Here is a 567,021-nt window from a genome sequence, read left to right as displayed (position 1 = left end):
ACCAACGCATACCTTCGCATTTGCATGTGAGCATGAGTACACTTTAATTTTTTTAAACATTATTTATTTTATTTAATGGTTTTATTTTTACATTGTACCTTTACATTTTTTGATCATTTTTATTGCTATCCCAAGGGATGAGTAACATCTCTTGTGATAGCAAGGACCATAACAGATCCTCTTTATTGGGAGATCTCCAAAGCAGCACATCAAACCAAGTCGGTAACAGCTTGTAAAAAAAAAAAAAAAAAAAACGAAATCGGAAGTGACAAAATCCTTGTCACTTCCAGTTTCTGACGTCACACATTGGAAGCAACATCATCAGTTCCTTTTACTGTGTCCAGGGAAGCCGATGCTGCCGGTGGCTCGATCGCCTTGGAGAGCCCAGTAAGGGCAGCAGCAGGAGGAGCCGCCTATAAAAGTAATCCAGCGGCTGTATTTACAATGTGCAGAATCGCCAAATCTAAGGAACAACACTGGGATCATGACTGTAGCTGCAGTCATGATCCTGTTATAACTGCTTCAATACGAGGCTGTGTATATACGTGCGGTGGTATTGAAGCAATTAATACCACTTGAGGCTGCATGAGGAATGGAGGGATTTGGTCTCAAGAGGACAGTCCCTCCAAATGAGAGTTGAGAGCGATCTACTGTACTGTACTTATATGCTTTGTAAGTAAATTTAATGGAAACTTTGTTTTGTATCCACAGATTGTACTTTGAATTTATATGGAGGTAGCAATAATTCTTTCCTACTATTTGTGAGGCAATCGGCCAATATTTGATGGCTTGACTTGATCTAAACGTTAGCCTGTAACGAGTTCTGAGGATTTTGACAACTGTGGCCCCTTGAAGAACTGCTGGGCAAGTTATTTCAATAAATATAGCCAGCCATTGCTGTGGGAGACCTTTGCGAAAGCTAAAAAAAAATTTCAGCTGGTGTAGAGGCTTTTTCATAGAGCTTCAAACTGTAATTCCAAGATAAACCTGACTATACTCCCTCCCCCTCCTAACAACTAAGTTGACTAATCTGTGTAAGAAAGATCTGTATACTTTCCTATTTTCAGGCCGCTCTGATCCAGTCCCTGGCTCCCCTGTGTAAGCCAACAGTAGCTGCAGGGAGAGGAGCACCAACAACAAATGAGCCATAGAAAGCCTATGGATGCCATTACCTCTCTCAGGCATTGTTAGCCATTGTTGAGTGCTCCCTACTCTTCCCTGCAGCCAGTGCTGGCTGACACAGGGAGATCACATGACCAGACTGGAGTAACCTGAATATAGGAAAGTATACAGATTTATCTTACAAAGGTTAGTCATCATAGGTCTTATGCGGGGAGGGGGCATTAATAGGATGGTGTGAATGGATCTTCAAAGTCACCAGGCTTTGCATATCATTTACAATATTAAAGTGGTTCTAAAAGCTGAAGGATTTTTACCTTAATGCATTCTCTGCATAAAGGTAATAAAAAAATACCTTCTGTGTACAGCTCCCCCAGCCCCTTATACTTGCCTGATCTTGATCCAGCATTGTGCACGAGAGCAGAGAATCTCTTCCTCCTCATAGGCTCAGAGACAGGAGCAGCAGCTGCAGTCAATCACAGCCACTGAGGAGGTGGAGCCAAGCTGCGCTGTGTTTGTCTATGGACACATAGGGGTTGATTTACTAAAGGCAGACTGTGTGCTTTGCAGGGGCAGTTGCACTACTTTTCCCCAGAGCTTAGTAAATGTGGTAAAGTTCTGTTGCTTTCCATCATCCAAGCATGTCCATATTTTTGGGTATTCCTTACAAAGTGAAGCTTTTCCACATTCACTAAGCTCTGGTCTGTTTGCTTATAGGAAATCAACCCCATAGTTGGTGACCTGTGTGTTTCCATACTGGATCAATGCAGATAACATAAAAAAACCCGATAATTTTCAATTTGCTCTGTTCACATTGCAAGCTGCAGTAAAATGCAGACATGTAGCATTTCACTACAGTACACTGGAAGGCACTGCATGTCATCATAGCACAACACACTGCTGTGCAGAGAACTAAATGTTTATTTTGTGACACTTCAAATAAAATGTTTAAAAAGGTAAGCCGTGAGGTGTGCTGAAACATTCATTGCACTGCGGCCTACTGCCCCTGAACTGACAGAAGTGCTTCGTAAATTACCCCTTACGGTGTTATGGGATAAGCATGGTTTTCAGGGACAGCATACCTTGGCAATAGGGATGAAATCAAGATGTTTGGATCCCAATCTGAACCCCTGTGAGTGAGCTGTCACCTGTGCTAGGCCAATAATCTGTACCAACGGCATTCCCCACCTCACAGCCGCACCTACACGAGAAGCTGGCTCACTCACATGTGCTCATCCCTATTTGGCAGCATATTTTTTGCCATGGAATTATTTTTTCTTTTTTGTCCAACTAGGTTTGCTTATAGACAGCAGCAGCACCCCAGTCTATTTTTATTTAATCATTTCAGTTCATCGAAGGCTTTTTCTTATGGCCCCCATACACCTAGATGAAAAATTGTTAACAATCTATCATTTGGACTGTTTTTTTTTGTCCAGTTTATGGGCACAAATAGAAAATTGCTTTTGACTTTGGAAAGGCAACAGGTTGGAAAGTTTCTGTCGAACGAATGATACATTAAAAAGTTCATGTATTTCTCGCCCATTAAAAATCAAACTGATCATACTGCACATTTGTGACAAAATAAAGGAAAAACTGATTCATTTACAGTGCCTTGAAACAGTACTCATACCCCTTGAAATTTTGTCATGTTACAACCAAAAACATAAATATATTTTATTGGGATTTATAGACCAACACAAAGCGGCACATAATTGTGAAGTGACAGGAAAATGATAAATGGTTTTCAAAATTTTTTACAAATAAATATGTGAAAAGTGTGGCGTGCATTTATATTCAATCCCCCTGAGTCAATACTTTGTAGAACCACCTTTTGCTGCAATTAGAGCTGTAAGTCTTTTTTTGGCTTTGCACATTGCACACTGCACACTAGAGAGTGAAATTTTTGCCCATTTTTCTTTGCAAAATAGCTCAAGCTCTGTCAGAATAGATGGAGTGTGTCTCTGAACAGCAATTTTTAAGTCTTGACACAGATTCTCAATTGGATTTAGGCCTGGACTTTGACTGGGCCATTCTAACACATAAATATGCTTTGATCTAAATCATTCCATTGTAGCTCTGTCTGTATGTTTAGGATCGTTGTCCTGCTGGAGGTGAACCTCCGCCTTAGTCTCAAGTCTTTTGCAAACTCTAAAACAGGTTTTCCCTGACCTGTCTGGTGTGTTCCTTGTCCTTCATGATGATGTTTGATCACTAATGTTCTCTAACAAACCTCTGAGGGCTTCACGGAATAGCTGCATTTACAGTGGGGAAAATAATTATTTGATCCCCTGCAGTTTTTGTAAGTTTGGCTACTTACAAAGAAATGAAGGGACTATAATTTTTATCATAGGTGTATTTTAAATGATAGATAAAGAAAATCAACCAAAAATCCAGAAAAAACACATGATACAAATGTTATAAATTGAGTTTCAGTTCAGTGAGCAAAATAAGTATTTGATCCCCTACCAACGAAAATTAATTCTAGCTCCCACAGACTGGCTATGTGCTCATGTGGTACACAGATTAGTCCTGTGAATATAAGAAGGTGCTCCTAATGACAACTCGTTACGTGTATAAAAGACACCTGTCCACAGAATCTCTTTCTTGGGCACCATCATGGGCAAGACCAAAGGACATCAGGGACATTGTTTTAGACCTGCACAAGGCTGGAATGGGCATCAAGATTATCAGCAAGACGTTTGGTGAGAAGGAGACAACTGTTGGAGTGATTATTTACAAATGGAAGAAATACAAAACAACCATCAATCGCCCTCGGTCTGCAGCTCCATGCAAGATTTTGCCTCATGGGGTAAGGATGATCATGAGAAAAGTGAGAGATCAGCCCAGAACTACACGGAAGGAGCTTGTAAATGATCTCAAGGCACTTGGGACCACAGTCACCTAACAAACCACTGGTAACACAATACGCAGTCATGGATTGAAATCCTACAGCGCTCGCAGAGTCCCCCTCCTCAAGAAGGCACATGTACAGGCCCGTCTACAATTTGCCAATGAACATCTAAATGATTCAGAGAAGGATTAGGAGAAAGTGCTGTGGTCAGATGAGACCAAAATTGAGCTCTTTGGCATTAACTCGATTTGCCATGTTTGGAGGAAGAAAAATGCACCTCTACAGTCAAGCACAGTGGTGGAAACATGATTTCACTACTAAAAGTACAGGCCAACTTTGCCGTATTGAGGGGCGTATTGCCGTATTGAGGGGCCAATGGACGGGGCCATGTATTGTAAAATCATGGATGAGAACCTTCTTCCCTCAGCCAGAACACTGAAGATGGGTTGTGGATGTGTCTTCCAGCATGACAATGACCCAAAACATACCGTCAATGCAACAAAGGAGTGGCTCAAGAAGAAGCACATTCAAGTGTTACTAAACCCAGGATCCTGAATTCACTATATCTGGTCTCCCGCAGTACACAGAACATGGAAGTGCAATTATTTTAGTAAATATAAACTGCTAGATACCTTTTCTCAGCAGTTAGAGCAGTCTTGTGATTTCTATCAGTGTTCAGCAGAGCACTGGTTAAAGCTTGTAGGAGGGTTTTTTTTTCTGCTCTAAGAGGATGCAAAACCCCTGACCTCGGTCTGAATGGTGCTAATTGGTCCTGTGCTAATCACATGCACACTAAACTGAGCATGTGCAGAATGGTTACGGTTCAGTCTGTCTGATCAAGACATGGACATTTGAACAAGAGGAGGGGCAGAGAAAACAGGATCAAACGGCCTTTTTACACAATACAGAGGATGAACCCCTTAGGTTCCACAGTGAGTATAACAAACATGCTTTACTGCATATACAGACTGATTTTACTGTTGTGGGTTTAGTAACACTTTAAGGTCATGGAGTGGCCTAGCCAGTCTCCACACCTTTATCCTATAGAAATGTATGGAGAGAGCTGAAACTTCTAGTTGCGAAGCGACAGCCAAGAAACCTTAAGGATTTAGAGAAGATCTGTAAAGGAGGGTGGACCATCATCCATCCTGAGATGTGTGCAGACCTGGTAACCAACACAGGCGTACCTCGGTTTACGAATTTAATGCGTTCTCCGGGATGTTTCGAATTAATCCGTTCCGGAGGTCAGAAAAAAGTAAAAAAAAGTATTGTATCTGTTCAAATCTCTTTATAAAGTGCACTTTAAAAGCATAAATACTGTACAGGGACATGATTAAAAATTTCCAGAATGGCTCCAAAACTCGATGCAAAAATCTCTCCAACACCTCCACACTCGATGCCACGTGCTACTCACAGACTCCAGCATGCACGGGGCCGGTGCTATCAGCCTTCCAGGTGCAATTCATCCTGGGGAAACTTGCTTCATATTGCGAAAAAAATTTGTAAATGCATTTAAAACCAATTAATCCGTTCTGGAGGTCAGAAAAAAGTAAAAAAGAAGTCTTAGCTCTTCAAATCTCTTTATAAAGTGCACTTTAAAGGCACGGGGCTGGCACTATAAATCTCCCTGGCGCAATGCATCCTGGGGAAACTTGCTTTGTATTATGAAAATGATTTGTAAACTGAGGCATTATTTTCAATGGATTTTTCATTCGTAAACCAAAAATTATGTTAACCAAGGCATTTGTAAACTGAGGTACGCCTGTACAAGAAACGTCTTACCTCTGTGCTTGCCAACAAGGGTTTCTCCACCAAGTACTGTAATGGATATTTTGGGCCTATAATAATTTTTAACTTCATGAAAATTATTGTGAACTTTTGATAGGTATCTAAGTCTGAGTTCTAAAGAAATTCCAGGAACTGGACATTTTGAGAACTGCTGTAATAAAAGGACAAATAACTCTGTGGGGGATGCCACTTCAAAGGACTCGACTGAGGTGAGGGGGGAGGAAGGCAGCTGGGACTTCTTGTCTTTTTTAACAGCTGATGACCTAAACTTACCAGAATCTTGAGCTCCACCCATTAGCGGTTAAGATATGTGGAAGAGTGTGGCTTTACCTGGGTGGGTGAGTCTTGGAGTGGTCTTTTCAAAAAGAATATAACACAAAAGCAAGACCCCCATTTTCTCTCTTGGAGCCCAGTCATCAGGATGTCTGCGTAACGTACCATCATTATTCTTTGTTACTTTCTTTCCTGTAACTTTCTTTTCTCTAGTTGTCTGTAGTATGCATTGGTAACATTCTGTATTTACATTGTAATATCACTACATTTAAAGTTATACCAGCTACTTTTATATTTTGTTATATTTGATTAACAGCAAGCTTCTTTTATGTGTAAAATTATATTTTTTGCACAGTTGTTTTCATTTGGTATTAACATTATTGGTAATAGCCACAGCAGGATTGGCTAAATTCATATATAGACAAAAGGTTGTAATCACTTAATATATTCATCATAAAGCGAACAAGAGAGGTGGAAAACCGCCAAAACAAATGGTAACTGTGTGAAGAAATCAGAAAGTTTCAGTAAATGTTACTTCTTGTGTGGAATACAGTGCGTTATTTACATCTTTCTTTGTTTTCATGTGTGTCTGAAATACCTAGACTAGTAAGCTGTGTCGAACGTCATTTGTACCTTTTTGTCTTTACTAATATTTTAATGAGACTGATTATGAACAGTATAATTGAAATAAAATTGTACTGAGAGTGAATGAGAAAACATCTTAACTGCTCGGTTGCGCCTGTTGCAGTAGGGTGTAAGTGTGAACAAAAAGGGCTCTGACTGGACTCTTAGTGGCAGTGAAAAAGAAAACTTAGGATATGTGCCTTTGGGATTTAAATGCACCTGTGAGCCTAAATCACACAGAATGATCTTGATGTGTATGGATCTATATAACTGGGGATTGTAAGCTTGTAGTTAGAACTGTGAACAATAGTTATGTTGTTACTGCTGCAAATAGTTGTGCCTCAATTAACTGCCTGCTGTACTCGGAGCATTCAAATTTTGATTATTCAAGTTTGCTTTAATCCTTCTTGGGATAATATGAGCAATTGGAAAGAAAAAAAAATCAGAATATTTCAGAAAACTCCATGGAGGAGATTGAACTCCTGACAAGTTCAGGAAATCCTCAGGCTGTTTGAAGAGCTATAGTCAGAACAAGGAAAAATTAAAAGTTTGTTTTGACAAGTAGTGAAAAGCATCAACAGTGACAGGGGCGGTACCTGTCAACCCAATCACTGGCCAGAGATTAGCTACCTCTCCTCTGGGGGCAACCTCTTAAGGTTGGGAAATTATTCCAGGGTTCAGTATCCGTAAGGATGGGTAACAGTATCAACTCAAGGAGGGCGTCTAAGTGTGGTAAACCCCAACTGACCCCCAAGGGAAGAGATGATTGGTAAATATGGACCCTGGGTGTTAAAATATATACGTGATTGGGAGCGTTGGACTGGAATTAAGTTTTCTAAAAGAGGTACTTTTAGGTCTAAGGTTTGGTAGGGTCTCTGGTATGATCATCATAGAAAGATGACACGCCCAAATGAAAGAGATGCTTGGAGTATATGGTTGTTAGAGTCAATGAGTAGGGCAGATGCAGTGAATATTTTTGTATTTCAATGATTTTTATTAATTTTTAAACAGTTTAACACAGGAGCAACAAATCATGCCCACGCAGGGGCTATCAGTATAAAACGCAAAAAATTAAAAATAACAGTGCTCTAACACCAACAGAGCAAAAGGTGCGCCCACGCAGGGGCTATCAATGGCACTTAAATGGCAAAAACATTAGTATAACACCAACAGTAACTCAAACTAAAGGCAGCTATCCACTGCCACACCAAAAACTAAAAAAAAAAAAAAGGAAGGAGGAATACAAAAGAAAACCAAGAACGCTACTACCGAACAAAATCACATCCCCAGACTAGCCGGGGGGAGCATGGGAAAGGCATATTGCAACCATGGCTCCCATATTTTCAAGAATTTACCTTGGGAGTCATTGCAGATACTCGACATCTGTTCATTGAGCATCATAGTGATCATACGGTCCCGAACCCCCTGAAGAGGGACAAACTGGCTCTTCCAGACCTGAGCAATTGTTCTAGTGGCCGACAAAAACAAATAGGAAGCCAACTTCTGCTGATCAGCCAAGAGGCCCAGTATGGGACAATGAAGCAAAGCATACCGAGCATCCTGGCGTATGGAGAGATGGAACAAGGTGAAAAGGAGGCCAAACACACGAGACCAAAAACGAAACGGTCTCGGGCATGATCACCAGATATGCAATACATTACCACGATGGCCACAACCCCGAAAGCATCGATCACTGCAGGCAGGGTTTGCCTGGGCCAAACGAGCCGGAACCCAATACCAACAAATCAATACTTTGTATGCCGCTTCCAGCGTGGTCATATTAAATGAACATTTAGCTATAAGCGACCAGGCCCTATTCCAGTCCTCCAGATACACAACTGCCCCCAGGTCACGCTCCCACTGAACAACATATAAGAGAGAAGTATGCATTGTGTGTCTGTTCAAAACTGCATAAAGAAGGGAAATAAGGCCCGGGGCTCCTGGACGCTGTTAGCAAAGCAGTTCAAAGGCAAATTTCTGGTACAGAAAAGCGGAAGTGCCCCGCAGTGAGATCAGCCAATGCCACAATTGAAGGTAACAAAAAATTTCCGCCGGAGGGAGGGACATCCCGTGACTCCCGAAGAGAATTCCAGGTAGGGAAGGACCAAGAAGTCAAAAAGTATTGCACCTGCGAAAAACCATTAGCCACCCACCAAGAAAATGCCCTTGGTTGATCTAAACCCAGTGGGAAGAGAGGGTTGTTAGTAATTGGGAGCAAAGGCAAGAAAGATGACGTCAGGCCACTGGAGTAATGTACCGAGTCCCATACTTGTAAGCCATGGAGCAAAATCAGACTCAGTGCCATAGGGCGCAGGGCAGGGGGAAGCCAAAGAAGCGTCGATGTTGCAATAGGGGCACAATTAGGTAGTTCCAGCAGGTCCCAGAGAGGAATGTCTGAGGAAACGTTCAACATAGACAGCGGGGCAATCTGGCTCGCCTGATCATACTTCGTTACATTAAGCACCCCAAGACCACCCTGGAGTCTATGAACAAAAAGCGTATTTCTGGAGACTCTGGGGCGCTTATCGGCCCGGATAAAAAACATAAACTTCACTTGAATCAACCGAAGAAACAGAGGAGGAACCCACACTGGGATGGTGTAAAAATAGTATAACAATTTCGGCAAGATGGTCATTTTCACTGAATTAACCCATCCTATCAAAGACAGGTGCGGAAATTGCCAAGAATGCATAAGAGAGGACACAAAGCGAAGTAATGGATAATAATTTGCAGCAAACAACGAGTCATAGGTGGAGGTCAAGCTAATGCCTAGGTATTCAAGGAAGAGGAAGCCCATTTGTAAGGGAAGTGGGACTATAGGCCTGAAACCAAATCTGAGGCCAAAGTAATATTGAAAGCGACAGTCTTATCCAAATTAATACGGAGACCCAAAATCAAGGAGAAGCACTCAAGAACTTGTTGCAAATTTGGAAGCCTCATCAGGGGATTAGTGAGAGTCAAGAGGGCATCATCCGCAAAAAGATTCAACTTGAACTCCTGTTCCGCGTATGGAACTCCTGATACATTACAATTGGTCCGGAGAGCTAAAGCCAGCGGCTCAAGCGCCAGGACAAAGAGCATCGGGGACAGGGGGCAGCCCTGTCTTGTCCCTTGCCAAATAGGAAAGGGTCTGAGAAATACCCAGCGTATTTAACGGAAGCCGAAGGGGAAGAATACAAGGCTTGAATCCACGAAAGAATAGAATCCCCAAAACCCCAGTGAGACGGCACAAACCACAGATATTCCCAGGATAGAGAATCAAAGGCTTTATATATGTCTAAGGACAGTAAGAATCCCAGGATTTTCCACTGTTGTAGAAAATATATAAGATGGACCACCTTACGAATGTTATCACCTGCCTGCCTCCCAGGGACGACACCTACTTGGTCCCTGTGGACCAGACTACGCAAATATTTATTCATTCGAAGACTAAGAATCTTACCCAATATCTTCTGGTCTTCATTAAGAAGAAAAATGGGCCAGAAGGCTTGCAGTTCCTGCACATCATTGGTCATTTTAGGAATCATGGAGATATGAGCTCTAAGCTCGCCGGAGAAGGTGCAAATTTCTTATAATAGATACCGGCGAAGCCGTCGGGACTTGGGGTACCGTAGAGATTTGATAGCTTGGAACACTTCTGATACGGTGACACCGGCGTTGAGGGCCATCTGCGCTGCCTCGGATAATCCAGGAAGTCGGAGATCTTAGAAGAATGCCTCTGCCTGAGCCACAGAGAACGGATCTGGTTTAGCGTAAAGGCGTAAAAGGAAATCTGCAAAATGGGAGACAATCTGCTGGGGATTAGAAGTACAGCCACCCGCGGGAAGTCTCAATCGGATCAATTTATGGGGTTTCCCCACAGAATTGAGTTTCCTGGCCAGCATCGGATCCAGATTATTAGCACAGGAATAACATTTGTGTTTGGTCCAATGCAGGGCCCATTCCACCTCCAAAGAGGCAAGTAGGTCCAACTCTTGCGTGTTTATGGGCCGCAGATGGAAATGACTTCCAATGAGCATCTGCAGAGGCCAGTAGAGAATGAAGCTCCAAAAGTTGGCGCTCCCGAACCGCCGCCAGCTGTATAACATGACCCTGCACCGTGGCTTTATGCGCCTCCCACAGTGGCATTGCCGAAGAGACAGATCCCAAGTTTCCCGTGAAGTATGTGCGTGAGAGACTATTTGTTGGCAGGTAACCTCAGTGGTCAATAGAGAATTATTAATGCGCCAGTGAAAGGGGTGCCATACTGACCCAGAGAGGGCAAGGGGGAGTACCAGGGGATCATGGTACGACTAGGGCATGGAGGGAATAGCTATCCGCCTGACCAAGGGAAGCTGCTCGACATGCATGAATATATGGTCAATTCTACAAAAACTGTGATGAGGATTGGAATAGAATGTAAAGTCACGCTCAGTTTGGTGAAGTTCCCTCCAGATGTCCACCAGCCCCGCCCTCTGCAAGAGAGCCTATCCCCCGCCTATCCAATGTGGAATCCAAGGTAACATTTGAATCTCCCAAAAGAAGAAGAAGACCCTTGGAGTGTCGGGAAACAATAGTGCAAAGTGCAAAGATGATTTATGCTGAAAGAGATTGGTTGCGTAGTAAGAGACAAAAGTAACCTCCTGGTCCCAGAGGGTGCCCTGCAGAAGCAAATACCTGCCCGTGGGGTCCGCTTCCGAGCACAGACAAAAGGGAGATTGCGTTTGAATAGAGAAGAGAGAGAGGTGTGCCAGACTAAGTGCAGTAGGATAAAAACAGTTTATTGCACACAAGATATTAAAAACTCACAAGACGTGAGTATACATCAGGCATCAGGTATAAGAAGGAGGACGTCATCTGAACTGCACATCACAGGCGGATGGCTGCAGTGCCAGGGTGTATCCAATGGCTGGCGTTTGAAAGCTTTCAGTACACCCTGGCGTTTCTCAGGAGCCGAGGCCTTGTAAAAGGTGGGATAATGAGGCGAAAGATACTGCAGAGCGGAGGAATGAGAAAACCTGGTCTCCTGTAAACATACCAAGTCGATTTGTTGCGACTTGAAGTGTTGAAAAACTTTAGCCCGCTTCCGAGGAGCAGGCCTACAATGCGGCCATCCTAGAAGCTGCTCACGAGCGCCCCCTCGCAATGAATGTTTTTAATATGGAATTTAAGGAGAAATCATTCCAAGCAACACTTGAACGTAGACACACGCAGGAACAGTCACAAAAGTAAAAACCCCAGAATTGTGACAGTGATGAACAGGGGGACAATGAGCAATTGTCAGGACTGGGGTCTTATGCAGTTACCTAGTCCTTGTCAGTGGAATTCTCAAGCACTGATATAGACTGTCATCAGCAGCTGACAAAAAGGGAGAGCCACAAGGTAATGCCAAAAGACTCTGAGGCACAGGAACAGAAAGAGGAAAGCAGAGAAGTAAGGCAGGGAAAGGCCAGACTGAAGTTAGAAGAAGATATGAAATCAAAGCCTAGCATGAAAAGTTGCAGTAAGCGTGCTGGAAAGACTCCACTGATGTTTGCTACCTGTTGGATGGCTAAGCAATATGAACATTTAATGTTGCAAAATGAATCCCTAAAGGAAGGTCTTGCAATATACAAAAGTGACATGAGTAGTTTAAAAATTTCTGTAATTAATTCTGATGCTAGCCACCAACAGCTAACAAGAGAAAACAAAAGATTACAGGAGGAAATTGATCAGCTGGTACGAAAGTTGAAGAATGCAGAGAGTGAACTGAAGCAATTTTCTGTCGGCTGCCAGAAGCATTTCCCAGTTAGAGTAGATAGTAAAAAGACTGATTTGGGTATTTCTGAATTCAGTGGGAAATCATCCGCCCCTATTGTATGTGCCAATATCAGTAAATCTCTGGATGGTAAGAGCACTTGTAAAACTGCCCCTTCGTCTTGTAAGCAGCCAGAAAAAGTTGCTAATCAAGTGTCAGCCAATGAATGCTCTCAGTCTAAAACAAAGCATTTTGTCAATACTACGTTAGAAAAGATAAAATGTTTTGCATGTGGATTATTTGGCCACATTGCTCGATTTTGTCTATCCTCTTCTGCTGGAAAGGTAGTGAAACAAAATCCATATAGGACAATGAGATGTGATTTTGAAGTGTATTCAGCACGCTTTGGAACATGACCTAGGTATAAAAAGTATGAACAGCCTAGATCTTGGGTCCTATTCCAGCATATTAAGGTAGAGAATGCATCTCTACAGGCTGAGAATAAGCAACTGAAACGGGATGAATCGTTAAAGGAATTTCAAACTTCCAAAACAGATTTTATGGAAGTAAAAAGAAAAAGTACAGGTTATTGGAGAAAACATGCTGGTATTTGTGGTGTCTAAAGTTTGTCTTTAAGCTAACAAATTGTAAGAGTATGTTTATGGAATTTATGTTGTGTTGTCTGAAGTTACTGTAATGTTTGTTTAGAGCTTCAAAAATCAAATGTCGCCTCAGCTGCTGACAGCCCACTAATAACTGACCCCCTCCTGTATAGCCAGGTCTGTGAGTGTAAATTACTCCATTGACATGCAAATGACTGAGCTGAGTTAATCCTAAAAGGGAAAGGTAAAACATCTGTAATAGTGAATTGATATGTACAGTGAAGGAAATATTTATTTGATCCCCTGCTGATTTTGAATGTTTGCCCACTCACAAAGAAATTATCAGTTTAAAAATCGAATGGTAGGTGTATTGTAATACTGAGAGACAGAATAGCAATAAAAAATTCAAAAGAAATGCATGTCTAACAAATTATGCACTGATTTGCATGTTCATAAGGGAAATAAGTATTTGATCCCCTTCACAAAATATGACTTAGTACTTGGTGGCAAATCCCTTGTTGGCAATCACAGAGGTCAGACATTTCCTGTAGTTGGCCACCAGGAGGGATTTTAGCCCACTCCTCTTGGCAGATCCTCTCCAGGTCATTATGGTTTGGTGGCTGACGTTTGGCAACTTGAACTTTCAGCTCCCTCCACAGATTTTCAATGGGATTAAGGTCTGGAGACTGGCTAGGCCACTCCAGGACCTTAATGTGCTTCTTCTTGAGCCACTCCTTTGTTGCCTTGGCCATGTATATGTATGAATGTGACTTAGGGACCTTAGATAGTACACCCCTTGAGGGTTAGGGACTGATGTGAATGTACAATATATATGTAAAGAGCTGCGTAAAATTGATGCCGCTATATAAGTACCTGAAATAAATAAATAATGCTGGAACACCCATCCACGACCCATTTTCAATGGCCTGGCTGAGGGAAGAAGGTTCTCACCAAAGATGTGACGGTATATTGCCTCGTCCATCGTCCCTTTGGTGCGGTGCAGTTGTCCTGTCCCCTTAGCAGAAAAACACCCCCAAAGCAGAATGTTTCCACCATGTTTGACAGTTGGGATGGTGTTCTTGGGGTCATAGGCAGCATTCCTCCTCCTACAAACACGGCGTATTGAGTTGATGCCAAAGAGCTTGATTTTGGTCTCATCTGACCACAACACTTTCAACTAGTCCTTTGCATCATTCAGATGTTCAGTGGCAAACTTAACCATTAGCCGCCCGGCCAATGGCCGTTTGGCGGCCGGCAAAATCCTTCAGCGTTCCGGGTGGATGCCATATGGCATCCTTACGGGCATGTGCAGTTTGTGCGCCTGCAGAGCCACGCAGCGGTGTGATCTGTCACCGGCCGTGTACCTCAGACACAGCCGATGACAGATCTGAGTACCGGCCCTGTTGCCAGTACCATGTGACCTGCTGTGACCAATCACAGCAGGTCACATGACAGTTGTATACAATGGATGGCTTCATTCATGCCATCCATTGTATACTAGTGTCTAGCTGTGAATGGTCACAGCGATCACATGCACGTCATGTGATTAGCGGTGGCCAAATCACAGCAAAGCACAAAAAAAACAAAAACCCTGAATGAATCAATGTCATTCAGGTAAATGCTTGCTTATAGCAATGTAATTCTTTGCTATAAGCAAATTGTGAAAAAAAAAAAAAATACTGATCACTTCCCCATAGTAGTACAATGTTACTATGGTAACAGTATACTACTTTGGTCATAGTGAAATATGAAAAATCTTTTAAAAAATGTAATAAAAAATTAACAATAATAAAAAAAATATAAAAAAATGATATATATTTTTTTTTCATACTGTCACCAGTCAGTGTCCCTGATCACCACCATGCCAGTTATATGATGACGCCGTACTGCACTGGTGACAGTATGTAAAAAAAAAAATAGTGAAAATAATTTTTAAAATTTTTTTATTTTCTGAAAAATTTTGACAAAAAAATACAACTTCAAAAAACTCGCCATGCCTCTTATGAAATACGTCGGACTGTCTACTTTACAAAAAGGGGTCATTTAGGGGATATCTGTACTGTTCTGACATTCTGGGACCTCAAGAAATTAGATTGGCTGTCAGTACTTCAGGATTGATCAATATTCAGATATATACCATAGTTTGTCACTGAGGGAGGGCGGAGCCTGAACATGGCAGTGCAGGAGAGCACGTTGTGAGTGCTCTCCGGCAACCTCCATAGTTGCCCCCCCGAGAACCGTCATGGCACGGTGTGTGGAGCCGTACCTGTGTTAGGAGGTCCTCGGGCGCCATGCCTCTTATGAAATACGTCGGACTGTCTACTTTACAAAAAGGGGTCATTTAGGGGATATCTGTACTGTTCTGACATTCTTGGACCTCAAGAAATTAGATTGGCTGTCAGTACTTCAGGATTGATCAATATTCAGATATATACCATAGTTTGTCACTGAGGGAGGGCGGAACCTGAACATGGCAGCACAGGAGAGCACGTTGTGAGTGCTCTCCAGCAACCTCCATAGTTGCCCCCCCGAGAACCGTCATGGCACGGTGTGTGGAGCCCTACCTGTGTTAGGAGGTCCTCGGGCGGGAGATGCTGGTGCGGTGAGAGGGGCAGGAGAGGAAGCAGGCCCCGAGCTCCAGGAGACGATCCCCTGACGATCTGAGAAACAGCAGCGGTGTTCCCGGGGTGACGGAGCGATGCGTTGAGACCACGTGGTCAGCCGCTAAAGAGCACTGGGAAGGGGAGAAGCCGGCCAGCGTCCAGAGAGGAGAGGGAGATGCCGGTCTAATCCCTAACCCGTCGTTCAGCAGAGGCAGCGGTCGGACATCTATCTGCAGCGGACCACAAGAGACCCTGAAGGAATCCCCCTGCGACACATTCCGGGAGAGAGAAGCGGACAGCCGTAGACTGGGGCCAGCTCACAGGAGAATCTAATGAAGAAGGGTGAGTGAAGACGGCCCAGGTTAACAGTAAACCTTAAATGTATAGTGTCTTGGACTGTGGGATGTGAATTTAAAAAGCCTGTAAAAGAGAGCAGGGGGATTCCCAGGGGGATTTAAGAGTGTGGAAGAAGATAAGAGGTTTTAGCGGCTCTAGAAGAGAAGAGGAAAGGAAGTGTTAACTGATAAAGAACAGACAAATACTGGCACCCTGATATATATCCTAAAGTCTCCCTCTGGGTTGGTTAAAGAGAATAAGCAACACAGAAGAAATGAAGAATAAAAGCGCTAAAGAAAGCGGGCTTAAAGGGTCCCAAACGGGTACGATTAAAAAATATACATCCCAGGGAAATGCGACTCTAGAAAGGTCCCAAGGTGGAAGTGAAAAAGGGGAAATGGAAACTAGCCTGGAAAATAGCCCTATATTATCGTTGGGCCTGAACAGTAGTAGCCAACAAATGTCAGAAAATATAGAGAGGAAGGACTTGGAAAATGATTTACAAGTGCCGAATAAAAGAGAAATGGCAGAAATGTTTAAAAACCTGGAAAAAGCCTTAAAGCAAGAAATGACAACCATACGACAGGATTTGGGGCATTTGTTACTGAAAAAGGAAGAAACGGAGGGAAAAGTTAAAAACCATACCCAAACATCTCAGATTTAGAAAAAAAGACTACTACAATTTGGAACACTCAGAAAAAATTGCTGTATAAGATGGAAGAACAAGAAAACAGGGATAGGAGAAGCAACCTTAGGATACGAGGAATCCAAGAAATCTTTAAAGGAGGAGAACTGCTAGAAACAGTTTGTAAAATTTTTAACTCAATTATGGACAGACCTAAAACAGAGTTAGTCAAATTGGATGGAGTCTATAGAACAGGAAAGTTTCAGGAACTTTTTCAGAACAGGAAATGAGAAGGAAAAACCAAGAGATACAATTGCTCTATTGCACAAGTATGGGGATAAGGAAGAGATTTGGAGAAGGATCAAAGGAAAAACAATCATTAAGTATGGAGAAATAAACATTCAGATTTTTGCGGACTTATCGCCTGAGACTTTGCGGAGAAGGAGATCTTTGAAACCCCTGCTAGAGCAGATGAGAGAACGGAATGTACACTATAGATGGGGCAACCCAGCGTGTTTAATTGGATGGAAGAATGGTGTTACAGCTTATTTGAGATTTCCAGTGGATTTGAGAGACTTCTGTGATAGACGGGAATTACATAGAACAGTAATTATTGGGTGGGAAAAAGAGGGAGAAATAGGTGTCAGGGGAAAGGAGGATTGGCAGATTGTTAGAACGGGGAAGTAAAGAGGAGTAGAGGGGTGTTTGGTTCTTTTGGTTTTTTTTTTGTTTTTTTTTTCCCTCTCTCTCTCCCCTCTCTACTTCTTCCTCCCTATGACGTTTCCTTGGGGATCCGTTTTTTTTTTGTTTTTTTTTACTCACAGTGAAAATTAAAGATACTAGAAAAAAACAGATAGAGGGAGGGTAATTGGGGAGGTTGGAAGGAGGGAGTGCCGTTCATGGGCGGAGTTTAGCCCTAAGGTTTAAATAAATGGTGGGAATAGACCCACAAATGATTAATAGGCAAGTTAGAGGCCTAAAAATGGGTTGGGTAGCAAAGGGGGGGGGTATTGGGAGGGGGGGAGTGGGAAGGGAAAGGAGTAACACGGGAGGGTGGGTGGGAGGGAATGGGGAGGGGGTATTAAAGTTAACACTCTGTACAAGGAAGTGAAGTGCAAAGGAATTGAGGGTGGAAAAGAGGAGATTGAGGGAAAAAAAATACAAGAAGTATGGAAGAATTAAGGTTTATAACATATATAGTAAATGGGTTGAATTGTCCTGGGAAAAGATTTAAGCTATTCAAGGAGTTGCAACATAGAGTAGCTTCTGTGGTTTTTCTGCAGGAGACACATTTTGAGATTGAGTCAAATATTAAGTTGAACTCTAGAAATTATCCAATATGGTATTATGCAGATTCCCCAATTAAGAGAGCAAAGGGAGTAGCAATAGGGCTTGCAAAAAACATAAGGTGTGTGCTAGAGGAGAGAGAAATAGATCCTGAGGGGAGATTTTTGTTTTTGAAGGGTAGATTACAGGAAATTGAATGCACAATTGCGAATATTTATTGCCCAAATAAGAGACCGGAGATATATTTGAAAGGTGTTTTGAGAAAATTGATGGCCTTCAAAAAATGGCGCTTGATAGTGGCAGGGGACTTAAATTTTTGTATGGATCCACAAATGGATACAACCTCTTCTGCGCAGTGAGAGGAAGGTAGATCTCTGAGAATTTTGAAGAAGGTGATGCATGAGTGTCAACTGGTGGATATTTGGAGAATAATACATGGAAAACAGAGAGACTATACCTTCTTCTCTAATGCACATGAGATGTACTCGAGATTGGACTATATATTGGTTGATCATCAACTTATTGAGATCATTATTATTATTATTATACAGTATTTATAAAGCGCCAATAGTTCGCTCAGCGCTGTACATTACAAAGGGGGACAGAACATGTGACAGAACAATACCAATACAATGCAAAACATGAGGGGATTGAGGGCCCTGCTCTTTCGAGCTTACAATCTAGGAGGGAGGGGATGGTGGCACAGGAGGAGATAGCTGTGGGGGATGGAGTGGTAGGAAGAGTGGAGGAGGTCAGCAAGTTAGCAGGGGGTGGGGTAGGCTTCCCTGAAGAGATGGGTTTTCAGGGTGCGCCTAAAGGAGAGGAGAATAGGTGATAATCTGATGGGTTGGGGCAGGGAGTTTCAGAAGATGGGTGACACCCTGGAGAAGTCCTGGAGGTGGCATGGGAGGAGGAGACAAGGGAACTAGAGAGAAGGAGGTCTTTTGAGGAGCGGAGTGTGCGTACTGGGCGGTACTTGGATATTAGGTCAGTGATGTAGTTCGGGGCAGTATGGTGGACAGCTTTGTATGTCAGCGTTAGGAATTTGAATTTGATCCGTTGCGCAATCGGAAGCCAGTGGAGGGATTGGCAGAGGGGGGTGGCGGAGACGGAGCGGTTGGAAAGGTGAATGAGTCTGGCAGCTGTATACAGGATCGACTGAAGCGGGGATAGCCAGCGGCGAGGCAGGCCAGTGAGGAGGGAGTTGCAGTAGTCAAGTCGTGATATGATGAGGGAGTGGATGAGCTGTTTAGTGGTTTCTGGTGGTTAGGAACGTGCGTATTTTGGCGATGTTGCGGAGGTGGAGTCTGCACGAGCTTATTAAAGATTGGACTTGGGGCTGGAAGGATAGGTTGGAGTCCAGAATGACACCAAGTACTCTGGCCTGCGGGGCGGGTTTGATGGTAGCGTTGTTCAATGTGATAGAGAAGTCAATGGGGGGTGGTGTCCGGGCTGGGGGGAAGACAAGAAACTCGGTTTTGGAGAGGTTCAGTTTAAGGAAGTGGACCAACATCCAGTCTAATATGTCGCTCAGCAGGTGTGTGATTCGGGCGGAGGCCGAGGAGGTGAGGTGGGGGGTTGAGAGATAGATTTGTGTGTCGTCGGCATAGAGGTGGTAGTTGAAGCTGTGAGAGTGTATGAGTTGGCCAAGGGAGGAGGTGTAGATGGAGAAGAGAAGGGGCCCGAGGACAGAGCCTTGAGGGACCCCAACAGAGAGGGGGAGTGAGAGGGAGGTGGTAGCATTATAGGTAACGCTGAAAGAGCGTTGTGACAGGTAGGATGAGAGCCAGGAGAGAGCAGAATCTCTGAGGCCGAGGGAGTGTAGTTTTTTGAGGAGGAGGGGGTGGTCGACTGTGTCGAAGGCCGCAGAGAGGTCAAGGAGTAGGAGCACTGAATAGTGGCCATTAGCTTTGGCGGTTAGCAGGTCGTTGGAGAGTTTGAGTAAGGCAGTTTCGGTGGAGTGTAGGGGACGGAAGCTGGACTGTAGGGGATCGAGGAGGTTGTTGTCGTTGAGGTGAGAGCATAGGCGGGTTTAGACTAGGCGCTCGAGGAGTTTAGATGTAAATGGGAGCAGGAAGATGGGTCTGAGGTTGTTTGGGTCATTGGGGTCCAGGGAGGGCTTTTTAAGTATGGGGGTGATGTGTGCATGTTTCAGAGGGGAGGGGAAAGTGCCGGAGGAGAGGGAGAGATTGAAGATGTGGGTGAGGGAGCGTAGGATGGAGGGGGAGGGAGGTTGTAGGAGTTGTGAGGGGATAGGGTCGAGGAGGCAGGTGGTGAGGAGGGCATCAGAGGATCTTGGAGACTTCCTCGATGGTAGTAAGGTCAAAGGTGCGGAGTGTTGGGGGAGCTTCAGTATGAGGAATGTAGGGTGGGGTGGAAGAGGAGGTCAGATGGTGGCTAAAGTAGAAATAGAGGCAATATCTCTCTCAGACCATGCCCCTGTTACATTGAAATTAGGGTGGGGGAGGCGGTTGACAGGTGGTACAGGATGGAAGTTGAATGAGGCTCTTCTCCTGGATCAGGAGATTGATCAGAAGATTAGGGAAGAGATTGAAAGATTCTTTCAGGAGAATGAAACGGGAAGTGTCAGTAGCTACAGTATGGGAGTCCCACAAGGCCTGCATAAGAGGTATACTGATCGTGTCCGGGGCAAAAAAGAAAAGGGAAAGAAGAGAGAAACTTACTGGGCTGTTAAAGGAAATATTTGACCTAGAGCAGATACATAAAAATAGAATAACAAAAGAGATAAGACAGAAGGTAACAAAAAAGAAAGAAGAACTAGAGATACTGATGGAAGAGGAGTGGAGAAGAGTCTTTAATAAAGTGGCAAGCAGAGGTATAGATGGGGAGACAGACCAGGAAAATATTTAATGAGAGCCTTAAGGAAAAAGAAAAACAGGAATTATATAGAAAAAATAAGAAACCCCAAGGGAGAAACGGTTTATTCTACTAAAGAGATCGCTAAGGTGTTTAAGGAATATTCTAGCAAGCTGTATAATATTACCTCCCAGGACTCAATAAATAAAAGTGGAAATGCGAGCATAGAAAAAAGAAGGGTATATCTAAAAAATGCAGGACTATCAAAATTAAGTGAAGATCAACCGAATTCCCTTGATTTAGAAATTACGCAGGAGGAAATAAAAATAGCATTAACAAGTACCACGACGGGGAAAAGCCCAGGCCCAGATGGTTATACTGTGAGGTATTATAAAAAAATACAGTGAATTGTTAGTACCTAAATTGAAAAAATATATGAATGCCCTGGGTGGGGAGATGGAAATGAGGCGAGAATCCTTACAGAACCATGTGGTGCTTATTCAACAGGAAGGGAAGGATGTTTCTCAGTGCTCTAGCTATAGACCAATCTCAGTCTTGAACATAGACAGAAATTATATGCAAAGGTTTTAGCAAATAGGTTGAAAGATTTTATTATTTAAATATTTATTAATAATTTTCACAGAAATAACAATAAACATTTTCATCTCGATCATCATAAATATACGATTATTTCTTATTATTTCAATTACCCCCCTCTTAAAACCTTGACCCCCCCCCCCCCTCTGCATTTCCTTGACTTGTATCCAAAGCAAGCATATCCTACCCAATTTTTCTCTATAACGTTCTACTTTTCACTTTCTCATACTTATTACAAAATTTTCCCATTTTTCCCATTTCGCGAGATATATCTCGAGCTTATCTTCCTGTATATAATATGTCCTCTCCATCTCCCTAGTCCAGTTTACTCTCTCTATCCACTCCTCCTCTTTCGGTATTTCTTTTTTCTTCCAATATTTGGGGATCAGGCTTTTTGCTGCGTTCAAATAGTACCCTAAACCTAATTTCTTATATTTACTAACTGATATCTCTGAACTGTGTAACAGGCACATCCCAGGATCTAACCTGATGTTCATTTCAATGATGTTCTCTATTAAATATATTATTTTTTTCCAGAATATTTGAATCTTTGGACATTCCCACCAAATATGATAAACTGTCCCCACTTCCCCACACTCTCGCCAACACCACTGTGATTTCTCCGCACTTATCTTACCCTCCACACTCGGAACAATGTGCCATCTTGTCAAACATTTATAATTTAATTCTACATCCCTCAAGCTTACATTTCCGTGAACTAATCTATTTATTTTCTTCTGTTTTCCTTCATCTAATACCACCCCCATATCTCTTTCCCAATTCACAATGTGCAATGGTTTAGTGTTTGTGTCTAGATCTGTGAGAATTCCATATACTTTAGCTATTCCATGTTTCCCATCACCCCGTGAATCCAACAACCTTTCAAACAAATTCCAATCCTTTTTCGTTCTCAGGGGTTTTGGGAGATTTCCCCAAAAACGTTTTAATTGATAATAACGCCACTCATCTAGCCTAGTGAAGATATTTCCCTTTTCCTTTTCCAACTCTTTAAAGGTCTTCAGTTTCCCATCCCCCATTATATCTCTGAGTTGGACATCCTCCTTTATAAACCATCTGCCTGTTATCTCTTCTCTACCTGGTGCAAAAAATTCTGTGTTTCTTAGTGGCATAAGTATAGAATTAAATTCCCATTTCATATATTTGTGTATTTTATCCCATTCCCTTAATACATTTACAGTGTACAAACTTAAATCCTCCTTCAATCCCCTATATTGTGTCGGTAGCCATATTATTCTATTCAAATTGGTTCCACTAAGTGTATTCTCAATTTTTACCCAACTTTTCCCCTCTAAATTGAACGTCCAATCAAAAATTCTCCCTAATATTACTGCTTTATAATATCTCTTTATATCTGGAACTCCCAGACCACCCTTCTCTTTATCTCTACTTAGTATTTCGTGGGACACCCTCGGTTTTTTCTTCCTCCAGATATATCCCGTTATCATTCTTTTTATTACTTTAAAAAAAGCTTCCGGGAGTTTAATTGGTATCATTTGGAATCTGTATAAGATTTTTGGTACAATTATCATTTTTACCAGGTTTATACGTCCTAACCACGATGGGATTCCTCTCTCTAATGCTTTTAATTCCCCCTTTACTTCATTTAATAATGAAATATAGTTTAGCTTATACAAGTTTTTATATGACGCGCTGAGCCTTACTCCCAAATATTTTATATCTCTTTCTTTCCAAATAAAGGGAAATTCTTCTTGTATTTTTTCTTGTTCACTCTTTGGGATGTTTATGTTTAAGATCTCAGTTTTTGTTGGATTGATTTTTAAATTTGATAATTCTCCATATTCCTTCAGCAGTTTCATTAGATTTGGGAGTGTTATCCTGGCATTCCCCACATAAAACAGCAGATCATCAGCAAAAGCTGCCACTTTATGTTCTACACTTCCTATCTGAATTCCCCTTATATCTCCATTTTTCCTTATTGTTGATAAAAGAGGCTCTAATGACAAAACATATAATAAGGGGGACAAAGGGCAGCCCTGCCTTGTTCCATTTGACATCCCAATGGGCTCTGTTTTTTCCCCATTTACTATTACCACTGCAGAGGGTTTACTGTACAGTTTTCCAATCCATTCCCTCATTCTACCTCCAATTCCCAGGTCTTCTAAGGTGTCCATCATGAAGCCCCAGTCTACTCTATCAAAGGCTTTTTCTGCGTCAATTGAAAGGGCCACCACCGGTACCTCCCTTTTTTTACTTCTCTGTATCAGCATCAGGGATCTCAGACATTGTCCCTGCCCTCTCTTCCTGGGACAAAGCCCACCTGATCTCCATGTATCCATTCAGGCATAAACTCCTTCAACCTATTCGCTAGGACCTTTGCATATATCTTAGTGTCTAAATTCAACAGTGAGATGGGCCTATAACTCGAACATTGCGAGGCGTCTTTCCCTTCTTTATGTAACAGTACCACATGAGCCTGTAAAGATTCTCCCCTCATGTCCATCTCTCCTCCCAGGGCGTTCATATATTTTTCCAATTTGGGGTTTAATATGTCACTAAATTTTTTATAGTACCCTGCTGTATAACCATCTGGTCCTGGACTCTTCCCCATCTCCATGCTTTTTACTACTACCTTTATCTCTTCTTGTGTAATCTCTGCTTCAAGGGAATTTAGTTGGTCCTCTTTTATTTTCGGTAATCCCGCATTTTTTAGATAAATCTTCCTTTTTTCCCTTTTTTCCTTTTCCATATTATTTACTTCATCGTATGGGGTGATGTTATACAACTTCCTGTAATAATCCACAAACATCTTTGCGATCTCTTTATTTGAGTGGACCAATTCTCCCTTGGGGCTTTTTATTTTATCTATATAATTCCTATTTTTTTTTTTCCTTAAGGTTCTCATTAGATATTTTCCTGGCCTATCTCCCCATTTATAATTTTCACTTAACACTTTGTTATACACTCTCCTTCTCTCCTCTTCCATCAGAGTTTCCAGTTCCTCTTTCTTTTTTATTATCTTCTGCTTAATTTCTTTTAGCATTCTATTTTTGTGTATCTGTTCTAGCTCCGATATATCCTTTAAGAACCCACTAATTTTTTCTCTTCTTTCTCTTTTCTTTCTTGCCCCAATTGCAATCAGAATTCCTCTTATATATGACTTGTGAGCCTCCCATACTGTTGCCTTAGACACATCCTCTGTCTCATTCTCTCTAAAGAATCTCTCAATTTCCTTCCCAATCCTCTGTGCAATATCCTTGTCCATGAGAAGTGCTTCATTCAGCCTCCAACCTACCCCTTCTGTTCTCCTCTTTCCCCATCCCATCCTCAATACAACAGGGGCATGATCCGAAAGAGTCATTACTCCTATATCTGCTTTAACCATTGAGTCTATAAACCATTGAGTCTATAAAGATTCTCCATGCATCTACCAATTGGCATTCATGGATCAGTATTATAACCTTTTTGAAAAATATATAAACAAATTCAAATAAATGAATATAAATAAAATCCAAACACTTAAATATAATAATAAAATTCAAAATAAAAAATATAAATAAAAAGTCCAATGCAAAGTGTCCCAAAAATGTCCCAATATAACCAAAAATAACCAAAAATAGTGTCCAATAGGAATGGTGTCCAAAAATTGTCCAAATATCCAAATTTAATTCATCCAATCAGAAGAAATTCCCTTCCGTCCCGTAATACCTCGAAAAAACAAATTCAAAAATCTAGTGCATTACCTTAAAACATAATATATTCTCTCCGTGCAAACACAAAAACACAAAAATGTGCAAACACTATATATGTGTATCTCTTCCGTGCACATGTGAATAAACTGTGATCACTCAGTGAAAACTGCAACACTGTGTTCCACCAGCACCAATAGTATTAGATACTATTACCCTCTGTATCCATATACCAGCATCCAAATGAGATCTTCCAAATGCTCCAATGAAAATATTCCAAGGTCCTCAAAAGACAAGAAGGGTCTCAAGGCTCATATTCAGGGTATAATAAAGAGATTTATTAAGAACTTACATTAAAATTTCATTATTCCGGCTTCCAACAACCCACTAATTTTTTCTCTTCTTTCTCTTTTCTTTCTTGCCCCAATTGCAATGAGAATTCCTCTTATATATGACTTGTGAGCCTCCCATACTGTTGCCTTAGACACATCCTCTGTCTCATTCTCTCTAAAGAATCTCTCAATTTCCTTCCCAATCCTCTGTGCAATATCCTTGTCCATGAGAAGTGCTTCATTCAGCCTCCAACCTACCCCTTCTGTTCTCCTCTTTCCCCATCCCATCCTCAATACAACAGGGGCATGATCCGAAAGAGTCATTACTCCTATATCTGCTTTAACCATTGAGTCTATAAAGTGATGTTCTATCAATACATAGACCAACCTTGAGTACATCTGATGTGCATTTGAGAAGAATGTGTAGTCTCTATCTTTCATATGCAAGATTCTCCATGCATCTACCAATTGGCATTCATGGATCACCTTCTTTAATAGTCTCAAAGATCTACTCCCCTCTCGCTGCACATTAGAAGTTGTATCATTTTGTGGATCCATACAAAAATTAAAATCTCCCGCCACTATTATACACCCCTCTAAAATCCATCAACTTTTTTAACACACCCTTCAAGTACTCCTCTGGTTTTTTATTTGGACAATATATATTAGCTACTGTGCACTCCACCTCTTGTATTTTACCCTTCAAAAACAAATATCTCCCCTCTGGGTCCACTTTTCTGTCCTTCAGTTCAAATCTTATATTTTTTCTGAACCCTATTGCCACCCCTTTAGCTCTCTTAATCGGGGAATCTGCATAATACCATGTTGGGTACTCTCTAGATTTCAGCTTCACCTTAGATTCTATCTCAAGATGTGTCTCCTGCAAAAAAACCACCGAAACTGCTTGATGATGTAATTCCTTAAATAACCTAAATCTCTTCCCAGGACAATTTAACCCCTTTACATTATAAGTGATGACTTGTAAATCTTCCATCCTTTTAATATCCTTCTTTTTTCCCTTCTAACTAGAGATCACATAACTATCCTCCTTCTCTTTACCCTTGCTTTTAATACCTCTCTCTATCCTGCAGAGTATTACCCTTATCATCCATTTCCCTCCCACCCTCACCTCTCCCCAACCCCCACCCTCCCTAACCCTCCCTCCCTGCCAACTCCTCCCCCCCCTCCCTCCCGCCTCCCCACCCCCCCAGGCCTCTTATGCCTTTGGATCATATTCCACTTTTGATCCCTCTATAGGGGTTCGACTCTGCCCATGACCGCTTACCTCCCCCCCCTCCTCCCCAATGTCCCCTTATCTATTGATTCTCTATTTCCTCTTTTAACCAGCTGCCACTTTCCTGACCCACAAATGTCCAGCTCTCCCTCCTCCATTTCCCAACCAGGTATCACTTGTCTCTGCAGTCCAAATTTATCACAAAATTCTTCCATATCCTCCGGGAATCTTAAGATAGCTGTAGTTCCATCCCTCCACCCAATTAAACTTAAGTCACGGCCCCACCTGTATTTCACACTTTGTTTTTTCATCTCTTCTAGTAGGGGTTTCAGTGATCTCTTCCTTCTCAGAGTCTCTGCTGTCAAATCTGCAAAAATTTGGATATTTTTCCCTCCATATGTAATATTTGTTCTTCCTTTAATCTTTTTCCATATCTCTTCTCTATCTCCATAGTTATGAAATTTAACAATTATATCTCTTGGTTTTTCTACCCCTTTTCCTTGTTGATACTTTCCAATCCTATATACTTCGTCCAGTTTAAACATCTCCTCATCCGATTTATACATTATGAAGTTCAAGATTTTACCAGATAGCTCTTTTAGATCTTCCCCCTGTGTCAGTTCCGGAACTCCTCTTACTCTGATATTATTTCTCCTTTCTCTATTTTCTTGTTCTTCCATCCTATAGAGCAATCTCTTATGTTCTTTTCTATCTTCAATTATCCATTTCTCTAATTTTGGGATGGTCTGGGCTTGGGCTTGTACCTTCTCCTCCACCCTAGTTAACAATTGTCCCAGATCTTCCTGGATCATCCCCATCTCTTGCTTTATTGTATTTTCCAAACCTTTAAACATCTCCGCCATTTCTTTTTTATTAGGTATTTGCATATCTCTTTCCAACTCTCTCGGTTCAATACCTTCCATTTGATTATTGTATACTGGGCCCAGGGAAAGTCTCGGACTATTATCCATACTTATTTCCAAATCACTTTTTTCACTTTTTCCCTGAGTTCTTTCTGGGGTAACATTTCCTTGTGACACATACTTCTTAATCGTGCCAGTTTGGATGTTCTTAGGCCCGCTCCCTTTGATATTTTTACCTTTCATCTTCAGCTCTTCCAGGCCCTCCCCAGGGGGCCACTATTTCCTTACTTCCACTTAGCTGCTATATATATATAGTGTCTTGTTACAAACACAAGGAGATCCAATGCACAAATCCCATATATGTGAGAAGAAAGAAAAAAAAAAAACAAAGAATCCAGTAAATATATCCAGTGTATATGGAGAGTTACAGTCAGGTCCATAAATATTGGGACATCGACACAATTCTAACATTTTTGGCTCTATACTCCACCACAATGGATTTGAAATTAAATGAACAAGATGTGCTTTAACTGCAGACTGTCGGCTTTAATTTGAGGGTATTTACATCCAAATCAGGTGAACGGTGTAGGAATTACAACAGTTTGCATATGTGCCTCCCACTTGTTAGGGGGCCAAAAGTAATGGGACAATTGGCTTCTCAGCTGTTCCATGGCCAGGTGTGTGTTATTCCCTCATTATCCCAATTACAATGAGCAGATAAAAGGTCCAGAGTTCATTTCAAGTGTGCTATTTGCATTTGGAATCTGTTGCTGTCAACTCTCAAGATGAGATCCAAAGAGCTGTCACTATCAGTGAAGCAAGCCATCATTAGGCTGAAAAAACAAAACAAACCCATCAGAGAGATAGCAAAAACATTAGGCGTGGCCAAAACAACTGTTTGGAACATTCTTAAAAAGAAGGAACGCACCGGTGAGCTCAGAAACACCAAAAGAATCGAAGACCACGGAAAACAACTGTGGTGGATGACTGAAGAATTCTTTCCCTGGTGAAGAAAACACCCTTCACAACAGTTGGCCAGATCAAGAACACTCTCCAGGAGGTAGGTGTATGTGTGTCAAAGTCAACAATAAAGAGAAGACTTAACCAGAGTGAATACAGAGGGTTCACCACAAGATGGAAACCATTGGTGAGCCTCAAAAACAGGAAGGCCAGATTAGAGTTTGCCAAACAACATCTAAAAAAGCCTTCACAGTTCAGGAAAACCATCCTATGGACAGATGAGACCGAGATCAACTTGTACCAGAGTGATGGGAAGAGAAGAGTATGGAGAAGGAAAGGAACTGCTCATGATCCTAAGCATACCACCTCATCAGTGAAGCATGGTGGTGGTAGTGTCATGGCGTGGTTACGTATGGCTGCCAATGGAGCTGGTTCTCTTGTATTTATTGATGATGTGACTGCTGACAAAAGCAGCAGGATGAATTCTGAAGTGTTTTGGGCAATATTATCTGCTCATATTCAGCCAAATGCTTCAGAACTCATTGGACGCTGCTTCACAGTGCAGATGGACAATGACCCAAAGCATACTGCAAAAGCAACCAAAGAGTTTTTTAAGGGAAAGAAGTGGAATGTTATGCAATGGCCAAGTCAATCACCTGACCTGAATCCGATTGAGCATGCATTTCACTTGCTGAAGACAAAACTGAAGGGAAAATGCCCCAAGAACAAGCAGGAACTGAAGACAGTTGCAGTAGAGGCCTGGCAGAGCATCACCAGGGATGAAACCCAGCGTCTGGTGATGTCTATGCGTTCCAGACTTCAGGCTGTAATTGACTGCAAAGGATTTGCAACCAAGTATTAAAAAGTGAAAGTTTGGTTTATGATTATTATTCTGTCCCATTACTTTTGGTTCCTTAACAAGTGGGAGGCACATATGCAAACTGTTGTAATTCCTACACTGTTCACCTGATTTGGAGGTAAATATCCTGAAATTAAAGCTGACAGTCTGCAGTTAAAGCACATCTTGTTCGTTTTATTTCAAATCCATTGTGGTGGTGTATAGAGCCAAAAATGTTAGAATTGTGTCCATGTCCCAATATTTATGGACCTGACTGTATGTATAAGGAGTTTAAGGAGACCTGCAGAGAGGTCCCATTAATCACTCACCCTCCACGTTGGGGTATGCTGGCCTCTCCTATCTTCTCTTAGTGGAATTCTTATGAGAGTCTCTTTAAACCTTGTCTTCCTTTCCGTATTCTCCTGGATTATAGATGGTGATATGGTTGGAGATGGTATGGAAGTGTTGGTATGGAGGTGTTGGTATAAGAGCAATCTGAGAGTAATATGGAGGCAATATGAGGATGGTAGTATAGGTATGGAGGTAATATGGAGGCAATATAGCGATGCTGGTATAGGTATGAAGATAGTATGGAGGCAATGTGGAGACGTTGTTAAGGTATGGAGGTAGTATGTCAGCACTATGGAGACGATGGTATGGGTCTGGATATAGTATGGAGCCAGTGTGGAGTTTGTATTATAAATATGTAGACGGAATGCCGGCGTTTCCCCCTTACTTCAATCGCCCGACTGACTTGGACATCGGGACGCCGGCATTTTCCCCCACTCCCAGAGCTCCTCCGCGGTAGCCCACGTGTCTGCTCAGCTGTGCCGCCGTCTCCTAGGCAACCCTGCTCTTCGTCCGGAGCTGTCGCAGTAATCACCAGGGGATCAGGAGCTCAGACGTCTCCCTATGAGCTCGCCGCCACGCCGTCTCCGAGGCCCCTCTCCAGCTGTGCAACACTGCGCTCACTCTCCGATGCAGCCAGTCACGGTAGATGGGACATCTCAGGGTAGATGGGACATCTCAGGGAGGATACACGGGGGGAGGCTGCAAGGAGTGCTTAAACCACACTCTCCCGTGCCGCCATGCTCAGGCTCCACCCCCCCAGGTTAAAAGATTTAATGCCAGAATGGATACATGGGGACCAGTTGGGATTTGTACCAGGTGGGGAGGGCAGAGACAATGGGTTGAGAACTTTGTTGCTTATTCAGAAAGCTAGGAAGGGGAAAACCCTGGCGGTGGTGCTTTCAATTGACGCTGAAAAGACATTCGATAGAGTAGATTGGAGCTTTATGATGGACACTCTGGAGACTCTGGGATTGGGAGTTAGAATGAGAGAGTGGATAGGAAAGTTGTATAGAGAGCCCTCCACGGTTATTTTGGTTACGGAGAGAGGTTGGAACCTATTGGGATGTCAAATGGAACAAGACAGGGATGCCCACTGTCCCCATTGTTGTATGTATTGTCTTTGGAACCCTTACTGTCAACAATTATGAAAAATATGGACATAAAGGGAATACAGATATGAGGAATTGAACATAAAGTGGCTGCCTTTGCGGACGATCTGTTGTTCTATGTTGGAAACCCTAGGATAACACTCCCAAATTTAATGAAGAGCTTAAAGGATTATGGGGAGCTATCAAATTTGAAAATCAACCCAACAAAAACTGAGATTTTAAATGTAAATCTTCCAAATAGTGAAAAAGAAAAGATACAAAAAGAATTCCCTTTTATATGGAAAGATAGAGAGATAAAATATTTAGGGGTTAAACTCAGTGCTTCATATACGAATTTGTATAAGTTAAATTATATCTCACTCTTAAATGAGATTAAGGAGGAACTAAAGAAATTGGGAGGTGGTAACCTGCCTTGGATAGGTCGCATAAATCTGATAAAAATGGTAATTGTACCTAAAATCCTATATAAATTTCAGATGATCCCAATTAAACTTCTGGAGGTTTTTTTTTAAGGTAATTAAAAAGATGTTAACAAGATATATATGGAAAAATAAAAAACCTAGAATATCTTATGATTTGTTGAGTAGAAATAAAGAGAAGGGTGGATTGGGAGTGCCAGATTTCAAAAGGTATTATAGAGCAGTCGTTCTAGTGAGAATTTATGACTGGACACGCAATCCAGAGGGGAAAAGTTGTGTCAAAATTGAAAATGAACTAAGCGGAGTTAATCTGAGTAAAACCATATGGGTACCAGCACAATATAGAGGATTAAAAGATACCACGAGTGTTTATACATTAAATGTTTTAAGGGTTTGGGATAGACTGCACAAACTTATGAAGTGGGATTTTAATTCACAATTAATGTCACTGAGAAACACGGAGTATTTCCCTCCAGGAAGGGAGGAGAATACAGGAAAATGGTTTAAAAAGGAGGACATTCAATTGAGAGATATTATGGAAGGGCAGGAATTGAGAACACTTAAGGACTTGGAAAAGGACAAAAGGGAACTTTTCATTAAGATAGATGAGTGGAGATATCACCAATTAAAACACTTTGTCGGGAGTCTTCCGAAACCTTTGAGATTGAGAAAGGATTGGAATTTGTTTGAGAGGTTGTTGGAATCATGCGGAGATGGGAAATGGGGCACGGCAAAAATCTATAAGATTCTCACTGAATTAGACACACACACAAAGCCAATGTACATAGAAAATTGTGAAAGGGATTTGGGGATGGAGATAGATGAGGACAAACAGAGGAAGATATATAGGCTAATGCACGAGAACGTAAGGATGAGAGAGGTGGAGGTAAATTATAAATCTTTAATAAGATGTGTCAGGAGCTGCATGTGGCTCGGCGCAGGCGCAGTGTGCTGATTCGCACTGGCGTGCAGGCACTAGGTCCTGGGCGGCTGCGACGACAGCGGAACTCGTGCATGCGCACTCGGGACCGCGGGCGCGCACCTGGCACCAATGACAGTGCAGGGCGTGGTATTTAAATCCGCTTTGCATTGACACTGGTTGCTGTATGGTCTTATCTGATGTTCCCGCTCCGGTTACCTGTTGATTGATTGTTGCCGACCCTGATTGATCCTGACCGTGCTGTCTTCTCCTGCCCTGACCCCTGGCTTGCCTGACCTCTCTTTGGATGCCCCCCATTGGATCTGACCTCCCGTTACTGACCCGGCGAGTGACCCGACTTTTCTTTGCCTGCTGCCTTGTACCGCGCTGTCCCCACGGTTACCAACCCGGCCTGTCTGACCATGCTCCTGCTCAGCCATCCATCCATCTGTCCTGCATGGACCCATCCACCTCTTCATGTCAGGCTCTTATCCAGCAGATACCTCTGGCGGATCCCTCTACCACGGGTGGGTGTACTCAGGGGCCGCGACCTGGTCTCTGTCTGCTCCAAGTCCATCCCCACCATCAGGGGCCCTGGTGAACAAGCATACTGGGACTTAGACTCCGCGCTCTGGGGAATCCTATTCTGTGGGTTGCTAGAGGTACCGCCAGGCGGTGCATTACAAGATGGCACATTACACCGAATATTGAACACAAGATGAGTGAAGCGAATTCACTGGGCGGGGGTGTGGAAAGATAGGCACGTTATAACACATATGGTGGGAGTGCCCAAAAATTCAAGGTTTTTGGAAGACAATAGTTCACTTAATTGGAATAATTACTGAGATAAAGATGGGATTGGATCCAGAGATGTGTCTATTACATAGTACAGAACTATCAATGAACAAATATAAGGATTCGGGTATATGGTATTATTTAAATGCGGCAAAGGGTCTGATACCTAAGTTTTGGTATAGGTCAGAGGTGCCGAGCGAGGAGGACTGGGTGGAAAGAGTGAATCAGATATGTAGGATAGAGAAACTGTATTATATGCAAGAAGACAAGATAGGGTTATATTATATGAGGTGGAGAAAATGAGAAGATTTTGTGCCCAAGGTGAAATACATGAAGCAGTAGAGTGTGATATGTGAAAGTGCCCCTTGCTGAGCGAGAGATATAGTGGAGAAATGCAGAGTGGGTGGTTTTGGGGGGGGTAGGATGGAGGGTGGGTGGGGATTTAGATAGGTGGGGGGGTTATGGCAATAGTGACAAAAAGGGATATAATTGAGGGTTTTGTATGTTATATGAGAGCAATGATGGAACATGTACAGTTGTGGCCAAAATTATTCAACCCCCAATGCTGTAAAGGGGTTTAGGGACTATAGTGTACATTTGGAATTGTATTCAGAATCAAATCCTACAAGGACGTTGTAACTACCCAAATGCAACTAAAATGACATCAATTGTTTATGTAATACAGTAGTAAATGGTTCTTATGTGGTTTCTTCATTGCCACAATTATTCAACCCCTTAAAGACTACCACTCTGAAGAACAGAGGTTCATACAGGTGCTTTCCATCAGGTATTGAAAACACCTGTGGATGTCACCGAGCAGCAATCAAGCATAATAAGCACCAATTAGGCAGCTTTAAAATGACTGTGATACTCAGCTCCTTCTAGACATTTACTGGTGTGGTTACAAACATGGTGAAGGCAAGAGAATGGTCCAGGAAGACAAGAGAAGAGGTGATTTCTCTTCACAGGAAGGGCAATGGCTATAAGAAGATTGCAAAGATGTTAAACATACCAAGAGACACCTTAGGAAGCATCATTCGCAAATTCAAGGCAAAGGGCACTGTTGAAACGCTACCTGGTCGTGGCAGAAAGAAGATGCTGACTTCGACTGCTGTGCGCTACCTGAAGCGTAGAGTGGAGAGAAGTCCCCGTGTGACTGCTGAGGAACTGAGAAAAGATTTGTCAGATGTGGGTACAGAAGTTTCAGCCCAGACAATAAGACGCACACTGCGTAATGAAGGCCTCCGTGCCAGAACTCCCAGGCGTACCCCCTTGCTGTCTCCAAAGAATAAGAAGAGTCGACTGCAGTATGCCAAAAGCCATGTGGACAAACCACAAAAGTTGTGGGATAGTGTTCTGTGGACTGATGAAACAAAATTAGAACTGTTTGGGCCCATGGATCAACGCTATGTTTGGAGGAGGAAGAACAAGGCCTATGATGAAAAGAACACCTTGCCTACTGTGAAGCATGGTGGAGGGTCAATCATGCTTTGGGGCTGTTTTGCTTCTGCAGGTACAGGGAAGCTTCAGCGTGTGCAAGGTACCATGAATTCTCTTCAGTACCAGGAGATATTGGATGGAAACGTGATGCAGTCCGTCACACACCTGAGGCTTGGGAGACGTTGGACCTTTCAACAGGACAATGATCCCAAGCATACCTCCAAGTCCACTAGAGCATGGTTGCAGAGGAAAGGCTGGAACATTTTGGAGTGGCCATCGCAGTCACCAGACTTAAATCCGATTGAGAACCTCTGGTGGGACTTAAAGAAAGCAGTTGCAGTGCGCAAGCCTAAGAATGTGACTGAACTGGAGGCCTTTGCCCATGAAGAATGGGCGAAGATACCCGTAGATCGCTGCAAGACACTTGTGTCAAGCTATGCTTCACGTTTAAAAGCTGTTATAACTGTAAAAGGATGCTGTACTAAGTACTAAGATTGAATGTCACTTGGGGGTTGAATAAAACTGATAATGCTGTGAGCACAGAAAAGACATTTGTGGTTATTTCATTATAACTGTTATGTTATATTTGTCTGACCTACAAGTGCCTCTTTAATGTAAATGTAAGCAAGATGACTGAATGATCAAAAGCAATGTCAAACTGGCCAAAACACTCAATTTCAGTGGGGGTTGAATAATTTTGGCCACAACTGTATTTTATATGGAAAATGAATAAATATTTAAATAAAAAAAAAATATATACCATAGTTTGTGAACTCTATAACTTTCCTACAAACTACAAAATACATCCTAATTTGGGTTATTTTCACCCAAGACATGTAGCAGAATACATCTTGGCCTAAATTTATGAAGAACAATTATTTATTTGCAAACTTTTATAACAGAAACAAAGAAAACCGTGTTTTGTTTTTTTTTAATTTTCAGTATTTTTTTGTTAATTTAGCAAACAATAAAAACCCCAGTGTTGATTAAATACCACCAAAAGAAAGCTCTACTTGTGTGAAGAAAATGCTAAAATTTGAGTTTGGGTACAATGTTGTATGACCGCGCAATTGTCATTCAAAGTGTGAGAGTGCTGAAACCTGAAAAATGGCCTGGGCAGGAAGGGGGTAAAATTGCCCGGTATGGAAATGGTTAAGACAGGCCTGGACATGTGCTTTCTTGAGCAGAGGGACCTTGCTGGCACTGCAGTATTTCAATCCTTGCGGCGCAGTGTGTTACCAATTGTTTTCTTGGTGACTGTAGTCCCAGCTGCCTGGAGATCATTGACAAGATCCTCACGTGTAGTTCTGGGATGATTCCTCACTGTTCTCATGATTATTGACACTCCACAAGGTGAGATCTTGCATGGTGCACCAGACCTAGGGAGACTGACAGTTGTTTTGTGTTTCTTCCATTTGCGAATGATTAAATCAACTGTTGCCACCTTCTCACCAAGCTGCTTGGCGATAGTTTGGTAGCCCAGTCCAGCCTTGTGTAGGTCTACAATCTTATCCCTGACATCCTTGGACAGCTCTTTGTTCTTTGCCATAGTGGAGAGTTTGGAATCTGATTGTTTGATTGCTCCTGTGGACAGGTGTCTTTTATACAGGTAACAAAATGAGATTAGCAGCACTCCAGTTAAAAGGCTGCTTCTAATCTCAATTTGTCACCTGTATGAAAGACACCTGGTAGCTAGAAATCCTGCTGAATGAGAGGGGATCAAATACTTATTTCCCTCATGAACATGCAAATCAGTGCATAATTTGTTAGACATGCATTTCTTTTGAATTTTTTGTTGCAATTCTGTCTCTCAGTGTTACAGTACACCTACCATTCACTTTTTAGACTGATCATTTCTTTGTGAGTGGGCAAACATTCAAAATCAGCAGGGGATCAAATACTTATTTCCTTCACTGTATATTTACTATATAGAAAGACAGACAGTTTTGAAGAGTTTCGTTGGTGAAGTATAACATCTTGTATATAAATGGTAAGACTAAAATGTTTATTTCAAGCTTCTCATTTTTTTAACCATGGTGAACAATTTTATTTCTTTGGATATTAATGGTATACCATAAACAAAATCCACGTGGTAATAATTAGTTGACGTCAACAATTTTTGTATTAGGAAAAGTGCACTGTTAAAACATCTAAGAAAATGTTTACAATACTCACTGTATGCTGTGTTAAAAAGTCCCTAACCATTGGTTTATTTTTTAGGAGAAAAATTGAATGTTTATTACTAAATTTTATTGGTGTTTTATCTCACAGGTTCTGCCATTTGGCTTTCAGGGCTTTCAGAACAGAAGGCAGTCATGGCCTCCAATGACCAGAAGTGCCATTCAAAAAAATGTCTTTTTCCTGGTTTGTCTGTTTTTACATGTACATGTTTCACCCCCCCATTAGCTAGATGGTGCTTCTGTTTGAGTTTTGTCAGACAGTTTGTCTTTTGCTGTGTTTGGGTCTAGACCTTGCATGTGTTGTATGTTCTAATCTAATTTCCTTGCTGTAACTATGTGATCGCTCTTTAAAACTTTTGGACCCATATTGGTGATCCTTGGTGTGTTGGTGACATTTTCCCTTGCAGATTCTGTTTGGTTCCAGCCAACGGTCGCTGTAGCACCCACTTATACACACAGCCATTTTTAACGCAGGAACCTGTGAGTTTGGATTGTACACTTGTATGTTCTAATCTGACATGTATGGAGCTCTGGTATTAACGAGTTTCTTTGCTCCACTGATTATCAAAGGTGACTAGATAAAGCCAGCAATCCCCTATTACCAGTGACAATACGATTGGTCACCTCCACTCTTCTTTAGTTTTATAGATGGAGATTTTATTGGGACTGCATTGAATAATTGTTACTCTACCACCTATATAAGGCTAAAAAGTGTTACTGCATTTATTGTGTTTGTGAGTTGTTAAGATTTTAGATTGGGTCCAGGGGCGGACTGATCATTCGAGCACTCGGGCACTGCCCGAGGACCCGGAGTCAGTAGGGGGCCCCATGAAATGCTCCTGGTACCTTTTTTTTATAGGCTTTTTTGAGTGTGGGCAAGGACACAGGGGCCCCATGATCCCCTATTGCCTGGGGGCCCCATGAGTTGTCAGTCCACCCCTGATTGGGTCTATGTAGATGGTCCATTTCCTCTATTCCTAAGGATCAGCAGGTATGATGGTATATGTAGTTCCATGGCTTAACTTGTAAGTTTTTTCTGATCCTTGTGGGATACCACAAGACTTGTGTTCAGTACTGGTTAACCTCCTGCTGTTAATTCAATTAGCTACACCCCCAGCCAGGCTGTCTCTTTTTCAAGCTTGCCTCATTACCATAGGCTTTTCACCTTAGTGTTTCTATCAACCTGCCTGTGTGTCCCCAAGTGTCTTTCAAGCCCATTTCCTATCCAGTTTCACCGTGCACCTCTACCTGCTTCTAGAGATTCCTGTTTGTGTGTTTGCACGGCTGTTTTATTCTGGTTGTCTGATGTGTTGTTTTTTTAAAGGTATTTGTCCCGAGTATCTGTGTGTTTCCATGCACACCTGTCAGCTTGAATTGTTCCTCCTACTGTTCAGTGATCCCAGCGCCTCCGTGCTGCAAGGGATTCTAATTTGTTTATTGGCCAATTGTTGCCAATAGCAGCAATTCCTTAAACACTGCGCCTTGGCCCTTCGAAGAACCCTTTACCTTTGTTATACATGCGGGTATGCTGTAGTCTCTTCAGATAGTACCCATAGGTGTCCTTCCTGTCCTAGACTCCTAGTGTACCTCAACTAATATTACACTATGGATCTGGAGGTACTCAGAACCAAATTGGGAGGTCTGCTACATGTTTGTGAAGGGATCAGAAAATGCAACATGCTCTGCCTAGTACCCAGGTACAATCAGAGGTGTCCCAGGACCTCGAAGGAATGATTACCTCTTTCTCAGTGGGATAATTTCCACTTTGCAAAGACACAGGTAGGGTAGTATCCAAGTTTGCTATGAGTCATAAGGATTGATGAATGACTCAGTTCCATGGCTGTCAAAACCTGACTTGCACTGTCTCATCTCTGATTCCAGTTGCAGGGACTGAACATGGTGCGTATACTGCAGTCAATTTGGGTACTATCCGATCAGACTCTTCCATGTTACACCCCCGAGTCCATCATGTTTTGGTGGTTTATGAGTCCGGACATATTCAGATGATTGATACTGATGGGTGCTGGAGAAATGAGGGTGTTGTGTTACACCAAGGGAAACAGGACAGGATCATGAGACAGCAATGCTGGCACAAAGAAAGGTCATATCTAATGGATGCTGAGGAATTGTCCCAACCTTTTTTAGAATACTTGGGGCGAGGGTATTGATGCTGGTATCAAATGTCTAGTGATGCCCTATATTCTATATACGGGTTACACTGTACTCAGTGGGGTACACTACCTCAGGGAGTCTACATCGTTCCTGTCCTTGGAAAAGGTATAGTGGAGACACAGGGATATACCCCTATTACCTCAGAGAAAAGGCTTGGTCTCAAACCTGACACCCCCATACACCTACATAAACTTCCTTTGGGATTTAGGGAGGAGTTCAAAATTTTAGTTGTTAGACTTTAGGCAACAGGTTTTAGATAGCGCCAACAGTTTGTGCAGTTCGTTAATAGGAGGGCCCAACTCAAGGGGCTTATAATCTAAAGGGAGGGGGTGGTACAAAAGGCAATAGCTGGGGAGAATGATCTGATGGAGCTGGCTGAGGTATAGTTTTTAGGTGGAGGTGGATGAGGCTCTCCTGAATAAATTCGTTTTCTAGGATCACCCAGTGGTGAACAGGGTAGGAGCTGGCTGGACATACTGGGGAGGGGAGTTCCAGAGGTTCTAGGGCAGTCCTGATGTGCAGCATTGGAGGAGGTAACAAGGGGGCTGGAGATCAGGATGTCTTAGGAGGAGCGGAGTGAACAATTTAGGTGTTATCTTGGGATCAAAGTCGATAAATCCAAGTAATGCACTTATTAGAGGAAGATGCTAAGATCCTGGTGGGAGAGTTTATTCGGGTACAGTCCTAAAGCCACAGCTTTCCTATACATCTTACTCTACCCTGTTGTTCTCCTGAATTGTGTAACCCTGTTGCTATTCCTGATGCAATTAATAATGTGCATCACTATCAGGAGAATGAACGCAAAAGCTATGAGAATGTGTACCTCAACGAAGTATCTCCTCTTGGAGAGGCCAGTAACACAGAAACTACTCTCTGAAGAGCCTGTCCAACCCAGACCAGTACAAAAGAATTTGCACATTCAAGGGAGGACCCTAAAATAACATAAAGGAAAAGGAAAATCGTGATGTTCTTTGTTTTTTCTTTTTTGTTTTGCTTTCTTTTAGGTAGAAGCCCCTAAATTGGAGTAATAAAGTGCGGTCAGATTTATCTAAATTCTAAGTTTTTCAATCAACTTTCTTTACTCTTTCCATTTTTTGTGTACCTGACCTGCAAATGTATACTGTTGATTACTAGTAAGGGGGAGGAGTTACCTTTTGTCAAGTAAGTGCTACAATTGCTGCAATGTTCTTAGTTTTTGGGGATTTTTGTTTTTTTTTTAATGCAGTTAGCAATAGTTTTCAGGGCAACTATGTGTTGTTTTGTTTTTTTTTCTCCTCATTTTACATTTTATTTTTGGGTTTATGAATACAGATTGCTCTTTAACAACCTAAAGTGAAAAGTAGTAGTTTTAGCAGCATTAAATCTGTACCTCTTTTATTTTCTTAAATTTTTTTGTTTTTGCTTTTATTACTGTTCCCTCTTTCTTTTTCCTTGTTTAATACTCTTCCATTGTTTTTGCATAACTTTAAACTAGAAGTTGAATGAGCTGTGAATTATATGGCTTTAGCATTCTGGCCCGACTCAGCTTCAAGAGTCTGGTGGAGATCCATTGGCTTATAATTGCTTCCTGCGGAAATCCTTCAATCTGCCTGCTGCTTCACCCTGAGCCCCGTGAGCAGGTGGGGTGAACTCAGGGACTGAGACTTGACAACAGCATGCAGCATTGACCATCCCTACCTTCAGGGGCTCTGGTAAATACTGGCTGTTATTCAGACTCTTCATCCTGTGGGGATCCCACTTTACCTGCCCACATTAGAACCCCTAGGCTTAATAACTTTTAAAGGCGAAACCGCTTCTCCAATCATGACTTCCCCCAATAACTGCTGCATGCTTTTATATATACATTTATCATTGAGGCCTTTGAGGTTCGCTTTTCATGCTAGTCGCTCCTTGCTTTTTATCCAGGGCTCGTATTCTCCATTCTGTTGTATATTCCCCCAATAACCATACACTGACATTCTCCTTTTTTGTATCCATGTATGATTGTCTAGAGGCCTGCCCTACCACCACCTGAAGAAACAACAACAACCACCACATCATCTCTTGAGACAAAGGTGCAACAGCTAGACCTTCCTCAACTTTCTTTCACCATGCTGAACGGTGTCATTTTGCGGTCTGATCCAATCTTTGCAAACATCGCACAGTGTTCCCAAGCTACGGAACTAAAGATCTAAAGATAGCAGGATCCCGCCATCGATGTTGGAGTTCCATCCTTCCAAGGCAGAGGGGCGAGGAAACATTGCAGCACAGGCATTCATGGTCCGGATGTGAGATCTTGGAGGCACCAGGACTTCTTTGTTTGCTCAGAATCAAGTCTATCTTGATGTGTTCATTAGAACAGATAAGGAGTTCTGTTGTGCTCAAGAAAGAAGAGGAGGCCGTGGTGATGGTGGTGGTGGTGGTGGGGGGGTTTGGCCCTCTGGGCTGTCATCACAAAATCATTGCGGGAGGGCATAAGTTCACCAGTGAACTTCAGGGGGAAATGTAATGGATATTTTGGGCCTATAATAATTTTTACCTTCATGAACATTATTGTGAACTTTGGTAGGTATCTAAGTCTCAGTTCTAAAGATATTCCAGGAATTGGACATTTTGAGAACTGCTGTAATAAAAGAACAAATAACTCTGTGGGGGATGCCACTTCAAAGGACTCGATTGAGGTGAGGGAGAAGGAAGGCAGCTGGAACTTCCTGTCTTTTTTAACAGCTGGTGACCTAAACTGACCAGTATCTTGAGCTCCACCCATTAAACTGATTCAGAGTGCTTATTTGATAGCTAGAGCCGCCAACTTCTGGCATTACAATATACTCAGAGAAGTTGGTATAATGGGGGATGGCCAAAAGTAGAGCAAAGAGACTGGACATAAAACACATGCCCTGTGTACAATGATGACTTTTTTTGCGTGCGTACAGCATGCCCAAAGTCAGAAACTTGTTAAAGTGATATTACAGGCATTTTTTAAAATAACAAACATGTCATACTTACCTGCTCTGTGCAGGGGTTTTGCACAGAGCAGCCCTGATCCTCCACTTTTTGGGTCCCCTGCTGATCCCTCCCTCCTGCTGAGTGCCTCCACAACAAGCAGCTTGCCATGGAGGCAGCCAAGCAGGCTTGCCTGTGCGCCACTGCTCTGCATGTCTATTCACATACAGAGCCATGGCTTGGCCCCGCCCCCTCTTTCCTCATTGACTCACTGGCTATGACTGATAGCAGAGGGAGCCATAGTTTGTCTCAGCTAATGTGGAGAGAGAGTCTCCAGAGAGTTGATTATAAGCACTGTATTAGGGGTGCTGCACACAGAAGGTTTTTTACCTGCTTGCTTAGAATTCATGAAAGTAAAAAAAAACCTTGAGCCTTTACAACCACTTTATGCAGCAGTACATGCATTTTAACCATTAGCTGCCCGGCCTATAGCCGTTTGGCGGCATCAAAAGCGCTGTAGCTTTCCGGGTGCACGCCATTTGGAGTGCTCCCGCACATGCGCAGTTCGTGCAGTTGCAGAGCCGCGCAGCGGCGCGATCTGTCACCGGCCGTGTACCTCGGACACGGCCAATGACAGATCTGAGTACCGGCTCCTGTTGCCGGTACCATGTGACCTGCTGTGCCCAATCACAGCAGGTCACATGACAGTTGTATACAATGGATGGCTTCATTCATGCCATCCATTGTATACTAGTGCCTAGCTGTGAATGGTCACAGCAGGTCACATGCACATGTCATGTGATTAGCTGTGGCCAAATCACAGCTAAGCACAAAGAAAAAAAAAAAACCTGAATGAATCGATGTCATTCAGGTAAATGCTTGCTTATAGCAAAGTAATTCTTTGCTATAAGCAAATTGTGTAAAAAAAAAAAAAAAATACTGATCACTTCCCCAAAGTAGTACAATGTTACTATGGTAACATTGTACTACTTTGGTCATAGTAAAATATGAAAAAAAAATCTTAAAAAAAAAAATAAAAATTTAATAAAAAATTTAAAATAATAAAAAAATATATATAATATATATATATAAAATATAAATATAAATAATATAAAAATATATATATATATTTTTTCATACTTTCACCAGTCAGTGTCCCTGTTAACCGCCATGCCAGTTACATGATGATGCTGTACTGCACTGGTGACAGTATGTAAAAAAAAAAAAGTGAAAATAATTTTTTTAATTTTCCGAAAAATTATGACAAAAATAATACAACTTCAAAAAACTTGCCATTCCTCTTATGAAGTACGTCCGACTGTCTACTCTGCAAAAAGGGGTCATTTGGGGATATCTGTACTATTCTGACATTCTTGGACCTCAAGAAATTAGATTGGCCGTCAGTACTTCAGGATTGATCAATTTTCAGATCTATACCATAGTTTGTGAACTCTATAACTTTCCTACAAACTAAATAATACATCTTAATTTGGGTTATTTTCACCAAAGACATGTAGCAGAATACATCTTGGCCTAAATTTATGAAGAACAATTATTTATTTGTAAACTTTTATAACAGAAACAAAGAAAAACGTGTTTTTTTTTCAAAATTTTTGGTCTTTTTTTGTTAATTTAGCAAAAAATAAAAACCCCAGCGGTGATTAAATACCACCAAAAGAAAGCTCTAGTTGTGTGAAGAAAATTATAAAATTTTAGTTTGGGTACAATGTTGTATGACCGCGCAATTGCCATTCAAAGTGTGAGAGCGCTGAAATGTGAAAAATGGCCTGGGCAGGAAGGTGTAAAATTGCCCGGTATTGAAATGGTTAATCACGTAGCAGTAGGCCTTCTTTGATAAATAGCAGCTTCAACAGTCCTTAATGCAGAGTGGGAAGCCACGGGGAAGTGTCTCCCTAAAAAACAATTAGAGCTATATACCCTAGGTATAAAAGTAAAATGATCCAATGGCCCCACAGATTATGAACTCCATTTTTTTTTCGCAGGACTGCACTGTATCATTCTAAAAGGTGAGCGCACATAAACCAGTTCACACATTCCTCATATTCCTAATATTAGAAGTACGGCCCTGTAAGGTACAGTTTTGTAAAAATTGGTCAGCAGCAGGACAGTTTGGCCACTGTGACAGCAAGCCTAAATGCAGAGACACAAGGCATGGGCAGCATTTTTTCATCCCCAACAAACTGGTATGTTAAAATTGGCCAGTGGCAGCATAGCTTGCCAGCAGTGATAGCAGGCTTAAATGTGGAGACACGAGGGAAGATTTACTAAAATTGGTGCACCCATAGTCTGGTGCAGCTGTGCAAGGTAGCCAATCAGCTTCTAACTTCATGCATAAATAATAAAAGCGAGCTCTAAGTTATAAGAGCAGCTGTTGCACTGAGGTAAGAACCAAAAATTCCCTTGGGTATAAAATATATAAAGAAAGTGCAGCACTAAGATTATTATTAAGACAAATATGCGTATAAATATAATTGTAAACCTTAAAACGTCCACTTGTGGGAATAAAAATTAATGATAAAATTAATGAATGTTCATAAATTCTTCAGCAAAAACGCACTGTGGTTGTACCTGCGTTTATGTCATAAAATATTGGAAAATATATCAATGAATAAGCACAGTTCATCAAAAAAGGATCAGTTGATTATCTTAGAATTTCTATAATCCAATTTTATTCGCTACCATTTACATTCCTGTTATCATACCCCTTTGAATGGTTTTACTGTACAAATCTCATCACTGATCTACATATACTTTAGACCATTCTGTTCTATATTTTCTGCTGCTGTAATTTTTAATGTTATATTGGGTTGATGATCACTTCATAAAGGGATTATGTATCTTTTATATATATTTTTTATATATTTTTATATTTAGTTTCTTATGATTGGTTTTACTGATGGTGTCGCTACATTTTAGTCATCGACAACATTTCCACACCGACATCTCATTTTATTTCAATTCCATTTAATACAGACACTTTGTCCTTTTTTTCATAATATCCTTTTTATAATATCACTTTTATTCTAGTAATATTTGTTTTGTCATATATCTTCTTTTCAATTTTATGCCAATTTGTCTCATGTTTTATATTAATCCATTATGTCATTTTTATATTAATCCCTTATGTCACATTTATTTTGCACATATCTATTGTAAACAGTGATGTTGTATATTAGATACAGACCTGACATCTGTATTTTACATTTCCCCCAAGTCTTTACCTCCTTTGAGGACCTGGATCAGGGGCGGACTGACAACCCCCGGGCAATAGGGGATCATGGGGCCCCTGTGTCCTTGCCCAAACTCAAAAAAGCCTATGAAAATGGTACCAGGGGCATCTCATGGGGTCCCCTACTGACCCCGGGCCCTCCGGCAGTGCCTGAGTTTCCAAATGGTCAGTCCACCCCTGGATGGGATTACATCCTGCATATTTGTAACATTCATTTACAGTAACATTCATTTACAGGACTAGGCTACATCCTTGCAGCAGTCCCGTGTCCCTTACCAAGCAAACACAGGGAAAATGGCACCCGTGCATGCGTATTCCCCGCTGAGCTTGGGTTCCATGTTAGTTTGCCCATAGACAAACGCAAAATGGCGCCCACGCTGTTGTGCATGCTCACTAGCGCTCGGTCTCCGGCAAAATGGCGCTCGGTAATCAGAGCACACTTTACCTTGCCTACAGACCAACGCAAAATGGCGCTCCCACGCTCGCACATGCGCACTAGTGCTTTGTCTCCGGAAAAATGGCGCTCATTAATCAGAGCACATTTCACCATCCCTATATAAGGCAGAATAATGGCGTCTGGCTGCACATGGAGCACACCCCTTTTGAAAATGAATCTTTGTTCGAAATGCATCAAGGAAGGAGCCCTGCACACTGGGACGCCACGCCGCTGGATCACGGAGGTCCAGCGGCCATTTTACGATACCAGCTGGTCAGTGTTTTAATAAGTGATTTCACTGTATTGCTTATACTTCGCTTGCACTATTTACAGTGTATGTTTTACTTATGACCTTTTAATATGCATTACTATTAAAGCATTTCATCTATTAAATACTACACTATGGGAATTCCCTTTCATTCTGCTCCTCACCGAGCATTTTAACCCCCCAGCTATCCTCTGATGACCATCTCAGAGCCCTAGAGGGGAGTCCTGGCTGACCTGATTTATCCTGTAACCAAAAGGAGGGCCGATTACCCCCAGGCTGCATCCAGACCCACCCTAAGAAGGGAAACTTGGCAGACCACCTGTGTATGATACAACGCTCTTAATACATGCGCTTCTGATGAGTGCGCATTTTATCCATTTCTTGCACACCCACCTGAACATATCTAGCGTACTGGGAATAATAGTGTCATCAGGAGATCCTTTTTTGATGAACTGTGCTTATTCATTGATATATTTTCCAATATTTTATGGCATAAACGCAGGTACAACCACAGTGCGTTTTTGCTGAAGAATTTATGAACATTCATTCATTTTATTATTCAATTTTATCATTCATTTTTATTTCCACAAGTGGACATTTTAAGGTTTACAATTATATTTATATGCATATTTGTCTTATTAATAATAATCTTAAGCTGCACTTTCTTTATATAGCTTCTAACTTCAGCTTGTTCAATTAACCTTTGACAATAAAACCTGGAAACTGATTGGTTTCTCTGTAGAGCTGCACCAGATTTTGCACCATGCAGTTTGAGCCTGGGTTCTTACTTATGCAGTGCAGCATTTCGCATGTAATTCTCACAGGAACCGCACTGCATTCCTGTGCAAATCACATGCAAATTATGTGTGGTGCGATTTCAGCCATACATTTTGTATGGCTCAAATTGAACCACATCTGCACCAAAAAAAGGTGCAGGACCCATTTTTTGGTCCTCACTAGAATTGGATTGCATGGGTGTGAATCTTATTCTGCACATCGCAACGTGTTTTGCGGACCGATTTCGGGTGTATTTAACATACACACCCGCAGCGGTTCGCATGAACGGGGTGCGAGTGTGATGCGGTGCAGAATGTGCACAGAAAACGCTGCAAATTCTGCACTGCATCAATGTGAACCCAGGCTTAGTTTTAGCAAAATAACCCCCAATGTGTAGGTAGATGTATCTGGATAAAAAATATCCAGATACATCTACATATTTCTTTTGAGGGAGAACCCCAGGTCATGTAGTTCAGACCCTGGGTATCCATTTTCCTACTGACTTATACTTGAGATATATCCACCAATCCTCCACCGCTGCTGGCATGAGCAGTTTTTTAATGTTTTCTCTGTGTTTATCCCTTCCCTCCTCCCCTTTTTTATTTTCTCCCTCTCTCTTTTGTTCATCCTCTTCTCATAGTTTCCTTCCCTCTTTCCACTTCACTTATTTCTGCCAGTTGTACAGGTCCCTCTTGCATTACTAATGGGCTTCATTTTGCAGAGTATTGTGCCCTTCATTTGTCCCAATAATGGTGTATTGGTGACATGATTGAACTGGCATTTATTGTTACAGTTGTGTTCAAAATAATAGCAGTCAGACATCACTAACCTGATCAATCACTGTCTTTGGTAGAAATTATATTTTTTACATAGCAAATAATTTACTAGCAGGTGTAGTAGAGTAATAGAAATCCAACAGACCCAACAGTCATGACATGCATGCTGCTGATTCTGTGTAATTGAATCACTAATTGAAAGGGGCATGTTCAAAATAATAGCAGTGTGGAGTTCTATTAGTGAGGTCATTCATTCTTTGAAAAACAGGTGGCAATTATTGCCCTTATTTAAGGAAGGAAGGCAGCAAATGTTGTACATGCTGGTTACAGTGCATTTCTCTCTGAAATTCTGAGGAAAATGGGTCGTTCCAGACATTGTTCAGAAGAACAGCGTACCTTGATTAAAAAGTTGATTGGAGAGGGGAAAACATAAAAAAGAAGTGCAGAAAATGATAGGCTGCTCAGCTAAAATGATCGCAAATGCTTTAAAATGGCAACCAAAACCTGAAAGACGTGGAAGAAAATGAAAAACGACCATTCGAATGGATAGAAGAATAGCCAAAATGGCAAGGACTCAGCCAACAATCAGCTCTAGGAAGATCAAAGAAGGTCTAAAGTTACCTGTGAGTACTGTTACAATTAGAAGACGCCTATGTGAAGCCAAGCTATCTGCAAGAAGCCCCCGCAAAGTCCCACTGTTGAAAAAAAAACGTGCTGAAGAGGTTACAATTTGCCTAAGAGTACATTGACTGGCCTAAAGAGAAATGGCGCAACATTTTGAGGACTGATTAAAGTAAGATTGTTCTTTTTGGGTCTAGTGGCCGGAGACAGTTTGTCAGACAACCCTCAAACACTGAATTTAAGCCACAGTACACTGTGAAGACAGTGAAGCATGGTTGCGCAAGCATCATAATATGGGGATGTTTCTCATACTATGGTGTTGGGCCTATTTATCGCATACCAGGGATCATGGATCAGTTTGAATACATCAGAATACTTGAAGAGGTCATGCTGCCTTATGCTGAAGAGGAAATGCCCTTGAAATGGGTGTTCCAACAAGACAACGACCCCAAACACACCAGTAAACGTGCACCATCTTGGTTCCAGACCAATAAAGATTGACGTTATGGAGTGGCCAGCCCAATCCCCGGATCTTATTCCAATAGAAAACTTGTGGGGTGACATCAAAAATGCAGTTTCTGAGGCAAAACCAAGAAATAGAGAACTGTGGAATGTAATCCAATCATCCTGGGCTGGAATACCTGTTCACAGGTGCCAGAAGTTGGTTGACTCCATGCAACACAGATGTACAGCAGTTCTCAGAAACAGTGCTTATACAACTAAATATTCATTAAGTGATTCAAAGGAAAGCAAAATCTTCACAAATTTTTCAGTTTATATAGTGAATGTTTGAGTTTGTAAAGAAGAATACAAACACTGCTATTTTTTGAACAGTCTAATATTCACTTTTCTTCAATTTTTTTTTAGAGGAACAACACAAATTTGATATAGTTTTCTTCATGTTTTGATTTGGAATGGAATATGTAGTGTTCTCAATGCATTTGTGTGTATGGAAATAAAAGCTATTAGAAGGATTTTGAGCTTTATTCACTTTTTTCAACCCACTGCTATTATTTTGAACACAACTGTATTTGAGTGCCACATTTATGCTCCTAGGGGTCATCTGCTTATGTGATTTATGCTCTGTTTTTATGGTGAACTTCTCTACCCTGATGTACTCGTATTGCCTTTTCTCATTATTAAGGAAATGGTACCTGTCCTTCTTTCCCCCTGGGGGTAGGAAGGGGTTCCTTATAATCGTATACAGTATCTCACAGAAGTGAGTGCATCCCTCACATTTTTGTAAATATTTTATTATATCTTTTCATGTGACAACACTGAAGAAATGACACTTTGCTACAATGTAAAGTAGTGAGTGTACAGTTTGTATAACAGTGTAGATTTGCTGTCCCTTCACAATAAGAACACACAACCATTAATGTCTAAACTGCTGACAACAAAAGTGAGTACACCCCTAAGTGAAAATGTCCAAATTGGGCCCAAAGTGTCAATATTTTGTGTGGCCACCATTATTTTCCAGCACTGCCTTAACCCTCTTGGGCATGGAGTTCACCAGAGCTTCACAGGTTGCCACTGCAGTCCTCTTCCACTCCTCCATGATGAAATCACAATGCTGGTGGGCGTTAGAGACCTTGTGCTCCTCCACCTTCCGTTTGAGGATGCTTCACAGATGCTCAATAGCGTTTAGGTCTGGAGACATGCTTGGCCAGTCCATCACCTTTACCCTCAGCTTCTTTAGCAAGGCAGTGGTCGTCTTGGAGGTGTGTTTGGGTTCGTTATCATGTTGGAATAATGCCCTGCGGCCCAGTCTATGAAGGGAGGGGATCATATTCTGCTTCAGTATGTCATGGTACATGTTGGCATTCATGGTTCCCTCAATGAGCTGTAGCTCTCCAGTGCCGACAGCACTCATGCAGCCCCAGACCACGACACTCCCACCACCATGCTTGACTGTAGGCAAGGCAGGTCTTTGTACTCCTCACCTGGTTGCCGCCACACACGCTTGACACCATCTGAACCAAATAAGTTTATCTTGGTCTCATTCCAGTAATCCATGTCCTTAGTCTGCTTGTCTTCAGCAAACTGCTTGAGGGCTTTATTGTACATCATCTTAGAAAAGGCTTCCTTCTGGGACAGCAGCCTTGCAAACCAATTTGATGCAGTGTGCGGCGTATGGTCTGAGCACTGACAGGCTGACAACCCCACCCCTTCAACCTCTGCAGCAATGTCTATTTCCCAAAGACAACCTCTGGATATGACGCTGAGCACATGCACTCAACTTCTTTTGTAGACCATGGTGAGGCCTTTTCTGAGTGGAACCTGTCCTGTTAAACCACTGTGTGATCTTGGCCACTGTGCTGCAGCTCAGGTTCAGGGTCTTGGTAATCTTCTTATAGCCTAGGCCATCTTTACTGTATGTAGAGCAGCAATTCTTTTTTTTAGATCCTCAGAGTTCTTTGCCATAAGGTGCCATGTTGAACTTCCAGTGACCAGAATGAGAGAGTGAGAGTGATAACACCAAATGACACAGGGGAGGGAAAATGGCTAACTGGGCCCAATTTGGACATTTTCACTTAGGGGTGTACTCACTTTTGTTTTGCCAGCGGTTTAGACATTAATGGCTGTGTGTTGAGTTATTGGGAGGGGACAGCAAATTTACACTGTTATACAAGCTGTACACTCACTACTTTACATTGTAGCAAAGTGTAATTTCTTCAGTGTTGTCACATGAAAAGATATAATATATTAACAAAAATGTGAGGGGTGTACTCACTTCTCTGAGATACTGTATGTACATTTCCCTGTACATATTGTTTAAAACTTTTCAATAAAACCTTTATAGAATAAAAAAAAAAGTGCTTCAGTTCTAAGATACAGGTGTGTATAAATTGGCCAGCAGTTTGTATAACCTTGCCTGGTGCGTAGCATCCACTACAGCACTGACAAGTTCGGAACCATCCTTTTATTGTTATGCTCTTATTTCTCTCCCCCTCACTTTGTCAAAACCATTCCCTCCAATAATCTTTCTCTGTTTGCAGCTGTTCCTGCAGCAGGCCATAATGCAGTCCTTAAAAAATTTCAATCTCATTGTGGCCAGTTTGTAGGGTTTGGTGGCATTACTGCTGGCTGAGAAGCGGCTTGCATCAGAAACACTGGTGGAAGTCAGGCTGCTCTGAGCCTGGGAGGAGGAAGATGAAGAAAGTTTTGTGAACCAGTCAATTATCTTCTCTGTGTGATGTGGCTTGAGGCTAAGTTCACACTAGTCAGCATGCTGCAGGCTGGTTGTGGGTGCGGAAATCCAGCAGGAAAAGGTAAATGCACGTGAAAATCGGGCACAGCAGCCCTTTCAAATTAATGGGCTGCCATGCCCAGGCAAACGTGGGACACATGGCCCACACTGATGTGAACCAGTGGTTAATGGTCTGTTAGTCTGGCAAAAGAAGTAGGCGTGCTTTGCCTGTACTACATGTTGCCTTACCACCACAAGGTTGTGCTGCACTTACTTGTTGAGTTGATCCACCTTCATGGCCAGCACTGCTGGTTCTGTGTTTAAACCTGTTTTTTTTGTCTTGTCTATACTTAACTTTTATTTTTAAAATGGGGATACGGTGAGAATTGTATAAGATGGCTTTTGTATTAACAACACAAAATTCAAAACAAACTACCCACAACAATGAAAACCCCAAAAAGCTTCCCACAAATTGTATGCAGCTTTTTTATGGATGAATCAGCAGCAGAAAGTCACTGCTGCCTTCAAATCAAGATTAAGAACACATACAAAATAAGACAGCAAAGGGGGTAACTATCCTAGAACTAGCAAACAAATTACTATCAGTCCTAGTAAGGCTATTTGGATTAAAATGATAGTTTACCTTTACAGAAAAAAATGTAAAGGTGAACTAACACCAGACACCCTCCTCCCCCTCAATATCCATACCAGACCCTTATCTGAGCATGCAGCCCGGCAGGTCAGGAAAGGGGGGGGCGAGCGAGCGCCCCCCCTCCTGAACCATACCAGGCCACATGCCCTCAACATGGGGGGGTGCTTTGGGGCAGGGGGGGCTCCCCCTCCCCCCAAAGCACCTTGTCCCCATGTCGATGAGGACAAGGGCCTCTTCCCCACAACTCTGGCCAGTGGTTGCGGGGGTCTGCGGGCGGGGGGCTTATCAAAATCTGGAAGCCCCCTTTAACCCCCAGATCCTGGCCCCCCCCCCTACGTGAAGGAGTCTGCGGTACATGGTCCCGCAGACTCATTCACAAAAAAAAAGTGTGGTGTAAAAAAACACAGTACAGGGTCTTTGACAAGTCCTTTATTAAAACAATGTCCCCCGAAGTAGACCCAACGTCAATCGCGGCGGCGGCAGGGACCCGAAAAAAGAAAAAAAAAAGTTCCGCTCCCGTCCGAGGCTTCCAGCCTTGTGAAGAAAAGGCTAGATGACATTTCTTATATAGGTATGGGGCGGGGCCAGCCGGGGACATCATCCGAGTGACCCGCCCCATGTCACATGCTTGCTGTTCCCCGCTGGCCCCGCCCCATAGCTATATAAGAAATGTCAGACTTTCTCCTGCATTCAGCTAGATAGCCTCAGTGGAGAGACAGGCTGACAATTCCTACATAGGTAAGGGGCGGGGATGATGTCCCCGGCTGGCCCCGCCCCATACCTATATAAGAAATGTCAGCTAGCCTTTTCTTCACAAGTCTGGAAGCCTCGGACGGGAGCAGAACTTTTTTTTTCTTTTTTCGGGTCCCTGCCGCCGCCGCGATTGATGTTGGATCTACTTCGGGGGACATTGTTTTAATAAAGGACTTGTCAAAGACCCTGTACTGTGTTTTTTTTACACCACACTTAGTTTTTTTGTGAATGAGTCTGCGGGACCATGTACCGCAGACTCATTCACGTAGGGGGGGGGCGGGATCTGGGGGCCCCCTTGTTAAAGGGGGCTTCCAGATTCTGATAAGCCCCCCGCCCGCAGACCCCCGCAACCACTGGCCAGAGTTGTGGGGAAGAGGCCCTTGTCCTCATCGACATGGGGACAAGGTGCTTTGGGGGGAGGGGGAGCCCCCCCTGCCCCAAAGCACCCCCCCCATGTTGAGGGCATGTGGCCTGGTATGGTTCAGGAGGGGGGGCACTTGCTCGTCCCCCCCCCTTTCCTGACCTGCCGGGCTGCATGCTCCGATAAGGGTCTGGTATGGATATTGAGGGTGACCCACGCTGTTTTTTTTTTAAATTTCAGCGTGGAGTTCCCCCTTAATATCCATAGCAGACCTGAAGGGCTTGGTATGGATGAGAGGGGGGACCCCACGCAATTTTTTTAATTATTTATTTAATGCACGGAAATAATTTAAAATTCAGCTGTCAGTGGGAAACCCCGATGACAGCTGAAACATTCCTTCTGTCCCTGCAGAGAGCTCTGCTATTATATTTGACATTAAAAAGTATAAAGGTTGCAACATTGTATCTATTTGTGTCCGTTTCGGATACAGATGTTTTTATTCGGATACAAATAGATACAATGTTGCAACCTTTATACTTTTTAATGTCAAATATAATAGCACAGCTCTCTGCAGGGACAGAATTTATTACTTTGCTATTATATTTGCCGGCCGTAGATGGGGCGAAAATCGAACAATTTTTTTACCATTGGTGGTAACGTCGGCCCATTGAACAACCGATTTTTTTTTTTTTTAAACGGTCAGTTTTCGCCCCATCTATGGCCTGCATTTTTCTTTTTCTTCTTTTTCTTATTCTTTTTTTTTATTCTTCTTTTTCATTTTCGTCTTCTTTTTCTTGCAGGTCATGGCTCATGTGTAGATTTTTTTATCTGTTAAAAGATCAGCCAATTTGCCGATCATTGCAGCTAAAATCGGCCAATCTGCAAAATCGCTGCCCCAAAGCACCCCCCCATGTTCCGAAGGGCTTGGTACGGATGGGAGGGGGGACCCCGCTTTTTTTTTTTTTTACATTCAGCTGTCAGTGGGGAACCCCGCTGACAGTTGAAACATTAACACATGGCTGTCGCTCCTACAATCCCGCATGAATTATGTTATTAACTCATGCAGCGCTCATGTTTCAGCTGTCGGCAGAGTTCCCCCCAAAATCCATAACAGATACTTATCCGAGCATGCAGCCGGCAGGTCAGGAAAGGGGGGGGGGCGAGCAAGCGCCCCCCCCTCCTGAACCATACCAGGCCACATGCCCATACCAAATTATTCAAATAATTAACATGGGGACAAGGTGCTTTGGGGGGGAGCCCCCCTGCCCCAAAGCACCCCCCCATGTTGAGGGCATGTGGCCTGGTATGGTTCAGGAGGGGGGGCGCTCGCTCGCCCCCCCCTTTCCTGACCTGCCGGGCTGCATGCTCAGATAAGGGTCTGGTATGGATTTTGGGGGGATCCCCAAGCTGTTTTTTTTAATTTCAGCGTGGAGTTCCTCCTTAATATCCATACCAGATCCGAAGGGCTTGGTATGGATGGGAGGGGGGACCCCGCACTTTTTTTTATTTTACATTCAGCTGTCAGTGGGGAACCCCGCTGACAGTTGATGTAAAAGTATTGCAGGGAATTATAAACAATTTTAAAAAACCCGGCGTGGGGTCCCCCCTCCCATCCATACTAAGCCCTTCGGGTCTCGTATGGATGTTAAGGGGTAACTCCACGCTGAAATTAAATAAAAAACAGCATGGGGTACCCCCCAAAATCCATAACAGATAATTATCCGAGCATGCAGCCCGCCAGGTCAGGAAAGGGGGGGGGCGAGCGAGCGCCCCCCCCCCCTCCTGAACCATACCAGGCCACATGCCCATACCAAATTATTCAAACATTTGTAAACAGACCAATTAACTGAAATGGTTTGGCATTTGTACCCCAAATATGACGTTCCCTAAGGCGTTGGTAAACCGAGGTACGCCTGTATTAGTATTGCAATCCTTTGTATTGGGATACATAGAACCAACCTACATCTGAATTGGCAACATAGCACAACATTTGTGTCACATTGGAGATATCTGGCTAGTTACACTGACCTTGCCCAGGGACGTAGGATTGATTCACAGCACAGAAATACAGGCTGGGTTAGCAATGTAGCTCTGTGGATTAGTGGTTAGCACTACAGCCTCACAACTCTAGGGTTGTCGGTTTGAATCCCAACCACGGCAAGGAAGTAGCATGATCTCCGTGTGTGGCTGTCTTCACATACATGTTCTGGCAACATCTCTGCTTTCTGTCTAAATGATCCCTAAAATGTGAATTAGAATGAGGCCTTGTCTGTTGAAACACCTTCAAAGCTGCACCTTATGTGAATGTCATACAATGGGATAAGATAAGGGCCTGAATCACTAATAGATTTGATAATGATGGTTTACACTCCACCCACTTTTGTGAAGGATTTGGCAAGCAAAGAGCTGACAGAGAGAGAGAAGAGCGAGCCAGTGAGACGAAGAAGAGTGAGCGAGAGATACATACTGAAGAGTGATAAAGAGAGACATACAGAAGAGTGAGCGAGAGAGAAGAGCGAGCCAGTGAGACGAAGAAGAGTGAGCGAGAGATACATACTGAAGAGTGATAAAGAGAGACATACAGAAGAGAGAGAAGAGCGAGCCAGTGAGATGAAGAAGAGTGAGCGAGAGATACATACTGAAGAGTGATAAAGAGAAACATTCAGAAGAGTGAGCGAGAGAGAAGAGCGAACCAGTGAGACAAAGAAGAGTGAGCGAGAGATACATACTGAAGAGTGATAAAGAGAGACATACAGAAGAGTGAGCGAGAGAGAAAAGACTTGGTTGGTGAATCCACATATCAAACTTGTCACAAATACTGGTATGGATTTTTCCACCAAATACAAAGCAGACCCTTATCCAAGCAGGCAGGTACCGCACGCCTTCACAGATTTATTTCCTTTGTTGATTTTCCTGCTTCGCTCACACTATATGCAGTTGAAAATTACTCTTTAAGTTGCCAATTTTACTGTGTTTTCTAGAGAATTACTAACTAGTTGTGTTTTCAATTGTGTGTAGCATTGCAATTTCTGTTTGAGTCTAGATGTTAAATTGCTAATAAATGGACAAAATTTTCAAATACCTTTAAACTCTCGCTGTAACAAATGGCGTATGTTAATACACTCACATTCACATTCATTATATCCAATATCAGGTACGATGTCAATTCACAAATCGCACCTGAAATTGCACACCCTGGATGTGACTTGTCATGTGATTGGCATGGCCAGCAGCTTGCCCTTTGCATGGCAAATTGCACCCAATGTTACTGGGGGCTAACACCACTGTCACATCTAATCCGATGCGGCAATTGCCCAACATACAGTGAAGTTGCACGAGTTCACAATCCAATTTGATGTGAACAGAGCCTACAGTGGCCAATAGGGTACGACTTGGTCTACGATTTGCAAGTCGCCTGTCATGCCAATTGCATGGCAATCGCAAACAATGTTACTGGGGGCTACCCGGTCACATTAAAGCAGATTTCTAAGTGGTGTTATTGACACCACAGTCACATCATGTGACTTGCATAGAAGTTGCATGATTTCAAAATCGGGGTACATGGTGATTTCAAGTGCAATTTGCAAGACATTCGACACCGATCTCTCAGCAAATTGCATGAAAAGTAGTGTATTCATTACTCTATTATTACTTGCGGCTCCTACCAAGTTTGAACCACAACAATATGAACGCTCCAATAGCGTGCACATTGAGTGGGACTTGGCATGTGATTTGCACAACATGCAAGTTGTAAATCGTCTGCAAAGTCGCACCCTATTGTCTGCTATTAGAGCGACCACATGGGTGCGTTTCAAACACTGATTTCTTAAGTAGTACATGTACTACTTTAGTGGCAATTTGCATAGAGATCTGTGTCAGATGTCTTGAAAATTGCATTGAAATGGTCAACTTTACTGTAAGTCGCCAGATTTGTAAATCAGCTTTGCCCAGAGTGTAATGTTTGGTGATGTTTGATTTCTGGAATGTTTTGCCAATTGATGGGAAATTCACCATACTAGTCAAATCGATTTGTCATTTTCAGTATTGCATACAAGATGTGGTCATGTGACTGTCTTACCTCATGCGAGAATCTGGAGGGAATTGTGACCATAGTAGCAATAAAGGTTCCAATTGGGGTTCCCTTTCACATCCCTGCTCAATGTTCTGTTGTATGCTGCACACGTACATTTCACTGTATATTTCTTTCTGATTTGTGGGGCCTGTATACCAAGGGTTAATGCAGGTAGGAAGCGGATTCATCAGGTGAAAACACTTTCACTGACCAAATTAAGGTCAGTGGTGGGTGAGGCTTCATTGGGTGTGGGGCCTTGTTTGGCACGCTCCAAATACAACCTAGCTTATATAAAGACGTGCAGTAGTGAGTGATTTGGCCTGTTACTAGGCCGGGTGGTTTTTGACTAAGTCCTTGCTTGTAGTGGTTTGGGGAGGAAGAGATTTTGTGCTGAATTGCCCCAGACACCACTCAGGCTGTGTTTGGAAGTGGGCTGGAAATGTTTGCATATTTTTGGCCTTGTAAAGTGTGTTTGTGTGTTATTGCACAATGATTGTGTTTTTTCTCTTTGCATTGAAAGCCTCACACATGTCAATCGTTTTGTTTAAAATCTGCTCTTGTTTTAATTTTGCTTGCTTATTTAGACTCCAATGCATTTTTCTGACAATCCTGCTGACAAATGTATGTGTAGGGGATTTGTAGAGGTGGGAGGGTTTTTTTTTCACATGCTTTGTTTTCTTGATATTTTGATCTGTAGACTTTTTTTGTGAATGGATCTTTATACTAAGTGATTGTGTAAGTAAATCTTATGTGCACGAAAATGTTGCTTGATTCATCTTCCCCTTTGTTTCCTGCTATAACCTGAGCACGCACAGTTCATTAGAAGTATCTTTAGATTGTAAGCTCTTATGAGCAGGAGTGTTTTATTTTTGCCACATCCTATTTTTGTGACTCACCAAGATATTCACTGTACCTACTTGTTCCTGCTGACCAAATAAATGAAGATATATTTGATCAATAAATGTTTGACCGATGTTTTTGTGTTTATTGTATGTTCAATATATGAACAACCTTAATAGTTACTTTGTATACTTATATAATCTGCTCAAATGTAGCTTGTAAGAGCATGAATATGCAAGTGTGTGCAAACTGGCTTTTTCAAAACCAAAAAAAAAAAAAAAAAACCCGCTTGCACCACAATATTATGTACTAATGAATATGTCACATTCACTGTGCAGCCAGCTACAGGTTTTCTACAATTCGATTTACAGTAATAAAATAGTCCACACTTTGTTGATTTTTGGCCTTTGGCAACAAATATATATTAGCCAAGGTTAAAAAAACAAATCAATAAGAAACACACATTCGCGAAAGCTATCATAGCCGCGCATAGAAATGCGCGATTGCAAACAAATAAGCGCCAAACAGGTGTCCCCATGGCGCATGAACGGCTATCCTCCCGGAAGTCCGTCATCACGTGTGCGCGCACCCGGAAGTGGTTGTGGGGAGTGTAAGTGGATGAGAAGTGGTTGGAGGTTTTGTGTTGGTTGAAAATTTTGATAACTTTATTGGCATTTGGACATGGCGAGAGCACAGTTCTCAACAGAGGAGATGATCCTTATATGTAAAGTAAGTGTGGCCATTGCAAATATGTTCATAACATGTGAGGGACAGGTAATTGTAATTTTGTGGGTGGGGCCTAGCAGAATCTCACTTGGTGCACATGCTACTTATCTGTACATTAGCTCCTGGGTATTGATGGGTCAATGATATTAACCACTTGCCTACTGGGTACTCCTACCCCCTTCCTGTCCTGGCCAATTTTCATCTTTCTGCACTGTTACCCTTTGAATGACAATTGTGCGGTCATGCCACATTGTACCCATCTTAAATTTATATCAGTTTTTTCAGACAAATAGAGCTTTCTTTGGATGGTATTGACTTGCTGCTGTGAGTTTTACTTTTTGCTCGATAAACAACAAAATAGCTCATAATGAATAAAAGTCTGTTTATATTATAACATTTGGTAAACTGGTAATTTAGCAACACTGATGTGCGTTGATGAGGCAGCACTGGTGGGTGGCACTGCTGGCCACAGGTGGGCGGAACTGTTGGGTGGCACTGGTGGGCACTGATCATCGGTGCTGACCCCTGCTCTGATAACTTCTGGTTCTCGGCAGTACTTTCCACACATTCTGACAGCGTGATGAAAGTGCAGCCAAGACCCGGCAAATGCATTTCCCGGTGATCAGAGTGTCATTGGACATGGCTGATCACATGGTAAAAAGCCGCTGTGATTGGCCTTTTACCACATCACGTGATCAGCTGTGTCCTTAGGACACAGCAATCACGGAGAGCGCGTTCTGCCAGGATGTCATATGACGCCCTCCCAGAGCTGCCTGGATGTAGTGTAGCGTTTTTTCGGCTATCTGCGGTCGCGAAATAGGTAACCAGCTAGGCCTTCATGGCTAATCTTTGAATATCTGGACATGTATACTGCGTATAATGCATTACATTCTACAATGTGTTGGTGTACATGGTATTACAGTGTGCAATGCGTTGCTGGATTCTGCATGACAGTGGACAGCGTATCACAGTGTGCAATGCGTAGATCCAGCCTGCATGACAGTGTACAGTGCATTACAGTCTACAATGTGTGGGTGTACACGGTATCAGTGTGCAATGCGTAGCTCTATCCTGCATGACAGTGTACAGTGCATTAGTCTACAATGTGTGGGTGTACACGGTATCACAGTGTGCACTGCGTTGCTCCATCCTGCATGAAAGTGTACAGTGCATTAGTCTACAATGTGTGGGTGTACACGGTATCACAGTGTGCAATGCGTTGCTCCATCCTGCATGATAGCGTACAGTGCATTACAGTCTACAATGTGTGGGTGTACACGGTATCACAGTGTGCAATGCGTTGCTCCATCCTGCATGACAGTGTACAGTGCATTACAGTCTACAATTTGTGGGTGTACACGGTATCAGTGTGCAATGCGTAGCTCTATCCTGCATGATAGTGTACAGTGCATTACAGTCTACAATGTGTGGGTGTACACGGTATCAGTGTGCAATGCGTAGCTCTATCCTGCATGACAGTGTACAGTGCATTAGTCTACAATGTGTGGGTGTACACGGTATCACAGTGTGCACTGCGTTGCTCCATCCTGCATGAAAGTGTACAGTGCATTAGTCTACAATGTGTGGGTGTACACGGTATCACAGTGTGCAATGCGTTGCTCCAACCTGCATGACAGTGTACAGTGCATTAGTCTACAATGTGTGGGTGTACATGGTATCACAATGTGCAATGCGTAGCTCTATCCTGCATGATAGTGTACAGTGCATTACAGTCTACAATGTGTGGGTGTACACGGTATCACAGTGTGCAATGCGTTGCTCCATCCTGCATGACAGTGTACAGTGCATTACAGTCTACAATTTGTGGGTGTACACGGTATCAGTGTGCAATGCGTAGCTCTATCCTGCATGATAGTGTACAGTGCATTACAGTCTACAATGTGTGGGTGTACACGGTATCAGTGTGCAATGCGTAGCTCTATCCTGCATGACAGTGTACAGTGCATTAGTCTACAATGTGTGGGTGTACACGGTATCACAGTGTGCACTGCGTTGCTCCATCCTGCATGAAAGTGTACAGTGCATTAGTCTACAATGTGTGGGTGTACACGGTATCACAGTGTGCAATGCGTTGCTCCATCCTGCATGACAGTGTACAGTGCATTAGTCTACAATATGTGGGTGTACATGGTATCACAATGTGCAATGCGTAGCTCTATCCTGCATGATAGTGTACAGTGCATTACAGTCTACAATGTGTGGGTGTACACGGTATCACAGTGTGCAATGCGTTGCTCCATCCTGCATGACAGTGTACAGTGCATTACAGTCTACAATTTGTGGGTGTACACGGTATCAGTGTGCAATGCGTAGCTCTATCCTGCATGATAGTGTACAGTGCATTACAGTCTACAATGTGTGGGTGTACACGGTATCACAGTGTGCAATGCGTAGCTCTATCCTGCATGATAGTGTACAGTGCATTACAGTCTACAATGTGTGGGTGTACACGGTATCACAGTGTGCAATGCGTTGCTCCATCCTGCATGACAGTGTACAGTGCATTACAGTCTACAATTTGTGGGTGTACACGGTATCAGTGTGCAATGCGTAGCTCTATCCTGCATGATAGTGTACAGTGCATTACAGTCTACAATGTGTGGGTGTACACGGTATTACATTGTACAGTGTATTACAGTGTGCAATGCGTTGTACACTGCAGTGTGCACTAAAGCATTTTACACTCATGCACTGTACACACTAACGCATTTGACATTTCTAGTGTGCAATGCGTTAGTGTGCAATGCCTTGGACAGTACAATGCATTTGCAGTATTGGTGTATGTTTATTAAGCACAGATAATTAATCTGATTTTAGTTATCAAGGAGAAGTCTTCTCTGTCCCCCTGTTTATGAGGTGGAGGACAATTGTTTTCCGAAGAAGAGAGGAGACATTTTTTCAAGGAGATCTGTATAGATTTCCAGAGATATGTGTAGATGGTTGAGGGGCTACATGTGATCGCCGGAGATAATTGTGATTAACGATCACCTGAGTTAAACCAGTGAATGAAAAGTGTAAAAAAACATGGATTGAAAATAATCTGCACTGACCACTGTGCTTTGTCAAGCCACATATTGGCACATTCTGGTTTCACACAGATGCGATGTGAAATTTGCGGTGTTTTCTGTGCAAGCGCTGCACCGCATCACAACCGCAACCCCTTCATGCCACCTGCTGCGGCTTTCTAGGTGAAGTTAACAACACACCAAAATTGGTACACAAAGCGTATTGCGATTTGCCAAATTGGATCGCATGCCTATTCACACCCATGTGCATACCCTGAAAAAGGGTCCTGCACATTTTTGGCCCAGATGCGGTGCAATTTGAGGTGTGCAAAATGTTTGTCTCTAATTGCAACGCACACAAATTGCATGTGATTTGCCCAGGAGTGCGGTGTTCTACCACAATGCATGTATGTGAAGCCAGAATAAAAGTATGTGTATTTTGTCTACTTTTACTTGCGCATGTTAACATTATGTAAGTGCATTTTTCTTCTGTTTAACATGCTATAGAAATGCAACATGCATTTGGATGTAGTGTTTTTGTATGTGCATTTTGGAAGCATTCTAAACACACATTGACCCTAGGGCCACACCATATCTTAAGCCGCGTTTGTCAGAAATGCTGAAAAGTACATTTAAAGCGGATTTACACTCCACCTATCAAAAAATAACAGTCATCAGCTACAAAAACAGTAGCTGCTGACTTTTAAAAAGCAGCTGCTTACCACAGAGCAGCCAAAATCATTCATTTAGCTGCTCCCATGCCAGCATTCCTTGGCCCCTCTCTCCTGTCCATTGCTCCCCGAACAAGCACCTTGTTTTGGTGTGATCCCAAGAACACTCCTTCATGAGCCACGTATACCAGAGAGGCAAGCTTTTCAAGCACATCATGAAATCAGAATGGGGCTCCACTTCAAGTAAGCATTAGTGTGCCTGGGGGAGGGGGGGACCTTGGGCCTTTCCAAACACAGTAGATGCTCCAAGAATGTTTCCTTGAACTCTTGAAATGGTTAAAAAGGAAAGACACTGAGAATTGACTGTCATGATGACGTGTCAATGATTATTTGCTCTCATTTTTCAGGAGTGGTACTGCTTGCGGTTGAAGCTGGTAGAAATCCACCTTCACGTCCTCCACTCACCTTCACTTGTGGCCAGTGGATATTTTGTGGCCCCAGGCAAGAATTGGCATTGAGGACCTTCATAAAGACCCTGGCATGCCAGAGGTGGTTTGGAAGCAGCACAGCAATTTGACCATCCCTTTCCTCTATGTTAGTTTTAGGGGTGCAGAATTGCTTCTCATTCGTGAACGGACTGTCGCCGGATATCAGAGTCCCCATATTTTCAAGATATGTTTTAGCCATGTTGGCTTATTTTTATGTTGAGTCAATTAAAGACTATTTTTTGTTACCTTAAAAAAGTGTCAGATCCTCTTGATTGTATTCCCGAGACTTAAGATGGCCAGATAATATGCAATCTGAGGAAAAGTCAGTGCAATGTCCTCCACAAGTAGCTAAAGTCTGTCATAGGAGGACCTACCAGAACAATGCATTCATTTGGAGTGGGCCAGGCCCATACAGTACATCATGGAGGTTTGCTATGAAGGAACATTAATGTTTGGATACTTGAGCTCATGTGGTTTGTTTCCAAATATTTCTGCCCATTGCAGCGTATTGACTATTGCAGCTCAATAAAGATCAGGCATACAGAAAAGTGTACCTTGTCCATAGAATAGCCACTGGGAGGTCCTATCTGGGCACACAGGTCTGGCCTATGCATAATTGTGGAAAATGCCAATTCGGTCTGCTTTATAATATGAAGGGGTTAGTTCACACTTGCTTCAGGGGAAACATTTCAAAGAATTTTGTTATTTTTCATAGGAAAATGTGGCCAATCCCTAGATGCATTGAGGTACATAGCAGAGGTTCAAGATACTCCATAGAAGAACTTATTGTTCTTCCTAACTATACAGGTGGCACAGACACAAGCATACACTCAGGGCCACTGTTAGATATCACGGGGCCCCATACAGCATACCTGACAGGCCCCCACCACCAGAGAAAATATCCAAATTATATATATGGTAAAAATACACATTTTCTTCATGGACACAATCACAAATTCATGGACACAACAAATTCCTGTTCAATCCAAATGATAAACCTGTACTGAGTTAATAAGTCAAACGTTGTGTAATTGAGGGCTCATTCACATGGGTGCTGTGGCCTGTAGAGTGTGAATCAGTGTTTGGTTTTTGTGGCTGTCGCCATTAGCATGCAACCTATGTTACACTATGTGAATACTGCAGATCCTAATTTAACAAGCATATGGTTGCAGGTGTACAGCCCTGAACACACAGTGAGCATTCAGGGCCACTTCCCCACGCCTTCACACTTGTCAGATTAAAACCTGTGTTCATGGGGGGGGTGGAGCCTGAGCATGGCGGCACGGGAGAGTGTGGTTTAAGCACTCCTCGCAGCCTCCCCCCGTGTATCCTCCCTGAGATGTCCCATCTACCCTGAGATGTCCCATCTACCGTGACTGGCTGCATCGGAGAGTGAGCGCAGTGTTGCACAGCTGGAGAGGGGCCTCGGAGATGGCGTGGCGGCGAGCTCATAGGGAGACGGTTGAGCTCCTGATCCCCTGGTGATTACTGCGACAGCTCCGGACGAAGAGCAGGGTTGCCTAGGAGACGGCGGCACAGCTGAGCAGACACGTGGGCTACCGCGGAGGAGCTCTGGGAGTGGGGAAAAATGCCGGCGTCCCGGCGTCCAAGTCAGTCGGGCGATCGAAGTACATTGTCTCCACATTGCCTCCATACTATCTTCATACCTATACCAGCATCGCTATATTGCCTCCATATTACCTCCATACCTATACTACCATCCTCATATTGCCTCCATATTACTCTCAGATTGCTCTTATACCAACACCTCCATACCAACACTTCCATACCATCTCCAACCATATCACCATCTATAATCCAGGAGAATACGGAAAGGAAGACAAGGTTTAAGGAGACTCTCATAAGAATTCCACTAAGAGAAGATAGGAGAGGCCAGCATACCCCAACGTGGAGGGTGAGTGATTAATGGGACCTCTCTGCAGGTCTCCTTAACCCCTTGACGCCGACGTAACACAAATATGCGGCCTCACAGAACTGGGCTTTTTTCCGTGGGGCTGCATATTTGCATACCTGTCTTTCTGCTCGGAGCATGCCGCACAGCGCACTCCCAGCACAAAGACCACGGTGTCACTGAGAGCCCCGGGTCCCGTTCTAACGATCGGAACCCGGGACTCCTGATTCTGAGTCACATGATCGCTGTGATAGCCTCTGATTGGCTGTCACAGTGATCAGTCTCTGTACAGCCCGGCCCCCTTGTTTTTTTATCTCTGTATGAATGGAGAAGAGAGATACATTGTATCTCTCTAACTCCTGGTATAGAGAGGAAAAAAAATGTTCCAAAAAAAAAAAAAGATAAATAAATATTAAAAAATAAAATAAAAAATAAAGAAAAACTACCTAGATTAAGGTTTGATCTAGTTTAGTGCCAGGGTTAGTGTTTGGGTCAAGGTCAGGGTCAAAGGTCAAGGTCAAAAGTATGGATTTTTTAAAAAAAATTTGGTATCAGTGTCAGTTTGTGTCAATGTCAGTGTCAGTGTGTTTTAGGTAAAAAAAAAGGACAAAAACAAAATGCGCACTATTGTTTCTGGGCTGTACTACGGGTACAAACAACAAATAACATACACATATATGGTATCACTGCGATCGACAAGAGCTGGAAAATGTATTTTGGGTTGTTCTTTGGTGGTAGGTTATGGTAGTAACAAGAAAAACACAGCTAGACAAAATTAAAATATTTTTTTTTACTATTGTGGGCCAGTTTTCCTTTGATAATAAAAAAAAATCAGGAGATATCCATTACCGTTTACCACCAAAAGAAAGCCCAATTTATCCTGAAAAAAAACAAGGTAGAATTCACCTGGATGTACAAAGTAGTTGTGATGATATGTACGGTTTTACTAACACATGTGAACGTTGCAAAATTGTGCTTAGGCATTTAGATTTGTTTTACCCTTAGGCGTGAAGGGGTTAAACTCCTTAAACACAACTCTCCATATACACTGGATATATTTACTGGATTCTTTGTTTTTTTTTCTTTTCTTTCTTCTCACATATATGGGATTTGTGCATTGGATCTCCTTGTGTTTGTAACAAGACACTATATATATATAGCAGCTAAGTGGAAGTAAGGAAATAGTGGCCCCGTGGGGAGGGCCTGGAAGAGCTGAAGATGAAAGGTAAAAATATCAAAGGGAGCGGGCCTAAGAACATCCAAACTGGCACGATTAAGAAGTATGTGTCACAAGGAAATGTTACCCCAGAAAGAACTCAGGGAATATGTGAAAAAAGTGATTTGGAAATAAGTATGGATAATAGTCCAAGACTTTCCCTGGGCCCAGTATACAATAATCAAATGGAAGGTATTGAACCGAGAGAGTTGGAAAGAGATATGCAAATACCTAATAAAAAAGAAATGGCGGAGATGTTTAAAGGTTTGGAAAATTCAATAAAGCAAGAGATGGGGATGATCCGGGAAGATCTGGGACAATTGTTAACTAGGGTGGAGGAAATGGAGGAGAAGGTACAAGCCCAAGCTCAGACCATCCCAAAATTAGAGAAATGGATAATTGAAGATAGAAAAGAACATAAGAGATTGCTCTATAGGATGGAAGAACAAGAAAATAGAGAAAGGAGAAATAATATCAGAGTAAGAGGAGTTCCGGAACTGACACAGGGGGAAGATCTAAAAGAGCTATCTGGTAAAATCTTGAACTTCATAATGGATAAATCGGATGAGGAGATGTTTAAACTGGACGAAGTATATAGGATTGGAAAGTATCAACAAGGAAAAGGGGTAGAAAAACCAAGAGATATAATTGTTAAATTCCATAACTATGGAGATAGAGAAGAGATATGGAAAAAGATTAAAGGAAGAACAAATATTACATATGGAGGGAAAAATATCCAAATTTTTGCAGATTTGACAGCAGAGACTCTGAGAAGGAAGAGATCACTGAAACCCCTACTAGAAGAGATGAAAAAACAAAGTGTGAAATACAGATGGGGCCATGACTTAAGTTTAATTGGGTGGAGGGATGGAACTACAGCTATCTTAAGATTCCCGGAGGATATGGAAGAATTTTGTGATAAATTTGGACTGCAGAGACAAGTGATACCTGGTTGGGAAATGGAGGAGGGAGAGCTGGATATTTGTGGGTCAGGAAAGTGGCAGCTGGTTAAAAGAGGAAATAGAGAATCAATAGATAAGGGGACATTGGGGAGGAGAGGGGGAGGTAAGCGGTCATGGGCAGAGTCGAACCCCTATAGAGGGATCAAACGTGGAATATGATCCAAAGGCATAAGAGGCCTGGGGGGGGGGGGGTGGGGAGGCGAGAGGGAGGGGGGGAGGAGTTGGCAGGGGGGGAGGGTTAGGGAGGGTGGGGGTTGGGGAGAGGTGAGGGTGGGAGGGAAATGGATGATAAGGGTAATACTCTGCAGGATAGAGAGAGGTATTAAAAGCAAGGGTAAAGAGAAGGAGGATAGTTATGTGATCTCTAGTTAGAAGGGAAAAAAGAAGGATATTAAAAGGATGGAAGATTTACAAGTCATCACTTATAATGTAAAGGGGTTAAATTGTCCTGGGAAGAGATTTAGGTTATTTAAGGAATTACATCATCAAGCAGTTTCGGTGTTTTTTTTTGCAGGAGACACATCTTGAGATAGAATCTAAGGTGAAGCTGAAATCTAGAGATTACCCAACATGGTATTATGCAGATTCCCCGATTAAGAGAGCTAAAGGGGTGGCAATAGGGTTCAGAAAAAATATAAGATTTGAACTGAAGGACAGAAAAGTGGACCCAGAGGGGAGATATTTGTTTTTGAAGGGTAAAATACAAGAGGTGGAGTGCACAGTAGCTAATATATATTGTCCAAATAAAAAACCAGAGGAGTACTTGAAGGGTGTGTTAAAAAAGTTGATGGATTTTAAAGAGGGGTGTATAATAGTGGTGGGAGATTTTAATTTTTGTATGGATCCACAAAATGATACAACTTCTAATGTGCAGCGAGAGGGGAGTAGATCTTTGAGACTATTAAAGAAAGTGATCCATGAATGCCAATTGGTAGATGCATGGAGAATCTTGCATATGAAAGATAGAGACTACACATTCTTCTCAAATGCACATCAGATGTACTCAAGGTTGGACTATGTATTGATAGAACATCACTTTATAGACTCAATGGTTAAAGCAGATATAGGAGTAATGACTCTTTCGGATCATGCCCCTGTTGTATTGAGGATGGGATGGGGAAAGAGGAGAACAGAAGGGGTAGGTTGGAGGCTGAATGAAGCACTTCTCATGGACAAGGATATTGCACAGAGGATTGGGAAGGAAATTGAGAGATTCTTTAGAGAGAATGAGACAGAGGATGTGTCTAAGGCAACAGTATGGGAGGCTCACAAGTCATATATAAGAGGAATTCTGATTGCAATTGGTGCAAGAAAGAAAAGAGAAAGAAGAGAAAAAATTAGTGGGTTCTTAAAGGATATATCAGAGCTAGAACAGATACACAAAAATAGAATGCTAAAAGAAATTAAGCAGAAGATAATAAAAAAGAAAGAGGAACTGGAAACTCTGATGGAAGAGGAGAGAAGGAGAGTGTATAACAAAGTGTTAAGTGAAAATTATAAATGGGGAGATAGGCCAGGAAAATATCTAATGAGAACCTTAAGGAAAAAAAAAAAAAGGAATTATATAGATAAAATAAAAAGCCCCAAGGGAGAATTGGTCCACTCAAATAAAGAGATCGCAAAGATGTTTGTGGATTATTACAGGAAGTTGTATAACATCACCCCATACGATGAAGTAAATAATATGGAAAAGGAAAAAAGGGAAAAAAGGAAGATTTATCTAAAAAATGCGGGATTATCGAAAATAAAAGAGGACCAACTAAATTCCCTTGAAGCAGAGATTACACAAGAAGAGATAAAGGTAGTAGTAAAAAGCATGGAGATGGGGAAGAGTCCAGGACCAGATGGTTATACAGCAGGGTACTATAAAAAATTTAGTGAAATATTAAACCCCAAATTGGAAAAATATATGAACGCCCTAGGAGGAGAGATGGACATGAGGGGAGAATCTTTACAGGCTCATGTGGTACTGTTACATAAAGAAGGGAAAGACACCTCGCAATGTTCGAGTTATAGGCCCATCTCACTGTTGAATTTAGACACTAAGATATATGCAAAGGTCCTAGCGAATAGGTTGAAGGAGTTTATGCCTGAATGGATACATGGAGATCAGGTGGGCTTTGTCCCAGGAAGAGAGGGCAGGGACAATGGGCTGAGATCCCTGATGCTGATACAGAGAAGTAAAAAAGGGGAGGTACCGGTGGTGGCCCTTTCAATTGACGCAGAAAAGGCCTTTGATAGAGTAGACTGGGGCTTCATGATGGACACCTTAGAAGACCTGGGAATTATTATTATTATTATACAGTATTTATAAAGCGCCAATAGTTCGCTCAGCGCTGTACATTACAAAGGGGGACAGAACATGTGACAGAACAATACCAATACAATGTGATACACGAGGGGTTCGAGGGCCCTGCTCTTTCGAGCTTACAATCTAGGAGGGAGGGGGTGGTGGCACAGGAGGAGATAGCTGTGGGGGATGGGGTGGTAGGAAGAGTGGAGGAGGTCGGCAAGTTAGCAGGGGGTGGGGTAGGCTTCCCTGAAGAGATGGGTTTTCAGGGTGCGCCTAAAGGAGAGAAGAGTAGGTGATAATCTGATGGGTTGGGGCAGGGAGTTCCAGAGGATGGGTGACACCCTGGAGAAGTCCTGGAGGCGGGCATGGGAGGAGGAGACAAGGGAACTAGAGAGAAGGAGGTCTTGTGAGGAGCGGAGTGTGCGTGCTGGGCGGTACTTGGATATTAGGTCAGTGATGTAGTTCGGGGCAGTATGGTGGACAGCTTTGTACGTCAGCGTTAGGATTTTGAATTTGATCCATTGCGCAATCGGAAGCCAGTGGAGGGATTGGCAGAGGGGGGTGGCGGAGACAGAGCGGTTAGAAAGGTGAATGAGTCTGGCAGCCGTATTCAGGATGGACTGAAGCGGGGATAGCCAGCGGCGAGGCAGGCCAGTAAGGAGGGAGTTGCAGTAGTCGAGTCTTGATATGATGAGAGAGTGGATGACCTGTTTAGTGGTTTCTGGGGTTAGGAACGTGCGGATTTTGGCGATGTTGCGGAGGTGGAGTCTGCACGAGTTTGTTAAAGATTGGACTTGGGGCTGGAAGGATAGGTTGGAGTCCAGAATGACACCCAGTACTCTGGCCTGCAGGGCGGGTTTAATGGTAGCGTTGTTGGATGTGACGGAGAAATCAATGGGGGGTGGTGTCCGGGCTGGGGGGAAGACAAGAAACTCGGTTTTGGAGAGGTTCAATTTAAGGAAGTGGAGCGACATCCAGTCTGATATGTCGCTCAGTAGGTGTGTGATTCGGGCTGAGACCAAGGGGGTGAGGTGGGGGGTTGAGAGATAGATTTGTGTGTCGTCGGCATAGAGGTGGTAGTTGAAGCCGTGAGAGTGTATGAGTTGGCCAAGGGAGGAGGTATAGATGGAGAAGAGAAGGGGCCCAAGGACAGAGCCTTGAGGGACCCCAACAGAGAGGGGGAGTGAGGGGGAGGTGGTAGCATTATAGGTAACGCTGAAGGAGCGTTGTGACAGGTAGGATGAGAGCCAGGAGAGAGCAGAGTCTCTGAGGCCGAGGGAGTGTAGTTTTTTGAGGAGGAGGGGGTGGTCGACTGTGTCGAAGGCCGCAAGGAGGTCAAGGAGTAGGAGCACTGAATAGTGGCCATTCGGTTAGCAGGTCGTTGGAGAGTTTGAGTAAGGCGGTTTCGGTGGAGTGTAGGGGACGGAAGCCGGACTGTAGGCGATCGAGGAGGTTGTTGTTGAGGTGAGAGCATAGGCGGGTGTAGACTAGGCGCTCGAGGAGTTTAGATGTAAATGGGAGCAGGGAGATGGGTCTGAGGTTGTTAGGGTCATTGGGGTCCAGGGAGGGCTTTTTAAGTATGGGGGTGATGTGTGCATGTTTCAGAGGGGAGGGGAAAGTGCCTGAGGAGAGGGAGAGATTGAAGATGTGGGTGAGGGAGCGTAGGATGGAGGAGGAGGAAGGTCGTAGGAGTTGTGAGGGGATAGGGTCAAGGGGGCAGGTGGTGAGGAGGGCATCAGAGAGGATCTTGGAGACTTCCTCGATGGTAGTAAGGTCAAAGGTGCGTAGTGGGTGGTGGATTGTATGCACTGTGCAAGTGCAAAGGAGGAGGTTAGGTGGAGGAGATGGGCTGTGCCTGGGTTGTCGAGGTTGACAGGGATGTTGAAATCCCCAACATCCCCAATTTCCCCAAAAATACACAAATATATGAAATTGGGAATTGGAGGTAGAATGAGGGAATGGATTGGAAAACTGTACAGTAAACCCTCTGCAGTGGTAATAGTAAATGGGGAAAAAACAGAGCCCATTGGGATGTCAAATGGAACAAGGCAGGGCTGCCCTTTGTCCCCCTTATTATATGTTTTGTCATTAGAGCCTCTTTTATCAACAATAAGGAAAAATAGAGATATAAGGGGAATTCAGATAGGAAGTGTAGAACATAAAGTGGCAGCTTTTGCTGATGATCTGCTGTTTTATGTGGGGAATCCCAGGATAACACTCCCAAATCTAATGAAACTGCTGAAGGAATATGGAGAATTATCAAATTTAAAAATCAATCCAACAAAAACTGAGATCTTAAACATAAACATCCCAAAGAGTGAACAAGAAAAAATACAAGAAGAATTTCCCTTTATTTGGAAAGAAAGAGATATAAAATATTTGGGAGTAAGGCTCAGCGCGTCATATAAAAACTTGTATAAGCTAAACTATATTTCATTATTAAATGAAGTAAAGGGGGAATTAAAAGCATTAGAGAGAGGAATCCCATCGTGGTTAGGACGTATAAACCTGGTAAAAATGATAATTGTACCAAAAATCTTATACAGATTCCAAATGATACCAATTAAACTCCCGGAAGCTTTTTTTTAAAGTAATAAAAAGAATGATAACGGGATATATCTGGAGGAAGAAAAAACCGAGGGTGTCCCACGAAATACTAAGTAGAGATAAAGAGAAGGGTGGTCTGGGAGTTCCAGATATAAAGAGATATTATAAAGCAGTAATATTAGGGAGAATTTTTGATTGGACGTTCAATTTAGAGGGGAAAAGTTGGGTAAAAATTGAGAATACACTTAGTGGAACCAATTTGAATAGAATAATATGGCTACCGACACAATATAGAGGATTGAAGGAGGATTTAAGTTTGTAAACTGTAAATGTATTAAGGGAATGGGATAAAATACACAAATATATGAAATGGGAATTTAATTCTATACTTATGCCACTAAGAAACACAGAATTTTTTCCACCAGGTAGAGAAGAGATAACAGGCAGATGGTTTATAAAGGAGGATGTCCAACTCAGAGATATAATGGGGGATGGGAAACTGAAGACCTTTAAAGAGTTGGAAAAGGAAAAGGGAAATATCTTCACTAGGCTAGATGAGTGGCGTTATTATCAATTAAAACGTTTTTGGGGAAATCTCCCAAAACCCCTGAGAACGAAAAAGGATTGGAATTTGTTTGAAAGGTTGTTGGATTCACGGGGTGATGGGAAACATGGAATAGCTAAAGTATATGGAATTCTCACAGATCTAGACGCAAACACTAAACCATTGCACATTGTGAATTGGGAAAGAGATATGGGGGTGGTATTAGATGAAGGAAAACAGAAGAAAATAAATAGATTAGTTTACGGAAATGTAAGCTTGAGGGATGTAGAATTAAATTATAAATGTTTGACAAGATGGCACATTGTTCCGAGTGTGGAGGGTAAGATAAGTGCGGAGAAATCACAGTGGTGTTGGCGAGAGTGTGGGGAAGTGGGGACAGTTTATCATATTTGGTGGGAATGTCCAAAGATTCAAATATTCTGTAAAAAAATAATATATTTAATAGAGAACATCATTGAAATGAACATCGGGTTAGATCCTGGGATGTGCCTGTTACACAGTTCAGAGATATCAGTTAGTAAATATAAGAAATTAGGTTTAGGGTACTATTTGAACGCAGCAAAAAGCCTGATCCCCAAAAATTGGAAGAAAAAATAAATACCGAAAGAGGAGGAGTGGATAGAGAGAGTAAACTGGACTAGGGAGATGGAGAGGACATATTATATACAGGAAGATAAGCTGGAGATATATCTCGCGAAATGGGAAAAATGGGAAAATTTTGTAATAAGTATGAGAAAGTGAAAAGTAGAATGTTATAGAGAAAAATTGGGTAGGATATGCTTGCTTTGGATACAAGTCAAGGAAATGCAGAGGGGGGGGGGAGGGGTCAATGTTTTAAGAGGGGGGTAATTGAAATAATAAGAAATAATCGTATATTTATGATGATTGAGATGAAAATGTTTATTGTTATTTCTGTGAAAATTATTAATAAATATTTAAATAATAAAAAAAAAACTGTGTTCATACAGCTGCTGTGTCCCCATAGTGTAACAGGTGGTTCTAGCCACATAAACAACCCACTCATTCATGCTGTACAGGCCAGAGGACCTGTGTGAATGTGGCATTTTGTGTTTGTTATATTTATTTTTTCCCAAAGCCCATTGAATTCAATGGGCTGCTTAACATGTGGAAACATGCCAAAATACTGCAGGCATGTTATTTTCCAAGTGTGTCGCACCTAACCGCACAGTAGTGTGGTGCCATGCGTTTTTGTGGCTGTGAATGGGGCTGTTTTTAATATACGTGTGTAGGTGCAATAACGTTTTCATCATGGTACCTGCACACATCTACAGAGGGCATTGCATTTCTTTGCTGTGCTGGAAAATGTGTGTTCTTGCATGCGTTTCTGCACCACCAATGGTGTGAACAAGTCCTAAGGGCCGGTTCACACTATAGAAACAGTCTAGATGTGTTCCTGATGGGTTTTTTTCATGCCCTTTTGGCATGCATGTTTAGTGTGTTCCAGTACATTTTGGATGCGTTTTGGACATGTTTACATTGTATTTTTGTATCCCTTCCACTTATTTTTTTCTATTTTCTTTGTATTCAATGTAGTTAGGGACATGTGCGTTTTAGTACATTCAAGGACGTTTCAATGTGTTCCAGTACAGTTCTGTGCAGAAACAATGCAGCGTGGTCAACTTTGTTTACAGCACCTGCAATGCACTGAAAATGCAAGCGCTGATGTGAACTATGACATTGACAACCACATAACCTTCTTTCTGTGCGTTTCTGATGCCGAAAAAGCAACTGAAACACATGTAGTGTGAACTGGCCCTAAAGGTTATTACAGGTCAGGGAATGGGACTGACCAGGAATTGTGAATTCAATCAGACTAGTGGTGAAATACAATCAGCAATTGTATAATAATGTGAGATCTGAGCTGTAGCTGATAGAAAATGAGACACATTCACTTGATCAGTAAATAGATAGTTAAAGAGTGGGGCGGTGATCCATAGATTTGCATATGGGACAGGTGATGATGGGGTGGGGGAGGGGGTCAAGTTGTATAAGGAGACAGATTTAAAAGAGAAAAATGTTACAATGAAATATACAAATGAAACTTGCACATTTCCTAATTGGCAGAAGAACAGTACATAGGTAATATTCATCCACTTTCTAGTCATTAGGCAAAATCATAATTGATTGATCAATATTCCTGGAACTGACACAACCCAGAAAATTGATCTCCATTTTTTGGGATGTTGCCATGACTGGGATTAGAACCCATGACCCAAGTGCTGTAAGTTCTGAGCTCTAACCACTAAACCACTGTGGGAGACACAGTTTGAGCTATAATGTAGAATAGTTACATTGTTTAAAAATGATAGAGCGAGCGCTGGTCAAATGATATAGACTAGTAAAATGGTATTACACAAGATAAATATAACCACGAACAGTAGTGCATGAACTCGTGAAAGGTCATCCACCCTTGTGACAGTGTACTACACTATTGAGCACCTTTCTGGGTCCTGTGGCTGAGCTAATTCCTCCCCAGGACCATTTGGGCACCCACCCTGATGGATGGATTGAGCTGGATGACTAACCCATAGCTGCCAGCATACCGCTGCACCCCCAGATGTGTGATGTGTATAACCCATGCACATTAATACTTTTGTTCTGGTGAGTGTAGACCAGTCCCAAGGGTGGTTTACCTTTCACGAGTTCATGCACTACTGTCCGTCACGGAGAGACCACATGTGCCATTCATAGGCACTCTCTGAGTTGGTACTCTCACACGAAGGACATTCCATTATTCAGGAATGATTCTTTGAACTTATTTTAGCACCATTTACAATTTTACATCATTGTTGCAATTCTTTGCACTTTTTGGTTTTTACATGCGTTCATTATTGATCACATGCATTTATAGCGCTGCACTTGTCTTTAACAGAATAGTTACGTGATTAAAGAGAATGAAGATATATAATTATATTGGGAAATTAGAAGTATATAAATTATTTGAGATATAAGTGTGAAAATGTTTAACATTTGAATACAGAATGTATGACATTCATTAGTAAATGCATTAGTTTCCTGATCATTTTGGAGAAACAGCAAAAAAAATAAATAAAAAAAATAGGAAATTCTAATACAGGTGTACTATTTATTACATTCTAAGGATTCTCTTTTGCTATCAGAAAAACGCCAATATTAATAAAGCCCGCGCTTTATTAAAATATTCGGTATTGCACCTAAAAATGTGCCAGACGGGATACCACATTTACTAGTAGCAAAGTAGTCAGTAGACGCTCGTTAATGAGCTTGCTAGACGCTGGTCAGACGACTGATTGATTGACCTGAGTCTGTCTGAATGGTCAGTCTCTGCTAGTACACTCACATCTTAGTGAATCAAGGCCATTGGGTCGAAGGTGTCTTAACAGGGGGAGTGATGTGTATAAGCCCATGGACAAGGAAGTATATGCCAAAATACTGTGGTGATGACTGACACTCACTTAAAGCCAGCAACTAAATAATAGGATGCTGAATTGAACCTCAACTCAGGTCCTTTTAGGGCAGAAATGGTCATGATGCATCTGCGAACAACAACAGGTCATTCTTAGCTCGTCCAAAGCTATCAGGATGGTGGTAATTTCTTCTGATTTACTTCTCTACAGAAGTCTTGGGGGAAGCTTCAATAGAGGGAACACATAGATCAATGAATTTCTCATCCAGGAAGTAATCAGAACATACACTCCATCCAAAAACATTTAGAAAAAATAAAGGTGAATAAAGCACCTGAATCAGTTTTTTTTTTAATTTTTTATTTAGTTTCCACCTGGACCAGAAGGCTTATAACCAAGGGTCCTCAGAGAGCAGAGCTCTGTTATAGCTAAGCCATTGTTTCTAATTTTTAGAGACTCTTAAATTAATGGCATGGTACCACTGGATTGGTGTAAGACCAAATTGGTGCCTTTATTTAAAAATAGGTGAAATTATCAATATTTGATGCCACCAAGCATCCTTTTTTGAGAAATACAGGGATGGGGACAGATGTCCCCACTCCTATATTCTTTATACGATGACTATATGCAAATATCCATGTTTCATATTTTGTGATTACTCAATTTATCTACTTTGTGATATTGTAACTGTCAATTTAACACACCTTTGTAGCTACTATCATATTGTATTCACATTTCTTTTGGTGAACAATTTTTTAGGTTGTCTTGGAAATCTTTAATAATAAGGACAAAAGTCTTTTGCAAGTAACTGCAGACCTGTTAGTTTAACTTCTATATTTGGGAAGATAATTGAGTTTGCTAGAAAATAATATTTTAAGCAATAGTCAGCAACAGATTCACGAAAAACTGAAGTTATCAAACAAATCTTATTTCTTTTTATGAGGAAGTAAGCCAAAAAAAGGCTGTGGCCAAAGTATTCTTGTATTTTACCAAAGCGCTTGACACAGTTCCCCACACATGACTAATGTGTAAATTAAAGTCTACAGGCTTGGAAAAATTAGTTTGTAAATGGATAGAAAAATGGCTAATGGCTATTACTTTTTAACTTATTTATAAATTATATAGTTTGGGATTAAGAGTATCAATTAATGTCTACAGATGACACCAAGCTATGCATTGGAATAGCATCCTTGCGGGATGTCTCCAACTTACAAGTCAACCTCAATACACTGTTTAATTTTAAGACCGGGTAACGTACATGTACATCACCAGGTCTAAATAGTTTTAACAGTATGATGCCTGCAGCTACAGGGCCCTTAGAGGTGGTGATGCTCTTTCTTGTAAAAGATATCCCAGTGGCTAATTAGCCGCTGGATTGCTTCTACAGGCATCAAAAGGTGGCCCCCTCCCACCACCCTCTGGTGTCTCTCTGGGCTCTCTCATCATTTTTAACTTGAAAAAAGCATCTGATCACACCGATCTTGGTGTGAACAGATGCTTTTAAGGGCAGAGGAGAGATCTGGGGTCTAATAAACCCCAGATCTCTCTATAAGAGGACCTTTCACTGCTTATTGCTATCACAAGGGATGCTTACATTTCTTGTGATAGCATTAAAAGTGCTAATTTGTTGTTTTTTTTAAAAAAGTGTAAAAATAAAAAAGCAAATAAAATAAATAACAACTTTTTTTACATGTTAGGTACAGTATCTATTTACTCGGCCTAACATCATCTTTTATATTTTTCCAGAAATTGTGTTTTATATTTTGTTTTTGTGCATTAAAATTTATTAGAGTTTATTTCTTAATAAAAATTGCTTTTGAAAAACCAATGCTCAAGTACCGTGTGACATAAAAATTGCAAAGATATATAATGCTTTGGGGGTTCTAAGAAATTTCCTAGCAAAAAAATACTGATGTAAACAATCAGTGTCAGAATAAGCCTGGTCTTCAAGGGTTTAATTGGGCAACTATGAGGCACATAAGGTTTAATGTTGATAGATGTAAAAAAATATTAGAATGCAATGCCAAGCTGCAGTTTCTAAAGCTAGCAAAATATTTTATTTTTAATTTTTTTCTATTGCCATTTAATATATCTTTTTATCTTTAAAAATCCCTAAAATCTTGTAACAAATTCTTCATTTTGACCTCCTGAATTAAAACCAAATGAAGTGAAAAATACATCCAAAAAAGTCCAACATGTACAAAACATGGTATAAATATACAATGCATATATGCGTTGATGAAAAATTCCCAGTTCTGTTCACCTTGTGCATCTTCGCCCAATAGAAACCCACTCATGGGTCACAGTTGTGGCCTCCAAATTATAGGTAGGTTAAAAGAGTTTTGTTCCCAAATGGGTAAAGAGGCACTCACATCACCTCCTCCAATACCATAGTATATCCCACAATGTATATGGAAGCACCCAAACACAAAGACCCCACATAGCATAATACTGCCTTTCTTTAGATTGTATGCTCCACAAGCAGAGCCCTCACATTCCTTCTGTACTGAAATGTATTGTAATTGTACTATCTCCCTTATATTGTAAAGCGTTGCGCAAACTGTTGGCGCTATATAAATCCTGTATAATAATAATAAAAATAAATAATAATATTATTATTATTATTATTATTATTAAAAGGATACACCCACTGTCACATTAAGCAATTTATCAAACTGCATTAAGCTGCCATCATGATTTGCGGGGGGATTTGCATATTTTGATGAAGGTCTATTCTTTTGTATTATATTTATTATATTGTGGTTTCAGTAGCAGCTCTGGGAGCTGGGTATTGAGTATGAAATGTTGATTCACTGTTAGATGTCATTACTATCCCCATTATGGACTTGAGTTCCCCCTTTTTCCTTTGTATACACAGAGCTGAAGAAGGTATTTTATAAATGTGCCTTCTCTTTGTCTCAAGTTTCTTTTAGGCTTAAAAAAAATATTTTATTCATTGATTTTGTGTGAATTCGGGCAGGCCTTTGCACTACATAGTTGGTGTTTGATGTAATGAAGATTATACACAGTCAGAGTGATTAGTATGTGGTCACTTTAAGCCTAATTTCACAAAGTGTGGTGACCTAAGCATAGTGTGCTAGGCATAGTGCACTAAATTTAGAAAAACACACTTTATACTAGCAATATAAGCGGTTAGATTTCTCTCATTCAGCCCTAGGGGCTGAACATAAGAAATCAGTTAATTTCCCATTTGAGCAGTTGAGGTGAGAAATGCCACAGGACACATGTACATGTCCATTAAACAGAACAGTTCGACAAAGGTCATTCATCAAGGAGACAGCCTTTACATGCAGCTTCACAGATCTACAGCTGAATGAACGCTAATCATTTAAATGTAATTTTTTTGTAAAGGCAATAAAAATACATGTGATGTAAGAAAGCATGACAATGAATTCTTCTAAAAAAGACATTTAGCTAAAAGACATCCAATAAAACCACAAGAGGTTCACACTCTAATAAAAACAGACACTTATCAATGCATACACTCTGGGTGGACAGTAAAGAAAGGGCTGCAAATATTCATAAACCCCCTATCCCCATTAAGAAATACCTCCTAACCTTGGGGAGCTGCTAACACCTAATCATATACCATGTGACAAGTACAAATCATAAATACAATGGTGCAGCGCTAACTTAAATATAAAAATAAACTATAAACAATAGATGTGAAAATAAACATGAACTTGATCCTAGGTGGGATCTTATAGTGAATCATACGTGGTAAGTATATTGATTGACCAATAAATTCAACCAAGTCCAGATGGGACTAGAATCAAGTGTACAAAGTGTACTGATCCACCATAGGATTCAGTGTGATACCAATAGGTGCTATAAAATCAACCAGGTTCAAAGAAAGACTGAAATAAAGTGTATAACCTGAACTGATCCACTCAGGGATCCAATGTGATGTCCAAAAGGTGAAAACAACATAAAGGTAAAAGAATACTATAAATATATACAGTCCAAATAAGACTGAATAAAGGTGAAAACAGTCCAAATAGGACTGAATAAAAGGTGAAGACAATAAATAAAAAGTGTCACAAATCCCTTTCCAGCACAGAGACCGCAGTGTCACTGATAGCCCCGGGTCCCGTTTTAACGATCGGGACCCGACACTCCCGATTCCTGATCACGTGATCGCTGTGGTAGCCTCTGATTGGCTATCACAGTGATCAGTCACTGTGCAGCCTGGCCACCTTATTTTTTCTCTGTCTATGAATGGAGAAGAGAGATACATTGTATCTCTCTAACTTCTCACATAGAGAGATAAAAAAAAGTTTGTAAAAAAAAAAAAGAAAAAGATAAATAAATATATTAAAAAATAAAATAAAAAAATAAAGAAAAATACCTAGATAAAGGTTTGATCTAGTTCAGTGCCAGGGTTAGTGTGTGGGTCAAGGTCAGGGTCAAAGGTCAGGATTTAAAAAAAAATAGGTATCAGTGTCAGTTAGCATTAATGTCAGTGTGTTTTAGGTAAAAAAAAAAAAAAGACAAAAAAAAAATGCGCACTATTGTTTCTGGGCTGTACTACGGGTACAAACAACAAATAACATACATATATATGGTATCGCTGCGATCGTCAAGAGCTGGAGAATTTATTTTGTGTTGTTCTATGGAGGTAGGCTATGGTTGTAACAAGAAACACACAGCTAAATAAAAAAACAAATAGTTTTTTTACTATTTTGGGCAAATTTTCCTTTGATAATAAAAATAAATTAGGAGCCATCCATTACCATTTACCACCAAATGAAAGCCCAATTTGTCCTGAAAAAAACAAGGTATAATCCACCTGGATGTACAAATAAGGTGTGATGATATGTAATGTTTTACTAACACATGTCAATGTTGCAGAATTGTGCTTAGGCATTTAGATTTGTTTTACCTTTAGGCGTGAAGGGGTTAAAGATCAAATATGCATGATAACTGTAAAAAAGAGCAAAATATTAATTAAAAGAAACCAGGGGTGAGATGGAAGCAGTTGAATCCACACTCTAGCTGAAGGGGTGGGGCTCCAATCTTCTTGAAAGTGTGGTAGGTTGAACCCTCTCACACCTGTGTGTGTGTGATGCATATGTGCATAGGGGGTTTTGTGCAGTAGATGGGCATTAGATTGTTAAAGTTTGGGCACATCAATTGCTCTTTGGTCATGGGATCAGTATTAATAACGGGAAGGGATTAGAATAGGAAGAGGCCTGTAATTAACCACTTGCCCTCCAGAGGATTTACCCCCCTTCCGGATCAGGACATTTTTTGCAATATGGTACTGCGTTACTGTAACTGACAATTGCACAGTCATGCAACGCTGCACCCAAATGATGTTTATTTACTTTTTTGCAAAAATGGAGCTTTCTTTTGGTGGTATTTGATTGCCTCTGCGATTTTTATTGTTTGCACTATAAACAAAAAAAGACCGACAATTTTAAGAAAAAGAACAATATTTTTAACTTTTTGTTATTGAACGTGTCCAGTAAAAAATTTTTTAAAATCAAATTTTGTCAAATTTAGGCCAAAATGTATTCTGCTATGTCTTTGCTTAAAAAAAAAAATCCCAATACGTGTAAATTGGCTTGCGTGAAAGTTATAGCATCTACAAATGGCAGTATATATACTGGAATTTTTTTTTTTAATACTAGTAACAGTGGCAACTATTACTATACTATACTATACTATATTATACTATACTATACTATTATACTACTATACTATAATATAGTAATAATACTATATTATTATTACTATATACTATATTATAGTGGGACTGCAGCGGGCATTCTGACACTGGGGAACTGCCTAAGTGTCACTGACATCCCCAGTGACACTAATACAGTGATCAGTGCTAATAAAAACTACTGACACTGCACTAATGACACTGGGCAGGAAGGGGTTAACATCTGGAGCAATCAAAGGGTTAACTGTGTGCTGTTTTACTGTGTGCTGTGTGTGTGTTTTACAGTGTAAGCACACTGCTTTGTTTTGCTCTGCTATACAGAGCAATACAAAGCAGCATGCTGGAGCTGACAGGGGAGAAATCTGTATTGCTTACATACAGACCTCCCTAGTCAGTGATAATTGGTGATCGCTGGGTGCCAGTGGGGAATCTCCGGCCAGGACCCAGTTATCGACAGCTGAAGCAGCCAATGGCTCGCACGCCCCCTTACTCGGAAATGCAAAATCAAGTATATATACGGAAATGCAAAATCAAGTATATATAAGTATTTCTGCTATAGGGCGGCAGGCAAGCGGTTAGGTATACTGTGGATTAGATAAGCATATAGGTTATCTCTTTGTGGTAACAGTGTATGCTCCTGCACTTGATCTTCATGATTTTTACTGGAAAAAAATAATAGAAGTTTTCCAATATTTTACAGGTTTCTATCTACAGGGCATTCCTTTTCTGCACTGTATTTTAAATTCCGCCTTGGCACGTTTACCATTCATATTCTATTGACAAGCAAGGACATATGGAAATATTTACAGAAGGTTGTAATGCAAAGACAAGCAAAGTGGCAAGAGTTTTTCTGGCAACTGATCAACTTCCCAAATTGAGTTGGAGCAATTGATGGAAAACGCATTAGGATTCTGATGCTTCTGTTTAGAATCCACAGGATGTGCACAGTACAAGGAAAGAACAGGTGACACAAAAAGTTTAACTTGAAATATACTGTACATACAACTGATGTTTAAATTTGTAGATTGCTTTGATTGAGAGTTTAAATCATTTCAGCTAATAATTTTGTCCATTAATGAAATTACCGTATTTTTCGCTCCATATGACTGCTGACCTTTGGGGAGGGGGGGGGGAGCGGGTACCTGAATTTGACAGGTACCCGCTCTTACTTCCGCGGAGTTGTTCTTTGATCTTACCTGTTCCTCTATCCAGCGGCGCGCTGTCTTCCCGGCTTCTGCAGTGTGGGCGCTGGGCTTGACAGCCGGGTGCGAAGTGTGCATGCGCAAGAAGTGGTGCTTTTTGTGAATGGTAAGGCGGTACCTGGGACACATGACAGATCCCAGAAGCCGCCGGACCAATCACAAAGCGCAAGTGCTTCTCGCTCATGCGCACTGGGCACCCGGCTGTCATGCTGAGCGCCGACACTACAGAAGCTGGGAAGACAGCGCGCGGCTGGATAGAGGAACAGGTAAGATCAAAGAACAACTCCGTGGAAGTAAGAGACGTACCTGTCAAATTAAGGTACCCGCTCCCCCCCCTCCCCAAAGGTCAGCAGTCATCTCCTGTACTGTCCGCAGTCTCTGGTCATCTCCTGTACTGTCCGCAGTCTCTGGTCATCTCCTGTACTGTCCGCAGTCTCTGGTCATCTCCTGTACTGTCCGCAGTCTCTGGTCATCTCCTGTACTGTCCGCAGTCTCTGGTCATCCCTGTACTGTCCGCAGTCTCCGGTCATCTCCTTTACTGTGTCCGCAGTCTCCGGTCATCTCCTGTACTGTGTCCGCAGTCTCCGGTCATCTCCTGTACTGTGTTCGCAGTCTCCGGTCATCTCCTGTACTGTGTCCGCAGTCTCCGGTCATCTCCTGTACTATGTCCGCAGTCTCCGGTCATCCCTGTGCTGTCCGCAGCCTCCGGTCATCCCTGTGCTGTCCGCAGTCTCCGGTCATCCCTGTGCTGTCCGCAGTCTCCGGTCATCCCTGTGCTGTCTGCAGTCTCCGGTCATCCCTGTGCTGTCCGCAGTCTCTGGTCATCCCTGTGCTGTCCGCAGTCTCTGGTCATCCCTGTGCTGTCCGCAGCCTCTGGTCATCCCTGTGCTGTCCGCAATCTCTGGTCATCCCTGTGCTGTCCACAGTCTCTGGTCATCTCCTGTACTATGTCTGCAGTCCATTAGTTCAGAATTTTTTTTTTCCTGTTTTCTGCCTCTAAAACCTAGGTGCGTCTTATGGTCAGGTGCGTCTTATGGAGCGAAAAATACGGTACTCATAATTGTTGATTTTAATTAGAGATATTCATGCTATTGCAATGGATGCAATTTTTTAAAAGTAAATCCTTTAAAATAAGGTGCTCTATATACTAATATATAGATTGTTATATCTGACACTCAGCGATCTTTTTGCCACCACATTTGATACACTTGCTTGAGTTTTCATAAATTTGCTTGGTAAAATGATTAGGAAATGAAAAAGGGTCCCAGATTTGGTTTTCCTCAATCCTCCCTGATTGCTTGGGTGTGGGACTGACATGTAGAGAATGGTGACACATTATGTATGGGTAATTTGTACACATATACTGGGGTCAGTGTAGATAAAAGCCAGTTAGCCTGCCAGAATGTCTTTAGAGTGTGGGAGGAGACCAGAGTATACAGGTGAAATACATTAAATTGTTACTAAACCCACAACAGTAAAATCAGTCTGTATATGCAGTAAAGCATGCTTATTATACTCACTGTGGAACCTAAGGGGTTAATCCTCTGCATTGTGTAAAAACACTTTTAAATCCTAACTTCTCTGATCCTCCCCTTCTTCCAGTGTCCCCTGCTTATCTCCTGATAAGACATATTGTGTGGAGACATTCTGCAAATGCTTAGTTTGGTGTGTATTGCTAGAGAGGTTTTTTTCTTCTTGGTGGGAATGCATGTGATCAGCACAGGGCCAATCAGCACTGTTCAGACAGAGGTCAGGGGTTATGCATCCTAAAATAATTACTAAAATAATTGCATTTCCATGTTCTGTGTACTGTGGGAGATCAGATATAGTGAATGCAGGGCCCTGGGTTTAGTAACACTTTAAGTAGTCTGAACACAATTTAGATACAGAGTAGTGTATATACTGGGTAGTAGATGAGTGGTGTTCCTGTACCAACATATTACCCTTAATGGAAAAAAAAAAGCTGAATTTATCTTTTAGTGTTAGGTCAGGTCACTAGGGATCATAGATTTAACTGTTCAGAAATCTGTAATAGGCTATATGGGCATTAGTTGTGGAATGTTGGACTGACAATTTTTGGAACACACCTGCCTTGACATCAACCACAAGCATATTGGAGAAAGGAGACAAATGCTTTTGACAGCAACAACCATCTATAAAGACTTTGGCACTTACCAGCAGATGAACTGTTTGTGCAGGTTCCAAGTTCCACCTGTTATGATGGGTAAGTCCAACACAACAAACACTTTACTCCTGCGCTAGGAAAGGACTCAGTAGACCCAATAGGAATGTTCTGGAATTTTCTGGAATATGCACTGCTTGCTGCCCTCAACAGACCGGGGTGGTCCGAATACACTGGATACAAATGGAGAAACAGAAAAAGGGCGCACCGACCTAGTGCATTATCGTTTAGTGTTGGCTCTGAGGAAGAGGTTGTGTCCTCGAAACGCGTTAGCCAGTTGGTCATCCACGGTTCCATCGTATGGACTCAGATGTTGTTTGGATCATACACCTTGTTCAGTTTGACATGCCTGTGTTATGTCCATTGTGAGTATGATACCTATTTTTGTTTCTTTAATAAATAATTTTAAACAATAATGCACTAGGTTGGTGCGCCCTTTTTCTGTTTCTCCATTTGTATCCTATGATAGCTAAGTACCTGAATTGTTCTATCTGCTCTGGTGGTCAAGTACCTGATGTGGGACAAATAAACCTACTTACCTATACATCTTTGAGGGAAATGTAGCTTCTGGAATAGGCAAGCATCTCAAGTGCCCCCATTGTAGTATTTCTAAGTAAAGGCTTGTGGTGGTTAGTACATCTTGCCATGCAGTTGAATGTGCATATGCCAGTGGTCAAGACAACACGGGCATTTTATAATTTTGTTCAAGAGAGAGATGGATACAATCTGGAAGAGGGGATTCAACAGTCTGGTGCAAGCTCAAAAAACAGCCTCTAGAGCAGTGATGGCGAACCTTTTAGAGACCGAGTGCTCAAGCTGCAACCCAAAACCCACTTATTTATCACAAAGTGCCAACACAGCAATTAAACCTGAATACTGAGGTTTTAGTTTAGAAAAAACAATCCATACATTAACATCTTTTGTCTTAAAAGAAAAACACAATAACAGAGCTTCCACTGACCACCAGCACAAGGAGGCAAAATTCCACTGACCACCAGCACAAGAGGGCAAAGTTCCACTGACCTCCAGCACAAGAGGACAAAGTTCCACTGACCACCGGCACAAGGGTGCAAAGTTCCACTGACCACCAGCCCAAGGGGGAAAAGTTCCAATGACCTACAGCATAAGGGGGAAAGCTAAAATCTTGTGTTAATAAAAATGAATGTATTAAAACTCACAGCCAGTCCAATATATATATCCTTGGCAGTGCACTGACTGGCCATGTGAAAGCTTGGACAATTTGCGGCCCATGATGTAATTGCCTTGCACCCTTACTCCTTTCCGTGCTTGCAAATGGACCCTGTGTCCTGTTATCCAATGCTCGGCTGCTGGGGAGATGCTGGGGTGACTTGGCTCGCATGCCGACAGAGATGGCTCTGTGTGCCCTCTGAGGCACACATGCCATAGGTTTGCCACCACTGCTGTAGAGGATCAACACATTGCAAAACACACAAAATGGCAAACTATTTTCTTTCTCCAGTGGGTCGAGTTTCTTCTGTACCACGTAACAACTGTATTGTGCATGTAATTTCATTATCAAAATTTGATGAATAATCTCCTCAGAAAATACAATTGCAGCCTATTTATAAAAAAACCCCAAACACTTAAATCCATATCAGGGCTCCAGGTATGACCAGAGGTGTGTGGACTGACACAGGGAAACGCAGGCTTCAGGAGTGATGTATAAGAATATAATTTATTAGGAACTACACAAGTATACAACGCACAGTACAAACAAAACCAAACCTCCAACTAATGTCAGTATGTTCAGGAACACAGACAATTGTAGTCAGGCTGGAGAGGTAGAGTGGTCAGGCAGGCCGGGTCAGGAATAATCGGGCAGACAGGGTACAAATGGAGCAGGCAGGAGAAAGGTCAGGAATAGCCGAGGTCAGTGCAGGCAGAGTTCGATCAGTGTCAGAGTCAAGCAGGGGAAACAGGCAGGCAGGCAGACGACAGGGCCAGGTACAGGGGCTCATGGGAAACAACACCAAGGCACTGATTGCAGGCCTGGCCATTGCTTAAATACACCTCCTGCAATCAGCCCCAGGTGATGGCTTGATTGCAGGAGTGAGATTCTGGCTGCTGAGAGCACCCGCTGGCCAGCACTGGTACTGCAGCCCACAAGGCAGGTGAGCCCCAGCACCACCTGTGCTGAGCCCATTCCCGACAATCCAATTGCAGAATGAGGACTCCGGGTCTAAAATCAAACCTTATGAACAAAACTGACTAAAGAAATTGCATTGAAAGCAGAACTGAAGTCCACAAACAGCAATTGGATATAACTTTTTTTCCCCTCAAGATGGGTGAGAGTAGTATGAAAGATTATGGCTAGAGATGAGCGAATCGAAGTAGGCGAAGTGGAATTCGTTTCGAATATTGGAAAATTTTCGATTCCGAATCCGAAAAATAGCCTACTTCGGACGCGCGAATCGAAATTTTTCCTAAAATGGCGGCGGACATGTGCGGCGACGGAGCGGGATGTCTGGGAAGGCGCGCAGACAAGGCGCGCTGACCCATAATGCATTCCTTAATGACATGTGATCGCATTAGCCAATCAGCAGCCAGCCAGCCAGCACTGTGTAATGGTCGAGCTATAAATGGCGGCCATTTTAGAATTCTTCATTTGCCTCCAGTCATTCAAGAGAGGCAGACCGCTCTGTATTAGGGACAGAGTTAGGGCCACAGAAACGTTACTTGGGGACAGAGAAACGTTACTTAGGGACAGAGAAACGTTACTTAGGGACAGAGAAACATTACTCAGGGACACAGAATTGTTAGTGAGGGCCACAGAATCGTTACTTAGGGCCACAGAAACGTTAGTTAGGGCCACAGAATTGTTACTCAGGGACAGACAGAATTGTTAATGAGGGCCACAGAATTGTTACTTAGGGCCACAGAAACGTTACTCAGGGCCACAGAATTGTTACTGAGGGCCACAGAACTGTTACTTAGGGCCACAGAAACGTTAGTTAGGGCCACAGAATTGTTACTCAGGGACAGACACAGAATTGTTACTGAGGGCCACAGAATTGTTACTTAGTAACAATTCTGTGTCCCTGAGTAACGTTTCTGTGGCCCTAAGTAACAATTCTGTGGCCCTGAGTAACAATTCTGTGGCCCTAAGTAACAGTTCTGTGGCCCTCAGTAACAATTCTGTGTCCCTCAGTAACAATTCTGTGTCTGTCCCTGAGTAACAATTCTGTGGCCCTAACTAACGTTTCTGTGGCCCTAAGTAACAGTTCTGTGGCCCTCAGTAACAATTCTGTGTCCCTGAGTAACGTTTCTGTGGCCCTGAGGGCCACAGAACTGTTACTTAGGGCCACAGAAACGTTAGTTAGGGCCACAGAATTGTTACTCAGGGACAGACACAGAATTGTTACTGAGGGCCACAGAATTGTTATTTAGGGCCACAGAACTGTTACTTAGGGCCACAGAATTGTTACTCAGGGACAGACACAGAATTGTTACTGAGGGACACAGAATTGTTACTGAGGGCCACAGAACTGTTACTTAGGGCCACAGAATTGTTACTCAGGGACACAGAATTGTTACTGAGGGCCACAGAACCGTTACTTAGGGCCACAGAATTGTTACTCAGGGACAGACACAGAATTGTTACTCAGGGACACAGAATTGTTACTGAGGGCCACAGAACCGTTACTTAGGGCCACAGAATTGTTACTCAGGGACAGACACAGAATTGTTACTGAGGGCCACAGAATTGTTACTTAGGGCCACAGAAACGTTACTCAGGGACACAGAATTGTTATTGAGGGCCACAGAACTGTTACTTAGGGCCACAGAAACGTTAGTTAGGGCAACAGAATTGTTACTCAGGGACAGACACAGAATTGTTACTGAGGGACACAGAATTGTTACTGAGGGCCACAGAACTGTTACTTAGGGCCACAGAATTGTTACTCAGGGACACAGAATTGTTACTGAGGGCCACAGAACTGTTACTTAGGGCCACAGAATTGTTACTGAGGGACACAGAATTGTTACTGAGGGCCACAGAACCGTTACTTAGGGCCACAGAATTGTTACTCAGGGACAGACACAGAATTGTTACTGAGGGCCACAGAATTGTTACTTAGGGCCACAGAAACGTTACTCAGGGACACAGAATTGTTACTGAGGGCCACAGAACCGTTACTTAGGGCCACAGAATTGTTACTCAGGGACAGACACAGAATTGTTACTGAGGGCCACAGAATTGTTACTTAGGGCCACAGAAACGTTACTCAGGGACACAGAATTGTTACTGAGGGCCACAGAACCGTTACTTAGGGCCACAGAATTGTTACTTAGGGACAGACACAGAATTGTTACTGAGGGCCACAGAATTGTTACTTAGGGCCACAGAAACGTTACTCAGGGACACAGAATTGTTACTGAGGGCCACAGAACTGTTACTTAGGGCCACAGAAACGTTAGTTAGGGCCACAGAATTGTTACTCAGGGACAGACACAGAATTGTTACTGAGGGACACAGAATTGTTACTGAGGGCCACAGAACTGTTACTTAGGGCCACAGAATTGTTACTCAGGGACAGACACAGAATTGTTACTCAGGGACACAGAATTGTTACTGAGGGCCACAGAACCGTTACTTAGGGCCACAGAATTGTTACTCAGGGACAGACACAGAATTGTTACTCAGGGACACAGAATTGTTACTGAGGGCCACAGAACCGTTACTTAGGGCCACAGAAACGTTACTCAGGGACACAGAATTGTTACTGAGGGCCACAGAACCATTACTTAGGGCCACAGAATTGTTACTCAGGGACACAGAATTGTTACTGAGGGCCACAGAACCGTTACTTAGGGCCACAGAATTGTTACTCAGGGACAGACACAGAATTGTTACTCAGGGACACAGAATTGTTACTGAGGGCCACAGAACCGTTACTTAGGGCCACAGAATTGTTACTCAGGGACACAGAATTGTTACTGAGGGCCACAGAACCGTTACTTAGGGCCACAGAATTGTTACTCAGGGACAGACACAGAATTGTTACTCAGGGACACAGAATTGTTACTGAGGGCCACAGAACCGTTACTTAGGGCCACAGAAACGTTACTCAGGGACACAGAATTGTTACTGAGGGCCACAGAACCGTTACTTAGGGCCACAGAATTGTTACTCGGACAGACACAGAATTGTTACTCAGGGACACAGAATTGTTACTGAGGGCCACAGAACCGTTACTGAGGGCCACAGAATTGTTACTCAGGGACAGACACAGAATTGTTACTCAGGGACACAGAATTGTTACTGAGGGCCACAGAACCGTTACTTAGGGCCACAGAAACGTTACTCAGGGACACAGAATTGTTACTCAGGGACAGACACAGAATTGTTACTCAGGGACACAGAATTGTTACTCAGGGACACAGAATCGTTGAATTAAAGAGTATGTCAGACAACATGCAGAGGAGTGGCAGAGGAGGCAATGTTTTAGGAGCGAGCAGACGTGGCAGCAGAGGAAGGGGTCGAGGCAGCACTATTCGCAGCCAGAGGCCAGTGCTCCCGGTGTCATCCAGCGGTCGTGTCTCCACCGACAACCCTGCCGTCATCGATTGGTTGGCTCGGTCGTCTTCCTCTTCCCAGGTCACCTCTGACACCTACAGCCAACGGTCGGTGGGTACGTCAGACACAACCGTTAGTTGGCATGGCCCGGGACCAAGCCCACTGAAATCACGTGTCCTCTACCTGCCCCTGTCCTTTGGTGTTCCCTCACCAAGCGAAGTATCGCATGCTGTGGGCTCAGCCCCACTGTACAGTGAGGAAGAGCTAACAGAGGGCGGTCAGGAACGGGGGGAGACATCCGCCTTTTCAGCAGCCAGGCGAAGAAGTACTGGCGAGGAGAGTGGCTCGGTAGCCGGTCTAGAGACAGGTCTGTCTCCTGACCCACACGCAGCCGAGGGGGCTAGTAGTGAGGCGGATACCCTACTTGATGATGAGGAGGTTGATCGCACTTGGCAGCCTCGTCGTCATCAGGCAATTTCTTCCGCATCATCAGGAGAAGAGGGTGGCAGCTTGGCAGCGAGCGAAACAGTCGGTGGGTTGCCCAGGAGGCAGCAGGGTCGCAGCAGTGTCAGTGGAGCCAAACGGCCACGGAGTAGAGCACCAGCTTCACTGCAACCTACCACCACGGCCAGTAGTGGTGCCGGTGTGCACGGAGGAAGCAGCAGTCAGCCAGTGAGGAGTATCGGGGGCAAAGTTTCCTACTCGGCGGTGTGGCAATTTTTCGTCAAGCCGCCCGAGGAAGTAAACGTAGCCGTATGTTGACTATGTGGCCAGAAAGTCAAGCGTGGCCAGGGGGCCCATGTTGGGACTACAGCGTTGCGGCAGCATATGCAGCGTCGCCATTTGGTGGCATGGGAAAACCGTGATAAAGATACGGCGGTTCTGCCCGCCCCAGCCCCCACTCCATCACCCGCTCCGTTACTTGCTCCGTCACCCGACGTCAATCGCCCTCCATCAGCCAGTCAAGGCTCCAACACCTCTGCTGAGGGGAGTTGTCGCTCGTTGGCATCTTCCGCTCGTTCAGATGCTCCTTCTCCTGCTACTCCTCTTCACGGATTCCGTCAGCAGTCTTTCTTGGAATCCGTTTCCAAGAGACAACAGTTTGCGAGCACGCACCCGACGGTGCAAAAGCTGAACGTCCTCCTGTCCAAGTTGCTGGTGCTGCAGTCCCTCCCTTTCCAAGTGGTGGACTCAGCACCTTTCCGAGAAATGATGGCTTGTGCCGCGCCGCGGTGGAGAGTGCCAAGCCGTCATTTCTTCGCCAAAAAGGCAGTGCCAGCCCTGCATTCACATGTATAAGAGATGGTGGGCCAGTCTTTGAGCATGTCGGTCTCTGCCAAAGTGCACGGCAGCGCCGACGTGTGGAGCTGTAACTACGGTCAGGGACAGTACATGTCATTTACGGCCCACTGGGTGAACGTGGTGCCGTCACAGCCGCACCAGCAACTTGGACAGGTCACGCCGCTTTTGCCTCCACGTTTGCACGTCCTTGGTCCACAAAAGATGTCCGCCTCTACCACCTCTTCTTCCGCCGTGTCCTCAGCCGCCACCCCCGTGCCAAGTCCCATTACCCAACCGGCATATCACATGTGCAGGGCGCAACGGCGTCACGCTGTGCTGCACCTGGTATGCCTTGGCGAACGTAGTCACACAGGGGAGGAACTTCTCAGTGTAATGAACAGAGAAATCGACAGATGGCTGTCTCTGCGCAAACTGAAAATCGGAACCATGTTGACCGACAACGGAAAGAACATGGTGTCTGCTCTGCGTCAAGGAAGGTTGTGCCATGCGCCATGCATGGCTCACGTGTTCAATCTGGTTGTCAAGCGGTTCCTAAAATCCACCATCCCACTGCAAGACATCCTTAAAATGTCACGTAAACTTTGCATGCATTTCAGCCATTCCTACACCGCAAAGCACACCCTCCTTGAGCTGCAGCGGCAGAACGGAATTGCACAGCATCGCCTGATCTGCGACGTTGCAACAAGGTGGAATTCAACCCTACACATGTTAGACCGCCTTTACGAACAGCGAAAGGCCATCACCGATTTCCTGATGTTACAAGCGGATAAAGGTACTCCCCTGTGTAACTTTGATGTCAGCCATTGGCAGCTCATGCGTGACACCTGCCGCTTGCTCAGGCCCTTTGAGGAGGCCACGCTATTCGTGAGTCGGCAGGACTATGGGATGAACGACGTCATTCCTCTGTTGCACGTCCTGGAACAAATGCTGTTAACAATGGCTGGTCAGGGTGCGGTAGACGTGGCGCACAGATCTCAACGCCACATGACCCCTGTGGGGGCAGGACAGGAAGAAGAGGAGGAGGTAGAGGAGGACATTTGTGCTCAGGAATTATTGAGTGAAATGGGTGGTTTTTCCACTCAGCGGACAGGAGTGGAGGAGCAGGAGCATGTGGTAGAGGAGGAGGAGGAGGAGACAGAGGACCCAGACGCACCGTGGCAGTATGCTGTGGAGATGGAGGCAGGGAGTCCCTCGCATTCCTTGGCACAAATGGCCCATAGCATGCTCGGTTGCTTGCGTAGCGACAGCCGAATAATAACCATCAGACAGAGGGATGACTTTTGGCTGTCCACCTTGTTGGACCCTCGCTACCGTTCCAAAATGGTGGCCTTTTTCACACCTGCTGAGAGGGAGGCCAAAATAACGTACTATAAAAACCACCTATGTAGTCAGTTGGTCTCTGCCTTTGTGCGTCAACGTCCATCCTCAGACACTGTGGGCCCTGTGCGCTCGCGTTCCGCTGCCATGGCAGCAGGGGAGGGGTGGGGTGGTAGGAGCAGTGGCAGCTCCACCAGCAGAAGCTGCCTCAGTCTGCAGTCGATGATGAGTATCTTTCTTCACCAGCGCAGTGAGGAAACTACTAACCAGCCGCAGCAGCAGCAGCATCAGGTGGACCTGGAGCAGGAGCTCAAACAACAGGCTTGGGCCTACTTGGACAGCACCCTGCCAACCGAGGTAGACAATCCCCTTGACTACTGGGCAACGAAACTTGACCTTTGGCCCCAACTAGCTGAATTTGCCCTTGAAAGGCTGTCATGCCCGGCCAGTAGCGTGGCATCGGAGCGTGTGTTTAGTGCGGCTGGAGGTATTGTAACTCCGCGGAGGACACGATTGTCCACCCAAAGTGTGGAGAGACTCACGTTTGTGAAAATGAATCAGGCGTGGATTAGTCTGGATTTCAAACCACCAGTTCCTGACACAACTGACTAAATCCGCCATGAATCATGCCCCAAACATGTGCCACTTTCAGGTCTCCTCACACTGCTGGTGTGTTGAATTTTTTGACATAGGGTGCTGGCAGATTACGGGCCTCCCATAGCTGCTGCCAGGCCCCTAATCTGCCATGGGCCCCTATACCGCCTCCTCATGCTGCTGCCAAGTCCAGAGTCTGTCATGGGTCCCTGTACGGCCTCCCATTGCTGCTGTCTCCATCGCCACACTCTGCCATGTGCCACTTTCAGGTCTCCTCACACTGCTGGTGTGTTGAATTTTTTGACATAGGGTGCTGGCAGATTACGGGCCTCCTATAGCTGCTGCCAGGCCCCTAATCTGCCATGGGCACCTATACCGCCTCCTCATGCTGCTGCCAGGTCCACAGTCTCTCATGCCATGTGCCACTTTCAGGTCTCCTCACACTGCTGGTGTGTTGAATTTTTTGACATAGGGTGCTGGCAGATTACGGGCCTCCCATAGCTGCTGCCAGGCCCCTAATCTGCCATGGGCCCCTATATACCGCCTCCTCATGCTGCTGCCAGGTCCAGAGTCTCTCATGGGTCCCTGTACGGCCTCCCATTGCTGCTGTCTCCATCGCCACACTCTGCCATGTGCCACTTTCAGGTCTCCTCACACACTGCTGGTGTGTTGAATTTTTTGACATAGGGTGCTGGCAGATTACGGGCCTCCCATAGCTGCTGCCAGGCCCCTAATCTGCCATGGGCCCCTATATACCGCCTCCACATGCTGCTGCCAAGTCCAGAGTCTCTCATGGGTCCCTGTACGGCCTCCCATTGCTGCTGTCTCCATCGCCACACTCTGCCATGTGCCACTTACAGGTCTCCTCACACTGCTGGTGTGTTGAATTTTTTGACATAGGGTGCTGGCAGATTACGGGCCTCCTATAGCTGCTGCCAGGCCCCTAATCTGCCATGGGCCCCTATACCGCCTCCTCATGCTGCTGCCAGGTCCACAGTCTCTCATGCCATGTGCCACTTTCAGGTCTCCTCACACTGCTGGTGTGTTGAATTTTTTGACATAGGGTGCTCGCAGATTACGGGCCTCCCATAGCTGCTGCCAGGCCCCTAATCTGCCATGGGCCCCTATATACCGCCTCCTCATGCTGCTGCCAGGTCCCGAGTCTCTCATGGGTCCCTGTACGGCCTCCCATTGCTGCTGTCTCCATCGCCACACTCTGCCATGCGCCACTTTCAGGTCTCCTCACACTGCTGGTGTGTTGAATTTTTTGACATAGGGTGCTGGCAGATTACGGGCCTCCTATAGCTGCTGCCAGGCCCCTAATCTGCCATGGGCCCCTATACCGCCTCCTCATGCTGCTGCCAGGTCCAGAGTCTGTCATGGGTCCCTGTATGGCCTCCCATTGCTGCTGTCTCCATCGCCACACTCTGCCATGTGCCACTTTCAGGTCTCCTCACACTGCTGGTGTGTTGAATTTTTTGACATAGGGTGCTGGCAGATTACGGGCCTCCCATAGCTGCTGCCAGGCCCCTAATCTGCCATGGGCCCCTATACCGCCTCCTCATGCTGCTGCCAGGTCCACAGTCTCTCATGCCATGTGCCACTTTCAGGTCTCCTCACACTGCTGGTGTGTTGAATTTTTTGACATAGGGTGCTGGCAGATTACGGGCCTCCCATAGCTGCTGCCAGGCCCCTAATCTGCCATGGGCCCCTATATACCGCCTCCTCATGCTGCTGCCAGGTCCAGAGTCTCTCATGGGTCCCTGTACGGCCTCCCATTGCTGCTGTCTCCATCGCCACACTCTGCCATGTGCCACTTTCAGGTCTCCTCACACACTGCTGGTGTGTTGAATTTTTTGACATAGGGTGCTGGCAGATTACGGGCCTCCCATAGCTGCTGCCAGGCCCCTAATCTGCCATGGGCCCCTATATACCACCTCCTCATGCTGCTGCCAAGTCCAGAGTCTCTCATGGGTCCCTGTACGGCCTCCCATTGCTGCTGTCTCCATCGCCACACTCTGCCATGTGCCACTTTCAGGTCTCCTCACACTGCTGGTGTGTTGAATTTTTTGACATAGGGTGCTGGCAGATTACGGGCCTCCTATAGCTGCTGCCAGGCCCCTAATCTGCCATGGGCCCCTATACCGCCTCCTCATGCTGCTGCCAGGTCCACAGTGTCTCATGCCATGTGCCACTTTCAGGTCTCCTCACACTGCTGGTGTGTTGAATTTTTTGACATAGGGTGCTGGCAGATTACGGGCCTCCCATAGCTGCTGCCAGGCCCCTAATCTGCCATGGGCCCCTATATACCGCCTCCTCATGCTGCTTCCAGGTCCAGAGTCTCTCATGGGTCCCTGTACTGCCTCCCATTGCTGCTGTCTCCATCGCCACACTCTGCCATGTGCCACTTTCAGGTCTCCTCACACACTGCTGGTGTGTTGAATTTTTTGACATAGGGTGCTGGCAGATTACGGGCCTCCCATAGCTGCTGCCAGGCCCCTAATCTGCCATGGGCCCCTATATACCACCTCCTCATGCTGCTGCCAAGTCCAGAGTCTCTCATGGGTCCCTGTACGGCCTCCCATTGCTGCTGTCTCCATCGCCACACTCTGCCATGTGCCACTTTCAGGTCTCCTCACACTGCTGGTGTGTTGAATTTTTTGACATAGGGTGCTGGCAGATTACGGGCCTCCTATAGCTGCTGCCAGGCCCCTAATCTGCCATGGGCCCCTATACCGCCTCCTCATGCTGCTGCCAGGTCCACAGTGTCTCATGCCATGTGCCACTTTCAGGTCTCCTCACACTGCTGGTGTGTTGAATTTTTTGACATAGGGTGCTGGCAGATTACGGGCCTCCCATAGCTGCTGCCAGGCCCCTAATCTGCCATGGGCCCCTATATACCGCCTCCTCATGCTGCTTCCAGGTCCAGAGTCTCTCATGGGTCCCTGTACTGCCTCCCATTGCTGCTGTCTCCATCGCCACACTCTGCCATGTGCCACTTTCAGGTCTCCTCACACACTGCTGGTGTGTTGAATTTTTTGACATAGGGTGCTGGCAGATTACGGGCCTCCCATTGCTGCTGCCAGGCCTGTAATCTGCCATGGGCCCCCGTACCGACTCCTCATGCTGTGACGTTGCAACAAGGTGGAATTCAACCCTACATATGTTAGACCGCCTTTACGAACAGCAAAAGGCCATCACAGATTTCCTGATGTTAAAAGCGGATAAAGGTACTCCCTGTGTAACTTAGATGTCAGCCATTGGCAGCTCATGCGTGACACCTGCGCTTGCTCAGGCCCTTTGAGGAGGCCACGCTATTCGTGAGTCGGCAGGACTATGGGATGAACGACGTCATTCCTCTGTTGCACGTCCTGGAACAAATGCTGTTAATAATGGCTGGTCAGGGTGCGGTAGACGTGGCGCACAGATCTCAACGCCACATTACCCCTGTGGGGGCAGGACAGGAAGAAGAGGAGGAGGTAGAGGAGGACATTGGTGCTCAGGAATTATTGAGTGAAATGGGTGGTTTTTCCACTCAGCGGACAGGAGTGGAGGAGCAGGAGCATCTGGTAGAGGAGGAGGAAGAGGAGACAGAGGACCCAGACGCACCGTGGCAGTATGCTGTGGAGATGGAGGCAGGGAGTCCCTCGCATTCCTTGGCACAAATGGCCCATAGCATGCTCGCTTGCTTGCGTACCGACAGCCGAATAATAACCATCAGACAGAGGGATGACTTTTGGCTGTCCACCTTGTTGGACCCTCGCTACCGTTCCAAAATGGTGGCCTTTTTCACACCTGCTGAGAGGGAGGCCAAAATAACGTACTATAAAAACCACCTATGTAGTCAGCTGGTCTCTGCCTGTCTGCGCCAACGTCCATCCTCAGATACTGTGGGCCCTGTGCGCTCGCGTTACGCTGCCATGGCAGCAGGGGAGGGGTGGGGTGGTAGGAGCAGTGACAGCTCCACCAGCAGCAGCTGCCTCAGTCTGCAGTCGATGATGAGTAGCTTTCTTCACCAGCACAGTGAGGAAACTAATAACCAGCCGCAGCAGCAGCAGCAGCAGCAGCAGCAGCATCAGGTGGACCTGGAGCACGACCTCAAACAACAGGCTTAGGCCTACTTGGACAGCACCCTGCCAACCGAGGTAGACAATCCCCTTGACTACTGGGCAACGAAACTTGACCTTTGGCCCCAACTAGCTGAATTTGCCCTTGAAAGGCTGTCATGCCCGGCCAGTAGCGTGGCATCGGAGCGCGTGTTTAGTGCGGCAGGAGGTATTGCAACTCCGCGGAGGACACGACTTTCCACCCAAAGTGTGGAGAGACTCACGTTTGTGAAAATGAATCAGGCGTGGATTAGTCTGGATTTCAAACCACCAATTCCTGACACAACTGACTAAATCCGCCATGAATCATGCCCCAAACATGTGCCACTTTCAGGTCTCCTCACACTGCTGGTGTGTTCCATTTTTTGTCATAGGGTGCTGGCAGATTACGGGCCTCCCATAGCTGCTGCCAGGCCCCTAATCTGCCATGGGCCCCTATACCGCCTCCTCATGCTGCTGCCAAGTCCAGAGTCTGTCACGGGTCCCTGTACGGCCTCCCATTGCTGCTGTCTCCATCGCCACACTCTGCCATGTGCCACTTTCAGGTCTCCACACACTGCTGGTGTGTTCAATTTTTTGACATAGGGTGCTGGCAGATTACGGGCCTCCCATAGCTGCTGCCAGGCCCCTAATCTGCCATGGGCCCCTATACCGCCTCCTCATGCTGCTGCCAAGTCCAGAGTCTGTCATGGGTCCCTGTACGGCCTCCCATTGCTGCTGTCTCCATCGCCACACTCTGCCATGTGCCACTTTCAGGTCTCCTCACACTGCTGGTGTGTTGAATTTTTTGACATAGGGTGCTGGCAGATTACGGGCCTCCCATAGCTGCTGCCAGGCCCCTAATCTGCCATGGGCCCCTATACCGCCTCCTCATGCTGCTGCCAAGTCCAGAGTCTGTCATGGGTCCCTGTACGGCCTCCCATTGCTGCTGTCTCCATCGCCACACTCTGCCATGTGCCACTTTCAGGTCTCCTCACACTGCTGGTGTGTTGAATTTTTTGACATAGGGTGCTGGCAGATTACGGGCCTCCTATAGCTGCTGCCAGGCCCCTAATCTGCCATGGGCCCCTATACCGCCTCCTCATGCTGCTGCCAGGTCCAGAGTCTCTCATGGGTTCCTGTATGGCCTCCCATTGCTGCTGTCTCCATCGCCACACTCTGCCATGTGCCACTTTCAGGTCTCCTCACACACTGCTGGTGTGTTCAATTTTTTGTCATAGGGTGCTGGCAGATTACGGGCCTCCCATAGCTGCTGCCAGGCCCCTAATCTGCCATGGGTCCCTATACCGCCTCCTCATGCTGCTGCCAGGTCCACAGTCTCTCATGGGTCCCTGTACGGCCTCCCATTGCTGCTGTCTCCATCGCCACACTCTGCCATGTGCCACTTTCAGGTCTCCTCACACACTGCTGGTGTGTTCCATTTTTTGTCATAGGGTGCTGGCAGATTACGGGCCTCCCATTGCTGCTGCCAGGCCTGTAATCTGCCATGGGCCCCCGTACCACCTGGTCACGCTGCTGCTGGGTCCACAGTGTGACATGGGTCCCTGTACCGCCTCCCATTGCTCCCACTCTGCCATGTGCCACTTTCAGGTCTCCTCACACTCCTGCTGGTTTCCATTTTGTCATAGGTTGCTGGCAGATTACAGGCCTCCCATAGGTGCTGCCAGGCCCCAAATCTGCCATGGGCCCCCGTACCGCCTGGTCACGCTGCTGCTGGGTCCACAGTGTGACATGGGTTCCTGTACCGCCTCCCATTGCTCCCACTCTGCCATGTGCCACTTTGAGGTCTCCTCACACTCCTGCTGGTTTCCATTTTGTCATAGGTTGCTGTATGGCCTCCCATTGCTGCTGCTTCCACCGCCACACTGTGGCTCCAAACACTGGTTTTGGCCCCCGTGACTGGCTAAATGAGTGAAGTGTGCGGTGATTCTAAGATCGACGGCACTCATCTGCATGTCATACTGACTGACAGTATTATTTCTCTTCCCCAGCAGACTCCAAGGGCATTTAAATTAAAGGTACAGTGTTCTGCACTAATATTAAGTCTCTCTGAAGCCTAGAAACACCCTTTTTTAAGTTAAATTCACAGCGAATATATTCGACTCAAATCGAATATTGTCCACGAATTCGCCGAATCAGTCGAATCGAATTTTTGAATACTTCGCTCATCTCTAATTATGGCGATTACATTCTTAGTTGATCTATTCAGCCGAAATGCAAGCTGAAAGGGGTCCAACCCCACTGATATAGTTTCTTTCATATACTGCAAGATCTGTTTTTCAAAGCACCATTGATCAAATTAAAAAACAATACATGTTTTAGACACAGAGACCATTTTTGATATCGTAAACGTGTAGGAACAGCTTGCTACTGGAGTGAAATTTTTTATATCTCTATCTCAGTTGAAAATTAATTGAACAACACAACCCTTCAAAATCCATCTAAGGGTATTATCAGACCCTGCTACTTTCCTCACAGAATCTGCCTCAAGTCCCAGATGGATACTACAAAAACACCTCTCCCAGACATGGTGGCAACTTGACTGCCACATCTTTATCTACTTTATATGGTCAAAGCAGCTGTAAGAGTTAACCACTTGCCGTCCCCCTGCTGTTTATAAACGGCAGGACGGTGGCACTCCAGGGGCGGGTTGCCATTCATAAACGGCCTTTCTAGCTGTGCGCGCTCCCTGGGAGCGTGCAGCACCGCGATCCGGTGCCCGATGTGTCCTCCGGACACAGTGAAACACTGTGTTTTCACTGGACAGGAAGGGGGTAAAAGTGTCCGGACAGGAAGTGGTTAAATCATCTGGGAGAGAGGCTACACACTGTTCAACAGAATTATTTTCCTTTAAGCCTTGCCTGTATACCTTGCTACATCTTCTTTGAATTATTTGATTAAGACCCCTTTCTATTCACAGTTGGTATTTCTGCTTTGCCTCCCTAATACCACTTTTTAACCTTGTTTTAGCTATACCAAGCTTCCCTATTCCCTGATTTAAAGGCTGTGTTTTTTTCTTTTAACAGAACCCTCACCATCCTAATTCCCTATGTAGTGGATACATCCTAGGCACATTTACTAATGGATGCAGTAATCACTGATGCGTACTCCTGAAGATTAACTTGACTCCTCAAAGTGGCAGCATCCCTGAACATATTCCAGTCAGTGTATCTCAAGCAATCCTGTAAAGCTGCTATGGCTTCATCTGCCCAAAATGTCACCATTTTAATGATAGCTTAGTCCTGCTGATAGACTGTGCATATGATGGCACCAGAAAAATTTAAATATGATTCTATGCTCTGAATTGTGGATACAGATCTGTTTTAAAATCTCCAGGGACATGAGTGTACACATGAGGGTATTTTCATCTCTGTTAGGGATATGAACATGTTGATAATCCCTAGCCACAATACAAACCTCATCATGATGTTTGTCCACTTGCACACAAATCGTTTTATACACAGTCTGCAGTACATCTTTATTGATGGTATCTGGTAGAATATACTGTATACCTCAACCAGGTTGACAAAGTCCATAGCTCTTTACATGTAATGGCACATGGAGTGCTTACCTGAGGTTAGGGACATATGAGTGGCTTTGCATGCAAACTGTCTGCGTACAGGGCCAGTCATCTGTCCCTTTATAGTCTTGCTTTCGCTAGCAGCACTTCACCGCAACTGCCCTAATAAAACTCACTAATGATTTACTAACTGCTAAAACCAATGGCCACTACTCCGTACTCTTACTACTTGACTTCTCTGTAGCATTTGATACTGGTGACAATCCCCTTCTCCTCAACAAACTCCACTCTCTTGGCCTGCGAGACTCTGCTCTCTCCTGGTTCTCCACTTACCTATCACAGCGCTCCTTCAGTGTCACCTATAATTCTGTTTCCTCCTCTCCACTACTTTTTGCCGTAGGGGTCCCCCAAGGTTCTGTCCTTGGACCCCTTCTATTCTCCATCCACACCTCCTTGGCTTGCATAACTAACTTACTAATTGATATATCAGCATGGATGTCACACTTCCTCAAACTCAATCTTTATAAAACCAAGCCCTTAATATTCCCTCCAGCCTGTGCCCTCTCCCCTGACTTCTCCATCAAGATCAATAATACAACCATCAGTCCCTCCTATCATGCCAGGGTACTAGGTGTAAACCTGGACACCGATCTGTCCTTTCAGCCCCAAATCCAATCACTGTCCAAACTTCACCTCTGTAACATCTCCAAAATACGCCCCTTTTTAACCATTGAAACTAAGCAACTTATTCACTCCCTTATTATTTCTCACCTTGATTATTGTAACTCCCTCCTCATTGGCCTACCTAATCGCAGGATTTCCCCTCTTCAGTCTATCATGAATGCTGCTGCCAGACTCATCCACCTTACCAACTGTTCCATGTCTGCCATCCCTCTCTGTCAATCCCTCCACTGGCTTCCCATTGCTCAATGAATAAAATTCAAAACATTAACAATAACATGTAAAGCCATTTACAACTCTGCCCCAAATTACATCTCAATCTTGTCTATAAACATCCTCCCAAGACCTCCTGCTCTCTAGCTCACTTGTCTCCTCCTCATGCTTGTCCGCAGGACTTCTCTACAGCCTCCCCCATCCTCAGGAACAACTCTGGAACTCTCTACCCCAATCTGTCCAACTATCACCTACTCTGCCCACTTTTAGGCTATCCCTGAAAATATATCTCTTCAGGGAAACCTATCCTGCCTTCAGTTAATAACCAAATCTTCTATTTTTCCCATCAGTCAATCCCCCGCAGTTATTACCTTTTGTACCACCAGCCCCTCCCAATTAGATTATAAGCTCCCAGGAGCAGGACCCTCCTTACCCTCTTGTATTGAACTGTATTGTTGCTGTATTGTCTCTCTTTATATTTTAAAGCGCTAAGCAAACTGTTGGCGCTATATAAATCCTGTATAATCATAATATTTGCATATAATTACTTGTGTGTGACATGTGTGAATGCACTGATCTGGGCAGTGTATGACCCTGAATGACCATGTGAATGAGGCCTTAAAGCATATCTCAACCTAACAATAATCAAAAAATAATTAATATATTGCAGCTTACCAATCATTAGATGTTATGGCTACATTCCTTTTTTTTTCAAGCTTTTTTCTTTATTTTCTTTATTGCTAGGGTGACAATGCTCACTCACCCTTCTGTATCAGGAAAAGAAAAACAAGATTGGACTATGAAACCCTACCCAAAAACATGATAGGGCTATGAAACTCTCTCCCATTCTTCATAATATAAAAGGATGTGGATCTGTAACCTTCAGAAATAGTTGAGAACAATGTAATTGATAGCAGTCAGAACAGGAAGCTTTCTGGCAGTATCAACAGGAATTTTGTTAAACTTATCCAAAACATAACAAAACACATTTATTGGTATGTTTAACAGCCCAAAAATGACCTAATAAGAGAAGTTCAATTTTAGGGTTTACAAAAAGAGAAACAAATAATGGGGTTAAGTGCTTTGACTTTTGAACTAGTTGAAACTTGTAGGTATATGCACCTTTTTAAAAAAAACCCATGCAGTTTCCCTGTGGTTTCCGCACCCGTGCACTGAGATGCGTGAGGATGCCATTCAGAATAAATGGCATTCTTGCACATCTCGTAAAAGCAGCACTGTGGGTGGGTACAGGTGAGGGAACAGATACAATTCCTGCACTTGCAACCAGCCCCAATAGTGTGAACCAGGGCTCAGTAAATCAGGCCCAGTGAGTTTTGGAAAACAAAGTACAAAGAAAATGCATAGATGTCCTCCCTAGTTTTATCTTACTTCATATCCAGTAAAATTATTATAATTTTTTTTGTTTATGAAATGGTAACTTTTTATTGTTACTGTAAAGTAACAGTTTTTATTAGTTCTAATATAACTGGAAAAAAGATGTATATGATTTGCTGACAACTACATAAATCATGGAAGGTGACTATATGTATATTGTTCTACTTACACTCTAACAGTGCTAGCATCTCAGTTACCAATGAAATCAACACTGCTTAAAGGTCTTTCAGACCTTACTACTTATATCAACACCTGTGCTGATAACGGCATACGCTTAGACCTCTAAAGTTTCTTTCCTGCTTACGGATTCCTCTGCACTCTTGCACATACTCTGCATCTGTGCTTAATCCCCATACATCACACCAGGAAAAATATATAAAGAGCATTTCATTTTTGCAGGTTGTTAAGAAGTGTATGACCTTCTTAAAAGAAATCACTGCACTTCTAGCTTTTTAATGCATGTAGAAATTGTGCCTACTTAAAAGAATCTATTTTCATGAGGGTTTTAATGGCAGTTTAATTGTTTGATATCTTAAACAGACCTTTAAGGAAATTCATGGGATTCATACCTTACCATTTATGGCCACACACAGTGTAATCGCTGTGATTAATAGAAGCACAGTGAAGTCAGTCTGAATTTGGAATACCAAGTGCACTGCTCTACTTTCATGGGATGGAATTCTTTTTTTCCTGGATGTGAGTCGAAAGTGGACAAATATCTAAGACAAAAGGAAGACATTACTCCATACTGTAAGTATACTTTCATTAAATTATGCATATATAATAACTTTTTAACAAGAATGATAACTTTCATACCTCTATCTAAAGTACAAAATTTTGTGAGCAAAAAATGTTGAAGTTCCAAAATATTCAATGCAGTCTTTTCTGCTCTGTGTTACAAAACATGTAGAGTTTTTTAATGAGGCAGATCAATGTGCAGTGATAATGTATAGCCCATAACTTTTCAGTTTGATTTCAGCAGACTATTGGAAGATGAATATAGGTTGGTTACTGTAAGTATCTTGCACATCTTGTTGTTGTTGTTAATTATCTTGTAGTTTGCTTTATAGTTGTTCTTCAATTAAATCTTCTATAGTTATTACTAAAACAATTTTATAAAATAAGGTATGCTAATGGCTGCATGCAGCTAGGGGAATTTTAAAATGTTGTTTCATGTATTTTTCCCTTTCACCGCTATATGGAAAGATCCCTTAACTGGAAACGCCAAGTCCAAAATTTTGCATATAAATGATTTGTGTTTGTATATGTGCCATATTGCATTCAGCATAAAGAGTACAAATAATATGCCACATATCGAGTGATACAAAATCTCATATAAGATGCACAACATAATTTAAGTAGATACAAATATTATTAATTATTAATTAATTGTCTGTAAGTGTTATTATATGCAGTGAAGGAAATAAGTATTTGATCCCCTGCTGATTTTGAATGTTTGCCCACTCAAAAAGAAATGACCAGTCTAAAAATCAAATGGTAGGTGTATTGTAACACTGAGAGACAGAATTACAACACAAAATTCTAAAGAAATGCATGTCTAACAAATGATGCACTGATTTGCATGTTCATGAGGGAAATAAGTATTTGATCCCCTATCATTCAGCAGGATTTCTGGCTACCAGGTGTCTTTAATACAGGTAACAAGCTGAGATTAGAAGCAGTCTCTTAAAGGGAGTGCTGCTAATCTCATTATGTTACCTGTATAAAAGACACCTGTCCACAGGAGCAATCAAACAATCAGATTCCATGCTCTCCACCATGGCAAAGACCAAAGAGCTGTCCAAGGATGTCAGGGACAAGATTGTAGACCTACACAAGGCTGGACTGGGCTACCAAACTATCGCCAAGCAGCTTGGTGAGAAGGTGACAACAGTTGGTGCAATCATTCTCAAATGGAACAAACACAAAACAACTGTCAGTTTCCCTACGTCTGGTGCACCATGCAAGATCTCAACTCGTGGAGTGTCAATGATCATGAGAACAGTGAGGAATCATTCCAGAACTACAGGATCTTGTCAATGATCTCCAAGCAGCTGGGACCACAGTCATCAAGAAAACAATTGGTAACACACTACGCCGACAAAGATTGAAATTCTGCAGTGCCCGCAAGGTCCCTCTGCTCAAAAAAGCACATGTCCAGTCCTGTCTGAAGTTTGCCACTGAATATCTGAATGATGCAGAGGAGGACTGGTTGAAATTGTTGTGGTCAGATGAGACCAAAATCGAGCTCTTTGGCATCAACTCAACTCACCGTGTTTGGAGGAGGAGGAATGCTGCCTATGACCCCAAGAACACCATCCAAACTGTCAAACATGGTGGTGGAAACATTCTGCTTTGGGGGTGTTTTTCTGCTAAGGGGACAGGACAACTGCACCGCATCAAAGGGACCATGGATGGGGCAATGTACCATCAAATCTTGGGTGAGAACCTTCTTCCCTCAGCCAGGGCATTGAAAATGGGTCGTGGATGGGTGTTCCAGCATGACAATGACCCAAAACACATGGCTAAGGCAACAAAAGAGTGGCTCAAGAGGAAGCACATTAAAGGTCCTGGAGTGGCCTAGCCAGTCTCCAGACCTTAATCCCATTGAAAATCTGTGGAGGGAGCTGAAAGTTCGAGTTGCCAAACGTCAGCCACCAAACCTTAATGACTTGGAGAGGATTTGCCTAGAGGAGTGGGCCAAAATTCCTCCTGAGATGTGTGCAAGCCTGGTGGCCAACTGCAGGAAACGTCTGACCTCTGTGATTTCCAACAAGGGATTTGCCACCAAGTACTAAGTCATGTTTTGTGATACTTATTTCCCTTATGAACATGCAAATCAGTTCATAATTTGTTAGACATGCATTTCCTTTGAATTTTTTATTGCTATTCTGTCTCTCAGTGTTACAATACACCTAGCATTCGATTTGTAGACTGATCATTTCTTTGTGAGTGGGCAAACATTCAAAATCAGCAGGGGATCAAATACATATTTCCTTCACTGTGTATATATATATATATACACATATATATATATATATATATATAAAAACTATATTGCCACCCCTCCAAATCATTGGATTCAGGTGTTCCAATCACCTCCATGGCCACAGGTGTATAAAACCATGCACCTAGGCATGCAGACTGCTTCTACAAACATTTGTGAAAGAATGGGTCACTCTCAGGAGCTCAGTGAATCCAAGCGTGGTACCATGATATGTTGCTACCTGTGCAATAAGTCCATCCATGAAATTTCCTTGCTACTAAATATTCCACGGTCAATTGTTAGTGGTATTATAACAAAGTGGAAGCAACTGGGAATAACAGCAACTCAGCCACGTAAAATGACAGAGCAGGTTCTGTGCATGCTGAAGCGCACAGTGCAGAGAAGTCGCCAACTGTCTGCAGAGTCAATAGCTAAAGACCTCCAAACATCATGTGGCCTTCAGATTAGCACAATAATGCACAGAGAGCTTCATCGAATGGGTTTCCAAGGCCGAGTAGCTGCATCCAAGCCTTACATCACCAAGTGCAATGTAAAGCGTCGGATGCAGTGGTATAAAGCGCGCCGCCACTGGACTATAGAGTAATGGAGATGCGTTCTCTGGAGTGACGAATCACACTTCTCTGTCTAGCAATCCGATGGACGTGTCTGGGTTTGGTGGTTGCCAGGGAACGGTACTTCACAGACATTGCCAAGTGTAAAGTTTGGTGGAGGGGGATTATGGTGTGGGGTTGCTTTTCAGGGGTTGGGCTTGGCGCCTTAGTTCCAGTGAAGGAAACTCTTAAGGCGTCAGCATACCAAGATATTGTGGACAATTTCATGCTCCCAACTTTGTGAGAACAGTTTGGGGATGGCCCCGTCCTGTTCCAACAGGACAGAGTCCTGACCTCAACCCAATAGAACACCTTTGAGATGAATTAGAGCAGAGACTGCGAGCCAGGCCTTCTCGCCCGACATCAGTGCTTGACCTCACAAATGCACTTCTGGAAGAATGGTCAAACATTCCCATAGATACACTCCTAGACCTTGTGGACAACCTTCACATAAGAGTTGAAGCTGTTATAGCTGCACAAAGGGTGGGCCAACTCAATATTAAACCCTGAGGACTAAGACTGCGATGCCATTGAAGTTCATGTGCGTGTAAAGGCAGGCGTTCCAATACTTTTGGCAATATAGTGTGTATATATATATTTTTATATATATATATATATATATATATATAGCTCAGCATAAATGAGTACACCCCAACAGATTTATCAGGAAACCTTTACTTCCCCAAAATCAACATTTTCTATGGGACACTATACTACAAAATACTCCCACAAATGCGGGCCATTGATTGCAAACAAGATTTGTTAATTTGCACATGCAAAAAAGTATTTTTCCTAACAAATTCATTCAAGACCATGTTTCCAAAATGAATACACCCCACTGAAAGGAGCAAAGCTAAATATTACACAACAAAATCCTAATTAACAAGAATCCAACTACAGATGAGTCTAATTATTCATTAAACAGGTGTCCAGCAGACAGTTGATTATAAAAGGGCATTATTTAACAAAGAAAACTCCTTCCTCTTTCATGCTGTCAGCAATGACACCACATGGAAGAGAAATGTCACAAGGCCTGAGAAAGAAAATCATTTCTTTACACAAGAAAGATGAAGGCTACAAGAAGATCAGCAAAGCTTTACTTATTAGTCAGAATACTGTAGCAAAACTGATACAAAAATTTAACAAACATGGAACTGCAACCATCTCACAGAGACGTTCAGGCCGCCCATGGAAGTTAACACCTCGACAGGAGTGTCTTCTGATGAAAAAGGTTGAAGAAAATCGCTATGTGAGTTCACTGCAGTTAGCTAAAGAAGTAGAAAGCCAAACTTGGGTGATTGTTTCCCATGAAACATTACAGCGTACACTGCAGAAAAATAGCATGCATGGGTGACGTCCATGAAGGAAGCCTCTCCTAAAGCCCATGCACAAAAAAGCCCACCTAGAATTTGCCAGGCCCATGCTGAAAAATAAGACTACTGGGACTTTGTACTCTGGAGTGATGAGACCAAGATAAATGTTTTTGGAACTGATGGCTTCAAAACTGTATGGTGTCGTAAAGGTGGAGAGTACAAAGAAAAACACACCATGCCTACAGTGAAACATGGTGGTGGCAGTGTCCTTCTGTGAGGTTGCATAAGTGCTGTTGGTGTCAGAGAGCTGCATTACATTGATGGTATCATGAATTCACAGATGTGCTGCTCTATATTGAAAGAGAAGATGCTACCATCACTCCGTGCCCTTGGTCGTCGTACATTTTTTCAACATGACAATGATCCAAAACACATATCCAAGGTCACTGTTGCATTTCTGAAGAAGAACAGGGTGAAAGGGATTCAGTGGCCAAGTAATTCTCCTGATCTAAACCCAACCAAACACCTATGGGGAATTCTGAAGAGACAGGTTGAGCATCACTTTCCATCCAGCATCCAGGCTTTAAAAGGGGTCGTTTTTGATGAATGGAAACAGATAGATGTTGCAATATGTCGCCAACTTGTTCATTCCATGCTTAGAAGACTTGATGCTGTCCTTACAAATCATGGAGGTCATACAAAATACTAGATGTAGTAGTTTTTGTTGTGGGGTGTATTCATTTTTGGATCAACTAATTTGAGTAAAACTGAAGATGTAATCTAAGTTATATTATTAACCTTACTTTCATGTAATGAGCTAAACAAATGTTCTATCAAACTCAGTTTTGTAAAAATCTTGGAAATTGTTTTTGTGTTCATTGAGATATTGATTAACATCTTACTTTTCAAAAAGGGTGTACTGAGCACTATGTGTGTGTGTATGTATATATATGTGTATTATTATCTATTCATTAGTTGCACTGAAAACACTTCTATGCAATTCAAGTATTTACAGTACTGTTGAAAGTTTGCATATTTTATGGTACTTCAGAAACGTTAGTAGGTGAACTGACAGATCATTCAACCATTTCAGTAATAGCAATTTTAATAGTTACAAATTTTACACATAAAGTTTCCTCACTCTCATTATCAAGGTTTGAGTGATGCAAATATGGTGAATTGTAAGAGAAGTAACCTAGCATGCTAGAGTCTACAAAGTTTAGATAAATCATATAGAAATCTAATTCACACCTGTGACCAGACTATGCACACTAAAGTATTTCCATATTCTAAATAAAAAAATGAATCCTCAAAGTTCACAACAGCTCTTTCCTTTTACTTTCCGTTACAGCAGAATTTGACAGCCTGCCAGTCCTCTAATGCAAACACGTAGCAGGTGTTTCTAAGGCCTCTTGTACACTGACACTCTTATGTTTAGCTTTTCTAAGGCTCGGTTCACACTAGTGCAGGTAAAAGCTGCTGCGGGAGCCGTACTTCTTGCAGCTGCAACCACCCGCACACAAAATTGAAAACGAACTACAGATTGAAAAGGTAGCAGGACAAACCCCCCAAAATTCTTCAAATATATTAACCACTTGCCTACTGAGCACTTTTAATCCCTTTGTGCCTAGGCCAATTTTCAACTTTCAATGCTCTCACACTTTGAATGACAATTGCATGGTCATGCAATATTGTACCCATATGAAATTTTTATAATTTTTTTTCACACAAATAGAGCTTTCTTTTGGTGGTATTTATTTGCCACTGGCTGTTTTTTATTGTTTTGCACTATAAACAAAAAAAGAGCAACAAATTTGAAAAAAGAAAAGGTTTTCTTTATTTCTATTATAAAATTTTGCAATCAGGTAATTTTTCTCCTAAACTGATGTGCGTTGATGAGGCTGCACTGATAGGCAGCACTGATGGACACTAATAGGCAGCACTGATGAGGCAGCACTGGTGGGCATTGATGAGGAGGCACTAATGATGCTGCACTGATATGCAGCAATGATGGGCACTGATAGGCTGCACTGATGGGTGACACTTATGGGCAACACTAACTGGAGGCACTGCTGGGCACTGATGTGTGCAACTGCTGGGCAGCACTGATGGGTGGCACTGCTGGGCACTGGTGGGAGGTACTGCTGGGCACTGGTGGGTGGCACTGCTGGGCGGCACTACTGGGCACTGATCATCAGGGCACTGATAGTCAGTGCCCGGATGATCAGTGCAGATGTCCTCTGTGACAGTTGCCAATTATCAGCAGTACTTTAATCATGCTGTGACAGCGTGAAGAAAGTGCAGCTGATAACCAGCAACTGTATTTACTCATTGGATACAGCTGATCACGTGGTAAAAGGCCGCTGTGATTGGCCTTTTACCTTATCATGTGATCAGCTGTGTCTGTAGGACACAGTGATCACGGACAGCACCGGGTGAGCGCCGCTGGGGGCACACAGGAGAGCGCATTCTGAGAGGACGTCCTATGACGCCCTCCCAGAACTGGACAACCACACTGTAGCCATTATTCGGCTATAGCACGATTGGCAAGTGGTTAATAGTAACAAGGTCAGGTCCGAGCATGTAGGGCCTTTACAAAATCATCTAGAATGGGTGACTGGGGACAAAGAGAAGGCAAATTTAACTTGAACTGGATGTACGTTTTTCTTTTTTCAGCCAGACTAACTATGTAACAAATTGCGGGACCAGTGCGCAGGTGCCAATAATTCTAATGGAGTGCTGCCAGCACTAGAAGTCGCACCCACACTGGGAACCGCACTGTAGTGCAGTTCCCCTGTGGGTTGCGATTTGTGGAAAGATGCAGTGACCTTTTCCCTGTGTTTTGTGAGGCACGTCAGCCCATTTAAATTGGATAGGCTGCTGTGCCAGCGCACATGCGATCCTCACAACACGTGAAAGAGGCTAAGGTCTCATTCACACAGGGTGTACTACAATGTATGCCCATGCAGGCAATCCCATTGATGTCAATAGGTATGCAGTGGATGCACTGACATGGTTTCTGCTCCCAATTTGACATCTGTGCAGGTACACTGCCCTGAATGCAGACAGTGTGTGCTTATGCAACCGCTACATCCCTATTGATAGCAATGGGATTGCTTGCACTGGGATTCATGGAACACCTTTGTGAACCCCTTGTAAACAAGGCCTCAACATAGGAGAAGTTATCTGGGAGGTATAAATAACATTTATGCTTCTCAGACTTTTTTCTGCATTTAGATGCTCCTGCTTTAAAGCGTGTGTAGATGCATTTACATCCATTTGGCATTTACATCCAGGCATTTAAATACAATATGGTATATAGCTTTGTGTGTTACTGTTGCCATGGTGCCTTCTTGTGCCCTTCCTGGCATGTTCTATTGTCCTGCCCTACCTCTTATAATTGCTTCTGGTGGGAGAATGCACAGTGTAGCTCAGAGACGTGTCTGATGATACACTTCCTTCCGGACTTTGATGCAGTTCCTGTTTTTACCTTATGTTGTGATCGGGCCTTATCAAGCAGGGGAGGTACCATGATGATGGATGCAAGCTGATTCCATTTGAGCTTTATACAATGATCTGTTTAGTGTGGTGATAGAGCTTTTGCTCCAGGTACCTTATTTAATGTGTTTTTTCTGTATTGGTTTGTTTAGGTTTGTACCTGTGTATGATGCACTGTTTGCATTTTATGCACACTAGATGAGATTGTAGGCCATCTTTGAGCCATTCTGTGGGTATGGGATTGTGATTGAACATTGAAGGTTTCTGTTAGTGACATTAAGTTTTGGTTCACACTATTGCGAACTGAAAGTCTCGCGACTTACAGTGCGACTTTGCCAGGCAACTTGAGAGTGACTTTAAAGCAACTCTTAAGTAACTCTGAAGCAAGTCTATGGGCACAAGTGTGGTAGAAGTTGCCTTGAAGTAATACAGGAACCTTTTCTAAAGTCGGAGCGACTTCAGTAGTGCTAATTAGGACAGCTCTCATTGACTAACATGAGATTTGACATGTCATGGGGTCTCACAAGTCGGATCCCAAGTCGTGGCAATGTGAACCGAGCCTAAAGTGTCCTTTCTAGTTAAACATGATGTGTTGGTGGAGTGGTCTTATGCTTTGATGGTGCTATCTGCCATTTCATCACAGCACCCTCCTATGACTGGGTCTCATTGCTGTATGGAGTGCACTGGACTCCTTGTATTTGTGATTAATGCTGAAGTGAGTGTACCAATATACGTAGGACTTTTGATTCCAGCATTCACAAAGTATATTTTACAACACACAAAGTATACAGTATAAATACAGACTTTTTATTTATACATCAAAGTACTTAAAATTACTGTATGTATACATAACCCAGAGGTCATAGAGCTTTTTCAGAGCCATTAAAACAAATGGACTTATGTTACATACTGTATGTTATAGGCTGAGTGATATTTCCTCACTCTATGCACATTATGATCCAGTGATCTACATTCTGGGTCTAAGCAGTTTGCAGCATAGACAAGAAGGGAGGAGAGAGGGGAGCCAAGCAGTCATATGATGTACCAAGTTAGTTGTATTAAGTAAACAAATAATAACAATTAGTTATGCTCTTACATACATGGATAGACAAGGGCATATCTTGCAGTGCAAGTCCTAGATCTGGGTAGAGGGTGAACAAACCGCTGTATCCTCAGAAAATCTCAGCCACTGTGGGAACCGGTACAGCCACTGGTAGCAGGAGCCACGGTAGCCCCCAGGGTAGGAGACAGAAAGCTGCAAGGTATGCCACAGGAACAATGCAAATTCAGCACCAATTGATCCACCACACGCAAGGGCACCTGGGCTACGCAATTCAGGAGTCTAAAGGCCCCCTTTGTCAGTCTACCACGATAGTTAACCTTCAGGGAATACATGGTAGCCATCATAATTACAATTAACTCTTGCAATGCCAGAACTGAGTATTCATGTAACTTACACAATATATATCAGTTTCAGGAGGAGCAAGGTAAAAAAAAGTTGCAAATATGTAACAAACAAATAACCGCATGTAAAAATTAAGAGTATAAATATATAAAAAATGTGTGCCTCAATGATTAAAGAGCAAGTCTGCAACATCATGATGTTGCTAGAGGCAAAAGTACTAATCAAATATGAGTGTAAACTTAAATGAATAAAAATAATCCAATAAAAATAATCAATATACAAGAAATAAAAACAGATTCTATATAGACACTCATATATGTTTTAAATATGAACATGTGTGTTCCCTTAATAGTGTAATAAGAGACAGTACTATGGGGAACCCCTCTGTCCAGGAGTGGACAGCTAGAGACTTATGCCTTTCAACTTAGTCTTCCCCGTAAGGGGTATTGCAATGGAGGGTTAAGGGGAACCCGGAGGCTACCTGAGTAACTTTATAGAATTGTGTGTACCTCAAGTTTCTTGTTAAAGCCTCTTGGCTTGAGACTTCCCAATTTAAAAATCCAATAAGTCTCTTGAGCACTTAAATCTTTCTTCTTCTATTAAACTAGGAGATATGGTTTGAGTAGCTGTCACTTTGAGCTGAGATGGGTCACCATTATGACATAAACCTAAGTGACATGTTATACTAAATTTTGAGGCTTTATTTTCAATACCTCTTTTTGTATGTAAGGACATTATGGTACGTCCAACATAACATAGATTACATGGACAGGTGATCATGTATATGACATAGTTGGTTGAACAAGTCAAGAATTCATCTATAGTGTAAACTTTGTATCTGAAATTTGTCTTCTAACCATGTTGTACGTGTGCACAGGTAAGACACTTCTTCTTACGGCACTGGTACAGTCCTCTGATCAGGAAAAAAATAGGATAGTTGGCAGAAGAGGACTATCCTATCTCTTTCACGTTGCTCATTTTTTATGTTTCTAGGTTTCTAAAAAATTAGACTGGGTACTTCTGGAATATTATCTTTAAAGTGATACAAAAGTCTTGTTTTTTTTTTTTCTAATAACAAACATATTATGCTTAAAAGAAATGTGTGCGTATTCTTGTGAGCTGCTATATATAAACACTCTGTGATCTTAACTTGAAATAAGTAAATCTATGATAGTTAAAGTCCCAAATCCACAATCCAGTTTATAAATGCAGCTCTTTTCTTAATACCTTGTGATATTATCACTAGAAAGTGCTCCGATGCTTCACATTTCCTCCAATATATCTCCGATTTCTCCACTCCTTTCCTTTGCTAGTTAATTGAATCCTGTATTGTAGGGGAAACAGAAATCACCAAAAGATAGTGCTTATATAGTTTTAAAACACTTTCCTCTATTCCCCAATCCTCTAGAATCACACTCGCATTAAAAGGGTGCTTGAAGTGTACCACACATTTCCAGCATATAAATATTAAAATGCCAGTAGTACAAATTGGCAATTTGGTCTGATATAATTACCACTCTCAATTGCATGCAGAGCGTTGTGATGTCATGTGCCCTTCCCCTATGCGTTATGCCCCAGGGTCACGTGATTTGCTCAGGGGGATTCCCCCTGCTGCACATGCTGCTGCCTCAGCCAATCAGGAGTGAGAGCCCCTGGAGAACCGAGGCTCTGGTGGTCATCACCGGATCAAGAGGGGGCTCAGGTAAATGTTGGGGAGGCTGCTACACACAGAAGATTTTTTACCTTTATGCATAGAATGCATGAAGGTAGAAAACCTTTGAGTCTTTAGAACCACTTTAAGCTTGGGGTAATTTCAGAGAATGCCCCAATGTTTTGAGAAGGATCTGCGGATCGTCCAATGTTTGTTGTATGGTATAACAATAATGGGCCCTTCTTTTGTGGTTGAGAATTTTTGTCCTGAGTTGGGCTAGATATTGAGCATAATGACTGATATTTAGAAATAAACTGTTCAATAGACACAGTTGTATAACCCTTCTCAAGATATTTCTTTTTGAGAATATGCCTTTTGGAAATCTTCCACTGTGCTACAATTCCATTTGAGGTGACAGAATTTGCTCTAAGGAATGTTAGAAGTCCACCTTGAATGATGGCAACTGTTCCGATGGAGGTAGGAATTTCCTACTGTCAGCTTGAAGTGGGTGCAGGATCTAATTCAGCAATGGTAGTCATAATATTATTCAAGTTCCATAAAGATGAGTGGAAGGATGTGTGACCAATTGGAAGTGGATCCAGAACTGGTTTCTATTACAATATTGGAAAAATTCCCTGACTGGTATCAGAGTGACCCTGCTAGATAATAATCAAGTTGTCTATGTAACAACCATAGAAGACCAGATGGTGAGAGAAAGGGTTCTGCACCCAAATGTGAAGGTCCTCCCAGTGTTCCATAACCTGGTGCAAAACTGGCACCCATGGCGGTCTCATATATTTGAAGAAAAAATTCCTAGGAGAACTGGAAGTAATTATAGTGGAGTACGAAATCAGTGGCTTTGACCAAAATGTTTGCTTGATGGAGATTTAGGTTGTCTTCCTTGGCTAGAAAACACTTCTTAAGGACCCCCGCAAGCAGATGGTATATATGTGTTAAAAGATATCTTTGTACGAACAATTCATTTAATAGCATTACAGATCACTCCACCCTGTGCAGAACCTGATGCATACGTAGTAATTCACCAAACATGTTCCTGTAATTCCACCACTTAGTAGTTATAGTCTTATACTCACATAACTTTTTCAAACTTAAAAAAAGAGGATTGTTTTGTCCTCCAGGCTTAAATCATACCAATAACCTAAGGCACCCTCTGAATGATGTGCCAGGAGCAATGATACCATGCCACCTGGTGTCCAGTAATGGCCCTAGGGAGACTCCTCTCCACCATTTCCTCCCTCTCTTTACTTAACCCTGCTGTACCCACTTTCAGATATGTCACCTCAGGTTCATTTGTGGGGCAGTCTACTCCCCAATGCAGAGATCAGACATCAGAGAAACAAATTGCGTGCTGATTTAATTCTGCCCAATGTCCCTGCACCTGACGCGGATGCAGAGAATCTAGGGTTGGGAGTATTAAGACTGCACTGACAGCCCAGAAGCCTGCACACTTCCAGAGAGCAATCCAAATTACCATCAATCACAATCCCCACTCTTAGAGTGATAAGGGCCCAGGCTAACCTGGGCAAAAACCAATACATCCATCCTCCTTACTAAGTACAGGCACAGTAATCAAACATTTTCAAAAAGGCTTTGGGCTTACATTCTTATATTAACTATTCATTACAAAATTATTAAAATGTGCCAGTGCATGCCTGGGAGATGCCTGGTCCAATGGAATTACGAAATTAAGTGAAGAATACCTCTTACAGCAAAAATGTCATAACTTACTGTGGGCCACTGACTCCCTGGAAACTGTTCTACCCACAGTCATTCAGTATTCACTAATCAAATTTGCCCCCTCTTTGGTTCGGGTAGAATTTATCAACCACAGCAAACTGCAGGCCTTCCATTTGATAATTAGGCTTTTAGCAAAGTGTCTTACAATTGGTGAATGGAGATTCCAATTCTATATATATCGCACGTACAATTGTATATCCTCTGTCTATTCCAAATTCTAGAAGATCCTCCTGACTGATGTCAGCTTGTCAGGCTCTGGAGAAGTACTGGGCACCCTGTTGAAGCAGGGGACTTGGTTAGGGATGGAGCCTCATCTCCCAAGCTATTTCCTGGAATGTCATGTAGTTTGGCTGTCACTGCACTGATGGATCATTCTGCTGGAAGGATCTTTATTCCGGATTCAGTTGGAAAATGCTAGGACATTGACATACATTAACCATCAGGGAGGAATCAAGCATCACACCATGGCTAGACAGGTGTTCTGATCCTGTCTAGGTCAAAATGTCAAAGTCCTTCTTTTTCTGCTTAGGTGTAGACAATTTGAAGGGGGAACTTCCTCAGCCAGCATTGTCTGGACTTGGGTAGTGTTTCCTATACAAAAGGAAAAAATGCCATCATACAGGGTGTAACCACCCATCAAGGGGATCTCTCTGACTCATCCTATTTTGGGGTGTGGATTATAAACCGAATATAAGCATATTAGAATACGTTAGCAGCTAACTAGAGCGAACTGTAAAAAAGAATGGTATTTTGAATCCAATGCAGAGTAGTCAATAAACATCAATAATAGATGCTAATAATATCTTTATTTTGATACTAAGATCTTCTGAAAGGGTGGGCATATGACATGGTGAATACACAGTCAACCAAAAATGTAAAAGCAGTGAATTAAAAACAAAAAAACAAAACAACGTCCTGCATATACAGTTGCAAGAAAAAGTATGTGAACCCCTTGGGATTACGTGGAGTTTTGCATGAATTGGGCATAAAATGTGCTCTGAACGTCATCTAAGTCACAATAGAAGAACACAGTTTGCTGAACATAATACTACACAAACATTAGATGATTATATTATTGAATTAAATTTATTATTATATTATTATTTTTAATGATTATTTATTAAATTATAATTTATGAGTTCGTGTTTCATGTTTTATCCTACCCGGGATGTTTACTAGACTCTTGTCCGGACAGATTTCAGTGAGTTATTCCTAAGAATTACAGCCTACAATATAAAACGCCAAATTTCCATGCAAAATAATGGTACCACTTTCAGCACCAAAAATCTGAAATAATCATACCGCCAGGGAGGTTAATGTGTCCCCCATTGGACAAAAAAGAAAACAGGATTTTTGTACTCACCATGAGATCCTTTTCTTGAAGTCCATTGAGGAATACAAGTCCCTCCTAACCCCCTTTTTAATGATCTTCATAATACTTGGCTACAAAACTGAGGAGTAATATTTGTGGGCAAGGGTATCCTGTGGTGGCCAACAGCTTTTTATTGCCAGTATCCCTTTCTCCTGTAGGCGACAGTGTAATCTGACAATTTTAAAATTCTAAGAATTCCTGTGTTCCTCAATGAACTCCAAAAAAAGTATTTTATGGTGAGTACAAAAATCATATTTCCTTCATAGTCCAGCATTCTAGGATTGAAGTGGAGATTGTGACGGCACCACCTCTCCACCATGTCCAGTCAGAAAATGCCTTGCATTTACTTTGAAAAATGCAAGATGTTTTGTGAATGGTGAAAACAGCAGCGATCACTGTAGTTTCGGCAACTACTACAGTGGTTTACAGCCTTCACAGGGATCCCACAGGCATGGAATATTATTATTATACAGGATTTATATAGCACCAACAATTTGCTCAGCACTTTACAATAAAAGGGAAACAAGACAGCAACGATACAGTTCAATACAAGAGGAGGGCCCTGCTCCTTGGAGAATATGTATACTTAACATTGCTCCAAGCTGGAGATTTTTATTACGGTAAAAAAGAGGGTTACATCTGGATTATTTATACTACAATACAGAATATGGTGCTAGTGTTTACCCAGCAATGCACAGGTGCATTTGGCAGAGTGTTAAAGTACTTTTACTACCTGTTAAGAATTTGTAAATAATTTAATGCCCATAGGTGTACTTAAGGGTAGGATGTTTGATTCAAGACATTTTTCTATAACAGCAATAATGAATGTTCAATCTGGGCTAATTATTCTACAAATACTGGATGTGTTGCAAGTATTTAACCCAGCAATCCAGGAATATACTTATTTTATTTTAAATCACACAACATATATTTCACACTGGATTATTTTTATGCATCTCCAAGCTTTACTTAAAATGTAATCAAAATTTTAATTCATCCAAGTTATTTATCAGATCATGTTGCTATCAATTTGCATTTAAATATAGGCATATTATTAGCTAAATGCTACTTTACTGAAAAGTGTAGAAGATAGAGATTATCTTCAGAAAACAATCGACAAAGACTTTGAAAATAATTAATAATGTCTCTATGTTGGTTTTACTTTGTGATGCATACTGTAAAGTGTCCCTAAAAAGGGTTCTCAACAGGGGCGGACTGACAACTCATGGGGCCCCCGGGCAATAGGGGATCATGGGGCCCCTGTGTCCTTGCCCAAACTCAAAAAAGCCTATGAAAAAGGTACCAGGGGCATCTCATGGGGCCCCTACTGACCCCGGGCCCTTGGGCAGTGCCCGAGTTTCCAAATGGTCAGTCCACCCCTGGTTCTCAATGATCTAGGATCCAGAAAGGAAAACATGAAAACATTTCTGAGTTATTTCTAAGATTTAATTTCTAGAACCAAAAAAGTAAATATAATATCTCTGAAGCCACATTTAATAATTTGAAACTTGTCATAAAAGAAGTAAAGTTTTATTAGATAAAAATATTGATTTCATTTTTATGATAAGTTACAAATTACCTTCAGGTGAATAAATGTGGGAAAAATAGTGAGAACAGTCAATAAATGTAATTCTTCCAAGTATATCTATCAAATTAAAGATACAGAATTTTGTGTGCTCCCTACCCGGAAATACAAATCACGTGTATATATATATATATATATATATATATATATATGTGATTTTGCGCAACTGTGTTGCCGTGTAGCAATACATTTGCTATAGGGTGGTGGGCAAGTGGTTAAGGAGCTAGTCCTCTTTCTAAAGTAACACAGGACCATACTTCAGAGTTTTTAATGCTAGCATCTACTTTTTAAATACCAAAAGATGACAGAAGTCACAATTATTGTGCCTATAACCATAAAATCATGTTCCTAAAATGCAGTATTAAGATTTATGGTAAAGTCTTAGACAACAAAACAGCTTGTTACCTACTGGTCTTTTTTAATAAATTTATTTTATTAAAATAAACAAACAACAGATAAGCCCATGAAGATAATTAAGTAAATCTGACACACCACACAAAATAATAAAAAAATTATGCTTCTATCCATTGACACTAAAAACATCATAGTGAAGATGATGACTGTGCCAGTGCGGACCCTCCAGCTACACTGGATAGCCAAGGAAAGAAAGTGTAGGCCAATGGCTGGTCTTCTGAAGCTGGATCTGCAGAATAGGAACCACACTGAATCACTCTGTAAGATGTATGATCAGGAAACGCTATCATGGTCATGCTGGAATGGAAAAGACCTTGGACTTGGATCAGGAATCACCAAAGTGTTAACTGCATGCTGACCCCAGGTCAAGACTCCCCAGGTTCACCACAAACTACGAGTCAGGAAAGCACAGGAAGTAGGTTTGGTGTAGTTAGGTAAACTGCAGGTAACAGTGGAGTCACCTTGGTAATTAGGTAGTAGTCCATAGGTCAGGACTTGCAGGCCTGCAGACACATATATCTAGGATACAAGCTAGAGTTCAGGGCAGGCAGTAGACACAGATAACCAGGAGCAAACTAGAAGTCAGTGAAGCCAACTAGGTGATTAGGTAGCAGTTCATAGGTCAGGGCTTGCTGCAGATATTGATATCCAGGATACAAGTTAGAGGTTAGGGCAGGCAGTAAACAAGAAATGCCAGGAAACAAAGCCAGTGGTGGGTGCACAGGAATCAATGGACAAAGATGTAGGCTGGATAGCAGGAAGGCTAACCAGGGGCAGCAAGCAATAACGTAATTTAGGAAGTGAGCCACAAGCTGCACAAGGATTAAAAAATACCCAGGAATGCATGCAGCCATAAGGTAAGTAGTGCCAACAATCATTTGAAAGAACTGATTGGGAGTTTTTTCAAATATATTTTACTATTTTGTGGCATTCCACTACATTCTATAGATAGGTATCAGTCCTTCATTAAAAAAATCCATAACTAGGGTGTGCGGCTTGGCTGCTGAAGTACATGGGCATATAATCCTGGGGCTACACTTCAATTGTTCTCCTACCAGCAACCCAATAAAAATATAGCTTCTCAGAAGTGACAGAAACCCTTTAGGAATGTCCTCTGTACCTCTGGTAACAATGTTCTGCAAGAAGTAGAAGAAATATGCAATCCAGAAGCTCACCTCATAGACTTCATCCATGTCCCCCAGTGGGAAGAGTTCCATGATGACACCAGCAGGTCAGATATTGAAGACACCTTTACCAGAACTGAAAATAGAATGACAGAAACACCTGTGCACCAGAGATGTAACCAAGAGGCTGTCAGTTTCCCCAACAGTGTGCCATATCTCCAAAGTGCTGGTGAGTAAGAGGCGTACATCAAACAGTGCACAACAGACCAGGAATAACCATAAGGCCTATGGACCATCAGTGCATTTCCTTTCTCTTACTTTAGCACTACCCCTTAGGAGTCACTGGGTTTTGGGTCCCCCTACCGCTCTTCACATCTAAGCAACACGCATTTTTCTCCACACGTTGCATTCAGAGTCAGTAAATAGTCCTTGAACTTGGTTTTGTGACTTTTATTAAGGGGTTAATAACTGATGATGAGGGGTAAATGGGATGCCCAAGGAAACTGAAAACCTGAGGACAAACTCCTTAGCAACTATGTACAGATATGGACAAAAATAGGCTCTCCTTTAGGAGCATTCCAGCTCTCTGGTGTACCTCCTCAGACCCCAGATGAATCCTCCTCTTCACTCAGCTGTACTGAGGGTATTCCCTGGACACAAACATTGAAATAATTTTCCCAGATAGCTCAAATTTTAAAAGAAAATAAATTTCAAAGAAATGGGACTTCCCAACGAAGTTGCAAAATACCTATGTACAGCCATCACTGGCTGAACATTACCCATCTGTAAGGGATTTGCGGCAAGACGAATCGCGATTAGAAATACGCATGCTTGCAGAAATGCGCGTACGGTGAAGATTGGCACCAGACGGCCTATTTAATGAGTGTCTCTGCCCATGTTAGATACTGACTGGTCTTCAGCTCCCCCGTGTCCTGCTTGTTCCTGTGTGATTCCTTTGTTGCTGACCCAGCTTGTTCTCACCTGACTCTGATTGCTCTCCTGATTGATACTGGTTCCTGACTTCGGCTCTGCTCCTGACCTTGGGTTTCCTTCTGATTCTGTACCATGCTGCCCGACTGTTGATGACCCTGGCTATTCCCATGACACTGCTCCTGTCTTTTAACCTCACTACCTGCCTTGCTCTGGTGCATGCCTGGCAATCTACAAGACCTGCTCTGCTTGTTACTACTGTGCCTGAATCAGAAGATCATCAGTCTTCCAGAGTCATCATCTGCAAGAGCTGCAAACAACAACTACTGGCGCTCTTGTTCCCCTGGGTCCTAGACTCCCTCTGTTCCAACTCCAGTGCGGTCAGGGCTAGTGACACAAGTGAGGCCGACCTCGTCATTTCAGTCTCCCATCAGGTACGTGACACCATCAGAAGGGTTAAAGGTTCGGAACAACTGGGACTTAACTGTCAAGCTACCACAAACCTCCCTGCCGAGGTGTTAACAACAGTATTTCACATCACTAAGGATTGGTCCTAAGCTAATAACACCTGCTGACTCAGGTACAAGACTGTGCTTAATATATACAGGATCCTGAACAATTTGTAGAACCTGAAGTGTGCCTACAGGATAATCACTTTTGTACAGATTCTTATCCCCCAGATCCAAAGTGTGATATATATTTGGAAACATATGTTTATTTGTTTAAACAGTATAGGGTTGATTTACTAAAACTGGAGAGTGCAAAATTTGGTGCATCCGTGCAAGGTAGCCAATCAGCTTCTAACTTCAAATTGTTCAGTTAAGCTTTGACAAAAAAAATGGAAGCTGACTGGTTTCTATGCAGAGCTGCACCAAATGTTGCAATCTCCAGTTTTTGTTTTTTTTTATATGGTTGAACTTGATGGACATTTGTCTTTTTTCAGCCAGACTAACTATGTAACTAGGTAACCACTATACATTTCATGCAGTTCTATGTGCACCTCATCACCTTTTGGTGAGTTAATTTATGTTAGGATTCTTGATTCATGTTATGATTCTTGTCTTATATTTCTGGAAGATAGGCTGTCATATGTATCCTTTATGGTCTATTTGATAAAATTAAGTCAATGGTTCTATGTTCTTATGTGCCCACTTCTCTGAATATGAACTAGAGGTAATTCTACACATCCTGTTTACAAGATGACAAATATAATCATTTTTTTAAATGTTAAGGGAATAAAGAGTTCACACAATAGCTTTATGTTATGGAGAAAAGCTAAGAATGCTTGGGGCCAGAAAAAGAGAAAGGATAATAAGGGTAATAATAGACATAAAATATATAGTAGCCTTTCAACTACAGTCTGTCCCAAAAGTGATTATTACCAACTATAAGAGTTATATATATATATATATATATACATACATATAGTGGAGCAAAAAAGTATTTAGTCAGCCACCAATTGTGCAAGTTCTCCCACTTAAAAGGATGAGAGAGGCCTGTAATTGGCATCATAGGTAGACCTCAACTATGAGAGACAAAATGAGAAAAAAAATCCAAACAATCACATTGGCTGATTTGGAAAGAATTTATTTGCAAATTATGGTGGAAAATAAGTATTTGGTCAATATCAAAAGTTCATCTCAATACTTTGTTATATATCCTTTGTTGGCAATGACAGAGGTCAAACGTTTCCTGTAAGTCTTCACAAGGTTGGCACACACTGTTGCTGGTATGTTGGCCCATTCCTCCATGCAGATCTCCTCGAGTAGTGATGTTTTGGGGCTGTCGCTGGGCAACACGGACTTTCAACTCCCTCCAATGGTTTTCTATGGGGTTGAGATCTGGAGACTGGCTAGGCCACTCCAGGACCTTGAAATGCTTCATACGAAGCCACTCCTTCGTTGCCCGGGTGGTATGTTTGGGATCATTGTCATGTTGCAAGACCCAGCCACGTTTCATCTTCAATACCCTTGCTGATGGAAGGAGGTTTGCACTCAAAATCTCACGATACATGGCCCCATTCATTCTGTCCTGTACATGGATCAGTTGTCCTGGTCCCTTTGCGGAGAAACAGCCTCAAAGCATGATGTTGCCACCCCCATGCTTCACAGTAGGTATGGTGTTCTTTGGATGCAACTCAGCATTCTCTCTCCTCCAAACACGACGAGTTGTGTTTCTACCAAACAGTTCTATTTTGGTTTCATCTGACCATATGACATTCTCCCAATCCTCTTCTGGATCATCCAAATGCTCTCTAGCAAACTTCAGACGGGCCCGGACATGTACTGGCTTAAGCAGGGGGACATGTCTGGCACTGCAGGATCTGAGTCCCTGGCGGCCTAGTGTGTTACTGATGGTAGCCTTTGTTACGTTGGTCCCAGCTCTCTGCAGGTCATTCACTAGGTCCCCCCCCGTGTGGTCCTGGGATTTTTGCTCACCGTTCTTGTGATCATTTTGACCCCACGGGGTGAGATCTTGCGTGGAGCCCCAGATCGAGGGAGATTATCAGTGGTCTTGTATGTCTTCCATTTTCTAATTATTGCTCCCACAGTTGATTTGTTCACACCAAGCTGCTTGCCTATTGCAGATTCAGTCTTCCCAGCCTGGTGCAGGTCTCCAATTTTGTTTCTGGTGTCCTGTGACAGCTCTGTGGTCTTCACAATAGTGGAGTTTGGAGTGTGACTGTTTGAGGTTGTGGACAGGTGTCTTTTATACTGATAACAAGTTCAAACAGGTGCCATTAATACAGGTAATGAGTGCAGGACAGAGGAGCCTCTTAAAGAAGAAGGTACAGGTCTGTGAGAGCCAGGCATCTTGCTTGTTTGTAGGTGACCAAATACTTATTTTCCACCATAATTTGCAAATAAATTATTTCCAAATCAGTCAATGTGATTGTCTGGATTTTTTTTCTCATTTTGTCTCTCATAGTTGAGGTCTACCTATGATGCCAATTACAGGCCTCTCTCATCTTTTGAAGTTGGAGAACTTGCACAATTGGTGGCTGACTAAATACTTTTTTGCCCCACTGTACATAAATACATACATACATACATACATACACACATACATAAATATACACTTTAAATAAAAAACAAAAATTATTTTCATCTAATCCAGTCCATAAAATAGAAACAAAGGGGACACAAATGTCTTTGTGGAGACTTTAATGATATAATAGATATTGGACACTTTCAACAAATTAAGGAAATGCACATGCACCCTTTCCAATCAAATAAAAATGGAGGATAAATATGACATCTGGAGGTGCCTAAAGTAAGAAAAAAAAGCAAAAACAGAATTGATTACTTACAGTTCTAGTCTTTCAATGCCACCTAATTCATATTACTCAAGCAAGTCTCTGTACAGTAACCTACATGGGTGGGAAGGTGACCAAAATGTTCATACTCCTGACATTACATAGGTACATAGTTTAAAAGATTGAAAAAAAAACCCCCACAGGTCCATGCAGTTCAGTGAGTGTGTGTGTGCGCATGTCTGATTTTTCTTCTCTAACAACAAGGCTGGAGGCAATTTAAAGTACACACTAATTTTGAAAGAATGATTAACGTGGTCCTTGCGAAAGAATATTATTTTTCATCAAATTGTTATAGGTAAAGTTCTGCTTTAACTTTGAGCAATTCACCAACTTTACAAGTATGGAAAAATAATATGCTTAAACCTTTCTTACACCTAAATTGGAAGGATGTAATTTATTAGTTGATAAAAGCATCCAGCTGTTTAACGCAGTGGGAATCAGCTCACACAACAATGTTTTGATAGTACTATACTCTCCAAAAGCTGGCAGCAATGTTCCGCCTACACTCTCCTACATCTGTGGACACATTAGATTGTGTGATTACCACCAAAATAACCCTTTCTGGTGCTACACATGCCCCAAAAAACCATAATTGAAGTACATGCACCCTGTGCCGCTGCCACTCACTCCTCATCACTTGTCCTTTTTACAGTTGGGAGTGACTGAGTAAATATAAGAACTGTTAAAGCTGTTGCTGTCAAAAATGGATCATCAGCCACAGTGTTTATAAAACTTTTCAGATACGGGATAGAAGGATACAAAGTAACATTGTTACTTTTGTATCTGCTCAGTTATATTCATCTGCAGATCATACTGATGAGCCCCGATCTGCATATGATGTCACATGAAGCAACCTGACAATTATAAAAAAAGTTTTGTTTCTTTTAATAGAATGTGTTCCTATTAAAACCCTTATTAACCCTTAGCCTCCCTAATCAGCCATATTTAACTCATTCTTCACCTTCTCCCCTTAACTATTTTCCTGACTTTTTTTGGTATTTCTATTTTTCTAACCATTAACATTTACATTGTTTTTTTTTTTTACACTAATTTTGTTTATTAATTTTTAGTATTAAATTAAAAACACATGAGATGTATTACATTTTTATAATTTCTAAGCATCTAGAAAAAAGAGATGTCACATGACTCAAATAATTTCCTATAGAATGAACGGAGGTAGGCAGGTGCTACCTGCTCCAATGAATGAGGCAAGAATGTTTTTGTTTCTTGTCATTGTTGAAAAAGGTTTTGTTATATATCACATATTTTTGATAGCTCAAATATTCACATGCAACATACATTTGGCACTACTGTAGATTACCATATTATGCCGCATGACTCAGTATAACTGTATTCTGTATGTATGAAAAGGAAGTGGAGACATTTTACCACCTTCCGCCCGCCTTATAGTAAAATGACGGGCGCAAGGTGGTTCTCTCGTTCTGATAGGACGTCATATGACGTCCTATCAGACTCACTGCGCATGTGCGGCTCAGGGAGCGCGCAGCGTGACGATCGCCAGTGTGCTGTGTCCCTCGGACACAGCGGATCATGGGAAAAGCCAAAGATGTCGGCTCAGTCATGTGATCAGCTGTGTCCAATCACAGCTGATCACATGTAAACATGGAAATGCCGGTTATCGGCATTTTTCTCCTCTCGAGCTGTCACGCTGACAGCTCGAAAGGAGAGGAGAGCCGGTAATCGGCTTTCCGCGGAGGAGACATGTACACTGATTATAATCAGGGCACTGATCAGTGTGCCCTGATGATCAGTGTGGCCCCAGAAGTGCCACCTGTCAGTGCTCATCAGTGCCACATGCCAGTGCCCATCAGGGCCACGTGCCAGTGCCCATCAGTGCCACATCAATGCCACATATTAGTGCATACCAGTGCACATCAATGCCACATATCAGTGCCCATCTGAGCTGCCTTTCAATGTCACCCATCAGTGCCAGTCAGTGCCACCTATCAATGCCAACAGTGCCACCTATCAGTGCTGCCAATAAGTGCCACCTATCAGTGCCAGTCAGTGTCGCCTATCAGTGCGCATCAGTGCCAGTCAGTGCCGCCTATCAGTGCCAGTCAGTGCCGCCTAAAAGTGCCAATCAGTGCCGCCTAACAGTGCCAGTCAGTGCCGTCTATCAGTGCCAGTCAGTGTCGCCTATCAGTGCCGCTTATCAGTGCCGCCTATCAGTGTCATGTATCAGTGCTGCCTTTCAGTGCCCATCAGTGATGCCTGTCAATGCCTATCAGTGCAACCTACCAGTGCCTCCTCATCAGTGCCCATCAGTGCCACCTATCAGTGTCCATCAGTGCAGCCTGTCAGTGCCCATCACACAGTCTCATTAGCGCACATCAGTGAAGGAGAAAAATCACTTATTTACAAAATTGTAGAACAAAAACTAAGAAAAAAACTTTTTTTTTCAAAATTTTCAGTGGTTTTTGGTTTGTTTAAGAAAAAATAAAAATCCCAGAGGTGATTAAATACCACCAAAAGAAAGCTCTATCTGTCTCAAAAAAATGATAAAAATTTCATATGGGTACAGTGTTGCATGACCGCGCAATTGTCATTCAAAGTGTGAGAGCGCTGAAAGCTGGAAATTGGCCTGGGCAGGAAGGGGGTATAAGTGCCCTGTAGGCTAGTGGTTAAAGAAATTAAACTGTAACATAAAGGAAACAGAAACTCCAGACAACCCCCTAGTTCAGTTGCACTCCATGTTGGACGTACCTTTATGGACTTCTTTGGAGACAATAGATATACAGCTGGTTTCTGTATCATTCCTCATCGGGATCCCACCCTCTTTATGCCCTAAACCCTTAACTCAATTTTGGCCTATACATTGTCTGTTTGTGACTTTATAAAATACTCTGCAAAGTTGATATTGCCTTTACTTCACCTTTAAGACCTCACATTGCAGCTGTAAAACACCCATTTTATAGGTTAGATGTTTTTTTTCCTGCTCCTAAGCACTTAAGATTTTTAGATCAGTTTTGAGGCAGGAACGCTTTGGAGCAGAAATCTGAACGCACCAAAATTGAATTCAGGACAGGAACTTTTGGTCAGAGAAAGCACATGGCATGCCTAAATGTCTGTAATGCACATAAACGCTAGGCATGTTTAGCGCTTTAGTGTTTATTTTTTTCAATGGCCAGAATAAATTAATTCTGGCCAATTAAATGAATAATTGCCCAAATGCATGATGCTCCTTAATGAGTCTAAACACATTTGTAAATGTGTGTTAGGCCTTATATTGTCCTCTGTTTTCCCTGGGTATGGAAAATAGATTCACGTTCAGGTGGTGGCTAGCCCAGGGATTACCTATGATTTACTCTAATTGGTGAATCCATTTGCTTGCACAAATTCGTGGGTCTCACCAGGCCACATGTAGAGAATTATTTTGGTAAATAGTTATGACATTTAGTGGAATCTCTGTTAACCACATAAGTCCCCAGCACCACTTTAAAACAGCACTGGGATAGCAGGGGGTGTAAGATGGAACCATCAGCTGCCTGCCACAGCCAGCATCCAGTGCTATGCCCAGGAGCTGAAATGATCAGCTCCTGGGCTTCTGATGCTTTCACACAGTGCTCCAAAGAAGCTCTTTGTGAAAGCAAAAGTAAAAACTGCACTTTCATAATATATTTGCTATGGGTGTGTGATGACATCATGAGTGACATCACCACACACTCATTCACTACAGAGTGTCAGGCAGATCTGTCATAGCTCTGCCCAGTCCTTTATACAGCATCCAATCACTGCTGTAGTGATCTACTGCTGGCTCACTGATGACTATAATTAGAGATGAGCGAATCGAAGTAGGCGAAGTAGGCGAAGTGGAATTCGTTTCGAATATTGGAAAATATGGAATCCGAAAAATAGCCTACTTCGGACGCGCGAATCGAAATTTTTCCTAAAATGGCGGCGGACATGTGCGGCGACGGAGCGGGGATGTCTGGGAAGGCGCGCAGACAAGGCGCGCTGACCCATAATGCATTCCTTAATGACATGTGATCGCATTAGCCAATCAGCAGCCAGCCAGCCAGCACTGTGTAATGGTCGAGCTATAAATGGCGGCCATTTTAGAATTCTTCATTTGCCTCCAGTCATTCAAGAGAGGCAGACCGCTCTGTATTAGGGACAGAGTTAGGGCCACAGAAACGTTACTTGGGGACAGAGAAACGTTACTTAGGGACAGAGAAACGTTACTTAGGGACAGAGAAACATTACTCAGGGACACAGAATTGTTAGTGAGGGCCACAGAATCGTTACTTAGGGCCACAGAAACGCTAGTTAGGGCCACAGAATTGTTACTCAGGGACAGACAGAATTGTTACTGAGGGCCACAGAATTGTTACTTAGGGCCACAGAAACGTTACTCAGGGCCACAGAATTGTTACTGAGGGCCACAGAACTGTTACTTAGGGCCACAGAATTGTTACTCATAGACACAGAATTGTTACTGAGGGCCACAGAACCGTTACTTAGGGCCACAGAATTGTTACTCAGGGACAGACACAGAATTGTTACTGAGGGCCACAGAATTGTTACTTAGGGCCACAGAAACGTTACTCAGGGACACAGAATTGTTACTGAGGGCCACAGAACTGTTACTTAGGGCCACAGAAACGTTAGTTAGGGCCACAGAATTGTTACTCAGGGACAGACACAGAATTGTTACTGAGGGACACAGAATTGTTACTGAGGGCCACAGAACTGTTACTTAGGGCCACAGAATTGTTACTCAGGGACACAGAATTGTTACTGAGGGCCACAGAACCGTTACTTAGGGCCACAGAATTGTTACTCAGGGACAGACACAGAATTGTTACTGAGGTACACAGAATTGTTACTGAGGGCCACAGAACCGTTACTTAGGGCCACAGAATTGTTACTCAGGGACAGACACAGAATTGTTACTCAGGGACACAGAATTGTTACTGAGGGCCACAGAACCGTTACTTAGGGCCACAGAAACGTTACTCAGGGACACAGAATTGTTACTGAGGGCCACAGAACCATTACTTAGGGCCACAGAATTGTTACTCAGGGACAGACACAGAATTGTTACTCAGGGACACAGAATTGTTACTGAGGGCCACAGAACCGTTACTTAGGGCCACAGAATTGTTACTCAGGGACACAGAATTGTTACTGAGGGCCACAGAACCGTTACTTAGGGCCACAGAATTGTTACTCAGGGACAGACACAGAATTGTTACTCAGGGACACAGAATTGTTACTGAGGGCCACAGAACCGTTACTTAGGGCCACAGAAACGTTACTCAGGGACAGACACAGAATTCTTACTCAGGGACAGACACAGAATTGTTACTCAGGGACACAGAATTGTTATTGAGGGACACAGAATTGTTACTCAGGGACACAGAATTGTTACTGAGGGACACAGAATTGTTACTGAGGGACACAGAATTTTTACTGAGGGACACAGAATTGTTACTGAGGGACACAGAATTGTTACTCAGGGACAGACACAGAATTGTTACTCAGGGACAGACAGAATTGTTACTGAGGGCCACAGAAATGTTACTTAGGGCCACAGAAACGTTACTCAGGGACACAGAATTGTTACTCAGGGACAGACACAGAATTGTTACTCAGGGACAGACACAGAATTGTTACTGAGGGACACAGAATTGTTACTGAGGGACACAGAATTGTTACTGAGGGACACAGAATTGTTACTGAGGGCCACAGAACTGTTACTTAGGGCCACAGAACTGTTACTTAGGGCCACAGAAACGTTACTCAGGGACACAGAATTGTTACTGAGGGCCACAGAACCGTTACTTAGGGCCACAGAATTGTTACTCAGGGACAGACACAGAATTGTTACTGAGGGCCACAGAATTGTTACTTAGGGCCACAGAAACATTACTCAGGGACACAGAATTGTTACTGAGGGCCACAGAACCGTTACTTAGGGCCACAGAATTGTTACTCAGGGACAGACACAGAATTGTTACTCAGGGACACAGAATTGTTACTGAGGGCCACAGAACCGTTACTTAGGGCCACAGAAACGTTACTCAGGGACAGACACAGAATTCTTACTCAGGGACAGACACAGAATTGTTACTCAGGGACACAGAATTGTTACTGAGGGACACAGAATTGTTACTGAGGGACACAGAATTGTTACTCAGGGACACAGAATTGTTACTGAGGGACACAGAATTGTTACTGAGGGACACAGAATTTTTACTGAGGGACACAGAATTGTTACTGAGGGACACAGAATTGTTACTCAGGGACAGACACAGAATTGTTACTCAGGGACAGACAGAATTGTTACTGAGGGCCACAGAAATGTTACTTAGGGCCACAGAAACGTTACTCAGGCACACAGAATTGTTACTCAGGGACAGACACAAAATTGTTACTCAGGGACAGACACAGAATTGTTACTGAGGGACACAGAATTGTTACTGAGGGACACAGAATTGTTACTGAGGGCCACAGAACTGTTACTTAGGGCCACAGAACTGTTACTTAGGGCCACAGAAACGTTACTCAGGGCCACAGAATTGTTACTGAGGGCCACAGAACCGTTACTTAGGGCCACAGAATTGTTACTCAGGGACAGACACAGAATTGTTACTGAGGGCCACAGAATTGTTACTTAGGGCCACAGAAACGTTACTCAGGGACACAGAATTGTTACTGAGGGCCACAGAACCGTTACTTAGGACCACAGAATTGTTACTCAGGGACAGACACAGAATTGTTACTGAGGGCCACAGAATTGTTACTTAGGGCCACAGAAACGTTACTCAGGGACACAGAATTGTTACTGAGGGCCACAGAACCGTTACTTAGGGCCACAGAATTGTTACTCAGGGACAGACACAGAATTGTTACTGAGGGACACAGAATTGTTACTGAGGGCCACAGAACCGTTACTTAGGGCCACAGAATTGTTACTCAGGGACAGACACAGAATTGTTACTCAGGGACACAGAATTGTTACTGAGGGCCACAGAACCGTTACTTAGGGCCACAGAAACGTTACTCAGGGACACAGAATTGTTACTGAGGGCCACAGAACCGTTACTTAGGGCCACAGAATTGTTACTCAGGGACAGACACAGAATTGTTACTCAGGGACACAGAATTGTTACTGAGGGCCACAGAACCGTTACTTAGGGCCACAGAAACGTTACTCAGGGACAGACACAGAATTCTTACTCAGGGACAGACACAGAATTGTTACTCAGGGACACAGAATTGTTACTGAGGGACACAGAATTGTTACTGAGGGACACAGAATTGTTACTCAGGGACACAGAATTGTTACTGAGGGACACAGAATTGTTACTGAGGGACACAGAATTTTTACTGAGGGACACAGAGTTGTTACTCAGGGACAGACACAGAATTGTTACTCAGGGACAGACAGAATTGTTACTGAGGGCCACAGAAATGTTACTTAGGGCCACAGAAACGTTACTCAGGGACACAGAATTGTTACTCAGGGACAGACACAGAATTGTTACTCAGGGACAGACACAGAATTGTTACTGAGGGACACAGAATTGTTACTGAGGGACACAGAATTGTTACTGAGGGCCACAGAACTGTTACTTAGGGCCACAGAACTGTTACTTAGGGCCACAGAAACGTTACTCAGGGACACAGAATTGTTACTCAGGGACACAGAATCATTTAATTAAAGAGTATGTCAGACAACATGCAGAGGAGTGGCAGAGGAGGCAATGTTTTAGGAGCGAGCAGACGTGGCAGCAGAGGAAGGGGTCGAGGCAGCACTATTCGCAGCCAGAGGCTAGTGCTCCCGGTGTCATCCAGTACAGTGAGGAAGAGCAAACAGAGGGCGGTCAGGAACGGGGGGAGACATCCGCCTCTTCAGCAGCCAGGCGAAGAAGTAGTGGCGAGGAGAGTGGCTCGGTAGCCGGTCTAGAGACAGGTCTGTCTCCTGACCCACACGCAGCCGAGGGGGCTAGTAGTGAGGCGGAGACCCTAATTGATGATGATGAGGCTGATCGCACTTGGCAGCCTCGTCGTCATCAGACTATTGCTTCCGCATCATCAGGAGAAGAGGGTGGCAGCTTGGCAGCGAGCAAAACAGTCGGTGGGTTGTCTCCATCGCCACACTCTGCCATGTGTCACTTTCAGGTCTCCTCACACACTGCTGGTGTGTTCCATTTTTTGTCATAGGGTGCTGGCAGATTACGGGCCTCCCATAGCTGCTGCCAGGCCCCTAAACTGCCATGGGCCCCTATATACCGCCTCCTCATGCTGCTGCCAGGTCCAGAGTCTGTCATGGGTCCCTGTACGGCCTCCCATTGCTGCTGTCTCCATCACCACACTCTGCCATGTGCCACATTCAGGTCTCTTCACACTGCTGGTGTGTTGAATTTTTTGACATAGGGTGCTGGCAGATTACGGGCCTCCCATAGCTGCTGCCAGGCCCCTAATCTGCCATGGGCCCCTGTACCGCCTCCTCATGCTGCTGCCAGGTCCACAGTCTCTCATGCCATGTGCCACTTTCAGGTCTCCTCACACTGCTGGTGTGTTGAATTTTTTGACATAGGGTGCTGGCAGATTACGGGCCTCCTATAGCTGCTGCCAGGCCCCTAATCTGCCATGGGCCCCTGTACCGCCTCCTCATGCTGCTGCCAGGTCCACAGTGTCTCATGCCATGTGCCACTTTCAGGTCTCCTCACACTGCTGGTGTGTTGAATTTTTTGACATAGGGTGCTGGCAGATTACGGGCCTCCTATAGCTGCTGCCAGGCCCCTAATCTGCCATGGGCCCCTATACCGCCTCCTCATGCTGCTGCCAGGTCCACAGTCTCTCATGGGTCCCTGTACGGCCTCCCATTGCTGCTGTCTCCATCGCCACACTCTGCCATGTGCCACTTTCAGGTCTCCTCACACACTGCTGGTGTGTTGAATTTTTTGACATAGGGTGCTGGCAGATTACGGGCCTCCCATAGCTGCTGCCAGGCCCCTAATCTGCCATGGGCCCCTATACCGCCTCCTCATGCTGCTGCCAAGTCCAGAGTCTGTCATGGGTCCCTGTACGGCCTCCCATTGCTGCTGTCTCCATCGCCACACTCTGCCATGTGCCACTTTCAGGTCTCCTCACACACTGCTGGTGTGTTGAATTTTTTGACATAGGGTGCTGGCAGATTACGGGCCTCCCATAGCTGCTACCAGGCCCCTAATCTGCCATGGGCCCCTATACCGCCTCCTCATGCTGCTGCCAAGTCCAGAGTCTGTCATGGGTCCCTGTACGGCCTCCCATTGCTGCTGTCTCCATCGCCACACTCTGCCATGTGCCACATTCAGGTCTCTTCACACTGCTGGTGTGTTGAATTTTTTGACATAGGGTGCTGGCAGATTACGGGCCTCCCATAGCTGCTGCCAGGCCCCTAATCTGCCATGGGCCCCTGTACCGCCTCCTCATGCTGCTGCCAGGTCCACAGTCTCTCATGCCATGTGCCACTTTCAGGTCTCCTCACACTGCTGGTGTGTTGAATTTTTTGACATAGGGTGCTGGCAGATTACGGGCCTCCCATAGCTGCTGCCAGGCCCCTAATCTGCCATGGGCCCCTATACCGCCTCCTCATGCTGCTGCCAAGTCCAGAGTCTGTCATGGGTCCCTGTACGGCCTCCCATTGCTGCTGTCTCCATCGCCACACTCTGCCATGTGCCACTTTCAGGTCTCCTCACACACTGCTGGTGTGTTGAATTTTTTGACATAGGGTGCTGGCAGATTACGGGCCTCCCATAGCTGCTGCCAGGCCCCTAATCTGCCATGGGCCCCTATACCGCCTCCTCATGCTGCTGCCAAGTCCAGAGTCTGTCATGGGTCCCTGTACGGCCTCCCATTGCTGCTGTCTCCATCGCCACACTCTGCCATGTGCCACATTCAGGTCTCTTCACACTGCTGGTGTGTTGAATTTTTTGACATAGGGTGCTGGCAGATTACGGGCCTCCCATAGCTGCTGCCAGGCCCCTAATATGCCATGGGCCCCTGTACCGCCTCCTCATGCTGCTGCCAGGTCCACAGTCTCTCATGCCATGTGCCACTTTCAGGTCTCCTCACACTGCTGGTGTGTTGAATTTTTTTACAATAGGGTGCTGGCAGATTACGGGCCTCCCATAGCTGCTGCCAGGCCCCTAATCTACCATGGGCCCCTATACCGCCTCCTCATGCTGCTGCCAAGTCCAGAGTCTGTCATGGGTCCCTGTACGGCCTCCCATTGCTGCTGTCTCCATCGCCACACTCTGCCATGTGCCACTTTCAGGTCTCCTCACACACTGCTGCTGTGTTGAATTTTTTGACATAGGGTGCTGGCAGATTACGGGCCTCCCATTGCTGCTGCCAGGCCCCTAATCTGCCATGGGCCCCTATATACCGCCTCCTCATGCTGCTGCCAGGTCCAGAGTCTGTCATGGGTCCCTGTACGGCCTCCCATTGCTGCTGTCTCCATCGCCACACTCTGCCATGTGCCACTTTCAGGTCTCCTCACACACTGCTGGTGTGTTGAATTTTTTGACATAGGGTGCTGGCAGATTACGGGCCTCCCATAGCTGCTGCCAGGCCCCTAATCTGCCATGGGCCCCTATATACCGCCTCCTCATGCTGCTGCCAGGTCCAGATTCTGTCATGGGTCCCTATACGGCCTCCCATTGCTGCTGTCTCCATCGCCACACTGTGCCATGTGCCACTTTCAGGTCTCCTCACACACTGCTGGTGTGTTCAATTTTTTGACATAGGGTGCTGGCAGATTACGGGCCTCCCATAGCTGCTGCCAGGCCCCTAATCTGCCATGGGCCCCTGTACCGCCTCCTCATGCTGCTGCCAGGTCCACAGTCTCTCATGCCATGTGCCACTTTCAGGTCTCCTCACACTGCTGGTGTGTTGAATTTTTTTACAATAGGGTGCTGGCAGATTACGGGCCTCCCATAGCTGCTGCCAGGCCCCTAATCTACCATGGGCCCCTATACCGCCTCCTCATGCTGCTGCCAAGTCCAGAGTCTGTCATGGGTCCCTGTACGGCCTCCCATTGCTGCTGTCTCCATCGCCACACTCTGCCATGTGCCACTTTCAGGTCTCCTCACACACTGCTGGTGTGTTGAATTTTTTGACATAGGGTGCTGGCAGATTACGGGCCTCCCATTGCTGCTGCCAGGCCCCTAATCTGCCATGGGCCCCTATATACCGCCTCCTCATGCTGCTGCCAGGTCCAGAGTCTGTCATGGGTCCCTGTACGGCCTCCCATTGCTGCTGTCTCCATCGCCACACACTGCCATGTGCCACTTTCAGGTCTCCTCACACACTGCTGGTGTGTTGAATTTTTTGACATAGGGTGCTGGCAGATTACGGGCCTCCCATAGCTGCTGCCAGGCCCCTAATCTGCCATGGGCCCCTATATACCGCCTCCTCATGCTGCTGCCAGGTCCAGATTCTGTCATGGGTCCCTATACGGCCTCCCATTGCTGCTGTCTCCATCGCCACACTCTGCCATGTGCCACTTTCAGGTCTCCTCACACACTGCTGGTGTGTTCAATTTTTTGACATAGGGTGCTGGCAGATTACGGGCCTCCCATAGCTGCTGCCAGGCCCCTAATCTGCCATGGGCCCCTGTACCGCCTCCTCATGCTGCTGCCAGGTCCACAGTCTCTCATGCCATGTGCCACTTTCAGGTCTCCTCACACTGCTGGTGTGTTGAATTTTTTTACAATAGGGTGCTGGCAGATTACGGGCCTCCCATAGCTGCTGCCAGGCCCCTAATCTACCATGGGCCCCTATACCGCCTCCTCATGCTGCTGCCAAGTCCAGAGTCTGTCATGGGTCCCTGTACGGCCTCCCATTGCTGCGGTCTCCATCGCCACACTCTGCCATGTGCCACTTTCAGGTCTCCTCACACACTGCTGGTGTGTTGAATTTTTTGACATAGGGTGCTGGCAGATTACGGGCCTCCCATAGCTGCTGCCAGGCCCCTAATCTGCCATGGGCCCCTATATACCGCCTCCTCATGCTGCTGCCAGGTCCAGATTCTGTCATGGGTCCCTATACGGCCTCCCATTGCTGCTGTCTCCATCGCCACACTCTGCCATGTGCCACTTTCAGGTCTCCTCACACACTGCTGGTGTGTTGAATTTTTTGACATAGGGTGCTGGCAGATTACGGGCCTCCCATAGCTGCTGCCAGGCCCCTAATCTGCCATGGGCCCCTATACCGCCTCTTCATGCTGCTGCCAGGTCCAGAGTCTCTCATGGGTCCCTGTACGGCCTCCCATTGCTGCTGTCTCCATCGCCACACTCTGCCATGTGCCACTTTCAGGTCTCCTCACACACTGCTGGTGTGTTCCATTTTTTGTCATAGGGTGCTGACAGATTACGGGCCTCCCATTGCTGCTGCCAGGCCTGTAATCTGCCATGGGCCCCCGTACCGCCTGGCCACGCTGCTGCTGGGTCCACAGTGTGACATGGGTCCCTGTACCGCCTCCCATTGCTCCCACTCTGCCATGTGCCACTTTCAGGTCTCCTCACACTCCTGCTGGTTTCCATTTTGTCATAGGTTGCTGGCAGATTACAGGCCTCCCATAGGTGCTGCCAGGCCCCAAATCTGCCATGGGCCCCCGTACCGCCTCGTCCCGCTGCTGCTGGGTCCACAGTGTGACATGGGTCCCTGTACCGCCTCCCATTGCTCCCACTCTGCCATGTGCCACTTTGAGGTCTCCTCACACTCCTGCTGGTTTCCATTTTGTCATAGGTTGCTGGCAGATTACAGGCCTCCCATAGGTGCTGCCAGGCCCCAAATCTGCCATGGGCCCCTATACCGCCTCCTCATGCTGCTGCCAGGTCCAGAGTCTCTCATGGGTCCCTGTACGGCCTCCCATTGCTGCTGTCTCCATCGCCACACTCTGCCATGTGCCACTTTCAGGTCTCCTCACACACTGCTGGTGTGTTCCATTTTTTGTCATAGGGTGCTGACAGATTACGGGCCTCCCATTGCTGCTGCCAGGCCTGTAATCTGCCATGGGCCCCCGTACCGCCTGGTCACGCTGCTGCTGGGTCCACAGTGTGACATGGGTCCCTGTACCGCCTCCCATTGCTCCCACTCTGCCATGTGCCACTTTCAGGTCTCCTCACACTCCTGCTGGTTTCCATTTTGTCATAGGTTGCTGGCAGATTACAGGCCTCCCATAGGTGCTGCCAGGCCCCAAATCTGCCATGGGCCCCCGTACCGCCTCGTCCCGCTGCTGCTGGGTCCACAGTGTGACATGGGTCCCTGTACCGCCTCCCATTGCTCCCACTCTGCCATGTGCCACTTTGAGGTCTCCTCACACTCCTGCTGGTTTCCATTTTGTCATAGGTTGCTGGCAGATTACAGGCCTCCCATAGGTGCTGCCAGGCCCCAAATCTGCCATGGGCCCCTATACCGCCTCCTCATGCTGCTGCCAGGTCCAGAGTCTCTCATGGGTCCCTGTACGGCCTCCCATTGCTGCTGTCTCCATCGCCACACTCTGCCATGTGCCACTTTCAGGTCTCCTCACACACTGCTGGTGTGTTCCATTTTTTGTCATAGGGTGCTGACAGATTACGGGCCTCCCATTGCTGCTGCCAGGCCTGTAATCTGCCATGGGCCCCCGTACCGCCTGGTCACGCTGCTGCTGGGTCCACAGTGTGACATGGGTCCCTGTACCGCCTCCCATTGCTCCCACTCTGCCATGTGCCACTTTCAGGTCTCCTCACACTCCTGCTGGTTTCCATTTTGTCATAGGTTGCTGGCAGATTACAGGCCTCCCATAGGTGCTGCCAGGCCCCAAATCTGCCATGGGCCCCCGTACCGCCTCGTCCCGCTGCTGCTGGGTCCACAGTGTGACATGGGTCCCTGTACCGCCTCCCATTGCTCCCACTCTGCCATGTGCCACTTTGAGGTCTCCTCACACTCCTGCTGGTTTCCATTTTGTCATAGGTTGCTGTATGGCCTCCCATTGCTGCTGCCTCCACCGCCACACTGTGGCTCCAAACACTGGTTTTGGCCCCGTGACTGGCCAAATGAGTGAAGTGTGCGGTGATTCTAAGATCGACGGCACTCATCTGCATGTCATACTGACTGACAGTATTATTTCTCTTCCCCAGCAGACTCCAAGGGCATTTAAATTAAAGGTACAGTGTTCTGCACTAATACTAAGTCTCTCTGAAGCCTAGAAACACCCTTTTTTAAGTTAACTTCACAGCGAATATATTCGACTCGAATCGAATATTGTCCACGAATTCGCCGAATCAGTTGAATCGAATTTTTGAATACTTTGCTCATCTCTAACTATAATAGCAATGATATAGTGCTGCAAATATTCATGAGGGGTCTGGATATCCACTGAAGAAAAAAATAAAACTAAAAAAAATATTGTAAACACAGCAAATATAAAACATAATTATTAAAAACATATACATATATATATATATTTATATGTAAATATTTCCTCCACAAAATAATTCCTAAGGCATGTAGGCAGCCTTTAGAGGTGGATGCATATATAATATGTGGTACTGAAACATTGCTGAAACAGGGGTCAGCCACTTATGATCCAAATTAAATTCAAAGTTTTGCCAAAAAAACATACATGTTTGTTTTCAGCCATTGACAGTGTTGTTATTTTTCTGGGTCCTGCCATGCTCACACCAAGTGACTAAGGCAGCAATGGGCAAACTACGGCCCGGCGGACCTTTTAATCCAGCCCGCGGAGCGTGATGAAAAAAAAAACAGCCAGGGCAGGCAAACATTGGCTGTCAGGATGTGTGTAGGCGGGGCAGCGTGACGAACGTGAGGGGAGCTAGGCTCCTCTCACAGTCCGCCCTGAAGACCGGAACGCGCGGAGCAAAGGTAAGTAAATTGACACAGGGGGGACTTGGCTTACTACTTGGGGGGGAATAGTACTATGGGGGATGAAATACTATATGAGGGATGAATTAATATGGGGGATGAATTAATATGGGGAATGAATTACTATAGGGGGGATGAATTACTATAGGGGGGATGAATTACTATATGGGGGATGAATTACTATGGGGGATGAATTACTATGGGGGATGAATTACTATATGGGGGATTAATTACTATGCTTACTATGGGGGAATATTACTATGCTTACTATGGATGGCATGGTAGTGGCTGGGCCGGCCAGCAGCTAGTGGGGGGCATAAAAGTTTTGTAAAATAACTCTTTTTATGCTTTTCTACCTTAAATTAATCTAAACATTTAATGTTACAAATTTTAATTTAATTTATATTAATTCACACATACACATCATTCATCTACTCTTAGTCCGGCCCCCGGGTCCAATATATGAACCCATTGCGGCCCTCAAGTCAAAAAGTTTGCCCACCCCTGGACTAAGGCATACTTATATGGTATCTTTGTATATGGAAGAGGTAGCTGAACATATTGTTAGATGCAGTTTTCACCATGACATCACTGTGTTTGCAAAATCTGTCACTGAATTTATGCTTTTGTGGAAAACGTTGTATTTTTTCCCCTAGTTTTGCTGCCAATTTCATTTTGAAAAATTGAGAATCAAAGTCCAAGTTATACCTTTTTTATAAAAACATTGAGGGGTCTATTTTGCTAAACAGAGTTATTTTGGGGTAGTTTTAGGGGTTCTACCACTCCTGTAAACTGTAAATGCAGTTTGGTGCCACAAAACAGTCATGCGAGAATGCGCTCCCTTATTTCCGGGCCCTGCCATGTTCACTTCATGTAACTAAGGCATCTTTATATGATGTTCTCATTTATAGGAGTGGTAGTATAAATTATTTCATAACATCATTACTTACCTATATACTGTACATACAAAACTGAAATAAAAAACAAACTATTTTCAATTTATTTAATTTTTTTGCTTTAATTTCAAGTAACCCTAATATAAAAAATACTAATTACAAATGTCCAAAATATACCCAGTCAAACACTTCAGATTGTTTGCTGTACAAAATGGTGCAATTTGTGGGGTCTTTCAATATATTGTATAACCATAACCTGGAAAAAAAACAAGCAAATTGATATTGTTTGATTCCAGACAAGTTAAAAAAATATTTTAGTAAAAAACTCCCCAAAACATACACTACCTTGTCTTTTACAATTTTTTAATGAGGTCAAAAGCACCACAACATCACTTATTTCATCATTTTCACCATTTTTTCTCTTTCTAAAAAAGATGTCTAAAAAATATAAAGTATATAATTTAAAGTAAGGTAACAAACTAAAGTAATATCTGTCCCCAAAAAACATGGTCAAGATTGGCTAAGTTGACTGCAAAACAAAGCAGCAATTGTAGGACAATGTCATGTGGTCAAAACCTGAAAAAAGCCCTGGGACTCAAGGAGGTTTGCATAGGTTTAAGTTGCTGGGACCAGGGGCGGACTGACAACTCATTGGGCCCCCGGGCAATAGGGGATCATGGGGCCCCTGTGTCCTAGCCCAAACTCAAAGCACACACAAAAAAGCCTATAAAAAAGGTACCAGGGGCATTTTATGGGGCCCCCTACTGACCCCAGCCCTCGGGCAGTGCCCGAGTGCTCAAATGGTCAGTTTGCCCCTGGCTGGGACTAAACGGGTTTACCAATTCCCACTGGGCCACTGCACATATGCGACTGGGTAGGGCTAGCATCATTCTGGGAGGACACACCTGTGTGTCCTTCCACTTTTGGTGCTCGTGTTCAGAGTGATCTGTGACTGCTGTGTCTGGTGGATTACTGATCAGGGTACCAGCCATTGTGATGGTACCATGTGATCTCTGTGACCACAGCAGTCATGATGAAAAGTATTAAACAATGGCTGTTGTGCATGATGCCATTGCTTACTACTGTGATCTCTGCGTTTGGTCACAGTGATCACATGGTACAAGGCTAATCACAGCTGTAGATAATGGCATCATGAATAGATGCCAAACACAGTTAAAGACAGATTGCTTATACAGTGATCATGACTATATAAGCAATCATAGTGTAAAAAAAAATCCTGATCACTCAACCCCCCCACCCCACTGCACTGCTCTGGTGACGAAATGTAAGTAGAATTGTAAAAAATGTTTTTTTAACACACTGTCACCAGAGCAAGTGCAGTGTCACTGTGATGACATTGTATTGCTGTGGCAGTGATCATGTACAATGACTGCTCTGATATCACTGTCAGTGCTGCCAACCGTTACCTCTGATTGCAGTAAAATGTCATCAGACCAATGCCTCCAGTCAGTGTTCTTAATCACCGTCGCACCAGTCAGTGCCCCTAATCATGGATGTCCACTCACACTTGACCCTAATCACCACCACCTACTCACAGTGTCCCTTATCACCACCAAAAGTCATAATTGTCCCTAATCACTGCCACAAAATTCATATTATTCCTAATCACCATCACACCAGTTACATCGTCCCTGATCACCACCACACCAGTCATATTGTCATAGATCACCAGTTACAGTGTTCCTGATCACCTCCACTCCTGTCCAAGTGTCACCAGTCCAGTGAAGCCAACAACAGTGTTCTTTATCACTGACAAAACAGTCGCAGTGTCACCACAACAGTGTAAGCCAATGACAGTGTCTCTGACTGTCGCCCCACCATTTCCATTGTCACCAGACCAGTGCAGCCAGCAACAATGTTCCTGATCACCACCACACCAGAGCAGCATTGCCTCTGCCTGCTGCCTGTACTAACCCTGGCCTATTTATTGATCACATTTCTGCCTGCTTTCTAGACCAATCCTTTGTCTGTTTGCTGACCACTTTTCTGCCTGTGACTTCAACTGACCCATCTGCGGATCATGCTGACTACGCTCCTGCAAGACACCAGTCCCAGCCACCCCATCCAGATAACTGCACTACTGGAACCACAGGAATTCTTTTATTCTTCCTTTATTCAGCCTCCTGTACTTTCTGGCCAGTGAGCATGGCATTACTGGGGGCAGCTATGTACCAGTAGGCTAGGCTTACTTGACTTAAAGTGATACTAAATCCAAGACCCTGCATTCACTATATCTGGTCTCCCACAGTACACAGAACATGGAAATGCAATTATGTTAGTAAATATAAACGGTTAAATACCTTTTCTCATCAGTAGTTAAAGCAATCTTGTGACTTCAGCAGAGCACTGGTTAAAGCTTGTAGGATCAGTTTTCTTTCTGCTCTAGGAGGATGTGAAACCTCTGACCCTCTGTCTGGAAAGTGCTGATTGGCCCTGTGCTGATCACATGCACTCTCCCAAGGAAAAAACAACCTCTAGCAATACACACCAAACTGAGCATGTGCATGTGACCACGGATTCAGTCTGTATCAGGTGGTCATTTCAACAAGAGGAGGGGCAGAGAAGAAAGGATCAAACAGCCTTTTTACACAATGCAGAGGATTCACCCCTTAGGTTCCACAGTGAGTATAACAAGCATGCTTTACTGCATATACAGACTGATTTTACTGTTGTGGGTTTAGTAACACTTTAGAGGAACTGGGACTGCTATAGGTGACGCTACACTACACTATATTCCCTGATCACTCATACAGAGGGGACTACTGCAGTACAGTTTTGACACAATTGGTAGATTTGTGTGATACACAAGATACAATGTCTGGTATATATTCAGTCCAAACACTGAAAAAGTCCTACAATTGTGGTATTGCCATACTCAGGGGGAGTAGTATTATGTGTTTTGGTTTGTAATTCTAAGAATGCCCATGCTGTGTGTAAGAAATATCTTTTTAAATTTACAACTTTGTGTAAAAGAATTATTTTCATTTTCATTCTGCATTTTCCAAAAACTTGAAAAATTAAGTCTTCAAATGACTCACTGTGCCTCATAGAAATTACCTTGGGGTATTTTCTTTCCAAAATGTGGTCATTATGTGGGAGTTTCCAGTGTCTTGGTGCCTCTACTCCAAAAATGTTATAGGTAGGCAGGAAATTATATTTATGCCCCTGAAGGTTCCCCTTGGATTTCGGACCCCTCTATGTGGTTAGACTGTGCAAAAGTCCCACACATTTAGTAACACAATACTCAGAAGTGTGTTACTTATGATGTGTGTTGGAAATGTCTTATTTCACAACTTTGTGTAAAAAAATACATTTTAATTTTCTTTTCTGCATTTTTCAAAAATTATTTTTTTTAAAAAAGACTCACTGTGCCTCTTAGAAAATACCTTAGAGTTTTTGCTTTCCAAAATGGGGTCATTTTGTGTGTGTTTCCACTGTCCTGGTGCTCCAGGGCCTCCAACAATGTGATAGTTAGTCAGGAAATTACAATAGATTAAATTTATGCTCAATGTATGCCCCTAGAAAACCCAAAGATTCTCTTTGGATTTTAGGCCACTCTATGCATCTGCATCTAGACTGTGCAAAAGTCTCACACATGTGGTATCCCCATACTCGTGATGTGTAGCAGAATTGTTCTGATGCGTAATTATAAGTATACCTGTGCCATGTGAGAGAAATAACTTCTTAAAATGACAATTTGTATTGTCATTTGGGGGGTATTTGTACTGTCCTGGCATTTTAGGGCCTCAAGAAATGAGATATACAGTCAGTACATCAGGACTGATCAATTTTCAAATATTATTACCATAGTTAGACTCTGAGGTTCACACAGGCTAAATAATATACACTGATTTGGGTTATTTTTTTTTTTTACCAAAGAAATGTAGCATAATACATTTTGGCTTTAATTTATGAAAAAAGATTTATTTTCAAAATTAAGTAACAAACGAAATAAATTTTTTTATTAATTTTATGTAGCAAAAAATAAAAAACATGGTGGTGATTAAATACCACCAAAAGAAAACTCTCATTTTTCTAAAAAAAAAAAAAAGATAAAAATGTAATATGGTTTGCAGGACTGAGTAATGGCGTGGGCAAGAAGGGGGTGAAAGTGCCTGGTCTTCAGTTGGTTAAGGAATAATAATTCCCTCATGTCTCTCATGGCTTTTGAATCATTTTATAGAACTAATTCAACAACCAGGCAAGTACTATCACTAATATATTCATCTATTTTGGGCAATAATTATGATGATGCCCCAGTGCACTGCACCCAGTAGGAATGTGATCTGAATAAATATTTCTCGCCTGAAGACTGGACTAAAATCTGGCAAGCTGCCTCTAAAAGCTCCAGGAATGTACAAGTATCACCATACTTGGACATTCCTTGACGTACTTTCTTCCTGGTACTTTATTCCGATAAGAATAGCTAAATGTATTCCGAATTATCCAGCTTCTTGTTTCAGGGGATGAAGAAATGAGGGTAATGTGCTTTATAGATGCCTTTTATGCCTTTCCTCTTGTACCAAATTGTATTGTAACTATAATGTCTACCTTCATTCTGTGAAGTGCTGCGCAAGCTGTTGGCAATATGTAAATCATGTATAATAATATTACGAGTCTTCACAACGATAAACTCAGTACTACAAATAAAAATGGTAGTTCAGTCAAAACCTAACAAAAGCTAAACTTATTCCCACCCAGGGGTGGACTGACAACTCATGGGGCCCCCGGGCAATAGGGGATCATGGGGCCCCTGTGTCCTTGCCCAAACTCAAAAAAGGCTATGAAAAAGGTACTAGGGGCATCTCATGGGGTCCCCTACTGAGCCCGGGCCCTCGGGCAGTGCCCGAGTTTCCAAATGGTCAGTCCGCCCCTGCTCCCACCCCATTCTAAACCTATTCTATCTACCCAGTGAAAGAAAAAATGCTTATACTTACTTGATCTGAAGCTGCTCTGGTCACATGATCTCTCCAGTGGCGGCTTCAGTGTAGAGGAGAGATGACAATGGCTACAAATGCCTGTGCAGTATCTACACCCATAGGCTTACTATGGGGTTACTGTTGTTGGTTGTCCCTCCTCTACACTAAAGCTGTCACTGGAACCTAATCAGGAGACTAGACTGGAGTGGCATCAGAATAGGTAAGTATAAACATTTTCTATTTCACAGGGTAGATAGAATAGTCTGAGAATGGGGGTGAGAGTAGGTTTAGCTTTAGTTAGATTTTGACTAATCTTCCATTTTATTATCTGCAAAGACCCATGGGAAGCCCTTCTATACAGACCAGTAAATTACATTCCTCAGCGGAGCTGCATTCTTGTTACCGTCATCTTTATAGCCACCAAACAAACCATTGCTCACCCATGGAATTTTCCATCTCTTTGTCTTGAGTAGGTCTAATCCAGAATCCAGGGCACATTTGTTAATGAAAAATCAACTGCTATCCTAGGAGACAAGCATGACAATTTTTTATTGATATGGCAACCCTGGCTGGAGTACATTTTTCCCTCACAACTAACGTGCTTGCTTCAACTTTGACAGCCTGGGCAGGAGTTCACTTTCATATTTGATTTAATAGTATATGCATGGCCTCTATGGTGATTTCTTCCCCCATTTTTATTCTTCTTTTTCTCCCTCCTCCATCTTACCATCTTCTCAATTTACCTATTGCCTTTTTAACTTCCTTAGCCTCTCTATTTACAAAATCCAGCACGTTGCCAACATTCTATTTCATCCTCTATTTCCATTTTACCTCAAAATGGTGGCGAAATTGGTGGTACACCTCGTAGGCAGCCATATTTAGGCTCATGAGGCAAAATCATAGTTTACCTATGTTCATGTTAACCCCTTTCTTGGGTTAAATATTACTTCGGATTCCTGCATTATGTTTATACTGACTTTCAATGTAAATGTCTGACTGTGATTTTGATATTTATTGAATAGAAGGTCCCTAAGAGGGCTCATCTGTCATGTTATGTAATACTGTAATATCCATGTGTCACATATGCTTGCTATGTGTGTAATGTTTTTTTTCTCGTTATAGGAAAAATGTATTGATAACAAAAACATCAGGCAACAAGCACACCTGGATTCAATTATAGAGACCAGTTAGGTTCTTTAGTAAATGGTGCCTATCTTTAGGTTTAAATGATAATCACATGTTTGGAACTATTATCTTTTCCTAAGGTTATAGTGTTACTAAACCACAACAGAAAAATCAGTCGTTATATGCAGTAAAGCATGCTTGTTACACTCCCTGTGGAACCTAAGGGGTTAATCTTCTTCATTGTGTAAAAAGGCTTCTTGATCCTGTCTTCTCTGATCCTCTCCTTCTTTTACTGTCCCCAATCCATCTGATGATAGTACAGAGCCCTGGGAGGCACTCTGCACATGCTCAGTTTGGTGTGTATTGCTGGAGAGTTTTTGTTTTGGGAGGGCCCAGGGCCAATCAGCAATGTCCAGACAGAGGGTCAGAGCCTCATAGGACAGTCCAAGGAGAATGAAAACTCCTCCTGCAAGCTTTAACCAGTGCTTGGCCAGACACTGATAGAAGTCACGAGATTGCTATATAATGCTGATGATCCTCAAATCCTTAATCCTCAAACTAAACACTCATTGGAGTAACTCAGTATATGGCAAATGTTTTGTTCACAAATACACATAAGAAAAAACAACAATGAACCTTTATAGTGTTTTAGCAGTCAAATAACAACTTTCAGAACACATGTACTATTATTAGCAGAACCTCATATTTTACTAATGTGCATGACAGTGGTGGCGAATTATCTTTCTACCTCTGTTTAACTGTGTGATGTTTTAAGGCCGATTCACAGCATGAATCGTACAGGAACAGCCCCTTCAAGCTTGACCCCCTTTGTGTGAGTGTAGTATTCCCCCCCCCCCTCCTACCCTCGCTTTTGATGTATCTTATCTGTAGCCCTTTTTTTTTTTTCTTAATCCCTTCTAACATTCTGCTTAAACTTTGTGATTTGTAATAGTACTGCTTAGACCTTGAAGAAGGGGACATACCCCGAAATCTTGTCCTCAAAATTGTATGTTAGTGCAAATAAAAAAAGTATCACGGACAGTACTCAATTGTTTCAGCCCCTTCAATTGAAATTGAAACTGAAATTGTGCTGTACTACACCAAAGGTAGTGCATGCACTACTTTTAAAAACACACTGCAACCGGATCGCATGGAACCATGAAATCAGGTGCAGGCAAATGCACTGAGTTTGTGACCTGCATTTGGGGGTGTCATTAATTTCACACTGACACTTGCTGCAGATCGAAAGTGGAGTTCTTTTGAATGGTGTGCTTCCCGTACCGAATTTTGGCCCTTAATTCTCTGTTGAACATAAGCTATAAGATGTGTTATTTTTACTTACAGCCATATAGAAAACACAATTTCTCTGTAAACAGATGAAATAATTATCGCTTGATGAATTTAAGATGGGAAAGAAACTTTTCATGGCTCAAAAGCGAGGAGAGACACGAGCAGTATGCTTGGGCATTGGAATGATCATATGTTCTGTAATGATGTTTTTTCTATTGGGAGTCACCGTTCTACCCAAGTATATAAAAAGGTACATTTTACTATTACTATTTATTTTAATAAAATTTAAAGTGTATTTATATCCAAACAATGAGTTTCTCTTATTTGCTTTTCTTTTGGTTTGCTAAAGCATTTTTATATTTGTTTGAAAAGATCAAAAAAAGTACCTTCTGTCAGAAATTTTGTGCTAATCGCTGTCCTGCACATTCTGCAGTGTTATTCTACAATCTCATTAGTTTGTTAGCACTACAGAACTCCCCAACTTCTGTTATACTGAGAAGAGAAAACAGGGTGTTTTTAAAGTTGGCCTTAGATAGGTAGAATTTTGAATGAAAATACTTAGGAAAAGAATGTTCTAAGAAAGTTTGTTCGTTTTTGTAATCATTAGTGGATGAAATCTATGTTCGTTTTCTAATGCAGTGACAAGAAAGGAGCAGGATGGAAACTGTTTCTCAAAAGAACAAATTTCTAACAGTGTATGTGATTTGGTGAAGTCCATTTATTCCAAAATCAATTGTTAAAAGCAAATTAAATCTTTTGAACGACATTCAAACGTTCTGAGAATTTTCATACTAATTTTTCTAAGACTTTTCCTAATAATGTTCACTAGAAAGTCTATCCATTTATGGCCAGCTTCAATCTTGATATGCTTCTTGCCCTAGGGTGACAGTGCAGTTCCTCCATAGACACAGTACAGTAAGTGAGCTTTGCCACATTTCTTGTTATTGGGTTTAGATAAGCTTTAATTTTCGCAGCCTGTTTGTTTTACTAACCCTAAACATTTCCCTTGCTTAAAGAAAAATACAGTAATAAAAAAATTTCAGCAGCAGGGTATGTATACACAGGAGAGTAATTATGAACCACAGAAACCGGCAGCAAAATGTTGATGTCTCTCCCATGGTACCCCCTCCTCCATCCATTTCCAGTGGAATCTCCGAGGCGCCCGGGGTTATTTACTAAATCTGGAAAGTGCAAAATCTCTACATAGAAACCAATCATCTTCCAGGCTTTATTGCTAAAGCTTAATTGAACAAGCTGAAGTTAGCAGCTGATTGGCTACCATGCCCAGCTGAACCAGATTCTGAGTGCACCAGTTTTAGTACCGCCCCAGTATTTTTCACCCCAATAACAGCTGGCGGCATATAAATCTGTGCAATTTAGGACACTGGCTACTAGTGGCAATGGTGCCTTGCCACTTGTAAACAACTACATATAGTGAACACCAATATATACCTTCAACTTACAGGTACTCTGTGGTGTCCTATGCGAACTAGTTCTAGTTTCACCTCTTTTACATTGATTATCAATAGACAGCCCTCTATTAAGGTCCCTAGTGGCTAACGGAAAGGGCAAAACCCCCTAATAAAACCCCCAAACATTAGAGGTTAATGTAAATGCCCCCAGTATGTGGCAGTCAGTGATGCAGTGCACCCTTACATTGTTAGTGGAGAAAGGCCTAAGCTTTATTAGTGTTTAGTAGAAAAATCCCTTGCTATATCTATTGGTAGTCATTACCATGTCCCTGTTACGTTCACAGTAAGTGACATGTACTGGTGTACAGTGTAGAATTGCTCCAGTTGTTTTGGTGCCCTATTCCACTGGTTCTCAGTGCAAATGTGTCCCATTATAGTGGTATTGATGGTAATTGAAGTACCCTATTACATTAATGGTTAGTGAAGGGTACCTGCATTACTTTCATGATCAGTGGATCAGTGATGGTAGAAAATGCCTCCTTATGTTGTTGGCCGGTGGGAGTGGCTATGGGAGAATCCATGCTTTCTTACATTAGTGGTCAGTGGGAAGTAAAAACTTTCACTTTTACAATGGTAGTTAGAGGAAGAAAGACTAAAACAAAGCTTTAGTGCCAGGGTGGTTGCATACTTGAAAGAGGAATAGAGAAGTTGCTCCTTTGCTGTTATTGAATAGCTTCTGAAATGGAACTAGGAGACCACAACTGGGCGGGAAAGCAATCCACCCTGGATCTCTCTGAACTATGGATGCCAGGCAGGTCCTGGGGATTATTGGTCAAATAAGGAGAGCATTGCAGGTCTCTGCCACCCAAACGTTTTCCTCCACTTAGGGTACATATCAGCTTTTCAAGGCAATTTCATTATCTTAAATGGTATCAGTAATGGGGACCAAAAGGAAAGTCAGGAACTGTAGAACCTTCCCTTTTTGATGCATCAACACACATCTTATATCCCTGATATATCCTTCCATGCAGACCACCACTTAGTCATCAGATTTGCTTTCACTCCCGCAAGGCATTTCTCTGGAAATTCTTCTTCCGCACTTTCCACTTTTTTTTTTGTGAGATGCGCCACTACCTTACTGCTATCATAAATTTTCCCCTCAAAAATTGAGGCATTTTCAGGATTTTTGTAGAAAGTACACCCATGTGTATAAGATATAAGATTTTTCTAGCTTTATTGAAGATGAATTGCAGGTATAGCATTTTTTACATACTCCAGCTCGGACCACAGTTACATACTTACAAAGTTGGTCAAGTTAAAAAAAGACACATGTTCATCTATCTCAACCAATATAAAATAAAATACCGTATTTTTCGCTCCATAAGACACACCTGACCATAAGATGCACCTAGGTTTTAGAGGCAGAAAACAAGATAAAAAATATTCTGAACCAATGGACTGCAGACATAGTACAGGAGATGACCAGAGACTGCAGACATAGTACAGGAGATGACCAGAGACTGCAGAAATAGTACAGGAGATGACCAGAGACTGCAGACATAGTACAAGTGATGACCAGAGACTACGGACACAGTACAGGAGATGACCAGAGACTGCAGACACAGACACAGTACAGGAAATGACCAGAGACTGCGGACCCAGTACAGGAGGTGACCAGAGACTGCGGACCCAGTACAGGAGATGACCAGAGACTGCGGACCCAGTACAGGAGATGACCAGAGACTGCGGACCCAGTACAGGAGATGACCAGAGACTGCGGACCCAGTACAGGAGATGACCAGAGACTGCGGACCCAGTACAGGAGATAACCAGAGACTGCGGACCCCGTACAGGAGATGACCAGAGACTGCGGACCCTGTACAGGAGATGACCAGAGACTGCGGACAGTACAGGGGATGACCTAAGACTGCGGACAGTACAGGGGATGACCAGAGACTGCGGACAGTACAGGGGATGACCAGAGACTGCGGACAGTATAGGGGATGACCAAGAGACTGCGGACAGTATAGGGGATGACCAAGAGATTGCGGACAGTACAGGGGATGACCAGAGACTGCGGACAGCACAAGAGATGACCAGAGACTGCGGACAGTACAGGAGATGACCAGAGACTGCAGACAGTGCAGGGGATGACCAAGAGACTGCAGACAGTGCAGGGGATGACCAGAGACTGTGGACAGTACAGGAGATGACCAGAGACTGCAGACATAGTACAGGAGATGACCAGAGACTGCAGACATAGTACAGGGGATGACCAGAGACTGCAGACAGTACAAGAGATGACCAGAGACTGCGGACAGTGCAGGGGATGACCAAGAGACTGTGGTCATAGTACAGGAGGTGACCAGAGACTGCGGACACAGTACAGGAGATGGACACATTACAGGAGATGACCAGAGACTGCGGACAGTACAGGAGATGACCAGAGACTGCGGACATAGTACAGGAGATGACCAGAGACTGCGGACAGTGCAGGACATGAGCAGAGACTGCAGACAGTGCAGGGGATGACCAGAGACTGCGGGCAGTGCAGGGGATGACCAGAGACTGCAGACAGTGCAGGGGATGACCAAGAGACTGCAGACAGTGCAGGAGGTGACCAAGAGACTGTGGACAGTGCAGGGGATGAGCAGAGACTGCGGACAGTGCAGGACATGAGCAGAGACTGCGGACAGTGCAGGACATGAGCAGAGACTGCAGACAGTGCAGGGGAGGACCAGAGACTGCGGACAGTGCAGGGGATGACCAGAGACTGCGGGCAGTGCAGGGGATGACCAGAGACTGCGGACAGTGCAGGGGATGACCAAGAGAATGTGGACAGTGCAGGGGATGACCAGAGACTGCGGACAGTGCAGGATAGCTGCATCAGTTTATGCAAAGCAGAAGCAGTGGTTACATATAAACTGAATAATCTTGTAGCATGGAACATTGTACCATTGAATGTGTTTGAAAACAAGCTTTGGGTGCCCCATTCCTTTCTTCTGTTCATATGCGAACACAGGGCTTTTTTTCTCATAAAATAAGTGCAGGAACTCACCCATGACCACCCCAAAACCCCCTCCCCCCCACACACCCTCCAAACAGCATCACATAGTGAGTGTGATCAAATTTCACTAACAGTGGGAGGGTCTTAAAGGGGCATTAAATACCAGGAGTGCATTACGTACAGACTGCAGAGTTCAGCCTTTCAGGAGGTTACACACAGAGTGCAGAGTTCGGGGGTGTGCTACATACAAAGTGCAGAGTTCAGCCATCTTCCACACCTGCCTTCCTCTGTTTCCCCCAACCACATCCCGCTTTCACCCCTCTTCAGCTCTGATCTCTGCATGCAACCCCCCACTGCTCCTATCTTCTCCACCCTCCTTAACAGCTCCACCATCTTCCACGTGTCTGTCTTTTGTTGCTGTAGTACCTTCCCGCACACTGTAGATAGCTCCACCTCTCTCACTTTCAGGGAGATTATCTAGAGGAAGTGTCAGCATCTGCACTGCACTCTGGGAACCTTCATCTCCCTTGTCCCCATCCTGCACTCAGTGGGAGACACTCAGAAGATCTGTGGGAGCTGTTGGAAGCAAGCTGTTGCTTGTAAACATAGAAGCAAGACTTCTGTCTTTACAAGTGATAGTGGTGAGCAGAGGGCATGAGCCAGACGTGGCGGAACTGGGTGCCACCAGTTCCAACTGAAAGAAAGCCCTGCGTGAACATAAAGGGATTATGGGGAGTCCTGCCTAAATCTCACACAACAAACAAGTGTTTCCAAAATTGCACAAATTATGGCACTTAGGGCTAATATTTGATTGACCACCATAAGTGAATCTTACAGCAGATCATATTGGCCCGATTTTCTGTAAGGTCAATTTCTCATCCCTCAAGCCAATGCAAGAATTTATGTATTGATGCTGTACCAATATTTTATCTAGCACAGTTGCTGTACTTTTAGTTCCTGAGAGTTTTATAAGCATATAGAATAAGAGTCTAGCAAAGTACACTAGCCACTCAAACATATTCCCCATCACCTACTGTATGTATGCACTTATCCAATCTCACCCTGTTCCAACTGACAAATTTGGGCTTCTGGCACCCAAACCAGGACCAGCTAAAGAGCATATACTCCTGGCCAGGCCCATTGCCATGACTAGATGCATTTGTGAGGGTTGCTAGGGCAAGTCTTACGCTGGTTAAAGTAGATCTCCACAGCTAAATACACAGACGAAATACATATGGGTAAGCTGTTTAACCAACTAAGTATTATTACGCCTCTTTCCCCCCCCCCCCATTTTAAGCATACCATGACAAATGACAGAAGAAAAGTTAAGCATCGATGAAAACATTAATATTGAGGTTGATTTACTAAAACTGGAAAGTGCACAATCTGGTGCAGCTGTGCCTGGTAGCCAATCAGCTTCTAATTTCAGCTTGTACAGTTAGGCTTTGACTAAAAACCTGGAAGCTTACTGGCTTCTATGCTGAGCTGCACCAGATTTTGCACTCTCCGGTTTTAGTAAGTCAACCTCATTAAACAAGAAATAGTGATATTAACATTGGTACAATGATGTGAAGCATATTATAATAAACAAATTTAATGTAACATTTTGCCTTTGAAGCGTGTGGACTGCTGAATCTACATGTACCCTTGTACAAGCAACTTTCAAAGACAAAACGAACTGTATCCATAACAGCAATACAAAACCTGAAAGTATTTTAAAATACCCATGCTTGGAAGTGTTGGTAAATCTTAATTTTTCAGAAGACATTTTTATGCTCTATCATACTGAAGAATCTCCAGAATGGAACAACAAGGTAATGTTCACTTGCTTCGTATGTTGTATATTTTTTCTTTTTTGGCTAACTACTTGTCTAATATTTTGCAGTACAGCAAGGGAACCACCCAGTAGTACATTACTGTGCTTTTACTAATCAAGTATGCAAACTACTTAAGGTTACAGGAAAATAAGTGCTACAAATAGGCATACATACAACTGAGATACACTAAAAATCACTTACTGTATCTTATGTTATAGCTGCTTCATGAATTCCTAGAATACAAGATTTTGGTAGTAGGGGACAATAGTCCTTGGATAGTTTACACAGATGTCTCTAGAATGCTCCTCTGTGGTCCAGTCCACAGAATTACTCCTCTGTAGCAGTTCCCTGGATTTTGTCGCTTTGTACAGCTCATCCTTTGTTCTGAATATGCTATATTAGAAGGTGCAGCATTTCAGTTACATCCTCTTTGGTCCTGAGGAGCATAATATCATTTAGTGCAATACAGTGAATTTAAAATTCAGAGTGCTCGGTCTGTTATAGATAATTGATTAATGAAATTATGTTTAAAAAAGTATGGGATGGCTTTTTTTTTCAAAATCATACTTACCTAGGTGGGTGCAGCATCAGTCTCATGCAGGGGTGGACTGACAACTCATGGGGCCCCCGGGCAATAAGGGATCATGGGGCCCCTATGTCCTTGCCCAAACTCAAAAAAGCTATGAAAAACGTACCAGGGGCATCTCATGGGGCCCCCTACTGACCCTGAGCCCTCGGGCAGTGCCCGAGTTTCCAAATGGTCAGTCCGTCCCTGGTCTGATGCTGAATCTGTCCCCCCACTGGCTCTAAGTGTGAGAACTCAGCGATCTCATGACATGAGTTCTCACCACCGCTGTGAGCAGAGAGCGGTGACTGTCAGTCTACAGCTCTCTTCTCTGCACCCCCCGAACTCACTGGAGCTCTGGGCGGGAAGGGAGTGGCTCTCAGCAGATCACTGAGAGGCTGAGCCCAATGTCACTCCAGACTCTGGAGTGGATCCCGACTTTCCCCAGCTTCAGTCAGTTGCCAGCTGAAATTGGGTCACAGGAGTGCAGAACAAACTGCACTCCTGTAATCCACAGAAGAAGTACAGCTAAAGGAGCTGTCCCGACCGGTGATTACTCGCTGGCACCCGGTGATTGCCGAGCATCTCCGACCTGTTCTCCCTGTCAGCTCTTGCACACTGCTTTGCTTACAGTGAAGCACTAACACACAGCCCCAAGTAAAACAGCATACAGAACACAGCCCACAGTTAACCCTTTGATCTCCCCACATGTTAAACCCTTCCTGCCCAGTGCCATTAGTACAGTGTCAGTACTTTTTATTAGCACTGATCACTGTCTTGGTGTCACGGAGGATGTCAGTGACACCAAGTCAGTTTCCCCCAGTGTCAGAATGCCCGCCGCAGTTCCGCTATAAGTCGCTGATCATCGCCATTACTAGTTAAAAAAAAAAACTCCAGTATATATTCCACCATTTGTAAACACTATAACTTTCACGTAAACCAATTAATTTACACGTATTGGGATTTATTTTAGTAAAGACATGTTGCAGAATAGATTTTGTCCTAAATTTATGATGAAATTTGATTTCTTAAATTTTTAGTGGACATGTTTAATAGTAAAAAGTTAAAAATACTGGTTTTTTTTTCAAAATTGTCAATCTTTTTTTCTATAGCGCAAAAAATAAACGCACAGGCGATCAAATAACAATGAAAGAAAGCTCAATTCGTGGGGAAAAAAAGGACATAAATTTCATTTGGGTGCAGCATTGCATGACTGCACAATTGTCAGTTAAAGTAACGCAGTGCCGTAACGCAAAAAATGGTCTGGTCAGGAAGGGGGGTAAATCCTCTGGAGGGCAAGTGGTAAAGAAGCATGGTGAATGTGCACTGGTGGCTATCCAACACAAAGTTAAACTGGTCCTGACAATCTGGGTCTATATACACTATATTGCCAAAAGTATTGGGACGCCTGCCTTTACATGCACATGAACCTTAATCGCATCCCAGTCTTGGTCCGTAGGGTTCAATATTGAGTTGCCTCTCCCTTTGCAGCTATAACAGCTTCAACTCTTCTGGGAAGGCTGTCCACAAGGTTTAGGAGTATGTCTATGGGAATGTTTGACCATTCTTCCAGAAGAGCATTTGTAAGGTCAGGCACTGATGTCATACAAGAAAGTCTGGCTTGCAGTCTCTACTCTAATTCATCCCAAAGGTGTTCTGTGAGGTTGAGGTCAGGACACTCTGCAGGACAGTCAAGTTGATCTACCCCAAACTCGCTCATCCATGTCTTTATGGACCTTACTTTGTGCACTAGTGTGGAACAGGAAGGGGCAATCCCCAAACTGTTCCCACAAAGTTGGGAGCGTAAAATTGTTCAAAATGTCTTGGTTAGCTGATGCCTTAAGAGTTCCCTTCACTGGAATAAGGGGCCAAGCCCAGCTCCTGAAAAACAACCCCACATCATAATCCCCCTCCACCAAACTTTATACTTGGCACAATGCAGTCAGGCAAGTACCGTTCTCCTGGCAACCAGTAAACCCAGACATGTCCATTGGATTGTCAGACAGAGAAGTGTGATTCGTCACTCCAGGGAACATATCTCCACTGCTCTAGAGTCCCGTGGTGTTGTGCTTTACGACACTACATACGACGCTTTGCATTGCACTTGGTGATGTAAGACTTGGATGCAGCTGCTCGGCCATGGAAACCCATTCCATGAAGCTCTCTAAGCACTGTTGTTGTGCTAATCTGAAGACCACACAAAGTTTGGAGGTCTTTAGCTATTGACTCTGCAGACAGTTGGCGACTGCTGTGTACTGTGCACTTCAGCATCAGCTGACCCGCTCTGTCATTTTATGTGGCCTACCACTTTGTATCTGAAATGCTGTTGTTCCCAGTTGATTCCACCTTGTTATAATACCACTAACAGCTGATTGTGGAATATTTAGTAGCAAGGAAATTTCACGGATGGACTTATTGCACAGGTGGCAACCTATCGCGATACCATGCTTAAGTTCACTGAGCTCTTGAGAGGGACCCTTTCTTTCACAAATGTTTGCAGAAGCAGTCTGCATGCCTAGGTGCTTGATTTTATACAACTGTAGCCATGGAGGTGATTGGAACACCTGAATTCAATGATTTGGAGGGGTGTCCCAATACTTTTTGCAATATGGTGTATATTATATATATATATATATATATAGTGTATAAAATGGGTCCCCCCCCCCCACAACCAACAATGTAATATATTGCAGCTTACCAATCCTAAAATGTGGTGGTTGCATAATTTCCTCTCGCTTAAGGCTTTTTTTCCTTCTGTTCTCACCTAGTGATCTGGCCAATAATGCCTCTTGTATTAGAGTTACCCCACTCTGGATAAAGGAGCACAGGGGAACCTTTGGGCAGCAGCACTGTTAATCTGGGGAGAGGGGAGTATAAAATGCACTAGCAGATTTAGATACACTTAAAATTTGAAGCAAAGTCCAGCTCACACTGCAGTTACACAAGCAGTTACAGAACCAGTTTTTTTTTCTTTTGGGATAAAGGGTTTACATAAATGAATGAAAGCTGATCATTGTAAACACCTCAGTGGTAGATGGTTTGTCTCAACACTCTTAACTGCTACATTTGTAGGACAGAAATCCTACATTTGTAGGACAGAAATAAAGGAAAGAAATCCTATAAAATAAATGAAGTGATCACATCTAAGAACTGGTAAGCTGCAATATAATAAATGTTTGTTTTGGGGTTTAGGCTTAAAGGGAAAAGGCTTAATAAAACTAGAGGTTGTTTATGCACACAATTGTAATGTTTTTGTTTTTTTTGCAGTGTTCCTACATACCTGAATGCAAGCAAAACTACACAGAAATGGTAATACACATACAAGAAATTCAAAGAAAATTTAATAAATCTTCTTCATTTGTTTGCTATTTTGACCCAAAAGGAAGACATAAAAGTACTATTTTAATGAGAAAATTTGGACCCCAGAAGATGATTTCATACTTTTTTTGGCCAACATCGATGTTTGCTGTTGGACTTTGTGTGGTTATTATTGTTAAAATCAGCCAGTATTTTGCCATGGTTTCTTTGCAAGCAAACAAAGCACTTGAAATTGTCAAAGCCTAAACCTGCTACACCAAAGTTAGAACATTCTTGAATATATCTTTCTTTGTATATAAAATATATTCTGTTTTATACAAGCACAGTTTTATATTAGGAATAGTATATACAGTGGGGCAAAAAAGTATTTAGTCAGCCACCAATTGTGCAAGTTCTCCCACTTAAAAAGATGAGAGAGGCCTGTAATTGGCATCATAGGTAGACCTCAACTATGAGAGACAAAACGAGAAAAAAAATCCAGACAATCACATTGGCTGATTTGGAAAGAATTTATTTGCAAATTATGGTGGAAAATAAGTATTTGGTCAATATAAAAAGTTCATCTCAATACTTTGTTATATATCCTTTGTTGGCAATGACAGAGGTCAAACGTTTCCTGTAAGTCTTCACAAGGTTGGCACACACTATTGCTGGTATGTTGGCCCATTCCTCCATGCAGATCTCCTCTAGAGCAGTGATGTTTTGGGGCTGTCGCTGGGCAACACGGACTTTCAACTCCCTCCAAAGGTTTTCTATGGGGTTGAGATCTGGAGACTGGCTAGGCCACTCCAGGACCTTGAAATGCTTCTTACGAAGCCACTCCTTCGTTGCCCGGGCAGTATGTTTGGGATCATTGTCATGCTGGAAGACCCAGCCACGTTTCATCTTCAATGCCCTTGCTGATGGAAGGAGGTTTGCACTCAATATCTCACGATACATGGCCCCATTCATTCTGTCCTGTACATGGATCAGTCGTCCTGGTCACTTTGCGGGAAACAGCCCCAAAGCATGATGTTGCTACCCCCATGCTTCACAGTAGGTATGGTGTTCTTTGGATGCAACTCCGCATTCTCTCTCCTCCAAACACGACGAGTTGTGTTTCTACCAAACAGTTCTATTTTGGTTTCATCTGACCATATGACATTCTCCCAATCCTCTTCTGGATCCTCCAAATGCTCTCTAGCAAACTTCAGACGGGCCCGGACATGTACTGGCTTAAGCAGGGGGACACGTCTGGCACTGCAGGATCTGAGTCCCTGGCGGCGTAGTGTGTTACTGATGGTAGCCTTTGTTACTTTGGTCCCAGCTCTCTGCAGGTCATTCACTAGGTCTCCCCGTGTGGTCCTGGGATTTTTGGTCACTGTTCTCGTGATTATTTTGACCCCACGGGGTGAGATCTTGCATGGAGCCCCAGATCGAGGGAGATTATCAGTGGCCTTGTATGTCTTCCATTTTCTAATTATTGCTCCCACAGTTGATTTGTTCACATCAAGCTGCTTGCCTATTGCAGATTCAGTCTTCCCAGCCTGGTGCAGGTCTCCAATTTTGTTTCTGGTGTCCTTCGACAGCTCTTTCGTCTTCACCATAGTGGAGTTTGGAGTGTGACTATTTGAGGTTGTGGACAGTTGTCTTTTATACTGATAACAAGTTCAAACAGGTGCCATTGATACAGGTAATGAGTGCAGGACAGAGGAGCCTCTTAAAGAAGAAGGTACGGGTCTGTGAGAGCCAGAAATCTTGCTTGTTTGTAGGTGACCAAATACTTATTTTCCACCATAATTTGCAAATAAATTCTTCCAAATCAGCCAATGTGATTGTTTGGATTTTTTTCTCATTTTGTCTCTCATAGTTGAGGTCTACCTATGATGCCAATTACAGGCCTCTCTCATCTTTTTAAGTGGGAGAACTTGCACAATTGGTGGCTGACTAAATACTTTTTTGCCCCACTGTAAGTGAGTAAATAGAGAATTCTGACCAAACAAAAACAAAAAAATATGATATAAACATGTAATTGTTATTATAGGTAGGTGGCTAATGTTGATTAGTGCTTACTAAATACACATGGACAAACAGAAGCTGCCCTATATACAGTATTTATTAACATCTTAAAGTATACCTAAAACTTACTCCTCTATTTGTATTAAAAAAATGAAGGCTTGTTTTCAAAAATGTGCCACCTTACTAAGAGGAGCGGACAACTCCCTGCAAAACTCATTGTATTATTGTCATCATTGTCTGAAGAACTGACAGTTTCATGCAGTGCTTAGTGTCACTAATTGTAGAAAAAAGTAAAGTGCTGTACTGTACTTTTCATAGACAGATGTAGAAAAGTAAAATTGTTGGCGATACATTAACTGAATATATTTTGAGATGCAAAACTTAGAAAACACATGGGGGGTTATTTACTAAAATTGCAAGGTGCAAAATCTGGTGAAACTCTGCATAGAAACCAGTCAGGTTCCAGGTTTATTGCTAAAGCTCAATTGAACAAATTGAAGTTAGAAGCTGATTGGCTACCATGCACAGCTGCACTAGATTCTGAGTGCTCTAGGTAGTAAATCTCCCCCACAGGGTATAGTAACATATCAAGTGAACCCCCAATCTTTAGCACTAATTTAGTCAAAATATGCAACTTCAGAAGAGTTTATTTAGCCATATATGGCAGCAAAATGACAGTAGGGGGCTAAAGTACCATCTAGATCCTCCCATGGGAGGCAAGTTGGTAGTCATCCCCTCCCTGGTGAACTTGTTCTAGAGGTCCAAGGGTTTCCTAAAGAGTTCCACTGTGCATGCAGTGGGGATATTCCCACCAATGCCATGGTATTGCCTCCATTTGAACGAATAGCAGGGGTGCTAAAGAGTCAGTTGCCTATCAGCATCAGCACTTTGGGAGAGAGGCCCCAATTTTTTGACATTCAGTCTTACTTGGGGAAATGTGAGTAAACAATTCACTAGGTAAGTTTCTTGGTGTGACTTTCACAGACCCCTAGATTTATTTTAAGAAAAGCTCTTGTTTTATTTGGAGCTGAAATCTAATTGCAAAACATCTACTGCCAATGTCACTATTTGTAGATAGATCTGAAATCTGTTTTCTTTAATCTCTTGACATTATATTCTAACAAGGTGGTGATTATACTTTTCAAAACCCCTATTTTCTATAGGAGCTAGAAAAATTAACACCACGGTCACATCGGGATTGACTTGGCATGCGATTTGCATGCCATGCGACTTGCAAATCATATGCCAAGTCGCACCCTGTTGTCCACAATTAGAGCGGTAATATAGGTATGGTTATACTTTTGTTGCGATCTGCATAGAAATCTGTGTCAGATGTCTTGCAAATCGCATCTCAAATCGGCAAGTCACCTGACTTTGAAATCGTGCGACTTCACTGTAAGTCGCACGATTGCAAAATCGGCTTTGATGTGACCGGGGTGTAAGACTTGTTTTCTCAAAAATCATTTATCATGGGCTGGCTAAAACAGCTGATAATTTTTGCAGATTACTATGAATACCACGGTTTAAATAAACGAGATCTGTTTTCACACATGATCTTGCTATTCTAATCCAAGGTGCTGACAATTTCTTGCAATATGCAGAGAACATCCAATGTCACTCTTGCTATATAAGAGCAGAAACAGAACAGAAACGTCTTGCTTTTTCTGTCCATGGAGCTTGTGATTTTTGTTATAGTTAGCATGCAACCAATGCCACTATTTGTTGAAATACCTTTTTAGTGTACAGAACCCTCAATTTATGACAAAGCTCTACATTCTAACTAGTGTCACTATTTTTTAGAAAAAAAATAAGGTGTGTTTAAAAAGAGCCCTGGGGTTGATTTACTAAAGGCAAATAGACTGTGCACTTTGCAAAGTGCAGTTTCACTCTGCATGAGCAGTTGCTCCAGAGCTTAATAAATGAGAAGAGGCTCTGCTGACTTCCATCATCCAATCATGTGCAAGCAAAAGTGCTTTTTTTAAATTTTTCTTGCACATGATTGGGTATTCCTTGCAAAGTGAATCTTTATCTCATTTACAAGGCTCTGGATCAATTGCACTTGCAGAGTGCAACTGCACCTTGTATGGTGCACAGTCTATTTGCCTTTAGTAAATCAACCCCAAGGTGTATCAGTCCTCAGAGTGTATCATTCTAAGGTAAATGCTTGACTTCACAGAACAGATTCTATCTTTGGTATGCAGCACTACTAGGAGGTTTGAAACAACTATAAGTCTTGTACCAACACATCATTTTGATTGGCCACCTCATTGTATATTACTGTATTTGACAAAATAGAAGTTATACTTCTATATATTGTACTGTATCCATACTCCCTATTCTTAATGAACATCAAGATAAATATTTTTTTTATATAATTGACCAGCTAGCATTAAAAAAATGCAAATTATTATACTATACCTTATTGAGGTATTTAGAACATATATTGTAAATCAGTGATATAAACAAACAAAGCCCAGAAATAGACCATAGAAAAAGAAGAGAAGAAGATCTACACAAAAATTTGTAAGTATGATATTTATTTATTCTGAAAAAAGTACAATTAACCACTAGGGGACCGCCCACAATACATATACTGTGGCAAGGCGGCCCCTGTGTGCAGGATCATGTTTATAAATGTCATCCTGATTTCAGGGTAGGGGGTGCACACGAGGCGTGCGATCTCCCTACCCGAGCCACTGATCGCGGCCGCAGGTGTTAATCACTGGGTCCCAGCCGGTGATTACCCCCCGGAGCCCGGCGATTGCTGGTAGACACGGACAAGGAGTATAGCTGCATTGTTTTCAATGGAGCTCTCCTCCTTGTCAGTTTTCAGCACACTCATCTGGATGGATGAGAGCCTTCCAGGGCAGTGTGTTACAGTGAAGCACACACCCCTCGCCCCCTAGTGAAACACTCCCCTCACACTGTTAACCCTTTGATTGACTTCTAATATTAACCCCTTCCTCCCCAGTGCCATTAGTAAAGCGTCAGTGCTTTTTTTTTGCACTGATCACTGTATTGGTGTCACTGGGGATGTCAGTGACCCCAAGTCAGTTCCCCCTTAGTGTCAAAACATCCGCCACAGTCCTGCAGTCCGCCATAAGTCGCTGATCCCTGCCATAAGTCACTGATTTCTGCTATTATTAGTATAAAAAAAATCCAATATCTATACTGCCATTTGTAAATGCTATAACTTTCACGTAAACCAATTAATTTACACGTATTGGGATTTTTATTAGCAAAGACAAATTTTTTTTCAGCAAATGTCGCAGAATACATTTTGGCTGAAATTTATGGCGAAATTTGATTTTTAAAATCTTACTGACATGTTTTCTAGCAAAAAAAATATTGTTTTTTTTTCTCAAAATTTTCGGTCTTTTTTTTTATAGTGCAAAAAATAAAAAAATGCACAGGCGATCAAATACCACCGAAAGAAAGCTCAATTTGTGGGGAAAAAAAGGACATAAATTTAATTTGGGTGCAGTGTTGAATGACCGCACAATTGTCAGTCAAAGTAACGCAGCGCCATAACACAAACCGCTTATGTAACCACTTCCTGACCGCCCTATAGCAGAAATACTGCTACAGGGCGGCAAGGGTGCAGTATCACTTGGCGACATGGCGAGTCCCATAAGTGCAGTACAAGCTGGTGCAGTGGCGAGCACAAGTATTGTCCCACAACCACCAAGAATTCGCACACAGGCCCGTAGAGCCTCTAGTATCTTTCCGGATGTGCTTGCAAATCCCGATTGGCATCCCACAAATTCTGCAGCACCCATAATTCCCCCATCCATTGCCCAACCCGGAATTCAGGTGGAAACAGCAAATTTAACTACTCCCCTTCATTTTTGGAGCTGTTTTTCACAGAAGATCTGTATGCATTGATTGTGGATCAAAACAATTTATATGCCCAACAATTTATCACCGCCAACCCAAATTCAAACCTTGCCAAATCATTACGGTTTCCAAATTTAAATTTTTTTTGGACCTTACCCTCAACATGGGCATTACTAAAAAAATGAATGGTGGTTGTATTTGTCCACAGACCCGATTCATCATATGCCCATGTTCTCTGCTGCCATGGCCAGGCATAGATATGAGAGTATAATGTGTTTTATGCATTTCAACGACAATACATTGTTGTCCTCAGAGTGACCCTGAATTTGACCGGCTCCACAAAATTCAGCCCCTCGTAAATCACCTTAACCAAAAATTTGCAGATGTCTATACTACCCAGCAAAACATCTGCGTTGATGAGTCCCTCATTAATATTTATGGCTGCCTTGCATTCAAACAATTTCTCCCTAGCAAGCGTGCCAGATATGGGGTCAAGATGTAGAAGACCTGTGAGAGGGCAACAGGCTATACATATAAGTTCTGGATTTACAAGGAAAAAGATAGTCATGTAGAGCCCCCCGAACGCCCAGACTACATGGGGAGCAGTGGCAAGATAGTTTGGGACTTGGTGTCATCCTTTTTCCATATGGGGTACCACTTATACGTGGACAATTTTTATTCAAACGTGCCACTATTTAGACATTTGTACAATCTTGGAGCTGGCACATGTGGCACAGTGCGACCTAATGTGTGCCCACCATTAGAAGTGGGTGGATGCAGGGCGGTATATTCTAATGGTGGGCATACCACACACTTTTTCTGGCAGATATTTCTTCTCATTTTTTCATTCAGCCCACAGGCTGCATACAAAAAAAAAAAAAAAATAATAATGAATAGCATATATACCCAACAAAAACCAGCGACGTACTGGTACATAACTGGACTTTGGTTATACCAGGATGATGCCTACAGCTGCAGTCATCATCCTGGTATAGTGTTTTTCGGCTGGAGGTCGGCTTTTATGTAAAAGCAATCCTAGTGGCTAATTAGCTGCAGGATTGCTTTTACAAGCAGCATGAGATGATGCCCCCCCTCCCCAGCTGCCTTTCACAGTCTTCTTGGGCAGTCTCGTTCCATCGGGGGAACCTGAGAATACAGCCAGTGTTTCTGCCAGCTGACCATAGAGGTGATTGGAGACCAGAATGGTGCCAATCATCTCTATAGCCTAAGAAATCAGAAGCTACAAGCATTTCATCACTTCAGTTTTGCAGGATTTAAACATTTGTAAGCTGGGAAAGCATCTGATCACACCGATCTTGGTTTGATTAGATAATGTAAGGGCAGAGGGGAGATCTAGAGTCTGAGACCCCAGGTTTCTCAAAAAAGAATATATGACAACAATGCCCATTGAAGTTTTAGGGGATATTTGCATTCCCTGTGATAGCATTAAAAGTAATTAAAAAAAAATGAAAGGGACAGTGTAAAAATAATTAAAAAATCAAAATAACTTAAAAAAAAATCACCCTTGCCCCCCCCCCCCCGCGCTTGCACACCTGTGTTCGTGAGCGTTGCCCCTGTGGCACTATGTAAACAGCGGTTGCACCATGCATGTGAGGTATTGCCGTGAATGTCAGATCAAGGGCAGTAATTCTTACACTAGACCTCCTCTGTAAATCTAAAATGGTAGTGTGACGGAAGCTTAGGCAGGGCAGAACACACAAAGAAGACACACACACACAGAGCTTTACTGAACTATGGAAGGCACTCAATCAGGGTAGGAAGGTAGCGTCCAGGTACCCAAAAAGGGGAAGAGAGGGGAGGAGCCCAAAATAATTGTAATCCGGCCCACGATAGGGCAATCTAGGTAGCGATGGCCCGAGCGCTCGGGGGGGCAGTCCAGGTAGCTATGGTACTCCAGCCACGCAATATGCAGTCCAAGCAAGTATTAATCCTGGCACACAATAGGGGCAGTTCAGGCAGCACTGATCCGGGCACTCAATGGGGCAGTTCAGGTAGCAATAATCCAGGCCCTCAATAGGGCAGTTCAGGCAAGGGTAATCTGGGCACACAATAGAGGCAGTTCAGGCAAGGGTAATCTGGGCACACAATAGGGGCAGTTCAGGGCACTCCGCAACATGCGGCTTGTAGGGACACTCACGGTAGGCGGCTTGCAGACACTCAGCAGCAGGCGGCTTGTAGGGACACTCATGGTAGGCGGCTTGCAGACACTCAGCAGCAGGCGGCTTGTAGGGACACTTACGGTAGGCGGCTTGCAGACACTCAGCAGCAGGCGGCTTCCAGGGACACTCGATCAGCAGACAGGGGGCAGCTTTCCAGGGACAACAGCAGGCTCACGGGAACTCAGCTGGGTCTTGGCTGTGGGGTCTGACCTCAGCTCAGACCTCACACAGCTTTCCAGGGACAAAGTGGTCAGCAGACAGGGTTCAGCTTTCCAGGGACAACAGCAGGATCACGGGGACTCAGCGGGGTCTTGGCTGTGGGTTCTGACCTCAGCTCAGACCTCACACAGCTTTCCAGGGACAAAGCGGTCAGCAGACAGGGTTCAGCTTTCCAGGGACAACAGCAGGCTCACGGGGACTCAGCGGGGTCAGGGCTGTGGGGTCTGACCTCAGCTCAGACCTCACACAGCTTTCCAGGGACAAAGCGGTCAACAGACAGGGTTCAGCTTTCCAGGGGCAACAGCAGGCTCATGGGGACTCAGCTTTCCATGGACAACAGCAAGCACACGGGGACTCAGCGGGGTCTTGGCTGTGGGGTCTGACCTCGGCTCAGACCTCCCAACAGCTGTTCTCTCTCGTGCAGGGGATCAACACAGCGGTCAGCTTGTCAGGGACACAGCAGGCTTGCAGGGACTCAGCAGGGTCTTGACTGTGGGGTCTGGCCTCAGCTCAGACCCTGCACAACACCCTGTCCCGAGCGGGGGAGGAACTCGCAGCTGGGTCCCGTGCCAGCCTTCTGAAGCCAACGCAGGACGCTGCCCGGTTGCCCCGGCAACTGCCAGCCCAGCGTCGGGTTGCCGGGGCAACGAGGCACGCCCCCCTCACTTGGGCCATGCTCAGAGAGCGCGGCCTTTGACTCAGAGTGCGGGAAGCCTCGCCGGATGTTGCCTATGGATATTAACTTCTTCCTTACAGGGCACTTTTACCCCCTTCCTGCCCAGGCCATTTTTCAGAGCTCTCACACTTTGAATGACAATTGCGTGGTCATACTACATTGTACCCAAACTAAAATTTTATCATTTTCTTCACACAACTTTCTTTTGGTGGTATTTAATCACCGCTGGGGTTTTTATTTTTTGCTAAATTAACAAAAAAAGACCAAAAGTTTTGAAAAAAAAAAAACACGTTTTTCTTTGTTTCTGGTTTAAAAGTTTGCAAATAAATAATTGTTCATAAATTTAGGCCAAGATGTATTCTACTACATGTCTTTGGTGAAAATAACCCAAATTAGAATTTATTATTTAGTCTGTAGGAAAGTTATAGAGTTCACAATCTATGGGATATATCTGAATATTGATCAATCCAGAAGTACTGACGGCCAATCTAATTTCTTGAGGTCCAAGAATGTCAGAACAGTACAGATATCCCCCAAATGACCCCTATTTGCAAAGTAGACAGTCCGATGTATTTCATAACAGGCATGGCGAGTTTTTTGAAGTTGTAATTTTGTCATAATTTTTCAGAAATGAAGAAATAAAAATAATGATTTTTACTATTTTTTATTTTTGTTTTACATACTGTCACCAGTGCAGTACAGCGTCATCATATAACTGGCATGGCGGTGATCAGGGACATTGACTGGTGACAGTACAAAAAAAAACCTGATCATTTTTTTTTTTTATTACATTTTTTTCTTTTTTTTAAGATTTTTTTTTCATATTTCATATTACGACCAAAGTAGTATAATGTTACCATAGTAACATTGTACTACTTTGGGGAAGTGATCAGTATTTTTTTTTTTTTACACAATTTGCTTATAGTAAAGAATTACTTTGCTATAAGCAAGCATTTACCTGAATGAAATCGATTCATTCAGGATTTTTTTTTTTTTAACTGTGATTTGGCCACAGCTAATCACATGACACAGCTGGGCTGTGATTGGCCCAGCTTGTGCATGTGATCGCTGTGACCATTCACAGCTAACCACACTTGTATACAATGGATGGCATGAAAGGAAGCCATGATTGGATAGCATGAAAGGAAGTCATGATTGGTCACAGCAGGTCACATGGTACCGACAATGGGGCGGTACACAGATCTGTCATCGGCCTTGTTGTAGGTACATGGCAGGTGACAGATCGCGCCGCTGTGCGGCTCTGCTGACAGGCAAACTGCGCATGCCTGAAATGACGCCATATGGCGTCCACCTGGGGGATCGAGGTATTTTGCCGGCCGCCATCTGTCTATAGGCTGGGCGGGAACCTGTTAAAAACATATGCAGTTTGTCGCCATTGCACAGGTCATGCGCAGTTTTAAAGCATATCATGTTTGGTATCTATTTACTCGGCATACCATCATCTTTTATAGTTTACCAAATAATTGGGCAATATATTGTGTTTTTGTGCATTAAAAGTAAAAAAGTATATATTTTTTTAAATTGTGTTTGAAAAATTGTTGTGCGAATACTCTGTGACATAAAAAATTGCAGCACCCACCATTTTATTCACTAGGGTGTTTGCTTTAAAAAAATATATAATGTTTAATATAAAGTTAAATATATAGGGTTTAAATTAATTTCCTAGCAAAAAATACTTTTTTTCATGTGAACAAAAAATGTCAGAAAAGGCTTGATCTTCAGGTGGTTAGAAGAGTGAGTGATGTGTAGCATAAACTTCTAATGCTGGGCATAAAATGCCCCCACCCCTGAAAACGCCCCCTTTTTGGAAAGTAGACACCCCAAATTATTTGCTGAGAGGCATGTTGAATCAATAGAAGAGTTTATTTTTTTACCACAAGTTTTTGGAAAACGACAATTTTTTTTTTTTTACACAAAATTGTCACTTAAATGATTTATTGCTCACACATGCCATGAGAATATGTGGTGGAATTACTCCCCAAAATACATTCTGCTACTTCTCCCAAGTATGGGGGTACCACATGTGAGAGACGTTTTGGCAGTCTAGCCAAGTACAGGACCCCAAAATCCAATAAACACCTTCAGGCTTTTAAAGGGCATTTGAGTCCCTTTGATAAAGTGTTGTGACACGAAACGCGTTAGAGAGTTGCCCTTAATCACCAGTCACCTACCACATGACCTTATGTAAGCCTAAGCAGCCATATTGGACTTTTTGCATGTAAGTGTATGTTTTATATGTTAATTTTTTCTGCTAAATACTTCATACATATGAATTAAAATACTATACTATTGGAGCAATTTTTCTTTTGGGCTCATTATTGGCATTTTTGAGCCCCCTTCCCCTAAGGTGCTCTGTCATCTTGGATTCATGCCTGCTTGTGAGATCCCTCTGGTGGTCAAGACAGATATTGCTGGATATTGCTATACCTGGTCTGCCTGATGTGGAGATATTGGAGAGTGGTAACCTGTCCTGGATAGATTACACCTGGTGGTTAATTCCTGTCTGTTGACTTCATCCTTACACAGAGTTCCCAAATCCTGAGCACCGTGGAGTAGGTCTTATTTCCTCCAATGTACTATTACTTGTGCTATCTGGTTAGTGCAATGTACATTCATTTTCTATAAGCCACGACAGCCACGAAAGTCACTATCTTCATGCTGTATTCATCACCATTGTCACGCTGCACCTATAGATTTTTCCTAAGGACTTATTCTCCTAATGCAAGAACTTCACTACGATAATTCATGTGACCCCTCTTAGCGCCGCATCATATATTTGTTTATTGGTTTTCATATTGGAGGTATTTGAGGTTTCCTCTGGATGCTGGCTGCTTTTAACCATAATACTCAGCGCTCATATATTTTGAAGATTTTTATTTCTCTTTACACCTTGTGTTTGATTTTCTTAAAAAAAATTATACCCCATGTCACTTTAGTGGTGCTTCAAAAGCGTCTTCAAAGCCTCCGCAGAAGTCTATGACTCGCTTGCAGCACCTGCAACTTTTGACAGGCTTTTATGCAGCTTTAGCTTCGCTTTGTTTTGGAGGTATTGCAGGTACAAGATTTCAACACACACACACCAGTAATCTGCCAAGCTTCAATAAAGCTTAAAAAAAGTACCACTGAAGCATCATCGAAGCATTGTAGGATCATCAAAATTACATCAAAAAAGCATGCCGAAGAGGTAGGCCCCTTAATGTGTGTTGAAGTAAGTGTAAATGAGCCCTAAGGCTTCATGCACGCTGGGGCTTTTGTAAACACTTTACTCCTGACAGGAGGAAAGCAGCTTCAATTGTTAAAACAATCTGCGCAGTTAATAATAAAAGTCCATAAAAATAAACACATGAAAATTAAAATAAAACTAGAAAATCAGAAGTGTTTGCTGCTTACACATCAATTAGTGTTTTTCACCACACTTCAACAAAATGTATAACTTCCTCCATGATGCAGCACAATCCCATTGAATAATGTGACAATCCTTAATTCAAAACAATATAATGGTCCTTCAATATCCAATAAAGCTGTATTTCCTCCACCACAGTCATGTGATTTGTCGCTTCCTTTCTCTTTTCTCAAGCTCAGTGACGCATGCAAACACCCAGTGATAATATGTACTCACTTTGCGCAATGGACATCAATGCAGATCAAGGTCATAAAACACTTGTTGCACCGCTTTTGGCACATGTGGCTTCAGCTATTCCTCTTGCTTCTTCCTCCTCAGTATTCATCACCCCAGAAACATCACAAGCAAAAATAGAATAGGACCACAATAGTACTCTCTGAATAGTCATAATTTATTAAAAGCTCCTAAAATCAATACTTCAAAAAAGTGCATATGCCATCTTTTTTTTTTTTTAATAACTTTAAGTCCAGACACTTTCACCCCCTTCCAGTCCAGGCCAGGTTTCAGCTTTCAGCATTATCACACTTTGAGTGACAATTACTCAGTCATGCAGCACTGTACCCATGTGAAATTTTTATCCTTTTTTTTTGAGACAGAGCTTTTGTTTGTTGGCATTTGATCACCACTGGGTTTTTTTATTTTTTGCTATATAAATGAAAATATACCAAAAATTTCGGGAAATATTTTTCCTTAGTTTTTGTTATAAAGTTTTGCAAATAAATAATGTTTCTTCATAAATTTAGGCCAAAATGTATTCTGCTACATTTTGGGGGTGATAAGCCAAAACAGTTATATTATTTAGTTTATGTGAAAGCTATAGAGTCTACAAACTATGGGATATATATTTGAAAATTGATCAGTTGTGATCCTAAAATGCTGGACACTGGTATGGCATATGGCAGTGACCAGGACGCTGGTATGGCAGTAGCCAGGATGCTGTTATGAGGTATGGTGGTGATCAGGATGCTGGTATGGCTGTGATCAGGATGCTAGTATGGGTTATGGTGGTGATCAGGGTGATGGTATGGGGTATGGCGGTGATCAGGATGCTGGTATGGCATATGGGGTGATCAGGATGCTGGTATGGGGCATGGCGGTGATCAGGATGCTGGTATGGGATATAGCGGTGATCAGGGCACTGGTAGGGTGTATGGCGGTGATCAGAGTGCTGGTATGGTGTATGGCGGTGATCAGGGCACTGGTATGGTGTATGGTGGTGATCAGGATGCTGGTATGGGGTATGGAGGTGATCAGGGCGCTGGTAGGGTGTATGGCGGTGATCAGGGTGCTGGTATGGCATATGGCAGTGATCAGGGTGTTGGTTTGGGGTATGGTGGTGATCAGGACACTGCTGTGGTGGTGATCAGGACATTGGTGTGGTGTATGGGGGTGTTTTGTGTGCACTGGGACAGGTGACAGGGCCTCCATGCATTATTTATTATTGATATTGTGGGGCAGTGATCAGGGAAAAAGGGGGAACTAAACTTGGGTGGCTGGCACTGCAGTGTGTCAGTATACAAGCAGCCTGACAGGCTGCTGTACACTCACACACAGTAGCATTGCTTTTCTCTGCTTTCACACTGAGTGCAGAGAGAAACAATCTTTACTTTCAGTTTTATTGTTTACTATGTGAGTGCTATGATTGGTTACAGCAGTCACATGGTAAAACACCACATGATCGCCTGAACACAGCGGTAATGTTATCCGCTGTGTCCGGGCAACACACCAATCACCGGGCCCTGGGGTGCGCGCTCTGTGAGCCGTGCAGGAGCCATCGATTACGTACAGGAACGTTAGCCCGCATCTGCTCTGCTTCCTGTCCGCTGTCTATGTAGAATGGGTGGACGGTAAGAGGTTAACCACTTGCCTACCAGGCACTTATACCCCCTTATTTACCAGGCCAATTTTCAGCTTTCAGCGCTGCCGCAATTTGATTGACAATTGCGCGGTCATGCAACATTGTACCCATATGAAATTTTGATAATTTTTTTTCTCACAAATAGAGCTTTCTTTTGGTGGTATTTAATCGCCACTGGGCGCTTTACTTTTTGCGCTATAAATAAAAAAATGCAAAAAATTTGAAAAAAAAAAAAAAGTTTCTTTGTTTCTATTATAAAATTTTTCAAACAGGTATTTTTTCTCCTTCACTGATGTGCGTTGATGAGGCAGCACTGATGGGCACTGATAGGTGGCACTGATGGGCACTGATAGGCAGCACTAAAGGGCACTGATAGGCAGTACTAATGAGGTGGCACGGATAGGCGGCACTAATATGCAGCACTGATAGGCGGCACTGATAGGTGACACTGATGATGGGTACTGATAGATGGCACTGACTGGCATCACTGCTGGGCACTGACTGGGGCACTGACTGGCACAACCCCTGGGCACTGACTGGTGGCACTGACTGGCAGCACTGCTGGGCTGCACTGGTGGGTGGCACTGGTGGGCAGCACTGGTGGGTGGGCACAGGTGGGTGGCACTGGTGGGCACAGGTGGGTGGGCACAGGTGGGTGGCACTGCTGGGCACAGGTAGGTGGCACTTCTGGGCACAGGTGTGTGACACTGCAGAGTGGCACAGGTGGGTGCACTGCTGGGCACAGGTGGGTGCACTGCTGGGCACAGGTGGGTGATCTGCTGGGCACAGGTGGGCGGAGCTAGTGGGCGCACTGCTGGGCACAGGTGGGCGGAACTTGCGGGTGGCACTGCTGGGCACCGATCATCAGGGCACTGATCATCAGTGCCCTGATGATCGGTGCCGATCCCCGCTCTGACAACTGTCGGTTATCGGCAGTACTTTCCTCACGATCTGACAGCGTGAGGAAAGTGCAGCCGAGAACCGGCACTTGCATTTCCCTCTAATCAGCGTGTCATTGGACACCGCTGATCACGTGGTAAAAGGCCGCTGTGATTGGCCTTTTACCACATCACGTGATCAGCTGTGTCCGTAGGACACAGCGATCACGGAGATCGCCGGGTGCGCGCCCCCTGGGGCGCGCAGGAGAGCACGTTCAGGGAGGACGTCATATGACGTCCACTCAGAACTGGCCGGCCGCAGTGTAGCAGTCATTCGGCTATCTGTGGTCGGCAACTAGTTAAACACGCTTAGGAGCGTCAAGTTCTTGGGCGTTTATTTAATTGCCCAGAACATTCATTTATTCTGGCCATTGAAATGAGAAAAAAATGCTCAAGTGCCAAACGTACCTAGTGCTTAGGCTCGTTTAGATGCGTTTACACAAGTTTAGGCACATCAAGGCTTATTTCTTCAGCCAAAACGTTCCTCTCCTGAACACACAAGGGATGTTTTTTTTTTTGCTTCTAAAGTCCTGTAAACACTTATAGCATGCAAGGACACATAGGTTAACATGAAGGGGCATTTAGAGGCAAGAAATATGCCAAAAGTCTCTAAGACAGGCATTTTTGAGCTCAAGTGTGCATAAGGCTTAAAAGGGGTAAAAACTAAAAAATAAAAATCTGCTGTTACAGGAAACATCAAACAATGTTAATTGTACCTAAGCAGTAGTCTGAAAAGAATGTTTTGTCTGGAATTTCTTTAAAAATAGTGTTTCCTTTACTAGTATGAGAGTGTGCCCACAGACTCATAGCTGCTGTATATCTGCAATGTAAGATTTTAGGCACTGTTGCCTCTGATTGCTCTTCTCAGGAGATTTAGAGTGAGATTTGGTGGTTGTCATTACTGTGCTGCTTACTGTTCTCCTTTCCTGGAGGCTGTGATATGAAAGCAAAGCTCTGTCCCACCTAAGAGGAACATCTCAACACAGGGGCAGTGCAGAAAAAGCACAGTGACTCAGTAATAGGGAAAAATCAGCTGCAAGAGCCCACAGAGAATACTGGTGACTAGTCCTTTGCCCGCTCCCTGTTTCCAGATTTCAGTTTCTCTTTTAGGATTTGGCCAAATGCCAAAGGGGGAAGTCAGACAAGTATAGTAGTCAGATCAAAACTAAACAGTTAATATAAAAAATTACAGAAAGAACAGAGATTAGAGGGGTCACCAGGGAGTCACAAAGACTTAGTTATAGATAAGTAGAAAAACAAATGATCCGTCAAGTGAAAATCAAAATTGTTGGATCCGACGCCCTACCCACAAACAATTTACTTTTTACTCTACACCTCATCGAAGTTACCCCGCCTATGTCACTTTTTCATTACAGCCCCTCTTCTCCCTCTCCTAGTCTCTTCTGACATTAATCCCATCACCTGGTCTGACCATGCTTCTTTGACCCTAAACATGTTATTCCCTAATGTTATTCCAAAAACAGGCCATTGGCGCCTTAATGAGACCTTTTTATCCACGGAACATCTCCGTACAGAGCTCTCTCAAGGACTTGATATGTACTTTCAACTTAATGCAGGCTCTGTAACATCTACCTCAACCGTATGGGAAGCCCATAAGGCGGTATTTCGTGGCCTTTGTATCTCTATGGGCTCTCGTCTGAAGAGTTCCTCGGAGTTTGCCAGGATTGCTCTAGTCAGCCAGTTAACTCTGGCTGAACGTAAACTCCTTCCAAAACCGTCTATTTCCGGGCTGTATAGAGTAACTTCTCTTCGTGACCAAATTAAGGCCCTTGATGCATGTAGGTCCACGAGATCTCTCCTTTGGGTCAGGCAGAAATTCTATGAATTCTCTAACAAACCTCATCGTATGCTCGTTAATAGACTTAAAGCCCAATCCCCCTCTACGGTGCCGGATCACCTTGTCCAGCCGAATGGAAGCCCTACTTATGATCCTCATGTGATGGTTTCTCTTTTTGGCTCATATTATGAATCCTTCTATAACTGTTTGACCAAAGACCAACACCCTCCTCTTACAGAGATCTCTTCTCTTTTGATAGGTTTTTTGACCCTCTATTATTGCCTAAGCTTTCGTCTTCTGATATTGCGGCTCTTAACGCTGACATCTCGCCTGAAGAATTGTTTAAAACAGTCAAACACCTTCCCTCATGCAAAACCCTGGGACCAGATGGTCTTCTCTACTCTTATTATAAGACTTTCATTGGTACCCTGGCTCCCCACCTTCTCTCTTTTTATCACGACCTTTTTAAAGGTATTACTCCACAAACAGATTTCTCCTGCGCATACATCTCTGTAATTCCCAAACTTGACAAGGATCATTCTATCCTGGATAACTACCGTCCTATTGTCCGGGCTCCAGGGTATGACCAGAGGTATGTGAACTGACGCAGGGAAACGCAGGCTTCAGATATGTTATAAACAATATAATTTATTAACACTAACAATACATAAACGCAGTGCAATACTAAAACATAACACAGTGCAAACGAACCAAACCAAACCACCCACAGATAACAATACATACAATGCAAGCGTCATCAGGCAGGCCGGGTCAATAACAATCGGGCAGGTAGGAACAGGAGGAGCAGGCAGAGAGTAGTCAGGTCACGAGCCGGGTACAGCAACTAATGGGCAGGTAGGTACAGGGGGTCAGGCAGAGAATGGTCGGGGTCACAAGCCAGGGATCAAACAGGAGAAGTCAGCAGAGGTTCGGATCAGGCAGGGTCGGCAACGAATCAGTCAGACAGGAACAGGAACAGGAACAGGAATGCAGGTAACAAGATACAGGGGCCCATAGAAAAGCACACACCAAGGCACAGACTGCAGGTCTGGCCATCCCTTAAATACACCTGCATAATCAGCTTCAGGTGTTTGGCTGACTACAGGGTTGAGTCTCTGATTGCTGAGAGCACCCGCTGGCCAGCCCTGGTACTGCAGCCCACAAGGCAGGTGAGTCCCACCATTACTGGCAAGTCCATTCCTGACACCTATTGCTCTGCTGAATTCTGATTACAAGATTTTTACTAAGATCCTAGCCAATCGGCTGTCTAGACTCATCTCCAAACTCATACACAGAGACCAAGTAGGCTTTGTCCCAGCTAGACATGCAGCGGACAACACCAAGAGATCTATTAATCTGGTTGACTTGGTTAACCGGTCTTCTATTACCTCCATTCTATTGAGCCTGGATGCCCAAAAAGCATTCAATCGTCTCAGCTGACCTTATATGTTTATGGTTTCGGAGAAGTTTGGCTTCCGTGGACCTTTTGTGGCAGCTTTGAAAGCTCTCTATTTTCATTCTTCCTCGCAGGTCAGAATGGCCTCCTTTCTCTCGCCCCCTTTCCAGATGTTGAATGGTATGCGTCAGGGATGTCCTCTCTCTCCTCTGTTGTTTATTCTCTCTTCGGAACCACTGGCTATTGCAATCCGGTCCCATCCTGATATTTAAGGCATAACGTCTCATGGTCGTGAATACAAATTGTCCCTCTTTGCGGATGATATTCTCCTTACACTCTCGAACCCTCAAATCTCCCTCCCAACACTGCATAAACTTTTACAACAGTTCAGGGCCCTCTCGGGTTACAAGGTTAACACTTCCAAGACTGAAGCACTCCCACTCCATATCTCACCAGTTGTCCTCTTGTCCCTGCAAGAATCTTTTCCGTATTGATGGTGCACCTGCTCTCTAAAATATTTGGGTACTAACCTTACTTCCTCTTATAGTTCAATATATGGCGCCAACTTCCCCCCCCTATTCATAGCTATTTCCCGTTCCCTGAAATCTTGGGATACTCTACCCTTATCATTCTTGGGACGTATCAACGTCATAAAGATGACTGTTTTACCCAAACTTTTGTATTTATTTGCGACCCTACCTGTACCTGTCCCTATGTCAAAGCTACACTCCCTGCAGAAATCTTTTCTACATTTCATCTGGCATAATAAGCGACATAGAATTGCACATAGTGTACTGCTTTCTTTGCGTTCTAGAGGAGGCCTGAGTGCACCGGATATTGTGACCTATTTTTATGCTGCTCATCTCCGCTTCCTTACATCTTGGTCCACTCTATCCCCTTCTAATCTGTGGACCGAGATAGAATCCTTGCAATTGACCCCGACTCACCCCTGTTCTCTCCTATGGTCATCTTCGAAGGTGGACCTTTCCCCTATTCATTGTCTGTTCCTTGGCCTCATGCAATTCTCCATGAGTACATGGCGGAAATGTAAAACCAGGTTTGCACTAGCCTCCGATTGCTCCCCACTGATTAATATCCTTTTTAACCCCAACCTTCCAGATAGTCTGGCGGTGCCCCGAATGGCCCCTTGGGTCAAGGCCAGACTTTTCCAACTTCGTCACCTAGTGCATCCTGTTACTCGAAAGCTGCAACCATTCTCACATTTCCAGAATAAAGATCTGCCCTCCCTCCATTTTTATATATATCTCCAGATACGTCACTTCTTCTCCACTATATCCCCCACGCTGACTCTTGGGAGTCCTACTCCCTTTGAGCATCTCCGTATACAAGGTCCACATCAAAAGGGCATAGTTTCTAATATATATAAAATTCTTATGGATGCTGCTCCCCTCGCTAATGACACTCATCACTATATGCGTAAGTGGTCTCAGCTTTTGCAATGTGACATTGACCTTACACAATGGAAGAAAATCTGGGACAACACGTCTAAATCTTCCGTTTGTGTGGTTTATAAAGAAAACACATATAAAATTTTGATGCTATGGTACAAAACTCCCGAAGTTGTCCATGCATTTAATCCGAGTGCTTCTTCTGCTTGCTGGCGTTGTGGGAGGGACATTGGCTCCCTCTTCCATATTTTTTGGACTTATGGTTCCATTGTCCCTTTTTGGAAAGAGGTTTAATCTTTTTTACAATTGTTATTGCAGACATCTCTCCCTTTTGAGCCTCTGCACTTTTTACTGAGCCTGCCTTTTCCGGGTCTTCCCAGAATGGCCAGGAAACTCTCCACACATATTCTGACTGTGGCCAGAAGAAGCATTCCTATGTGTTGGCTATCTGCTATACATCCTTCGATGTCAATGTTGTTTAAAACTATTGCTGATGTGCGACAGATGGAGTACCTGACTGCTATACACGCCTGTTCGATTCCTGTGTTCAAGGCAGTGTGGCACCCATGGGACAATTTCTCCTCCTCCCGCCTTTCTACAGATGTTTAGTGTTGACAGCCTCCTCAGTGTAACTATATGTCATTATTATGTTTGTAACCATGCAGATCTCGCCATCGATGTGCTCCTTCTTTCTCCTGTGATTTTTTTTTTGTATGTATATATATCTTTGTGGAAAATCAATAAAAATTGTTAATATGAAAATCAAAATTGTTGTTCGATTTTTCATACGATTGTTCAGTCAATTGTTTTGGAATTTTATTTTCCTTCATCTGTGGAGTGATGCAATGTATTTTTAAGGATATTGCCTTGAAATAATACCAATATCTGGGTTTATTATGATAAATACAATAACTTTGCTTCACACACTTCCAGTCTCATCTATCTGGATTTCTTGATATTATTACAAGGCTGCAATACAGACAATATTGAATTTGCTTGACCCCTATAGCCAACTCTGGCTACAGGAAATTCTTTATTTCCTATACTAGAAAAACACACACACACACAATACTAGAAAAACACAAACACACTACACTATGGTCATCAAAATAAGATATGACAGAACTTTCGTGATAGAGAATGTTCGTTTTGCTCATATGCATTTCAGTTTTATTTTTCAAACAATAACCCTATAAACGATCAGAAAATCTTTTGTTCTTATAAAAATTTACAACATGTTCGATCTGTCATTTTCAACGGCAGCATGAAAATCTGAATGTTGCTATGGGCACACTAATGATTCAAGAATCGAACAATCGTTCTTTCAACATGAAATTTTGCTTGGACCACATGAACTAGATCAAAAAGATTGATGGGAGCAACCACACAAAAGAGAAGCAACCAGTGTGCAATGGAACAGAAGGTTGCCAAAAAAATACAGAAAAACAAAAAACAAAAAAGAATAATCTGTACAGCTTTTAGTAGAACATTTGGTTGTCAGAAGAGCAGACTAGAGCAGACTAGATAAAGGCAAGGCAAAATACTACACATAAAGAAATTTGTATTTAAGCAAAAGATGAATGGACACACCCATTTAAATAGTCAGTGGTAGTGCAAACATTTTATTGAAATGGTCTTTAGCCAGATCCTCACATTGCCTCTAGTTTCCTGAGGCACATGCAGGGCACCTAAGAAATCTCAGCCATAAGCCTTATTTCTCGCTTAGAACTCAAATTTAAAAAATAGTATTGGAGGAATAGCATGGTGTCAGGAATACAGGGGTTTAACATAAACAAGCATAGTTGATTGTTTCACAATGTCCAGCACAATTAGACCCTTCAAAATGTAGCCTTTAGAGTTCACATTTAGAACATTTGTGATGCCCAACACAATCAGAATCTTTCTAACAAAGGTTACTATATGATAAAGCCTGTAAATAAAATAGTGCAGCACTAAATTGATGATTCAAAATATAACCACAGGAGGAATAAATAAGCAATAATATATGAGCGTACTTATGAGTATTAATACGTATAGATATAGAAACATATGATGAGTATCAATCCTGAACAATATAAAATAACATTGGGCAAAGTAATCCGTAATGGTGACTAAATAGTGCTCTTAAAGTCCCCAAAGCTTCAAATGGTGCTTGTGCTTGTGATAGCAGAAGAAATGTGCACTCACCGGTCGCACAATAGTAATGCGTGTTTAAATATATTATCCTAAAGTCATCAAGGTAATTATCTGGACCAGTTGGTAGAAACAAGGGCTCCTTCTCAGGGTGGATGGGTCCTGGGACTTTAGATGTTGATGATCCAGGGGTGTCCAGAGTTCCCCTTAAGGGATATGTGGGTGCAGCTCACAAGGGTTAACAGGAGACTCCCTCTCTGGAAGCAATGGGCTGGTGCTGGGCGTCTAAAGCATTAAATGCTCCCCACAGGGGTCAAAACGGAAGAATGCCAATAGTGTAGTATGTAGTAAAACATTTATTGGTAGATGAACAGGATGCATCCAAAAACAAACACCAAAATTTGATAGGACTGACCGTCCCTGAACATATATGGCCGCCGGAGGATCCAAAGTGTGAAAAGCATGCTGGCAACAACATTTCTTGTCAACACAACAGTTAATCAGAATGTTTGTTTTATTGTCAACTCTAGAGTAAAAAAGGTCAAATTTATATTTGAAAAAAAATCTTGTTAGCACACATTTAGCATATAAGCCCCAAAATGACTTGTGCTGCAGTTTTACATTATATGAAAATATTACGAAAGGTAAACTTGATCTTGAAGCCTGAGACTTGGAGTTGACACTTGCCTGGTTCCAAAGTGGGCACTAGATGTCACTCTAGTACATCTTACAATTCAATTGATTTTTCCTGCTCAAACAGGACTCACCAATACTACTCTTGTCCAATCCTCTACCAAGACCAACTCAGGTCAGCTCTACCTGGTTTTCTCAGAAACCATCATGCAAAAATGTTTGCACTATGCATTTTCTTTTTTTCAATTGAGATCTATAGGTTGGATGCCCCCAAAGTTCAATTTGTTCTTACTTCAATTACTTTAAAGTCAATCACTACTGCCCATTACAGATTTGCTAAAAACAGAAAAATGCCAAAGAGAAACTCTTTCAAATGCACAAAAGGAATTCTGATAAGTAAATGCAAATTACTTACCCTCTAACCTTGGACCTAATATAGAGCCAGAAAAGTTCTTAATTTACATATACTGTAGCTATACACCTAATGAGCATCTCTTATGATGTAAGAAGACTAACTCCACTTTTGTTGAGAATAAAATGATCACCTCTGGGTGATCTATGTACATTGGATTGATTTTTGAAAAGTTTGTAGCAGAATCCTACATTTTGCTCTTGTGAAGAAAAAAGCTCTTTGTTTTACCATACTGATTCTGAATGAGAGGATCTGGTTTATTATAATCAGTTGGTGTTCTTTCTATGTTCCAGTGTAAAAAGCAGCAGTATCTGCATATTTTTAGTAGTATTTAACCCTTACGGAGCATCACAAGGAGACTTCCTATTGCAGGGGATGCCTAAAATTTGAGTTGTATATTATTGCAGACTTCTGAGAATATCAGAGAGCTAATCACACAAGCAGGTAATGACATTCCTGGGGCATTACCTCCAGGTTGCCATATTACATTGAATTTTACAATTAACAACAGCAGCTGCAGCTTGAAAAGGAAATAACATTAAATTACAATATGGCTTGTCAAGCAATTGTATATGTTGTATTATTTATTTTTGTTATTTTTTTTAATCAAAAATGGAGTTACCCTTTAAGTTTATAGGTTTTTCCATGGTGTTTGAAAAACATACAAAGATCCAGTCGCTCAAATGCACAAAGACGCATGTATATATTAGAGCAAAATGAACATTACTTATTATTATTATTATACAGGATTTATATAGCGCCAACAGGTTGCTCAGCGCTTTACAATATAACTGGAGACAATACAGCAACAATACAGTTCAATACAAGAGGGATTTGAGGGCCCTGCTCCTCAGAGCTTACAATCTACTTAACTACTTGCCAACCGCAGATAGCCGAATGACGGCTACACTGCGGCCGGCCAGTTCTGGGAGGGTGTCATATGACGTCCTCCCAGAACACGCTCTCCTGTGCGCCCCCGGGGGCGCGAACCGGGCGATCTCCGTGATCGCTGTGTCCTACGGACACAGCCGATCATGCGATGTGGTAAAAGGCCAATCACAGCGGCCTTTTACCACGTGATCAGCCGTGCCCAATGACACGCTGATCACCGGGAAATGCAATTGCTGGTTCTCGGCTGCACTTTCCTCATGCTGTCAGAGCATGAGGAAAGTACTGCCGAGAACCGGCAGTTGTCAAAGCAGGGATCAGCACCAGTCATCAGGGCACTGATGATCGGTGCCCAGCAGTGCCACCCACCAGTTCCGCCCACCTGTGCCCAGCAGTTCACCTACCTGTGCCCAGCAGTGCACTCACCTGTGCCACCCAGCAGTGCCACACACCTGTGTCCAGCAATACCACCCACCTGTGCCCACCCACCTGTACCCACCAGTGCAGCCCAGCAGTGCTGCCAGTCAGTACCACCAGTCAGTGCCCAGTGGTTGTGCTAGTCAGTGCCCAGCAGTTGCTCCAGTCAATGCCTAGCAGTGCCGTGACACCTCATTAGTGCTGCCTATCAGTGCCGCCTATCCGTGTCACCTCATTAGTGCTGCCTATCAGTGCCGGCTATCAGTGCCCATCAGTGCTGCCTCATCAACGCACATCAGTGAAGGAGAAAAATTACCTGTTTGAAAAATTTTATAATAGAAACAAAGAAACTTTTTTTTTTTCACATTTTTTGCACTTTTTTTGGTTATAGCGCAAAAAGTAAAGTGCCCAGCGGCGATTAACTACCACCAAAAGAAAGCTCTATTTGTGAGAAAAAAAGTATAAAAATTTCATATGGGTACAATCCTGCATGACCGCGCAATTGTCAATCAAAATGTGACAGTGCTGAAAGCTGAAAATTGGCCTGGTAAAGAAGGGGGTATAAGTGCCCGGTAGGCAAGTGGTTAATATAGTTTGTCAAATATATACCTTCCACAGAAAGAACAAATGAATACAATAAGGCAGGCATCACTAAATGGTGCTTGCAGTTTGAAACCAGACCGAGTCAGTGTCCCATTCTCACAGAGCCGACAGTGGGATGCGAGACAGCTCTGGATGAAGGGCGGGGGCTGCTCAATTTAACAAACAGGTGACTGGTTGCTGAGATGCAGGGCGGTTGTGCAGGGCTGCAGTTAGAAACCACAAGGCCCCATACAGCCAACCTGACAGCCCCCCCCCAAAAAAAAACCCACAGTTTACTATGCTTCGGTTATGAACGAACACAGTGTAGGATCAGTACCCATCACTCATTGTGTTCATCCAGGAAATGAAGGGGATGGTAATTGTGACATATTTACTGAATCCTTCCCCCACTCTTCACCCTGAAGGATCCTGTCGCTTGCACCTGCTGGTGGGAAGGAGAGGAGGGAAGCCGGCAGCACTGCAGGGTGTGGAGGCAGCAGGGGGAAATGTATGGTGCATAGGGAAGGTTATGGGTTCAGGGGAGGAAAGGGGGAGGAAAGGGGGGCAGTTACTGGAACCAATCTCCTGTATGGCTCTTTCTGAAGCTGCTGAAAGCTGGCTTCTTCTCCTCTCCCTCAGCTGCTGAAGAGAGAGCCATAGAAGGGATTGGTTCCAGTGATTGCCCCATCGTGCCGATCAAACTCCTTTCCCACATCTGATTCACCAAGCTGCCTGGGCCCCCCTGCTGGTCTGGGCACTGTACAGGACTGGTGGTGCCCCCTTATCCACAGCCCTGCTGTTATAAAACCAATCACCAGCTTGCAGCTCCCATCCTCTGTCCAAACATGCTGTGCCTCCCATCTTTCTTCCTGTCTGTGTAAGTGAGAACAGGAATGGGGGGAGGGGCTAAGAAGGGATCTAAGGACATTAATGGGGTCATTGAGAACAGTAATGGGGGAAGGGGCTCAGGATGGTTAAGGGGGAGCTTAGGACAGTAAAGAGGGGAGCTTGGGACAGTAATGGGGGAAGTTTTTAGTTTCTGGGTGGCTCCTTTCTCCTGCCACCCTTACATATAGGGCCTAGAGTTGTGTCTTCCTACACTGTGTGCATCAATAGAAACACACAGCCCCATAGCATAGGATGGCAAGGCACTCCCCTGCTCATCCGTCCATTCTCCAAGATAACTGGCTGGCTTGAGACTGTCTACTGTTAATTTTTTGTCCTAAGAAGACCAGACATTCAGAGAATCAGCACTGAGAGAATAAGCAGCATTGAAAATTGTAATCTGCAAGTGCTGAGGTAAGAATTTGAAGAAATAGTTTCCTGAGGAATATTTATTTTACTGTGCTCAATGTGTTAGGCAAACAAACGCTCAAGGTTCAGTACTATTTTAGGATGCATACATGGAGTGTACCCTTCTTCCTCAGTACTTCAGTTTTTTACATACAGTATACACACAGAAGTGTTTCCAATGTAAGTGGAAGCTGCTTATGCAATGCATGTAAAAACTGACATCATATGGTGCATAGAAACTGGAACTTGTGCTGGACCTGCAATCAGCCATCCATATTGGCATATATTAGGTATAAAACATAAAGCATTCAAGATTCCAGGATAACAAATCCCATTTATTATTATTATACAGGATTTATATAGCGCCTACAGTTTGCTCAGCGCTTTATAATATAACGGGAGAGAATAGAGCAACAATACAGTTCAATACAAGAGGGTTAGGAGGGCCCTGCTCTTTGGAGCTTACAATATAAGAGGGAGGGGCTAGTGGTACAAAAGGTAGTAACTGTGGGGGATGGACTGGTAGGAGGAGTAGAAGATTCCATTATTAGCTGAGGGCAGGATAGGCTTCCCTGAAGAGATAGGTTTTCAGAGATCACTAAAAGTGAGCAGAGTAGGCGATAGTCTGATAAATTGGGGTAGAGAGTTCCAGAGGATGGGGGAAGCTGTGGAGAAGTCCTGGAGAGGAGCATGGGAGGAGGAGACAAGGGAGCTAGAGAGCAGGAGATCATGCGAGGAACGGAGAGTTTGGTTTGGGTGATATTTGGTGATGTAATTTGGGGCAGAGTTATAAATGGCTTTATGTTATTGTTAATGTTTTGAATTTTATCCGTTGGGCAATGGGAAGCCAGTGGAGGGATTGGCAGAGAAGGGTGGCAGATATGGAATGATTAGTAAGGTGGATGAGTCTGGCAGCAGCATTCATGATAGACTGAAGAGGGGGTAGCCTGTGATGAGGTAGGCCAATGAGGAGGGAGTTACAATAGTCAAGGCGAGAGATAACAAGGGAGTGAATAAGTTGCTTAGTAGTTTCCGAGGTTAAGAACGGCGGTATCTTGGAGATGTTGCGGAGGTGAAGTTTACAAGATTTGGACAGCAAATGGATTTGGGGCTGAAAGGACAGATGGGAGTCTAGGATTACACCTAGCACCCTGGCATGAGGGGAGGGACTGTGTTATTGATCTTAAAGGATAAGTCAGGGGAGGGGGTACAGGCTGGAGGGAATAGTATGAGCTCCATTTTGGAAAAATTGAGTTTGAGGAAGTGGAGTGACATCCATGCTGATATGTCACTTAATAGGTTAGTAATGCGACAGGAGACTGAAGTAGTGAGGTGAGGAGTAGAAAGATAGATTTGTGTGTCATCAGCATAGAGATGGTACTTAAAGTCATGGGAGTTTATCAAGTGACCAAGGGAGGAGGTGTAGATGGAGAAGAGTAGGGGTCCAAGGACAGAACCTTGAGGGACCCTACAGAAAGAGGGAGTTGGGAGGAGGAGCCAGAGTTATAAGTAACGCTAAAGGAGCGCTACGATAGGTAGGAAGAGAACCAGGAGAGAGCAGAGTCTCGGATGCCAAGAGAGTGGAGTTTTTTTGAGAAGGAGGGGATGGTCAACAGTATCAAAAGCCGCGGAGAGGTCAAGTAGTAAGAGTACGGAGTAGTGGCCATTGGTTTTAGCAGTTAGTAGATCATTAGTGAGTTTTAGTAGGGCAGTTTCAGTGGAGTGTAGTAAGTGAAAGCCAGACTGTAAAGGGTCAAGAAGGTTGTTGTCAGTGAGGTAAGAGCTCAGGCGATTGTAGACTAAACATTCTAAGAGTTTAGAGGTAAACAGGAGCAGGGAGATGGGTCTTAAGTTGTTCAGGCTGGTGGGGTCCAGGGAGGGCTTTTTAAGTATGGGAGTGATGTGTGCATGTTTTAGCGGGGAGGGGAAGGTACCATTAGAGAGAGAGATTGAAGATGTGAGTGAGGGAGCATAGGATGGAAGAAGAGGGTGACCGTAGTAGTTGTGAGGGGACAGGATCCGGGGGGCAGGTAGTGAGATGGGCTTCTGAGAAAACCTTAGTGACCTCTTCTGTAGTAGCAAGGTCAAAAGAGGAAAGTGTTGAGGGAGGTTTAGTATAAGGTATGCTAAGTAGGATGGATGTCTGTGCAGTGGAGTTGCCCCTTACGAATTGCATCAATCTTGTTTTTGAAATGATTTACAACCTCGTAAGCAGTGAGTGAGGTACTGGGTGGGGGTGGAGGTAGGGAAAGTAGAGAGTTAAGAGTGGGGAAAAGAGACGATGAGGACTGGATGACATGCTATTGATGAGAGTGACAAAGTAGGCTTGTTTGGCAGCATGGAGGGAGGAATTGTCTGTTAAGAAAGTAGATTTATATAGGGTGAAAACTTGGTGAGATTTGGTTTTCTGCCACAATCGTTCCAGCGTACGACTATGTCGTTTACGATTTCTGGTGTTGTCAGTCTGCCAAGGTTGTAATGGTCGGAGCCTGATGCTTTGTGTTATTAGAGGAGCAAGTGAGTCTAGTGTGGATGATAGCAAACTGTTGTAGACAGCAGTGGCCAGGTCAAGGCAGGACAGGGGAGAGATTCTGTCATAGAGGCGGTCAGTTGCAGAGTGGAAAAGAGCAGGGTTCAAGTTGTGAAGGTTTCTGCGGGTAATTGTTTTCTGCTTGCAGGGATAGGTGTTTGAAGATGAGTACACTGTGAAGGTGATGAGATGATGATCAGAGAGAGGAAAGGGGGTGTTTGTGAGGTTGCAGGGAGTGCAATGATGGGAGAAAACAAGGTCTAAGGTATTCCCATCAGAGTGAGGGGAGGACTGTGTCCATTGCGTTAAGGCAAAAGATGAGGTTAGGTTGAAGGGTTGGGATGTAGCCGAGTTGTTCACATTAATGGGGATATTGAAATCTCCAAGAATGATAGTGGGTAGTTCAGAGGAGAGAAAGTAGGGTAGCCAGGCAGAGAAGTCATCAAGAAAGTGGGACACTGGTCCAGGAGGCCGATAGATCACTGCAATCCTCAGAGAAATGGGAGAAAACAGCCAAATGCAGTGAGTCTCCAAAGAAGAGAAGGATAGAGAGGGAGGGTTAGAGAGGACTTGAAAGGTGCTCAGTGGGGATAGAAGCAAACCAACCCCACCTCCTTTCCTACCACTGGGTCTGGGTGAGTGGGTCCAGAGAAGGTCTCCATAGGAAAGTGCTGCTGGAGAAGAAGAATCTGCTGCTTGAAGCCAGGTTTCTGTAATTGCTAGTAGGTTAAGGGAGTGGGAGACAAAAAGGTCATGGACAGAGGTGAGCTTATTACAGACAGAGCAGGCGTTCCAGAGTGCACATGAAAAATGGAGGGTGGTTTTTAGGAGCACAGGGATTGATATTAAATTGAGTGGATTGCGCCTATTCCTGGAGGAAAGAGGGTGCCTGGTGTGGGGTGAGATAGTGGAGGACCAGGGTTTGGGGAGATATCCCCAGAGGTTAGGAGGGTGAGGAAAGTAAGATGGGAGTGGGATGTGTATGAGTGCACATGCCTTCCTGTCCTGGTGTTTGGGTCAGCAGGTGAGTAAAGTATCAGCAGGAGGTGATGTGATGATTTTTGGACTCATTATTAAAGAAAATAATATTCCCCAAAAGAAAATTATCTGTCAGCCAGTTTTGTGAAACCTAAACATGACCCGTCCAGGAAGCCATTCTAAACAATGAATATTGAACGGTAAATGGCCTGTTTAAAATCCAAGTGACTTTAACCAGCCTTGGGAGCCGCAAGCAAATGATAATTGTGGGACTCTTCTTATTTACATACAGCTTTGCAAGACCTTGTAGGGTACTTGCTAGCCAAACAAACCATCAAAGATGTCACAATTGCCTATTCAGAAGAAGGTCAGCATCAATTGAAGTGAATCCGATGTCTTAGGGAAAATCAGCTGAAAGTTTATGGTGGTTAAAAGACAATGGGCTTGTTAACTGGAGACTTCCTAAGCCATATCTCCATGAACTTTGCACTCAGCTCATGAGGAAAGACTTAATTTAATATGAAAAAAAAGACTGGCATATCATTCAACTGAAATATTATTAAAACCATGGGTATATACTATCACACAGAGGTCAATTTAATAAAATTGGATACTAAAAAGGGATCAACTGAATATCATTAAGTCATAAGGACATATGAGATGGTTTGTGCTTTGGGTAAAATATATTTCAAAACAAATACACAACAACACATGTGCCTACATCGAGATGTAGAAAGAGGTGACATATATCACCTAGACTAGAATTAAACGCACAAGATTTGATTTAATACCATAACAATTGATGGAATTATTATATGGAGATCTACCATTTTCAGGACAAAGATCAGACATCAAAACACAGCTCTCATATAAGGAAGATGAGCCGCTAAATCAACTAATATATATATGGACCTTATTCAAAAGAGATATTGGGAAAAGCCATTTTCATATCTCAACAGGACACATAATTTAGCAATCGAGACATAATTCAGATGAAAGATGAGTCATCATTAACCACTTTAAGACCAGTCACTACATCAAAACGTTTGCAGGGCGGCACGGCTGCGCAAAAGCACCTTTTAAAACATGCTATTGCAAAACGGGTAGGGGGTGCGCGCGAGGACCGCCCTACCTGTGTCACCAATTGCGGCCGCGGATGTCAGTCGCCGGGTCACGGTCAGTCATTACCGGCCGTTTCCTGGCGATTAGCGGCAGTCGCTGACAGAGGGCAGGGCTGCATTGTTTACACACAGCTCTGCTCTTTGTCAGTTCCCCGTCAGCTCCTGACAAGCTGATCAGGACAGAAGAGTTTATCTGAAAGGATCGGCGTGTCTCCCTGCAGTACACACCCCCGCCCCCTAGTAAAACACTCCCCTCACACAGTTAACCCTGTGATTGAATAAAAATGTTAACCCCTTCCTCCCCAGTGCCATTAGTACAGTGTCAGTATTTTGTTTTCTGCACTGATCACTGTATTGGTGTCACTGGGGAAGTCAGTGACCCCAAGTCAGTTCCCCCCCAGTGTCAGAATTTCTGCCGCAGTCCCGCAGTCCTGCCATAAGTCGCGGATCACCGCCATAAGTCACTGATCGCCGCCATAAGTAGCTGATTGCCGCCATTATTAGTATAAATAAAAATTAAAAATCCCAGTATCTTTCCCGCCATTTGTAAATGCTATAACTTTCACGTAAACCAATTATTTTACACTTATTTTTTTTTTTAGCAGACATGTCGCAGAATGCATTTTGGCTGAAATTTATGCCGAAATTTTATTTTTAAATTTTTTTACTGGACATGTTTTATAGCAAAAAGTCCAAAATATTGTTTTTTTTTCTCAAAATTGTCAGACTTTTTTTTTTATAGCGCAAAAAATAAAAAACGCACAGGCGATCAATTACCACCGAAAGAAAGCTCAATTTGTGGGAAAAAAAGGACAAAAATGTAATTTGGGTGCAGTGTTGCATGTTGTCAGTTAAAGTAACGCAGCGCCGTAACACAAACCTCTTCTGTAACCGCTTCCTGACCACCCTATAGCAGAAATACTGCTACAGGGCAGCATGGGTGTGCAAAATCACATACAGTTGCAAGAAAAAGTATGTGAACCCCTTGGGATTACGTGGAGTTTTGCATGAATTGGGCATAAAATGTGCTCTGAACGTCATCTAAGTCACAACAATGGAAGAACACAGTCTGCTGAACATAATACTACACAAACATTAGATGTTGCCATGGTTTAATTGCACATAACATGTAAACATTCACAGTGCAGGGAGGAAAAAGTATGTGAACCTTTGGACTTAATAACTGGTTGACCTTCCTTTGGCAGCAATAACCGCAACCAAACATTTCCTGTAGTTGCAGATCAGACCTGCACAACGATCTGGAGTAATTTTGGACCACTCCTCTTCACAAAACTGTTTCAGTGTAGCAATATTCTTGGGATGTCTGGTGTGAATCGCTCTCTTAAGGTCATGCCACAGCATTTCAATTGGGTTGAGGTCAGGACTCTGACTGGGCCACTCCAGAAGGCTTATTCTGTGCTGTTGCAGCCATTGTTTTGTTGAATTACTTGTATGCTTTGGGTCATTGTGATGTTGCATCACCCATTCAGCCCCTCGCAAATCACCTTAACCAAAAATTTGCAGATGTCTATACTCCCCAGCAAAACATCTGCGTTGATGAGTCCCTCATTAATTTTTCTGGCCGCCTTGCATTCAAACAATTTCTTCCCTGCAAGTGTGCCAGATATGGGGTCAAGATGTAGAAGACCTGTGAGAGGACAAAAGGCTATACTTATAAGTTTCGGATTTACGAGGGAAAAGATAGTCACGTGGAGCCCCCCAGATGCCCAGACTACATGGGGAGCAGTGACAAGATAGTTTGGGACTTGGTGTCATCCTTTTTCCATATAGGGTACCACTTATACGTGGACAATTTTTATTCAAGTGTGCCACTATTTAGACATTTGTTCAATCTTGGAACTGGCGCTTGTGTGCACAAGCCTTGACCCTGTGTCGTTATGTAAACAGCGGTTGCACCATACATGTGAGGTATTGCCGTGAACGTCAGATCAAGGGCAGTAATTCTAACACTAGACCTCCTCTGTAAATCTAAAATGGTAGCTTTTAAAGCGTTGCCTATGGATATTAAAAATGTTTGCAGATTGTTGCCATTGCACGGGGCATGCACAGTTTTAAAGCATGTCATGTTTGGTATCTATTTACTTGGCATACCATTATCTTTTATATTTTACAAAATAATTGACCAATATATTGTGTTTTTGTGCATTAAACGTAAAAAAAGTGTATTTTTTTTTTCAATTTGCATATGTGCCTTAAAAAATTGTGGTACCCACCATTTTATTCACTAGGGTGTCTGCTTTAAAAAAATATATAATGTTTGGGGGTTTAAATTAATTTCCTAGCAAAAAATACTGATTTGTTTCATGTGAACAAAAAGGTCCTGATTTACTAAGACTTGAGTCTACCAGCAGACTCTGAACATTCAGGCAGACTCAATTAAATCAATGAAGACCTGTCAGTCTTCTGAGCGGTGTCTAGCAATCTCATTGACGAACGTCTACTTTGCTATTAGTAAATGTGGAATTGCGTCTGACACATTTTTAGGTGCAATACCGGATATGTTCGCTAGATGGTGCACAAGCGCGGGCTTTGTACCATTGGGGTATTCTTGTTAGCATAAGAGAATACTTAGAATGTAACATAAATAGTACACCTATATTATAATTTTATTTTTTTTTGCTGTTTCTCCAAAATGATCAGACAGCTAATACATTTACTAATGAATGTCATACATTCTATTTTCAAATGTTAAACATTTTCACACTTATATCTCAAATAATTTGGAATGTCTAGTTCTAGTTTCCCAATATAATGATATATCTTCATTCTCTTTAATCGCGTAACTATTCTATGTTAAAGTCAAGTGCAGCGCTATAAATGCATGTGATCAATAATGCACGCATGTAAAAACCAAAAAGTGCAAATAATTGCAATAATGATGTAAAATGGTAAATGGTGCTAAAATAAGTTCATATAATCATTCCTGAATAACGTAATGTCCTTTGTGTGAGAGTACCAACTCAGAGAGTGCCTATGAATGGCACGTGTGGTTTCTCTGTGACGGACAGTAGTGCATGAACTCGTGAAAGATAAACCACCCTTGGGACTGGTCTACACTCACCAGAACAAAAGTATTAATGCGCATGGGTTATACACATCACACATCTGGGGGTGCAGCGGTATGCTGACAGCTATGGGTTAGTCATCCAGATCCAGCCATCCATCCATCAGGGTGGGTGCCCAAATGGTCCTGGGGAGGAATTAGCTCAGCCACAGGAGCCAGAAAGGTGCTTAATAGTGTAGTACACTGTCACAAGGGTGGATGACCTTTCACGAGTTCATGCACTACTGTTCGTGGTTATATTTATATTGTGTAATACCATTTTAGTAGTCTATATAATTTGACCAGCGCTCGCTTTATCATTTTTAAACAATGTAACTATTCTACATTGTAGCTCAAACTGTGTCTCCCACAGTGGTTTAGTGGTTAGAGCTCAGAACTTACAGCACTTGGGTCATGGGTTCTAATCCCAGTCATGGCTGCATCCCAGTTCGCATGCTTTCCCTGTATGGATGTGTTTCTGCCAACACTCAAAAGGCAAGTTAGGTTCATTGGACCTAGTACATGGCTGAGTTTCTGCCCTTAGATTATAAGCTCCTTGACATTTATGAACGGTAAAAAAATAGATATCAATTTTCTGGGTTGTGTCAGTGCCAGGAATATTGATCAATCAATTATGATTTTGCCTAATGACTAGAAAGTGGATGAATGTTACCTGTGTCCTGTTCTTCTGCCAATTAGGAAATGTGCAAGTTTCATGCTGTGTATATTTCATTGTAACTTTTTTCTCTTCTTTTAAATCTGTCTCCTTATACAACTTGACCCCCTCCCCCACCCCATCATCACCTGTCCCATATGAAAATCTATGGATCACCGCCCCACTCTTTTTAACTATTTACTGATCAAGTGAATGTGTCTCATTTTCTATCAGCTACAGCTCAGATCTCACATTATTATACGATTGCTGATTGTATATCACCACTAGTCTGATTGAATTCACAATCCCTGGTCAGTCCCGTTCCGTTACCTCTAATAATCTTTAGGACCAGTTCACACTACATGTGTTTCAGTTGCTTTTTCGGCATCACAAACGCACAGAAAGAAGGTTATATGGTTGTCAATGTCATAGTTCACATCAGCGCTTGCATTTTCAGTGCATTGCAGGTGCTGTAAACAAAGTTGACCACGCTGCATTGTTTCTGCACAGAACTGTACTGGAATACATTGAAACGTCCTTGAATGTACTAAAACGCACATGTCCCTAATTAAATTGAATAAAAAGAAAGTAGAAAAAACTAACTGGAAGGGATACAAAAATGCAATGCAACGTGTTCAAAACGCATCCAAAATGTACTGGAGCACACTAAACATGCATGCCAAAAAGGCATGCAAAAACGCATCAGGAACACATCTAGACTGTTTCTATAGTGTGAACTGGCCCTTAAGACTTGTTCACACCATTGGTGGTGCAGAAACGCATGCAAGAACACACATTTTCCAGCACAACAAAGAAATGCAATGCCCTTTGCGGATGTGCGCGGTTAGGTGCAACACACTTTTAAAATAATATGCCTGCAGTATTTTTGCATGTACCCACACATTAGGCAGGCCATTGAAATTAACGAGCTGAGGAAAAAAAAAGTAAAAAATGCCCCATTCACACAGGTTCTCTGGCCTGTACAGCATAAATAAGTGGGTTGTTTATGTGGCTAAAGCCACCTGTTACACTATGGGGACACAGCAGCTGTATGAACACAGGTTTTAATCTGACAGGTGTGAAGGTGTGGGAAGTGGCCCTGAATGCTCACTGTCTGTGTTCAGGGCTGTACACCTGCACCCATATGCTTGTCAAATTATGACCTGCAGCAATTCCATAGCCACAAAAACAAACCATTGATTCCCACAATACAGGCCACAGCACCCATGAGCCCCAAAACCTCAATTACACACACAGCTTTATTTATGAACTCAGTACAGTTTTATCATTTAGATTTCACAGGAATATGGTTGGGATTATGTCCATTAAAAATGTTTTTAGTGTATTTTTACCATAAATATAATTTGGATATTTTCTCTGGCGGTGGGGGGCTGTCAGGTATGCTGTACGGGGCCCCATGATATCTAACAGTGGTCCTGGGTGTATGCTTGTGTCTGTGCCACCTGTATAGTTAGGAAGAACCTTGAACCTCTGCTATGTACCTCAATGGATCTAGGAATTGGACATGTTTTCAAATGAAAATACAACAATTATTAGTAATATTTCCCCAGCAAATGAGGATCAGCTCCTCGGTGGAGAACAGCGATCTCGCCATGTCCAGATGTGGTCTGGAATTCCACAAAAGAACAATTCACAAAACTAAAAAATAGACTTGCAAATTACCACTAAACTCTCCTAACTACACTCCCATCCACTCACACTCCCCACTTCCAGGTGTGTGCAAACATCCTTCCGCCAACATCATGACGTATTTCCTGTATGACAGCTGCTCTAGCGCCTCCTCCAATAGCACCATAGCAATTTTACATGCAGCTCCATTGTGTATATGACATTTGCAAATATATGTTTGCAGTTCTATTGTAGATTTGGCATTGGTGAATGTATGCTTGCAGCTATACTGTGTATATGACATTGGCAAATATATATTTGCCAGTAAAGGCCCAAAGTCAACATAAATTGGGGGCCCAATTTATTACTGTTAAGAGGATTGCAGAAAAAGAATAGCTAGCTGCACATTGAACATGACCTATTCATTGGTACATAACATGGTCTTGTGGTGCAATAGGGGGCTTTTGGTTTGTTATTTTGGACATACTTGCATATGTGCGCTCTAACAAGGAAGATTTGGGCATATTATATAGCTAGTAAAAATAAGTGTTAGTGGTGCTAGTACATTTCAGATACTTATATAGCGCTGTCAATTTACGCAGCGCTTTACATATAGATGTGGTAAATTCACATCAGTCCCTAACCCTCAAGGGGCGTACTAAGGGCCCTAACTTACATTCATACATATACTAGGGCCAATTTTGACAGGATCCAATTAACCTACCAGCATGTCTTTAGAGTGTGGGAGGAAACCGGAGTACCCGGAGGAAACACAGGCACAGGGAGAACATGTAAACTCCAGGCAGGAGGTGCCGTGGCTGGGATTCAAACCAACGACCCTAGTACTGCCAGGTGGAAGTGCTAACCATTTAGCCACTGTGCAACATTCAACTAGAACATGAAATAATCCCCCCAAAAAATACATAGTACAAATGTTTATTGATCAAATACACATTCCACATTTATTTGGACAGCAACAACAAGCTACATTCAATATCTTGGTGTGAAAAAAACAAAAAAAACACAGGATTGATGTTGCTAAAATAGAACGGTCCTGCTCATAAGAGCTTACAATCGAAAAGATTATACTTATAATGAACTGTGCTTTCACAGGTTACAGCAGGAAACAAACAGTTAATATCACTTGGGCTTATTCACAAAACAAGCTGCAGATCGAAATATCAATATAAAAATACATACGTGCCAAAATAAAAACACCTCCCACCTCCCCAAATCCCCCACACATACATTTCTCACCATGTTTGTCTGAAAACTGCATTTCATTCTAAATAAAGCAAACTTGGAAGAGCAGAGCAATGGACATGTGTTAGGATTACAATGCAAAGATAATAAACACAATCATTGTACAATAACACACAAACACACCTTAGAAGGAAGAACATGCAAAATATTTACAGCCCACATCAAAACACAGCATGAATGTGGCCTGTGGGCAATTCACCACAATATCTCTTCCTCCCCAAACCACCACAGACAAGGACATGCAGAAATAATGTGCCTGTACCAGGCAAAAATCAGCCACAACTGCATCTCTTTATATAAGGTAGGCCACACCCACCACTGTCATTCATTTGGTCAGAGAAAGTGTTTGCACCTGATTAATTCTCTTCCCACCTGCATTAACCCTTGGTATACAGGCCCCACAAATCAGAGTCAGAAAGAAAGCCACAGTGAAGTGTACCTGTGCAGCATACAACAGAACATTGAACAGGGATGTGAAAGGGAACCCTATTGGCAATATTTCTTGGCCCTATGAGCACAATTCACTCCAGATTATCGCATGAGTTAAGGCAGTTACATGACCACATCTCGCATGCAATACTGAAAATGTCAATTCACTCTTGCTAGTATGCGGCATTTCCCATAAATCGGAAAAACACTCAGGAAATCAAACATAAAAAGGCCTTTTACCGCGGTCACATCAAAGCCGATTTAGAAATTGTGCGACGTACAGTGAAGATGCTGATTTCCTTACGATTTGCAAGACATCTGACACAGATATCTATGCAAATCGTCACAAAAGTAGTACATGTACTACTTTAGAAATCAGTGTCGGAAACGCACCCATGTGACTGCACTAATAGCAGACAATAGAGTGCAACTTGGCATACGATTTGCAAGTCGCATGCCATGCAAATCGCATGCCAAGTCGCATCCAGGGTGCACGATTTCAGGTGCGATTTGGGAATTGAAATTATACCTGATATCTGATCTAATAAATGTGGATGTGAGTGTCTTAACGTAAGCGATTTGCTGCAGCACAATTTCAAAAGCAGTTCTCATCTAACTTTTTCAGCATTTTGTAGTGATTTCACATATAGACTACAATAGAAATCGCAATGCAAAACACAATTGAAAACGCAATAACTCATTGGTAAATCTACAGAAAACACGGTGAAATTGCCAACAAATAGCACAATTTTAAATCACATCTAGTGTGAACCAAGCAGGCAATTCAACAAAGGAAATAAATCTTTGAAGGCATGCGGTATCTGCATGCTCAGATAAGGGTCTGTTATGGATTTGGGGGGGGGGGGACTCCATGCCATTATTTTATTTATTTTTTTTAACCCATTTCTTTCGGTCACTCTTCTCATGGTTTGATAAACTTTCCCAAAAGGAGGTGGAGTGCAAACCAACATTATCCAATCAATCATTAGTCCAGGCCCTTATCTCATCTCATCGTTTGACATTCACATAAGGTGCAACTTTAAAGGTGTTTGAACAGACAAGGCCTCATTCTAATTCACATTCTAGGGATCATTTAAACAGAAAGCAAAGATGCTGCCACCAGCACATGTATGTTAGGGTAGTCACACGGAGATCATGCAAATTCATTGCTGTGGGTGGGATTCAAACCAACAACCCTAACATTGTGAGACAGTAGTGCTAACCACTAATCCACAGAGCTGTTGAATACTAATCCAGCCTGTATTTCTGTGGTGTGAATCAATCCTAGGTCCCTGGGCAAGGTCAGTGTAACTAGCCAGATACCTCAAATGCGACACAAATGTTGCGCTATGTTGCCAATTCAGATGAATGTTGGTTCTATGTATCCCAATACAAAGGATTGCAATACTAATACAGGCGTACCTCGGTTTACCAACACCTAGGTTAACGTAATTTTCGGTTTACGAATGAAAATACATTGAAAATAATGACTCGGTTTACACAATTGTTAATAATTTTTTTCCCAATACAAAGTGTATGTCGGCGCTGATTTTCAAATGCAAATGCCAGTCTTTTTTTTTCTTCACTATAGTTCACAAGTTTAGAAGTCACTTTCCCCGAAGTTACAGAAAACTTTGTATCTTTTAATAAACTCAAAGTAAACATTGTTTAATTTAGGGATATAAATTCCAAGAAAACTTTCTCTTTTAGCTGGGGGAAGTGACAGGTGAATTTCTGAGCTATAGTGAACAAAAAAAGGGGAAAATTACATTTAAAAACCAGCACCATAATAAATAAAAAACGGCATGGGGTCCCCCCTCCCATCCACACCAAGCCCTTTGGGTCTGGTATGGATATTAAGGTGTAACTCCACGCCGAAACTAAATAAAAAACAGCTTGGGGATCCCCCCAAAATCCACACCAGACCCTTATCCGAGCATGCAGCCCGGCAGGTCAGGAAAGGGGGGGGACAAGCGAGCGCCCCCCCTCCTGAACCATACCAGGCCACATGCCCTCAATGTGGGGGGGTGCTTTGGGGCAGGGGGGGCTCCCCCCCAAAGCACTTTGTCCCCATATTAATGGGGACAAGGGCCTCTTCCGTTAGTGGGATAATTGGTCGGCCATTTTTCGGGATTTTGGCATATTTTGTTTATCAGTAAAGTTGGGAATTTTTTTCCCAAATTTACTGATAAAAAAGTGCCAAAATCCCGAAAAACGGCCGACCAATTAACCCACTAGCGGCCTGAAAACCGTTCGATTTTTTTTCCGGCAGAAAAATCTACCGATTTTAGACCCATCTATGGCCTGCTTTAGATGGGTCTAAAATCGTCCGAAAAAAAAATTAATTGGTCAGCCATTTTTTGGGATTTTGCCACTTTTTTAATTTTGGATAAAAATCAGCTGATTTTGCAGATCGGCCGATTTTAGCGGCAATGATCAGCAAATTGGCTGATCTTTTTACAGATAAAAAAATCTGCGCATGAGCCATGACCTGCAAGAAAAAGAAGAAAAAGAAGAAGAAAATGAAAAAGAAGAATAAAAAAAAATAAGAAAAAAAAGAAAAAGAAAAATGCAGGCCATAGATGGGGCAAAAACTGGCCGTTTTTTTAAAAAAAAAAAAACAAAACAAAAAATCGGTTGTTCAATGGGCCGACATTACCACCAACGGTAAAAAAACATTGTCTGATTTTCTCCCCGTCTACGGCCGGCAAATATAATAGCGAAGTAATTACTTCTGTCCCTGCAGAGAGCTGCTATTATATTTGATATTAAAAAGTATAAAGATTGCAACATTGTATCTATATGTATCCAAATAAAACCATCTATATACGAAATGGATACAATTAGATACAATGTTGCAGTCTCTATACTTTTTAATGTCAAATATAATAGCGGAGCTCTGCAGGGGCAGAAGGAATGTTTCAGCTGTCATCGGGGTTTCCCACCGAGAGCTGAATTTTAAATTATTTCCGTGAATTAAATATTATAATAAAAAAAAACAGAGTGGGGTCCCCCCTCTCATCCATACCAAGCCCTCCAGGTCTGGTATGGATATTAAGGGGGAACTCCACGCCGAAATTTAAAAAAAAAAACAGCGTGGGGACCCCCTCAATATCCATATCATATGTTTTGGGGCAGGGGGGCTCCCCCCCAAAGCACCTTGTCCCCATGTCGATGGGGACAAGGGCCTCTTCCCCACAACCCTAGCCGGTGGTTGTGGGGGTCTGCAGATTCTTATCAGAATCTGGAAGCCCCCTTTAACAAGGGGGCCCCCAGATCCCGCCCCCCTTACGTGAATGAGTCTGCGGTACATGGTCCTGCGACTCATTCAGAAAAAAACAAAGTGTGGTGTAAAAAAACACAGTACAGGGTCTTTGACAAGTCCTTTATTAAAACAATGTCCCCCGAAGTAGATCCAACGTCAATCACGGCGGCGGCGAACCGAAAAAAGAACAAAAAAAGTTTCGGTCCCGTCGGAGGCTTCCAGCCTTCTGAAAAAAAGTATCGCTGACGGTTCTTAAATAGGTTAGGGGAGGGGCCAGCCGGGGACATCATCTGATTGACCCTGCCCCATGTCACATGCTTGCTGTCCCTGGCTGTCCCCGCCCCTTACCTATATCAGAACTGTCAGACTGTCTCCTGCATACAGCTAGTTAGCCTCAGTGGAGAGACAGGGTGACAGTTCTTAAATAGGTAAGGGGCGGGGCCAGCCGGGGACATCATCCGAGAAACCCCGCCCCATGTAACATCATTGATGTCAGCACCCCCCGATGTCGAGGGCATGTGGCCTGGTATGGTTCAGGAGGGGGGGGCGCTTGCTCGTCCCCCCCCTTTTCCTGACCTGCCGGCTGCATGCTTGGATAAGGCTCTGGTATGGATATTGAGGGGGTCCCTATGCTGTTTTTTTTTAAATTTCGGAGTGGGGTTCCCCCTTAATATCCATACCAGACCTGAAGGGCTTGGTATGGATGAGAGGGGGGACCCACGCTGTTTTTTTTTTTTTTTTTCATTGTGGACCTTTATTTTTACATTCAGCTGCCAAATATATATTATCTAGACCTTCGAAATAAGTAAAATCATTACAGAAATAATTATAAAGGATAAGAAACAAAAATAGAGTCACTAGAACTAAGGAAATCAAATTAGAATACATAAAGATATGCCTACTGCTGTTTGTTTAACACGGTAGACACGACCGAGTGTCGGCTGTCAGAGGACTCCACACTGAGATTTACTATTGTGCAGTGGCTAAAAAGCAAGTGCCCAGAGAGGACGTCTAAAATGTGTTCTGCACATGCGCATTCATATCGGCCAAAGACACTGCACGGGCGTCTAGTTTTTTACTGTGTTGATTTGCTTTAAAAAATGGCAGATATTGTTTAAAGTGAAGTCCTGATATTTGCAAAGCAAATTTCAAATTGATCATGTCTCTGCAGTGATTTTTCATGGTGTTAGACATACCTCCTACCAAGTCTGCTTTGTGAGTCTGATTCCGGGCGTGTGTCTCGTTAGTAAATTCGATTGGGCGTCTACTTATGGACGCTGCTCAATAGTAAATCTTGTTGCGGGGTAAAAGTAGACTGTCGCTCATAAAAATTTGACGTTCGCCCACGGATATGCGCCCAGGCACAACAGTAAATCAGGGCCAATATGCCTCTCAGTAGATAGGGTGTCTACTTTCCGAAAAAGGGTCATTTGAGAGTGTTTGTACTATCCTGGTAGAAGAAGAAATGTGATGAGCAGTCAGAAAGTAAAAGCTGTGTAAATTCCATTATCTATACTATATTTTGTAGACGCTATAACTTTCACACAAAAGCAATCAATATACACTTATTGGGAATTTTTCAATCAAAAACATGAAGCAGAATACATTTTGGCCTAAGTTTATGATGAAATTTTTGTTTTTTTGAATTTTTTTTATGACCGAAATGAGAAAATATTGTTTTTTTCAAAAAAAAATTTTTTTTCAAAAACAAATTCTGGCTATAGCACCAAAAATAAAAAGTGCACAGGTGATCAAATACCACCAAAAGAAAGCTCTATTTGTGTTAAAAAAAGGACATAAATTTTATTTATGTACTGTATTGCATGACCACGCAATTGTCCGTTAAACTAGCGCAGCGCTGTATAGCAAAAAAATGGTGTAAATTGCAGTATCTATACCATAGTTTGTATAACTTTCACACAAAGCAATCAATATACACTTATTGGGATTTTTTTTACCAAAAACATGTAGCAGAATACATTTTAGCCTAAATTTATAACTAACTCCCTCAACCTCATACATGTACCCCTCCTCCCCATATCTATCCCCCCTCTCTCGGTTGCACTCCTGAATGCTCGTTCGGTTTGCAATAAGCTTACCGCCATCCATGACCTCTTCATCTCTCGCTCCCTCAACCTCCTAGCAATCACCGAAACTTGGGTACAGGCCACCGACTCCACCTCCCCTGCGGCACTCACTCATGGAGGTCTCATCTGGACCCATTCACCAAGACTGAGCGATCGCAGAGGTGGTGGTGTCGGCTTGCTCCTGTCACCCCTTAGCACCTTCCAGGTCCTCCCTAACCCACCCTCTCTTTCCTTCCCCTCCTTTGAGGCGCACTGCATCCGACTCTTCTCACCCACCCCCCTTAGGATCGCAGTGATCTACAGGCCTCCCGGACCCATAGCCCGCTTCCTGGATGACTTCGCCGCCTGGCTTCCCTTCTTCCTCTCCTCTGAGCTCCCCACCATCATCCTCGGGGACTTCAACATCCCCATCAACGACAACACCCCGGCTACTTCCCAATTCCTCCACCTAACCTCCTCTTTCGCGCTCACACAGCACACTCAATCCTCCACCCACCTCGGAGGGAACACCCTGGACCTCGTCTTTTCCCACCTCTGTACCCTCAACCAGTTCGCGAACACCCCCTTCCCTCTCTCCGACCACCACCTCATCACCTTCTCCATCTCCCCTTCCCCCAACTCCCCCCCTCAAAAACGCCAAACCATCACCAGCCGCAACCTCCGCAACCTGAACCCGGCCCCCCTCCACTCTGCCGCCGACTGCCTACACGACAGCATCCTCTCACTGTCATGTCCTGACATAGCCACCACCTTGTACAATGACTCACTGTCAGCTGCCCTAGACTCTCTGGCACCCCTTACCACACGCATCATCAAACCCAGACCGCTTCAACCCTGGCAGACCGACAGCACTAAACGCCTCAAACGTCGCAGTCGCGCACTGGAGAGACTGTGGCGCAAAACCAGGTCCCCTCATACTTTCTCCCTCTACAAATCTGCATTTCTTATCTACACCTCCTCCCTCCACGCCGCCAAGCAGGCCTACTTTGTTAACCTAATAAACACCCTCTTCTCCTGCCCCCGCCGACTCTTCTCCACCTTCAACTCCCTGCTCTCCCCCCCCCCTCCTCCACTCAGTACCTCTCTCACCGCCCACGAAATTGCCACCCATTTTCACAACAAGATTGACGCTATCCGTAAGGACATCGTCAACTTGCAATCTACCTCCCCACCTAGCCTCCTCGCCCCCGTCACCCCTTCATCTCCCCCCTCCTCTGCCCTCACAACCGCACTGCCCCCCTCCTCTCCCAATGCCCCGCCCACCATAACCCCCCCCGCACTGCACTCCCTCAGCCCTGTCACTACTGAGGAAGTCGCCAAAGTCCTCTCAAAAGCCCGCCTCACTACCTGCCCCCTGGACCCTATCCCCTCTCAACTCCTCCGGTCACCCCCCTCTTCCCTCATCCGCTCCCTCACCCACATCTTCAATCTCTCCCTCTCTACTGGCGTATTCCCCTCCCCCCTAAAGCACGCACATATCACCCCCATCCTCAAAAAGCCCTCCCTGGATCCCGCGGACCCCAACAACCTCAGACCTATCTCCCTGCTGCCACTCACCTCCAAGCTCCTTGAACGCTTAGTCTACGATCGCCTAAGCTCCCACCTTACTGACAATAACCTCCTTGACCCTCTACAGTCCGGCTTCCGTCCCCTACACTCCACTGAAACCGCCCTCCTCAAAATCACTAACGACCTACTCAACGCCAAAGCCAAGGGCGACTACTCTGTCCTCCTTCTCCTGGACCTCTCTGCGGCCTTCGACACAGTTGACCACCCCCTCCTTCTTAATAAACTACTCTCCCTTGGCATCGGAGATGCTGCTCTCTCTTGGTTCTCATCCTACCTATCCCGACGCTCCTTCAGTGTCACCTACAATGGTGCCACCTCCCCCTCCCTCCCCCTCTCTGTTGGGGTCCCCCAAGGCTCTGTCCTTGGACCCCTTCTCTTCTCCATCTACACCTCCTCCCTGGGCAAACTCATACAATCTCACGGCTTCAACTATCACCTCTATGCTGACGACACCCAAATCTACCTCTCCACCCCTCACCTCACCCCCACTATCTCCGCCCGCATCACTCACCTCCTAAATTACATCTCAGACTGGATGTCGCTACATTTCCTCAAGATTAACCTCTCCAAAACCGAGCTTCTCGTCTTTCCCCCTGCCCACACCCCCCCCCCCATCCTATCCATCATCACCAACAACTCCACTATCACTTCCGCCCCGCAAGCCAAAGTCCTTGGCGTCATTCTTGACGCGAACCTCTCCCTCCAACCGCATGTCAAATCACTCACAAACACATGCAGGCTCCATCTTCGCAACATTGCCAAGATCCGCTCCTTCCTCACCCCAGACACCACCAAACTTCTAGTACACTCCCTCATCATCTCACGCCTTGACTACTGCAACTCCCTCCTCACTGGCCTACCCAAGTGCAGGCTCTCCCCGCTCCAGACCATCCTGAACTCAGCTGCCAGACTCATCCACCTTACCACCCGCTCCACCTCTGCCACCCCCCTCTGCCTCTCCCTCCACTGGCTCCCGATTGCCCAACGCATCAAATTTAAACTCCTTACCCTGACCTACAAAGCCGTTCACAACACTGCCCCTGACTACCTCACCAATCTGATCACCAGGTACCACCCTACCCGTACCCTTCGCTCCTCACAGGACCTCCTTCTATCCTGCTCCCTGGTCTCCTCCTCCCATGCACGACTGCAGGACTTCTCCAGGTCCTCCCCCATCCTCTGGAACTCACTGCCCCAATCCATCAGACTGTCGCCTTCTCTATTCACATTCAGGCGCTCCCTCAAAACCCATCTCTTCAGGGAAGCCTACCCCACCCTCACCTAACGGCCATCCTCCCTCATTCCTCCTACCACTTCATCCCCCCCAGCCACTTCCTACTGTACCTTTACCCCCTCCCTCCTAGATTGTAAGCTCGTAAGAGTAGGGCCCTCTTACCCCTCGTACGCTGTCTGTCTTTGTTGTACTGTGCCATGTATTGTCCCCCCCTATTGTACAGCGCTGAGCAAACCCTTTGGCGCTATATAAACTCGTAGTAATAATAATAATAATAATAATAACTTTGAGTTTACTATATATTTATAGCTGAAAGTAAAAAATATCGTTTTTGTACAAAATTTTTGGTCTTTTCTTGTTTATAGCGTGAAAGATAAAAAGCGCACAGGTGATCAAATACCACCGAAAGAAAGCTCTATTTGTGTGAAAAAAAGGACGTAAATTTAGTTTGGGTGCAGCATTGCATGACTGTGCAATTATCAGTTGAATTAGTGCAGCGCCAAGTAGCAAAAAGAGGCCTGGTCATTAAGGGGGGTAAATCCTCAGGAGCTCAAGTGGTTAAGGTCACCATTTCATTCATGGTACTTGACTGCCCCCGATGGACAGATAAAGAACTTCCAGAATAAACAGCATTTTGATCATCCAATTGTCAAATCCCATGGGAGGTCTTATAGGACAATGGACATTTACTATATATATATATATATATATATATATATATATATATGAGACTCTCAAATAAAATAACACTCTTCCTGCTGCAAAAACACTCTTCCTGCTGCTGAAAACTCTGCTGAGAACAACTTTAAAACCACTTGGAAAAGCTTGATAGAAACAGAAACCCTGCTCTACGAACGCTCTGCTATTTTAAAGAACTTATTTTTAGAAGAAGCCTTTTGCCAAAGAAGAAATTTCCTGCTGTTGATCCCAATTTTTGCTCCTGCTGACGAGAGACATTTATATAATTTGCATGGTGTACGGAGATTAATTGAGTAACAATTGAGTAACAATTGTTCTAACTTTTTGGGTACTGATATCATACTGTGTACTAACATATTTGTATTAATTATGCTGTATTAGTATTATGTAAGTAAGTATTATGCTGTGCATTTTGTTAGGAATATTTTCCTAATTCCCTTCGGCCGTGGGAATTGGAAATTATATCTTGAGCACTAATCATTTAATACTAACCCCTCTAAGAACTGTTTTAACATTGTGGAGAGATACATATATTGTGTTTTAATCTCATAGAGGGTATTGTGATATATCTTTGATTGTGTGTAAGGAAATACTCATCACCAGTAGTTTTGTTTGTATTAATATATATATATATATATAAATATTTGTACATAAATAGATTATTTATTTATCAAATTGGCAAAATTTGTGTATATGGTAAGTAATCACATTGGTGAAAAGAACTCAAGGAAAATTATAGCGTGGTTATCAAATTATTAAGGTATCCATATTATTGGATTATTAATTATTTGCAGTATTTAACGGCTGGAGGCATTGCATTATATTGTTTACGGGAGTCTGACACCGCCCAATTTATGTACAATTAATTATCTCTAAAACCACCACAGTGATGAGAGCAGTAGTAGGGAGATGATAGCAGTGAGGGTGAGATGTATAAGCTTTGGGGTGGAGCAGAGGGGTAATGAGATGAGATTTTGGGAACACAGGATAGTAATATGAAAAGGCGGAGTAGAGGCGGCATATTAAGAAGGTACATTGAGTGGCAATCAGACTTGTAGGAGATGTTTCTCAGGGTGTTGGCAGTCCACCCAGCATGCAGTAGAGTTCTTTGTTGTATCTTCCTGCTGCTTGAGTTATCCTACTTTAGTTAAACTGCTGTGTTCTACTGCAGCTTCACACTCCAGCATCAAACACACTCACTCAGAAAACTGCACCCCATCTGTGACTGTGCCCCCATGAGCTGGTCTAAATTTATAGGGAGATGGTCAAATGAGCAACTCTTCTCCACCCCAATCAGGAACTGATCAGGATCACATGAATTGGGGGGGGGGGGGATGTTTCTCAAAGACAGACCAGACACAGGCCAAAATCATAAAAGAAGTGCAAGAGGAGGTGAGAATCAATCACCACAAAATAACCAAAAGATATACACTAATTGTTCTGAGTTTTGCAGAAAGTCTATGCGTTGTCGAAGTTACAGTTTAAAGTGGAGATGAGAGCAGCATTTACCTGTGAAAAAGCAGAGAAGCCATGATTAGGGTGCTGTATTCAACTGCAGCTTCACACTCCAGCATCAAACATACTCACGCAGAAAACTGCACCCCATCTGTGATCTCCCCCATGAGTTGGTCTAAATTTATACGGAGATGGTCAAATGAGCAACTCTTCTCTGTCTCAATTAGGAACTGATAAGGATCACATGAAATGGGGGGAGGGGTGTGTTTGTCAGGGACCCTGGGCTTCGCGGCGATACGCAGGGCGGCGCATGCGCAGAACACCGACGTGCACTAGCCGGCGGGCGGCAGGACCTGGGCGACCGTGGCGGCGGCAACGGCCGCACATGCGCACTCGCGATCGCGGACACATGCCTGGCACCAATGACAGCGCAGGGCGCGCTATTTAAACAAGCTAGGTGGTATGTACATTGCCGTTTGGTCTTGATTATCTGTTCCTGTATTCTGTCTGTGAAGCTTCCCTGTTGCAGACCTCTGCTTGATCCTGACCCTGCTGACTGTCTCCTGCTCGATCCCTGGCTCGTCCTGACCACTCTCCTGCCTGCCCATTACGATTGATTTCCCGTTGCTGAACTTTGGCTTGACCTGACCATTCTCTGTCTGCTCCTCTGGTACCTCGCTGCCCGCACGTTACCGACCTGGTCTGCCTGACTACGCCATACCCCACGGTATTCCATCCATCCATCCCGAACTGATCAGTCCCTGCTGCCAGGCCTGCCAGCCTCTTCATATCAGGCTCTATTCCTCGCATACCTCTGACGGTACCCTTTACCATAGCCGGACGTACTCAGGGGTCGCGACCTGGTCTCAGTCTGCTCCAAATCCATCCCCACCATCAGGGGCTCTGGTGAACAAGCAGATTGGGACTTAGACTCCGCGCCCCGAGGAACACCGCGCTGTGGGCAGCTAGAGATACCGCCAGGCGGTGGCTGACAGTACCAAACGGCCAGATGACGGAGCCTGGAAGAGGACCATCCCCGTTGGAGGACATATGCCAACATTTGGCAGCGCTAACCCAGACGGTGAAAACACAGCAGGTGGGTTACACGCATTTGGAGGGGCGAATTCAGACACTAACCACGCCAGCCTCTGCATCCCAGGATTCGGGTCCCTCATCCTCGGCTGGAGGTCCCCCAGAATCACCTGCTGGAGTGGTAGTTTCCATGCCTCCACCTGAACCACGCGTGCCAATACCAGAACGGTTCAATGGGGATCGAGCAAAATTCAGGGCCTTCCGCAATGCCTGCCAGCTCTACTTTAACCTGCAGCCGCGGACCTTCTCTACTGAATCCATGAAGGTGGGGTTCGTTATATCCTTGCTACAAGATGAACCCCAGGCCTGGGCCCACCGACTACTCGAGGCCCATCATCCACAGCTAAGTTTAGTATCGACATTTTTTGAAGCAATGGCGTTATTATATGATGACCCACAGCGGGCAGCGTCGGCCGAATCGGCCTTACATGCACTCCGACAAGGTCGCCGGGCAGCGGAAGAGTATGCTTCTGAGTTCAGATGCTGGATGGGGGACACGCAGTGGAATGATGCGGCCCTGTGCCACCAGTTCCGCATGGGATTGTCCGAGTCGCTGAAGGACGAACTAGCCAGAGTGGGCATACCAGATACAATGGAGGACCTAATAGCTCTGGCTATCCAGATCAACCGCAGGTTGCGGGAATGCAGGATGGAAAGGTCCGGCCAGGGTCAGAGGCCTACATGGGTGTTACCCCGCGTCCCTATCCAGTCCACTTCGCTTACTGGAAATCGGTACTCGGAGACGGCCGACACGCCTGAACCCATGCAAGTGGGATTAATCCGTCCTTCATTGACCTTTGAGGAACACCAGAGATGTCGGCTGAACAATCTTTGCCTGTATTGTGGGGAAACAGGTCATGTGGTACGTTCCTTCCCAGTGAAACTAAGTAAGGTTGCCTCTGTGTTTTCTGCCGCATCTTCCACCTATCTCAATCATTCTAATTACTTAAGCAGTGCCTATTTCTTTCCAGCTCCCCGGAAGGACTGTGTCAGTGATGGCAATCGTTGATTCCGGAGCTTGTAGCTGCTTCGTAGACCTAGATTTTGCAGCACAGCAGCAGATTCCCCTACAAACCAGGGAGTGTGAGTTAAACATCTTTTTGGCCGATGGGTCCCGTATTAAGTCAGGGGTGGTAGACCGGGAGACCCCACCTCTCTGTGCTACGGTGGCTGGCCACCATCGGGAGATCCTCCGTCTGGATGCCAATCGCATCCCCTCTGTTTCCAATTATTCTGGGGCTTCTTTGGTTACGGGGACACGACCCCCAGATTAGTTGGAAAACTGGTTCAATTCAGTTCAGGTCCTCCTACTGTCAGGAGTATTTCTGTCCTCAGGCTCCCTTAGCGTTGCGTTCCCTATTGTGCATGGACACAAACGCAGAACTGACACAAGTCATTCCCCCGGCCTATCACAGCTACCTCGATGTATTCAGTAAGCGAGGAGCAGACAACCTTCCCCCACACCAGACCTATGACTGCCCCATCGACTTGCTTCCGGGCTCTGAGGTCCCTTTTGGGCGAATATTCCCTCTGTCTGAGTGGGAGCTGGGGGTACTAAGGGAATATATTGACGAAAACCTCCAGAAAGGGTTCATCCGCACTTCCACGTCACCGGCCAGGGCTGGGATTTTCTTCGTGGAAAAGAAAGATAAGTCCCTAAGGCCCTGTGTGGATTACAGGGAGTTAAATAAAATTACAGTGAAGAATCGCTACCCGCTTCCCTTGGTACCGGAGTTATTCCAAAGACTAAGGTCAGCGTCCGTCTTCACTAAGTTGGATTTAGGGGGTGCTTACAATTTAGTCCGCATTAGGGAGGGAGATGAGTGGAAGACAGCATTCCGCACCAGATTCGGGCAATTCGAGTACCTGGTAATGCCCTTCAGCCTATGCAATGCCCCAGCCACATTCCAACATTTTAGCAACGATGTGTTCAGAGACTTTTTGGACGTCTTTGTCGTCATCTACTTAGATGACATTTTGATTTTCTCCTCATCCCTGGAGGAGCATAGAGGTCATATCAAAAGCGTGTTGGGGCGACTCCGCCAACACGGGCTGTACGCAAAAGCAGACAAGTGCAGTTTCGAACAGCGTAGCATTTCCTTCTTGGGTTTAATTATCTCTACTAGGGGAGTAGCCATGGACCCCCAAAAGATCTCTGCCATTCTGGAATGGCCGGTACCCGCTGATAAAAAGGGTGTGCAGCGATTCTTTGTCTTCGCCAACTTCTATAGGGAGTTCATCAAGAACTTTTTGGGTCTCGTGTCCCCTATTACCCAACTCACCAGACAGGGGGTACGCTTTAGGTGGACACCTGAGGCACAGATGGCATTCGAGTCCTTGAAAAGGCTGTTTACCAAAGCCCCTATTTTGAGCCATCCAGATTCCTTGTTACCTTACATCCTGGAGGTGGACGCGTCCGAGAACGCGGTGGGGGCAGTGCTTTCCCAAAGGAAGGGCATCAAGGAACTGATGCACCCAGTGGCCTTTTTCTCCAGAAAACTCTGGTCGGCGGAGAAGAATTACGATATTGGGGATTGGGAACTCCTGGCAATCAAGGCAGCATTGGAGGAGTGGAGGTACCTGCTGGAAGGAGCCACACACCCGATCTTGATCTTCACAGATCACAACAACCTGGAATATCTGAGGATGGCTAAGCGCTTGAGGCCACGCCAGGCCAGATGGGCACTCTTCTTTTCACGGTTTGTGTTCCATATTACCTACAGGCCGGGATAAAAGAACACGAAGCCTGATGCGCTCTCTCGCATGTTTGAGGACCCTGAAGAGACTCACAAGCCGGACACCACCCTGTCTACAGGGAATTTCCTTGCCCTTCAGACCGAGCTACGGTCCAGACTACAGGCTGCATCCGTGGGAATGCCAAGTCCGCCCGGGGTTTCTTTGCAGAACAAGGAAGGACTTTTATGGAAGGAGGGACGGATCATGGTTCCCGAAGAAACCCGTACTGTGGTCCTGGGCTATTGCCACGATCACCCACTGGCAGGCCACTTTGGAGTGCGTAAGACCTTGGAACTGCTGCAACGCGCGTTCTGGTGGCCAAGCATGGCCAAAGATTGTGAAGCGTATGTGAAGACCTGTGCTATCTGTCAGAGGAACAAATCCACCAGGAGCAAGGCCTGGGGTCTGCTACGACCCTTACGAATACCTAACAGGCCATGGGAAATGATTTCCATTGACTTTATCGTGGAGCTCCTACCTTCCCAAGATCACGCTTCCATTTTTGTGGTTGTGGACTGCCTGTCCAAAATGGTCCATTTCCTGCCACTGAGAAACACGCCTTCGGCTCCAGAAACAGCACAAATCTTTGTGAAGGAAGTGGTAAGGCTTCATGGGGTTCCAAAGGATATTGTCTCGGACAGGGGAGTCCAGTTCACTTCGAGATTCTGGAAAGCGCTATGTGAGATCCTAGGAATCAAACTGTCCTTGTCATCGGCATATCACCCGCAGACCAACCGGCAGACGGAACAAACAAATCAAACCCTGGAGCAGTATCTCCGGTGCTACACCTCCTTTCTCCAGGATGATTGGCTGACTCTTCTGCCCTTAGCCGAATTCGCGTACAACAATGTGAATCACTCTGCTACCCGACAGTCTCCGTTCTTCACCAATTACGGGTTCCATCCCACGTTTCTGCCCGACACAATTCCAGAAAGTTCTGTGCCGGCTACACAGGATATGCTGAATTTTTTTTCTTCGAATAACAAAGTGTTACAAGAAGCAATTGCAAAGGCCCAGGAGGATAATAAAAGGGCCTTTGACAAGAGAAGGAGAGGCGAACTCATTCTGCACCCTGGGGACCAGGTCTGGCTAGCCACGACAAATTTAAAGATGTCTTGCCCATCAAGAAAACTGGGACCAAAATTCATGGGTCCATTCAGGGTGAAATGGAAAATTAATGAAGTGGCGTATGAGCTCACACTTCCCAAATCCTTTAAGATACACCCAGTCTTTCATGTATCTTTGTTAAAACCCGCAACATCGGATCCCTTCCTGGACCGTAGGTCCAGACCCCCGAAGGCCATAAATATTAACGAGGAGGAGGAATTTGAGGTTGAAGCGATCCTGGACTGTAGGAAAAGGAGAGGCCAGACTCAATTTCTCATTAAGTGGAAAGGTTATGGCCCAGAGGAGAATTCATGGGAACCAGCCCAAACCATTCATGCCTCTAGATTAATTTGGGAATTTTTCAGTAACCACTATTTAAATGAGCTAGGGGGTATGTACATTGCCGTTTGGTCTTGATTATCTGTTCCTGTATTCTGTCTGTGAAGCTTTCCTGTTGCAGACATCTGCTTAATCCTGACCCTGCTGACTATCTCCTGCTCGATCCCTGGCTTGTCCTGACCACTCTCCTGCCTGCCCCTTACGATTGATCTCCCGTTGCTGAACTTTGGCTTGACCTGACTATACTCTGTCTGCTCCTCTGGTACCTCGCTGCCCGCATGTTACCGACCTGGTCCGCCTGACTACGCCATACCCCACGGTATTCCATCCATCCATCCCGCACTGATCAGTCCCTGCTGCCAGGCCTGCCAGTCTCTTCATATCAGGCTCTATTCCTTGCATACCTCTGACGGTACCCTCTACCATAGCCGGACGTACTCAGGAGTCGCGACCTGGTCTCAGTCTGCTCCAAGTCCATCCCCACCATCAGGGGCCCTGGTGAACAAGCAGATTGCAACTTAGACTCCACACCCTGAGAAACGCTGTGCTTTGGGCAGCTAGAGATACCGCCAGGTGGTGGCTGACAGTGTTTCTCAAAGACAGACCTGCCACAGACACAGGCCAAAGTCATAAAAGAAGTGCAAGAGGAGGTGAGAATTAACCATTTGCCGCCCGCCCTATGGACGAATGGCGGCCAGCAAATGTCATCAGCTTTCTGGGTGGACGCCATATGGCGTCCTCCCGCACATGCGCAGATTGCGCTCCTGCAATCACAGCAGGTCACATGACAGTTGTATACAATGGATGGCTTCATTCATGCCATCCATTGTATACTAGTGTCTAGCTGTGAATGGTCACAGCTAATCACATGCACATGTCATGTGATTAGCTGTGGCCAAATCACAGCTAAGCACAAAAAAAAAAAAAAAAAAACCCCTGAATGAATCGATGTCATTCAGGTAAATGCTTGCTTATAGCAAAGTAATTCTTTGCTATAATCAAATTGTGTAATAAAAAAAAAAAAATACTGATCACTTCCCCAAAGTAGTACAATGTTACTATGGTCATAGTGAAATATGAAAAAAAAATCTTAAAAAAAAGAAAAAAAATTTTATAAAAAATAATCAAAAAATAAAAAAATATATATATTTTTTTTCATACTGTCACCAGTCAGTGTCCCTGATCACCGCCATGCACGTTTTATGATGACGCTGTACTGCACTGGTGACATCATGTAAAAAAAAATAGTGAAAATAATTCACAAAAAATGACAAAAAAATACAACTTAAAAAAACTCGCCATTCCTCTTATGAAGTACGTCGGACTGTCTACTTTGCAAAAAGGGGTCATTTGGGGGATATCTGTACTATTCTGACATTCTTGGACCTCAAGAAATTAGATTGGCTGTCAGTACTTCAGGATTGATCAATATTCAGATCTATACCATAGTTTGTGAACTCTATAACTTTCATACAAACTAAAAAATACATCCTAATATGGGTTATTTTCACCAAAGACATGTATCAGAATACATCTTGGCCTAAATTTATGAAGAACAATTATTAATTTGCAAACTTTTATAACAGAAACAAAGAAAAACGTGTGTTTTTTAAAAATTTTTTTGTCTTTTTTTGTTAATTTAGCAAAAAATAAAAACCCAAGCGGTGATTAAATACCACCAAAAGAAAGCTCTAGTTGTGTGAAGAAAGTGATAAAATTTTAGTTTGGGTACAATGTTGTATGACCGCGCAATTGTCATTCAAAGTGTGAGAGCGCTGAAACCTGAAAACTGGCCTGGGCAGGAAGGTGTAAAATTGCCCGGTATTGAATTGGTTAATCACCACAAACAGATCAACAGATATACACTAATTGTTCTGAGTTTTGCAGAAAGTCTATGCGTTGCTGAAGTTACAGTTTAAAGTGGAGATGAGAGCAGCATTTACCCAGAGATAGCAGAAGTCTATGCGTTGCTGAAGTTACAGTTTAAAGTGGAGATGAGAGCAGATGAGAGCAGCATTTACCTGTGAAAAAGCAGAGAAGCCATGATTAGGGTGCTGTGTTCAACTGCAGCTTCACACTCCAGCATCAAACACACTCACACAGAAAACTGCACCCCATCTGTGAATGTGCCCTCCGTCTGTCATTTAATTATGTTTTTAAGAAATATTAGTAAATATTAGTTTTAAATATTGTACAATCTGTGGTAACAAACTTTATGAAGGTTGCTTTTTTTGAGGGTTTTTTTGGGTGACTTTATGCATTTAACTGTGTAGTGACTGCTATATTTACGTATCTTCCTACTGGTAACTGGGACAAAGTAGAATACCGTTCACAGTTCATAAGGGAGGAGGTACCAGCGTACTTGTAGTTCATTGAGGTGCTGGTACATTGTGTATAATCCCTCTCCAAAGCCAGCATCCCCATTCTGAGTAGCAGAAAAAACCCAGGTGCATGAGAATAGTTTATTAGGAATATTTCATTTAACTTTGTTTAACTCAACATTTCCTCCTAAAGTGCTGCGTAAACTGTTGGCGCTATATAAATCCTGTATAGTAATAATACTATTATGTGTCTGCTGTACCATGTACTTGTTGTTAAAAACTATCTTCACTTCCTGCGTGAACTATCTGGTGATTCTGCCAGAAATTCTGAAGGAACCCCTCCACACACTGCTCTATACCCTTTCCAGCAAACTTTGCAAAAAAAAGGGATTTTTAGATCACACATATTACAATACATGTTTAAGCTGGCCAACTGTGTCAAAGTAATTCCTTTTGGCCAGTCGTACATCTGTGATCAAATCCCAATAGATGGTACATGCATATTGAGATTTATTTACGTTTGCTGGAAATTGCAGTGTGCAGAGGGTTCCTTCAGAATTTCTCGTGTTAATATGTGGTTACACCCCTTTAGCACCTGATAGATAAATGCATGTAGAAGATATTGAGATTTGAGCACAGGTATATCTTGTGTGGTGCATTATGGAACAGTAGCTAGACCTAAACCTAGTAGCTCTGCCCAACACTGATGGGCACTGATAAGCAGCACGGATGGGCACTGATGAGGTGGCACTGATAAGCAGCACTGATGCGGCGGTACAGGTGGGCACTGATGAGAAGACACTAATGAGGTGCCGTGATGGACACTGATAGGCAGCAATGATGGACACTGATAGACAGCATTGATAGGCACTGACTGGCAGCACTGATAGGCTGCACTGACGGGCACAGACAGGCAGCACTGCTGGGCACTGCTGGGCACTGAAGGACAGCACTTCGGGCACTGATAGGCAGCACTGTTGGGCACTTTTGGGGCTGCACTGATAATCAGGGCACTGATGATGATGTCTGCCTTGACATTTGCCAGTTATCAGTAGTACTTTCCTTGCGCTGTGGCAGCGTGAGGAAAGTACTGCTGATAACCAGCAAGTGTATTTACATGGTGATCAGCTGTGATTAGATGTGCACCGCCTAGGGGCGTGAACAGGGGTGGACTGACAACTCATGGGGCCCCTGGGCAATAGGGGATCATGGGGCCCCTGTGTCCTTGCTCAAACTCAAAAAAGCCTATGAAAAAGGTACCAGGGGTATCTCATGGGGCCCCCTACTGACCCCAGGCCCTTGGGCAGTGCCCAAGTTTCCAAATGGTCAGTCCGCCCCTGGGCGTGAGCTGGATGACTGAGCTGTAGCCATCATTCGGCTATAGCACGGTCAGTGACTCCCCTGAAATTACCTATAAACAGGCCAAATCATTAGGGACAGGGTGATGAGAAGCCATTTTGTGGGGGAAATCAATACTATCCCCTTTGATTCGCAACCTAATGGTACTTGGAAGTGTGGGGCTTGTAATTGGTGCTAATGGATCTTTCACAGCCAAACCCTTTACCTGCCCAATGGTAACTAGCATCGGATTAAACAACGTGTGAATTGCCAGACGACAGGCATTGTTTACATTATGTTCTGTGATTGCAGAGCATTTTACGTAGGTAAAATAAAACGCCAATTTCAATGTAGAATAATCATGTTTATTATGGTAAATTCCATAAACAATCAACACCAATTGGGAGACATTTAGGATTGGTTCATAAAAATGACACAAGCATCATTAAAGTGTTACTAAACCCAGGACCCTGCATACTTTATATCTGGTCTCCCACAATACACAGAACATGGAAGTACAATTATTTTAGTAACTATAAACTGCTAAATACCTTTTCTCAGTAGCAGTTAGAGCAGTCTTGCGACTTCTATCAGTGTCCATCCAAGCACTCGTTAAAGCTTGTAGAAGGAATTTTCATTTTTCTCTAGGAGGATACAGGACCCTGATCTCTGTCTGGGCAGTGCTGATTGACCCTGTGCTGATCACATGCACTCTCCCAAGAAAAATAAAACCTCGCTAGCAATACACACCAAACTGAGCCTGTGCAGAGTGACTCCACCTGATATGTCTTATCAGGAGATAAGAGGGGGACACTAGAAGAAGGGGAGGATCAGAGAAGTCAGGATCAAACAGCGTTTTTACACAATGCAGAGGATTAACCCCTTAGGTTTCACAGTGAGTGTAACAAGCATGCTTTACTACATATACAGACTGATTTTACTGTTGTGGGTTTAGTAACATTTACACCTAACCCTAGCTGGGGCAATTGGGAGATATTATTCTGCAACTTGAATGCAGATGGATGTATCATTTAAAATCTACATCCTCACCCAGCTTAAATGATACTTTGAGCTTTAAAACGTTCCTCTAGGTTATATGGAATCTATCTTTACCGTGCTAATAAACTTTTCAAGACTTTTTTTTATCTGATGTGTGCTTTTATACTGTGCCTATATTGCTTTCTTTTTTGTTAATGATGATTGTATTTTTTTGTATACTTATTTGAAATTATGTATGTATTTTTGTTTTGTTTCATCCTGGTGGTGACTGACAGTTGTCCTTGTGTCTATGGGTGAGCACATGTGTTATGCACACATCCTTCCTTTGGTGGATTGTGCAGCTTGATGGGTGATATGGCTTTGAACTAGCAGAATAGTATGTCTGTGTGGAGGCTCCTATATGATCCTTTGTCCTTGGCATGGGGTGTATGTAAGGTGTAGGCTATATTTGTTTATATTCTCAGGCAATGCTATATGTTGGCCCGTATTACCTATATTTACGAGAGGCACTTAAACTAAGTGGTGGTTGTCTTTTTAATATTAAGGGTGTTTGGAGGAACTGAGTAACACATGGTCCATTATATATATTTTTGTTATTTATTCATGGCCTTGCTTGGATGTCTTTTCCATCTTACCATATGGATGTTCCCTTACTATATGAGCTGATTAGTGTCCCCTACTGTTTTAGGAGCCACTTGGTTTATTCAATCTGTCTGTGTATACACAGCTTGTGTAAGTACTGTTGAATATTTTGATCATAATCTGCTGTTAATGGTATACATCTGTATTTATTGTAGCTATCTATGGCTATTTTTTAATCTTCTGAACCTCATTCTGGTGTCTTGCTCATTTTCTCCCTTTTATACAGTATATATATATAATTTATTTATATATTTATATCTATTGTTGGCTTCCAACCAGCAGGCTGGTGTTTGTTTTTCCATAGCTTACTCATTTGCTTTACAATCATAGCGAGTAAGTTCCTCCAGTCTATATGAGGTATTGGACATGGCTGTCTTTATCTGTATTGAATAGCTGTATTATGCTATTTCAGATTTTGTTATTCTTTCGCTGCCTGCCGCATGCTTTGTCTGATGGTGTTCTGGTTCTGCTGCCCCTGTGTCCACCCCCAAGGCTCCTATAGACACCCCATGACTTACTACACTGATATGAGTGTATATATATATATATATATATATATATATATATATATGTTTATTTTTGTTTAAAATGTATTTTTCTATTTTCATATATACATGTAATTGTCCTATATTGAGTACTTCCTTTCCGGTGTTGAAAATAGGGCATCTATTTTTTTTCTCTGCCAGTTTACTGGATTATCTAAGGGCATTTTTTCTTTTTCTTTTCACTTTTTAATCCAATTTAAATGTGACTAGTAAAATGTTCTATATTTTATACATATGTGTCGTCTCTCATGTTTTGGTGATAAAGTTCGGTATTTTTAAAGTTGTACTTGAAATGTTCAGTCAACTTTATTCATTTTAAGGCTACTGACCCCTGACCTCTGTATTACCCATTTGTGACTTCTGAACTCTGCATTACTTACTATTGACCCATGAACGCTTTGTTACTTACAACTGACTCCTGAACTCTTCCTTTATTCCCAGCTCCTGAAACCTTTCTTACTTTTTATTGAGTCCATTCTAGGTAATGTCTGCCTGTCCATGGTTGCCTACCCCTGTTCTATAGTATAGTATATACCCTGTCACTGTCTATTGGTCCCCCTCAGGGTTCCTTGACACATTTGGTTATTCGTGTGGTGCAGTTTCAGTGGAATGTATTTTATATGCATTATCATTCATCACTGTGGGGGTTGTGCTTAGCTGTAAACCGCACAAAAGATGTAGATACCAGTTTTTTTAGTTTCCATTGTAAACATAGCACCAAAATTCAGAGCTATGAAGGCAGCCTCCCACCCCCCAAGCAATAGATTCCATTAAGTGTAATAGAACAAATATATTGACATTATAACAATGTAATTCCTTTTTTGTTTGTAAAACTATACATTTGTTTTATAACCAGACTCAGTAAATGCTCTTATATAGTTCAGCTGCTGTAACTTGGTATTTCAAATGAGGAAGTGGTAAAGGAAATGAGCAGCCTTTTTCTGAGAACTAAGCACTTGTACCAGGGGGGATGTTGTCACTTTTTTAGAAGCTTTGTCAGCCTACAGCAGCATTATTGGATCAAACAAAATACTTTTTTATGCCAACATTAGGCACATCTGTGCCATAACAATCGACCAGGTCATCAGGAGTTTTCAGTTTTCATTTAGGTGTTCAGACCTCTGACAAAACTGTGTACTGTCAGACTGTTTTCTGTTATGAACAGAATTGTCTTGTAAACATAAAATGGATTTTCGGAAAGTTCCATCTTGCACGGAAGTGAGCACATGGAGTCCGGATGCTCTTGTAGATTATTTTAGAATGGTGAGTTATGTTTTAAAACTACCAAAATCTAAACTATTACAAAACAGCTTTATTTTAGTTTTGCATACCCCTAACGCATAGACTGGTATTGTAATAATTTATGTCATAAACTTGTTTGATGTACAATACATTGTATTCAATACCAAAGTAATATGCGTTGCAGTTTTATATATACAATATATATATATACAGACACACATATATAAAAAGATATATATAATATATAAGATTATATGATTGAGTTGAAAAACAAATTGTGGGGTGTGTCTGCCAAAAAAGGTACTTTATATTGAACAGTTTTCAATCTCTTGGGTAGCACAGTGGCTTGGTAGTTTGCATTTCTGCCTTGCAGCACTGAGCTTCTTGCTTCAAACCCCAGCCAGATACCTATCTTCATGAACTTTGCATGTTCTCCTGGGTTTCACCAAAGACATGCTGGTAGGTTTATTGGCTTCTGTCTAAATTGGCCCTAGTATGTAAGATTTATATAGGACTTGTAAATGAGACAAGGACAGATATATGCGAATAGTATGCAAAGTGCTTCATAAATTGACAGTACCATATAAATAATGTAATAAATAAATACATTTGTGGTACATATAGGGAAAAAGGTCAAGAATTTTGATCACCTCGTAATTTTTTTTTCTTCTATTGCAGTGTAACTTAAAGGACTGTGAGAAGATTGTTAAAAAACAAGGAATAAGTGGGAGAAGATTTTTGGTAAGCTTTTAATAAAAATTTATGGTTCTATGAATTTGGTGTGCTGCTCAGAGAACAAGAGCAAATGTATCTGTTAAGGCAACAAATCTAGACAGTTGCAGACTGAATAAGAGATTTGTGCCAAATAAAAATGTTATAAAAAAACTACAGACTTTTGAATCAGGTGGACTTAATTCAGTACTAAAGGAAAAAAAAACTTTTATATATTGTAGCTTACCTATGTGGTGACTGTTCTTTTTTTTAGGTTTTTCTTTCCCTTAATTTCATCTGTTGATCTGGCCAATAAATCTGTTATTTTAAACTTCCTTTAGCTGTCCAGCAAAAGTGCCGAAATGGTCAGCCTTTTCCCATTTATGTAATAAAACCTATATATGGACAGCACAGTGGCTAAGTGGTTAGCACTTCTGTCTGCCAGCACTAGGGTCATCAGTTCCAATCCCAACCTCTCTGTGCCTGAGTGGGTTTCCTCTGTGTACTCTGGTTTTCTCCCACACTCCAAAGACATGCTGGCAGGTAAATTGGCTCTAGTATGTGTATGTATGAATGTGAGTTAGGGTTCTTAGAATGTAAGCTCCTTGAGGGCAGGGACTGATGCGAATGTATAATATATATGTAAAGTGCTACATAAACTGATGACGCTATATAAGTACCTAGAATATCTATGCAGCACTAAAATAGCGCTGCATATATATTCAATGTTTTATTTGAGGATTAAGGGGTTTATCCTTCTATGCTTGCAGCTGTTTTCGTTTTTTTGTGCGCTCACTCTTATTACTTGTTTTTATATGGCTATAAAAGTACCTGTCATAAATAATATGGGGTGATTAGACTCAATGTGGTGAGCATTTTTAAATGAGTCCACATCAGTCTGAACTTGCGGTTTAAAGGCACGGGCAGCCCACTTTTGTTAAAAAGATAAGAAAGTCCACATATTGGTCTACACAAGGGTTTCAGTTTCACACAGCAGAACAGGGCCAGTTCACGTATATACGGTTTGGGGGTGTTTTGAACCACATCCAATTTTCATGACATGTGATATAAGATTAGTTTCTATTGTGCCTCTTCATATATATGCTGTGCACTGACAGAGCGAATTCAAAAAGAGTCCTGCCCGATTTCTGAACAATACAATCTGGTTCTGGTGCGGATTACAGTCTCATTGACTTCCATGGGAACAGTTTCTAAATTGCACGTCATCAGTTGTGAACAGGTTTCCAGCACAGTCTGCTCAGTCACAGAATTTGCATCTGTATCAAAATTCCTGTCCTAAACACGTTCTAAACCTGTCCTGAACTGATGATCAACTACTTTGTCAGCTCACTGTGAAAATGGAGCTTCAATTCTCACCCTACATGTGTGAATCCACACTCAGGCTCACTCAGCCATTACTCACAGCACCTTGGCCTCTGGATAGGGTCTCTAAGCATGCCAGGCTCTCCCATTTGAGACTTACAGATCCCCATCCTGGACTCTTTGCTTTCCTGACTCTCTCGGTCCTCTGCCTACCCACTGCTGCCCCCCCCCCCCAGCTCTACCAGTCCTGTGGGTAAGGGAATCTCTCCAACATGAAGTCTTGTCACCTCACCTGGCTAGAGCACATTTCTATTCTCAAACACTGGTTGTTAGTGGCTTATCATCCATTGTACTCAGGCTGAACTGAGGACAGTTCACTGTTGTAGTGTGCGGTGCACACGAGCCCTGAGAGAAGGGGGGACCACTGTGCTCTGCCACAGACCACACAATAGATGATACACTATTAGTGCATGATGGGCTGTTCCTTTCACTCTCCTTCCACCGCACAGTTCTTCTGTGGTTCCCCTGCACCTACCAACTTCTTCTCCTCTCCCCTCCCCCTGGCTTCAGGTGCTGCAAGCAGGGCCAGGAATGGGGGAGGCACTGTGTTGAGGGGAAGGGGCGCTGCCTAGTTGGACGCTCATCCCGCTCCTTACTTAGGAGTGACTGCAGTGTCATTCCTGTCAGAAGGAGCAGCGGCCAATAGCTGCAGCTGGAGGGAAGATTTGGCTTTCGCCTACCTCCAGCCTGCATGAGGTGGAAAAGAGCTGGTGCTGCAACAGAGAACTGTCCTCAGTCTCAGTGCCTGGGGAAACCAGATGCAATGGAGAACTCTACTAGGGACACCTGATGTAAAGGGGGACTGAAATAAGGACACCTGATGCCTAAAAATATCAACTATTGCCAGGATTGTACTGGGGGTCAGAGTGTTCCCCCAGTACAATCCCCCTAGGTCAGTCTGACTTGGGGATATTGTACTGGGGAGCAGACTGGCCTGGAAGGAATTATACTAGGGGACAGACTGACCTGAAGGTGATCATACTTGGGGACAGATTGATCTGGGAGAGATCATAGTGGGAGACAGACTGACCTGGTAGAGATTATACTGAGGGACAGACTGACCTGGGGGAGATTTTATCATGGGACAGACTGACCTGGGGGGATTATACTGGGGGACAGGCTGACCTTGTTTCATTTAAACACTTCCCTTAAGCCTCCCCCACTGTTGACAAAATGTGGAGACACCCACAGTTCACCATGACAAGCTGTGCGCACCACATTACTCTTCTACTTCATGTTCCCAATGGTGCTGTAGGTGTTTTACAATCCTAGCAACACTCCTGACACATTGAAAACCATGCCTACTCTTTACTATGGTGCACTGAGCACACTGCATTGTTTTTTGTTTTTTTTTTGTATCAAGCAATGGGGCCCAGCCTATGATCTTGCACACAGGCCTACTGACTTCATAAAACACTCCTGGTAAGAGAAGTATATGGATGTACAGAATGGTATATAAGAAAGGTATATGGATGACTAGGATGGTATATAAGTGAGCTATATGAAGGTAAAGGATGATATACATTTGATAGGACTGGCATCTTTGCCCCCTCGTTCTGCACTGTACATTTCCTATTTAACATTACCACATTCTGCACTATGTAAGACATCTCAGACTCTATTTAACCACACCCCCTTTAAGCCACACCCCATATTTAGCACAATTTATACCACGTTCACTTTGCGCTACACAGAGCTTGATTTTGCACACGAGATCACTGATTTCGTGATACACCCCTGCTGGTTGTGTTGTTAAATAGCAGCAACTGCAGATGCAGTAGCTATGATCAGGCTTATATTGATCCTTCAAGCCTGTGTACTCACCCAGGCTGCCATCATCTAGCAAAGTCCAGACACAGGACTGAAAGTTCCGTTCACACAAATGTGGTGCAGGAAAAGCTGTGAATCCTGTGCGTTGCACATTGCAATCGCATCACATTCATGTGATCTGGTGCAGGTGTCAATGACAAATTATTGAAACCCTGAAACAGATCGCAAACTATGTGGTTGCCAGAGATCGCATCACATGGGTAAGAATACCCATGCTATGCGATTCAGGTGCGGATTTAAAAACGGGTCCTGCACCTTTTTGATGCGGATGCAATGTGTTTTGAGCCATACAAAATGGATCAAATCGCACCACACAGACATTTGCATGTAATTTGCACAGGAATGTTGTGCGATTCCTGTGTGAATTACATGCATTGTCCAGCATAGTGTGAACCCGGGCTCAAGCTCCACATCCCTATCCAGGACTACCGAATTAGGAGAAAATTTAAAAAATAGAGGTTTCTCCTCTTATACGAGTAATACACATCCTGGAGCTTCTCAAACTGAACCTTTGAGAAACCTGTGTCATCTCGTTACCAATTTAGCCAACTCATACCGTCGCAGAGCCTCGCACTGTCACATACTGCTATGGTGTTTGATATTACCTATGAATCACTTGCCTGCTGTTAAGGGCTCTTTCACACTATACATCAAGACACTTCAAATAAAGTTAAAATAAAATAATAAATAAATAAATAATGGCAGTGTAATGCACTGTGGAACACTCATCTCACTGCTCTCTGCTGGAGATCTGTTGGAGCTTACATTGACAGCTGCCCACGTGGTAGAGCACTGCATTTTACTGTGTAAGCAGTGTAAACCTAGCCTAAAGTCTTATGTAGATTTTGCCTTTTAGACAAAAGTTGATACCTGCAGAAGACTGATCGAACGTCTACTCCCATGTGGGAGTCAGTTTGAGTAAAATTGGGCACAAACATTATATTTGGTATAATTTGAATACAAGTGAGAGTAGTATGTGTAGTCCCTCCCAGTGGGGCTTAATATGCGCCAGGTATCTACCAGGGTAAGGTTTCCTAAATTGGTGTTGATAGATTTGAGAGCTCGGCAAGACAGAAACAAGTGTCTGTTTAAAGTGTCAGTTAGAGGCTCCAGGGGTGGGTTGAAGTCCCCTCCTAAGATAAGCATACCCTGTTTGAAATCATTCAACTTGCCAAGCATAAAAAAAGCTTTTCCTTTATTGGGAAAATAAACGTTTACAATTGTGAAAGCAATTGGAATTACTTTCAGGGTTCCCTTTAGAAAAATATATCAGCCCTCAAAAATATGGACAGCAACAATCTCTTTCCTTGAAGAGCTCCAAAGACTTTTCCTAGTGTAACTCCTCAGACCCCAAATGATTCACCCAGTTGCACTGAGGGCATTTCCTGGACAAGGGGGCCCAGGAGCTGTTAATTTAAAACAGTCCCAGATGAGAAGCTAGTTGGGTCTTGCACCTGACTGCTCTTTCCTCTTATCTGGCCCAGGGGGTTTAAAAGTACTGGTTGGTGGCTGCCTTCAGGTCTTACGCTGGGCTGGCTCCTTCCCTGCTAAACAGGCTGTCCTCCTGGGAGACTTTGAGGCAGTGGGGATCCTCTTTTCCAGTGACCTGTCTGTAGAGGGGCTCCCCTCCCAGGCTCCATACTCCAGCCTGCCTCAATCCATCTTCCACCCGACACTGCACACCTCCCCCCAGGCTCTGCCACATTTGAGGGTTGCCCTGGTCACAGTGCCCAGCTTCCTGCCAGTGGATTGGCCATTGTACCTCAAACATGAAGATCCTGGCTTCCTCCCCTATTCCACCCCTCCTCCAGAAAGCTCTCATGTTTCTGCAGAGGTGGGAGGGCTCCAGAAGCCCTGACCTGTTAGAGCCTCCCAGTCTGTCCTGAGGTGAACTCCTGTTTCACTCCAGGGTGACTCAGCCCCAGACCGACTCACCCCCAGGCTGCTACTCTATCTAACAAAAAAGATCTACCTAACCTGGGGGGCATTACATACATGTTATTCATTCCTTTTAGGTTTATCCTTGCATTAAGGAATTGTGTGTGAGTTGCTGAAAGGATTGTTTATAGTGTTTGACTTGTTCTGTTTTCTAGCTGGCTGCCCCACAGATCTTTTTAACCAGTTGCTGCTCTCCTTAGGTGTCCGTTTATGAAAGCGAGAAAAGCCAAGATCCTGATGATCACAGCTGATCACTCAGATATGACAGTTTATGAAGCTGAGGAGAGGAGCGGAAAACATTTTTTTCACTTCTTATCACAGGACACACCCTTCTGTCATTCACTTTTATAGAGGTAGCCAGTTTATGAAGGTGAGATCTGAAGATGTCACTGGCCATCTCTGTAAAATATCTCCATCCTAGATTCTCCAGCCCAGAGCTGGAAAATATGGTTGAGAAACTACTGTGATGTGAGGAAGAAGGCTTCTTTCTTCCTAATATCAGCACCAGTGGGTTTAAACATTGATATAGACTATAACTGTATATGTTTATGTATACAGTATAGTTATAATGTATTGTCATTTAGGACCCACGCACAACTAAGCAATGCAGAATTGCACAATTCTTGCCATGATTCCAAATTGTGCTAAAATTGTGTTCAAATACGCAGTGGGCTTTTGGGTGCCATTCATTGTTAATGCCACCCCAAATGGTGTTAGCAAAAATGCATTTTGCCACACATTTTGTCATTTGACAAATACACTATCAATGCGCCAAAATGCATATTGAAAAAACACACAACACTCCATGCCCAAAAAGGTTCAATTTTGCTTTTTGGGCCTTTTTAATGCACATTGTGGTGCAGTTTTTTAAACAAATATTTTGCTGCTTTATTTAACACACATTTAAAAAAAAATTATGTGCATTTTGGTGCTTTTTTTAACATGTATTTTGGCTCATTTTTACCTGCGTTCTGGAAACACATGCAAAATGCATGCCATGTTTGCAGTGCCATTATTGGTTCATGGCACCCAAAGGTGGCTAGCAGATGTGCTATTTGCCAAAATGCGTATAAAAAAAAATCTAAATATTTTTTGGGGTAAAAATATCCAAAAACTCCGGTTTGCAGCGTTTTACAGCGTTTTTCCACGTTCAAGCATTTTTACAGCTAAAAAGCTCCTCTAGAAACCCACTAGTCCTGTTTTTTTTCCATCCAAAAAAACATTGATTAGTCTATGTGTGCATGGACACATAGGATAACATGCTGGGGGGTTTTACTGGCTGTAGAAAAAAACGTCAAAATCCAAAAACAGCAGCTGTAAAAATGTCAAGTGTGCATGAGGACTTAAACTCATGTGATCTGTAATCACACGATATCTCTTGAGATCACATGCAGGTGCAGCCCTCCCCCTTCTACACAGATCTCAGCTGTTCTCAGAGGAAAAACTTCTCTTCTCCTTTTGAGAAAAAATGTTCTCTGCTTCATAAACAGGGGGACAGATGAGCCTATTTTTCCCTGAGAACTGAAATGAGATAAATTATCTCTGCTTATTAAACATACACCTATTTATTCTTTTATTGCCAGTCATTTAAGAACAAGATGAAAAGTATTTTCCCCATGAGAGAATTTTGGGCCACAGCACGGACAAACTTAGACCGTTTACAAAAATTCTTAATTTACCGAGTTCTGTGCAATCAATATCCGGATATCTAAAGTTCCCCACAATAATATCATTGCCATGCTTCTTAGCCATTTTGGTCTGTGAAAACATTCCATTATAGGGGTCTGCAATTACTTGCTACCTGTTTCTCCCACATAAAGACTCTGCATTGTTACTATTCTCTTTATTAATATAATCACATTCATTTTCAGATCACTCTTGACATATAGGCATACCCCTCCATCTTTTCTACCCACCCCATCCTTCCAAAAAAAAGTGTTCACCCTTGGATATCCCCAGCCCAGTCATGTAAACTGCAATTGTGGTAATAAATAAGCGCTGTCTTTAGCGTGAAACGTGTTTACCTGCAAGTCCCCCACTGTATTTCCACTGTCTGTATTGGTTTTATCTTGGTTCAATAAAGTGGATTGTTTGGAGCGCAGCCGATTGGACGTCCTTTGTTCTCATCTATGCAGCAAACGAGATGGGCTATCACCTACAGGTGGAGTTGTGCTTGGAGATTGTGAGTCTCTCTACCTTGTGCAGTGATAAACATAAACTGTGCAGTTAGGTTTCAGATACTCCCATAAAGATAAAATCTTAAATTCCTCCATTTTGTTTCCAAGTTCAAAGCATTTGTGTACTTATCTTTTAACCACTTGCCAACCAGCAAGATGTAAATTTAATTTGGGTGCAGCATTGCATGACCACGCAATTGTCAGGTAAAATAAAGCAGAGCCGTAACACAAACCACTTCCTGACCGCCCTATAGCAGACATACTGCTACAGGGCGGCACGGGTGCACAAAATCACACACATATATATATATATATATATATATATATATATATATATATACACGTGATTCGCGCTCCCGTGGTTTTCATGCCCCTCCCAGATAGCATCAGATTGCCCGTCAGTACACCAATAATCACATTTTACCCCTTGATTGCCAGGAACACGCTCATACACAAAAAAAACTCTGGTGCTAGTATAGTGTCTGAACGGATCAATATCTTTGATCAGATCAGCACTATACCAACGTTTACATTAGTATAGTGTCCCCAAAAATGCAGCGTTAGCGGGATCAGCCCCGGCACCTGCCAGCACCTGCGTTTAGCCCCTACGCTTACCCCCCTCCTCCCCCAGCAAGTGCAGTGTCAGTAGGTCACTGTCACTTGATACATTGCACACAAAACTGGAGTGTTCGCAGAATCAGGCTTGAACTCTGCTAGCACTTGTCGGTAAATTTTGATGACTTCTATATGCAGCAGAGTGCCAGTACTAGTGCCGCGTTACCTTTTGGTGAACTGGCGAGCACCAGCGGCCTACTACATCCTGGTCTTTCACATACCAGCACTGCAGTATCACTTGGTGACGTGGCGAGTCCCATAAGTGCAGTACAAGCTGGTGCGGTGGCGAGCACAAGTACTGTCCTGCAACCACCAAGAATTCGCACACAGGCCCGTAGAGCCCATAGTATCCTTCCGGATGTGCTTGCAAATTCCGATTGGCAGCCCACAAATTCAGCAGCACCCGTAATTCCGCCATCCACTGCCCAACCCGGAATTCAGCTGGAAACAGCAAATTTAACTACTCCCCTTGATTTTTTGGAGCTGTTTTTCATGGTAGATCTGTATGCATTGATTGTAGATTAAAGCAATTTATATGCACACCATTTTATCGCTGCCAACCCAAATTCAAACCTTGCCAGACCATTCACATGGAAACCCATTACGGTTTCCGAATTTAAATTTTTTTGGGCCTAACCCTCAACATGGGCATTACTAAAAAAAAAATAAATTGCAGTTGTATTGGTCCACAGACCCGATTCATCATATGCCCATGTTCTCTGCTGCCATGGCCAGGCATAGATATGAGAGTATAATGTGTTTTATGCATTTCAATGACAATATACTCTGTCGTCCCCGAGGTGACCTTGAATTTGACCGGCTCCACAAAATTCAGCCCCTCATAAATCACCTTAACCAAAAATTTGCAGATGTCTATACTACCCAGCAAAACATCTGCGTTGATGAGTCCCTCATTAATTTTTCTAGCCACCTTGGATTTAAACAATTTCTCCCCAGCAAGCGTGCCAGATATGGGGTCAAGATGTATAAGACCTGTGAGAGGGCAACAGGCTATACTTATACGTTTTTTTGATTTATGAGGGAAAAAATAGTCACGTGGAGCCCCCCGGACACCCAAACTTCATGGGGAGTAGTGGCAAGATAGTTTGGGACTTGGCGTCATCCTTTCTCCATATGGGGTATCACTTATACGTGGACAATTTTTATTGAAGCGTGCCACTATTTAGACATTTGTACAATCTTGGAACTGACGCATGTGGCACCTTGCGACCTAATGTGTGCCCACAATTAGAAGTGGGTGGATGCAGGGCGGTATATTCTAATGGGTATACCACACACTTTTTCTGGCAGAGATTTCTTCTCTGTTTTTCATTCAGCTCATAGGCTGCATACAAAAAAAAAAAAGAACATAGCATGTATATACCCAACAAGGACCAATGACGTACGTACATCACTGGGCTTTGAATGGTTATACCAGGATGATGCCTAAAGCTGCAGGGATCATTCTGGTATCATTTTTTTCAGCCAGCGAAAAAGCAATCCAAGTGGCTAATTAGCTGCAGGATTGCCTTTACAAGCAGCAGGAGATGATGCCCTCCCCCGCTGCCTTCCACGGCCTTCTCGGGCAGTCTTGTACCATTGGGGGCACCTGAGAATGCAGCTGGTGTTTCTTCCAGCTGACCATACAGCTGATTGGAGACCAGAATGGTGGCAACCATCTTTATAGCCTAAGAAATCTGAAGCTATGAGCATTTCATCTCTTCTGTTTTGCAGGATATAAAAGCGCCATTCGTAAATTGGAAAAGCATCTGATCACACCGAACTTGGTGAGATTAGATAATGTAAGGACAGAGGAGATATCTAGAGTCCGATAGACCTCAGATTTCTCAAAAAAGAATATATGACAATGTCCATTGAAGTTTTAGGGGATATTTGCATTCCTTGTGATAGCATTAAAAGTGATCAAAAAATACAAAAAATAAAAATGTCAGTGTAAAAATCATTTAAAAAATCTAAATAAAAGCCCCCTCACCCCCCTGTGTCGGTATGTAAACAGCGGTTGCACCATGCATGTGAGGTATCACCGTGAACGTCAGATCAAGGGCAGTAATACAAATACTAGACCTCCTCTGTAAATCTAAAATGGTAGCTTGTAAAAGCTTTTAAAATGTTGCCTATGGATATTAAAAACGTATGCAGTTTGTCGCCATTGCATGGGGCATGCGCAGTTTTAAAGCATGTCATGTTTGGTATCTATTTACTCGGCATACCATCATCTTTTATATTTTACCAAATAATTGGTCAATATATTGTGTTTTTGTGCATTAAAAGTAAAAAAAGAATAAGATCAGGGCTGCTCTGTGCAAAGTGTCTTGATCTTCAGGTGGTTAGAAGAGTACATTCTGCTACTTCTCCTGAGTATGGGGGTACCACATGTGAGGGACTTTTTGGCAGTCTAGCCAAGTGCAGGACCCCAAAATCCAATAAGCACCTTCAGGCTTTTAAAGGGCTTTATTTCCTCATTACACTTCCTGACTACCTATCACAGTTTCGGAGGCCCTGAAATGCCAGGATAGCACCTAACTCACCAAATGACCCCTTTTTGGAAAATAGACATCCCAAGGAATTTGATAAGGAGCATGGTGAGCATTTTGCAGATCTCATTTGTTGTCACAAGTTTTTGGAAAATGAAGAAAAAAACAAAAAACATATTTTTCTTTTCTTTTTTTATATTTCAAAACCTTGCTAGAAAAAATTAGAACTGCAAAATACTCACCATGCCTCTTTTTAAATTCCTTGGGGTGTTTACTTTCCAGAAATAAAGTAATTTGGGGGGAAACTGTGATAGGTAGTGAGGAAGTGAAATGAGGAAGTTACGCACCTTCAGACTTTTAAAGTAGTCATTGGATTTCAGGCTCCTGTATGTGGCTAGGCTCTCAAAAAATCTCACATGTGGTATTCCCATACTCGGTAGAAGTAGAAGAATGTATTTTGGGGTGTAATTCCACATATACCCATGGCTTGTGTGAGAAATATATCATTTAAATGACAACTTTGTGTGAAAAAAAAATGTTTTTGTCAAGGATGTGAATGATCCCAGAGGTCACATGGTACAAGGCTATTCACAACAGCCTTGTACCATGTGACAAGCTGTGACCAATCACAGCTCACCCAGTATTTCTCAGTGGCTGTAAGAATGCAGACAGAGAGAAGGAGAAATGATTGCTGTTACATCCTTTATGGGTGTAAAAGCAATCACTGTAAAAAAAAATCATCACCCCCCCCACAAGTAGTACAGTGTCACCATGTCACCATGACACTGTACTGCTAGGGTGACAGTATGTAAAAAAAAACAAAACATATAATAATATAAAAAAATAAAATAAAAATATGAATTTTTTTTTAAAAATGATAATTTTTGGTTATAAACTAATTTGGCTTATTTCAGTGGTATTTGATCACCTGTGCGCTTTTTATTTTTCGAGCTATAAACAAAAAAGACCACATTTTGAAGAAAAACAATTTTTTTTACTTTTGGCTCTAAAAAATATATAGCAAACTCAAATTTAGTAATAAATTTAGGCCAAAATGTATTCTGCTACATGTTTTTGGGAAAAAAAATCCAAATAAGTGTATATTGATTGCTTTGTGTGAAAGTTATAGTGCCTACAAACTATGGTATAGATACTGCAATTTACGCAATTTGTTTGCTGTACAGTGCTGCGCTAGTTTAACTGACAATTGCACGGTCATGCAATATGGTACATAAATGAAATTTATGTCCTTTTTTTCACACAAATAGAGCTTTCTTTCGGTCATATTTGATCACGTGTGTGCTTTTTATTTTTTGGCGCTATAAACAAAAAAAGTTTTGAAAATTTTTTTTTAAAAAAACTATATTTTCTAATTTTTGTCATAGAAAATATCCAAAAAAACTAAAATGCATTCATATATTTAGGCCAAAATGTATTCTGCTACATGTTTTTGGTTAAAAAAATCCCAATAAGTGTATATTGATTGCATTGCGTGAAAGGTATAGCAACTAAAAACTATGGTATAGGTAATGGAATTTACACAGCTTTTACTTTCTGACTGCCCATCACATTTCTTAAGGTGCTAAAATACCAGGATAGTACAAACCCCCTTTTTTCGGAAAGTAGACACCCTAAGCTATCTGCTGAGAGGCATAATGAGTCCATGGAAGATTTATTTTTTTTCCACAAGTTTCTGGAAAATTACAAAAACATTTTTTTTAAATGATTTTCATTTTTTCATTTAAATGATTTATTTCTCGCACAAGCCATGGATATATGTGGAATTACACCCCAAAATACATTCAGCTACTTCTACCGAGTATGGGGATACCACGTGTGTGAGACTTTTTGGGAGCCTAGCCACATACAGGAGCCTGAAATCCAATGACCACTTTGAAAGCCTGAAGGTGCATAACTTCCTCATTACACTTTCTGACTACCTATCACAGTTTTGAAGGCCCTGACATGTGAGGATAGCACCAAACCCCCGAAATGACCCCTTCCTGGAAAGTAGACACCCCAAGGAATTTAAAAAGAGGCATGGTGAGTATTTTGCAGATCTCATTTTTTCTTACGAGGTTTTTAAATATAAAAGAATAGAAAAAATATGTTTGGTTTTTTTCTTCATTTTCCAAAAACTTGTGGCAACAAATGAGATCTGCAAAATACTTACCGTGCTTCTTATCAAATTCCTTGGGGTGTCTACTTTCCAAAAAGGGGACATTTGGGGGGGGGTTAGGTGCTATCCCTGCATTTCAGGGCCTCTGAAACTGTTATAGGTAGTCTGGAAGTGTAATGAGGAAATAAAAGCCCTTTAAAAGCCTGAAGGTGTTTATTGGATTTTGGGGTCCTGTACTTGGCTAGACTGCCAAAACGTCTCTCACATGTGGTACCCCCATACTCGGGAGAAGTAGCAGAATGTATTTTGGGGAGTAATTCCACATATACCCATGGCATGTGTGAGCAGTAAATCATTTAAGTGACAATTTTGTGTAAAAAAACATTTTTTTTTTGTCATTTTCCAAAAACTTGTGGTAAAAAAATTAATTCTATTGATTCAACATGCCTCTCAGCAAATAGTTTGGGATGTCTACTTTCCAAAAAGGGGTCATTTTGGGGGGTGGGGGCATTCTATGCCCAGCATTAGAAGTTTATGCCACACATCACTCACTCTTCTTACCACCTGAAGACCAAGCCTTTTCTGACACTTTTTGTTCTCATGAAAAAAATCTGTATTTTTTGCTAGGAAATTAATTTAAACCCCCAAACATTATTTTTTTTAAAGCAGACACCCTAGTGAATAAAATGATGGGTACTACAATTTTTGATGGCACATAGTACTCGCGCAGCGAAAAGCAAATTTAAAAAGAAAACACTTTTTTTACTTTTAATGCACAAAAATCCAATATATTGGCCAATTATGTGGTACAGTATAAAAGATAATGGTATGCCGAGTAAATAGATACCAAACATGACATGCTTTAAAACTGCACATGCCCCGTACAATGGCGACAAACTGCAAACATTTTTAATATCCATAGGCAACACTTTAATAGCCTTTAAAAGCTACCATTTTAGATTTACAGAGGAGGTCTATTGTTAGAATTACTGCCCATTATCTGACGTTCACAGCAATACCTCACATGCATGGTGCAACCGCTGTTTACATACCGACACAAGGTCAAGGCTTGTGCACACAGGTGTGCGTGCATGTGAGGGGCGATTTTTTATTTTGATTTTTTAAAAGTATTTTTACATTGTACCTTTCATTTTTTTTTTGATCACTTTTAATGCTATAACAGGGAATGCAAATATCCCCTATAACTTCAATGGGCATTGTCATATATTCTTTTTTGAGAAATCTGAGGTCTATCAGGCTCTAGATATTTCCTCTGCCCTTACATTATCTAATCAAACCAAAATCGGTGTGATCAGATGATGCCCCAATTTACGAATGGAGCTGTTTATATCCTGCGAAACTGAAGTGATGAAATGCTTGTAGCTTCCAAATTCTTAGGCTATAAAGATGGTTGCCACCATTCTGGTCTCCAATCAGCTCTATGGTCAGCTGGAAGAAAGACTAGCTGCATTCTCAGGTTCCCCCAATGGTACAAGACTGCCCGAGAAGGCCGTGGAAGGCAGCGGGGGAGGGTCGGCATCATCTCCCACTGCTTGTAAAAGGATTGCTTTTACATGAAAGCTGATTGCCGGCTGAAAAAAACGATACCAGGATGATGCCTGCAGCTTTAGGCATCATCCTGGTATAACCATTCAAAGTCCAGTGATGTACCAGTACGTCGCTGGTCCTTGTTGGGTATATATACTATGTTCTTTTCTTTTTGTATGCAGCCTGTGGACTGAATGAAAAAATTAGAAGAAATCTCTGCCAGAAAAAGTGTGTGGTATGCCCACCATTAGAATATACCACCCTGCATCCACCCACTTCTAATGGTAGGCACACATTAGGTCACACTTTGCCAAAAGCGCCAGTTCCAAGATTGTACAAATGTCTAAATAGTGGCATGCTTGAATAATACTTGTCCACATATAAGTGGTATCCCATATGGAAAAAGGATGACACCAAGTCCCAAACTAACTTGCCACTGCTCCCCATGTAGTCTGGGCATCTAGGGGGCTCCATGTGACTATCTTTTCCCTCGTAAATCCAAAACTTGTAAGTATAGCCTGTTGCCCTCTCACAGGTCTTCTACATCTTGACCCCATGTCTGGCATGCTTGCAGGGGAGAAATTGTTTGAATGCAAGGCGGCCAGAAAAATGAATGAGGGACTCATCAACGCAGATGTTTTTCTGCAAATCTGCAAATTTTTGGTTAAGGTGATTTGCGAGGGGCTGAATTTTGTGGAGCCGGTCAAATTCAGGGTTACCCCCGAGGATGACAGAGTGTATTGTCATTGAAATACATAAAACACATTATACTCTCATATCTATGCCTGGCCATGGCAGCAGAGAACACGAGCATATGATGAATCGGGTCTGCGGACCAATACAACCGCAATTCATTTCTTTTAGTAATGCCCATGTTGAGGGTTAGGCCCAAAAAAAATGTAAATTCGAAAACCGTAATGAGTTTCCATGCGAATGGTCTGGCAAGGTTTGAATTTGGGTTGGCGGCGATAAATTGTTGTGCCTAAAAATTGCTTTGATCCACAACCATTGCATACAGATATTCCGTGAAAAACAGCTCCAAAAATCAAGGAGGTATGTGAAAGACCAAGATGTACTAGACTGCTGGTACTTGCCAGTTCACCAAAAGGTAGAGCGGCACTAGTACTGGGACTCTGCTGCATATGAGAGTGCTAACAGAGATCATGCCTGATTCTGAGAACACTGCGGTTTTGTGTGAAATGTATCAAGTGACAGTGACCTACTGACACTGCACTTGCTGGGGAAGGAGGGGGGGGGTAAGCGTAGGGGCTAAACGCAGTAGCTGGCAGGTGCTGGGGCTGATCCCGCTAACGCTGCGTTTTTGGGGACACTATACTAATGTGAATGCTGGTATAGTGCTGATCTGATCAAAGATATTGACCCGTTCAGATACTATACTAGCAATGGAGGTTTATTGTGAATGAGCATGCTCCAGGCAATCAAGGAGTTAAATGTGATGACTGGTGTACTGACGGGCAATCTGATGCTATCTGGGAGGGGCGTGAAAACCACGGGAGCCTGAATCAAGTGTATATATATATATATATATATATATACAGGGCTTTTTTTCTCAGAGGAAAGGTGGTGGAACTCCCCCACCCAAACCTGGCCACGCCCCCATCAAACCCTAGGACCACCCCTTTAGAGAACAGGAATGCAAGTAAAATTTGGGAGGGGCTATAAAAGTAAATGTATGGAATTAACACCGCCCCCCCCCCCACATTAGTAAGAATAGCGAGTAACACTGCCCCCCCCCACATTAGCAAGAAAAGCGAGAAAAATTGTATCGCCGCTCCTTACCTGATGCTGACGATCCGCGCTATGGTAGGATCGACGAGCAGAGGGCGTGATGACGTCAGCGCGCACCGCCGGGTGTACTAAGATACACCTTTCCTATGGGGGTGGCCGCGCGCCCCCGATGTTTACACGCTGGCGGTAGAGGGGGGGGGGTGAAGCGTGCATGTCCCCGCTCACCGGCTGTGAGCAGCGGCAGTGACAGGTGCCGGGCACGCGCAAGCATGACATAAACAAGCCGCGTCCGGCACCTGTCACTTTCGCTGCTCTGCATAGCTTGTCAGCTCTGCAGAGGCAGTCGGTGAGCGGGGACAAGAAGAAAAAGGTGGCGGAACGCAGTACCGCCGCGTTCCCGGCAGAAAGAAAGCCCTGTATATATATATATATATATAAATATATGTGTGACTTTGCGCACCCATGCCGCCCTGTAGCAGTATTTCTGCTATAGGGCGGTCAGGAAGCGGTTACAAAAGCAGTTTGTGTTACGTCGCTGGGTTATTTTAACTGACAATTGCGCGGTCATGCAACACTGCACCCAAATTCAATTTACATCCTTTTTTTCCCACAAATTAAGCTTTCTTACGGTGGTATTTGATCGCCTGTGTGTTTTTTATTTTTTGCGCTATAAAAAAAAAAGGCTGACAATTTTGAGAAAAAAAAACAATATTTTGGACTTTTTGCTATAAAACATGTCCAGTAAAAAAATGCAAAAATCAAATTTAGTCATAAATTTCTGCCAAAATGTATTCTGCGACATGTCTTTGCTAAAAAAAAAATCCCAATACATGTAAATTATTTGGTTTACGTGAAAGTTACAGCGTCTACAAATGGCGGGAAAGATTCTGCGATTTTTTTTATTATTATACTAATAATGGCGGTGATCAGTGACTTATGGAGGTGATCAGCAATTTATGACAGTGATCAGCGACCTATGGCGGGACTGCGGTGGACATTTTGACACTGGGGGGAACTGCCTTTGGGTCACTGACATCCCCAGTGACACCAATACAGTGATCAGTGCAAAAAAAAAACACTGACACTGTACTAATGGCACTGCAGAGGAAGGGGTTAAGTTTATTATTGAGGGAAAGGGTTAACTGTGTGAGGGGAGTGTTTTACTAGGGGCGGGGGTGTGTGCTTCATGGGAACATGCTGATCTTGAGAGATAAACTCTTCTCAGGTTCAGCGTGCTCTGAACTGACAGATAGCAGAGCTGCAGTGTAAACACTGCAGCCATGCTCTCTGTCAGTGATTGCCAGTAATCACCGGGACCCGGTGATGGACACCCGCTGCCGCGATCGGTGGGACGGATAGGGTGGGCGCGCGCCCCCTACCTGTTTTGCAGGTTGTGCGCAGAGGTGCCACCCTGCCGCAGTAAAAACACTGTCGGCAACCAGTTAATGCATTCTATGCATTAAGATAAAAATCTACTGTGTGTAACTCCCCCCTCAGCCCCTCCTTTTACTTACCTGAGCCCCATCACTATCCAGCAATGTGTATGAGAGCTGCAGCTCTCTCGAGTCTCTTTCCTCATTGGCTCACACAGCAGAAGAAGCCATTGGCTCCTGCTGCTGTCAATCACTGCCAGTGAGCCAATGAGGAGAGAGTGGATGTGCACAAAATGCACAAACCCTCTGCCAAGGGCTGACATAAAATAATCTGGCCACTTCTGAGGCCAAGCAAACGTGACTACTGCAGTCCTTTATATAACATAGGTTGTATTGTTAGAGGGAGGGGGATGAAAGAGAGAAGGGGGAGGAGAAAGAGGGGATGAGAGAGAGGGGGGGATGAGAGAGAGAGGGGGATGACAGAAAGACAGAGAGAAAGAGAGAGGGGTATTATTGCTTGGTAGGAGGCTGCCATTGGTGTTGGTGTGGAATTCACAAGGCCGCTTATTGTCATTCATGAATGAAAACATATGGGAAGATTAGCAATGATGGTGGAACCCTCCTACACATAACTACCTACTTTATTTGGACATTTACATACAGGTGGTGGACTTCCATCAGGATCTATGTTTATTGATTTGTGAATTGATATTTTTTTCTTTATTGGAGTGTCACTGTGAACTAGTGGTGTCACCCTCTGAATGTTTTAAAATAATTTTTATGTATATTTATGATGTTGGGACACATCACATTTTTGGGATAATATTATGATCCTTTGTATTTGGATACATATGACCAGCACATCAAATTTAGTAACACAGCTCAACATTTGTATTCCTTTTAATTTTGCTTCAGCACTGATATTGTGTGTGGTTAGATGCTGAGCACCAAGTGCAGTTTTTCTACCGTTTAGTTAATATATCTCAAAAGTTTAAGTCCCTGGGCATGTTCAATGCACATAGAAGTACAAAAATAATTAAAACTAACATTATTTAAAAAACGAGAGACTATAAATATTGTATAAGGAGCAACCCCCCCCCCCCCAAAAAAAAAGCTAAATAAAATGTTGCTGTTTCTGTAGTTACAAGTATCGATGTATACCGGTAAATATATATATAGAAATGTTAGCCTTTTTATTAATCAAGCTTTTGCAAAAACGAGTTCACTCTGTCCAAACGACATTTCAAGACTTGACAGCAAAGGCATTTACTATAGCACTTTGCAAAAAACAACAGAATAATGGCACTTCTAAGGATTTCTAATCAGGGCATGCTCAGCCGTGTCACTACTGAGATGTTTCAGCTAGGTGAAGTTAATGCCGTTTGGTTTTTTTTTTAATATATCACTTTATACAGACACATTTAGAATTCTTTTAAAGCAGTTATTCTTTAAAATGTTCAACACATGTATAGGAAGTATAAACTGCTTGAAATCATGTCATTAAAATTGAAAATTTCCTATCAAATACTTACCACAATTTTCCTTTCCTGAACGAGTCCATGGCAGCATATGTATGGGTTAGTCCCATCCTCTTCTCTCCTATAGGACCCCACTCCCATAAATCTTTGCTCCTTACTAGAGGCTGTGTTCCATAACTAGCCTACGCATGGCATTGGGAGGGTACACCTGCTGCCATGGTGTCCATCAGGAAAGGAAAATGATGGTCCATGACAGCATATGTATGAGAATTAACTAGCCATACACACATGGGTGGGCAGTTACTCAAACACTTTTGCCGGGAAGCCACCCAGGACGTAGCCATACTTCTGGTTGAGTGTACCATCACCGTCTCCAGAGGCACCAAACCCATAGCTCTATAGTCCATTTAGATGGCAAGGACAATCCAGGCTGCGACTGACCTGGGAGAAGCCCGGTCTCCTTTACTCTTGGAAATGGATGAATAGACGGTCCAACCTATGGAAGGATGTTGTGACCTGCAAGTGCAGCTTTAAGGTCTCACCACGTCCAGGGGGTAAACGTTATTGACTCCAGAGGCTCTAAATGTTGGCAGGACAATCTCCTGGTTTTCGTGGAAGACCAAGGTCACTTTAGGATTAGAACCTAAAATAGGGATGAAGACCACTCGATCAGGGAAGAATGTAAAAAATGGTTCTTTGCAGTCAAGGTTCCTGATTTCAGAGACTCTTTTTGCTGATGTAACTGACGAACGTGGTGCCCGAACCCTGCCCTTCTAACCAACTCATGACAAAGGACCGGCCAATCTCACACTGCGGGGTCACTTGCTTAACAATGCCACTCTCAGGTGCACTCTGCACAAACATTTTCCAGCTTGTGGAACCATAATCTATATGCCAGCAGCCTGAGAGCGATAGTCACGGAGTTTAGTTCATTACGCAATTAACCCTTCAAACTCCCAACTGCCACCAGATAGCTTTGGGTCTATCAACCCTTCACAATGTTAGCAAGAACAACAAATGTGAACAATAAACGTCTGTAACACACACTGTCAACACAGACAAGTATATTCAGAGGATTAATATGTACAGTAACACTCTTCAAGAGACAGGAATTCTTTAGTTTGCATTAAAAGCTTTAGAGACAGTTACAACACTTTTCAAAACAGGGTTTATTACTAAAAATGTCAATATGGTGAAATTAAAATATTTACAGAAAGGGTTGTTACAAAAGACATAAACAGAAAAATAATGCAATGGAGAAATAAGAGAAAGGCGTTAAGAAGGCAGAATACTTGCAAAGTCCTTGATTTCGGCAAAGTACACTTGTGCAAGCAAAAATGTTGCCTTGGCTCTCAAGTCTGCTAAGATGTTCCTTGGTTGATGTTAAATGAGAGCTCATTTACTAGATCCGGTCAGTCTTTTTTCTATGATATCAAAGGGGTGTCGCCTGAGAACAACTGACCAAACACAGCGTACCTTTGTCAACCAGGAGGGAAGAGCCTGCTTTCTCCCCTTTCCTATGTGCTAACACAGTTATATATGACCTTGATTTGTTTGGTATGATATTCCCTATTCAAATATATACCTAATATTAATGTGCCCAGTTCCTGTTGAATTCTATGTGGAATGGTTACATGTGGAATAGACGTTATATGGCACGCTCTGCATTCCTAGAGCCATAATGGCTTTACAGGTCATGTGTGACTGCTTGACTAAGTTATTATTGTTTTACGATAGGTCAGAGGAAAGTGTTTTCCATGGTTCATGGAAACAGACATCCTACCAAGACTAATTAGCTGGCATCCAGGCCTAAGCTCTGGCATCTGTTGTGTTTTAATTAAGATAACAGGCTCTTTTGAAGTTGTTAAAAATTACAGCTACAAATTCCAGTTTTCAGGGCCTCGGATTACTATAGGATCCGCACATGGCCACAAACTTAGACCAGATTCTTCCATAGACCCTGTTGGTACTTGGTCTCCTGGCATTTATCAGGGTAGAAATTACCTCAACCAGACAGCCTAAGGCCTCCAGCCTCCCCTCTCAAGCACCAGACCATTAGATGAAGCCGAGCTGGGCAAAAGTGAAGAATGGCCCCCTGACTTGAAGTGAGAGGTCTGACTTGAGAGGGAGAGGAACCGGATCCCGAAAGCTGAGCTGTGCCAGTAAGGGAAACCAAGGTCTGCTTGGCCAGTACAGAATTACAGCCACTACCTCCACTGCACAGAACTCCGCTTGCAATTCCAGGACATTTGACCCCAACCTGTGGGAGGGAAAATTACATCTGCCCTGAGCCATCTCTGACTGGCATAGAGCACCCCATCTGGAGTTGCTGGCATCCATTGTGATTGTGACCTAGGAGATGGGGGCAATCAAGTGTCAATTGAGCAGATTCTTCCATTGTAGCCATCAAGGAAGGCTCTCCTTCAGGGACGGAAGGAGAGCCTTCCTTGCCCGGGTTCCACTGTTGAAGAAAGCCATTCTGTACTATGCCCATTTCATCATCGGTGCTGCGGACACCATGGTGCCAATGATTTTCAGGAGTTGGAGGGCCTGAAGTGAGGAGGACAGGGCAGGTAGTATTCGGCTCCAGATCACCGAAATCTTCTCCAAGGAAAGGGAGATGGTGGCGCTGACTGTGTCGAAATGAGCCCCGAGGAATATCAGAGACTGTGTGGGCTCCAACTGGCTCTTCTCCATGTTCAACAACCACCTGAACTCGAGAAGGGTCGAGATGACATGGGCTCTGTGCTGTAGCAGCTGTTCTCTGCCCTGGAATAGTAGAAACAGGTCATCTAGGTAATGGTGCAGGCGAATGCCTCTGGTTCTGATCAGGGCCACAACCACCACCAAGACTTTTGAAAACACATGTGGCAATGTTGAAAGCGTTGAGAAAGACAAAGACATTTGAACTGAAGATGCCATTTGGTTCACAGCAAACCGGAGGAACCTCTGAAAATCTTTTACAATGGGCACATGAAAGTAGGCATCCTTCAGATCTATAGACAGAAGCCAGTTACCTGGTTGAATTGCTTGTTGAACTGTGAACAGAGTCTCCATCTTGAATTTTGACTTCCTGATAAAGGAGCTTAGATGGGTAAGATCTATGACCAGCCTGCAAGCCCCGTTTCTTTTCTGGACCAAAAAGAACCCCGGCATCTCCCTGTGACACCCTCGTTCATGCGCGAGTGCCTCAATCTTGCCATACTGCGCATGCATGATGCGCTGTACACTGGGAAGATCACGGACTAGTAAGCGGTGGCCTGGAGCACAGCACTACACTCCAGGTGCCATGAGAGGCTGAGCACTAGCACCAAGGAAAAAAAAGGAAGAGAAAGAAGTGGAAAGGAAACAGAAACGAGGGATCACTGCCACAAGGGAGACCACCGCTTACCGATCGTGGCACTCCCACGATCGCCTGCCTTGGAGACTGCCTTGTCCATTTAGGTGCTACATGGCCACCCGCTTGTAGCAGGTTGCTGCTCACCCACCATTGGCAGACCCCACTCTTCCAGGCACTGTCTCCTGCTCATCCATTTCCACCCCGCCATTAGCTGGGGAATGCTGGAAATGAAGGGATGCATCTGCACAACTCCGCCAACATCCATCCGCCGCATCCAATACCCCACCATTATCTAGGGACCCCTAGAACTGACAAGCGGTGCGTCATCTCACATCTTCGGGAGAGGCTTGCCAGGCCTTGGTCGCGAATGCTGCCATCTGTATATGGGAACAAGGTAAGACTTGCACGTACTAGGTCCATAGGAGGAGGACAAAAAAAGAAACACAGCCTCTAGCAAGGAGCAAAGATTTATGGGAGTGGGGTCCTATAGGAGAGGAGAGGGCAGGACTAACCCATATGTATGCTGCCATGGAGTCTGTCAGGAAAAGATTTTTCTCTGCTGTTCAGCTGGTTCTAGGAGGTGAACTCATTTAGACGTTTGCTAAGTTTTGTGACCATTAGTAAATTCCGAATTGTGGCTATTTGTGCATGCATAGTATTGGTTTCAATAGACCCACTCAGTAGTAGGCTCCTTTCTGTCTATTACCTACAGTATTTTTCTTATGTTAGCATTCATCCCTATGGAAGGCCCAAGATGGCCATGTCAGGATGATGCCACTTTAAGTCCACTGAGTTCCCAGGTGACACTAACCAGCACATGGTGGTTAGGTACATCGTCTATCCCACTATAACATCACTGAATGCATAATAGGGGTCTGCATACAAAGTGCTGTTCAAATAGTAAAGTCTAATCTTCATTTATTGTTTTAACTTTGTATATAATTAGGAATAGTTAACATTTCTGTTTAAAATTTATATTTCTGTCTCTGACACAATTGTGAGGATTTCTCCTCATATTGTCCCTGTGATACCAATACAATAAACAGGAGCGCAGTCGTGGTCTATGTGTCAGCTGCTCTTAGCAGCTATTTCAGTGCTAAACATTGGTAACCCAGCAGTGTCTTGTCAGGATTTCTTAAAATGTAAGGTAATTGCTGAGTATGTTGGGGTTTTTTTTAGGCTAGGTTCACACTTATACAGGTTGATGCATTTTCCTGGTGCAATTTGCATTTTTTTTCACATGTGTTTTTGACATGTTTTTAATGCATTTTTGGGATATGTTTAATGTTGCTAGGGAGAGGTGTCTGTTGTCATGCAGGAAACTTACCAATAGACTTCCATTGAAGTCTACTACATGCAAAACGCAATCTTCTGCAGGAAAAAAAAGTCCTTGACCATTTAAAAAATCTGGCTCAAAATGCACAGATGTGAAGTAGATCCATAGGAAATCATGTTAAATGGACCGTAGTGCATTTCTACAAATTGGAAAACGTACTGAAATCTGCATAAATGTGAACCAAGGGAGTTGCTGCTAATTAACATATGCCTTATTCATACCTGTGTGTTCCAGGAATGTGCATTGTGGTGCCATTATTTCACCACCAAATTTGGCTAGCATATGCACAAGGCTCACTTTCAAAAAGCAGGTGCTACCAAGTGAATGGGCTGCCCTATGATGTTACATGACAAATGCGCAAAAAAAGTGTGAAAAAATGTGCATTAGTGTGTCCTGCAGTTATGAATGGGGCCCTTTTTCTGTGTAATATTTATTTATTTATTTTAGCATGGGAGTTGTTGAAGAGACCATAAAGTTGAAAGCAAATTTAGCTTTTTTAATAAACTGTAACCCTTTATTAAAAACTTGCTTACACCTAATTAACTTAAATTACTGTGCACCGTATTTTATGTCAGAATCATACTGGCAATTTGGTTAGCGCTTTAAACTGCAAAAATTGTAAGATGTGTTAATTTAAAAATATATTCTTTTTGTCACTAGTGCCAAAAGTCCAACAAAAAAATCCTGCAGTTGAGAATATTACTGCCCCTCTGGGCAGACCAATTAGTCTATATTGAACCAGCGCAATAATCATCTAAAAGTCCATAAAAGATCTCCTTATGCTCTCACCAGATTCATCCAGTAACAAAGCATTGCATACAAATAATAAACCTCTTTTCTGCCTCTTCTGTCCACTCCACTGCATGTAATCTGGTGAGAGCATATGGAGATCTTTTATTGCACACAGACTTTTGGATGATCATTGCGCTGGTGTAATAATGATTATTTAAAAAATTTCCCAGGAAAAAATCCATTACTTATTTACATCTTTTCAAATATATGGAATATTGAATTACTCATGTAGGACCAGGGGCGGACTGACAACTCATGGGGCCCCCGGGCAATAGGGGATCATGGGGCCCCTGTGTCCTTGCCCAAACTCAAAAAGGCCTATGAAAAAGGTACCAGGGGCATCTCATGGGGTCCCCTACTGACCCTGGGCCCTCGGGCAGTACCCGAGTTTCCAAATGGTCAGTCCGCCCCTGTGTAGGACATTATAACAAGAAAAAGCTAGGTTTATCCCCCAGAAAAAAAGACTTGGCTTCCTTTCACACGGGCATTCTGTTTTTTTTTCTTCAGTTAAGTCACGTTTTTTAAAAAAAAAAAGACGGATGAGTTTACATCCGTTTTTTCATCCGTTTACATCCATTTTTTCATCCGTTTTTAATCATCAGCTGTCAGCGGGGTTCCCCACTGACAGCTGAATGTAGAATAAAAAAAAATTGCCGGCAATTAAAAAATAATTTTAAAAATGTCGTGGGGTCCTCCCCTCCAGCCATACCAAGCCCTTCGAATCTGGTTTGGATTATGAGGGGAACTCCCATGCCAAATTTTAAAATATAATGGTGTGAGGTCCCCCCCAAGATCTATACCAGACCCTTATCCGATCATGCAGCCTGGCAGGTCAGGAAAGGGGGGGGCGAGTGAGCGCAATCGCTCCCCCTCCTGAACCACACCAGGCCACAGGCCCTCAACATGGGGGGGTGCTTTGGGGTGGGGGCTCCTCCCTCCAAAGCACCTTTTCCCCATGTTGAAGGGGACAAGGGCCTCTTCCCCACAACCCTGGCCGGGGGTTGTGGGGGTCTGCGGGCAGGGGGCTTATCGGAATCTGGAAGCCCCCTTTAGCAAGGGGGCCCCCAGATCCCAGCCCCTCCCTATGTGAATGAGTATGGGGTACATGGTACAGCTATCCATTCACAAAAAAAAGTGTAGTGTGAAAAAATACAGGAGACATTCTTTGACAAGTCCTTTATTAAAAGAAGAAAAATAAAAGAATGTCCCCTGAAGTAGATCCAACGTCAATCACGATGCCCGCCGCCACCCACAAAACAGAAAAAAAAAAAGGCTCTGCACCCGACGCTGGCTCCCACCATGTGACTGCTCCGATGGCTTGACAGTTCTTAAATATGTTAGGGGCGGGACCACCTGGTAACATCACCCGTGTGACCCGCCCCCTGTGACATCATCAACCGGGGCATGCTGGGTCAATGATGTAACATGGGGGCGGGGCACATACATGATGGCCCCGCCCCTTACATATTTAAGAACTGTCAAGCCTTTGGAACAGTCACAAGGCGGGAGCCAGCGGCGGGTGCAGAGCCTTTGTTTTTTTTTGTTTTTTTTCAGGTGGCGGTGGCGGCAGTAGGCATCGTGATTGATGTTGGATCTACTGCGTGGGACATTCTTTTAATTTTCCTTCTTTTAATAAAAGGCTTGTCAAAAAATGTCTCCTGTCTTTTTTCACACTACACTTTTTTGTGAATGCTAAAGGGGGCTTCCAGATTCCGATAAGGCACCTGCCCGCAGACTCCCACAACCACCTGCCAGGGTGTGGGGAAGAGGCCCTTGTCCCCTTCAGCATGGGGACAAGGTGCTTTGGGGAAGGGACACCCCACCCCAAAGCACCCCCCCATGTTGAGGGCATGTTGCCTGGTATGGTTCAGGAGGGGGGGCACTCGCGCTCGCCCCCCTTCCTGACCTGCCAGGCTGCATGCTCAGATAAGGGTCTGGTATGGATCTTGCGGGGGACCCTACACCATTTTTTTTTATTTTGGCGTGGGAGTTCCCCTCAAAATCCAAACCAGATCTGAAGGGCTTGGTATGGATGGAGGGGGGGACCCCACACCATTTTTTAAAATTATTTTTTAATTGGGCAATTTTTTTTTTCTACATTCAGATGTCAGTGGGGAACCCCGCTGACAGTTGATGACTAAAAACTCATCCCCTCCATGTTGAGGGCATGTGGCCTGGTATGGTTTGGGGGTGCACTCAAGCGTCCCCTCCCCTTTCCTGACCTGCCGGACTGCATACAATCCGTTGATATCCGTTTTTCATCCGTTCTGGGTTTTTTTGTGGAAGAAAAATGGGGTTTTCTTCCATTCAAAAAAACAGATGTTAATGGATGCGGACATTAACGGATGTAAAAAGATGTTCATCCGTTTACATCCGCAAGTCCATAGAAATACATGGGGGTCCATTTTTCATCTGTAAATGGACAGATGAAAAATGAACATACGGAACGCCCGTGTGAAAGAGGCCTTACTGTATGTAACACAAGCAACAACAAATATATTGCTGAATGAATATGCCCACAGCTGAAATGTGTAAGTTGCTCTGGACCTCAAAGTATTAAAGTGGACTCTTCACAAAAAAAAGTAGCAACTATATGGTAGTCCACACCTTTTTCAAAATCACTAGGTGACGAAATATTATAATGAAACTTAAAAGCCAGATAAGTATCTGTTTTTCATTTTTTTACCAAGTGATTTTGTAAGTGGGGGTGGTGGAGCATAATAATGGTCATTTAGTTTTATGTGAAAAGTCTCCTTTAACCTCCCTGGCGGTATGATCATGTCAGGAATTTTGTGCTGAAAGCGGTGCCATTTTTTTGCATGGAAATATGTAGTTTTTAATTGTAGGCTGTAATTTTTAGGAATAACTCACTGAAATCTATCCGAAAAAGAGTCTATTAAACATTCCGGATATGATAAAACTTGAAACACGAAATCATAAATTATAATTTAATAAATAATCATAAAAAATAATAATATAATAATAATAAATTTAATTCAATAATATAATCAAACCAAAAACACTGAAATTTGAAATACAGAGGCAAATTCGCACATCGCTGAGCAAAGTCGCAAAATCGTTTTCAGTGTCTGATGACGAATTTCCCCACAAATCATTATCACTCAATTCTGCAAGTGGTTCTGATTTACTATCGCTGTTCTAAAACCGCTTTCGACGTAAAGGGATGCTTTTTGGCCGCCATGGACCTTTCTAAGTTTCCAGGCAGAAAGAACAGTCAAAATGCAGGCAGGGCACAGGACAAAGCAGTGGGGACAAAATGTATGTGAAATGCAGTGAAAAAGCAATGACAGCAAAAATGTCATTTTTTAAAAATTTCAAATTTCCCGCCGGTTCCGCCGTCCGAACGTTCCGACGTCACGGGGACCGGAACACGGAAGCCAGATGCCGGCATCCGCCGGAGGAGATGGACGGGGACGCTGCAGAGGACCCATCGTGGGAGCGAAGGACAAGGTAAGTGCTGCAGGGACCCCCAGAGAACGCTGCATGGTAAGCCCGAGTGTAGCTCGGGGTTACCATTCTTGGTATAGAAATTCTACCCCGAGCTACACTCGGGAAAACCGCCAAGGAGGTTAAGAACAGTCTCTACCTGGAGCTTTTGGGGCTATCTGAAATTAAAAGATAAGTTCACCTTTTGTAACATGTTAAAAACGGGTGGAATATGTAACCTGTTCCCAAAGGTGAACTTATCCTTTAAGAGTAACCTGCTCAGTAACCACAAATCTGATTTCTAAAATCTGATGCACAAATGACAGAAATGGTCTAGTAATGTGAGACATTGGATAATTATAATGATTTTTGCTGACAATGTGGCTATGTATTTCTTTGGCCTATATAATTCACTGTATATGATCATTCCATTAAATAGTTTACGTTCCTTAACCTCCCTAGCGGTTTTCCCGAGTCTGGCTCAGGGTTAAATGTAGCTGTCAAAAGTGGTAACCCCGAGCCAGACTCGGGGTCACTGCAAAATACATACCTGGTCCTGTGATCCGTGTCCCGGGTCCTGAGCCACATGCAGCCATCCCCTCCTACCGTCCCCACTCTCCTTCCTGGCTATCTCACTCTGATCAGTGTGATCAGCGTGAGACTGCCGCGCTGTGCCGTCAGGGGGCGGGGCTTGCGGGAGGCGGAAGTTTTAAAAATAGACCTGTGTCAAAATAAAGTGTTACTCTAGTGCATACATTGTAACATTACTTTAGATATATCCTTAGTGCAATTTTTCAGTTTCTGTAACTAAAAACAGTTTTGCACTCATGGCTTCCAAAAAGCGTCTTGCTAGCGCCAAAGCGGTTTATGATGAGCTAGCAAACAGCGACAGTGAGGAGCTACTTGTATTGAGCGATAGCGACTCATGTGGAGATTTGTCTTCAGATACCAACAGTGAATACAGCGGCAAATCTGAGATTGACGTGAATGATCTGCAAACGTGGTGCACTATTGATTGCGGTACGCCAGTGTCACTAAGATTTCCATTTACCGGTGCACCTGGTATGAAAGTCCACGTTGAAGGTGACAACCCCTTGGCGTACTTAGAATTGTTTCTGACCGATGAGGTTATTGAAATAATCGTGACGGAGACAAATAGGTACGCAGCGCAACAACTAGCTGCTCCACACAGCAGGTTTTCACGAAGCATAAAGTGGGAACCTGTAGCCAAAGAGGACATTTGGCTGTTTCTCAGCCTAATTATTCTACAAGGAGTGGTGGGGAAACCACTGCAGAAGTTGTACTGGACCACCAACAAAATGCTTGCCACGCCATTCTTTGGCACAGTCATGTCGGAGTACAGCTTTTCACTTATTACATTTTTGCACTTCGCAAACAATGAGGATTTTGATGAAACAACTCATCCGGCTCCCAAGCTAAAAAAGATTTGGGAAGTCTCCCAAATAATTGTCAGAAATTTCCAGCAGAGCTATGTGCCAGAGAGATACATTAGTATAAACAAAAGTCTAATGGCCTACAAAGGAAGGCTCAGCTGGATACAATATATCGCATCCAAGAGAGCACGATTTAGTGTCAAATCCTACCTGCTGTGCGAATCCTGTAACGGCTACATATGGAACACAATTATATACAGTTGCAAGAAAAAGTATGTGAACCCCTTGGGATTACGTGGAGTTTTGCATGAATTGGGCATAAAATGTGCTCTGAACATCATCTAAGTCACAACAATAGAAGAACACAGTCTGCTGAACATAATACTACACAAACATTAGCTGTTGCCATGGTTTAATTGCACATAACATGTAAACATTCACAGTGCAGGGAGGAAAAAGTATGTGAACCTTTGGACTTAATAACTGGTTGACCCTCCTTTGGCAGCAATAACCTCAACCAAATGTTTCCTGTAGTTGCAGATCAGATCTGCACAACGATCTGGAGTAATTTTGGACCACTCCTCTTCACAAAACTGTTTCAGGGTAGCAATATTCTTGGGATGTCTGGTGTGAATCGCTCTCTTAAGGTCATGCCACAGCATTTCCATCGGATTGAGGTCAGGACTCTGACTGGGCCACTCCAGAAGGCGTATTTTGTGCTGTTGCAGCCATTGTTTTGTTGAATTACTTGTATGCTTTGGGTCATTGTCCTGTTGCATCACCCATCCTCTGCGGAGCTTCAGTTGGCGGACAGATGGTCATACATTTTCCTGCAAAATGTCTTGATAAACTCTGCAATTCATTTTCCCATCAATGACAACAATCCATCTAGGCCTTGAGGCAGCAAAGCAGCCCCAAACCATGATGCTCCCTCCGCCATGTTTTACAGTGGGGATGAGATTTTGATGTTGGTGTACTGTGTCTTATTTTCTCCACACATAGTGTTGTGTGTTCTTCCCAAACAACTCAATCTTGGTTTCATCTGTCCACAGTATATTTTGCCAGTAGTGCTGTGGAACATCCAGGTGCTCTTTTGCAAACTTCAAACGTGCTGCAATATTCTTTTTGGACAGCAATGGCTTCCTCCGTGGTGTCCTCCCATGTACTCCATTCTTGTTTCATGTTTTCCTTATTGTAGATGTGTCAACAAAAATGTTAGCATGTGCCAGAGATTTCTGTAGGTCTTTAGCTGACACTCTGGGATTCTTCTTTACCTCATGCAGCATTCTGCGCTGTGCTCTTGCAGTCATTTTTACAGGACGACCTAGGGAAAGTAGCAACAGTGCTAAACTTTCTCCATTTGTAGACAGTCTGTCTTACTGTGGGCACATGAACATCAAGGCTTTTGGAGATACTTTTGTAACCCTTTCCAGCTTCACGCAAGTCAACAATTCTTGATCGTAGGTCTTTTGAGAGCTCTTTTCTGCGAGGCATGGATAACATCAGACAATGCTTCTTAAAACCAGTAAACTCAAAACAGGTGTGTGTTTTTTAAGGGCAGGACAGCTGTCAGCAACACATCCAATATCATCACACTGATTGGAGTCAAGGTTGGCTCACTCCTGGCTCCAATTAGCTCTGGGAGAAGTCATTAAGCTAGGGCCTCACATACTTTTTCCTCCCTGCACTGTGAATGTTTACATGTTATGTGCAATAAAACCATAGCAACATCTAATGTTTGTGTAGTATTATGTTCAGCAGACTGTGTTCTTCTATTGTTGTGACTTAGATGATGTTCAAAGCACATTTTATGCCCAATTCATGCAAAACTCCACGTAATCCCAAGAGGTTCACATACTTTTTCTTGCAACTGTACATCGGCAAAGGAACAAAATTTTATCCCAAGTACAGCAAATATGGAATGGCAACATCATCCGTCCTGCTAAACCTCTGCTAAACCAAGGCTACTGTGTAACAACGGACAATTTCTACACCTCTCCAGAACTTTACGAGGTTCTTCTGCAGCACAAAACGGATGCCTATGGAACCGTTCGGGCTAACCGGCACAACCTACCATAAATATTTGGAAAAACCAAACTGAAGCCTGGAGAAATAGTTGCTTGGCAGAAAAGCAAAATGATGGCACTGAGATGGCAGGACAAGAAGGATGTGTGCCTAATGAGTACCATTCACAATGCCTCCACAGTGATGGTACAATCAAAAAGTGGGAAAAACATTCCATTCAGGTTGTTATTGACTACAATAGCACCATGGGAGGTGTCGACAGAGCTGACCAAGCTATGACTTTCTATCCAGCAATGAGAAAGCAGCAGAGGAAATATTGCAAAAACATTTCCCGGCATCTTCTGGAACAGTGCTTGTGGAATGCCTACATTCTGTTCCGCAAAAACAGTGACAAGCCTTTGCTTCATGAGGACTTTATCTGGTAAGTTGCGGAATCCATTTTCCTCAAACATCAAACACCATCAGTGTCTGTGGGTAGATCCGGACAAAGTGCTGTCGGAGTTGTCAACCCAGAATTCCTGACTGGACGTCACTTTATGGACCACATCCCACCAACGCAAAAAAGGCAGCACCTACACGGATGTGCGTGGTATGTTGCTCTCTGTGAGATGAGAATGGAAACAAAATCTGCAAGAAAATGAGGTTCCACTGTCCTGATTGCGATGTCGGACTTTGCGCAGTCCCATGTATCAAAATATACCACACCTGTGATGTTTTCTAGAATATGCAGTGTCTATATAATATTGTTTGGACAGAGTTCCGTGTGTTTGATTTGATTACATTATTTAATTTATTATTATATTATTATTTTTTATTATATTATAATTTATGATTTAATGTATTAAACTTTATTGCACCAAGGATGTCTACTAGACTCTTGTTTAAACAGATTTCAGTGAGTTATTCCTAAGAATTACAGGCCTACAATAAAAAAACAACATATTTCCATTGAAAACAATGAACCGCTTTCAGCACAGAAATACTGACATAATCATACCACTAGGGAGGTTAATGACCATTTGAAAGATAAGCATATAAGGGAAAAGGCAGCTACAAAATTAATTTGTGCTCAGTAGCTAAGGGGAAACGTTTCCAACGGAGACTGCAGTGATACAAGACCACTGAGTATAAACCATAGAAAATGCTAGGTCTGCTTACCTTTTAGATGCCAAATGTATACATAGTTAAATAGAAAAAAAATTCAAATATAAAAGAGAAAAAAACTTTACACCCCATCTTTTGCTCACTGTACCTCTAAGAGGAACATCACTAGGTTTACGATGAGATCTTGGGAAAGCTGAGGATCCCGAAACCTATGAGAAGATGCTCTAACATTACACAAGAGTGTCAACATGTATATGTATTATTCTCACCTAGGTGTTTGTGGTGGAAGCAGAGGTGTAAGGAAAACATATATATTATTTATTTTTCTATTTTTTTGTATTTGTGAAATTTTACATGTTGGGTTGGGGGTCTAAAAGTTAAGCGGACATTGCATTTTCATGTACAGTTTGATTTAAAGTAAAACTAAAGGCTCATAAATAAAACGGCACAGCAAGCAGTACTATGGGTGTTAGTAAGCAAGGGGCAACTGCCATTTACCTGAGAATAAATGTTTCCTGTCTTGTATAGGATTACGTTGAAAAGCTGATTGAGCACATGCTTGTGCACAACACTTTTCAGCCTTCGTTTGACTTTACATGCTCCACAACACATTGCACACATGTGTCTAAATGTCCAAGCCTCTCTCTGAAAGCACCACTGTCAGAAAGAAAATTGGGCGGTTCAAAGGAAGGAAAGATGCTGGTAGTGTGTTGGCACTTGCAGTTGCTTGAATTCGCTCTCTGAGGCAACAGAGCTTAAAAAAAATGAACTTCTGCTTCCACTGTCAGCAAAATCACTGGTAGCAAACAACTTCTTTCCCAAGCAGCTAAAAATATTCTGTATAAATATTTTTTAAATGGTTTGAATACACTTTAAGAATCATCCCACTGGATTAACATGGAATTTCTTATTATATAAGCATATATTTGGTACGCTCTCTAATAATTTTTATTACTAATGTTCAAGAGTGTCTCTGTATTCTATAACTGCGTCCCGGCTTGGACATCTGTCCTGGAACCGCAGCTAAATGCTCTGTGTGTTTACATTTCCTGAGCTGCTTATGCTAATTGTATAGCCCAGTCATTCCTGTAGAAAAAACCTGCAGGTTTTCTGACAACTTCAGTTCTACGTTTCAGTTTCTAAGCTGCTTCCTTCCAACCAACACAGGGCAAATGGGTCTCACGTATAGTATTTATCCCTTCCATAACTAAGAATGGGTGGTGCAAGCCCAGAAAAGGAGCTCTGCCTCAAAAGTCCCTGGTTAGTTTGTAGACTGTGCCACGTTTGCCATGCTCTATCACACCTTATATAACATAAGGAGTTTAATTGATACCAAATATCTTATAAATGGTGATATGTTCTATTTTTACTGAATTGATTTATCCACAATAGCAGTTTTACTTGCAGAAAATGTAATATTGTGGCTACATGTTCAGCAGGTATAGGTTTGGGCAGAAATCACACAGTGGAACTGAAAATCACTTCAAAAGCTGTATCTATTTTCCATTGACCATTGAAAGGTACTGTAACCTAAGCACTGGTGTGTCCCTAATGTGTGCAATGCACATGTGCCCCCCAGGGCGAGGGCACTCACTGTGCACAATAGGGCTACAATCCAGGAAGAATCGCTTGTAATTTTGAGCTGCAGACGCATCTTTCACTTTTAGCTGCAGCTTAAAGGATATCTACAGTATCTCACAGAAGTGAGTACACCCCTCACATTTGTGTAAATATTTTATTCTATATTTTCATGTAACAACACTGAACAAATGACACTTTGCTACAATATAAAGTAGTGAGTGTACAGCTTGTATAACAGTGTAAATTTGCTTTCCCCTCAAAATAACTCAACACACAGCCATTAATGTTTAAACCACTGGCAAAACAAAAGTGAGTACACCCCTAAGTGAAAATGTCCAAATTGGACCCAATTAGCCATTTTCCCTCCCCTGCGTCATGTGACTCATTATTGTTACAAGGTCTCAGGTCTGAATGTGGAGCACGTAAGTTAAATTTGATGTTATCACTCTCACTCTCTCATACTGGTCACTGGAAGTTCAACATAGCACCTCATGGCAAAGAACTTTCTGAAGATCTGAAAAAAAGAATTGTTGCCCTACATAAAGATGGTCTAGGCTAAAGGAGATTGCCAAGACCTGAAACCTAGCTGCAACACGGTAGCCAACACCATACAGTGGTTTAACAGGACAGGTTCCACTTAGAACAGGCCTCGCCATGGTCGACCAAAGAAGTTGAGTGCACGTGCTCAGCGTCATATACAGAGGTTGTCTTTGGGAAATAGACGTATGAGTGCTGCCAGCATTGTTGCAGAGGTTGAAGGGGTGGGGGGGTCAGCCTGTCAGTGCTCAGACCATATGCCGCACACTGCATCAAATTGGTCTGCATGGCTGTCATCCCAGAAGGAAGCCTCTTGTCAGGGTTCTGTCCACAGCAGAAGTTCTAGGAGACCTGGCACTCCTGCCAGTACCATGCATGGCCGCAGAAGTGCACGTTGGCGAAGATCCATGCGCATTGGGGCACGGACGCGAGCCGGAGCAAGCATGCGCACTGACGCATAGTTGCACACGCATTGGCTCAGTTTGGCGACAGACAGCCTGTATAAGGAGGCTCATCACTCCCTCAAGTTGCTGGTTGATCTCTGGCTCCCCAGTACCATTGTCTGTGTTCCTTGCTATAGTGATTTCCTGTTACTGACCCGGCTTGCTCTTGGACCTGTCTTCGCTACCTGACTCCTGACCTGACCCTGGATTGGCTAATGGATATTCTCTCCTGCTCCTCTGTGTATGACCCCGGCTACTCTACTGATTATGTCTGCTCCAATCTCCACCTGGCACTTGACCTTGGCTTTGAACCAACTATTCTGTGGTCCTCTGTTTCCCTGAAGGCTTGGATACCTCTCACAGGCGCCACCTGTTTGCAGACTCCATTCCAGTGCATCAGCTGTGCTCTTGGGTGTACCTCTGACCAGCACTCCTACAGGTGACCTGTGCTACTTTGGGCCCGACTCCTGCTGTCCCATATCCAGGAGAGTCTGGAACTTAGCCGCAAGGGAAGCCCTCTACCCATTGGCCTCCATCACCAGGTACGTGATACCTCTTCTAAATATTATGCACAAGAAAGCCCACAAACAGTTTGCTGAAGACAAGCAGACTAAGGATATGGATTACTGGAACCATGTCCTGTGGTCTGATGAGACCAAGATAAACTGATTTGGTTCAGATGGTGTCAAGCGTGTGTGGCGGCAACCAGGTGAGGAGTACAAAAACAAGTGTGTCTTGCCTACAGTCCAGCATGGTGGTGGGAGTGTCATGATCTGGGGCTGCATGAGTGCTGCCAGCACTGGGGAGCTACAGTTCATTGAGGGAACCATGAATGCCAACATGTACTGTGACATACTGAAGCCGAGCATGATCCCCTCTCCCAAACACACCTCCAAGACAACCACTGCCTTGCTAAAGAAGCTGAGGGTAAAAGTGATGGACTGGCCAAGCATGTCTCCAGACCTAAACCCTATTGAGCATCTGTGGGGCATCCTCAAACGGAAGGTGGATGTCACGTACCTGGTTGGGGAGCTTGACGTGGAGAGGAGGCGTCCTCTTACTACTCCCGCTCGGCGCCCCTGATAGTGGGAACAGAGGATGCAGAGCCAGGAGTGGCACGAGTACCAAGTAGGTATGGAGCTGGTGGCAGGTAGATGAAGACCCAGGAGATCTGGATGCAGGCCAGATAAGGATGCAGGAATGTAGGTGCAGCAGCAGGCAGGTATGGCGGCAATCAGGATGCAGACTGGGAATGGACACAGAAGCAAGGATGAGGCAGCAGGCAGGTATGGCTGTGACCAGGATGCAGGTCGGGTGCAGGACCGTGGGTGCAGCAGTAGGTAAGTATGGCGGTGACCAGGATGCAGGCTAGGTGCAGATACAGGTAAGCAGGTGCAGTAGAGTCAGACAAGCCGGGTCAGGATCAAACGATCAAATCAAGTACAAGGGAGCAGGCAAGCGGATAGTCAGGGATAAGATAGGGTCGGAGCAGGCGGAGTTCTTTCTTAGTCAGGTCAGATCAGGATACAGGCAACAGAATCAGGTTATGGAGTGCAGAACGTTATAGACCAGAAGGCATTGATTACACTGTATTGCGGGTTTAAATAGCCTGCCTTGTGGTGACGTGTACGCTACTGCGCATGCACAGACTCGCACGCTTCTGCACATACGCGCCCACACCGCCGTAGCCCAAGGGGAGCCGTCACACGGCTGCACAGAGGGATCCCTGACAGTGCCCCCTCCCTAAGGGCAGCCTCCGGATGCCCAACTGGGCCATCTTCTCTGGATGCCTGCGCTTGAATGCCACCATTAAATCTTTAGCGTGGATGTTAGACTCCGGTTCCCATGAATTGTCTTCAGGTCCATTACCTTTCCATTTAATTAAATATTGGAGTTGGTTCCTCCTTTTCCTACAGTCCACATTAGTTTCTACCTCATATTCCTCTTTGCCCTCGATAATCACTGGTTCAGGTGGCCCCAATTCCCGACCTGGAAAGGGGTTAGAGACTGCAGTCTTGAGCAACGATATGTGGAATACGGGATGGACTTTTAGTGATTCTGGTAGTGTGAGCTCGCATGCTACATCATTAATTCTCCTTTTTACTGGAAAAGGTCCCACGAATTTGGGGTCTAACCTCTTTGAGGGACAGGTTAACCTTAGATTGGCTGTTGACAACCATACCTCTTCGCCAGGTTCCAGGACCATGTCCCCTTTTCTTTTTCTGTCAAAGAATTTCTTATTTTCTAACTGAGCCTTTAAGATTGTCTCCTGTAGCATCTTGTTGTTTTGTTGAAGGAATTCAAAGGTATCTTGGACTGCTGGGATTGCTGATTCAGGCACTAGATTGGATATGAATGCAGGGTGAAATCCATAGTTAGAGAAGAAGAGAGAGTGTTTTGTGGCTGGGTGTTTTGAATTATTATATGCAAATTCAGCCAAGGGTAAAAGTGATACCCAGTCATCTTGGGTAAAAGACGTAAAACAACGAATGTACTGCTCCAAGTTCTGGTTGGTTCTTTCTGTTTGGTCATTGGTCTGAGGGTGATAAGCAGAAGAGAGAGAGAGTCCAACTTTCAACTTCTCGCAAAGCGCTTTTCAGAACTTCGAGGTAAATTGCACCCCTCGATCCTAGACAATGTTCCCTGGGACACCATGAAGCCTCACCACCTCTCTTATAAAGATTTGGGCCATTTCTGCTGCAGCCGGTACTCCCTTCATGGCAATAAAGTGGGCCATTTTAGAAAACCGATCCACTATAACAAAAATAGCCGAACATCCTTCTGATGGTGGCAGTTCTACAACGAAGTTCATCGATATCATTCTCCATGGATGGTCAGGAACTGGTAGAGGCATTAATAATCCCCAGGTCTCGCTTCTGTTACCCTTGTTCCGTATACAGGTGGGACAGGAATTTACGTAAGCCTTGCAGTCCTTCTCCCTCTCAGGCCACTAGAACAGGTGCTGCACTAGGTCTAAAGTCTTGTGGACCCCGAAATGTCCTGCCAGCAGATGGTCATGAAAAAGCCCTAAAATTGCCAGTCGGGTAGTTTCCGGTGCAAAGATTCTGTTCCCTGACCATAGTAACCCTTCTCTAGGGGACAGAGTTATTCCTGGAGGGGATGGAGCCCCAAAAGATGCCTGCTGGATCTGCAAAAAAAGATCTGGTTGAAAAAGGCAGAAGTCGTCTGTTGAGAGCACTGTATCAGGGGTAGGAGGATCCTTCGGGTCATCAAACATCCTAGACAGGGCATCGGGTTTGATATTCTTAGAGCCTGGTCTATAGGTAATGGGGAAGCTGAATCTGGAAAAGAAGAGTGCCCACCTGGCTTATCGGGGTTTTAGACGTTTCACAGTCTTCAGGTACTCCAGATTTTTGTGATCGGTGTAGATCAGAATGGGATGTGCTGCTCCCTGTAAAAAGGTATCTCCATTCCTCCAAGGCTGATTTGATGGCCCTACATCGTAGTTTTTGTCCGCCGGGGATAGCTTCCGGGAAAAGAAAGCAACAGGATGAAGCAGGAGTTTCAGACTTTGCCACTGCGATAGGACATCCCCAACAGCACTTTCCGAGGCATCTACTTCTACCACAAAGGGTAGTGCTGGATCTGGATGGCTTAATATGGGTGCTGAGGTAAAACTTCCCTTTAATGCGTCAAAAGCGTTTTGGGCCAACAGATTTGGATTCCTTGCTTGGTCAATTGATTAATAGGAGTGATGATGGCAGAGAACCCCTTCATGAACCTCCTGTAAACGTTGGTGAAGCCTATCAAGCGCTGTACTCCCTTTTTATCAGATGGTGCAGGCCATTCCAGGATGGCGGAGACTTTCTGGGAAACCATCTTGAAGCTCTCAGTGGATATAATCAATCCTAAGAATTGAATGCTCTGGCGTTCAAACTCACACTTTTCTGGTTTTGCGTAAAGTCCGTGTAGTCGGAGGCGACCCAGGACCTTCTGCACATGACCCCGGTGAAGCTCGATGGATGCAGAAAAGATCAGGATGTTGTCAAGATATACAATCACGAAGATGTCTAAGAAGTCCCTGAAAGTGTCATTCACTAAGTGCTGGAAAGTTGCAGGGGCATTTCACAGTCTGAAGGGAATAACTAAGTACACGTAGTGCCCAAACCTGGTAAGGAAGGCTGTCTTCCACTCATCTCCTTCTCTGATCCTTACGAGATCGTATGCCCCTCTTAAATCTAGTTTTGTAAATATTGTCACAGACCTGAGCCTCTGGAATAGTTCTGGGACTAGCGGCAGTGGATATCTGTTCTTCACCGTGATGTTATTTAATTTGCGGTAGTCCACACATGGACGGAAGGAGTGATCTTTTTTTTCCACAAAGAAGATCCCTGCACCTGCTGGTGAGATGGAGGGGCGGATGAACCCCTTTTTGAGATTATCTTCAATGTAATCTTTTAATGCCTGCAGCTCCCGCTCTGACAGTGGAAAGATCCGACCGAAAGGGAATCTCAGCTCCAGGTAGAAGTTCGATCGGGCAGTCGTAGGGCCTGTGAGGCTGTCTGCACCACGTTTCTGAAGACGTACAGAAAATTATGGTATGCTGCCGGAACCATTTGGCTTACTTCGGTATCATTTTCCATGTATAACAGGGTCCCGGATTGAGCAGGACCTTGGGGTAAGCAGTGCTCATGGCAGTAGGCCGATTGAAAGTCCACTTCACCAGATACCCAGTTTACACTGGGGTTGTGGGACTGCAGCCATGGGATCCCCAAGATGACTGGAAACAGTAGTGATGCAATAACATCCAGGTATAGTAGTTCCTTGTGGCCAGAAGGAGATATTACCACAGGAAGTGGGATCGTTTCCTGTGTGACTGCCCCAGACTTAATGTTAGATCCATCGGGCAGATATACAGTCAATCTCTGAGTCTTGGCTTTTAGGTGTATCTGGTGTTGCTGAGCGAAGGTTGCGTTGATAAAGCAACTGCAGGCCCCAGAATCAATGATAGCGGGTACGGGCAGGTTTCTTCCCAAAAGCTGGAATGAGATGGAAATGGTAAGGTGAGCAGGGTTGAGAGTTGGTAGTTTACCAGGCAGAATGGTCAGAGACTTGCCTAGATTTGCAGGGCAGTTCTGTACATTCTCCGCAATAGAGGCATAGGTTGCCCTGTCAGCGGCTTTGACGTTCCTCCGAGGTAAGAGAGGTTCGTAGCAACCCTATTTGCAAGGGTTCAGATTCATCAGAATTGGGTGTAGCAGGTCTGGTTGGTGCCATGCTCGCTGGAAGTGGTACCCTGGGTAGCATCCACTTGGGACGAACAGATTTTGCATTCTCTAGTTTTAGTAAATCAACACCTTAATGTATACATACACTTGGCCCATCCTCATAGTCAGACTCATGTCAGTGGGTGCACAGGACAGCCTTTTCTCCTGTCTTGGAAATTCGCTTTAACAAATTTCTCCTTACCGTGAGTACTCGCAGTTGGATGCGCAGAAATCCCCCATAAAGCTGTGCGAATCTCGCTTACCACGACTGCAGCTAAACTACACGATTCCTGCCCATCCAAATGGGTTAGCTTCTGTTGAAATGTGGGGGATGGAGCTCCGTTACCCTAGAATCATCACACGACACTCTAAGGCTAGTGTTGCAATTCACATAAAGCCGGCTTCAGACTCAGCCCTCGGTTTTATTACAAGCACACACATGCCCCCCACATGAATAAAGTCAATCCCCTCCCACCGAACAATGCATGGGGAGTGCCTATACACAGGATGTACATTCCGATTGAAGCATAGTCTTTCCTATTATCTATCACTGGTCCTCCCCCATGAGCCTTCTGAGGTCAGCAGACTTCCTCCCCTTCCCCCCCATGAGCCCTCTATGGAGAGCATATTTCCCAGCTCCTAGCAGTATGTCCATTCTCTGTACAAGCATCCCCTAGGAACATCAGTCTGTACCTGGATGGGCTCGATACGATCTTTATTAAAACACATCCATCCAAGATACAGTTCAGGTCGGTAATGGGTTGTAAGATATGCATAAGCCTACACGCGGAGTTCGTACCGTTTGGCGCCTTGCGGCACGGAGTCCATGTGGTACTATGCTGCTGATATGTGGATACAGGCCCGCGGTCTACTGCCAGCGGCATTCGCATCGAATGCCGTGGTGGTATACACGCCGGTCTATAAGCGCAGATCTGCCATCTCATCCATTACCGAGCTGAGTACTGTAATACATACATTGTACATGCGCATGGCCCAATTGCAGCCTTCAGAGCTTTAATTAAGCCACACGAGAGACCTATGAATAACACGAATATATGACACATTTAAAGTTCGACCAACAATACAAAATTTCCATGACATTCCCTCCTGTTTTATCATATTCTCCTCGTGTCCCTTCTTGATCTTCTTCAGCTTGATGGGTGTAGTCTCAAAACCTCAAAGAGTTCCTGTAGTTGTCCCTGAGAATAAAGCTCCACGGGGTACCTGAAACAACAAGACCCGACGCAGACTCGACGCAAACAGGCTTGATTGAAGCGATGATCCTCAAGAGCGTTGGAACCTTCACTACAGGAAGGCTCTTGCAAAAACCACAAACAGACTTGTGGTATGAATAAGGCTTGTGATCCCACGGTGGTCTGGGGAGATCCAGCAGCAGATTCTCAAATTGCCCCTGCAGACGGGGCCACACAAGGCTGGTCTCGACCCAGACAGTTTTCCAAATCGCAGACACAAACCATGATGAGGCTTGAAGCTTGCTTGGAGGTCTTGGAGAATGTGGTCTTCAGGGAGATAAATTAGAGGGAAGCCAGGACGTAATCTGTAGAGAAGGTGGTTGGTTGGTGAGGTCTTCCTCCGATCAGTGGTTGGAGTGGAATCCCGGGAGCGGGCATGGAGATGTGGTCGTCTGCCCGAGCTTGGCTTACACGGTCGATGAGGCAACAGGAACATCTCACCGTGGCATATAAGAGGCAGAGGAAAAAGAGAAGCATCAGGACATACACTTCCACTTCCTTCAACCAAGATCCGATGGAGAACAAGAAATCTCCCAATCCTCCCAAACCCTTGAACGGATTCCAACCCTCACTAGCTATAGCTCTAGCTTTTCCCTGTAGTTCACTAACTTTGTCCATATGGGCCTGGACCTTGTCATCGGTGTCTTCTATCCAAGTACAACAATCCTCTCCGATGAACTCACAGAACCCCCCTTTGGCGGCTAAAAGATAATCAAGGGCCATCTTCTCCTGAAGCACTAAAATTCCCATCTGCCGTTGTTCTTGGGCAATTTCTCTGACAGCCTCTACGGTCTCGTTAAACATACTATCCACGATGACAGAAAAATTGTTCAGGCGCTTCATAAGTTCTATTCCCCAACCTGTCCATGAGGGGAACCAAGCCCATGCCTGGTCGCGCTCAGAGAACAGCTCCCTGCGAACTCTCCCTGCCATCCTTACCTTCTTGTGGACCATCAACTCTTCATGATCCATCACTACATAGGATGCTGGGACTAGCTTTATGAGGGCACACGAACCTTTCGCGTTCTGGGGAAATGTTCTATAGGCTGCCGAATCACACAGAAAATAGTATGGACCTGTCAGAGCAGAGCAGGAGGAGTTCCTCGTTCGGCCTCTGGCACTGAGCAACAGTTGTACAGACTGGGGGATTGCTCCCTCAGTCTGCACATCATATCCGTCCTTCCAACACACGTGGTCTGATCGGTCAGTGTGGTTACTCAGAAGGGAAGTCTGGTTAGTCATATTGACAGTTATACCTCCCTCACAGGTGGTAGTCCCAACAAACTTGTTACCTGTGCCAAAGCTGATGTTAAAGCACACCTGAGGGCTGCCTAGCTGTCCAGTTACCCATAATGGACTGACGAGGGCCCTACAGGAGCTAGAGCTAATATTGGTGCTAAAACTGATGTTACCTGCTAAAAATGTGTCATTAAGTTCTACCGACAAATGTCTACATGGGGGCTGACCAGGGGTCCCTTGCTTTTTCATGCCGACGCGGATGTCATATAGGGCATGAACAGCGGCCATTGCGGACATGTGATGACTGGGTGGGGGCTTAGAGCATACCCAACAGTTGGTTTTGTTGGTGGTTCTGGCTAAACGCAGATGCATTTTACACATAAAAGGTTGGGGTATCTGCCGTCTTTTCCTCCGTTCACACACATGTAAGACATACAAACAAAAAGAAAAAGGAAAATGACACCCCTCATTCTCTGGTGTAGCTGAAAAGCTTCTTGCAGTGGCTTGCGTGCACCCAGTTGTCTCGTCCCTCGAGCTTGAGTGAGGTAGGTGTCGTCAGCTGGACTTGGTATGGTCCGGTGAACCGTGGCTCAAGTCCGGTTCTTTGATGTTTCTTTAGGACGACCCAATCACCTGGCTCAATAGAAAGAACACCTGTTATTGCATTTGGATCGGGGAGCGATTTGCGAACCCGATGGTGTATCCTCTGCAGCTCCCGTTGCAGAGATTGCACGTAACCTGTAAGCTGTGAATGCAAAGACGACAACTGTTGAGGAAAGTACAACCCTGTTTTGGGAGGTCCCCCAAACAACACCTCGTAGGGTGACAGCCCATGTGGTTGCCGAGGGGCATTCCGGATGGAATAGGGGGCAATGGGGAGACACTCAGCCAAGGTTTTTGGGTATCGGCCATGATGTTGGAGATCCTGTTTTTAAGGATTCCGTTAAGACGTTCAACCTTACCGCTACTCTCGGGGTGATATGGGGTGTGTCGCCGCTGACTCCAGTTCCACCAAAGAAATGCAGTCGTGTCCTTTGTAAGAGAGGTTAGTAGTGGACAAATAAGACATGTTAGCAGAAGAGGTGTTAGTATTGTTAGTCGTGTTGCAAAATTCAGCACTGTCATTGCTGTCCTCCCCCCCCCCTTCTCATCTTCCAACACAGGAAGAAGAGAAGCTGGGTTAAGAATAGTGCATCGTTTGATAGTGAGGTTAGTAGGGGTTAGGAGGGCTTTACCCTGAGAGGGGTACCTTGCCTTGGATGTCCTGTTTTTGCAAGACCGTTCTTGCTGCACTGGTGTCGGTGAGGCAAGGGAGGGGATATTTTAATTCCTCTAGAAAAAGATGGATCTGGGCCGACACCGATTTGTCAACTTCCTATGAGAATTCATAGGAGTTACTTACCATGGTGGTCACAGGGGCGGAGGACTCATCAGGAATGAACTGCCACCGACCTTTAGGTAATTGGGGACAGCTCCTCCTCATGTGCCCTGTTTGGTGGCACTGGAAGCACCTGGGTGGGGGCCTATCCTTCCTGTGACCCAGATCCCTTGGTTTTTCGTGTGGGGTCTGGGACATAAGAACTTTGGCCTTGTCCTGTTTTCTTCTATCCATTTCCCTCTCTATTGCCGCAAGAGTGGAAAGGATAGCAGGGATAGACATCTCATTATATTCGGGTCGGGCCAGAACCAGCCTTTCCCGAATTTTAGTATCGATGCCTTCCAAAAATTTGGCCCGCAACAGAATGTGCGTCGCGGTCACCTTTACCCCTTCAGTTGGAGCATCAGGTCCAACTTCCAGATCCGCATCCAGTGCCGTCTGTTTGAGACGGTGCCAGAAGCAGGCACTTTCCTCATTAGGACCCTGGGTGAGCTTCATCATGTCCGTAGTAGAGGTAGCACCATACATTTCTGGAAGCTTTGCCTTTAGCTGTGTACAGAACTCTTTGCCCCCTGAAGTCATCTCCTCATGAGTGGTTATAGAGCACCCTGCAATCACTGTACTGGCTACTTCCATGCCCATCTTCGCCCGCAGGATCTGTGCACAATCTGACCCACTCATACCATAGCTGAACTGGTTTTGTCCAAACATTCGAGCAAATCCTCTCGGATTGACTCGATAGTCCGGGAGCTCAGCCAGAATAGTGCGGATCTCTGCCGGGGTGAAGGGGACATGCCAAACTACCCGTTCCCCTAAAGTCCGTTCCCCCCTGTGCATTAGGAGGACCTTCAAATTGCTGCACCCTGACTGGATAGGCCTCGGTCCGGGAAGAGTGCAAGGGCTGGCCCAGCTTCATCGGTGGGCTTAGATTAACCACCTCGCCTACTGCACCTTCAGGTTTGAGGTCCCTCAGATCAGGGTATAGCTGGGGGGCAGGGGTCTGATCAGTGGTTCATAGCGCTTTGATGCAATCCGCCCTGTTTCTTAACCGGGTGTCTATTCCCCTTGATTCACAGATAGTCTGCAAATCGGTTGTTGAGAAGGCTTCATAGTTGGAAACAGAAGGAGCTGGGGTGAAGCAGGGAAAAGGGAGAGGTAGAGGTAGAGGCTGAGGCATAGATACAGAAGACACGGAAGGTACGTCAAGAGTGACGTCACTAGCAGAAGAGACAGGTGCAGTTATACTTATCTCAGCCACTGTTGGTTGTTCGGGAACCCCAGCAGACCCTGATCCTGCCTGCCTTAGTAGAGTCAGCGCTGAAAGAGCTTCCTCCACCTCTGACACTGGATCCTTCTGTTTTATTCCCTCTGGAGGCCAGGTATACATCACCTGGTTCTTCCGGACAGACACCAGTTTATGTATGCCCTGCTTCCCTAATCGGATTGACCTGTGAAGCCATAGCTGTGTGATCTCTAGTTCTGACGCCTGCATCCGTGGTTCAAATTCAGAGATGAATTTTTCCCACCTCCATGCATCAAATGTACCTTCCCGGGGAATTTCCCATCTGGTACCCTTCGACCATTTATTCCACCTTTTGAGGGGTTCTGTAGACTTCCCCCCCAAACTCACCTTCATCAGTTGTGCAGCTGTTCTTACCCTGAAGAGGGCTGGTTCCCCCTCTCTCTTCATGGACTGACTACTGCCCATCGTGACTAGTCACTGGTATATATCCCGCGTCCGGGTACCTGTTTACCCCCTGGAGCACTCGGTGGGATCCTACCGAGAGGCCTGATTCCACCACTTTCCCAGCACAGCGTAATTTATGTGATTCTTATCGATCACCCGAAGCGCATCAAGTGGCGGTCAGACTGAGAGCACACCTCTCACTCCCACAGCGCAATTTATGTGATCCTGACCACCCGCAGTGTTTGTGGTAACCAGGCTAAGCGTTACACTTCCCTGGACCGCCCACTCGCACAGCGTAATTTATGTGGTTCTCATCACCCACTGTGTTTGGCAGGCCACACCGCACAATGATGAAAGTGAAAGTGGCTTTTCTCTCCCTGCACACAGTAGCTAACACAAGTCAAAACAAAAAGAGGGTTCTTGGGTGTTACTTAGGGGTCACTGGTTGTCCGGAAACCTGCTAACTGACCTTTAGGAAATTTGTGTAAAGAAAAAACTTTCCTAATACACACAGGAAAACCCCTTTTCAACCTGAAAAACCGTTAAAAAGGACAAAGTGTATCCTTATGAAAAACACGGGACATTTCGCAGTAAAACAATTACACGGAGGTGAACCGAAAAACTGCTCCAAGAATAACCCGTTGCTGACGCAAAAATCACTCATACCAGCACCACTAAACGATCCACATTACACACGCAATCTTCGCTGCAACCACCTAAAACCGTTTACACAAAAAGTCTGCTGGACGTGAAACACGCAACGCAGCAGCTTAAAACAAACCCGTTTTACAATAAGGAACTACTTTTAACAGGAAAAACACAAGAAAAACGTAATCACTATACAAGAAATCTATGTGCAAAAACCCAGACTTCGCCGCGCTCACTAAATGTGGAACACGTGAGGGGAAAACTCGCTTAACACACTTTAAATTGGCCGGCAATACGCAAATTTAAAGCTAAAAGCAAACAACTTAAACTGTAAAAATTTGGATTAAAAACACAAAATGGGTCAAATGCATATAGGAAACTTCATGCACATTGCATAGAGATTACTGCACATGTGGTAGTCAACAAAATGGCCACCAACAGGGAACACATGTGGTAGTCAACAAAATGGCCACCAACAGGTAAAGCACATGGTAGTCAACAAAATGGCCACCAACAGGTAACACATGTGGTAGTCAACAAAATGGCCACCAACAGGTAAAGCACATGGTAGTCAACAAAATGGCCACCAACAGGGGAAGCACATGGGAACACTAGCCTCATAAATTGCCTCTAACCTCTTACATAAAACAGACTTTTGGACAGAACATACACTGGACAATTACACAACAATATACAGCACACATACAACACAATTTGGTACAATCACAGAACAGACATAAAGCACCAACATATCACACTAACATGCACATGTAACTGCTGGGAGCAGTAGTACCACAAAACACTGCACAGACTACATACACACAAAGATCTTACAACAGTTATCAATTAACCTAAACCTTTCAGCACTGTAATAATTACCTCACGTGGAGGGGGGTAAAGCAATCACCACAGTACCTACAACCCACAAATACTTACCTAACACTATGCAACAACTTTTACCACTAAAACATATACCCGTTTAATTTTTGGTTGGAAGATTTTTAAACTTGACCAAATCCAGCCAACCAAACCCACCCCTCTGCTGCTCTCCGCAGAGACAAACCCTTGTCTTTCACCCACAAATCAAGATTTTAGGACAAAACTAGGTCCTTGCTAAGCGGTAATTCTTGTTAGCTAACAGAGAGCGAAATCAGCCACACGAACGCGCAAAAAGCGATCCTCTTAATGGCAGAGAGACCTGAAATGTGCCGGCATACTTTTTGCTAGTTCATGATGGCTCATTCCCCCCTCGTGCTCGGTTAGCTATCCCAGAATACGCGTTAGTATCCACCAGGCTCGCCAAACTGTCTTGGAAATTCGCTTTAACGAATTTCTCCTTACCGTGAGTACTCGCAGTTGGATGCGCAGAAATCCCCCATAAAGCTGTGCGAATCTCGCTTACCACGACTGCAGCTAAACTACACGATTCCTGCCCATCCAAATGGGTTAGCTTCTGTTGAAATGTGGGGGATGGAGCTCTGTTACCCTAGAATCATCACACGACGCTCTAAGGCTAGTGTTGCAATTCACATAAAGCCGGCTTCAGACTCAGCCCTCGGTTTTATTACAAGCACACACATGCCCCCCACATGAATAAAGTCAATTCCCTCCCACCGAACAATGCATGGGGAGTGCCTATACACAGGATGTACATTCCGATTGGAGCATAGTCTTTCCTATTATCTATCACTGGTCCTCCCCCATGAGCCTTCTGAGGTCAGCAGACTTCCTCCCCTTCCCCCCCATGAGCCCTCTATGGAGAGCATATTTCCCAGCTCCTAGCAGTATGTCCATTCTCTGTACAAGCATCCCCTAGGAACATCAGTCTGTACCTGGATGGGCCCGATACGATCTTTATTAAAACACATCCATCCAAGATACAGTTCAGGTCGGTAATGGGTTGTAAGATATGCATAAGCCTACACGCGGAGTTCGTACCGTTTGGCGCCTTGCGGCACGGAGTCCATGTGGTACTATGCTGCTGATATGTGGATACAGGCCCGCGGTCTACTGCCAGCGGCATTCGCATCGAATGCCGTGGTGGTATACACGCCGGTCTATAAGCGCAGATCTGCCATCTCATCCATTACCGAGCTGAGTACTGTAATACATACATTGTACATGCGCATGGCCCAATTGCAGCCTTCAGAGCTTTAATTAAGCCACACGAGAGACATATGAATAACACGAATATATGACACATTTAAAGTTCGACCAACAATACAAAATTTCCATGACACTCCTAAAAGAGAAATTTAGTTGTTTTTTTTAGAAATCATACTTACCTAGGTGGATGCAGACTTATTGAGATGCAGAATTTATCCCCCAATGGCTCTAAGTTTAGGAACTGAATGATCAAAGACTGATTGCTCAGTTCTCCCTGCTGCTCTGATTGTCAATCACTGTTCTGCCCCCACCCCATGCTTACTGGAGCCTGGGACTGTGGAAAGGGAGGGAGTGGCTGTCTCAGTGGATCGCTGAAAGGCTAAGCCAGCTGTTGTTTCAGACATCTGGGCGGATCCCGGCTTCAAAGTTTGGATATTTCTCCAGCCTGGACCAGCTGAGTGACATCAGCAGCCCGCTGTCAACTGAAAATGGGTCACAGGAGTGCAGAACGAACTGCACTCCTGTGATCCACAGGAGAAGTATAGTCAAACAAGCTTTACTGTACTTCTTCTTTAACTACTTCAGCTCTGCCCCATAGCAGAAATACTGCTACAGGGCTGCAGCTGTGCGCAAAATCACGTATATATACGTGATTTTGCATTTCCAGGTAGGGGGCGCGCGTTGCCGATCGTGGCAGCAGCTGTCAATCATCGGGTCCCAGCCGGTGATTATTCGCTGGTGCCCAGTGATTGCCAAACATCTCCGACAGGGGGGAGAACTGTTAGTAAACAAAACAGTTCTCCTCCCTCTCAGCTCTGGCACACTGCTTTGCATGCTTGTGCACAGCACAGCCATGCAAAGCAGTGTGATTGCAGTGAAGCACAAACACAGAACATTGTTAAAAACAGCACACAGTTAACCCTTTGATCTCCCCAGATGTTAACCCCTTCATGCCCAGTGCCATTACTATAGTGAGCAGTGCTTTTTATTAGCACTGATCACTGTATTGGTGTCACTGGGGATGTCAGTGACACCAAGTCAGTTCCCCCCAGTGTCAGATTGCCCGCCGCAGTCCCGTTATAAGTCGCTGATTGCCGCCATTACTAGTAAAAAAAAAAAAGGCTAAAAAAATTTGTAAACGCTATAACTTTCATGTAAACCAATTAATTTACCATTTTTTTTAGCAAGACATACATTTTGGCCTAAATTTATGAGGGAACTTGATTTTTATAATTTTTTTACTGGACATGTTTAATAGCAAAAAGTAAAAAATATTGTTTTTTTTCTCAAAATTGTCAGTCTTTTTTTTTTGTAGGACAAAAAATTTAAACTCACACACGATCAAATACCACGGAAAGAAAGCTCTATTTGTGGGAAAAAAAGGACGTAAATTTCATTTGGGTGCAGCGTTGCATGACCACGCAATTCTTTGTTGTATAGCTTGTAAGCCCTGGTTCACATAGTATATGTGGCCATGCGAGATATGTTTTGCGCGGGCACGAGAGCCCATTCATTTGAATGGACTCCCATGCTGTGTGACAATCAGGGAAGAAGTCCCTTCACTTCTCCTAAAAACGCAGCCCGCACGGGAACCACGGTTCCCAGTACGATTGCGTTTTCCAGTGCGGGCGGTGTGTCATTACAAGTAATGGCACAAGTAACGGGTCCGCATTGCTCTGTGCGGGTGGTGCGGCTGCACGGATTTTCGTGCGGATCCGCATCGGCACCACCCGCACATATGGGAACCAAGCCTTAATGTATGGTGATACCAGCCTGGTGTGCTGAGTTCTTAAAGGAAATGGAACACAATTTTTTATTAAATGAACGAAAAAATTACCATAGCCGATGGGTCTGTTTTACATGAACTTCAGCTTGTATAAGAGCAGTGTGCACAGCAAGTCTTTACAATGAAATGGAATGGAAGCACCGATTACTAATTTAAGCTAGATTCACACTTATGCAGGTTGCGGTTGATGCATTTTCTGCAGCGTTTTTAATTTTTTCACATTTTTTTTTACATGTTTTAATGCATTCTTTTTGAGTTTTGCTTTTTTTTGGTATGTGTTTAATGTTACTTGGAGGAGATGTTTGCTGTCATGCAGAAAACACACCAAAAACACATGCACTTGCATTTTGCATACATTTTTGATGCAGTTACACTGAAGTCTATTGAACCAAAAATGCAATCTGCTGAGGGAAAAATGTCCCTGAACCTTTACAAAAACTGCACTGGCTCAAAACTCTCAGACTTGAACCATGTTATATAGCTGTATTGTGTTTCTGCAAACCAAAAAACACACTGAAAACCACATAAGTGTAAACCTAGACTTAAACAAGCTGCAAGCAGGCGTTAGCACAACTTGAAGCTCCTTGACAGCTTGCCAAAGCCAACTAGCAGCTTGTTCAAAAAGACAGTCAGTTGTCATTAAGCGCGGGTTCACACTATGCGGTGCAGGGCACCACATGTCATTTTCACAGGAATCGCATTGCATTCCTGTGCAAATTACTTGCAAATGTCTGTGTGGTGCAATTTGAGCCATACATTTTGTATGGCTCAGAGTGCATTGCATCCGCACCAAGGTTCAGGACCCTTTTTTATACCTGCACATGAATCACACTGCATGGGTATTCTCACCCATGTGATGCGATTTCTGGCAATCACATCGTGTTTTGCAATCTGTTTCGGGGTGTCATTAATTTATCATTGACACTCATACCAGATCACATGAACGCGATGCGATTGCAATGCAGTGCGGGAAACACACAGGATTCACAGCGTTTCCCACACTGCATTGATGTGAACCTGGGCTCCATAATATTCAACGAAAATACAGTTGATCTTATGATTGTATATGTAATATGTTTGTTGCCCAAAACATGTATTTTCCTGATGCCTATTTGACCTGCTTTGTTCCCATATATGTTGAAAAAAATATAAAGAATTAAAAAAAATTACAATCAGCCCTCCGGTTAAGATCTGTGTATAGCATTCCCAAACAGGAGCTAAGGGATGCTTTAAAGCCTTAGAGAAAGCCACCCAAAGCTTGTAGAAAGCTTGGCAAAATCTTACTGAAAGTTTCATTAAAGCCTGCTGTTCACACTGTTTTTATACTAGCTGAAGCCTGTGTGAAACAGGCTTTATTGTGAAGGTTTGGCTGGGGATCATTGTCTTGCTGGAAGACTTTTCCCAAGGTTTAAACTAAAACCAAAGGCAAAATTTTACTTTTAGATTTGATTAGAGTGGATTTTGAACTCTGTGGGACTGGGTTCACATATATGCAGTGCAGTATATTGCATGTGGTTTGCACAGGAACTGCACCGCATTTGTGTGCGGTGCAATTGGAGCCATACAAAATGTATGGCTCCAATCATACCACACCCGCACCAAAAAGGTGCAGGACCCTTTTTTGGGTCCACACTAGAATGGATATTCACACCTATGCAATCTGATACTGCACATCGCACCACGTTTTGCAGACCGCTTTTGGGGTGTTGTTCTCATGAACGGGGAGCGATTCTGATGCGGTGCGGAATTCGCACTGAAAGCACTGCAAATTCCGCACCGCATCAGTGTAAGTCAGGACTCGGGATTTATTGCTGTTGGTGTCCCTGTTAAGGGGATTCTCTCTCTCTAACTGTCCTGTCACGAATGTCACCAGGAATGAAAATGAGGGTAAAGCTGGCCATAGATGGATAGAAATTCGACCGGTTCAGCAGGGACCAGCTGAATTTCGATCCATCTATGTCAGTTCCCATTCATGAGAAGTCAGTCTATTGATTGACTTCTCATAAACTGGCTTATTAGAAAAATTTGCTTCAATCAGTGCATGCAGTCAATTGGCCGTAGCACTGATCTGTGTGTTCTGATAGCAGAGGAGTCCCAATGTCAGAATACAATAGTGCAGCAGGAAGATGCCCTCATCCACCTTGATTTTGCGGATGAGGGATTTGGTAAGTTTTTTTTTTGTTCAGCTCACTGGCTGAACAAAAGAAATTGAGCCTTGTATGGCCAGCTTAAGCCCAAAATTTTCAGTTACCACCAGACTAAGAATAGAGGGGAAATATTTCAACAGGGACATTTGCTCTCATAACAAATAATAACAAGTCTACAGTACAGTTTGGGCTTTGGATATAACTTCTGCAGACTGCATCAAGTCTTTCTACAAGATGATCCTGTTTGTTTTTTTGCTTGCATTTATTCTTTCTCCACAAACCCATGATTCAGCGGCACAGAAACAACCCGTCAGCATGATACTGTAACCACCACTGGGTACAGTGTTTATTATGATCTGCAGTGTTTGGATTACTCCAAACACATGGTTTAGTCTGTTGGTTTAACTGCTCAATTTTTGTCTCATCAGATCATAGAATCTTTTTTTCTAATACTTTTTGATGCACCCATATGCATTTCGGCAAACTATACGGGAGATGTCCTTTGAGTTTTTCTTGACAGTGGCTTTCTTTTAGCTACTTTCCCCAAAAAGGTATGATTGGTAAAACACTTATTCAGCAGTTCTTGTTTGCATAAGGGTTCTTTTCTTAAAGTGAACCCCAACAATTAACTTCTTTTGTTTGCTCCCTTTTGGTCTGTGATGTGTACCATTTGGTTGTATCTGTTGTGTAATCTCTGTTAATCCTTCCAGAAATCCTGTGTGTTGATACATTTCTATGTTCTCTGCCTCTGCAGGCTATTATCATTTAGCATTATTCCAAGTTCTCTCTGAAATTGAACACCCTCTGTAAGCTGTAACTCACTTTCTATGAGGGTGACAATGCCATTTCCCATAGGTAGAGTATGGTGAGTGAATGGTCACCCTAGGACAGAAAGTATGTTATTATTAGGATCCCCAGGTGAAAAATAAAGAAGCATGTAGAATAAAAACTAATGCAGCCACCACATCTAATAACTGGTAAGATTCAATTTTACATAGTTATTCTGGCCGAAAAAAGACAAAAGTCCATCCAGTTGAAACATAAAAAAAAAAAAAAAGTTATGATCCTACACTCAGATCCAGAGGAAGGCAAAAAACCCAGCAAAACATGATCCAATTTGCTCCTGCAGAGGAAAAAAATTCCTTCCTGATCCCCTGAAAGTCCCTGGATCAACTATGCCTACAAATGTTAGTAACCAGTTATATTCTGTGTATCCAAGAAAGAATCCAGGCCTTTTTTAAAGCAATCCACTGAGCTGGCCAGAACCAACTCTTGAGGGAGTCTATTCCACATTTTCAGAGATCTTACTATGAAGAAACCTTTCCGTGTTTGGAGATTAAATTTCTTTTCCTTCAGATGTAAGGAGTGCCCCCTTGTCCTCTGTGATGACCTCAGGGTGAATAGCTCTACACTGAGTTCACTATATGAACCACTGATGTATTTATACATGTTGATCATATCCCCCTTTAATCTCCTGTTCTCAAGAGTAATCTTTCCTCATAGCTGAGCTCCTCCATGCCTCTTATCAGTTTGATTGCCCTTCTCTGTACTTTCTCCAGTTCCCCAATGTTCTTTTTGTGAATTGATGCCCAAAATTGAACTGCATATTCCAGATGAGGTGTTACTAATGATTTGTACAGGGGTAAAATGATATCTCTCTCTTTCTGCAGTCTATACCTCTTTTAATACAAGAGATGATTTTGCTCACTTTAGAAACCTCATCTTGGCATTGCATGCCATTATTAAGCTTGTGATCTACCAGAACTCCCAGATCCTTCTCCACCATTGATTCCCCCAGTTGTACTCCCCCTAGTATGTATGATGCATGCATATTCTTAGTCCCCAAGTGCATAACCTTACATTTATCAACATTAAACTTCATTTGCCACATAGCGGCCCAATTAACCCCCCTGGTGGTATTCCTGAGTGTAGCTCGGGATTAACTTTCAGTACCAGAAGCGGTAACCCCGAGCTACATGTGGGATTACACTGCAGCATTGCTCTGGGATCACTCGAGCACCTACCTTGTCCTGCGGTGCTGCGATGCCCCCCCTGCAGTGTCCCCGGCCATGTCCTCTGGCCGATGCTGGTATCCGTCTTCCGGTTTCCGTTCCCTGCAAACATCTGGACATACGGGGGACAGAACCGGCGGGAATTTAAAAAATGTAAAAATCTGACATTCACTCAATACACTAAAATTTGATAGTATTACATTGCTGTATCAAACCATTTCACATACAGTACATTTTGTCCCTAGTGCTTTGTCCTGTGCCCTGCCTGCATTTTTACCGTTTTTTTGCCTGGAAACTGAGAAATGTCCATGGCATCCAAAAAGCGTCCCTTTAGATCAAAATCGGTTTTAGACCAGCTAGAGAACAGCGAAAGTAAATTAGAACTACTTGCAGAATTGAGTGATAATGATTTGTGGGGAAATTCGTCATCAGACACTGAAAACGATTTTGCGACTAAGCTCAGTGATGTGTGAACTTGGCGCTCTATTTCAAATTTCAGTGTTTTTGGTTTGATTACATTATTGAATTCAATTTATTATTATATTATTTTTTATGATTATTTATTATATTATAATTTATGATTTTGTGTTTCAAATTTTATCGTACCCGAGATGTTTACTAGACTCTTGTTCGGACAGATTTCAGTGAGTTATTCCTAAGAATTACAAGCCTACAGTAAAAAAACAACATATTTCCATTGAAAACAGTGTACCGCTTTGAGCACAGAAATTGTGACATAATCAGACTGCTAGGGAGGTTAAAGAGTGCATTGAGGTTGGAAGTTGGAGACATCCTGTAAGGACATTAATCCACTGCACAGCTTGGTGTCATCTGCAAAGACAAAAGTAGTATTTTTAATCCCAGACCCTATATTGTTTATAAATATATCAAAAAGTAAGGGTCCCAACACTGAACCTTGTGGTACACCATTGACAACCCTAGACCATTCAGAGTATGAATCATTAACCACTACTCTCTGAATACAATCTTTAGCCAGTTTTCTATCCATTTACACACAGATTTTTCCAAGCCTGTAGACTTTACCTTACACATTAGCTGTGTGTGGAAAACTGTGTCAAACACTTCTGCAAAACCCAAGTATACCACGTCCACCGCCACCCCTCTGTCCAAGGTTTTGCTCACCTCCTCATAAAAAGAAATCAGATTTGTTTGACAACTTCTGTCTTTCATGAATCCATGCTGTCCATTGCTTAAAATATTTTTTTCCAGCAAGAAATCATCTATGTGGTCTTTTATTAAACTCTTCAGTATCTTCTCAACTATAGAAGTTAAACTAACGGGTCTATAATTACTTGGTAAAGATTTTGACCCCTTGTTAAATATTGGCACCACATTGGCCTTACGCTAATGCAGTGGTACTATGCCTGTCATTAAAGAGTCCCTAAAAATAATAAACAATGGCTTTGAAATGAAAGAGCTCAATTCTTTAAGTACCTGTGAGTGTATGCCATCCAGTCCAGGTGTTTTATTCCCCTTTATTCTGTCTAAATATTTCTGGATCATATCAATTGTGAGCCAATGTGGATCATCTGGAGCTGTGTCAATGCCATGTCCTTTGTGGACAAGAGCTCCCCCATGCTCCTTTGTATACACAGACCTGAAGAATGTATTTAATAAATTTGCCTTCTCTTTGTCCCCACTCTAGATTATTTTGTAAAGGGACTACATGCTTGGACCTGATCTTTTTACTATTAATATATATTTGAAGAATTTTTTGGGGGTTTGTCCTGCTATCTTTTGCAATCTGACGTTCATTTAAAATTTTGTGGCCTTGATTTCCTTTTTTCATATTCTGTTATATTCTTTGTAACAGAATATATTTTTATATTTAATAAAAGCTTTTTTCTTATTATCTATAACTTTTTTAACTTTGTCCGTAAGCCACATAGGTTTGATTTTTAGCTTTTTTTTGTTTTTTTATTTAAATATTTATTAATTTTCCGTGAAAAAAATTACATTTTCTTTCATTATTCTCATATACATACAAAACCTTCAAATGTATCTCTTTCAATCTTTACTCCCTTACCCATCTCAAAACTAATATCCCCACCACCCAACCCCAAAAAATATAAAACCACCCACTCTGCATTTCTACATTTCTTTTCTTTTCTCTTTCTTTTCTTTCTTTCTTCCCTCTCCTTCCCCTCTTCCTTCCTTTCTTTTCTTTTTCTCCCTCCTTCTTCTTTCCCTTTTTCCTAAAGTAAGGGGTATTTTCACATGTCTCTCTTTACTGTTTCAAACGTTTCTCCTAGACATAAAATCTTCCCATTTTCCCCACCTACTGAGATATAGTAGCATCTTGTCTTCCTGCGTGTGATACAATTTCTCCATCCTACATAACTGGTTGACTCTTTCTATCCAATCTTCTTCTTTGGGCACATCTAACCTATGCCAAAACTTAGGTATAAGACCCTTTGCCGCATTCAGATAGTACCATATTCCTGATTCTTTATATTTGTTCACTGATAATTCTGAACTTGAATGTAACAAACAGAGCTCTGGGTCCATTCCTATCCTTATCCCAGAAATTATCTCAATTAAGTGGGTTATTGTCTCCCAAAATCCTCGAATCTTTGGGCACTCCCACCAAATGTGATACAATGTACCCGTCCCTCCACACCCCCGCCAACACACCGGTGAATTTTCCCCCCTCATCTTAGATTCAATATTCGGTGCAATGTGCCATCTTATCAAACACTTATAATTTACCTCAACCTCTCTTATGCTTACATTCTCGTGTGTTAATCTATATATTTTTCTCTGTCTATCCTCATCTATCTCTATTCCCATCTCTCTTTCCCATTTATCTATATACATTGGCCTCGTGTGTGTGTCTAACTCTGTAAGAATCTTATAAACTTTTGCCGTGCCCCTTTTCCCATCTCCCCGTGATTCCAATAATTTCTCAAACAAGTTCCAATCTTTCTTCAATCTCACAGGTTTTGGAAGGCTTGCAACAAAGTGTTTTAATTGATAATATCTCCACTCATCTATCTTAATGAAAAGTTCCCTTTTATCCCTTTTCAACTCCTCAAGTGTTCTCACTTCCTGCCCCTTCATTATGTCCCTCAATTGAATATCCTTCTTTTTAAACCATTTTCCTGTGCTCACCTCCCTACCTGGAGGAAAATAATCCATGTTCCTCAGTGGCAATAATTGTGAATTAAAACCCCATTTCATAGACTTATGCAATTTATCCCAGACCTTTAAAACATTTAATGTATAAACACTCATGGTATCTTTTAATCCTCTATATTGTGCTGGTGCCCATACTATTTCACTCAAGTTAACCCCACTTAATTCCTTTTCGATCTTGACCCACCTTTTTCCTTCTGGGTTGTGTGTCCAATCATAGATTCTTGCTAGGACTACCGCTCTATAGTACCTTTTAAAATCTGGCACTCCCAAACCTCCCTTCTCTTCATTTCTACTCAACAGTTCATACGATGTTCTAGGTTTTTTATTTTTCCATATATATCTTGTTAACATCTTCTTAATTACCTTAAAAAAGACCTCCGGGAGTTTAATTGGGATCATCTGGAATTTATATAAGATTTTAGGCACTATTACCATTTTTATCAGGTTTATACGTCCTATCCACGACGGGTTACCTCCTCCCAATTTCTTTAGTTCCTCCTTAATCTCATTTAAAAGTGGGATATAATTTTATTTATACAGATTCATATATGAAGCAGTAAGTTTAACCCCTAAATATTTTTTCTCTCTATCTTTCCATGTGAATGGGAATTCTTTTTGTAACTTTTCTTTTTCACTCTTTGGAAGATTCACATTTAAAATCTCAGTTTTTATTGGGTTAATTTTCAAATTTGATAATTCTCCATAATCCTTTAGGCTCTTCATTAGATTTGGAAGTGTTATCCTTGGGTTTCCCACATAGAACAACAGGTCATCCGCAAAGGCTGCCACTTTATGTTCAGTTCCTCCTATTTTTATTCCTTTTATATCCCCATTATTCCTAATAGTTGCTAGTAAAGGTTCCAGTGACAATATATATAGCAATGGGGATAGTGGGCATCCCTGTCTTGTTCCATTTGACATCCCTATAGGTTCCGACTTCTCTCCATTCACCAGAATAACCGCAGAGGGTTCTCTATACAATTCATTTATCCACTCTCTCATTTTAACTCCCAATCCTAAGGTCTCCAATGTATCCATCATAAAGTTCCAATCTACTCTGTCAAACGCCTTTTCAGCATCGATTGACAGCACTACCGCCGGAGTTTTCCCCTTCTTGGCTTTCTGGATAAGCAACAAAGTTCTCAACCCATTATCTCTGCCCTCTCTCCCCGGAAAGAATCCCCCCTGATCTCCCTGAATCCATTCTGGCATTAAATCTTTCAGCCTATTTGCCAAGACCTTTGCATATAGTTTAGTGTCTATGTTCAGGAGTGCGATTGGTCTATAGCTAGAGCACTGAGAAGCATCTTTCCCTTCTTTTTGAATAAGTACTACATGGGCCTGTACCGATTCTCTCCTCATCTCCATGTTCCCTCCCAGCGCATTCATATAATCCCTCAATTTAGGTATTAATAATTCCCTACATTTTTTATAGTATCTCGCAGTGTAACCATCTGGGCCTGGGCTTTTCCCTGTCTTAGTGTCTTTCAATGCTATTTCTATTTCTTCCTGCGTAATTTCTAACTCAAGGGAATTCAACTGATCTTCGCTTAGCTTTGTTAGTCTTGCATTTTTTAAATATACCTCTCTTTTTTTTTTCCTACTTACATTCCCATCTTTATTTACTGAATCCTGTCTAGTAATATTATACAGCTTGCTATAATATTCCTTGAACACCTTGGCAATCTCTGTAGTAGAATAAACTATTTCTCCCTTAGGGTTTCTTATTTTTTCTATATAGTTCCTGTTTTTCTTTTTCCTCAAAGCTCTCATCAAATATTTTCCTGGCCTGTCTCCCCACCTATATCTCTCGCTGGCTACTTTATTGAATGCTCTTCTCTTTTCCTCTTCCATCAATATTTCAAGTTCTTCTTTCTTTTTTTATTACCTTCTGTCTTATCTCTTTTATTATTCTATTCTTATGTAACTGTTCAAGATCAAAAAGTTTCTCTCTTCTTTCCCTTTTCTTTTTTGCCCCAGACGCAATCAAAATGCCTCTTATATAGGCTTTATGGGACTCCCATACTGTAGCCTTCGATACCTCTCCTGTGTCATTCTCCTGAAAGAATCTTTCTATCTCTTCCCTAATCTTCTGATCTATTTCCTGATCCATAAGAAGGGCCTCGTTCAACTTCCATCCCATACCTCCCATCAATCGTCTCCTCCATCCTATTTTCATTACAACAGGGGTATGATCCGATAGGGACATTGCCTCTATCTCCACTTTGGCTACCCTCTCAATAGCCACATAGGTTTGATTTTTAGCCTTTTAAACTTGTTGCCCATGGGAATATATTTTGCAATGTGTTCCCATACAGTCTTTTTGAAGAACTCATGTTATGGTCACTGTTACCCGGATGTTCTTTTATATGGATATTCGTAATAAGCTCTCCATGGTTTGGATTACCAGGTCCAGCAGAGCATCATTCCTAGTAGGGACCTCTATGAACTATACCATAAAATTGTCCTGTAGTAGGTTTATGCATTTTTGTACTTTAACTGTTCCTGCAGTACCATTACTCCAGTCAATTTCTAGGCAATTAAAATCCCCCATTATTATCATTGTCCCAGCCCTTGCAGCACTTTTGATCTGTGCAAAGAGCTGAGTCTCCACTTCCTCATTAACACTGGGAGGCCTATAACAAACTCCAAAGATTACCTTTGTAGTATGCAACCCCATGTGCAGTTCCACTTCAGCCTCATCACACTCTCCATCGACTAGGTCCTCTTTCATACTCACTCTGAGATCACTTCTCACATAGAGATAGACATCACCACCTTTCCTTTTTACCCTGTCTCTCCAAAAGAGAACATAGCCAGGAATATTAATGGCCCAGTCATGTGAAGAATGAAGCCAAGATTCAGCAATACCAATTAAATCATAGTTCTCTTCATGCCCCAAAGCTTCCAACTCACCTATTTTGCTTAGCAGACTTCTGGCATTGGGGAACAAATACTTTGGTTCACTGACACCTTGTGCACACGTATTGATTTTTTTCTTGGGTTTAAATAACATTTTAATAATTGATTTAATTGTAAAGGTATTTACTTTGGTTTGAAATTAGAAACATGTTATACTTACCTGCTCTTTGTAATGGTTTTGCACAGAGCAGCCCAAATCCTCTTTTTCTAGGGTCCTTCATCAAAGCTCTGGACCCCTTCCCCCCGCCAAGAGTGGGGCTTGGCCCGCCCCCTGCTCCCTCAGAGTCACTGGCTCTGATTAACAGCAGTGGGAGCCAATGTGTTGCTGCATCGAATTTGGTCTCTAGTATGTTTTCGGGGGGGGGGGGATATGCATTCAGAAGGTTTTTTTTTACCATACTGCATAGAATACAAAAAAAAAGTCTGCCTTTACAACTACCTTAATTGTACTTCAAGGGACATATTTAGTGACTTGGAATTTAGTTTTTTCCATCTTGTCTTGTGTTTTCCATGGAGTGGCTTGGAGTGTTCTTTTGTCTTCATGGCACAGTCTATAATATGACATTGACTCACTGGCTCACTGAAAACAGGACCTTATAGAAGATACATGTGTATTTATACTACAGTCGCTTGAAACCTATAAACATAGAAAGGTAATTTCCATTTCACTAATTACATGACAATGGAAAAGAACTGGCTGCACCAATGTGTCATATCAAAGGGGTGTATACAATCAGTTATTTTGTATGTTTTAATTGTAATGTATTTAAATTATTTTGCAGAGATTTGTTATCACGTTGACAATAAAGACCATGTCTGTTGATCAGTAAAAAAAAAAAAAAGAATACTGTAGTATATACATATATACTGCTCAAAAAATTAAAGGAACACTTTGAAAACAAATCATATCTCAACGGGGAAAAATATCATGCTGGATATCTATACTGATATGGACTGGGTAATGTGTTAGGAATGTAAGGATTTCCCATCGTGTGATGGAAATTAAAATTATCAACCTTCAGAGAACTGGATTCAAAGACACCCCGAAAATCATATGACGTATAGGACACCCCGAAAAAATATGATGTAGTAGGCTAGTTCATTTTGCTGAAATTTCATTGCAGCAACTCAAAATGGTACTCAGTAGTTTGTATGGCCCCCATGTGCTTGTATGCATGCCTGACAATGTTGGGGCATGCTCCTAATGAGACAACAAATGGTGTCCTGGGGTATTTCTTCCCAGATCTGGACCAGGGCATCACTGAGCTCCTGGACAGTCTGGGGTGCAACCTGGCAGCGTTGGATGGACTGAAACATGATATCCTAGAAGTGTTCTATTGGATTTAGGGCAGGTGAGCGTGGGGGCCATTCAATGGTATCAATTACTTTATCCTCCAGGAACTGCCTGCATACTATCGCCACATGAGGCCAGGCATTGTCGTGTACCAGAAGGAATCCAGGACCCACTGCACCAGCGTAGGGTCTGACAATGGGCCCAAGGATTTCATCCTGATAACTAATCATAGTCAGGGTGCCATTGTCTAGCCTGTAGAGGTCTGGTTTCCATGGATATGCCTCTCCAGACCATCACTGACCCACCACCAAAACGGTCATGCTGAACAATGTTACAGGGAGCATAACCTTCTCCACAGCTTCTCCAGACCCTTTCACATTTGTCACATGTGCTCAGGGTGAACCTGCACTTATCTTTGAATAGCACAGGGTGGCAGTGGCGGACCTGCCAATTCTGGTGCCGGGCAGTGAGCACAGGGCCCACTAGAGGACGTTGGGCCCTCAGGCTACCCTAATGAAGTCTGTATGTTTGTTTGGTCAGAGACATTCACACCAGTAGCCTGCTGGAGGTCATTCTGTAGAGCTCTGGCAGTGCTCATCCTGTTCCTACTTGCACAAAGAATACCGGTTAAGAACCTTCTACAGCACTGTCCAGCTCTCCTAGAGTAACTGCCTGTCGCTTGCAATCTCCTCTTTGCTCTTGAGACTGTGCTGGGAGACACAGCAAACCTTCTGGCAATGGCACGTATTGATGTGCCATCCTGGAGGAGTTGGACCGGCTGTGCAACCTCTGTAGGGTCAAGGTATCGCCTCAAGCTACCAGTAGTGACACTGACCCTAGCCATATGCAAAACTAGTGAAAAACAGTCAGAACTGTTGGGCAGGGAAAAAAATGTCAGTGTCCTCCACCTGTAAAACCATTCCTGTTTTGGGGGTTGTATCATTGTTGCCCATCTAGTTCAGGTGATGTTGATTTCATTAACACTAAAGCAGCCAAAACTGATTGACAACCCCCTCTGTTACTTAACTGACCAGATCAATAGCCCAGGAGTTTAATTGACTTGATGCTATATTCTGATTAAAAAGTGTTACTTTAATTTTTTTGAGCAGTACACCTTGCTAGTACCAGGTTGGACCCCCTTTTGCCTTCACAACTGGCTTAAATCTTTGTGGCATAGATTCAACAAGGTGTTGGAAATATTCCTCAGAGATTTTGGTCCATATTGCCTTGATAGCATCTGCTGCTGCAGATTTGTCAGCTGTACATCCATGAACCGTTGATGCAAGGCATGATGGATCCATGCTTCTACATACATTGGTTGTGATGAGTAGTTATTTGAGTTATTGTTGCCTTTCTATCATCTTGAACCAGTCTTCCCATTCTCCTCTGACATCAACAAAGCATTTTTGTCCACACAACTTCCGCTCACTGGATATTTTCTTTTTTTCGGACCATTCTTTGTAAATCCTAAAGATTTTATTGCATGAAAATCCCAGTAGATCAGCAGTTTTTTAAATACTAAGACCAGTCGTCTGGTACCAACAACCATGCAAAGTTTGAACTTCAGTAAGTCATCTTCACCACGTCTAGATGCCTAAATACATTAGGTTCCAGTCATGTGATTGATTGGCAATTTGTGTTACCAAGCAATTGAACAGGTGTACCTAATAAAGTGGCCAGAGAGTGTAGATACACTTAAGGTTCCATGCACACTGGGCGTTTTAATAACGCTGGTAACGTTAGTTGTGTAAAGTCACATATTTTTCAGCGGTTTTTAGACTTTTGCATTGGTGTTTAGCATTTTTTTTAACCAAAATAAAAAAACTTTTTTGATAAAAAAACGCTGGTTTGCTGTGTTTCTCAGCGTTTTTCAGTGATATAGTGTTTTTACAGCTAAACAACTCTAGAAACCCACTAGTTCTGGGTTCTTTTTCCAGCCCAAAAATGCCCCTGCCAAAAAATGCTGATTACAGTCTGTGTACATGGACACATAGGATAACATGCTGGGCAGTTTACTGGCTGTAGAAAAAAATGCCAAAAGCCAAAATCAGCAGCCGTAAAAACATCCAGTGTACATGAGGACTGATTCTCATAGCAAGTATTTCTACTGTGGCAGTTTCTTTTATTTGAAACATTTAATTGTTGTAAGCCTTAATTTCTCTTTGGCTTCATTCACATTGCTATAAAAATACATGTGTACAAGTGTTTTTTTTATTACAGATATAAATGCATCTCAAATGAGCCACTCACTTAGGTGCATAAACTTGAGCTGTTTTCAGATCCTTAGCACAAAATCCAAAAATCTGCGTTTTAGAACATGTGCCCTTCCCATTTACGCATATAAACTCATGTATACACTTATGTATGCATGTACATTAATTGTAAACAAAAGGGAAAAATAAATTATCATAAGAACAGCTTATGTACACCTACACATCTTCACGCATTTAAACACATCTGTACACAAATATTTTACTGATCATTATGCAGGAACTTTTCTCCTAGAAAACACGTGTAATACCATACGTTAGATTTTTACAGTTGTGTGAATGAAGCCTAATTTGTTTTTGCTTAAACATCAAGTGATCTTTTGATAACATAAAGCAATATATATATATATATATATATTATAGTCATTTTAATGTAATAAATAATTCTTCTATTTTTGCTACAGGAGATGACTGAAAATGACATGCAGAAGTTTCCCAAAGTAAGAGTACCGTAAGTATACACCTACATATTTTAAAATCACAAGGGAAAATTTCACAAGATGTGAAACTTTGTTCTTTTTGATTACTCAGACAATATTATTATGTGAATTACTTAGTGTAGGAGTCTTTGCAGATAGTACTGCATCTTTCAAATTCATATTTATAAAGGAGGGAGAATAAGAAAACACAGAAGTTCAACTAATTTTCTATGTTCTGATTCCTCAGTGAGGCAGCTGGCATTTTCTTAATAAAGGGAAACCATAACCTTGTTAGTGGCAACACAATCAATTTAATGGATAAAATATGCTACTGCAAAAAATGCTAGTCAATTCTAATAGGAACTGACACCCAAAATCTTACAAGTCTGCATGAATAAATTCTTTATGCACAAAGACAGTGCTGGCTTCTGGAAATAAAAGCAAATAAAGGTATTGTTAAGAGAGTAATATAATTTTAGCTAGAATTAATAAATACTTGCATTTTAACTAGTATACATGCACTTAGCGTGTGCAGTGCTACCCCCAAAGGGGCAGCTTGATAATGCTTACCCCCAGTGGTTGCCCTGACCTTGCAAGCCTCCCGATACCTCAGAATCTCTGGATTCAGACATATTTCAACAGTATAGGATATTAATGCAAGAGACGCAATTCGTTAGTAGCACCTCTATATTAGACTTGTTCAAAAGAGTAGATCACAGGAATAATGGGTTTAAGATATACAACCTCTGTTACTGCATAAAAACAGAACGCTAGTAAAATAGAAATAATCAATTAGCAATGTTTAACAAATTATAAAGTCATGAGTAGTAAGCTTCAACTATTAAATTGCAACACCAGCAGTAAGGGGGGGGGGGCTTGTTGACAGATCAGCTTCTCCTAGGCCACCAGTGCCACGATGGTGGATGCAGAGAATTATGTAAATGTATACTCCAGCATAAATAGATGTAAGTATCTTATCTTGAATAACAATTGCCTTAAAAGAGAACAGGTCTCCTTAACTAGAGATTGAAACTTGGACCCTGTGATGTTTAATGATCCTGATATGGTGGTATCCGTTGTCTTCTGTTAGCAATGGTAGGGCCCATAAACATTAGTGAATAATGGTAATTCAATGAAGTTAAACAGATAAGTTGTGGTACTGCTCAAAGCAAAGATCCACTGATACTGAGGTGTAAAGGTGTCTGCATGCTGTGTCTCTAGAGTGATGACAGAAAGAGGTTGGGCATTCACCCACTCACGAATCTCCTGGATAGCACGGACTCCTAGGAACAAGAGTTCCTGCACATGCTCTTGGCTGTTTGCAGGGATGTGCAGAAATGCCGTGTGATGGCTTGTCAGTATAGTGTGCAGATATGTGTGTGTGAAGACCGGACAGTGACAGTGCCAATGCAGAGAGTTGATGTGTTGGAACAGAGCTGAACACCAGAGGAGATCAGTAGTCCCCCCGTGTTCAGCTCTGAATCCTGCACCAAGAGAGCGAGCCAGTCCCTTGCTGTAGAATATATCTACTCTCCCAGCATTCTTCTCGTTCTCATTCTCTCTGGTAGCTGTAGTTCCATCAGCATTCAGGAATGTATGTATTGGATATGGGACTATTGGGCAGTACAGTGACTAAATGGTTAGCACTTCTGCCTGGCAGTATTAGGGTTGTTGGTTCGAATGCCAAACACGGCACCACCTGCCTGGAGTTTGCATGTTCTCCCTGTGCCTGCGGGAGTTTCCTCCGGGTACTCTGGTTTCCTCCCATGCTCCAAAGACATGCTGGTAGGTTAGTTGGTCTAAATTTGCCCTAGGATGTGTATGTATGTGTAAAGCAATGATGGACACAACAACCAAAAGCAAGTCATATACAGGTGAAACTCGAAAATATAGAATATCGTGCAAAAGTTCATTTATTTCAGTAATGCAACTTAAAAGGTGAAACTGATATATGAGATAGTAGAAGCCACGATTTGTCATAATTGTGATGATTATGGCTTACAGCTCATGAAAACCGCAAATCCACAATCTCAGAAAATGAGAATATTATCTGCAATCAATAAAACAAGGATTGTACATAGAACAATATCGGACCTCTGAAAAGTATAAGCATGCATATGTACTCAGTACTTGGTTTGGGCGCCTTTTGCAGCAATTACTGCCTCAATGCGGCGTGGCATGGAAGCTATCAGCCTGTGGCACTGCTGAGGTGTTATGGAAGACCAGGATGCTTCAATAACGGCCTTCAGCTCTTCTGCATTGTTTGGTCTCATGTCTCATCTTTCTCTTGGAAATGCCCCATAGATTTTCTATGGGGTTCAGGTCAGGCGAGTTTGCTGGCCAATCAAGCACAGTAATGGGGGCAGGTGCCAAGTCCTGCTGGAAAATGAAGTCAGCATCCCACATAAAGTTCATCTGCGGAAGGAAGCATGAAGTGCTCCAAAATCTCCTGGTAGATGGCTGCGTTGACCCTGGACTTAATGAAGCACAGTGGACCAACACCAGCAGATGACATGGCTCCCCAAATCAACACGGACTGTGGAAACTTCACACTGGACTTCAAGCATCTTGCAGTGTGTGCCTCTCCATTCTTCCGCCATACTCTGGGTCCTTGGTTTCCAAATGAGATGCAAAAGTTGCTCTCATCAGAAAAGAGGACTTTGGACCACTGAGCAACAGACCAGGTCTGTTTTTCTTTAGCCCAGGTAAGATGCTTCTGACGTTGTTTGTTGTTCAGGAGCGGCTTGACGAGGAATATGACATTTGAAGCCCATGTCCAGGATCCATCTGTGTGTGGTGGCTCTTGATGCACTGATTCCAGCCTCAGTCCACTCCTTGTGAAAGTCCCCAACACTTTTGAAAGGCCTTTTCCTGACAATCCTCTCCAGGCTGCCGTCATCCCTGCTGCTTGTGCACCTTTTTCTTCCACACTTTTCCCTTCCACATAACTTTCTATTAATGTGCTTTGATACAGCACTTTGGGAACGTCCAACTTCTTTTGCAGTTACCTTTTGAGGCTTTCCCTCCTTATGGAAGGTGTCAATAATGGTTTTCTGCACAACTGTCAGGTCAGCAGTCTTTCCCATGATTGTGATTCCTACGGAACCAGACTGAGAGACCATTTAAAGGCTCAGGAACCCTTTGCAGGTGTTATGGCTTAATTAGCTGATTAGAGTGGGACACTTTGTGCCTAGAATATTGCACCTTTTCACAATATTCTAATTTTCTGAGATTGTGGATTTGGGGTTTTCATGAGCTGTAAGCCATAATCATCACAATTATGACAAATCACGGCTTGAACTATCTTGCTTTGCATGTAATGAGTCTATCTCATATATTAGTTTCACCTTTTAAGTTGCATTACTGAAATAAATTAACTTTTGCACAATATTCTAATTTTTCGAGTTTCACCTGTACACACAATACACAGGTAGACACACACACACACACACACACACACACACACACACACACACACACACACAATACACAGGTACATTTAACCAGCATTTACACCATTATTCTAAGCATGTGAGAGACCCACTACCAAATGAACACCTGCCCTGGCACATCATAGCATTCACTCGGCACGCCAAGAAATAACAGAATCCAACTGCAATATTCTTGCACTGTCAAAATCTCCACTTTTATTATCACACGACACACAGGAGGATATATCTTATAATCAATCACAATCTGTATAATAACACACACCAATAATAATGTGAGCATTACAGCATGAAATAGACACATCTTTTGACAACGTCACAGCATAGAATTAATATATTACCAAAGCTATGGGAGGATGGGAAGGAACAGACCCCATCGGAACCATAATGCTCAGGGGGTCGCGGAAAAGCCTTAAACGCGACCAATCAATGAGCCCATATAGCCTTGGCAAGAGTCCCAGCGTCAGAGTGTCCCCTTTCGCATAGGAAGGCTCCCCCCTGACCATGTTCAGGCTCCCCATTATATGCCCTGTTTCTGACAACTTTCCCGAATTGAGCGGGTGCCATGCCCACTCCTGGAGGAGTTAGCAGAAAGGTTCCAGAGTCAGAGGTGAGGATTCCAGAGTCACGCCTAGCCACTATACTGAACAAACAACATTATTTAGCAATATCACACTTTTGCTTCAAATCAGCTTCTTATCTACCCTTAAACTTAAAGATTTCTAACTTCTCAAACAAGTAAACATCTTTAAATGCACAAACAAGTTATCTAATTTAAGCAGTCTAATGTAACATTTCTAGATGTCACAAACACGTTCAATCCCACAAACACTTCTTATCTGCTTTAAGCAGTCTAATGTCTGGTGTAATTTCTTGTGCTTCTGGCAACAATGCTTTATTGTAAAAATTCCCCAAGAAACAAAGGGTCCAAGATCAACACATTTCAAAGACATTATAGTATGAATGTAAGTTAGGGAAATTAGATTGTATGCCCCTTGAGGGGTAGGGACTGATGTGAATATACAATATATATATAAGCATTACCCTCTGACACACAGCGGGGTGGTCCTCCCCAGGCGGCCCCTGACCCTCTCCACCGTCTCCAGGGCCACAGCAGCCTGACGCAAGGTGTCAACAACCACCCCACCAAAGATCAGCCTTGCAAGGACCACCAAGCTGACAGCAGCCCAGGACCACCCCAGGATACCTGCACGGCAGCACCACCAGAACGGGTAAGCTGCCACCACCGATCCCCACCGACCTGCCAGCCTCCGCAGGGCCCTCCTCCCTAGCCCTGTGTCCATCCCTGACCACCAGGAACCAGCTCAGGCCCACTGATCGCTGCTCCGCTGGCCAGCCCATACATCGGTTCTGGGCCCACCCCTGGACACCCTGCACCCAGCTACCAGGCACCCAGCTACCACCCCTGGACACCCAGCACCTAGCTACTGGGCACCCAGCTACCACCCCTGGACACCCAGCACCCAGCTACCGGGCACCCAGCTACCGGGCACCCAGCTACCACCCCTGGACACCCAGCACCCAGCTACCGGGCACCCAGCTACCACCTCTGGACACCCAACACCTGGACCACCCAGCGAATCGAGACGTCACCCAGCGAATCTCCCGGACCCGGACCACCCAGCGAATCTCCAGTCACCGAGCCGCCAGCATCACCAGACGCCGTGCCTACCAACACCCCCAGACATCGTACCCTACGACCCCTCCACTCGCCGATCCACCGGACCCACTGAAGACCCCTCGGACGCCAGCATACTGCACCCACAGATTGCAGCCAGCCAGCTGCTGCCCTTTACTCCCACTCTCCCCCTACAGAAGGACTCTAGTGGACTCCTCCATGGTGATACAGACTCTCCACATTGCCTCGCCCTGACCCGTATCCCTTCACCTCCCCTGACCCGAACAGCACTGCACTCACCCCAGCATGCCACCTGCACTTCTCCTCCTCGTTTTCCTCTCCTCCATTCCAAAAATCGCCTCCCTCTACCCGCCCACCCCCCAAAACAGCTCTACATTGCCCCTTCACTTCTGCCCTCTCCCCACTACGGCACTCACCACCTCCTCCTGGTACTCCACTCCCCGGTCGACCCACGTGCCACCACTACCAGACCCACACGCTCCTGCACCTCCCATTCCCATGCCACCCTCCTCACCCTTCTCCTTCTCCTATCCGCTGGGGACATCTCCCCGAACCCTGGCCCCTCACCACCTCACCCCCCCTCCAGGAACCCCCCCTCCAGGGACCCCCCTGCTCCCGCCAGCCGCCGCAACCCTCTCAACCTCATACCTGTGCACCTCCTCCCCGCACCCATCCCCCCTCTCTCGGTTGCACTTATGAACGCCCGTTCGGTCTGCAACAAACTAACTGCCATCCATGACCTCTTTATCTCCCGCTCCCTCAACCTCCTAGCCATCACCGAAACCTGGGTTCAGGCCACTGACTCTACCTCCCCTGCGGCACTCTCCCATGGAGGTCTCGTCTGGTCCCATTCACCAAGACTGAGCGGTCACAAAGGTGGTGGTGTCGGCCTGCTCCTATCACCGCTGAGCACCTTCCAGGTCCTCCCTAACCCCCCCTCCCTAACCTTCTCCTCCTTCGAGGCTCACTGCATCCGGCTCTTCTCACCCACCCCCCTAAGGATCGCAGTGATCTACAGGCCCCCCGGATCCATAGCCCACTTCCTGGATGACTTCGCCGCCTGGCTTCCCTTCTTCCTCTCCTCTGAGCTACCGACCATCATCCTCGGGGACTTCAACATCCTCATCAACGACAACAACCCAGCTACCTCCCAACTCCTCCACCTAACCTCCTCCTTCGCGCTCACACAATACACTCAATCCTCCACCCACATCAATGGGAACACCCTGGACCTCGTCTTCTCCCACCTCTGTACCCTTAACCACTTCACTAACACCCCCTTCCCTCTCTCCGACCACCAACTCCTCACGTTCTCCATCTCCCCTTCCCCTAACTCCCCCCCCCCAGTGCGCCAAACCATCACCAGCCGCAACCTCCGCAACCTGCACCCGGCCCCCCTCCACTCGGCTGCCGACTGCTTACACGACAGCATCCTTCCACTGTCATGTCCTGACCTAGCCACCACCGCGTACAACGACTCACTATCAGCTACCCTAGACTCTCTGGCACCCCTAACCACACGCAACATCAAACCCAGACCGCTCCAACCATGGCAGAACGACCACACTAAATGCCTCAAACGTCGCAGTCGTGCGCTGGAGAGACTATGGCGCAAAACCAGGTCCCCTCATGCATTCTCCCTCTAAAAATCTGCCTTCCTCACCTACACCTCCTCCCTCCACGCCGCCAAGCAGGCCTACTTCGTTAACCTGATCAACACCCTCTCCACCTGCCCTCGCCAACTCTTCTCCACCTTCAACTCCCTGCTCTTTCCCCCCCCCCTCCTCCACTCAGTACCTCACTTACCGCCCACGAGATTGCCACTTATCTCCACAACAAGATTGACGCAATCCGCAAGGACATAGTCAACTTGCAATCTACCTCCCCGTCTAGCCTCCCCCCTTCCATCACCCCCTCATCTCTCCCCTCCTCTGACCTCGCAACGGCACTGCCCCCCACCACACCCAAGGCCCTGCCTACCGTAACCCCCCCATCACTGCATTCCTTCAGCCCTACTACCACTGAGGAAGTCACCAGAGTCTTCTCAGAAGCCCGCCTCACTACCTGCCCCCTGGACCCTATCCCCTCTCAGCTCCTCCGGTCACCCCCCTCTTCCCTCATCCACTCCCTTACCCACATCTTCAATCTCTCCCTCTCTACTGGTGTCTTCCACTCCCCCCTAAAACATGCGCACATCACCCCCATACTCAATAGCCCTCCCTGGACCCCACTGACCTCAACAACCTCAGACCAATTTCCCTACTGCCACTCACTTCCAAGCTCCTTGAGCGCTTGGTCTACGATCGCCTAAGCGCCCACCTAACTGACAGCAACCTCCTTGACCCACTACAGTCCGGCTTCCGTCCCCTACACTCCACCGAAACTGCCCTCCTCAAAATCACCAACGATCTACTAACCGCCAAAGCCAAAGGCAACTACTCTGTCCTCCTTCTCCTAGACCTCTCCGCTGCCTTTGACACTGTCGACCACCCCCTCCTCCTTAATAAACTACTCTCCCTTGGCATCAGAGACACTGCTCTCTCTTGGTTCTCGTCCTATCTATCCCAACGCTCCTTCAGCGTTTCCTACAACGGTGCCACCTCCCCTTCCCTCCCCCTCTCTGTTGGGGTCCCCCAGGGCTCTGTCCTTGGACCCCTTCTCTTCTCCATCTACACCTCCTCCCTTGGCAAACTCATACACTCCCACGGCTTCAATTACCACCTCTACGCTGATGATACTCAAATCTACCTATCCACCCCTCACCTCACCCCCACATTCTCCGCCCGCATCACTCACCTCCTAAACGACATCTCTGATTGGATGTCGCTCCATTTCCTCAAGCTCAACCTCTCCAAAACCGAGCTTCTCGTCTTTCCCCCTTCCCGCGCCCCCCCCCATCCTTTCCATCATTACCAACAACACCACCATCAATCCCGCCTAGCAAGCCAAGGTCCTTGGCGTCATTCTGGACTCAAACCTTTCCTTTCACCCTCATGTCAAATCACTTACAAACACATGCAGGCTCCACCTCCGGAACATCGCCAAGATACGCTCCTTCCTTACCCCAGACACCACTAAACTACTCGTACACTCCTTGATTATCTCACGCCTTGACTACTGCAACTCCCTCCTCACCGGCCTACCCCAGTGCAAACTCTCCCCGCTTCAGACCATCCTGAACTCAGCGGCCAGACTCATCCACCTCACCAGCCGCTCCACCTCTGCCACCCCCCTCTGCCTCTCCCTCCACTGGCTCCCCATTGCCCAACGCATTAAATTCAAACTGCTCACTCTGACCTATAAGGCCCCTAACTACCTCACCGACCTGATTCCCAGGTACCACCCTACCCGTACCCTTCGCTCTTCACAGGACCTCCTTCTATCTTGCTCCCTGGTCTCCTCCTCCCACGCACGACTGCAAGACTTCTCCAGGTCCTCCCCCATCCTCTGGAACTCACTACCCCAATCCATCAAATTGTCACCTTCCCTCCTCACCTTCAGGCGCTCCCTGAAAACCCACCTCTTCAGGGAAGCCTACCCCACCCTCACCTAACAGCCACTGCCATTCCCTCCTCCTACCACTTCATCTCCCACAGCCATTTCCTCCTGTACCTCTACCCCCTCCCTCCTAGATTGTAAGCTCAAAAGAGTAGGGCCCTCTTACCCCTTGTGTGCTGTTTATAGTTGCTGTACTGTTTCATGTATTGTCCCCCCCTCTATTGTACAGCGCTGAGCAAACCCTTTGGCGCTATATAAACTTGATAAATAAATAAATAAATAAAAATATGTAAATCACTGCTTAAATTGACTGCGCTATATAAGTACCTGTAATAATAATAATATTAGGACTACAGGTACCAAAATCCTCTGCTGTCAGAAGAACTGAATCTACTCTGCTGACAGGAAGTGATGTAGCAGTCCCAGTACTAGGTACTGGGGGAAAATGATTAATCATAGTCTCATCTGTAAATGTTCATGAATGGCATAATGTTATATCCAGCACCTGGCTACACATGAAAAATACAATATATCTCACACTAGGTCCAAATTTAATGTATGTACTATATTCACTAATATGGTCATGTTTGCAAAGTAACTTTAAAGCTTGGCCATTAGAGCAGTGCTTTCATCCCTGTAGCTCTCACAAGTCATGTATTCCAGACTTCTAGACACTTCATATTTCCGTTAAGCCAGCCATAGATTAATCAAATTTCAGCCGGTTCAGCAAGATTCAATCCATCTATGGGAAGGCAGGTAGTGCTGAATTCGATCCATCGATCTTCTTTAGTACAGCTAGCCTTTTGGATTTTGTTTCATGCGATCACTGTTGGTGGCTACAGCCATCAACAGTGATCATTGTGTCCATTGGGAAGGCTCTCCACCAGCAAAATAGTGCTGCAAGAGGGATTCTACCCTTTGTGGAAGGAAAGAATATTACATAATCTATGGGCTGCTTTACTTCATCACAGCTTAAGAGAAGTGCTCAGACCACTAGACTTATAATTAAATTTCAATACAATGAAAACAAGATCTGTTTGTGCTCTGTGAGGACAGAATTGAAAACTCTACATTGGACATAAGTTAACAAAAAAAATAAATAAATCTTGTCTCTAGCCTTTTTGATGTGGCCAATCCATGATTTGTGATCTTTAAAAGTATGGGATTTTACAAGCTTAAAGAAGAGCAAAACATTTACAAAAATACTTAGTTTTATAGTGCAATGTAAGTAAAATAGAATCACATTATTTTTTGTGAAAAAAAAACGTTTTTCCCATACTTAATCATGCTGTGGATGTATGCGTGTTCCCATTGGTGCACTGAAGTGAGAATGGCAAAACATGCCAGTGCACTGTACATTGGCATAACTGCTTGTAGCACAACTCAGAAATGTATGGTAAAGGATAACAACACTGCAACTATGTAAATGTTGTAGCTCCAGAAAAGGAAATGCATAATGAGCCACCTTGCATTTAGGATTACTAGGTTTATTTGAGCTAAAAGCAGGAAATATGAAAAGAGAATTAAAACTTGACAACATGCTTAATTTATAGCACAACTGAGACGGAAGGAAGAGAAGGTCAATGTGGATGTACTTGGCATACTTGCACGTTTTGGCAAACTACAGCATCTGAGTTTACCTTCCAATGATAATAGTACTGTGTTCTCTGTTACCGTTCCATCACCAATACTATCTTTTTTTTTTTAACAAAAGTTTTTGACAAATGGCATACAGAGATACAGAGCCAAATAACAAAAACATCAGAAAAATGTATATATTGTAGTACAAAGTACAGCAGCAAGTCATGACAAAATATTAGAAGCAACATTATACAAGTGGCGGTTGAAAAGGACCGAAACCGAATGTGAAAAATGGTTTTCTGACTTCTTTTCAAATTCAAGCATAAAAACCAGTAACAGCTAAAGATAATTGAAGTAGAACCTAAGAGCAACAAGCCCTACCATACAAGAAAAGAATAACATCTCACAGAGTTACTGTGCTTATTTGACCATAAAGCCAATATAACGGTGAGAAGCCAAGACAAATAAATACTTTGTAGTAAAGAAGATTCAGCAAAAAAAATTAGAAAAGAACCAGAAAAGAGAAGAAAGGGAAAGAGAGAATAATGTAAAAGAAGAAGGGTCATCCATACCCTGGTTGAAAGTTCCAATTATTTCCTAGTTACATCACAAGAATTATGCTAGGGTAGGTAGAGTTCATAAACAGGAGAGGCACGACAACCCCAAGAACAGTCATCAAGAGAAATGGAAAGGAAAAGAAAAAGAAGAATAGTCTCGAGGGGTAACGTGTTCAAGAAATCACAATGTTAATAATGTATGATCAAAACGTATATATATACATATGAAATCCAGGGTTGCCAAACGCACAGGAACCGGTCGTGAGAATTGGAAAGAATAGATGTCAATTTCTCGCTGACCATGATATCATTCATGCGATGTTTTACTGCTTCAAAACTGAGAGCAGGAGCTTTCCAAGCTTTCGCTACTGTAAGCTTTGCAGCATTAAAAAAATGCGTTGTTAACTCGAGTTCTGCCTGGAAAAGTGATTCGATGGGTTTAAAAAGGAGGACCTCACAAGGGTTCCTTTTTATGTTTGAGTTAAATATAGTAGGTAAGAGTGCATAAAGCCGGATCCATAGTCTCATCGCCTTAGGGCAAGACCACCATATATGGACCATTCTCCCCAGCTTAGGGCATCCACTAAATCAGGTCGGTGGATATTGTGGAATGATTTTGGCCAACTGAGCTGGTGTGTAGTACCAGAAATACATAACCTTATAGGCATTTTCCAGTTTGGAAATATTTTTGGAGCATCTGGAGGCCGTTTGGAGCATCATCTGCCAGCCCTCAGGTGTCAGGGTCACTGACAATTCACGTTCCCAATGTTGTTGAAAAGAACATAATGGAGGCTTCTTAGAGGAGACGATATAAGAATATATTGGAGAGATTATACCTGTTCAGCACGGGTGTGACCTGCAAATGCTTTCAAACCTGATAGGAGATAGGAAGCTTGGTGAGGTCTAATCAAGTTGTGAATGAAGTGATGAACTTGAAGGTAGCAAAAGTGTTACCGTAAAGATCGTAAAGATATCTGAGATGAGCGAAGCGTGTCAAAGGTAACAATCCTGGTCGGGGCAAGCAGGGAGTGGATTTCTAAAAACCCATGTTCCATCCACCAGGAAAATAGGCATGATCGGTCTAATCCAGGAGGAAATAGTGGACAGCAAAAAAGGAGGAGAGGAAAATGAGGTGAAATCAATCCAGCGGAATATTTGATTGAGTCCCAGAGCCTGAGTGTGTGCAACAAGGAAGGACCTATACCTGAGGGGTGGTGAACGGGAGGAAGCCACGGCGGAGAAGGCAAGGAAGTTGGGTAAGAGTCAACCATATCGATTGTGGCCCCTAGGGGCAAATGATGAGTCTCATGTAAAGAGGGAATAGAAGCAAGATTGGCTGCAAGATAGTAAGCGTGAAGATTAGGGACCGAGAGGCCGACTTGAGCCTTGCGGGTGAACATTAATCGCTTATTAAGACGAGGCTGGGAAGAACCCCAAATAAAACGAAGAATTTTCTGCTGTTGGATCTGAAGAATATGGGGGGTATAGGGATCAGAAGAACTCTGAAAAAGTATAACAACTTAGGCAGGTATGTCATTCGGATTGCATTAATTCTGCTGAACCAGGATAATGGAAGATGGTTCCTTGAGGCTAACAAATCCAACAACACTTTAAACAACAGGGGAAGTTGGCCTGGTATAGGCCTTCATAAGTAGGAAAGAGACAGATACCTAAATACGCCTGTGAGACAAGCCATTGGAATGGAAAGGTTTGATGGATAGCGTGTAATGTTTGTGGCACAAGGGACACCAAAAGAGCTTTTGATTTTCCTGGATTAATATGGAGACCTGAGATTAGAGCAAAACAAAAAAATCCAAAGTATTCATAAGATTGGGTAGAGAAAGGTGGGAAGACGTTAATGATAATATATGTCGTCAGCAAACAGAGATCTTGTGGGAAGAACCCGCAACGTCCACTCCCATCACATCAGGATTGCTCCAAATCACCTCAGGGAAGGTTCAATGGCCAGAACGAACAAGAGCAGCGAGAGAGTGGCTATACAAGGCATCTATCTAGTGCAGAAAATACGGGCCAAAGCCATAATGCCGAAGAACCTTAGTCAAATAAGGCCAAGAAAGAGTGTCAAAGGCTTTAGTGCTATCCAATGATAGGAGCATCATTTCCAAAGAGCAACGTTTAACAATATGAAGCAATTGTAAAACTCGTCGGATAGTGTCTCCCACTTGGCGTTTAGGGACATAGCCCACTTGATCTTTCTTAATAAGTCTAGCTAAAAGGAATTGAGCCTATTGGTCAAAATCTTTGTGAGAAGCTTTAGATCTATTTTGATCAAAGAAATTGGATGATAATTTCCCCAATGGTGGGGATCTTTGTCAGGCTTAGGGATCATAACAATATTTGCAGTCAGATGAGAGGGGGAGAAAATGCCACCTTCTTGGATAGCATTATACACGGCTGCTAAATGGGGAGAAAGAACGTCCACAAATTTTTTATAGAATAGTGCTGAATTTCTGTAACGTAAAATTGGCCAATCCATGAGTGCCCTATGAGCCGGTGTAAGTCTCTGGAGGGATAAGCCCTCCAGAATGAGGGCCATATCCTGGTCATGTGTTCGTGTAGGTGCAACGTATAGAGATGTAAGGTGGTGCCAGAAATCCTCTAGTATCTTAATAGGATTGCTAGTAAGGACACTGTCTTGTTCGCAAGGTAATCGGGGAATGTTTCGGAGCAAAGGTACAAAGTCGTTTTTCCAGCATCATGTCAGGTTTATTAACCCTCGCATACAATTTTCTTTTTTACGTTTATACACTATCTGAAAATTATGTCCCCGAAGTACCGTCTTATAAGCTTCCCACAATGTTACTGGAGAGAAAACTGACCCCACATTAAGCTTGTAATATTCTTGATAATTTTGTAGAAGGACCATCCGGATCTCTGAAATGGAAATCAGGGAGTCATTCATGACCCAAGGGGCATATTTTTTGAGAGCAAGGAGCTGTAAGAAACTAGAATTGGGTCATGATCTGATCATTATGGTAGCCGAAAGGACCATGGGAAGGTTATTACAGTGCATAAAGACATGGTCAATCCTAGACTGAGAGTTATGAAGAAGCGAATAATGCGTATAGTCTTTCGCTAAAGGATGGAGTTGCCTCCAAAGATCTACCAGTCCATGGTCATTAAGGAGTTGATGAATGCAACCCACAGAGGTTGACGGAGTGGAGTCATCAACTGGGTATTTATCCAACTTGGGGTTCAGGACTAGATTGGAGTCATCCGCCAGGTGGATGTGCCCACCAGGTGTGTTGCCAAGAGCGAACAAATGTGAGAAAGAAAGGGACCCGGGTTTACATTAGGAGCATAATAGGTCAATATTGTGACCTCTGGTCAGCTAGTTGTTTCTTACAGATAAAAGGGGGGGATTTGTTGAATGCAATCAACACTCCCCTCTGTTTCAAGGGGCCATTAGCCTGAAATACAGAAGGGTAGCAGGCATCAAAATATTTAGGATTTGAGGTAGCTGAAAAATGGATTTCCTGTAGACAAGCTACATGAACTCCGTGTTTCTGAAGATAGCAGAAAACCTTCACTTGTTTCTGTGGAGAATTAAAACCCTGGACTTTAAGAAATAACCAATTAAGTGCCATTGCCAGGATGGAGGACCAATAGCTTGCGTGTCACCCTCCGAGACCAGAAAGAAGAAAAAGGAAAGGGCATGAAAAAGAAGAAAAAGAAAAGTAAGAACAAGTCAAGGATAAGCCTAATACGGCTTATATCACATATAGTAAGCACAAGTGTGACGAAAAGTGAGCAGGGAAGCCCACAAAATGGCTCGCTATTTGAGAGGACAGTTGTCGTTACCAAATGCTGGGTGTGGGGGTGCAGGTATCCACCTGAACAGCGCAGCAATTTAAGTAGTAGTACATATTAAACAGAAGAATATACAAACATGGGCTCAATAGTCAGGAGCAAAACGTAAACAAATGGTACCATCAGTCATGGTCACATCTGCTCAGAAGGACCAGACCATGATAAAGGCCTGGAAATGCTTGTCAGATAATGCATGGAAAAACCAATGTGGTGCATTGACCATGCTCCAGGACACAGGAGCTTAGGATAGAGTTCGGAGCAGGTGACGCCAGAATACTAATACTCTCAAGTACAGATAAGGGTTAAAAAAAAATACAACATGGTAGCGTTAACAGTTTGAAGCACAGGTAAAACAGCCTGGCAAGGGGCCTAAAAATAGGCCACTAGAAAAAAATAGGAAAAAAAAGGCACACGGGCAACTTCTGTAAAACGTTGAGCTTGCAAGGTGTGTAGAGCCTTGGAGCTTCGAAGAGAGGATTTGGATAATTTGAGTTGAGTGCAGCCTGAGATTGTCGGGGTTGTGATGATCGGGAAGGCTTAGTTGATGAAGAAGATAATTCTTGAGATGGAGGAAGATCAAATTGGAGATCTTGAAAGTGACGGCGAAGCTCCTCCGGGTTTGCTGCGTGGTATTGGCGTTGCTGGTAGAAGAAGGAGAGCTTAAATGGGAATCCCCATTTGTATTTAATGCCCTGAGATCGCAAAGCTTGCAGATATGGTTTTAAAGTCCTCCTTTTAGCAAAAGTGATTGGTGAAATATCAGCAAATAATTGGAACGAGGTACCTTGAAAGGAGAGATTTTGATGACCATGAGCCGCCTGCAGCAGGCTCTCTTTTGTACGATAATAGTGGAACTTCATGATAACATGCTGTGGGGGACCATCTGGGCGCCTTGTTGCCAGGGCACGATGTATGAGATCCAATTCCAGGCATTCTAATGGGATCTTAGGTGCCAATTCCTAAAAAAAAGGCAGTAGCTGTGCCCTGTAGGTCAGTGATCATTTCCGGTAGGACATGTAGTCACAGATTGTCTCTCCGGGCTCGATTTTCAGCATCCTCCAATATATCACGAACCTGATTTAAAGCAGCCTCATGGTTATCCACTTCCAGCTCAAGAACAGTGGTAGCCAGATCCATGCAGCTCTCTAACTGATTAGTGCAATGCCCCAATTCCCAGAGACCTTTAGCATGGTCTGAGGAGAGTTTGCGTGATGCCGCTGCAATCTCTTCCCTGAATATGGAGTGGAATTTCTGCAGCATATCTTCAGAGGAGGGCTCAGCGGGGCTTACCAGTTCTGAGGGAAACTGTTGTAGGCTATCCTCCTGTGAGTCAGGGTCACCTGTGGAGAGCCGCATGGTTTCATCAGATGCCAGAGGATCTGGGGCCATCTTGGCCAGGCGGGCCGGGATGGAGAGCTTTGGCTGAGGCCGTGGCTTGGCCTTCTGTTTTTGGCCTCTGTGCATCCCCGCTGGGAGTACAAGTGTATGGAGAGCTCCAGAGGGTGAGGGGAACACAGTCAAAGAGGTAGGGAGTTCGCAAGGACGTGTGGGATGTTCAGGTGGTATGGAGCAGGAGGATCAGGTGGCCATCTTCTGAGGCCCCACTATTATCTTTTTTAATGCTTCTACCACACCTGGCATCTTCATTCTTCGGCCATTGCATGGACAGTGATCATGCAATTGCCTTCACATGCACACAGCACTCAGACTAGCTTTTTAGCATCTTACAATTGCATTGAGAGTACACTGCACTGTGTAAAGGCCACGGGCAAAGGATATAAAAGAAGCTATAAAAAACTACATTTTTTTTTGGCACACACGGCACACACGGCATACGGAGTGTCTACCACAAAACTCTACTTAGTAGGATTTTTTCTTCTAACTTCAGTTCAGTTTAAGTGTTTGGGTTTAGATACTTTAAGCCAGCATTCACACTTTAGCGTGGGTGTTTTCAACCAATTTTGGCATGTTTTTGTGTGGTCTTCAAGTGTTTTCAGACATAAACATTTTTGTTTTAACCAATGGAAAGTGAGGTACACTGGAGGAGGAGAGGCAACAACTTTTGTGAAAAATGCATGGTAAGTGCATTTTCAGGCATTTCAGGTGCTCCCATTGAGGGCTATAGGAGCTAAAAATCAAGACTCTGCCCCAAAAAAGCTCATGTATATTTTTGAGCTTCAAGCAACAAGCAGCACAACATTCACTGGTGTGAATGGGCACCCCTGGATATAATAGGAATATTGATATGGAGTATTGAAGTACTTTGGGAAATGTGCTTCAGATTACTCTAGTATGAACTGGGTCTTAAGAATATTTTTATTTGGAGAAGCATTACTTGAAGCAGGGTCAAAAGCAGTAAGATGGACTAGGGCATGCTGATTATATTTTTTTTTTTGCTACAATCAGATACACTATATTTCCAAAAGTATTGGGACACCCCTCCAAATTATTGGATTCAGGTGTTCCAATCACCTCCATGGCCACAGGTGTATAAAATCAAGCACCTAGGCATGCAGGATAATTCTACAAATATTTGTGAAAGAATGGGTCGCTGTCAGGAGCTCAGTGAATTCAAGCGTTGGTACCATGATAGGTTGCCACCTGTGCAATAAGTCCATCTGTGAAATTTACTTAATACTAAACATTCCATGGTCAAGTGTTAGTGGTGGAAGCAACTGGGAACAACAGCAACTCGGCCATGTAAAATGACAGAGCAGGGTCAGCGCACAGAAGTCGCCAACTGTCTGCAAAGTCAATAGCTAAAGACCCCCAAAATTCATGTGGTCTTCAGATTAGCACAATAGTGCATAGAGAGCTTCATGGAATGGGTTTCCATGGCCGAGCAGCTGCATCCCAGCCTTACATCACCAAGTGCAATGCAAAGCGTCAGATGCAGTGGTGTAAAGCATGCCGCCACTAGACTCTAGAGCAGTGCAGATGTGTTCTCTGAAGTGATGAATTATGCTTCTCTGTCTGGTAGTCCGATGGAGGTGTCTAGGTTTGGTGGTTGCCAGGAGAACGGTAAGTGTAAAGTTTGGTGGAGTGGGGATAATGGTGTGGGGTTGTTTTTCAGGGGTTGGGCTTGGCCCCTTAGTTCCAGTGAAGGGAACTCTTAAGGTTTCGGCAAAAGACATTTTGAACAATTTCATGCTCCCAACTTTGTGAGAACAGTTTGGGGATGACCCCTTCCTGTTCCAACATGACTGCACACCAGTGCACAAAGCAAGGTCCATAAAGACACGGATGAGCGGGTTTGGGGTGGAGGATCTTGACTGGCCTGCACAGAGTCCTGACCTCAACCCGATAGAACAACTTTGGGATGAATAGAGCGGAGTCTGAGAGCCAGGCCTTCTCATCCGACATCAGTGCCTAACCTCACAAATGCGTTTCTAGAAAAATGGTCAAACATTTCCATAGACACTCTCCTAATCCTTGTGGACAACCTTCCCAGAAGAGTTGAAGCTATTCTAGCTGCAAAGGGTGGGCCAACTCAATATTCAACCCTACACATGAAGGCTGAGATGCCATTGAAGTTCATGTTTTTGGCAATATAGTGTATGTTGCTATTTTCTTTAAAGGATAAGTTTACCTTTTTAACAAAAAATAATAAATGCACTTTTTTTGCAGGTAAAAAAATGTGACATTATAATTATGGAGCCTCTAAAGCATTGCAGCAGCAGCATACCATGCAGGTCTCCCCCTGATCTATCAGTATATCTGCTTGCTCATACATCCTGTACAGACAAGCAGATACTTACTGACAGGAAAGCTCAATGAACTACCACGGCGCTGTGGAGCGTCATGGTACTTCATTGAAAACCCACAAGCCGGCAGCAGCAAAGGTTTTCCCATTTAATGAATGCTGTAAATGAATGACGCAGTCAGGCGGGCAGAGCCCCGCATGGCCACAGTTTTTTTAAATTGTGACAGCTAGCGAGGGGGGAGAAGATCACCCTCTAGCTGTCACAGCGGGAATAAGGGGGGTGCAGGGGCTGGTCAGATTGTAACATGTTACACCCTGAATATGGGTGTAACATGTTACGAAAGGTGAACTTATCCTTTAAATATTTGGTATTCATGGTTAATTTGTTTGTCTTTGATGCAACCTGATGCAAAAAATAGCAAGTACAAAAAAAAATAATATAGCATTTACAATTGCGACACAAGTTATATTATAATTGAATGTTATAAAAATTACCTTTTCTTTTCAGTCTGCAGTTCTGTAATTTTCTGTAAAATGCACTGCAATATAGCTACCTCTAGGTGTTCTGTACACAAATGGTGTACAGATCACCCCCCAGAAACATCTATTCTTGCTTGTGTGATTGGCTCACTGATTTTCACAGAAGTCTGCACTAAGAAACAAGTCAGATTTTGAGCATCCCCTGCAAATGTCATTTTTGGTGAGTTTTTCCAAATAGGAAATTACATTTAAAGAGATGCAAACCCTGCAAGTACAGCAGAGGATTGATAATTATGAAACCACTCCCGTTAGATTCACTTTCCACATGGACACAGACAAACAGCTATAGACACAGACAAACAGAATAACACAAGGTAGGAATCTGCAACAAAGTTTGTTAAAATCTTTGCAATGTACTGTACATACAGTAGATATAAAAAGTCTACACACCCCTGTTAAAATGACAAGTTTCTGTGATGTAAAAAAATGAGACAAAGATAAATCATTTCAGAATTTTTTCCACCTTTAATGTAACCTATAAACTGTACAACTCAGTTGAACAACAAACTGAAATCTTTTAGGTGGAGGAAAGTAAAAATAAAAAAACTAGGATAATATGTTTGCATAAGTGTGCACTCCCTTAAACTAATACTTTGTTGAAGCACCTTTTGATTTTTATTACAGCACTCAGTATTTTTGGGTATGAGTCTATCAGCATGGCACATCTTGACTTGGCAATATTTGCCCACTCTTCCTTGCAAAAACACTCCAAATCTGTCAGATTGCGAGGGCATCTCCTGTGCACAGCCCTCTTCAGATCACCCCAAGATTTTTGATCAGATTCAGGTCTGGGCTCTGGCTGGGCTATTCCCAAACTTTAATATTCTTCTGGTGAAGTCATTCCTTTTTTGATTTGGATGTATGCTTTGGGTCATTGTCATGCTGAAAGATGAAGTTTCTCTTCATGTTAAGCTTTCTAACAGAAGCCTGAAGGTTTTGTGCCAATACTGACTGGTATTTGGAACTGTTCATAATTTTTTTTGAAACATTCTTTTTAGGTTTAACAAGAATAATACACAGAGACACATTAAAATACATTAAACTGGCTTAGCCAGTAAGAACAAAAATAAAAACAACAAAACTGTCGCCACCCCCCATCCCTAACAACAGTGCAATGCTTTCAGTATAACAAGTCAAAAGTCAAAGTATGGGTACTCCAACATTACAAAGTAGTGACTTCACATGTAACATACCCAGAGAACCACAAGCAAAGTAATATTAGACCATGAATGTACACGATCCACTCTTCAACAGATACCAAGGACCAAATACAGTAGCAGGCAAACATCTTTAATCCTCCCTATATATTTCATGCTAGAGTAGAGGAAGCAGAAACCCAACAATGCTAGACCTTACCAAATTTTTTGGGGGAACCTCTGCTCAAGTAGGTCGCCTTATATAGTGGTAACATCTTGTTAATCAGGAACATCCAATAGGAGATAGTGGGAGCTGCAGGTTTTTTCCAATGGAGCAAGATAGCCTTACAAATATAGAACAGGGTCACTGAAAGGAGGGCATGCAGTGCTCATAGAGGTGCTAACTCCTCCACCAGCCCAGGAGGCATACAGGTACAGTTTGCGGAAATTGCAATGTGGTGGGATCGGCCAGAGACCAGACCACCTCACACCAAAAGTCTTCAATCACTGGACAGTACCAAAAAATATGGTCAAAGTCCACTGAAGAAGATGTACAATGCCAGCAGTCCGTGAGTCTGAGGCATATACAGTCAGGTCCATAAATATTGGGACATCGACACAATTCTAACATTTTTGGCTCTATACACCACCACAATGGATTTGAAATGAAACGAACAAGATGTGCTTTAACTGCAGACTGCCAGCTTTAATTTGAGGGTATTTACTAGAGATGAGCGAATTTCTCAAAAATTCGATTCGGCTGATTCGGCGAATTCCAGTGTGAAATTCGATTCGATGCGAATTTCTTCGCTACGAAGATGACTTATAAAAAGGGTTTCTAGGCTTCAGAGAGCCTTTAAATTAGTGCAGAACACTGTACCTTTAATTTAAATGCCCTTGGAGATGAGGAAAGAGAAGGAGAAGGAGAAGGAGAAGGATGAGAAGAAGGAGAAGGAGAAGGATGAGAAGAAGGAGAAGGAGAAGGATGAGAAGAAGGAGAAGGAGAAGGATGAGAAGAAGGAGAAGGAGAAGGATGAGAAGAAGGAGAAGGAGAAGGATGAGAAGAAGGAGAAGGAGAAGGATGAGGAGAAGGAGAAGGATGAGAAGAAGGAGAAGGATGAGAAGAAGGAGAAGGAGAAGGATGAGAAGAAGGAGAAGAATGAGAAGAAGGAGAAGGAGAAGGATGAGAAGATGGAGAAGGAGAAGGATGAGAAGAAGGAGAAGGAGAAGGATGAGAAGAAGGAGAAGGAGAAGGATGAGAAGAAGGAGAAGGAGAAGGATGAGAAGAAGGAGAAGGATGAGAAGAAGGAGAAGGAGAAGGATGAGAAGAAGGAGAAGGAGAAGGATGAGAAGAAGGAGAAGGATGAGAAGAAGGAGAAGGAGAAGGATGAGAAGAAGGAGAAGGAGAAGGATGAGAAGAAGGAGAAGGATGAGAAGAAGAAGGAGAAGGATGAGAAGAAGGATGAGAAGAAGGATGAGAAGAAGGATGAGAAGAAGGAGAAGGATGAGAAGAAGGACAGTTCTGTGACAGTTTCTGTCTATTTCTGACAGTTCTGGGACATTCACTCCATACAGCTGTTTCAACCGCTGTATGGAGGGAATGTCATGGAACTGTCAGAGTCCCAGAACTGTCATTAATAGTCTATTTCTGACAGTTCCATGACATTCCCTCCATACAGCGGTTGAAACAGCTGTATGGAGTGATTGTCCCAGAACTGTCAGAAATAGTCTATTTCTGACAGTTCTGGGACATTCACTCCATACAGCTGTTTCAACCGCTGTATGGAGGGAATGTCATGGAACTGTCAGAGTCCCAGAACTGTCATTAATAGTCTATTTCTGACAGTTCCATGACATTCCCTCCATACAGCGGTTGAAACAGCTGTATGGAGTGAATGTCCCAGAACTGTCAGAAATAGACTATTTATGACAGTTCTGGGACATTCACTCCATACAGCGGTTGAAACATTGTATCTATTTTTTTCCATAAATGACATTCTGCAGATACACTTAGAGGAGCGCTGCAGATACACTTTTTGCCGGCTTGGAATTATTCTTATTTTCATCCTACTTCTTCTTTTTCTTCTTATGAGGATGAGGATGAGGATGAAGAAGAAGAAGTAGGATGAAAATAAGATTAATTCCAAGCCGGCAAAAAGTGTATCTGCAGCGCTCCTCTAAGTGTATTTGCAGAATGTCATTTATGGAAAAAAATAGATACAATGTTTCAACCGCTGTATGGAAGGACAGTCCCAGAACTGTCAGAAATAGTCTATTTCTGACAGTTCTGGGACATTCACTCCATACAGCTGTTTCAGAAATAGACTATTAATGACAGTTCTGGGACTGTCCTTCCATACAGCGGTTGAAACATTGTATCTATTTGTTTCCATAAATGGATCCATTTATGGAAACAAATAGATACAATGTTTCAACCGCTGTATGGAAGGACAGTCCCAGAACTGTCATTAATAGTCTATTTCTGACAGTTCTATGACATTCCCTCCATACAGCGGTTGAAACAGCTGTATGGAGTGAATGTCCCAGAACTGTCAGAAATAGACTATTTATGACAGTTCTGGGACTGTCCTTCCATACAGCGGTTGAAACATTGTATGTATTTGTTTCCATAAATGGATCCATTTATGGAAACAAATACATACAATGTTTCAACCGCTGTATGGAAGGACAGTCCCAGAACTGTCATTAATAGTCTATTTCTGACAGTTCCATGACATTCCCTCCATACAGCGGTTGAAACAGCTGTATGGAGTGATTGTCCCAGAACTGTCAGAAATAGTCTATTTCTGACAGTTCTGGGACATTCACTCCATACAGCTGTTTCAACCGCTGTATGGAGGGAATGTCATGGAACTGTCAGAAATAGACTATTAATGACAGTTCTGGGACTGTCCTTCCATACAGCGGTTGAAACATTGTATGTATTTGTTTCCATAAATGGATCCATTTATGGAAACAAATACATACAATGTTTCAACCGCTGTATGGAAGGACAGTCCCAGAACTGTCATTAATAGTCTATTTCTGACAGTTCTATGACATTCCCTCCATACAGCGGTTGAAACAGCTGTATGGAGTGATTGTCCCAGAACTGTCAGAAATAGTCTATTTCTGACAGTTCTGGGACATTCACTCCATACAGCTGTTTCAACCGCTGTATGGAGGGAATGTCATGGAACTGTCAGAAATAGACTATTAATGACAGTTCTGGGACTGTCCTTCCATACAGCGGTTGAAACATTGTATGTATTTGTTTCCATAAATGGATCCATTTATGGAAACAAATACATACAATGTTTCAACCGCTGTATGGAAGGACAGTCCCAGAACTGTCATTAATAGTCTATTTCTGACAGTTCTATGACATTCCCTCCATACAGCGGTTGAAACAGCTGTATGGAGTGAATGTCCCAGAACTGTCAGAAATAGACTATTTATGACAGTTCTGGGACATTCACTCCATACAGCGGTTGAAACATTGTATCTATTTTTTTCCATAAATGACATTCTGCAGATACACTTAGAGGAGCGCTGCAGATACACTTTTTGCCGGCTTGGAATTATTCTTATTTTCATCCTACTTCTTCTTTTTCTTCTTATGAGGATGAGGATGAAGAAGAAGAAGTAGGATGAAAATAAGATTAATTCCAAGCCGGCAAAAAGTGTATCTGCAGCGCTCCTCTAAGTGTATTTGCAGAATGTCATTTATGGAAAAAAATAGATACAATGTTTCAACCGCTGTATGGAAGGACAGTCCCAGAACTGTCAGAAATAGTCTATTTCTGACAGTTCTGGGACATTCACTCCATACAGCTGTTTCAACCGCTGTATGGAGGGAATGTCATAGAACTGTCAGAAATAGACTATTAATGACAGTTCTGGGACTGTCCTTCCATACAGTGGTTGAAACATTGTATGTATTTGTTTCCATAAATGGATCCATTTATGGAAACAAATACATACAATGTTTCAACCGCTGTATGGAAGGACAGTCCCAGAACTGTCAGAAATAGACTATTTCTGACAGTTCTGGGACTGTCCTTCCATACAGCGGTTGAAACATTGTATCTATTTTTTTCCATAAATGACATTCTGCAAATACACTTAGAGGAGCGCTGCAGATACACTTTTTGCCGGCTTGGAATTAATCTTATTTTCATCCTACTTCTTCTTCTTCATCCTCATCCTCATAAGAAGAAAAAGAAGAAGTAGGATGAAAATAAGAATAATTCCAAGCCGGCAAAAAGTGTATCTGCAGCGCTCCTCTAAGTGTATCTGCAGAATGTCATTTATGGAAAAAAATAGATACAATGTTTCAACCGCTGTATGGAGTGAATGTCCCAGAACTGTCATAAATAGTCTATTTCTGACAGTTCTGGGACATTCACTCCATACAGCTGTTTCAACCGCTGTATGGAGGGAATGTCATAGAACTGTCAGAAATAGACTATTAATGACAGTTCTGGGACTGTCCTTCCATACAGCGGTTGAAACATTGTATCTATTTGTTTCCATAAATGGATCCATTTCTATGACAGTTCTATGACATTCCCTCCATACAGCGGTTGAAACAGCTGTATGGAGTGAATGTCCTAGAACTGTCAGAAATAGACTATTTCTGACAGTTCTGGGACTGTCCTTCCATACAGCGGTTGAAACATTGTATGTATTTGTTTCCATAAATGGATCCATTTATGGAAACAAATACATACAATGTTTCAACCGCTGTATGGAAGGACAGTCCCAGAACTGTCATTAATAGTCTATTTCTGACAGTTCCATGACATTCCCTCCATACAGCGGTTGAAACAGCTGTATGGAGTGATTGTCCCAGAACTGTCAGAAATAGTCTATTTCTGACAGTTCTGGGACATTCACTCCATACAGCTGTTTCAACCGCTGTATGACATTCCCTCCATACAGCGGTTGAAACAGCTGTATGGAGTGATTGTCCCAGAACTGTCAGAAATAGTCTATTTCTGACAGTTCTGGGACATTCACTCCATACAGCTGTTTCAACCGCTGTATGGAGGGAATGTCATAGAACTGTCAGAAATAGACTATTAATGACAGTTCTGGGACTGTCCTTCCATACAGCGGTTGAAACATTGTATGTATTTGTTTCCATAAATGGATCCATTTATGGAAACAAATACATACAATGTTTCAACCGCTGTATGGAAGGACAGTCCCAGAACTGTCATTAATAGTCTATTTCTGACAGTTCCATGACATTCCCTCCATACAGCGGTTGAAACAGCTGTATGGAGTGAATGTCCCAGAACTGTCAGAAATAGACTATTTCTGACAGTTCTGGGACAATCACTCCATACAGCTGTTTCAACCGCTGTATGGAGGGAATGTCATGGAACTGTCAGAAATAGAATATTAATGACAGTTCTGGGACTGTCCTTCCATACAGCGGTTGAAACATTGTATGTATTTGTTTCCATAAATGGATCCATTTATGGAAACAAATACATACAATGTTTCAACCGCTGTATGGAAGGACAGTCCCAGAACTGTCATAAATAGTCTATTTCTGACAGTTCTGGGACATTCACTCCATACAGCTGTTTCAACCGCTGTATGGAGGGAATGTCATAGAACTGTCAGAAATAGACTATTAATGACAGTTCTGGGACTGTCCTTCCATACAGCGGTTGAAACATTGTATCTATTTGTTTCCATAAATGGATCCATTTATGGAAACAAATAGATACAATGTTTCAACCGCTGTATGGAAGGACAGTCCCAGAACTGTCATTAATAGTCTATTTCTGAAACAGCTGTATGGAGTGAATGTCCCAGAACTGTCAGAAATAGACTATTTCTGACAGTTCTGGGACTGTCCTTCCATACAGCGGTTGAAACATTGTATCTATTTTTTTCCATAAATGACATTCTGCAAATACACTTAGAGGAGCGCTGCAGATACACTTTTTGCCGGCTTGGAATTAATCTTATTTTCATCCTACTTCTTCTTCTTCATCCTCATCCTCATAAGAAGAAAAAGAAGAAGTAGGATGAAAATAAGAATAATTCCAAGCCGGCAAAAAGTGTATCTGCAGCGCTCCTCTAAGTGTATCTGCAGAATGTCATTTATGGAAAAAAATAGATACAATGTTTCAACCGCTGTATGGAGTGAATGTCCCAGAACTGTCAGAAATAGTCTATTTCTGACAGTTCTGGGACATTCACTCCATACAGCTGTTTCAACCGCTGTATGGAGGGAATGTCATAGAACTGTCAGAAATAGACTATTAATGACAGTTCTGGGACTGTCCTTCCATACAGCGGTTGAAACATTGTATCTATTTGTTTCCATAAATGGATCCATTTATGGAAACAAATAGATACAATGTTTCAACCGCTGTATGGAAGGACAGTCCCAGTACTGTCATTAATAGTCTATTTCTGACAGTTCTATGACATTCCCTCCATACAGCGGTTGAAACAGCTGTATGGAGTGAATGTCCCAGAACTGTCAGAAATAGACTATTTCTGACAGTTCTGGGACATTCCCTCCATACAGCGGTTTCCGGCAAAAAGTGTATGTGCAGAGTTCCTCTATTCTGCAGATACACTTAGAGGAGCTCTGCAGATACACTTAGAGGAGCTCTGCACATACACTTTTTGCCGGCTTGGAATTATTCTTATTTTCATCCTACTTCTTCTTCTTCTTCTTCTTCTTCATCCTCATCCTCATCCTCTTCTTCTTCTTCTGAGGATGAGGATGAGGATGAAGAAGAAGAAGAAGAAGTAAGATGAAAATAAGATTAATTCCAAGCCGGCAAAAAGTGTATGTGCAGAGCTCCTCTAAGTGTATCTGCAGAATAGAGGAACTCTGCACATACACTTTTTGCCGGCTTGCAATTATTCTTATTTTCATCCTACTTCTTCTTCTTCTTCTTCTTCTTCTTCTTCATCCTCTTCTTCTTCTTCTGAGGATGAGGATAAAGAAGAAGAAGAAGAAGAAGAAGAAGAAGAAGTAGGATGAAAATAAGATTAATTCCAAACAGGCAAAAAGTGTATGTGCAGAGCTCCTCTAAGTGTATCTGCAGAATAGAGGAACTCTGCACATACACTTTTTGCCGGCTTGGAATTATTCTTATTTTCATCCTACTGCTTCTTCTTCATCCTCATCCTCATCCTCAGAAGAAGAGGATGAGGATGAGGATGAAGAAGAAGAAGAAGAAGTAGGATGAAAAGAAGAATAATTCCAAGCCGGCAAAAAGTGTATGTGCAGAGTTCCTCTATTTCTGACAGTTCTCTCACAGCTTCTTCACATGAACAGTGGTTGAAACATCTGTATCCTAAATATAAACTAATAGATACAATGTTTCAACCGCTAAACATGTGTTCCTTCTGTCAGAGAACTGTCAGAAATAGCGGAGCTCACTGCAGGGACACTTTTGCCGGCTGATCGGGAAATGTTCGATTCGCGCACCCGAAGTAGGCAAAATTTCGGTTTCGCCGCGAATCGAATATTTCCTGAAATTCGACTCGAATTCCGGTTCGCCTGGTTCGATTCGCTCATCTCTAGTATTTACATTCAAATCAGGTGAACAGTGTAGGAATTACAACAGTTTGCATATGTGCCTCCCACTTGTTAAGGGACCAAAAGTAATGGGACAGAATAATAATAATAAATTAAACTTTCACTTTTTAATACTTGGTTACAAATCCTTTGCAGTCAATTACAGCCTGAAGTCTGGAACGCATAGACATCACCAGACGCTGGGTTTCATCCCTGGTGATGCTCTGCCAGGCCTCTACTGCAACGGTCTTCAGTCCCTGCTTGTTCTTGGGGCATTTTCCCTTCCGTTTTGTCTTCAGCAAGTGAAATGCATGTTCAATCGGATTCAGGTCAGGTGATTGACTTGGCCATTGCATAACATTCCACTTCTTTCCCTTAAAAAAACGCTTTGGTTGCTTTTGCAGTATGCTTTGGGTCATTGTCCATCTGCACTGTGAAGCGGCGTCCAATGAGTTGTGAAGCATTTGGCTGAATATGAGCAGATAATATTGCCTGAAACACTTCAGAATTCATCCTGCTGCTTTTGTCAGCAGTCACATCATCAATAAATACAAGAAAACCAGTTCCATTGGCAGCCATACATGCCCACGCCATGACACTACCACCACCATGCTTCACTGATGAGGTGGTATGCTTAGGATCATGAGCAGTTCCTTTCCTTCTCCATACTCTTCTCTTCCCATCACTCTGGTACAAGTTGATCTTGGTCTCATCTGTCCATAGGATGTTGTTCCAAAACTGTGAAGGCTTTTTTAGATGTCGTTTGGCAAACTCTAATCAGGCCTTCCTGTTTTTGAGGCTCACCAATGGTTTACATCTTGTGGTGAACCCTCTGTATTCACTCTGGTGAAGTCTTCTCTTGATTGTTGACTTTGACACACATACACCTACCTCCTGGAGAGTGTTCTTGATCTGGCCAACTGTTGTGAAGGGTGTTTTCTTCACCAGGGAAAGAATTCTTCGGTCATCCGCCACAGTTGTTTTCTGTGGTCTTCCGGGTCTTTTGGTGTTGCTGAGCTCACCGCTGCGTTCCTTCTTTTTAAGAATGTTCCAAACAGTTGTTTTGGCCACGCCTAATGTTTTTGCTATCTCTCTGATGGGTTTGTTTTGTTTTTTCAGCCTAATGATGGCTTGCTTCACTGATAATGACAGCTCTTTGGATCTCATCTTGAGAGTTGACAGCAACAGATTCCAAATGCAAATAGCACACTTGAAATGAACTCTGGACCTTTTATCTGCTCATTGTAATTGGGATAATGAGGGAAAACACACACCTGGCCATGGAACAGCTGAGAAGCCTATTGTCCCATTACTTTTGGTCCTTTAAAAGTGGGAGGCACATATGCAAACTGTTGTAATTCCTATACCGCTCACCTGATTTGGATGTAAATACCCTCAAATTAAAGCTGACAGTCTGCAGTTAAAGCACATCTTGTTCGTTTAATTTCAAATCCATTGTGGTGTTGTATAGAGCCAAAAATGTTAGAATTGTGTTGATGTCCCAATATTTATGGACCTGACTGTATACGTGCTAGACTAGCAGGCATGCAGTATATTCTATCTACCAGTTTAAATTGGATGACATGGTCTCTGACCGATACCAAGTTGTGGAAGGGATAATCCCACATATCATCCCAGTCATCCCCCTGCAGATCAGGGACCACAGAAATCCATTTCGCTAGGTGTTTCTCTAAAGACTTAGGTCTGGTGACAAAGAGCTCTTTATATACCTCAGATAGTTTTCATAAGAGTATCAGAGCTGAGCAACTGCTCCAGCTGTGAAAACCTGACAACTAGGGTAGTACCACCAAAGTGCCCTACAAAAGCATGCTGGATCTGGAGGTATCTAAAAAAAATACCAGTTATAGAGGTTAAACCTGAGTTTAAGTACATTGAAGGTAAGAAGCCTATCTGTCCCCAGTATATCTTTCAGTTGCTTAATCCCTTTAGTAGCCCAGACTGTGGGTTCAGGAATAGTGTTCATATGCGGCAGGCAGGGATTGAACCACAATGGAGAGGCAGGTGAGTATTCTATCCCATCTGGTTGAATAAGATAGTTAACCCTATCCCATGCACGCAAGGTGACTTTCATAGATCCAGTTATGGGAGCCAAAACTTGGGAACATCTAAAGAGCAAATTGTGTAGCCCCTCATAGGAGCCCACTAATGCAGCTTCTAGGATAGTGGCTGCATCTTCCTTATCTCTCAGAAGCCAAATCGGGTAGAGCAAGACCACCCTGCCTCAGAGGCTCCTGAAGTGCCCAGATCCCCAACCTGGGATGAGAGGAAGACCAGATAAATGTACTAAAGAGACCTTCAATTTTCCTAAAGTAGGAGCGAGGGACCAAACTGAAGCATCACGTGAGAAATAAAGAAAAACAGGCAGAATTTTTATTTTAAGCAGATTGACCCTGCCAATCAGTGAAAGCAGTAGGTGTTTCCAAGCCTACAACCTCCTCTTTACTGTGGCATAGATAAAAAAAAAGTCACTTTTGCAGAAATAAGTGTCCCCAGATAAGTTATTCTAGACACCCAAGGAATAGGAATCTGAGGGTCCATGCCAGCTTGAGTAGCATTATCTAAGGGTAGGACACTAGACTTTACCCAATTAATTTTAAGACCTAAATAGGTGCTAAAAGGTGTTAAAAATCCAGAAGACAGCTTGTAGTGAGGGCCTGGGGTCATTTAAAAAGAGTAGGAGATCATCCGCGTATAACAGCGTACACTCCCGAATACCACTCACTTCCAGTGCATTTACTTCTGGAGATGTCCGCAAAGCAATAACTATAGGCTCCATCATCAGTGCAAAAATGAATGGGGACAGTGGACATCCCTGCTTAGTACCCCTATTCACAGGAAAAAAAGGTGAGATCCCATTACTGATCTTAAGTGCTGCCATGGGGTGACTGTATAACAGAGAAATGCATGTGAGGAATTTAGGCCCAAAACCTATATGGAGAAGAACAGAGATCATATAGTGTCAATCCACAGAGTCAAAGGCCTTCTCCATGTCCAGTGACACCAACCACCCATGTACCACGACTAGCATGGTCAATCTGCAGATGTGTAAATAATCTTCTCAGATTAGTTTCTGTGGATTTAGTAGCAATAAACCCTGTTTGGTCTATGTCAACTAAATCAGTAATGACCTGGGAAAGCCTCGTAGCTAATATCTTGGTCAATATTTTAAGATCCTGATTAAGCAATGCAATTGGCCTGTATGAGGAGCATTCCATAGAGTCTTTACCCGATTTTTATAACAGGACTACATGAGCTTAGACATGGAAGTAGGTAAGATAGAGTTATCTAGACAGTAATGGTACAAAGAGTACAGCCTAGGTCCTAAAAGCCCAATATAATGCCTGTACCATTCAGCCGGAAACCTGTCTGGACCAGGTGATTTGTGGGGTGGGAAGGAACAGATAGCCATTTCAATTTCTTCCACTGTAATTTCCCTGTCCAGGAGTTCCGCCTTCAAGGTAGGGATAGGCAGGTCTTCAAGAAAGCCTTCCAACGCTTCACAATCATACGCCAGAATGGAGGCATGCAATTTACAATGGTAGTTAATAACGTGTCTAAAATAATTACAGGATCAGTAGTTAATTCACCACGCGGGGTTCTAATACAAGGGATATTCGTCTGGACCCTCTGCTCTGTCACCAGCGTGGCCAGAAGCTTGCCATTTTTATCACCCTGCTTGAAAAGTGCTTCCGCCCTCCTAGACCAAGATGTTTGAGTAAGTTGAGTCAAATGAAGAGCCAATTGTTGTCTGGCCTCCAGTAATTTCTCAAATGTGGCTGGGGAAGGATCTGAGGCATGTACAAGTTTGCAAGCTCATTCCTCCTCCTGTAACCACTGCAGGGTGGAATTATAATCCTGTCTAGCAGTTTTATTGGCAGAAATAAACTGCCCCCATACACAAGCTTTAAAAGCGTTCCACATCACAGGGAGAGTTGTTGAGGAATGATTATCCAACCAGTAGTCATCAAGCACAGGAGCCAATTGGGAGGACACCGTCTCCACATCCAACCACCCCAGACTCAACCTCCATGCATCTCCCCGAACCTGTGAAGGAAGGCCCAATACGTCCGAAAGCGGAGTGTGATCAGGCCCCCAGAAAGGTAATCAGTAGACCTTACCATCTAAAGTAAGGAAACATTAGCAAAAGCCAGACCAATTCTAGAAGAGGACTTAAGTGTTTTTGAGAGATATGAAAAACTAATCAATTTGGGGTGTTGCCATCGCCACAGTTACATAAGGGATAAAGTGGCTGCCCACACAGACAGGTCCTGTGAAGGCATCCGCAGTGGGTTAGAGCATCCAAGATGCCATTAAAATCCCCAGCCAGGATAAGTGGAAGGTGCATGACAAGAGTCAATCTACCCATGAGGTCATATAGTACTTGCACATTAAACGGAAGAGGTACATATACCAGGACAATTTTATAGGTGAAAAGATCAGCAACAACCACTATATATCGGCCTCCCAGGTCAGAGAGCACCTGATGGATAGTACAGGGCACGGACTTGCTAATTAGAATAGACACTCCTCTAGAGTAGGAGGAGTAAGTGGCATGGAATGCCCTCTGAACCCATGGGCGCCAGAAGGCAAGTATCCTGCCACCATCCAAGTGTGTCTCCGGAAAAAACACTACATGTGGTCTATGAGGTTTCAAATATTGGAATACCGGGGCTCTCCAGAACTTGTCGTTCAGACCACGGACATTCCAAGAAACTAATTTCAGGGATATTATCGACATTAACTAAAAGTACAAAATTATATATAGTGCATAAGGCAAATGTGAGCAGCACCATCTAGACATACAGTCAGGAGCAGAGCAGCACGTGATAAAGTATATATGTCGCATTGCAAGAAAAAGAACAAGAAAATTGTCCCTGTACATTAAAAGTGCAGAGAAAAAAAAAGGAAGAACAACTCCCTGCTGCTGTGGAGCAAACAACTGGCCCATAGACAATAAGTCCACGCAGCTTGTACCCAAAAACCTGAGAAACAACTGAAGAGGTGTGGCTTTACCAAGGTAAGTTCACATAGTCCAACACTGGACGACAGTCAGCCTGAGCTTCGGCCGTAGGATACGTTCAATAGATGGGTATCCAGGGGCAGGGGAGAAGAAAGAATACCCCCCTCCACTTTTGCACAGCTTTCTTTTTAGAGCAAAGAGCAGGAGTCCAACAGGAAACAAAGTGTGAGTAATGCAGGCATATCCCCCAGGTAGGGACTATAACAGGTAACAGCAGCACTGCGGCAATAGCCCCAGCGAAGCTCATGACAGGTACAAAAGGTCAGTACTCACTCAAATGGTATGAAGCCATGCACTGGCCTCCAGAGCAGTGTCAAAGAATTTCACCCTTCTGCAGTGAGACACTCGGAGCCTGCTGGGGTAGAGCATACTGTAGGAGCTGCTTATCTCTCTTAGGCGCCCGCGGACATCATTAAAGGATCTGCGCCTTTTTTGGGTCTTCACAGAGAAATCTGGGAACAGAATCACTCTGGTATTGTCAAATGGCAATTTAGGTAGCTTCCTGGCCTCGCAAAGAATCATATTCCAATACCGGAAATGTAAGAATCTCATCAAAAATGGACAAGGAGGGGCTCCAGCAGGCCGATTGCCCATATGTACCCTATGGGCTTGCTCAACCACATAGGTAGGAGGCATATCAGGCATATTAAATAGCTGCTTATAGAATGATTTCACAAGGGTAGCTGGGTTAGAACCTCCACTTCATCAGGTAGACTGACCACTCTGACATTGTGCCTCTGCCTGTTTTCAGCATCTTTCACCTTGCTAGTCAGGGAAGTAACCTGGGATTGCAGAGAGATGAGTTGAGAAGCATGTAAGTGTTGTGTGTCCTCCACTGAACCAATATGATCCTCTGCCTCAGTGAGTCTCCCCGTTCTTGTCAAGATCATGGCGGCTCAGCATGCACTCAGTGGCTAGGTGTTCTATTCTGAGCACATGCATAGCTTTACACCTGTCACGAACACTGATGGCGACCTCTAGTGGCCCACTGGCCAGAGTCCCCCAGGGCGCGGAGTCTAAGCCCAGGTCTGCTGGTTCACCAGAGCCCCTGATGGTGGGGATGGACTTGAAGCAGACCAGGACCAGGTCGCGACCCCTGAGTGACACCAACCGTGGTAAAGGCAACCACCAATGGCGTGTAGCGGGTAGGAGCCAGATGTGAAGAGGTGTGACGTGGTCAGGCAAGCCGGGTAGGTAACGGAGAGGCAGACGGTACAGATCAGTAGACAAAGAGTAATCGGGTCACAAGCCGGGTTCGGTAACAACAGGTCAGACAAAAGGAGCAGGCAGAGGATGGTCAGGGCGAGCCAAAGGTCAGGGCAGGAGAAGACAGTGGTATCAGGTCCAGGCAGGGTCAGCAACAAGGAAATCAGCATACAGGAAGAGCAGGAACAGGGAGAAGACCATCAGGCAACTTGTGTCTGTGCAGGGCTGGTTTAAGTAGCCCGCCCGGCGCTGACAGGTGCGCCTGAGTCCTAGTGCCTGCCCAGCGCCGCCATAGGTGACAGGCGTGCCTGGGTCCTAGTGCCCGCCTGCCTGCATGTCTTGTCGGACACCTACACATTTGCAGACTCATGCGTCGCGGTGGTCCCTGACATTGCCCCCCCTACGGGCAGCCTCCGAATGCCCAACTGACCTCTCCTTTTTGGGTGGTTACGGTGATACTGCTGGATTAATCTGGGAGTGTGGATGTTTTGGGCAGGTTCCCACGAATTTTCCTCCAAGCCATAGCCCTTCCATTTAATTAAGTATTGTACCTGGCCTCCCCTCCTTCTGCAATCCAAAATTGCCTCCACTTCAAATTCCTCCTCTCCATTAATGTCCAAGGCTACCGGAGGTCTTGACTTACGTTCTGGGAAGGGATCTGGAATTGCTGGTTTCAACAAGGATACATGGAATACTGGATGTATTCGAAAGGACTCAGGCAAAGCTAATTCAAAAGCCACCTCATTGATTTGCCGTTTTACCGAAAAAGGGCCTATAAATTTAGGTGCCAGCTTTTTTGAAGGGCAAGCCATCTTCAAGTTGGTAGTAGCTAACCAGACTTGGTTTCCCGGGCGTATAGCCAATTCTCCCTTTCTCCTCCTATGAAATGCTCTTTTGTTATCCTCCTGGGCCTTAGTTACTGCTTCCTGTAGTAATTTGCTGTTAGAGGAAAAGACTTTTACAATATCTTACGCTGCTGGTACTGGGTTTTCCGGAATTAAATCCGGAAGGAAAGTGGGATGGAACCCATAATTGGCATAAAATGGTGATTGTTTCGTGGCGGAGTGCTTTGCATTATTGTAGGCAAACTCAGCTAGAAGTAGGAGTGCCAACCAATCATTTTGGAGGAAGGATGTATAACACCTGAGGTATTGCTCCAACGTCTGATTGGTCCGCTCTGTCTGCCCATTCGTCTGTGGATGATATGCCGAGGAAAATGATAACTTGATTTCCAGCATTTCACACAAGGCTCTCCAGAATTTTGACATGAACTGAACTCCACGATCAGATACTATATCAGATACTATATTTCTAGGTACCCCGTGCAATCTTACCACTTCTTTGATAAAAAGGTGTGCAGTCTCAGAAGCTGATGGTATATTTCTGAGTGGCAGAAAGTGGGCCATTTTAGATAGGCGGTCAGCCACCACAAATATTGCTGTGTGGCCTTGCGAAGGTGGCAGCTCCACAATGAAGTCCATGGACAACATCCTCCATGGTCTGTCAGGTACCGGTAAAGGTTGGAGTAGCCCTCAGGCTTTACTCCGTGTAGGTTTGCTCCTGTTGCAAATGGTGCAGGTCTTGACATATGTTTCACAGTCTTTGACCATACTTGGCCACCAAAACATGCGCTGGGTCAGTTCCAAAGTCTTGCTGATTCCGAAATGCCCCGCCAGTGGATGGTCATGGCAGTAGCCCAAGACCAGAGTTCGAGCTCCCTCAGGGACCACAATCTGTTCCCTTTTCCATAACAACCCTTCTCGACTTTGTACTGGGATTCCAGATGGGTTGGGGGCATTACATGTGAGTGGCCATGATTAGCTGTGGGATCCAGCAGCTTCCCATTACTTTCAATGGGGCTGCCTTGCACTTGGTAACCTCCACTAGGGTTCTCACATCGGATTGCAGTGTGAGTGCATTAGCAGGTGTGAATGCACCCTTAAACCTCAAAACATGGATTGAAATTTAGCTAGTTCAGCAGGGACCAGCCAAATTTCAATCCATGTATGGCCAGGCTGGTTGTATACTAGTCAATCTATCACTTGAAAAGCCTGACGTTTTTTTCCTTAATGGTTAGTGCCACCAGCAAAAGCCAGCTCCCTGCAGTCAGAATACAATAGCACAGCATCCACCTCGAATGTGTGTATGGGGGAGTCGGATCATCTTTTTGGTCCAACCTGCTGGCTGAGCAAACAAAAAAATGATCACTGCCATAGTTAGTCAGAATGTTTAAAGGCTCAGTGTTTAATCAGGGAGCTCCACCCACTAATTACGCACTGTTGTTTGCATGTCCGCCCTGAGCAATCGTATCCTACATAAAACCTGTCACATGTGCATGAGCCTAAAGCCTGCCATAGACTGCTCAAATCTCAGCTGGTTCAGCAGGGACCAGCCTAGATTCAAAGTATATATGGGCACGCTGAATGTACCCAACTTGATCAATAGGTTTTACATGTGATTATTGCTAGTGGCTATTTTCAACTCTCTGTGGGGACGGCTTCTTCCATCCATATTCTGATGGCAGGCAAACCTCCCACTTTCAGAATACAATAGCACAACGGGAGGGATTCCCCCATCAACACTGACTGTGATAATGGGGGAATCTTCATTTCAAACCATGGTTGAAGGAAATACTGTATAATTGCATAATGTATGGCCTACTGCACAAAAAATGGCAACCATCCCAGCCGATAACTAGCCTTAGCAGTAAGGTGCACATGAAAGGGCAATGCACATCGCAAACAAAGAATTTCCCAGCAACACTTACCAGCCAGCCTGCAAAACAACCAATTTAGCCCTAACAGTTTGCATTAAAAACAGAGGGTTTTGTTTGCACACATTTGCAAATACATGTGTAAGCCGCAGTCCCATGTCAAGGGTCCTCTGTATACTGTGGACCTAACTAAAATTTCCAAAGTCTCCATAGCAGGAGCACATGTATTGGCCAGGAGTAGTAATTTTTAAATGCTTACAGTGAAACATTAAAAGTGCCCGATTCTTTCAAATAACATGCCTGGGGGTGCCTTAATCTTGCCTGTGAAGGGGTGCATCTGTCAATGAAATGTCATTTGCCAGCAATTTAAACTGTATCTCTCTGTAAATGACACATCCTGCAGAAACAATGAAAAAAATTTAATAAGAGGTCGTTGATGCTGTTCCGGAAAAAATACTCTTCCATAACACATACAGCCAGGGGTGTATTTACTACAAGGAAAACAAGGCATTTGCCTAGGGCAGCACTTTTCAGGGGGGCAGAACTTTCCCCTGGAAGAAGAGGCAGAAAAAGGGACACACGCGGCATGAGGACTGGGTGGGATCCAAGAGAAGCTGTGGGCTCCTTGATGGTGTATGCAGAGCCTGACTCTTATTCCAGGGGATGTCTGGAGCTGTGAAGGTGAGTGTCTTCCTCTCTCTCTCGCTGGGGGGTTGGATGGGGGTTTGGTTGGCTGGTGTATGGAGGGTGGTGGTAGTGGAAGGCTCTCTTGGGTGGAGTGGTGTTGGTTGGTGTCAGGCTCTCTCTATGGGGGGGGGGGGGGGCGTCCGATTTTTGTGTTGCCTAGGGCAGCACAAAACCTAAGTACACCACTGCATACAGCTGTGCATCTCTGTGTCAGTAAAAGACAGCCCTGTACTGGAGTCCCATGAATGCACTCCATGTGAATGAGCCCTAAAGAGAAATGGGACACAGAAAAAAAATGAGAACCCCTGCATGTTTGCTTCACCCAACATGAAAAAAAAATAAAAATTTGGCTTTATTGTACATTAGGGCATTCAGTTTTTTTTCATTTGGCAGCACATGCTAAGGGCAAAATGGAATTTAGTTTGAAAGTCTGTTTCTTCTCAGACAAGGAAGGATGTATGAACCACAAAATGAAAATGTCACTGCAAGATATGTCGTAACAAAGTTTGTTAATATCTGTTTCTTTCCACTGAAGTTGATTCTTCAATAGTATCTTTCAAACCGTAGACCTAAACTAAAAGATACATTGTTTAAAGCAGAGACGAAGTCTTCAACAAACTACTGCAAGAAATAGGGCTCATTTACACTTCTAGATGTCTTTGCCACCCCTCTGAAAAGAGTTAACTTACCAGACAGCATTTGACATCCTGGCCCTGATTTACTAAGAGTTGAGTCTACCAGCAGACACTGAACATTCTGGCAGACTCAATTCAATCAATCAGTCAGTCTTCAGAAAGGCATCTAGCCAACTCCTTGAAAAGCGTCTAATTTGTAGACTCTTTTCCTGTTAGTAAATCCAGAATCGCATCTGGTACATTTCTAGATGCAATGCTGTATATGTTCGCTAGGTGGCACACAACCGCAGGCTTTGTCCCGTTGGTGTTTTCTGTTTGCATATGAGAATACTTATAATGTAAAATAAAAAGTACACCTATATTTATTTATTTATTTTTTTATTTTTTGGGTTGCTGTTTCTCCAAAATGATCAGACAACAAATGCATTTCCTAATGAATGTCATACATTCTATTTTCAAATGTCAAACATTTTCACACTTATATCTCAAATAATTGGGAATGTCTAGTTCTAAGTTCCCAATATAATGATAGATCTTCCTTCTCTTTAATCATGTAACTATTCTATGTTAAGGTAATAGTGCAGCGCTATAAATGCATGTGATCAATCAAACGCATGTAAAATCAAAAAGTGCAAATAAGTGCAATAATGATGTAAACTGTGTGAGGGATTAGCTCAGTAGCGGGTTGTGCTTGACCCCCTGGATGGGTCAGAACACCGTGAAAGAGGTTCAGCACGGCAGCAGGTACTTTGTGAATAAGGTTGTGCTTTATTTACAAAGTCTGGTGAACACACAGTGCATAAATCCAAAAACAGCAAAATAAATAAAAACAGAAAATAAAGCCTTGCCACACTGAGCTACTAACTACAAACACAGGTTTCCTATCTAGCTGTCTGAATACAGCCTACCGCTGCACAGATACAGGGGGGTTTATTTACTAAAGCTGGAGAGTCCAAAATCAGACTCCCTTCTGCATAGAAACCAATCAGCTTCTAACCTCAGCTTGTTCAATGAAGCTTTGGCAATGAAACCTGGAAGCTGATTGGTTCCTATGCAGAAGGGAGTCTGATTTTGGACTCTCCAGCTTTAGTAAATAAACCCCAGGGTGTTCACACAGTCCAAGATCGCACAGATTATTTCTCACCACAGGATGGTTGGGTTGCTCCCTGCTCCCTGCTCCCTGCTCCCTGCTCCCTGCTCCCTGCTCCCTGCTCCCTGCTCCCTGCTCCCTGCTCCCTGCTCCCTGCTCCCTGCTCCCTGCTCCCTGCTCTGCCCACTGGTTCCAGGTTGGAGCATTCTCTCTATGCAGCCTGGGAGTTTTATAGAGCCCAGAGCCCTTAACTCACTACACCTGAGCTCATTAACTCATCAGTGAGCCACACAGGCTCACTACACAGCACAACAGGAGAAATAGTCTGTGTAGAGCAGGAACCTGGGACAAATATATCTCCCATCCTGAACACATCCCCTATTTCTTCCTGACCCCCTGTCACAACTGGTAAATGGTGCTAAAAAAAAGTTCATATAATCATTCATGAATAATGGAATGTCCTACGTGTGAGAGTACCAACTCAGTTAGTGCCTATGAATGGCACGTGTGGTTTATCCGTGACAAACAGTAGTGCATGAGCTCATGAAAGGTAATCCACCCTTGGGACGGGTGTACACTCACCAGAACAAAAGTATTAATGCGCATGGGTTATACACATCACACTGTGTCCCCCCCTCCCATCCATACCAAGCCCTTCAGGTCTGGTATGGATATTAAGGGGTAACTCCACGCCAAAATTAAAAAAAAAACGGCGTGGGGTCCCCCCAAAATCCATACCAGACCCTTATCTGAGCATGCAGCCCAGCAGGTCAGGAAAGGTCCTGAACCATACTTTGTGATTGACGTTGGATTAAAGGGGGCTTCCAGATTCTGATAAGCCCCCCGCCCGCAGACCCCCACAACCACCAGCCAGGGTTGTGGGGAAGAGGTCCTTGTCCCCATCAACACCCCACACCGTTTTTTTTTTTAATTTTGGCATGGAGTTACCCCTTAATATCCATACCAGAGCCAAAGGGCTTGGTATGGATGGGAGGGGGGACCCCACGTCGTTTTTTTTTTTATTTAATTGCAGACGTTTATTTTTAGATTCAGCTGTCAAAATATATATTATCTAGACCTCTGAAATAAGTAAAATCATTACAGAAATAATTATAAAGGATAAGAAACAAAAACAGAATCAATAAAACTAAGGAAATCAAATTAGAATACATAAGGATATGCCTAGCTGCAAATAGTGCTGTTTGTTAAACACAGTAGACGCGATCGAGTGCCGTCTGTCAGAGGACTCCACACAGAGATTTACTATTGAACAGCGTCTAAAAAGAAAGCGCCCACGGAAGACGTCTAAAATGTGTTCTGCACATGCGCATTTATATCCGGCCATAGACACTGGAAAAGCATCTAGTTCTTCAATGTGACGACTTGCTTTTAAAAAACTATTTTTTACACATTTAAAATTTTTTTTGAAATGTCAGATATTGTTTAAAGTGAAGTCCTGATATTTGGCAAAGCAAATTTCAATGTGAACATGTCTCTGCAGTGATTTTTCATGGTCTTAGAAGTGCTTCTTAGCAAGTCTGCTTTTCGAAGTCTGATTCCTGGATTGTGCCTGGTTAGTAAATTCGATTTGACGTCTAATTGTTGACGCTTTCTTTAGTAAATGTCTTTGCCGTCTAAAAGTAGACGGTCCCTATCAGGGGCGGACTGACCATTTGAGCACTCGGGCACTGCCCGAGGGCCCGGGGTCAGTAGGGGGCCCGATGAGATGCCCCAGGTACCTTTCATTAGCTTTTTCATAGGCTTTTTTGGGTGTGGGCAAGGACACAGGGACCCCATAATCCCCTATTGCCCGGGGGCCCCATGACTTGTCAGTCCACCCCTGGTCCCTATTAAAAAGTAGACGTTAGCTCACAGAAATGCGCCTAGGCACAATAGTAAATCAGGGTCCCTAGGTCACTTCCTTACCACCTATTTTAACCTTTAAAAAGCCCAAAGCACCACATTGCAAACACATACAGTACAGCCCCATTCAGCTCCTTGAATAGGTTGTATTTGGTGGTGGTACTGCCTGATGAATGCGACTGGTGGTAAAAATTTTGCTACAGTCTTAGGGTTCATGTACACTGCAGCTCCTAAACTGACGTTCAGGAGCTTTTCTGCATTTTTTTCAGCAGCCTCTGAACTGTCCCTAATGTTTCCCTATGTGTCCATGTACACATAGTCGTTTACAGGCAGTTTACAGTAGTTTTTTTGAACGCACCAAACTTGCGTTCAGAAGTAGATTTTATCAGCGTTTCAAATGCCAAATGCTTGTAAACGCGTGTAAACGTGGCTAACCGCGTTTATAAGCATTTGCATTTAGAAGCATTTTTTAACTGTTCCATATCCAAATGCTGTCCAGAGCCTTTTTTCATCATCAGAAATGCATGCAAAGCATTTTCCATGTATTCAAATGGACCTAGCACACCAGCGCAGTCAGTTCCAGGTTTTGCGTGAAGGAAAAAATGGTAGAGCGTGCTGCATTATGCTCATGATGGGATCCATAGTGAATAAAACCAGAAAGGACACTGTAGGTAAGCTCAACACATATTGCTCTCTCTGCTTCTGCTCTCTCCCAAAATGTCTGCAATAGTTATTTTTTTACTATTTTTCAGTGCATTCTGGGCATTTTGGAAGGTCTCCTGATGTTATCTTTAACCACTTACCTACAGGGCACTTATACCCCCTTCCTGCCCAGGCCAATTTCCAGCTCTCAGCTCTGTCACACTTTGAATGACAATTGCGCGGTCATGCAACACCGTACCCATATGAAATTTTTATCATTTTTTTGTAACAGATAGAGCTTTATTTTGGTGGTATTTAATCACATCTGGGTTATTTATTTTTTCTTAAACAAACCAAAAACCACTGAAAGTTTTGAAAATAAAATGTTTCTAAGTTTTTGTTATAAAATTTTGTAAATAAGTGATTTTTCTCCTTCACTGATGTGCGCTAATGAGGTTGTAGTGATGGGCACTGATAAGATGCACTGATGGACACTGATAGGTGGCACTGATGGGCACTGATGAGGAGGCACTGGTAGGTGGCACTGATGGGCATTGACAGGCATCACTGATGGGCACTGAAAGGCAGCACTGATATATGGCACTGATAGGCGGCACTGATTGGCACTGTGAGGCGGCACTGACTGGCACTGTGAGGCGGCACTGATGCGCACTGATAGGCGACACTGATGCGCACTGATAGGCGGCACTGATGCGCACTAATAGGCGGCACTGATGCGCACTAATAGGCGGCACTGACTGGCAGCACTGATAGGTGGCACTGATTGGCATTGATAGGTGGCACTGACTGGCACTGATGGGTGACACTGAAGGGCAGCTCAGATGGGCACTGATATGTGGCATTGATGTGCACTGGTAGGCACTGATATGTGGCATTGATGTGGCACTGATGGGCACTGGCACGTGGCACTGATGGGCACTGACAGCTGGCACTGATGGACACTGACAGGTGGCACTTCTGGGGCCACACTGATCATCAGTGCCCTGATGATCAGTGTACATGTCCCCTCCGCGGAATGCCGATTACCGGCTCTCCTCTCCTTTCGAGCTGTCATCGGGACAGCTCGATAGGAGAGAAATGCCAATAAACGACATTTCCCTGTTTACATGTGATCAGCTATGATTGGACACAGCTGATCACATGACCGAGCCGACATCTTCGGCTCTTTCCGTGGATTGGTGATCCGCTGTGTCCTAGGGACACAGAGTACCGCCGATTGCCGCGCTGTGCGCTCCCTGAGTCGCGCATGTGCCGTGAGAATGGAAGGCCGTCAAAAGACGGCCTATCAGAACGAGAGAACCACCTTGCGCCCGTCATTGGACTATATGGCGGGCAGGAGGTGGTTAAAAAGCGCTTCTAAACACAAACGCACATAAACGTGCATAAATGAGGTATACAAACATGGCTAAACAGATGTTTTTTAACCTACGTTTTCCAGCAGTCAGTTTCCATCATTCAGAAGTGTTTTCCAAACGTTCTGTGTACATGGAGCCTTATGAGACTTTCTTTCCTGTCACTAGAGGCCATAGATGTTATTAACTGAGGCAGCGGGCAAATGCTACAGAGGAATGTAGATTCAGATAGTGAGGAACGAGGAAGAGAACCCATGTCTTCTCACTGAGGTGTTACTCTCTGAGCTATGTAGTGCAGTCACGTGTCTCCCCATGCATGTGGTAATCAAATAGCTAGTATTTTTACCATGGCAAGTACACTGCAGGTAGAGACTGCAGATCACAATGCTACTGTCAGTATTAGATGTGTTAAAGGCTAGTGGTTTGTAACTTGTGGGGTAGTGCTGCCATATGGATTAGGATGGTGTTCCCTCTAGATTTCTGCAAGCTCCTCATGCCCTGGACGACACCTTCCTTTGCTGCAAGTTATTGAAGCTTTAGGGGAGGTGGGTAGAGATGCTTCAATCTGCAATAATTTACTCAGTCCCACGCCAGTGCTCCTGGTTCCTCCCCTCACCAAGTGCCCACCATAGGAAGCTGTTTCTTATGGTGGTCACTTGTGTAGGTTTGCTCCTAAGCCTATCTGTTTGCATCTATTCACACATACAGTCCAGCTCTGCCCCAACCCCTGCTTTCTGCTCACTGGTTTTGACTGACAGCAGGAGGAGCCAATGGCTACCAGGTTCTCAGCCATGCCTGTGAGAGCCAGGAGAGGAGAGAAGAGCTGCTGCACACATGCACAGCACAGGGCTGAAGTTGAGCTCAGAGGAGTATTTGGGGGGCTGCGTATTTGGGGGGCTGCAGGAGGAGCTGTTCTTAAAATATTTTTTTACCATATTGCAGAGAATACATTAAGGTAAAATACCTTTCACCTTTTAAACCATTTTAGGTATGTGTGTTTACAATATGTTGGTTAACCATTAGCCGCCCGGCGGCTTCAGATGTGTATCTGCATTCCGGGTGCACGCCATTTGGCATGCTCCCGCACATGCGCCGTTTGCGCTAGTGCAGAGCGGCGCAGCAGTGCGATCTGTCATCGGCCGTGCACCTCGGACACGGCCGATGACAGATCCGAGTACCAGCTCCCGTTGCTGGTACCATGTGACCTGCTGTGACCAATCACAGCAGGTCACATGACAGTTGTATACAATGGATGGCTTCATTCATGATGCCATCCATTGTATACTAGTGCCTAGCTGTGAATGGTCACAGCTAATCACATGCACATGTCATGTGATTAGCTGTGACCAAATCACAGCTAAGCACAAAAAAAAAAAAAAAAAAAAAAAAAAGCTGAATGAATCGATTTCATTCAGGTAAATGCTTGCTTATAGCAAAGTAATTCTTTGCTATAAGCAAATTGTGTAAAAAAAAAAAAAAATACTGATCACTTCCCCAAAGTAGTACAATGTTACTATGGTAACATTGTACTATTTTGGTCATAGTAAAATATGAAAAAAAATCTTAAAAAAAATAAAAAAAAAGTAATAAAAAAATAAATATAATAAAAAAATAAAAAAAAATTAAAAAAAAAATATATATTTTTTTTTTCATACTGTCACCAGTCAGTGTCCCTGTTCACCGCCATGCCAGTTATATGATGACAGTATGTAAAAAAAAAAAATAGTGAAAATAATTTTTTTAATTTTTTCATTTTCCGAAAAATTATGACAAAAGAATACAACTTCAAAAAACTCGCCATGCCTCTTATGAAGTACGTCGGACTGTCTACTCTGCAAAAAGGGGTCATTTGGGGGATATCTGTACTATTCTGACATTCTTGGACCTCAAGAAATTAGATTGGCCGTCATTACTTCAGGATTGATCAATTTTCAGATCTATACCATAGTTTGTGAACTCTATAACTTTCCTAAAAACTAAAAAATACATCCTAATTTGGGTTATTTTCACCAAAGACATGTAGCAGAATACATCTCGGCCTAAATTTATGAAGAACAATTATTTATTTGTAAACTTTTATAACAGAAACAAAGAAAAATGTGTTTTTTTTTCAAATTTTTTGGTCTTTTTTTGTTAATTCAGCAAAAAATAAAAACCCCAGTGGTGATTAAATACCACCAAAAGAAAGCTCTAGTTGTGTGAAGAAAATGATAAAATTTTAGTTTGGGTACAGTGTTGTATGACCGCGCAATTGTCATTCAAAGTGTGTGAGCGCTGAAACCTGAAAAATGGCCTGGGCAGGAAGGTGTAAAATTGCACGGTATTGAAACGGTTAATTAAGACTGTCTGTACTCTGCTGGAAGATCTATTTTACATTTGTTAGGACAGTGTTCAATTCTAGCTTAGGTTGTAAACTAGAATTGAACACTGTCCTAACAAAGTGTTATCTATTTAGAAGCTGGCCTTCTGCACTGTATGAAAAAGAGGAAACTCAGTCTTGTTCAGAAACACTTGCAGTCTGCCATGAGGTCTTCAACTGAGAAGCATCTAAAAGATAAATGTTTTTTTTTTTTTTAGTTTTGCTGTGTGAATCAGAACACATAACAAATATATAGTGGGGTTTTCTCAAATGTGAATGCAAAAGGTGAAATACACTTTAATTGGGGGGGGGTCAGCAACCTGTAGATCATGATCTACCAGTAGATTGTGGCCAGGTAACTGGTAGATCGCGTTCTGGGCTTGCTGGCCCGCCATCTGGGAGCATAAGACAGAGTGAAATGCAGAGGGACTACTTGTAAAGTTGGAGCTATAGTAGGGAGCAAGAGCCACATAAGCTCATGCTTTCTCTGTAGTGCTGGCTCCTGTTTCATGCAGAGTGATACCAACTGCACTCCACCTCTTATCCTGGCCACCAGTCTCCAGAGTGATGCCAGCAGCAGGAAAGAAGAGATCTTCAGGTCAGTGTTAAGCAATACACTTGGCATATTAGTACAGGGCTGCTTTCACACTGATGTGCTGCGGTTTACCCACAACGCTGGTGCAGTGCAGTGTACCTGCAGCTTTCCTGCGGGTTTGCTGCACTTAGCCATAGACTTTTATTATTTCTTGCGGAATGCAGGTAAACCGCAGCACATCCAGCCATATAGGGGGCTCAGAACAGTAAGGGTTCATTTACATTTGCAGTTTGAGGGGTGGTAAAACCCCATAGTTAAGACATGTTTTTACTACCCTGCTCCAACCGCACCCCCTTTAGCTGCAGTGGCTAGGGGTGTACACATGTTGCAGCCATAGCAAGAGTTATACACCCTGTCCTGGTGGGTGGGCATAGCACCTGCCAAGCATAACCTATTCAAGTGAATGAGGCCGCTCTGCAAGTGCCCTGCAACCTTGTGTAGTACAGCAAACAAAGGATTAAAGCAGGCAGCATCATGTTGCTTTCTCATCACCTGCTTTAACCCTTTGGACCCTGAAGAAGCATGCAGTTGCGAGGTGCTTGCAAAGTGGCCCCATTTACTTGAATAGGCCATGACTGGCCGGCAGTAGCACCCACCAACTGCAACTGGGGTTGAATTCCTGCTGCAAGTGTACACCTTTGGCTGCTGCCTCAGCAGCTAAAGGGGGTAGGGATTGGGGGTGGTAAAACCACGACTCAACCACAGGGTTTAACCATCCCCCAACATTACGTGTGAATGAGCCCTAAAGGCTGAAGCTGAATGCAACAAAGGGCTCATTCACAAGTGCAGCAGGCACTGCTGCTCCTCTGAACAGCAATCTAAGTGTGTTTGACAGGTGGTGAGGAAGTGATATGTTGCCTCCTCACCACCTAATTTAAACCCATGATTGCCATACAATGCAAGTGATTGTGACACAGTAGTATGGCAATTAGAGGTTTAAATCAGGTGTGAGGAAGCGACACTGGGCCTGGTGATCTTTGATTTCTCCCATGTTGTTTAGGTAGATCTCCACCTCTTTATCCTCTTAGTATGAGTGTATGTGGCTGCTCAATGTGTGGACCTGAATGCCGAGTGGCTGCATATATGCAGTCCTATTAAAATTACTTACTGTGCTGAGAACACGCTCCCTGCATGCTCTCAGCATGGTAGCCTGTGGTGATTGGTAAGCTCCCGATGCACACTTGAGATCTGGAGCTTTCCAATCATGTGACCACTGTGACAGCCAATCACAGCGGTCACATGACCCAAAAAGCCCGCCTACGCATCCCGGCTTTTATAACCCTTAAAGGGCCGGATGTCGGCCAGCGCCATAGCTTTAACCTCCCTGGCGGTATTCCCGAGTGTAGCTCGGGGTAAAGTTTCAGTACCACAAGCGGTAACCCCGATCGTGCTGCTCCACGATCTGTTCTTCTCTTACCTTGTCCTGCGCTCCCGCGATGTCCCTCCTGCAGTGTCCCCTGTAATGTCCTCCGGTGGATGCCGGCATATGTCTTCTGGGTTCCGTCCCCTGCGACGTTGGGACGTACGGGGGCCGGAACCGGTGGGAAATTTGAAAGTGACAAAAAGTGACATTTACTAAATTCACTAAAATAACATAGTAAAACATTACTGTATCAAACCATTTCACATACATTTTGTCCCTAGTGCTTTGTCCTGTGCCCTGCCTGCATTTTTACTGTTCTTTCTGCCTGGAAACTGAGAAACGTCCATGGCGTCCAAAAAGCGTCCCTTTAGGTCAAAATCGGTTTTAGACCAGCTAGAGAACAGCAATAGTAAATTAGAACTACTTGCAGAATTGAGTGATAATGATTTGTGGGGAAATTCGTCATCAGACACTGAAAACGTTTTTGCGACTTTGCTCAGTGATGTGCGAACTTGGCGCTATATTTAAAATTTCAGTGTTTTTGGTTTGATTATATTATTGAATTAAAGTTATGATTATTTATTAAATTATAATGTATGATTTCGTGTTTCAAATTTTAACATACCCGGGATGTTTACTAGACTCTTGTTCGGACAGATTTCAGTGAGTTATTCCTAAAAATTACAGACCTACAATAAAAAAAATACATATTTCCATGCAAAAAAATGTACTGCTTTGAGCATAGAAATATGGACATAATCAGACCGCTAGGGAGGTTAAGGTGCCTACTTCTGCTTTAATGCAAAGGCAGAGTTTTTGGTCAGGTGACACTAATGGAAGCTTTGTATCACATGAGTGCATTGAATCCACTTTATATGGATGATAGGTACAGTTATTTAATTTGCTATACCCCTATCCACTTTTCATTTGCTTCCTTATTTACCCCTTCAAAATGTTAAACTTCACTGTTTGTAGGCTGTCATATATTGTACAGAGGGAGTGAGAGAATCTTGAAATTGACCTGGGCACTGCCAGAGAGGACATGTACCAGTGGGAAAAAAAGGTGTTTTACATACATTTCAGCAGGGATCAGCTCTTTTAATAATGCTTAAAGTGAAACATTAAAAATAAATTTTTTTTACATAACCTGCCTGGAGAATGCATTAAACCTGCTTGTGAAGTGGTACATTTGTATGACATACAAACATGAAAAAATACCATATAAAATGCCGCTAATTGACATTTCCTTGCTGGTTTCCTTCAGTTTGTTTCCCTCTGTTCCCATCAGTCATACCATCATATCAGAACATTATCCTAGATAAGGGCCTGTTATGGACTATACGAGGGACCCCACAACTGGAGATGCTAGGCAGGCTGGCCACTGTGTACTAGCAACCAATGGTGTCTTATGTTGCTAGGATGCTGGCAGCTATGCTGAGTTAAGATTTGCAGTATGGTAGGGTATAGTTTTATATGTGTGTCAGACAACTAGAATAACAACTCCTTATGGAACATGGTCCAGTATAATGGGAAACTAGTTCAGTTAATTAGTAGCTTATAGTAGCAACTGATGCATATAAAAGGTTAAATTTATTGTAACAGGAGGAGCAGGACACCCGTGCCTGACAGCCTCTGATGATGTTTGAGGATGAACTAGTAGGGCATGGCTACAGGCACGTTATGTAATCCCACAGCTGCTCACACCTAGCAGAGGGCAGGTGGAGCTGTGTTCTCATAAACAGCAGAAGCTGTAATATTAATGCTGGAATAACATTGCCAAATGTGAGTGGATTGGTTTTATTTGTTTTAAACGTTTTTGATAAACGAAATTATGCAATGTTTCCTCTTATCTTGTCCCAATTTTATGTATAATCTATATGGGGCTTTTGAGATCTGGACATAAGAGAGTATGACCCATACACTTAAGGGCCAGTTCACACCCCATGCAGTCCAGTGTGCAGTTTTTCTGCACCAAAAAACGCATTGGTAGTAGGTTACATGGTTTCCAGTGGCATAGTTCACACTAGTATGGCCAGTTCCAGAAAAAAAGTAGAACATGCTGCATTTTTTCTGCACTGAACTATACTGGAACGCAGCAAAACACATAAAAAATGCACCAGGAGAAAACGGGACCTGGAAACGCATCAAACACACATGAAAAATGCATTGGAAGGTGTCAAAAACATGCAGAAACGCATCCGGATTGCATCTTCTATGGTGTGAACTGACCCTGAGGGTCTTGGTTTTTGGTGAGTTCTCTGAGAATTGGGAAAGGAGACACTCAAGATTGATTGAAGTTGGCACAGTGAAACGTTTTTGAAGCTTGCACCTTTTGATATGATTGAAGATTGCACTGGAGAATTATTATATGTATGTACTGTATATAAGATGTTAATCTTTTAAGAAGTTGTAGGTGCATGGACACTTTTAAATATAGCACTTTAGTTTAAAAAGAGAGTGCACATTATAATGTACATGGATAATAAATTAGCTATGTATTATTTTTATTTAATTTTGTATTCTAAATATCAGGGGATATTTATTGATACAGCAGCTGGGTTCTGTCATTAACCGTTTCAATACCGTGCAATTTTACACCTTCCTGCCCAGGCCATTTTTCAGGTTTCAGCGCTCTCACACTTTGAATGACAATTGCGCAGTCATACAACATTGTACCCAAACTAAAATTTTATCATTTTCTTCACACAACTAGAGCTTTCTTTTGGTGGTATTTAATCACCGCTGGGGTTTTTATTTTTTGCTAAATTAACAAAAAAAGACCAAAAATTTTGAAAAAAAAACACATTTTTCTTTGTTTCTGTTATAAAAGTTTACAAATAAATAATTGTTCTTCATAAATTTAGGCCGAGATGTATTCTGCTACATGTCTTTGGTGAAAATAACCCAAATTAGGATGTATTATTTAGTTTGTAGGAAAGTTATAGAGTTCACAAACTATGGTATAGATCTGAATATTGATCAATCCTGAAGTTCTGACAGCCAATCTAATTTCTTGAGGTCCAAGAATGTCAGAATAGTACAGATATCCCCAAATGACCCCTTTTTGCTGAGTAGACAGTCGGACGTACTTCATAAGAGGCATGGCGAGTTTTTTGAAGTTGTATTTTTTTGTCATAATTTTTCCGAAAATGAAAAAATGAAAAATATTATTTTCACTATTTTTTTTTTTACATACTGTCACCAGTGCAGTACAGCGTCATCATATAACTGGCATGGCGGTGAACAGGGACACTGACTGGTGACAGTATGAAAAAAAAAAAAATTATATTTTTTTTTTATTTTTTTTAATTTTTTTATTATATTTAATTTTTTATTACATTTTTTTTTTATTTTTTTTAAGATTTTTTTTCATATTTTACTATGACCAAAATAGTACAATGTTACCATAGTAACATTGTACTACTTTGGGGAAGTGATCAGTATTTTTTTTTTTTTTTTTTTTTTACACAATTTGCTTATAGCAAAGAATTACTTTGCTATAAGCAAGCATTTAGCTGAATGAAATCGATTCATTCAGCTTTTTTTTTTTTTTTTTTTTTTTTTGTGCTTAGCTGTGATTTGGTCACAGCTAATCACATGACATGTGCATGTAATTAGCTGTGACCATTCACAGCTAGGCACTAGTATACAATGGATGGCATCATGAATGAAGCCATCCATTGTATACAACTGTCATGTGACCTGCTGTGATTGGTCGCGGCAGGTCACATGGTACCGGCAACGGGAGCCGGTACTCGGATCTGTCATCGGCCGTGTCCGAGGTGCACGGGCGGTGACAGATCCCGCTGCTGCGCCGCTCTGCAATAGCGCAAACGGCGCATGTGCGGGAGCACGCCAAATGGCGTGGACCCGGAAAGCTGCAGCGCTTTTCAAGCCGCCAAACGGCTATTGGCCGGGCGGCTAATGGTTAAAGATGTGTCACGGACATAATATATATACATCCTATGCATCTTTAAATGCTTCTAAGAGTTCATTTTAGAATAGGGTATTGCTGTGTCTAATTAAGCACTCTGAAAGTACTTAGAATTTGTCCCCTTCAGTAGCCTCTAGCCACATATGTATGCCCTGCTGTGGGTGAGACATGTTCGGAGTGAGCTGTGTGCTGCAATTGCAATAAATCTTAGCTGGAGTTGAACATCTTCAATGTGCGGACCATCATTTGGATGGTGGACTCCAGGACCTTGGCACCCGACTGATTGCAGGAAATTGAAGAGGGTATAGACTGACCTATGAGTGGTGAAAGGGGTGAAAGGGGTTGCGTTCATTTTGGTGACTAAGTAATTTTGCTGCTTTATTCACACCATTTGTGCTAAAAACTGATGGAAACAGATGCCCAGATTTCACTTTCAGAGACATGAGTTTACATCAGTTTTTATGTGCATTTCAGTGAGTTTTATACATGTTACAGATTCCTGCACAGAAATCTGCGCAGGATTTTAGTGTTGTGGTGTGAACAGGGCACATAGAGAACAATTGATTTTTTGTGCCCTTGCAGAACGAATGCCGAAAAACTCACGTCTGTGCACATGGTGTGAATGAGGTCTAAAAGAAAAACTCTGGCATTGTACTGTAAGATGTTCAACGGTGCCCTCACATAAATAGAATTAGGATAATGTTACGGCAGAGGGAGGGATGAGCAGCTAGCCTACATCACAGCCTTCTGTTGCATACACATAACAGACATTACGAAGAACCTGTATGCATTATACTGCTATTGTACTTCAAATATTAATTTTCCTTCCCAAAAAACATTAACGGTTTACAAAACTTTTTGTGTCTTGTTATTAAAGTGTTACTTTAATAACCCGGACCCGCTATTCACTATATCCAGTCTCCCAGAGTACACACAACATAGAAATGCAATTATTTTAGTAAACTGCTAAATGCCTTTTCTCATCAGCAGAGCTAGAGCAGTCTTATGACTTCAGCAGAGCACTGGTTAAAGCTTGTAGGAGGAGTTTTCTTTCTACTCTAGGATGATGTGAAACCCCTGACCTCTGTCTGGACAGTGCTGATTGGCCCTGTGCTGACCACATGCACCCTCCCAAGAAAAAAAAAAACAACCGCACTAGCAATACACACCAAATTGAGCATGTGCATGTGACCACGGGTTCAGTCTGTATCAAGTGGTTATTTCAACAAGAGGAGGGGCAGAGAAGAAAGAATCAAATAGCGTTTTTACACAATGCAGAGGATTAACCCCTTAGGTTCCACAGTGAGTATAACAAGCATGCTTTACTGCATATACAGACTGATTTTACTGTTGTGGGTTTAGCAGTATGCTTTGAATGAGCTCCTCAAAATAATCTAAATGTCCCCAACTATTTTTGAGAGGAAAGTTTACTCATGTTTCTTCATATGCTTATGTGGTAGACTTCAGGGTTTATTTATAAAAGTTTTTAATCTAGATTCTCCCATTTTCTTAAATTGACTTTTATGTGTTAAATGAGTTGAAAATTGGGTGAAAAGTGTGTGTATGTTACTAAAAGCCACCACTTGAAGGGTAAGTCCATTTTTATGGGGAAAGAAAAAGCAAACAAAAAAAATAATATAACGTATACAGTTGCAACACAAGTCATATTGTATTTGAATGTTGTTAAAAATTACCTTTCCTTTTCAATCTGAAACCTTGTAATCTTTGTAAACTGCAATGCAATGTGGCAAGCTGGAGGAGTTCTGTACACAGATGGTGTACAGAGTGCCCCTCTGAAATGTAATTTCCTCCTTGCTTAGTTAGCTCATTGATTTTTCCAGAAGTCTGCACTAAGAAACAAATCAGATTTTGAGCATCCCCTGCAACAAAAATACAATTTTTGGTGAGATACTCAAAGAGAAATCACACCTAAAGAGATGCAGACCCTGCAATTTTCCTCATTAGAGCCCTGCTAGTGTAGCAGTTGATTGATAATTATAAATATACCCCCATACAGATTTGCTGAGCACATAGACACAGACAAACAGCTATTTCTTCAGAATGCCAAAAGGTAGCAATCTGCAAAAAAGTTTGTTAAAATCCCTGCAATGCATATAGATCACCCAGAGGGGAATGTTTTTTCTCAATAAAAGTGGAGTTACTCTTTAAAAACAACCTTTAGTTTCAACTCACTATCATGTTGCTGTATGAAAGAATAGCTGCAAGGAGCAGCAATTACACAGTGGCAAAATGGTTAGCACTTCTGCCTGGCAGCACTGGGGTTGTTGATTTGAATCCCAACCATGGTACTACCTCACAGCATATTATCTGGGGGTTTTTTTTTCTCTGGATCAACTGTGGGTATAGGATTGTAAATATTTTGATGGACATGTGTCTTTATCTAACCAGACTCATTACATATATATTTATATATGTATGTATTAATATTAAAAATACATTTTTTCCATCACTATCAATCCACTTTTTTATCAAATTTTATTATGATATATTAATGCATTATTATGTGGGGCTTTCCTAGAGGATTTGTTTGCCTGCTGCAGTCATTTGAGCAGTGAAGGGTCAATTAGTGGATGGAGTGGAAGAGGAGAGCATATAAGCCCTCATGCACACTTGACGTTTCTACAGCTGCTGTGTTTGGCTTTTGACTTTTTTTCTACAGCCAGTAAACCCTCCAGCATGTTATCCTATGTGTCCATACACACATAGACTGTAATCAATGTTTTTTGGCTGGGACGTTTTTTGTCTGGAAAAAACCTCCAGGTCTAGTGGGTTTCTAGAGGAGTTTTTGTAGCTGTAAAAACACTCTAACACTGAAAAACGCAGCAAAACGGGGTAAAACGCTGCAAACCTGTGTTTTTGGATGTTTTTTGACCCCCCCCCCCAATTTTTTGGGGGATAAAAAAGCTAAAAACCACAAATGCGGAAAAACTCAGGAAAACGCTGCTAATCGCGGCTAAACGCTAATGCAAAAATCTAAAAAAAGCTGAAAAACTCACATTTTTAACGTGACTTTACACAGCTAACGTTACCAGTATTATCAAAACATCAAGTGTGCATGACCAGCCTTCCTTGATAAATATTGTCAGTATCTAATTGAAACATGTCAGTATAGGCAGGAGGTGACGTCACAAGTACAGGAATATTGCTGTGCAGTTTGCACTGTCATCAGAGTTTTTTTTACTATTGCATACATACTGGTTGCTAGTGGCCAGGGCCCAGCCTGTTTATGTTAAGTTGATTAGTGCTCCTCTTCTTTGCTCTGCTCCTGTTGTACCTCTCATTAGGCACACGCATGCTTTTGGAGAATTTAGGCTGTCTCCTAGTTAGCTGCCCCACAGATATTTTTAAGTACTTGTTGCTCTCCTATTTGCACTTGAGTTATTTATTGTCTCTATGGGGACTGGCCAATTCTGGAGAACATTTTTAATACTCCAAATCATTCCAGCCAATATTGTCCTATTGAGGATCATTTCCTTCATAAATGGATGCCTTCTGTTGTAGATCCTGCCATTTCTTTTCTTAACAAGATCCTCATGGCCCCCACAAAGGATTGTCCCCTGTTCAAAAACCCAGTAAATAAGAGGTTAGAGGCCATCCTTAAGTCTCTCTTGTTTGTGGCAGGTCCTGCCTGCGTCTTGGCTAAGAGCATGTCCCTGATGCCTGTTCTAGTGAGTTGGAACCTTTTATCTACTGACTTACAGTACGCTACTCTTGCATGAAGTGACTGATATAATTATCCAAATTTCCAGGATTAGTCTTCTCTCTATCCACATGCACAGGATTTCCTGGCTTAAATGCTGGTCAGCTGAACTACCATACAAGAAGTGAGTATCATTTGAGAGATTACCTTTTAAAAGAGAATGCCGGTTTTACTCCTTGCTAGGATAAATACATTAAGGAGATCACAGGGGGCTAGAGTACTCTCCTCCTCAAGAAGAAAAAGGCTCATACCTCTACAGAAGGTCATTTGATCCCCAGGGTAAAGAATGGTTTCTTTCATTCCTGCCAGTCTTTCAATACCAGGTGAAACATGTGAAACAGGTGATGAACATGCATTTGTAAGAAGTCATGCCTCTCCAAGCCAGCCAAGACTGGTCCCAAGGCCTTTTAACAGTGATGGGACACTTTCACTCCTCAGATTGGGGGGACTTTTGGTTCCAGAGGCTTGGGTCCAGAGTGTCATTTCCAGGGACTACAAATTAGAGACCTTGTCTCAAGGGGTACTTACCCCTGTACCAACAAAGGAATACTTTCAGGTTTTTACTTGAATCATTTTATGGTTCCCAAACTGAACAAACCGACCCATTTGAGATATAAAAACTTTGAACTTGTTCCTACGGCCTCAAAGGTTTTGCATAGAAAATGCTTGGTCCTCATTGCATCCTTCCTTCTGGGGGATTTTCAATATTTTCAATAGACTCTCTTATTTGCACATTCCCAGCATTCCACCTCATGAATGCTATCTGCATTTTGCAGTGGGCAATCAGCTTTGACAATTTCTTTTCCTTTGGCCTGTCCAGGCCCCCCATCTTCTCAAAGATCCTTCCCTGCTCCATACTCAGGGGATTCGTGTGTCCAGTACCAGGGTGATTAAGTTAAAGTTAAATCAACTTATACCAGCGCAAAACCCACAAAACAATAAAAATACATCACCCAACCCATAAATAATAATTACTAAATATCACAAACTTAAAATACACTGTGACACAAAAATATTAATTAAAATATTAATGAAATAAAAAAATATATATAATTAAAAAAAATATATATATAATTTAAAAAAGAATAAGTCCAGTGACAAAATCCAAAAAAAACAGTCCCGTGAAAAAATTAATTATGTTATATTTTCATTGGATTCTTCCGTGCCAGTGATACCTCCACCATCCACCAGTGCAAAACCAACATTAACCGCACTCACCAGATAATGGTGAGTCAAACGCCTTTCAGGGATATTAAGGGCTCCTGGACCCCCTTTACTTTGTATATGACCTCCAAATATAGCCTCCTTTAGGATATGGACACCTCCCCTGGTTACTCCTCTCACCGAATCCCCCAGAGAAAATCAGGAAGAAGAAAAGACCATAGTGTGATACCGTAATGATTTCCAATCTCAAAATAATTTTTCCAGTCCACTCACATTTTAGCAGATATTAACCCACATTTTATTAAAGCAAAATGATCTTTCTTTCATAAAAACGATCTTTCTTTCATATAAAGCGATTTCTGTATAGAGACCCCACAGCCAGGTATACAGCAGGATGACAGACCTCAGATGCAGACTCATCCACTATGCAAAGATGGCCCCTTGGAACGCACTGCTCGGCGTGTGTTCCACTCACCGGAAATGACGCCAGACGCCGGGACAGGCAGCCGGAAATACGTCAATGCGTTTTGCCCCACCCAAAGGGCGTTCTCAAGACCTTTTTTGATTAAGTTAAAGGATTAGTCCTTCCTGTCCTTAGCCAACACGGACCAGGCCCGGACTGGGACAAAATATAGGCCCAATCATTTTGGACTGACAACTTGAAACAAACACTCAGTCTTTAGACTGTTCCATGCATCTGATCTCCAAATAACTTTTATTACAATGTATAAAAGCAAGTGGGTACTGACAAACACATATTGTACACAAGCATATCAAAAGATGTAAATGAGACCACCTCCAAGTCCACCATAGAGAATTAATGACATGGGAAGAGCTCTAAATGTCAGTTGGCTGACTTGTTTCAAGGGTCAGGACCTCTTCTTCAGAGCTCAGAGCAATACTCATGTATAATCAATCACCTACTTATATACCATACCATATTGTTAGCCATACCCTAAGGGAGGGGAACAAGGGCATGGAGAATATAACACCAGATCACATGATTACCTTATCATTGGTAATATTCCAGAGCTAGAGCATCCCATGCTGAGAACAGTGTCCCAACATAAAATATAATATGCAATATGGTGAATGTATCATACCTTTACTGGGTGTATGAAAAGAGGAACCTATGATGTTCATTCCTTATTAATAGCATCCACATAGAAAAAAATGTGTCCAAAGGAGAGTGGAAATAAGGATATAGATGTATGTATATAGGAGGAAACGCTCCAAACATACTGCTGCGTCTCAAGGAGTAGTTCGATGGTGTGTTGGCATTCCAAAATGGAGGCAGCACTCTGGAGCGCACGCCAAACTGTAAAACTGTATACTGGAAGTGTGGGTGTATTTGCATTTCACCCAACACTTTCGGTATGGATTGCATCAGCCAACTATGGATGTTTAGAGGTCTTCCCATGTGATTAACCCTGTATGGTGGACTCAGAGGTGGTCTCATTTGTATCTTCTGATATGCTCATACACAACATGTGTTTGTGAGTACCCACTTGCTTTTATACATTTTATTAAAAATTAATTTATGGTAATGCACTAGGTTAGTGCTCCCTCTTTTGTATTGTTTCGTAGCTTATGAAAGGATATCCACAGTCACATTAACAGGGCAGCAAGATCTTGTGTGTGCCGTACTTACAAGAGTAGCTAGAATGGGAGTCTATTCTACCCCTAAGCACCACACCTGAGTGCAGGAGGTTACGTCTTGAGTTAATTTGACCTCCAAAGCCGGATTCTCTCTAGTGTGGTGGGTTTCCAACCCAAGACTGGAATTAGGAAAGCCCCTTTCTCTACAGTTTTGGAAAGTTCTCACAACTGATGCCAGCTTGTGATGTGGAGCAGTCCTGGAGGCCCTATTGATACGGGGGACTTGGTTATTGGAGGAAGCTCCCTCTCTTATCAACATTATGGGTGATTCGGTTGTACCATCAATGCAAGGACACCCAGTGAGAATCCAGTTGGCCTGTGCCATGGCTGTTTCTACATACACTAAATCATCACAGAGGTATCAGATGTTGCCCCACTCAAAGAGAAATATGATTGATATGTCAAAAGTGTATTCAGTGACTTTGCACCACAAGCACTGTACAGTCTTAGTGTCCACTCAAAGAGAAGAAGACTTGTTCCTCTCTTGGGCAGCACTTTCCTGTCTTGTCTGCCATCCACATTCCAGACATGGCAAAATCGGCAGGTGGACTTTCTCTTTCATTAGCATAAGGATCTAGGGGAATGGGCTCTCCATCCAGGGGTTTTTCAAGCTCTTTTCCAGGTGAAGGATGCTGGTTTAGATCTGCTGGTGTCTACATTCGACAACAAACTGGACCCTTAGGCCTTCCCAGTGAATACACTAGTGATGTTATGGGATCAGTTCAGTTTGATCTACACCTTTCTGCCCCTTCACATACCTTCTCAACTACTAGATCGAGATGGAGGGCATTCCAGTGATCTTCATTCCACTGAATTGTCCCAAGAGGATGTTGTACTCAAACATACTCTGACTGCTGGCAGACACTCTGTGGGGCTTATTGGCATCATCCAGACCTCCTGTCCCAAGGAACAGCATTCTATCCTACTTCTTGGTTCCTGGCTTTAACAGCATTGCTGTTGAAGCCACCGTCCTAAATAACAGGGGCCTTTTGGATTCAGTCAACCCTACCTCTCTAGAAAGACAACTTCTTATAAAATCTACCATCATACCTTGAAGACCTATTTTGCTTGGCGTGAGTCTTGGAGCTTAAATCCTAGAAAGTACTTAGTGGGACATCTGTTTTTTCTCCAGGCTGACCTACAACTTTCCGCCTCTTCAGATTCTCTCATGTCTACTTCACAGGATTAAGAAACATGGAATTCCAGTACATTTTCCCAGAAGGACATGGAATTTAGGCATACTCAGTCTCCTGGCAGATGCTCTGTGGGCTTTCAGGATTGTCGAGACTTTCTGTCCCAATTGCCAATGTTTCATCCTGCTTTTCAGCTGCTGGCCTTAAAGGCATTCCTGTTGAAGCCACAGTTCTGATGGCCAGGGGTCTTTTGGAATCAGTAATTTTTACCCCCTTGATGGGAAGTCAACTTCTTACAAAGTCTACCTTTGCACCTGGAATGTTTATTTTGTCTACAGCGTTAATCCTAGAAAGTACTTGGTGAAGAGTATTCTGCCTTTGAGTACAGTCAAAGGACAAATTTTGTCCTAGTCAAATCTGTTTCAGAGACCTTTGGCCTCTACATGACTCCTTTGTTTAGGATATAGCTTACATCTCTACTCTTATGTGCCTTTCTATGTTCCCTATGAACTTCAATCTGTTTTTCTTCAGCTCTGCAGAAGCTATACTAGGGATATTTCCTTGTCTGACCTTACCTTTAAGGTGGCCATTCTTGTTGCTATAACCTCTGCAAGGAGTCTCTGAAATAGCGGCCTTATCTTGTAAGAAGCCTTACTTAGTGTTGCACAAGGACAGAATTTTGAGACCTAAGGCCTCACTCCTTTTTTTTGTTCCTCTGTGTCCTGCTCTGAAACATTGTCTTAACGTGGTGCGCTATCAAGGTCCTACCTTTCCTCAGGGCTTGTGCTGCTCCATGTGCTGGCATCCATCTTAGGTCTGCAAAGCATTGTGGGATCCTTTATGCTTTCAGCCCTCTGGCGACCATTCTTCCTGGCTTCTGACCCCCGGCTTTGGCTACGATTCCCGCTGGTTCTCGACTTGATTATCCTGGAAGACGACCTCAGCAGGAGAACTTCTGTCCTACCAAATCATCCGCTGTTGCTGTCGGACTTGCATAGACTCTTGCCTGTTTCTGTGTAAATAGACCTACCTTTAATTGCACCTCCTTGTGTGTCTGGCTCCTCGCTCCCTGACACCACACGAATGCCATGAATCCTGACGGTGCAGGTACGCCCTCGCTCCCTATGTTGGTTGCCAGACTTGATCAGCGGGATCTCTTGTTGGATCAGTTCACTCAGGCGTGGCAGACGCTGCTTGCACGCACAGTGCACCTTGCTCCTGGTGCAATTAGGCTGGTTGTCACTCCTGTGGTCGCTTCCGCTGCTGCTCCGGTTGTTGCGCCTACCTCTGCATCTGCTGCTGCACCTGCGGTGCCCAGAGGTATGACTGGTTCAGCCCCCCTTCCACAGTGCTTTGGGGGTGAGCCTAGTCAGTGTCGGGGTTTCCTTAACCAGGTGGGCATATATTTTGAGTTGATGCCCCACGCTTTTCCTACCGAGAGGTCAAAGGTGGGCTTCCTAATCTCGATGCTCTCGGACAAGGCTTTGGCCTGGGCAAATCCCTTATGGGAGAACGATAACCCTGTGATTCACGAGTTTGCCGGGTTTGTTGCCTCCTTCCATAGGGTATTCGATGTGCCTGCTCACTCCATCTGTGCTGCCTAGCTGCTCATGTCCATGCATCAGGGTTCACGGACCATTGCTGAGTACGCCATAGAATTTCGTACCCTGGTGGCAGAGGTGGGTTGGAACAATGAGGCTCTGGTGGCTGCTTTCTCTCATGGTCTCTCAGATGCATTGAAGGATGAGATTGCAGCCAAAGAACTGCCTGTGGAGCTCAAAGCACTCATTTCCTTCCTAATCCTGATTGACACCAGGCTCAGGGAGAGGCCTTCAATTAAGGAGCATCTGCGGAGGCCTCCTAACCGATTGGTGCCTACGTTTTCTGTCCCACCCATTCCTCCCTCTCCTCCCACGCCTCCTGGGGATGGTTTGTCTGGCGGTGAGCCCATGCAGCTGGGGTTTGCTTACCTTTCCGAGGGGGAGCGGGCCTCTTGGCGTTGGAAGGGTCGCTGCCTGTACTGTGGTCTCGGTGGCCATTTTCGGCAGTCCTGTCTGGTCCGACCGGGAAACGCTCGCACCTGAGATCCTGTCGTGGGCAGATCTTGGGTGGAGTTTCCTCGTCCCCGGTGTCCCGCAAAGATAAACCGCTAATCACCGTTGTCCTCTCTTGAGTGAAGGCTCGGTGACGGCCCAGGCGTTGGTAGACTCTGGTGCTGGCGGGTTGTTTATGGACAGTTTGTTTCTTGCTCAGTACTCCATTCCTCTGCAGGCTCGAGTTACGCCATTGGTTCTCAAGGCGATAGATGGTAGGCCCCTGCAACCGCCGCAGGTTACCCATGAGACCCTGCCAGTTGAAGTAGCTATTGGGGCTGTTCACAGGGAGTTGGCCTGTTTCCAAGTAATTTCTTCTCCGCACTACTCCGTGGTTTTGGGATATTCCTGGCTTCAGAAGCACAATCCGACCTTTGATTGGCGATCGGCCGAGATTCTCTTGTGGTCTCCACAGTGTGGGGCCGGTTGCATCCGTGGACCTGTTAAGGTGTTATGTGCCTCCTCGGACTCTGTGTTGCCCACTGACTATGGGGAGTACCTGGACGTGTTTGACAAGGTGAACGCCGGTGCTCTGCCTCCTCATCGTCCATATGATTGTGCCATAGCCTTGCAACCCGGTGCCACTCCTCCTCGTGGCAGGGTGTATCCTCTTTCGGTTGCGGAGAATCAGGTCATGGAGGAGTACGTTGCGGATGCGCTTTCCCGGGGGCACATTCACAAGTCTACTTCCCCAGCAGGAGCTGGCTTTTTCTTCGTGAAAAAAGAAGGGCGGTGAATTGAGGCCTTGCATTGATTATAGGGGTCTCAATCGAATCACGATTAAGAATGCTTACCCAATTCCATTAATTACCGAGTTGTTCGACCACCTCAAGGGAACAACGGTCTTTACTAAACTCGACCTTAGGGCTGCGTACAACCTTATACGGATCAAGGAGGGCGACGAGTGGAAGACTGCATTCAACACCAGAACCGGCCACTATGAATCCCTGGTTATGCCCTTCGGGTTGTGTAAAGCGCACGCGGTCTTTCAGGAGTTCATTAATGATGCCTTTCATGACTTGTTGCAGCAGTGCGTGGTGGTTTACTTGAACGACATCCTGGTTTACTCTGCGTCTATGGAGTCTCATATCCAGGATGTCAAGCAGGTGCTTCAAAGGTTACGTGAGAACGAGCTTTTCTGTAAGCTTGAGAAGTGTGAATTTCACCGATCCCAGGTTGCCTTTTTGGGCTACATCATTTCCGCTGTGGGATTCTCCATGGACCCTCAGAAGGTTTCGGCGGTTCTGCAGTGGCCTTGTCCCAGTGGTCTTCGGTCCATTCAGTGCATTTTGGGATTCGCCAACTATTATCGAAAGTTTATTAGGAACTTCTCCACGCTGGCCAAGCCTCTCTCAGATCTGACGAAGAAGGGCAGTAATCCCCACGAGTGGTCATCCGAGGCCATCTTAGCTTTCGAAGCTCTGAAATCCGCCTTTGCTTCGGCTCCGATACTGTCTCGTCCCAATCCTGGGTTGCCCTTTGTCCACGAGGTTGATGCATCTGAGACGGGAGTAGGCGCCCTCCTGTCTCAGCGTCGGTTGCCCGATGGACCCCTACTTCCCTGGGGGTTCTACTCCAGGAAGCTTTCCTCCGCAGAATGCAACTACCAGATTGGAGACAGGGAGTTGTTGGCCATTATTCAGGCTCTCAAGGAATGGAGGCACCTGCTCGAGGGTTCTGCGGTTCCAGTTCTCATTCTCACTGACCACAAGAACCTGACGTATCTCTCGGAGGCTAAGAGGTTGACGCCCCATCAGGCCAGATGGGCTCTGTTCTTGTCGCGTTTTAACTATGTGGTCTCCTATTTGCCTGGCTCCAAGAATGTCAGGGCTGATGCCTTGTCGCGGCAATACTCTGAGCTGTCCAGGGAGGACTCTGAGCCGACCTCGGTCATACCTCCGGATCAGATCCTGGCTGCCATTTGTACCAGCCTGACTTCTCCCCTTGGGGAACAGATTTTGGCGGCTCAAACTGATGCTCCCTCTGAGAGACCGGCTGGTAGATGTTTCGTACCTGAGGGATTGCGCACCCGCCTGCTGCGTACCTACCATAATTCCAAGACTTACGGTCATCTGGGGAGGAACCATTTGTCCTGGGCCGTTTCTCATCTATTCTGGTGGCCATCTCTCTGTTCCGACATCGCCTCATATGTAGCGGCATGTTCTGTCTGTGCCCAAAATAAATCCCCTCGGCATCTTCCATTTGGTCTTCTGCAACCCATTCCCAATGGAGAGCGTCCCTTGTCACACCTGGGCATGGATTTCATTGTGGACCTCCCTGCGTCTCAAGGCCATATGGTCATTCTTATGGTCATTGATCGTTTCTCCAAGATGTGCCATTGTGTTCCGTTCAAGAAATTGCCGACTGCGCAAGAACTGGCCACGGTTTTTGCCAGGGAGATCTTTCGCTTGCATGGGTTGCCTAAGGTGATTGTCTCGGACCGTGGGAGCCAGTTTGTGTCCAGGTTCTGGCGTGCCTTCTGCTCCCAGTTGGGTATCAAGCTCTCCTTCTCTTCGGCCTACCACCCGCAGTCCAATGGGGCTGTGGAGCGTTCCAACCAGGCCCTGGAACAATTCCTTCGCTGCTATATCTCAGACCATCAAGACAATTGGGTCGATCTCCTGCCATGGGCAGAGTTTGCGAGGAACTCGGCTGTCAACTCCTCCTCTGGGATGTCTATCTTCATGGGTAACTATGGGTTCCAACCCGCTGTATTGCCTGAGTTGTTCTCGCCACAGGACATTCCGGCTTTGAAGAACCATCTTGCTGCCCTGCGTTCTTCATGGGGGCAGATCCAGAGGTCCTTGAAGGACTCAGCACAGCGCCAAAAGCTCCAGGCTGATCGTAGACGGTTGCCCGCTCCTTCATACCAGATCGGAGATCGGGTGTGGTTGTTCACTCGTAACCTCAATCTTTGGGTGCCCGCACCGAAACTGGCTCCCCGTTTTGTTGGTCCTTTCCGCATCCTCCACAGGGTGAACCCGGTTGCCTATGCCCTTGCTCTTCCTCCTGGGATGCGTATCTCCAATGTCTTCCACGTATCCCTGTTGAAGCCTCTGGTCTGCAATCGCTTTACTGCCACACTGCCTCGGCCCCATCCTATCTGGGTTGACAGTCATGAGGAGTATGAGGTGAGCCGCATCCTGGACTCTTGGTTGGTCTGCGGTCAGCTGCAGTTCCTGGTCTATTGGCGTGGTTATGGTCCCGAGGAGCGTTCCTGGGTTCCTTCCGTGGATGTTCATGCTCCTGCCCTCCTCAAAGCTTTTCACTCCCGCTTTTCCCAGAAGCCTTATGTTGAGCCGCTGAGGGGCCCTTGAGGAGGAGGTACTATCAAGGTCCTACCTTTCCTCAGGGCTTGTGCTGCTCCATGTGCTGGCATCCATCTTAGGTCTGAAAAGCATTGTGGGATCCTTTATGCTTTTATCCCTTTGCGGCTCCTCCCAGGAGGTGGCGGCTTATCACATTTAAGTCTGCTGTTTGCAGCTGTCCATTGCATTCGTGTCCTGTCTGTTGCACAGCAGCAAGCTCCTGTTTAGTTAACTGCTCTCCTGGATACCGACTCGGCTTTGGCTAAGACTCCTCCTGGCTTCTGACCCCGGCTTTGGCGACCATTCTTCCTGGCTTCTGACTCCGGCTCTGGCGACCATTCTTCCTGGCTTCTGACCCCAGTTCTGGCGACCATTCTTCCTGGCTTCTGACCCCGGCTTTGGCTACGATTCCCGCTGGTTCTCGACTTGATTATCCTGGAAGACGACCTCGGCAGGAGAACTTCTGTCCTACCAAGTCATCCGCTGTTGCTGTCGGACTTGCATAGACTCTTGCCTTGTTTCTGTGTAAATAAATCTACCTTTAATTGCATCTCCTTGTGTGTCTGGCTCCTCGCTCCCTGACATGCGCACTGTGAAAATTTATTTTTCCCTAAGGCAATCGGATTCTCTCTTCATGCTTCCTGATTCCTGGTCAGGAACATGCGTCTAGATCTGTTAGAACATCATTGACTTTTCAACATCTGACATCTCTTTCTCTGTTTGCAAGACTACCACCTGTCTTACATTCACAATTTTGTGAAATTCTACTTCTGCCTAAATGAGGGCCTGTTGGTGTTTGCTGTGTAGCCCACCCACCAGTTGGACTGCTTTTGGACATCCCATTGTAATAAATAAAGGATACATTCACCTTTTAACAAAAAATAATAAATGCACTTTATTTGCAGGTAAAAAAAAATGTGCATTTAATCTTTTTTGTTTCTGGAGCCTCTAAAGCAGGAGTAGGCAACCTTTTGAGCATAGTGGGCCAAAAAATGTTTTAGAAGAAATTGAGATTGCCAGTTATATTAAAAAATGTCAACTTTACAAACTTTCAAGGATGGTAAATGAGCTTTCAAGGATGGTAAATGGTAACTTACCCTTTTTCCAGAACATATGTGCTGTGAGGCAAGTATGGTAAGGTTGAAATTAATATTCCAACCAAGGACTTCTGCCAAGTATACAGTTGGAAATGAAGTGTGAGGTGATAGTGGTCACCCTAATAAAGTTCTCTCAAATCACCACAATTCCTGTACCTCCAGGCCTCAAATCACCCCAGGTCCTGCACCTTCACATCTCAGCTCACCACAATGTCTGTACTTTTACACCCCAGATCACCCCAATTCCTGTACTTTCACACGTCAGATCGGTCCAAATAATACAACTTCATACCTCAGATCAGCCCCAATTTGTGCACCTCCGGGCCTCAGATCAGCCCCAATTTCTGCACTTCCACACCTCAGCTCACCCCTATTCCTGCAATTTCACATCTCAGTCCCCAGCGACAATTCCTGTGCCTTCAGGCCTCATATAAGTCCCAACTCCTGAACCCCCAGAACTCTGATCACAATTTTTTCACCTTTATACCTCAGATCACCCCAATTCCTACATCTCTAGACCTCAGATCAGCCCCAATTCCTGTATCTCCAGACCTCAGATCAACCCCAATTCCTGCACCTCCAAGCCTCAGATCAACCCAATTCCTGCAACTCCAAGCTTCAGATCATCCAAAGTCCTGCACCTCATAGCCTCAGATCACCAAAATTCCTGTACCTCCAAACCTCAGATCACCCCAATTCCTACACCTCTAGACCTCACTTCAGCCCCAATTCCCACACCTACAAGCTTCACATCAGTCCCAATTTGTGCACGTTCACACCTCAGATCACTTCAGTCCCTGCACCTTTACACCTCAGATCACCCCAGTCCCTGCACCTTTACACTTCAGATTACCCTAATTCCAGATCACCTTCACACATCAGATTAGTCCCAATTTCTGCACCTTCACACCTCAAATTACCCAGTTTGTGCACCTCCGGACCTCTGTTCACCCCAATTCCTGCATGTGTACAACTCAGATCAGCCCCAATTCCTGTTCCTTCAGGCTTCAGATTAGTCCCAATTCCAGCATTTTCACACCTCAGATCACCCAAATACCTGCACCTTTACAGATCTGATGATCTCCAATTCCTGCACCCTTACAGCTCATATCACCCCAATTGCTGCACATTCACACCACAGCCCACCCCAATTCCTGCACTTTCACACCCCAGATCAGACACAATTTCTGCTCCTTCAGGCCTCAGATCAGTCCCAATTTCTGCTCCTTCAGGCCTCAAATCAGCCCCAATTCCTGCAAATTCTGGCATGAATAGACTAAGCCTTTTCCATATAGATGCTCCAGAAATGAACACCAGCCAATGCTCCAGTCAAGACAGGACTGCTTGGACCATGCAGGAGAATTGAGCCCCAATTCTTGCCATTCCTAATTCCTTTTCCTTTTTCTAAGGTGGTACTTACCAATATCTGTTCTGAAACTGTAGTTCCCAATAGAAGTTCTATAGTAGTTAACAAACCTTGTTTTAAAGTAGTAGTTCCTTCTATTGGGACACCACGGTGAATGGCAGCAGCAGGAATCTGCTGATTCCTGCTTCTGGTTTTGACACCTGTAAACTGCTAGCTGCAGTCACTGAGCCTGTACAGTAAACTTTTATAACAAGTTTCCGACTTCCATAGCTATTTATGGCTGTTCACACAACAGGTGATTACCTGTGGTGATAGCTGTTGAATTCACACAAAGTGTGTGTTCATCAGCCATCATTGTGTGTAATCACTGACTGTGTGAACAGTCACAAATAGCTGCAGAACCCAGTAACCTGTAGTGTACTGTATGGGCTTGGAGGCTGCAGCTAGCAGTTTACAGGTGTCAAAACCAGCAGCAGGAATCAGCGGATTACTGCAGCTGCCATTCTCACTGTGGCTAAATGCCCATGCAAATGTAGCTTAAATCAGTAGTACCCAATTGCTGTTATGACAGTAAAGCCTTTAAAACCCTTCTCACTCCAATTTCAATTCCTCTTTGCACTGAGTTACTCATAAAAGATAGCTGTGGAAGGGGTTAATAAACATTTGAAAATAAACCTCTCTGTCTATATCCCATCCAAGCTGAGCCAGGTGTATAGATGCTGAGGGGGAGAAATGTTCAGAGGGAGGGCAGGTACACCAACATTAAGAGCCTGGCCATGAGCTGTATCACAGAGGAGGAAAAGTACTGAATATATTTACCCTTTCAAAGTGATAACAAGTAGTCTGGGAACCTGACACGACACAGCTTCAGTGTAGAGAGAGCAACACAGGAACAGACACCAACTGAAATAAAAGTGGGTGGGCACCCACTGGTCAGCTTTATTGTTTGGGAGGTGGATCTACCAGGACTCTCCTTGTGTGCCGTCCTTGATGTTGTCATGTGCCACCTCTGACACTAGTGCCGGGAGTTGCCTACCCCTGCTTTACCATGGTTTAGAAAGTTCTGATTTACAAATCTAAACAGGTCTCACAACCCATCACGGACAATTCAAGGCATATAATTTGTAATCACGGGTCAACATTGACATTTGTGTTCCCTAGAGAGTCTATTGTCAGTTAGGAAGATACATTTTTTATATTCTTCACCATGCTCTCTACAAAAGCTATGTACAGCACAGTGATGATGTCACTGTGACTTCTTTAAGGTAATATCCTGATTTCTAAAAGTATTTGCTGCACACAAAGTGAATTTATATCCTATCTTGCGATTGGGGTGTATATATTTAAATGGTAGTTTTGTGCCCGGAGTTCAGTCTCAAATTTATCTATTAGTCCTGAGTAAAAGAAAAATTTAAAGATCTACAACTTCGATTTCAGTCAGGGAAAGGATATAGGATGATACATTTATTACAGGTATATAGTTTCATAGTTAGTCTGACTGAAAAAAAAAACAAAAGTCCATCCAATTCAACCATTAAAAAAAAAAGTTGTAATCCTATACCCACAGTTGATCCAGAGGCAAAAAAACCCAGCAAAGCATGGTTCAATTTGTTCTTGCAGGGAAACAAATTCCTTCCTGATTCCCCGAGAAGCAGCTAAGTATTTTTCTCCTGTAAGTTTTTTGGGGGATCAGAAATTGGTCTAGACTTCCTATTTTCTTGTATGAATTGTTAGTCTGTGTGTACTCTAAAAAAAAAAAACGGGCCTTGGGTATAGTACCTAAGTTATATAACTGACTACTCACTTGTGTTCCCTGTAGTGGTGGATATCGTGCCTAGTGTTAGTGAAGGGGCAGGTGATTATTTAATTGAATCTAATGAAACATGTGGTGCATGTATTATCCACTCTTGTGATTAGAGATGCAGGGAGTGGTGATCGGGATAGGCTGTCATATGCAAACCTGTACTTGGGCGGGTAAGAACATTCAATCATTTGGATGGTGCCATTCCGATATGTCTGATGACATATTTGTTATCTGGACAGGTAATATGATGAACTTTTATGTTGATTGTCAGTAACAATAAATTTAATCTGAAAATCACAATTAGACTTTTATCAGGATAAACAGGTAACTAAGGATAACAACACACAATAATACCAACTAATATAAAGGATTTTTGCCCTTCTTATAGCTGAAATACATACAGTATTTATTATGTTATATGACATTTTTCAGACCTCTTAAAAGACAACACCAAATTTGTGTGTAAATAAGAACAGTTGCTGATGCACTTTTTTATTCACCTTTAAGTGAATAAAAAAGTGCATGTGAAAAACACAAATAAAAAGGTGCACTTAAGGGTGAGTCTCTAGTCCACCTCCCAAAGAAGTAGCACCTTACCCTGACCCATGGGGTACAAGGCTGCTGACAGGGGTAAGGCACACTCTTGTTTCACCTAACTGAAAGGCCTGGTGGATCCCTCTCAGCTGAAGCCAACCACAGAGTATTGGGTGAGGGGCTCTCCCAAAGAGTGACCCCCTGGTTTGGGGGGGGTTTGGGAGAAACGTAAGCACCACACATCCTCCTCTTAAAATTCAGGGTAGGCCCGAGGACCCACACCCTCCATCCAAGTGAAAAGAAACACAGAGAAAAGTGCAAAGTGACTAACAGGTTGAGAGCAAAAATCATTTAAATAAGTGCCAGTGCAGGTGCATTTGCTAGGTTTTGCAGCCTGGTAACAAAAATTGCCTTGAACTTAGCCAAAAGGCCTAGCCCAAGAGAAAGCAACAGGTGACATGGCCATGTGCTTGTTCTCATTGTGGCTTTCCCAGGCTCATGTGATACTAAGAGAACCCTTGGCATGATCAACTTTTAGGGGGCACTGACACCACAGGCTCTCTGCTTATCCAGCCCATGACAAGATCAGGCAGCTGTATTCAATTCAGGAGGTACTGGGTCCCTCGGAACCCTCCACACTAAGGGTGTACTACCAACCCACACCTTACGTGGTGCTTCCTAATTCGAATTCCTCACCTAGTGGGAATGCTCCTTATTATACCAGCAGAGATACAGTATAGCCAGCCATTCCTACCAAAAGGGCAGAACAGCAGTGTAGCACCCCTAGTGGACACTGATAAGAACAGACACTACACTTGATCTTAGCCAAAAGGCAAGAAGTAAACAAGAGGTCATCTGAAAGTAAATGGGAGTTTATATGATGTCCAGTTGAAATCCTAATTGTAACTGCAATTGACATTTATTTGTTATTAGCTAGATATTCACGTTATTGAGATGCTTCTCCAGTATATGCTCCTATCTGGTAAAAATAAATTTCCTAGTTGTTTTGAAAGACATACCCTTGTCCTGCTGATGTTGAATACCTCATATTAATTCCTCTGATGTCCTCTTGTAGGCAAGAGTTAGGACTGTGATTTGCATTTATATGAGGTATAGCTTAGCTTTTATGTAAATGATTTCCTTACTGACCAAAATGTTGTAAATATTATGTGATTACCTTTGATCATACTAATGTGTAATTTGTATGTCGTTGACATGGTATTATAGACAACCACAACTGTGGAAGAAGCAGATCAGCCTTACCCCACATCTATATCAGTGTATTTAAATATGTAAAATCCTTTGGGTGAGGTACTGAGGGTAAATTATGCGGTAGCTGTCACGATCCGCCTGGCAGCGTCTCTATCGGTCCACAGTACGGAGTTCCTCAGGGCGTGGGGTCTAAGTCCCAATCTGCTTATTCACGAGGGCCCCTGATGGTGTGGAAGGACTTGGAGCAGACTGAGACCAGGTCGTGACCCCTGAGTACGTCCGACAATGGTAGAGAGCACGGTCAGAGGAGTGCGGGGTAAGGAGTCTGATGTGAAGAGGCTGGCAGACCTGGTAACCAGGAACAATCCCTGCAGGATGGATGGATGGATCGTCTGGGTGGCTGGAAGCGTAGTCGGGCAGGCCAGGTCAGCAACGTGCGGGCAGCGAGGTACCGGAGGAGAAGGCAGAGAATGGTTGGGGTCACAAGCCGGGTTCAGTAACTAGCAGACAGCGCGGTACAGAGGGTCAGGCAGAAGGATGGTCAGGCAAGCCAAGGGTTAAGCAGGATACAATCAGCAGGGTCAGGTACAATGCAGAGGTCAGCAACGAAGTAACACAGGATCAGGTATCAGGAACAGAGCACAAAAGACCAAACGGCAATTTGCCATACCTCTAGTCCCGTTTAAATAGCCTGCCCTGCGCTGTCATTGGTGCCAGGTGCGCGTCCGCGATCGCGAGTGTGCATGCGTGGCCATCGCGATTGCCCAGGTCCCGCTGCTTGCTGGTTAGGACGCATCGGTATCCTGCGCATGCGCCGCCCGGCGCATCGTGGCAGGGACACCGATCCCTGACAGTAGCAGCTCATGCTAACAGATAATCGCGATATTTTGATAAACCAATTATATTAATTGTCTGTGTATATGATATATATATATATATACATACACACACATATCATAATCTATGACAAAACTTTGTGGATGAGGGAAATGTCGAAGTTACTATTTGTAATGACATACGCTTCTAATGTATACAAGTACAGCGTTAACACGAGTATTTTTTGTTTTCTTTTTAGAATGTTAATCAAAATTCAACAGGATATAAACAAAAAAGAGGAAAAGAAAGGATTATTTCCAATAAGGTATGCTCTGTAGCACGTTTTGATGCTTATAAATACTGGCAAAAGTGTATGCATTTTTTAATCATTTCACCTCTCACTAGACCAGAGCTCTTTTTTTCACTTCTGCAAAGAACCTGTTCATTCAGCGCTAATTTCGTCATTATTTAAGCTAACTATATTTATATATAGTTTGGAGAACATGGATAAGGTTGAGGGAAGTGAGTGGGATACTTCAAAAACAAGTACACTTGTACACTTTAGGACTTGAGTATTCTTCGGGACAAGCTATGTTTAAGTCCTTGCTTGCAATAAACAGTGGACTTCAGCTTTAATGTAGAAATATTAGTAGTAGAAGTTTATAGCCCAAGAGCAGTGTCCCCATTAACCAGGAGGATGTATACACGGAGCTCTTCAGGACACCAGTCAGTATCTTCTTAGCTGACTCTTTAGCACCAGAGGGGTTAAAGCAGCCCACAGTTTCTAAGATCCTTTAGGGGTGTCTGTACTCACAAGGCCCAATAACAGCTGGATGCCTTCTTCTGCGTTACCAGATCTCCAGTATATGTTCCCTCAGTCAGCTTTAGTAGGACCCGAGTCTCAGCACTCAGGTCCTCAGGTCACCCACCTGAGGCCACATGACAGCAGTCCCCTCCAGGCTGGACCAGTTCTATATAGGAATAGACCAAGAGTCCAGTGTGCTCACTGAATATATATAGTTACCTAGCATACCATCAGATTTGCCACTCTGGGATAGACCAGAGTCTCAATGTTCATGATGCCATCTGCATAGCTCCACACCTATAATCCAGAAGCTTCTCAAGCTTTCTGGATGCAGAGGGAGCTATCAGCCTGGCAGTAATTGATCACACTGAGCAGACCTGACTAGCAGAACAAGGCATCACTGATTACAATGTGCACGTTATGCTTTCACTTATCAACAATCTTAACCACACTGACTACAGTATGAAAACTAAATTTACCTATCAAAACACAAGCTAAAGCTAACTATCTAAACCTAGCACCTATCTAGGAGGGTGCTACAAATATATATATGTGTGTGTGTATATTCTGAAAAAGAAATTCTGAGCAATCACACATATGTGGCTCTGCGAGCCACATTTTGCGATGACACGGCAGTCCATTGATTTGAATGGGCTGCTGTGCCTCCTGAAATGCAGGGAAAAGGTCCCTGCAGCATCCTAGAAATCTCAGCCCACACAGGCTGCCACAAGTGCAGTGCAGTTTCCAGCGTGAGAGTGATTTCTAGTGTGCGTGGTGTGCCATTAGGATTAATGGCACCTGCACACATCCAGCACGTTTTCCTGTGCGGGTATTGCGGCTGTGGCAACAAGTGCAGACCTGCAGCGGGAAAAACAAGCACAGATGTGAACCTAACCTTAGGCAGATGTTATTGTAAAAGACTTAAAAAAAAACCCTCACCTTTTTCTACTTTGTTAAAATAGTGCTATTGTAGTGTTACTGTGTGTGTGGTAAATTAGGGCAGAATGAGGTTAACTAAGGATTAATAAAGAGTTTTCCTTGTAAATTTGCTTGTCAGTTAAGACTCAGTTCACACTACTGTGATGTGATTTCTATGTGGTTTTCAGTGCTGTTATGTAGAGAGACTTTGATGCGACTTTGGCTGTGGTTAGAATATTCTATGGAGCCAAATTGCACTGAAATCTCATCATAGTAGCACAGGAACCTTTTTCAAAATTGCAATGGCCAGAGTTGCATTGATGTGAACAGGCACCATTGAAAACAATGGCTCACACTGATGCGATTTCTGATGCAACTTAATGCAGTTTCTGAAGTGAAGTCCCTGTCCAAACTCTTGAGACACAAAGCTGGACAAACCTGTCACAGGAGATATGATTTAATTTAGCTGAGATTCTGACCTATACTGGCATTACTGTCCACTTTTTAAAATTGCTGGCTACCTGCCATTCAATACCTTCAAGTGAAAATTATAGTGAAGCCTGAATGCCTAATTTGAGTACTTGTCAAATTCAGTGACTTAGAAGCACCAGGCATTTTCAGGAGGTACGTATATAAGTGTATATGTTCCTTGAACAACCATTTGGAAATGAATACTACTGTACAAGATGTGAGAAAGTTGTTTGGAAGCTCAGAATTTGGATCTAAGGAATCATTTGGCAACACTGTGAAACATCAACAGCCTGGATAGGAGCGAGGACCCTTCCTGTCAGGTGCTAGCTGGGGTCAATATAGAGGAGGGTTGAGATATGGAGATGAAAGCAACAGGGGTAGGTAGTTATCTCCTAGAGCACAGGTGTCAAACTGGAGGCCCTCCAGATGTTGTCCCATGAGGCATTGCAAGCTTGACAGGTACAAGCATGACTCCCAAAGGCAGAGGCATGATGGGACTTGTAGTTTCACAACAGCTGGAAAGCCGCCAGTTTGATACCCCTGTCCTAGAGCATAACTAAGTGGTGAAGCAAGGATGGTGGGACCAGAGCCTGCACCTTTGAAACTAAGTTTGCAATGGCAGCTCCCATTGTTATATTCTGACAAGTTGATTTTAGGTTTATTTTGTGAGCAAGCCAACATTCTGTTTTCCTTTTCTCAGGTGGTCTTTTGGTATGCAATGCTTTCTGCAGCTCTAAAGGCAGGTTTTCTGCAATTTTCTACTTAACAGAAGCATTTAAATTCCCTCACCAGTCTTCCCAGTGCCAACACATACTCTTGTTTTCTGAGGTTTTTACAGTATATAAAGGGTTATATTTCTGCAATAAATCCAGTTGATTGGTTGCGGCAGGTAGCGGGGAAGTTGGTTCATGGGTCAGGGATAATAATAGGGATGGTAGGAATTAGAGATGAGCGAAGTATTCAAAAATTCGATTCGGCTGATTCGGCGAATTCGCGGAATAAATTTGATTCGAGTCGAATATATTCGCTGCGAATTTAACTTATAAAAAGGGTGTTTCTAGGCTTCAGAGAGCCTTTATATTAGTGCAGAACACTGTACCTTTAATTTAAATGCCCTTGGAGTCTGCTGGGGAAGAGAAATAATACTGTCAGTCAGTATGACATGCAGATGAGTGCCGTCGATCTTAGAATCACCGCACACTTCACTCATTTGGGCAGTCACGGGGCCAAAACCAGAGTGTGGAGCCACAGTGTGACGGTGGAGGCAGCAGCAATGGGAGGGCATACAGCACCCTATGAAAAAATGGAACCCACCAGCAGTGTGAGGAGACCTGAAAGTGGCACATGGCAGAGTGTGGCGATGGAGACAGCAGCAATGGGAGGCCGTACAGGGACCCATGACACACTCTAGACCTGGCAGCAGCATGAGGAGGCGGTACAGGGGCCCATGACAGATTACGGGCCTGGCAGCAGCATGAGGAGTCGGTACGGGGGCCCATGGCAGATTACGGGCCTGGCAGCAGCAATAGGAGGCCCGTAATCTGCCAGCACCCTATGACAAAATGGAACCCACCAGCAGTGTGAGGAGACCTGAAAGTGGCACATGGCAGAGTGTGGCGATGGAGACAGCAGCAATGGGAGGCCGTACAGGGACCCATGACACACTCTGGACCTGGCAGCAGCATGAGGAGGCGGTACAGGGGCCCATGACAGATTACGTGCCTGGCAGCAGCATGAGGAGTCGGTACGGGGGCCCATGGCAGATTACGGGCCTGGCAGCAGCAATAGGAGGCCCGTAATCTGCCAGCACCCTATGACAAAATGGAACCCACCAGCAGTGTGAGGAGACCTGAAAGTGGCACATGGCAGAGTGTGGCGATGGAGACAGCAGCAATGGGAGGCCGTACAGGGACCCATGACACACTCTGGACCTGGCAGCAGCACGAGGAGGCGGTACAGGGGCCCATGACAGATTACGGGCCTGGCAGCAGCATGAGGAGTCGGTACGGGGGCCCATGGCAGATTACGGGCCTGGCAGCAGCAATGGGAGGCCCGTAATCTGCCAGCACCCTATGACAAAATGGAACCCACCAGCAGTGTGAGGAGACCTGAAAGTGGCACATGGCAGAGTGTGGCGATGGAGACAGCAGCAATGGGAGGCCGTACAGGGACCCATGACACACTCTGGACCTGGCAGCAGCATGAGGAGGCGGTACAGGGGCCCATGACAGATTACGGGCCTGGCAGCAGCATGAGGAGTCGGTACGGGGGCCCATGGCAGATTACGGGCCTGGCAGCAGCAATGGGAGGCCATACAGCACCCTATGACAAAATGGAACCCACCAGCAGTGTGAGGAGACCTGAAAGTGGCACATGGCAGAGTGTGGCGATGGAGACAGCAGCAATGGGAGGCCGTACAGGGACCCATGACACACTCTGGACCTGGCAGCAGCAAGAGGAGGCGGTACAGGGACCCATGGCAGAGTGGCGAAGCGTAAGCAGCTTAAATTGAAGGCCATACAGAGGCCTATGTTAAAAATAATAACATGTTTGGGGCATGATTCATGGTGGATTTAGTCAGTTGTGTCAGGAACTGGTGGTTTGAAATCCAGACTAATCCACGCCTGATTCATTTTCACAAACGTGAGTCTCTCCACACTTTGGGTGGACAGTCGTGTCCTCCGCGGAGTTACAATACCTCCTGCAGCACTAAACACGCGCTCCGATGCCACGCTACTGGCCGGGCATGACAGCCTTTCAAGGGCAAATTCAGCTAGTTGGGGCCAAAGGTCAAGTTTCGTTGCCCAGTAGTCAAGGGGATTGTCTACCTCGGTTGGCAGGGTGCTGTCCAAGTAGGCCCAAGCCTGTTGTTTGAGGTCCTGCTCCAGGTCCACCTGATGCTGCTGCTGCTGCGGCTGGTTAGTAGTTTCCTCACTGCGCTGGTGAAGAAAGCTACTCATCATCGACTGCAGACTGAGGCAGCCGCTGCTGGTGGAGCTGCCACTGCTCCTACCACCCCACCCCTCCCCTGCTGCCATGGCAGCGGAACGCGAGCGCACAGGGCCCACAGTGTCTGAGGATGGACGTTGGCGCAGAAAGGCAGAGACCAACTGACTACATAGGTGGTTTTTATAGTACTTTATTTTGGCCTCCCTCTCAGCAGGTGTGAAAAAGGCCACCATTTTTGAACGGTAGCGAGGGTCCAACAAGGTGGACAGCCAAAAGTCATCCCTCTGTCTGATTGTTATTATTCGGCTGTCGCTACGCAAGCAACCGAGCATGCTATGGGCCATTTGTGCCAAGGAATGCGAGGGACTCCCTGCCTCCATCTCCACAGCATACTGCCACGGTGCGTCTGGGTCCTCTGTCTCCTCCTCCTCCTCTACCAGATGCTCCTGCTCCTCCACTCCTGTCCGCTGAGTGGAAAAACCACCAATTTCACTCAATAATTCCTGAGCACCAATGTCCTCTTCTACCTCCTCCTCTTCTTCCTGTCCTGCCCCCACAGGGGTCATGTGGCGTTGAGATCTGTGCGCCACGTCTACCGCACCCTGACCAGCCATTGTTAACAGCATTTGTTCCAGGACTTGCAACAGAGGAATGACGTCGTTCATCCCATAGTCCTGCCGACTCACGAATAGCGTGGCCTCCTCAAAGGGCCTGAGCAAGAGGCAGGTGTCACGCATGAGCTGCCAATGGCTGACATCTAAGTTACACAGGGGAGTACCTTTATCCGCTTGTAACATCAGGAAATCGGTGATGGCCTTTCGCTGTTCGTAAAGGCGGTCTAACATATGTAGGGTTGAATTCCACCTTGTTGCAACGTCACAGCATGAGGAGTCGGTACGGGGGCCCATGGCAGATTACGGGCCTGGCAGCAGCAATGGGAGGCCCGTAATCTGCCAGCACCCTATGACAAAATGGAACCCACCAGCAGTGTGAGGAGACCTGAAAGTGGCACATGGCAGAGTGTGGCGATGGAGACAGCAGCAATGGGAGGCCGTACAGGGACCCATGACACACTCTGGACTTGGCAGCAGCATGAGGAGGCGGTACAGGGGCCCATGACAGATTACGGGCCTGGCAGCAGCATGAGGAGTCGGTACGGGGGCCCATGGCAGATTACGGGCCTGGCAGCAGCAATGGGAGGCCCGTAATCTGCCAGCACCCTATGACAAAATGGAACCCACCAGCAGTGTGAGGAGACCTGAAAGTGGCACATGGCAGAGTGTGGCGATGGAGACAGCAGCAATGGGAGGCCATACAGGGACCCATGACACACTCTGGACCTGGCAGCAGCATGAGGAGGCGGTACAGGGGCCCATGACAGATTACGGGCCTGGCAGCAGCATGAGGAGTCGGTACGGGGGCCCATGGCAGATTACGGGCCTGGCAGCAGCATGAGGAGTCGGTACGGGGGCCCATGGCAGATTACGGGCCTGGCAGCAGCAATGGGAGGCCCGTGATCTGCCAGCACCCTATGACAAAATGGAACCCACCAGCAGTGTGAGGAGACCTGAAAATGGCACATGGCAGAGTGTGGCGATGGAGACAGCAGCAATGGGAGGCCGTACAGGGACCCATGACAGATTACGGGCCTGGCAGCAGCATGAGGAGGCGGTACAGGGGACCATGACAGATTACGGGCCTGGCAGCAGCAATGGGAGGCCCGTAATCTGCCAGCACCCTATGACAAAATGGAACCCACCAGCAGTGTGAGGAGACCTGAAAGTGGCACATGGCAGAGTGTGGCGATGGAGACAGCAGCAATGGGAGGCCGTACAGGGACCCATGACAGATTACGGGCCTGGCAGCAGCATGAGGAGGCGGTACAGGGGCCCATGACAGATTACGGGCCTGGCAGCAGCAATGGGAGGCCCGTAATCTGCCAGCACCCTATGACAAAAGGGAACCCACCAGCAGTGTGAGGAGACCTGAAAGTGGCACATGGTAGAGTGTGGCGATGGAGACAGCAGCAATGGGAGGCCGTACAGGGACCCATGAGAGATTACGGGCCTGGCAGCAGCATGAGGAGGCGGTACAGGGGCCCATGGCAGATTACGGGCCTGGCAGCAGCAATGGGAGGCCCGTAATCTGCCAGCACCCTATGACAAAATGGAACCCACCAGCAGTGTGAGGAGACCTGAAAGTGGCACATGGTAGAGTGTGGCGATGGAGACAGCAGCAATGGGAGGCCGTACAGGGACCCATGACAGATTACGGGCCTGGCAGCAGCATGAGGAGTCGGTACGGGGGCCCATGGCAGATTACGGGCCTGGCAGCAGCAATGGGAGGCCCGTAATCTGCCAGCACCCTATGACAAAATGGAACCCACCAGCAGTGTGAGGAGACCTGAAAGTGGCACATGGCAGAGTGTGGCGATGGAGACAGCAGCAATGGGAGGCCGTACAGGGACCCATGACAGATTACGGGCCTGGCAGCAGCATGAGGAGTCGGTACGGGGGCCCATGGCAGATTACGGGCCTGGCAGCAGCAATGGGAGGCCCGTAATCTGCCAGCACCCTATGACAAAATGGAACCCACCAGCAGTGTGAGGAGACCTGAAAGTGGCAGATGGCAGAGTGTGGCGATGGAGACAGCAGCAATGGGAGGCCGTACAGGGACCCATGACACACTCTGGACCTGGCAGCAGCATGAGGAGGCGGTACAGGGGCCCATGACAGATTACGGGCCTGGCAGCAGCATGAGGAGTCGGTACGGGGGCCCATGGCAGATTACGGGCCTGGCAGCAGCAATGGGAGGCCGTACAGGGACCCATGACACACACTGGACCTGGCAGCAGCATGATGAGGCGGTACAGGGGCCCATGACAGATTACGGGCCTGGCAGCAGCATGAGGAGTCGGTACGGGGGCCCATGGCTGATTACGGGCCTGGCAGCAGCAATGGGAGGCCGTACAGGGACCCATGACACACTCTGGACCTGGCAGCAGCATGAGGAGGGGGTACAGGGGCCCATGACAGATTACGGGCCTGGCAGCAGCATGAGGAGTCGGTACGGGGGCCCATGGCAGATTACGGGCCTGGCAGCAGCAATGGGAGGCCCGTAATCTGCCAGCACCCTATGACAAAATGGAACCCACCAGCAGTGTGAGGAGACCTGAAAGTGGCACATGGCAGAGTGTGGCGATGGAGACAGCAGCAATGGGAGGCCGTACAGGGACCCATGACACACTCTGGACCTGGCAGCAGCATGAGGAGGCGGTACAGGGGCCCATGACAGATTACGGGCCTGGCAGCAGCATGAGGAGTCGGTACGGGGGCCCATGGCAGATTACGGGCCTGGCAGCAGCAATGGGAGGCCATACAGCACCCTATGACAAAATGGAACCCACCAGCAGTGTGAAGAGACCTGAAAGTGGCACATGGCAGAGTGTGGCGATGGAGACAGCAGCAATGGGAGGCCGTACAGGGACCCATGACACACTCTGGACCTGGCAGCAGCAAGAGGAGGCGGTACAGGGGCCCATAGCAGAGTGGCGAAGCGTAAGCAGCTTAAATTGAAGGCCATACAGAGGCCTATGTTAAAAATAATAACATGTTTGGGGCATGATTCATGGCGTATTTAGTCAGTTGTGTCAGGAACTGGTGGTTTGAAATCCAGACTAATCCACGCCTGATTCATTTTCACAAACGTGAGTCTCTCCACACTTTGGGTGGACAGTCGTGTCCTCCGCGGAGTTACAATACCTCCTGCCGCACTAAACACGCGCTCCGATGCCACGCTACTGGCCGGGCATGACAGCCTTTCAAGGGCAAATTCAGCTAGTTGGGGCCAAAGGTCAAGTTTCGTTGCCCAGTAGTCAAGGGGATTGTCTACCTCGGTTGGCAGGGTGCTGTCCAAGTAGGCCCGAGCCTGTTGTTTGAGGTCCTGCTCCAGGTCCACCTGATGCTGCTGCTGCTGCGGCTGGTTAGTAGTTTCCCCACTGCGCTGGTGAAGAAAGTTACTCATCATCGACTGCAGACTGAGGCAGCCGCTGCTGGTGGAGCTGCCACTGCTCCTACCACCCCACCCCTCCCCTGCTGCCATGGCAGCGGAACGCGAGCTCACAGGGCCCACAGTGTCTGAGGATGGACGTTGGCGCAGAAAGGCAGAGACCAACTGACTACATAGGTGGTTTTTATAGTACTTTATTTTGGCCGCCCTCTCAGCAGGTGTGAAAAAGGCCACCATTTTTGAACGGTAGCGAGGGTCCAACAAGGTGGACAGCCAAAAGTCATCCCTCTGTCTGATGGTTATTATTCGGCTGTCGCTACGCAAGCAACCGAGCATGCTATGGGCCATTTGTGCCAAGGAATGCGAGGGACTCCCTGCCTCCATTTCCACAGCATACTGCCACGGTGCGTCTGGGTCCTCTGTCTCCTCCTCCTCCTCTACCAGATGCTCCTGCTCCTCCACTCCTGTCCGCTGAGTGGAAAAACCACCCATTTCACTCAATAATTCCTGAGCACCAATGTCCTCCTCTACCTCCTCCTCTTCTTCCTGTCCTGCCCCCACAGGGGTCATGTGGCGTTGAGATCTGTGCGCCACGTCTACCGCACCCTGACCAGCCATTGTTAACAGCATTTGTTCCAGGACGTGCAACAGAGGAATGACGTCGTTCATCCCATAGTCCTGCCGACTCACGAATAGCGTGGCCTCCTCAAAGGGCCTGAGCAAGCGGCAGGTGTCATGCATGAGCTGCCAATGGCTGACATCTAAGTTACACAGGGGAGTACCTTTATCCGCTTGTAACATCAGGAAATCGGTGATGGCCTTTCGCTGTTCGTAAAGGCGGTCTAACATATGTAGGGTTGAATTCCACCTTGTTGCAACGTCACAGCATGAGGAGTCGGTACGGGGGCCCATGGCAGATTACGGGCCTGGCAGCAGCAATGGGAGGCCCGTAATCTGCCAGCACCCTATGACAAAATGGAACCCACCAGCAGTGTGAGGAGACCTGAAAGTGGCACATGGCAGAGTGTGGCGATGGAGACAGCAGCAATGGGAGGCCGTACAGGGACCCATGACACACTCTGGACTTGGCAGCAGCATGAGGAGGCGGTACAGGGGCCCATGACAGATTACGGGCCTGGCAGAAGCATGAGGAGTCGGTACGGGGGCCCATGGCAGATTACGGGCCTGGCAGCAGCAATGGGAGGCCGTACAGGGACCCATGACAGATTACGGGCCTGGCAGCAGCATGAGGAGGCGGTACAGGGGCCCATGACAGATTACGGGCCTGGCAGCAGCAATGGGAGGCCCGTAATCTGCCAGCACCCTTTGACAAAATGGAACCCACCAGCAGTGTGAGGAGACCTGAAAGTGGCACATGGCAGAGTGTGGCGATGGAGACAGCAGCAATGGGAGGCCGTACAGGGACCCATGACACATTCTGGACCTGGCAGCAGCATGAGGAGGCGGTACAGGGGCCCATGGCAGATTACGGGCCTGGCAGCAGCAATGGGAGGCCCGTAATCTGCCAGTACCCTATGACAAAATGGAACCCACCAGCAGTGTGAGGAGACCTGAAAGTGGCACATGGCAGAGTGTGGCGATGGAGACAGCAGCAATGGGAGGCTGTACAGGGACCCATGACACACTCTGGACCTGGCAGCAGCATGAGGAGGCGGTACAGGGGCCCATGACAGATTACGGGCCTGGCAGCAGCATGAGGAGGCGGTACGGGGGCCCATGGCAGATTACGGGCCTGGCAGCAGCATGAGGAGTCAGTACGGGGGCCCATGGCAGATTACGGGCCTGGCAGCAGCAATGGGAGGCCCGTAATCTGCCAGCACCCTATGACAAAATGGAACCCACCAGCAGTGTGAGGAGACCTGAAAATGGCACATGGCAGAGTGTGGCGATGGAGACAGCAGCAATGGGAGGCCGTACAGGGACCCATGACAGATTACGGGCCTGGCAGCAGCATGAGGAGGCGGTACAGGGGCCCATGGCAGATTACGGGCCTGGCAGCAGCAATGGGAGGCCTGTAATCTGCCAGCACCCTATGACAAAATGGAACCCACCAGCAGTGTGAGGAGACCTGAAAGTGGCACATGGCAGAGTGTGGCGATGGAGACAGCAGCAATGGGAGGCCGTACAGGGACCCATGACAGATTACGGGCCTGGCAGCAGCATGAGGAGGCGGTACAGGGGCCCATGACAGATTACGGGCCTGGCAGCAGCAATGGGAAGCCCGTAATCTGCCAGCACCCTATGACAAAATGGAACCCACCAGCAGTGTGAGGAGACCTGAAAGTGGCACATGGCAGAGTGTGGCGATGGAGACAGCAGCAATGGGAGGCCGTACAGGGACCCATGACACATTCTGGACCTGGCAGCAGCATGAGGAGGCGGTACAGGGGCCCATGGCAGATTACGGGCCTGGCAGCAGCAATGGGAGGCCCGTAATCTGCCAGCACCCTATGACAAAATGGAACCCACCAGCAGTGTGAGGAGACCTGAAAGTGGCACATGGCAGAGTGTGGCGATGGAGACAGCAGCAATGGGAGGCCGTACAGGGACCCATGACACACTCTGGACCTGGCAGCAGCATGAGGAGGCGGTACAGGGGCCCATGGCAGATTACAGGCCTGGCAGCAGCAATGGGAGGCCCGTAATCTGCCAGCACCCTATGACAAAATGGAACCCACCAGCAGTGTGAGGAGACCTGAAAATGGCACATGGCAGAGTGTGGCGATGGAGACAGCAGCAATGGGAGGCCGTACAGGGACCCATGACAGATTACGGGCCTGGCAGCAGCATGAGGAGGCGGTACAGGGGCCCATGACAGATTACGGGCCTGGCAGCAGCAATGGGAGGCCCGTAATCTGCCAGCACCCTATGACAAAATGGAACCCACCAGCAGTGTGAGGAGACCTGAAAGTGGCACATGGCAGAGTGTGGCGATGGAGACAGCAGCAATGGGAGGCCGTACAGGGGCCCATGACAGATTACGGGCCTGGCAGCAGCAATGGGAGCACCGTAATCTACCAGCACCCTATGACAAAATGGAACCCACCAGCAGTGTGAGGAGACCTGAAAGTGGCACATGGCAGAGTGTGGCGATGGAGACAGCAGCAATGGGAGGCCGTACAGGGACCCATGACACACTCTGGACCTGGCAGCAGCATGAGGAGGCGGTACAGGGGCCCATGGCAGATTACGGGCCTGGGAGCAGCAATGGGAGGCCCGTAATCTGCCAGCACCCTATGACAAAATGGAACCCACCAGCAGTGTGAGGAGACCTGAAAGTGGCACATGGCAGAGTGTGGCGATGGAGACAGCAGCAATGGGAGGCCGTACAGGGACCCATGACACACTCTGGACCTGGCAGCAGCATGAGGAGGCGGTACAGGGGCCCATGGCAGATTACGGGCCTGGCAGCAGCAATGGGAGGCCCGTAATCTGCCAGCACCCTATGACAAAATGGAACCCACCAGCAGTGTGAGGAGACCTGAAAGTGGCACATGGCAGAGTGTGGCGATGGAGACAGCAGCAATGGGAGGCCGTACAGGGACCCATGACACACTCTGGACCTGGCAGCAGCATGAGGAGGCGGTACAGGGGCCCATGACAGATTACGGGCCTGGCAGCAGCATGAGGAGTCGGTACGGGGGCCCATGGCAGATTACGGGCCTGGCAGCAGCATGAGGAGTCAGTACGGGGGCCCATGGCAGATTACGGGCCTGGCAGCAGCAATGGGAGGCCCGTAATCTGCCAGCACCCTATGACAAAATGGAACCCACCAGCAGTTTGAGGAGACCTGAAAATGGCACATGGCAGAGTGTGGCGATGGAGACAGCAGCAATGGGAGGCCGTACAGGGACCCATGACAGATTACGGGCCTGGCAGCAGCATGAGGAGGCGGTACAGGGGCCCATGGCAGATTACGGGCCTGGCAGCAGCAATGGGAGGCCTGTAATCTGCCAGCACCGTATGACAAAATGGAACCCACCAGCAGTGTGAGGAGACCTGAAAGTGGCACATGGCAGAGTGTGGCGATGGAGACAGCAGCAATGGGAGGCCGTACAGGGACCCATGACAGATTACAGGCCTGGCAGCAGCATGAGGAGGCGGTACAGGGGCCCATGACAGATTACGGGCCTGGCAGCAGCAATGGGAGGCCCGTAATCTGCCAGCACCCTATGACAAAATGGAACCCACCAGCAGTGTGAGGAGACCTGAAAGTGGCACATGGCAGAGTGTGGCGATGGAGACAGCAGCAATGGGAGGCCGTACAGGGACCCATGACACACTCTGGACCTGGCAGCAGCATGAGGAGGCGGTACAGGGGCCCATGGCAGATTACGGGCCTGGCAGCAGCAATGGGAGGCCCGTAATCTGCCAGCACCCTATGACAAAATGGAACCCACCAGCAGTGTGAGGAGACCTGAAAGTGGCACATGGCAGAGTGTGGCGATGGAGACAGCAGCAATGGGAGGCCGTACAGGGACTTATGACACACTCTGGACCTGGCAGCAGCATGAGGAGGCGGTACAGGGGCCCATGGCAGATTACGGGCCTGGCAGCAGCAATGGGAGGCCCGTAATCTGCCAGCACCCTATGACAAAATGGAACCCACCAGCAGTGTGAGGAGACCTGAAAGTGGCACATGGCAGAGTGTGGCGATGGAGACAGCAGCAATGGGAGGCCGTACAGGGACCCATGACAGATTATGGGCCTGGCAGCAGCATGAGGAGGCGGTACAGGGGCCCATGACAGATTACGGGCCTGGCAGCAGCAATGGGAGGCCCGTAATCTGCCAGCACCCTATGACAAAATGGAACCCACCAGCAGTGTGAGGAGACCTGAAAGTGGCACATGGCAGAGTGTGGCGATGGAGACAGCAGCAATGGGAGGCCGTACAGGGACCCATGACACACTCTGGACCTGGCAGCAGCATGAGGAGGCGGTACAGGGGCCCATGGCAGATTACGGGCCTGGCAGCAGCAATGGGAGGCCCGTAATCTGCCAGCACCCTATGACAAAATGGAACCCACCAGCAGTGTGAGGAGACCTGAAAGTGGCACATGGCAGAGTGTGGCGATGGAGACAGCAGCAATGGGAGGCCGTACAGGGACCCATGACAGATTACGGGCCTGGAAGCAGCATGAGGAGGCGGTACAGGGGCCCATGACAGATTACGGGCTTTGCAGCAGCAATGGGAGGCCCGTAATCTGCCAGCACCCTATGACAAAATGGAACCCACCAGCAGTGTGAGGAGACCTGAAAGTGGCACATGGCAGAGTGTGGCGATGGAGACAGCAGCAATGGGAGGCCGTACAGGGACCCATGACAGATTACGGGCCTGGCAGCAGCATGAGAAGGCGGTACAGGGGCCCATGGCAGATTACGGGCCTGGCAGCAGCAATGGGAGGCCCGTAATCTGCCAGCACCCTATGACAAAATGGAACCCACCAGCAGTGTGAGGAGACCTGAAAGTGGCACATGGCAGAGTGTGGCGATGGAGACAGCAGCAATGGGAAGCCGTACAGGGACCCATGACAGATTACGGGCCTGGCAGCAGCATGAGGAGGCGGTACAGGGGCCCATGACAGATTACGGGCCTGGCAGCAGCAATGGGAGGCCCGTAATCTGCCAGCACCCTATGACAAAATGGAACCCACCAGCAGTGTGAGGAGACCTGAAAGTGGCACATGGCAGAGTGTGGCGATGGAGACAGCAGCAATGGGAGGCCGTACAGGGACCCATGACACACTCTGGACCTGGCAGCAGCATGAGGAGGCGGTACAGGGGCCCATGACAGATTACGGGCCTGGCAGCAGCATGAGGAGTCGGTACGGGGGCCCATGGCAGATTACGGGCCTGGCAGCAGCAATGGGAGGCCCGTAATCTGCCAGCACCCTATGACAAAATGGAACCCACCAGCAGTGTGAGGAGACCTGAAAGTGGCACATGGCAGAGTGTGGCGATGGAGACAGCAGCAATGGGAGGCCGTACAGGGACCCATGACACACTCTGGACCTGGCAGCAGCAAGAGGAGGCGGTACAGGGGCCCATGGCAGAGTGGCGAAGCGTAAGCAGCTTAAATTGAAGGCCATACAGAGGCCTATGTTAAAAATATTAACATGTTTGGGGCATGATTCATGGCGGATTTAGTCAGTTGTGTCAGGAACTGGTGGTTTGAAATCCAGACTAATCCACGCCTGATTCATTTTCACAAACGTGAGTCTCTCCACACTTTGGGTGGACAGTCGTGTCCTCCGCGGAGTTACAATACCTCCTGCCGCACTAAACACGCGCTCTGATGCCACGCTACTGGCCGGGCATGACAGCCTTTCAAGGGCATATTCAGCTAGTTGGGGCCAAAGGTCAAGTTTCGTTGCCCAGTAGTCAAGGAGATTGTCTACCTCGGTTGGCAGGCTGCTGTCCAAGTAGGCCCAAGCCTGTTGTTTGAGGTCCTGCTCCAGGTCCACCTGATGCTGCTGCTGCTGCGGCTGGTTAGTAGTTTCCTCACTGCGCTGGTGAAGAAAGTTACTCATCATCGACTGCAGACTGAGGCAGCCGCTGCTGGTGGAGCTGCCACTGCTCCTACCACCCCACCCCTCCCCTGCTGCCATGGCAGCGGAACGCGAGCTCACAGGGCCCACAGTGTCTGAGGATGGACGTTGGCGCAGAAAGGCAGAGACCAACTGACTACATAGGTGGTTTTTATAGTACTTTATTTTGGCCTCCCTCTCAGCAGGTGTGAAAAAGGCCACCATTTTTGAACGGTAGCGAGGGTCCAACAAGGTGGACAGCCAAAAGTCATCCCTCTGTCTGATGGTTATTATTCGGCTGTCGCTACGCAAGCAACCGAGCATGCTATGGGCCATTTGTGCCAAGGAATGCGAGGGACTCCCTGCCTCCATTTCCACAGCATACTGCCACGGTGCGTCTGGGTCCTCTGTCTCCTCCTCCTCCTCTACCAGATGCTCCTGCTCCTCCACTCCTGTCCGCTGAGTGGAAAAACCACCCATTTCACTCAATAATTCCTGAGCACCAATGTCCTCCTCTACCTCCTCCTCTTCTTCCTGTCCTGCCCCCACAGGGGTCATGTGGCGTTGAGATCTGTGCGCCACATCTACCGCACCCTGACCAGCCATTGTTAACAGCATTTGTTCCAGGACGTGCAACAGAGGAATGACGTCGTTCATCCCATAGTCCTGCCGACTCACGAATAGCGTGGCCTCCTCAAAGGGCCTGAGCAAGTGGCAGGTGTCACGCATGAGCTGCCAATGGCTGACATCTAAGTTACACAGGGGAGTACCTTTATCCGCTTGTAACATCAGGAAATCGGTGATGGCCTTTCACTGTTCGTAAAGGCGGTCTAACATATGTAGGGTTGAATTCCACCTTGTTGCAACGTCACAGCATGAGGAGTCGGTACGGGGGCCCATGGCAGATTACGGGCCTGGCAGCAGCAATGGGAGGCCATACAGCACCCTATGACAAAATGGAACCCACCAGCAGTGTGAGGAGACCTGAAAGTGGCACATGACAGAGTGTGGCGATGGAGACAGCAGCAATGGGAGGCCGTACAGGGACCCATGACACACTCTGGACCTGGCAGCAGCATGAGGAGGCGGTACAGGGGCCCATGACAGATTACGGGCCTGGCAGCAGCATGAGGAGTCGGTACGGGGGCCCATGGCAGATTACGGGCCTGGCAGCAGCAATGGGAGGCCCGTAATCTGCCAGCACCCTATGACAAAATGGAACCCACCAGCAGTGTGAGGAGACCTGAAAGTGGCACATGGCAGAGTGTGGCGATGGAGACAGCAGCAATGGGAGGCCGTACAGGGACCCATGACACACTCTGGACCTGGCAGTAGCATGAGGAGGCGGTACAGGGGCCCATGACAGATTACGGGCCTGGCAGCAGCAATGGGAGGCCCGTAATCTGCCAGCACCCTATGACAAAATGGAACCCACCAGCAGTGTGAGGAGACCTGAAAGTGGCACATGGCAGAGTGTGGCGATGGAGACAGCAGCAATGGGAGGCCGTACAGGGACCCATGACACACTCTGGACCTGGCAGCAGCATGAGGAGGCGGTACAGGGGCCCATGACAGATTACGTGCCTGGCAGCAGCATGAGGAGTCGGTACGGGGGCCCATGGCAGATTACGGGCCTGGCAGATGACGACGAGGCTGCCAAGTGCGATCAGCCTCATCATCATCAATTAGGGTCTCCGCCTCACTACTAGCCCCCTCGGCTGCGTGTGGGTCAGGAGACAGACCTGTCTCTAGACCGGCTACCGAGCCACTCTCCTCGCCAGTACTTCTTCGCCTGGCTGCTGAAGAGGCGGATGTCTCCCCCCGTTCCTGACCGCCCTCTGTTAGCTCTTCCTCACTGTACAGTGGGGCTGAGCCCACAGCATGCGATACTTCGCTTGGTGAGGGAACACCAAAGGACAGGGGCAGGTAGAGGACACGTGATTTCAGTGGGCTTGCTCCCGGGCCATGCCAACTAACGGTTGTGTCTGACGTACCCACCGACCGTTGGCTGTAGGTGTCAGAGGTGACCTGGGAAGAGGAAGACGACCGAGCCAACCAATCGATGACGGCAGGGTTGTCGGTGGAGACACGACCGCTGGATGACACCGGGAGCACTGGCCTCTGGCTGCGACTAGTGCTGCCTCGACCCCTTCCTCTGCTGCCACGTCTGCTCGCTCCTGAAACATTGCCTCCTCTGCCACTCCTCTGCGTGTTGTCTGACATACTCTTTAATTCAACGATTCTGTGTCCCTGAGTAACGATTCTGTGTCCCTGAGTAACGATTCTGTGTCCCTGAGTAACGATTCTGTGTCCCTCAGTAACAATTCTGTGTCCCTGAGTAACAATTCTGTGTCCCTGAGTAACGATTCTGTGTCCCTGAGTAACGATTCTGTGTCCCTGAGTAACGATTCTGTGTCCCTGAGTAACAATTCTGTGTCCCTGAGTAACGATTCTGTGTCCCTCAGTAACGATTCTGTGTCCCTGAGTAACAATTCTGTGTCCCTGAGTAACAATTCTGTGTCTGTCCCTGAGTAACAATTCTGTGTCTGTCCCTCAGTAACAATTTTGTGTCTGTCCCTGAGTAACAATTCTGTGTCCCTGAGTAACAATTCTGTGTCCCTCAGTAACGATTCTGTGTCCCTCAGTAACGATTCTGTGTCCCTGAGTAACAATTCTGTGTCCCTGAGTAACAATTCTGTGTCCCTGAGTAACAATTCTGTGTCTGTCCCTGAGTAACAATTCTGTGTCCCTGAGTAACAATTCTGTGTCTGTCCCTGAGTAACAATTCTGTGTCCCTGAGTAACAATTCTGTGTCCCTGAGTAACAATTCTGTGTCCTTCAGTAACGATTCTGTGTCCCTCAGTAACAATTCTGTGTCCCTGAGTAACAATTCTGTGTCTGTCCCTGAGTAACAATTCTGTGTCCCTGAGTAACAATTCTGTGTCCCTGAGTAACGATTCTGTGTCCCTAAGTAACGATTCTGTGGCCCTAAAGTCTCTCTGGCCCTAACTCTGTCCCTAATACAGACAGGTCTGTCTCTCTTGAATGACCGGAGGCTAATGGAGAATTGTAAGATGGCCGCAATTTATAGCTCCACCATTACACAGTGCTGGCTGCTGATTGGCTAATGCGATCACATGTCATGAATGAATGCATTATGGGTCAGCGCGCCTTGTCTGCGCGCCTTCCCAGAGATCCCCGCTCCGTCGCCACACATGTCGCCGCCATTTTTGGGAAAATTTGATTCGTGTATCCGAAGTTTGCTAATTTTCGGATTCGGCGCGAATCGAATTTTTCCTGATATTCGAAACGAATTCCACTTCGCCATGTTCGATTCGCTCATCTCTAGTAGGAATGTCTGCCACTGTCACAACAAATGTAATTATGGTAGTAAAAATGAACGAGGACCAGTTATCATGTATGAGCATCTTTCTCAAACCAAGTGATCTATCACAAACTCAGGCTCACTTGCATGTGTTCCTTCATCCCACGTATCCACAGCATAAATGCAGGGATAAACCCTTAAAATGCACAAATGCAGTAATAAAAGATAGTTCAAAGCATTTTTTGACAGGTATAGCTAATGTAGTATGTAGGGTTGCCACCTCATCCCTTTAAACCCAAACACATGTAAAATACACAGGTTCTGAGGCTAATTTAACACATATAAGACACTAAGTGAGTTTAATTACCACCTTAATCAGCCCAGAACCTGTGTAATTAATATGTGTTTGGGTTTAAAGGAATGAGGTGGCAACCCTAGTAGTATGCCACTGCTCAGAGTTTACTAGGGTACCTGCATCATCTTTTTTTCCTCCGGGTATCATGAACAATGGTTAATGAAAGAAAGAAAAAGCACACAAGTACCTGAAGCACTGAAAGAGACTTATGAAAGAGTAACTGAAATTATTCTTTGGTAGGGTGGGGTGTTCCTCTGAGGGACATTGAACCATGATGAAATAGTTCATGTGGTTTGACAACTTATACAGGTGGACATAGAGGCCCTGATTTACTAAGAATTGAGTCTACCAGCAGATGCTGAACATTCAGGCAGACTCAATTATATCACTTAAGACCTGTCAGTCTTCAGAAAAGAGTCTAACAAGCTGATTGGAAAAGAGTCTACTTTCTAGGCACAATCCCCTTAGTAAATACACAGTCCGTTTAGACTCATTTCTAGGAGCAATGCTGGATATGGTCGCTAGGTGGCGCACAAGCACGGGCTTTGTCCCGTTAGCATTTTTATGTGCCAATATAATGATACATCTTCATTCTCCTTAACCACCTCCCGTTTGGCCATTGTATATAAACGGTCGGACGGTGGCAGTGCAGGGTCGGGTGGCCGGGAATGCGCAGCACCGCGATCCAGTGCCCGCTGTGTCCTCTGGACACAGTGGGGTTTATTTACTAAACCTGGTTGACTCAGAATCTTGGGCACCTGTGCATGGTAGCCAATCAGCTTCTAACCTCAGCATGTTCAGTTAAGCTTCAGCAATAAAACCTGGAAGCTGATTGGTTTTTATGCAGAAGTGGACAAGATTCTGAGTCAACCAGGTTTAGTAAATAAACCCCAGTGGAACACCGATCGTCGGACGGGACCTCTGTACGAGGTCCCGATCATGTGATCACTGATTGGCCAATCAGTGATCACATGCAGAATAGTAAGCAAGATGTCACTTGTGACATCATTGCTTACTATGTGTGAAATCTGTGAATGATCACAGAGGTCACATGGTACAAGGCTATTCACAACAGCCTTGTACCATGTGACAAGCTGTGACCAAACACAGCTCACTCAGTAGTTCTCAATGGCTGCAAGAATGCAGCTAGGGAGAAGGAGAAATTATTGCTTTTACATACTTTATGGGTGTAAAAGCAATCAGTGTAAAAAAAAAAAAATCTTCTTCACACCCCACAAGTAGTAAAGTGTCACCATGGTGATATAGTACTGCTAGGGTGACTGTACATTAAAAAAAATTAAATAAAAAATAATATAAAAAAATAATTAAAAAATGTTTAAAAATGATAATTTTTGCTTATAAACTAATTTGGGTTATTTTTTTTTACAAAAAATAGAACAGAATAAATTTTGCCCAAGATTTATGATGAAATACTATTTATTTGCAAAATCTTATAAGAAAAACACTTTTTTTCAAAATTTTTGGACTTTTTAATTTGCATAGCAAAAAAATAAAAATCCCAGCGGTGAATAAATACCACCAAAATAAAGCTTTATCTGTCTCAAAAAAATGCTAAAAAATTCATATGGGTACAGTGTTGCATGACCGCGCAATTGTCATTCAAAGTGTGATAGGACTGAAAGCTGAAAATTGGCCTGGACAGGAAGGGGGTAAAAGTGTCTGGAAGTGGTTAATCATGTAACTATTCTACATTCCAGCTCAAACTCTGTTTGCTACAGTGGCTTAGTGGTTAGTACTCAGAATTTACAGCACTTGGGTCATGGGTTCTAATCCCAGTCATGGCTACACCTGTCTGGAGTTTGCATACTTTCCCTGTATGGGTGTGTTTCTGCCAACATTACAAAGACATGCTGTTAGGTTAATTGGGCCTAGTATATGTTTGAGTTTCTGGCCTTAGATTGTAAGCTCCTTGACATTACAGACTATTGTGAATGGACAAAATATGGAGGTCAATTTCCAGGGTTCTGTCAGTGCCAGGAATTTTGATCAATTAATTAGGATTTTGGCTACTGACTAGAAAGTGGAAAGGGAGTGAATCTTACCTGCGTCCTGTTCTTCCGACCAGGGGCAGACTGACTATTTGGAAACTCAGGCACTGCCAGAGGGCCCGGGGTCAGTAGGGGGCCCCATGAGATGCCCCTGGTACCTTTTGTTCACAGGCTTTTTTGAGTTTGGGCAAGGACACAGGGGCCCCTATGATCCCCTATTGCCCGGGGGCCCCATGAGTTGTCAGTCCGCTCCTGCTTCTGACAAGTTTGAAACTTTCAATTTTCCTTCTGTTTATATTTCATTGCAACTTTGTTTCTCTTCTCTTAAACCTCTCTCCTTATACAACTTGCAACTTGACCCCCCCCCATCACCTGTTCCATCTGAAAATCTATGTATTCACTCTTTTTATTTAACTACTTATTTACTGATCTTCTTGATGTGTCTCATTTCCTATCACCTACAGCTCGGATCTAGCATTATTATAAGATTCCTAATTGTATCTCACCACTAGTCTGATTGAATTCACAATTCCTGGTCAGTCCCGTTCCTTTATCTATAATAACCTTTAGGGCCAGTTCACACTACATGTGTTTCAGTTGCTTTTTCTGCATCCAAAACGCACAAAAAGAAGGTTATATGGTTGTCAATGTCATAGTTCACATCAGTGCTTGCAGTTCCAGTGCGTTGCAGGTTCTGCCAAAAAAGTCGAACAGGCTGCATTGTTTATGCATAGAACTGTACTGGAACACGGTAAAATGCCCTGGAATGCAGTAAAAAGCACATGTCCCTAATTAAATTGAAGAAAGAGAGAGGGGAAAAAATTAACTGGAATGCATAAGAAAATGCAGTGGAACACGTCAAAAATGCATCCAAAATGCACTGGAACACTCTAAATATGCATCAAAAAAGTACATGCATAAACACATCTGAAACACATCTAGACTGTGTTTCTATAGTGTGAACTGACCCTTAGGACTTGTTCACACCATTTGTGGTACAGAAATGCATGCAAGAGCAAGCATTTTCCTCCACAGCAAAGAAATGCAATGTCCTTTGCAGGTGTGCGCAGGTACCATGATGAAAACGTAATTGCACCTCTACACGTCTAGTAAACACAGATGCATTCACAGCCACCAAAACGCATGGCACCACACTACTGTGCAGTTAGGTGCAACACACTTTTAAAATGATATGCCTGCAGTATTTTTGCATGTTCCCACAGGTTAGGCAGCCCACTGAAATTAATGAGCTGAGGAAAAAAAAGTAAAAAATGCCACATTCACACAGGTCCTCTGGCCTGTACAGCATGAATGAGTGGGTTGTTCATGTGGCTGGAGCCACCTGTTACACTATGGGCACACAGCAGCTGTATGAATACAGGTTTTAATCTGACAGGTGTGCAGGCGTGGGGAAGTGGCCCTGAATGCTCACTGTCTGTGTTCAGGGCTGTACACCTGCACCCATATGCTTGTCAAATTAGGACCTGCGGCATTTCCATAGTGTAACATAGGTTGCCTGCAAACGGCGACAGCCACAAAAACAAACCACTGATTCAAACTCTAGAGGCCACAGCACCCATATGAATGAGCCCCAATACCTCAAGTACACACACAGCTTTATTTATGAACTCAGTACAGTTTTATCATTTAGATTTAACAGGAATTTGGTTGGGATTATGTCCATTAATAATGTTTTTAGTGTATTTTCACCATAAATATAATTTGGATATTTTCTCTGGTGGCGGGGGGCTGTCAGGTAGGCTGTATGGGGCCCCGTGATATCTAACAGTGGCCCTGGGTGTATGTTTGTGTCTGTGTCACCTGTATAGTTAGGAAGAACAATAACTTTTTCTATGGAATACCTTGAACCTCTGCTATGTACGTCAATATGTCTAGGAATCGGACATGTTTTCAACTGAAAATACAATTATTGGTTTTGTTTCCCCTGCAAATGAGGATCATCTCCTCGGTCAAGAACAGCAATCTTGCCATGTCCAGAAGTGGTCTGGAATTCCACAAAAGAACAATTCACAAAGCCAAAATATAGATTTGCATATTACCACTAAACTCTCCTAACTATACTCCCATCCACTAAGACTCCCCACTACCACTTCCGGGTGTGTGCAAATGTCCTTCTGCAAACGTGATGACGTATTTCCGGTATGACAGCTGCTCTAGCGCCTCCTCTAACCCCCAATGAAGGCCACACCCACCACTGTCATTTATTTGGTCAGAGAAAGTGATTGCACCTGATTATCCAGCACCAATCCTCTTCTCCCCTGCGTTGACCCTTGGTATACAGGCCCCACAAATTAGAGTCAGAAAGAAAGCAACAGTAAAGTGTACCTGTGCAGCATACAACAGAAAATTGAACAGGGGGAACCTCATGGCAACATTTATTGGCACTATGGGCACTATGGGCACAATTAACTCCAGATTACCGCATGAGTTAAGGCATATGACCACATCTCGCATGCAATACTGAAAATGTCAATTCACTTTTGCTAGTATGCGGGATTTCCTATAAATCTAAAAAACACTTATGAAATCAAACATAAAAAGACCTTACTCCCTGGTCACATCAAAGCCAATTTGGATATCGTGTGACTTACAGTGAAGTTGCTGATTTCCTTGTGATTTGCAAGACATCTGACACAGAGGTCTATGCAAATTGCCACAAAAGTAATACATGTACTGCTTTAAAAATCAGTGTCGGAAACGCACCCATGTGACTGCTCTAATAGACAATAGGGTGCAATTTGCATTATGATTTGCAAGTTGAATGTCATGCAAATTGAATGCCAAGTCGCACTCGATGTGACCGCTATTAGAGCGTTCATATTGGTGTGGTTCAAACTTGGTCGGAGCCGCAACGATTTATAAAGTAGTGAATACACTACTTTTGGTGAAATCAGCATGTCCCCCGACTTTGAAATCATGCGACTTCACTGTAAGTCACATGCTTTAAAATTTGGGCTTGATGTGACCGTGGTATAAGTCTCAACAGCCTTCTGGAGTGGCCCAGTCAGAGTCCTGACCTCAGCCCGATTGAAATGCTGTGGCATGACCTTAAGATAGCGATTCACACCAGACATCCCAAGAATATTGCTACACTGAAACAGTTTTGTGAAGAGGAGTGATCCAAAACTACTCCAGATCGTTGTGCAGGTCTGATCTGCAACTACAGGAAACGTTTGGTTGAGGTTATTGCTGCCAAAGGAGGGTCAACCAGTTATTAAGTCCAAAGGTTCACATACTTTTTCCTCCCTGCACTGTGAAGTTACAGGAAACTTTGTTTCTTTTAAGAAACTAAAAGTAAACATTGTTTCCTTTAGGGAAATAAACTCAACGAAAACTTTCTATTTTAGCTGGGGGAAAGTGACAGCTGAATTTCTGAGCTATAGTGAAGAAAAAAAAGCGATAATTTCATTGAAAAACCAGCACCATAATAAATAAAAAAAGGCGTGGGGTCCCCCCTCCCATCCATATCAAGCCCTTCAGGTCTGGTATGGATCTTGAGGGGAAGCCCCATGCCAAAATAAAAAAAAATGTCATGAGGTCCCCCCCAAATCCATACCAGACCCTTATCCGAGCATGCAGCCCGGCAGGTCAGGAAAGGGGGGGAAAAGTGAGCGCCCTCCCTCCTGAACCATATCAGGTCACATGCCCTCAACATTTTGGGGTGCTTTGGGGCAGGGGGGCTCCCCCCAAAGCACCTTGTCCCCATGTTGGCCTCTTCCTCACAACCCTGGCCAGTGGTTGTGGGGGTCTGCGGGAGGGGGGCTTATCGGAATCTGGAAGCCCCCTTTAACAAGGGGGCCCCCAGATCCCAGCCCCCCCATGTGAATGAGTATGGGGTACATGGTACCGCTACTCATTCACAAAAAGTGTGTAAAAAAAGACAGGACATGGTCTTTGACAAGTCCTTTATTAAAAGAAGAATCTAAAAGAATGTCTTCCAAAGTAGATCCAACGTCAATCACGATGTATGCCGCTGCCAACCCCCCCAAAAAAAAACAAAAAAAGGTTCCATTCCCAACGGTGGCTACCAGCCCTCTGCTCTGAGCTGGGTTGACAGTTCTTAAATATGTGGCCTGATATGGTTCGGGGGGGGGGGGGGGCGCTCGCTCATCTCCCCCTTTCCTGACCTGCTGGGCAGCATTCTCGGATAAGTGTCTGGTATGGATTTGGGGGGGGCGCCCCATGCCATTTTTTTTTTAATTTTGGCATGGGGATTCCCCAAAGATCCATACCAGACCCGAAGGGCTTGGTATGGATGGGAGGGGGGACCCCATGCCTTTTTTTGTTCTTTTTTTAATTGCCGACCTTTATTTTTAGATTCAGCTGTCAAAATATATTTTATCTAGATCTTAGAAATATGTAAAACCATTACAGAAATAATGATAAAGGATAAGAAACAAAAACAGAATCAATAGAACTAAGGAAATCAAATTAGAATACATAAAGATATGCCTAGCTACAAATAGTGCTGTTTGTTAAACACAGTAGACACGATCGATTGCCGTCTTGCAGAGGACTCCACACAGAGATTTACTATTAAACAGCGTCTAAAAAGAAAGCGCCCACGGCAGACAACTAAATTGTGTTTTGCACATGCTCATTTGCATACCTGCAACCTTGGAAAAGCGTTTAGTTCTTGACTGTCATGAATTCCCTTAAAAAACTATTTTTTACCCATTGAAAACTTTTTTGAAATGTAATATATTGTTTAAAGTGAAGTCCAGATATTTGGGAAAGCAAATTTCAATGTGAACATGTTTCGGCAGTGATTTTTTATTTTGTTAGACGTGCTTCTAGGACGTCTGCTTTTTTAGACTTATTCCTGTATTGTGCCTAGTTAGTAAATTCGCTTTCGAGTCTACTTGTTAGACTTTCTTTTGTAAATGTCTTTGCCGTCTAAAAGTAGACAGACGCTAATGAAACTGGACTTTATTCCACAGAAATGTGTCTATGCACATTAGTAAATCAGGGCCAGAATGTCCAACTAGAAGGAGGCCTTAGTGCAAACCTAGGATGCACAATAGCAATCACCAGTAGGCCTGGGGTCACCTCAAAGTCAGCCATGAATTGTTTGAGCCCATGTATAGGCAACAGAAGTACTGTTAATGGAATGTAAGAGAGAAAAAAGATTATTTACATTCAAAAGAAGATAATATATTCCAAATGGTTAGCTCTCTACCAAAATACTTTTTTTAAATCTTACTACAGAACAGAAATCCAGAAACTTTATTCAGGAGGACATGCACCTTACCACTCTTCAACAGGTTATGATACAAGTAAGTACATTTTCCATTGCTTTAAAAAAAGTATGTTAAATCAACATCCAATTTGCAGAACAACTGGTAAAAAAATTGTACACTGGCCTATTCACATTATTCATAAAGTTGATAAATGTGTGTTAATGCAATGCTTTATCGTGAATTGCTGTGTTAAGGCAGTCCATTCATTTTTAAGAGACTGGCATTGCAAAATGGACGTGATTCTTTAAAAAAAAAAAAAAGGTTCTAATCAAAACTCAGATCAATTTACAGTGTAGCACTTTAATATTAATATTTTTGTATATGTATTAGAATACAGCAAATAGATAAAACTACATAAAATTTCCAGTATGTCATCTCAGTGAATGCTGCATATTCCAGTGCTGCCTTCCTGCAACCCAAAGCCAAAGGCAGTTTGGATCCTACACCACCATATTGGATTTGGGAGCAGACTGTGACTTCTTTATGACTTACAGCCAGCTCTTATTGTGCATGTGTAAGGCATGGACAGTAAGAAGACTAGTTCTGTATCCACCTGAGACATGTGACATGTATCCCAGGAGGCTGCACATGTGGGGAGGGACAGGGCAGAATGAGCAGACATCACCCTTACTTAGGTTTGGAATAAGGCATTGGTGGAAGTACCGGTTAGAAAAGGTAGATTGTTTGTCTATGGAAATATGTAACCTGCTATCTATGGAAACATGTTCACATTCTGGCCTGTTGTCTTTTATTTTTAAATATATGTTATATGAGAAGTAAACTTGACCTGTCTTAAAATGTGTTACGGTAACAACAATGCTGAATCACAGGCACTTTGTTAGGCTGTCCATACATGAGTCATTTTTTTTGTTCAACAAGTGGGTTGAATAAAAGAAAATTACTTCATTCTCTCATCTACACATTTATCCTCCTGCTGAGCAGTTGTATTCTGGGGAGATTTCCACTCCATCAGAATACACTGATTAGTACTGCTGTCTATAGCCAGCAGTGCTAATTGAGAGAAAATTTGCCAACAGGTTGGTTGTACACAAGTCAATCAATAGGTCAACTTGTGTACAACCAGCCTGCTCATACACGGATTGAAATTTGTCCATTTCCTGCTGAACCAGCTGAATTTCAATCCATGTATGGCTTGCTTTATTTTTCAATATTTCAGCCTCCAGATCGATCCCCCTGTTCTTGTGGGGCCCCTGGTACCCTAAGCCCAAGATTTGTGGGGCATTCTGCTCAAGTTGAAGTTAAACTTGAAGTTCCTTAAAGTGTAACATTTCCCCATGTTTTGTCTCTTTAAAGTGGTTCTAAAGATAAGTCATTTGTTACCTTACAGCATTCCCTGCAATAAGGTAAAAATTGTCCCACTGGTTATATCCTACCCCCCCTCCCCTCCCCCACCTCCCTAAATAATTACCTGAGTCCTTTCTCATTACAGCACTCTGCCCGAGAACAGTGTCTCTCTCCGTACTCTCTCTCCTCCCAGGACAGGACAGTGAGAAAAATGGGAGCCATTGGTTCCTGCTGCTGTCAATCAAATCCTGTGAGGAGGGAGCAGGGGGTGGGACTGAGCCACGCTGTGTGTGGCTATAGATGCACACAGCCTGGCTCAGGAGTGATCCTGCAGATGTGCACCCATAGGAAGTGACTTTCTATCATGGCGTACCTAGAAGAGAAGGAGCCTAGAGCAGTAGGGGACCCCAGAAGAAGACATTTGTGGATGTTCTGTGCAATACCATTGGAGACAGCATGTAAATTCAACATATGAATAAGTTATAACTGGTACTGCACTGTTGCTGTGTGCACAAATGAAATACAAAAACTGGTATCAAAACCTCACAGCAATTACTCAAAACAGTGTCTGTGAAAATCACAAATAAACAAAAAATTATTTATTTATTACAGGTACATATATAGTGCCGTCAATTTATACTTATATTGTACATTCACATCAGTCCCTAACCCTCAAGGAGTTGACAATCTAAAGTCTCTAACTCACATACTTCACAAATACTAGGGCCAATTTAGACAGGAGACAATTAACCTACCAGTATGTCTTTGGAGTGTAGGAGGAAGCCACCGTACCCAGAGGAAACCCACGCAGAGAGAACATGCAACCTCCAGGCATAAATATAAAATAAAAATATCATTCACATGCATAAGTGTCCATAAAATTTCCCAGTGTCTTCACTCTGCTACACATCACTCTTCATAGTCAATGCACGAATGATAGAAACAGTGTCTCTACCGATTTCAATCAAGGAACTGATCCCGCAATCCCAGTGCTGCAAAGGGTAAATTCTTCACAATCTGTGAAAACACCCACCACATTACTATCGATGTGCTCTTACCTTAATTCTTTGACCCATAAGCAAATATAAGTCAAATATAGGTCTTGACTGCACTGCAACGTCCCTCTGCTGACATAGATGCCACCATAGTGTAGTCATTTAAATCACCAGTAAATTTATTACAAAATGCTCTACGTTTAAAATAGGTTAAAACCGCATTTCTATTACAAATAAGCATGCTATTTGAGTGTGAAATGTGTCAACAATTTGTACTATACTGTCTGTATTGCTTGTCTGACTGTGAAGATATTAAAGAATTTGTTTTGCTTTAGTTCTGTGGTGCTGTGCAGCCACTTACTCTTTTGTTCAGTTTGTACCGTGGCGAGCCGAGCTGGGCACCCACACGGAACGATAGTTATGTGTTTCATCTGAGCGGTATATACACTTTATTTGGATGCTTGAAACCACATTGTATGTAAGGCTCACACTCAGGATCTGACAGCTCTCCCGCCACTCTTCCAGTCTCAGCATCACCTAGTAGCTAGTGATACTGTGGTTGGGATTACTACACTATGGTGGCATCTATGTCGGCTCAGAGTTAACTTTGCAGAGGGAAGTTGAGGTGCACTAGAAATGTAAAGGCACAGTAACCCTCAGAATTGAAGTGGGCTAGTGAAACATCTTGTGGACCTGTGGAGTGGAGGAATTACATATTAACTCCTGATTAGGGACAGCGCCTTTTCTTTTCCAAAACAAGAATCAGTGTGCAATACATGCATTAAGAGGCCCCTGGTTGTTTTGCTCATTCAAGGCACAAGGGTCAACAATTTTTTTACCTACATTTGCTTATAGGTCAAAGAATTTAGGTTGAACACATCCGTAGTAACATGGTGGGTGTTTTCACAGAGTGTGAAGAATTTATCCTTTGCAGCACTGGGTTTGGGGGATCAGTTACTTGATTTTGAATTGGTAGAGGCACTTTTTCTATCATACAGTGCATCCAGAAAGTATTCACAGAGCTTAACTTTTGCCACATTTTGCTATGTTACAGCATTATTCCAAAATGGATTAAATTAATTTTTTTCCTCAACATTCTACAACAATACCCATAATGACAACATGAAAGAAGTTTGTTTTGAAATCTTTGAAATTTATTTAAAAAAAAACGAAAAAAAAACACATGTACAAAAGTATTCACAGCCTTTGCCATGACTCTCAAAATTGAGATCTGTGCATCCTGTTTCCACTTATCATCCTTGAGATGTTTCCACAACTTGATTGGAGTCCACCTGTGGGAAATTCAGTTGATTGGACATGATTAGGAAAGGCATAAACTTGTCTATATAAGGTCCCACAGTTAACAGTGCATGTCAGAGCACAAACCAAGCCACGAAGTCCAAGGAATTCGTCCTTAGACCTCTGAGACAGGATTGTATCAAGGCATAGATCTGGGGAAGGGTAAAGAAACATTTCTGCAGCATTGAAAGTCCCATTGAGCACAGTGGCCTCCATCATCGATAAATGGAAGAAGTTTAGAACCACCAGAAATCTTCCTAGAGCCAAAATGAGTGATCGAGGGAGAAGGGCCTTAGCTAACAAAGCACCTGAGGGTCACTCTGAAAGATCTCCAGCATTTCTCTGTGGAGAGAGGAGAACCTTCCAGAAGAACAACCATCTCTGCAGCACTCCACCAATCAGGTAGAGTGGACAGATGGAAGCAACTCCTCAGTAAAAGGCAAATAGCAGCCCGCCTGGACTTGGAGTTTGCCAAAAGGCACCTAAGGGACTCTCAGACCATGAGAAACAAAACTCTCTGGTCTGATGAAACAAAGAATGAATTATTTGGCCTGAATACCAAGTGTCATGTCTGGCCAATACCATCTCTACAGTGAAGCATGGTGGTGGCAGCATCATGCTGTGGGGATGTTTTTCAGCGGCAGGAACTGGGAGACTGGATCGAAGGAAAGTTGAATGCAGCAATGTACAGAGACATCCTTGATGAAAACCTGTTCTGGACCTAAGTCTGGGGTGACGGTCCATCTTTAAACAGGACAATGACCCTAAGCCAACAGCCCACATAACAAAGGAGTGGCTATGGGCCAACTCTATGAATGTCCTGGAGTGGCCCAGCCAGAGCCCAGACTTGAACCCGATTTAATATCTCTGGAGAGATCTGAAAATGGCTGTGCACCAACGCTTCCCATCCAACCTGATGGAGCTTGAGAGGTACTGCAAAGAAGAATGGGAGAAATTGCCCAAAAATAGGTGTGCCAAGCTTGTAGCATCATACTCAAAATGACTTGAGGCTGTAATTGGTGCTAAAGGTACTTCAACAAAGTATTGAGCAAAGGCTGTGAATATTTATGTACATGTGTTTTTTTTCGTTTTTTATTTTGGTTAAATTGCAAAGATTTCAAAATGAACTTCTTTCACATTGTCGTTATGGGGTATTGTTTGTAGAATGTTGAGGAAAAAGATGAATTTAATCTATTTTGGAATAAGGCTGTAACATACCAAAATGTGGCAAAATTTAAGCGCTGTGAATACTTTCTGGATGCACTGTACATGCATGAACTATGAAGAGTAACGTGAAGCAGAGTTAAGATACTGGGAATTTTTATGGGCACTTATGCATATGAATTATATTTTTTATTTTTATTTTATTGTTTATTTGTGATTTTCACAGACACAGTTTTAAGTAATTTCTTTGAGGAGTTGATACCAGTTTTTGTATTTGATTTGTGCACACAGCAGCAGCCCAACACCAGTTATAACTTAATATTTATTTAGGTGGAGAAAACACGTAAGTGGTTGCAGCTGCTGACTAATGTGGGATTAGGGTGGCAGTCCATACGTTTCTTTTGTATCACATGTAAGTATAACATGTTTATTATTTTAGAAAAAAATAGCTTTACAACTACTTTAACCACTTGAATACCGGCCTGTAACACTACTTCATTTCTAGAATCATTTTTCAGTGCTCATTGACTGCTGTACCCAAATTAATTTTATATCACTTTTTGAGATAGAGCATTCTTTTGGTGGTATTTGATAACTGCAGGGGTTTTTTTCAAACATAAAAAAGACCAAAAGTAAACAAAAATCCTTTACCTTAATTTCCATGATAAAACATATTAAATACATTTGCCAGCACAATATGAAAACCCCCAAAGTGACCACTTTTCAGAAAGTAGACACCCCATTTTTGGAAATTACATGCTGGTATTGAGGAGCTTAAAACATGGGGCTTGGTAATGGTGCTGTAGAGACAGCATAATATAGGTCATACATAGTGACACAAGGATGAAGGGGTAATGAACATATGTTCAGGATAAGAGAAGGGGTTAAAAAAGGGTGAAAGTGTTAAAAAAAAGATCCCATATTCAGTGAAAATGAATACATGGATCAACAGCAGCTGCTGATGCATTTAATTATTCCCAATTCATAAATCGCTATTTCCTCTACTTTTCCATGGTAGGAAAAAAGGAAGGGATCAACAATGTAAACAGTAGTGTGTTTACATTTGTGATTGCTGAGATTGGTCATCACAGCGATCACATGATACAGAGCTTCTCAGATCTGGTTCATACACAAGCTTCTATTAAAAAATGTACGGTAGTAGTGTAGTGGTTAGAAACATTGCAGGAAAAAAAATCTCATGGTTCTGACAGAAATCCAGCGAGCTTGTAACTCCCTGTGCATCGCATCTGCTGCAATGAAATCTTAAGCAGTGTTTTTAGCTCTGCATAGTTTACCTTTTGAGGAATATAGAACACCTCCTCCCTATGTTATGGAGATAAAAAAAGGGTAAGTGTTCTGTTGTCAAAATTAGGAGCCATCAATACATCTAAGGATTTGTAAGTTGTAATAATACACTGCTCAAAAAAATTAAAGGAACACTTTGAAAGTACATCAGATTTCAAAGGGGAAAAATATCATGATGGATATCTATACTGATATGGACTGGGTAATTAGGAATGTAAGGATGCTCCGTCATCTGATGGAAATAAAAATGATATACCTACAGAGGACTAAATTCAAAGATACTCCCGAAAATCAAAGTGAAAAAATGATGCAGCAGGTTAGTCCATTTTGCTGAAATTTCATTGCAGCAATTCGAAATGGTACTCAGTAGTTTGTATGGCCCCCATGTGTCTGTATACATGCCTGACAATGTTGGGGCATGCTGCTAATGAGATGATGGATGGTGTCCTGGGGTATTTCCTCCCAGATCTGGACCAGGGCATCACTGAGCTCCTGGATCGTCCGAGGTGCAACCTGGCGGTGTTGGATGGACCGGAACATGATATCCTAGAGTTGTTCTATTGGATTTAGGTAAGGCAAGCGTTCTATGGTATCAATTCCTTCATCCTCCAGGAACTGCCTGCATACTGTCGCTACATGAACCCGGCTATTGCCTTGCACCAGAAGGAACCCAGGACCCACTGCACCAGCGTAGGGTCTGACAATGGGTCTAAGGATTTCATCCCGATACCTAATGGCAGTCAGATTGCCACTGTCTAGCCTGTAGAGGTCTGTGCATCTCTCCATGGATATGCATCCCCAGACCATCACTGACCCACCACCAAAACAGTCATGCTGAACAATGTTGCTGGCAGCATAACATTCTCCAAGGCTTCTCCAGACCCTTTCATGTCTGTCACATGTGCTCAGAGTGAACCTGCTCTCACCTGTGAAAAGCACAGGGCACCAGTGGCAGACCTGCCAATTCTGGTGTTAAGTGGCAAATGCCAATTGAGCTCTGTGGTGCCAGGCAGTGATCACAGGGCCCACTAGAGGATGTTGGGCCCTCAGGCCACCCTCATTAAGTCTGTCTCTGATTGTTTGGTCAGAGACATTCACACCAGTAGCCTGCTGGCGATAATTTTGTAGGGCTCTGGCAGTGCTCATTCCGTTCCCCTTTGCACAAAGGAGCAGATACCGGTCCTGCTGATGGGTTAAGGAGCTTCTACGACCCTGTCCAGCTCTCCTAGAGTAACTGCCTGTCTCCTGGAATCTCCTCCATACTCTTGAGACTGTGCTGGGAGACACAGAAAACCTTCTGGCAATGGCACATATTGATGTGCCATCCTGAAGGAGTTGAACTGCCTGTGCAACCTCTGTAGGGTCCAGGTATCACCTCATGTTACCAGTAGTGACACTGGCCCTAGCCAAATGCAAAACTAGTGAAAAACAGTCAGAGAAGATGAGTAGGGAAAAAAATGTCAGTGGCCTCCACCTGTAAAACCATTCCTTTAATTTGTTTGAGCAGTGTATATGTTTGTTCTTGGATTTAGATATTATTTGAATTTCTTCTTAAAGTGGTTCTAAATTCTGCATGTTTTTTTTTTTATCTCAATGCATTCCCTGCATTAAGGTAAGAAATGCTCCACTACCTGCCCACCACCTCCCTGTCCCTAAACATTTACCTGTATCCTCTCCCAATCCATCTCTGTCCCGTCTGCAACACCGCTCCTCTTTCTGGTCTCACAACAGACACAAGCAGCAGCTGGCTTACTGAGGGGCACGCGGAAGAAGAAGGCACGGAGAGCACTGGTGAGGGACTCCAGAAGAGGAGCTAAGGAACCGCTCTGTGTAGTGCATTTGCACTTACAGTAGCAGGTAAGTATAACATATTTTTTATTTTAATGAAAAAAGCCTTTACAATCACTTTAAGTAATATTTCAAGGAGAAAAGAAATTGACAAGTAATGCATGTATATAATATCAATAATGCATATATAAAAATAAAATATATATTTTTTCTTAACAGATATGTCAGACAATTGGGATGGTTCAGGCTCCGACTCTTTTGTAAGATAATTTTATTTTTTACAGTGTAACAATGAATACACAAAATCATTCCTAGTTTAAACATTTTGTCAAACACATGCTCTGTGGAGATATTTGATGGCTGATGAATACATTAATTCTATTATTAGAATCATACAGTACAGGACACAGGACTTGTATTTATAGGCCATGGGTTATATGCAGGATATCTCCAGGTGATTGAACATTGGTGAAAAACATGCCAAAGCCACCCTTAGAGTGCACCCATATAACTTCGCTAATGTGGTTTTGTAGGTAAAACCATGTAATGTGCCCTGGAACAGGTATACACACTTGTATGGATCAAATAAACATATTTTGTATCTGTTTTTAAACAATCACCTATCCTATACTGCTGAAGAATATGAATGCTACTTCAGCGAAACAAGTAGAGTTGCTACTCATTGAACCTCTCATCGCCACTGTTACATCTTGAATCAGTATTATGGATATATATATTTGTTACTTCATAATAGTTATATACAAACAGGATAGATATTTGTGACGTGGTGAGAGGTGCACTGTTAAATGTGTATACATATTGTGATATAATGTAACTAGAAAATTGGGCACTGTAGTATGTGTTTTTGTCATTGATATACAATTGAGATGAGGTACCTTTCTATGAAATAATTGGAATTGAAATGGAATAAGTCCACATACTTTGTACTTGGTATAACTTTGTTGATCAATATAATCATGCCAGACCCCGTTGCTGTATAACATGACTTTTTTGATGAGCAAAACCTTGTAGCTTTGTGTATCAACAAAGCCATGTGCTCACCATAACAGCACTAACATAATAGTTACATGCACAAAAATGTATGTAGAGGCAGAAAAGGCTTCTCTGAAGATATTTCAGGGAACTCCTATATTTTCATATATCTACCTGTTATCGAATTTATGAAATTTAGGTCTGATCTCACTCGACACATAAACTATATTTCCAAAAGTATTGGGATCACCCTTGGATTCAGGAGTTCCAATCACCTTCATGGCCACAGGTGTATAACATCAAGTACCTAGGCATGCAGACTGCTTCTACAAACATTTGTGAAAGAATGGGTTGCTCTCAGGAGCTCAGTGATTTCAAGCATGGTACTGTGATAGGTTGCCACCTGTGCAATAAGTCCATCCATGAAATTTCCTTCCTACTAAATATTCCATGGTCAATTGTTAGTGGTATTGTAACAAAGTGGAAGCAACTTGGAACAGCTACTCAGCCAAGAAGAGGTAGGCCTCATGAAATGACAGCGTGGGGTCAGCGCATGCTGAAGCGCACAGTGTGCAGTCATCAACTGTCTGCAGAATCATTAGGTAAATTCCTCCAAACTTCATGTGGCCTTCAGATTAGCAAAACAACAGTGCATAGAGAGCCTCATGGAATGGGTTTTCATGGCTGTGCAGCTGCATTCAAGCCTTACATCACCAAGCGCAATGCAAAGTGTCAGATGCAGTGGTGTAAAGCATGCTGCCACTGGACTCTAGAGCAGTGGAGACGTGTTCTCTGAAGTGATGAATCACGTTTCTCTGTCTGGCTTTGGAGGTTGCCAGGAGAACGGTACTTGACTGACTGCATTGTGTAAAGTTTGGTGGAGGGGGGGGGGGTTATGGTGTGGGATTGTTTTTCAGGGGTTGGGCTTGGCCCCTTAGTTCCAGTGAAGGGAACTCTTAAGGCGTCAGCATATCAAGACATTTTGGGCAATTTCATGCTCCCAGCTTTGTGGAAACAGTTTGGGGATGGCCCCTACCTGTTCCAACATGACTGCACACTAGTGCACAAAGCAAGGTCCATAAAGACATGGATGAGTGAGTTTTGGCGGAACTTGACTGGCCTGCACAGAGTCCTGACTTCAACTCGATGAATTAGAGCAGAGACTGTGAGCCAGGCCTTCTCATCTGACATCAGTGCCTGATGTCACAAATGCACTTCTGGATGAATGGTCAAATATTCTCATAGACCAGTGGTTACTAAATGGTGGACCGTGGTCTGGAACCAGACTGAGGGACAGTCCCATCCGGACTGCAGCCATGCCACCGCCAGGTGCCCTCCCTCAGGCCCAGGCCCAGACTGGCCATAGGGCACACCGGGCCGCTGGGCTTAAGATGACTGGCCACACAGCAGGAGGTAAGCAGAGACTGCGGTCTGGACAGGGCTAATACAGACTGCGGCCGCCGCTCACCTCCTGCTGGGCAGCTATGCCTGAAGCAGGGCCAACAGGAGGAGCAGGAAGTGCCACTGACACAGAGACACCTTCTTGGTCAGCTGATGCACTGAAGGGACAATGGTGGCTTCTCTTCTTCACCCGCCAGCAGACTGTGACAGCTCTGTAGCGGCGGTGGATAGGGTTGTCTCTGCTGGACAGGCTGTCTTTGTTTGATGAGCTGTCTCTTTGCTGAATGTCTGTCTCTTTGCTGGAGGGTCTGTGTCTTTGCTGAACGAGCTGTCTCTTTGCTGGACAGGTTGTCTCTTTGTTGGAGGGGCTGTCTCTTTGCTGGAGGGGCTGTCTTTGCTAGAGGGGCTGTCTCTGCTGGAGGGGCTGTCTCTTTGCTGGAGGGGCTGTATCATTGCTGGAGGAGCTGTCTTTTTGCTGGATGGGCTGTCTCTTTGCTGGACAGGCTGTCTCTTTACTGGATGAGCTGTCTCTTTGCTGGACGGGCTGTCTCTTTGCTGAACAGCAATGTCTCTTTGCTGGACTGTGCTGTCTCTTTGCCCAGTTGGGTCCAGCAAAGAGACATCCCAATCCAGCAAAAAGACAGCCCAGTCCAAGAAGGGACATCCCCATCCAGCAAAGAGACATCCCTGTTCAGCAAAGAGACACTGTCTTTGCTATATATTTGCTGTGTTGTGTTAGGGGCGCTGTGTTGTGTTATTGGGTGCTGTGTTGTGTTAAGGGGCACTGTGTTGTGTTAAGGGGTACTGTGTTGCGTTAGAGGTGCTGTGTTGTGTTAGAAGATGTTGTGTTTTGTTAAGGGGTGCTGTGTTGTGTTAGAGGTGCTGTGTTGTGTTAGAAGATGTTGTGTTTTGTTAAGGGGCGCCGTGATGTAAAGGGGGAAGTTATGTGAAGGGAAAAGAGGACACTGTAGGACTTCTTTAAAGAGGGGACTGTGATGTAGATGGGACTACAGTGTGAAAGGTATGCTAAAGATCATAATGTACTGTGGGACTATGTTGTGTTATATCGCTAACAAGATTCGGACCTCTGCTGGAAGGAAATTTTGCTGACCGGACTTCTGTAAATTTTAATTCCAAGAGCCCTGCCATAGACACACTCCTAAACCTTGTGGACAGCCTTCCCATAAGAGTTGCAGCTCTTATAGCAGCAAAGGGTGGGCCAACTCAATATTGAACCCTACGGACTAAGACTGGGATGCCATTAACCACTTGCCTACCGGGTACTTATACCCCCTTCTTTACCAGGCCAATTTTCAGCTTTCAGCACTGTCGCACTTTGATTGACAATTGCGCTGTCATGCAAGATTGTACCCATATGAAATTTTTATAATTCTTTCTCACAAATAGAGCTTTCTTTTGGTGGTATTTAATCGCCACTGGGCACTTTACTTTTTGCGCTATAAACAAAAAAATGCAAAACATTTTTAAAAAAAAAAAGTTTCTTTGTTTCTATTATAAAATTTTTCAAACAGGTAATTTTTCTCCTTCACTGATGTGCGTTGATGAGGCAGCACTGATGGGCACTAATAGGTGGCACTGATGGGCACTGATAGGCAGCACTGATGGGCACTGATAGGCAGCACTGATAGGCAGCACTGAGGTGGCATGGATAGGCGGCACTGATAGGCAGCACTAATGAGGTGTCACGGATAGGCGGCACTGATAGGTGGCACTGTCTGGCATCACTGCTGGGCATTGACTGCCGGTACTGCTAGGCATTGACTGGCGCAACTGCTGGGCACTGACTGGCACAACTGCTGGGCACTGCCTGGCAGCACTGCTGGGCTGCACTGATGGGCACCGGTAGGTGGCACTGGTGGACACATGTGGGTGGCACTGGTGGGCACAGGTGGGTGGGCACAGGTGGGTGGCACTGCTGGGCACAGGTAGGTGGCACTTCTGGGCACAGGTGTGTGGCACTGCTGGGTGGCACAGGAGGGTGCACTGCTGGGCACAGGAGGGTGCACTGCTGAGCACAAGTGGGCTCACTGCTGGACACAGGTGGGTGCACTGCTGGGCACAGGTGGGCACACTGCTGGGCACAGGTGGGCAGAACTGGTGGGTGGCACTGCTGGGCACTGATCATCAGGGCACTGATCATCAGTACCCTGATGATCGGTGCCGATCTCTGCTCTGACAACTGCCGGTTCTCGGCAGTACTTTCCACACGCTCTGACAGCGTGAGGAAAGGGCAGCCAAGAACCGGCAATTGCATTTCCCGGTGATCAGCGTGTCATTGGACACGGCTGATCACGTGGTAAAAGGCCACTGTGGTTGGCCTTTTACCACATCACGTGATCAGCTGTGTCCGTAGGACACAGCGATCACGGAGATTGCCGGGTGCGCACCCTGGGGGTGCGCAGGAGAGTGTGTTCTGGGAGGACATCATATGTCGCCCTCCCAGACCTGGCTGGCCGCAGTGTAGCCATCATTTGGCTATCTGCGGTTGGCAAGTAGTTAAAGTTCATGTGCGTGTAAAGGCAGGCGTTCCAATACTTTTGGAAATAAAGTATAACCAAAACTGGTTATGGTGCAGTGGACTAAAAGGAACCAGAAATTTTTTTATGGATTTGTGATATAAGTGAGATGCAGATACTTTTTGTTGGAAGATGGCTATACTGTTCTATACAATAATATGTAAGCTCTGTTTTGTGTGTTCTGTTTTTTATTAGGCTGCTCTATGCTCTAAAAACACACAAAAAAGGTGCTGGAATGATTTTTAAATTGAGCCCCATCAAAATACGTGGTACTGTGGTACCATGCGTTTAAGTGGGCGCAAGCAAACATGCAATTGGTGGATGCGTAGGGTGGCATTAAGAATTAATGGCATTCGTGTGCAACTGCAAAAGGCAAGATATTTTTGTGTGGTGTGGGAAAACTCATGATTTCATGCATTTTACTGCACTGCACCTGGTATGAAAAAGTCCTAAAATGTAGTTTGTAAGGCAGAGTTAAGTCTTCACCAGGTTGTAAATCCCCCATCCCCCCTGGTAGCACAGGCCCAACCCCCTCCAAAATCTCCCCTCCTAGTACAAATCCCTCCTCCTAACATGAATCCCCCTTTCAACACAAACTCCCCCTGCTAGCCACAAACCCCCCTTCCTAAATCACCCCCCCCAAATACCCTCTCTTTGCCAGCAAAATTACACAAAGCCCTGTGTACAGTCTGACCATGAAAGGATTACTGTATTAATTTCTGTGTACAGAGAGGATGGGGACCTTATCCCATTCTTCCTCCGGGCTCTCTTTTCCTCTAAGTTGTTATCTGTACTTTTGCCGGCAGCAACCGATGATGTCATAGGTTGGTAGGACATGGGCAGACGGCTTACACAGCTTTCACTTTTGCTGGCAAAAGTACAGATAACAGCAAAGAGGAGGAAAGAGCCTGGAGGAGGAATGGGATGAGCTCTCCCTCTTCTCTGTACACAGAACTTAACACAGTAACCCCTTCATGGTCAGACTGTACAGGGCTGTCAGAAATGGACTTTCCAGTGGTGGTGGGACTCACCTGCCTTGTGGGCTGCAGTACCAGGGCTGGCCAGCGGGTGCTCTCAGCAACCAGAGACTCACTCCTGCAATGAGCCATCACCTGAGGCTAATTACAGCAGGTGTATTTAAGGAATGGCCAGGCCTGTGATCAGGGCCTTGGTGTATGTTTCCCATGAGCCCCTGTACCTGCATCCTGTCTGCTTCCTGCCTGATCCTGATTCTGCTTTAATCCTGACTCTGCATGAACTCTGCCTGTTCTGACTTCGGCTATTCCTGACTACGCTTCCGCCTGCTCCTTGTACCTTGCCTGCCCGTTTGCTACCAACCCGGCCTGCCCGACTACGTTTAGTATTGTTCTTATTGTTATCTGTTGGAGGTTTGGTTGCACTGTGTTTATGTTTAGTCTTGAACTGCGTTTATGTATTGTTTAGTCTTTAATAAATTGTATTGTTTATACTATACCTGGAGCCTGTGTTTCCCTGTGTCAGTCCACACATTTCTGGTCATACCCGGATCCCTAACAGAACACCAAGGCCATTCCTGACCAGAAGTGGCTGCACAGGGAAGCCATCTTGGCTTATTGTTGCTGGGAAGGATGCATCTTGATGAGGTGGTGTATTTGTCTCTGCTAGTCTTTGATGACAGAGATTATGCTTATCAGACTCTGAAGGAGTATACCCGGGATCAACTACTAGAAAGCATAAGGATCACTCATTGCCTAGTAGATCAGGGCACAGAGTTCTCTGAGGTGCAACCATTGATTCAGGTTTGTGCAGAGTTGGCTTCATCTGGTACCCCCGAATGCAAGGATGAATTTTTGCCGCCATTTAGTGCCGACCAGTTAAAATCCCTGGTGTGGTTATTGGAGGATGATGTGGATTACTTCTTGGAGCGTTATTCTGCATGTTCACAACAGGTGCTAAGAGATTGTATAAATTCAGTGCAGTCTTTGACCAGACAGGCTTTATGTAAGCTGAGCTTTGTTCAACCCATACTGCAGACATGGTCAGACTTGTTGCACCCAGCCTCAGTCAGCTTGCAACGTCATTCCTCTGCTCAGGGCACTCTTCCTGCATCCCTGACAGCACCCCCAGTGACAGCCCAGTATACCCTACTACTTACCACTTGTCAGTCCCCTGCTCCCACTCGCTGCACCTATCCTATCTTTAACCCTGTAAAGAAGTCCTCTGTAGCAACTGATCCCTCCTTTGTTCCATCCCTCAGCTCTTCTCTGCCTACAGCTGCTCTATCCACTTACAAACCTGCGCTTACTTCCTGCGCTCCAGTAACTAAAACCAGGAAAAAGCAAAAATTCTTTCCAACCAATACCATCATGCCAGTATCCAAACCGGTCAGCCTGCCGTCTGAGAACCCGCCTTCTGTGGTTCAGCCTGATACTCTGATGCCCGATGACCCAGTGTACCCTACCCAGCTTGATGTGTCTACCCAGCCTGATGGTCCTATTATGCCAGATGACTCGGTGCCCACTGTCGAGCCAGATGACCCGGTGCCCGCTGTCGTGCCTGATGACCCGGTGCCCACTGTCGAGCCAGATGACCCAATGCTTGATGACCCGGTGCCCGCTGTCGTGCCTGGTGACCCGGTGCCCGCTGTCGAGCTAGATGACCTGGTGCCCGCTGTCAAACCAGATGACCCGGTACTCGCTGTCGAGCCAGATGACCTAATGCCAGATGACCCGATGCCCTCTGTCAAGCCAGACGATCCAATGCCTGATGACCCGGTGCCCGCTGTCGAACCAGATGACCCGGTACCCGCTGTCAAGCCAGATGACCTGATGCCAGATGACGCGATGCCCGCTGTCGAGCCAGATGACCCGGTGCCCACTGTCGAGCCAGATGACCCGATGCCTGATGACTCGGTGCCCGCTGTCATGCCAGGTGACTCGGAGCCCGCTGTCGTGCCTGGTGACTCGGTGCCCGCTGTCTTGCCAGATGACTCGGAGCCCGCTGTCCTGCCAGTTGACTCGGAGCCCGCTGTCGTGTCAGTTGACCCGGAGCCCGCTGTCGTGCCAGATGACTTGGTGCCCACGGTCTTGCCAGATGACTCGGTGCCCACGGTCTTGCCAGATGACTCGGTGCCCGCTGTCTTGCCGGATGATTCGGTGCCCGCTGTCTTGCCAGATGACTCGGTACCCGCTGACGTGCCAGATGACTCGTTACCCGCTGTCTTGCCAGATGACTCGGTGCCTGCTGTCATGCCAGTTGACTCGGAACCCGCTGTCGTGCCTGGTGACTCGGTGCCCGCTGTTGTGCCAGATGACTAGGTACCCGCTGTCGTGCCAGATGACTCGGTACCTGCTGTCTTGCCAGATGACTTGGTGCCCGCTGTCATGCCAGTTGACTCGGAGCCCGCTGTCGTGCCTGGTGACTCAGTGCCCGCTGTCTTGCCAGATGACTCGGTGCCCGCTGTCTTGCCAGATGACTCGGAGCTCGCTGTCCTGCCAGTTGACTCGGTGCCCGCTGTCGTGTCAGTTGACCCGGAGCCTGCTGTCGTGCCAGATGACTCGGTGCCCGCTGTCTTGCCAGATGACTCGGAGCCCACGGTCTTGCCAGATGACTCGGTGCTCACGGTCTTGCCAGATGACTCGGTGCCCGCTGTCTTGCTGGATGACTCAGTACCCGCTGTCGTGCCAGATGACTCGGTACCCGCTGTCGTGCCAGATGACTCGGTGCCCACTGTCGAGCTTGGTGACCCGGTGCCCGTGGTTCTGCCAGATGACTCGGTACCCGCTGTCGTGCCAGATGACTTGGTGCCCGTTGTCGTGCCAGATAGCTCTGTGCCCGCTGTTGTGTCAGATGGCTCGGTGACCACTGTCGTGCCAGATGACTCGGTGCCCGCTGTCGTGCCAGATGACTCGGTACCCGCTTTCGAGCTTGGTGACCCAGTGCCCGCAGTTCTGCTAGATGGCTTGGTGCCCGCCGTCGTGCCAGATGGCTCGGTGCCCGCTGTCGAGCTTGGTGACCCAGTGCCCGCTGTCGTGCCAGATGACTCGGTGCCCGCTGTTGTGCCAGATGACTCAGTACCCGCTTTCGAGCTTGGTGACCCAGTGCCCGCGGTTCTGCTAGATGGCTTGGTGCCCGCTCTCATGCCAGATGGCTCGGTGCCCACTGTCGAGCTTGGTGACCCAGTGCCCGCTGTCGTGCCAGATGACTCGGTGCCCGCTGTTGTGCCAGATGACTCGGTGCCCGCTGGCATGCCAGATGACTCGGTGCCCGCTGTCGAGCTTGGTTACCCAGTGCCCGCGGTTCTGCCACACGACTCGGTGCCCGCTGTCCTGCCAGATGACTCGGTGCCCGCTGTCGAGCTTGGTGACCCAGTGCCCGCGGTTCTGCCAGATGACTTGGTGCCCACGGTTCTGCCAGATGACTCGGTGCCCGCTGCTCCGCCTGATGGCCCGGTGCCCGCTGCTCCGCCTGATGGCCCGGTGCCCGCTGCCTTGCCTGCTGCTCCGCCTGATGGACCGGTGCCCGCTGCTCCGCCTGATGGCCCAGTGCCTGCTGCCTTGCCTGCTGCTTCGCCTGATGGCCCGGTGCCCGCTGCTCCGCCTGATGGCCCTGTGCCCGCTGCCTTGCCTGCTGCCCAGCCTGACATGCCTCTGCCTGCTGCCCAGCCTGACGTGCCTCTGCCTGTTGCCCAGCCTGACGTGCCTCTGCCTGCTGTCCCGCCTGACGTGCCTCTGCCTGCTGTCCCGCCTGACGTGCCTCTGCCTGCTGTCCCGCCTGACGTGCCTCTGCCTGCTGTCCCGCCTGACGTGCCTCTGCCTGCTGCCCAGCCTGACATGCCTCTGCCTGCTGCCCCACCTGACGTGCCTCTGCCTGCTGTCCTGCCTGACGTGCCTCTGCCTGCTGTCCTGCCTGACGTGCCTCTGCCTGCTGTCCCGTCTGACGTGCCTCTGCCTGCTGTCCCGTCTGACGTGCCTCTGCCTGCTGCCCAGCCTGACGTGCCTCTGCCTGCTGCCCAGCCTGACGTGCCTCTGCCTGCTGCCCAGCCTGACGTGCCTCTGCCTGCTGCCCAGCCTGACGTGCCTCTGCCTGCTGCCCAGCCTGACGTGCCTCTGCCTGCTGCCCAGCCTGACGTGCCTCTGCCTGCTGCCAGCCTGACGTGCCTCTGCCTGCTGCCCAGCCTGGCGTACCAGCTCCTGATACCCAGCCTGCTTCTGGAAATCCTGTGTCCAGCAATCTGCCTTCCTGCAGTCTCCTACAAAAAGATAGGCCTATCAGCAGGAGACCCAGCCAATCGCTTGATTCCGGCAGTGGGATGTCCAGCCAGTTGCCGGACCCAGGTGGTGGAACATTTGGGCCATTACAGACTGTTTGGAGCGTCCTGAGGCCGCTCCTTGAGGGGGGGGGGTACTGTCAGGAATGGACTTGCCAGTGGTGGTGGGACTCACCTACCTTGTGGGCTGCAGTACCAGGGCTGGCCAGTGGGTGCTCTCAGCAACCAGAGGCTCACTCCTGCAATGAGCCATCACCTGAGGCTGATTACAGCAGGTATGTTTAAGGAATGGCTAGGCCTGTGATCAGGGCCTTGGTGTATGTTTCCCATGAGCCCCTGTACCTGCATCCTGTCTGCTTCCTGCCTGATCCTGATTCTGCTTTAATCCTGACTCTGCATGAACTCTGCCTGTCCTGACCTTGGCTATTCCTGACTACGCTTCCGCCTGCTCCTTGTACCTTGCCTGCCCATTTGCTACTGACCCGACTACGTTTAGTATTGTTCTTATTGTTAGCTGTTGGAGGTTTGGTTGCACTGTGTTTATGTTTAGTCTTGCACTGCGTTTATGTATTGTTTAGTCTTTAATAAATTGTATTGTTTATACTATACCTGGAGCCTGTGTTTCCCTGTGTCAGTCCACACATTTCTGGTCATACCCGGATCCCAAACAAGGGCTTTGCGTCATTTTGCCACAGCACCCCCGGGGACTCTTCGAGGCACACCAGGGTTTCACGAGACCCCGGTTGAAAAACCCTGGATTAAACAATAATTTCTACAAATATCAAAAACAGCTGTACATCCCTACCTTAATTATCGTATTATATTTCACATTTCAGTTTCAACTCTTAAAATTCTGCAAGTGAAACTTTATTCTTTTACCTGCCCATTACATTTTATGTACCCATAAGTACATTTCCTGAAGCCACCTGGGCATTTAGCAGTCCTGGACATTAAATGAATGTACAGTACAGTATCTTCCTAACTGAAACTAGACCTCTCTAGGAAACACAAGTGTCCCTTAATTACAAAACATGCCTTACATAACCCATGAAGGGTTGTGAGACTTGTATAAATTTATGAATAGGTACTTTCTAAGATTCTTAATTTACCCTCCTGAGGGTACATTGCTCTTTTGGAAAGTGTATTTGTATCCTGTGACCAGGTGCAGTCTGAAGGTCGGTATATGGGTATTAGGGGACTCCTATGAACTTGTATAGCAGGGCTATTGCTGTTTCCCTTTTAAGACTGCTTGTTGTCAGAAAGGGTTTGATTGGCTCAGTGTCAGGGAGCGAGGAGCCAGACACACAAGGAGGTGCAATTAAAGGTAGGTTTATTCTCACAGAAACAAGGCAAGAGTCTATGCAAGTCCGACAGCAACAGCGGATGACTTGGTAGGACAGAAGTTCTCCTGCCGAGGTCGTCTTCCAGGATAATCAAGTCGAGAACCAGCGGGAATCGTAGCCAAAGCCGGGGTCAGAAGCCAGGAAGAATGGTCACCAGAGCCGGGTTCAGAAGCCTGGAAGAATGGTCACCAGAGCCGGGGTCAGAAGCCAGGAAGAATGGTCACCAGAGCCGGGGTCAGAAGCCAGGAGGAGTCTTAGCCAAAGCCGAGTCAGTATCCAGGAGAGCAAAGAGTTAACTGAACAGGAGCTTGCTGCTGTGCAACAGACAGGACACGAATGCAATGGACAGCTGCAAACAGCAGACTTAAATGTGATAAGCCGCCACCTCCTGGGAGGAGCCGCAGAGGGCTGAAAGCATAAAGGATCCCACAATGCTTTGCAGACCTAAGATGGATGCCAGCACATGGAGCAGCACAAGCCCTGAGGAAAGGTAGGACCTTGGAACTCAGCTCTCAGCAGTACTGAAGTGTTTCTGGGAGTTGCAGTTTCATCACAGAGGCAGACAATGTAACTTTATACTGCACAGGACTACAGGGCCAAGATGCTTTGCAAGGAGGAAGGGGGAGGAGAGCCACGTGTGCCTTTGCAGAGGACATATGGGAACTAGTCTGCAACCCCTACTGTTGAAGTACACTGACACTGTTTCCAGAACAGCAGAGGTTGCTAAGGACAATGGTTATCTACAGCAGCTGAAGTCAGCAGCAACTGTGATCATTGGTACCAGTCACCGGCGGCAGTTACCGACAGCAACGACATCTCCCACCACACAGAGAGAGGTCAGAGTGTTGGAAATCGCAGAGAAGGCATGTGACCATCCCAGGTGAAGCACCTGACAACAGGAAAAAACTAGCCAGAGAAACAGAGCCCCATTCATCATCCCTTCAAGGAGTTAACCCCTGGAGACTGTTCTTCTTGGATGTGGTGAGAAACTGCTAACCAGTGACATGTCAGTCCTTAAGAGCGCTGCACCGATTCACTAACACAGGTCTGTGCAACACATAGACTCACACATTGTTACAATCCTACAGTATACACATGAACTTGGGACTGAGCCTAAAGAGATGTCAGTTTAGCTGGGGACATATTGCTGCTATAGTTGCATGTGGTTAATAATGATCTATAGCTATACCGGTGTATATACATGAATATTGTGTTTATTGATGTTATTGTGCCAATTCTAGAAGGTTTCTGTATTCAGTGTATTTAACTGCTATTTTCCAAGTTAATTTGCAGTCTATTTGCAGAGTTTTACCTGTCTTGTTAAACCTGTTATAAAACTTCCCACATGGTGTACTGGTGTGCTGTGGATCCAATATATATATATGGTTCACCACTGAAATAAGGACAGATGTGCCCATTAATTTCAGCAGCTCCTTCGGGGGTGAGTGTTACGCGCGTGAGGGCTTGTCTGGGATACCTTCTGGTCCCTGTTATAGAGTGTTAACCACTTCTACTGGCCAAGCCACCATGATGGATTCTGCTACTGCAGCCAAGTGGTGTGAAGAGCAAAACGGCAGGTTGGGGCTCTGTGTAATTATGTGTCTCTCTGGTGCCACCTGGACAGAGGAACAAGTCCAGAAAGCAGTGTCAACTTTAGTACCTGATCAGAAGACATTAATAGTGGACCTAAAGGTTGATCAGGCAGCCTCCAGTACTTATGCTCTGTTAGAATGGAAGAGAGGGAACCCACCTATTTCCAGGGGTCTAACATACAGTTGACAGGGGACCTTGAAGCCCAGCTTATACAGACAAATACGCTGTATGAACACCCGGAGATTACTAGCTCAAAAGCGTCAGGATCAGGAATGTCAGATACTACTTCCACTCCAAATACAAGGTTCCCTCCTGCTACATTTTTCACTGATATGGGAAAGCTGGTGGAGACTTTAGTCCAAAACTCAGCTGCGTCCATCAATTATGGATATCGCAAGCTGCAATTTTTTTCCCGGAAGGTCAATGTGCCACCTGGGAAAGAGGAGTATGAAACCTGGATGGAACAGGTTATGGCAGCACTAGAAGAATGGGATGTTTCAGAGGCTCAAAAGAAACAGCGAATTACTGAGAGTCTAAAAGGTATTGCAGCAGAAGTCATTAGAAATCTGAAATTCAGTCAAGAGTCCTGTACAGCTTATGATTATCTTCACATGCTACAAAATGAATTTTGATGCACGGAAAAAGCTACGGATTTAATCTACCTGTTTGAACATTAATTTCAGCGGAAAGATGAACAGTTGTCTGAGTATATTCGACGACTAAATAAAATGCTGTATCAGATTGTACTGAAGAAAGGAATAGAGCCTACAGATAGATGTAGACCAAGTCAGAATGAAACAGATCCTGAGAGGTGCACTGAGTTTGGACCCTATCTGGATTCAGGTGAAGACTTTACAAGCAGGTACTTCACTGCAATACCCTGAGCTTATGAAGAATGTGGGGGAGGAAGAGGCCATCTTGGAGGAGAAAAAGAAAGGATCAGGATCTACACTAACTACAGAGGTTCGAACGGTCAACGTGTCTAATGACAGTTCAGAAATAGACCTTTTGAAGACTCAAATGTCACAGATGATGAAGTTGATAACATTACTGTCCACCAGGGTTGCCACATCCGAGGGGGAAAAGGTATTGAAACCCACCCAGGCAGAGAGAACACAAAATGCTCGTACTAGGGAACCCTCTCGTTCAGTGGTCTGTTACAATTGTGGAGGCGTTGTTCACTATCAGCGTGATTGATCCAGCTCACCCAAGCCACAAGGAAATTACAAAATGGAGGGAAACTCCAGAGGGCTCTTGTGAGGGAACCAATTAAGTCAGTTAGCTCCAGTTCCCAAACTGTAAACAAAGGGCAGGTGGGGCCCAAATTTTTGTATCAAGTCTCACTTAAAGCATCAGTTAGGCTGCCCAAGCTATTCTCCAATGGTCCAAAATCACAGGGGATCAGTGCACACCAAATTCAAAACTGTTGGCATAGGCTGCAACGGAAACGCACACAAAACAAAAGAGGGGTTCAAGCCCAAACAGCTGAGCAAACCACACCAAAGCAGTCAGGCAGGTTCTCTGACCAGCTGGTGGGCCCTTCTCCCATAGTGCCTATTCAGGTAGAGGGTGTATATACTAAAGCCCTCTTAGACTGTGGCGCCAAAGTTACTTTACTTTACCGTGATTTCTATGATAAATACCTGAGACACCTGCCTTTATGGAAATTAGAAAGTCTAGAGATCTGGGGTATAGGAACTAAGACGCTCCCCACGACGGATATCTCCCAAACAAGCTTGAATTTGGCACTTCTGTTGTAGGATAGCCAGTAACTTCTGTCACATTGGCCATTGTATTTCCCTGCCCTCCAGGGCAACTTGGAGTTCCATGATTGTGGGAACGAACACTGACTTAGTTCGACGGTTACTCACTCCTCATGTCTCAGAGAGTGAGACTGCAGCTGAAAGTGTACATCCCGCATTGCGCTCAGTGTACCAGAGGTTGATTCAGGAACAGAAGGCTCCAGCCGAAGGAGTGGGAAAACTATGGAAGTTGGACAGGACAGAAAAGGTTTTGCAACCAGGTGAAGTAGCGGGTATGCGGGCTTCAGTTAAATTGAATTGGGACCAACCTAGCCCTTACATTGTCCTTGAAGGTGACCCACAGACAACAGATTCAGGTTTGGAACTGATTCCAGAAATCATTTAGATGAAGGCCTTACGGAGAGCTTATGGAAAGGTTCCTGTCAGTGTTTGCAATGTTACTGATTCTCCAGTGAAGCTGCGGGCCCAAAGGATGATAGGGCAAGTGAACCCGGCCACACCCATTACACCACATGATACAGTGGGGGAAGCTGATGAAGAATCAGAATCAGAGGACCAATTCTATCCAAAGGGCTCTCCTATGAAATCTGAATTGAGAGAGCGGGCCAGAACACAACTTTTAAAGTGGAGGAAAATTTTTTCGCCTAATGAGTTTGATGTGGGATGTGCAAAGAGTGCACAGCACCATATTCGTCTACAAGAGGATAAGCCATTTCGAGAGAGGTCTCGACGAATCCCATTAGCGGATTTAGATGACCTCAGGGAACATATTGCAGAGTTAAAGAGGACAGGAATTATTCAGGAGTCCTGAAGTCCCTATGCTTCTCCCACTGTGGTGGTGAGAAAGAATAATGGGTCATTGAGGATGTGCATTGATATCGCACCCTCAATAAGAGTACCATTCCAGACCAGTACACTACACCACGGATAGAAGACACCCTGCAATGTTTTTCAGGAGCCAAATGGGTCAATGTGTTGGATCTGAGAAGTGGGTACTATCAGATCCCCATGCATCCAGATGATCGAGAGAAAACTGCTTTCATTTGCCCTGTGGGGTTCTTTGAGTTTGAGCAAATGCCGCAAGGTCTGTCTGGAGCCCCTGCTACCTTCCAGCGTTTGATGGAAAGGACTGTTGGTGACATAAATCTGATTGAAGTACTGGTGTATCTAGATGACATAATTGTCTTTGGACGTACTCTGGAAGAACATAAGTGTCTGGAGAAGGTCCTAAGACGACTCTGTGAAGAAGGGTTGAAGCTGTCTCTTGAGAGGTGCCAGTTTTACCAGTCATCAGTCACCTACCTCGGGCATGTTGTCTCAGCCGAGAGAGTAGCAACTGACCCCAAGAAATTGGAAGCCGTCACCACATGGCCAAGGCCCCGAAATGTGCAAGAGCTGAGGTCATTTCTGGGGTTCTGCTCCTTACTACAGAAGGTTTGTGGAAGGATTCGCCAAGATAGCCAAACTTCTCACTGGACTTCTGCAGGCTGGGGAAGATGATAGGCAAGAGGCCTCAGAGGGAGGCCAGCAAACTAATGGAGAGAGAAAGCCTTGAGAGTCCATAGAGGGAGAATGGTCTGATCAATGCGAACAAGCATTCCTTCAATTGAAGTGGAGCTTGACTAATGCCCCAGTCTTAGCCTACGCTGACCCCAGCAAGTCCCATGAGCTCCATATTGATGCCAGCAGAGATGGACTGGTTGGTGTGTTGTATCAAGAATGTGATGGATGTTTGAGACCTGTTGCTTATGTGAGTCGAAGCCTTACTCCATCTGAGAGAAACTACTCTACCCACAAGTTGGAGTTCTTGGCATTGAAATGGACTGTCGTGGACAAGTTGAAAGAATACCTGTATGGTGCAGAATTTGAGGTCAAGACAGATAACAACTTGCTCACATATGTCCTTACCATGACTAAACTGGATTCCACAGGACACCGATGGTTGGAAGCACTTTCCAGTTTCCGTTTCAGCTTGAAGTACCGACCTGGAGTTGGAAATAGAGATGCTGATGCTTTGTCAAGAAGACCCCATGACCCGGGAGCTGCTAAGGAAGAGTGGACTCAACTGATGACAGAAGGCATTCAGGCTTTGTGTCAAAGGACTGAGTACCGAAGCAGAGGAGCAACGGGGGCTGAAACCCTTGGAGCAACCACTGTTGGAGTCCCAAGGCTCTACTGTGACCTAACCCAAGTGTGGGATGAGGGACTGCCTGTCCTTTCCAAGAAAGACTTGAGGAAGGATCAAACAGAGGATCCTCTTTGTTGCCTCACTGTGAAAGCTTTGGAGAGTGGTCACCCAGAAGTTTTTCTAGCAGCAGGCTCCCCAAAGGAGGCTTGATTGGTTCACAAGGAGTGGAATCGACTGCAGTTGTCAGAATGGGTGGTCTACCGAAGGGGCCCCTTGGATGACTTAGAAAAGCATAGGGGAACAGTGATGAATGCATTACACGATGAGCATTGGCATTTGGGATCTGATAGAACATTCAAGTTAGATAGGGATCGTTTCTACTGGCCATGTAGGCGAAATGAAATTGAAAGCTACTGTCACTTCTGCCTTTGCTGCATCCAGAGGAAGACTTTGCCCACCAGAGCTGCCCCAATGGGCCACCTACAAAGTCAAGGCCCCATGGACCTGGTGTGTATTGATTTCTTGTGTTTGGAACCCGGCACGAGTGGTCAAGGGAACATATTGGTAGTGACTGATCATTTCACCCGCTATGCCCAGGCCTATCCAACGAGGGATCAGCTAGCTGTTACATTCGCCAAAGTTTTAGTGGAGAAATTCTTTGTTCACTATGGGCTGCCCCAGAGAATTCATTCCGATCAAGAAAGAGACTTTGAAAGCAGACTCATTAAACAGCTATTCGATAACTTGGATATTAAGAAATCAAGAATGACACCTTACCACCCTCAAGGGGATCCTCAACCGGAGAGGTTTAATTGTACACTCCTTGACATGCTTGGAACCCTCCCATCCGACAGAAAACAGCACTGAAGTAGACATATCTCTGCAAACAAATATCTAAGACAAACAAGCGCTAGATCTGTATAGTGGAGCAGCTTAGCATAAAAGGGTGAAACCTCGGAAAACCTCTTGGGATGACATCAATATATAAAAAACAAGCATGCAGCGCTCCTATATGATATAAAGCAAACAAAATACCAAACACATGTATATTACTTGTGATTTGAGATATATGCTTATATATGTGCAAAATAGTGCATAACGCACATAGCTATATATCGCCGAGCATGGATAAGTTCATGAATGGATTTCCCAAGTTAAAACGTGAAGATGAGTGACAGTCTGTTTGTAGCAAACATCAAAATATTCGTGACATCAAATGGTGAAGAAATGAGAATAATATGCACTAACCAGATAGCGCTATATAAAACGCATGTAGATGATGAAATCATCTAGGTGTGAGCATCTGGACCCAGGTGTTCTGATTATGGCAACATCTATCGCAGCATTACAACAGGATTTCCAAATGGCAGAGCTATGATTGAAGACCACCGGAGGGAGCCAGCAACCAGGATCTCTTCAGACCAGGTATCCCTGCAAAATCACGGCAGCAGTGAGCCTGATTTTGCACTCTCCAGTTTTTCCAATTTTCCCTAAGGAAACCATTGGATATTCTCCTGAGCTCTTTCTCCCCCTGGTGGTCGGCGAACATACTATATGCTTTGGGATACCTGGTCTGAAGAGATCCTGGTTGCTGGCTCCCTCCGGTGGTCTTCAATCATAGCTCTGCCATTTGGAAATCCTGTTGTAATGCTGCGATAGATGTTGCCATTATCAGAACACCTGGGTCCAGATGCTCACACCTAGATGATTTCATCATCTACATGCGTTTTATATAGCGCTATCTGGTTAGTGCATATTATTCTCATTTCTTCACCATTTGATGTCACGAATATTTTGATGTTTGCTACAAACAGACTGTCACTCATCTTCACGTTTTAACTTGGGAAATCCATTCATGAACTTATCCATGCTCGGCGATATATAGCTATGTGCGTTATGCACTATTTTGCATATATATAGACATATCTCTGCGGTGGTTCATGCCTATGCCAGTACTGAAAATGACACAATGGGTTACTCACCATTTAGACTTATGTTTGGAAGAGAAGCTCGTCTACCAGTGGACTTGGCGTTCGGAATCTCAATAGACAGAACTTCAGCTACGTCCCACAGGGGTTATGTGGATAGGCTCAGAAAGAATCTGAAGACAGCCTAAGAGAAGACACAGGAAGCTTCTGATAACAGAGGTCAGCAGAACAGCAAGAATTATGACCTAAAAGTTTTGATCCATGATTTACAGCCAGGTGACAAGGTGTTGCTACAGAATCTGGGCCCCTCTGGAAAGCAGAAGTTAGCTGATCGGTGGAGTTCTCAACAATATGTCATTTGCAGGCAGCTCTCTGTCCTGCCAGTATACCAAATCTGGCCTGATGGCAAGACAGGGCCCTTAAAGACCTGGCATTGAAACCATCTACTGCCCCTGAGTGAAGCTGTAAGAATACCTGTGGGAACTTCATCATCCAAACCATCTTCTTCTAGGCGAGTTCCAGTCACCAGGTCTCAATCTCTACCATCGGATGAGGCTGCAGTTGGAGAAGATGACAGTGATGATGATCTGGAGGTTGGATGGTTGTGGCCATCTGAGTCCATGGATGCCACTCCATCCACGTCCACTGCTAACCAGCACTCAGGCATGCTTCGGCCCGATGCACCTGAATTCATACCTTGGGAAAACACAGAGCTAGTAGAGGAAGGCTATCTGTTAGTCTCTGAACTGGATGAGAATGCCTCTTAACCTGAAGGAGGACATTCTGAGGAAAGCCACCTTGGACCTGATGAAGAACCCTGTGAAGAGACCCACCTTGAGCCCAAAGAATAGAGAGTTAAGAGAACAGTGAAGTTGAAGTACACTGACACTGTTGCCAGAACAGCAGAGGTTGCTAAGGGCAAAGCTTATCTACAGCAGCCAAAGTCAGCAGCAACTGTGATCATTGGTACCAGTCACCTGCGACGGCAGTTACCGACATCAATGACATCTCCCACCACAAAAAGAGAGGTCAGAGTGTTGGAAATTGCAGAGAAGGCATGTGACCATCCCAGGTGAGGCACCTGACAACAGGAAAAAAACTAGCGAGAGGCAAAGCCCCATTCATCATCCCTTCAAGGAGTTAACCCCTGGAGACTGTTCTTCTTGGATATGGTGAGAAACTGCTAACCAGTGACATGTCAGTCCTTAAGAGCACTGCACGGATTCACTAATACAGGCCTGTGCAACACATAGACTCACACATTGTTACAATCATACAGTATACACATGAATTTGGGACTGAGCCTAAAGAGATGTCAGTTTAGCTGGGGACATATTGCTGCTATAGTTGCAGGTGGTTAATACAGATCTATAGCTATACCGGTGTATATACATCAATATTGTGTTTATTGATGTTATTGTGCCAATTCTAGAAGGTTTGTGTATTCAGTGCATTTAACTGCTATTTTCAAAGTTAATGTGCAGTCTATTTGCAGAGTTTTACCTGTCTTATTAAACCTGTTATTATTATTATTATTATACAGTATTTATAAAGCGCCAATAGTTCGCTCAGCGCTGTACATTACAAAGGGGGACAGAACATGTGACAGAACAATAACAATACAATACAATGCAAAACATGAGGGGATCGAGGGCCCTGCTCTTTCGAGCTTACAATCTAGGAGGGAGGGGATGGTGGCACAGGAGGAGAAAGCTATGGGGCATGGAGTGGTAGGAAGAGTGGAGGAGGTCGGCAAGTTAGCAGGGGGTGGGGTAGGCTTCCCTGAAGAAGTGGATTTTCAGGGTGTGCCTAAAGGAGAGGAGAGTAGGTGATAATCTGATGCTTTGGGGCAGGGAATTCCAGAGGATGGGTGACACCCTGGAGAAGTCCTGGAGGCGGGCATGGCAGGAGAAGACCAGGGAACTAGAGAGAAGGAGGTCTTGTGTGGAGCGGAGTGTGCGTGCTGGGTGGTACTTGGATATTAGGTTGGTGATGTAGTTCGTGGCAGTATGGTGGACAGTTTTGTACGTCAGTGTTAGGATTTTGAATTTGATCCGTTGCTCAATCGGAAGCCAGTGGAGGGATTGGCAGAGGGGTTGGCGTAAACGGAGCGGTTGGAAAGGTGAATGAGTCTGGCAGTCGTATTCAGGATCGACTGAAGCGGGGATAGCTAGCGGCAAGTCAGGTCAGTAAGGAGGGAGTTGCAGTAATCGAGTCGTGATATGATGAGGGAGTGGATGAGCTGTTTAGTGTTTTCTGGGGTTAGGAACGTGCGTATTTTGGCGATGTTGCGGATGTGGAGTCTGCATGAGTTTGTTAAAGATTGGACTTGGGGCTGGAAGGATAGGTTGGAGTTCAGAATGACATCAAGTACTCTGGCCTGCGGGGCAGGTTTGATGGTGGCGTTGTTGGACATGATGGAGAAGTCAATGGGGGAAGACAAGAAACTCAGTTTTGGAGAGGTTCAGTTTAAGGAAGTGGAGCGACATCCAGTCTGATATGTTGCTCAGTAGGTGTGTGATTCGGGCGGAGACTGAGGGGGTGAGGTGGGGGGGTTGAGAGATAGATTTGTGTGTCGTCGGCATATAGATGGTAGTTGAAGCTGTGAGAGTGTATGAGTTGGCCAAGGGAGGAGGTGTAGATGGAGAAGAGAAGGGGCCCGAGGACGGAGGCTTGAGGGACCCCAACAGAGAGGGGGAGTGAGGGGGAGGTGGTAGCATTATAGGTAACGCTGAAAGAGTGTTGTGACAGGTAGGATGAGAGCCAGGAGAGAGCAGAATCTCTGAGGCGAGGGAGTGTAGTTTTTTGAGGAGGAGGGGGTAGTCGACTGTGTCGAAGGCTGCGGAGAGGTCAAGGAGTAGGAGCACTGAATAGTGGCCATTAGCTTTAGTGGTTAGCAAGTCGTTGGAGAGTTTGAGTAAGGCAGTTTCAGTAGGGGACGGAAGCCAGATTGTAGGGGATCGAGGAGGTTGTTGTCATTGAGTTGAGAGCTTAGGCGTGTGTAGACTAGGCGCTCGAGGAGTTTGGATGTGAATGGGAGCAGGGAGATGGGTCTGAGGTTGTTTGGGTCATTGGGGTCCAGGGAGGGCTTTTTAAGTATGGGGGTGATGTGTGCATGCTTCAGAGGGGAGGGGTGTTGGGAATGCAACAGCATGTACTATAATGTACTATATACAGTATTCTGTGGTAATATCACTTGACCAGTAGATGGCACTATACACTAAAGGTTACTAGTTGTGTATGTGTAAAACTTGCTGATACTTTCCTCTTCTCTATCATCTCTTCAGGAAGTAATGTGTGAGGGACCGCCGAGCAACACCACTAGCACTCCACTGGTCAGGCGTGCCCAGAGCGCGGAGTCTAAGCCCCAGGGTACTTGTTCACCAGGGCCCCTGATGGTGGGGATGGACTTGTAGTACCCCGAGACCAGGTCGCCTCTACTGAGCACACCTGTCAGTGGTAGGGGTGTTCGCCAGGGGCTCCAACCAGGGAGAGCCAGATGTGAGGAGGTCGGGTGACCCCAATGGGATGGATGGATGGATGGCTGAGCAAGTGCGTAGTCAGACAGGCCGAGTCGGTAATGTAGAGGACGGTAAGGTACAAGGGAGCAGGCAGAGAATCGTCGGGTCACACGCCAGGTCAGCAACAGGAGGTCAGATCTAATGAGGGGCATCCAGGGAGAGAGGTCAGGCAAGCAAGGGTCTGGGCAGGAGAAATCAGCAAAGTCAAGAGCATCCGGGTCAATAACTTACTAGGCACAGGTACAGGATCACAGGAAGCAGGTAAGACCAGAAGGCAACGAAATGACAGCTCAGGGACCTTTAAATATCCCGCCCTGCGCTGCCATTGGTGCCCAGCGGGCGGCCGCGGCTTCTACTGCGCATGCGCGAACTCGAACGCCGCGGCCGGCCGGGACCTAGTGCCCGTGTACTGGGTGGAGCAGTGCGCCTGCGCCGGGACCATCGCGGCAGGGATCGAGGAGATCCCTGACATAATGTGTCTGTAACAAGTCTGCTGTTATACAGTCTGCTGCAATGTGCTCTGTATGTTTGTAACTTAAGCCACACAAGTAAAGCCTGAACTCTGCTATCACTACCAGTGTCTTCTATAACACATAACCAACAGGTTATGGGCCCAGCTCCAGACACTGAAAGAAAAAGGAAAACTACAAGCAAGTAAGTGCTGCATTTACAATCCAATTCACTGAAAGATGGCAAGTGCTTCAGATATGAAGTTTACAATAGCAAAGCTCAACAACACCAACTACCAGCTATGGAAGTTCAAGCTTGAAATGCTGTTATCCAAAGATGACTTGTGGCAGGTACTAGATACACACAGACCCAATGACAACCCGGAAGAATGGGACAGAAAAAACAGGCAAGCAAAAGCAGTCATAAGCCTGTTAGTGGAGGATGATCAACTCATTCATATAAGGAAAGAAAGCACAGCTAAAGGTATGTGGACTGCATTACAAAAGCTGCATGAACATGCAAACCTAAACAGTAAACTATATCTGCTGCGCAAACTGTATGAGGCTGGAAAAAGGGCAGAAAATGGGTGAACATGTAAATGCCATGCTAGAAATTGTGGACCAGCTGGGTGCAATAGGTGAAGAATTAAAAAGCAACCATGTTCTGTCAATACTTCTGTGCAGCCTTCCAGAATCATACAGTGCCCTTATAAATGCTCTAGAAACTAGACCGGAAACTGAACTGACGCTAGAATATGTTAAGGGAAAATTAATTGATGAATACAGCAGAAGAAAGGAAAATTTGCATAGTGAAGAGAACGAGAGACCAGAGGCAGCTCTGAAGGTGCATGAAGGCATAAGACAAAGCAAAGAAACCAGGGTATGTTTTCGCTGCAAAAAGGCCGGTCACCTGAAAAAGAACTGTTCAATCTGGAAAGCTGAGCAGCGAAAGCGGGAGCTACCCACAAGAGAAAGAGCTAAAGCAGTCATGAAAGAAAATGAAAGTGCATCATGGAGTGGTACTTTTAAAGTGACTCAGAATAGTACCTCACATGGATGGTACATTGACTCAGGGGCAACAAGTCACATGACAAGCGACGAGACATTCTTCACAGAAATTGATTTTAGTGTAAAAGATAAAGTCTTCCTAGCAAATGGGAAAAGTATTACAGCGGAAGGTAAAGGTCAGGGATTTCTGAACTGCAAAACGCCATCAGGGGGCAAGCAGAGCATCCTTGTAAAGAATGTTCTATATGTTCCAAGCCTAGAAGGAAGCCTCCTATCAGTTAAAACCCTTGCAAGCAATGGACTCACTGTCCAGTTCAGAGGTAATGAATGCACAATTCAAAATGGAAAGCAAATTTTAGCAAGAGGAAGATTAAATGAACATCTGTACAAACTCGTCACTGAAAGTGAGAAGGCTAATGCGGCAACTCATAACCCACATGACAAATGCATCCACCTGTGGCATAGAAGACTGGGGCATCGAAACCCAGAAGCTATAAAGGATTTTGCAAAGAGAGGTCTATCAGAAGACATGAAAATATTGCGTTGCCACACACTCAGCAAGTGCACGTGTTGCATCAAAGCAAAGGCCACCCGAACCCCTCTTCCACAGACCAGTCAGAGTAAAACCATTAAACCCATGGAACTGATACACAGTGATGTGTGCGGACCAATGAAAACCATCACACCTGGCGGGAACAGGTATTTACTGACTTTCATCGACGATTATTCCAGGTACACAATAACGTATCTAATGAAGCACAAAAGTGAGACATTAGAAAAATTTCAAGAGTTTGTAGCTATGACAAGCAACAAGTTTCAAAGGAAACCTGGAATAATACGCACTGACAATGGAGGGGAATATATGAATAAAGATATGGAATCATACCTAAAGAAACAAGGTATTATACACCAAACAACCGTACCATACACTCCTGAGCAAAACGGTGTAGCGGAAAGAAAGAATCGCACTCTTGTAGAAATGACCAGATGTATGATTTCGGACGCTGCCTTACCTAACAAATACTGGGGAGAAGCAATAATGACTGCAACATACCTACAAAACAGGCTCCCATCAAAATCTATTGAGAGTACACCATATGAAATGTGGAATGGATCAAAACTCGTCACTGAAAGTGAGAAGGCTAATGCGGCAACTCATAACCCACATGACAAGTGCATCCACCTGTGGCATAGAAGACTGGGGCATCGAAACCCAGAAGCTATAAAGGATTTTGCAAAGAGAGGTCTATCAGAAGACATGAAAATATTGCGTTGCCACACACTCAGCAAGTGCACGTGTTGCATCAAAGCAAAGGCCACCCGAACCCCTCTTCCACAGACCAGTCAGAGTAAAACCATTAAACCCATGGAACTGATACACAGTGATGTGTGCGGACCAATGAAAACCATCACACCTAGCGGGAACAGGTATTTACTGACTTTCATCGACGATTATTCCAGGTACACAATAACGTATCTAATGAAGCACAAAAGTGAGACATTAGAAAAATTTCAAGAGTTTGTAGCTATGACAAGCAACAAGTTTCAAAGGAAACCTGGAATAATACGCACTGACAATGGAGGGGAATATATGAATAAAGAGATGGAATCATACCTAAAGAAACAAGGTATTATACACCAAACAACCGTACCATACACTCCTGAGCAAAACGGTGTAGCGGAAAGAAAGAATCGCACTCTTGTAGAAATGACCAGATGTATGATTTCGGACGCTGCCTTACCTAACAAATACTGGGGAGAAGCAATAATGACTGCAACATACCTACAAAACAGGCTCCCATCAAAATCTATTGAGAGTACACCATATGAAATGTGGAATGGATCAAAACCTAACGTAGGACACATCAGAGTATTTGGCTGTAAAGCATATGCCCACATTCCAAGTCAGAAACGCTCCAAGTTGGAGAACAAAGCCATAGAAGGCATTCTGGTTGGCTACAGTGAGCAGAGTAAGGGATATAGAATCCTTTGTCCAAAGACCAACAAGGTCACAGTAAGCCGCAGTGTTTATTTTGATGAACGTGAAGCACCAGATAATACAATTCTTGAAAAATGTGGAGAGGATTTACACACTGAATCGGCAAGAGACACTGATTTATGCGAAGCAGGACAAGAGCCAGAACAAGAAGTGGAACTTACAATTAACGATCCAATAGAACCCACTGAACAACAAGAAATCAGAAGATCCTCTCGAATGACAAAAGGGATACCACCCCGCAGGTTATCATACGCTGCTAAAACACATCAAACACAGGAGCCAACATCCTGGGAAGACATAGAAACTTTGCCGAGAAGGGAAGCTGATCAGTGGAGAAAAGCAGCTGAAGAAGAAATAAAATCACTTCAAGAAAATAAAACTTGGTCACTAACAGAACTCCCTCCTGGTCGTAAAACCATCGAAAGCAAATGGACTTTTAAAGTAAAATATGATGTAGAAGGAAACATCCATAGATACAAAGCAAGATTAGTTGCCAAGGGATACTCCCAGAAATTTGGAGAAGATTACGATGAGACATTTGCTCCAGTTGTGAAACATTCTACCATAAGAACACTCCTTAGTATTGCTGCCGGAAAGGGAATGCAAGTAAAGCATCTAGATGTCAAAACTGCCTTTTTGTATGGAGACATCAAGGAGGCTCTGTACATGGAACAGCCACCAGGCTTTGAGAAAGAAAAGAACCTTGTATGCAAACTGCAAAAGAGCATCTACGGGCTCAAGCAAGCGGCGAGAGCATGGAATGAAAAAGTGAACGAAATACTCAGAAAAGAAGGGTTCTCAAAAAGTAAAGCAGATCCATGTCTGTATTCAAAGAATCAAGAAAACAAATGGACATACATCCTAATATACGTCGATGACATCTTGACGTGTTTTGAACAAGAAGGGGACTATGACCAAATAGTTCACAAACTGAAACAAAATTTTGAAATTAAAGAGTTGGGGAACATTACTCACTATCTAGGAATTCAAATAGAGCGGGAAGAGAATGGAAGCTATCTTCTTAACCAAAGTCAAAAAATTACAGAAATGTTAGAACAGTTTCACATGCAAGATGCAAAGGAAGTGAAAACACCAATGGAACCGGATTATCTAAAAAATAATGGAAGAGAAAACTTGTTACCTAACAATGATTATTACCGCAGGGCAATCGGAAAATTGCTATACATCGCCACCGTGACAAGACCAGACATCGCCCTAGCAGTGGGAATACTTTGCAGGAAAGTCGCAACACCGTGTCAACGCGACTGGAATGCAGTAAAGAGGGTAATGCAATACCTAAAGGGAACAAATCGGATGAAGCTGCGACTTCCAGCATCGTCAAACCCAAAACTGATTGGATATGTGGACGCCGACTGGGCTGGAGACACCACTGACCGCAAATCTACAAGTGGTTACATCTTCCAGTATGGACAAGGAACCATAAGCTGGTCTAGTCGGAAACAAGTGACTGTTGCACTCTCTTCAACTGAAGCAGAATACATAGCAGCAGCACATGCATGTCAAGAAGCCATTTGGATTCGTCAACTTCTACTAGACATGGGACTGAATATGTCACAACCCACTCCCATCTTTGAAGACAATCAGGGATGCATAAATCTTACGCACTCTGAGAAGATTAACCCAAGAACCAAGCACATTGATGTAAGATATCATCTGCTCAGAGACATGCAAGAACAAGGGGTTATCGACATCCAGTACTGCCCATCAGAGGAGATGACCGCACTCACCAAACCTTTGCCAAGGGAACGTCATTGTTTTCTACAAAAGAGACTAAATGTCATATAATTATGCACATGCCGTTGAGAAGGGGTGTTGGGAATGCAACAGCATGTACTATAATGTACTATATACAGTATTCTGTGGTAATATCACTTGACCAGTAGATGGCACTATACACTAAAGGTTACTAGTTGTGTATGTGTAAAACTTGCTGATACTTTCCTCTTCTCTATCATCTCTTCAGGAAGTAATGTGTCTGTAACAAGTCTGCTGTTATACAGTCTGCTGCAATGTGCTCTGTATGTTTGTAACTTAAGCCACACAAGTAAAGCCTGAACTCTGCTATCACTACCAGTGTCTTCTATAACACATAACCAACAAGGGGAAGTGCCGGAGGAGAGGGAGAGATTAAAGATGTGGGTGAGGGAGCATAGGATGGAGGGGGAAGGAGGTTGTAGGAGTTGTGAGGGGATAGGGTCGAGGGGGCAGGTGGTGAGGCGGGCATCAGAGAGGACCTTGGAGACTTCCTCGATGGTAGTAAGGTCAAAGGTGCGGAGTGTTGAGGGGGTTTCAGTATGAGGAATGTAGGGTGGGGTGGAAGTGGAGGTCAGAGCAGTGGTGCGGCCATGGGAGAGGGGTGATGAGGGGGTAGCTGAGTGAGGGGGAACAGGTTTGGAGGGAGTTTGAGCAGTGATGAAGTCCCTGCGGGTAATGTCAAGGGAGAGGGGGGATAAGGGGGTAGTTCTGTGAGAGGGGACGGGTTGAGAGGGAGTGTGAGTTGCGGCAATGTCCTTGCGAATTGTGTCAATCTTGTTTTTGAAGTGATTGGCAATCTCAAGGGTAGTGAGTGAGGTGCTAGGTGGAGGTGGGGGTGGAGAGAGTAGAGAGTTGAAGATGGAGAAGAGTCGGCGAGGATTGGAGGAGAGGGCCTTGATGAGGGTCAGGAAGTAGGCTTGTTTGGCTGCGTGGAGGGAGGAGGTGTAGGTGTGGAAGGCAGATTTGTAGCGGGTAAAGGCTTGTTGGGATTTTGTTTTGTGCCATAGTCGCTCCAGGGCACGACTGTGTCGTTTGAGGGTTTTGGTGTGATCAGTCTGCCAGGGCTGGAGCGGTCTGATGTTGCATGTGGTTAAAGGCGCTAGTGAGTCAAGGGCTGTTGACAGCGTGTTGTTATAGGCAGCCATAGCCAAGTCGGGGCAGGACAGAGGAAGGATGCTGTCATAGAGTTGATCAGCTGCAGAGTGGAGGGGGGTAGGGTTAAGGTTGCGGAGGTTACGGCTGGTAGTAGTGTGACATTTGGAGGGGTAGGCATTGGAGGATGAGGAGATAGAGAAGGTAATCAGGTTGTGGTCAGAGAGAGGGAAGGGGGTGTTAGTGAGGTTGTGGGGAGCGCAGCGGTTGGAGAAGACGAGATCAAGGATATTACCGTCGGAGTGGGTGGTGGATTGTATGCACTGTGCAAGTGCAAAGGAGGAGGTTGAGTGGAGGAGAAGGGATGTGGCCGGGTTGTCGAGGTTGACAGGGATGTTGAAATCCCCAAGGATGATGGTGGGTAGCTTAGAGGAGAGGAAGAAGGGTAGCCAGGAGGAAAAGTCATCCAGGAAGCAAGATATGGATCCAGGAGGCCAGTATATCACAGCAATCTTCAGGGGGGTTGGGGAGAATAGTCGGACGCAGTGGGCCTCGAAGGAGGAGAAGGATAGAGAGGGGGGGTTTGGGAGGACTCGGAAGGTGCTCTGTGGTGACAGGAGCAGACCAACCCCACCACCTTTATGACCGTTGGGTCTGGGTGAGTGGGTCCAGGTGAGACCTCCATAGGAGAGTGCAGCAGGGGAGGTAGAGTCAGTGGCCTGGATCCAGGTTTCCATGATCGCTAGGAGGTTGAGGGAGCGGGAAACAGAGAGGTCGTGGATGGCGGTAAGCTTGTTGCACACCGATCGGGCGTTCTGGAGTGCACATGAAAACGGTGGGGTGATTTTAGGGAGCAGGGGGACAGATACGAAGTTGCAGGGGTTGCAGCAGGACATGGAGGCGGGAGGGTGTTGTGTGGGTGAGGGAGGTGGTGGAGGGCCAGGATTCGGGGAGATGTCCCCTGCGGTTAGGAGAAGGAGAAGGGTGAGAAAGGTGACATGGGAGCGGGATGTGCAGGAGCGTGTGAAACTACTAATGGAGGTGTTCGGGTCAGTGGGAGAGTGGAGTATTAGGAGGAGGTGGTGGGTGCCGTAGAAGGGTGAAGGAAGCAGTGAGGACACAATATACAATTGTTTGGGAGGAGCAGAGGGATATAGTGAATGGATTTTGGGAATGGAGGAGAGGAAAATGAGAAGGAGGAGTGGAAGAGGCATTTTAGGGAGGTGCCCAGGAGGGTGGATAGGAGTGGTGGGAGGCTTGGTTGTCGATACGCCTCTGCCCGCTGGACTATCTTATCGAGTGTGGATGGATGGTTTCCAGGGGTGCTTGAGTGGTGAGTCTGGAGTGCAGAGGGGTCTCTTGTGGTGGCATTCAACAAGGGTTCAAGAGGTGGAGTGGGCTAGGTGTTGGTAGGCGCAGTAGGGCCCGGCGTCAGTGGGTGTTTTGGGCCAGTGCATGTGGATGCTGCGGGCCAGTGACTAAGGGTGCTAAGGGGCCCAGCGTCTGTGGGAGCGCTAGGGTCCGGCGTCAGTGGGTGCAGGAGGCCGCGCGGTAGGCTTGCCTCTGCCGGATTGGACGGGGCTCGGGGCTGTGCGGTGGCAGGGGCACGGCTGTGTGGTACACAGTGGGGAGCAGGGAAGCAGATCTGGTAGTGGTGGCTTGCCCTCTTGGTGCCGGTGGGGTTGGTTGCTGTTTCTCCTCTCACTGTGGCGGCTGTAGGTAGGGGAGGCGGTGGTGGAAGCTCCCCTCTCACTGGTGCGGACGGCGGCATCCTGGTTCGGGCGTAGAGGCAGCGGTAGGCCGCAGGGGACAGGGCCCCCAGTACTCCTCCTGGGCGATGGCAGGACCTCAGGAGCGGCTGGCGAGGGTACTGACGGGGGTGGTGGCGGCGTTCCCTCAGGAGCGGGGGTTGCGTCCCCTCTGGAGTGGAAATATCCCCAGAGGTTAAGAGAAGAAAGCTGAGGAAAGTAACATGGGAGACGAAGTGGGACTCAGACAGGTAAGAGATGTTTCCCAGGGTGTTTGCTTGCAGTCTGTCCAGCACGCAGTAGAGTTTCTTGCTGTTGTTGTATCTTCCTGCTGCTTGAGTTCTCCTGCTTTAGTTCAACTGCTGTGTTTAACTGCTTCGTCTTAGCACTCCATCAAAGCAGCACTCACGCAATGCAGCACCCCCATCAGAGACTGTGCCCCTCATCAGTGATCTCCCCCCATGAGCTGATCTAAATTTACAGGGAAATGCTCAAATGAACATTAAACTCCACCCCAATTAGAAGCTGATAAGGATCACATGAATAGTGGGGGATGTTTCTCAGGAAACAGACTACAGTTATAAAATGGGTGCAGCTAGAGGTGAGAACTGGTCAACGTATACACAAATATAATACTTTTATAATATAATACTTTTATAATGTTATAAAACTTCCCACAAATCCTCCAAATGTAGGAGCCTACATGGAAATAGGAAGGGTTTCTTCTTGGAAAATACTTAATGCTGGTAGGACAGTGTTTTTTTCTGTGCTCCTATTTTCTGCTGAACTCCATATACCACAGAACTTTCTAGGCGGAGTAAAACATACAAATATATTAAAAGACAAATGCCAATCTTTATTACAAACATAATAAAATGACCAATGAGTTTTATTTTTAAATAATAGAATCTGTTTAGGGCTAACAATTTTGCAATATAATGGCAACATAAAATTTAAAATTAAGCTTTTCACCCTAATGATCCTTTTTAGCCTCATTAACCTTTCCTATCTAACAACAACAGGATGATGATGATGAATATGTAAATCCAGATGCTTCAGATGACGAGCCAGACTATGAATCTCCTAATGAAGATGGAGAAGAGGACAACAGTGATGTAGATTATGAACCTCCACCGTCCAATGAACCTATTCCGATAAATACACCCAAAGCACCCTGTGGCAATCCAGTTTATGCAGGTAATTATGGAATAGTCCAGATAAAGAAAAACTAGCTACTTGTGTGAGATGTGGTGCACAAAGGGCTCCTGTGAGCATCTTCCATATGAATTAGTATAATCGGCACCTATTTCTGAGACACATGCAATGCTTTATTTTATTTTATTCCAGGATAAAAGGTAACATGATCACCTTCATGTTCTTGCATTTCTGCCCTATACGCCTTAAGGCTCGTATAGGCCAGAAATGCAGGAGTGTGGAGGTGATCATGTTACCTTTTATCCTGAAACAAAGAAAAAGCATTACATGTGTCTCGGGTGCGGGAATAACTGTGGAAGAATAGTGCATTTAAATGCACTGAAGAAAGGAAAAAGAATATTGTTTAAAATGTCTATCAATTCAAGACCATGCCAGTTTCTTCTGTGCTATAATACAACATCTATGCTATCATTAATGTGATGGTGGTGCATAAACTCCTGCTTGAGGGTCCATACCCACAGGCTTAAAAAAATTCTAGTGCTCTGGGCAGAAAACCCCCCACAAATTTTGAGCATTTTTGTTACTAGTGTTTAGATGCTGAGCTTAAAATATGTCTCTAAATGACCTAATGCCCCGACTTGGCTATGACTGCCTACAACAATGCGCTGTCAACAGCCCTTGACTCACTAGGGCCTTTAACCACACGCAACATCAGACCCCGACCGCTCCAGCCCTGGCAGACTGATCACACCAAAACCCTCAAACGACACAGTTGTGCCCTGGAGCGACTATGGCACAAAACAAAATCCCAACAAGCCTTCACCCGCTACAAATCTGCCTTCCGCACCTACACCTCCTCCCTCCACGCAGCCAAACAAGCCTACTTCCTGACCCTCATCAAGGCCCTCTCCTCCAAACCTCACCGACTCTTCTCCACCTTCAACTCTCTACTCTCTCCACCCCCACCTCCACCCAGCACCTCACTCACTACCCTTGAGATTGCCAATCACTTCAAAAACAAGATTGACACAATTCGCAAGGACATTGCCGCAACTCACACTCCCTCTCAACCCGTCCCCTCTCACACGGCTACCCCCTCATCCCCTCTCCCCCTCAACATTACCCGCAAGGACTTCGTCACTGCTCAAACTCCCTCCAACCCCGTTCCCCCTCACTCAGCTACCCCCTCATCACCCCTCTCCCACGGCCCCACCACTGCTCTGACCTCCACTTCCACCCCACCCTACATTCCTCATACTGAAGCTCCCCCAACACTCCACACCTTTGACCTTACTACCATCAAGGAAGTCTCCAAGATCCTCTCTGATGCCCGCCTCACCACCTGCCCCCTCGACCCTATCCCCTCACAATTCCTACGACCTCCCTCCCCCTCCATCCTACGCTCCCTCACCCACATCTTTAATCTCTCCCTTTCCTCCGGCACTTTCCCCTCCCCTCTGAAGCATCCACACATCACCCCCATACTTAAAAAGCCCTCCCTGGACCCCAATGACCCAAACAACCTCAGACCCATCTCCCTGCTCCCATTCACATCCAAACTCCTCGAGCGCCTAGTCTACACACGCCTAAGCTCTCAACTCAACGACAACAACCTCCTCGATCCCCTACAGTCTGGCTTCCGTCCCCTACTGAAACTGCCTTACTCAAACTCTCCAACGACTTGCTAACCACTAAAGCTAATGGCCACTATTCAGTGCTCCTACTCCTTGACCTCTCCGCGGCCTTCGACACAGTCGACTACCCCCTCCTCCTCAAAAAACTACACTCCCTCGCCTCAGAGATTCTGCTCTCTCCTGGCTCTCATCCTACCTGTCACAACGCTCTTTCAGCGTTAACTATAATGCTACCACCTCCCCCTCACTCCCCCTCTCTGTTGGGGTCCCTCAAGGCTCTGTCCTTGGGCCCCTTCTCTTCTCCATCTACACCTCCTCCCTTGGCCAACTCATACACTCTCACGTTTTCAACTACCACCTCTATGCCGACGACACACAAATCTATCTCTCAACCCCCCACCTCACCCCCTCGGTCTCTGCCCGAATCACACACCTACTGAGCGACATATCAGATTGGATGTCGCTCCACTTCCTTAAACTGAACCTCTCCAAAACCGAGTTTCTTGTCTTCCCCCCAGCCCGGACACCACCCCCCATTGACTTCTTCATCACATCCAACAACGCCAATATCAAATCCGCCCTGCAGGCCAGAGTACTTGGTGTCATTCTGGACTCCAACCTATCCTTCCAGCCCCAAGTCCAATCTTTAACAAACTCGTGCAGACTCCACCTCCGCAACATCGCCAAAATACGCACGTTCCTAACCCCAGAAACCACTAAACCACTTCCTCATCGTATCACGACTCGACTACTGTAACTCCCTCCTCACTGGCCTGACTCGCCGCTGGCTATCCCCACTTCAGTCAATCCTGAATATGGCTGCCAGACTCATTCACCTTTCCAACCGCTCCGTTTCCGCCACCCCCCTCTGCCAATCCCTCCACTGGCTTCCGATTGCGCAACGGATCAAATTTAAAATCCTAACACTGACGTACAAAGCTGTCCACCATACTGCCCCATACTACATCACTGACCTAATATCCAAGTACCGCCCAGCACGCACACTCCGCTCCTCACAAGACCTCCTTCTGTCTAGTTCCCTGGTCTCCTCCTCCCATGCCCGCCTCCAGGACTTCTCCAGGGTGTCACCCATCCTCTGGAACTCCCTGCCCCAACTCATCAGATTATCACCTACTCTCCTCTCCTTTAGGCGCACCCTGAAAACCCATCTCTTCAGGGAAGCCTACCCTACCCCTGCTAACTTGACCGACCTCCTCCACTCTTCCTACCACTCCATCCCCCACAGCTATCTCCTTCTGTACCACTATCCCGTCCCTTCTAGATTGTAAGCTCGAAAGAGCAGGGCCCTAAATCCCCTCATGTTTTGCATTGTATTGGTATTCTTCTGTCACATGTTCTGTCCCCCTTTGTAATGTACAGCGCTGAGCGAACTATTGGCGCTTTATAAATACTGTATAATAATAATAATAATAATAATGTGCATGGAGACATAGGATAACATTAGTTGCTTCTACAGACAAAATGCTAAACTCCTGTAGGAGAAGTGTTTTTTTAAGCCAGTGTACATGGACCATTACTTGCTAGCTCTTTCCCTAACAAAACCTTAAACTGAACTTGCCTGGTGAGTAAATACCTTGTGTATTTGCTATTTTTTTTTAGCAATGAAACTGTGTAAGAATGAGTAAAGAAGTGTAAGAGAAATAGGAAAAAATTAGGTTGTCATTAGGAACTTATTTATATATGCAAGTGAACCTGTCAACTTTGTTCTTTTATTGTAAAAGTATCCCAGTTTGGAGACAGATTCATCTCACTTTACATTCACCACTTATTCTTTTTGTGCCTAAAGACTGGTACTTTTGTAAAAACAAACACCAGTATTGGCATAAAAAACTGCTTGCCAGGGAGATATAACCTTACATATATTAGTGTAGTATGCCAAAAGCTCCTGCGCAGTGTGAGAGTGTAGAGGGCTGAAGACATGGAAATATAGTGGAACCAAAATATATGCGAAGTTTCGAGCGGATACGCCAAGCCTTCCTGCTCCTGTGTACGACAGGGGACGTCAGGAGTAACTGCAGGAAAAACTGAAAGGAGAGCACACTGGCCTAGAGCATCCCAGATAACAGTTTATTGAATGCAGGTTAAAATATACTCACAAACAAGAGGTGACAAATTGCATAACAAATGACAATCACTGGAAATATGCTCCATATGGCACCAAGGGCCCTGACATGAAAGAAGTGCCATCCAAGGGCCAAAGAAAGGATGACGCGTTTCAGGGTAAACCCTCTTCCTCATAGCTAGGTCCTCTGCTCAGGAAGAAAATCTTCCTGGGTGAAGAGGAGTTCATCTAGGGTCTGGGGTGGTACAACTTGGAGCTTCTGGCTAGCATTCCAATAGAGACTGCATCAGAGAAGAAAAGCTGTGAATAGTTCAGGAAGTTGTCCTCAGATATTGATTCCCTTGGGCATCCTATATCCCCCTTACTCTATCCAAGTTCTAATCTCCTCAATATGAATGCTTGTGTGGAAAATGCTGAATGACTGGCTATGTAGGATTATAGGGGGACCCAAATCTCTTAGCAACCTCTAAGGGAGTAGTACTACATGTTGGGGTTCATCCAGGATTCACCTATAGCAACCTGCTGCCGTTACTCCTAGCAACGAACAAGCCTGAAGTGTCATGGAACCCAGTAAATCATGCTGGGCCTATCAAAAAGTCTTTATGCTGCTTGTGAAATATCTGATATGCTTGCTGTCCTGCCTGCTGTCGCCGGTGATCCCACACTTAAACATAAAACACACTTAAAACATAAAACATACATAAATAGTGTTGCGCTAACTCATATAAACATAATAGTCCATAAACAGATTCAAATGTGATAGTTCAATCAAAATATGAAATATAAATATAAAGTGCTTGAATGGTGAAAATCAAATAAGGTGCTTGAATGGTGAAGAATCACTACGATGTGCTCCAGATAAATAAAGTCTATTTGAAAAACACAGTGCTCCACCTTGACTTAGTGTTTCTCCACCTAAAATATATATGGATGGCGGCTCACCTCCTAATGTGGACCCATAAATTAATACGTCAACCAAGCATGGTAATTCCAAAAAGGTGCTCTAGATGGCAGCAGAGAGCTGATAACAGGCACCCCTTCAATGACAGTATAAATGGGACTCTTCTCAGTTTAACTCCACATATAGAAAAAACAGAGGACATCTCCCATAGAGTAATACTGTTTTAATTCCAAATAATTCCAGAGTGTCACTCACATGATAGAAGCAGTAACATAGCGATTTGCAATTCAAAACTCACGCTCCGTAAAAAGTCATTACTAGACTCCGCCCCCCATGCATTACGCCACCAACCACATGGGCAATGGGTGTACCCCTGAGGACGTGCTGTTGCACGAAAAGCGTTGCATAGAACCACATTGCTGATGTCACACCATCGTCTCCTGGGCAAGGAGCGGTGGCAATTTTGGTACCTATTTTATCTTCCACGTGGATTACCTTTACTTGTGTATACTTACCTTTTAACAAATAAATACTACACTATATGAGAAACCTTTGGCTCCTGTGGTTTAGCAATCTTCCCCAGATTTAAAGAGGCACACACCACTGGTACTGAGAGGATGCTGGAATAACCCTTAAGCTGTCCTACTACCCCTGCACTCAGATGTGACAATTGTAACCAATGCCTGTATACATCAGAGTTCTGGTGAGTGCACACCTATCAGAAGTGGTGGATTACCTTTAAAGACACATGCACTTTTGCACTTTGGTCACAGGATTATATTGCAGATAAATTGAAGAAAGAGTCCTGTTGAATTATCCGTTTTATTTATTTTATTGAAATAATAATGAATATTATGGACATTTGATTGAATTCACTTATTGCACAGATTGCACGAATAGCACTTTATTTATACATTGTGCACTTATTAGTTTATAACCTGAATATATTGCCATATTTATATTCATGATAGCGCTGTACTTTCAGATATTTGAATACTGCTATACACTACTATAGTGACCTTAAATGTTATTTACAGTAATGACAAGTGAAGTCTTTTCATGTTAAGATCTAAAGTGTTTTGTCGGCCAATCAGAAACCCCTCCAGCTTTGCTTACTGATAGTAAATTGTATATAAAGGGAAGTGTAGCTGTTAAGGTAGAGTTTCTTTCTTTTCATCAATATGGATGCACAAGTATAGATCATAACACACATTATTGCATACATGGAAGCTACCTAGGTGCATATTATAGATTGGACATGTGCTGGATTGTGTTGTCTCTATGCTTGATAATGAAACATCTTAAATGGGACTCTGAGGGCTGTTCGTTGTAATAGTTACAAACCACTGCTGGACATTGTCATCTGTTGCAAGTATCTTTATCCGAATAAATGCATATCTCTCTCTGGAAAGAACCGTTGAACTTGTTGGAAAATACATTTCTGGGATAGAGGAGTTTTACATTCAATAGAACCTCAACAACAATAATTATAATTATCACTCCTCATCCCTGATTGATATATGACAAAACTTAGTTGCGGGGATGACCAGTCCTCAGGTGAGCTGATGGAGAGCGTCAGTGGCGGGGAGGTTCTGGCCCCTGGAGATAGAACAGGATGGTTGGACCTCTGAGGAGACAGAGGAGGAGTGGGACTGGGGGGACACTACAGTTGGGCTGGATTTGTAGACAGGATCGTCGGAACCCCCATACACTCCAGACTCTGCTGGGTGATCCTGCTGGTCGGAGCCATTTAGGATTTCGTCCCATGCCCCACCATTTAAGTCTTTTGCTTCACCCTGGCTCAGGACCAAGGTCAGAGACACTGATTTGCAGGAGTGGTTCCTTGGCTCACCACAGTTCTGCATACAGCCTGGATTGGGGTACAAGGGAAACCTGCCCCATTTCTTCAAAGGGAGATACCATGGAGAGTAGCAGTGGAATGGGGTCTGGACTACCCCTACGTGTCCCAGGACATTATGGATCTAGTGGAAGAGTCCTGGAGACAATGGGAGGAGGACCACATGCATGTTCCCAGACACCTGAGAGAACCCTATTTGGAAGGAGCTTGGACCTGCTTCCAGGACATTAAGAGAGAGTGGAGTAAGGGCCGTGCCATTCATAAAGATGGGGTGGTAGTTGTGAAAGAAGGGCAGCGAAGCTGTAGCTATTCTGTGGCCACGTGGGGACCGATAGCTCCATAGGCCGACTCAGTCTGTGGAAACATTATTGAGACTTTGGTCCAGTGGACTCTCATTGTATAGAGATAGTGCCGGACTCTGTATTGTTTTCCAGATAAGCTAATCTGGGCTAGTTTTTTTCAAAGAAACTAATGGCAGTTCCTTTGTTTGCTTTGGAGGGGCTCCTCCTTAAAAATAAGCACTCAAGAAAAAGAACGCAAACAAATATGGTTCTTATGTCATTATTGTCGTGCCTTGTCACCTGTATAGACAGTCAGAGATAGGACTGTGCTACTTCATTTGGTTGTGTTTGTGTGTTGTTTTCTTACTGTTTTGCAGGTCACAGGATGGCTGTCTTCCCTGCATTTGAAGAACAAAGAACACATTTTCTGATGAAAGTCCTCCTTCTAAGGGGGAGGTATTTCATCCCTATGCTAACATTGGTTGGTTTACCCATTTGATCATGGTACTGCATTCATTGTCCTGCTGCTAGTGAGTTAGCATTAGTCAGGAAATGTAAATATGTAATTTATGTAAAATGTACATATGCTGATTTTTTTATTTTTGTACTGATTATTTATTCATATTTTGTGTACATATTTCTTTCCCCTTCCCAGTTGTTGTACCCTTTTCCCCTCCCATTATTTTTTGTATAGGATTCCCTGCTCCTGGGCTCAGAAGCTTTTTTGTTCTATTTCTTGCCCCCAGCCAATGAGGATATGGCTGATTTTAGTGTGGGGGGGGGGGGGGGTGAGTGTAGGGGGAGCTAGACTCTAATGGCTAGTTAGGAGCTGATTAGCAGCTCAGTTGAGATAGCCAGAGAGGTCAAATTCTGGTCAGGACTGAGAGACTCTGCAGGCCAGCCCCTCTGGAATTTCACCCTGCGCTGAGGCTTTCAGAGGAGGGCCTTGGAGGCAGTGGGTGGATCTGAGGAGTGGCTGCCTATACTCTTAAGGGACTTCAGCCAATCACCAACAGGAGGCTTGGCAAGGGGCTGGGACTCCCTTAAACGTGGAAGAGCCTGCTCAGTAGCAGGAGTGTGATGGTGGGAGAGGAGTGTGGAGCAGGAAGATGTCAGGCTGGAGGTGGAAGGCTGCCATTAGGCCTAATGAGATGGGGCCTGCCTTTGAGCCTGGAGCTGGAAAGGAGAAAAACTCATGACTCACTGGCCCCCTGAGAGAGAACCGCCTGTACGGCAGGGAAGGAGCAGCCCAGCTGATAGGACTGGTATCAACAGCCATCCCGCAAGTGTTACAGGAGACAATCTGAGTAAGTACACCTGCACCTGCTGGGCGGATAGGGGAAGGAGCACTCTAGTGGGAAACCAGATTATCCATCTGTAAGTGACTATGCACTTTCTTTTAGAGGAACAGAAGCCAGATCTCCTGCTCAGGAAGAAACTCCCCAGATTGCTGGGTGAAGAGGAGTTCATCTAGGGTCTGGGGTGGTACAACTAGGAGTTGCTGGCTAGTACTCCAATAGAGACTGCATCAGAGAAGAGAAGCTGTGAATAGTTCAGGAAGTTGTCCTCAGATATCGGTTCCCTTGGGCATCCTATACACCCCTTACCCTTTCTAAGTTCTAATCCCCTCAATAAAATAAAAAAACATATGCTCAAGGACTGGTTTCTGTCTCTGAATGAAAACTTGTGTGGAAAACGCTGAATGGCTGGCTGTGCAGGACTATAGGGGAACCAAAGTCTCTTAGCAACCACTAAGGGTGCTGCATTCGATTTCAGAGAGTACGGGCACAAAATCATCAGTCATGAATGGCCATAAGGCCCAAAATTGAAACACTTTTATGTGGCAGTTGACAAATCAATGGATTTGATTAAATGAATCTTGCTAACCAGTGTGTATAACCTGTTTGATTTCACACACTGCTTAGATTCAGCCTGCAGTGCTTAAAGGCATTATAAAGGCATCCCAAGTGTGAATATTAAGGAAACTATTTGAGAACTGATAGAAGTTTGGACACTACGTTTATAGGTGTGGCTATTATTTTTTTTTATGTTTTAAGCAATAATATGTTTTTTGTAGAAATTAAATTGTATTTTATGTTTTGACTTGCAGATTGTCTGTATATGTATGCTATATATAATTTTGTGGATTTGAACTATCTTTTTTTATGTGGGGTAGTCACACAAAAAGGTTTTGGTTTTTGAGTTTTCTTGTACTGGTATACTTACCTGGTGACTCCATCTGTAATTGGGGTTGTTGGGATGCACACAAATATTTTCGATCTATGCAAAATATGGCTTCCTTGGCTAGTTTTCTTTACTCTGCATACTTCTTCTCCCTGTTTTTTTCACCTGGGCAAAAGTAAGCACTTAGAAAATTACACTATTCTTTCTATAACATTACTCTGGACCTATTTAATAGGGTGACAATGGTCAAACATGGCTGCACAATGTGTCTCAACATGGCTGCTTGTAGTTTCTAGTATGGATGAAGTGACAATGAACAAGTACAACTGGGATACAATTGTCACCCTATAATAGAAAGGGATTGAACAAGAACTGTTACGGTAGGATTAATATATATAGTTATCTTAGTAAAAGCTGCATATTAAAAACATGTTGCAGCCCATATGAGATTTCAGTGACTGCATTTAGATTTAGTTTAACCACCCAGCTGACTGAACTAGTTAAGCACCATCTAGTATTATTGTTATTATACAGTATTTATAAAGTGCCTTGCTAAGCGCTGTACATTACAATGGAAGACAATACATAAGACAGTACAGTAACAATACAATACATAATGACATAAGGGGTTTGAGGGCCCTGCTCCTTGGAGCTTACAATCTAGGAGGGAGGGGATAGTGGTACAGGAGGAAATGGCTGTGGGGGATGGAGTGGTAGGAAGAGTGGAGGAGGTTGGCAATTAGTAGGGGGTGGGGTAGGCTTCACAGAAGAGGTGGGTTTTCAGGGTGCGCCTAAAGGAGAGGAGAGTAGGTGATAGTCTGATGGATTGGGGTAGGGAGTTCCAGAGGATGAGTGATGCCCTGAAGAAGTCCTGGAGGCGGGCATGGGAGAAGGAGACCAGGGAACTAGAGAGAAGGTCGTGTTGGGGGGTACTTGGATATTAGGTCGGTGATGTAGTTTGGGGCAGTATGATGAACAGCTTTGTACATCAGTGTTAGAATTTTGAATGTGATCCGTTGGGCAATCGGAAGCCAGTGGAGGGATTGGCAGAGGGGGGTGGCGGAAACGGAGCGGTTGGTAATGTTAATGAGTCTGGCTGCCATATTCAGGATCGACTAAAGCGGGGATAGCCTGTGGCGGGGCAGGCCAGTGAGGAAGGAGTTGCAGTAATCAAGTCATGATATGATGAGGGAGTGGATGAGTTGCTTAGTGGTTTCTGGGGTTAGGAACGTGCGGATTTTGGCGATGTTGCGGAGGTGGAGTCTGCGTGATTTTGTTAGTGATTGGACCTGGGGCTGGAAGGATAGATTGGAGATAGATTGAAGTATGACACCAAGTACTCTGGCCTGCGGGGCAGGCCTGATGGTGGCATTGTTGGACGTGATGGAGAAGTCAATGGGGGGTGGTGTGCGGGCTGGAGGGAAGACTAAGAGCTCGGTTTTGGAGAGGTCCAGTTTGAGGAAGTGGAGCGACATCCAGTCTGATATGTCGTTCAGTACTTCAAAATAAACCAAACAAATGGACATCCTTACTATGAAGTCAAAATAAAATACATATATTCACATAGATGCAAGTAAATGCAAACCCAAACAATGAACTTCCCTTACTTTTGTCTATTTAATAAACCATTGGAAACTTTTTGTTTCATCTGTTTTGTGTTAATGGAATCACTCCTGAAAAGAAGGAGCATTGATCACTTAAAAATACATAACTTGCTGGATCCAAGGCAGCATGGCTTTACTGAGGGCAGATCATGTCAGACTAATCTGATTGGATTTTTTGACTATATTACCAATGTTGAGGACCAGGGTGGTGCTGTGGACGTAGCTTATTTTGATTTCAGCAAGGCATTTGATACAGTTCCACATAATGATCTAATACAAAAGCAGTACAAGCTAGGACTTAGCCCTTGGGTGGTTCAGTGGATATGCAGCTGGCTAAAGGATAGATACCAGAGTGTGGTTGTAAATGGGGTTCACTTGGAAAAGAGTCACTAGCAGGGGCTGACTGACCATTTGGTAACTCGGGCATGGCCCAAGGCCCCGGGGTCAGTAGGGGGGCCCCATGAGATGCCCCTGGTACCTTTTTCATAGGCTTTTTTGAGTTTGGGCAAGGACACAGGGGCCTCATGATCCCCTATTGCCCGGGGGCCCCATGAGTTGTCAGTCCGCCCCGGTCACTAGTGGTGTACCACAAGGCTCTGTACTCGGTCCTGTTAGATTTGATCTACATGTAAGTGATATAACTAAAGGTTTGTTGGGTAAGGTACTGTATGTCTTTGCACACAAAGGTGTGCAATAGGGTTGATATCCCTGGAGGTGTATGTAACATGGAACATGATTTGATATTGCTGCAAGATTGCTCAAAAAAGTGGAAATTTCAGTTCAATGTTTCTAAATGTAAAATAATGCACCTAGGGAAAAAGAATCCCTTGAGAGAGCACAACATTGGGGGTACATTGTTGGCCAGCACTACAGAGGAAAAGGATTTGGGGGTACTTATTTCAGATGATTGCAACACGAGGAAACAATGTGGCCAGGCAGTGGGGAAAGCAAACAGAATTCTAAGATGCATCACTAGAGGGGTCCCCAGCAGAAGGAAGGAGGTCCTGATTGCCCTATATACAATAGATCTTTAGTGAGACCTCATTTAGAATACAGTGACCCTATTGCACACAAAGGTGTGCAATAGGGTTGATATCCCTGGAGGTGTATGTAACATGGACCATGATTTGATATTGCTGGAAGATTGCTAAAAAAAGTGGAAATTTCAGTTCAATGTTTCTAAATGTAAAATAATGCACCTAGGGAAAAAGAATCCCTTGAGATAGCACAACATTGGGGGTACATTGTTGGCCAGCACTACAGAGGAAAAGGATTTGGGGGTACTTATTTCAGATGATTGCAACACGAGGAAACAATGTGGCCAGGCAGTGGGGAAAGCAAACAGAATTCTAAGATGCATCACTAGAGGGGTCACCAGCAGAAAGAAGGAGGTCCTGATTGCCCTATATACAATAGACCTTTAGTGAGACCTCATTTAGAATACAGTGACCAATTCTGGAGACCTCACTTACAAAACGACATTGATAAGATAGAATGGGTCCAGAGCAGGGGCGGACTGACCATTTGGAAACTCAGTAGGGGGCCCTATGAGATGCCCCTGGTACATTTTTCATAGGCTTTTTTGAGTTTGGGCAAGGACACAGGGGCCCCATGATCCCCTATTGCCCGGGGGCCCCATGAGTTGTCAGTCCGCCCATGGTCCAGAGACAGTAACAAAAATGGTGAAAGGTCTGGGGGATAAAACATTAAGGAGCGACTTCAGGAACTTAATATGTTCAGTCTGGATGAAAGAAGGGAAAGTGGAGGCATGATTGAAACCTTTAATTAGATCAAGGGGGTGAATAAGGTTTAGGAGGGCAGTATTTTCAATTTGAAACCAAAATCAAGAACACGGGGACATGACCTTAAACTAACTGGAGGAAAGTTCAAAACTAATCTCAGAAAGTACTATTTTACTGAAAGAGTAGTTGATGCTTGGAATAAACTTCCAGTAGAGTTAGTGAGCCAGTCAACAGTAAATAGCTTCAAACTTGCTTGGGACATTCATAGATCTATACTAAAAAGCAACCCCCCCAAAAAAAAACCCGAAACAAAACAAACCCCCTCTCCCTCAAAGATAAACCCCCAAAAAATGGCAGACTTGATGGAGCACTTGGTCTTTTTCTGAGTCACTTTTCTATGTTTCTATCTTTCTATGACCCAAAATTTCATTTTGTACCAAATAACTGTTATTAATGTCAGAAATCCAGAGCTGTCCTGTGCCCTCCACATACTTCCTTTATAATGTCAAAGAGTCTGAAGTTTTGGGTTACAGATTAGTCTTTTTGTTGTAAAGATCACAGAGTGGGAGTGGCTAAGTGGTTTGGCAAAAGACTGTGGGCAGGCCTTACAAAACTCATTCCATAAAGAGGCTGTGCATTATCAGTCTACCAGCAAAGCTTAAGAGGAGCAGAAAAGAGGGGGCTTTCTCAGCTAAGCACACCCTCCTGCCTTCATGCCTGAGCTAAGGGCAAATGGATTAAAGAAGTAAAGCATGGAGACATGGATGGATGGGTGAGTTTGCTTTGAATATTAAAAATGAATTTAATAGCATTTTCAGTGCTCAGATACAGTTTAGTTCCACTGTAGGCATTTTGCTGATTCTTTTTCTTATTTTAGATAGGTGGCCTGGGTAGGTACACTGAAAGAAACGTGTACACGATTTTGTATGCAGAAAGCATCTGCAGAAATCAATGTATGTGGTTGAACTTAATGGACTGGATGTATTGACTTGTTAGTAGAACTGGATGGACTTGTGTCTTTTTTGGATCAGATTAACTATGTAACTACTTATGTAGATATAAAGCCAAATGAAGCTGAATGTAATTTTACCTTTTTTTTCTAATATAAACATTTGTGATATTTCAGACCGGACAATCCCAGCAAATTCTTTTAAAAGTCCACCAGACCCTCCTTTACGACCAGAATCTTCCACACTCCATACTAGAGGAAATACTGTAAGTTGTTCATATCTGTTTTGTAAGTATAAAACTGCCTACATGTCAAATGCCTATTTTACATACTTTTTTTTGCATAACTAATGCAGCGCATTCTAGAGTATTGAAGGCCATTTGTACTACCCAGAATTATATTAATGAATACTTTCTATATTGCTGAAAAACCAATATGATTAATTTACAGTGGGGGTTGGGAAGGAGGGGCAGTGAATCTTAAATTCACTTAATTGTTGTGAATACTATGAAAAAGCCTAGTGTTTAGACTCTGTGCCACACCAAACAGTACATCATACATACGGCATCCATAACTATATATAGAGCATAGTGATAAGCAAACTGAGCAAAGTTGGGTTTGCTGGATGTTCATCAAACCCTGTAGAAAATATGCAAACCATGAACATAGAAGGAAAACCCATATAAGTGTGAGAGAGGTAAAACCTTGTGGTATTTTACGGCCCTTTTTATCAAGGGCATGGGTAGCTTGGCACTTCCATGAGGGGCCTACCAATGGAAAAAATGTGTTACAAAATTACAGTTCAGCAGGGAGAGTGTTTTTAATTAGCCTTTAAAGGCAACAAAAAAAATACATCAATCCCTTTTAAAAACATGCTCTATGGCTTCCTTAAACTTGCAAGTAAATCTGGACATCAGTACAACATACTGCTGGAAAGTGACATAAGAAAAAAATAAAGCTGGTAAATGACAATTCCCCATCAACTTCATTCTGCTTGTAATCAAAGTGGCCTGGTAATCCCACGTAACATCATTAATCAAATGTGATTATGAATATATATGGTCAGTGATGTCTCCCAAGATTCCCAACTGCTCTGTTTACATTACCACAATAGCATGGGAACTGCCATTTAATGACATGAGTGGGGCAGGGCAGGATAATCATGTTGGTGAGTCAGTGGATGTCATGAACTGTGATTGATACTGGTTCTACATCACTGGATGGTATGATTGGAATTGGAATACATTAAATTTCATTTTTTATCTATTTTTTTAAATTTTCTATTACATTTTTTTAATGAGTAACAAGGGGTACTATATATCTCATACTTATTCATGTAGGAAGGAGGGCTGAATATCTAGGGGCCAGGGGCGGACTGACCATTCGAGCACTCGGGCACCGCCGGGGTCAGTAGGGGGCCCAATGAAATGCCCCTGGGACCTTTTTTATAGGGTTTTTTGGGTGTGCTTTGAGTGTGGGCAAGGACACAGGGGCCTCATGATCCCCTAGTGCCTGGGGGCCCCATGAGTTGTCAGTCCACCCCTACTAGGGGCCCCCCTGTTATAAATGTGCTTCCCTATAAAGTCCCTTATGCAGACTCCCACATACACTGAGTTAGGGAAGTGGAGAGGACACCCCTGTCTGCATTAACAAGGGGACAAAGTGTCCTGCTGAAGGAATGGGGGTGTGTGTTCTACTGTAGTACCAGGTTCAGTCACAATGAGTGATGCTTGAAGACAGACCAACATGATGACCCGCTGTCACATCAATCTTCTCCCATCACTACCCCCTTTGCAAATGACAGTCCCCAGCTATCCTTTGAAGCAAAATAAACATGCTTAAGATGCCTCACAAATGACAGTTCCTGGTATTGTTGAAATGTAAACAGTACTGGGGAACCTGGGTGACACCATTGACTGAATATAATCATGATAATAATTAGTCAATGATGTCACCTAGGATCTCCGCCTGCTAGTTAACAATTTGATACAAGCCAGTGGCATTTTATTATTTATAGGTGGTAGTGAAAATGCCACCTTTTCAGCCAGTGGTTCGGGTGGGCTGTTGAACTGGTCACATATATATATATATATATATATATATATATATATATATATATAAATACATGGAAATCACTGTGTAAATTGTTGGTGTTATATATATTCCTGTAATAAATAAATAATAATTTTTAACATAACTGGTTTATTTTAGTACTGCTTGAGCCAATAAAGCAACTTACAGCATTACATTTATAGGGTAATTAAGTAGATGACCTCAAATTGACAGAATTATATTATGCACATCCTATTGCACAAACTAATATTATGTTATAATGCATAACGGACATTAGCTTGTATTTCCAATATAAACCTTCATTAGTTTTTCTGTCTTTTGACATTCATTGTATATATTTATTATATATTTTAATCATGCATTTCTACAAAAAGGGGATTCTGGCTGAATGAAATCTACTTTTATATGTAGCATTTTTATTATGGAGCATTTATTTATAATAGACATGTTCACATATATTTATATAATATCCCAGACATTTCTTGATGCTAACTATTATTATATACAGTATATACAATACATTCTAGATTAATTTTTTAAATATTGTATTTATTTTTCTGCATTCATTTTTAGTTATGTATAGCCTATGGTTATGTATAGCCTATGGTTTCCTATGTCCTATGTGTCGTTAAACAGCTTTCCGAAAAAGTGGCTAGCGTAAGCCATGAAACACATTGATGGTGTTTTATGTGCATCCTATGATCAATAAAAACACACATATTCTTATATTCTTATAATATGTCAACAAAAGTTAGATTTTATTTCCATCATTTACACTTTCAAAATAACAGAAAACATAAAAATGGCGTCTGCAAATGTTTGGGCACCCTGCAGAATTTATAGCATGCACTGCCCCCTTTGCCAAGCTGAGACCTGCCAGTGTCATGGATTGTTCTCAATCATCGTCTGGGAAGACCAGGTGATGTCAATCTCAAAGGTTTTAAATCCCCAGACTCATCTGACCTTGCCCCAACAATCAGCACCATGGGTTCTTCTAAGCAGTTGTCTAGAAAACTGAAACTGAAAATAGTTGACGCTCACAAAGCTGGAGAAGGCTATAAGAAGATAGCAAAGCGTTTTCAGATGTTAATATCCTCTGTTCGGAATGTAATTAAGAAATGGCAGTCATCAGGAGCAGTGGAAGTTAAAGCAAGATCTGGAAGACCAAGAAAAATATCAGACAGAACAGCTCGCAGGATTGTGAGAAAAACAATTCAAAACCCACGTTTGACTGCACGATCCCTCCAGAAAGATCTGGCAGACACTGGAGTTGTGGTACACTATTCCACTATAAAGAGATACTTGTACAAATATGGTCTTCATGGAAGAGTCATCAGAAGAAAACCACTTCTACGTCCTCACCACAAAAATCATCGTTTCAACTTTGCAAATGAACATATAGACAAGCCTGATGCATTTTGGAAACAAGTTCTGTGGACCGATGAGGTTAAAATTGAACTTTTTGGCCGGAATGAGCAAAGGTACGTTTGGAGAAGAAGGGGCACAGAATTTAATGAAAAGAACCTCTGTCCAACTGTTAATCATGGGGTTGGATCAATCATGCTTTGGGGTTGTGTTGCAGCCAGTGGCACAGGGAACATCTCACGAGTAGAAGGAAAAATGGATTCAATAAAATTTCAGCAAATTTTGGATGGTAACTTGATGCCATCTGTGAAAAAGCTGAAGTTAAAGAGAGGATGGCTTCTACAAATGGATAATGATCCTAAACACCTCGAAATCCACGGGGGATTACATCAAGAGGCGTAAACTGAAGGTTTTGCCATGGCCTTCACAATCACCTGACCTCAACATAATTGAAAATCTATGGATAGACCTTAAAAGAGCAGTGCGTGACAGACAGCCCAGAAATCTCAAAGAGCTGGAAGACTTTTGTAAGGAAGAATGGGCAAAGATACCTCAAACAAGAATTGAAAGACTCTTGGCTGGCTACAAAAAGCGTTTACAAGCTGTGATACTTGCCAAAGGGGGCAGTACAAGTTATTAACTCTGCAGGGTGCCCAAACTTTTGCAGACGCCATTTTTTTGTTTTCTGTTATTTTGAAAGTGTAAATGATGGAAATAAAATCTAACTTTTGTTGACATATTATAAGAATGTCTAATCTGTAATTTGATGCCTTTTGGAGATTCTTCCATCTTTCCTTGGCTTCTTTATGCACATTAATACAAATTTTTAGCTGGGGTACCCAAACTTTTGATCCCCACTGTATGTGGTACACTTTGTCATGTATTATTGTATTTAGTGATATAGGTGCATGGGTATATAGTGTATGATTTGATGCACTGGACAGGATTGATTTATCTGCAATTCATCTGCATTTAGTGTAGCACATTTCACACACACAAGCCGTGAAAATTACTATCCTGCAGTGTCCTTCATGGACAATAAAGAGAGTGCATTTTGGCTTCTGGATTTGGTTTACTGCCTTATAATTTTTATGATCGTTCATTTACCCTTGGCATACATTTAAATTTGACATTCACAAAACATTTCAGGCATTAAAATAGACATTTATCACTTAACCCAAGATACTAAAAGAAATCAGAAATGATATTCCAGACAAAAGCAAAAGTAAATAGGGACTGCTCACTTAGTTTAGCGAATTAGGTGAGAAAAATCTGTGTTTGCTTGAATCTTGCCATCATATGCTAGAAAAAAATGTTTTTGTCCCTTTCAAAAGACTGAGTAATCAAAGTGAACACTGCTTCACCTAATTCACAAAGCTAAGTCATCATTCTCATTGCTAAGTGAGTACCCTTTACTCCTAAAGTAATTCAACCACATTGTATTACATACTAAATAATTCATTTCTCTAGGGCCCATATCCAAGTGACTTTAATTGTGAAGTAGTGGCAGACATTGGATTTCTAAGAAGAACAGCAAAGCTCTATAAAATGTTTAATTTTATTTAATTAATTTTGAGTAAAACAAGGTTTACATGAATTTTATAATACAACGCATTATATTTTGAATCAGCTGCAACTTTTTTCCCACCTGGTTAAAAAAAGCATTTGTTGTAAGAATACAGAAAATACACGCTTTTAAATATTTTCAAAATGTTACATATACTGTATACTAATGTTTATCTCCTTGTGATTTCCTATGGCATTTAACAATAGTGACCAAAAATAAACTGTGAAAGGTAAAGTGCCATTAAAGCAGAAAAAAGGGGCCAGACTTTTACCCTAGGTTCACACTTACGTGGATTTCAGGTCGTTTAACATGATTTCTTATGGATCTAGTTCACATCTGTGCGATCTGAGCCAGTGCGGATTTTTGAAAGGGTCTGGGACTTTTTTTCCCGCACCAGTTTGCGTTTTGTGTTTAATAGGCTTCCATGGAACTGCACCAAAAATGCAAGTATTGCATTTTTGATGCGCTTTTTTATGCATTTTGGGTGTGCTTTGTGTGAATTTAAGCTGGTTGTTAAGGATTGGCTGCTGGTGTCCTTAACAACCAGTAAACAACATGGTTGTTAGGGAGCTGACAGCTGAATATAAATAAACCTATTGCTGGCAATTAAAAATTTTTAAAAATCATGAAAAAAAACAGTGTGCCCCACCTCCTGAACCATACCAGACTACATGTCCTCAACATAGGAGAGTGCTTTGGGGCAGGAGGGGCTCCCCTCTCCTCCAAAACACCTTGTCCCCATGTTGATGAGGACAACGGCCTCTTCCCCACAACAATGGGGCTGTGGTTGTGGGGGTCTGCAGGGGGTGACCTATCGGAATCTAGCAGCCTCCTTTCACAAGGGGGCCCCCAAATCCTGCCCCCCATGTGAATGAGCATGGGGTACATAGTCCTTTATTAAAAAAGTAGTAGAAAAAAAAATTGTCTCCCAAAGTAGATCTAACATCAGTCACGATGAATGCCACGGACCTGAAGAAAAAAAAAGATCTTGCTGTCTGACGCTCTACCTCCTGACAGCTCTTAAATAAGCTAAGGAGAGGAGCTACCTGGTGACCCCACCCCCTTTTTACATCATCGTTCATGGGGACAAGGTGCTTTGGTGGGGAGCCCCCCATCCCAAAGCACCCCCCATGTTAAGGGAATGTGCCCTGGTATGGTTCAAGGGGGTGCTCACTCATCCCCTCCTTTTCTGATCTGCCAGCTGCCTAAGGGTCTGGTATGGATTTTAGAGGGGACCCCATGCCCTTTTCTTTACATTTTGGCATGGGGTTCCCCTTAAAAACTATACCAGATCTGAAGAGCCTGGTATGGATTGGGGAAAAAAAAATTGTCATCAATAGGTTTGGTTTTATTCAGCTGTCAATGGGGAACTCCGCTGCCAGCTGATGACTCATCAGTTGTTATTGATACAGAGGACACCCGCCATACAATGCAGTGTGCTTACAGTGAAGCACACACACAGCACATAATGTGAAACAGCACACAGCATAGTTAACCCTTTGATCGCCCCACGTGTTAACCCCTTCCTGCCCAGTGCCATTAGTACAGTGTCAGTGCTTTTTATTAGCACTGATCACTGTATTGGTATCTCTGGGGATGTCAGTGACACCAAGTCAGTTCCCCCCCAGTGTCAGAATGCCCACCGCAGTGCCGCAATAAGTCACTGATCGCTGCCATTACTAGTAAAAAAAAATTCCAGTTTCTATACCGCCATTTGTAAATGCTATAATGTTCACATAAACCAATTAATGTATACGTATTGGTATTTTTTTTTTAGCAAAGACATGTAGCAGAAAAAATTTTGGCCTAAATTTATGATGAAATTTGTGGGACAAAAGGACATAAATTTCATTGGGTGCAGCGTTGCATGACTGCAATTGTCAGTTAAAATAATGCAGCGAGGCACATAGAGCGATAGCAGCACTTCTGCATTGCTCCCGGCCCGGTACTCCTTTGCGGGCTCTTCTCCCTCCTACGTTCTCTCTCCCGACCTCCACATGGGCAAAAATCAGCACCGGACCCCCGGAGACCTGCGGGGGGCCGGTCCGATGGTGACTTAAGCTGGTATATGTCCCAATCCGCAGCCGAGGCCTCGGGCACCCCGGCAGGCAAGATGGCGCCGGCACCTCTCCCTTCCTCATCCTCCCAGGACATGGAGCTCCAGGAAGATTATCAGGTAAGCCCCCAGGGCTCCCCCCCTGCACAAAGGGATCCCATAAGCCACCCACAGGGCACACAGGGTCCACAGGCTACACAGACACCTTGCAGCCCTTCCCCAGCATCTCTCTGCTCTGAGGATGGCTGGGATCTGCAGTTCCACATTCGGTCCCTGCACTCCTATCTCAAATCTCTCCCTACAAAGGCAGATTTTGAACAGTGTGTGAAACATAGTGAAAGCACATACAAGCAGGAAATTTCTGATCTTAAACAAGACATTTGCGAGCGTATGGAAGAGATTGAAAATACAGCTGACGGCCTGTGTAACGCCTTACAATCCCATGAAGAGACCCTTAACTCCCACACGGTCTTAATACAACAGCTCATGTACCAGTAGGATGACATTGAGAACAGGAACCGCCGTAATAACATACGGATTCGGATCATACCTGAAACCATTGAATCTCAAGATTTGGCTGCAGTGGTTTCCACCATATTTAACTACAACAGGCCAAATACGCATCTATTGAGCTGGACCGCATACATCGCACGATGGGCCCTAGAAACCCTGATTCATCTTTTGTCCGTGATACCCTTTGCAGGGTCCACTACTTCAAGGTCAAGGACGCCATTATGCATGCAGCTAGCACGCAGGATACCATCCTCTTCAATGAAGTGCTGGTGATGCTCCTCCCTGACCTCTCTCGCCAGACACTAGCCATGCGCAGGGCCCTACGCCCTCTCACTCAGATGTTACAGGAGAGGCATATTCGCTACCAGTGGCGGTTCCCGTTTCAACTACACACCTCTCAGAATGGAAAATAAACACAATTTCGTACTCCTGGGGACCTACTCACATTTCTCAGTGTGTTCGAGTTGCCTCGAGTGTCCCTCCCGGATTGGCCCTTCCAGCTCCCAACCCCAGGCCTCCCATTTTCCTCGTCCTGGCAGCGGTCTGATCGCTGGAAGAAGAAACGTTCCAGATCCTCCTCCGAGCAGATCCCAGAGGGCTGATCCTCTTTCTGAGTCAACTGGGAGGTTTCTCCCCTACTTTCTCCTCAAGTTTTTGATATAACCTGTTGGTAGCTCTTTTTAGACCTGTGCCTTACACTTAAGCCAGTTGTTTGTTGGGCTCTAGGGCTGTGGCTTGGGGCTGGCCCTTGGGTTCAGTCGTCGACGTTTGCTGCGGCGGACGGGGACGCATTCGGCCATAGTCTCGGATGTCCTGGGCCCCCTTATTATTATTATTTTTTGGTTTATTCATACCCTGTTGTTACAGCATTATGCTTATGTTTATTGTCAGGGGGGGCTAGGGGTTCTCCCCCTTTTTGTGTTCTCATGCCTGTTCGAGGGTTTACCCAACATGTTTCATGGGAGGAGGTCATCCTCACCGAGGGTGGCCTTTCCCTAGGTTGTTATTTGCCTGCGGGAGACCTGGGTTGGGATCAAATATTTGTGCCTCTGACGTTCCCCACCTAGGCCTTCAGTGTAATACGTAGTACCACACTGTATTTTATCCAGACAGTTCATCTGTCTAGTAGTTTTTTCTGCTCATTTTCCTCCTGTTTCTGCTCTTTCCTCCTCAGCTTTTTCCCCTTTTCGCTAATTCTAATTTCTTCCCCCTTTTATATTCTCTCTCCTTGGGGGTCAGGTCGGTTTGGCAGAGCGCCATTGGTGATACACTCTCCCTCTCTTTCCTCTACATCAGATAATTATGACCCCGATCAAATTTTCCTCTATAAATTGCAGAGGCTTTAGCACCCCAGAGAAGCGTAGCCAGGTGCTATACCATTTCCATAAACTTAAATCGCAGATCTCGCTCCTCCAGGAGATTCATTTTCGCTCCGATGGTATCCCAGCCCTCCCCTGATGGCACCACTAGCACTCCACTGGTCAGGTGTCCCCAGAGCGTGGAATCTAAGCCCCAGAGTACTTGTTCACCAGGGCCCCTGATGGTGGGGATGGACTTGGAGCACCCCGAGACCAGGTCGCGACTACTGAGTACACCCGTCAGTGGTAGGGGTGTTCGCCAGGGGCTCCAACAGGGGAGAGCCTGATATGAGGAGGTCGTGTGACCCCGATGGGATGGATGGCTGAGCAAGTGCGAGGTCAGACAAGCTGGGTCGGTAGCCGTGGGGACGGTGCGGTACAAAGTGGAGGGCAGAGAATAGTCGGGTCACACGCCAGGTCAGCAACAGAGTATCAGATCCAATAGGGGACATCCGGGAGAGAGGTCAGGCAAGCCAAGGGTTAGAGTAGGAGAATACAGAGTTGTCAGGTACAATCCGGGTCAGCAACTTACAGGGTACAGGCTCGCAGATTCAGGGAGCAGATAAAACCAGAAGACACTGAATGACAGCTCAGGGCCGTTTAAATATCGTGCCTTGCGCTGTCATTGGTGCCAGGCACGCGCCCGCGGCTCCCAGTGCACATGCGCGAGCTCGGACGCCGCGGTTGGCCTGGACCTAGTGCCCACGTCCCTGTACTGCGCCTGCGCCAGGACCAGCGCCGCTGGGATCCCTGACATTGCCCCCCACGGGCAACCTCCAGATGCCCACCTGATCTCTCCACCACGGGTGATCACAAAGAAACCCCCGGACAAGTCTAGGTTCATGAACATTTTGGGCTGGTTCCCAGGAATTGTCCTCCGGACCATAGCCCTTCCATTTAATTAGGAACTGGGTCAGACCCCCCCTCCTTCAGCACTTCAGGATTGCTTCTACCTCAAATTCCTCCTGCTCTTCGATAGTTATGGCCTCCGGAGGTCTGGACTCTCGATCTGGAAAAGGGTCTGGGACCACTGGTTTCAGCAGGGACACGTGGAATACTGGGTGGATCTTGAATGTCTCAGGGAGGACAAGCTCGTATGCCACTTTGTTAATCATTCACTTCACACAGAAAGGGCCTACAAACTTCGGTCCCAATTTCCTTGAAGGACAGAACATTTTTAGATTTGTTGTTGCCGACCAAACCTTATCCCCAGGCTGCAGCACCAGGTCCCCTCTTCATTTCTTGTCAAACGCCTTCTTGTTATCCTCCTGGGCCCAAGCGATGGCCTCCTGAAGTAATTTGTTGTTGGTGGAGAAAAAAGCAAGTGCGTCTTGTGTTGCCGGAACTGGACACTCAGGGACCAGATCAGGGAGAAAGACAGGGTGGAATCCGTAGTTTGAGAAAAACGGGAATTGTCCCGTTGCTGAATGGTTTGCGTTGTTATAAGCAAATTCTGCCAGGGGTAAAAGTGGTAGCCAATTATCTTGTAGGAAGGATGTGTAGCAACGCAGGTATTGCTCCAGGGTCTGGTTAGTCCTCTCTGTCTGTCCATTGGTCTGCGGGTGGAACACGGAGGAGAGGGAAAGTTTGATATCCAATGCCTTGCATAGAGCCCTCCAAAATGTTGACGTGAATTGGACCCCTTGATCTGATACAATGTCCTCTGGGACTCCATGTAGTCTTACGACTTCCTGAATGAAAATTCGTGCAGTCTCGGATGCCGACGGGGTATTTTTCAATGGTAAGAAGTGGGCCATTTTAGACAGTCGATCGATGACCACAAGGATCACAGCGTGGCCCTGGGACGGAGGGAGCTCGACTATGAAGTCCATTGCGATCCTTTGCCATGGTCGTTCGGGTATCGGTAGTGGGCGCAACAGTCCCCAAGCCTTGTTCCTTGAAGGTTTATTCCTTTTGGCAGACGGCGCAGGAACTCGCATAACGTTTGCAGTCCTTAGCCATGTTCGGCCACCAAAAGGAGTGCTGGAGAAGCTCCAGGGTCTTTGCTAGGCCAAAGTGTCCTGCCATCGGGTGGTCATGACAATGTCCCAGGTCTAGGGTTCGTACTTCTTCAGGAACCACGATCAACCTCGCCTTCCATAGGAGTCCCCCCTTGTTCTGGAGGAACACCCCAGATGGGGTTGACATAGCCGTGGATGCGTCCAGAAGTTTCGACCAAAGTTCCGTTTGGAGGACCAAGAAGTTCCCTGAAGACAGAATGGTATTGGGTACTGACTCTTCTTTGGGGTCCTCGAACATGCGTGACAGCGCGTCGGGTTTCGTATTCTTAGAACCAGGTCTGTAAGTAATATGAAAAGAGAACCTGGAGAAAAAGAGAAAAAGAGCGCCCATCTTGCCTGTCGCGGGCGTAACCGTTTGGCAGTTCTCAGGTACTCAAGGTTCTTATGATCGGTGAAAATCAAGATTGGGTGTGTGGCTCCTTCCAGCAGGTACCTCCATTCTTCTAATGCGGTTTTGATGGCCAATAGTTCTCGATCGCCAATGTCATAGTTCTTCTCGGCGGGAGTAAGCTTCCTTGAAAAGAACGCTACGGGATGTAGAAGTTCCTTGGTGCCTTTTCGTTGGGAAAGGATGGAGCCCACTGCCGGTTTGGCACCACGGGTCACATCGGGTGTGGCTGGTGGGGTCACCCCGAGGAGATCCTGGAAGAGGACAGCCTTGGTCCTGCTTTTTGCCGTCCCCGTCTCCCGATCCCCCTCTCTTCTTATCTTTCTTTATCTCTCCAACTGACTTCTCCTTTTTTCTCTTCTTCTATTTTCTCCCCCCCCCCTTTTTTTGTTTTGTTTCGTTCTTGTTTTGTTTTCGATTGAATTCTGATTCATATTCTAGTTTATACAGAACTAGCTCATTTTGTCTCCTACATCTCGTCGTGGATGCCCTCCTCGACACAATATTTCTTCATATCTCCGTAATACATGCCATTATGTTATTGATCCTTACATTTTTCTTTTTTTTTTTTTATATGGAACTATTTTCACCTATTCACATGAATCATTGTCACATTTGTGCGATGGCTTTTCTTCTGTATGTACGCTTGTACCTGTTTTCATTTTTCCTCCATGCCATGTACTGTTAAACTGTTGAAAACATAATAAAGACAGATTTGCCTTTAAATTAATGCAGCCCCATGTTGCAAAAAATGGTCTGGTCAGGAAGGGGGGTAAATCCTCTGGAGGGCAAGTGGTTAATGTCACTTTAAGTCAGTTTTGTACACTTATTAAACAGTATGAATTTATATAATGCATATTTTATCTGTTGTAAAAACTAAATTCTCACACTGTTAATTCTTGTGGTTTCTACAGTTTCCAGGTGCCCAATCATCCTTGAGTCAAGAGGAGCATAGAATTCAAAAGCAAGCAAGATGCCGTAAGTTGCTTATATCATTTAAACACCCAGACAATACATAGGAAAACCTTTTTACTGGTGTTTCAGAAAACCAAGAGCACTTGTTAATTTTATATGTGAGCAGAAAAGTGATTGCTACCACAAGGGAGTTTGTCCCACAGTACCTTACTCACAGGAGTTGCTTGGTCTGAGTGCAAACAAAGAAACGTAAAGGAAAGTGTCGATTCTGCTTACTATTAGAAGATTTTTGATGCAAAACAGATGTGCAGTGTAGACAGGTACAAAGATAAAGTGCACTGACATGTTTCAAACACAGTACAAAGTCAAGGCTGACCTTACCACTAAGCACTTTGTGTGTGAAACACGTTAAGCCTCCTCATCTTGATGGCTTTATGATTAAGCACCTGCTGGTGCAAAATGGGTCAAAGGCATTAGCTGCTTTTTCTGGATGTATCTGTGCTTTCTACAATGTGTTTATACATGCAGGAGCACTTGAATTTAGCCTCTTACACTATAAAGAGCATAAACACCATAAACAATTAACTGCAGTAGAAGTAATCATGAAATATTTATTTCTGGACTGTGGAACAGCATCGATTTGCAGAACTTTTAATAGAAGCATATTTTTCCTTTTTTAGTTATTCTTCTACACCTATAACAGATATATTATTAGGAGCATAAAATAAGGTATCTGGACTTCTCAGTTGTATTACCAAATTATGTTTATGTGGCTTAGCTAAACAACCAGATGCATACTGGCTATCAGCTAGAGATCATGGTTAAACAAGAAGCCCATACTAATCAAAAAGAACCAATCTTGCAGACTTAATAATGCAAGATGGTTCACAGAAATCTAATTTAAAAATTTAATTTAATTTAAAAATAAGTAAAATTACAAGGTTTATTACAATGTATTAATGTATTTTTCTTTATTTATATAATTGGCTAGACACTGTATTACTGCATTTACTATAGAAAAAGCATGATATTTTTTTAAAAACATTGACACCTGGTATATACAATTTGTTGGTTCAAACCAATCTTTGTCTTTTTCTCTAAAACTTGCACAACAGAGAACAATTAGCCAATCCTGCTCCTGGTTTTAGTATATGTAATATATCCTTTCTGAAAGCCTTGAAGGGCTTTCATCCTGTCAGCTGTCATGCATTTGTTATCACAAAGTCAGACTGCAGTTATAAAAAAGTTAAAAAACTCATAACTCCTATACCTTAAATTACTTGCATATGTTTGCTTAAATTCATGCAAAGGATTGGTTGCACTGAGAATTTTAAAAGAATGTAAATGTACCCTAAAAACATGAGATATAGGACATTATTAATACTTTAAGCATAGTTAAAAAGTGCTATGATTGCCAAGAATAACTTTGTATTAGTGACTTTACTTGTGTTTGAGTTTTGACGATCTCTGGTTCCATTTCCCATATGTATGGAGGGCTCTTAGGAACACTACTGTCCTTATCCAGGGCAATATTAGGGGGAAACTTCTATAGGGTCCTGATGCAACCCAGTGGTATGTAAAGACGCACCAATAGTTGGTATCATGTTTTGCCTGTGTAATACTGGACCAGGGGCACATCCAGATGCTTCTAAGTTGGCAGGCTAAGGACAGTTGACCATGCATGCTGAGGTTGTGGGTGGTGTGAGCAATACAAAAAGAAAGAGGAAACACAATCTGGGGCCAAGCTGGACTATAAGTAGAGGTTGGCTTTTACTATCTGCAGGAAGAAGAGTCAAGTGATTCCTATCATTTTAGGCTGTGATCAAGCAAGGACTGTCTGTAACTGTTTGGTAGTCCTATACATTTCTAGCAAAATGGCCATTCATGCCAATATACAGTACACTCAGGAAGTAAACTGTTTACTTTTACACTGTTAAAGTCTAGGAGTACAATTATTCTTTCTGATTTTCTCTTTTCAACTGAGAACAAAGTGACCTTCCTGTGTGGAGTATGTGTTCCAAGACATATGTAAAGTTGTATTAAACCTAAAAGCAAACCTTTATTATATTTCAGTTTACCAATTTTTAGATGGGATGGCTGTATTAGTTTTCTTGTTTAGGCTTTCTTTCTTCTATTTTTATCTGGTGATCCAGCAAATCTTGTTTTTCAAAAACTCAAGCTCTCCAACATCAGCTTACATGGATGGGACAGACCATTGAAAGGATGATTTTCTTTATCCCCTCAGAGACCCCCGGTCTGTGGAGAGATTCCTGGTTTATCAGCAGAATTCTGGGAACACCCCTTGAACACGGAAATAACGGCAGCTTATGTTCAGAGATGTTCCAAGTTTATTAGACATTACTAAGATTATATAGAATACAGATAAAATAAGGGAGGGGGGAGCAAGTTTCAAAACTGTAACTTGTAACTTTCCATCATGAGCTAACTACATGAAACATGACATATACATTTCTTGGTACAAATTGTTTTGGCTAGCTTTCTGAGAAACAGCCAGACAAAGACATTGTCAGGGTCATGTTAGCTTCTGTTAATACATCCTCGAACAACTAAAACAGTTTCATTAAACTTCTAATATATCTGCAAAAAGCTAACTTAATACTTAAAATGGCGTACATTAACAAAATGGAGGGTATCTAGATCCTTTCAATCCCCTCTGAGATCATGAACATGATCTCAATTCTTTACCTCATTCATCTTTTTGTACATAGCCAGATAACCTTCATTTGTATTTTGCGGCTTGGTAGCTCTAGCAATGCCATATAATGAGCATTTAAAACATAGATATAAAGATAAAACAAAAAAACAATATTATGACTATGCTTACAGCGATACCTTTCATCCATGAAAACACGGAACCAAATCCTGATCCTAGCCAATCAAAAGGACTGCATCCATCTTTTCCTATAGCTCTAGCTTCTTCCATTAAACCACCTACCTGTTCCCTGTGTTGCTTTATTATTTCATAATAATCTGGAACAGTCATTGTGGTATTATATATCCAAGTACAACATTCATAATCCTCTGTCATTTCACACAAACCTGTCAGAGCAGCACTCATGCTTTCAATAGCTAATTCTTGCATCTCCAGCTATTCTGACTCAGATTGTTGTGATAGCGATTTATCCCTTGTGAGACCTCTCTGCCTAGCCTGTATAAGCAGATATAATCACTGTGGACAATCCTTATCAGATAGCTTGAACTCACCAATACTGTGTTCATCCAGAAGTTGCTTTATTCTGTACATGTGACAACAGGATACAGCAGAATGAATGGTTTCCAGTATTATGCGGTCAAAAGATGATACTTTCTGTAGCGTACTATGCAGAATACATGTGTCCCTGTTACATGTGGTCTGTTAGCTGCCTCCATGACACAGGAAGTGCTGAACTCAAGAAGAAGGGAGGAGCTTCATATACAAAGGAATTGTGTCATAGATCTCAGGGAGGCAATATAAAACAAATGCATTACCAAATAAGACCACTGGATGGCAGCATTACTAACTATAGAAATGTCCATAGGAAATGGTACAAAAAATAAACTATACGAATTCTCATGTACATTAACATAAATATTAACTGTGTAACAGCATACTCCCCGTCTGGCATTGTAAATGTCACTATTTAAACCATAACGGTAGTTATACAATTGCAAATAAACAACAGTTCAATTTGCTTGATGTCTTGAAGACCTGAAAGACATAAAAAAGAGAACATGCATATAGTGCAAAAATTATAATGTAAGGCTTCAAGTTGTATCAATTAAAGTTCAAGACAGTTCCTTCTTGAAGTCACAGGTTGGATCCAGCAGCATACGCAAGCAAGTTCATTCTCCAAAGGGCAAGAGCAGAACAAGTTCCGTGATAGGTCTGCTGAAAGTCTTTACAGTCCCTTCTCTTGCAACTTTCACCTCCACCTTGCGTACCTTGCCATCATCGCTAGGAATGCTCTTTACAATGAGTCCCATAGGCCATTCGATTCTTTCAGCTTGCTGGTCCTTCAGCAGAACGAGATCTCCAACTTTAATGTTAGGGTTCAGGCGTTGCCATTTTCTGCGTCCTTGAAGAGTAGAAATATACTCCATTCTCCAATGATTCCAGAAGCGGTTGGAGAGGTGTTGTACTCGCTTCCACTGGTCATAGCACAGATTTCCTGCTTTAAAGTTTCCAGGTGGAACAGGAACGGACCCAAGCTTCTGGGTAAGTAGAGTAGCTGGGGTAAGGATAGTTGGGGTCTCTGGATCTGTAGAAACTGCAACAAGTGGTCTTGAATTGATTATGGCAGATGCTTCTGAGAAGATGTGAAGCTCTTTTCTCTGACTTGTGGCAAGGGAAGCTGAGGTGTAACAGCGTGGTATACTGATTCCATCTAAGGCATGTAGAGATTGTTTCCAGGACTCACACTTTGGAAGCTTGTCTGTAGGCAGCGGAGCATCCCAATCTTTAATAGACTCTGAGAACTGTCTAAGTAAGGCTTTACCTTGTATGGTGATGGGAGCCACAGATCCCAATGGATCGTATAAGCTGTTCACCACTGACAGAACACCACGCTTGGTAAATGGTTTGTCTGCAGAGCCGACTTGAAAGCCGAAGGTATCTTTTAATAAGTCCCACCGTAGGCCCAGACTTCTCTGTACAGGTGGCATGTCCATCCCAAGATTTAAATCTTTAAACCCAGTGGCATGATCGCCAGGTTGAAAGGCTTTCATAACAGCGACACTATTCGAGGCAATCTTGTGTAGTCTGAGGTTAGCCTCGGAAAGCATACCTTGTGTCCTTTGGAGCAGGTCTATGGCTTCTTCGTCTGTAGGTAAAGACTTAAGTCCATCGTCAACATAAAAGTCTCTCTCAACGAAGTGTCGAGCATCCGCACCATACTCCTTTTCTCCATCAAGGGCAGTCCTTCGTAAACCATATGTTGCAACAGCGGGTGAGGGACTATTTCCAAAAACATGTACCTTCATGCGGTATTCAATGATCTCATTGTCCATGTTGTTGTTACAGTGCCACAGAAACCTTAGGAGGTTCCTATGGTCTTCACGTACAATGAAGCAATGAAACATTTGCTCAATATCAGCAGTTATGGCAACTGGTTATCTTCTAAATCTCATAAGTATACCTACAAGGTTGTTGGTTAGATTTGGGCCAGTGAGAAGAACATCATTGAGGGATACGCCTTGATGCTTGGCACTGGAGTCAAATACTACCCTGATTTGTTTTGGCTTACGTGGATGATACACTCCAAAGAAAGGCAGGTACCAGCACTCATCGTATCTTTGAAGTGGTGGCGCTGGTTCGGCGTGATCATTGTCAAAGATCCTTTTCATAAAAGCGATGAAATGTTCCTTCATTTCAGGCCTGTTCTTTAGTGTTCGTTGAAGCGAGTTGAATCTGGATAGAGCCTGTTCACGATTGGTTGGGAGTGTGGCCCTTGCAGCACGAAGAGGTAATGGTGCGATCCAGCTGTTAGACTCATCCTGGAAGAATTCTTCGTCCATTATTTTGATGAACTCTCTATCTTCAACTGACAAGGCTATTTTGTTCTCATCACTTGTAGTACAAAACACTGTGGTACCTAGGTTGTCATCACAAAGAACAGGAGTAACATCAGGTACTTGGATGATGTCAAGAGGCTTCTCCTTTACTTCATAATGGTGAGGGCACTGTTTGAAGTGGGATGCACGTCCATTTCCCAACATGTAAGTTTTGAAGGAGTGGATCTCAGATGACGTTCTGTCCAGGCATACATCGCCCACTATTACCCAGCCTAGGTCAAGTCTTTGAACATAAGGGGCATCGTTAGGTCCTTCGCATTGGTCACGTACTTTATGTACTCTGAGAATGTCTCTTCCTAGCAGGACCAAGATTTCAGCACTCTTGTCCATCGCCGGAATCTCATCAGCAAGGTGCCTTAAGTGAGGATGATGATATGCAGCTTCTGGAGTAGGAATCTCTTCTCTTTCGTCTGGTATCTGATCACACTCAACTGTTGGGAGGGGTATGCCTTCTCCATCCTTGATATGAGAGACCATGAATCCATCGACCCTTCTGCCAAAGGTCTCTACACGACCAGAACAGGTTCTGAGAGTATACGGTGTGGCGTGACCTTCTAAGCCAAAGATCTCAAATAATTTAGGCTTAACCAGGGATCTGTTGCTCTGTTCATCTTTTATGGCATACATCCTAGCAGCTTCCTCAGGATGATCCTTTGGGTATATCTTGACTAGGCATATCTTGGCACAGCATTTGTGATCCAGTCCCTCTCCACAGACTTCTGTGCATGAAGAAGAAACATTACTTTTGGCTAGAGCATGACTTTGTTGCTCCCCGCCATAATTTGAGACAGGGGTTGAGGTAGGTAGCTGCTGCGGGTTGTCTGGAAGTGGAGTAGGATGCATGGCTGTAACATGTCCGTCGCTACCGCATTCTGTGCACTTGATGACAGCTTTACAGTCTTTTAGCAAAGTGGTTATAAGAAGCACAGCACTTATAGCATATTCCAAGTTTCTGGAGAATCTCCCTGCGCTCTTGTAAAGTCTTTGCCCTAAGCCCACAACATTTCTTAAGAGGGTGAGGCTTCTTGTGAATAGGACACTGATGATTAGGGTCTTTATCTCTAGCATCCACAATGCCTTGGTCTGTAGGTGAGGTTGTGGAGGGTGAGATGTCTGTCCTTTTAACAGATATTGCTCTAGTACAGTCTCTACGTTTAGCTGCTGTGTTATCATACCTTGATGATGATGAGGATGAAGCAGGCAAGTTTGGTTTGCTGAAGCTGGGATCGTTTCTCGTCCAGGCTTGATCACTAATGAACCTGCAAAAGTATGAGAATGGAGGAAAGGATACGTTATAGTCTCTTTTGTACCTTGAGCCCTGTTGTGCCCATTTCTCTTGCAGGCCGTATGGCAGTTTAGACACCACTGGGTTGACACCATGAGCGGTGTCCAGGAAGCTTAGTCCAGATAGACGTGGGTCTGTCTTTGCCAACTCTAGCTCCATGAGGAGGTCACTTAGATCTTGGAGCTTGCGGTAGTCTCTGTTTCCTATTTTTGGGAAGTTTTGCAGCCTCTTGAATAGAGCGCTCTCTATGGCTTCAGAGCTACCATAGGCTTGCTCAAGTCTTGCCCATGCAGCAACAAGACCTGCGTCTGGGTGGTCAACATGTACTGTTCTCAGTCTTTTAACACGATCTGCAGATTCTGGTCCCAGCCACTTTATGAGCAAATCAAGTTCTTCCTTAGTAGTAAGGTTGAGATCAGCAATAGCAGCCTTGAAGGTTGATCTCCAGGCCCTGTAGCTCTCTGGACAGTCGTCAAACCTTGAGAGGCTGGTGTTAATGAGCTCACGGCGAATCATATATCTGGCAAAGTCATTCAAGTCTGATCTCTCACTCTTTGGTGCCAAAGTAACTTGTGGAACCCCTTGGGTTTGAAAGTTCTCTGGTGATGTAGGGTGAGGTTTACCAGGGTAAAATGATGTTGCATGAGCATTTAACTGTGGTGTAGTCTCTAAGGCTTGTGCTGGCTGTGGCTTGAGCTGCGATTTGTCACTGGAAGTCACCTTGTTGTTAGCAGGAGTTGGTGTGGTTTGCTGCATAGATGTACTTGTGTTGTAGATTTGAAGAGGCTTAGGCATATGGAGCTGAGAGGTCTCTGTGTTGAGAGTCAGAACAGTGTTGTTAGTAGGAGGTACAGGAGATGACTCTGTATCTTCGCACATGTTATGCTTTAATACGTACTCATTGGTGTGTTCAACTGGATCTTCCAGTTCTGCTGGGATAAGTCAGTCTGAATTAGTACTTTGTCCCATTGCTTGTTCAAGGACTTTCAGCCTTGCTAGGGAAGCTGCTTCCTTCCCTTCCATCTGCAGAATCTTTATTTGGGAATCTGCCTCTGCTTGCTGAGCTTTGCTTTTGGCTTCCATCTCTGCTTGCTGAGCTATCATCTCTGCTTGCTGAGCTTTGCTTTTAGCTTCCATCTCTGCTTGCTGAGCTATCTTGCGTGCTTCTACCTCTGCTTCCTTTCTGATAAAAGAGCTTTGCGCCTTTTTTGATTCAGCATCAGCGTGGGCCTCTATTAGCTTATCGCTTAACGTCGAACTTCTGGAGCGAGAGGATCTAGAAGAAAGTGCAGTACGCTTGGTTGAGGTGGATCTGTGAGATCTGGTCTCCTGCAGTTGAGTAATGCGGAGTTCTGCTTTAAACTTAGCATTTTGCACTGCAAGATCCCTTTGTTGGTTTAGTACATCAGTCCTGGTCAGTTCTGCTGAAGAATCCTCTATATTAGAGTCCTGCAAGAAAGCTGAGTATTTTACAGACAGCCGCTGGTAGCGTTCATATGCAGCAGATAGGCGATTTATAGAGTCTCTTAATTCAGCTGGTTGATCATTAAAGTGTGACAAAACTGACATGCATTGTGTACGTCTGCTGGTTCAGAGGAATGATGTATCTGTGTTGGTTCGGCCATAATGGAGTGTTCAGAGCCTTGTCTAGACATTTTTTACTGTTCTGCAAAAATTGGTACTGTCTCTTTAAGAAGATGAACAGCAGCTATAGACAGGTGGGGTAACACAGTTCAATGCAGAGAAACAGTTTTCAACATTCACATGAAGTGCAGTAAGCTTGTGCGGCCATGTGCTTTGCAAGATGGCGGATGGCACTGAGCTTGATTGCAGATTAGGCACACACATACAGTTGCAAGAAAAAGTATGTGAACCCCTTGGGATTACGTGGAGTTTTGCATGAATTGGGCATAAAATGTGCTCTGAACGTCATCTAAGTCACAACAGTAGAAGAACACAGTCTGCTGAACATAATACTATACAAACATTAGATGTTGCCATGGTTTAATTGCACATAACATGTAAACATTCACAGTGCAGGGAGGAAAAAGTATGTGAACCTTTAGACTTAATAACTGGTTGACCCTCCTTTGGCAGCAATAACCTCAACCAAATGTTTCCTGTAGTTGCAGATCAGACCTGCACAACGATCTGGAGTAATTTTGCAGGGAGGAAAAAGTATGTGAGGCCCTAGCCTAATGACTTCTCCCAGAGCTAATTGGAGCCAGGAGTGAGCCAACCTTGACTCCAATCAGTGTGAGGATATTGGATGTGTTGCTGACAGCTGTCCTGCCCTTAAAAACACACACACCTGTTTTGGGTTTACTGGTTTCAAGAAGCACTGTCTGATGTGAACCATGCCTCGCAGAAAAAAGCTCTCAGAAGACCTACGATCAAGAATTGTTGACTTGCATGAAGCTGGAAAGGGTTACAAAAGTATCTCTAAAAGCCTTGATGTTCATGTGTCCACGGTAAGACAGACTGTCTACAAATGGAGAAAGTTTAGCACTGTTGCTACTCTCCCTAGGCGTGGTCATCCTGTAAAAATGACTGCAAGAGCACAGCGCAGAATGCTGCATGACAGTAAAGAAGAATCCCAGAGTGTCAGCTAAAGACCTACAGAAATCTCTGGCACATGCTAACATTTTTGTTGACACATCTACAATAAGGAAAACATTAAACAAGAATGGAGTACATGGGAGGACACCACGGAGGAAGCCATTGCTGTCCAAAAAGAATATTGCAGCACCTTTGAAGTTTGCAAAAGAGTACCTGGATGTTCCACAGCACTACTGGCAAAATATACTGTGGATAGATGAAACCAAGATTGAGTTGTTTGGGAAGAACACACAACACTATGTGTGGAGAAAAGAAGGCACAGCAGACCAACATCAAAACCTCATCCCCACTGTAAAACATGGCGGAGGGAGCATCATGGTTTGGGGCTGCTTTGCTGCCTCAGGGCCTGGACGGATTGTTGTCATTGATGGGAAAATGAATTCCAGAGTTTATCAAGACATTTTGCAGGAAAACGTACGACCATCTGTCCGCCAACTGAAGCTCCGCAGAGGATGGGTGATGCAACAGGACAATGACCCAAAGCATACAAGTAATTCAACAAAACAATGGCTGCAACAGCACAGAATACGCCTTCTGGAGTGGCCCAGTCAGAGTCCTGACCTCAACCCGATTGAAATGCTGTAGCGTGACCTTAAGAGAGCGATTCACACCAGACATCCCAAAAATATTGCTACACTGAAACAGTTTTGTGAAGAGGAGTGGTCCAAAATTACTCCAGATCGTTGTGCAGGTCTGATCTGCAACTACAGGAAACGTTTGGTTGAGGTTATTGCTGCCAAAGGAGGGTCAACCAGTTATTAAGTCTAAAGGTTCACATACTTTTTCCTCCCTGCACTGTGAATGTTTACATGTTATGTGCAATTAAACCATGGCAACATCTAATGTTTGTATAGTATTATGTTCAGCAGACTGTGTTCTTCTACTGTTGTGACTTAGATGACGTTCAGAGCACATTTTATGCCCAATTCATGCAAAACTCCACGTAATCCCAAGGGGTTCACATACTTTTTCTTGCAACTGTATACACAGCAGGCTGTAGGGATTCTATGCATCTTTTGACTATTCTGACTCAGATTGTTGTGATAGCGATTTATCCCTTGTGAGACCTCTCTGCCTAGCCTGTATAAGCAGATATAATCACTGTGGACAATCCTTATCAGATAGCTTGAACTCACCAATACTGTGTTCATCCAGAAGTTGCTTTATTCTGTACATGTGACAACAGGATACAGCAGAATGAATGGTTTCCAGTCAAAAGATGATACTTTCTGTAGCGTACTATGCAGAATACATGTGTCCCTGTTACATGTGGTCTGTTAGCTGCCTCCATGACACAGGAAGTGCTGAATTCAAGAAGAAGGGAGGAGCTTCATATACAAAGGAATTGTGTCATAGATCTCATGGAGGCAATATAAAACAAATGCATTACCAAATAAGACCACTGGATGGCAGCATTACTAAGTATAGAAATGTCCATAGGAAATGATACAAAAAATAAACTATATGAATTCTCATGTACATTAACATAAATATTTACTGTGTAACAGCATACCAGCTGTTTTCTAATAGCTCTGGTCTCGGTATTTAGCAACCCTATGTCCTTAGAGTTCCTCTCCAGTATATCATCAATAATGTTTGTGTAATTATTTATTTTGTTCATGAGTGTTATTCCCCATCCTGTATAGGTAGGGAACCATGACCAAACCTTATCACCTGTAGAGAAAAAGATCTACCTTTTCTTGTTTGGTTTCCCTTCTCTGTCTCAGAGTTAGTTGGTGTTTTGGGTATGTTCTGGCTTTTACCTGGTGTTCCTTTTGGTCTATAGCTGCCATGATTGGCACTAATTGGGCTACATAGCACCAGCCCTGGACATTACTCGGTATCCAAGGGTAACAGATCTTACCACAACAAATATAGGTATTGTTTCCCAAGGAGATCGGCAATTTTTGTATTGCAGAATGAAATTCAGGGGTGACAACAAATGTGAAATAAAAAATAAGTTTTCCAAACATAGTTTTCCCCACATTATCTTGTATCCCTTCTAAACTTTCATTCAGGTCTCTACCATTTACTTGTCAGAGTTTCACAGAAGAAGTTCCATCCCTCCTTCCAGGATCAGATATGTTTAATATGGACTGAGAGCACATTCCCTTTCCCTTGTGGGAAGTATTTCCCAGTCTAAAACACCAATCGGGGCGTTGAGTGACTCCCAGAGTTGGAAAAGATATGGTGGCATTAGAAGTAATATTGGTCAAACCAATACTTACATTCCCTGTTATTAACAAAAATATTTTAACTGGAGCGGCCAGAAGAGGAATTTCATATGTGCTAGGATGTAACTTACTACATATCCAACATTTATCATAACCTGACTTTTGAGCATAAGCATATTTAAACTGCATCATCAACATTTTTCCTGAAAAAGTATTGCTCTCTTCAAAACTTCTTTTTGACTTTCTTTCACTTTTGGTTATCTGGGTCTCATTTAAATCTAGTCCTTGACCACAGATACCTTTTATTAGTCCCAAGTCCTCAGGGTGATAAATACAGTTAGTTATGATCCATACTGGCAGGAAAAAGAACACAGTCAGTATGACCAATAGGACCCAGATCTTCAAAGCACCATGAGGGGCAGTAAATAATGTCATCTTCAGGGTCTTTTTCACTTACTTCACCCGCTCTTCGAGGATTTTCCTCTCATACTTCACCTCCTTTTTCCATCTCGTGTTTCTCAGATGTTTGGTTCACCTTCTTCACTCGACTAGCATGGATCCAGAACTGGGAATTCTCCACCAGAACAGCCGTTCTGGTAACCGCTATCACCATAGTAGGTGGTCCAAAGGGGTAGCCTTGCTTCTTGTCTTTAGCGAGTTGGCGGATAACTATGACATCTCCCACTTGAAAAAGGTGTGTTGGTTCCTGAGAATATAAAGGAGAAATGCGAGCAGCATTTCTTTCAATCTGATCTAAAGTCTGAATCAATGTTCTCACATATTCTTGTTGTACCAGGTCAAGGTCCCCTCTTTCTAACATAAGTGGTTGTCTAGCCCAAGGAGTAGGGAACGGTCTTCCCATTAATATTTCAAAAGGAGATAACCCTGTAGTCTTATTAGGTGTCATTCCTACCTCTGCTAGAATTGCAGGTAACATCTTCTTCCAGTGGGTATAGGTTCCTCCAGTGGCCGTCCTCAACTTATCCTTAATTGTCCTGTTCTTCCTTTCTACTATACCCGAACTTTGAGGATGATAGGGAATATGAAATTTCCAATCTATTTTAAGTACTTTTACCAGGTCTTGGCATACCTTGGCCACAAAAGCTGGTCCGTTATCAGAATTTATCTGCAGTGGACATCCCCATCTGGGTATTATCTCCTGTGTAAGAATTCTGACTACAGTCTGCGCATCTTATTTATTAGTGACAAATGCTTCCACCCATCTGCTAAACATATCCACCATTACCAACAAAAACTCTTGCCTTTGTCCTGTTTTTGGCATGTGGGTAAAATCTCTTTGTAAATGGGTGAAAGGTGTAGTTGGGTACACTAGATGCTGGTGTTGTGATTTCTTTGAGTTCTGTGGATTGTTCCTTATACATGTAATGCACCTGGAAACATATTCTTTCACCAACCTAGATTAGCCTGTAATGTAAAAATCCTGCAATTATGTTTCACATGTCGTTTTCCATCCTCTATGTCCTAGACCGTGGTACTGTGCAATGAACAGTGGGGCACTTGACATGGGAATGCATGGTTTCCCCTCTAAGCACACTAGACCAGAAGCTGGATCTAGTTGTGCTCCAGAACTATTCCAGTCTGCTAGATCGACTTTTGTAGCAAATGTTTGCAAATCTGCATACATCTGGTCATGTGGTGTGGTTGTGACGCCTTAAGTGAGCATAGGCATCTGCTCACTGGCCACCTGTTGTAATGTAGCTTCCTTTGCTACCTTATCTGCTAATGCATTTCCTTTGGCAATATGATCTCTGCGATTTGTATGTGCCCTGCAATGAAGAATGGCTAATATTTTCGGTAACTGTATGGCTTTGAGTAGATCAGATATCAAGGAAGAGTGGGATATGGTTTTGCCATCAGCAGCAATGAATCCTCTTCTCTCCCAAATGACCCCAAAATCGTGTACAGCACCATGGGCGTACTTGGAGTCTGTGTAAATGTTGACATCCTGTCCTGCAAATAATTGATATGCTCTTGTAAGGGCAATCAGTTCGGCTGCTTGGGCTGACTGATATGGGATTGGCTTTGCCTCGAGTATTTTGTTAGGAAGTTGCACAATGGCATATCCTGCATGGTAAATATTATCATTTGGCCTAGAGCATGAGCCATCTACAAACACATTTGGGGCCCCATCAAGAGCCACAGCTGACATGTCGGACCTAGGGGAAGTGTCTTGCTGTATGATGTGGGTTATACAATTATGTTCTGGTGCAACTTCATCCTGTTCCCCCTTTAGCCCCAATAGGGCATTCAAAATTGGAGCAGGGCCTGAATTTGCTGAAGAATATTTAATCAAGTTGGGATCAGATAGAAGAATCACTTCATATCCACTCAACCTGTGTGCTGACATGTGTTGAGTGTGTATGTTTTTCAGTAGTAGGGACACTTGATGTGTGGTGTGTAGGGTAGTTTCATGTCCCAATGTGAAAGAAATAGCCATTTCCACCACCATTACGCAGATTGCAAAAACTCTCAGACAAGCAGGCATGCCCTGAACCTGAGTTGGCACTACTTTGGAAAAAAAGGCTACAGGGCGGAGCTTGCCTCCATGTTCCTGAGCCAGGACCCCCACCATAGTTGTACAATTTTCCCTAGCATACAGATGAAACATTTTCTTATAGTCAGGTAGTCCAAGACCAGGGGCCGTTACCATAGCATTCTTCAGGTACACAAAGGCATCAACCATTTAATTTGACCATGTGAGAATGTCAGGTGATTCTGAAAGTGTGACAGACCTCAGAGTGTGATCATAGAATGAACAATCAGGTATCCACTGGCGGCATTAACCAATCATACCAAGAAAAGTTAGCATGTCCTTTTTTGTTTGTGGGCGGGGCAGACCCACGAGAGCCGCAGCTCTTTTGTAACTGACATGCCTCTCACCATGACTTAAAATAAAACCAAGGTATTCAACCTGTTTTTGGCACCATTACAATTTCTTTTTAGATGCTTTGTGACCATTCCCTGACAACCATTCTAACAGAGACGAACTATCCTCCTGACTGGCCGCCTGACTTGAACTACAAATCAATAGGTCCCACATATTGTAGGAGGACCGAACCATTGAGAGGGGTCCAGGACTTCAGTGTGGTCTGGAGGGCAAGTGAGTAGACTGCAGGCGAATCTACAAAACCTTAGGGCATTCTACACCAGGTCATCTGGCGATTTTTATAATATAAATACAAATAGCGCCCTCGTCTGGTGGTCCACAGGAACCAAAAAAAAAATGCATTTGTTAAATCAATCACTGTAAAATATTCTGCATGGGACAGAATGGAGGTGAGAAGTGATGGCACACCAGGCACTATTGGGACTATTGGAACCACCAAATTATTTATGGCCCTCAGATCTTGTACAAACCTGTAAGGGCCATCCGGCTTCTTAACAGGATTAATAGGTGTGTTGTAAGGAGAAACAGTTTCTTCTAAAATACCTGTTTCTAAAAATCTTTGCACTAGAGGAGCAATCTCGTCCTCCTTCTCTGGCGTGAATTTGTATTGCCTCTGTTTGTAGGGCAATGCCCCTTCCTTGAGTGTGACTGTGTATGGTGTACATGAAATTAATCCTACATCCACAGAGTTTGTGGCCCAAACTGGATGTGTATCAGGAGGGGGTGTAATCTGTGAGGGATGACTCTCATCATTGAAATAGGAGGGTATAATCAGTACTTTGGAGGATCTGGCAACAATACCTCCTTCTGATGTTACTCTCAGAGAAATCCCTAAAACTCCCATAAAATCTCTCCCTCTCTTTCTCAGGAATGGGTCTGTTCCCATAGCTTCTGTCCAACCTGCCATACAATCCACCCAGGGATTTATTAAATAATAGTCTGTTCCACATACACTTTACACATTATCCTTTACACTATTTTGTAACTCTACCGAAGAGTTAAGTCTGCTTACCAAAAGCAGCTACAGGTTATCACGGGTCTATATAGACAATACAGAATGATTCAAGACCTTCCCTCAACCCAGGGCAAGAAAGAGCTTTTAGTCATAAAAATACAAAAGGTTTACTTACCAAGTGAGGTGGGTGGTCATCCCGGACGAGCCCCCAGCTGAAAGGATGATTTTCTTTATCCCCTCAGAGACCCCCGGTCTGTGGAGAGATTCCTGGTTTATCAGCAGAATTCTGGGAACACCCCTTGAACACGGAAATAACGGCAGCTTATGTTCAGAGATGTTCCAAGTTTATTAGACATTACTAAGATTATATAGAATACAGATAAAATAAGGGAGGGGGGAGCGAGTTTCAAAACTGTAACTTGTAACTTTCCATCATGAGCTACAGTCAGGTCCATAAATATTGGGACATCAACACAATTCTAACATTTTTGGCTCTATACACCACCACAATGGATTTGAAATGAAACAAACAAGATGTGCTTTAACTGCAGACTCTCAGCTTTAATTTGAGGGTATTTACATCCAAATCAGGTGAACGATGTAGGAATTACAACAGTTTGCATATGTGCCTCCCACTTCTTAAGGGACCAAAAGTAATGGGACAGAATAATAATCATAAATCAAACTTTCACTTTTTAATACTTGGTTGCAAATCCTTTGCCGTCAATTACAGCCTGAAGTCTGGAACGCATAGACATCACCAGACGCTGGGTATCATCCCTGGTGTTGCTCTGCCAGGCCTCTACTGCAACTGTCTTCAGTTCCTGCTTGTTCTTGGGGAATTTTCCCTTCAGTTTTGTCTTCAGCAAGTGAAATGCATGCTCAATCGGATTCAGGTCAGGTGATTGACTTGGCCATTGCATAACATTCCACTTCTTTCCCTTAAAAAACTCTTTGGTTGCTTTTGCAATATGCTTTGGGTCATTGTCCATCTGCACTGTGAAGCGGCGTCCAATGAGTTGTGAAGCATTTGGCTGAATATGAGCAGATAATATTGCCCAAAACACTTCAGAATTCATCCTGCTGCTTTTGTCAGCAGTCACATCATCAATAAATACAAGAGAACCAGTTCCATTGGCAGCCATACATGTCCACTCCATGACACTACCACCACCATGCTTCACTGATGAGGTGGTATGCTTAGGGTCATGAGCAGTTCCTTTCCTTCTCCATACTCTTCTCTTCCAATCACTCTGGTACAAGTTGATCTTGGTCTCATCTGTCCATAGGATGTTGTTCCAGAACTGTGAAGGCTTTTTTAGATGTTGTTTGGCAAACTCTAATCTGGCCTTCCTGTTTTTGAGGCTCACCAATGGTTTCCATCTTGTGGTGAACCCTCTGTATTCACTCTGGTGAAGTCTTCTCTTGATTGTTGATTTTGACACACATACACCTACCTCCTGGAGAGTGTTCTTGATCTGCCCAACTGTTGTGAAGGGTGTTTTCTTCACCAGGGAAAGAATTCTTTGGTCATCCACCACAGTTGTTTTCCGTGGTCTTCCAGGTCTTTTGGTGTTGCTGAGCTCACCGGTGTGTTCCTTCTTTTTAAGAATGTTCCAAACAGTTGTTTTGGCCACGCCTAATGTTTTTGCTATTTCTCTGATGGGTTTGTTTTGTTTTTTCAGCCTAATGATGGCTTGCTTCACTGATAGTGACAGCTCTTTGGATCTCATCTTGAGAGTTGACAGCAACAGATTCCAAATGCAAATAGCACACTTGAAATGAACTCTGGACCTTTTATCTGCTCATTGTAATTGGGATAATGAGGAAATAACACACACCTGGCCATGGAACAGCTCAGAAGCCAATTGTCCCATTACTTTTGGTCCCTTATCAAGTGGGAGGCACATATGCAAACTGTTGTAATTCCTACACCGTTCACCTGATTTGGATGTAAATACCCTCAAATTAAAGCTGACAATCTGTAGTTAAAGCACATCTTGTTTGTTTCATTTCAAATCCATTGTGGTGGTGTATAGAGCCAAAATTTTAGAATTGTTTTGATGTCCCAATATTTATGGACCTGACTGTAACTACATGAAACATGACATATACATTTCTTGGTACAAATTGTTTTGGCTAGCTTTCTGAGAAACAACCAGACAAAGACATTATCAGGGTCATGTTATCTTCTGTTGATACATCCTTGAACAACTAAAACAGTTTCATTAAACTTCTAATATATCTGCAAAAAGCTAACTTAATACTTAAAATGGCGTACATTAACAAAATGGAGGTTATCTAGATCCTTTCAACCATTAACCACTTGCGGACCAGCGATGTACCCATACGTCACTGGACTTCAAGCAGTTATATCAGGGTGATTCCTAAAGCTGCACTATAGGACATGTGTTACTGGCCAGATCACCAGGTGAAAATAGTGGGGGATAAAGCCAAAGAAAATACTGATGCAGCCACCACATCTAATGATTGTTAAGCTGTGATATATATAAATTTTTTGGTTTTGGGTATAATACTGCTTTAAATAAATATGCACTGCCTGTATTTTTGTAATCGTAGAAATAAAATTAATAAGTCTGCTTTGATGGCTCTAAAGGAAACACAAATTAAAAGTACTATAGAGGTATAAACTGTGCCATCTCATGTGAGTTTTCCTGTTTTCAGATAGGAGAGGGGGATTGATGGCCAGTTTGCTGGTGATTTTTCAAGAACCACAACTTTTCTTTCTCCTTTTTTTTCTTAATCCTTAAAGCTAAAAATACACTGGTAGATTTCTGTATGAATATTTGTATGCAAAATTTTGTCGGTTCATTTAATAATTTTAACACAGACTTGCTAAATTTTGTTCAAAAATACTTCAAAATTATATTTCTTTTCACGTTTCAAGAGACCTTTTCCATCCTGCTTCTTTGAATGTTTCCCTCCTTACGGTCTAAAATGTGCGTAGACTTAACCCCACTAACAATTAGACAATCAGATGTTCCAAAAATGAGATTTCTAGAACACAATTCTAGTGTATGGCCAGCTTTTTTTCTATTTCATGACATAAAGATAGAGATGTGCAAGCTAATCAGCAATTTTTCTGCCATGTGTGCGCTTGCTGTTACATATTAAGTTTGCACAGAAATTACCTTACTGATTGTTGACAGGTGAGTATAAGATTGGCAGATGGTTTCCAAAATAAGTAGAGCTGCAATAAAAGTATAGTTGTTCTTTAGGCTGCCTGCAGTGTTTGGTTGGATGTTATATACTTAAAGCAGAAACCTCTTTACATGTCCTTCTTGCTGATTTCCTACCTTCACTGAACATGTTATCCATCTTCTGGTTTACTCTGTAATTGCTCTGAAATAGCCTATTCATTTTCAAATTAAACTGTGAATTCTCTATGCCTCCTATTCCCCCAGCCACTGGTCTTCTGTAGTTCTTTCTCCAGGAAGCAGTGATGCAATTCAGCCCCACTTGCAGTAGTGGGCAAACCAAGAGTCTCAGACACATTCAACATGTACAGGCCTAGTGTACCTGCCCACATTCACTACAATTTCTTGTGGTTGATGGGAAATGCAGTTTCCTTTTACTGCAGAGAGAGAGGAGAGGATATGATGTAATCATATCCTGCTGTTACACCTCCTCCTTGGCAGAGCAGATGCTGTTATCTTTTTAATTACAGAGATGAGGTCATGAACATTCAATTAGAATTTTCTCCTAAATGGTAAGGATTTTTAAAATTGTATTAACTGTTAAGTGTTTTATGTAGGGGGTGTACTAATGGGTGATTTTTTTGCCTATCCCGAAGTTCTTCTTTAATTCCCTGCAAATGTTGTAACATGTTATATTTGATGTGCTCTTGATTTAAAAATAATTTTTGCAGAATAATATTCCTGAACAACTTTTAAGTGCACATTCACACTTGCCTCCATACTAAATCAGAGCAGTCTATGTGTGGGCAGTAGCCTGTTTTGGGCTGCAATTACATGTGGCAGAGGGATAGTGTGATGAGTGTTTTATCATATTCCAGAGCCGCCACATAGCAATGTGCAGGAATGCTACATGCTGTCTGCAAAGTTATAGCTACTGAGCTACAATCAACAACACTCATGCTCCCAGGGCGTGTGTGCGATCACTGAAATCCAGAGCACCACTCTCACAATGTGCAGTAGAGCTGGAGCACTATTACTTAAAAAAAAAAGTATATCTATAAATACCACTTCCTTAAATAATTTCAAATCCAACAAGTGACAAATTCAAAAATAAACTAAAACAAAATCTTAAATCCCCATAGCACAAATAACACCTTCACCCTTGAAGATGTGCAACAATAATATAAAAATGTGCCAAAATTATATAAGAAATATTTTACAAACTAGTGTTTATACAATCCACCCCATAAATCCGTACATATATTTGCTATAAGTGTTCAAAATATATAAAAAAAAGTAAAAAAAAAAATAAATGAAATATAAGTCCAAAATTATAAAAATAAAATAAGAATGAAAAGTCCTTCCAATCTTTCCAATCCTTTCTCACGATGATAAAACCTCAAAAAAAGGAAATATCACATAGTGTATTATCTTTTTAATACATCAAAAATATTCGTGACAACACTCTAGTGACTATCCAAATAGGAATACAATTTTTCCTTTTGGTAATTAGTGTAAAAAGTGAATCAAGTGAACAAACGTAAATTCAAAAAATAGTGCAAAACACTGTGTATTGTGAATCACTTTTCAGTGCTCCAAAACAAATCCACACCGTGACACTTCTATTATAGTAAGGAATGCATACCCTTACCAACACTCCTCAATAAACTTGCTTTCAGTATTTTATAATGTCAGATGGATGGGACCCTCCTGTAGTGCTTCCCCAGATTTCACTGCATTCAAGACACTATTTGGGCAGGATACTCCATGTCTCCATATAATAGGCACCATATAAGTAAAAGCATATGAGGGAAAAATAGTGTAATACCGCCAAAGTAATATCCACAAAGACACTTTATTGTAACTGCTCACATTGTTTACAATTCAAAACCGCTTTAAATACCGTCATAACGCCAGGCTACCATCCAGGAAACATCTAGGGACCAACACACAGTCTTTTTACATTTTCCAAAATGGCCGCCGGTCAACTTCCGGTTCCTGTATGCGTCTTGATATATATTATTAAAAAAAAAAAACACTAATATTTTATTATTAAGTCTTACTTTATAGGAAAATTAAAAATTTAGTTAAGAGACTTGCATTGTGAAATGGAGCAGTAAATCAGAGGAACAGTAGCAAATCAGGAAGCAGAGCCTATGTTTATAATGAACAAAGTTTTAAAAACATTAACAATGTAACAATGTAAATGCAAGCTGATCCTGAATCGGTTCACTGATTTAACTCGTTACCTGAAATAACTTTTTTATATGTTATACTATTTGCGGTATTCTATCACAATTTTGCTTGCTTTAAAAGTCATAATAATGGGTCAACAAAACTAATGTATATTTTATCTATACATATTGTTATAGCACTTGCTCCAAGCATTGACAGAACAAAAAAGCCATCATTGGTAAAACAACCAAACACAGGAACATCTAGTGTTTCAGGTCAGTAAAATAATTGTGTTACACATCTGAAGATAGTTGATCATTGGTAAATTGCTTGCCATTTTATCATGATATTTTCAAGGACAAAAGTAACTATTACTATGCCAGAGATGTAGATACCCAAAGCAGAGCTGCCAACCATCCCTCATAGGGACAGTTTGTAAAAAACAGGTTGCACAGTCAGGGCCAAGACAAGGAGGGTGGGAGGGGCAGTGTGGGAGGGGGCAGTGGGTTGTTAGCCATACTTCCAAACAGCCCCGGATTCTGCGGGACAGTCCCAAGCTATAATATAAGGATCTGGGCTGGAGTCCCAGAGGCCACAGCTGGAACAAGTTCCAGCAGTGTGGTTCACTCAGTGGGAGTATTCTTAGTGGATGCAATGCATGCTCTATCTATGCAATGAAGAAAGGGGGGAAAGAAAAATCAATAAAATAGTAATAAACATGGTAAACATATATAATTTTCTAACTCACCAGTTAAATATAGAGATAATGAGAAAAATAGTGAATGATAACATTGGGGTTGATTTACTAAAGCAAATAGACTGTGCACTTTGCAAATACAGTTGCACTATGCAAGGAATTTGCTCCAGAGCTTAGTAAATGAGGGAAAGTTCTGCTCTGCCATCTTGCAAAAATGTGCAAGCAAAAATTTTGTTTTTTTTCCCCTTGCATGTGATTGGATATTCTTTGCAAAGTAAAGCTTTACCTCTGGATCAAATGCCCTTGCAGAGTGCACAGTCTATTTGCTTTTGGTAAATCAACCCTACTGACTTTCTTTTATCACATTTGAGGCTGGGTTCATATTTGTGCACATTATAACATATGATTTATATATGTGGTTATTACATCTTTTCCTCTGTGTTTATGTGTACTGGCATCCATTTTGAACTGAGCTTTACAGTAGTGTTAAAAGGTTGTGATTCCTTGGTAATTAAGTAAACATTATGTTAGGTTATAATTAATGATCATACAGTTTGTATTCGTCACCTGAATGATGCTTTTAACACAGCCAATAGCTACTGATATTGAGATGCAACTCCTCTTTTTGCAGTATACATAAAATTGTTCTAATCGATCAACTAACCTATTTGATTATAGGTCTCTTTAATGCTACATTAAACCTAAAGAGATATTTGTCACTTTGAAATATTTCACCTACTATCATATCTCTTTTTTGACAAAAGAATAATTTTTCCTACATTGTCCCCACCATATAGTAAATACTGGTACAGGAAGGAAGCCACCAAACTAGAGTCAAAGTTAAAAAGTTAAGGCAATAAACAAATTTTACAAATTCTGCTCAATAAAGTGAATCTGTGACCAGACTATGCACACTAAAATATGTGCATTTTCTGAATACATTTTCCTGTCACACAGTACAGTGACAGGCATTTTACTACATTGTTGACTGCAAGGACACACTGAAAATAATTGTTTTCTGTGTGTTTCATTCAAACTGCAATGTAAATTGCAATGCCTTTTGGCGGTGAATTATTTTTGCTAGGAAGACATCTCTATGTGGCTTTCATTAGGCCTGTTAGTGTTACCGTCAAACTGTGCAGCCACTGGACAAATTTTTAACAACCCATACATGAGGTCTATAACTCTAAAGTTTTGGGTGATATCTGCTGGTCAATGAAGGTCTAGTACTACTGGAAGAATTCACAGGTGAAAAGTACTAGAAATACTTTTTTTTTTATTAAAGAAATGTATCAATAAAAGTAGTTCGGGGTTGTTGTTTGTAATAAATTTTGTTTTTTTAAAAAAAATTTTATTCCACTGCCAGTACGCTGCCACTATGCATTGTACCTGATACGGTAGGAAGCTGAGGTGGTTCTGGGACACCACATAGAGCTTTAAGGCATTATCAAAACTCATACTTTAAAGGATTTGTTGCATTATATTAAGAAAAGGTCCTCTCTCCCCACTGTACTATCTTGCATTTTTAAAATTTCACCTAGAGCCATGCATGGCCATGCTGTACATGTTTGAGGCTACCCATGCCATTTTGCTGACAATAGCTTGTCTAACAGCCCTAAAGGGCTAAAAGTGACCAACAAAAATGGTCTCCCTATTGATGTAAATATTTGTGTTTGTAGAATTTTCTTTTTAATTGAAACCTACTAGTCAAAACAAATTTAGGCATACCCACTCATCACTATTAATAAACTTAAAGTTAACTGACTAAGGGGTTACATAGTAATTGGTGATAGGCTTTGAGATAACAGACTAAGGTTTGAGAAAAACTGCCGAAGACATAAAAGAGACTGGCTAATACACAAAAGAAACTTACTTTAATATTTACAGATATTTCTATTTCATACTAATATATTTATTTGTTTTTTTAGGAAAAAATGAACCTGTAAAGGTAAGTATACATAAAAAGATGATTTTTGTAGCTGTTTTATTGAGGTATAAAATATCAAAAGAGTCAATATCAGTCAATTACTGATTGCTATCCTTTAACAGGCACCATCATTACCTCCAAATGAAAGTTTGCATTTACAGTATAAGCTAACTTTGTGCTGGAACATGTTATTCTAAGCAACAGTTTATCTAGTTGCTACAAAGACCACTCTTATTTGAATGCTCAGACTGAAAACAGTATGTGAAGGATATGTTTTGTTTTTTAGTCATATTAAAATAAATTTAAAATAGTTTTAACAATAATAAAAAAAGAAGACTCCTAAAAGCACTAAACCTGTCAGGGTCCGGATCTAAACCTCCGATCTCTGCGGTGTCCTGTTGTAACTCTACTCAATGTGCCACCTGAGAAGCTGGTCATCTCCCTCTGTGTTTCCTTGGACAATCTTGCCTTGTACCTTTCTGGTGAACCTTGAACTTTTTACCCCTCCCATGAACTTTAAGCTGATTTAAACTGATTTAAGCCATGTCTCTGCACTTCCTGCTTGCCAGATTATTGTGCTCTTTCCAACTGATATCTTGCTCCTTTGCGTACCTGCAGCTGTCCTTCACTATCATTTGTTACCAATATTTGGCTTGTTCCTCGACTATGCTTTTGCTTGATCCCAACCTGCAACCACTTGTTATTGACCTTTGGCTTGTCTACTGACTATGCTTCTGCTTGATCCCTACCTACTATATCTGCTACTGGACCCTGGCTTGCTCACCTTCTTGTGGGGTGTTCCTGAGGACTGTGACCTGGTACTAACATGGAGCAAAACCCATCTCCACCATCCAGAGCTGTCAGGAATGGACTCACCACTGGTGGTGGGACTCACCTGCCATGTGGGCTGCAGTACCAGGGCTGGCGAGCGGGTGCTCTCAGCAGCCAGAAGCTCACTCCTGCAATCAAGTCATCACCTGAGGCTGATTGCAGGAGGTGTATTTAAGGAGTAGCCAGGCCTGCAGTAAGGGCCTTGGTGTATAGTTTCCCTTGGCCCCTGTATCCTGATTGCTTGAATCCTGACTCTGCACGAACTCTGCCTGTACTGACCTCGGCTATTCCTGACTACTCTTCCGCCTGCTCCTTGTACCTTGCCTGACCGTTTGCTACTGATCCGGCCTGCCCGACTACATTTAGTATTGTTCTTATTGTTATCTGTTGGAGGTTTGGTTTGTTTACACTGCGTTTATGTATTGTTTAGTCTTTAATAAATTGTATTGTTGATACTATACCTGAAGCCTGCGTTTCCCTGTGTCAGTCCACACATCTCTGGTCATACCTGGAGCCCTGAAAGGAGCTCTGGTGAATACCAGTTAGTGCTTAGACCCAGAGCCTCAGGTGAGCCCACGTCATCGACCTGGGTTACATGCTTGTGTACTTATCCTGCTGATCAATGGGAGCCTCTCCAATGCTATAGCTACTAGCCTCCAAGCCTGACCCCTGACTGTGAAATAACCTGATCTTAAGTTTTAAAACTTTCCTCAAACCCCTCTTTTTGTGGCTGGAGAGTAAAGGTTTGAAAACCGTCATGTGTGCCAGATTTGTAATTAACAAAAACACCTCCACCGAAATATAGTTGATTAGAAAAAAAGACATACCACAGCCTTGGCCCTTTTAAACATATACAGGCAGTCCCCGGGTTACGTACAAGATAGGGACTGTAGGTTTGTTCATAAGTCGAATTTGTTCATAAGTTGAATCAGGCACTTTTATAAGCACTAACTACTAACCAAACGACAGGATATTAGATTACGTTTTTGTAATAAGGTTACAGAAAGCAGTAAAACCTCAAGAGGCTCTAAACTGGTGTTTTGCATAAGAACTGCAGCTTGGACACATGTTTGCCTTAACATATTTAACTTTTATGTGCATGTAAATGTTTAAACATCAAATTCAACATTCAAATATTATACTGTAAACTCTTGTACAGTGTAGAGTACAACTTTAAACTATCTTGGCAGAGGATGGCATGTTGGAGAGGATTGGGCAGCAACAGTGTCTCCGACATCCAAATGTAATGCAGAGCTTGATTTTGCAGCACTCGAATCAGCACTAGCTGCTTCACCTTGAACTTTAATATTATGCAAATTTGCTCTTTTTTTAAAGCGATCAAACCAACCCCTACTAGCAACAAATTCTTCATTGCAATCACTTTCACTTGATGTATGAGCAGCTTTTAAATCATTGAAAATGCTCCGAGCTTTTTCTTGTACTAAAGCAAGACTGATAGGTATATTATGCTGATTTTGGTCTTCTATCCAAATGGTCAGCATCCTTTCCATCTTGATGATTAAACCACTGCGTTGCTTGGTAATAATTGTAGCATTGGTTGGGATGTAGCATTTTACATGCTCCATTATTCTACTCTTATCTTTTAAAATTGTTGAAATTGTTGACGGAGCATAACCATATGCTTTGCAAATGGATGATGATTTTTCACCACTCTCTGATCTCTTTATTATTTCTACTTTATCTTCCAAGGAGATTGTTTTTCTTTTCTTTGCTGTGCCAGCACTTGCATCAGCTTTTTGCTTTGGAGGCATTATTGCAGGGTAAAAATACACTGTACTGTAATGTACTGTATGAGAGAACTCTGCTCTCCTTTACACAGCACACGCTGCCCCCTCCCCCCTGCACAGACGGAGGATCACTTCAGTGAGCAGCCTGACAGCCTCTCCTTTCCTCTCCCCGGAGGTGCAGACAGACAGTCTTAAATCACTTTGGAGATAGTGGGCAGACACTGCTAGCCCCACAAGTAACGAGCAATGGATGTCTCTGTCTCTTATGTCTCTCTGATGTCTCTTATCAGCTAGTCTCTTATCAGCTTGCTGCACAAGAATGCTGACAGCTTGACTTCCGGTCCCGAGGGAAGTGTACGTAAGTATGAGTATTACGTAAGCCGAATGTACTTAACTCGGGGACTGCCTGTACAACTAGATCATTTTTTTTTTTTAGATTTAGGTTTATTTGAAAGTGTACAAAAAAATGTACTCATATAGACATCTAAAGAATTACTAAATTGAAAAAACTAAAAATTAAGTTACACTTATGGTAACGCCTTTTCCAGTAGTCTTTCAGGACAGCACCTTGAGAGACCTCAGCTCCTCCTCACCTGAGGAAACACCTCCACCCTAAATAAAAAGTCTATGCTCCCCTCCGACCTCAGTTCTGGATCCGTACATCCGGTCTCCTGGGGAGACATAACATGAGATAACATGACCAAAAATAAGACATCTCCTAGAATATACAGTAACACAAGGGTGGCAATTGGTGCTGTCCTGAAAGACTACTGGAAAAGGAGTTACCGTAAGTGTAACTTAATTTTTCCCCTTTCGTCTTTCAGGACAGCATCTTGAGGATAAGCGAGTACTTACCCCTCGGGTGGGCTGACCGCTTGCAGTACCTTACGTCCAAAGGCCTGCTCTTGCACCGAGACCAGGTCGAGTCTGTAATGCTTTACAAACGTTCCGAAACTGGGCAGCACAGTGGCAAAATGGTTAGCACTTCCGCCTGGCAGTACTAGGGTCGTTGGTTCGAATCCCAGCCATGGCACCACCTGCCTGGAGTTTGCATGTTCTCCCTGTGCCTGCGTGGGTTTCCTCCGGGTACTCCGGTTTCCTCCCACCTCCAAAGACATGCTGGTAGGTGAATTGGCTCCTGTCTAAATTGTCCCTAGTATGTGTATGTATGAATGTAAGTTAGGGACCTTAGATTGTACGCCCCTTGAGGGTTATTGACTGATGTGAATGTACAATATATATGTAAAGCACTGCGTAAACTGATGGCGCTATATAAGTACCTGAAATAAATAAATAAACTGGACCAGGTTGCTGCCCTACAAATTTGTCCTGGGGAAGCTCCTGCCAGCTCGGCTTGAGTAGTTGCTATGGCCTGAGTGGAATGTGCCCTGATTCCCTCCAGGACCTCTAACCCTTCTGCTCGGTATGCTTGCTCAATTGCCAGTCTTAACCATCTAGCAACTGGTCTCCTAGAAGCTCTTTTCCCTTATCTCACCCCTGCAAAGGAAACAAAAAATGATTCTGTGCTTCTAAATCCTTTAGTCCTTTCAAGGTAAAAGTAGCACGCACCTTCTAACGTCTAACAAATGAAATTTCTCCTGATTTTCCCCTACCGGGTCAGGAAAAAATGAGGACAACACTATATCTTGTTCCCTCTGAAACTTTTGGGCCACCTTTGGAATGAAGGATGGGTCAGTTCTAAACACCACCCTGTCTGGAAAAATTTGCAAGTAGGGAGTCCTGACTAACAGGGCTTCCAGTTCGCACACCCTCCTTGCTGTGGTAACTGCCACCAAAAAGACCGTTTTCACCCTTAGCGAACAGGACCCCAAGGGCTCAAACGGGGGCTCCATCAATACCCTAAGTACCTTAGTCAGATCCCACATTGGAAATGGCCCACTCCCAGGATTTCTCTGTCTTGTCAGGGCTCTAAAGAACCTGATTACCAGTGCTTCTTTAGCTAAAGGGGCTTCCAGAAACACACTGAGAGCTGAAATCTGGCTCTTGAGTGTGCTGATCGAAAGCCCCCTATCGACCCCTGCCTGCAGAAATTTCAGGACTGACACCAGGCTATGGGTATCTACTGAGGCCCTGAAGCACCATTTCCTAAAGCAACCCCACACCTTCCCGTAAATGGCTTGGGGTTCTGCTTTTCTGCTAGCCAGGAGTGTAGCCACCAGTCTGGCAGAGAGCCCCTTCGCTAACAGAAGTTGTTGCTCAGAAACCAGGCTGTCAGTTTCAGCCTCTCCACCCTGGGACATAGGACCGGGCCCTGTGCCAGTAAATCTCTCCACGGAGGCAACACCCAGGGCGGCCGAGTGGCTAATGCCCTCAGTGTTGCGAACCACGCCCTCCGGGGCCAATACAGAGCGATCAGGATGAGTGAAGTATTCTCCACTCTGAACTTCCTCAATACCACTGACAGCAAGGCAACTGGGGGGGAAGGTGTAGCACAGCGGGTAATCCCACCTCTGCCCCAATGCGTCTACTGCCCGTGCTCTGTCCCACTGGCTTAAGGAAAATAACCTCGGGACCTTGTTGTTTCTCCCTGACGCGAAGAGGTCTATGTCTGGGGATCCCCACCTCTTTACAATGGCCTGGTACACCTCTCTGTTTAGGGCCCATTCCGACTCTCTGAGCTGTCTTCTGCTCAGATAGTCGGCTATCTGGTTCAATTCTCCTTTTAGGTGGACGACAGACAAGGAGGCAAGGTTTCTTTCCACCCAAGACAAAACCACTGCCACCAGGGACCAGAGCGACCTGCTCCTTGTTCCACCCTGCCTGTTTATATAGGCTACTACTGTTGCGTTGTCCGCCAGGACGCGGACATGCTGGCCCCCGATCCTGCTCTGGAAAGAGTGGAGAGCTTCCAATATCGCTCTCAACTCCCTCCAATTTGATTATTCCCTTTTTTCTCCTGGGGACCACTCTCCCTGAATCACTGACTCCCCTAGGTGGGCCCCCAAACCTTGGGCGCTGGCATCCGTCGTGACCTCCCAGACCACCGGAAAACTCCATAACAGTCCTTGAGTCACATTGGCCATCTTTCTCCACCACCACAAGGATCTTTTTATCCTGGGGGGAACGAGAATCCGGGTATCTAAGGACTGTATCTGTCTGTCCCAGACCCTTAGAATAAAAAGTTGGAGGGGGCGAAGATGCAATCCTGCCCACTGAACTGCCGGGATGGACGAAGTCAACAGTCCCAACACTGACATGGCCTGCCTCACAGTTACGCCGCAGCTCCCCAGCAACAGCCTGAACGCTCCATCTAGCTTGGCGAGTTTTTCTGAGGTTAGTAAAGTCTTCTGTCCTATGGAATCTAGAATGTACCCCAAATAGGTCATTCTCTGGGAGGGGACCAGGCAGGATTTGTCCAGGTTCAATAGCCAACCCAGGCTCTCCAGATGTCTCCTCACCTCCGCGACGTTCCGCCTCAGCTGGACTTCTGAGCCTGCAAATAGGAGCAGGTCGTCCAAGTAAGCTACTACTGCTATTCCTCTCAGCCGAATGAGAGCCAACACCTCGGCTAGCACCTTGGTGAAAATTCTTGGAGAGGAGGTGAGTCCGAATGGCAAGGCTCAGAACTGAAGATGGTGCATCCCTGCTATGCCCCGAACTGCTAACCTGAGGAAACGCTGGGACGCTTCTGCAATGGGCACGTGTAGATATGCATCCTTCAAGTCGATAGAGGCCATGAAGGCCCCTGGTGGGAGGAGGGCTCTGATCATAAAGATTGAGTCCATGAGGAATCTCTTGTACCGTATGGACTCGTTTAGGAGTCTCAGGTTCAAGATTAGTCTGTAGGCCCCCGATGGTTTTTGAACCACAAATACGTGGGAATAGAACCCCTTTCCCACTTCTGCTTCGGGGACTTTTACTGCCACTTTCTGTGCCTCTAAGTCCCGAAGCGAGTCTAGCAAGGCTGAGGCCCTCAGAGGACACTTGGGCAGGCTCGTCAACAATCTTTCTGGCGGTGGTCTCAAGAATTCTAGTTGGTAACCCCGCTTTCCACTGTGGGAGGAAGGCTGCCAATCTTCCTCCCACCGGGGGACCGAGTCATCGCGGCTTGTGGGGATGTTCAGGAGGGCGAAAAATCTCCCCTCCTTTGCCCCTCCCTCTCTGCCCCCAAGTCCTCCTCTGTCCCTCTGTCCTAAGGCTCTGTCTTTTTGGGGAACAAAATCTCCTGGCCCCCACATCCTGCAACTTTCGCTTCAGGGGGAAGGACTTTTTCCTGTCCGCCATATGGTCCAAGACAGACTCTAAGCCTGGTCCAAACAAGAGATCACCTCAGAAGGGGGTGCCACACAATTTAATTTTAGACGTGATGTCTCCCTGCCACGTCTTAAGCCACAGGGCCCTACGGGCTGAGTTTGTTAGAGCTTCTGATCTAGCCCCCAATCTCACCGACTCTGCGGATGCATCCGCGATGTACCCCACTCCCTGCAGTAATGTCTCAATCAATGCCAGGATCTTATCTTTGGGGGAGTCGGCCACAATATGGGCTTGTAGCTGTGTCAGCCAGTACTCCATGTTCCTGGCTACAACAGTCGTGGCCATGGCGGGCTTCAAATTTGACAGGGTTGAATCCCACGCCTTTTTAAGGAGGAATTCAGCTCTCCTGTCCAATAGGTCTGGTAAAACCCCCATGTCCTCGAACGCCAAATCCATTTTCCTGGCCGTCTGGGAAAAAGCTGCGTCCAGCTTAGGGTTTTTGTTTTGCATAAGGCCCCCGGGTCTTCACTGAATGGAAACCTCCGCTTAAGCGCCTTAGAAAAAAGGGCTTCCTCTCAGGGTCCTGCAATTCCTTTTTAATGGTGTCCACCAACACCTCGTGCACTGGAAATACCCTATGCTTCTGCTCCTCCATACCCTGGTACATTTGATCATGTAAGGATAGAGTTTTAACCTTTACCTTAATGTCCAGTGTCTCATAGATCACCCCTAAGAGGTCGTCCTCTTCCTCCAGGGATAACTTATACCGGGAGGGACCCCTGACATCTTCCGAGGGGCCCTCCCATGCTGACTCCTCCTCTGACTGAGAGTCCAAGGAGGGTTCCTCTTACCCTGTCTCGGGGAGCTCCCTGCTCTGACTAGTTGACAGGGCCGCCTGGGGAATGGCTAAACTTTCCATTAAGTTTTTAAACGACCTGACCAGATCACCCTGTTCTGGCCTCTCTTCTTTCACTTAACCCCTCAATACAGGGCCCACAGAGAACCTTCTTCCATGACTCCTTGAGAACCATTTTACAGGACGGGCATTTCCGCCTAGGTTCCTGATGCTTAAGTTTTTCTCGGGCCGTGCCCTGAAAGACAAAAGGATGCAGAAAAAGCCTATCACCCACAGGGCACTTGTTCTACCCCCCCTTCCCTGGCAGGACCTAAGGGCCTGACACCTCCCGACAGGTCCCCCCCCGCCCAAAACCCTCTGACCACCAGAAGGTCCGAGAATACCCCAGGAGCTAGGGGCCCACAGGTAGGGGAGGACTCCTCTGAGTCACCTTACCTGGGCCAGGCTTGTGCAGGCCTCGCCTGGTCCCGGTGCCTCTGCGCCCGACATTCTCCAGGAGAGTGGTCACCTTCAGCGGAAGCCTGTCCCCCAGGCTCTGTTCCGCCATGCACCACCATCTTCTCCGCCGGCCCCGGTGTATAGGGCCATGGTCGGAAGTGGAAGCTGTGACCCAGGGAGAAGCCCCGCCCCTTCCGCCGGAATTGCCGTCTCCCGAAATCCAGCCCGACAAGCTCCACTGACCGCCAGCGTGGAAAGGAACGGAACTCCTCCCCGATCCTCACCGGATCCCACCGAGGCTGCCCCGACACCCGCAACTCGCCGGAGGGGTCGGGGCGGCTGGCAGGTTAGTGTTCTTGCCCTATCACCCAGGGATCACACTCCTGCCCTGCCGCCCACCAGGGGAGGATCGCAGCCGGCACTCCAGCCTTCACTCCCCGCTGCATCGAGTCCCCGCAGCCGCTCTCCGGCCCTGGACTCGCTCCAGGCTTTAGGCACACTGTCCCCTGACAGCACCTTGAGAGCTTCCTCAAGATGTCTCCCCACCGGAGGAAACACCAGAACTGAGGTCGGAGGGGAGCATAGACTTTTTATTTAGGGTGGAGGTGTTTCCTCAGGTGGGGAGGAGCCGAGGTCTCTCAAGGTGCTGTCCTGAAAGACGAAAGGGGAAAATTTAATACATTGCATATTGCAGCATACCAGTGCTTAGTTGAAGTGCATTGTTACATCTTCAGGCATTTTCTAACCCTGAATAATACTTCCTGTTCCTGAGTAGTCACTTTCACTTCTCCACTATATCTATAGAGGGAGCCATTGTTCTACCCAGGCTGGGCTTCATACATTTCTACCTTTGTTCATTTGTATTACCCTCATAGGCTCATAAGCCCCCATTAAACTCAAAAGAAGTGAAAAGGGCACTGCATTTCTGGAAAGTGTTTTCTGTACATGCTGAAAATATTCTTGGCCTGAAAAAGAAAATCAATACAGACACCACATCTAAAGAATGGTGAGCTATTGTTTCATCCATCAATGCATGCTTTAAGGGTTTCAAATAGGTATGTGAAGGCAACATGAAGTGCGTTAAAAATGCTCCTTAAGAGTGCTGTAACACAAGAGCATAGTGCAAATCCAGCCTAGTGTTCATTAATATAAGTTAAACCGATGAATTTGGCTAATTTCACTCAGACCTATGACTTAGATATTTGTTTTTATAACTTAAAGTGGAACTTTAAAGAATAATGAGCAGGTATCACGTACCTGGTGTTAGAAGCCAATGGAGAGAGGGCTTCCCTTGCGGCTAAGTTCCAGACACCCCTGGATATGGGACACAAGGAGTCAGGCCCAATGTAGCACGGGTCGCCTGTAGGAGCATTTGTCAGAGGTACACCCAGGAGTACAGCTGATGCACTGGAACGGTGTCTGCAGACAGGTGGCACCCGTGAGAGGTATGCAGGCCTACAGAGTAGCAGAGGACCACAGCGTAGTCGGTTCAAAGCAAAGGTCAGATGCCAAGTGGAGATTGGAGCAGACATAGTCAATAGGATAGCCAGGGTCATACACAGGAGAGCAAGTGAGAATATCGATTAGCTAAGCTGAGGTCAGATCAGGAGTCAGGTGAGAATATCCGTTAGCCAAGCCAAGGTCTGATCAGGAGTCAGGCAGAGAAGACAGGTCAAAAAACAAGCCAAATCGGTAACAGGAGATCACAGTAGCAAGGGAACACGGACAAAAGATACTGGGGAGCCAGAAATCAACCAGCAATTTGAGGGAGTGATGGGCTTCCTTATAAAGGCCGTCTGGTGCCAAACTGAGCTAATGCGTGCGTAACTATGCGCCAATGCACATGCATGTTCCGGCTGGCATCCGTGTGCCAATGCACATAGATTTTCACTAATGTGCATTTCTGTGGCCATGCAAGGTACTGGCAGGAATGCTAGGTCTCCGAGTACCTCTGATGTGGACAGAGCCCTGACAGCAGGAATTATTTAATTTATTGCAGAAAAGACATACTTTTTCTTTTCTGGAATAATCTATTCTTAACTTCCTCCTCACACCCTGCTTACCCTGTACAGTGAACTGTGCATGCACAGCTCAGTGTAAAATTCCAGCATCCCTGTGCATGCACAAGGTTATGACATACCAGCCTTGCCAATCTAAATGCCTGAAGATCCCTCACCCAGCAGAAGCCAGAGAGAAGATGTCAGGACCATTACAGGAGCTCGTAGATGGTGCATCAGATGGATTAGAGGTGAGTATTTCAAGCTTAAAACTGTCCATATATTTCATATGCTACAGTATATGTATGACACATTTGTTCGGAGACAGAGACACCATATAATTTATTTATATATTAATTAAAAAGCTGATGAATTTTTATCTATGTCAGTTTCCTAAGAAATCAAGAGCTAGCAGTGCCAACCAAACAAGTATAGCTGCTAAGTGTACTGTGACAATAATAGCTATGCAGGGAAGTGTGAATTAGAAACCTTTTTTAAGGTAAACATTTCATGTATGACATGTGTATTTCAACATTTCTCTCTGCATTCTCTGAGGGACAAGGCAGACTATTGGAGTATACGCCCTGTCTCCAGAAGGTTGCAAACTTAAAATCTGAAGGCTTTGTCCTTAAACTGGCTCTGAACAGACAGACCTCAGTTTACCTTACTGCCCAAAGATGAATGGGATAGCTAGCTTTGCTAGTTCGAGAAAACATTTTGTATTTGTGTTTGCTAGACTGTAAAAGGATTAAAACTCCCTGTCTGTTTTCTACTGTTATCCAGGGCTATGTTAGAGATGTTTTCCATTATGCAGGCCACAGACGGTTTCGAAAAACGCGCGTTTTTTCGACCGATAAACGAAAAATCAGTCGCTCATTAAGCCGACGTTACCACCAACGATTACAAAAATCGTCCGACCAAGTCATAAAGTTCACCCCACGAATTTTCCAACATGACCGATAATCCAAAAGTGCCGAAAACTGGCCGACCAATTAACCCACTAACAGTGTGATGTTTCATCAAAGAGAACCTGTCGCCAAAGAATCATCACATAGGGGACTTTTTGTCCCTTATGTGATGAAAAATGGAAAAAAAAAAATTTTAAATGATAAAAATCCCCCCCCCCAAGAAAAGTTTGAAGCCCCACCCCCACATACACGTACATACAAATGTAAACCCAGGGGCACCTACGCATGAAAATGTTGATTGCGATACACAAGTTGCATATCTTCGCACATGCCAGAGTGAGACCAATATTTCTAGCACCAGACCTCTTCTGTAATGCCAAACCGATGACCTACAGGGAGCTTTTAAAGCGTCACCTATGGATAATATAGGGTTCTGAAGTTTGTCAACATTTCCTTCGACCTGGACTGTCTTTTCTTCTAAAAGCGTTGTCTTCTGTGAAGACATCATTCTTCAATGCTTTTGCCCTTCTTCTACACATCAAGATTACTCTTTATTCTCTTGATATGGTGAGCTCAGTCTGGGTCTACCTGAACCACACTGCTGCTTCCTGAAACATGGGTTCTCTATTTGTCATACCCAAATGCCATTATAAGGGTTATCTGGCTTCTATTGTGACTATTGCCCAGTGGATACACTTTGTAATTCCACAGGAATATTCAACCAAGGGTTAGGTTTCCCCTTTGCAATTCACTGGTCAGTGCATTTGAGCGGTACTAGAGCAGAACTTCATCCACTGTTCAGTATCAGGATTCTGCCGATCAGGTATGCAGAGCTGCCACTTTGTTTTCAGTTCAAACATTCACCAAGTTTTATAGTTTGGATGTGGCACCCTCATCTGACATCTCCTTTGCCCAAAAGGTCTTTCAGGCAGCTATTCGATCATCTGGAGCCTAATACTTGTCGTTGCATATCAGGCATAAAAAGCATTTTCCCCTTACCATGTTTGTGACTGCTTTTGGATATCCTAATGGTATGTAGTGTCCCCAGTGAAAAAAAAATGTTCATAGTTTTCAAGCTGTAAAATAAAAAAGGTGTTTAAGGTACATGGCTTGGATGGCTAGCTGCAATTAACTTTTGACTGATAGCTACTTCTGAGGCTGTCTGTCAGTACAGAAAGGCCAAGTCTTCTTTTTCTTAGTGTCCAACCTCAAAATGACAGGACCTATACCTCAGTGGTCTATTGAGTTTCCCAATGAACTACTAAAGAAAGGAATCTTTTAGGGAATGCATCTTTCATTTCATATATTTATTTAGATGAATGATTACAGTTCAACTTTAAAAGCTTTCCTTAGAAGCTGACTTTTAGATAGTAATAATGTTCCATTCTTAGATTCCATCTGTATCTTGTAATAAAGCTTGCGCAAACTGAAATGAATAATTTAAATACAATTATGCTAAATATGAATACTTTGAATCATTAACTATCATTTAATGTTTACCTTTGTTCTTTACTAGGCTAATATGCTACCTGCTATTATAAGGTAAAAGTACATTTGGAACAATGGACATAAACACATTTTGTTTGGCTTTCATTAACCATTTATATACCACTATATGACAGACCAGTGGCACTTTATTTACCCACTGCCATTTATAAACAGATAAAAACCATCAGACGGACAATCTACTGGTTGATCACTGTGTACCCAGACACAGCTGGGTACACAGATACTGTATCCAGTCGATCTGAGTAGCTGGGTACAAAGTGATCAAGCATTATTTACAGTGCTGATCCCTTGCCTTCCCCTTACAACAGGGAAAGATATCAGTACTTATAAATAAGCACAGAATGAATGGATCAGTGATCTTTATTTAATCTTTTCCTGCTCCCCTCTTCTTCTACACGTACTATCTATAATATTGCCTCTAGTGACCCATAAAATTAACCCATCATCTCCCTTATCCTATCCTTCTAAACCATAACCCCTTCATCCACATCCTGCCACTATATATGTGACCTGTACATTGACCCCTTCACTGTCTTCTTCCTCTGTGTATGAGCTGTTCATTTCAGGGATTTTCATACTATTCTGACATTTTTATTTTAAAAGAAAAGTAAGGGAAACTGTTTTTTTTATGTTGGTCTTTTTTCCTTTACATAGTAAGAAACCGCTATTTTTACAGCTGGAACTTGGTGAAACTCCGTTCCACCAACTCTGGCTCAGGCCCTCTGCTCCCTGCTCACCACTTTCACTTGTAAACACAGAAGTCCAGCTTCTGTGTTTACAAGTAACAGCCTTTATCCCAATGGCTCCCACAGATCTGATCTCCTGAGTGGTTCCCACTGAGTGCAGGATAGGGACAAGGAGATGCAGATGCCCAAATACTGACATCCCCATTGGATAATCTCCCTGCAAGTGAGAGAGGTGGAGCCACCTACAGTGTGTGAGGGGGTACTAGAGCCAACTGGGTGCTTAATAAAACAAAAGTAAAGTATGTGGAAGATGGTGGCACTTTTAAGGAAGGGGGAGAAGATGGGGCGGGGAGGGGAGTTGCATGCAGAGGTCAGAGCTGAAGAAGGGTAAAAGTGAGATCTGGATGGGGGATGCAAAGGTAAGCAGCTGTGGAGGAAGACCGAACTCTAGTGCACACTGCATGCAGCTCACCCCTGAACTCTGCATTATGTACATAGCGCACCCCAGAACTCTGCACGTAGCGCACCCCTGAACTCTGCACTCTGTGTGTAACCCCCCCCCCCCAAACTCTGTACATAATGCTTTCCTAGTATTTAATGCTTTTAGGACCCTACCACTGACAACACCCACTATTTGACCCACTGTTTGGAGGGTGTGTGTGTGTGTGTGTTTGGGGGGGGGGGGTGTTTGGCGGGGTCATTGTCAAGTTCCTGCACCTATTTTCTGAGAAGAATAGCCCTGGTGTCAAATTTTTTTTAAAAAACAGCAGTTATAAAATACCACCAAAAGACAGCCTTATCTGTCTCAAAAAAAAGCATTAAACTCATTTGGGTACAGCATTGCATGACAGAGTAATTGTTGGTCAAACTATCACAGCACTGAAAATTTAAAAATGGCAAGGTAATGAAGGGGTTCGCATTTAAATGGGTAAACTGCACATTAGTGGCAATAAGATTGTAGATTTTGAGACTTTTAGTTTAAGTCACACTCCAGTACAGAAATACTGAAAATAATAAATGTGATAAATGGGAAAACACTTGTCTTAAACAATGACAGTTTACAGAATTATGTCTTAGATTGTGTTTAAGTTCAAAATCCTTTAAAGGTTTGGCTATAGTAGATGATAGAAAGGACCTTTGTAATTTTTTCTTTTTTTGTCTGCATCTTTTTGAGATGATTTTCCTTCACTTTCTGTCCCACAGACACAGGATGAAGTGAGAGGAAGTCTCTTTAAAGAAAGGGTAGTTGTCATCAGAGTATGTATCCATCCCCGTTTGAGGTTTTGCCCTCACTTCCTTCTTCTGTGATAACTCACAAAATTGGGATTTACTATCACTTTGTCCCAGAGGCAATAGTCATCATTAGAAGAAAAAGAGAGGGTGACTCTCCACAGCATGGACACAGACAGCAACTTGACAGGGGTTCTCACCCCTCGCCACTCAAAAACTTGTGGCTTACATTTTAAAACATTTTCATTAAAGTGTATAGATATCAAAAGTAAAGAAAACAATACGATATAGCACCCAGCCTCCAGTCAGCTATTCATCCAATTTGCATAATTTATAAGAGCTCAGTAACTACACTGTTAATTACAGTTTACAATACATCAAAGGATGCCATTTGAACTATGAACAGATGTGCAGGCATGAGCCTTACACTCTCAGGTCATTCTGAGAGAAGGTATGCCAGTGTTTCAAGTTTTTTTCAATGTGAATGGAGTGTCTAAAGAGGATCAATCAGATGACTTTCATTTCATTTTGAAGGGAATGTTAAACTAGCGCAAATGTTTTCAGTATTTAATAAAAAAAAATTAAATTTAATATTTTATAAATGTAATGTAATGAATGTGCTATAATCATTTTTCTGTTAAGATGAAAGAAATTGAACAAACATGCTTTTAACCAACTAACTGCATTTATAAAAAAAATAAAACAATATGTGATTTCAGGCCACCATCATTAGTAAAACCAGATCCACTGAAGAAGCCTCCCTTGCCAGGTCAACTTTCCAGTGTAAAATCCAACTTTTCAAGGTAAGCAGGAGTTTCCAATATATCTGTACTCCTAATGAACAACTGTTAAGGAGCACAGTAAAAATACAGCACTGTGTGTCAACAAATAAAAAAGAAAGTGGTATACGTATACAGAGTGTACAGATAACAAGAGGAATTATAAAGTCTGTTATAGCCCCTATTCTATTGAATGTTAAAACGTTGAATTAAAAAAAAAAATTTAATTAAAAGGTCCCATCCAAAATACCAACCCAGTGAAAAGAAAGCATTGTAAATATTATAAAAATGTGATTTTAATCTTACAAAACTAACTAGAAAATTTCGATGCACAGCTTTTATAGATATGTTTTTTTCCTGGGGAGTTGGGGTGAGGTTGATCCAGAGCCGATATTCTGTTTAGGAAATTGTTTTCCCCAAAAGTAGATGGATGCTGTTTTCTATTTAAAAGAATGTGCAGTTTAAGTTTTTGCGAATAATGGTTTTTAATATTTTTTAACTTTGTAGGCCAGTGGCGCACAGTGAACTGGTAAGTAGTGTTTATGATTTATATTTAAATTTATTTGGGATTGTGACAGACTCCTGACACCCCGCCTGCATATCTCCACCAAACTAGAGCATCAAACAGAACCAATGTTGGAGTAAAACCAGATGGACTTTTATTAACAAATATCACAGTGTTTATACACAAAAAACTTCCCCCTAGACAGGTATGGCCCACACTACAAATCCCAGGAGAAAATTACATTACATAAGCAAATAAATTATCAAACACAAGAAAACATTAGATTTCTTCCTGGCACCCAGCAGTCTGGACTCCATAGGTGATTAAACAAAGTGAGAGCTTATCCCCTAAACCTAATTACAGCAGACAATAGTCAACAGAAATGCCAAGGGGTCCTAGAGATATCCATCCAGCCCTAATTGCATGGAAAGTGTAGCTGGTATAATTCACGGCCAGCCAGGGAAGTGATATAACCCCCTTGGGGAAAAGGTTCCTTGTAATCCCAGGAAGGGGATCTCCTTAGTCCTGGGTCCATAGTCGGTGGGAGGGAGGCTGGCCTTCAGGAGCCCAAGTCAGGGTTGTTTCTGTGACATTTTCCCCCCCAAAGGTGGACTAACTAGGTCCCAGACCCCCAACTGGTCTGGATCTCTGTTAGTCGGGCAGTATGAATCCAATATTCTGTCCACATAATCTTCTGCTTTGGCTGATGGGGAGAAGCAAAGATGACTGTTTCTTCTACCGAAGGTCCCTGTGTTCCTGTAGGTGTGAGGCAGAGGTTGTGGATGCTCTGTCTGGTTGCCAGCACTTCAGCTGGAAGGTCTTTACAATTCTGGGGCTCAATCTGCTGCTGGGGAGAGGAGCTGACTTTTCTCTTTTCCACTTGCCCTCCAGAAGAATTACCCCCCTTCCTAACCAGGCCATTTTTTGTGATACGGCGCTGCGTTACTTTAACTGCGCCGTCATGCAATGCTATACATAAATTAAATTTATGTAATGATTTCCCCACAAATAGAGCTTTCTTTTGGTGGTATGTGATCACCTCTGTTTTTTAATTTTTTGCGCTATAAAAAAAAATAGACCATAGAAAAATAAACAATATTTTTGAAGTTTTTGCTATAAAATATATCCAATAAAAAAAAATTCTTCATAAATTTAGGCCAAATTGTATTGTGCTACATGTCTTTGCTGAAAAAAATCCCAATAAGTGCATATCAGTTGGTTTACATGAAAGTTACTGTGTCTACAAATGGCAGTATATACTGGAATTTTTCTTTTTTTTATAGTAGTAATGGCGGCGATCAGCGACTTCTAGCAAGGCTGCAGCGGGCATTCTGACACTGGTTGGGAACTGAATAACTGCCATTTGACATCTCCAGTGACACTAATACAGTGATCAGTGCTAATAAAAAGCACTGACACTACTAATGACACTGGGCAGGAAGGAGTTAACATATGGAGCGATCAAAAGGTTATCTGTGTGTTAGGAAGTGTTTTTATTGTGTACTGTTTTACTAAGCAGCACTTCCATGCTAACAGGAGAGAGATCTGTGTTTACACACAGATCTCTCCTCTCTCAGCTATGCTAATGATCACCCGGTGATTGACATCCTCAGGAGCCAATAGCAGCACGGGTAGGGCAGCGCACTACCCGGAAGTGCTAAATCACGTACATTTACGTGTTTTTGCACAGCAAAGCTGTACAGGGCAGTACATCTGCTACGGGGCAGTGGGCAACTGGTTAAATGCTGCTTGAGAGGGAGAAAAACTACCTCCTTTCCCTGGTCCTTGGCCTGCCGCAGGGGAAGGGGAATTGCTTCCTCTCCTCCCTGCACCTCTGACTGCTGGTGGGGAGTGAGGACGGTTTCCTCTCCTCCCTGCACATCAGACTACCGCTGGGGAGTGAGGATGACCAACATGGTCTTACTAACTTTCTTTTTTGCTATAATGCCCTCTCTCTTCAAACTCTCATTTCTTTACCCCTCCTCCCCACCTCACAACCTGTATTTCACCCTCACTTATACCCTCTCAATATTACTGCACTTATCTCCTGCTCTTTTTGAGCTCATCTAATGTCACTGCTTCCAAATCACTGCAACATTTGCCCTCATATAAATCCTGATCCCACCTCACCTCGCTCACCCTCCTCCTATTACTAACTTCCAGAGATATTGCCGCAAATGCTTGCCCTCCACCATCAAACTCCCATCCACAGAACCAGCAGTCTCTGCTCTCTGGCAGCAGCTGCAACCCTCACTCAATTCCCCTGCTTCCACGAGCAAGCCTCCCTCCTTATATGCCCTCTGGAATGCCTGCTCAATCTCCAACAAACTTGCCTCTGTCAATGACCTCTTCCTCTTCGATTCCCTCAACCCACTTATTAATACCAAAACCTCACTCCAGGAATTTGACTCTGTCTCCTCAGTTGCCCTCTCCCATGGTGGCCTCCTCTGGACTCACTCAACCAGACCCAGTGGACAAAAAGGGGGTGGTGTTGGACCTTTCTCACAAAGCACCTTCCAGGTTCTTCCTACACCTCTCTCTGCTCTTTTAAAGTGAAATGTATTCATCTTTTCTCCTGTTTGAGGATCACAGTCATTTACTGGCTGCCCGGCCCAGTGTCAAGCTTTAAGGACTTCCCTGCATGGCTACCCTATTTTCTCTCCTCTGAGGTACCTGCCATCATCCTCAGTGACATTAACATTCCAGTCAATGTTAACACCTCAACCACTTCTCAACTACTCAACCTAACCTCTTCTTGTAACCTAACACAATGGACACAAACCACCACTCACTCCAGTGGCAACACCCTCAAAATTGTATTCTCCCACCTATGAACTCTCTGTAACCTCTCTAACACCCCTTTTCCTCTCTCTGAGCACAACTTTATCAGTGTCACATTCTTCCTGTCTCCTACCTTCTGTGCCTTCAGCCAACAAACAGTTACCTGTAGAAACCTCTGCTACATCAGCCCTTCCCTTCTTCACTCTGCCTTTAAGATAAAATTGCACCCCTGTCCTGCCCAGATTTGGCCACATGTCTACAACAACTTACTATCATCCTCCCTGGACACACTTGCTCTTCTCTCTACAAGCTGAACCAGGCCTTGCAAACAGGTGACAAAAGAAGTCTCAAGGGACACAGCCATGCTCTTGAGCAAGCATGCATAAAACAAAATCCCTGCAAGACTTCACCCTCTACAAATCTGCCCTTCTCAAATACAACTCCAGCCTCCACACTGCTAAACAAACCTACTACACCAAACAAACCTACTACACCACTGTTATCAAAACCCTCTCATGCAATCCTCATCAATTGCTTTCTACCCTTAACTCTTTACTTCACCCCCTACTGCCTCCACACACCAACATACTTACTGCCCAGGAGATTGCAAGTAATTTCAAGAACAAGATATACACAATTTCTGATGAGATCTTCAGTGTCAAGCTTTCTCCTCCAACCAACATACCAGGTCCAACATCACACTCAATACTCTCCTCCTTCGACCCTGTTACTACCAAGAATGTTGCCAAAGTCCTTTACGAGGCCCACCTGTCCCTTGGACCCTGTCCCCTCACAATTATTGTGGCCTCCTTCCTGCTCTATCCTAAACTCTCTAACCCACATCTTCAACCTCTCCCTCTCCACTGGCACCTCCCCCCCCACTCAAATGTGCACTGGTTACCCCCATAATTAAAAAATCCTCACTGGACCTCACCTGTATGAACTTAAGACCCATCTTCTTGTCCCTGTTTGCCTCCAAGCTTCTCGAGCACCTTGTCCACAAGCGTATGAGTAGGTACCTCACAGACAACAATGTTCTCGATCCCCTACAGTCTAGCTGCCGCCCACAACATTCCACTGAAAGTGCCCTACTAAAACTCCCTAAAGACCTGCTAACTGCTAAAACCAATGGCCATCACTCCATACTTATACTCTTAGACCTTTCCGTTGCCTTTGACACAGTCGACCACCTACTCCTCCTCAGTAAGCTCCACTCCATTGGCATTCATGAGTCTGCTCTTTCCTGATTCTACTGGTCAATTTCCATCCTGTCTGCCTTTAGGCAATCTTTTGAAAAACCACCTCCACCTAAAAACTGTACTTGAGTCCCCTCCATCAGATCATCCCCTGCAGCTATCAGCTTTTGTACCACCTCCCCCTTCCTTTAGATTGTAAGCTCTGTGAGCAGGGCCCACCTATTCCTTCTGCATTGAACTGTATTGTACCGTCCCCCTTAATATTGTAAAGCGCTTTGCAAACAGTTGGCGCTATATAAACCCTGTATAATAACAATAATAATGATGATCATCTTCTCTCCCTGCTGCTCCGAAATTCTAAAGATCCAGGGCACGGGCTGGTGGCACTTGGGTGGGTGACTTATAATCATAACATCCATGAGTGCTGTGGCATACTGTTGAGCTTCATCGAACTGTCTTTTATATTTTTGGTTCAGTTTCCATTCTTGTGTGACTATAAAATCCAAGTCACTGCTCAATTCGGACTCAATGGGAAGTTCCAACACCCGAAAATCTTGGATGTCCTCTCATCCCCACTCCACTGCACTACCAAATTATGGATCCTCCTGAAGCACCTCAAATATCAATCCAGGGCCGCCGAAAACATAGCTTTCTATGGGATTGCTGTTCTTCAGCCACAAACACACTTGGGTGGCATACCATTGCAGTGCCCGGTACCCATGGTCCAGTATCAGTTCCATCTGAACCAGGAGATCCTCCATGCAGAGCTCCTGGCAGGTTGCATCTCTCAATTCCAGCACACCCTGGGCAGAACCAGGCTCTTCATACTGGGTGAATATGTCTTGCATTCGCCACTGGAACTCCGCTTCCTGGCGACTAGCTCCTGGAACACTTCTCCAGGCAGCCGACACTGGGTCTCGGTGGTGGTTTGAACTGCCCATATACAGGAAGCAAATAGTGGTGAAACTATCTTAGTAACGCCATACTCTTTTTTACTCTCCCTTTTTACTCTCCCTGTTTCTGTCTATGCATCTGTAGACTTTATCATGTTGGGTGCAACATTTTCTAGTACTGGGAATTAATTTAGGAAGGCTGTCAAAACATTTATTGTACCAAGTACTAACACTTCACAGGAATTCTGCAGTTGATCAGTCATAATGCCTCCAAGCATGCACAGAAAATTAGTGGACACTGCTTCCCAAAATTACACAGTAGTTAATGGTGATGAAAACACACAGACAGTATCACTCACTCAGGTGAGTGATCATTTTATTAGCATATACGTTGCAAAGGCGTCTCTAGCACCCTGGGCGTGTGTCATAGCTAGCTTGAGAAGTAGGGTATAAATGACCAACAACATCTATCCTGGTCAAGCAAACACAGGAACAGCAATGCAAACTAGTTGAACAATTTTGGAAGCTGACAAAAATGCAACAATTGGAACAAATGCCACATTTGATGGGAGATGCTGCCAACTTTTATCTTTAACCTCATCATCCTTTTTGTCCTTTTCTTGTAAATTATTCTGCATAGATTGAAGGGCTAAAGCTTTCATTTGTCTTTTACAAAAGCCAATCTCTGTGACTTCTGTGCATTTTGGCCTGTTGGCAATTATGAATGAGATACAGATTTGCCAGGTAACAAATCTGCTGTCAACATACTGAGTAATAGACTTGCAAGAGCCATTAATGAGGAATTGTGGGGGGGGGGGGTGGTGCAGCTAGCAAAATATGCTTTATTTCTGTGAATTCAGGGTACGGTATATTCCCTTGTACCCCCCCGTTCACATGTCTTCACTTATCCCAAATGTCCTTATTCAGATGACTGTGTAAAAGGAAAAAAAAAAATAATTGCCAGTTTAAGTGCCCCTTTTGCTGCCTTGTTTTCTTTTTTTAATTATTTTATTGTGGTTATTACTATTAATATTATCATAGAGTTTGAATCTTTAAAGTAGTATTAAAGGTTTCGGTTAAAAAATAAGAAAAACATGTCATACTTGTTCTGTGCAATTGTTCTGCACAGAGCAGCTCCGATCCTCCTCTTCTCAGGTCCCCCATCGGTGCTCCTGGCCCTTACCCCCTGCTTAGTGCCCCCAGAGCAAACCACTTGCTCATGGGGCACCCGTGCGTGCTAGCTCCCGAGCCCCGTTCTGTGTGTCTCGCCCCCTGCTTGCTCCTCACTGACTGTGACTAACAGCAGTGGGAGCCAGTGTCTCCCACTGCTGCATCTCAGCCAATGAGGAGAGAGAGACCCGGAGAACTGAGGTTCCCATGCACAGTGCTAGATCAAGATCTGTCTTAGGTAAGTATTAGGTTAGTACTAGGTAAGTATAGAATGCCTGAAGGTAAAAAACCCCTAAAGCCTGACACGCGGCCTACAGCACCCACTGATGCCGAGCCCTACAACACCTGCGGTGGCCGGACCCTACCGCTCCCACAGACGCTGGGCCCCATAGCACCCTCAGTCGCTGGCCCGCAGCATCCACATGCACTGGCCCACAACACCCACTGACGCCGGGCTCTACTGCACCGTCCAACACCTAGCCCACTCCACCTCCAGACGTCGGCCTACACCACCTCCAGGCGTTGGTCTACACCACCTCCTTCAGTACCCCGACGCTGGGCCTTCAGCACCTCCTGACGCCGGGCCTTCAGCACCCCCTGACGCCGGGCCTTCAGCACCCCCTGACGCCGGGCCTACAGCACCCACGGACACTGGCCTACAGCACCCACAGACTGCAACTAGCCAGCTGCTGACCCAGCTGCCCACCACCCTCACTCTCCTCCTACAGATGGACAGAGATGAACTCCGCCATGGCGTGACAGACTCTCTGCATCATCACACCCTGATGTGAAACCTTTCACCTCCCCTGATTTGACCAGCACTCCGCTCACCCTAACATGTAAACCTGCACTCCTCCTCGTATTCCTCTCCTCTATTCCCAAAATCATCTCCCTCTACCCTACTCCCCCAAAACAGCTCTACATTGCTCCTTCACTTCTTCCTTCTCCCCACTACTCACCATCTCTTCCTGATACTCCACTCTCCCACCGACCCACACACCACCACTAACAGATCCACACGCTCCTGCACATCCCGTTCCCATGCCACCTTCCTCACCCTTCTCCTTCTCCTAACCGCCGGGACATCTCCCCGAACCCTGGCCCTCCACCTCCCCACTCCCCCTCTAGGCACCCTCCTGCTCCCGCCAGCCGCCGCAAACCCCTCAACCTTATATCTGTCCCCCTCCTCCCCGCATCCACCCCTCCTCTCTCGGTTGCACTCCTGAACGCCCATTCAGTTTGCAACAAACTTACCGCCATCCATGACCTCTTTATATCCCACTCCCTCAACCTCCTAGCAGTCACCGAAACCTGGATCCAAGCCACTGACTCCACCTCCCCTGCGGCACTCACCTATGGAGGTCTCGTCTGGACCCACTCACCCAAACTGAGTGGTCGCAGAGGTGGTGGGGTCGGCATGCTCCTGTCACCGCTGAGCACCTTCCAGGTCCTCCCTAACCCCCCCCTCTATCCTTCACCTCCTCCGAGGCCCACTGCATCCGGCTCTTCTCCCCCACCCCTCTGAGGATTGCAGTAATCTATCGGCCTCCTGGACCCTTATCCCGCTTCCAGGATGACTTTGCCGCCTGGCTTCCCTTCTTCCTCTCCTCTGAGCTACCGACCATCATCCTTGGGGACTTCCATATCCCCATAAATGTCAACAACCTGGCTACCTCCCAACTCCTCCTCCTAATCTCCTCTTTCGCGCTCACACAGTGCACACAGTCCTCCACCCACACCGATGGGAACACCCTGGACCTCGTTTTCTCCCACCTCTGTATCCTCCTCCACAACTTCACTAACACCCCCTTCCCTCTCTCTGACCACCACCTCCTCACGTTCTCTGTCTCCCCATCCTCTAACTCCCCCCCCCCCCAAAGCGTCAAACCATCACCAGCCGTAACCTGAACCCGGCCCCTCTCCACTCGGCAGCTGACCGTCTGTACGACAGTATCCTTCCACTGTCATGCCGTGACGTGGCCACTACTCTGTACAACGACTCACTGTCATTTGCCCTAGACTCCCTGGCACCCCTAACCACACGTAACATCAGACCCGACCTCTTCAACCCTGGCAGAATGACCGTACAAAATGTCTCAAACGGCGCAGTCGCACGCTGGAGCGGTTATGGCACAAAACCAGATCCCCTCGAGTGTTCTCCCTCTACAAATCCGCCTTCCTCACTTACACCTCCTCCCTTCACACTGCCAAGCAAGCCTACTTCGTAACCCTCATTAACACCCTCTCCACCCGTCCTCGCCGGCTCTTTTCCACTTTCAACTCCCTGCTCTCTCCCCCACCTCCACTCAGTACCTCACTCACCGCCCACGAGATTGGCAATCATTTCCAAAACAAGATTGACGCAATCTGTACGGACATTGTCAATTCACAATCTACCTCTCCACCTAGCCTCCCTCCCTCCATCACCCCCTCAACTTTCCCCTCCTCTGACCTCGCAACTGCACTGCCCCCCACCACACCAAACGTCCCACACACAATAACCTCCCCAGCTCTCCGCTCCTTCAGCCCTGCTACCACTGAGGAGGTCACTAAGGTCTTCTCAGAAGCCCGCCTCACCACTTGCCCCCTGGACCCTATCCCCTCACAACTCCTCAGGTCACCCCCCTCCTCCATCATTCGCTCCCTCACCCACATCTTCAATCTCTCCCTCTCTACTGGCACATTCCCCTCTCCCCTAAAGCACGCGCACATCACCCCCATACTCAAAAAACCCTCCCTGGACCCCACTGACCTGAACAACCTCAGACCCATCTCCCTGCTGCCACTCAATTCCAAGCACCAAAGCTAATGGCCACTACTCAGTCCTCCTACTCCTCGACCTCTCCGCGGCCTTCAACACAGTCGACCACCCCCTCCTCCTTAATAAACTACTCTCCCTTGGCATCAGGGACTCTGCTCTCTCCTGGTTCTCCTCTTACCTATCCCAACGCTCCTTCAGCGTTACCTATAACGCTGCCACCTCCCCCTCTCTCCCCCTCTCTGTTGGGGTCCCCCAAGGCTCTGTCCTCAGACCCCTTCTCTTCTCCATCTACACCTCCTCCCTTGGCAAACTGATACACTCCCACGGCTTCAACTATCTCCTCTATGCCGATGACACACAAATTTACCGCTCCACCCCTCACCTCACCCCCTCAGTTTCTGCCCGCATCACCCACCTCCTAAACGACATATCAGACTGGATGTCGCTCCATTTCCTCAAGTTAAACCTTTCCAAAACTGAGCTCCTAGTTTTCCCCCCAGCCCGCGCCCCCCCCCCATCCTCTCCATCACGACTAACAACGCCACCATCAATTCCACCCCGCAAGCCAAAATCCTAGGTGTCACCCTGGACTCAAACCTTTCCTTCCAACCTCATGTCCAATCACTATCAAATTCATGTAGGCTCCAACTCCGCAACATCTCCAAGATACATATGTTCCTCACCCCAGACACCACTAAACAACTCGTACACTCCCTTATTATCTCACGCCTAGACTACTGCAACTCCCTTCTCACCGGCCTACCCCAACTCAGGCTATCCCTGCTCCAGTCTATCCTGAACTCAGCGGCTAGACTCATCCACCTCACCAACCACTCCACTTCTGCCACCCCCCTCTGCCAGTCCCTTCACTGGCTCCCGATTGCCCAACGCATTAAATTCAAATTACTAACTCTGACATACAAAGCCATTCATAACGCTGCCCCAAACTACCTGACCTGATACCCAAATACCACCCTACCCGTACACTTCGCTCCTCACAAGACCTCCTACTCTCCAGCTCCCTGGTCTCCTCCTCCCATGCCCGACTGCAGGACTTCTCCAGGACTTCCCCCATCCTCTGGAACTCCCTACCCCAATCCATCAGACTGTCACCTACCCTCCTCACCTTCAGGCACACCCTGAAAACCCATCTCTTCAGGGAAGCCTACCCCATCCTCACCTAACAGCCGTTCTCCTCCACTCCTTCTACCACTCCATCCCCCACAGCCACTTCCTCCTGTACCTCTACCCCCTCCCTCCTAGATTGTAAGCTCAAAAGAGCAGGGCCCTCGTACCCCTCGTGTATTGTTACTGTATTGTCTCATGTACTGTCCCCCCACTTTAATGTTCAGCGCTGAGCAAACCTTTTGGCGCTATATAAACACTGTATAATAATAATAAATAATAATACAACTACTTTAATAATAGTTTGTGCTAAGGGCAGACGCACTACATATGCACTAGTATGTGCAAAACCACCTCATGCTATTACGCATCTTAACCCCCGCTATCCACATAGTAATAATAAAAGTTCAGTAAAGACCTGCCAAAAAACAAAATGGAAGGTAGGTCTAATGGTCAAAGCAGCAGTGCTGGACATGGAGGTAGTAGAGGGTGGTCCACCCAAGAAGATCTTTCACATCCACAGCACACACAGGAAATAACTTGACTGGTTCACAAAGCCTGTATTAGCTTCCTTCTCCCAAGCAGAGCAGCCAGCATTCAGCTTATATTACCCCATTACTCCATTCAATTCACAGTAATCCGGCAAATTGTCCACGAGGTGTCAGCAGATTTTTTTGAGCATTTCCCTTTTGGCTTGCATAATTTGTTCTTCCTAACCTGGGTGATAACTGTTAGTGGAAGAGAGGGAGATCGGCACAGAGGGAGAGGGTGGTATAGTGCCTGTCAGCACTCCAGAGGAATGCATGCTCCAGGCAGAAGATTGCTGATGCACAACTTTGCTGACACTACACAATGTATATACATCTGTATTTTAGGGCCAATGCTCTTATTTATACATTTATATAGAAAAAAAAGATTGCTTATGCCTTGTGTCTCTACACTTAGACTTGCTACAATTAGAAAATTGGGGACAGAGGGATGAGGGTGGGTGGAATGTGGGTTGGTGGTATGAAGTCGTTTTTGTGCACTTTGTTTTTTCACTTATTTTGTAACCATTTAAATTAATGTGGCTGTGGTCTACATATAGCTCTTTGGAAGTTACTTCTGCTGGTCAAAGCAGATCTAATACTGTTTGATTAAATTGTGTTGCTACAAAAATGACCAGAAAACACATTTTTTAAATGATAAAATAAAAGTAGATTGGGTACTGCTGCAGTCTGTAAGCAAAGCTTATTGCAAGAAAAAAAAAAGGGTTCTCACACTTAATAGTTCATTATACCACTTCACCATCTTGGGGGTGGATGCCTCAGCAGTTGGAGCTTCAGCTGTAGTGTTTCAAATTTCATCATCCACTACTTCCACAGATTTTATACCTGTTCCATACATTGCCCATTCCACTCAAATCCTCATACCTACAGTCATTTACATCTTTAAATACAAGAAAGGAATTTGCTCACTTTAGAAACCACAGCTTGGATATATACTTAAATATATACTTAAATATGTGGAAAAACAAAAGAGCTAGACACAGCTATGACCAACTAATGAAATACAGGAAAGTTGGAGGTTGGAGACCAAAGACGATTATCTTTGACCAACTGAAACACTGGTTTCACCTCATAAATGATATCTTATGGCTAGACAATGGTGCCTGCGCCAAATCTGCACACATTCCTTTTAGCAGACCTGTGACAACCATGGGAGCTGAAGATTTCCTCTTGCCTGGAGAGCTATTCATAACCCTGCTATATGCAACCATCTTAATAAGGATTTTCATATGCCTATGAATCTCTTATTTCACATGTTTAAGTTAGAGAACTGTTTTTATATGGTATAATTTATGTGACTGATCTGCTAACTGAATGTAAACCCAAAAGCATGAAGAAACTGGTAGAATATTTTATAATTGTTTGTATCTCTTATTTCCTTTCATCTCACCCTCTCATTACACCTACTACACATCCTAGAGTGTGTCAATTTTACACATCAGCTTCCTCAACTGGCAAAGGCATATCACTGTTCTACTACCGACTACAGGATAAACTGCTGTTTACCTAGACGGCTTCTTTGCTGAAATGGGAAGCAGATTTGAAGCATACCTTCACTACCCCCCAGTTGCTCAAAGCCTTCAATTCCATATATAATGGGCACATTGTGTAAATCATTGTGTAAATCATTGGGAACTGGCATTCAAAATCTTATCCTGTTGGCATTATACTTCTACTCCATTGGCCAAATTTTCCTCTACCAGCCATCTTCTTTGCTTGCGGGGGTGTGGGTCAATAGGGACCTTACTTCATATTGTATGGGTTTGCAAGAATTTAACTAGCTTCTGAATATCTTCCAACTTATTTCTGCGATTACCAGGATCTTAATAAATCCTAACTCTGCTCTGGCCATTCAAAATATAGGAATTCATGATTTCCAGACTAGTTTTTGCATTGTAGTTACTCATATGCTAATTGCAGCCAGACTCAAAGTAGCTAAGCATTGGAGAACACCACTAGCACCTATTCTATCTGAAGTTCTCATCCTACTCAATTTATATTAAAAATCGCTATCTGAAAGATTAGCCTCTTAAGCCAGTTTCAAGATATTATGGCAACCCTGGGTTAGCAGGTGTAACAGAAGAAATTGCATTATCATACGTGTTCCACATTCTCCATTGTAGTATTGCAAACTTACTGTGTAACTTACCTGTGTGCTCTGTGTTCCCTAGGGACATTTCCTTCAGAGAGAGGAATTAAAATAATAGTAAAAAGGACTTTTGGCTGTCAAATTGGCCCTAGAGGAGTGGTACAGTTGGATGGAAGGTGCCCAACACCCTTTGTGTATACCAACCAAAACTTCAACTACTTTAGGATGGCCAAATATTTTGCACTCCAGACAAGTTCGCTGCTCTGTTTTTAAGTTATCTTAACCTCCAAAGTTCAGTAATGGGACCCTTACATCCTAACCTCTTCACACCAAGCGCATGCAAAATGTGTGGCTTCTCGGCGTCTGGGCCATTAAAAAAAACATGCGCTGAGAGCACGTGCCCTGTATGCTCCCAGCACACATGTCCGGTACTCACAGAAAGGTCCCAATCTCCTCTTGTGATCGGGACCTTTCCCAATCATGTGACCGCCATGACAGCGAATCACGGTGGTCACATGACCATAAAACCCCGCCTGCCTCCCAGCTTCTGAAACCCTTAAAGGGCCAGGAGGCACCGGTGCCAAGGGGTTAAAATAGTATTTATAACAGAATGTCTTCAGCTTACAAGCCAACCTCAATGCACTGTTTAATTGGGCAACAATGTGGCAAATGAGGTTTAATGTTGATAAATGTAAAGTTATGCACTTGGGGGCTAAGAATATGCATGCATCACACATAATACGGGGAGTAAAACTGGGGAATCAATGGTGGAGAAGGATCTGGGTGTTCTGGTAGATCATAAGCTTAATAAAGGCATACAATGCCAAGCTGCAGCTTCCAATGTGAGCAAAATCCTTTCTTGTATTAAGAGGGGTATAGCATCCAGAGAAAGATATAATTTTAGCCTCGTACAAATCATTAGTTATACCTCATCTGGAATATGCAGTTCAGTTTTGGCCACCAAAAAGGATATTGGGGAATTGGAGAAAGTGCAGAGAATGGCTACCAAACTGATAAGAGGAATGGAGGAGTTCAGTTATGAGGAAAGATTAGCGGATCTGAATTTACTCTCTCAAGAGGAGAGGAGATTAAGGGGGTATATGATCAACAAGTATAAATACATAGTCATGGCCAAAAATATTGGCACCCCTGCATTTCTGTCAGATAATGCACCACTTCACCCAAAAAGTTGTTGCAATTACAAATGTTTAGGCATTCTCATTTTTATTTCTTTTGTTTGTATTGGTATTGCACAAAAAAGTGGAGAAACAAAAAGCCAAATCTGACACTTTCCATGCAAAACCCCAAAAATGTACTCTTCTGATCTTTCTTGCTCCATTAGCAGAGCACAGATGTGGAAAACTGTTTGTACCGCTTTAATTTCAGACTCAATGTTCTCCTTGGGGCTCACATTTCTTGTACAGTAGGGCATCCCGGCATCGCTAAGACCATCTCCATCATCTCCTAAGACTTATGGTGAACCTTGTTGAGAAAATATGTACCTTTGTATGTGCAACAATGCTGCCAGGTCCAAGCCCTTAGAACAAAACCTACTGTTCTTCTTTTGCAACTTTTAATTCCATCCATATACCCACTTCTTAATGGATTTCATTGTAGACCTTCCTCATTCACTTAGCTGCATGGATATATTAGTCACAGTAGATCGTTTCAGTAAAATGCCATACTTTGACATTACCCAAGTTACCCTCAGCTAACCAGCTGGCAATCTTATTTATACAGCAGATTTTTTATACTCCATAGCATTCCCTTAGACATTGTTTCTGACCACGTGAAATAAATATGGAATATGGAGGAGGTTTATATACATACACACACACACACATACAGGTGAAACTCGAAAAATTAGAATATGGTGCAAAAGTTAATTTATTTCAATAATGCAACTTAATAGGTGAAACTAATATATGAGATAGACTCATTACATGCAAAGCAAGATAGTTCAAGCCGTGATTTGTCATAATTGTGATGATTATGGCTTACAGCTCATGAAAACCCCAAATCCACAATCTCAGAAAATGAGAATATTACATGCAATCAATAAAACAAGGATTGTACATTATCACATTACATTGAACAATATCGGACCTCTGAAAAGTATAAGCATGCATGTATACTCAGTACTCGGTTTGGGCCCCTTTTGCAGCAATTACTGCCTCAATGCGGCGTGACATGGAAGCTATCAGCCTATGGCACTGCTGAGGTGTTATGGAAGACCTGGATGCTTCAATAGCAGCCTTCAGCTCTTCTGCATTGTTCAGTCTCATGTCTCTCATCTTTCACTTGGCAATGCCCCATAGATTCTCTATGGGGTTCAGGTCAGGCGAGTTTGCTGGCCAATCAAGCACAGTAATCCCTCGGTCATTGAACCAGGTTTTGGTGCTTTTGGCAGTGTGGGCAGGTGCCAAGTCCTGCTGGAAAATGAAGTCAGCATCCCCATAAAGCTTGTCTGTGGAAGGAAACATGAAGTGCTCCAAAATCTCCTGGTAGACGGCTGCGTTGACCCTGGACTTAATGAAGCACAATGGACCAACACCAGCAGATGACATGGCTCCCCAAATCTACACAGACTGTGTAAATTTCACACTGGACTTCAAGCATCTTGCAGTGTGTGCCTCTCCATTCTTCCTCCATACTCTGGGTCCTTGGTTTCCAAATGAGATGCACAAGTTGCTCTCATCAGAAAAGACGACTTTGGACCACTGAGCAACAGACCAGGTCTGTTTTTCTTTAGCCCAGGTAAGACGCTTCTGACGCTGTTTGTTGTTCAGGAATGGCTTGACAAGAGGAATACATTTGAAGCCCATGTCCAGGATCCGTCTGGGTGTGGTGGCTCTTGATGCACTGACTCCAGCCTCAGTCCACTCCTTGTGAAAGTCCCCAGCACTTTTGAATGGCCTTTTCCTGACAATCCTCTCCAGGCTGCGGTCATCGCTGCTGCTTGTACACCTTTTTCTTCCACACTTTTCCCTTCCACATAACGTTCTATTAATGTGCTTTGATACAGCACTTTGGGAACATCTAACTTCTTTTGCAATTACCTTTTGAGGCTTTCCCTCCTTATGGAGGGTGTCAATGATGGTGTCAGGTCAGCAGTCTTTCCCATGATTGTGATTCCTACTGGACCAGACTGAGAGACCATTTAAAGGCTCAGTAACCCTTTGCAGGTGTTATGGCTTAATTAGCTGATTAGAGTGGGACACTTTGAGCCGAGAATATTGCACCTTTTCACAATATTCTAATTTTCTGAGATTGCGGATTTGGGGTTTTCATGAGCTGTAAGCCATAATCATCACAATGATGACAAATCACAGCTTGAACTATCTTGCTTTGCATGTAATGAGTCTATCTCATATATTAGTTTCACCTTTTAAGTTGCATTACTGAAATAAATGAACTTTTTCACGATATTCTAATTTTTCGAGTTTCACCTGTATATACACACACACACACTGTATATGTGTGTGTGTAACAACTTGCCATAATACTGGTTGCAAGATGTTAAATGGACACAAGATGGCAGTGTCCTGCAGCCCAGATGTACAGACCCTGTTGAAAAGCTTTGTGGGACTTGTAGGCTGAATTGGAGGACTTCACTGCTTGACAGCAGGCTGGTAGACTACATTTCCCAGAGGAGCTGGTGGATGGGCAGTCGCAAATAAAAACAAAAGCCAGGTAACTTAGGACAGGAAGTGGACAGAGGAGAGCTGTGTGGAATGCTGGAGGTCCAAGCAGGGCCTAGCTGCAAAGACTGAAGGAGAGAGAGGGATAATCACTTTTTTCCAGAGGAGCTAGCAGATGGGTGGGGGCAAATAAATATAGAAATCCAGGAACTCAGGTAGGAAGTGGATGGAGGAGAGCTAGAGAGCAGGTGTGATGAGAGGACTGTGCAGAACGCCGGAAGTCTAAGCGGGGCCTAGCTGCAAAGACTAAAGGAGAGAGGGAGAATTGCTGCCTGCTGTTGCTGCTGATGAGACTAGTGGATAGCCCTGTGAGCAGGTGGAATGGAATGCTGTTGTCCAGAGTGATCTCTGAGGGAAGAAGGACGAGTCCCCATCTATATCCAGGCCACAGGTCAGGTGAGAGAGTTCCATATTTAAGCTAAAGTGTACAAGACATTACCAAATTCAGCTACTTTCCATTCAGTTGACTGCTACCATTTCTCAAGTTACAAATGTTAAGGCCTGGGTTGTCTGGCCTACTAGTTATCACACTTCCAGCATATCCAGTCACAAGAGCCTACTGCAACATCTGCCCTTTTTAGGTCAGGCTGTATTCTTGCTTCCATTGCAGCCTGCTTCATTCACCAAGGAACTCCCTTACTGTTACAGTTTGCCACTGAGATCTAAAGAAGGACTTCTCCCTACAGCAGCTAATTTTGTTAGTCAATCTTTAAACTTCGTCTAATCTTACATCTCACCCCGTGTATGCTAAAGGGGTACTATTCAAAATTCAATATCACTTAGATGGGCAGTTCCATTCTCTATTGTTAACTCTATATTAAGGAGCTTCTACTGTTTCTGCAAGAAAGATTTGCATCCTCAAAAGCACCAACTAGGGTACCATTGAGGGCGCAGAAGATACTGCAGTTTTAAAGGGGACATTGGCCTATCTGATTGAAGAGCTCTTCTGTCTTCAGAATTAAACTCAGCCGTCTATCACTAAGCGCACAAAGTAAGCGAGCCTTTTTGTTACTTTTTAGCTCACTGGAGAAGAAACCTCTCAGGACTGGGCCATCATTTAAATTCTGAATTGCAGGACTATCTAAAAACTGATTGAGATTATGCTGTATTGTGATGTTTACTTAAAGTTGCTAAGAGTGACAGTTATTTCATGCATATACTTTTCTGCTTTATTTTTGTGCCTACATTTGTCTTCAATACAATCAAAATATCAGTTCCTCCTAAACTGTCTGTGAGTCTATTTTGTGGTAGTTCAAGGAAGCAAAAGTCTTATTTATTACAAAGAAAGCACAATGCTAATACACAAAAATGTAAGGTAACAGAGAACATAAGAAATATGTTATGCAAGTTCGATATCTTGGCTGGGCTCCAGGAAAAATGCCTGACTGGCATTTAATACCACATACAATCACAACCCACATCAACATCCTCATTTACCCCCTGTATAGTTATCTGTCCAATAAGCAAACATCAGTAAAATTTCTGGACTTATGTGGTTATCCTCTATATCGTCTAGCAGATAGAGTTGTCACACTGCAGGCAAATTCCTTGGCCCAGGTCAGCTTTTCAGCACCAGCTTGCTCTTTGATCTTGTGTTAAATAAAAGGCTAATAGGCACTCTCATTTCTACATCACCAGGAGGTTTGAGGCAATGCAAGAGCATTGCCTCAAACCTCCTAGTGATGTGGAGATTAGAGTGGAGTGTTATCTCCATATACCACTGCCATGGGGTATGCATGGATCTGTCATACACACCCTGTTGTGTAATCCTGCTCTACTGGTATTCCAAGATCTCCAATAGTGACCAGATGGCTTATGAATAATCATACACTAACAGTCCAGAAATGTCCAATATTAAAACATGTTGTGCCCTCCAACCCCATAGCTCTCAATTTGTTTTCAAATTTTGGTGAGCCTTCTGCTCTCTTCTCAGAGTTTCCATATGTATTTCATCTGCATTCACCTTCATTCTAATGGCCAGACTGAAAGAATCTAATAAATCACTAGAGCTTTTCTGACAATGCTTTTCAGGTAATCAACCAGATTTGGCCTCCCATTTGCTCTAGGCAGAATTCACTCATAATATGATTATTATTATCAACATTCCTCATCCGAGGTTTCACCCTACTTTTGTGTAAACAGTTACCATTTGAAGCTCTGCTCCCTCTCCAACTTGTTTGTCAGCACAGTAGTCCAAAACCTTCACACATTTGAAAGACTGTTCATGATAATCCTACATCCACAGCATCCTACTAAAACCTTAGTGTGGCTTTCTGCTGAATACATTCCTCTCAAAGTACCATCACAAGACTCGTCAGGCCATACCAGATTACTCAGAAGATAAATAACATTTCCTTCCATCTCAAATTGCCCCCTTTCTTAAAGATTCCCAATATATTTCATGTCTGCTTGCTGAAACCTGTGCACCCTCAGACTTTAGTGGCCTACAGATCTCAAGTACTGACAGATGGACAAGAAGAGTACTAGATACAAAGGATTGTGGATTCCAGAATGATCAGAAGCTCCTGTCAGTACCTTATTACTATTGCAAAGGCTATGGCCCTGAAGAATGTTCCTGGGTCCCGGCCTCATTGGTTAATGTGAAACATTTGGTAAGAAAGTTTCCCTAGTCTCATTCAAAGAAAAAAAACTCCTAAAGGGTCCGAAGGCTCCTCATCAATAGGAGAGTGATATTAGGATGCCTACATACTTGCTTATCTGCTAGTGGCCCCACTGTCTGGTTCTGGCTCTCTCTCCTAGCAGTGGAAGCCTGCGTTTTTTTTTTTTTTGGAACGGTTTCTTCCCTTCCCAGCTAGCATTTCTCTTGCTGGGTAACAGGAAGCAACCTTTCAGCCCTACACAGTGTTTGCTCATTGCTGGCCTGTATTTTCCACATTTGGGTGGTCACATGCCTCACAGCCCCAAAATTGTTCCCTTTAAACATTGTCTACCTGTGCCCCAGTGCTGCGATACCTTACTGCAGAACAAGTGTGTCTGCATATTTTTTCTGCTTGTTCCTGCTACTGACCTTTGCTACATTATTATATCCCTCTACTGTCTGCTGCCTGTCCTGACCTTTCCTATGATAGACATCTTTAAATATTTTGCCATCTGTTCCTTTAATGTTTTTTTTTACTATAAATCTATACATCTTAAAAATTTTCAGTAACTTAACATAATTGATCATTTATCAATTTAGTTGGTTTACAGTTTTCCATATTAGATTATTGTGTGACATTTGTAATGAATTACCTGAATTACTGTTTTTAAAATCCTAGTTTCACAATGCATTTACAGTTTTTTTGTTTGCAGGGTGAAGAAGATGGTATGTACAAATCACTTTATTATATACTTATTTATGTCTATGTTAAAAGTATTATGTAGATCTCTGTAAAGGCAAAAAAGGTAAGATAGTCCCCTTATAGTTTCTCTTAAAGATTTATTATCTGCTTAACAAATCCATTTACAAATGTTTAAAGCTATTTGATGAGCTGTATTTTGATAGAAGATCCAAGGGACTAAAACACGCTTCATCCAGAGGCAGGGCCAAGTTTCTCTTGTAGTACCACAACATTTGGCACCTAAAGAGCCATCCTTTTTTATGAGAATGTTTTATTGTCAAATCAAATATAATACAATTTACCACATCACTGATAAAATATTCTATTTGTAGTTAAACTCTGATTTTTTACATTTTGCAGTCCTAATCTACACAAAAAAAACAGATTTTAATACCACAAATCTCAATAAAAAATGTTAGAAAGTAAGTGCAGAAAGGTAATAACAAGTAATTAATGTGATCCCTTGTGAGATATTTGCGTCATCACTGTCCCCAACAATTCCTCATTTACAGGCATGTTTTTGTATAGGCTTACCTTCAAAGTCACTGAGCGATTATTAAAGGGCAAAACATGTGAGACTTCATTTGGGCTTTAGTTCTTATGCGTCTTTTTATACAAGAAAATATTTTGTTTCAGAAGCTGCAGAATGGCATTGCATTCTGTTATTAACTCTGTTCTATCAAGACACCCAGATCCATATCTATCATTACTGATTAGCCCAATTTTAGAACCCAAAAGTATATAATATATGCATGCATGAGGTGATTGTAGCCGTATTGGTGCACTTGATACAAAACAGAGTACTGCTCGCGATACCTTTTTAATTTGCACTAACATCCACATTTGCCCAACTCTGGGCAAATTAAAAAAAATTATCCCTTACAGTGGGGCCGTACATGCACTACAAGGGTTAATTCTTTATGTCTAGGGAACAATGAAAGTAGATATACCTACCCAATACTCTGCTATTTCCCGAAGCTAGATTGGTCCCCACAGCTTCTGCACCCCCACGCTCCACCAGTCTAGGGACCAGAGCAGATTCCATAGCTCTGCTCTGGACGTGAGGATGCAGAGGGACAGTCCATTGTCAAATAGTGGGGGAGTGCCACCTGCCAGGGGTGTGGAGGATCAGGTAAGTAAAACAGTTTCTTCTAGAAGAGTGTTAAAGAAAATTTGAAATATTAGCTTATAAACAACTCTGGACCATATCATTTGCCACTGTGGAGCATTTTAAGTTATGCCAAAATATTGTTCACCTACTGTACATCATCTCCATTATATTCTGCCATATACAGCGAGCTAAAGAAAATATTCAATATGTTTATTTTCACTTTGTCACCAGTAACCAACACTGAGTTATCATGTTTTTGAGGGTCTATGTTTTGAAACCTAGTCATATTACTATGATTATATTTACATATGCTTGTTCTTTACAGCTTAGGTGTATTAAAAATCAGGTTATGGTCACTGTTATAATTGTCTTTAAAAGGAAATCTGTAGTAAGGCCACCTTTACTGATTGCTGATTTTGTCATAATAAGATTTTGTAATAAGCTCTACATTGTTTTAGGCATAGTATACACGATCATAAAATTATACGACAAATACCGCTTTCGAAGTTATCTTATACAATAATCTGATTGTCAGTATACAGCTTTCACCCAAAATTATTATTATTTTTCTCGTACGATACCAGATCATTTCTGTTTAATCAGTACAGTTTTTGTCTGAAATTACAATACAAATACAATACATTACATCACTTCGAAATTTTATTCTGTCATTCAAGAATTTTTTAACTTTAGACTTTAAAAACCTCTTCACTTTCGATATGAGACTAGCATACAAAAAAAAAAAAAAAAAAGGATGATCAGTCGTCTGATATTCTCATTGTGTGCATGTGGCTTTACATTAAACTTTAACACCAAACATTTTTCAGTACTAAATAAAGTAACCAAGAGTTAATATTATCAAGCATTTTTTTCTGGCACTGTAGGTTTCCTTTTGGTGTTGATAATCTAAAACAAAACAGGGATAATACTCTCGCTAGTGTGAACCTTGAATACATGAAATAGTAACAGGAGAGCAGGAGAGTGATTCAGACAAAATCCACAACAAAGAATTGTTGGAATTGTCGAAATAAAATAATAATTTACGCATACGACACTTCTTTTTTCTGCTCTGCTCCCCTTTGGCTAGGACTTATGACTTAGACTTGTCCCATTTTTGCTACCAGGCCGCAATGCCTAGCCATTGCACATGTACTTATTTATTTATTTCTTATTTCTTCATTTGTATGTCACCTTCAAGTATGTTTGTGTTTTCCTTTCACCCGAATGGAGGTTGGCCTACCCTAAAGTCTAGGTGGAAGATCTGTGGCCATCAGGTTCCTTCCTCTGTTGAAATGGCGGGGGGGGGGGATGGGGGGTGTCTTGTTAGGAGAGCCCCGCACCTAGTACTCAGTGGTTGACTTTGGCTGACCATGGGGAGAGGGGTCCGCAAGCCTTTTGGGTTGGTCGATCACAAGTGTGCCTTTCCCCTTTCAAGAGCCTTGCACCAAGGAGGATTTTGGGCCAGGGAACAGTCACAGAGAGAGATACAAAAGTGCACTTTGTGTGTGTTTTTCATGTGCACTTTTTAATTCACTTACATGTGTTTTGTTTTTGTGCACCTCTGCAGCAAAAAAAAAAAATTCTTCATATAATAATAAGAGCTACTGTAACATGTTTTGAATGCCTCCAAATGTCTAGATCCATCCATATGTCCCCTAGCATCAGGGCTAAAAAAAGTACAAAATAGCAAAACATTTTACATAATGATAAACATGAAATTGGCATATAAATATAAAGCATAAGTTTGTTTAATGCTGTTTATTGCAATACAGGTTCCCAAAAACTTTATCCACATTCTTCAAACACCTTCCCTTCTACATCACCTAAACCTTCGATGAGGAGCATTCATTCAGGATCCAATACTTTGCCTGGTACAGATAGGTATGTATTAACATAATTCTATACTGAATGTGCTTTTTAACCAAAACAATTTTTAAATTCAAAATCCAGGAAAATATTAACCCCCTCCCCACATTTTGAGGGAGAGAATTTAGATTTTTTTTTTTGTAATGGCAGTGATCTGTCATCAGGGGTGTGATGAGGGTTAATATTTACCTGAAAATGAGCTTTGATAATTTGAGAGGAGTTGCGCACACATTTTGTCAGTAACAGATGTAGCACTACCCCATTAGGAGTTGCTGAAGTTTTGGGTCCCCCCTGCAGTCCTGCACAGCCAGACAAAACACTCATTTCCAGACAGACTTGCATTCAGGAGTCAGTAACCAGTCCTTAAGATTGTTTTGAAGTTATTTTATGGGATTTAGAACTTGGATGGGGTAAGGGGTGTAATGGATGTCCAAAGGAAATGAGAAACTGCAGACAACTTCCTGAACTATGTACAAGTGGTTACAATAAACTGTCTCTTCTGGAGGGCTAGCCAGTGTTTCCTGGAGTACCACCCCAGACCCCAGATGCTCCTCTATCTGGCTTCCTGGAGGAATCCCTGGACAGGGGATCCAGTGTCTGCCACATAAAAAGGGTGAAATAGTCCTGGGTGGAAAGCTAATCCAGTTACCCACTAGAGTGCCTCCTTCCCCTATCTGGCCCAGGGGGGTGCAGGTCTACCCACTTATTCCTTCTCCTGTGTTGCTGGTGGGTCGGGGGCTGCTACCAGGACTTCTAGCTGGGCTGCTCCTTCTCTGCCATGCAGGTGGCCCTCTCTCAGGGGGCTGGTGAAGTTCCAAGCTTTCTGCCTTCCCAGGTCCTCCTGCCTAGAGGTGATCCCTTCTCCCATCTCGGCCCATTCGCAGGCTCCTGCTCTTCAGTCTTACATTCTCCTCTTCCACCTGAACTCTCCTGCAGCTGTCAGGGTCTGTAACTTTTAAGGACAATCCTGACCCCAAGCCAAGCCTCCTGTTGGGGATTGGTCAGGAGCCCTCAAGAGTGCAGACCAGCCACTCCTTAACTCAGCTCTGACCCGAATTTAACCTCCCTATGACTATTGCACCTGGGCTGCTACTCGGCCCCTGTATAACAGTTTGAGTCTAGCTCCCCCTAGCCACCTAGGAGGGTTCTACACAGAGTGATACTGGGATGTAGTTATCTATTATTTTAAAAAGAAAACACTTCTAGAGCAAGATAGGTCATTGAACAGGTTTTGAATGCAACAGTTTTTAATTTTTTTCATTCTAACAATGAGAGCTGATTCACACATGTGCAGAGTAGATTGAAGCTCAGGGTTCACAGCTAATTGACACAGTAGTTGCTCAACAGTTCATGTCAGGTTTACATCAGGTTCAGGACAGGATTAGGTCAGGATTTTAATCTATTCATACATTTGTAGTTTAGAAACGGTTTGATTCAGAAATTGTACATGACTTTTTCAAATCACACGGAATCCGTACCAGTGCGCCACACATATGTGAACAGGCACCATAGGAAGCAATGTAATTTCACATGTCATGTGGATTGGATGCAGTTCAAACCGCATCCAATCTGCATATATGTGAATTGGCACTGAATGCCAGTGTATTGCAGGAAACATCAAAATATGCAGAAGTTCTTAGGAGTTCATAGAATTAGAAAGGTTTTACAGGCCTTTTATAACATAGCAAACTAGATCAGATAACAAGCTTTATATTTATGTAGCACTACCCCCTTAAGGGTTGCTGTTTAATTGGGTCCCCCTATAGTCCTGCACAGCCAGTCATTTAGCATTTTTCCACACCCGCTCTCATCCGTAGACAGAAAACAGTCCTTGAGCCTTTGTTTGTTATTTTATTGAAGGGATTCGAACTTGGATAGGGTAAGGGGTGTATAGGATGCCCAATGGAATCGAAATCTGAGGGCAACTTTCTGAACTATTCACAGCTTCTTTTCTCTGACACAGTCTCTGGTGGAGTGCTAGCCAGCAGCTCCTAGTTGTACCACCCCAGACCCTAGATGAACTCCTCTTTACCCAGCAATCTGGAGACTCTCTTCCAGAGTAGGGCATTTGGCTCCTGTTAAATGAGGTACACAGTCACTTGAGGAGGGCTAATCTGGTTTCCCACCAGAGTGCTCCTTCCCCTATCCATCAAGGGGGTGCAGGTGTACTCACTCAGATCTTCTTCCTGTACCACTTGTGGGATGGCTGCTGCTACCAGGCCTATCAGCTGGGCTACTCTTCCCCCCATACAGGTGATCTCCCTCAGGGGGCCAGTGAGTCCCGAGTTTTCCTGCTTTCCAGCTCCAGGCTTGCAGGGAGGCCCCATCCCACTAGGCCTCCTGGCAGCCTTCCTCCTCCAATCTCATTTCTTTCTGCTTCACACTTCTCTCCCACCACCACACTCCTGCTACTGAGCAGGCTTTTCCTCTTTTAAGGGAGTCCCAGCCCCTTGCTAAGCCTCCTGTTGGGGATTGGCTGAGGTCCCTCAATAGTGTAGCCAGCCACCCCTCAGATCCATCCACTGCCTCCAATTCCCTCCTCCGAAAGTCTCAGAGTAGGGGGAATTTCCAGAAGGGCTGGCCTGCAGAATCTCTCAATCCTAGCCAGAATTTGACCCCTCTGGCTATCTTACCTGAGCTGCTACTCAGCTCCTAACTAACCATTAGAATCTAGCTCCCCCTAACTAAATTAGGAGGGTGCTACATTTATGGCCAGAGAATAATGTTTTTCACAACACTATACTTCAAAAAATTGGGAATAGAGAATGGAGTAAAAAAGTATTTGTTTATTTAAAAACAAACATTACCTATGAACTGTTAATGTGTTGGCCCATTTAAGATCATGTTTATATATCTGCAGTGCAATACTGTGTGCTCAATATAGCATGTTAAGCTATGCATTAATGTTCATTGCGCTATGACAGCCCATTGATTTTGAATGGGTTGCAAAGGAACTATAACAGACCTGCACTTTTTTCCAGCACTGCATAGAGCACAGGTGGTTTAGGTCTATGCATTGGGATGCACTAAAATTCAGACCTGTTGTGGGCAGTTTGGGAATGCATTGGGAGTCATTCAAAATTAATGGTACTGCAGTGCACTGCAGTATGTGCATGGCCATTTGTTATGGTAATGCATGATAAAACGTGCATGTTACTTCAAACCAAATATGTGAATCTTACCTTGCAGTCAAAGAAAAAAATATATATTTGTTAACAGAAAATGTACTGTTTTGTCCTCGAAAATGTTCCACATTTAATGAATGAGTAGAATTTTTGTCTTTTATAATGGACATGGGTTCTGTCCTGTTGTGTCCTTCATGTCTTTTTGAAATAATATTTGACAGTCTCAGAACTTTGTGATGACTGCAGTTAGTGCTGGGGCAAGGTTCTCAAGTACTTTAAACAAAAATGCAAAGCAGCAACCTTCCCTACTCTTTTTATTCTGCTTTTAAAGTCAATGACTGAGACTCAGGATGCTTCTTAAGAGGTCCAGCTGAGACTATAGCTGCCATTAGGTGTCTGCAACGTGACAAACTAGTATCAGACACTTCTTGGTCTGCCCCCAAGCCAGGCCTTGAAATTTTCACTTGCCTATTTGCATTTGGCGAGTGGAAATAATGTGGGGGCAAGTGTGTGCTAACACTCTGCACAAGACAGGGGACAGGCAGCAGCACGCTGGGCTGTATATTATTCCACAGCGAGGACAGGGCCATGAGTTCCACTGACTCTCTGACCAATTCTAGAGCAGTGGGTGGGCTCCACTCCAGTGTACGGGGACAAGATGAGTGTGACTTGACATGCAGTGACCACTCTGATCCCGAGAATCGGACGCCGGGACCCCAACAGTTCACCCCCATGGCACTGCTGTTCCTGGAGCTGAAGGAGAGATGAGGAGCCCAGGTACTCGGAGAGAGGACAAAGGACACTCCACTCAGATGGATGACAGCCACTGACAACACAAGTAAGAACCTCTCCAGGCCCCGAACTGTGGATCTTTGCGCCGGAACACACCATCATTGTGTGTGGACTCAGTATTTGTATCAGTGGTTGAATTGTACCGTGTCATCGGTATCAGTAAAAAGGGACAATGCCCCATGCTTGGTGTCAATGGGAGGAATGGTGCCCCATCATTGGTGTCAGTGGGAGGAATGGTGCCACATCATTGGTGTCAGTGGGAGGAATGATGCCACATCATTGGTGTCAGTGGGAGGAATGATGCCACAACATTGGCATCAGTGGGAGAAATAGTGCCCCATCATTTGTGTCAGTGTTAGGAATAGTGCCTCATCATTAGCGTCAGTGGAAGGAATGTTGCCCCATCGTTGGTGTCAGTGGCAGGAATAGTGCCTCAGCTTTGGTATCACTAGGCGAATTAGTGCCTCAGCGTTGGTGTCCCTATTGATGTAAAGAACTTATTTTCCTTTTATGTTTACATTGTTGTTACTATTTATTTTTGTAACTTATGAATAAAATTATTAATAGTGTAATTTAACCGCTTTCCTGCCACCCTATAGCAGAAATCCTGCTACAGGGCAGCAGGAGTGCACAAAATCACGTATATATACACGTGATTTTGCATTTCCGGGTAGGGGGCATGCATGGACCGCACGCGTGCCCTACCTGTGGCACCATTCACTGTCAATCACCGAGTCCCGGCTGGTGATTACTCGCCGGCACATGGTGATTGCCAAGTATTACAGACGGGGGAGAGAACTGTATATAAACCACACAGATCTCTCCCCTGTCAGCATAGCAGAGCCATACAAAGCAGTGTGCTTACAGTGGAAAGCGCATACACACAGCCCCATAATAAAACACACACAGCACACAGTTAACCCGTTGATCGCCCCAGATGTTAACCCCTTTCTGCCCAGTGCCATTAGTACGGTGTCAGTGCTTTTTATTAGCACTGATCACTGTATTGGTGTCTCTGTGGACGTCAGTGACACCAAGTCAGTTCCCCCCCAGTGTCAGAATGCCTGCCGTAGTCTCGCTATAGGTTGCTGATCGCCACCATTACTAGTAAAAATAAAATTAAAAGAAAAAAATTCCAGTATCTATACCGCCATTTGCAAACACTATAACTTACACGTAAACCAATTCATTTACACATATTGGGACATGTAGCAGAATACAATTTGGTGTAAATTTATTTGATTTAATTTTTTTTTACTGGACATGTTAATAGCAAAAAGTCAAAAATTGTTTTTTTTTTCAAAACTGTCGGTCTTTTTTTGTTTTTAAATTGACATAATAAAGCTGTGTATAATTGCAGTTTTTTTATATTTTGGACTCTTTATTCTAAAGAAAAATGTAATTTCATAAGCTTTAAGGGAGCGTGTTTGGGGGCAGGGCTGGGGGTGGGGATGGGCCGGGGGTGGGGTTGGGGGCAGACCTGGGCAAGGTTGGGTGGGGAAACTGGTGGAGAGTAAGGTTTGTGCCTGGCTAGTAGGTCTAGACTCAAAAATTTGAAGCCCTGTCCTAAGCTATCATAATGGTAGAGGTTATTTTGCATTCGATCCTCTGCAACATGCATGGGGAATCTTCTGGGTAGGTCACTCCAAGGAAGAACCAGAGCATCTGCTTCTGGACCTGAACTTGCTCACTTTGTAATGAGATATTTTCAGATCCACATCTTAGGGTTCCCCACCAATGACAAGTCTGATGAAGACATCCTACTGGAGGGACCAGTCCCCTGCCACCTCAAGGCATCCACCTGTCAATTCTCCATTTACGGTGTGTGGACTGCTGAAAGGGCTGTGACCTTATTTTTCATCCATTGAAAAAAAGTGTTCTACTTCCTAAGCTGTGGCCAGACTTATTGTGCCACCCTGACTGATTATATATGCTGCTGCCATGGTTTTGTCAGACTCTTCGAGAGGCCCTTTAGCAGCTGTTTGTAAGAGCAACAGACATCACACAAATCTCCAGTAGGTTAAACAACAGTTTGGATTCTTCCTTCACCTAGAGACTGTACTGACTTGGTGCTGTGTACTCCTTCTTAATTGTAACGGCTAATATCTGTAGTGAGGATTTTGCAGTGAAGGGACAGGAAGGATCAACCCAATAAAATAATTGGTAACCAAAGTCACTACAGCACAACTGCTATGGTCTGAGGCAGAGTGAATCTGTCCCGTCTTGAACATATGTCCTACTGAGTCCTTGTATGGAAATGAGCAACGGATACTGCTTTGGAAGATGACACCAGGATTCACATACTGTACATTGGCATAGAGAAGATCTACACTGCATTAGAATGAGCAGGATTTGAATCCTGAAAAGCATTGCCAATTTGGTATCCAGAAGATGTCAGGACCATAGTGGACTTTTGAAGGTTCTCTAGCCATTTGGGAAACCACAGGGAGTGTAGAGTGATTTCTGAGCTGGTCTGTAACTCCTGAGCTGATCTTACTTATGACCAAAAAAGGTAATCACCAATATGCCTCTGGTTCCCAATTTCACCATGAATGGGACCAAAACCTTAGTAAACACTTCGGAAACTGTCACTAACCTGAAGGGTAGTGTCTCAAATATTGTAATTGCAAATTATAAGTGCTAATCACTTAAGGTGAAGCCCAGAAAGTGTTGGTGCCTTGGAATGTTAGGGACACAGGGGTTGACTGACTTAAAACAAATAGGCTGTTCACTTTGCAAGGGAATTCACACTTTTCAAGACAATTTTTCCTTGGTTTAGTGAATGTGGGAAACTTCTGACTTTGATCATTCAATCATGTGGAAGCAAAAATTGTGTTTTCTTTATTTTCCTTACATATAATTGTGTATTCTTTGCAAAGTGAATTTTTACCACATTCTCTAAGTTTAGTGAAAATGTACTTGCAAAATGAACAGCCTATTGCTATCAGCTAGATAGTTTCCAGAGAGGCTGTGAATATACACTCCCCTGTTAAAAAGAAGCTGGAGACCAACATAGACCAACATTTGAGCTAAGTACTCTTCAAAGTACCACAGCTGATGAGTTTCTTCAGACTAGCACATGTCCTGCATCTAGGAAGGCTTTGAATGCAAACTTTCATGTGGCTGTAAAGACTCAAGGTTTTTTTTTTTTTTTTTTTTTTTTACCTTTATGCTATTCTGTGTTCAGTAGCGCCCCCCCTCCCAAAAAAAAAATTACCTGAGCCCTCTCTGGATCCAGTGATGTGCACAAGAGCAGCAGCTCTCCCAGGACTCTCCTTCCTCATAGCCTTTGGCTCTTGCTACTGTCAATCACAGCCAGTGAGCAAATGACAAGAGAGCGGGGGCAGGGTCAAGCCACACTCTGTGTGAATGGACATACAAAGCAGCAGCTCGGGAGCAAGCCTGCTTGGGTGCCCCCATAGCAAGCTGCTTGCTATGGGGGCATTAGGCAGGAGGGAGGGGCCTTGAGCACCAGCGGGGGACCCAAAAAGAGGAGGATTGGGGCTGCTCTGTGCAAAACCACTGCACAAAGCATGTTAGTATGACAAGTTTGTTGTTTAAAAAAGAAAAAAAAAAGCAAGCCTTTAATGTCTCTTTAACTTCTGCACCAGCTAATCAGTCATTTTAGAGTTTGCTAGAACCATCTGAAACAAGTTGCTGATGCAAGAATATAGTCCATTGTCATATTTACATAGTTAGTCTGGCTTAAAAAAAAAGACAATAGTCCATCCAGTTCAACCATAAAAAACCCACAGTTGATCCAGAGGAAGGCAAAAAAACCCAGCAAAGCATGATCCAATTTGCTCCTGCTGGGAAACAAATTCCTTCCTGATCCCCGGAGAGGCAATCGAATATTCCATGGATCAACTTTATCTATAAATATTGGTATCCAGTTATAATCTGTGTATCTAAGAAAGAATCCAGGCCTTTTCTGAAGCAATTCCCTGAGCTGGCCAGAACCAACTCTTGAGAGAGTCTATTCCACATTTTCACAGCTCTCACTGTGAAGAAACCTTTCCGTGTTTGGAGATTACATTTCTTTTCCTCCAGATGTAAAGAGTGCCCCCTTGTCCTCTGTGATGACCTCAGGTTGAATAGCTCTACATCGAGTTCACTATATGAGCCACTGATGTATTTATACATGTTGATCATATCCCCCCTTAATCTCCTCCTCTCAAGAGAATAAATTCAGTTCCTCTAATCTTTCCTCATAGCTGAGCTCCTCCATGCCTCTTATCATTTTGGTTGCCCTTCTCTGTACTTTCCCCAGTTCCCCAATGTTCTTTTTGTGAATTGGTGCTCAAAACTGAACTGCATATTCCAGATGAGGTCTTGCTAATGATTTGTACAGGGGTAATATGATATCTCTCTGGAGTCTATACTTCTTAATACAAGAAAGGATTTTGCTCACTTTAGAAACCGCAGCTTATCATTGCATGCCATTATTAAGCTTGTGATCTACCAGAACTCCCAGATCCTTCTCCACCATTAATTCCAGTGGTACTATGCCAGTCATGAAAGAGTCCTAAAAATTAGAAAGGCTTTGAAATGACAGAGCTCAATTCTTTAAGGATCCGTAGGTGTAGGTCATCCAGTCCAGGTTCTTAATCACCTTTATACTGTCTAAATATTTTTGGATCATATCAGTTGTGAGCCAATGTAGATCGTCTGAAGCTGTGTCAATACCATGCCCATTATGGACAAGTGCTCCCCCATGCTCCTTTGTATAAACAGAGCCGAAGAAGGTATTTAATAAATTTGCCTTCTCTTTGTCCCCAGTCACCCACTCTAGATTATTTTGTAAAGGGCCTACATCCTCGGATCGGACCTTTTTACTATTTATATATTTGAAGAATTTTTTGGGGTTGGTCCTGCTATCTTTTGCAATCTGTCGTACATTTTCAATTTTTGTGGCCTTTATTTCCTTTTAAATGGGTCATGGCATGGGTATCCCATGCACAAGAGAATGCTGGCCTGAAAGAAAGGCCAGCAGCTGAGATAGTTTTTGAGAATGACTCCAGTTTCTTTCCCATCAGGGAAAATCATATGAGGTCTGTGACATAAATCCCCATCTTGTTAAAGCAGAATGTCAGCAGATCTATAGTGCACAGTGCAGTGCACTCCCAGTACAAACACAGGAGCACATATATGCTGTGTCCAGGTTTAACCACTTTACTACTGCGCTATAGCCAAATAGCAGCTACAGCGTGATCATCCAGTTCTGGGATGGAGTCATATGACGTTCACACAGAAAGCGCCCCCCCCAGCGGCTCGCACCCATGTGTCAGTGATGAGCTGTGTCTGCAGCTGTTCACATGACATGGTAAAAGGCCAACCACAGCGGCCTTTTACCATGTAATCAGCCGTGTCCAATCACAGCTGACCAGTATTAAAATCAGGGGCGGACTGACCATTCGAGCACTCGGGCACTGCCTGAAAGCCCGGGGTCAGTAGGGGGCCCCATGAAATGCCCCTGGTACCTTTTTTATAGGCTTTTTTGAGTGTGGGCAAGGACACAGGGGCCCCATGATCCTCTATTGCCCAGGGGCCCCATGAGTTGTCAGTCCGCCCCTGATTAAAATACACTTGCCTGTTATCTCCAGTACTTTCCTCAGGCTGTGACAGCATGAGGAAAGTACTGCTGGTAACCGGCAACTGTCAAAGCAGACATCTGCACTGATAATCAGTGCAGCCCCAAAAGTGCCTATCAGTGCCCAACAGTGCTGGCCATCAGTGCTTAACAGTGTTGTCCAGCAATGCTGCCAATCCATGCCCATCAGTGTGCTGCCAGTCAGTGCTGGCAGTCAGTGCCCTTCAGTGATACCTATCAGTGTGCATCGTTGCCGCCTATCAGTGCCCATCAGTGCTGCCTATCAGTGCAGCCTCATCAACGCACATCACTGAAGGAGAAAAATTACCTGTTTGCAAAATTTTATAATCGAAACAAAGAAAAACTTTTTTTAAAAAAAAATGTTCTGTCTTTTTAGTTCCTTTAGCAAAAAATAAAACTCAGTGGTGATGAAATACTACCGAAAGAAAGTACCATTTCTGTGAAAAAAATGATCATTTAATTTGGGTACAGCGTTGCATGACCGCGTAATTGTTATTGAAAGTGCGATAGCACTGAAAGCTGAAAATTGGCCTGGGCAGGAAGGGGGTAAATGTAGTCAAGTGGTTAAAGCTCACCTCCTGGATGCCACATATATGTGGTATTGTGATGTTAAGGCATCTCCCAAATAGGTTATTCAAAGCAATTGTGCATTTTTCATGTTGCCCTTCAAGCCTTATTAACCACTTGCCCTCCTGAGGATTTATCCCCCTTAATGACCAGGCCTCTTTTTGCTACTCGGCGCTGCACTAATTCAACTGATAATTGCTGCTTCCAAACGAAATTTGCGTCCTTTTTTTCACACAAATAGAGCTTTCTTTCGGTGGTATTTGATCACCTGTGCGCTTTTTATTTTTCGCGCTATAAACAAAAAAAGACCAAGAATTTTGAAGAAAAACAATATTTTTTACTTTCAGCTATAAAAAATATATAGTAAACTTAAAGTTGGTTATAAATTTAGGCCAAAATGTATTCTGCTACATGTTTTTGGTAAAAAAAATCCCAATAAGTGTATATTGATTGCTTTATGTGAAAGTTATAGCTTCTACAAACTATGGTATAGATACTGCAATTTATGCCATTTTTTTGCTATACTGCGCTGCGCTAGTTTAACGGACAATTGCGCAGTCACGCAATACAGTACATAAATGAAATTTACATCCTTTTTTTTCCCAGGCCTCTTTTTGCTACTCGGTGCTGCACTAATTCAACTGATAATTGCGCGGTCATGCAATGCTGCTTCCAAATGAAATTTGTGTCCTTTTTTTCACACAAATAGAGCTTTCTTTCGGTGGTATTTGATCACCTGTGCGTTTTTTATTTTTTGCGCTATAAAAAAAAAGGCTGACAATTTTGAGGAAAAACAATATTTTGGACTTTTTGCTATAAAACATGTCCAGTAAAAAAAAATTTAAAAATCACATGTAGTCATAAATTTCTGCCAAAATGCATTCTGCGACATGTCTTTGCTACAAAAAAACCCAATACGTGTAAATTAATTGGTTTACGTGAAAGTTATAGCGTTTACAAATGGTGGGAAAGATACTGGGATTTTTATTTATTTTTTTATATACTAATAATGGCGGCGATCAGCGACTTATGGCGGCGATCAGCGACTTATGGCGGGACTGCGGCGGACATTCTGACACTGGGGGGGAACTGACTTGGGGTCACGGACATCCCCAGTGACACCAATACAGTGATCAGTGCAAAGAAAAAAAGCACTGACACTGTACTAATGGCACTGGGGAGGAAGGGGTTAACTATTCAGTGAAAGGGTTAACTGTGTGAGGGGTGTGTTTTACTAGGAGGTGGGGGTGTGTACTGCAGGGAACACAGCTGATCGGGACAGATAAACTCTTCTGTCCTGATCAGCGTGTCAGGAGCTGTCAGGGAACTGACAGAAAGCACAGCTACTGCAGCTGTGCTCTCTCTCACTGATTGCCGCTAATCGCTGGGACATAGCCGGTAACGACCGGCTGTGACCCGGCGACTGACATCCGTGGCTGTGGTTGGCGGGACAGGTAGGGCGGCGGCACGTCTCGCGCGCGCCCCCTACCTGTTTTAAAAACACGTTTTAAAACGTGGTTTTGCCCAGCCGTGCCGCCCTGCCGCCCTGCCGCCATATTTCTACAGTGGCTGGGCGGCATGTGGTTAAGAGTTGCTCCTTGTTGGACAGTATATTGTTCTGCATTGGTACATTTCTCTCTCTCGAGTGCCCAACCCTTTCTTTGACAATCACATGTCTATTAGTCTTTAAAAGCAGCCCAGACCAGAAATTGTCAGAAAATGTCATTGAGCAGCATATGGTATCCATTTTTGTAAAAGTCACTTTTGCTGTAGTGTGCATACAGATGCGCCAGTTCAAAAATAGATTAAAGGCATCCCCAAGTAGGTTATTTAAAGAAAATATGCATTTTTAATGTTTTATTTAAAAATGTTTAATCAAAAGAGCTGCTCCCTTCCGAATACTGTTTAACTTTTTTTTTTGCTTTGGTACATGTTCCCTAAGGCAGTGCCTAGCTCTGACATTTTTTGACAGTCCCCTGTCTATTAGCCTTGAAAATGGAGAGAACTGATTTTAACAATTCACCTTCCATTGAATTCAATTTGCATTGAGGTTTGGTATTTTGCAGATTTATGTTGGCTAAATGTGCCCATGAATGGAACCCAAGCAGATTTGCCAATCACTAGTTAGCAGCGGTTGCTGCATGAATGTGGGGAATCCCAGTTTATGTGATATTTTAGTCTGATTTGTTTTTTTATGGTGCTGGACTATAATGCATTTGAATGTTTTTCTTTTAAGAAGCTTTGTATATTTCTAATGGCATGTTTTGGAGTTCAGGGTACCCAATTATTTCAGTGCATTTTATTTAGTAAATTAAAATTTTATTCCAAGGAATGTACAAAGAACAAGGTTATCTTATCTGCACTGAGAGGAAAGAATGTCTTTAATGTAAGAATGGTTACACTGTGGAATGTTCTACCACATGAAGTAGTAATCAATAACAAAATTTAAAAAAAAAAAAGGGCTGCATGTTTCTCTTATAACAAAATAAATCCACAGTTATTAGTAATTATTTTATTGCAATATATTGATTAATGGTATTGGTTAATCTGCTTTTGTAGTATTTTCCCCCATTAGGCAAAATTGGCATTTGCTAGGGAAGTTCTATTTTCTTTCCTTTAGAATTTACTTGCTATATACTCACATTACATTTTGTATAGAGAATCAGCTTTTCCCAAAGAAATTAGGGTGTATATGTTGTGCTATTTTATAAAACTACTTTTGTAATATTTAGAATAATTGATTTCAAAACATGTACTAGTATTAAACACATGTAAAAGATTTACCCTGTTAAAGCTAACATGTTCAGTTGCTTAACTTGATGTACTTTTTTCCCTTTAAGATTTTAATGGTGTGTTTTATCATAGCTTATTCACTGGAGGGTCACAAATACTAGCAGGGCAATCAAACCCACCATATAAGCCAGGTAAATATGTTCTTTATTTCTCATTTTCTGTATTTATTTTAGCTAAGATGTGAGTTTGTCTGCTAGAAGTACATCCAATCTGCACATACAATGCACAGATTCAGCATAATGAAATTTATAATGATTGATGAAATTGATGTTATTTTTCTGTTTTAACTTTCCGACTGGGCTATAGCCAAAAAAACGACTACAGTGTGGTCAGCTGGTTCTGGGATAGTGTCTATGGAGGAGCGCATTCGGGAGCGCTCTGTGATCGCTGTGTCCTTCAGATACAGTTGATCATAGAGAGAGCTAAAGGGCCAATCACAACGGCCCTTTACCATGTGATCAGCTGTGTCCAGTCACAGCTGATAACCCACAAATCTATTTACACTGTGATTGGTAGTCTTCTCCTCGCGCGCTGTGACAACATGAGAAGAGAGCCGGTAATCAGCAATTCTCATGGGGACATCCATACTGATAATCAGGGCACTGATCAGTGAAGCCCCATAAGTGCCAACCAGTGCTGCCTATAAGTGCACATCAGTGCCACCTATCAGTGCCTCCTCATCAGTTCCGTCTATCAGTGCCCATCAGTGACACCTAGCAGTGGTGCCTATCAGTGCCCATCAGTGCAGCCTCATCAATGCCTATCAGTACTACCTCATCAATGCAGCCTGTCAGTGTCCATCAGTGCAGGTCGAAAACAAACATCCATTTGACCCACTAAAGATTAGGAAACAAACTTAGAACCTTCTTTTTTCCAAGAATTATAATTTGAAAGTCTACCCATCTATGCCAGCTTCAGTTTTGTATCAACAGCAAATGTGGAGATTTAATTATTTACACCAACCTCTATATCATTTTTGGACAAAATAGGCAGAAATGGTCCATGGACTGAGGTTTGGGGTACCCCATTTACAATTCCAGACCATGCAGAAGATACACCATTTATCACCACCCTTTGGACATGCTCCTGTAACCAGTTTTTCATCCAGATACATTCACTATTGTCAATGTCCACAGACCTCAATTTGTAAATTAAGCATTTCTGGGGCACTGTATTGAATGCGTTGGCAAAATCCAGATAAACTATGTCACCAGGCCTTCCTCTATCCAGATTACAGCTTACTTCCTCATAGAATGTTAATAGGTTGGCCTGGTAAGAATGATCTTTCATAAATACATGCTCATTACTACCACTGTATTTTTGTCAGCAAATACTTGGATCATTATCATCCCCTCCAATAGTTTACCTACTATTGATGCCGGGCTGCCTGGTCTATAGTTACCAGGTATACATCTTGACCTCTTTTTGTATATTGGTACCACATTAGCTTTTCACCAATCTGCTTTTACCATTCCAGTCACTAAGCTGTACTTAAAGATTAGGAATAATGGTCCGGCTATAAAAAGTTTTTTGAGGACTCTCAGGTGTAAGCCATCTGGTCCTGATGATTTATGTCCATAAACTATTAACATTTTGTGGAGAGTCAGGCTGGGGCAGGTTCAGGAGGGGTTAATTGTAAAGGGCAGTTATTTCTCCTTCAGCCCTGCTTATTAAACTGCTGAACAGAGAGTGTGGTTGTTTTGCTGTCTACAGAGAGAGGAGCTGCATACAGCCTGGAGAGAGTAATCTGTCTCTGATTTACCTGCTCGGTGAGCCTGCCTTTTAGTGGGACTTTAAATACTGAGTGTGCTGTAACTGAACACCCTGGGACTTATATATATTGGACTATGCATTATACTGATTGGAACCTTCACCTATCTTTCTTGATCGGAATATGAAAATAAAGCCTGTTATTTCTACAATTGCTGTTAAATAAAGCAGACTTTAAAGAATATGTTCACCTTTCCTAACATGTTACACCCGTATTTAGAGTGTAACATGTACTATGTTACTGTTCCAGCACCCCTGCATGTCCCCGAACACCTGTTGACAGCTGGTTGGGGGGAACCTCTCCCTGCACCTCTTGTCACAATTAAAAAAAATAAAAAACACAGCCATGCCTACCTGGCTGCATCATTCATTAATAGAGTTTTGTGAATGGGAGAACTACAACTACTGTCAGCCATTACATGTGAAGGCTTGTAGTTCTCAGTGAACTACCAGGATGCTGGTGAGCGCTCTTGGTAGTTCATTGATCCTTCAGTAGCAAGGTATGGGCAGACAGCTGCACTCACAGTCTGCAGTCGCCTGAGATTGCACCTGCGATCTGCTGATCGGGGGGTGAAATGTTTTACAGGTTCTTTTTACACAAGAATTTAGCCATCCAGGTTTAGATTTAGTTATTTTATATTTGTTGCCCAGATCTGTGTTTGTAATTGGTAAGTCTAGCAGAGTATTATTTCTGGTTGGGGCTTCCACCAACTGACACATGAAATTGTCCAGCAAAACATTTAAGAAATGACAAGCCTTAAATGACTGAGCAGTTCTGTTTGCTCAGTCAATATCATGCCCCTGCTTTGCCACCATTTCTAACTGTGAGAGGAGATCATCTTTCTCTTCATCCTTCAAGCCATAGTTGGATTAAAATTCAGCCGGTTCAGCAGGGAATTTTAAAACATCTATGGGCAGGCTGGTTGTACAGAAGTTGATCTCGCGATCAAATTCTGTGCAACCAGCCTTTTGGAAAATTGTAGCTCAACCAATACTGTTGACGATAGCTGGCAGTGCTGATTAGTGTATTGGGAAGCTTCCCTGCCATCAGAATACAATAACTCCAAGGGGTGGATTCCCTCATCCACCTTGAATCTGTGGATGGGGGAATTAATGAATTCTCTTTTGTTCAACCCACTGGTTGAGCAAAAGAAAATTTATTATGAATGGCCTGCCCAAACTATTGCCCACTACACCCAATATTATTTCCCTTTTGCTTCTTCCCCTTGACGTTCCAGCCATAAGGATACAATCTCCTGCTTGGCCCCATTAGCAATGTCACCCTCATATTCACTAGCAAATCATTCTTGACATACAAGCACACCCCTCCTCCTCTTTTACCGTCCCTGTTTCTGTGATACAAAGAGTACCCCTGGACAGTGACAAGCCAGTTATATGAGCTGTAAAATCAGGTTTCTGATACTCCCACAAAGTCGAAAACCTCATGTAGCAGCAGTTCCAGTTCTTCCATTTTATTGACCTAACTTCTAGCATTTGTGTACATGCCTTTTATTTTTGTATGAGTGCATAGTCTTTTCTCCTTATTTGTTCTTAGGCTGCAATAGGATTTTGCCAACATACATGCTTGGTATTAGGTACTCTAGCTACACTACCAGTGTTGCCTCCAGCAGCACCCTTTCACCTTCGCACATTGTCAGCTGTAGCTAACTTGGATCTCTCCCCCACCCCACCCCACCACCTAGCTTAAAGGTTTCTCCAACCTCCTAGCAATTTTCTCCCCCAACAGCGCTGCACCCTCCCTATTTATGTGAAGTCTATATAATAACTGACTAACTATAGAGTAACTGACTAAAAAGTAAGCCTAGTTCTCCATGAAACCAAAACCTTTCTTCCTGCATCAGTTCCTCAGCCACTTGATAAGTTCCCTAAGATCCTGCTGCCTCTCCGTTGTGGATCGAGGTACAGGCAGTATTTCTGAGAATACTGCCTTGGAGATGTTTTCTTTAATCACTTGCCCTCCAGAGGATTTACCCCCCTTCCTGACCAGGCCATTTTTTGAAATATGACGCTGCATTATTTTGACTCACAATTGCGCGGTCATGCAATGCTGCACCCGAATTAAATGTACTTTTTTTTCCCCACAAATAGAGTGTTGTTTTGGTGGTATTTGATCGCCTGTGCATTTTTAATTTCTGGCACTATAAATAAAAAACCCCGACAATTGTGAGAAAAAAAGCAGAGCCATACAAAGCCATGTGCTGGAGCTGACAGGGGAGAGATCTGTATTGTTTACATACAGGTCTCTCCCCTGTCGGAGATACTCGGCGATCACCAGGTGCCGGCAAATAATCACCTGCTGGGACCCTGTGATTGACAGGGTTTTATATAGACGTGATATTGCGCACCCCTGCCGCCCTGTAGCAGTATTTCTGCTATAGGGCTGAGGGGAAGCAGTTAATATTGCATCCAAGTCCCTGAATTCATTTTTTAAGATGCTCCATCTTCCTCTGAATTTGTCATTGGTATCAATATGTACCATGACAGCTGGGTCCTCCCCATCCCCTCCCAACAATCTTTACAATCCACGCTTGTAAACATTGTTCTGTGATCACGGTCTTTCTAATAATGGAGTCCCCTACCACCAGTATCTGTTTATCCTGCTCTGAAACCTTGCCCCCATCCTCACTGGAGGAACTGTTCCCTTGGCATCTAGGGGAGTTACTCTTTCTGCAACGCCATTCAAACTTATATCACCAACATCACGCAACTGGGTATATTTATTGGAATGTATCATCTCAGGACTGGCGTCTCTAATGCTTTTTCCCCTACCCTGTCTTATAGCTGTCACCCAACTACCCCCTTCTGCTGCCTGCACCTCCATATCGCCACTCTCCTTTATACGGACCCCTGCCAGCACCTGACAGGCACAGTACAAACTCTGTTTCAGGTTGGCGATGCTTCATAAATAGAAACAAAAGAAAAGAGCAAAAACAAAAGAAACGTGTAAAAACTATACAAAACATCCAGCACTCCTCTGTACTATGTAGCAAGAATTAATCCATGGATAAACACACTAAGAGTCTGTTGTACAGCAGCAGTTATTGCTATGGTAGATGAATGGTATGTGGGTGGATGAAGTGTGGGATGGATGATGCATGAATGAAGGGCAGATGGATAGATGGATGAACGGAATGTGGTTTACCTCTGCGGCTCCAATAAGTTCTGGGCAGAATCACCTCATAAAGCAGGAAATCGCAAAAAGCAGGGTGGTAAGGTTAATACCAAGCAAAAAACACCTTTAACCACTTGAGCTCCAGAGGATTTACCCCCCTTAATGACCAGGCCTCTTTTTGCTACTCGGCGCTGCACTAATTCAACTGATAATTGCGCGGTCATGCAATGCTGCACCCGAACGAAATTTAGGTCCTTTTTTTCACACAAATAGAGCTTTCTTTCGGTGTAATTTGATCACCTATGTGCTTTTTATTTTTCACGCTATAAACAAAAAAAGGCCAAAAATTTTGAAGAAAAACAATATTTTTTACTTTCAGGTATAAAAAATATATAGTAAACTCAAAGTTGGTTATAAATTTAGGCCAAAATGTATTCTGCTACTTGTGTTTGGTAAAAAAAAATCCCAATAAGTGTATATTGATTGCTTTGTGTGGAAGTTATAGCGTCTACAAACTATGGTATAAATACTGCAATTTACGCCATTTTTCTGCTATACAGCGCTGCGCTAGTTTAACGGACAATTGCGCGATCATGCAATACGGTACATAAATGAAATTTAGATCCATTTTTTCCCCACAAATTGAGCTTTCTTTTGGTGGTATTTGATCGCCTGTGCGGTTTTTATTTTTTGTGCTATAAAAAAAAGGCTGACAATTTTGAGGAGAAAAAAACAATATTTTGGACTTTTTGCTATAAAACATGTCCAGTAAAAAAAAATGCAAAAATCTAATTTAGTCATAAATTTCTGCCAAAATGCATTCTGCGACATGTCTTTGCTAAAAAAAAAACCCAATACGTGTAAATTAATTGGTTTACGTGAAAGTTATAGCTTTTACAAATGGCGGGAAAGATACTGGGATTTTTAGGGTTTTTTTTATACTAATAATGGCGGCGATCAGCGAATTATGGCGGAGATCAGGGACTTATGGCAGCGACCAGCGACTTATGGCGGGACTGCGGGATTGCGGCGGACATTCTGACATTGGGGGGTACTGACTTGGGGTCACTGACATCCCCAAAAACACTAATACAGTGATCAGTGCAAAAAAAAACCACTGGCTCTGTACTAATGGCAATGGGGAGGAAGGGGTTAACTTTATTTTGCAGGGAAGGGTTATAGGAGTGAGGGGAGTGTTTTACTAGGGGGTGGGGGTATGTACTGGACGGGACAAGGCTGATCGAAAAAGAGAAACTGTTCTTTCTTGATCAGCTCATCCTCGAGCTGACAGGGAAGTGACAGACAGCACAGCTACTGCAGTTGTGCTGTCTGTCACTGTTTGCTGCCGATCGCCGGGAAACAGCCGCTAAGGAACGGCTGTGACCCGGCGACTCACATCTGCGGTGGTGATCCGCGGGACAGATAGGGCGGTGGCGCACCTCGCGTGTGCCCCCTATTTGTTTACAAAACACACATTTTAAAACGTGGTTTTGCCTGCGAGTGCCGCCCTGCCGTCGTATATATACAGTGGCAGGGCGTCAAGTGGTTAAAAACAGCACACTTAAATGTCAGAAATCACCAATCTGCCAGTGGATAATGACATAGCAGGTTGAGACACTGGAGCTGATCAGCTGAAGGTAAACAGAGGTCATGGATGGCCACCAGGCATGCAGCAGCAGGTGCTCCAAAGGGCCAGCAGGTAGTGTGGATAAAAAAAGCTGGTCACACTGTGCATTTGAAAAAGAGGGCTGAGACCCTTGAAAGGCATTATGCATGCCCCTTCTTGACATCACCAAAGGATTCTGACAGTCACTTTCACAGTGCAACTAGAGACACACTGCTTTCACTTACAGCTTTCAGAGTTTGTAAAAGACCCCCCCAAACCATATATTTTCTGAATGCACATGGCCAGTAGAATAAAAAGGTGCTACTGATTTTTTAGGCCCCTCAATAGCTGCACAAATGTTTATGTTGAAAATTGCTATTTTCACAAAAAAACCCCACTAAAATCCCTATTTTCACACAAAACCACACCTTAACTTACAAAATTCGTGCTAAATTCCTGCTAAGGCCTCATTCAGTGGGGTGTACTAAAGCATACGTTCATGGAGGGCAGTCTTTACCTGCACGGGAATGCACAGGTGTTTTGTGCATCACTGTGCAGGCAGGCCCATTTATGTCAATTGGGACACATCAGCTGCAAGGACAGATCTGGCCCCAAATGCAAACAGTGTGAGTTCAGGGACATACACCCACAAGGATGTCAGGTTGGGAGCAGTGGCTGTCTTGATGCAGCTGCTGCATCCCAGTTGATATGGATGGGACTGCCTGCACAGGAATGCATGGAAAACCTGTGTAGCCACTGTGTCCCAATTGACATCAATGAGACTGCCTGCATGGGGAAGCACGGAACACCTGCGCATCTCAGGTTAACACGTTTAAACATATAGTATGTTTGCAGCTCTCAATGCAGACAGTGATTTGTCAGCACCCGCAGCCGCCGGGAGGGGGAGGAGGGAGAGCCGGCTAGCAGCTACAGAGAGGGGATGCCTGGACATCAGGGAGGTGGGAGGGCATTAAAGGGGGGGACAGAGCAGCAGGGGGGGGCATCTATTTTAGCAAGTGGATCCCTCTGTGGCCACAAGGGGATTAGGGTTTACGAGGGGGGAGGGATTGGTGCTGGGAGGGGGGAATCAGAGCAGGAAGGATAAGGAAGAGTTATAGTGGGGGTGGGGGGTATTTTAGCTGTCAACATAGGCTGGTGGAGGGGCGGGAGACTCAGGGCAAAGAATCGGTGGTGGTGATGGGGGGATTGTCACGTTTTTAAGAGGAATGTAGGTCCATACGGCGTACAGATCTGGCCAGTTAGAAGCAGTGCTGTAGGCAGCAAAAGAGTGAATAAGGGTGTTTTTGCTTGGTATTAACCTCAGTGCTCTTTTTTGCCATTTTCTGCTTCATTAGATTAAGAATCTGGGTTTAAAAGGAAACAACTCACATTCTGCGCAGCAGCATTCACTCAAGAACAGTTGTTTGAGGAATGTATACATGCACAGGATGTACACCAAGTCGCATTACCATTCCCGTTGGACATGTTATCCAATAATGTAATGGGGATAATCCAGGAAAAATTAGGGATTTTATTTTATATAGCTTATTGTCAATCTTCCTTCCTAATTTATTCGAGCGCTAATTGTTTTTCTAACTGTTTGGGATCTCCTGCTCACTGATCACGTGACCCCCACTGTCCTTTCTTTCTGCTCCCACTCACTGATCACAAGGCCCCCGAATTTTCTCCTCCTGCTCCCGCTGACTGATCACATGGACCTTGGCATCTTCTCCTTTTGCTGCTGCTCACTGATCACACTGTCTTAAGTGTCCTCTTTTCCTGATCCTGCAATCCTTTCTTCCCTAGAGCTGTTCAAAGTCCAGAATGTATACAGCTTGCCTGAGCTTTCAGAAAACATGGGGCAGAGCTGAAATTACACACTGCAGAGCTCAGTGAGGCGAGTTCTGAGAGATGATTGGAGGGAAGGGTCACACCTCCTTCACACTCAGACAGAAACAAGCTGAGGCTGTCAATCTATTGGAGTTCCCCATGCGAATCATGCAGATGTCCATCTAGGGTGCAGCCACAGCCGCTGGTTTCAGGCTATTCTCTCTGCAGTGTCTGTGGTCCCCAGTGAGAAGTGTGGCTCCTGTGCCCACCTGTGGTGGCAGAGTGTAGTGCAGAACGGGAATGTCATAGCCCAGCCTGTCTTTGTTTCCTCCTCGCTCTGCAGCCGTGATCACACACTGAATCACACCGAGGAGGAGGAGACTTGCAGCCATTCAATCGGCCTGTAGCAGCCATCTTCACTTCCTCTCCTCCTCTGTCCCTGGGATCTGAGCAGTGCCGGTGTCAGCTTTCTGCCTGCTTCCCTCCCTGGGTCCTGTGAAGCTGGTGCCGGACTGTGTACAGCCATTGGAGGAGCAGGGCAAGTGGCATTGTGGATGGAGACAGTCAGGATCAACACAAGGAATCCCCAACACTTCACATCATCCACCAGGAGGAAGAGGGAGATCATGTGAGTAAATACTTCTGACCAGGGGCGGACTGACAACTCGTGGGGCCCCCGGGCAATAGGGAATCATGGGGCCCCTGTGTCCTTGCCCAAACTCAAAAAAAACCTATGAAAAAAAGGTACCAGGGGCATCGCATGGGGCCCCCTACTGACCCCAGGCCCTCGGGCAGTGCCCGAGTTTCCAAATGGTCAGTCGGCCCCTGCTTCTGACCATAGACTTGTCCGGGAAGGGGCAACAACATCATCATCCCCTTCATCACTGCCAAAGCCAGAGAGCCCTGGGCCAGCCCTAACCACAAGGTGGGGAAAATCCCTGGTTGGGATCATCTGAGCTCCTCATCACTCCCCCCACATGACATCATCCACTGATTGCCGCTGTGTGCTAATGGCAGCCAGGGTTTTCCATCTGCCTGTCACACAGGGTTGGCGCCAGCACAAGGCAGCTTAAGCAGCTGCTTTATAGAGCCGGGATGGGGGTGGTAAAATCCAAATCCTCAACCACAAGCTGGGGATTTGGATTTTTAATGGTGCTGCAGCAGTACTTGTCACCCATCTGCTATAGCATAGGGGGCTATTGGTCCCCAATGCAGTAGCAATAAATGTTATATATAAAAAAAATAAAATAAAGAATTAAAATAGTAAAAATATAAAATATAAAAAACCTTTTAGAGGCAACCTACACACACACACACACACATACAAAAATGCATGTGCTTTGGTACATGCGATTGCCCCACACATTATTATTATACAGGATTTATATAGCGCCAACAGTTTGCTCAGCACTTTACAATATAACGGGAGACAACACAGCAACAATACAGTTCAATACAAGAGGGTTAGGAGGGCCCTGCTCCTTGGAGCCTACAATCTAAGACACGTGCATTACCGCGCATGCCACGGTAAGAGTAAAAATTCCAGCATCAGAATCCATGCATAACACTAAACTGATGACCTGTAGGGTCTTTTAATGTGCTGTCTATGAAAAAATATAGGATACTGAAGTTTTTCATGGGAGCATACACGCAAAGCCCATATAGGTCATCAGTTTAGAGTTATGCAGGATTTATAGTGCTAGAATTATTGAATTATTTTTGAAGTTTTTTTGTTTTTTTTGGGGGGGTGGGGATTCTCAAGCAGCTGGTGCATTTATGATAGAAGAAACTCTTCTGTCATAAAAACCTTACCTGTCAGTACAATTTACAAAACTGAATTTAATACCACTTTAAAAACTAAATGTTATTGTAAGTTATAGTATGTTCGATGGTGCATAAATGCATCATAACATACTTAAATATATAATGTTTTTTCCATGTAAAAAACAAAATCTGCTTGTATTACCTATGACAGCCTCTCTCGACCAGGGTGCCCAGGCGCCCCAGGGTGCCTTGAGGTTTCTTAAGGGGTGCCTTGGCAAAATGTCTAAAAATTGCCCAAAACTTGTATACAAGGCAGCGGGTGAAAAAAGCCTGCCTTTTAGTTACACAAAGCCACAGGTTTTCATTGTGCACCATTACAACCTTCTAGCTGCCAGATTCCTGACAACCAATGACATCATCAGTTGATAAGGAGGATATCAGTTGCCTGCACAGCATCATAGTTTGACCCTCCCCTGCCCCTCCAACAGTGCTGGGGTCACATTAGCTCAGTGATGGAGAAAAACTGAGGGAGAAGAGAAACACTGGAATACTACTCAGTACCAGTGTGCAAAAGTGTATTGGCTTTGGAAGAATAAATCACCTCTGTGTCCTACATGTGTGGATGTTGCTGTGTTATATAAAACTATTAGAACAGTTTTTTCACATTTTAGAATGGGGTGCCTTGGGACTGTCCATAATTTTAGCCACTTGCCTACCGGGCACTTATACCCCCTTCCTGCCCAGGCCAATTTCCAGCTTTCAGCGCTGTCACACTTTGAATGACAATTGCGCGGTAATGCAACACAGTACCCATATGAAATTTTTATCATTTTTTGAGACAGAGCTTTCTTTTGGTGGTGTTTAATCACCTCTGGGATTTTTATTTTTTCTTAAACAAACCAAAAACCACTGAAAATTTGGAAAAAAGTTTTTTACTTAGTTTTTGTTATACAATTTTGTAAATAAGTGATTTATCTTCTTCACTGATGTGCGCTAATGAGGCTGCAGTGATGGGCACTGATAAGTACTGATAGGCTGCACTGATGGGCACTGAAAGACAGCTCTGATACATGACACTGATAGGCGGCACTGACTGGCAGTTAGGCGGCACTGACTGGCACTGATAGGCGGCACTGACTGGCACTGATAGGTGGCACTGATTGGCATTGATAGGTGGCACTGACTGGCACTGATGGGTGACATTGAAAGGCAGCTCAGATGGGCACTGATATGTGGCATTGATGTGCACTGATATGTGGCATTGATGGGCACTGGCACGTGGCACTGATGAGCACTGACTGCTGGCACTGATGGACACTGACAGGTGGCACTTCTGGGGCCACACTGATCATCAGGGCACACTGATAATCAGTGCCCTGATGATCAGTGTACATGTCCCCTCCGCGGAATGCCGATTACCGGCTCTCCTCTCCTGTCAGCGTGACAGCTCGAGAGGAGAGAAATGCCGATAACCGGCATTTCACTGTTTACATGTGATCAGCTGTGATTGGACACAGCTGATCACATGACCGAGCCAACATCTTTGGCTCTTTCCGTGATCCGCTGTGTCAGAGGGACACAGCGCACCAACGATCGCCGCGCTGCACGCTCCCTGAGCCGCGCATGCGCGGTGAGAATGGAAGGACGTCATATGACGTCCTATCAGAACAAGAGAACCACCTTGTGCCCATCATTGTACTATATGGCGGGCGGAAAGTGGTTAAAGGGTGCCTTGACTAAAAAATGTTTGAGAAACACTGACCTATGAAGTAATACTTTAGGCTCCGTTCACACCAATGCCTTTTTTAGTGCTTTTTGCAGAAACGCACTACAGTCCATTTAACATGGTTTCCTATGGAACATGTTTACATCTATGCTTTTTTTGAGCTGCTGCGTTTTTGGAAAGGGTCAGGTACTTTTTTAAAAGCAAAAGCAGCATTTTTGCCACAATAGAGTTCAATGGAGAACCACATTTTTGTGGCGTTTTGCATTTTTATTTTGCCCAGCAACGAAAAAAAAAATTCCACTTCAACAAAAAAAAAAAGAGCTTAGCAAAACGTTGTAAAAAAACACTTCAAAACGCATGTAGAAAAATGCTGAATAAACTGTGAAAAGCACTGCAAAATGGACAAAAAGCAAACTGCATAGGTGTGAATAGGGCCTTAAGCAGCAGGATAAACCAACAGTATTTTTTGTAACCTTTTTATCTACATTTTTTTTTTTTACAGCCTATAAGCCACCTTCTGAAGGCAATACCAGACCACCAGCTCCAAATCCTTTCAACAATTCACAACGTAATGATGTAAGACTAAAAAATATTTTGTGAAAAGTATAATAGAATAAGGGTTAAGGTAAAGGGGCATTTGAGATTGATCAGGCCTACTTTATATCAGTTTGTGTTTTGGTTATTTTCCTCAATACAAATCAATATGAATACGTGGTAAACACATGTAACTACATTGTAAATGCATGGAAAACAAGCTCCAATTTACTGTAAGAACATTGAGAATAGATTTGTTTTAAAGTTCCCCAACATTGGTCAATATTTCAAGTTATTTAATAAATTAATAGGTCAATATTTGAATCTGTTTATTAATGTTCTCCAGCATGATTCCCCATTCTGGAAATATATCATATTGCCAAAAGTATTGGGACGCCTGCCTTTACACACATGAACTTTAATGGCATCCCAGTCTTAGTCCATAGGGTTCAATATTGAGTTGGCCCACCTATTGCAGCTATAACAGCTTCAACTCTTCTGGGAAGGCTGTCCACAAGGTTTAGGAGTGTTTCTATGGGAATGTTTGACCATTCTTCCAGAAGCGCATTTGTGAGGTCAGGCACTGATGTTGGACGAAAAGGCCTGGCTCACAGTCTCCACTCTAATTCATCTCAAAAGGTGTTCTATGGGGCCAGTCAAGTTCCTCCACCCCAAACTTGCTCATCCATGTCTTTATGAACCTTGCTTTGTGCACTGGTGTGCAATCATGTTGGAACAGGAAGGGGCCATCCCCAAACTTTTCCCATAAAGTTGGGAGCATGGAATTGTTCAAAATGTCTTGGTATGCTGACTCCTTAAGAGTTCTTCTCACTGGAACTAAGGGGCCAAGCCCAACCCCTGAAAAACAACCCCACACCATAATTCCCCCTCTGCCAAATCTTACACTTGGCACAATGCAGTCAGGCAAATACTGTTCTCCTGGCAACCACCAAACCCAGACACATCTATTGAGTTGCCAGAGAAATGTGATTTGTCGCTCCAGAGAACACGTCTCCACTGCTCTAGAGTTCAATGGCGGCGTGCTTTACGCTACTGCATCCGATGCTTTGCATTGCACTTGGTGATGTAAGGCTCGGCCATGGAAACTCATTCCATGAAACTCTCTATGTTGTGCTAATCTGAAGGCTATTAAGGGGGCCATCCTCTGTGGGGTCCACGGGATCCTGCTTATATCTTGTCTAAGTATTTTGATTCTCCTCCACTCTTACCCAGCCAGTGCTGCTGCCTCCCAGTGCTCCTCCATTGTGGCCACATGGTTTCCTGGTGTCCACCCCTTCACACTCTGGCAGAGACCACCTCCCCTCTGACCGGCACCCAGCACACATCATCCGCCCGCACCACCTCTGCAGGCCGACATGTCAAGGGGCACAACACAGGAGCAGGATGCCCCCAAGCAGGACAGCCCAAGACACCCAGGTATCTCAAACCCTCCTAGGCATGGCTATCGCTGGCGGGTCTTAATTTTTTTTTTTTTTTTTAACGTCACTCAATATTTGCACATTGACTTTTCTGTTAATGGTGTTATAACAAAAGCGCTCTGTAATGTTTGCCAAAACAACCAAAATTTTTGTGTAGCAGTAGTAAGCCTTAAAGCGGTAGTAAACCGCAAAAAAATAAAAATTTGGACATCTGCAGGATAATGTCATAATGTGCTTGTATGCATAGCTTATTTTGATCTGTATTTAGTAGCACACACCATTATGTACAATGTTGAACAAAATTTTGACTCAGAAGGCATCAAAACACCTTCAAACTACAAACCCACATTGCAAAGTTGAGTTGTGCTGCAGAAAGAAAAAAAAAAAAAAAAAGTGCCAGGTTTTAGAGACAAAAACAAACATTTTTACACAATAGCTGGAAAGCTTGCAAGTAGTCTGATTGTGACCCACGATGGCAATATAAGAGAGATGAGTAATTTTTTTTCCCAAGAAAAGAAAAACAAAATGTGATGTTCCAAACACACCAGCCCTAAATGTTGTAGAGACTTATTGCACATTAAGCATGCATTTTCACTTGGCCATTATATCAGTGGAAGAGATCATGCTTTTTTTATTTAGATTAAAAAAATGGTTTCATAGTCCAGAACAAGAAATATTGTGCAAACACACATACAACATGTAAATGTTTTCCTAGGCCGCAATGCAAGTTGAGAGACTAAGCAGGTTTGACCTTCCTAATATTTAAATTAGAATGTGTTTTTTCAGCACCACAAGCCAGAAAAACTGAAGTGATTAGCTGGAGGATACGTATTCCCTTTTTGCATAGTTGCCAACATTTCCAAAAAATTTTTAGGGACACTTTTTTTCCTGTCCTGTCCAGAAAGGTGGTGTGGGCGGAGTATCATTTTAATTGGGGGTGGGGAATTCAATTGTGGGTGTGGCTCAACATCAATACTAAAAATGGGCAATGGTTTTAATTATGCTAAATATTGGGCGTGGCTTAAAGGGATGTGGTTAAATAGAGTCTGAGATGACTTACATAGTGGATAATGTGGCAATGTTAAATAGGGAATATACTGTAGGTAGGGCAGTGTACAGAGGTCAGTAGTATAAAAGTCAGTGTATAGAGGTCAGTAAAATGTAGAGCAGTGTACAGGGGTCAGTAGTATGTAGAGCAGTGTACAGAGGTCAGTAGGACATAGGGCGGTGTCCAGAGGTTAGGGGTGTCTAGAGGTCCTTGGTATGAAGGTGTTTGCAGGCGATCAGCTCACAGATCCCCTGCTGATTGGAGCAGAGTGGGTAGATGACAGGTCCGTGTCCACTAAGTTTCTGCAGAGCAGACATGGACAGACACAAGTCTTTTTACATCCGCCTGTCCATGGGGATGAATGGAGGGTCGGATCAGGTCCGCCTAAAAAGCTGACAGACCTGATTGGACCTGCCATGTGAAAGGAGGCTCAGGTTCCTTTCACATCTTGGGGTTTTGTGTCTTGGGTAAAATTACGACAATTCTGCCTAAAATACAAAACGCCCATAGGGCCTGAGGCTCCTTTCACATGGCAGGTCCGAAAGTGCTCTGCAAAAATGACAAATCACACCACATGTGTTCAGGTGCCATTTCTTTTTAAATGTCATCTATATGCAGTGCGGTTATACTGTGATTGTCTCGCGATAATTCATGGCAAACCACATTGCACGATGGTAATGCCCAAAAGAAGCTTCTGCTTATTTTTAGAGGACAAGCTTCATGTAATGTGGCTTGCTGCACAAAAATCGCAGCAGAGCCACACAGCATTTATGTACCATTGAAAACGAATGACACTTGAACACACGTAGTGTGATTTGTCATTTTTGCAGAGCGTTTTGAGATCACAAAATACCCAGATGAGGCGCATGCGCGGCCAGGGACGATGGCGGTTGTATAGAGCCTGAGCTCCACTCATCCCCGGCCAGTACGGACTCACCCGACACGCTCCACTGCCTCCCATCCGATACGGGTGAGTCACACACACTTGGCACCCGGCCCGGCACCAGGGAGGGACCTATATGGGGAAGATAGGGCGCTGGAAGCCCCCCTCCAAGCAGCCACAGGATTCGAGGCCCTTGCCGCTCCGGCAGTTCCTGTCCAGGCTGCAATCCCCGGCCTCCAGTATGGCCAGGAACCCCGGTGGTCACGGAGGGTACTGCACCCTCATGCATCTCAGCTTCCATGCCTGCCTCTGCCCTGATCCAGCCCCAGATGGAGGATTCTGACCCCCAGAACATAACTGGGGGGGTAGTGGATTACTCTGCATCAGGGAATCATCCTCCCTCCACCCAGATTTCCCAGCAGGCCGTTTCATCATCTTCCCTCACAATTTCAGCGTTAGATGATAAGCTGCAAATATTCTTACGCAATATCACCACATCTATATCCGCTGAAATTGGAAAACTGGCCTTGGCTCTCAGAGGGGAAATAGCTCAGATTGGAGACCGCACGGATAAATTGGAAAATTAGTTTGATGATTTGGTGCACTACGTTCATGTTCTGGAAGAGGATAACCAAAATATCCATATACGCGGTATGTCCGAATCTATTGCTGATGCACAATTACACCGTCACCTACTGTCCTTCACCGCAACTGCTCCCTTGGTTCCAGAAGCAGATTGGCGAATGGACAGAGCTCACCGCTCCTTGGGCCCAAAACCTGTCGAAGGCACCAGACCACAAGACATCATAGTTCGCTTCCATTTTTTTCAAAGCAAAGAAGCCTTATTATCAGCTGTTCGCCACAAATCATCTCTGGAATTTAAAGGTGACAGACTCCAGCTCTTCTGCGAATTTTCCCTGATTACCCTGGCCAAACGGCGAGCACTGAAGCCGATCACCACACACCTTCACCAACACTGTGTCCCTTACCAGTGGGGGTTCCCCTTTAGGCTGGTCGTAACTAGGGACAATACTCAAGCTGTGCTCCGTGATCTTCATGAGGCGGATTTTTTCTTAAAGCGCCTGGGACTTCCACCTTTGTCAGATGATGTGTCCCCACTGCCACCAACTCCATCCCGTCCATCCGCCACCCCCAACAAGATCTGGACTCCAGTCCGCAGAAGTCGGAAGAGACTCTCACGTACCCCACAACGTCCACGTCCTCCTCAGTCAACCGATCCGCCTGTCTGATGATTCTCTGGGGTGACCTTCTGATGTGAATCTGGTGATGATCCTTCCCTCCTGGTTTATACATGATTTTTCCACAGGTTTTTCTTTTTTGGCCGGCCGAACCATTGTTGGATGCATTTTTCACTTTTGTTTTTTCTGGCCGGGTTTGACGACCTTCCTGATGTCTTGGATGTCGTGCTGCTCTCGATTTTGTCTAGCCATAGGCCTAGACGACTTGGGTCAAATTGTTGCTCCCAAGTTTATATCCTTGCGGATACTTATGTCAATCACTGTGTTTATTCTTTCCTGTGTTATTTTAATGTTTTTTGTTTCCCCATTCTATTACATCGATGGTATATCATTCATTTTTCATGCTAATACATGTGCTTCATCCATTATTATTTCATAATGACTTTGAGGTTTCTGTCATATAATGTCAAGGGCCTCAACTCCATTCAAAAACGGTGGATGGCTTTGAAGGAATTTTGATCCTCAGGAGCAGACATTATTTTTGTCCAGGAGACCCATTTCAAATCTACTGGCTCCTTTCGTTTTGCCTTGAGATTTTGTTCCCAAGCCTATTCGGCTTTTGATCCTTCCGGGAAGGCTGGGGTGGCAATTTTGATTAGGTCACACTGCTCCCTTCGGGTTGTTTCCTCCAAAGTTGACCAACAGGGTCGCTCCATTATTTTGGAATTTATGCTGGGTGACACTCCCCTTGTTTTGTTGAATTTATACGCCCCAAATACGGGTCAATTGCAATTTCTTTCCCAAACACTCGCCAACTTAGATTCCTTTTCCACTTTGCATGTGATTGTTGGGGGTGATTTTAATTTGATTTTTTCTCCCCATAAAGACAGGAAAGTTCTTTTTGAGTCCACACCCTCAAGGCGGCAGTGCTCCTCTTCAAAATCCTTTCGTAGACTGATAAGGGAGCATCGTCTCTTTGACGCTTGGCGGATTAAACACCCCCTCCATAAACAATTCACTTTCTACTCCACCCCTCACCGTAGCTTCTCCCACCTAGATCACTTTTTCGTCTCTGCCCCACTGCTTCTTCTCCTGGTCTCCTCTGAAATCAACCCCATTACCTGGTCTGACCACGCCTCTCTGACTTTAAACCTTTTCTTCCCTCCTGTTATACCCAAATCATGTCATTGGCGCCTTAATGAGACCTTTCTTTCCACAGAACATCTTAGAGATGAACTGTCTCGGGGACTTGATACCTATTTTTCACACAATGTTGGCTCCGTAGCTTCTTCCTCAACCCTGTGGGAGGCCCATAAGGCGGTATTTCGAGGACTCTGTATTTCTATGGGTTCTCGTTTAAAAAAGTCCTTGGCAAGTGCTAGGGCCTCTCATATTCATCAACTATCTTTGGCGGAACGACGGTTATTGGCCAAACCGTCCATTTCTGGGCTTCGGAGGGTAACATCTCTACGTGACCGAATTAAAACTCTCGACTCCAGTAAGTCTGCACAATCCCTCCTATGGGTTAAGCAGAAGTTTTACGAATTTTCCAACAAACCTCATCGTATGTTAGTCAATTGACTCAAAGCTCAATCTCCTTCTACGATGCCTGATCTTTTAATCCAACCAAATGGAAGCCCTACCTACGATCCTCAGGTCATGGCATCCCTTTTTTGGCTCATACTATGAGAAACTGTATAACTGTCTGACCCCAGACCTTCACCCGCCCCTCACACAGTTATCTTTTGATAATTTTTTTGACCCCCTGTCACTTCCAAGACTATCACCCTCAGACATTGCCACCCTTAATGCTGACATTACGCCAGAGGAATTACTTGACACAATTAAACATCTCCCCTCTCGTAAAGCCCCAGGACCGGACGGATTGCCCTACTGCTACTATAAATCCTTTATTGGTATCCTGGCCCCTCATCTCCTCTCCTTTTATCGAGATCTTTTTAAGGGGGTCACACACCAGACTGAATTCTCCCGTGCATATATCTCAGTTATCCCTAAACCCGATAAAGATCAATCTATTGTAGACAATTACCGCCCCATTGCCCTACTTAGTTCCAATTACAAGATTTTCACTAAAATTTTGGCCAACCGACTATCCGAAATTATTTCCAAACTCATACACGGGGACCAAGTGGGCTTTGTACCTGCCAGACACGCTGCAGATAACACCAGGAGATCTATTGATCTGGTTGACTTGGTTAACCAATTCTCCACCCCTGCTATATTATTGAGCTTGGATGCTCAAAAAGCTTTCGACCATTTAAGTTGGCCTTACATGTTCATGGTCTTGGAAAGATTTGGTTTCAGGGGTCCATTTGTAGCAGCCTTGAAGGCCCTTTACTTTTCCCCCTTTTCGCAGGTCAGATTAGCCAGTTTTTTTTTCACTCCCCTTTCAGATGTCAAATGGTACACGTCAGGGTTGCCCACTCTCTCCCTTGCTGTTCATTCTTTGTCTGGAACCATTAGTCATCGCCATCAGGTCAATATTCGCGGGATACAATCCCATACCCATGAGTACAAATTATCGCTGTTCGCAGATGACATCCTCCTCACACTTACGAGTCCTCATACCTCCCTACCGATTTTGCATAAGACCTTGAAATAATTTGGGGCTATTTCAGGCTACAAAGTTAACACGTCTAAAACTGAGGCACTCCCAATACATGTCCCACCTGTCGTTCTATCCTCTCTTCAGGAAGCCTTTCCCTACCGGTGGTGTACCCCTTCTTTAAAATATTTTAGGTACTAATCTTACTTCCTCTTACCAATCCATATACGAGGCCAATTTCTCCCCACTATTTATAGCAATTTCTCGCTCTCTGAAACACTGGGATGCCCTGCCCATTTCTTTCCTCAGACGCATTAACGTACTAAAAATGACCGTGTTACCCAAACTTTTATACCTGTTTGCGACCCTCCCTGTCCCTATGTCCAAACTTCACTCCCTTCAGAAATCTTTCCTGCATTTTATTTGGCACAACAAGCGGCACAGGATTGCACGTTCTGTTTTGCTCTCCCCGCATTCTAGGGGGGCTTGGGGGCACCGGATATAATAACATACTACTATGCAACTCACCTTCGTTTTCTCATGTCATGGTCCACCCACTATCCTCCCAACACATGGACTGAGATTGAATCTTTGCAACTGTCTCCAGCTCATCCATGCTCTCTCTGGTCGACCTCAGCAGTGGATGTCTCTTCCTTTCGCCACCTATTCCTTGGTCCCATGCACTTTTCTCTGACTGTTTGGCAGAAATGTAAGGCTAAATTTACACTGGCCTCTGATTGCTCCCCACTGACAAATATTCTCTATAACCCTAATCTTCCAGACAATATGGCCATGTCCTGGATGTCTCTTTCGGTAGTAGCTAACCTTTTTCAATTGCGTCATTTGGTACACCCAGTGACTCATAAGTTACACTCATTCCCAGATCTCCAGAAAAAAGCTCTTCTACCTTCTCAACACCTATATATTTACCTTCAAATACGCCACTTCTTTTCCACCTTATCACCCTCATTAATCCTGGGGAAGCCTACTCCCTTCGAATGTTTGTGCATGCAGGGTCCCCACCAAAGGGGTATTATTTCTAATACTTATAAACTTCTTATGGATGCCCCCTCTTTATCCAATGACACTCACCTTTACATGCGTAGGTGGTCTCAATTCGTACAATGTGATGTTGATTTATTAACGTGGAAGAAAATTTGGGAAAATGCATCTAGATCTTCTGTCTGTGTGGTTTTTATATAATATATACAAGAAAATATATACAAGATCATGATGTTATGGTACAAAACGCCTGAAGTTCTTCATGCTTATAATCCGAATGCTTCTCCTGTCTGCTGGCGCTGTAGTAGAGACCTTGGTTCTCTCTACCATATCTTTTGGACATGCAGCTCCATTACTCCTTTTTGGGAAGATGTTCTGTCCTTGTTACAATCACTATTGCATACCTCTCTCCCACTTGATCCACTACATTTTTTGCTAGGTTTACGATTTCCGGGACTACCTAAACTATCCAGAAAACTTGCTGTACATGTTCTGACCGCGGCAAGGAGAAGCATTCCTATGTGTTGGTTATCTTCTACTCCTCCTTCAATGCCGATTTTGTACAAACTTATTGCTGATGTAAGACAGATGGAATATTTGACTGCACTACATAGTTGTTCGTTTGCTGTGTTTGAAATGATTTATCTCCCATGGGATACCTTCACTTCCTCTATGCCGGCCCAAATTGTAAGGTCCTGGTAACCTTCACACTGTTATTTTATGATTCCACTGGTCGTGACCCTATGTAGTTTTGCCATCGATGTACCTTTCTGTTATGCTTATTTTCTTTTCTTATCCTTTTTAAACATACTGTTTGTATTTTCATGAAAACCAATAAAAATTGTTGATATAAAAAAAAAATACCCAGATGTGAACGAGGCCTTAGTGATGGTGTCAGCAAGCACTGACTGAGAAATTGGTTTTAAAACTGCTAATCTAATTTCTCACAGTCATGACTAGGGTAGTCCAGATACACCTATTGCCTATGCCCATTCTAAACCGCCCCCCATTTCCACCTCCTTGTTTCCTTAAATAAATGACACCAACACCCAAAATGGATTAAATGGCCGAATCGGCCCTTTATTAAACAAAACCATATATAACAAACAAAACAAAGATTCACTGTTAAACAATCCAGCTCCAAGAACAGTTGCAGATCCTTGACAAAGACCTCACACCATTTTGGATTCCGTGGTACCATTAAGTTAGGTTCTATCCCCAGCCGCTAAACACCGCCTCAGGGACTATCCTAACTGACCACAGACCCCTACCAACCTTACCTCCCAGGAAAGTTTAAACTGAACCAGACTATCCGGAGGACTCCATACCCGAGATGGGTCCCACCATTTACCATCATACCACATTTTTGGACCCCTGTCAAGGAACCCAACTGCCACCACGGCAAAAGGGTGACACCTTACACTTGTGCCTGCCGCCAAACCCTAAAGGCTCACTGGATACCATCTTTCAATCCCAAGAACCACATACTGTATCAGTGCCCACAGCGGTAAGATGCACTCCATCCCCTCTAAGGTACAGCTCCGAATCCTTCAACTCCACATGCCGAACCACCACGCCACCATTCCTATTTGCGAATCTGCCCACTTCCTTATTCACCTTTATATGCGCCTTATTCAACAACTCCACAGATCTGGCACCCCGCCATGAAGTATCCGACCACACAATTGACCCCGGAAAGGATGATCTAAGTCGCAGGAAATAAAATTTAACGTCCCTAATAAGCTCTCGCATGGAAAGCCAACCCAAATCATTGCCCCTCGCATGTAAGACCAGAACATCCGGTGGACTATCCAGACGGACAAAGCGATGCACTTCGGGCACCACCCGCTGCCAAAGCAATACCCGGCACCCCAATCCATTGACCCTGCCCTGGTCTACAGGGACACCCAGCTGCCAGCCACTGGGCCTGATGTTCACCCTCCTAGCCCCCCCAAAAACATGCCCCAGAATCCAGATGAGACAGCGGGGCGGACCTGCAAAGAAAAAGGGTACATACGTGCACTAACATGACTGGAGAAACCGACAACCCACTACATAAAGTAAAAACAAAAAACATGCAAACAGAAAGAAACACAACACCCCCCCCCAGTTACTGCAAAAGGTGGGGTCTGATGTATAATCTATACCACTTGGACTCCCACCTGCCAATTCTCTTAACCACTCCCTCTGCCAGACCTCACCTGGACGCCTCAGTGGCTGCCCCTATGCCAAAGGAATGGGAAGAATAATCCCCACTATTTAACTCCACTGCAGACAAACAGCTATGGAAAACAGCCACAAACTGAAACTTGGACAACAAAGACCCATCTGAGTGTAGGAAAAAGCCCCCCCCCCCATCCTTGGACGCACCTGCAAGAACTGCCCCACCGCAAGGACAGGACAAAACCCCGAACCATGAAAAATTCAACTTACTGAGCAGAGACTGTAGTTCAAGCAATCTGATCCTCCAACATCCACCTACAAGTCCCACTTCCATCCGAAGAGCCATCACATTATCCATGGGCAATCTGCATTCCATGTTCCTGGAATCAATGGTAATACCTAAAAAAAAAAAACAGTTCCGTAGTCGGGCCTTCAGTCTTATCTGAGGCCAAAGGAACGCTGAAACAGGCCACCAGATGCTGCAGCATACCCAGCAGAATCGCACAAGCCCTAGTCCCAGATAAGCCAACACACAAAAAATTATCCAAATAGTGGATAATAGAGTGAAGACTGAAAACATCCCTGACTGCCCATTCAGAAACAAACTAAACTTCACAAATAAGGCACACAAGAAGGAACAGCCCATTGGCAGGCAATGATCAACAAAATAAATGTGGATCATTTCAAAGGGTATGAATACTGTTTCAAGGCACTGTATGTATTTGTTGAGATTCTATGTCAGCATATCTGGACCTAAACAATTTTAGAAATGTGATGCATACTTCTTGAAGCCTTTAAAAGCATAGGTTGCATAATTTGGAAGGAGAGGAAAAAAAAAAAAAAAAAGTCAGATTGCACCATGAAATCAAAAATTTGTGTCTTCTTTCAAATGGGAAGTGTGGACTATTTATCCCAATTTATACTTACCTAGGTCGATGCAGCATTGGTTCGATGCTGTATCTGTCCCCCTCCAGCTCTAAGGGTGAGAACTCAGCAATAACATGACCACTGCACACGGAGTTCTCACAGCCGCTCTCTGCTCTGCCCCCCCCCCCAGTGCTCACTGGTCTCTGGAGGGGGAGGGAGCATCTGGGTCAGCTCTCAGTATCTCACTGAGAGGCTAAACCAGGTGCCACTCCAGACTCGGGTGGATTCTGACTTTGAGGTCAGGATCTTTTCCCAGCCTGGACCAGCTGTCGGCTGAAAACTAGTCACAGGAGGGCAGAACGAACTGTACTCCTGTGATTCACAGAAGTACAGCCAAAAGAGCTTTGCCTGTACTTCTCCTTTAAAGACAAAAGATGATAAAATGTGACAGTTCTGCAGCACAGTTAAGTCTGTATGGGAAGGTTGCACCTTATAAGCTATTGAACAGGCGTTTATTAACCTCCCCAAAAAGTGTCTTTTTTTGGACACTAACCATGCAGATAACATATAGTTTTTCTCCACAGCTTAAAAAGTGTTTTTGAAAAGGCTGGAATTTCTGAGAGATTGAGCAAGCAATTAGAGTCTGTAAAAGTGCTAAGTCTAAGTTTTTTTGGTCACTGACCTGGAAACAACGGAATCAGGAAATAAACATTTAATGTATTTTTTTTTTGCACACTGAGGATGGAAAAAACATACAATGTAGCAACCAACTAACAAACTGGTGTGGACAGTCTGCAATTTTGAATGGATAGAGCAGGCAGACATCTTACATCAGGAAATTGTATATCAGTGGAAACAGCATACATCTGTGCAACACAACTCTGAATCCTTCATTGTTAAAGTGGTTGTAAAACCTTTCATATACTCAGTGAAGTGACTGGCCTCAGGCGATACACAGAGGAGAAACAAATCCTCCTACCTAAGTTGTACATGTTTATTTGCAGCAATTTGTCCTGTACATCTTTGTAAAATTCAGAGATGAAAAGGATTTTTTTTTACAGACTCTCAAAAGCAGTGGGTGAGGAGCTGCACGTACACACTGTACAAGAACTCTGAGAGCTGACTGAAGGGAAGGGACACACTCCGTTCACACAGCACACAGGAACAGAGTTGAGGCTGTCAATCACAGGCAGTGTGCTAGAGATCCCTTCCCATCACCAATTTAGCTCTTGGTGTCAGAAAAACATGTCAGAAGTGAATCATGTAGCTAACATAGGAACAAGACAGCAGAGAGAAATTACTCTTAGTACTTTGGAGAGAGGCAGTGGTTCTAAAGCCTAAACATTTTAAGCCTGAATGCATTTCTTGCATTAAGGTAACAAATGTTTATGTGAAAATATTGGCCCCTCACCTTCCTTAATATTTACCTGAGCATGATCTTGATCCAGTGCTGTGCACGAGAGCAGAGGCTCTGCATCTTCTCCCCACTCTCACAGGCTTTGCTGTCAGTCAAATCCTGTGATGAGGGAGTGGGGGGACGAAGCTGAGCCTCACTGTCTGTGCCAATGGACACAGACAGCGCAGCTCATGATCAAGCATGCAGGTGTGCTACCATAGGAAGTGGCTTCCTATAGTGAGACAATAAGAAGAGGAGGAGCCAGGGCCTGGCGGGGACCCGGGAAGAGGAAGTTAAGGGCAGCTCTGTGCAATTCACAGCAGGTAATTATAAATATCTTATTTTTTTTTTAAATAACATTTAAAACTTTAAGTCTGCAATTTATGAGGGAGAGACCTACCAGATTGCAAGTAGAGAGCAAGCAGATGTAAAAAAAAAAAAGAAAACAAAAAAAAAAGGACAATTTGGAGCTATTTTTTCAGTTTGAAAAATGGAACAGTGTTGAAAGACACATTTTGAGCCTGTATAGAATAAGGTGCAATTATCGGAAGGAGAGAGAGAAATTTAGATAAAATGTGAAAAGTGTCAGGAACCATAAAACAAGCAGAGACAGAAAATGCAGTTAAAATTTAATTAAATAGCAAATATAACATAGATAAGGAATGTAGTCAAAACAGAAGCCAGGGTTTGGATGCCAGTGCGGGTAATCAGACTAGCCAGGGTCAGGAAACCAGAAATCAGCATAGTCAGGAGGCAAAAATCAGGAACAGGAACCAAAAGAGAAGTCAGCCAGACTGAGTTGTACACAGGACCACAGGCAGGAGATCATAGACCACACAAGGGCAAGGAGGAAAATGAGCTAAGCTGCAAAAATAGCAAAAAGGGCCGGGTGTAGGTTAGACTAATGAGGCAGGTAACGGTATCCAGGTAAGTCACTGAAGAGAAAACAAGTGGCTGGTAATTAACTGACAGCTACGCAGCTTCTGAGCACTGAAAGAAAAGATCTGCTCATTGAGTAGCAGGAGCCCAGCCTTGACAAAACGTTTTTCAACACATTTATTAGGGCTGCAATTTTTAGAGTAACTGAGTGGGCATGTAGCTTCTGTAAAAAAGAAAAGATTGAGTTTATTTTATGGGGCAGTGATGCTGGAAATAGTGTATGGGTTTAACCACAGCTAAAAAGAATATTAGAACAAGCTGCAATTTCTGGGAGAATGAGCTGGTATTTAGCATCCATAAAAAAATTAAATAAATAATAAAAAGTGTCTTTTTTTGGACACTGACAATCGAAATAGCATACAGGTTTGCACCACAGCTAGAATGCCTTTTTGAACTGGCTGCAATTTCTGAGCAATTAAGCATTTGTATGTGTTTTGATCCTTTTATTTCATGTTTTAGGATCTTTCTTCAGAAAAATGGTTTTTGGGCAACATGTCAAGAAAGGATGCAGAAAAGGCTCTCTGGTCAATAAATCAGGTAACTGTGTTAAATTTTAAAGTATTAGCAATAAAAAAAAAGATTGTTACACAAACTTTTTAACACAGGGATATTGATTTACTAAAGGCAAACAGGCTGTTCACTTTGCTAAGGAATTGTCACTCTGCAAAGGGAATTTTTCCCTTAGCTTAGTAAATGTGATGAAAATTCACTTTGCATAGAATACCCAATCAAAAGTAAGGAAATATAAAAAAAATATATCTGATCACATGATTGGGTGATGGAGATCAGCAGATCTTCACTTCTTTCAATAAGCTAAGGGAAAAATCCCCTTAAAAAGTGAAAAATCTCTAGCAATGTGAACAGTCCATATATCTTTAAAGCTAAATTCCAAGTATAGATATTTTTACAGGTACCGATTTCCTGCTGCCTAATGAACCCAGGGAGTAGAATACAGCACATTTCTTGATTGGACGAGGTGGAGATCATGAACTTACCATCCGTCTCTACACTTTGTCTAGTGAAAGAACATTTTGCATTAATTGAGGAAATGTAAGGCTTTCTCTAAATGGTGCACATGCAAAACGAGCAACACCCTGTGTTTATTATGCAGCAGGACACCGAAGATGGCAAGGATCACTGTGTTGATCCGCTTTCACATGGATCAGGTAGGTATGGAATATGCATACCTTGCATTTGTGATTACTTACATTGATCCAAATGTGACTACACAATTATGTCCATACCTGGAATTCAGCTTTAACATATCAACTCCAATATACAGTTGCAAGAAAAAGTATGTGAACCCCTTGGGATTACGTGGAGTTTTGCATGAATTGGGCATAAAATGTGCTCTGAACGTCATCTAAGTCACAACAATAGAAGAACACAGTCTGCTGAACATAATACTACACAAACATTAGATGTTGCCATGGTTTAATTGCACATAACATGTAAACATTCACAGTGCAGGGAGGAAAAAGTATGTGAACCTTTGGACTTAATAACTGGTTGACCCTCCTTTGGCCGCAATAACCTCAACCAAACGTTTCCTGTAGTTGCAGATCAGACCTGCACAACGGTCTGGAGTAATTTTGGACCACTCCTCTTCACAAAACTGTTTCAGTGTAGCAATATTCTTGGGATGTCTGGTGTGAATCGCTCTCTTAAGGTCATGCCACAGCATTTCAATCGGGTTGAGGTCAGGACTCTGACTGGGCCACTCCAGAAGGCGTATTCTGTGCTGTTGCAGCCATTGTTTTGTTGAATTACTTGTATGCTTTGGGTCATTGTCCTGTTGCATCACCCATCCTCTGCGGAGCTTCAGTTGGCGGACAGATGGTTGTACGTTTTCCTGCAAAATGTCTTGATAAACTCTGTATCTTTCATATAATGTTATTAAAAGGGATATTGTCAAGGTCCTACATTTCCTCAGGGCTTGTGCTGCTCCAGGTGCTGGCATCCATCTTAGGTGTCTGCAAAGCATTGTGGGATCCTTTATGCTGTCAGCCCTCTGTGGCTCCTCCCTCAGGAGGTGGTGGCTTATCACATATAAGTCTGCTGTTTGTAGCTGTCCATTGCATTCGTGTCCTGTCTGTTGCACAGCAGCAAGCTCCTGTTTAGTTTCTCATTGCTCTCCTGGATAACGACTCGGCTTTGGCAAGACTCCTTCCTGGCTTTTGACCCCGGCTCTGGCGATCATCCTTCCTGGCTTCTGACCCCGGCTCTGGCGATCATCCTTCCTGGCTTCTGACCCCGGTTCTGGCAACCATCCTTCCGTGCTACTGTCCTACCAAGTCATCCGCTGTTGCTGTTGGACTTGCATAGACTGTCTTGTTTTTGTATAATAAACTTACCTTTAATTGTACCTCCTTGTGTGTCTGGCTCCTCGCTCCCTGACACTACACGAATGCCATAAATCCTGATGGTGCAGGTACGCCCTCGCTCCCTATGTTGGTTGCCAGACTTGATCAGCAAGATCTCTTGTTGGATCAGTTCGCTCAGGCGTTGCAGACACTGCTTGCACGCACAGCGCACCTTACTCCTGGTGTTATTAGGCCAGTTGTCACTCCTGTGGTCGCTCCCGCTGTTGCTACTGTTGTTGCGCCTACCTCCGCATCTGCTGCTGCACCTGCGGTGCCCAGAGTTATGACTGGTTCAGCCCCCCTTCCACAGCGCTTTGGGGGTGAGCTGAGTCAGTGTTGGGGTTTCCTTAACCAAGTGAGCATATATTTTGAATTCATACCCCACGCTTTTCCTACTGAGAGGTCAAAGGTGGGCTTCCTAATCTCGCTGCTCTCGGACAAGGCCTTGGCCTGGGCAAATCCCTTATGGGAGAATGATAACCCTGTGATTCACGAGTTTGCCGGTTTTGTTGCCTCCTTCCGTAGGGTATTTGATGTGCCTGCTCGCTCCGCCTCTGCTGCCAAGCTGCTCATGTCCATGCATCAGGGTTCACGAACCGTTGCCGAGTACACCATAGAATTTTGTACCCTGATGGCAGAGGTGGGTTGGAACAACGAGGCTCTGGTGGCTGCTTTCTCTCATGGTCTCTCAGATGCATTAAAGGACGAGATTGCAGCCAAAGAACTGCCTTTGGAGCTCGAAGCACTCATTTCCTTCCTAATCCTGATTGTCACCAGGCTCAGGGAGAGGCCTTCACTTAAGGAGCGTCTGCGGAGGCCTCCTAACCGATTGGCGCCTACATTTTCTGTCCCACCCGTTCCTCCCTCTCCTCCCATGCCTCCTGGGGATGGCTTGTCTGGCAGTGAGCCCATGCAGCTGGGGTTTGCTCGCCTTTCCAAGGGGGAGCGGGCCTCGGCGTCGGGAGGGTCGCTGCCTGTACTGTGGTCTCGGTGGCCATTTTCGGCAGTCCAGTCCTTCCGGGAAACGCTCGCACCTGAGATCCTGTCGGGGGCAGATCTTGGGTGGAGTTTCCTCATCTCCGGTTTCCCGCAAAGATAAACCGCTAATCACCATTGTCCTCTCTTGGGTGGAAGGCTCGGTGACGGCCCAGGCGTTGGTAGACTCTGGTGCTGGCGGGTTGTTTATGGACAGTTCATTTGCCGCCCAGTACTCCAATCCTCTGCAGGCTCGAGTTACTCCATTGGTCCTCGAGACGATAGATGGCAGGCCCCTGCAACCGCCGCAGGTTACCCACGAGACCCTGCCGGTTGAAGTAGCTATTGGGGCTGTTCACAGGGAGTTGGCCTGCTTCCATGTACTTTCTTCCCTGCACTACTCCGTGGTTTTGGGATATCCCTGGCTTCAGAAGCACAATCCGACCTTTGATTGGCAGTCGGCCGAGATTCTCTCGTGGTCTCCACAGTGTGGGGCCGGTTGCATCCGTGGACCTGTTAAGGTGTTGTGTGCCTCCTCGGACTCTGTGTTGCCCACTGACTATGGGGAGTACCTGGACATGTTCCTCATCGTCCATACGATTGTGCCATAACCTTACAAACCGGTGCCACTCCTCCGCATGGCAGGGTGTATCCTCTTTCGGTTGCGGAGAATCAGGCCATGGAGGAGTACGTTGCGGATACGCTTTCCCGGGGGCACATTCGCAAGTCTACTTCTCCAGCAGGAGCTGGCTTTTTCTTCGTAAAAAAAGAAGGGTGGTGAATTGAGGCCTTGCATTGATTTTAGGGGTCTCAATCGAATCACGATTAAGAATGCTTACCCAATTCCGTTGATTACCGAGTTGTTTGACCGCCTCAAGGGAGCAACGATCTTTACTAAACTCGACCTTAGGGCTGCGTACAACCTCGTACAGATCAAGGAGGGTGACGAGTGGAAGACCGCGTTCAACATCAGAACCGGCCACTATGAATCCCTGGTTATGCCCTTCGGGTTGTGTAACGCACCCGCGGACTTTCAAGAGTTCATTAATGATGTCTTTCGTGACTTGTTGCAGCAGTGCGTGGTGGTTTACTTGGATGACATTCTGGTTTACTCTGCATCTATGGAGTCTTATATCCAGGATGTTAAGCGGATGCTTCAACGGTTATGTGAGAACAAGCTTTTCTGTAAGCTCGACAAGTGTGAATTTCACCGATCCCAGGTTGCCTTTTTGGGCTACATCATTTCCGCTGTGGGATTTTCCATGGACCCTCAGAAGGTTTCGGCGGTTCTGCAGTGGCCTCGTCCCAGTGGTCTTCGGTCCATTCAGCGCTTTTTGGGATTCGCCAACTATTATCGGAGGTTTATCAGGAACTTCTCCACGTTGGCCAAACCTCTCTCAGATCTGACGAAGAAGGGCAGTAATCCCCACGAGTGGTCATCCAAGGCCATCTTAGCTTTTGAAGCTCTGAAATCCGCCTTCGCTTCGGCTCCGATACTGTCTCAACCCAATCCTGGATTCCCTTTTGTCCTCGAGGTTGATGCATCTGAGACGGGAGTAGGCGCTCTCCTGTCTCAACGTCGGTCGCCCGATGGACCCCTACTTCCCTGTGGGTTGTACTCCAGGAAGCTTTCCTCCGCAGAATGCAACTACCAGATTGGAGACAGGGAGTTGTTGGCCATTATTCAGGCTCTCAAGGAATGGAGGCACCTGCTCGAGGGTTCTGCGGTTCCGGTTCTCATTCTCACTGACCACAAGAACCTGACATATCTCTCGGAAGCTAAGAGGTTGACGCCCCGTCAGGCCAGATGGGCTCTGTTCTTGTCGCGCTTTAACTATGTGGTCTCCTATTTGCCTGGCTCCAAGAATGTAAGGGCTGATGCCTTGTCGCGGCAATACTCTGAGCTGTCCAGGGAGGACTCTGAGCCGACCTCGGTCATACCTCCGGATCAGATCCTGGCTGCCATTCGTACCAGCCTGACTTTTCCCCTTGGGGAGCAGATTTTGGTGGCTCAAACTGATGCTCCCTCTGAGAGACCGGCTGGTAGATGTTTTGTACCTGAGGGATTGTGCACCCGCTTGTTGCATACCTACCATAATTCCAAGACTGCCAGTCATCCAGGGAGGAACCAGTTGTCCTGGGTCGTTTCTCGTTTATTCTGGTGGCCATCTCTCCGTTCCGACATCACCTCATATGTAGCGGCATGTTCTGTCTGTGCCCAGAATAAATCTCCTCGGCATCTTCCATTGGGCCTTCTGCAACCCCCAATGGGGAGCGTCCCTGGTCACACCTGGGCATGGATTTTATTGTAGACCTCCCTGCGTCTCGAGGCCATAAGGTCATTCTTATGGTCATTGATCGTTTTTCCAAGATGTGCCATTGTGTTCTGTTCAAGAAATTGTAGACTGCACAAGAACTGGCTACAGTTTTCGCTAGAGAGATCTTTCGCTTGCATGGGTTGCCCAAGGTGATTGTCTCGGACCGTGGGAGCCAGTTTGTGTCCAGGTTCTGGCGCGCCTTCTGCTTCCAGTTGGGTATCAAGCTCTCCTTCTCTTTGGCTTACCACCCGCAGTCCAGTGGGGCTGCGGAGCGTTCCAACCAGTACCTGGAACAATTCCTTCACTGCTATATCTCAGACCATCAAGACAATTGGTTCGATCTCCTGCCATGGGCAGAGTTTGCAAGGAACTCAGCTGTCAACTCCTCCTCTGGGATTTCTCCCTTCATGGCAAACTATGGGTTCCAACCTGCTGTATTGCCTGAGTTGTTCGCGCCACAGGACATTCCGGCTGTGGATAACCATCTTGCTGCCCTGCGTTCCTCTTGGGGGCAGATCCAGAGGTCCTTTCAGGACTCAGCTCAGCGCCAGAAGCTCCAGGCTGATCGTAGACGGTTGCCCGCTCCTTCATACCAGGTCGGAGATCGGGTGTGGCTTTCCACTCGTAACCTCAATCTTCGGGTGCCCGCACCGAAACTGGCTCCCCGTTTTGTTGGTCCTTTCCGCATCCTCTGCGGGGTGAACCCGGTTGCCTATGCCCTTGCTCTTCCTCCTGGGATGCATATCTTTAATGTCTTCCACGTATCCCTGTTGAAGCCTCTGGTCTGTAATCGCTTTACTGCCTCTCTGCCTCGGCCTCATCCTATCCGGGTTGACGGTCATGAGGAGTATGAGGTGAGCCGCATCCTGGACTCTCGGGTGGTCCATGGTCGGGTGCAGTTCCTGGTCCATTGGCGTGGTTATGGTCCCGAGGAGCGTTCCTGGGTTCCTTCCGCGGATGTTCATGCTCCTGTCCTCCTCCGCGATTTTCACACCCACTTTCCCCAGAAGCCTTATGTTGAGCCGCGGAGGGGGAGGGGCCCTTGAGGAGGAGGAACTGTCAAGGTCCTACCTTTCCTCAGGGTTTGTGCTGCTCCATGTGCTGGCATCCATCTTAGGTGTCTGCAAAGCATTGTGGGATCCTTTATGCTAACTATGAATTCCAATGTTGTACCGCGCTCCAATATTATTAACCTTTAGTGATTATGTGAATCTCTTAATATACCACCTATAATCCAATCATTTCTTACATCTAAAATACTTAAATATACAATTGATATATATATATGTAAATTAAATCATATTGTAAATATAAAAAAAATTAATCCGTATCAAAAAATTAAATGTGAATAAAATGAAAATTCATGAAAAATTAATAAAAAGTGAAAAATAAAAATGTCAATTATATATAAATAGAAAAAAATTTAATTAAAAAATGGGAATGTCAATCCTTTTCTTTAAAATTGAGATGGTGTTGTTATTCAATTTAATTAATGTGATATGTCTGTGTTCACAGCTTGAACCTCTCTCTCCTGTCTCCTCTCCTCTCTCCTCAGCACAGCCTTCTTAAATGTGCTTTCTTCACTGACTGCTTCATTTATTCCTCCATATACGGAACATGCAGAGAAGGGAAAAGAAACATAGTGTCTTATCCGGGATATAAATGATTTATTGCTCTTTGATCTCCCACTCACATTGTGTAAATATAAATAGCGCTTTGCATACAATGTATCCAGATCGTGCTTCAGACAGCCTGGCTGGTGTGTTTGCTTTCAATAAGTATACTCGCCGTTCCTCTGTTCCTCTGTGGAAGCGTGATGACGTCACTGCCCCTAAGGGGAGGGGCGGTGACGTCATCACGTATCATTGTATATTTAAGTATTTTAGATGTAAGAAATGATTGGATTATAGGTGGTATATTAAGAGATTCACATAATCACTAAAGGTTAATAATATTGGAGCGCGGTACAACATTGGAATTCATAGTTTACATTCACACACCTAGAGAGGGTGTAATTAGTGCCTAGCGATCTAATATTGATTTAAGTACACAATTAATAAAACACTATAAGAGTATCACATATTAATTTTTCTTTATATGAAATTGATTTAATAATAGAGTAGGTTAACTCCAGGTGGCTCACAAGTAATTATTTCATTATAATGGGATCCTTTATGCTGTCAGCCCTCTGCAGCTCCTCCCCCAGGAGGTGGCGGCTTATCACATAAAAGTCTGCTGTTTGTAGCTGTCCATTGCATTCGTGTCCTGTCTGTTGCACAGCAGCAAGCTCCTGTTTAGTTTCTCATTGCACTCCTGGATACTGACTTGGCTTTGGCAAGACTCCTTCCTGGCTTCTGACCCCGACTCTGGCGACCATCCTTCCTGGCTTCTGACCCCGGCTCTGGAGATCATCCTTCCTGGCTTCTGACCCCGGCTCTGGCGATCATCCTTCCTGGCTTCTGACCCCGGCTCTGGCGATCATCCTTCCTGGCTTCTGACCCCAGCTCTGGCAACCATCCTTTCTGGCTACTGTCCTACCAAGTCATCCGCTGTTGCTGTTGGACTTGCATAGACTCTGTCTTGTGTTGTATAATAAACCTACCTTTAATTGCACCTCCTTGTGTTTCTGGCTCCTCGCTCTCTGACAGATACTAAATAACCTTATTCTACAAAAATAATGCATACACACCCACTATTTAATGGCCCTGTAATCTATTTTTCATTAAAATTGTGAAATAGTTGTGGTCATGTGCACTGTACTATGCACACTACAAATCCCATAGTCCCCTTGTCTTGTCCTTTGACCCCTACTCTTCTCCATCTACCATCTCTATGCTGATGACACACAAATCTATCTTTCTACTCCTCACCTCACCCCTTCAGTCTCCTCTTGTATTACTCACCTACTAAGTGACATATCGGCATGGAAGTCACTCCACTTCCTCAAACGCAATCTTTCCAAAACTGAGCTCTTAGTATTCCCTCCAACCCGTGCCCCCTCCCCTGCCTTCTCCATCAAACTCAATAACACAACCATCAGTCACTCCCCTCATGCCAGGGTGCTAGGTGTAATCCTAGACTCCCATCTGTCCTTTTAGCCCCAAATCCAATCGCTGTCCAAATCTTGTAGACTTCACCTCCGCAACATCCCCAAGATATGCCCGTTCTTAACCTCTGAAACTACTAAGCAACTTATTCACTCCCTTGTTATCTCTCGCCTTGACTATTGTAACTCCTTCCTCATTGGCCTACCTCATCGCAGGCTATCCCCTCTTCAGTCTATCATGAATGCTGCTGCCATACTCACTCACCTTACTAACCGTTCCGTATCTGCCACCCCTCTCTGCCAATCCCTCCACTGGCTTCCCATTGCCCAACGGATAAAATTAAAAACATTAACAATAACATATAAAGCCATTTATAACTCTGCCCCAAAGTACATCACCAATCTTGTCTCCAAATATCACCCAAACCGTACTCTCTGTTCTCTAGCTCCCTTGTCTCCTCCTCCCATGCTCGTCTCCAGGACTTCTCCAGAGCTTCCCCCATCCTCTGGAACTCTCTTCCCCAATTTATCAGACTATCGCCTACTCTGCTCACTTTTAGGCAATCTCTGAAAACCTATCTCTTCAGGGAAGCCTGTCCTGCCCTCAGCTAATAATGGAATCTTCTACTCCTCCTACTAGTCCATCCCCCACAGTTACTACCTTTTGTACCACTAGCCCCTCCCTCTTAGATTGTAAGCTGCAAGGAGCAGGGCCCTCCTAACCCTCTTGTATTGAACTGTATTGTTGCTGTATTGTCTCCCGTTATATTGTAAAGCGCTGACAAAACTGCTGGTGCTATATAAATCCTGTATAATAATAATCATCTGGGAAGAAAGTAAGAGAGGGTGACTATGTTCCTACATACAAAGGGACCATGTAGCCACATAACCACCCTCTAACAGGAAGCTGGAACAGAACATGGATTCAGAAATTTGGGGGAGGCTGACAAAACATTTGAGTTAAGAGTTTAGTGTCACTTAAAAGATGCTGGCCCTTCCCATAACATCTTGGTCTTTGTTGCAGCAGGGTTCAGAAGCATTCACTCTGTTGTACTGATAAGTCAATATTCTCTCACCACGATCCAAATTGAAGAAAAACGTTACTGTTAGGAGTGTGTCAACAGGGCTCACAGCAGTTGAATCAGTGACCATGCCTTGGTTCAGACAGGGAATTCTTGACCCTCTTTGCTTGCTCATGCAACAAAGATCACATTGATTGTAGGAGATGTTGGGGAAGCACTTTTTTACTGGATATGTTTAATAGCAAAAAGTCAAAAATACTGTTTTTTTTCCCAAAATTGTCGGGTTTTTTTTTGTTTATAGTGCAAAAAAATAAAAAACGCAGAGGCAATCAAATACCACCAAAAGAAAGCTCCATTTGTGGGAAAAAAAGGACATACATTTAATTTGGGTGTAGTGTTACATGACCATGCAATTGTCAGTTAAAGTAACACAGCGCTGTATCGCAAAGAATGACCTGGTCAGGAAGGGGGGGTAAATCCTCTGGAGGGCAAGTGGTTAAAGTATATATTGACTACAGTAAAATTTGAGAAAACCCCACAATATATTTGTTATGTGTTCCCATTCATACAGCATGCCTAAAAATTTATTTTTTTTAAATATTTATTTTTGGATATTTCCCATGAGGATGTGTCATAGCTTATTGCAAGGTTTTTTGAACAATGTTAGAGTGAGGATGTCCCAAGTCTGTCCTCATTAACATACAATTCAAGAAGCCCAGCCTCTACACCTTTATCCCTTTGTTAGGACAGACAGCATTCTAGTTTATAACATAATAAATGTGCTACGCTTAATAACTTATTGATATGTGATAAATCAAATTCAAAGCATTACAGTAAAAAAAATTAAACAAAACATAACGTACATCAAAGTGATAAGTCAATGGATGAAAAAAGTTTGATTTGTGTCACGCTTTCTTGAAAAACAACATCAATGTGTGCACCACCCTGTGGCAAAAAAAATAAAATTGACTTCAATTCACTCAATCCAGTAAATCATCCAAAATATGTGAAGAACTGTGTTTCCAAACCATAAAGCCTCCACCGACCACCCAAAAGTGTCTGCTCACCTTTAATAAAGGCCTTCTCAACAAAGGTCAAATGTTTGTGTTAAACACCGAAATTCAGGTAAGTGTACTTGCATGGTTCTGTACATTTGTCTTGTCCCATACACTCCTATATTAGCACCTGTGAGGAATGTATGTATAAAGTTGCTGGAAAAATCTTGTCATGCAAAAAGAGGACAGGTAATTATCTAAAATGACCAAAAGGGGTTTGAATCATTGAGAAGCTTATCATAATTATCTTTGTATTTCTCATAGGATGGTACATTTCTGGTAAGAAACTGCTCACAGGTATCTGTTTCACAGCCATATGTTCTTATGGTGCTGTATAAAAATAAAGTCTACAATGTGCGCATTCGCTACAACCAAGAAAGCCAAGTATACCTTCTAGGATCAGGAGGACATGAGGTACAGTATGTTTTATTATGTAAAAAATAATTTTCCAAAATGTAAGATGAAAATCAATGCTTGCATGAATCTTCCTTCACTGATTATGCTAAGTTGGGTTAGAATTCATCTAAACAAATATACTTTCCCCACCAAGTCAGTGCATAAATTGATGGGGTATCTCTATTACTAGGACACACACAGAAACAAACACATATTTTATAGAGTGAGGAAGGATTAAAACTTCTGACAATTTTTATTGCTGTCCAATCTTTCCAATACCAGGGAAAAACAACACCCTCACATTTCTTGTACAGGTGCTACAGAAAGGGAGGTAAAAATCTCCCCAGTGGGGTAACAGACAGAACGTAAGTAAAGATGTACATTTTAGGAAATGCATAAAGGGTAATATACAATAAGTAAAAATATGATTTTTGTACTTACTGCAAAATATTTTTTCTTGAAGTCTTGAGGCACAAGAATGTATTAATTCTTAGACAGGGGTTATACAGTGGCTGACTTAAAAACATTAGACTTGTCCACATATAAAACAAAACAAAATAAAAAAATGGCTACTGCCCCAGTCTTTAACTGGCCTTCACATCAAGGAGCACATGGAAGGCTGACGCATGTCAAACAACAAAAGAAAAAAATTCCCAGCTCAGCTTGCCAACCAGACTGCAAACAAACCAAATTAGCCTGTCTAAGAGTATGTATTAAAAACAGAGGTTTAGTTAGCACACATTTGCAAATACATGCGTAAGCGACAGAGCCTTATCATGGCACCCCGATATTCTGTAGTTCCTAACTCTACAAATTTTGAGAGCCCTCATTGTAGAGGCACATATATTTAATGGGTGGACCTGAGGGAGTCCACCCCTCCTTAAAGGTATAGGAGTGCACTGGACATCCAGCATATAGCACAATGGCAGCCCACATTGTCCACATATAACCCTGCCTCCAACTGTTATGCCTCTGTTTTGTAAGCAAGCATTGTATAAGGTCAATAAAACAGAGGGATGGGACTTCTGTTTTTCAATGAACTTCCAAGGAAAATATTTTACAGTAAGTACAAAAATCAAATATTTTATATCATCCATTGAAGGACACAGGAATAAAGTAATTCTTAGACATTTGGCATTACCAAAAGCAAAGGGAGAAACAGGAACTGAGAAATCCAACATACGTTGTGTAAATCTCACTAAAAAAAGTGTCTTAAGGAGCTATGCCTGAATGAAGGCTTTATGAAAAAGGGTGAAAACAAATACAAAATTGCCAATATCAAAGAAAGGACACCAAGGATCAACCTGGTGTTCCAGACCAGGACACCACTAAGGGGAAACTGCTACCTTAAAGAATGGCAAACCTCAATTAACTATGTGGAGGACACCCAGTCATGCACCATAAGAAACCAGGTGGAACTATAACTACCTGAACAGGAGTATCAAATTTAGACCAGCACAAGGTATTGAACAAAAAAGCTGTATAGTGGAGTAAAGACCGAAGCCCAGGATCCCTAAGGCTGGGTTCACAGCTAGAGTCTCATGAATGCACCTTTTTGCATGCATTTTATTTTGTGCATGCATTTTTATGTATGTGTTTCCTTTCTACATGCATAAGATATTACATTAATTTCAAAAGGTTGCCCTACTCATGATAAACATGCCAAAGAAACTCATTTACCTTTTTGGGCAATGAGCTTTGAGTGTTTTTTAACCATGTAAATAAAATAGAAACATAGAAGAGCGATGGCAAAAAAAGACCAAGTGATCCATTTATTCTGGCCCATTTTTGTCTGAGTATAGATCTATGTTTGTCCCAGTCATGTTTGAATCCACTTACTGTTGACTGACTCACTACCTTTGCTGGAAATTTGTTCCAAGCATCAACTACCCTTTTGGTAAAATAATTATTTTTGAAGATTAGTTTTGAAATTTCCTCCTGCCAGTTTGTCATGTCCTCCTGTTTTTGATCTTGGCAAATACTGCCCTACTAAACCTTGTTCACCCCCTTAATTTATTTGAAGATTTCAATCATGTCTCGCCTTTCCATTCTTTTCTGTAGACTGTACATATTAGATTCCCGAAGTCTCTCCTGAATTGTTTTATCACTCAGACCTTTGCCATTTTTGTTTCCCATCTCTGGACTTTGTTCTATCTTTTCACTAGCTCTTCAGAACTGGACGTAGTATTCTAAATGAGGTCTGACTAGAATTATTTTTGCTTTTCCCACTGCTTGGTCACACTGTTTGCTCATTTTGCAATTATCTGAAATAAATACTCCCAAATGTTTGTCCTCTGTAGTGCTGGCCAACACTGTACCCCCAAGATTGTACTCTGTCAAAAGAATCATTTTCTCTGGGTGCATTATTTTGCATTTAGAAACACTGAACTGGCGTTCCAATGGTTTTGATCTTTTTCCAGCAATGTCAAATCATGTTCCATGTTACAGACACCTCCAGGGATATCAACCCTATTGCACACCTTTGTGTCAGCAGCCAAATACATACCTTACCCACCAACCCTTTAGTTATATCGCTTACATATAGATTAAATAGAACAAAACGTAGTACAGAGCCTTGTGGCACAGTCCTGGTGGCTGGTCTGTGTTCTGAATGAACCATACAACCATACTCTAGTATCTATCCTTTAGCCAACTGCATATCCACTGGAGAACTCAAGGGTTAAGTCCTAGCTTGTACAACTTTTTTATTAGATCATTATGTGGAACTGTATCAAATGCTTTGCTGCAATTAAGATATGCTATGTCCAGAGCATTACCCTGGTCCATAATATTAGTGATAAAAATAAAATACAATCAGATTAGTCTGACATGATCTGCCCTCATTAAAGCCATGATGCTTTGGGTCCAGCAATTTGTGTGTTTTTAAGTGATCAACGATCCAACTTTTTAGATGTGATTCCATTTACTTCACTACAACAGATGTTCAGCTCACTGGCCTGTAATTGCAACCTTCTACCTTGCTTCCCTTCTTGTGAATAGGTACAATATTAGCTGTCTGCCAGTCATGGGGAGCTTCTTCTGTTAGAAGAGATTGATTAAAAACATCCGTTAATGGTCTAACAACCATACACAGAGAAATATACAAAAAATCCCTGTGCTACTCACCAGCCATTACAGTAAACAGCTAATATCTATGGGGAGCTGCTACCACTAATATGTGCAATCACACCACATTTCTTCGAAATACCTAATATGTAGAAAAATAGTGAAGCATTCAGACTCTTAATAATCCATAGCCCCAATGTAAAAATATAAATAAAAACTGCAATGCTGTGTGTTACCACATTACATTCTTAATTTTAGATCTGTTGGCATGGGCCTTAGAGTATGCACCTGCTGGTTACAGGAGAGTGTCCAAAGGGTTGTGATAAATAGCATGTGGTCAGAAAGGTTTGGAGTGGTAAGTGGGGTGCCCCATGGCTCTGTCTTGGGACCAATTCTGTTTAATTTACTCTTCAATTGTATAGAAGTAGGCATAAATAGCTCAATTGCAGTGTTTGCTGACGATACAAAGATAAGCAGGGCAATAATGTTAGAGCAGGATATAGAAACTTTACAATAAAATAATGGGGTGGGCAACTACATAGTAAATTAAGTTCAATGTTGACAAATGTAAAGTAATGCACTTGAGGGTTAAAAATATAAGGTTACCTGTTAGGGAGAGAACTTTTGGGGGAATCCAGGATGGAAAAAAGATCACAGAAGTAGATCACAGGTTCAGCAATGACATGCAATGCCAAGCTGCAGCAGGCAAAGCAAGCAGGGTTTTAATGGCATGCATTAAAAGGGTATTTTGTTTCAAGAGATAACACTATAATTTTTACTACTTTACAAAACTGTGGTCCGGCCACATCTTGAGTATGCTTCCCAATTCTGATCACCAGAAGAGACATTTGAAAGGAGATATGATAAAGATATGATAGCAATAATTAAAAATACCTCAATGATGATTCTAGCATAGGGAAAAATCTGTTCAGTTTCAGAGATCTTAGACCACTCAATGAAATTGGAGAAGCAGTTTAACCCTAAACTGTGTTAGAGTTTTTTTCACTGTGAAAGTGGTAAGGATGTGGAACTTCCTTCCACAATCAGTGGTGTAATGGGGAAGTGTTGATAGTTTAAAAAAAACTCTTTGATGAGCATCTTAGCAAATGCCATATATAGGGATGTGGGAAATGGTATTAACATACACACACACACACACACACACACAAACATCCACATGTACACAGGTTGAACTGTATATACTGGTGTCTTTATTCAACCTTACCATCTTTGTAAATTATACATGTGATCACATATTGGACATATAAAGGGCATATGTGTCTCCGCAAATACAGTGCATGTGCATTAACATTAATCTGTTTACAGACAGTAGAGTGCATCAGTGCTTTTTCATCCACAGAAAAAACCATGACAAGTCCACCAAGTCTCAGCGATTGAATATGCACATCACACCATATATCATATAATCTTGAAATTGAATTACAAATTGAATCTTTTCAGTGGAAAAACAAACACCACCACAGTGCTCAAATGGGTGTATCCTCACCTTCTATGATGGACCTCACCACTTTGTTAGGAGGTCTAATATCACTTTAACAAAACTGTCCACAGCCGCCAGATCTTCCTCCTAGGGTTTAAGGAGTAAATGACCTTCTGGTTAAAGAATCTCACAGGACACTCCAATCACCAGAACTTCTCCAGTGATCACCGTCAGTAGAAGGTATGGAAGCCGGCACAGCCCATACTACACCAGGGTCCCCCAGGGAAGCCCAGTCCTTAGCCACACAAACCCTCACATTTGTTTTAATCTGCTGAGGACAGAAATGCTCCTCATCAATTGTATATCTGCCCCATTTCTCAGTTTAAATGATTGTTGAAAAAAACCTAGGAATTTCATACTAAGAAGCTCAGTGCCCTTGTGTGAGAGATACAGACCATCTTTTTTACAGCTCAATATCAGACCACCTGCTAGCATCATGATTAACATAACCAAAACCTTTAGCTTTGTACCAATCTTTGAAACAAGCATTGAACTCTGCTATACAAAGGACCTTTCCATGTTGTGCATATGGTAGGTAAGACTTCTGAAAATGCAAGAGTGCACCGTAATGTGTGAAGATCCTGGCCAAAATTCTGAAAATCCTTCTGTACAGAATGCACATTATTTTGGGATAAATTATTTGTGCCAAGGTGTACAACAACATTGACACTGCACTCTTCACTAACTTTCTTGACAAAATCTAAATTGCACCTTTTACCTCTCCAAATAGTAGCATCAGATAAACACCTAACTTCCATGTACACCAATACATGATTTCCTAAAGAAACACCTCTTATAACTGAATTGCCAACAAGAAGGTAGCTTCTCCTTTTTAGGAACCTTATCCACAATACAACATGGTATGCAACATCAGATACAAAAGTTACTTTTCATATTGGTGATTGCTTACTTATTGTACCTAAATGTGATAGGCAGAAAGCCCAAGCATCCTGCACATTTGACCAGACATTACGCCCTTGTGAGACACAAACTTTGATGCTTGCAAGACACCATTACAGTTAAAGCACAGGGCACCAGACCATTGTTCAAAAAAGACATGAGGGCGTATCATCTCATTAAAGAGAGCTGATCCACATCGACATAAATTCAGAAACCTTGGTTAACCACCAATGAATAGTGGATTGGTGGATAGCTGTACCAGATATCTCAAACTGAGGTCTAAACATCATCAACCTGTTTGTTGGTATGTATGTTAACATGGATGACTGTTGAAATAGAGGACTGGATTGTCTACAGTGGGTAGAGACCACTTATCAGTAAACTCCCATTCAAAAGGAAAAAAAGCTTATTAATATTGTCAGGAGGAAGTCCTGACTCCACAGATTTTTTTCAGTTCTTGTATTAGGTTATTACATACCAAGTGTACTGGGAAGGTCTTTGGAACAACAGCTCTAAAAGATTCTGTGACTGAAACAGCTGGCTGATCCTCCATTGCAGGGTAGATTGCATTGCATTAATCATAGTATCAAAGACTCCTTGCAAGCTAAGTCATATGGAACTTGCCAAAAAACAGGATCTTCAAAAGAAGGCTGTGAAGAGTCTGAATCAGAGATTATAATAGTGGCCTCAGGCACACCTAAAGGTGGAATTTCAAAAGGATTAGGATTGTATTCTGTTTTGGAAAGCTCCAGAGTGCGCTTAGAACCCTGCAAGCAGATTGTTTCATTAATTTTGCTCAGACTAATAAGGAATCCAAAGTGGATATTTCAGTGCAGTGGGGTCTGGCTAGGTCATTCAAATGCCGGTCTACTTCAAGCTGGATGGTCCTTATCAGTCTTTAAAGTGGGTCAGCCCATGGACACGGTGTGGCCCTTTACTTGTCTTTATCTGGCCCTTGGGGCACTATTCCCATGGACATCAATTATGTAAATGTATTTACTTCCTCTGACCACCAAGTCTATGGCATTGTTTACTCTCACTAATGCCAGGGCATTTTTTATTCTTACTGGCCAACTGACAGGAAAATTAATATCTTTTTAAGCATCCAACACAAGCAATTGTATACTTATTATAACCTTTCGGTTATTATTATATAGTTGATCTTTTATACTGTATGTAAACCTATTGATGAGTGAGTTTGCAAAATTAGGTTCAACCCAATATGGTACAGTTATAGAAAAAATTAACTGAATTCAATTTTTGCATTTGAACAGTATTGAAACCAAACCAAACTAATTTTGGGGGGCTGCTAGGCAAGATAGTGTGATGCAAATGGCATGGGAAGTGCCTCTCCTTTCCATAGTCACTTAGTGCTTAGATTCTTTTTTTTTAGGTCTATATTTTACTGTTATTTAATTTTTTGTACAAAAATGGCCACTGCCCCAGTCTATAACTGGCCTCCCAGCAAGGAGCCCAAGAAAGGGCGATGCATGTCAAACAACAAAAAAGAAAAATTCCAGACTCAAGTAGCCAGCCAGAGTGCAAACAAACCGGATTGACCTGTCAGTATGCGTTAAAAACAGGGGTTTAGTTAGCACACATTTGCAAATACATGCGTAAGCTACAGAGCCTAGTTTTGTAGTCCTAACTCTACAAATTTTGAGAGCCCCCATAGTAATGGTACATGCATTTTGCTGCATGCTGGGTGTCCAGTGCGCTCCTGTACCTATAAGGAGGGGTGGGCTCCCTCAGGTCCACCTGCCCTTGGTCTATCCATTACGATCAGACAAAAAAGTAAATTAAAAAAAATGGCCAGTCTCGATGGATCACTCGGTCTCTTCTCTTCCATCACTTTTCTGTTTTCTATGTTCTATGTTTCTAACATAAAATTGTGTTTTAAAAAAGTCACAATTTGCTATATGGACTTTTTTTCCTCAACCAGCAACAAGATACACCATAAAACAAACAACAAACAAAAAAGAGAGTTCAATTGATTTTCTGTGTATTTTTCTCTTTTTTTTGAAGGTTTGTAAACAGCAAAAAAAGATCTGAATTGGCTGGCAGAGCATCTTAATTTCCAAAAATAAGACATGCATCATTTTTTTTTAGCACATGTGCATTGTGATTCCCTTGCATTTGTATGCTGGCTGCTACTCTGCAGTGAATTGGGGTGCTATTCAAGATGAACACAGAAGATAGAATATAGCAAATGTTTCTTTAGCAAACAACATTGCAAACATCCATGTAATGACCTATGATTTATAAACACAAATTACTTTTCCTATGTTTTTAAGAGACACAAGCCAATATTATAGTAAACTGTGCTCTAATGAAACACCATGGTATATATATATATAAATGTTTCCGTTACTTTTATTATAAATACATTTTTGCTTATTGTCACCCTACAGACTTTTAATTCAGTGCCTGAAATCATTGACTTCTTCCGCAGCACGAAGCTTCTTCTTATTGATGGGAAAGATCGAGGTTCAAGACAACATTGCAAACTTACGTGCATAGCTTCCAGAAATGTTCATTAAAACTACTCTGCTGTCATTTTCTTTTTAAAAATCATAGCGCTTATTAAATTATCAGCCCTTCTGAACCACAGGTTTGAAAATATTTGTAAATTCTTTGATCCCTAGGTAATATACCTCACGACGGGCACACGCCAAGTTTAAGGGACCAAATCCTGTGAGATAACCTCCACACCCTTTAGCAAACATCTTCACCTTATACAGCAGTTTTTCCATACCCTGAGCCAGAGAAGAAATCATTGGTATACCCCATCCCTAGCCCCTTCACTCTTTGCCCCCCTTTTCTAATCCCTTTTACATCTTCAGATATGTTAGGTGATTGGTAACAAATGTTCTTAAAATGAAGACAAAATATGACTACAAAGATATGACTTGGAATTATTTCTATGTACAAAAATCAACTTTTTTTATACCAATAGAGAGAGTTAGATTACTGAATATAGAATGCTATGTAACAGTACTGTGAATTACAAAGGTAGCCTGTACTACTGTCATCAACACTTTGTACCTTCTATGGTTTGTTACCTTTAAAATGCTACTTTTAAAGACATTCTAATACTGTTCTTGTTACTCTACAAAACAATAAACATATTGAAATTAAAGGGCTTGCCATTGATTTTTTAATTAACTTGAACTCCAGCCAGGACACTGCCTACATGGAGTTTGCATATTCTCATTGTGCTTGCTTGGGTATTCTGATTTCCTCCCACACTCCAAAGGCATGCTGGTAAGTTAATTGGCTCCTGTCTAAACTACTACTAACACAGTATGTTTTGGTATGCATGTTACGGTAGGGTCATTATATTGTAAGCTTGAGAGCAGGGACTGAAGTTAGTATACAATATGTAAAGTGCTGCATACATTTTGGTGCTATATAAATACCTATAACCAAGTTTTACACCCTTCATGACCAGGCCATTTTTTTGCTATACCACACTGCGCTATTTTAACTAGTAATTGCACAGTCATGCGACACTGTACCCAAATGAAATTTATATAATTTCTATAATTTTTCACACAAATAGAGCTTTCTTTTAGTGGTATTTGATCACAACTGGGTTTTTTTAATTTTAGCGATATAAACAAAAAATAAGCCTGAAAATGTAAAAAAAAAAACCAATATTTTTTACTTTCTGCT

The 567,021-nt window shown here is 44.0% G+C and overlaps 2 protein-coding genes and 1 pseudogene across 2 annotated transcripts; 2 read left to right on the top strand and 1 right to left on the bottom strand.

The window, feature by feature from the left end:
* Positions 1–103,633: 103,633 nt before the first annotated feature.
* LOC149456911 (putative calcium-activated potassium channel subunit beta) lies at positions 103,634–158,522 on the top strand. The gene is made up of 4 exons (XM_089684300.1): positions 103,634–103,736; positions 148,138–148,333; positions 154,121–154,316; positions 158,152–158,522. Exons 2-4 carry the CDS (start codon positions 148,200–148,202, stop codon positions 158,446–158,448), a joined length of 627 nt encoding a protein of 208 aa, XP_089540426.1. The 5' UTR covers positions 103,634–103,736; positions 148,138–148,199; the 3' UTR covers positions 158,449–158,522.
* A 59,840-nt stretch (positions 158,523–218,362) lies between these two features.
* LCP2 (lymphocyte cytosolic protein 2) lies at positions 218,363–566,485 on the top strand. The gene is made up of 21 exons (XM_089684306.1): positions 218,363–218,653; positions 219,311–219,373; positions 283,581–283,627; positions 354,779–354,844; positions 381,137–381,204; positions 389,244–389,284; positions 420,574–420,748; positions 434,120–434,208; positions 446,198–446,261; positions 467,241–467,318; positions 469,669–469,688; positions 482,177–482,202; positions 484,805–484,888; positions 485,372–485,393; positions 504,946–504,958; positions 507,858–507,966; positions 520,912–520,970; positions 533,171–533,244; positions 547,164–547,241; positions 557,748–557,897; positions 565,758–566,485. The coding sequence occupies exons 1-21, from the start codon at positions 218,576–218,578 to the stop codon at positions 565,884–565,886; spliced, it is 1,533 nt and encodes a 510-aa protein (XP_089540432.1). The 5' UTR covers positions 218,363–218,575; the 3' UTR covers positions 565,887–566,485.
* LOC149456910 (U2 spliceosomal RNA) lies at positions 353,221–353,335 on the bottom strand (annotated as a pseudogene).
* Positions 566,486–567,021: the final 536 nt, after the last annotated feature.

The sequence above is a fragment of the Staurois parvus genome, unplaced genomic scaffold (genome assembly GCF_062004578.1).
Source record: "Staurois parvus isolate SC_StPar_1 unplaced genomic scaffold, SC_StPar_1.0 ptg000343l, whole genome shotgun sequence".
NCBI lineage: Eukaryota > Metazoa > Chordata > Amphibia > Anura > Ranidae > Staurois > Staurois parvus.
This window is presented reverse-complemented; position numbering and strand designations above follow the sequence as displayed.

Excerpts from the sequence above, each read along its gene's own strand:
- LCP2 (XM_089684306.1), top strand. The coding sequence starts at position 218,576 with ATGGATTTTCGGAAAGTTCCATCTTGCACGGAAGTGAGCACATGGAGT. Across the intron at positions 484,889-485,371 it reads GTAAAATCCAACTTTTCAAG|GCCAGTGGCGCACAGTGAAC; the intron begins GTAAGCAGGAGT and ends TTAACTTTGTAG. Across the intron at positions 557,898-565,757 it reads TAGGATCAGGAGGACATGAG|ACTTTTAATTCAGTGCCTGA; the intron begins GTACAGTATGTT and ends GTCACCCTACAG.
- LOC149456911 (XM_089684300.1), top strand. The coding sequence starts at position 148,200 with ATGGGAAAGAAACTTTTCATGGCTCAAAAGCGAGGAGAGACACGAGCA. Across the intron at positions 148,334-154,120 it reads CTACCCAAGTATATAAAAAG|CGTGTGGACTGCTGAATCTA; the intron begins GTACATTTTACT and ends TTGCCTTTGAAG. Across the intron at positions 154,317-158,151 it reads CTCCAGAATGGAACAACAAG|TGTTCCTACATACCTGAATG; the intron begins GTAATGTTCACT and ends TTTTTTTTGCAG.